Here is a 463,339-nt window from a genome sequence, read left to right on the forward strand (position 1 = left end):
TAGCAAAACACTGATGTTTTATTTATAAACTATAAAAATAAAAAGAAATCCAAAAGGGCTGTGAAACTTCTTGTTTCCGGAAAAAATTGTTTTAGAGTCCTTATATGATGATGCTTTGTATGATAAATTTAAACTTTTGGAGAGATGCCTGAAACTATATTGCCACCTGCTGCCTCAAACAAAAATCAGGAGACAGGTCTGGTTGGCTATATTATTTAAAATGCTGCAAGTATAATAGAAATCTATTACTTTGGAAAATCCATTGTGAAGCAGGGGGTGAAATATAAATTTCAAAATTGTGAAGAATGATTTAGTGCCCGTTCTCCTTTGCTTTTGTTTGGCCGTGATCGGTCCAGAAAAAAATCAGATGAGTAAATGAGAAGGAAATTACCAGTGAAGACTGTGTAGCTAGTCATGCCCTGCTCATCATAAACATTTTGTTGCAGATCTTATCACAGTGACCCAATACACACAGCTGGGATGAAATCAGGGATATGAAATTCATCAAAGCGAAGAACCGCTTATTACAGACACAATGTTTTGAGAGACACTGTGGATACTGCAAGCTGACTAGGAAGAAGAAAATGCTTCAGTCTTCTGTATCTCCTTCAGCAAAGAGGTGATTGTCTACAGGAAACTAGGATTTAGTCTCTCTGTGGTAATGCTACATCTCAATGAATTCAGTTTTGGGAGAAGCAGGACAGTGAAAGTAGTAGAGTATGGTTAAGGGGTTTTCTGACACCTTACTTCAAGTGTTTTGAGGGAACTAAACACAAAAGAAGTTAATTGGTATATAATGTTGTTAAATTAATCCAAAGGGACTACAAATACCAAGACACCCCACAAAAAAAAAAAAAAAAAATTAACATATGTACACTGAAAGGTTAGACATATGAACACTAACTAACTCAAGTATCTTGGACAAAAACCCAATCTACTAGTACTCCACTAAATCAAAAGAAATTGCATTAATTAAAAGGGTATAGCTTAAAGCAGTATTTCTGGGACTGGGTTAATAATAAAAATTAAAAGTTGCTGTACAGAACACTAGAAAAATTGCTATTCTTGGAAAGTAGATAAGGACACACATGGTGCCTGTTTGAAATGTTTTCATCCAAATTATACAGACAATGTGCTTCCTGATGTATAACAACCCGATTTCAATGCTGTGGGAAAGCACAGTTCAACAGACTTTGATAAGGATGTGTCCTTTTGTTTTGTCTCACTTTTATCAGACTTTAATTCCTGGAGCTAATGATGATCCTATAATATATCAGCTAGACAAATTAATGTTCAGAGGTCATTCTTGATGACATCCCAGGGAGCTTCAGAGAGTAGGAGATTCAGAGACAGGGATATAAGGCAGACAAAAATGGCAGCACTTATCCACAACGTATCTTGTATGTTCTGTGCCTCATAGTGCATTCCTGAGAAAAACTCCAGGTTTTCTTTTCTTTCCCTCCCTTGTTCTAAATTAAAGTTTCAAAGATTCGTTAGCTGATGTATCAATGAATAAATACCACATAAACAGCTGTGAAACAATATTTGAAAAAAAGACATCGTTTTGTCTCATGACTGACATGTTAATTTTATACAGAGACAAAGCAGTTCAGATAGCATGGCAGAGAATAGATTTTGTGTACACATCAAGCTCAGCCTTATTGTTTGTTTCTCTATTATTGCTTATTTGCTTTCTTTTGTAGTCTCAAAAGGACAAAACTTCTGTCAGCTGGAGTAAGCACTACAGGATCCGCTCCTACATATATGGTACCGTTGGCCAGACAAAATTAACTACATCTAGAAGCAACACTATTCAAGACAAGTCTTAAGGTCTTAACATCCTTTCTAATGAAGGATTTCAATAAGCATCTGGCTTTAAGCATAAGCTTAAATGACATCTCGAATAGTAAAAGATCTAAATGGGCTCTGAAGCATTTTAATGAATCTGACTATACTCTTTAACAGTGCCAAATCCCCCTTACACAAGTCAAAGATGTTTTTCCTAAAAAAGGCAAAAATATGGATTCATTTATTTTGCATGTTTACGTGTCCCGTAATTCAAGAAGCTATGCCTACAAACCAACAGACTGGACGGTGCTTAATATTCATCTCCTAAAAGGCTTCTCAAGAACCTCACAAACGGACCATGAACACCCACCACCACCTAAAGCACGGTTTGGGAAACCCACGAGCGACAGCGGCGACCGCAAAGGGCCGGACCACAGGTCAACAGGACTGTCATGCAGAAACCACCTACCTGCCCCAAACTAGAGCGAGCCCCAGAGTCTACTGAGCAGGAATACCCGCTAAAGACAGCGGACCTTCAGGGTGAAAAGCGTCCGACGGGGAGGCGGCCTCACCTGGCGCCCCGAGCAGAGGGGCCCTGGGAGGTTCGCTGCCGGGGACCCCCAACCCTCCCCTCCCATCCGGCCACCGCAGCGCTGCTGCCGGGCAGGCTGTCGCACCGACCCCTTCCCTCCTCGGCTACTTTGCGCTTTCCGTCTCTCCTCTCCCGACGAGACTGCCAGGCCGCCGCCCCCCAGGCAGCGCCAGGAGCGCCGGCGGGCGGGCGAGGCCCCTCCCCGGCTCAAGCAGCTGCCCGCCCGCCCCTCTCTCCCTCCCAGCGCTGGAGCGCCGGGGATAATCCCCCTGTAAGTGCTCCGCGCCCTCGGCGGGGAGGTTGGCAGCGGCGGCGGGATTTGTGCTCAATCCCTCGGGCGTGGGACTTCATCCCCCACAACGCCTCGCTGCGGCCCACCCCGCAGTGTGCGAGGAGCCCATTGGCAAAGCCACCGCTCCGCGGGAAGCCTATCGCCTCCCGGCTCCTTGTGCGGGGCCGGCAACCGGTGTACACAGAGGGAGAGCGGGCGGCTCGCGCAGCTCCGCGGAGTCTCGGCCGCCCCGCTCGCAGCCGGGCAGAGCCATGAATCTGGGGTAAGGAGGGAGGGGAGGAAGAGGCTCGCTGGGCTGGCAGCGAGAGCCGCTCCCGCAGCCTGGGACGCGGCCCTGTCCGGGGAGGGACGGCCCGGGAACCGGTGCGGCGGGCCGGTGCCGCGGCTTTGAGCGGCAGCGTTAAGGCGCTTAGTGCCTCGCGTCCGAGGCCCCGGTAACGGGAGCGGTCTGCGTGACAAAGCCGAGAGGTTGCAGACCCTGCTCTTGGGAGGGCTTCGGGACGGGGTCTGGGAAGCGGGTTAGGGGGATGAGACGTTTGGAACAACCCCTTTCAGCGGTGCCAGAGGACCGCCCGCGCCATCCCTCAGGGAGAGCCAGCCGTGCGGCTTTGGGACGCGGCCGGTTCCCTCCCGGCGGGGAAGCGGCCAGCGAGGAGCGGGGCCCGTGTGACCGCGCCAGCACCCGCACCCCTCCCGCCAGCACCGAGCGCGTACGGAGAAGAGCTGGGCTCGGCCGAGCTGCCGTATGCTCTCTGGGCGCCTGGGGTTACAGCTTCAGCCGCTGCCGCGTTAATGAGAAAGGTGCCTGCGAGCTTCAGATGCCAGATTTTTTTTTTTTTTTTTTTTTTTTTTCCATAAAAGGCAACTTGAAGATAAGCGTTATTTTGAGCATTAACTCTCACATTAAATTTTCTCAAATTAACGCATGGAAGAAAAGAAAAGCATTTGTGTACTTTACACTCTTTCACGGAAACACTGCCAGCTTTTTTTTTTTTTTAAACCCTTAAAGTAACATTTGTTCCACTTTAAAACGTAAACTGTTGTTTACACAATTAAAGACTGTTTTCACAATACAGCTCCTCCCTCTGATCAGTGCTGGCATTCAGGGATACTTGTTACTTTTCTAGCATTTTTGTAGCATACAGTTTATATTGTTGGATTATAAAATTCTTGAGGCAGGCATGTTGCTATGTATAACAATACAGAGTGGCACCTTCAGCATGAAGATTTACTTTGTAACATTGTTGTAGTTTAGCCCCACTCAGGACCAAGCCACACAGTCTCTCGCTCACTCCCCCAACCCTCCAGTGGGACAGAGAGGAGAATTGCTAAAGAAAAAGTGGCAAAACTCATGGGTTGAGATGAAAAAAAAAAAAAAAAAAAAAGAAATAACAGAAGAAAACAAAACAGAGGTGGAAAACAAATGCAGTACAGTAGCTCACAGCAAAATCCTGATGCCCAATTTCTCTCAAGTAGGAGCAGGAGACTCCCTTCAGCACCCTCCTCACTTAAATACTGAGCATAATGTCACATGGGATGGAACAGCCCTTTGGCTAATTTGGGTAAACTCACCCCAGCTGTTGGCTAATTAGTAACCTATCGCAGCTGGGTGCCCCAGCTATAGGGGCCACCAGCTCCAGTTCCTCTCCCAGCTCAAGTGAATGTTAACTGGATCCTAACCAGAAGTAGGACAAACATGCAAATCCAAATTTTCTAGTACCATTAATAAAAAATATACCCTCTTCAAGACATGTTGATTTCTTCATATTAAGTAACTTCTCACAAACATAGGAAGGTTGGGTTATGAAAGAACATCTGGACCAGCAGTAAATACAGTGCTATAATTAAGTACAATTGTCCTTGTTATTAATGTAAAAATCGTACCATTATCAGATTACTTAATATTTCAAGTTCCCTCCCCTCTCTCTCTCATTTTGCAGAGATGGACTGAAGCTTGAAACTGAAGTGCTGGATGGAAAGCCTAGGCTAATTTTAGCTTCTTCTGGTATTTTTTTATTCATTTATCTCAAGTAATCTTTAAAGCTTTTTTAAGCTAAACTTAAGATGCAAGCAACAGGAAGCTGTATTGAAATGTTTTTCCAATTAGGAAGAATATTTGTGCATTGTTATTTATAAGTCCTCTTACTCACCAGCTTGATACTGAACAGTAGGTTAACACTGATCTTCTGATTAGTGTGTCAACTGGTAGACAACTGGCAAATAGTCTTGACTCTTGACAGCTTGTCTCTCCATTCATAAAAAAAAAAGCTAAAGTACTATTATATATTGGTGGCATGACTTGATAATTTCTGTAACTTTATAGCACCTTACCATAGAAAAAAAGAGGCCTAATAACTCACTGCTTAATTTAGACAGAATTACATCATTACAGTCACATTTCTGACTTGAAAGCAGTTGACATTTGTAATTTTAAATAAGCAGTTTATTTAGGCCAGATCTCATTATGACCATCTGAGATAGACTTTTCCAGTGTGTGCTCATAATTAAACATTAATAAATTCTATTTTTGTGATTTGTCAGACACATGTTTCTATACAAGCACAAGTCCACTTTCCCTAACTGTTCTACATAGCAGTCAGGATACAGAAATTATCCGTTTAATGCCCTCTAAATTATATTTAATTTTCTGCATTTACCAGACAGCGGTCTATTGAGGGATCATGGAGTATTTTGAGACAGTACGGAATACCAGTCTACTGGAAACAAAACCTGTAACACCTCTGAAACAGCAATGCTACAGCTTTCACTCTTTCCAACCACTTTTTCCACAGCTTTCCCTTTTCCAGCATCATTGGCTAAATAGGGCCAGTGTACATTCCAGAGTGCTCTAAGATAAAGCATTACCTTGACTTTGAACTAGCCTTGAACAAGCAGTCTTCTCCAGGAATTAACATGTTTATACAACTGATATAAATATAAACTTCCTTGAATTGAGTTGTGTCAAAAAATGCATTGAATTGTATTACTTACGAATTTCAGTTTTTCTGCACTGTCCAACACTGCTCCCAGACTTAGGGGCTAAAGTAAGATTATTCTGTAGTAGCCTAAGTTGCTACTTGGGATAGTTGTTTCTCTTACACAGAAAAAAAAAACCTAAGTAAAATAACCCATAAGCACCACTTTGGAGTTCCATATTTTGTATCTCCCCACTGTCATGGCAAAGACCCTATTTATGTGTCTTTCTCCTTTCCACAGAGAAGTTGGGTTCACACAGCACATAGAATCCCACTTTATTTAATTTCTGAATAGCCAGAAGGAAGTAAAAAAGGGACTTTCACCCACTTGGATGCAGGTTGAATGCTCAAGAAACCAGCAATAAACATGGCCACACAACACTTCTACTACTGAAACATTATCAAGATGGTTTGGGATTTAATGACTGTCTCTGCAGAACAACAGTTCAGCATACTCCCAAGTTTTAAAATGTTCATCTACGTTGGACACTATTGATAGTGTGGTTTTGCAGAGTTTAAGAACAGTTATTGTTCTCTAATGTCTTTAATTGATAGTGCAAATAAAAGGTGTAGGTGCTACCAGCACAAAAGGTGCAACCACCACTCAGAGCAATAATTGCACAGTGCAGCTGAAGGAGCGTTGTTTCTAACAGATGTGTTCCACTAAAATATCATCCCTGCTATTTTCTCCTCCTTTTCTGTTAGCCATATGTGCAGGATTTCTTGTGCTGAGTACCACATTCCGTCTATTAATCAATATTATAATATTAATAAGTATTATAGTAAACCTAGTACTTAACATTATTGTTGAGACCACTATACCTCTATGCATCCTCTAGGATTTAGGTTAAAAGACTGAAGACTATTTCAGGGCATAGGATGGTGTGATGGCTGCAGCAATGAAGACAGGTAACACAATGTAGTAAGATGGGGTTGGATGCAGGGAGTGTCCTGGAAGAATGTGACACAGAAAGCAATCTAAAAAATCACAATAAACAAACAAAATAAACCATTACCACAGGGCTCCTTAAGAAGCAGAATGAATAGCAGGGAGGATCAGACTGGCACAATAATTTTATTAGATCTATATAAAACTGGAAATAGTTACTGGACTATATCTATTTTTTTTCCAGCGTATTTTTGAAGTGTTTATATTGAAATTAAAAAAAAAAGTAACACAATTGGGGCAGATGTTATGGGGAAAGTACTTTCCCCCGCCTTACAAAAATCAGATTAATGTAGCAGTTTACTAATTTCTCAAGATTGTTTTTCAGGAGGAAGCTGTTACTAAATACTTCTTTCATATGTTTGTGTTTGTTTCCCAAAAGATAAATCAAAGGCTGCAATGAAGGTAAGTGGAAAAATGACTTTTTTTTTGTTAGAATACACAAATTAACTAGTTAATTTGATAACACAGAAATTTGAGAACACATCTGAACTGTCTAAATACTTGTAATCAATGGTATTTATGAACAATAACTGTATTTCTCAGGTTCGTAATAGCTGTTATAAAGGATGAATTAAAAGTTCTATGACTACTTTTAGCTTTGCAAAATGCTTCAGTTTACTTTGCCAACAAATTACAGCAGCACAAAGAATTATCTAAATCAGAACTTTCAGAGGACTTAAAGGGATTCTGGTAAAGTAGGGGTCTGAAGTGTTAAGTTCTAATTTCCTTGTATAGGTTGTCTCTATCCAAGTAAACTGGAATATAGTGAGTTGGGGAAGGAAAGAAAGCAGAAAAAGGTCTCAATAAATAGGAGATTATTACAACTGTATCTCAAGAACCTTGAAAAGGATAAAACTTTAGTACAGAATAGAAAAATCAAGACTGAAATATTAGTGGCTGTATGCTGGAAAGATATACCTATTTGAAGCCAGGCTTCAGAAACACCAAAGAAAAGCAGAATTAATATTTATTAATTCTATTAAATGTTATGCTACATAAAGTTAGTTTTCAAAATGTCATTTAAAAATATTCAAATTTAGATGCTGTATTCTTTTCCGAGGTATTCGTAGTACTCATTAAGATACTTCATTAGTTTCTACCGATATATATATTATTTTACTTGTTGCTTCAATCTTGTTTTCATTTGTGACCCATGTAATTTTATTTCCTTAGTTAATATATGGTGAAATCTTATTGCTTTAACAGATGGCTAATAAAGCCAGAGCACCTAAACAGGCATTGAGAATAAGGCATACTGGGCACTCTCTGAGGTCGACACAAAATGCTTGTATCAAGCAGGAAAACTTAACAAAACCAAGGAGTGAATCAAGCTTATCAATGACAAAAGCTGAAAAACTGCACGTACCTAAGCACTCCTCACATGAAGCTGCAACTAAAGATCACTCTTTGATTTTCCAAAGAGATAACACAAACAGATATCCTGATTCAGAGAATCTTAATGTTGTTAAAAACAGTAAACAGAAACCTCAAACCCCATGTGTATCAGCTGAAGACCTAAGAAGTTTGGTGTGTTTAACACAAGAACAGCTTCAACAGATTTTGATGACTGTAAAAGAAGGAACTAGAAGCATCTCTGAGACTCAAAATGAAAAGCAAGATGAAATGGGTAAGATACTGATACTTGAATAAGTTAGTTTCATGGAAACAGGAAAATGTGACAGCTTAACTTTGAGTTCATCATTTAAGTTTATTTGCAGGCCGAAGAGATGTTACTTTTATGTTTAATGGTCTCAGACAAAATACTGTTTGCAATTATGGATGTGAAATTGCCTGTTACTTTTAGGAACCAAGCATCTGATAATTTTAACTGTAAAAATGAAAGGATTGCTTGATAGTATTCCAGTACTTCAAAGAGCAAAACAGCAAGCAATTCTGGCAATACTTCATGGAAAAAGGAACCATTTTACATTTGGGGGGGGAGGTGCAGGGGACCAAAAAAAAAAAAAAAAAAAAAAAAAAAAGCCATAGAACTGCACTGTACCAGTACCATTAGGAGTCTGGGGGGAAAAAAAAAAAAAAACAAATCACCAAAATCACAATACCTCAAAGAGACTGGCCTTTCTGATTTTGTGAAGAGTTCAATTCTTGCTGTGTGTCTCAAGAGCAGTAGTGCCATTTGCCTCTGGCTTGAAGATGTACATCTCTCTTTTTGCCTAACTAATATTACTATTGAATAGTTATGGGTTGTTTTTTTTCCCAGTTATTCTACACAGAAGTGTAAGAACTATTGCGTTATCTTCCTGTATTACATCCTTACTGCTGTTTGTGGACATAGGGAGGTGGTCAGCTCTTTGCTACCAAGCATAAGACACACTACAATTAAGCAGAGTCCCAAAGTCTGAGCTCTTAGCCAAGAATAAGTGTTTATTTTAAGTCTAGCATTCTAGAAATACCCTGTGAAATTAACTTATGTACCTTAACTATACAAACAGGGCTGAAAACAGTTTTGTTAAATAGTGGGGAATTTGCAAGTTTCTGCTGTTCTCAAAGTATTTTCTCAATGCTGAAGAAAGTTTAGTGGTCATATATATTTTTATATATATTCTATCACAGCTACTAATCAGGCATCAGAGGAAAACATTATAGCACTGCTCCAAAAGGCTTCTGAAATTTCATTTGTTCCAGACGAAGCAAATGCTGATTCAAGCAAGAAACAAGAAGCATATCCGCAGCCAGGACAGAAAGTTATGTACGTAGATCTGTGTTATTGTCTACAAAAATTGTATCTCCTATAAAGAGTCATATCGTAGTTCTTAATCACAGTAAGAATCTTTGTAAATACTAATTTAAAAGTTGCCTTTAAAATTAACAGATTAGCTTTTTAGGTAATTTTTTTTTCCTCTCTCTCCTTTTCTCCAGAAAGGATTCGTGGAAACCTGCTGACATGTTCAGTACCTTGGGTGAAAGAGAAGGGGAGAAAGCCTTATTAGAATTTAGAAAGACCCAGTGGAAGAAGGAATTAGGTACTTATGATATACAGAATATATTTTGATCAATTTATTACACTCAGGATGCCAAGAAACTGTGTGTTCCTTATGCTCTTTTAAATTTACTTGTATCAGTGCAGTTACTACAAATTGGAAAGTACATAATTTTGTTAGTCTCCAAGACAGATTACTGTTCTTGAATTTCAAAATTTTATGCAAAGTTTATCTATAAATCTTGCAAAAATGCTTCTTAACCAAATAAATGTTATCACAAATGAAAATATTCAGTCATTGTTAAGTCCTCAGTGTTTTGTAGTCTTCTCAGAGCGATTCCCCTGTTACCTTTACATCTCTGGGCAGAGACTCGGCTGCCATCCTCTTAAGAGCAAAGTCATGTTTAGACTGATTGGTCAGACAATAGTGGCTTACTCTTGTAGTCCATTTTACAATAAAAAAATATGGGGTAGATATGCATTGCTGCTTTAAAAAAAAAAAAAAAAAAACAAGCCTGCTACATGTGTGTATTAGGAGCTCTTACTAGAGTTTGTTTTTTTGAAGATGAACAGGTAGCACTGAAGAAGAAACAGAAAGAAACTTTGGAGGCAGAAGTGGGTTATTTCTGGGCAAAACCTGTCTATAATAAAGCCCATAAAGGGAAAGTGGAAACAGCTGAACCGGATAAGGTAAGGCTATCAGTAAACACTAAAGAGCACACAGTTTCTACAGCACTGTTTCAGAACATTTCAGCTTTTAATTCATACAAGATTTTCTTCTCTATATGAATCCAGTGGTCCCTTTAAGGTCTTTCACGGCATGAATGGCTTTCACACTTACTTATTGCTCCAATTTGTCGCTTCCCAAATTAAGATCTTTGTAGCATGAACAACCCATTCCTGTCCTTCTATGTTGATTCCCAACTAAAAGGTACAAATCTTTTCCAGTTCTGTTTTGAGGAATAGTCTGAAATGGAATTCCTGCTTATATTCTTTACATCGTTCATGAGCTCTCACATATATTTGATTGCTTACATTATAAGCATAGCAGTTTGACTTTAACCTGCCTTTTAAAAACATCAACTGTCACTCTGAAAATGCTGTGTCAGATAAATGTTATACTAAGATGAGACTGCTTCTCCAATGACTTTGACTGTTGTTAAACAGAAGTTAGTTGTACCTGCTATCAGTTACTACAACAAAAACAAATTACCTTTTTTGTGGTGTATTCAGCATTCCTAGAAAACTTACGACTTTGAGTGGTATTTGTTTCACTCTACATAATTAAATAGTGCATATGAGATGCCTATTTACAAGTTTTGCTGAAGTTTTAATGAATAGCAGCTCCTAGAAATATAATTTACTTGTTTATTATATGTTAAAGGCTATTTAATACAAACAAAACAGGTGAGCTAAGTAAGTAAAGTCTTAAACAACAGTGGTCACTTTATTTGTAGACAGTGTTTCCAGCTGACTCTATTACCACTGTGGAAAACTGTGTCTGTACAACTGCTTTAACCGCAGAGGCTAATCAAGTGCCACTGAATGTTTCAAGTGCTCCAGCTGGGCAGTCTTCTGATTTCAGTTCTTCTGACTTACCAGCTGACAATTGCACAGCATTTCTTTTAGGGGTAAGATTTAAAATTGCATGCTTTTTTTTTTTTTTAACTTATTTATTGACAACAGATATCTATCTTCAGTAGTTCTTTTAAACCACAAGAATTCAGTAGACCTTTTTGCTCTATCTAGAGAAATGTGTCTGAATTAATGATTATCAAAATATTACTGAAGACTGAGCATTTTCAAGGCTGATGTGAAGAACAGTACTAGAGCTCTGAGCTGAAGATTATTTAGCTTTCAAGTATGCCATAAAGAAATAGAGAAGTGGGAACCTATCAGAAGACAAAAAAATTATATTGATGAGAGAAGGTTCTGGAGATAGTTCTTGAGTAGGCACTGATTGAAGAGTAGTTTTTGTCAGATAGCATTGAACGTTCTCAGTGCCACTGGAGTTTGTTAAATAATGTAGATCTCCATTAAGCAGGAACAGAAGAATGAAGAGGGTATCTAGAACTTACTTCAGACATCACTACTGATTAAATCATGGTGCTGAATCTACCTGGAACACAGACTGAGCAATGAAGGAAGGGAAGGGATTTTAATTCATTATACATATAAATAAGGGGTTTTTTAGAGTGAGAGGCTAGTAGTCTGATAGTTCAAGTTAGAATAGTATTCAAAGACTGGCTTATTCAGCATCTTTCTAACAGCAGAAGCATTTTTATGGAACAGTCTAATGCTTGCTACAGTTAAAAACTTAAATAATTATTTTTGCATAAGGCAACAGCCCAGTTATGCCTAGCAACTGAAGGCAAAGTTTGCTGCCAAGTCCTTATTATGTGGCTAGACAAGGTAGTGAATTTTTTGTACAAGGAAGAGACTAGCACTTATCTTTTTTCAGGAAGCTGTACCACAGGAACGACCTTTTAGTGCTTTGAAGCATGAGCAACAGAAGAAGTGGCTTGAAGAGCTGGATAAACAGAAAGAAGAAGCTAAGCTACGAAAAATAGAAGAAAAACTTAATTTATCAAAGGTATCTGTGGTTTAGAGGAACTTTTTGGAATAAGAGAAGTTTTTCTCTGCATTTTTGTTCTAAGAAATTGTAGACCTAATGAAGTAGCAACAAAGATGTAATTACCTGTAGCACATCCAGGTTTTCACCATGAATGCATAGAACAGTTTAATTGAACATTCAGCCAGTGTCTGTTCCAGTATTTCGGCGGCATAGCACAGACTGTCATGTGTCAGGTGTCATGCATTAGGGTGCTTGCTGCAGGGATGAAGACAGTTATACTTACACTTTTTTTCCTTTCCCACCATTGTGAGAAAGCAGTAGGGTTTCGAAGGTGTTGTAGAGGCAGTGGATAGATATTTTGTAAAAATAAGTTTTCTGAATGCTATAGAAAGAGATGAGAAAAGAGAAGGAAAGTTATGGACAACTACAGTGTGTCACAGTGGTGTTCAAGTCCTGCTTCTAGAAATATTATTTTAATTCACATACACTCTTAGGAAACTTTTTTAAACACTTATACACCAAAAAGTAGAAAATAGCTTTACCTTTTTTGTCCTTTGGTTTTTCCAGGCTGTTGAATGTAGGTCTCTTATGCTGGATCTAGAAGGCAACTGTGGCAAATATAATTGCATTGCAGGTGGAATACCTCAGGAGGCTTTTATTACTGTCCCTATTGGCCAATTTGGTCAATATATCTTTTACCCCTGGAGGTTGTTCATATAGAAGCTGACTCCTTTACATGTTGCTATTAATAGTTTTAAGGTCAGTGGAATACTCTGAATTCTTATACAGCCCAATACTGACACACTTTTCCAAAGACTCTTTGTCTTTTGAAGCGAGAAAACACACAGTGAAATTGTTCTGTTGCTGGAATTCAGATTTCCAAATTACACAGCTTTAACCCCAGGATTATATCTTTCACCATGCAGAAGATATATTCACATCATGAGATGTTCTATACTATTAATGAACAAGAATCTTGGTTACCAAAACTTGATTAATATGAATGTTCATTGTCTGTGGCCTTCTGGATTAAAAGGCTACAGTTTTTACTCTCAACTGAAGTATTTACAGCAATTCAAGAATTCCTAGACAAAATTTCTTCATTTTAATTCCACAGTTTGTAATAGTAGAAGAGAGCTTTCCTACTCACCCTCCAAAAAAACCTCATGTTGCTAAGGTTGGTTAAATACTGACACACAACTCTCTTCATTTCCTGAGTTGTTGAAAGGATCAAATTTCCTTTGTAAATTGAGCTTTTTAACTGTGAAGGGAACACAGCTGTGAAAGGTTCTTTCATTAGCTGCCTTATTTTTGAATTGATAGGTGTTCTGTGGAAAGATGGTTGCAGTCACCTAATGGTAATCTCACTTCCAGCTTCTTTTTAAAGGAAGTTAATGTGAGCTTGACCTCATTTTCTTCAACATCATTTTTTTTAGGTCTTGTGTTATACTCTCAACCCTTCTGCATAGTGCACCACAGACTCACACAAGAATAAAGTATATTTTTCAGCTACTCTGATCTGCTTCTACATCACAGAGTATTCCAAAAAGGAACAAAATTCAGGAAACAGGACAAACAATAATTTGGCTTATCATTATTTGGACTATGATTTTCTTGCTTCTTTAAAATAGATGTGAAACTTTTCTGACAGAAGGGAATTTTTGTTTAAGGAAAAGACTCCCAGAAAGATGATTAGATATCATTATGTTAGTTTTTTTTCCTGGAAAATGCAACTTTTGAGGCTGCCGTTCTCCAGTCTCTTTAAGGAAACAGTTCTTTTAGTCGGAAGAGAAAACCTCCTCAGTACCTAGCAAAACCAAAGGCACCTTAGGTAAAAATCTTTTATTAGTGATATATTGGAATGTCTCAGTTGCCAACAGTGAGCCAAAAAGATAAGCCTGGGTGGTACAGAAGAGAGACTTAAACCTAGTATGTCAACTCTACAAAAGTTTTAGGTACTTTGCTAGGATAGCAGTGGTGGCTGCTGTGGGTAGAAGAGATTTTGAAAGAAGGCTTATTTTATAATGGGCCTGTCTAGCTGAAAACTGGAAGTTAGAGATTAATGCATGGCATGCTATCGCATGCGCACAAAGCACATTAATTCTGCTACCATCCAGAATTAAAATGGAGGGAGTAAATGTAGGACAGTGTGAAAGTTGCCACTTGTTCATGTTCCTAGAAAGAGTACTATTAGGAAAATTATGGAATGGAATAGTAATATAAATTGAAAAAGCAGTACCAAAAAGACAGAATCCATGATAACAAACTTCTTTTCTTTTTTTTTCACTTCCTAATTTTTCAGGGTTCTTCCATCAAAATATAGTAGCAATATGTTTTTGCTGACCAAGTGTATGGGTCAGCAGTATAATTTCTGATCTAACTTGCATTTTAAGCAACAGAGAAACTTATATTTTCCCATTTAGGGCGTTAACTGCTGTCTGTACTGTAGCCCCATAACAGCTTTTCAAATGTTCCTGTTTTACAGAATGTGTATTGTCTGTTTTCTTAACCATACTTTATAGAAACAGTGTAATTGAATGCGTTTCTGGTTTTTTTGTTTTGTTTTTTTTTGTTGCTTCATATTTATTTAGGCTGAAGAGCATGACAGATGGGCAATGCATTTTGATTCTTTAAAAAAACACCTTAATGCTAATGCACAACATCCCTTAAATGGAATGTACAAAAAGCAGCCTGAAAATCTTTGCCCGTCACCCGACCCTAAGGAGCTGACTGCTTTTATTCACCCTTTTTCACCTGCAGCTTTAGGCAACCTCACGCCCTCAAAGGTGGGAAATGCAGAAAAAGCTGCTAAAAACAGTGCTTTGGAACATGGTCAGAAGGTCAGGTGAGTGAGCTTTGTAAGGATAATCACCTTCCCCATCAGTACATTTCTGATACCACCTCAGAAATTAAAAAAAATAAACAAAAATCTTTGAGTAAGATTGTTTAAATGTGATCTTTCAATCTTATTCATTTGGCTTTTGTTTTTTTCAGAAATACTTGTTGTTTCACTTTTGAAAGACACAGTGCTTCCATTGTTCATTAATAAAATTTAGTGCAAATAACCTTATTTTGTTCCTTAGTAAAATGAATTTTATAATTATAAATTAATACAATGGGATAACCTCAATATGAAAAATACTACTTGAAATCTAACTGATTCTTATTAAGAAATGCTTTAGGATCATTTTCTTATCATTAAAAACATTTACATGTTTCGTTGTTCATAGTTTCCTCCGTTCAATGACAGCCCTCTTGGACCCTGCAGAGATTGAAGAGAGAGACAGGCGGCGGCAGAAACAGTTAGAACATCAGGTAGACTTGTGCTTTACTAACACTATTTTAATGAGAAGAAAGGATGAAAGGTAGTGCTGTCACGTGAATAAAGCATGAGATTTAATACCAGAATCCAGCGAGGTACAGATTACATGTTTACAGTTGTTTGATTTTCATTCAGTTAGACTCTACTGTTTTCTTTTAATGTAACTGAATTCTTGCTTCAAAAAACGTACAATGCAGTCTTTAGAGCTCTTGTAGGTTTGTGTGCATTTTTCTTCAGTCACTATCATCAGGAGAACTTATATTTACAGGCAGCCACTCTATGAATCTTTAATTTTTTACCTACTTTACTGTAATTCACATTACTTCTGTGGTACTCTTAACTGAGTGTATATCTGCCTGATGATGTCTCTAGCACCATGTGAAGAAGTCTTAGTATAAATATAACGAGCCTGTTCTGGTGAAACTGTTATTCTGTTAGACTGAAATACTAGCTTACACTTAGGAAGGTAAAAATCGGACCACCGTTTCTTGACAAGAAAAATAAAAGCGTTTTTTAAAACATAAAAAGCTATTTCTGTTCTTTTCTGAGTATTTTGAACTGTTTTGTTGGGCTACTGATTCTCCCTCTCCCCAAAAAAATTCAATTCCAAATCCATTTATTATACATGTATATGGAAGTATAGGAATAAATAGCTTATAATACCTTTAATGTTACACCTTTGAATTTTCCTTTTTCTTCTGGTATTTCTAGAAAGCAATAATGGCCCAGGTAGAAGAAAAACGGAAGAAGAAACAACTGGAGCAAGAGCAGAGAAAATGGGAAGAGCAAGAGGAAGAACAGCGCCTAGCACGAGAAAAAGAACAAATGCAGAAACAGTTTGAAGAAGATATGCTGAAACAAAAAAAAAAAGCGGTGGGTTTTTGCATTTTCTTTACTGCAGATAGTCTGTAATAATACTGGGTTTGAGGAAAATGGTTCTTGTTCTTCACCTTCGAAATGGTGTTGGCTCTTCATTTTGAAAATGAAAAATATCTGAAATTTAGATATTTGAAACTGAAATCTGTTTCCTCAATTAATAAACTTATAACACTATACAAGCCTAAGGTGGGTTTCTTTTTTTGGACAGGGGCCTTTTCAGGAAGATAAATGATAAGAAGTGGCAAAAGTGGAATTGTAGTTTTAAATCAGAAACATGCATTTTAAAATGTAAATTTTAAATTTAAAAAACCCTTAAAGTGTGTGATCCAGTTATTGTTGTTGGTAACTTGATGCTTTTAAGATGCTTCAGTACCATGAACTTTATCTGACTGGATGTGCTTTTACTCTGGATTAAAGACTTTTCAGAATATTTTCTGGAAAAGTAATTTTAAAAGTCATTCATGTTCTAGAGCTTTCTCCTCTGTAATTATTGCTGAGCTTTACATGCTTCTTTCATATAAAAGTTAAACAAAAAGTAACATTTTGACCTTTGGTAAGTACAAATTTTGCATTTGTGTACATTCTTACCAGTTACAGAAGAGTCTGTAGAAGGTTAAAACACTTGTCTGGTGTTTTATTCTTCCTTTTGGCACAGTAGCAGAACAGCAGCAGAATTCCATGATGTCATAAGACAAGGGTGATTCCAAATACATGCCCTCCTATAAACCTGCAAAAATGTGGATCCTTGATTTCTCTGCATTTTCTGGACAGAAAGGTATAGCATCTGCCTGTAGATGCTAGAATAAACTGGTAAAAAAATTGAGAAAGTCATCTTTCTCTGTAATAGCTCAGCTCTTCCAAAACATGGCATGCTATCAGTTTTCCTTCTTTCCACTTGCAAATGCAGTAGGAAGAGGGGATGAGATGGTAATAGCAGTATGGAAAGGAGATTTTCCTTGGCCCAGTATCCTTCACCTTCAACCTGTTGAGTCTGGAAACTGTAACCCGCATGTTTAGGGATATTCTGCCTTTGTTAGGGAGGCTTCTACTGTTTCTTTGCTGTGGAAGTAGGAGGAAGGTAGCTTTTAAAATTATTTTTATTTAGACTTCTTTTATTTCATTAAACCACATGATATAGGAAGTCATAGATTACTGAAATCAAATGGCATTTAGGGAAAGAATTTATTAGAGAGGAGATAAATATCCACATAACTTTGAGGAGATAGATGCTCACTTTTTAATGCTAGGATTGAACATCTTTCAGTAGCACAGTAGAGGTTCTGAATTTATCTTTATAAAAGTTTGTATTTACCTTTTTTTTTAAAAAAGGAACTCATGACGCTTAAAACAAATGAGCTTTATCAGACAATGCAGAAAGCTCAAGAATTGTCACTGAGATTAAAACAAGAACAGCGCATTCGAGACTTGGCTCAGAAGGGACATGACATTTCAAAGCTTCAGAAGAATCTTGGTGGTGGCAAGTATAAGTCTTTTCGTATTCAGTTTGCCTGTTCCTTTGGTGTTTGCGTGCAAGTTGTTCGTGGTTTTTCTTTTGGTTTGTTTTTTTTTTTCCCCTCCTGCATTTGGGTCAGAAATTTCTCCTTTGCTTCACAAACCAAATTTCATTTCAGCTTATTTAAAGAGCTATCCAAACAAATATCAGTGTTAACTAATATGAAAAACATTGTATTTTAGTAAGCTTCAAATACTATATTACATAAAGGAAGACATACAAAGACATTATGAAGAATGCATAGGGAATATTCAGACCTATGTGCTGTCAATTAGATTTCCAGTGAAAAAGGGAAAGTATTATTAGGATCTCAGTCTTGCTTTGAGTTCTAAATCACAGTAGTCTGGTAAATTAATAGCATGGTTTAAATTGAATATATATTACTAAATTGAACAATTTTACTTGTTTCTTTTTAGATTATACAGAATTTGAAAATTGTAATACAATTGTAATTTCAAATCAAAGTTACAATTCTTCAGATGACATTAAGAGCCACACTGATCAGCAGTCACTGATCGCTTCTCCTCGGAAAGACACTGCTGTGCAGACAGGTATGCAGCCCTTAAATCGAATTGCTCTGATGTACCTTCGGAAAGACAGCGGAATAGCATATTTCTGCAGCTGAGCTGTAGGGCCAAATCACTGTCGTTCAGAATGGAATAAAACTGGAAAGAAATACTTGGACAGGCACGTTGGAATATTTACTAGATCACTGTATTCTTCTAAATAAATGATATATCTATATAGTCGTTACTTACCGGTTACAGATTCAAATCACCCATTCTGAAATACAGGGTTGACGTAGAGTCACACGGTCACAAGCCAGGTAGGACTACATTTATTAAGGCATTTAAACATGTATTTGTAGTAGTCTTCAGTGGGAATATTTACAGGTTTACATAACGTGGTTTGGTATCGAGAAGGGCTGGGTTCCTAATGAGTCCTTGAAAATATTGGCAGAAACATTGTCAATAATTCTGGAATTAGAAAACTAGATTCATTAGAACAAGAGAGCTTACATTCAATTGTTTAGGAAAACTTTCTACAATTCTTGCTAAATACCCAGACTGTTGAAAAACCCAGCTCAAACTTAGTCTGCATTGATTAATGTTGTAGATGAGGTGTGAATGAGCAGATTCAGTGGAAACTTAGTCACTTTATGCCTTGTTTTAGAAATTTATTAGCTTCTTTTCACTTGTGAAGTGGGAGCTTTTATTTTATTTCTATTTGCTTAAGCAACAATTGATATTTTTGGTTTTGACAGTGGTAGAAATTTTACTGTGAATTTGGAGAGTTTACAAATTAAATGTTTTTGTGTATGCCCCATAGTAAAGAGACAAGCTAGATTGCTAGTAATTTAAAAATTGAACAAATTGTTCCCATTGGAAGACAAGGATTAGGAAAGTGGTTATTCCTAGTAGCACTGTGAATATGGCCAAACCATCGGCATGCTGAAAAACTAAACAGAAGCTGTGTTTTGCTCTTTATCTTTGGGTACCATGACAAAAACAGAATTCTACATTTTAAAATAATGTAGTTCATTTAACATAAATTTTGCTTTAGAGTAACTTGATTTTGTTCTCTAATCTTCCCTGCCCCACTCTTGCTGAGTTTTCTTCTACTGGTTCTATCTTCCACATCAAAAAGAATAAAAAATACTTAAAAACTCTTGACAAACATTTTTTTAACAAAATCAGTAATGGTAGATTGATATGCATACAAAAGTCAAACAAGTAATCTGAATAGCTTAAATTTGGAGTTAGAATTTTTTTTTTTTTTTTTTAGATTACTTTAATACTTCAGCATACACTGAGTCAGCTGAGGAAAGAACTGTGTGTTGTGGATCACCTGATGTTTCCATAGAATATAAAGAAACCTGTAACAGCAAAAAATATGAGAAGGAAAAGCAGTATATAGATAAAAATAAAATTTCAGGAAAAGAAACTGGTGGCATTTACAGTGATCTATATGAACAATATGCAAGAAAAGAAAGACAAATTAAACCCTCAGAAAAAAACAGCAAAAGACCTGACTGGAACATAAACAAGCCTGAGAAAAGATACATTCCAGCATCAGAAAGATACCCTAAACAGCTACAAAAACAAAGGGAAGAAAACAAAGTAAGAAGACAAATTGAGCTGCTTCAGTTGGTAGAAAGAAATACCTCTGGGAATCTCTGCCTGAAAAAGGGTGGCTATTCAGACAAGTCTCCTTCACCTCATGAAGAAATAAATATGAAAAATAAGAGACATAGAGTCAGAAAGGTAACTATTTGGTTTCTAACAATGACGTATATTTTAAGACTCTTGCTCCACACAGTTTTTCCTGGGTGGGAACTCAGTTATGTCACTAACCATTGAGAATTTTCCTACCACTGTCTTTTGTGAAAAGAATGGTATTACAGCACTGTTTCGTTCTTCATGATCAGAAGAATATATTCAGATTTTGTGCCTTAGCTTTTACTATTATTTCAATCTTCCAGAGTGTTTATTCTCTTTCATTTATTCGTCATCATTGATTCATTTTGTAAACAGGGAGCTTGACTGAAAGCAGTGTGCAGGATAGAAGGGCATCACTGACGCTCCTTTTTGTCCACTCATTATGTTATGGTGACGGTTGAGGTACAGGAGTACCTGTTCAAGAAGACAATTTTTATTTCTGCAAAGGATATGGATTACTGAGGATGTACTCTGTTGTCATAAAAATGCATCCTTAGTGGAGTCATTTTTTCTCCCTTTACAGTAAGCATGTATCGGTCCAGTTTGTGGCTGGGAAAAAAAAAAACAATTTTCATTTAAAGAAAATACTATGAAATATATTCATACCCCCCATTTCTCTCACGCTCGCTCTCTGTGTGTATGTATAAACGTATATATACATTAAACAGCTCACTTTCTCACACTTTCCAATAGAAAACATCTGGCCTAGAAAAGGTGGCCACTGCAGTTCTGTTTAACCCTCTGTTTACTGTGGATACATGCACATACTTTAGAAGCTGTATTAAAACAAAAGTATGTGAAAATACGTATCTTCAAAGATTTATTCTTTTGTTAAACTGAGTTTATTAGTTTGTTTGAGGTTAATGGTAAATCTAAGTTTTGTGTTTACATTATTGAAAGGTAAATGTTCAAGAATTTTGTACCTGAGAAATGGGGCAATGAATATTAAGCAGATTTTTAAGATAAGTAAGCATTGTCTGATACCATAAGAAGCATGGGATACATTAATATTTTTCATTTAAATAGAAAACTTCTATTGACTGTATCTAGAAAGACAAGCTTTCCTTTAAAAATTGTTAACTTGTGCTGAACCTTTCAAGTTTATAAATGCAGCTTTCCAAGGTCATTGGAAAATATATATAGTATTTTTGCTAGTGTCTAGAGCTGCCAAACACATAGAAAATGGGAGCAAATCCTCCTGTAATTTGTTTAATTTAGTTCATAGACACTACAAGTCTCTAATGGAAGTCTTTGATAAACACTTTTCTCCTGAACTCAGGTCAAACAGTCCTTTTGGGATTTCAGAACAAACTTGTCTTGAAAAATGAAAGTTTTTAATATAAAATGATGGAGCTTTTTATTTTACTTTTGCCTTTCTGGTTTTTCTCCTAGGAAGAACAATTTCATAAAAATCATTTGAATGAAGAAAGGTACGTCACTACTCTGAATTAATGAAATGTATAAATACATTAATGGTGAAATATACATGCTTTTCTTTCCTGATTTTATTTTTTTTTTAAAAAGAACTTAGATGTGTCTAATTGTCTACTACTAATAATAGACAAGACCAGACAAACTGCAGGTATAAAAGCAGAGTAAGTGAGCAAAAGTCCAGTCCTCTGAGGATTCTTTGTCTCTACTATTTGAGAAAATTAATCACATTACTGAAATATTGTTTGAGGTTTCTTTTTTTTAAACTTAAACTGTTTCATACAGATCTGGATCACCACCTGTTCCAGCAGTTAAGAACAGATTACACCAAGTACAACAAAAACAGATACATTCTTCTAATTTCCTGGCAAATAACAGGGAGAAAAATATCAAGGCAGATACACAGCAGAGATGCTCTCCTCCTCCTGTTACAGAAGCTGGAAGACCTCCCTCTTCACAATTTATTCCGTATGTTCGAACAAATGAAGTATATTATCTTGATCCAGATGCACCAGTGACTAGACCTTCAACCCATGACCCACAGTATCGACAGTTTAACGGTACTGAAATACATAGTGACCTGATTCATGTAGAAGAGAATAAATGTTACAGTGATTTAGTTTGAAGTGCTACAATTTATTCAATTTGGTATTTGTTTTTACTGAATTTTGCAGTAATCCATGTGTGTCACAGCACTGTACAGAAAGCCTACACAACCAAATGATACTCTGTATGTAAAAAAAAAAGAACAGCACAGAAAAAGATTTTTAAAAAAATCCAAAAAGCAACACAATTTCTTATTCTTTTCTCTCTCTGTTTTTGACCTTTAATGAAGTCTGATTGCACTTCTCTGGTATTATTGTACATAGATTCGGGTTTAGGAATCTAAGTGTTGTTTGACTTAAAAACAGTGATGATAATCTGATATCAACCAAAACCTGACTTTCACAAGCTGTGAAAATCTACTGCTTCAAAATTAAAACAGAATTGATACAGAGTTTTATTAACGGATTTGATATACATTTACTTTTAGATTCTTACCAAACGCCAAGACAGATTTTTAGCTCTGATCACATTAGAGATCCTCTTCTAAATCCTGATGTAGTTAAAGTCAGAGAGAGACAACAAGCAATTCTCAAAGGATTGTCAGAATTACGCCAGGTAAGCAAAAAGTTACGGGATAAATATGTATGTGTATATATACTAAAGTCAAAATGAACACTGGAAACTATTACATAGTCATAAACATTAGCCTTTAATTAATTTTTCCATCATATGTGATGAGTTTTGGGCCTTGTCCTCTACTTCTTTTCCCTCTTACTAATTTTGCTTTTCGTGCATTACTTCCACTTTTGGACTGTCCTTGAGAGAGACTATGGATTCCTTAGTCCTTGGATTAGCTATGAAACAGTGGAGTACCTGAGAAAACTTGAAACTGAGTGGCTTTATTTAGCTTCCAGGTTTTGATAGTTAGGGTTGCTTACAGTAAGAATGTTTCAATTTCAAGGGGAAAAAGAACAGTGTTTTAACAAAAGACTAAAAACCTTGTTAACGAAATTTCACTTCTGCATTTCATGGGTAAGCCAGTCATGACAGAGCAGTGTGGTTGGTGCAGAAGAGTTAGTGGGGTAGTCATGTGTCAGTCCTGAAAAATACTGTCATTTGCAAATTTGAAGTGTGAACACTTATAAAAGCCTTCCAAAATAGCTATTCTTTTGTTAACATGTGAAAGTCAAATTCAGGATTTGTCAATGAATCAGATTTAGTGAGTGAATATAAAATGACATTAGTTTAGTACTACACACACACGAGCTCCTGAGACAGAAGCCTGTGTATGTTTGAATACGTTGTTCTATTTGTCATGACTTACTGGTAATGATTGGATCTACAGGATTGCCAGAAGGATCTTTGAATATGGTGAGATTGTCTTTAAGGATCGACATTGCCGTAAATTAAGCACAAAACATTATAGCTGGTAACTGTGAAGTTACATATTTTTCCTCATCGGAGTCAGAATACCAGGAAAAATACTGTCAGGCATCTAGTTACTAAAACATGAGTGAATTCAGTACTTACCTGTTGGCAACAAGGCATGGCCCATAGCAGATTCAAACCACAGGTCTGGACAAACACGTGAACAGTTTCCTTTTATACTTCTAAATGGCCTGACAGGGGACTGCAAGACAGAAAAAAACAATTACTTTTAGGTTTGCATTTCATTCTTGAAGAGCATTAAAGAAAACCACGTATCAGTATCTTCCCTTGTTTTTGAACGCCTCTGTACTAAAGGTACTTCATTGCTAGCAGCACTATTTATTTTTCTTTGCCTTAAGGGAGAAAAATTTCGTAAGTGATCAAAATAAAGGGAAGAAAATCTGACAGACTTAAATACAACAAAACTGCCAGTAGTTAACACTATTAATTACCTGCTGTACTTTAGAAAGACAGAAGTTCTGCCATGCATACGTTGTGCATCAGTAGTAGGTAAATCCTTGTGCAAATGAAGGGCCGTGGCTCTCCCCAGGTTATGAAGAAAAGTTGTGATCCAAGAACACTGAAAGGTTGCCAGTTTCTAATGGCTTCCAAGTAGGTTTGACTGGATCTGGTCTTCTCCAACACTTGTTAATGTTTTTTGTTAAATACTTAAAACTGTTAAGTATTTTGTATTCAAACTTGATTTGCCAGTGGTATTTTGGTTAAGAATGAAGCCAGCTTCAAAGCACAACTGGATCCTTGTGCTTGCTGAGGTGAACGAAAGCCATGGACAGTTGAAGAGGTTTAAGGTGATGATATCCGTGTTGGCAAGAGACAGGAGCGTAGGGACATTTTTGATGCATAGTATATATTCAGGTCTTTAGGGTGGCCAAAAACTAATGTTAAGGTTTGTCTTTCAATGGACCTTTGTTCTGGAAGAGCGTTAACTTAAAACATGTGGAGTTGTTTTTTTTTAAATACCCTACCAGCTGCAGCGTGCATTTAGGACATAAACTGTCAAACTTAGGTGTATCTGGTGTAGCTAAGTATTGTATACTCCTACAGATGATACCTGTTTGGCATCGGTTATTTCACTGAGAAAGGAAGCATAATGTGATAATTTTGTATGAAATATAATTTAGACAGAGAGCAGAGTACTTCTCTTTTTCAGAAGATAATCTAGTCTTTTTTTTTTAAATTATATGTACGTGCATCTATATACATTGGATTGATAGTTTCAGAATATTTTTTCGAACATATTTAGCCATTCTTTGGCCTTTGAAATACACCCTTAATTAGAGCAGTAGATAAATACAGTGGGGCTGATTCGGTAACATTCTCGCTGAACTGGCTGATCGATGGAAAACACCATTGAAAACGGAGGGCAGATGAGCGCCTTCCTCTGCCAAAGGGAGGGCGACTCTGTCAATGCACTGGGTACAGGACAGCAAGTCTCTCTCTGTGTGTCCGGTGGCAGCAGCAACAGCAACCATCAACAGACTTTTATTTTCCTCACTGTAACTGAAAGTCAGTGGAATAAGCCCAAGTTGATTCAGCCAGCAAAGTGAAAAAAGAAGGGACAAAGTTTAAGGAAAATGACAAAAATTCCAGCTACAGTCAGTACATCCTGGAGCAGCTTATTTTTACTGAGGCAATAAAACCACTTGCCAACAGGTTGTAGCTACAATGGCTAAGCAATCTCACCAGCCACCAGCAGGCTGTCGCAGGACATGGGAAGAGAGATGTCACTACTTGTCCCCACATATTTTTTTTTTGCATTATGTTTCTCTAGGCCCTTTTTCTTACCTTTGCAAACCATAGATAGACTTTGTTCCAGTTTTCAATGTTACTTACTTGTTTCTCACCTCAGCTCTGAGTTGATTTACGGCAATTTATTGCATGGTACTGTTTTGTAATGTGCTACTAAATGCAAAAAAAAAAACCCACCCCACTCTATAATAAAAGGAATTATTGACAAAGGGATGGAACAAGTTCACTGACCCATTAATAGAAATAGCAGATACTGTTGCTATTAGTTAAAAATAATTCCTCAAGTGATTGAAAGTAGGCAGCTGCTGCTTTTGGAAGGATGCAAAGTGAAGTCTAGCAGGCTCCTTTGCTAGCTGAAGCCAGTTCTGCAGGATGTTTCTCCCCTCCTGTGCCACCAAGAATACAGTGTCCACGTTGTTGTACTACCTGCTGGCCTGCGTTAGGGCTCTGCTGCTCTGTGCCAGCAGCCTGTAACCCTTATCTTTGAGAAAGGTCTTGTAACTCTCAGGAAAAACACTATTGCAACTTTTCCTTTGTTTGTGGGCTTTTTTTTTGGGAAAAAAAAAAAAAAAAAAAATTATTCGGTAGCAAATTACTTCCAACAGGTCTAAAACAGAAAGCGCCCAAGGGGCTAGACGTATCAATATATATGATCCTGTTAATGACAGTAAAAAGATTTATTTCAAATTTATGAATGTACCAGATAGCTCTATTATCTATTACTTATCACAGAGAAGGATACACCTCCAGGAGGTTTTTTGTTACAGGTTTTCTTCATTGTCTAGTACACAGGAGAGCCATTAACAGAGCAGGAGCCTTCTACCTTTGGAGAGTAAATGTGCACATCCTAGTGTCTGACACTGCGCTCGTTCAAATGGTAACGCTGTCTCTTATCGTAGAGTGTAATTTATGTTAACACTAAAAAGCTAGTGCCCAGCAAGCTTGGGGGTTCAGCATCATTCAAGAATACGCCAGACTACCACAAATGTAGTGACGATGCACAGAGGAGTGGGCAAGTTAAATTTAATACAAAAGAGAGAAGTCCCTTTTCCTCTGCAGTCATCCCTGGCAAGGGGGCTGGCTTCCCCTTCAGTGACACTAAAAGTTTTTTGCAGAAGACAGGAAACCTTAACTTCCCTCGCCCCTGGATGTATTACATTGTACTGCTTTTTCTTAAGTTGTATATTTAAAAAGCATTGAGCCTTAACAAGTAAATGGTTTTAAAATATGAGACAATGACAGTTCTTAGTTCAGGCTGCATGAGGAAAACAGAACATTCACATTTCTCTTCCATTTATTTCAGGGCCTCCTGCAGAAGCAGAAGGAGTTGGAGACGGCTCTGATTCCTGCTATAGCGCAAGAAGAGAACTTTATGTCGCCATTTTGAGAGGTACATGTGAATGGTGTGAATCCTTAAAATGTAAATACACAACACTGTGTTTGCTACTCTAATAGTTATGAACCATTTCTGTCTTTTTTATGAAAAAAAGATCTAAATTATGTGAATTTGGGTAAGATGACAGGGTCCTGTTGCTTTTCCTGTTGACGATACACTGGACTACTGATGGTGTGTCTGTTCAGAATGGTCTTCATGCTACCTGAAGACATATGTCCATTTAATACAAACCACCAAAACTGTATACAAACGTTACATGGGTTTTGTAGGACTCAGTGTATGTATTTTGATAAATAAAAATATTAAGATGTATTCTGAATGGCCTGAGTAAACTGTGTTGGTATCTTTAACTATATGAAACTGCTTGTACTGAACTATTCAGACAGCTTTTGGACTGAGACAATGTGTATTAACTAATTCAAGTAATCCCAGATTTTAAGACCACAGAAGTGCTGACTATAAACTTTCCCCCTCTCAATTAAAACAGGATAGCAGCACTTAAGATTATAGTGGGCTAGGCCCAAGGCAGTAGAACTCAGTTTAAGGAAGTTTTCTTGATAAACAAGGTCTGAACAGATCAGTATTCAATGCTTCCAGTCAGAATTAAATGTTTACCTCAGATTAATTTGCTCTTAGTCTTCCAAAAGTAGGATAATCTGGGGTAAAACTGTTTCTCTCCTAGATCTCTGCAGAAGATGCATAACCTGAATTCACGTTAGTTTTCTGTGATACAGCGTGATAAATGTCACAGAACCTCCAACTGAGACTCCTCCCAGCAGCCACTGTTCCTTAGACGTCACCGGAACATGAAGGGAATAAAGGTGCCCTCTTTCCTCTCGTGTATGCCAAGTCATGCAAGAGGTGAGGATCTGCACTTGGTGGTGCGGGTGGAGAACAGTTCTCCACAAATTCTATTAATGTTTATCAATGCACGGACTTCTTTTTTTGCAAAAACATGATTTGCCATGTTTGGTGGGAGGGAGGAGGGTAACAAGTGCTATGCTAGCCGAGTACTGGTTTGTTCTTAATTTAAACAAATAAAGAACTGTTAATAGAGGGAAAGACATTCACTTTAAAGTCTATGAGTTTTCTTTGTTTGCTTTTTAAAAGCTACCCTTCTTTAACAAGTAGTACTTGTCCCAACTGGTTTAGTTATGTAGTTTTAAACTAAACCACACATCCTACACAAAAGCGCCAAAATAAAATTACAAACAGGAAAAAAACCCCAAACACATTACTTTGGACAACTTGAAAACAAGACCAGTAAACTCAGAAGTCAAGAGCATTAGGATGTGCAAAACCAGCAATAAAATAACAAGGGTAGGCAGGAGACTCCACAGTTGTTTGCTATCAGCTGCTGTTTTCCAGAAGCCGAAGTCAGATGATGATGTACAAACTGAGAGAGAGTCACTGGGGAAAAACTAAGTTTATAACTCAGCAGATGTGAAACTAAAAAGGACAAGATTAAGAAACAGATAAAACTTTGTACTTAGGACAATGGTAGTTCTTTAAAAAAAACCAAACCCACAAAACCCACCCACACCACCAGTAATCATTATGCTGAAGTGGGAGAGGATTGAGGTTTTTCTAACACAAACGGAACTACCACAGGCATTAACATCAGGTTTGTGTCTCTCATTACAGTAATTACAATGGCAAGGTAAACATTGTCAGACCACTCTGATGGTGCTGCAGTAAGCACAGAGTATCAAAATTAGACGCAAAGATAATTACTATTAATTAAATAAAGTTGGGCATGTTTCTCATATACTTAGCAAGCAATATAAAAACCACAGACAAGGCAATGTGTTAGCAAGTCCCTTGTGCATTAAGAGTTTATTTTGTTTTTGAAATGGAACTGCACCATTGGTTACTCTAATTGAGGTATTTATCCAAAATCCAGTATATAGTCATTAAAATAACTACACTGCCTTATAGCTATGTAAAAACATTTGTACAAAATTTGTGTCAAATGTCAAATAAATACATAAGTTTTGATATTTATGTAAAGAAAAGTGATTTGGATACTCTTACAGAAAAAAAAAAATACTCGCCGCTTCACATATTTTAGGCAAACATTCAGTTTTACATTAAAACAGACCTCAAACTGAAGCCCAGGTACAGGTCAAATACAAATGTAGAAACTTAAAAGTGCCAACAAACAAGATCATTCAAGTACAGTAAACGTTAAAAAATATATATATTTATTTCAATTTTCAGATGCTTCCAACAGGTACAGGCCATCAGGATTTAAATAAGACAAGAAAACATTTGAGATAAAGGACAAGAAACATTCTGTTCCAGAATAAAATAGAAATTGTTAATCCACCATTTTAGAAACAGAAAAGTCCACAGCAACTTTATAAAAAGAGACTTAGGAGTTTATTTCTTGTTTGAATCTGGCCTGGAAGAATCACAATTTATATCCCAACCACCAGGCGATGACGACTTTTCTGTATCCATGCTCTGGCTGTAAGCAGATAGAAAATAATTGCCCCCATCTTGGTTTTGACTTGCAGAAGAGATTGGGTATGTTGTTCCCAGAAAAGTCTGATGAGTTAGTACATTAAAGTGACTGAACTGATGGGACATGTTTAATTGTCTACTATAAACTTGGAAGTTACTGAAAGGAGTTTGTTCAACTGAATTGTGTTTTTCTCCTTCAGCAGAGCATGTTGTAGAAACTGAAGTAATCGGTTGTATCTCTTCCGAGTCAATTTTAGAAGTCTTTTCCACCAAGCCAATTTGTGCTTCAGGAGATAACTCTGTAACTGATAAGCAGCTTGCTTTTGCATCTACTCCATGTGAGCCCTTGGCCTCTGTCTGCAAAGCTTCCAAATGAGTATCATACTTAGAGGCATCACTGCAGATTTCTATTTGTGATGTTTCATCTCCTGAATCCAGAGACATGTCCTCCTCATCCTTTTCATCGTTTTCTACAAGAACTACATTAAAAGAAAGAGAAAGTCCTATTCTATTGAAATACAAACTTTTGTTAGAAAAGCTATACACTACTCACAGAGTGTTACGCTTCAGGTCTGCAAGTCCAATAGCACTTAAGTCTTGGTCTTCTGCCATTCTTGTTCACTTACTCAACATACACACTTAACCCTCTGTGTGAGTGTCCAGTTATTCCGATGCTAAAAGCTTCTGCGCATTGTGTTCATGTTTAGTGTGGGGAAATCCCAACTCCCAGCTCCAAAGGGGTTAATGTCAAAACAGCATCTAAAGTTACACAGTAGGTGAGTATTTGATCAGACAATTAAAGGAGTACAATTACTGACATCTCAGTCCTTTTACTACTGTTTCTAAAAGCTATCATTAAGTTTTTTTCTATTTCCTGAAAACAGATAGTTACACCACTTCAGCATACATCAAGTTTTCTTGACTACCACACGAGCCTATATTTCTGTATTTAAGATCTCCTTTGGTGCTCCATCCCAGCTGCTTTTCTCCCATTGTTTAAAATAGAAAAAAAAGAGAGTAGCTTGAGAGTTGGGTTTTCCTTGCTATCTGAGTGTTCATTTACCAGAGTAAAGGCACACTGTTTCAAGGACCTCCACCCCGCACATCTGATTAGCTAAGGAAAGGGTTAAGTGTGTTTAATATTTACCTGATTGTCTTTTGTGAGCAGAGGGAGGAAGGCTGTTTTCTTCAGTAACTGAGCTGTGATACCCAACGAGACTTTTAAAATTGTGCATGAAGTCATCAACAGCAGCAACCACTATTCCATTATCAACGTAATTTGAAAGTGTTTTGAGATTCTTTTCTAAATACATAAAAGGAGATTTTGTATTAATATTTAGCACCTGTTATCAGAAGAGGGAGACAAGTATTCATAAATAATTGTTTTCACCTGTTAAGAAGACAACATGTCTCTGTTGTATGTTTTGTGCCTGAAGCCTGATAAGACAGTCCAATTCTGGAGCATTTCGAGTTTGAGAATCACAATTATGGTAAGACAGAATCTCAACCAAGTGCTTCTTCTGATAGGTATTCAGGAGGGTCAGCAGACTCAGGGCATTAGTATTCATTCTATAATGAGAAAAAAAGCGCACTATGAGAAAGAGACTTGATTTAGGGGCAGTCTAAATACTAAAATTAAGCCAAAAGACAAACATAACAGTAAGTTCTACTTAATTGGGTTGTGGAGAGCATAATTAAAGCTGAAGCATTTTAAGAACTGGTATTTGAAGAACACTACTTACCTCCCCAGCTCTTTAAGTTTTTTTTGTATTTTGCAGTGGACTTTCCACTGCCATTTCCCATCTGGGGTACTGAGATCCTCCAGAAACTTTAAGAACTGTTTTAGTTTATCTGTTTTGGAGATATTGAATAGAAGTTAAATTTTGTGGTATGCAAACTGAAGATACTGCTTCAGTATATACATAAAGCTTCCTTCAGTTTTCAAAGCAGGACACAACTATGAACATTAGCCTAGTACTTTAAGTTTTCTTCCTAGCAGATTAGCCAAGAACAGCATCCCAAAACTCAGCTGCTTTTTTGTAGGTCAGATGCTTAAGAGTGTATTGCTTATGTAAAAGCTGAATTCAGCCATACGTCACCTGCCTTGCTAAAATATCTATTTAAAAAACGGGTTACTTCATTACCTATACAATTTCAAATAAAGAAAAAGTGGAAGTATGTACTTTTTCAGCATTTTCTTTTTCTAGAGTACTTGTAGATTGAGTAGTAAGGAATAAAAGGTTCCATAGACCTAACTGCTCAATCTAAATACAAACTTGGAGATCTTGTCTTGTCTTTCTAAGTTCATATGTTCCCCAGAAACATGTTCTCCAAAAAGGCCACTGAGGTAAGAGAGAGACTGAATTAGCTGAAGTTCTCCAAGAAAACTCACAACAATTAGAAGACTTGATTCTTCACTGCAATGAGCATGGCATCTCTCATGCCCTAAAATGTTAGGCTTTTTTGCCTGTGTTTTAAAGCTTCGGAAATTATCACACTTACCCATAGTGATGGACTCTGGATTAAGGACAGATTCATCGGACACAACAAAACCACCAGACACAAACAATTCATTGTAAGTGTGATTTTTCACATCATCCAAGCTATCGACACCCGCAAAGCTGACACAAGAAAGCCTCTTCAAAGTTACTAAGCCAGGTATCTGTTTAAAAATGTTACAAATCAGAGACGTATACCAAAATCATACAAAAAAAAAAAAACAAAAAAAACCAAAAAAAACCTACAGAACCTTACTTATTAATTACTTTACCTTACTTATTAATACCAAATATCAAACATGAAAACACATTTTCTAAGAATTATTATTTCTTTCTCTTGCCTGGGGAGGTGCTCCCTCAAAAACATTACAGGAATGAGACAGAGGTTGAGCACTTGGAATAATTTTACTTCCTGTCCAGCACAAGTTCATAAACCACAGCTGTCAGGAATACCTACGGCAATCTGGCAGCCACCTTCACTTACCAGAGCATCCCAGAACTAGAAGCAGAACTACTCAGGGCTCTGTACAACTTGACAACTACTAAGAATAAATATGCATTAGCACATATCTGGAGGTGGAAGAAGTTACAGGTATGTGATGTAACAAGACTGAGTATTTACCACAACCATTTTTGTTTCTTCAGATGGCAACTAAACACAAGACATCGTTTAAATGCTATGTTGTTACAAGAAAGCAGCCTTACTCAAAATAAGCCTGTCTCATTATGTTGCAACAATAGCTGTCTACAGTACACATTTACCTTATGAATGAGGTTGGCGATGTCTTCATTTTGGATAATTATCAACAGTTTATCTAAAGCAGCTCTTCTTTTAAGGAACTCTTCTGGATGGCACTCTGTATTACCTAACTTTGTAAGATATTCCTAACACCACAGAAAGAGAAGATGGTGAAGAAAAAGTGAATAGTAATTAAGCCAAAACAATCCTAATGTAATGACCACATCAAATAAGCTTTCCACTTGAATCTCAGAGAAACTGGTTTCCTTGTCTTTCTGATACATTAATCAGAAGGACCTGGCAACACAGAAAGAGGCTGTTTCAGCAAGTTATTCTTACAGAATTGCACGTAAATGGCTAACTGACAGTCTATCAAAACTGCATGAGTTTTCAAGTTTTTTATTTCACTTTAATCTTACACATTAAAATACCAAAGAACAGTAATCTCCAAAAGTTACCTATAGTATTAAGTGGAGGGGAAGAGAGAAAAAAAAAACAACCCCCCGCACATAAACTTTTCATATATTCTTTCAAAAATGGTAAGCTATCACATTTTTGCCCTTGCTACCTTTTTTTCCAGAAGGCCACCCCCCAGCAGTATCTTCAGGAAGAACCACGCTACAGCTTGTTCTGCTTTCCAGCTGTAAGAAAGAGACTGACGTAAAAGCTAAAGATACTGCCTCAGAAGCTCTAACAAGAAATGGGACAAGACAGCCTACTGTCACAATTCAACCTTTTTTGAGACAGATTTCAGACTACCTTATGTTTGCAAGTCCATTTTTACACATTCTGATTTAAAAAGCACTCTATTCTATCTTAACACTATAGAGAGGTTGAACTGGAACATATTTACCTTGATTTCTTTGCAGAGAATGCTTTCCTCCTCTTCGTGAATATAAAATTTCACAGTGTTTTTCTGTACATCTTTAATAATTTTGACCAAACTGTTAAATACTTCAGGTTTTAACTGGCTTATAAAATCAGAAAAGGCTGGCTGGGTTGAAATGTTTAAGTTCTCTGGGGATTTCTGTGTCTTTTCTGTTGGCTCCATCAGATCACCACTGGAAGAGGTCTGATCAGATGTCAATATATCCTCTGTTTTAGCAGTCACATGATCTATTTCCTCCTTCACTAAGGGTAAGCTTGACAAACACTGCTCATTAGAATCCAGATCTTCCACCACATTATTACAAAGTGGCTCTGATGACAACGCCATGTCAGAGTCCCCGCAAACAGGTAACGCGTTGGGTGGGGGATTCACTGCAGCGTTACTAACCGCTTCTGCTGATTCAGGACTAGAAAAAACTCCTGGAGTGTGCCTAATGCACGAAGATGACAAAATAACACTATTCAACTTTTCACTCAGTGTCTCTATATATTCTTGGACAGAAATCTCCGATGCTTGTAAACATATGTATTCAGAAAGTCTCATTATCCTCTCTCGGGCAGAGAAGACTGGTGTGGACATACCACTAACATAAGCAATATTCTTTTGCTGCAAAATTTCCTGAATCTTTCTTGCAAAGAGATTATATTCTTCTAATAGTGTAGTCTCTATTATTGCACTAATGGAATGCTTAGTTGTAAAAGGGTGATCTGTTAGCTCACACTGATCTTCAAGTTTCTCGACTTGTCTTGTATAAAGTCCATCTTCTGCTGTCCCCTTTTGTGTGTCTGAAAATGGAGAGTATGGAAACTCATAATCAGAACTTCTCTGTCTACTTATTACCCGGGGGTCATTAGGAAAGGCATCCTTTGGCGGTAAATACACCAGTGGTTCTTCTGGTGATTTCAGACCTATATAGGAAGAGTTAATCATCATCATGTCATGTTTGAAAGTCATACACAACTGATATACTAAAACCTCCAAAATATAGTTTTAAAAACTGTATCACTGTTGTGCCTCCTCCCACCAATCAACTTAAACCCAAAGACTCAAGCACTACTGTCTGCTGAGGTACAGCAGCACAGAAAATTTAATAGCTCCTAAAACAGTGGAATCATAAAGTCAAAAGTTTGCTCAGAAAATCAGAACACAAGTAATTTCCAGAGATAACAGCTGATTAAGCATAACAAACTGCCTTAATTACATTAAAAAAAAAAAAAATTGGAAATCAAGCAGGGTGACAAATTATTCAATATTTTCACTTGCTATATATATTATAACTGAGGTTATAATCCTCAGACTTTCAAAGGTTTATTTTAGCCACACACTGTCTTGTGGAGTTAGACTGCAAATTGCAAGCTGTGATTCTGGTCTGGCAATTGAGAATACAAGGTTTTTCACTTACAAAGGCAGGACACAAGCCTTATGGTAATTATCGATACACAGAATCAGTTACGCTGCAAGGAGTGCTGAATGCCTCTCATAATCCAAACCTCAGATCATTTCTGCAGCACTCAATTTCTTCATCACCCACATCAAAACTATGGTTTGGTTTGTTTTTAAACCAAATGTAACACTTGGTTGCAATTGTTGAGAGATACATACACACACACACAGATATTTCAGATACATGTAGGTATTTTGGTATATATCTGTTCCATAAATACTTGAAAGGAAGTTTTCTTTGTGTTTTTTTTTGTGTGTTGTATTATTGATAAAGCTAATACAGTTGTAAGCAGAAAACCTGATTTCTGAAACAGAAGCAATAACCAAAACAGTATAGACAGTTTCTGAAAGTTAGAGTTCTTTTAGAATGTAGTCATTTCTGTAGCCAGTTAAAAAAAAGTTATATTCAGTCCCCAAATTGATCTTGCCCACCCAGATCCAAAAGAAAAAAAAAAAAAGAAAAAAAAAAAAAAAAAAAAGTGCCACTACCAGGATCTCTTTTTCATGGTGACAGTATCACCTCATAATTACTTTATGCCACTAGAGTTATACAGAAAAAACAGAAATGTGGTTCCATTTTATTTTTCTTAAAAATGAAACTATATGTTCTTTCTTCATCCTTCAACGCGTATCATTTGAGTCAACCCAAATTTCTAGTTTTCTTTAAAAGCATTAAATGCAGATGTAAATGAGTTTATTACAATTAGTTCCATTCTATTGTATCTGAACCTTTTTTCTGTTGCCCTATACCTTCAGCATTGATCTACACCTTTTGCATACACAAGTATATTAATTTTTAGACTTTGAAAAGCTCAGTACTCAGCAAAAGCTACACTATAGCTTTAAATTTGGGTCTATTTTTATAACTTCTTGCATTTTAATACAGCTAATCAGTTGAATAGCAATTTTTAGCAACAAAATTTTGTTCTGTGGCTCTCCTGTCTGCACCCCCAATACAGGTAAAATTTCAAATCCTGATTAAGAACTGATTAGGTTATTCTTCAAAAGGTTATTATTTAGACTTTTCCAGAAAGAAAAAAAAAAAAAAAACCACCAACTTCTTTTTAAAAAACAAAAGCCTAAAACTAAAGGTTTCTAGTAAACAAGTGTTAAACAGAATTTAAACAGAAAGATATACTGCTGAATATAAACCCAAAATATTTTCTAACATGTAAAAAAACAGGATAAAGAAATAAAAGTATGATTTAAACTAAAGTTACCCTTATTTAAACAGAACTATCTGAAGGTGGCATCCTTCATAGATCTACACCTTTAGGTTACAAGTCTTCACAAAAACAAGTTTACGTCCAAGAAACAAAACACAAATAAATAAAACAAGCATTTCAACAACTATTAAAGTATGATTTATGATTTCAAATATACTCTTTGTTGGCAGTACCTCATAAACTAAGTATGTCAAAGAAGCCAAGAAGAGAAGTTCCTGAAAACAGTCTAAGAAAGAACAGTTGTTTAAGAACTGTTAAGTAGTTATCCTTGCAGTTTAATAGTCAAATTCTTCACTGCTTAAGAGAAGTCCTTCTACAGTGACTCCAGAAAGAGGATTCTTGAGTAGATTCTGAAATCAGAAATTCAAACACCTGACCAAGAAAAGCTAGGACATTCTGTTTCTTCATATCCAGAACGAATGTCATCAAAAACCATAACTCTTAAGAATGTCTATTAATGCATTAATCTTCTCTTACAACAGATGAAAGAATAAGCAAGAACACCACTTTTGCACTCAATGTCTGAAGCCAAAGAAGAGTCTCAAATTCAAACCAAAACTGAATTAGGATGCATTTGTTAGAACACAGTTGTGCCCAAGTTAGCTTTCAAAAAATAAGACTCAGGTTTGCTTACTGTTGTCAGACCTCCTCTAACACTTTCTGATGTCATCATGGAAGAAGACACTCCTCAAGTCACAAACTATGAAGACTTAAGTTCTTAAGTAAGTTTAGCTGAACATAATCCCTGTATTGTTGCATATATTCTGATAAAATAATCAAGATTTGATCATATAGAAGAGTTAAGTTTGATTAAGAAACTGAAAATTATACGGCATAATGTATAAGTGAGAATTGTTAGGCTTGAAATAAGCAGCTACAGAAACCTCAGTAGGAAATTAAGTGATCAGTCTGTTGTGTGTCAGTGTGTGTTACCTCTGTAACTAAGGTAACGGAATCCCAGCGGGGCAGACAGGACTTTAATGTTGTGTTTGTATGCTGCTACTCCCAGTACAGCGCCAGCCCATCTTGGCAATAGGTCAGGGAGCAGTGAGCCAATTAGAACAGTTGATTTGGGCTAGAATATAAATAAGGGTGGTCAAGCATACCACAGATACCAGATTTCTGTGGTTAGAAACGCACCATGGAGAAGAAGAACAATGCACCGTGGAGAAGAAAAAACAAGCAAGGTGATATTGTGCGTGCCTGTAAGAAGGGGTCAATTAAAGGACACACCTGCATGACCACCGGGGTCTAGGAAGACCACCCAGGACCCCTGGAGAGACTTCATGCGCATGTGCAGCAAGGCGGAGTTTATTATAATATTTCTAAGAATTGTTTTGAATAGCCATGATTATTCCCAGAAACATAATGAATATGTATGTTTCTATATAATAGAAACTGTTGACTCATCTAGAAGCAGAACAAGAAGCTTCTTCTATAAGATTATTTAAGATCTAAGTGTTTAGATAAGGACAAAGACTTTGAAGCACTTCCAGCAGAAGAGCTTGATGCAATAAGAAGTAGACTACTTTCTATAAGGAGAACACATTTTTCATTACTTTTCTGGATTACTAGTTGCAATTATCCACCCTTCCAATCTTTCAGTAGAACCTAGCAAGTCCAAATACTGAATTCAAAACATTTATGTACCTTACCAGGTCAATACTCAAGCATTCACATTTCTAAATTATGCCAGTATGTACCCAAAGCAATATTCTCCACCAGTATGTTTTCATCACGCAGATTTCTGTATGAATCAAATATCAGAAACAACTGCATAGGCTATATATACGCTTGTGTACCCATGTGTGACCCAAGAATGAGATCTATGAAAGATACAAACCTTTAGAACATGCTCTCATTCCTTATTTGTAGCAACATAAGAGTTAAACCCATCTTACCTGTAATTGGAATAAGTTTCCAGTGCATTCCAACTTCTAAATTATTTGAGTTGGAATGTTGCCTGCGATAAACATGTTCTATAGGCGTACTAGGACAGGCACTGTAGTCTTCAAAACTATTTACATTTCCAGTGCTTGCTTCCTAAAAAACAGTAAAAATTCTCAGCTGAAAACTTTTTTTTTTTTTGATAGCTATTAAGCTTTTATATTCTGAACAGCTAACAGTAAGAACACACTTGAGTTCACCAGCATATTGGCAATTCTGCCATCAATCAAGTTGAGCCAAACCTGGAAATGTTTATATGAGCTACCCGTATATTTCATTTACCTGTTTGAGAATTTCTGAGACACATCTCTTTGCTGATGGTCTACCATTAAGTAAATAAGGCAGGCCTCAGCACATGCCTTAGAGTACAGAAGCTGGGTGGAACAAGGAGGAAAGGGGGTACGGGGCGAGGGTTGTGGAAATTACGAACTGTCTGCTCCTTACCCTTTTTCAGGCTGTTGTCCTGTTAGCAGACTAAAGCCATGAGATGTTGGCATTACTGCAGAACTGCCTGCAACTAGTATTAAGCCCTTCAACAATCCAATTTCATCTCACATTCCAGATGGTTAAAAGCAAAACAGCACGGAGACTGTAGGTAGGACAAACTTATATTTCATAATTGTGACAAGTTGTCATATCCAAACCACCTATCAGATCTATAAGGTTAAAGACTAAGTAGTACACAGTCATTAATGGCCTGCCCTGCAACCACTGCTGAGAAGGGTCCACATGCAACAGCAACCACTGCCATACAACCTGTTTTCTGGAAGAGCAACAGCTAGGCAATAACTATGATGAGGAACTCCGAAATCTCTCCTTACTGTGTTTCAGGTTCAGCAAACCTCAATACCCTAGCCAGACCAAGAATCACTCCCGAAGAAGGAAGACAAAAGCCAGCATGCGAGGTGTTACAGTGAGGCTACACATGTTGCATACAATGAATTCACAGATCGCTAAACAGCCCACCACCATAAGCAAGGTAAGAGCCAGAACAGACTATCTTTTTTCTACAAGAGACAGAAGAGAACTGCAAGGCTTTGGTCTCAGCAAACATGAAAAAATACCCTCCTATGCAGCACTCAGCAAGAGAATGGCAGAGGTTTCGCTGCCTATTGCTGGAGCAGCTGCATATGACACTTACTGTAAAGCTAGTGAAGAAGACTTGACTACGGTTGCTTTCCACCTTTAGGTACTCTTAATTATAATTTTATTACAGGGAGAGTAGACAAAAACCAGGAACACACATCTTAGAGTTAAGAAAATTTCCGTATACACTCCTACCAACCAGAAAAACTTCTTCACAGGAAGGTTAGTGCTCATCTATGTTTACTTATGTAAAAATTCAGAATTATCTTTGCATTCAGTCTCAAAATATTTGAGATGAGCCTTTATATATAAACGAGCCTTTTTTTTTGACCAGGCTCCTCCCAGGTCTAAATTGAGACAATCTTTCAAATTCATTCATTATCAGCATCTACCTACATTGCAGTTTCACTTACTTGTAAATGTAGCGTGTGTTCAAGGCCTACTTCATTTGCTGAAAGCCGCAGATCGACATCAACAGGGTAGGGTAAGCATGCTGCATCAGTTTCCAGTATCACTGGGCTCTGTGGGTCCTTAAAGTTAACATTTTCAGCCTGAGCAGTATTAGGAAGCTCATGATCATCTTTGTCCTGAGCTGGAATGGATTCATATTCATATTTTTGTCTCATATCCTCTTCAATTTCATCAGTGCTTAATCCTAAAGCTTGATTTACAGACCGTGCCAACGATGAATCCAAGTGTCCTGCACTAGCTAGCGTTTCTAAAAGCAGTTTAATGAGGCCATGCGTGTCAGTAACAGCAGGGTCGGATACATCTTGCTGCCTCAAGTCAGTATCATGTCCACCAAGACCAGTATTAACTGAGAACACAGAGTGTGACGAATCCGAGGTTCTGCCCCCTTAGAGTAGGGGGAGGAGGGGAAAAGTAATCCATTACTAATTTTTAAAATAAAAGCAAAACCAGCCCCCCCAAAACACCTGCCACATACCCACAGTCTCACTCTTTAGCATCAATTCATACAGTACATATACATTTACTTTCTTTAACACAGACGCTGATAAAAGGGCTGTTTCTAAAGCTAATAATCTCCCCCAGATAAATCATTACAGTTTTTTAGGGCACTCAATATCACACTATTTTATGTTTGATAGAAGTAATATACTATGATCTATGGATTTTATGGAAACCTTGTAAAATTCTCCATCACATGTTGAGAGAAAAAGATTACTTTGAGCAAAATATTTACTTCTATCCATCTTATCACTGCTGCTCCAGAAGCTGACAAGTATCTTCATGCTTCACCTCACAAGTTATCTTAGACTAAACATAATCCTAAAACTTTACCCTGCCTATTTATACTAACTGTAACTTTAGAACAGGGTTATTATTCTTCTACTCAGCCCCTTGGATGAATAAACATAATCAGTATTTATTGCTCGTGGAAAGAGACAGGCCAAGGAACTGTAAGTATCTGACGAACCCTTCATTTATCACCTATGGAAATATGGAATTGTTTAACTGCCGTTTGACTAATAAAAATCTAAGAATGGTTAAATACTTAAGTTCACAATATTTTAGGTAAGATCTTTTTGCAAGACAAATTAATTTTAGAGTTATATAAAAACATGGAATTCAAACCATAGATATTGCTGTTTTGGAACCCCTGAAGGAGTTAAGTCAAAATTTAGTTTTAAGCAGATACTGTTCTGATTACAGCCAGGCAGAAATGCATTCACATATTCTACACTAACAATCAATACTAAAAGACCCTGAATGTTCACAGACTTCTAAGCCAGGAAATCTGAGATCTAACCTGTAGCCTGCCCTCTGTCTCCTCCATCCACACATCCCAGTATCTTTTGTCCCTCTCAAAAGAAACCTATTTTCATCTTCCAAAGCAATTCACGTACATAGAAGTATGACTAGTGCTTGATTAAATTCCCTCTCTTCTTTGTTTCACACTTCTCCGCAATTCTCCCCTTCTGAAGGCCTACATAATTGCCTTGAGAACACCGTCAGGGAAACAGCAATCAAAAGGGGTTTTTGGCAGATCTTAAGTAATTATCAGATAATATCAGTGACAATTATCTGAGGTTTGGATGTTGATAATCTCATTTACAGAATAATTCAATTTTAATACTATTAGGCCGTTTCCTTTGTCCCACTACACACACTACCGGCTATTTCAAAACTTAACTGTGCTCATGCTTAGAAGGTTAATTCTCCCCTTCAATCTGCTTTTGTTAGGTATGACAGAGAGTATTGGAGCCATAAAGAATTACAGCAATGCCTGAAGTCAAACTCTGCAAAAGACATCACAATATCGCCCTACACTAGAAACTCTTCGGACAGTTCCACAGCTAAGCAAACTCTTTGGAAGTGTCTGCCTTCTTTCCAAAGAGGCAGAAAAAAAGCAGCTTCCATGACAAGTCCTGTTAACTTGTCTTCTAGAACGAGGCAACCTACATAAAAATAGACTACCTCTCCATTGGTAGATCTCAGGCCAACGTTTAAATAAAGCACCATGCATTAAAATATCCACAGTATGGAAAAAAATATTCCATCTGTAAAGATTAAATGTTAAGTATGCTTTGAATTACAATGTTTAGAGAAATCTAAACAAAGACTTTCTTACCTTGATACTGACAATTATTCTCTGAAGGTTCACCCATTTTTAAGTACTTCTGCAGATTTTCAGACTGTTTTTCCAGCTTCCTTTTCAGACCACTTCTATTTCTAAGGTCTTCAGAATCAGAATCTCCACCTACATTTTTTTTCCTACACTGGATTAAGTTAATAAGTTCTTTCAGTCTATCAGGATCATAATCTCCAGAATGAGGTCGTTTTCGCTTGGCTGCAATGGCTTCATATTTTGCACGGATTCTTTTCCCACTTCTTGCGTTGGCAAAATCAGAGTCATCTTCTGTGGCTTCATAATCTGAGATGGGACTGAACTGCTGAACTTTCCGATTTCCCTCCATCAGTTCCTTAGCTCTAGAAACAGGTAGTTGATATGCCTCACAACCAAAGATATAGTTTTGCAAGGAGCTGTCAACATGAGATTTATTTTTTGGAGCAGGATAAAGAAATTTTTTTTCATCCAACCGTGATTCATACCGATATAATACAAATTCTCTATATTTTCCAGAGCCACTAAAGCATCTTTTCAAATACTCATTTATATACTTTTCCACAACAGCATTGAAATCTGCAGTAGTGTCTTTACGAGACTGGATTAAAGCAAAATGTAGAGACTGAATAAACTTTGTGAATTCTGGAATGATTTCCTGATTTTCGTGCAACACCATGGTAGTTGAATTTTTCTGTGTTCCAAGTGGAACACTTTTTTGTGCTGCCATAGGAGAAAAGGGAATTCACAATTAAAATCAAATCATAAAGCTATAAATAAATGATGACTAGTTAGCAATATTCTGTATTACACATATTTGGTGAAACATAGTTTGGAATGAGTGTGGAGAAATAACCCAAAAGCCAGGAAAGGAATTTTCTTGTGAAGTAACCAGCTTTAAAGCCTACTTAAAAGTCAACCTACTCATAGTCATGATGAACTGCTGATTTTCATAGTTTTGTGGTAACCTGCATTCTAGATACACATATCATTTCCAATTTAAACCACTTTACTGACCCTCCTAGAAGGTCACTTCAAAGGCTTAGTAAGGTTTACTAAGAAGCAGCCTCACATCTCCCTGCAAGAAACAAGGGAAGCATTACTTCTTCCTGTGCAGTCCTGATGCATTCATTGTGCTGTTTTTAAGCTCACGGGACCCTTATAAAATGATTCAGCTTAGTAACCCAGCAGAAACCTATACAGCTTTTGCCATTAATTTACAAAGGAATATGACTCACTACACTTAAAAGATGCAACAGGAGCATGTGCCAAGAGCAGGATTTCGCTGTCCTGGGAAGCTATCAGACCCTTTTACCACATCTTTGAAACAGCAGCTCAAGGAAGCTCTACGTGATATCCTTTTAAAAAATATATTTATTTATTCATGCTCTTACTCCCTTCAAATCACAGACTGAGACTTTTCTCCATTCAGCCCCCTAAGCACCCTGAAGCCTCACACCAGTGATTAACCTTGTATTCAGCAGAAACTGGAACTCACAAGTCTTTGAAATGTCACAGCAGCAAGAACTGGGGTATTTTTAAGGAACTGGCAAGCACACACTTTAAATGGCATCTTATATCTTATCTCCTGTTACCCAATCTATAACTGATTGACTTTTCATAATTCTTATTTAAATTAAAAAAAAAAACACATAACAGGTTTATTAAAATAAGAAATATAGAGATAAGAATCTAGGAAACTGCCAACACTTAGGACAAGAACTTCTTTGTAAAAGTTAAATGCCTGGAAAGAGATATGTTTTGACAATATCCCTTCTAACTCACAGCAGGCCAAGGACTGTGTTCTGCTGCTAGTACTACTTATTGCAAATTCCAACTGTAAAAGATTAACTTCAACGTCTCATCTCAAAGCATTGAAGTTCTACTAAAGCCAAGTCCTTTCAGTCATCTTTTATTACCTGATTGTATCAGTATTTTCTTTGCTCATTTACTCAGTTTTTGGTGCATACCCCAATGCACAAAAAAAAAAAAAAAAAAAAAAAAAAAAAAATTACAGATACATTAAAGACTGTCAGATCTTTTGTCCTTAATGTTTTGATGGTTAAAGCACTCAAACCTCTAAGTGCAATGTTATGACTAATGCACAGATCTCTTGGAATACTGATGCTCAGCTCTATTAGAACATACAATTGAGAAGTTTGAACAAAGTTTTACTTCCTAGAATAGGAACAAACAAACCTAAAATACCTACTGTGATAACTACTTTTGTGAAGAAAGAAACAGTTTTTGAACACCATCACCATAACCAATACAAACTGTTACTCCTAGTTTACACTGACAGGCTGTAACACTACAGAGTCTTCAGCAGAATATAAACTACATTTAAACAAGCATGTACACAACATGCTGAACAGTGAACAAACTTACTTGAGCTCATTATACCTCTAGGTTCTGGAAATAGAAACAATGCATGTAGCACGCGGGATCGTCCCATTTGGTGGTCTAGAACACAAGAAAATAAAATCAGCTGAGGAGACCACCACCACTATGCTTCAAAAGCATTCAAAAACCTAACCCAAAAAACTCAAGAGTATGCATACCGTAAGGGGATACCATTTGCCAAGGAGAAAGAAGAAAAAGAAATCCTCTGTCTAGAAGTGGTTTCACAAGAACCTGTTTTCAAGCAAAAAAAAAAGGATACCATTTCAAACAAAGACATTTGCTCACTACTAATACTCTTCCCATTGGTAAGCTAAATTCCATCATGGATAGAGAAGTGCCCTGTTCTGATATAGCCCTCGTCACCACACAGTTTCTCACTCACCCTCCCCCTCCCCAGCGGAATGAGGGAGAGAATCGGAAAGGAAGGAAAACTCGTGGCTTGAGATGAAGACAGTTTACTAGAATAGCAAAGGAAAATGACAATAATAACACAATATAAGGATACTAAAACAGACAAAATGAACAATGCATGATTTCTCACCACCCAATGTCACAATGACTGATACAGCCCGTCCCGAGCAGCGATCATGGAAACGAAACTGAGCAGCAAGTAAAGCAGCGAGAGGGAGAGAGCAAGGGATCAAGAGATGTCCCCCTCCACAGGCAACCCCCACTTATATAGTGAGCATAAGGTTTATGGCACAGGATACTCTCTGGCCAGTTTTGGTCAATTGTTCTGTCTGGATCCCTCCCAGCTTCCTGCACCTTCACATTAGCGAGACCTGGAAAGCCAGACACTGTCCTTGGTCTCATTAGCAACAACTCATATCATCAGGGTGTTTATCAGCATTCTTCTCATACAAAATCCAAAACACTTTGGCTACTGAGAGGACACTTAACTCCATCCCTGCCAAAACCAGGGCATGCCCTGATACAATACTTAAGAATATGCCAGATAGGGAATTCCAGCGAGATTAACAAATCTTGTAGTGTGCCTCAATTACTAGTTAGTAAAATTCTTTTTTTAAAAACAGGAATAGTCAAATCTGTTGCACTCACAAGTTTCTCTTTCTCTAGTTTTTGAAGTAAACCCTCCAAGTGACTACCAGAACGGGACTTCTCCACAACTTCATAAAGGCTACAGTACATGCCGTTCTTCAACACTGACATGATACAAGAGTAGAAAGAGAAGGTAAGAAAAACAGAAACAAAATTGTAAATTAAGAAAATTTTTTAAAATTCTGAATTAAAAAAAAAAATAAGCTAGAACCGTTTACCTTCTTTTGCTCCTAGATAAGTTTCTTTATAGAACAATGCTGGTGAAATTTTTTTCTTCAGTTGATCAATGCTCACAACTTTTTCAACCTCAAGCTTCTCAGGACTGGAGACAAAGAGGGATGGGAGGGAGAAAAAAAAAAATAAATAGAAAGGGCTCTCTTTTCTCCCCATAGTCCTACCCTCATTGACCAAATAAGAACTATCAAATACACACTCTTAAAAATCAGTTCCTTGGACTATCTTGCGAGCCAGTGGTGTTTATTCCTACAAAGGAGTGTGTGTCACTTCAAAGGGGAAAAAAAAAAAAAAAACCCAAAAAAACCCCAAACAAACAGAAAAGAGATTCTGACAGAGTTGTGTGCAGGAACTAAAATCAGCTCTGGATATGCAAGACTCAAGTCTAGTTTGACACATTTAAAGCATCTAGTCAATGTGTATTTTAGATTTTCATCTGAATTTTCATCAGTCTCTACTAGAAAGAGTTTTAACACAGTTTTTTAAACATATTATTTTAATAATAATACTCACAGCTTGCATGGAAGGAAAGGACGTGCTGCTGATTTCAAGGAAACGTGGCAGAGAAGTTTGCCTTTATTCCAAAGCTGTCCCCTCCATACTGTATAGTTAGATCTATCTAGAATAAGATGGAGAAAGAAAGACTAAGTGAAACCACTTCCTATGTTAGACTGAAAGGAAATAGCAGTAAAGAGCCTGCTGAATCTCCAAAAGCAGTTTATGGAACATTTAATGCTAATACTGGACCAGATAATAATACCTTAAGTAAGTTAAAAGGTAACAGAAAAGGTGTTTACAATTCTGTTTTGGTTTGACCTGCTCTGAGCAGAGTAAAGAAGGCCAGTATGTCACCTGTACCGAAGTATATAAGCATGCCCTTGATGCCAACATCTCTGGAATCATATCCTCTTTCCTTATCTCAACCGTCAACTACTTTCATACATATTAATATTTTGCTTGAATGAGGTCCAAAGGAAAAGCAGGACAGAGAATATTATTTGAACCTGCCATTGAACAGCAGGTTCAGGAGCAGAAGATAAGTTCTCACTATGCTATAAGTAGAAAAGGTGGCGGGGGGGGGAACCTTCTGAATTTGTTGGTTTTTTTTTTTTTCTAGTAAAAGAAGGCACACATTATAGTTTCTTTTCAATTATCCAATATCAGGACAAGATGCCTGCAATCAGTATGGTACAGGATAAAACTGAGGGATACAGTCTGCATAACTAAGCAATCATTTCGGTTAAAGATAAATAAAACTACATGGAGAAAAAAAAAAGTCCAAACCCTTCCATGCCTTTATCATAAAAGCAATAAATTTCAATTAATTCTTACCTGTACTTCTATCTGTGTTGTAGCTGTTTGATCTAACAAAAAAAAGACAGAATGACTAGGTTGAGACAGAAACTTACGGTTACTAGATTTTACATTAAGGATATTTCATCAGTCCAACAACACAGCAAACTGATAATTCGCTCTCTAACCTCAAGCTATCACAGCTGCAGCATCTTGTGGTATTTTAGATATCTTGATAAACTATTTTTAGCACTACATATTACAGTCCCCATATCTGGATGTGTTCCTATCAACACAGGTATCATATTGTGTCTGTAATCAACTACTGATTTAGATATTCACTCCACAAGCAATAAGATGACACAGTGAAGAGTTCAGTGACAAAGTATACAGAACATTTTTTTAGAATACCAAGCAAGATAATGCTGTGAACATTTGTATGTCTGTGGATTTCCTCAGTTAAGCAAAAAAAAAAAAAAAACCAAAACACACTTCATACAGGGATTCCACCTGAGCAGATGGCGAGTAGGTGAAAAGAGCAGCAGAACTGCTTCATATAGGGGCCAGCTGGCTGCATAAAATCAACTGTCTCAGCTTTTGCTTTGTATTTGAAGCATTTATTATGCTAAGTCCCTGTAACATGTCCATTAATTTCAGTACTGTTCATCTAAATAAATTCTAAGCTATTGCCGAGAGCTGTGTATTCCTCATGATGCAGGCAGTCTTTCCAAAACTAATTTTCTAGCTTACCTTGATGGGGGAAAGAATTTAGGTAGTTGCACCATTTCATCTTTGTAAGTAAACGAAACCACAGCATAAGGACAAACGTGCCTTGGTCTTCGCCTTATCTCATCAAAGCCATACTCATAAAAATAGTACTAGAAAAATAAGTGAACACCATGTTAAATTAGAAGTCTGGTAAACTCTCTTTTGCAAATATGCCAGCCTTTCTTAACTGAAAAATGTACTGTTTCACAGGAATAGCTTACAAAATACATCTCATGATTTATTATATTTAAATAAACAAGAAGAGTTTTTTGAAACTCGTTATGCCAAACATTAACTAGTATATAAAACAAGTTGCAAGTCACTATAATAAATCACATTTATGTTCCTTTTACCAATCGCCTATTTCTTCAAAAGGTGATACCTAAAATACGGAAAGTTTAAATGCTGTTTTTATATGTACTTTATAAAACAATCAATTAAGGTAATTTTTTCACCTTGTCCTCCCTCCATTATCAAACACTGACAGGATGGACACTACTTCAGGACCTAATCAAGAATGAAAAAATAATTTTGCAATGTTTATTTGAAAGTATATTCTTGATGAGGTAAGGGACAATTAATAGAACCAAAGAAATTTCACCAAGGAAAGTAAATACTGCTATGAGTTTTGGAGTCCATCCTTAGTTCAGTCACAAAATTCTAACGTTAAAGAAAAATGTTAGTTAAGGCAAGTTTATAATGAGAAATGAAAACACAAATTCATTTTCTAGCCATCTGTCTCAGTGCCCAGGTCTGATTTACAGAAGTCAAAAGAAGCTGTAATACTCAAGAGAATGCTTTCAAGTATCTTGAAATTATAGACTTGATGGAATAATCTGACTGCAACAGGTTACTGCAGTAACAGAGATGGAACAGCTAAAGGAACATGGATGCTTGGAACAGATTCCATTATCTCCTCCCTCACCATCTCCAAACCTGGAAATTTGTTAAGGGAAACAAAAGAAAGAAAGAAAGAAAAAAAAAAAAAAAAAAAAAAAAAAAAAAAAAACGGTGTTCTTACCTAGCCAATGTTTTCCCTTTTAGGAGTCTCACTTAATGCCCCCTAGCCAGTCCTACTTTTACACTTCAAACTCCACAGATCATCTCCTCTCCTCCCCGGCCTACATTCCAGTCCCCACATATATTCCCTAGCTATTCCCTATTTCACCAACATCCTAATCTGAAGGAGATCTTCTCCATGAGGTCCAGTATATGTAAGGGAAACAGGAGAAGCTGACAGGTTGTTCTGTAATTTCTCACATGCATCTCTGGACTACTGCTAAACATACACCAGACTGCAGCTTTACAGGACACGCTCAGTATTTGTTATATCTTCAGTTATTTTTATCTCCGTCATTTCAAAAGTTATATTTATAAACTTCTTTCTATATAAAGTTAATGCATGCTCAACTTTACCTGCGTAAGTTCGTATGCTCGATACGCCAACAAGGAGGTTACTTTATTTGCATTCTTTGAAACATGACACTCATACTTTGGTGTTGGATCCAATGCATTCTTTACTGTTGATTCCATTGCTTTCATACCGATGTGGTCATATATGCTTTTCATTTTTCCCTGTAGTAAAGCAAAAGAATTTTAAGCATAAGCTTTTTCCTGAAAACTGGCAAATTGCTTCAAGTACCAAAGGACATAAGAGCAGGGAAGTACAAACAGACTATTTAAAAAGCCATGTATAGAGGTACATTCTTTTCATACTTTCAAAGAAAAAAAAAGACATTTTTGCCTTTTATAAAAGTTTATAATGCTTTATTTAAGCACAGTGTCAACATCGGACTTTAAACCTGGTAGAGTTCTAGTTTCTCTGTAAACAGATAACTCTATAAATGGAAGCTCAGTAAGTTAGGTTAAAACCATCTTTCCTTTATCAGTAAGCAATATAATCCTTCAAGAATAAGCAAGATAAATTTACCTTTATTATTTTAAAAACAATCACATCTCCAGTTGCTCCAGTTTCTAGAGGATTAGGCTGCAATAAATCAGCATACCTGGAGATATATACACCTGAGAGGAGTATATATTAAAAAAAAAAAAAAAAACAAAAAAAACAAACAACAAACCACACACATTATGCTGAATGTTAAAACATTTTTAGAAGTTTAAGAAGCATTACATGGGATTAAAGCTCAACGTATACCGAACAATAAAGGTATAACAATCATTTTGGAATATGATCAGAGAAATGTGTAAGGGTTATGTTCACAATTTGCAACTTCAAGACAGTAGAATAAATGTTTATTTGCACCAACTGCAGTATGAAACACCACAGCAGAATATGGACACCAGCTCAGTTTGAAAGGAGCATATTCACACTGATGAAAGTCTTGTGACCAAGAGGACAAGCCCTGCCTAAAAGCTATTCAGACACTGCTTTCTGGTGGTTTTGGGGTTTGTTTTTTTTTAAACAGCTGAAGTCCTTCTGTACAATGTCCCACTGCACAACATGGAGATAAGCAGTGAAGATATGATTGAGAAATATGTCAGGAAAACATTAACATCCTCAGTAGCTTTTCATCCTACATTACTGACAAAAATACACCGTTTTGGAATTGTGAATCAATACTGAAATGGAAAGGTAACATATTTTCTTGCTTTTCAACACTTCAACCATAATTTCACAGATTTGAAGGCCTCAAACACACACTGTAATTTGTTGGCCTAGCTGACTATCTCAGATCAAATAACTGTAACTGAACTCAGGTACTCAGAAAATAATCCATTTTGCTTAGGTTCCCCTCATTCCAAGTCTGTATTTAACTGCTTTGATAAATTGCTCTAGAATCTTTTACAGCCATACCAGTAAAAAAAATTATATGCTTATATATCTTTGCTCTTCTCCTCGTTGCATGTGTTCTGCTTTCAACATTCCTATTGGCACCTCTGTATCATGTCAAAATTATTTCTTAATTTTCTGTTTGAAAAGCTTTGCAAAAGGGAACTTTGCATCTCTCACTTTCAAATAACATCTTATGACTCTTTCAAGTCTGTTACTTATCCATGTGCTTCTCAGACTTGTGGATTCAAGAACTTTACTTCTATCTACATCAATACTAAACTGAGCTACTCTTTCCACTGGGTATTTCTGAGTGCACATACGTACATATATGTATATACAAACACAGAGATGCACACAGTTACAGACTGCACTAGTTCTTTGGCCCCTGAATTTTACTGGGAAGACAGGATATATTGGTTTGACTCAAGCCAAAATGAGAATTGGGTCCTGCCTTTGGGAAAAGAATTGAAATGAATTAGCCAAAAACAGAATTATGAAATAATGTTCTGATGTCAATCTGCTTTGCTAAAAATATCCAGCTGTGACGTTCTTGCAATAAGTCTTAACAAAAGGACTGAAAGTTAACACAACTGCATGGCATTATCTGCCAACTCATACTGAATAATACCAGCACACAGAATCAAAAGATAGTTACCCATGGAAGGACTGCCGAGAATTGTTATTTTGGAGTGGCCCACCTGCAGCCCCTTTTCACATATGCTTTGGATCTGAAAAGAACAAACATGTTTTTAAGCAAGTCTATCAGGAAAGCCAGACTGTGAACAGAACAAACAGTGAGAAACAATTACAGAATTTTGATTGAGATAAAAACAAACCAAACCAAACCCCCAAAAACTCCTTACAAACAAAACCTCCCAGAGGTAAGACTAGTCTGAATTGCTATATAAACTGTTAAACTGAGCAAATCAAACACTTAGGATGATGCAGTCACACAGATTCACTATCTTAAGAAAAATAGCCTCTCTATATCTTAAACACACTTTATGAACATTGCTTGCTTATAATACACAAAGTAGAAGTAAATCTGCCAAATGATTGAATACTTAAGAAATCTTGTCTGTAACAGTAGAAAAAGCTCTGAAATTCCCTTTCCATCACTTCTATTAAAAACATGATTAAAGAAGAGACACAGAAGGTCCACTTTCTAATATTGCAAGTGATCTTCTTCTTAACATAACCTCTTCAAAACAACGAAACCACCAAAAATCAACTGAAATGAAAACGAGACATTCCTTCTCAATTAAAAAAAAAAAAAAAAACAAAACCAAAACTAAGAAAAATCCACATGCCATTCAGAAAGTCTATCATTTATAAAACAGAGCCCACAACACTTTACAGAGACATGTAAATGGAGCACCTTAAATACCAGGGAATAAAAGATTTGAACACTGATGTAACAGCAGATCTCTTTCCCATCCTTCTACACTTTCCAGTGCTGAATTCTGAAAAAATAACTTCAAGAAGTGTGTCAATAAAGACACTCAGTTTAAAAAAAAAAAAAAAAAAACCAAAACACAAAACCAAACCCAAAACTCTTAAATGAAAAAGACAGGAAAGCATTTTATATACAGTTTTGTTTTCTCACCTGAGATCGATCAACCATCAGAAATGCATAGGTTTCAGAAAGCTCTTTTTCTAGGCGACCATCAAATTTCAGCTCTCTGCGTTTTTCTGTGAACTGTTATTAGAGAAAGTTATTAACACATGTAGACAGATTACTGGTGTTGCATTCAAGTGTCAATGGTTAAAGGCCCCATGTATGTTAGCAGATCCAAGTGTACAAAAGTAATCATAAGATAATTTGAATGACACTACAGTATGCTAAAATTAAATTTCAAAAACATTATACCTGTGGGAAATATAATTGGCTTAATGTGCCCAAAGATTTCTGTCTTTGTTTGTTTTGGTTTTTTTTAAGGAAGAGACACTCTTCAAACAAACCTGTGCAGTAATGTTTTTGTTGTTACCTTTGTAGCATAACTATCTGGAAACACTCAGCCCAATGCCTTCTGTACCATCTTTGAAATTCCAGAAATAAGTCTTTTTCCCTTTTTAGGAGACAGATCATTATCTCTCACATTGTGCATGCAGTTTTGCAGTTGCACCTCACTGCTACTGAGGTGGTTTTCATCAATTGATACTCATAATCAGGAATCATAAATGTTATAGTAGCACGGGGAAAAAAAAAAAAAAAGCTTCGGAGTTTACCTTACAGTTTCAAGACAGTAATTATAGCAAACCAATTATATACTGTTACTCCGTACATGACACAAACTGACAACTTATTTCACAGTTATGAAAAAAAAAACAAGGCTGCATTTAAGAGACACCAGATAAGGTACAGCGAAAGTACTTCAACCAAGCTGCTCCACTTACTACTTCACATAATCACCTCTTTTAGGTACTGCTTATTGGAAAAACAACAAAATTACAGAGACTATTGTCCTGTTATTTTTAGTGAGAGGGGGCTACAATGGCAGCTTCTGTAAGAAGCTGCTAGAAGTTGTTTCCCCTTTGTCTGGTGGACTCAGCCCTATGGCAGACCCGCTGCTGGCCAGGGCCAAGCCAATTGATAGCAGAAAAACAGGGAAAAACAGGAAAGAAAAAAAAAAAGGGAAGAAGATGTGAAGAAACTGGAGCAGGGGCAGAGAGGGGGAGGTGCTCTGGCCTCCCACCGGGCAGGCCAGCTGGGCCCGACTAGGTCCAGCCCAGCTGCAACAAAGTGGAGAGGAGATGTTAAAGAGAACCCTAGAGGCATCTGCCTGTCTGTTGTGAAGAATTTCTTGTGAGAGGAACGCAGGGACGAAGGTGAGTGAAGAAGGAGGGGGAGCAGTAATGCTGCTCCTGGCCAAGATTCCCCTGCAGCCCGTGGTGCAGTCCATGGTGAAACAGGTTGTCCCCCTGCAGTCCATGGAGGTCCACGGAGGAGCAGAGATCCACCTGCAGCCTGTGGAGGACCTCACGTCGGGGCAGGTGGAGGCCTGAAGGAGGCCGTGGCACATGGAGGGCCTGCTGGGGCAGCCACTCCTGAGGGACCGCACCCTGTGGAAAAATGGCCTACACCACAGCAGTTCACAAAGGACTGTAGCAGGGGAGGAATGAGAGTTCTTCCCCCGAGGAGGAGGGAGTGCCATAAAGTGACAAGTGATGAACTGACCATAACCCCCATTCCCTCTTCCCCCCTGTGCCGCTTGGGGCGGGGAAGGAGGTAGAGATAATGTTAAGCCCAGGAAGAGGGAGGGGTGGGGGGAAGTTATCTTGTTCTCTTTCTTATTATCCTGCTTTGGTTTTAATAACAAACAGTTTTTCCCAAGTCAAGTCTGTTTTGCCTGTAATGGTAACTTTAAGGATTTCTCCCTGTCCTTATCTCAAACCTCGAGCCTTTTTCTTATATTATCTCCCCCTGTTCTCTCGGGGCGGGGGGGGAGGGTGAGAGAGAGAGACTGCGTAGTTTGGTAAACTTAGTATCAGAAAAATATTTTACTATGAGAGACAAGTGGTGCCAAATACAATTTTTCTGATAGTCTTTTCTGAGTAACTGGCAGGCAAGATTTTATGACTACACAGTAATAAGCTTGCCTGAAAAATAGCTGCTTACATTTTTAGGGATTTAAGTTTGCAATTAAATATCAAGCACTCCAGGTCTTTGACTCTAGACTCAAAAAAAAAAAAAAACCCATTAAATTTCATTTGACTTGTACCTTATTCATAAAGAGAAGCCACAAATATACTCACTTCCTTTTCCAACAGTTCACTATGAACTAAGCTGGCTCTCTTGTAACTGAAATTGGACATTGAACTTGGTTCCAAGTACGACGAATGCAGAATCTTCACAACATCCTCAAATTCTCGAGAACCTACAGCTAGTGGCTGGAAGAGTGCTACGAAAGAGAAGAAATAAAACACAAGCTCCAATATACATTTCAAAATATTCCAAAATTTTCCAGCTGACACTTTACAGAAAAAGACAAATGGTTCACCATTCAATTTAAAATACAAAACACCTAAAATATTTGAGAAAGACGGAATTTAGGCTCGAAAGTTTAAGTTGCCTACAATTATACAGCAAATTAAAAAGCCTCTTTATGCTTTAATATTACTCTTCAACTGCTAGTTTTCAGTAGTAAGGGAAGCATCTCAAATTTTAATTTACCCTTTGAAAACATCTGATACATATTGTGAAACACGGTCATTAACTTTTAGAACTTTAATTAAACTAATTAGCTCTTTTAATTAAGAACCAGGAACAAATTGTTCTAATAAAAACCTCAACAACAGTTTCATAGCTTAGCTTCTCTTTTAGAACCATTAGGGAGTTTTGCTGAACTACAGCAGTTTGTTTGCTTATGTAATTAGGCTAACTAGGAATAAATTCAAGACTGTCTTAAGAAGTCAAATAGGCTCCTGTTATTAAAAAACACACTGCCTGTGTTCATGCTTTCTGATCTTATCCCTTGGGATAACTGCCTTAAGGGAAAGCCCTTCATTTGTTGTACACTTTCACCCTCTGGGCAACCCTTTGCCCAAGTTTGCACAGTAGATTCATCTCCCCAAGCTTATTTAGTTGTATTTGGGTACTGAAAGTGACAAACTGATCAGAAGAGCAATCCAAGAGTGGGCCAGCAGAGAATGCAAGTGCAGATTTTAAGAGTAATGTCTCGGAAAATAATACACCTGGGGAACTGAACTAGTTCAGTACAGCAAGTTTTTGTCTCCCCAGGGTAACTTACAAAATACTCACAAGAAGTGCAGTATTTTTGTGGTACCTGCAAATTTCAGACAGAAAGTATTCCCAAAAGGTATCTCTGAGACTGCTTTTGCTCTTTTTGTAAGATAGCCTGTTTTTCTCTACCAAAATAAACCCCCAAACCACCACCACCTGAAATAGCTAAAAGTTACAATAGGAATGAACTACAATAGTATTAGTCTTACATAAAATACAATCTACATTTAATTACATGTCAGAGTGGATCTACAACTTCATTAAACAACATGGTACTAAATTTAGATAGTAATCTTTTCCTCATTTGCAGGAAGTATTTATTGCATTACCCTCAGTACAAAACGAATGTTCCTCAATGAATACCGAACTGTTTTGGGTTATGCAGTAAAAGCTGCATTTACACACACACACTTTATCATGTCATACCACATCCACAAACTGAAGTAATGATTCCAACACAAGCAACAATGACTATGTGATTTTAAGAGTGAAAGTTGTGAAAGTGATTAAGAAACTGTTCTTATGTAACATCCTTTTTAGTAACAATGCCTTCATTCTTGAAAGGTTGACAGCAAAATTGGAGGGAAGATAATTGGAAGTGAATGAAATTTTCAACTTCGTATTACTAAGATCTAATGCACTTGTACTGAAGAGAGAAACACTTATTAGTAAAATACAAAACAAGCCTACTATAGATATACACACACTGGAAAAGCTGTCCTACCCCATCCCCAAACACGTCTTAGACCTTTCTGACAAGGAATTATTAAACCCGAGTGTTGCAGTGCACGAGTTGCATATTGCCTGCTCCTCTTCTGCCCAGAAGGACCAGTTAAGGCAGCAGGTTACCAATGCCAGCTGCTTGCTCAAATGCCCTGTTTCCTTAACAGTGATTACTGTACCCCACCCCTTCTCCTTCCTTCCCCCTAGGAACACATGCTCAAACCCAGCCTAAATCTGGAGTCCAGCCAAGCAGAAAAAACTCTACAGGACTAGCTAGAAAGAGTGACCACAAACGTCTTGCCTACTTCCCAGATGCAAATCTAGGAAGAGGCATCTTACTACATAACTAAGATCCTGTCATTCATTTCAATGTTGTCAACTACATTTCTGTTTGTGTTTAAACAATTCCTGCTTTGTGGAAAAACGCAAGCTGAGACAGAACTGCCCAAGAACAGCAAGTCTCCCTGTTTTTCAGCTAGGGAGAACCTACATAAACTACTGTACAATTTGTTCTAAATAGATTTATGGAAGAGCTTTACCTGCTGCCTTAAATTATGGAATACAGCAAATCAGAGCTCTTTTAAAAGATTGTCGCAAGCTTTTTCTTCAGTTTCTTAGCAAAGGACTGAAAGTATGTTTTACTACTATTGTTACTTATTCAGTAATAGATATACTTTTATTTCTCCAAATTTATACCCCAAACAAACATCATCTAAGTTCACCAAAGATACTATTGAAGCCAGAAGAAAGACTTGCTACCTTTGTAGTAACGACAGATCAAAATAAATATTTTTAGGTACTTGAGCACAAAAAGCCACTTTTGAGATTCCAATTTTTCAATCTGAGAACATACAGAACATTAAAACAAGACTGATTCTACCTAATTGATCACATCAGTCTAAGAACAAGACCTTATATCCACCTTTTAGTAGGAAAACACTTAACAATCCAAAAAACATGATAAAAGAAATTCTACTCCTTTGATGTGCACTACTCACTCAATACACAGTGAACAGGAACAACAACTACACGTATAATCTTGCCTTAGTTTGCTTCATGCATAAATTAAGAGTGCTTTGCTTCATGGTAAACTACTGACTGTGAAAAAAGGAACATGAATGGTATCTATTGAATGTCTAATCCTTGCAGAACTAACACACTACTGTTATTTTGAAGAGTACTTCTAAACATCAAATACAAACAGGTCAAATGTGCAATATGCACAGGTCAAAAAATTTAAGAGTGTACGGCATAACCTTTTTTCCCCCCTTGTTCAAGTATGGCTCTTTAAACACACTAATCGTATGCTTCATAACAGACTCAAATCCACTTTCGCAGTTTCTCTAGAACGGAGAGCACTGCAAGCTTCAGGTTCTTACTAAAAACCTCAACATTACCTACTGAGGTAACTAGCAAGGCAACACTTCTCAATTTGTCATCTAAGCATTGGTGCTAAAGAGCAGCTATTTTCTAAAAGGTTAATGTCACTATAGAGGGGCCTGTACCTCACTTAAAGGAGTTAAGTACCTCACTTAAAGGCAAGGAAAAAAAAAAAAACAAACCACTTGAAAAGTACTGAACTAAACCTTCTATAGCAGTCACCAAATCCTATATTCACAGGAAAAGGATGAGATCATTAAGCTGATCTCCAGTCCTACATCACTTCATAGACCAGTAGTGTGTGTTTATGATTTTCAGGCTCACTATACAAACCTGATGTGGGTATGCTGCACGTTTATCGGAACCATATAAATTAAACAGTCATTTAAGGAAGGACTAACTTGCAGCATTCTTGTAACACATGCAAGTTAATTATTGTGGGTTTTGCTGGCTTTTTCTGCAGAAGTAAAAATAAGTAAATAAATACTGGGTTTGTTTAGTTTCTACCCAGCGTATTGGAACATGTATAACTTATTATGTCAAAACGAAGATTAGCTAATATAGTACCTAGTCTAGGGACAGACATTAGACTAGATGTTGATGCAGCAATTCCCTGGAGGCTTTCAGTTTCTTTTTCACAACTGTCCAGTGCTTCAACTTGAGAAAACAGAGTTTGAAGTTAGCATGTTTGTGTTGTTCTGTTTTTTATTGTTTTAAGTCAGAATGTGAAGAGGAAGACAGAAACATTCTCTTTAAGGAATCCTGAACTCATTACCTTACAAGCGAAAATAAGTAAGCTACTTATTACCAGGTAAGTTGGTAGAATGCTAGCACTCTTCACAAACAAGTGCTCCAGCTACAATCACTGCATTGAGAAGCATCATTTTCTTTAAGTCTTCATTTTTTAAGATGAAGACCAAAAATCTGTGGTGCTCATGAACCATGATGTTATTACGTGTATGATTTTTTCAGCTCAAAATCTCTTTTGCTCTCAAAAAGTCTAAGCAGTTATCAAGTTCAAGGATTGCTTAACAAAATCCCTGTGTAGAAATAGCAAGTAGCAGATATGCGTCTCTACCAAAGATACGGAAAATCAGAAGACAAAAGACAAAGCAAAATGAAACATCAAACACTACTAGGTAAAAAGGGACAACCTAGACCTCCACACAAGTACTGCTAGGACTTCCACGGACAAAAGCAAGACCTTTTTCCCCCTCACTCTGCCTGAGAAACAGCAGTAATTTGTTAACTTGGTAGACTACGGAAAGAAATGTCCAACCTTTAACAACAAGCAACCCTTAAGTCATTAGTTGCTACTTGAGCACGTTTTTTGGAATTGCCTTTTGGTATGAGGACCACTCAGAGTTCAGTAAGTCAAAAAAATGCCCTTCCAGTGCTTTATCTTGAAAATGTGTTTTCCTCATCCTATTAAACAAGGATCTTTGAAGGTTCAGGCAGACTTGGGACACCTGAGAACATGCTACAATCAAATTAGAAGAGGCCATGAAAACTATAGTACTAAGACTGAAAAAAAAAAAGAAAAGCTACTCAAGAGAGCATAACATCATTACTAAACTGTATGTGTCGACCTTTTTTACAGTTTCATTTCCCAAATTCTTCCATTAGGGGAAAAAGAAAAAAAAACTCAAGAAATATGTACTGTGACAACTAATTACAGTTAAGTTTTAAGAAGTGTGTTTCCTCCAGATGCATTTCTCCACATTAACAAGGTTTTTTCTGTTGACTTTCAGGCCCTCACTAGTCTCCAAATAGAGGTGAAGATAAATTCCAGAAAGGGAAAGTAAGCAGCTAAGTCCTAAGTTTTCTAGGATTTTCCCCTTACATTTTTGTTTTTCAGATTCAATTTTTAACTGCCTCACAATCAAAAATTGTTCCCAGAACATATTTTGGTGCATAACAAAAGAAAAATAAACCACTAAAAAAAAAAAAAAAAACCAAAAACAAGCCAATCCAAATAACAATCTCATCCTGTACAGATTTTACAGTTTGTACATAACAGATTAGTCTTCACGACCAAGACAGCACATATTTCTCAGGATGGTATGTCCAGGAATAAAATGGAGGTTTAAAAAGCAAAACAAGGATAATTCCAGTACAAGGAAGGATGGAGGAAGCTTTCATGTGTATTGTTTCACACTGGAATTTAGAATCTAGCCAAGAGAGCTCTTTTGAAAGGGACAGATGGTATTCTGATTATTTTGTAATTTAACAGCACGTATTTGAACACTGGTACTAAGTATATTGCAAGCATATGCCACTACGTCAGACGATCAATTCACTGCTAATCTTCTAGTTTAGTTTCAGAACTGATTTAACTGCATCATTTCGCCAACATCAATTCCAGTAACAACGTGGTTGCCCTCAAAGACCATGTTGACAGTTTTTAGGATAGCCCACTTTTGTTAGTCTTGCCTACAACATGCTCTCTCAAAGCACTTTGTGTTACAGTATCACACAGTGTAAGACCAACAATCGGCAATGACAGACAACTATAGGACCGCAAGCACCATGGACAATATGGTGAAAGGTATGTTTCGAGAATTTTGGAAATCCTAAGTTGTCAGTACAATCAAAACGTCCAAGAAGCATTTTGTAAGCTGAAAGAAAAAAGACAAGTAGACTAAAAAGTAAGCCCTTAAGAATGGCTCAAATGACCTTGACATTAGCAAGTGAATTTCAGAAGTACAGTAAGAATAGCTTCCCATTCCAGAAGCCACAGAAGCCTGATATTTGAACCACACATTCTAAAACTTTTTACACACTGTAGGAGATGGAGATAGTTCTGTGTAAGCAAATAATTAATTAGATGACCCAAGAAGATATTTTGCAGCTTTTCATTCACATTAGAACCAAGTACTAGAGAGGAACTTCAAATGTCTGTGATTAAGTACTAGAACACTTCTGAGATATATTTAAAGGCATTCATATGTAACCACACTTGGGTCTGACATATGGAAGTGCGAGAGGCACCATGTTTATCCACTTTTCTGTCAGATGAATAATAAGAGACTTTTTTTTCCTCCAAATCAACCCAGTCCTTTTTACAAGGAATCTCTGACAGACTTGTATCCCCCCTCAGCGGGTAGCAATGGAAAAGGAAGAAATGGAAAAAGGGGACATTACTGTCAAAAATGGAAAGAGAGAAAGGGACAGACTGGATAATGAAATAAACCTACCTCCATCTCTTCCTTAAAGAAAGCATTTCAAGAAATTAGATGTCATACTCTTCTCTGAAGATCTAGAAGCCTATGCAAACAGACATTTTTGTGATACGTACTAAGTTACGGACTCCATGTTGCAAATGGTCAAGAACTGAGGTAAGTTTCAGGGAAGGAATAAGACATGTCTTCAATACCACTTAAAAAGATAAGCAGAAGCCAATGGAGTCTCATGAAAAGCAAGAAATACCACAGACTTTTAGAGGAAGAGTTACTCAACAACTGAAAAACAAACCCTGGACACTTGGAAGAGGAATGCTTCCAACGCGAGGCACGTGAATGGGGGATGCTTGCTTCCTCTCTGTAAAGAAAAGAATTTGTCCTAGATAAGAAGTCTTCTGAGTATCATCAATGAAGGACAACTTTGCTCAGTGTTTGCTAGTCAACCCTAAACAGGATTACACCCCTTTCCTGCAGAGAGGAGGTCAGGGGGAAGAGAAAAAGCGAACCATCTTCTCTGTGTGTCCTTGTCCCAGAGAACCATCTTCTCTGCATGCGATTGCACCTCCAGAAGCAGAGCCAGGATCAACACTCAAGCCCACCCTGACTGCATCCAGCTTTTCCGTCCTTTTAAAGCAACGGTCTGAAATTCAAGCCGAGTTTTGGGTTGGGTTTTTTTTTTTCCTTTTTCTCCTCCTTGTGACAAAACAAAAACAAAAAAGAAAAGAGGAAGGGGTAGGGAGAGGAAAGAATGTAAAAGCCTCTCTGACACTAAAAATCCCCAGCAGCCTTGCTAGTCCAAGCCATGCCACAGCCTCCTCCACACCCGCAGGATTTCGCATGCAGTTGTGTGAGGTGCATAAAGAGCCTGCCTAATGAATAAGATGAAGAGGGGAGTGAGGGAGAGAAGGGAGGGAAAGGGAAGGAACAACCTTTCTTTTCTCTGCTCTTCCTTGGGATCTGAAAGTTCCTCCTAACAGGCAGGTCTTCTGGGGGCATAGGGAGAGGGGGAGGCCCCCCCAACACACCGCTGGGCGGCTGCTGTTGTTCATTTGCCGTCGACATGCTGCTCCTGCGCTGGCTGCTGCTAGTGATGCTGAGGTTTGGGGGGACCTTGTCCTCTGCAGCAACAGCAGCCACCAGCAGCGCCTCCCCAGTGCTACTGCTCTCAGAGCGTCCGCCATTTTGTGTGCTGTCCTCAGCGACTCCTGCTCTATTACTGTCCACGCCGAGGAGGCCCGCGCTGGTCTTCTCCGTCCGCTGATGTTGCTCCGGGTCCATCTCGCCGCCACTGGGGATCACGGCATCCGCCACTCACTCCTACGGCCGAGAAACGAGCACAATAGCCCGCACCTTCTCTTCCTCCCTCACTAAACTACCCCTTCCCCAGCGCCATGCACCGTCCGCTGCCGCTACTGCTCCCCCTCCGTCCGCTCGCTTTATGGCAGCCCCGCCGCCCCCTCCCCGTTCTCTAACATGGCGGCACGGCACACAGAGAAACGGGGCGGCGCTGGAGCCAGCCCGGCTTAGCCAATCCGTTCCCGACAGAAGCTCAAACGAGAGGGGCAGGGCCCGCGTGTCCGCGCTGGCGCCGCCGCCAGAGCCGCCCCCGTGCTGCGGCCGCGAGCGAGCGGCGGGAGGCGGAGGCTCCGGGTGCGGAGCCGCGTTTAAAATGGTGGCGGCCCCTGCCGCCCCCGGCCGGGCGAGGCCCCAGGCTTCCAGGACGAGATGTGAGACGCAGCTCGCTCGGTTCCCGCTTCCCTCCTACCAGTGGTGCGGGCGAGAAGAACCGGTAGCTTCTTCCTCCGGCTCTGGAGAGAGGCCCGCGGGGAGGGCTGGGCGGGGCAGGTTCCGGTCTCCGTTGCCGCTGGGCCCACATCCCCGCTCCGCCGGCGCGGGACATGGGCGGGCCCGGTACGCAGGCAGTGCCGCTGGGGAAGCGGCGTGTTTCACTTCAAGATAACGGCACCCGCTTGCATGTACGGGTAGCAGACGGCACATCACTCGTGCGATGCAGTAGCAGGCACGCTGCTTTAGAATGGTCTGCCTGGAAGTGGGCTGGGAAAACAGGCCGGGCACGAAGCCCCCGGCAGCCTTCAGGTCAAGTAACGCTCTGCCGCCTGCAGCTTGCAGGAGGTTGGCTGGGCGGATAAAGATGCAGCAGCAGAGGGCAAGCTCTGCCCTGCCTTGGCAGAGCAGCCCAGCGACTTACCAAGTCGTCTCGACAAACTCCCCAGACCAAAAAGCAGCAGTGCCCTAAGAGTGCCAGCCCTTCTTCCTCTCCATTGTAAAGTCGTTCTCAATACATTGGCCAAAATGACAAAACTTACCCTTTGAAGAGTAAAAATAAATTATTAACCATGAAGGACAGCCAAAAATCTTAATGTACTTTAACAGAATTCTTGGATAGTTGAAGTTAGTACCAAATAACCTTTCCTCCTACCCCTCATTAACATCTCCTCTTTATTGGGGGGGGGGCAAAGTACAAACACTGACAAACTTTCTGTCTTTGGACTAATGCCTTCAGAGTAATTCCAATTAAAATAGTAATGACAGCTTTGTATAAAGACAATATAAGATACAGTGCTTACTGAATCAGTTAAAAGTATGAACAATATGGTTTGTTACACTTTTTTGGGGGATAGAATCTTAAACTGCAAAGGAATTGTGTGTTATTGCAAAGACTTCTATGTGTTTAATTGTGTAATTTCATTGAATATAATCCTCTTTTATATGTTTAACCAAGTGCATGCAGGACCATGACAAAAGACAGATTCTATAGTAAGGGTACTTAAGTGACAATAGCTATTTGTGTTTGATGGCCTGTAAAACTACAGATTGCAAGCATACTTCAACAAGAAAAGACTGCACATGCAAGTAACGAACTATTTGAGCTTTTTAAAAAACGAAACCACTATAATGTCTCATCAGCAGGATAAAGAATTACAGATCAACTGAAGGCAACACGATCAGTTATTCATATACCAAAGAGCAGCATTTTTCAAATGCATTGAAACAGTATGCTATAAATGGGTTTGGTGCTATTGAAGCTACGTCAGAAACTGTTTTTCCAGCAGATTTGCTAAGGAAACTGATGAGGTAGTATGCTGGGATGGTTATGTGCAACATGTTTTTTCTTTCAGTGCCAGAGCTGAATAATAATGTGAAGCTGTTACAAGATTTGTTTACCTACAAAGAAAATACACTGCTGCATTTATGGACCGAAATGGGATATATACTAAAACACGGAAAGGTGCTAACTTAAATTACTTCTGTCACAGGATCATCGTTCAGTCCTTTCTATATTCTGTATTAAAAGAATAATAAGAGTGCATTTAATCCTTATGATTGTGGAGGTAAATCAGCTTTTAAGGAAAATCAAGGCTTTAAATATAATGCCAATAAATGGTATTTCAAAACAATAAATAATTAAATTTCTTCACATCTGCACAGTTGTTAGGTATTCACATATGTGCTTTGCTGGATTACTCTCCAGTATTTTAAGGCATTGCTTTCTCATGTTTTCTATCCTGTATTGGAGGCCACTATAGAATCAGAAGGTTAACATTTATTCACCTCTGCCACCCCTGCGGCAAGGCTTGTAACTTCAGGTACAAGAAGGGTGTGAATACATGAAAGCCAAAGCAAAGACCTTTCTTCTGCACCTCTGAGGAATGTACTAAATTGAAAAGTGCCTGCTTAAAATAACCCATTCTTGGGAATACCAGATGTTTAGTTTTACAAGGAACTAGCAAAACATTAAAAGCTCACAATTTTTCTTTGTTAAAAGTATACTAGTGCTGCAGTTGTTGAACAAGTGCATGTATTCATTAGTTACTTATACCAGTTATCTTAAATCCTGATGACTGCAGCTATGAGTATTGTCATCTGAAAAGCAGCTACTGAACTTAAATGCAACATTTTTCCTATGCAAGGAACAAATATTTTAACCTAGCCCTTTTATTTGCTTGATCTCTTTTTAGTTTACCTGTAAATCAGAAAATAGAAGTAACCTACCAACTCACAAATGGTCTGCTGCTAATGGGAGCCTCCAGGCTGTTAAAAGAAGATAAGCTAATAATTATTAGTTTCTTAGAAGTCTTTGGGGAGCCAGCCAAGTTTAAATAGGGTAATTAGTATCTATAACTGTAATTTACATAAATTACAGAAGCATAACACCAAACATTTATCTAATTGCAGAAACATGGTGTTCAATTATCCAGAGGTAATAAAACCCACAAATGCAGTGTTCAACATACAGATAAATTAAGACTGTCTCCGTGAGAATTCTATGTCCTGCCTCTGTGAGGATTCAGTGGTGGTATAAGAGAATATTACACAAGTCGATACATTATCAGAATAATTTTGTTGTGCTTTACCTCCTTCAAATAGAATTTCCATATACAAGAAAAAAAAATGGAAATACCAATGTAGTGTTACTTAAGTCTGTGTTGATCCATTATACATCTCCAAACATGTCAACCCATTCTATTAAGTCTGAATTGGCAAAGCTGTTAAAATGACTTCCAGGCTGTGTATATCTTGAACAGAAAACTAGTTCAGTTGATTGGTGTTTGGATTTTATTATATCTGGCTTGCCTGCATTCACAAATGAGCATTAATACTGCAGAGCTAAGTTGATGTCCTCACTCTCATTTTACCCATACTCTTCTTTCCTTTGCTGTAAGCTCTGGGAACATATCTAATGATTCTTTTGTGCTGCATGAATCTAAACCATTGTATGAAAGACTGGGAAAATAGTAGTGGTTTGTCTAGAAAGGAGAGGATATATAATAGCAGTTGTCAAATATGGAAGGTGCTGTTGGAAAGGAGGAAGTTACATCGAAGGAGATGTAGGTTAAATGTTAAGAAAAACTGTCTAGCAATAGAAGTTAAGTAGAGGAAGAAATTACTTGGGGACACTGTGGGATTTCTTTTAACTGGTATTTTAAATTAGGTAAGACAAATTTCTTCCATAAATGGGTTCATGTTTATTTAATGTAGGTCCTTCCAACCATATTGTCTATTTTCCTTCCAAAAGAATTACTGAAAAATGTGTCTAGGCTTTGGGCAGAGTGAAAGAATTTTCAAAAGAAAATGAGGTCTTCCAGTAGCCATTAAGTTAATACATATAGATGTAGTAAGTATATATGATTTTTTTTTTTCTTTAGGAAAACATAATTTTATCTTGTATTTATATATACACACATGCCGTTTATTTCCTTGCTTGAATTATCTCAGTTCTATTGACATACTGTTCACATGAGATGAAGACCTATCCACAGACAGTGAATAACTGTATGACAGTAAGATTTCAAAGACTTCAGAAGAAACCGTCTAGATGATTGCATATCTTCACTGTATTCCAGTAATTCTGGAATGGAACCGCTTTGTATGGATCAACTATAGAGCCATTCCCATAAATTCAACAAGCACTAAAGAAACAACTACAAAAAAAGGCAACAGGGTGGGAAATGACTGTCTGCTAAAATTACCCTGTAACTGTGGGAAGTATGTTTACTATCACTTTCTCTCACAACAAATACTGGAAAATATGCTAAAGCATGTTTACAGTGTCTTTAGATGTGTCCAAGAATGAGAAATGTAAACATTATAAGTGTGTATCATAACAAAACCAAACAAGGTGTGAAGTCTTGCTTATTTACCAAACAATGTACAAAGAGGTTTTCCTCATTTACCACTTGCTTTAAAAAGATCTTTTTTTGCACTTGTACAAAAATATTTTATGTATTAATTAATATAAGCCTGGGAATGATCATCACAAAAATTACTAAATACTACTTAATAGCTGACGTAACAATTCTGGATCACTGTACCCCTACGAATCTTAAATCCTGACACATATAAAACAGGTATCAAGAATCTCAGTTCACAAAACAAAAGTTCCTTGAAAAATCACCATAGGAAGAGATTAGTTGACTACTCTGAAGTAAAAAAAGGTTATAAAATCTGTCACCTTACTGTTTTTCTGGTTTCTGTGGTTTCTGTTATTTGCCGAGCATTCAACCACGACTCCTTGGCTTGTACCAAGTGGTTTCCCACCCAAGTACAAAGCAGCTGCAGATCCCTTTGATTCTGAAAGCAGATGATATGTAATACATTAGTAATACAGGTTTAGATCAGATTAATAGCCACAAAATAAAAGACGTTTATAAGGGAGGGTTGCATAAGGCTCCATGCTGAAGGAACAAACTTGGGTGCCTGCTCCAGACATTACCTCAGTATTCTTTTATGAAAGCAAATTTAGAAATGCAAAATACTACTTAGTCTGAGATACTGTTGCAGTTTAACATCAATAACTAGAAATTATTATTTTGCTTTCCAGAAATTACTCTAGTGATGCAAAACATCTATTTTTTTCAAATTTTTAAGTACTAATTTTGTGCTGACTAAATTTTGGGTGCCAGGAGATCAAAGATAGGAGATCTCTATCATTAAACTTTCTTCATAGACCACGCAAAGAGAGGCACCTTCAGAAAATTGAGACAAAACCTAATTTACACACTTGGAAAGAGCTTTAGTATCATTTACCCACCATGGAGAAAATATGTCTGTGATAGTAAAAGCTGAGACAAACTGGGGAAGTAGTGTCAAAGTTGGCGCTGTAAAGCCAGGGATTAGTAGCAGAAATTCACCTAGTACTTCTTTCTAACAAATCTGTGATCCTCAGGTGAAAGTCTGAAAAAATCTATTTGTATGTTTAAAAAATACTTTCATTTTATAATTATTAATACATTTAATATCTTAAACTGTTTTAAATTTAATGTAATCAAATCAGCTCTAAAAATACGCAGTTATTTCCAGTAGATGGCAGCATCAACCTGTGACACACTAAAGTATTCTAAAATCAGTATTCATGAGTACGCACTGAATATGGAAGAACTGTCCATTCTGCAACTGGAACTCCCTGCTCAAAGGAAACAAATCTTCTTCTCTATATGGAGAACTCAGTTTCTGGCTCTTCTAGATCCTGGGAATCAAGACTGTTAAGTGCCAGCATAAAACATCAGCTTTTTCAAAAAGAGCAATCCATTAAACTGATACTTAAAAGTTCTGATGTATCTTTCAAACTCTAGAAATGTCTCTGAAACCTCAGGAAACCTGGTTCCCACTCTTGCAGAGGCATTCCTAAGGCAGTGTCGCTGGTTCAGGCAGGTCATGCTGAATAAGAATCACCACTGAGAAATACTTTCTCTACCTTGGAGTTCAACCTTGGGCCTGTCCTTTACCCGGATTCTGGCAATTGATTCCCTGGTACTGAGCTTCACAGACTTTAAACTAAGTGCTCCTGCTGTCTGGTAATGGACCTTTGTGTTCCAGGAGATAGGTCTTCATCCTGGCATTGTTATTTTCAGTGCTGCAGACCAATCCAGGCAACCAAAGACCACAGTTAAATTTTCTTTCACAGTCTCAGAGTATCCATATAGTTCAACGACTTCGAAGGGCATTCTCTTTGCTTACCTTTCTTTCTCAGTCAAGACAATCTATGCTTTTACCTTTAATACTTCTGGTTCATCAGGTCTTCCCACAAGCCAAGACTATATTGACTGAGTGTTCACACCAGGAGTAAGAGAATAAATAGGTTGCTAAGATTTGCCAAAAAAGGTGTAAAACTGCCACAGCAGACTACTGACTTCCAGCTCTTGAGAGCAAGATGCCTCATCATTCACTCTTCCCCCAGATCGTGAGATCTAGAGTACTCCTGTCTTAGATTTAGATGAGCTGGATCTCATCCAGCATCTGCAGTCCCCTCCTTACATTGCCATTGCCTCACAGGGATCTCAGAAGCACTTGACACCTTGGGCTCTTCGCTGCCTTTTGCCTTTGTTACCCTCCACCTGCTCTCATTCAGCTTCTTGCCATGGCACTGTTCTTCCATCCGAGACATGAGTTGATCTAAGATCCCTTAGAGATCCAGTATAACAATCACACAGCTTGGAACTCTCTCATTAGAGGAAGCACTATACATGCAAGGGTGGATGACCTGAGAAATCAGAAGCCATTAAGAGCCATGCAGAGGCCTGTGCGTAGCGCATGGCTGTGCTACGCATGCCAGGTCACTGCTGCAGCTTCTCAGACTACATTCCGCTGACACCAGGATTACCAAAAGCGATCATCACTTTGACATATTTACTTGTATTACTTCTCTTTACTTTGCATTCATCGTTTTACCCATCCTTTTTGTTACGTTTTATTGTCCATGCCTACCCCACCCCACCACCCTCCCCTGCCGCAATCAAAAGTCGTTCTTTCAAAAGCAGTAGCACTTTAAAAGTGCTAACTTTTTAACCAAAACAAACTAACAAAATATAGGAGGATAGTAGTATTCTTAAACTTGCAGGCTTATTCCTTAAGATGATTTGGAAAAAACATTATTAAGCTTTATGAGATCAAATCAGTAGCTAAGTGCATGTCAACTACAAAGCAAAACTGAAGCACTAGCACTGCAGCATGTTGAACATGATGCTGAGTGGGTTGCTAAATTGTAAACAAATGTAAATTAATCTTGAGATTCACTGGCTGGTTGGTGGCTTTTTACATGCCACAAAGTTAAATCATCTCAATGTTTTGGAATAATATATATTTAGTAGAGGTGCGACCCACAAGGAATCAGGAGAGAGAAACTGATGGCAGTTTGTTCCACCCACTTACTGAATTAATTATACAATACAAAACTTTGGGGAATGTGCTGAATTGAGTGCAGTGACTTGTTTCTTCATTACTACTTTGTATGTAGCAAATTAAAATAAAAAATAAAAGCTTCCACAAGAACCAAAACATAACCATTGGTCACATATGTTAAGCCTCACTGCGTGCACCATTTAAATCTTTTTGTAGTCTTGCACAAACAAGCAAACCAAATAAAAATCAAGACATTTTAATGTAATTTATTTGAAATGCTTCCAGAAAAGTTTAAGGCTATTATTTAAAAAACAAATAAAAAGTCAATACACACATCCATTCTTTCATCTCTATCTGAACACTTTATATGCTTTTTGCTCGTTAAACATTTTGCTGAACAAGTTTTATGAAAATCATTCACCATCTAATATGCTTTCCCATGCCTTTTCTTCTGCAAACTTTTCCTTTCTCTCATCTTCACTGGCATACTCATTCAGCTCTAAAAATGAAGCAGTTGAAATAAATTACAAAGCCTGAAACAGAAAAGAAAATTGACTTTTTTAAAAAACTATAAATACAGAAATAAGTTCTATAGGGTAAAAATGACATTTTTTTAAAAAATAAAAATACCTTGGTTTATATTGTTTATCATCTTGTCACACTGATTTCTGTAATGCATATATATATATATGTAAGATACTTGACATTTATGATTTTCTGTAAACTCACAGAACACAAGAACAATGTTTTTGGCAATAACTTAGCAGTTTTCTACTTTCGTTGGTACGAGTACTCTGCACAGCTTATCTTGTGTAATATAAAGGATCATTTAAATTTATTAATATATCATTTTCATAGCTTGCCATACAACACTGGCATTATTTCTTATACTAAGAAATAAAATATTACCCAGGGGTTCCTGAAAAGTAACAGGATGTTGAACAGAGTGGTTTAGACTGCATTTAAGTGACTCATCTGCTTCTCATCATAATGAGTAAATTAAATCAGCCACCAGAAAACACAGTAACATTTCCAATTACAGCATGAGATTAGATGCAACAAAAACTTTTAAAACAAAACTTGAGAAAAATATAAAGGATGTAATACACCCTAAAGGAAAAGCAATTCCCTTTTTTGTTTAAACTTCCTCTACGTAATCCCATGCGGTATTTGTAGAGCATCATTTATATAAAATTATCACTTAGTTTAAAAACCAACTACATGTAATTGTAAACAGACATTTACAGAAAATTAAATGTTTTAACATTAGTTTAGTGGTGTTTAAAACCAACACTGGAGGTCAGTGAAGTGCAAAATGCTGAAGAGGGCCTATTCACAAGCAAAAGCTTTTTTCCATTCTTATCCTGTTTAGGATAAAATATATATATATGGCACCAAAAGCAAACTACCAGCTTATTTACAAATACTCAGTATTCTCAGCATTTCATTCAATTCAGTGCTGGCTGTAGAGGTTTGGTTGAGTTTGGAGGTTTTTTTCAGTTGATTACTTTTAGCATTACATGCTTTGACAAATAAACCATAGCACTATGCTGACCACTTTAACTGACTAGATTTTAGTAAGTTTGGTTGCTGGATCTTAGGACAGTGCTTCATTTTGAAAAATTAATCCCTAACGAGTCACTGATTACATGGCCCACTGTTCATAGTTCTTGTTGATTTAACATCAGATAGGTTATTGCAAGATGTTTTTCTTTTTTTCCAAGAAACTGTTTTTTCCTTCCATGCCTTTATGAAAACTTACTATGTTGATACCCATCCTGAAATTCCATATTGAATCCACATCTTCAGCTGCCCCATTAAAAGGCAAATAAAGTACTTCAAAAATTCTGAAAGGATTCTTTATGTAACACACATATAAACAGTAGTTTAAAGATTCCACTTACAGCAGGACCTTGAGAATAACTGGTCAAGTACCTCTTTCGTCCCCCTTACATGTTTATGGAATATAATCACAGGACATGAGTTGCAAGAGATTCCAGCTTACACAGATTGGCAGTTACAGTACTACACTCATAGGTACGAATACAAGAAGGACTGCATTGACATTGTCACAAAAAAGATTTTAAAAGTGCTTCTCCAAATGGTTCCATGTATGGAATGCAAATACTGTACGGGCAAGAGACAGATTTTCTTCCATGAACTGTAAGTTTCTGTCAAACATTGGTTTCTATTTGCTTTTCACTTTCACAAGAGTTTGTCTGTTCCATACGTTCACAGTCAGTGCTGATCTCACTGGTGTCCATGTTACAGTCTGACTCACAGTCTGATTGGTCCATTTGCTCGAGTGTGGTTTCTCCCTGGGGTACTCTGCTTCCATTTGGTGACAAAAGAAAATGTGCTTCTGAGTTCAGCACGCCAGCTTTGCCAGCACACGAAACCTTTTCTTTGGCCTGGCGGATACAGTTAAGCCACTGTTGTTTGTTGAAGGAGTCATTGGCTTGCAGTGAGTGAGACTGGCTTTGAGATCCATTTTTGAAGCTGACTCTAAAGAAGTTTTTGACTGAAAGAAACAATACATATCAAAACACAGAATGCTTTGGCCAAATGGATTTTGTAATAAATGAGTACATTTAAATAACAGAACACGTAAAATCTTTGACTCACGATGTTTTCCTGCCACTACTATGTCAGACCAGAGAGAAGAATGGGTTAAGAACACAGAACAACACCCCAAGTGCTTCTAATAATTTCTTACTGCTGGATTAAACAATTTTGGTTCTGCCATGCATGAGCTACCTATAAAGCTTTAAGTGAATCAGCAGGATTAAGGCTTCTCCCACACTTCCAACACCTCTCCTACTTCTCTGCAAAGCAGATTTCCAAAACCTTCACTGAATACTGAGGAAACAAGCATCTTTATATGCTTGATTAAAGGACATTAGCATGAATAGCTGCAGTCTTAACACTGAGCACTACATGGATTATCTGTCAGCTGAAAGACTTAGTTATGGAATAGCAATCAATGTCTCCATAATGCAAGAAGAGTCATACTAACTACAGCTTATCTTAAGATTTCAAGATACACTTGCTTATAATTTTGTGGTTTTGCTACTACATTCTACATACTCTCCCCTTCTCAATTCAGTACAGAAGCAGGTGTGTGGAGAAATCCCAGTATCAATACAGTGAACTTTGAGAAACAAACTAAGAGTAGTAAGTTAAAATATAATAAACCAGTCTGAAATAAAAATCAAGATGTTGGATGGAGATAGTGTAGATTTAAGATAAAACATTCTGATGTCTCATTGGCAGGTGTCTAAAGGTTATAAAGCAAATAAGAAATAAAGCTGTAGACATACTTCTCTCATTGTTGCTGAATGCACCACGTATGGATCCACCCAATCGCACCTCTCCATCTTGCAAATCTTCCAGTACGAGCTCCCTCACGGGAATTGGCTGCCGATACAGCTGGTAGCAGAGCTGTTCATTATGGGTGATAGCTCGAGTAATCACCAACACCTCTTCAAAGAGGAAGACATGCAGTTTCTGTTAAAAATTAATAGATAATAATGCATTATTCCCTTGTTAGAGCATCATTAAACAAAATTTATTTAAACTCTAGTACGTTATAACCTTGTATTTTCAACAGTTAAAATACATAAGGATTGCCTCTCTGCCCACTATTTAGAAGTCTTATGGCTCTACAGCATATTAGTATGTAAATATAACAATTTAAAAACGTCTACGATTATTTTTCCTGTCCTCTGTTCCGTTTCTCATGTCATGATCCTAATTAATCTTCTAGCATTGAGGCCTCGAAATGTGCATGACATTTCAAAGCTCTCTCTACAGCAGCATACTTATATGCATTCTTTTTGACAGTCACTTTAACTTTTCTCTACTGCCTGTGTTACCAAGAAACAGGCAATCTTATTCATATTTTCAAATGAACAATTATGAGCAATCTTTTTACAATTCACATGCTGCTCACAATCAGCTTTACCACAGCTCTTTGAAGCTCAGAACATTACTTTCACTTCTAGGTGGCCCAAGTCACCCGTTATCATCTTTACATTATGTTCCTCCTCACATTTTGCAATCTCCAGTAGCTTCCAATAATAAACAAACTGAAATTTTAAATTCATTTCACTTGATATCATGCATCAAAATTAATTTTTTTTTTGTTTTTCACTGCCAAATTTTTCTTCTCAATCATGAGTAACTGTTTTTTGCTTCTAAAGTTGACCTGACTGTAAATCTAAACAAACACATTATTTGCAGTTTTAACACAAGACAGATCTTCAGATCCATTTAGCTCCCTGTTCCATCTTCTAGTAGCTCATGCTTTCAAAAAACTATAATGAAAGAGGTAATTATAGCAGAAACCTTTCCCAATATGCCTTGGTAGCATCTGATATTGAAAAAAATCCATCATCATTCTATTTTTCCACAACAGACGCCTCATTTTATATCCATGAACAGTCCAGTTTTCTTCCACTTGTGCCTCTGTAAGTCTTAACTTTTTTGTTTGTTCCTTATTCCACAGTGCTGTCATCTTTTGTATAACCAGTGACTCTATGCAAAGCCAGGTTAAAAAAAAAAAATATATCTATCCAGTATGTGTTTCAGTTGAGATGTTTGGCAAATGGCTACCTTTTCATATGAATGAAATATGAAAGAAAGCAAAAACATGTCAGAGTAAACATTTGAGGTCTATACAGGTATGGTATGTTTGCTTGTGAAGTACGCTTGGGGTTTGGTGGGTTATTTTAAGTGGGCAGCAAAAATACCTGGTTTATTTTGAAATTCAGTTTTCAAACCATCATCCACAAAATGTTGCAGTTCTTCGTAACATACAGCTTTGTTGGGGCTGACTTTACTGGGAGTCATATGAAACTGTTTTCAATGGTGAGATCTCTTATTTGCTGCAAAAGCTAACACTTTGTAATAGCAGGTGTGAGAAGGAGACCGATAACATTATGACACAAATGGTTTGATCTGTTTTTCACCCCAAATCAAAGAAATGCAGAAACAAAAATATCGCACACTGCCAACTGTATTCAAGGAATACATCAGGAATAACCCCCCCAAAAAATGCTGGGGAATTTGAACTACGGTTCATAAATTGAAAAGAACGAATTATATACTTAATGTTATGCTACCAGAGAAAGGTAGGGGTAGTGTGGAGTTCACTGGAAAGATGACAATTGCCAGTTTGTTCCTGCTAGTTTGCCACATTAACTGCCTGCCCGATCCTTATCGGGTGAACCAGAAAACAGCCTCCATTTAATCTTTCCACCTCGGCCATATGGTGAAATATGATGCTTCTACTGTATGCATAAACATGCTACACAGAAGTGCTCCCAATGCTGAGACATGCATTTAGAATTCTGCTTATTTTGGTTGGTTGGTTTTTTAAATAAAACTTTCATAAGCTCAGTTAATAAGAAAAAGATATTTTTTCATTCTTTGTCCATTCAAAATTTCATGTTGTTTCTAGTTGACCTGGAAAAATATTAATCTAACAATGACTGGTTTCTATTTTATTAATATCTCTACTAATCTGCATGTTCTTTATTTTTTAAATTGGAAAGCTCAGCTTATGACACTTATCAATCCTGCAGTCTTCTAGAGAGTGAATTTACAGTACCAAATAACTTAACTTCTCTGGTCAACTAGAGAGCTGGTCAACTATCTTTGAACGTCAACAAATAGTCCAGTAAAACATTGTTAATAATCACAGCCTTCGAAAGATTTAAAATGTTAGTACCTTTGTGTGTCATTATAGACATTACTATCATGTTTCTGAGTCCAGAAAGATGCTTGTTATTTGCTTTTGTTTCTTTCCTGCAAGTTTTACTGAAATTTATCAATTTACAATTTAGCCAGGATATGGTTAGGCCCTCTTAACAGAGACACATATAAGCTTATTATATCCATATGTAATGTAGAGATCTGACTGCTATCCAAAAAGATGAGTGTTACATCTAGTAGCTAATATTTACCAACTTCCTATATGTGAGAGGGAGATCTTTCTGTTTGTATACTCACAGCTCTTTTAGCTGTCATGCAAAATGAGGATATCCTTAAAAGCTATTTATGACAAAATATTTATTCCTTACCACTCCCCTGTTGTTCTTCAGTTCACCATGACAACATACAACTCGTGAATCATCAATCAATGAATCCTTTTGACCTTCTTCAAGATAAATAAGTCTCTCTTTGTAATACTGGCATTCAGATTCACCAGTCTTTATGTTGATTTCAGCCACTATGCCCTGAATTATATTTATCTACAGAAAAAAAAATGAAAACACATGAACTTTAGTTAGACAGTCCAATATTCAGAGCCATCTCCTAATAACTTGAACTGCAGCTTTAAGAAAATACATTTTGATTTATAGTATGTCTTTAATTAACTTATCTACATAAGTCTATAATATTAATATTAGCAATAGTATTAGGCAGATTATAGTGTACAAAGACACTTTCATTTGGCTTTATCATTATTTCTAAGACAGAACAAATAACTTGCCTTAAAAATATTTATTTAAAATAGACTATAATTATCTGAAAACTGCTGCATCATATCAGAGAACAAGAAACAGAAGACCTATAAAGATCCTTACCCTGCAAAATATGCAACTATCCCAAAACACTAAATTCTCAAATTTTGTTCATTATGAAAGTTACCCTCTGGAAATAAGGTAAATTATTTCTATTTTACCATTCACTACTTGCATATACCTACAATTTTACAATTTAAAAAAAAAAAGTGATAATTATTTTGTCTTTTTACTTTAAAAACAATTTAAAAGCCAGCTTTGCCTTTTCTATAAAATTTCACTCCCCATCTTGCACGTCCTTACACTATGCACTCCTTAAAGACCTTGAGATCCTATCTAAAACTTAAACTATGGCTCCTTAATTGGGCACGTGGATGTGAAGCTCTGTTGATTTTCATCAGCTCTAATGAAAGCGATCATAGGTTGCTTCGAGCAATCAAATTCCTCTGTTAAGTAACTGGAGGTGGAGCAGGGGAACGGGTCGAGACATACATGCCTAAAGAGATGATTCAAGAATCTACTGATCCCAGGAGATTTATCAGGAATCAGCTTGGCCCAGTGCGCTTATAGCAGATTGCCAGACAGGCAGACACTTGGACCTGAGAAGCCTAAACCAGTGTTAACAGCCAACCACACACAGTAATTTGCTTCCTAATTTAACTTGGCAAATACACAATTTATGAAATAGATCAAGGTAAAGAATATTCTGCTGAAGCAGAATACCACAAAGCTATATAATGTTATTGAACTATCAAGGAAAAAAAAAAAATCCTGATTATATTTTATTAAACGGTTAGCAATACAAGTACTGGAAAGAAAGCATTTAAAATATTTTTTTAAAGATATTACCAGACATTATGTGGAAAAACAAACCTTACAAATAAGCAGAAGAATGCTTTGAGATATTTATGATTTTTAACTGGGTTTAAAGCAATATGCACAAGAGGAAAATGTACCTTATAGATTACATCTAAATGTGAGTATCCAAGCTCTGAGTTTAAACCACAGTTGTCCAGTTTTACAACAGAGAAGTTGGGCTGGGCAAGGGTTTGGGGAAGGAATACCAGAACAGCAGTGGACAGGTACATGTATTTTGAAACATGCACTTTCCAAAAAAACCAGGGCTGTCATTTTTCAGCAAAGAAATACTAAAATGTACAAAATGTTCAAGTCTAGGCAAATCATAATTTTTTTCTCCAAGATATTAATGAAATTTACTTATCTTTAAATACTACTCAAAATAAGTAGAATACTGATTATATTTATTCATTAATTTAGAAATGTGTTTCAAACAAATTGCTACAGTAAACTCCTTCATTCCCAGATACACATTTGCATGTGTGCACATTTTATTGGATTTACAGAGAGAGAGAGAGAGAGGAAAGAACAGAAATCTTAGAAATCTTCTTAGAAATCTTTCAGAATATCTGAATCAGGTCCCTTTCTATTAATAAGGAATTTTAAAAGCATTAGATTTATCCCTCTGGTTTTACTTCAGAAAGTGCAGTGCTATTCCGATTAAAAAACAGAAGGCAGGCAAATTTCAGCAACGTTCCTGTAGATGACGATTAACCTAGATTCAGAGGTTACGTAAGGTCTCAAGCCAGGGAATAAAACTTCTCTGAAAAGAAATCTCCACATTGCCCAACTTAGATTAGAATGGAAAATGACATTGAAAGGTAAATACAAAATGGAGAAGGATCAGACAAGAGCTGTGGAAAACACCTCCCACCCACCCCTTTCTTTTGGTATCCCTTTGCTACTGCCATAGCATTTAATTAGGGGAGCAAGGCTAGAGATTTCATGTATTAGTTTTTGCTGTTCATATAAGTATTAGCATTCCCCCATTTTATGTAGTGTCGCCTAATTAATTAATAAGCTAAAGGCGCTATAATCTCCTTATAAAAACCAAACTCAACAGTAACTCACAGCTTCTTCAAGGTGCTGCTGATCTGGATGATCATTTGGTGTATGTCTCAAAATTTCTCTGAGTAGTAATGGGTATTTAACCAAACGGCTTCTTGGGATGTCAAGGAAATTCCAAAGGTCTAGCTTGCGACTAAAAGGAGATTCTAGGCAGCGCTGTAGGAAATCTTGCACTCTGTGATCTTGTTTCTTGTGATCCAGTAAAGCTTTGGCTGCTACTTGATTGCTGCAGTAGCTATCATAGGAGTTTAGGCATGGAAGCTGAGGAAAAGAAGAAATTATTCTGCAGCTGGAACAATGCACAGTTGGCTATATATAAAGTTTCAAGTGATTCAGGATGTCAGAACTCATGCTGAGAATCTTTTTTTTCCTGGAGATTTATGCACAATTTATCAATTATAATGTTTCCAGCAAACATAAGGGTCCTCTGACCACTTTGTTAATCATTTAAATGACTGAGAAGCACTAGCTCATCTCTCAGTTCCTAGAGATCTCCAATATTAGTCCAAAGCATTAAAGCATATTATTCCTCAGACTTAGGACTTAGGACTGAGCACTACTTAATGCAGACAATAGTTGAAAACAGAAGTCTGATTTTAATTACGAATGGAAACAAAAGCCTAGGAATGAGTACTCCCAGATCTGGTCTTTTAGATAAGCGAACTTCTACAGCCAAACTTCTATATTGCTCTCAACAATCTTGACCGAACTTAGATGACAGAACTGTGCCTTAAATCTGAAAAAAAACCTAGTTTATATGTTGATTAGAAGAATGTATCAATTCACAAAAACTGCTACATTAACACACAATATACATAAAGTGTAGGGCTAGAGCTCCTCTCCTATGAGGACAGGCTGAGAGAATTGGGGCTGTTCAGCCTGGAGCAGAGAAGGCTTCGGGGAGACCTTATAGCGGCCTTCCAGTACCTAAAAGGGGCCTCCAGGAAAGACGGGGAGAATCTCTTTAGCAAAGCCTGTTGTGACAGGACAAGGGGTAATGGTCTCAAAATAGAGGGAAGTAGATTCAGATTAGATATTGGGAAAAAAAAATTTACAATGAGGGTGGTAGAACACTGGAACAGGTTGCCCAGAGAGGTGGTGGATGCCCCATCCCTGGAAACGTTCAAGGCCAGGTTGGATGGGGCTCTGAGCAACCTGATCTGGTTGGAGATGTCCCTGCTCCTTGCAGGGGGGTTGGACTGGATAACCATTAAAGGTCCCTTCCAACCCTAACCATTCTGTGATTCTAAAGTCTTCAACAAAGGAACTCAGACTTGGACATATTTGGACCAAGAGAAGTTCACTGGTGTTCAAACACATAAGAAAATAAATATATTTAAGATTACTTTATGCAAAGAAAAACAGAGATAATTTTTGAAACTTACAAACTTATCATTAACTATCTGCATTATGTACTCGTAGCGGTCATGTTTCTCACATCTGTAATGGGCCACTGTTTCACACGGAGATGCTAAGTGTCTGTTATTACCTAATCCCTTAAAAATGTCAAGCCCTTTTTTTCCTGCTAAATTTAATTCCTTACATATACTTAGGAACTTTTCACATATCTAAATCCTTTTAAAAACAGCTGTTTTTTTAATATAATGAGCAATGTTATCAACAAAACTAACAAAAGCTATTTTCAGTATTTATGTTATTGGATGCTAGTGGAAGTGAACTTACCAACATTTCTTTTGTGGGGCAGCAATAGTATCTCATTTGTATCCCTGTCTGCCTGACTTTAACAAAATTCTCAAAAATTAGCATCTTTCACAGCACTGACAACTACCTATTACCTTGACTGGAACAGACGGACATTCAAAAATAACTGTACAGTGCCCTTACACAATGTGACTGTTCAAGTTTCACTTCTCTAAGAAACCAGAAGACAGATGGGGACAGATTTTTAAATAATCTACATCAGAGAAACTCTAGTCTGACTCTTGATTTTTATTTAAAGCGTGTTAAATACTGCTCATCTCCTGAAAAGCCAAAGCTTTAAAAATAACATCCTAGTCTAAATCTTATTTCTCTAAATAGTCGCCTTACCTTTTTAAAATACTTTAAGAATTTATTTTTGACATGTTATGCTAGAAATGGAAAGAAAATTGTCTGATAAGGGGTAATGGTTTTAAACTAAAAGAGGGTAGGTTTAGACTAGTCATAAGGAAGAAATTTTTTACAACGAGGGTCGTAGAACACTGGCACAGGTTGCCCAGAGAGGTGGTGGAAGCCCCATCCCTGGAAACATTCAAGGCCAGGTTGGACTGGGCTCTGAGCAACCTGATCTAGTGGAAGATGTCCCTGCTCCTTGCCCGGGCTTGGACTAGATGGCCTTTAAAGGTCCCTTCCAACCCAAACCATTCTATGATTCTATGATAAAAGCTATGTTACAGCTCCAAACTAAAAGTCCCAAAATTGATTAAAAACTCTGCCTTACCCAACCCACAAGAATATGGCCAACATGTTCTGTTGATCCATCAGGTTTCCTGACTTCTTGAAGTCGCCTAAGAAGATCTGATCATGATTAAAAAAAGAAGAGAAACTTCACTTAATGAAGCAGATAACTATAAAACTACGTGCAATACTAATGCAGACAGAGACTAGTTGAGTTTTACCTTCATGTAGAGGAATTAGGGAGTCCAACGTTCCAAAAATTTGGTTCAACTCTTGCTCTGTCATTATGGAAAGTTTAAGCATTGGGTCATGATAAGCCTGAAAAGAAAAAAGGGAGCTCGGTAATTAATGTATCATTAGTAGCTGAAAAATTAGTGATAGCACTTAAGTAAAAACAGACCTGTAAGGGAAAACAGACCAATTGCTGAGAATATTTTAAAGTTTCATAACCATATCTTAAATGGTCCTTTTCATATTTAAAAAAAAATCAAAGCAGCACATTTAAGTGTTTAAGAAAGAATGGGAAAACCGAAATATGGTTTGGGTTTTTTCTTCCCCTCTTACAGTCCTAGCAATTACAAAAAGCAAGGATTATTTGAAAAGCTCTATGAACCAATGAATACTGTTTTGTTGTGTTTTGTTGTTGTTTTTTTTTTAAACATACCTTTTTTGCTAACTTCAGATCTTCTATCAAGTCTTCTTCTCCCTGAGAAAGTTCAAAGATAGCCTGTAAAAAGAGACACAAATATTATAAAATATCTGTATTTAATCTATACTCAACTTGTTGAGTTGATGTTATATTCTGAAACAGCTGTCTTCATACCATGTAGCAGAATTTCTTTGCTAAATCTAATTGCAGAAATAAAGTAATGCTTTATTCCATAGCTACAGAATCATGTGCAGTATTTTTAAAGAGAGCTGTACCAGGTTGTTCATAAAATGCTTATCTGAAATAGCCACAGAATTAATTATTTTCAACTGGATGTGCTTCCAGATGGGGGAGCTATCTTCAAGTGTGATATTTTTACTCAATTACATCTTAACCATTTATACAATTATTTTCACAGGGGTTTGTTGTGTTCCATTTTAAAATATGCAGTGGTAAAAGTTTCAGGCGGTCTAGTGAGTACAAGACAGATCTTCTTTAAAATATTTCTTTGGTAGTGAGCACTTTTATTTTGGCACTAGTTTTTTTTTTTTTTATGAAAGCTGAGCTCTACTTAACTGTCAGCTGATGTTCAGTTACATCTCTTGAAGCAGATTTGAGACTTTAAAGCTGGCAGATTAAAAATAACCACCATCCTAATACACTGGCTTACCAAAATATTATTGTATTTACTTATTGCACAATTTCATTCTAAACTGGGGTACACTAAAAGTGAAGAACATTTTGGTCTGTTAGAATTACTAACTTTACCATCAAAGTTTTCAACCTGCATAAATCATGAAAGAACACTTTCAGCTAGTGTAGATACTCCTAGCTGGATAATATGCATTCATGGAACGCTTGCCATAGTGTGACTCAACTGGCAGTGCGGGTATGGACACAGATCAGATATTCTGCTGAGACGTGCAGTATAAGAACCCCTATGAAGCAGAACCCTCATGCAGAACTTCCTGGAATACGGCTCATTCATTTGGGCTTTATGAAGGGTCCTGGCTTCTGCCCCAAGATAGTAATGACTGCTGCACCATGCAAACAGTTTCTACAGTTTATTTTTCAATATGCTGCCTTTGAAGTTCTCAAGTTATTTCCTATTAATTCTTGTAAATGTTAAAATCCGCACAGGAAATGCTTGATGTTACTGTTGTCTGATTATGACTCGGTCCTGAAATATTCTTGGAGAGATTGTTACAAACTTTGTTGATACTCCTAGAAATTTCTGTAGGGAAAAAAATACTCTTGATTTTGCCTGAGCTCTGTCATTGGCTGCAACATGAACTATTTAGAATTTGTCACGTACAATACATTAAAAGCACTGATGGTCTCTTTTAGTACTTTGGAAGATATGTCTTTTGATCAATATTTCATCTCTCTAGCACAAAAATGTTACTAAAGACACTGTTTTCAACATAAGAAACAATTGTGCATTTCTGTGCATACATATCACTTGATGAATGTCCTGTTCCTGAAATACCATCCTCACCTATCATTACTACAACAACAAAAAGAAACATCAAAACATCAAACATATCACTACAGAAACTGTCATACAGAACATGTACACCATGCAGCCACAGTACGTATCTCTTAGTAACTTCACATTTATCAAGGAAATATGAGTTGGTTTTAAAAAAGAATACATCCATCTAATACAGCTTGAATTACAAAGACTAGGGATGGAATTCTGCTTCTAGTGCAGGTGGTGACATTCTGTTTAATTTCACAAAAGATTCAAGTGCTATCCTAATGCCTACCAGCATTCCTACACTCCATGCTTTAAAGATAACTTTTGAACATGAAATTTATGGTAAAAAAAAAAGTATACCTCTTGACGCTTGATTTCTTTAGATGTAAGCATGTGATTGACACAAACATCAAAGGTCTCACTCCATAGTTTGCTGTCTCTCCGTTTCGTGTTAGCAGGGGGCGTACTTCGAGACCATGGTCGTGGACTGAACAGGTCTGGGCGGCTGTCACTACGGAAACTGATAGAACGCTAGAAATATATAGAAGAATAGTTTTAATTGTTAGAACAGTTTTATGTTACACATTTTTTTCTAAGGAATTTCTAGAATTGATATACATAGTTCAGTACAACAAACAAATGTTATCTAATTAATACGAATAGACTTAATAGCAATATTTAGTACTGGGAATGTAAGAGAGATTATTTTAATACATCTTTATGGAAGGTCAGTACTTCCATTCCTGCAGTGAACTATGTCCATGTCCCATTTTCAACATGTTTCAAACTACACAATGCATTCATATACCAGGCAACAAGAACGAACTACAGGGATGACGGCAGAATGGTACAACACACTAACATAACTGATCAAATACGAAGTTTCAGTTCAGTAAAGGGGCAGGAATTATTCGGGTATTACACATATCTGCCTTATGAGATCTCTAATAGTTAAAAATTTAAATTTAATGGACATTTTAGAGACAAAACTAGTACGAATAATTTTTTGGTTCATCTTGGAAGAAAGATTCAATTGTTACACAGAAACTCTGGAAAGCTAGGATAGAAAAAATTGGTAGATAAACTCAACCTGTATATCAACTGAAAGCCAACAGAATTGCTGGGTTTTATTTTTTGGGGGTGAGATTGTTCAAAGTTGTCTGTACTGAGAAACAGTAAATCCTACCTCAACGACATCAGATGAAAAGGTGCATCACATCAAACACATAGTAATGGTTTAAGAAAAAAAAAAGTTTTCTCATTGGGCAGAAAGAGGGTTCATTAAGTGAGGCTGCCCTTCAAAACCTTTCCTCTTACCTTAGTAAGTGTCTTCTACCTGATGGTTATACTTTTTTTTTTTTTTGTAAATTGTCAGAATCATGAAAGATTTGATTGGTATAATCATTCCAGATCTGTCCACAACCAGGATGAAATAATTAGTGCTATAATGCTCTGACCAAACTGGTTTTGATACATTGGGAAACCCTTTCAACTGGTAATGTCCTGTCTCTTCAGGTGTATAATGAGATCAAGAAACTAATTCACATAGAAAGGTGTGAAATGGATATCTGACTGAAAAGAGAACAACAATCACATTATTTTTAAGGAAAAAGTATGTCAATATTCAGATTTTACTGTTTATGACAAGCAACAAGCCAGATTGTTTTCACACCACTTACTCCTACTTATTTCTTCTCACTTGAAGAAATGTGTTAAAAAAATCAGTGCTAGCAGAGAGCAAACGGTGAATTACCAGTACTGTGTTCTACTACTGTTGAATCTTTATTAATATTTGTGGAGCCTCTAAACTCTGATGATGTGTACCAGCATCTCTGTATCTATTATGTGGTCTGGTCTTAAACTTCAGTAAAAAGAAGTCCAATTTTAAGTGAGACTTGAGAGTTTATTTGCCTGTTGACTCTTAGAAAGAGTTCAGGTTACAGTTAGATAATTTATGCTTTCACTGTCCTATTTTGAAAAGATTCCTTTCTTGCTTTCTTGAAATTAGAGGTTTCTTTTTGAGGTCCTACCTCTGAAATGCCTGTAGTATTTCACATTCTTGAAATACTCTACATTTTTGTTGTTTTTTAAAATCTGCCTTACATAACACAATTGTCTTTCAATTGCCTTGAGTTAGAATATTTAAAACAAAATAAATTATCTTCATTTCTGGGTTGAAAGCAGCATATACAAAGTGTAATATTTGAAATTCTCCTCTGAAGATAAGAGCTCATGAAATGCAAACAGTGCTATAAATACAAAATGTTTTTAAATTATCACAAGACATATTATATAAATAAAAACTGTGCCTTTTAACAGAAGCCGTTTTGAGCCCTACTTGGAATAGACAAAACCCCTAAAAATAAACACACACACAGATATACCAACCTTCCAAAACTTTGCAAGTCAGGTGCTAGCCTTCCTTTCAGAGTTAAGAAGGTAAAAAAACACACGTGAAATTACATGCTTAATTTATACTTGGTATAATGATGAATCCTGGAACTCATTCTTTTCACATGCGAATGGAAAGGTTAGGGAAAAGAGGCAGGTGTGTTGCATCCACAAATCACCAACCATGAGAACACAGCCAAGCAGAACAGTTGTCATTCCATGACCCAAGGTGGAATGCCCCTTTCCATGCATTCCCATACGCATCCTCCAGTGTACAGCTCCTTTGTTTGTGGTGGTGTTTTCTTAAAGGAATGTTTTATGTTGAATGAAGAAAGTACTTATAATGAACAGCACCAGACAGACTGATTTTTAAGGTAAATGCCTTGATCGTGAAACCTTTTAACAAAGGTTGTAAAACAGCATGCACCTGTAACGGCAAACTGAAATTACATGGAGTGTTTGGAAAAAAGCAAGCTTTCACATCCACTGATATAGCACTTCTTTATGCTGCGTGACAATGCTGGATTCCGCTGTCCACAGCCCAACTGTCCTCCATTGGGCAGAAGGGGCACGAAAAGGCTATGAGACTCAAAAGGAAACTAAACTCCCCAAAATCCTGCTTGCATGCTTAGTGTCTTTGCTTCCTGGACCTGATCTATAAGCCTAATTAAAGAAATTCCCAAATAAACAATAAATTATTTCAATAAAACTCTGTCATAGTTTAAGATAAATGCACATCATCACTTTAACCATCTCAGTTCTACTACTTTACCCATTTTTTATTTCAAATAAACAGACTCATTTCAGTTTAGTGGAATAGAGCCCTAAACTGAAGTTCTACCAGAAATTTTTAAAAATAAGTTTAAAGGTAATCTGATGGTATCTTCAGTTGGTACTTGCCATAAAGGGGAGTGGAAATCAGTCATGTGGTAGAATCCTATCAAAGAATTGTAAGAATGTCCAAACAGCATTTTTATGTCTCTAGCCTTTGAAAAATATTTTCCTACTTTCTGGCTTCCTTAAAAAACATGTCCAGCGTACTAGCTAAAAAATATGCCCATCTAGAATTATTACAATTTCCATATAATTCCAGAAACTAAAGGAGCTGGGGAAAAAGGCAGTCACAAGCCCTGATTTTGTTTACTGTACTTATCTGACTGCAGGAGCTTTCACTGCCTTTTACAGGACGTGTTCCTGTGAAGGGTCAATGTGTTACTGATGTTAATTCATGCGATTAACAAACCTTAATTTCAGCGGCAGTAAAGCAAACAGCTTCATGTACTGGGAAAAGGGCACTACAGATCAAAGTCCTAGAATTCAGAACCAATGTTTAAAAGTTTTCTTCTTAAGGATTTTTAGAAATCTCCAGTGCTCTTAAGATAAAACAAAATAATTTGGACTCCCTACTTAAATTCAGCACACACTGATGAAAACTGAAGTTGCAGAGGAAGCTAGCCAGACTTTAACTTCTCTCTCCAGCATCAGCTGGAGTTCTTTTTCTGATCCTATTTTCAGCTTTTAAGCTGAACAGCACAGCTGTGAGCAAGACAAAGCAGAAACAAGCAGACCATCGTAATCATTAGTCTGGCTTGATGCAGACTGAAAATACAGCTGTGAAATGAAGTGGTTTTCCAGGTAGATAAACAAGAATATCTGCTTAGTATTTGCTATCCTGCAGATACACAGACAGACCCTGTCAGACATGGAGCTAACAGCGTTATACTAGTCAGTCTACAGTGCTTTATGTAACAGAAACAGAGTGATTACAAACAGTAATTAAAAAACAAAACAAACAAAAAAACACCAACAACAACAAAAAAAAAACCAAAATCCAAACAGAAAGGAAGCTGTAAAGACTTTATGTGTTTTGTTACTTGGAAACTTTGTGAAAAAGTATTGACAATAATGTGGAAAACTGTAATGAAGTTAAGAAAACACAAAAAATCAAATACCTCTGTAATCAAGGTAATACACAACATGAAAAGTTGCTAAGAAAATATCTTAAAAGACACTACACAGATCTCAGATAGAGAGGTGTTTCTCGTCAACTTGCATGCAAAAAGTCCATTAATGTGAAGTGGAAGTTACATGTACAGAGGTAAGGAAAATCATGCATAATAAACTTTTTCCCCCCTCTTACATGTTATCTTCCATTCAGAAAGAATATATAAGGTTTGTTTCAAATGCCATAAAGGAAACTCAGAATTTTCTAATTCCTTTTATTGATGCTGTTGGAGTGCTCTTTGTTTTGTTTTCTTCCAGGGCAAGAAGTTGTTTTGGATGTCGTGGTGATGATTATAGTAGTTTTCTTAATTTTACAGATACAAATCATCTAGCAGCAATGCAAGAAGAAACCTGGGTTTTCACTGAAATAACTTAACAATAAAGATACATAAAAGTTCATCCAGTAAGGAAAAACAACACTTTTTTTCTTTTTACAGGTATTATTACACCATGAAAAAAAATCCTGCTCAGTACTGTTCCACAAGGCACAGTGACAGCTATGTGAACACATAATAAAGTAAAAAAGCTACACATGCTTCCTAGAACGTTTCTAAATAATTCCAAATGGGGCACCCAAGAACAAGAAGGTCAGTCTTTTTTTTCTCCCTGTTCTATTGTTACTGACAAAATCGGGTAAGAAGTCAATTTACAGCCAGCCATGAAGGCAGTTTTCAGAGACATCACCAGCTTTCATCTCTTGGAAATGGATTCAGGCTTAGGATTTGGAGAACATACAGGCTGATTTCTCATCGCAGCTCCTTCAAGGACAGAGTTACTTAGAGGAGATGGTATGAATAATATCACTGCTTAGAAGCAGTCAGTTAATGAAAATATATTTTTATAATCAGTATGAACAGAGCAAGACAGAAATGCTCGCAACAGTAGACTTGCAACAAAGCCACTGTTTTCTCTCCTATTTTTGTCAAAATTTTCCCTGAAACACATTTACGTGGCTCTCATCTCGGGAAGCTGCTACTGCATGCATGGAAGGATCGTTTGTTTCGGGTCATCTAAATCAGACTCTATTAAATACGATATTGTACCGGACAACCCAGCCTCAAAGGCATTCACTACAGAATGATAGTGTAGGTACTCAAATGAGGACAACAGCTGTCTAAGGCTGTGAAAAGGGAAGTGCCAAGAAGCAGTTTAGCCAAAAATTAATTCACTTTCCACACTCCTCACAACTGGAACTAATGTAGTACTTTCAGAGTCAGGCCAGTTTTTTCCTGGAGGCAGACTATGGAGGAGATTTATACACCCCAGGGAATACAGGCATCTCTGCTCTAGTCACGCTATAATACACCTTCTGGACCCAGCCCAGACTGAGGGGAGTTCAGCCATTTTGCCTTTCCTCCAACCCCCACGTGCGGCTTTTATATGCAGATGTCTGCACTTTCAAAATCATAGGAACTGAATACAGGAAAATCAATGTTAAAGAAACCTTATAATAGCTGTTTTCTAGATAACTACCACTACAGAAAAATTAGGTTCTTTCCCATGACTTTGTATTTATTTGCATAAGACTCCTAGCCCTACGGTTTTATTTCTTTCCTCCTTGAGATTAACAGATAACTCCAGTAATAATCCAATTAAGCTCATTTTCATTAAGTAACATTTTTTGTACATTTAAGATATTTTTATATTTCCGCTCATCAAAGAAATTAGGCTTGTTAAATAATTTTCTTTAGATCTTATGCACGCCTTCTTACATAAGCTGTTTTAAAGAGGAAACACTCTGGCTTTCTAGGCCAGGCCCACAGCAGTACTGCAGTTCCCAGCTGTTTGCCACTCATGAGAACAACTAGGAGCTGAGCACCCAAATGTTTTGCAGTTTCTAGGTCTGAACATACAAATACTTTATAGATTAAAGTTCCATTAGCCTCTAAGTATGTTAAATATTAAACATCTAATCTGTAATATAGAAATTGCAACTACAAAATAATTTAATTTCTAAGCTGCATTTAAAATTTGCTTGCCCTTTATTAATTTTCATAATCAACTCCAGAAAATTACTTTTTTCTAATTGTTCACTAACTCTTTTGTTTAGGCAAGGTCAAAGTTCACTATACAGAAGGAAATTTAGCAGTCTTACATGACTAACTATACCAAAAATAAGATTTTCAAAGAAACTAACCAAAATTAATAGAAAATTCTGTTCATCAGATTTCAAAAACAATTGTAATCCTTCAGTATAACAACTTTTCTATGCTACAGGTGTGATAGTTTGCCTACTGGTAATTAAAAAACATCAATTATCTGGACAGATAAGTGCTTTTCTGAGGTGAGAGTTCTGAGTTTTTAAGCTGAGTGACTCCGTAGTCATAAGTTGCCTAAACCTGTCTGGCACATTACAGTGGTGGGTGTGCGCGTGTGTGGAGCTCACACTCCCATGCCAACCCTAGAAGAAATTGTGAACAGGTCTGCATTTAGCAGTGCAGTTTGATGCAGCAATGCATTTACGGTGATTACCTGAAGGGTCTGGCTGAACCGCTTCAAGGGAGTGGCCCGTACAGGAGGAATGAGACTCGCTAGTGAGGTAACTCTGGAGAGCGGCTTGACCCGTTTGTTACTGGGCTCCTGTAGTAGGGAGAAAGTGCAAGGGAAGGGGAAAAAAATGAGAGGAGTGTGAGCATAATCTGATAAACATTGCTACCAGTTTTGTTGATTTTCTTAAGAAAGCATTTGCAAAAAGCAAGTTTGTAAACCTGGTATATAATTAGGGCAGTAAATAAACAACAGCACTTTTAAACGCTGACCATGACAGACATACATCTGTATGTCTGGTACATACAGATCCTGGAAACAGCTGAAAAACGTAATGATAGAGAAGGTGGCATGGCTGGGAGCAGGGGAAGGAAGAAAGGCAAAGAAAGACAAAATAATTTTATTATATTAACTCCTTGTTAAAAGAGAGATTTTCAGCAGTCCTCTGCAGCTAATGCATGTTATGCTAATCACTGAAAGGAATACATTCAAATAAAACCAATTCTGTTTGTTTCTTTGCCTCTGGCACTGTCAGCATGTGACTGTACTCAGGTAAATGTATTTTATTCCAGAAAATATAATTTAGACAGAAACCGCTAACTGTTGTCCTTTGAGTGCATGTTCCTATGGAAATACTTATATATATAGACAAATACATTAATAACATGTTCATATATATTTAATTTTAGCATAAAATAGAAAGGAAAATTAAACAAAAATCTGCCATAAAACATTCAGTTAAATATTTTTCTTTTAATATATATACTTTTAACAGTGTTTATAGTAATATATAATCACTTCAATATGAAATGCCAATTGTCCTGCAGATTTAGGAAAAAAAAAGTTAACAGAAATTGAAACACAAGGAAAAAAAGTTACTATAAATACATAAAAATAAAACAGTTACCCTTGGTTTTCTAACCTCCATCTGACATTTAATGGATCTTGAACAGCACATGCAAAAGGCAACTTTTGACAGAAAAAGAGCCAACCCTTCCAAGTGAAGTTAAAAAACCCATCCAACATCATATTTCAAGGACATCCTAAAGCAGTTCATCTTTCTTTTTCAGCCATGCTTATAAAGTTTGTGTAGATTTGCTATGCCTCCAATTTCCTGGACATAGCTTTAAGAAAATGAAGCATGCCTATTATCCTTTTGTTCAGAAATCCAAATCCTTCTGGAAATAATGCAGATTTGCCATCCTTCCTGATGCCAAAAAATAATAAATCTCAGCAGCGATGATCATCATCTGTATTACTGGCAAGAAAAATTCTCTTCCATTAGCACAACAACAGAGGAAAGGTGAGAAGCAGCGACATATTTAATTTACTTCTCAGCAGGCAGACCTGGAAATCCATAAATGCCGGCTGAGATGAGGGACAAAGTGTTTAACCCTCTAGCAAAAATAATGTATTCCATCACACACAAAACCTAGCATTAAAGAATTGTAGCAGCCTAAATCAAGTTACATCCTTATCTTCTGCATTGCACTGCTATTCATATTCCTTCCTTTTCAGCAACCATGTCTTTGACACTGGTTTTTGAAGGAGTATTTTTTTACGTCACTGCAGCACCACTAGCATACTTATCTACAGCATCACTACCCGCCCCCAAAAGAAAAAATCTTTGCGATTCCACTGTTATTCTTCTCTAACTAGCAGCTCAGACATTCAGCTGTTTCCTTCTTACGATTGTTAAGAATACCAGTCCTGATGCACAAATAATATCCCGTGGCAGAACCTGCCTGTATGAACTGTGCTGCACTGCAGAGAAAGGACGTGAAGCCCCAGACAGAGTCGGGCAGAGCTCTGCCAGCAGCACAGCTCTCGCCAGCACCAACGCCTTAGCAGCAAGGCTGCGCTGGCATAAATATCCCACCTCAAAAGCATCGTCTGGAAATCAAGATGTATGAACATTCCGGAAGACAGGGAGAGGAGGATTACGATTAATAGAAAAGATTTCTCTTTCTTTACTGCTGTACCCTTTCTGTCATCTTATAACTTTGCTGCTATGTATATGTTCTTTAGTCAAAAGACAAAACTTGTGCAAAAAAAGTACAAATTTGATCCATACAACACCATAGCCATATCTTGCTTTAAAGGTAAATGCTCCCCGTAGACTTAGAGATGTTGTCCACACACATTGTTATCTCTTCATAGTTTTGCACAGTCTTTCAGTCTTAATTTACAACAAAACTAAGTTCAGAAGCCCTTGGATAATTTTCTGAGTAGTCTACTGACAGCAAATGAAATCACAAAAGAAATAAATCTGTATTTCACTGAACCTCTACAGCATTTCATTTGAATGCGTTGCAAAAAACTTGAATGAAACTTCCAAAGTAGTGTTTAAAACTAAGGAATTGCAAGTCAGTCTGTCCTTATTTGAATACTTCCAAACACTGTATGCGTTGCTGCAGCTGAGGTTTATTAATTACTACTCAAAGCCTGCAGGCTCAGCACTCAGACCAGGACCTCACTTGCTCTGCCACGTGGGGCACACAAACCTCAGGCAGCTGTAAAAATCGACGCGCAGCATCAAATAACCTTGGAGAAAATCAGCCTGAGTAAAAAGAATGGAAACCATCTTCTTCCTCTTGGAGAGTGAGAAGTGAAAAAAAGAAATACACTTTCCCCTTCTTCATGTCAGCCCATGGCTCTCTGAAACCTGCGCTGTCTCATAGCCCAGGGTGCCTACAGTTCCAGGGAGAACACAACAGAGTTTCAGCCACCATCAGAAAACATTAAGCTTTTCTAGACCTGCTTGTGGTAAGCCCCCAGTCGTCAGCACTTCTCCCCGTAGTCAAAGGCAAGTTGGGAACGGGCTGTGAAGGTATGCCTGCCTGCAGAGCTGCTGCTCCTTCTGTCTCAACATCCCATTTTGTCTTCCTCACGTAGCGTATCATATTCTGATCTCACACTGAAAAATCTGATTAGAATCCAGAATAGCTAAAATATGTAGTTCAAATTCGGAATTTGATCTTATTAAAAGAGATAAGCATTATAACAGGATTCTCTCCAACAGAATTATTTAGGATAATGAATCAATAATTTCAGAATTCTAAGACTTTACACCTTTATCAATTACGACTGAAAGTAAACCTTGTTAAACAGTTCTTAATTGCGGTGAAAGCCTTCTGAATACTTTTGATGTGATTTTCACTACGCATTAGAACAATCTGTTAGGTTAAGACCACAGAACGATAAATCCTTTGGGTTGGAAGGGACCTTAAAGATCATCTTTACCAAGCCCACTGCCATGGGGGCAGAGACATCTTCCACTAAACCAGGTGGCTCAAAGCCCCATTCAACCTGGCCTTGAACACTTCCAGGGATGGGGCATCCACACCTTCTCTGGGCAACCTGTGCCAGTGCCTCACCACCCTCACAGTAAGGAATTTTTTCCTTATGGCATCCCTTCCTTCCAGCATGTCAACCATACCACACAGCTTGGCGTCATCAGCAAAGTTGCAGAGAGTGCACTCAATCCCACAGTCCACATCGCTGACAAAGATGTTAAACAGCACCAGTCCCAATACCAACGCCAGTTGTCACTGGTCTCCACTTGGACATTGAGCCATTGACCGCAACTCTGACTGCGGCCATCCAGCCAATTCTTTATCCACCGAGTGGTCCATCTGTCAAATCCATGTCTCTCCAGTTTAAAGACAACGATGTCGTGCAGGACAGTGTCAAATGCCTTGCACAGGTCCTGGTAGATGATGTCATTTGCTCTTCCCTTACCCATCAATGCTGTAACACCATCATAAAAGGCTACCAAATTTGTCAGGCATGATTTGCCTATAGCGAAGCCATGCTGGCTGTCACCAATCACCTCCTTATTTTCCATGTGCCTTCACACAGTTTCCAGAAGGATCTGGCCCATGATCTCATTGGGCACAGAGGTGAGACTGACCAGCCTGTAGTTCCCCAAGTCTCCCTTGTTTCCCTTTTCAAAAATGAGGGTAATGTTTCCCCCTTTCCAGTCAGTGGGAACCTCTCTGGACTGCCATGACTTCTCAGATATGATGGGGAGTGGCTTAGCGACTTCATCTGCTGGTTCCCTCAGGACTCATGGATGCATCTCATCAGGTCCCATGGACTTGTGCACCTTCAGGTTCCTTAGATAGTCTCAAACCTGATCTTCTCTTACAGTGGGCAGTTTTTCGTTCTCCTAGGCTCTGCCTTTGCCTTCTGCAACTTGGGCAGTGTGGCTAGAGCACTCACTAGTGAAGACTGAGGCAAGATAGCCAGCCAGAAAAATGAAAACTCATCAAACCTTAGTGTTCAAGCTGCCATCTCCCTCAGAGTAGTCTAACAACAAGAGCAATCCGCACTGAGTCACCCCCTCCACTGTGGAATAATAAAGTTTGTACAGGTAAGGTTTTGACTGTGCAAGGAAAATACAGCACTACCAGAGCAATTCTAAAACTCTTAAGATAGTAATACTGAAACTTAGACATTCGAGCACAGTATTTCTGGTCTACATCCGTTCTGCCTTTACCTCCCCTTTCATCAATACCCTCATTCTCAAGCTGTGCCTCCTCTCCACACCATCACCAAATTGAAGCTGAATGAACAGCTGAGGCCAATGATCTGGACAGGGAAAAATTCCAGTCAAGTGCATTAAAAGTAAGTTTTAAACAGATGGTTGTTCTTCTCACCAAGCGTTCTGTTCTTCACAGCCAACAGACCAAATGGAAAGAGGAGAGGGTGTGAACTGTTCTACTTTACCCAGAGATACCCACCTGAATCTGCACTTGCACGTTAGTCTAAGCAGATCAGAGAGCTGCATTCCAGATGCTGCTTCCTAAGCCTCTTCTAATTTTATTTGTTGGGGTTTTTTTAAGAATAAACTGCTTGTGGTTAGGAATTCCTACTACATGTATTCATTATGTTACAAATTTGTCTCTGAAAAATCTCTGATTTTCCTGTTAACCAGGGATCCCACAATCATAAAACCTTTTGGAGCATGAATCTAAGTACATAGGAATGCAGAACTATGTGATTCCAGTGTCTGTTCAGCATGAAGAGGCTCCAGTAAGCACACACTGTCCAGGAAGAATGAACATCAGATTCCAGGTCTGTACCTCTGAGTGCGCCAAGAAGACTCAGAGCTGCCCAAAGTCATCACTCCTCCTGCTCCCCGTCCCACTTCAGGGCACTTAGAAGCAGACGAGATTGAGAGAAGGGATTTAGGGGCTGGATCTATTTGCAACAACCATCACCTGTCCAGCCTGGGAACCAGGCCAAGCTATGGCACAAAAATTTCAGCAGTTACAATGTATTGCCTGACCTTTTAAAGTTGTTATTATTGGTATTAAAAAATAATTTCACAGTGTTGAAATAAAACTAAATGTTAGGCTGCATTTTCAGAGTCACGAGGGCTTGCCAAAACAATATGGGAAGTAAGTTAGAAAACAAAAGATCCAGACTAGAGTTTGGCAGAGCTTCCCAAATGTGGAGCTGGTATATGTGAACAAGTAATGTTAATCTGACAGGGCTTTAAATTTGATACAAGGCTAAATAAAGCTGAGGGAAACATGAGTGCAGGAACTTCAAAGGCTGAACAGTCAAGTTAAGTCAAATTAATACCTGACTGGGCTAGAACAAAGAGCAGACGGCTTTTGGAGGGAGCTGTGTATTTGAACTCAAGATGACTTTGGTAACATTCAAATTCAGAGAGCAAAAAATTAAAGCTGGAAACACCATGTATATTTGCAGCCTCAAAAAGAACTCTTGAATCTGTGAACAAACTGATAAAGGAAGAAAATCTGTGTCCAAAATCTGGATGGTTCTGGAAACCAGACAGCGGACATTTCAAACAACTACCATGTCCTTCTGAGAGAGTGTATTTTGGTCACATACTTTTCTGGGGAATTCATCGGAAGAAAGATTAGAGTAACCACAATGGTTACTGATTATCAGCAATTTAAGATAGGAAACGATCAGGTAAGAGGTTTCAAAGATGCCATGCCTCACCATTCTTCTAATTTGGCATGAAGGACACAGTGCTCTAGATAGCTTCTTCAGTGTAATTTATTCTGTAGGTCCTTTAGACCTACATAGAGAGAGGTAGAATTGTATTTCTAGTATCTTCTGCATATTGAACTCTAACCTAATGGTTTAGACTGCTGTGTAAGAAAGGAAAGCTCCAGCTTTTAATGTATAACTCCCCAAAAATTAAGCCTTCTGCTGCTGGACAACTGGGAAATGTGTACAGCAAGCAGCTTCAGCTGCAGTGCTACCAGGAACCCATACTCCTCTGGGGAACTTCTGCCAACTCCTTCATCAATGGAATTTAAGTCTTTTTGCCTTGCATAACTGCCACTTTTTAAAATTGTGATATGGTAATTTCAAAATGACAACATTTTGGCAAAAAGATAACTTCCATAGCATTATTCCTGGCTCTCACACACACAGATTACAATTTAAAAGCCTGAGTCTGAGCAGACAGCATCCGCTCCTGGGGCAAGCTAAGCACTCAGCCGCCACGGAAGCACGTTAAAGCAGAAGATCCTTTGAAGAATCAGGCACTTACATACTGACAGCTAAGTTGATGTTATTTTCATTTATTCATTAGTGAAACCAGCACCTAATAATTGGAGGTATTGTATCTAATAGAACACTACACAGTTATGAAAAGCTTCTAGGAGGCTTTTTTAGGGGAAGAAGCTAACACTTCTGCTCTTCATCCACAAAATATAACAAGTCTTTTACTAGGATATGTAAATAATGGCATTTTCCCAAAGTTCAAAGCAGAGTGTCAGAGTGAGTTAAATCCATTGAATAATATTGATTAGTTTTCTATACATTGTCATTCAACAGCCACCCACAGCTTAATTATCACACTTTGATGGATAAATTACTCTAGCAAAAGATCAGTTTTAATTTTCTAACAAACAGAAGGAAAGGAAAGAAAAAGAACTAGGCCAAGTTCCCTCTATATTGCTGGCAGAACAGCAGAACCAGTGACCCAGATAACACATACCGAGGAGCACAGAGTAGCAGTCAAGGTGCCATGTCTTCACTTGCTTCAGTACCTCACTTCAAAATTCTTCCGCTCTGGGCTCCTGACCAGCTCAGCCACTGATTTCATCCCAGTGAACAGTAAAAGCAAGCCTGTGTTCATTGCTGGGATGATTGTTTTTCCACCTGACTCTCCCATCTCTTATCAGGCACTTCAACAGCAGTCTCCATGTCAGAGAACTCATGCTAAATTTGACAAACAAGGGAAAATATTTCCCTGAGGGGTCATTACATTTGTATCTGCAGCACCACCGTGACCAGAGTGTGTTGATTTTTCTGATTGTATTTAAAAACAAACTCAACAAAAGGAACTTACAAAGATTTTTAAGGCAACTGAGAAAACAAGTGCTACATGAAAAATGGTACAGGAAATCAAAATTTACCCCATTTGCCTTCAAAGGCAAACTAACCTCCTCTCAATCCACATGCAAAACCACTGAAATTGGCAATGCTTGTTAAAAACATCCTAACTTACCGGCGTTCAACAAGTTCTGAGATAATTACTTGCTGTAGCAATTCTGGATTTGGGGTTGCGAACTTTCTTGACAGTTTATTAAAAAATATGCTTCCCCCCCCCCCCCCCCGCCTTTTGATATAGTTTCTATTTGTGAACTAAGACCAACAATTATCCAAAGCATTCATTCTGTGCTATGGGAGCATTCATTAGGGTAAAACGTTTTAACTTAAATTAGTCTCAAAAGAGTTAACAGCGTAATAAATGGACAACGCTATCAATTGAAACAGTACAGTAACCTTTGTTTCAAACATAATTCAGAAGCAGTGCCAGCAAACTAAAACAGAACCACTCTGTTTCAGAATTCATGTAACTGGCAAAATTTCCATACTCCTATACTTTAAAGGTTATTAGTTTTTAGTCAACTTTGTAAGGGTAAGTCAACATTTGTCATGGCAGGAAGCCCAACATTATTATTTTTATTAGTCTGCTACTAGTTAAATTGGCCTAAGATTAAACAGTTCTAATAAATGCCCCCAAAACTTGGAGTTTAATTAAAAAAAAAACACATTCAAGCTCTGTTCCACAGGATGTTATCAGTATTTAACCTTCAGGAGAATAAAAAAAATCAAAACAAACAAAAAAGGTTTAAAAAGAAGAAAAAAAACGCCTATGTTACAACAGAGTCTCTTAATACAGCAAACACTTAACCTAAAAATAAATTAAGCCGGGCATCTCAGGCTTTTTGCACCTTCAGAGAGAAGCAAATCTAAAACTAGAACAATATTCTCCATTGTTACTGGCACTAATAAAGACTCTATTTTTTAATACTTGGAACAGCAGAGAATTTGCCTTTCCTTCATAGTATCTTAGAAATATTCCAATTGGGAAATTCTAGAACGTTCACTCTTCTATAGCTGAGGCTGATGGTCAAGAAAAACAAAGTAGATGACTCTAAAGCAGTTCTAAGTATAGTTCAGCATTGCACAAAGTTAACTGCAATCATCCACACAAATCCATCCTAAAACCCAGGAGAGGCATCCCACTAGTAAAACTGCCAGCATTGCAAGAAAAATTTATTAAGTACTTTAAGTAAATTAGTACATAAAGGCAATGTGATCAGTCACGTTATGTGTATCAATTATACAACTTTCCTTCAATCCACAAGGTTCCATCCACCACCTGCGCTCTCTGATGGGAGCAGGAGGAGGTTTGTTATTCCTCCTGAGCCAGTCTCCACAAAGCCAGCAAGCAAATAAAGCAAAATCCAGAGACATTTAATCACAGTGTTATAAAGAAAAGGACCTGAAACGATAGTCAGGGTGCAATGAAAAGCCATATAGAAAAGTGGTGAAGTCTTCTCGGTGGAAGAAAATCTGCTGAAGTTTGCAACATCCTATCGCACCATGTGTTCATGAAAGGTTGGCTCTGTGCCGCGAACAGGCTGCCCTCGTTAGTCACCACTCTTAAGACTTCAGGTTTCATTTGCCATATGCAAGACAGAACCACTGAAGTGTCAGTAGCGTAAGGACAAGTTGCATCCAGCCATCTTGACTGATCGTTCGTCTGCAATATCCAGAAATCAATATGTCTACCAGCAGTTAGGAAATGAAGGCCAATTAACAGCAAAACCTCACATTGAGGTGAATTAACACAAGTAACAGAAACTCTGAAAAACCCAGACAAATAATGTAGAGTTGATTAAATTCTGCATTTCCTCTCATTAAAAGCTGCTTGCACAGACTACCTAAAAAAAGACCTTTTCCATTCTGGAACAAACTGGATATTAAGCTGGACTGCCAATCAACAAGCAGACATCATACAGCAAGTTACTGAATGGAAAAATAAAGTCAAGTTGTTTGTTTCAAAACGCCATTAAGCAGAACAGATCAGCTATTCCAAGTGTGGGGGTTTGACATGTTTCCATGTTTAGTTCAGCGCAGTTACACGGCATATGAACTTACCTGAAATATATAAAAACTGTAGCTTGTTAATATTTCATTAAAAATGAAATACATAAATTTATGAAGATCAAAGAAAATTCATAACCTGCAGTTTATCTCAGTCTTTTCACCCCCCTCCCTCTGGCTCCATGCCTGGTTCTCATGTTAGTGATGTGCCTCGGCCCAGAGGCCTGTGGGTTACCCTTCAGGTTAGTTTCCCTCCACTCCCCGCGCTGAATTAAACATGATCCTGAGCACGAGGCAGCCTAGAGCTCCTGCACATCAAAATAGCAAGGATGTCAGGAGACAACAAAAGACAGATTGCAAACAGCCCTGATTCCTAGGTCTAAGATTTCTGCAGCACCAAGAGCCGTAAGGAGACATACAACATGCTGAAGAGACAAAGGAATTCTATGCCACCATTGTAGTTTTTGGAGCCTAAACCCAAGCACTGTATTAGATCTTGTGCAGCAGAACAGAGCATCCTTACTCTGAGGAATTCATGTCTACCCACGACTTCAGACCTTTAAACATCATTCTGTGATTGTGCGAGCTCTTTCTTATCTGCTGCCCATCCACTGGCTCAGCTTCACTTTGTTTCCTTTAAAGGCGGTGATAAGGGAGCTGCTTTAATCAGTGAAATACAGCAAATGGTGTGTGTATATATATTGTTGGGAAAGATGTGGGGCTTCTTATACCTTAAAGCAAGCAAATTTCAAGTTTTAACTCTATTTTTGTATTATGAAAAAGCTGGAAAGAGCTCAACACCTCAGTAAAATTCTAGGTGTAAACAGTACAAAGTTATTTTATGTGGGGTATGCAATGATAAATGTGAAGGCCTTACAGTATTTCCTATATTAACTCACTCCTTAGACACTGAAGTGCTTGGTTGTCCTTAAACCACACTTAGGAAGAATTATGATAATTGCACTTTGACTAGAAGTACACTGGCCTTTTCTCAGAATCCAAATTTTTACTGTTCACATACATTTTGGACATTTTATTTGTCATTGTTTTGTGACTGTGCTACTTCTATGGACAGTATGACTTAAAGAAAGAACTGTAAGGAGGAAACCTCTGTTGTCTTTTGTGCCGCTGACTTGTTCCTCAAAAACATTCCTGGTTTTCCACTGCTGCTCTGCAGGCTCCAAGTGAAGTCCAACAATAAGGGAGAACTCATCTATTGCCCATAAGCTTCAGCCTGTTACCCAGAGACACAGCTAGAAATTTAGGAAAATTTTAACAGTTCATGATAACCTGAAGTTTTTGGCTGAACTTCATCCCATGTAAGTACTATTGTCCGTAATCTTCCAGACTATATTTTGTATTTGTTCAAAACAAACATTAAAAGATTATTGCTTAATAAGGTCTGAGAAAATATTTTATAATCATGAGTTCCAATTTAAAACAAAAACACAACATCTATACAGCAGAAAATCTGTTCTATTCCACATAAATCAACATCTAAGCACAAGTTAGGTTATTACATAAATCTTCACATGTTAATAATTAAAATGAAACTCAGGTTTTCAAAGCCACAAATTCATCACCTCCACCAACAAGCTAGCTATCTGGTGTAGTAACACAAAATTCTGGTAGAAGGCGCCCAATAGCTTTATTACGACTTGCAAATACTAACGGGTGGAAGAACAGCTTAACATTAGAGCTTGACAAGGAATGTGAATTTTTCCCCCTCCCATATTGACAGACTCCAAAGAAACAGGATAGAAACAGGATAGAAACATCTATCTAGCCTGCCCCAAAGAGCAGTTTTTATTTCTGCTTCCTTAACCAATTTTTTTGGAATGGCAGGTGGTCTTTTCATACCCTCCTAAGACAAACAGGAGAATGTTTTAAAGTTTATTTTTCAGAATGCTGGAAGTCCATCATACTCTCAGAAAACAGCCTGAAAGCACAGGGTGCATTTTCTTATTCGTATGAAACACAAACTGAAAGATTATAAATCCAAACCAACTGTTTGCACATTGTAATTTTGATTGATCACATCTGTTATTAGGTACTTCCTCATGCTTTAAGCTTTCATTGAGACTTTTTCCTTGAAATTTGACTGTAATTAAGCTGCCTTTCCCAACTGTGAGAAAGCAAAACTCTAGCTCTTCAGATTTGACAATTCTATTTGTCACAAAAAAACCCCCTTTGTGCAGTAAAGGCTAAAAATGAGTACTCTTAAGAGAACCATTTGGTACTTAACAGCTTGTGTTTCACATAGATGCATACGTACACACACACACTCAGGGTGTTAGTTTTCAAAAACACTGTTGAAAAAAATTCCACTTTTGTTAACTCCAATAATTAAATACCTTTATGTAAAAGTACTCTGAAAAGCATGAGTGCAGCATCTTATTACTTCCTAGTTTAAACATCATGATTAAATAGTAACTTGGCTTATGTTACTTTTACCTTAGATCTATTCAGCTGCTGGAGATAATTAATCTTTGATGTAGTTGTATTAAATGCACCCAATTTAGTAAGTTGTCTTCAAGTTACTTGGCAAACAAGACTAATGAAGAAGCTATACATTTAAGTGATAAAAACTTCCAGAAAGAAATTGTATCCTTCCTCCAGAGGAGCTAGACAGAGTCCTTAAGGTCACTGCTTTATTTCCAGACAAGCACACAAAGCAATATGAACCTAACGTATCAAATATTTTATAAGTCTTTCATGAAGTTGTTCCTGAAAAGTTTCACCATTTATGAGAATTTTGCAAATGAATATGCTGAATGTGGGTGAATTAGTAAGATTTTTAATGTCACTGGAAAGGATTTCACGCTTTTTCAGAAACAGAAAAGTCAGCCTGCTAACAGGGCAGAGTTTTCAGTTAACTGTGTTATCGTATTAATTTCTTGGTTTATTACCGAAGAGGAGAAGATAGATAACGCTTTAAGACACCGTTTTCCAGATTCCCTCCACTCAGCAAAGCGTATCATCAGTTACCGCGTAAGTTTAACAATCCGTAAGTAATGGTTAGCACTGGAATGAAATGCATTTAAATGACTTCAGCTAGCTAAAACAGGTATTTCTCAATTAGCTACTTAATTTTAATTCCTTAAAATGACAGATGACAGAAATCTAGATTCTTTGATCCTTGCCTTATTCCAAAGGAAAGTTCAACATCTAGAGATGGCGGTACAGGATGCCTGAACGAAACCAGGTATCCATACACAGAAGCCTATTTTCAAATCACCTTACTTGACCCCCAGAGCAAGACAGATCACGCTGTAAAGAAAAATAAAGTTGCAAGCACATCACCCGTAGATTGAGTACCTCCGTCTCTTTAGCTGGGCTGCTCACTGTCTGCACTTCCAGGGCACAGTTTGCCCTCTTGACGGAGAGGTAGAAAGGATAATCCTTGGCCACCATCGTGGCTGCCGGAGGAGCGGTGTCGGGGGTCAGAGCTGCTTCTGTCCGAGCACAGAAGGCGAAGACAAAGCCTCGCCTCCCCTGTGCCGCTCTGCCAGGCAGACGCCCCGCCTCAGGCCGCGGCGCCCAGCCCCGCCGCAGCCCCGCGCCGGAAGGAGGCGGGCGAGGCCCCGGCGCCGAGCGCCCGCAGCGCTGCCCCCCGCCGGGCCGGGCCCGCCCCCGCCGCGCCCCGGGAAGGAGCGGGCGGCTGGGGGGTACGCCCGGGAGGGCCCCGGCCGCTGCCAGCGAGGTGGGCAGCCTTTCCCCTCCGCTGCTGTACGGCCTTGTTGGCCACGCAGCGTGGACAACTTAACCCGGCGTTCCTGTTTGCTTCGCGTGGGGCAGCTGCGATTCCGTTCCTGCTGGGCCTTGCAGACAGCCAAGCGTCTGACAGCAGTGCAGGGCTTCCTGGCAACCAGCACCCGGCCAGATGGCACAGCAGTCCTGTCCCAAATACAGACCGCAGCCCCATGGCAGGCAGGGACATCGCCCTCCTGTGTGTAGGGCTCCTGCCCCTCCGGGGAGGAACGCTGCTGCAGGTTATGCTGCCACAACATCACAACATTCAGCATTGCTTTTATTTTTTTCTTTCCTTTTTTTTTTTTTTTTTTTTTTTTGTTCACCCATATTGTTGCTTTTTCCTGTCTGGCAAGCAGGAGTTTGTTTCTTGTGTTTTTCAAGTTCCACTGTTGTTGCTACTGTTCAGTCAAGGAGAGCCCTGCCCGCACCCCTCATTGTAACAGCTGAGAAAGTGGAAAAATACCTTTGCCTACCATATCTCACAGGGCATTTCAGTCTCTGTGCAGCCAGGCAAGTTCTGTTTGATCTCTACCTTATGACAAGGGTAGTGAAAATTTCCTGAAAAGAGAGAGGAAGCAGTAGGGGCCCTGTCTGCAATATAGGATCGATCTGACAAAAAGAGTATATGGGAGAGAAGGAAAAGGAAACTGAGGAGGAAGCTGGATGGGGGGTAGAAGGGAAGGATATTTTCAGCCAAAGGGAAACAGGCACAAACAAGAATAACTTTACTGAGTTTGAAAGAATTAACTGGTTTTAAAGGCAGATTGTGTGAAGGATGTTGCCTTACAGATAACAATGTCTTTAGAATAAGCTTAATCAAATGGCAGACATAGTCCTCCTGTGGATACTTTCCTTTGACTTCACCAGTATCCCAAACATACAGTGTCTCACACTTACCCTCCTAGGCCGCTTCAGGAGCAACCGCAGTAGAGCCAGGGATGCGATCCTGCTGCCTGTTACGCAGATTTCTCTACTTTGCAGTAGTCTGCTCACAAAACAACACCACCCCCCCCCCCCCCCCCCTTTCCCAACCCTGCAACTCCTGGAAAATAGTTAGAACAAAGTTATCAGAACTTCGAGATGTTCAATTATTCTAGAACAAAATGTAACATTAGAACGTTTTGAGTGTTTTGTGCAATGCCACTCTCCTCATCTCTGTCACAGTATGTATTGGACAAGGTTCACTGAAAGGAAAAGTGTAGACAAAGGGCATCAAACAGCTTTCATACAGAGAATAGTTAAGCAGACTGGGCATTTCAGAGAAGAAAAGAGAGAAATCAGAGCAGGTGTGATAAAGATCTACGAACCAGGAGTGACAGGGAAAGCAAATAGGCAATGATTTTTTCACTGCATTCAACTAGAGAGGAAAAAAAAGGTGCATCAGCTTAAACCAGATGGTGGCAGATTCAGAGCAAAGAAAAATGAGCTAATTCTTCAGATTATGTATAATTTTTGTGTTACATACAGTGGAAGTATTTGTCACAAGATGCTGCTGCTAAGAAAGCTTCTCAGACACAAGTTCTTGGGGCAGTATTTTGGGGAAACATCACGACAGGCTATTTCTGTTTTATACTCTTCCCTAAGCATCTACTGCTGACCACTGTTGCAGATTTGGTATTAGATTAGATCAATCTTTGCTGCAACATCCTTCCTTTCCATATTTCAAAAAATATTAAAAGAATGTAGCATTTTATTTGAAGACTACCTGTCTTACTTGAGGATTTCTGAAGCTACGAACAATTATTCCGTTCACATGAACGTGCATTCATTTTTGCAAGTCTTCAGGGTGACGTTCAGAGGACATACCCTCTCAGCACAACCGGATAACAGTGGACGGTTTCAAGCACATCAAAACACCAATGCACACAAGTTGTCAAGAACCTCCTGAGAACACTGCAGCCGCTGTGTAACCATTTTAGCCCAAGAAGCCTTGATTTCAAATACCATATGTGTATGTTTGTTTATAAATGTCTATGCTAACATCATTTTAAAAATCAGCTTCACTTAAATCTGTTAGACAAAATGCCTTCAGGGCTTGTCCTCAAAGCATTCTAATCCTGTAACACGCTTCACAGCATACAGAGCACTTCACACGGGACAAGAGTGTACTGGCTTGGAGACTGAAGTAATGAACTTTGGTTTATACGCCTTAAAAAAAAATATGCCAAGAGAGGGATTCTGTCATTTCTCCATTAATCAGACCAGTGCACTTCAGCTTGACTAAGCGTTTTGAGAAACGAGAAAAATCTGTCTTAAGAGGAATATGATTCTTAAAAACAGGCAAGACCTTCATATCAATAAGTTTTAAAGTATCTTCCTCCTACAAGATAGATTTCCATGAACATCTAAAGGAATCCTCCTCATTAGACTCTTTGGATGTTTGTCTGCTTTACCAGAAGAATGTACACATGGGTTTAGAACTGGAATTTGGACCCAAAGTTCACTGATGAATAGCACCTAACTTTATAAGTATCCTATTATTTGACAGAATAACACAATTGCACAATTTCAAACAATTCTCTCTCCCACAGAACTGAATCTGCCTGGAGAATGCTACGTGCATTCATAATCTATGTCTGTTTATTCATGGAATTGAGTCCCATCTGGATTGTGTACCAAATCCAATGCAGCACATTCTGAATGACCGTACAAACTTAGTCAGTAGTCATTTACATTTCTATTTCATTTGTACATGAATTTAGATGGCGAAGAGGCTGCCCATCAATAGTCACTGTCTTGTTCTGTGTTGTGCACACATGCCCAAGCAGAGCCAAATGTCAGTTCATCAACTTGCGGCTGAAAGGCTCCCTAGTGAACTCCAGTTACATAGTCAGAGAAATAAAGGTTTCAGTGATACCACTAAGGAATCTTGTAAGACTGGTGCCAGTGAGTCCACTCATGCAAAAAATTATACTTAAAACTACAAATATACACTAGTACTATAAAAATCAGATCTGAATTGCAAGCTACTTTCAAAAAAGATACTAATAGTTAAGAAAAAACAATGCTAGTGAAGAGATCGCACAGCAGACCAGTATATCAGGTTTGCCTTTTCTAGAACACGTTTTTTTGTGAGTTTGTTTTTTGGGTTTCTTTTTCCTTTATTTAGGCCAAAGGTGCAGTTTAGTCTGACAGTTACTTATCTGTCAGGAAGAAGTAAAAAAAACCCATATGGTAACTCTGGAAAGCCCTGCTCAAGAAACGTGCCTACCGCCATGACCTGGTTTAGGAACGAAGTTCACTGAGAGGAGCTGTTCCGTGACTGTCTTGTTCCCACCAACCTTTAGTTAGTTTGCTCACACATTCAAAACCTAAGTAAACCTAAAACTGAAGTAATTATTGCAAAAGTGTCTGCATGGCAAAGTCCTTTGAAATATTTAGGTTTTGGACCTCAAAAATACCTTAATATGTGGCTAGAACTCCTTTGCATCTTATGGTAATATTTGAGATTCATATAGCTTTGATCAGTCATTTTTAAATTAAAATACAGTTGATTAAAGATTTCTCAAAGGATCCAAAATATGATGGCAGAAGAATGAAAAACAACAACAACAAAAAAACCAGTTTCCTTCTAAAGAATAGTTAAGAAGTTATTATGCTAAGCAGTAGCAAAGACACAGAAACATTTAATCGAAACGTTTAAATAAGGAAAAGCCCAATGGAGTGAAGTCTCCAACCACCAAAGCCATGGTCTTTAAGGAGTTCAATGGTACAGAAAATCATCAGGTAAAGCTGAACTCTACCTAAGGAAGAAAATCCAGAAATAGATTGTTTAAAGATTTGAGATGGTGTTTTTGTTGTTTTGTTTGAGTTTTGTTTTAATATGGTATTTGCCAACACATTTTAACTGCCTTTGGGCAGAAATGAAGAATCTGTGATTAAACAGAAATATTTTGACATGTCTACACCCAGATCTCAATTACCCTCTTCCTCCTGATATGCTAACGTGACTGCTTTCCCCGTAAAAAGTCAAAATCTGTTTTGCCAAGTTGTTAAAAATAATAATATAAATACAATTAATTTCTGGTAAAATATTGATGTGCCAAGAAGTAAAAGACTCTGAATGTCTCTCTGCCTCCCTCTGCTTTTCTTCTCTCACCCAATGTAAAGTAGCCTGTGGCTTGGCTTTGGTCTGTGTTTGACTATGATGCCTAAGAAGCAGCCTAGCCTTAGTTGTCACAATTCAGTTCAATTTTTTATTTTCTTAATTATGACTAGCAAAGCTAAAAAAAAACCCCACTAACTGTATTTCTCCTGTGATTCATATTTACGGGAGCTTTTCCTTTTGATCTGTCCATTCTGATGGCTTAGAAATATACACTTATGCACACAGATATTTTCTTGGTGCAATATATGCCTATGTGACAAGTTTCCAGTAACAAGACAAGAATTTAAGAAAAGGTGTAATGCTTAACCCCCCCTCATTCCTCTCCCACAAAAAAAAAAAAAAAAAAAATAAAAATCAAACCAATTAACTACATTATAACTATAATAGAATCACAGAACATTTGGGGTTGGAAGGGACCTTTAAAGCCCATCCAGTCCAACCCCCCTGCAAGGAGCAGGGACATCTCCAACCAGATCAGGTTGCTCAGAGCCCCGTCCAACCTGGCCTTGAATGCTTCCAGGGATGGGGCATCCACCACCTCTCTGGGCAACCTGTTCCAGTGTTCTACAACTCGCATTGTAAAAATTTTTTTCCTTTTATCAAGTTTGAATCTACCTCACTCTATTTTAAAACCATTACCCCTCGTCCTATCACAACAGGTCCTGCTAAACAGTTTCTTCCTGCCATCTTCAGATAAGCTATATTCCCAGTTGATTTTAAGAAAATTACATCAAGAACAATAAACAGGCCATTGCTTTGTTTTCAAAACAGATTAATTGCTGTAAGAATATCAGGTTAACCAGTAGTCTCTGAGTCATCCTGAGTAGAGTAGCTCTGCTGTCTAGCTAAGTTACTCCAGGTTTATGAAAGATGCAGAAGATTTAATGCAACGTGTGTTGCAGAGGATGAGAATTCCCTATACAATTTTGGCTAAGTGTGCAAAGAGTACTTGGCATATGATGTTTCTGGAAATTTTACTCACCATCAAAACCTGAAATTAAGTAGAAATATTGCATACACATCTCAAGGGAAAAAAAAGATCTCACTGGCTTGCACTTTATGGAGTATTCTCTAATATATACATCCATCCTATGTATGTGGTTTCACAAAAAAAAAACCAAACCAAACCAAAACAAAAAAAAAACCCTGAAGCCACTGCCTAGGAGAGGTACAATTTGCCAAGAGTATTCAAAGGAATACTACCATTTCTGCTGTTCTAGAATGACCAGGGAAAGTTAGCCAAGCTAATGCTGCACACACACAAATTGTGCACTTACTGACTATCTTTGAAGCCTCTCTTCAACATATTCCAATATCTCTCCAGGGTAATCACCAGGAAGGTTTCCTTTCAGAAAAAACAAAACCAAACCCAAAACAAACAAAAACCCCCAGCCACCAAAACCAAAACCACATGCAAACAACCAAAAGAAAACTTTTGAAGCAGTCATTTCAACCAAACACTGTAAATTTGAATCTGCTTGGGAGCCGGAATGCACGAACACTGACAGTGATGCATGAGTAGCTAGAAAGCGTATCAACTGCTAGATACAGGGTGTTTATCAGGCAGTTACACAGCTGTTCATGAAACTGCAATTTCCTCATTGCAAATATGGACTGTACACATGGTAATGAGAGTTACAGTTTACTAGGCAATAAGTATTAGAAAGAGACCACTTGATTAAATACATCAGTGCTGAGAAATTCCAATAAAAAATATGATTACAGGATAAATGATTACCATTAAAAATGCTCTCAAAACCCACAGATGTATTTTTTTCCAGGTAGAGTCCTAATCCTGGAAAGATCAGCGCAGAACAAAGACACATATCTCTAGGGAACATCTGACATTACAAAACTGAAACTCAAATTTCTATCCTGTCTAGATTCTCCATTTGAAGATTACCTTTCATATGACCCTTATTTGTGCAGCTTATGGAGTAACAAGAAGAGGAGGAAGTTACATTTCCTCACTGTTATCACCAGCTGTGCTTTGGGATTTGCAGCCACGATGCCCTGAACTATTCCCCTAAGTTTTGTCAAATACAATTAATAAATAGCAGGAGTTTCCATTGTCTTCCACTATGAGTGATGGCTATTTCAAAATACCCCCTTTATACTGAACTACACTCACGTTGAACTGATGGAGAGACATGACTCATGAATGTTTTATTGTATAAACACTCAGCCAGCTTGCAAAGCAGTCTGCAGGCTTTCAAAGAAAAACATGTGTACGTTGTTGAAGTATCTTCATATAAATGTAGCCTGAGGAATAATTCTGCACTGGGAGACAAACTGATGAAACAACGCACCAAATTGTTTTGTTTGTTTGCTTTCATTTTGCTAAATTCATGTCACTTTTGATTTCTACAGAAAGTACTGAGCAGTTAAAGGATACCGCAACTATTGCGTTCACACCGAGACAAGCAGTTCATAAGCTTCCTTAGGAATACAATAATAATCCATTTTTAAAGCTGCATCAGATTCCTATCTAAAAACTGTTATGCTGACTGGTCCGCAGCTCAAGACTAGCGATGGCCCACCCAGAACAATCAGGAAGGATTCATCCTTCCCCACCCCTCCACCACACCCAACAGTGCAAACGAGTTACTAACCACAGTGGTCCCTCGTGAGGGAAGGCACAGGGTGTGGCGGGGCTAGATAAAATGACCCTTCATGAGTTACACTTATAACAAAAAACTTGGTTGAGCTTGTCTGCGTATACTCCCCTGGGGAGAGCAGAAAGGAGGAGGTTTTATCCCTGCGGATTTTAAACAGCCAGTCAAGTTCTGTAGAAAGTAAAATGATGACCCAAAGCGTAGCATCCTTTCATGAAATCTTACATTGAAAAGAGGCATTCAAGGGAGAGGAAATTACTGGAACCACTTGTATGATGTTTAAATGAGATTAAATGTATTTAAAATACTTTTGTTTAAGTTACAGACAGTGTGGGAGCAAGAATTTATCTCCAGAGCACTCCTGCTGACTAGAGAATTAAGTAACAAATTTCTTTGTAAGAAATCTCTAATGCAAAATGTTTACCAAGACATCACAGTAGTGGTCTGTTTTTTTATTTTGATTAAATTTTATTATAACAACATTTATATTACATTACTAACTCCATAATATTTATCCTCAGAGAGGACAGTATTTTGTAATCTTTTGTTGTATGCTTAGATATGTGTGTATGCCTGGATATGAGCAAAAAGAAAATTCTGTTGTATTAAGCAAGAGGAATTTTTCCCACTCTGTAACTGATCTCACATGTAACACTGGCCAAATGCCACTTAGTTTGTTCTCCCAACCATCCCCTCCGAGTGCAATATGTAGAGCAAAGTTTGGGGTTAATATGGTTTATTAACCAAATTGTATAACTGAGGGGGGGAAACAAAAAAAACCCACAAAAAAAAAACCCCCCAAAAAAAACCCCAAACAAACCAACCAGCCAAAATTACTAAAAAAAAAACCCAAACAAAAACAAACAAACAAAAACAACAGAAGAGCTTTCAGGTATATTAGTTGTTCTTCAGGTCAGAAATAAAAGCAGAAAAAAAATACGACATGGGCCTTTTGAGTTTTCTTTTCCTATTCATTTACTTCCTTAGTTGTACAAATTTCAAACATTATTATACATTTCATTGTGGTGTTTGACACATTTTACTACATTTACCTGCTAGCATGATTCTCCCCACTCCTGAGAAGTTATCTGAGTTAACTACATTCCACCCTTCATTAAGATTTTCTTATTTTTATTAGAATCACAGAATCATAGAATAGTTTGGGTTGGAAGGGACCTTTAAAGCCCATCCAGTCCAACCCCCCCTGCAAGGAGCAGGGACATCTCCAACCAGATCAGGTTGCTCACAGCCCCGTCCAACCTGGCTTTGAACATTTCCAGGGATGGGGCTTCCATCACCGCTCTGGGCAACCTGGTCCAGTGTTCTACCACCCTCAGTGTAAAAAATTTTTTCCTAATATCCAATCTAAATCTACCCCCCTCTATTTTAAAACCATTACCCCTTGTCCTATCACTTTTTGAATAAGTTTTTACTTTGGGAAGGGCTATACTCAAGATGCAAATAAAGTCTCAAAGTGCTGACAAAGGATAGGATTTTACAGTATGGCTGAGGTGAATTCGCAATTTGTCACTCATAAAAGTATAAATGTCATTTCCCTCTCCTCTATCCAAATTCCCCCTCCTCCCCCCTTTCATGCCCCTCCACAGGCACTGCATCCTCTCTCTGTGTAGTCCTTCCCTGCAACCTTATGCCAACCCTAGCACTCGTCTCAGCACACAGGTAAGTCAGAAGTCCAAAAACACAATAATACTTTCTTTTGCCAGGTTTCTTTTCTGCTGGTTTTGTGAGCTGAAGGAGTTCCTGTGCCATGAGAGATGCACCAGAACTCACTGAAGGTAAATGGTGGAAAAGCTCACAGCTACCAACAAGGACAGGACAGGGAAAAAGCTAATTTTTCTCCTAGCTCTAAACTGTTAGCTCAGCTTAAGTTGTTTCATGAAGTCATATCCAAAGAATACTGTCAGCATTTCAGTTTTTTGGATGAAAGTTTGGATCCGAAGCTTTATTTACTCATTTTTAAAACAGACCCACCTATTAATTTCCATAACAACGGTGCATTGTTACACATCTTCCAGTCACTTATTTTTGCCAATTTGAATATCTTAAAATTAGGAGAACATCTGTGCTTCTTGAATAAATAGTCAGAACACTGATTGAGACTGATTCCATATTCTCCTGAGCATGGTGTACCCTTTTCTAGACCATAGCCAAGGAGATGCCAGCAGCATTTCTAGACCCAAAGATAAGCACCTTACAATTCTTTGACACAGATTACAAGACATCCATGGGAAAGAGTGATGATAGTCAAGCAAAACAGTGAGACTATCAAGAGCCTTACAAACAGTTAGAACAGTCTAATATCTCAACTACAGTACAGCAATCTTGAACCTGAGATGCCTTTTTCACACCACACTACTCACTGACAACCCAGTGCAGAAAACCTCCACATTTGATCCTGAATAGAGTTTTGCACATCACACAATACCTTACAATCCAAATTATCACAGCAATTATCCCAACTGAAATATTCCACCACCGTGGTCCATTAATCTTTTTAGAAATGTTGTTCAATTCCCATGTGATATGACATACTGTACAAAAAAAAATCAGACAAAAATGAACAAAAAAAAATTAAACCATCTTTCTCTTACCCACATCCCCTCCCTATGAGGGGGGAGGAAAACCATGGCACAACTACAAAAAGAAGTGTCCTTGCAAATACTGATAATGCATCAACAAGTGACAGAACTCCCAGTACCAACTGTAGTGTAGATGTATGACCTTAAAGCCCGTGGGGCACTAGCAACAATGTGCCTCATCTTTCTGAGACAGTTGAAATACGACATAAAATCTTCAAACAGACACAGCTCACACTAGGACAGAACTTCTTTGTTCATACACCTTGATCAAGGATCAGGGAATTGAGAAGCCCTTCCCAGGAATATTTTACTTCGGGTTACAAAAAGGTTTTATTTGAAGTTACAAAATAACTATCTTCCCAAGTGTAAGTATAGTGAAGCAATCCTTTATGGTACAGAAGTTACTATAAAAAGTTTTAATTGGAACATAAAAATAAAAGTAAGAAACAGTTTTCCTGAATACTTCTTTCTTGGTTCAAGAGTGCTAACTATAATTTCTGAAGGTTCCTGGTTATTAATTTAATAGCTAAGAAACAACTCAAAACTGCATCAGAACAGAATCTTTGCATCTCTTAATATTCAAAACACAGCAACTGACTGAATGCAAAAGCAAGATGATATATTCATGTTTTAGCAAACATTCTGATTTTATTATATAACTGAGTTTGATCTTAAATTACATGCATGCCAAACATTCTATATGAACATGTGTCCTCCTAAGACTCTACTAAAGAGTGAAGTGTTAACATAACATACCTTAGAACAACATGAGGAGACTTAAATATGAACCCATAGCCATAAAATTATTTTGTTCTTATGACACGTTAAACAGAAAACAGCAAAAAAAAAAAAAAAAAAAAGTAGAGAGAGAGGCTCTATACTTTTAGTACCGGACATCAGTGCATTTTTCTGACCATCATGTGACTTTTGGGGAGGGTTCTTCTGATAACAGAAGGGCTGTATAGAAGTGGGGGGAAGCACACAGATTGGGGGGAAAAAAAAAAATCAAGTTAAGGATGAAGGCTGGTATTCTACACCAGACAGGAACAGGCGTGAACTACTTCAATGGCAGAATGATTTGTGGGATTGGGATAAATAATTTATCCATCTTTTCAAAAGCCTTTGTAGTTTCTGTTTGATGCAAAATAGAAGTTGTTAGGCAATGCAAAGAGCAGCACAGCATGAGCAAAGTGATCACCTCGAAAAATGACTTCTGCAATAACATTTGCCTATATACATGGAAGGCAAAACCGGTTTTGTTACTGGCAGAAGAAAAAAAAAAAAGGTTGTTGCAATAATCAAAACAAAATATAGTAAGATCCTGAAGAGGAATTTTAGCTTTATAAATAGAAAAGACCAGAAATTAATGGCATGGAAATAAGATGCAAAATCAGACATAGGGCATATAAAAGGACCTACCTCTCAGGTGAGTCTGATGCCATTCAAGAACACAGCAAAATAATTTTAGAAGAGATGGCATTGTCAAATTAAATGAATTCTTGTATCTGAGTTTTATGTGTGGTAAGACATGTTCTGTAATTGATGAGCAGAACAATTTTTGTTTTGAGAGCTCTGTACTAAGAATATCCCCCTAGCAAACGCTGCACAATACTGCACACTGTGAAAGTCTCAGACATTCCTCTTCCTTAACTGAAGCTTCGATCTGCACAAAAGCAGCAGTTTAAGTAGAGATGCAAGTGATCTTGAATAAAAAAATTCCTCCCAAAAAGCTCTTCATTCATTATTTAACTCTCAAAATGTTAATTTCTGTATGAGACAGAATAGAAGAGAGCAAGATCACGTAACACTTCTCAGTAACTAAATTTGCTACAGTTATAATGGTTTGCAAGCACTTTAACACAGAATGGTTTTCTGATTTTTGTTACCTTGAAGGACAGTATAAATAAAGTATTTCTCTGCCCAAACCAGAGAAAAGAAATTTTTTTTTGTTTTGTTACATCTTTTAGTCCTAAAGAGGAGGCAAACCACACCCATACCAGAAATACACTGCATTGTTATAATTTAATGTAATTTGAGTATAAGCAACTTGGGCAAATTTAGAGATATTGATACCAGAAGAAGGTATCAATGGAAGTCATCTTATTGACCTAGCCATGAGCTAAATTCCTTGTAGAAGAAAAGTGAATTAAAAAAAAAAAAGATATATAAATATTTTTATATATATAAAAAACTGCACAGGGGAGGAGAGGAAATAAAAAACAAAGAAACCAGAAGCAAATTTGCAACCATCCAGAACTGCTGACATAGGTTGAAGTAAAAATATTCTGTCATGTATAAAAGGTGAAAGAGGAAAAGGGAAGTAAAAGGTGCAAATAGGAGTAAAAACCGTGTTTTTCCAGGCTGCAAGATACAAGGCCTTCATTTTTATTTCCAGTAATAATTATTGATTAGAAGCATGATACACTCCAGTGCCTGTATACTTACCTTATCCCAGCTATGATAATTAAATAACAAATAGAAAAGTATAATCAAAGTACCAAACAACTAGGAGAAAAAGCAAGAGCAAACAAAGTGCTGGCACGTGAACATATTGCTATAAAGTGGAAGGAAAAATGTTAATCCTGATGTTGTACTTCAAGCATGTTGTCTGGTACAGGTGCTCTCAGTGTGCGCTGCCAGCTCTCCTTGAATTCCCTACTGCATTCCTGCCTAAAGCAAAACAGGACAGGGGAGGAGAGCGTAGGCTGGACATTCAAGACGACCAAAGGGAGTTGCAGTGATCATCCACAAAGACAGAACATAAGTGTCTGAGTCCTATGAAATGTCCAGCCATTGCACTGGTGAATCAAAATGGAAAGGTTGAAAGGACAGTTCATAAAAGCATAGCTGTACAATAAAGATTGGAATGCACCTCATATCGGGAACAGAAAAGCAGGTATGTTATTACATACCCTTCTCTGGAATTTGGTGGGTTTGTTTTTGTACAAACATTCAGAGGCTACCTGCTTCTGTTGCTTCTGTTCATAATTGCTTCCTCTAAATCTGGTATTTGTACTAAAATAAAGGATATCTATCCTTCCAAAATGATTGCAGTTTCACCACAATAGGAATCTATCTATTTTGTTAGCTCAGGAAGTTACATTTATTTTAGTACGTGCTATGTAACAGCAGATGTGCATTAAAATGTGTCGTTGCAGGATATATTAACCACATCACATGAATAAGCCAAGCAGCTGAAATAAGAAGCTACAAAGACCTTTTTGAACATGAGCAGCCTCCCTGATCTCTATGAAACTTAATCACCTGTCTGATATTACCCACACATATGGAAAAGATACAATAACCAGGCAATAGATCTTATGTGAGGCATAGTCTTACCCCTGACAGCAGTACACTTGTTTCACAACTGCTGCCTACCCTACTAGCACTATTTTTCCTCCCAAGTTATGCATTTAGATATCTACAGTACATCTACATAACAATTATGATTCAGATATTATTTCTCCAAGATACAACAGCTCGGGGGGTGGAGGCGAGGTTGGTTTGTTTGCGGTGTTTGAATTTGTTGTTTGGTTTGGGTTTTTTTTTTAATCATTGCCTGCCCTCACATTCTTTCTCAACATCTGAGCTGCAAAATCCTCTAAATTAATCAGCTTCTGATCTAACATTTCTGTCGGACTTGCAATATCCCTGCAGCCTTTCCAAGGTGCAATGCAATCAAGAAATCACTTTAGTCAATTTTTACCTTTGTATCCAGACTATGAGAATGCGGTTTTGAGTGAGATAATGCCAATTTTCAAAAATAATAGTAACAGAGAGAAACCGAATTAACAAATTATTACAAAGAGACGTATTTCTTGCGAAAACAGAAAATAGAAAGAGGGAAATCTTTAGCCCTGGTGAATCCTTCCTGATTCCATCTCCGCTGTTTAGAGACAAGCAGCTTTCATTAGAAAATTAGTAGGAAAATTTCACCAAATACCATGCTGAAAAATGCCATCAGAAGCACTGTGTGATGTTTCTCATCCTCCATCTAATCTCACGGAAGGATACAGTAGAAATCCAGTTTTGTCTTCTGATCATGATACACCCATGCTTGTACAGATCTCTCTGTAAGCAGATTTTGCTACCAAGTGGGGGTCAAGAGTCAGAGATTTTTTGGAAATAAAGGCTACGCAGATTTTATACTGGTAATCCCCAAACTTTAGGGATCATAGACAACAACAGTAAGCAAGTGGTGTGCTTACCAACAACTTGGCTTGAAATTAGGAATTTTTTCTATCTTTCCCATGGCCACAAGAAACATTAAGGTGATCTCAAAGATGGTGCTGTCTACCATCCATAATCTCAGGACCATTCTTTTAGACCTTTTTCCCCCTCATAATCAATAACAGCTGTGCTTGTGAGGTGACCAATACTAGCAAAAGTAATTGAACAGGTCACATGGCACTTAAAAAAAAAAAAAAAAACAACAACAACAAAAAAAAACCAAACCAAAAACACCAAACCAAAACTAAACTAAAACACCAATGCATGAAACTCAACACTCTCCCACTATTTACCAGTGGAACACAAAGCAAGAATACTAACAAAACATTCCTAAGACATAATATATTTGCTTACAGTTTTTAAGATTCTGATATGATTATTTTGTGAAGTATTTTTCCATATGTGAATAAAATCCAATATCTAAGATCACAGTTTCTTTGCTACTGTGTTCAGTTATTATAGGATGAGGATTATGGCTTGTTTGGGAAACTGAGTGGAAGTTTTTAATGGTTCTTTTCAGGAAGCATGCATCTGTTTTTTAAACCTGTTCCTTCCTAAACTTGCTAAAGTTGGCCCCAAAAACGTATCAGGAAATAACAGGAGGATGAGGGGGATGGGGGAAGAAACTTTAAAGACACCTTGTCTTAATTAAATCTAAAAGTGTTAGTTCTTCCTGTTCAACTGAGTCACGTATAGCTTTGGCATATCACACCTGACTGGGAGGAGGGGATGTGTCAACATGGAGAATAGGTTCAGATTTCAGCTGCCTCCTGTAATTGGCAGCCTGGAATTAATTAATGAAGTGGAACCAGCACATACTTGAATGCAGCATAACATTCAATGTGGCAAGCAATATAGAAAAAAAAACATTGCTGCTTTCTTCAATACTCTTTTTATTGCTATAAAATGTGAAAAGGTAAAACAGTAAAGCCAAATGCAAGTTAATAAACAGGTGACGGTACCTCTAGCAGTCACTTTCACCATTTGGGAGCCTCAGCTGCTGAGCTATTACCTGAACTAACAGGTACAGTGAGAACAGTTATCCTACCTAATAAACAATAGCCTTCGACAATTTTAGTCTTCTTGGGTTTAGAATTATTTTAAATAATCTGTGTAAAGCCATGTGATTCACATGGCTGTTACAAACAGTCTCAGCTGAAACCTCTCCGTACACAGAATCAACATTTCAACTGCTAACTCAGCTGGAAAGGCAGGGTCAGGAATGCCGTCAGCTCCATGTACGCACTGACTCCTGACAGGAGTGTCATTTCTGTAACCTTTCTTCTTGATCAACCCTTAGTGTTCAGCACAAGCCACCTTCCCAGACATGAGGCCTGATATTTACCTGCTGTATTTTAAAGAGCAATCTTTGGAGGGGTATAGACTAAAAAAATATCCAGTTATTTTTGGAGCATTTCCTTCCATTTCTTCTTGTTGTTAAGTAACAGCAGGTCTTGTAAGAATATTTCTAGGATCCTAAGAGAGTCGTAATGCAAGTCCTTCCTTTTTTCAAAAAAAAAAACAAACCAAAACAAAACAAAACCAAAACATAATAAATCTTAGAGAACCTCTGCTGTGTGTTTTGGATTGTTTCTCTTGAATGAAGCTTCCCTTTTGAAGTTCTGAGCAAACACCTCTACCAAAATAATTTACCTCTTCAAGATACCCTACAAATTTCTTATAGTATTCCAAAGCATGCCTCCTACTTAAGCAAGCAGAATTTTAAACCAGGTGAAAAACTATGAGAGTTCAAGATGGAAGCAGTATCTGGAATAAATTTCAGAAATTTGGAGTACTCAATTCTGAATCTTCTGTTCCACACGTTTGAGTGGTTTTTCTTCCTAAAAACGTCAGTAGAAGGTTTACCTTAGCAGCAGCTTAACGAGATGTCCATCATGAACAGTATCCTCACGGCTCCTCCTCCCCTAATCTGGCCTGGGGTCCCTATGCCTCTGTCTGAGAGCCATTAATAGTATAATTTCACACAGATTGCATACTTAACTAAAAGCTTATGAGCAAAGCATGTCTAGTATCTTGTCTCTTTTAACCATTCTTTCTTCTCAGTCAGCTTTTGGTAATGAACAGCACTTCATTAAGCAACTCAGTCAAGATTCAGAAAGATTCTTTGTGAGAAGTATCTAAAAATGCTTCTTCACAAAAAACACAGGGTTGACTTTTGCTTCAAGTGCTCTTACAGAGGATTTACAAAGCAGCAGATAATTCCTTCACAAACAATATAAATTAAAAAAAAAATCAGCACAAATTACTTCTGGTAATCTATAGCTAAATCACATAAATAGCGTTACCAGAACCCAAGAGAGCCTGTGATTGCTGCTTACAGTGGAACTTGCACCAATTTAGAGCTTCACAGAGTTGTCATTGATTCAGTTTTGCTATATATACACATCACTTCAAGTAGTTATTAATAATAATTCTGTTAGGCAGAAAGAAGCCATTCAAGTATTTTTCAGGTGATGCCACTCCAAAATCACAAGTGCATGTGTGGCAGACAAACCTTTTCCGTATTAGGAAATGCCAGTAACCTGAGAACTTGAGTTCCTTCATTAGCTTCTATAATTCCCAAGGAGAAGACCTACTTTTTCCATATAGAAGCTTCCACATGGAAGAGCTGTAACATTTTAGCTTTTCTGACAATCCTTTAACAGATGGAAGACGAATGTTGCCATTAGTGATTTCTTCCCATTTCCATTTCCTTTTTCTTTAGCCAATGGGCAATTTTAACTCACTTTTTTGAGTTACTTTTAAGAAGTGAGAAATTATGCAAGGTATAATAAAATATTGCATAGCTTAATGCAGTACCTATATATATCACAGGAGCTGTTTTACAAAGCTCTAGCAAGCTTTGTTTTCTCACTTGCATTTTGGAACAAGCTTACATATCAGATTAAAAGACAAAACCTAAATGCTGCTGAATGCACCAATTCTTTGCTTCTTAAACTAAGGTCACTAAGAGGAAACTAGAGGATGAGAGGTTTACCAGTAAATCCATCCAGCACTTGTATAATTAAAACTTTGTGGTCTGTTTAATGTTAAGAACCACTTTTTAAGATGTCCTCATCCGTATCTCTAATTTGTAGAGGGTTTTTAGCCTACTTAAAACAGTGAACACCACAAAGAGGAAGTTATTCTTAAAGAGCACTATAAGTGACAAATGTGAGCAAGAGATACATCATTGCTTGACTAACGGATGAAAAATTAATAATATGTTGACAGTATTTATGTTTTCTGCTAACTTAAGTAAAGACCACTAAAAGACAGATCACAACAGTAAGAATCACAGTATAGCCATACTATTGCTACAAAAGAAATTATTTTGGAAACAAGGCATCTCATTTAGTGAAAGGGAACATTCTTTCTTCCTATTCCTAGATACAGAGGGTAAAAAAAAGAGTTCCCCTCCCAGGAAGCTATGGGGAAAATTATTTCTCCTGAGGCATACCATCTTAACTTCCTGAGGAGTTAGGCAAAAGCTGCCAGTTATGCATCTAATCCCATCCATGACCCAAGATGCAGGTGGTATCCTATTTTATTGGTCTTGCTCTCACCACTACCTGCCCCTGCCTGATTAAAAACAAACAAACAAACAAAAAACCCCACCAAAAACACACAAAAAAACCCCATCCCAAACCACTCAATTTAAAAATACAAGGTAAAGGAACAATGGATGACCAATGGCAATAGAGGGGCCATATTACCCTCAGCTGTCTCTTTGGCTAGTTAGTGTATTTCAGAACTTCTGTAAATGTAAAATAAAGTGTCCATTTAACGTAACATTTTAAAGCCTGTATGCAGAAAAATCAAGTGAGAATTTGATGCAGGTACTGGCTAGAAAATGTCCTGGTAGACAGAGGTCAGCACTTGCTGTTGTCTCAGCCATGCTGTAATGGCTCTTTACCATTTCCCCATCCTCCCTTTTTTTTCCTTCTTACTATCTAACAGAAGACCATTGCATTGACTTCATGCAGTAAACTGATTTGAACAATTTTGTACTGAAGTACTTCCTGGGACTGCTTTTCATTTGCTTATTTCACAGCTATGCATCCTACATCAAAAGATTATCTCAGCCACAGTAGATCTTGAAACTCTGCAAGCAAAGCAAGCTCCCTCCCAATCACATAATAGAATAACAACAGAATAAGAGTTGCCATTTTAATAACATTTCGTATAGTCCCTTAAATTTGATGAATTAATTTTATTAGTATCACTAAGGAAAAATAAGCTCATCAGAATTTTAAAAGCAGTGAAAACAAGCCATAGAATGGGTAAGTGACACATGAAGTTCATATGAGAAATGTGTGTCATACCCACAAATGGTCTTGTAACTCCAGACAGGCACAAACCAGCCTCCACAACAGCTCTCTGGTCTGTTCCACATAGACATGGGCAGCAAATTCTTTATCTATAAACTTAGAAATTTAATTTGAGTGTAAAAGGGCAAAAAAAAAGGCCGCTTATCCTGGCAAGAGGTTCTACTCTAATGACAAAAATGTCTTCAAATGTCAAAATACACGAGCTGCTTGAATTGGAGCACATTTCACACAGTGCGCAGGAAGTCACTGTGCTATTCTAAGAAGTGATGGTACAAAAGAAAAAAAGTTGCAAAAGGAGCACAATTAACATGCTTCACATGTAAGCAAGAAACAACAGAATATGAAAACAAAATCTCTCCCAGAAATAACACAATGCATACAATCAGTAACATGATGTACACAACACGTATTCCGATGCAGCAATGCTCAGATGACTCCCAGCTTTATGCCCCAGAACTGACTCCTCTGGCTTAATTACGAAGCAGCTATGGAACTTTCACAAAAGAGGTAAGAAAAACTTCATCCAACTACTCTGAAATATCTATAAGTATTTTCAGAACTTTACTTAGTGGTTAATTAGCAAATAGTTAATATGTATAACAAACACTAGTGCAGACTCTCAATGCTTCTGCTCTCATGATAAACCTAGTTGCACAGTTTGCCCCCTCGAAAGTCCCATCCTCTTTACATCCCATCACGTACACATCATTGACCACCTTTTAGACCCAACAATACGTACACATTAGACAAAAAAAATCTGATTTAGATACTGAGAGATCTGATACAAAGATATCTAAATAATAAATAAAAGCATATGCCTATTAAAACTTGCAACTTGTCTCTGTTAATGTTTTCAGACAATCAAGGTCCCTATTCTTTGGCTGAAATCAAAAGTTTCTGGAAGAAATTCCATTTACTTCACAGGAAGAAGAAATTTACTGCCAGCTTTCCCCCCTCCAGCTAAGGGCTTGTATTGTATTTGTTTCATTAATTACTGCACTTCTAGAAGTCTGAAATTTCATTTACTTTCAAAGCTCTTCACTAATGTTGGCAGAAAAGTAACAGCTACACAAAGAACACCAAAGCTCTTTACCAAGGTTAGACATTGAAGCCTCCACTATCATACATTTGCATTTGCATGTCCCATAATTCAAAACTAAGTGAATGAGATCTCTTGAAAGATGATGTATTCAAAAAAAAAGGCCAAATAACACAGAGCCAGTTTTTACATTTCATTGAAAAACTAGCTTAAAACACAGAAAAGCAAAATCATAGAATTAGAACTTTGTGCTTAAACAGGTAAATTGTAATTCTAGTAACGCTGCAGCTACTCTTTGTAATTACCAAGGTACCTACATAGCTTACTGCTAAACCAGCAGGAACACATTCTTGTTTTATGTAATAAGAATTCTTAAAAGCTTTAATAATCCGTCATTTATCCACATAATAGTAAAATGAAACCATTAGAAATTGCCTCAACTTTTCAATAATAAGTAGCTGGTACAGAATAAACTTAATATTCAAAACATCACCTTAATGTTTATTCTACGTTATCAAGTAGTAACTCACTTAGGCGATAATATGCTACATCAGGTTCAAGCTCTGTATATTTTAAAATCAAGTTTGTTCCAGTTCTAAACACATAAGGATGACAAATTTACATTTCTTTACAAACATAATAAACTACAGCAAGGTAATTGGGAGGAGAAAAAAAAATCTTAAATTCTAACAGTTTAATGAGGAAATACACAAAAATTCATAAAGTGTTTTTAACCAACATGCTAAAGGAAAAACAGACTAGTGGAATATTGCCATCTTCTGAATTAAATTTTTAGAAAATCAAATTAAAAGTCAATTACGTTCTCACAGTGAGTTAAAATTGAATAGAACCATTAAGCACACAGCAGCAGGTATTTCAATGTATTAAGTTACCTACAGTCAAGTTTGGAAACTCAACGCTTCAGCACCTTTGCCAATTCTATGCAGATTTATGCATCTGTCACTACCTAAGCATCTTTTAAAAATGGGCATACAGTTCTAAACAGTGCCAAGGAATACGTTCGGCAGCTAAACTGCTTGCATTCTGGGAAGGAGAACTTTAAAGAGATTGCAGCTCAGTTTCCAATTCTATCAAATGTTCATTAACGAAGCTAGATTACCGAGACATATCAAACGAATCCCTTCTCCATGAAGGAATTAAGCTCTTAGGGGCAAATAAAACTCCAAGGGCAACCTCTATCAGCCGTACAAAGCAAATACATACAGTTTAAATAATACATGCTGTGTACAGAAATAGCAGCTGAAAGTCTCAGCATTTCCTAAGACACAGTCAAAACCTTGCAGTATTGGTTTCCTTGATAACAGTGGTGAAAATAGCAGCTATACAACCATTCCCTTAAGAATTAACAGATCAATTAAAAGAATAGATCTTTTCATCCAGCTAATGACTGATGCAGCAGATAAGACAGGAGAGAGTACAGAGGAACTAAAGGAAACAATCCTCCCATATAGCAGCAGATTTGGATTTGACCCTGAAATTTAGAATTGAGGAATGAAGACTACTTGTATGAACCTTGCAAGTTCACAGCAAAATTACTGTATTTTCTGCTGACTAGTTTTTGTAGTTATCTAAATGAACAAACTCAAATAACTGTAAAAAAAATCTCAGAAGTTACCACTGGAGCTGTTCTGTCGTCATACAGGCAGGATGATTTTAGGACAATCCAGTGCCCAGAATCAACGTGAAAATTCTGTCTAATCTTAGAAGCTAATTTTTATACTGTAGACTTGTAGGGTCCTGTAATGTCATGTGTATTACAGGCTCATTGCCTGTAGGTCTAGAAGTGACTACATCATCTTGCTTAGCCTCCTGTATGTTAGTGGTTCTACCTTAACCACCAAGCGTATTGCTCGGAGTTTTAATTCTCTTTTTTCTTCATTTATGTTCATCAGTAGAGTTGACACACTAATATTCTATTGAGAAACACATTCACACACTTGTAAACAAGAATGGTGGTTTTTTTTTTTTTTAAAAAAAACATTCTTAGAGTATTTCCAAACACTTAATTTACTGGGGGCTTCCCCCCTCTTTGCTGCTTTTCACACCATAGTGTAGGAAAGGGGGTGCAGTTGCACAACAAAGTGAGTCAGCAGCTGTGAGCAGATATCCTTCAGCTGTCCCCACTGCATAGCTACAGCAATAAAGGAACGGTAGAAGTAATAATTTTTTTTTTTTCCCCCAAGAGACAAGGGGACTTAAGGGCTACCAAATGAATTGGGAAATCACTGCTATGCAGAGATAATATTCTAAGAGTACCATGGCATTGAAAGAATCCCCCAGAGAAAACCAGTGAAACTTCCATGAAAAATTATGTTGCACTACTCTGTCACAGTAAACTTTAAGATTCACCTACTTATGTCTTCCTACACTATTCCACATTGAAATGACCTTGTTTAACAGCCTGCACTGGTATACATCCCTTCCAATTCTAGTCATCAGCAACCGCAGTGCAGAATGCTCCTCTAGAAAGTTTTGCATTTTGGTCACAAAGCAGTTTAGGAAGAAAAACAAGCATAATTATTTGTATTTTGGAGATAAGAATCTGATGAAGAGACAGGTTGGATGGTTCACTGAAAGGTACACAGAAAGCTTAAGTCTCATGCTGGAATAAATGCAAGCCAAGTAGACCATGTAACCTCAAATATCTGTGTGAAACTCCTTATTGTTTTTTTTTTTTTCAACCTACTCTTACCAGCCAAAAGTAGAAAGCACCTAACAGAAAATTTTGTATAGTAATACTACTACTGACAAAATACTGATAAGATGTATAGTTACGAGGCTTGTCTTTATTTTTCTTGTTGCTAAGTTCTTGCTCAGTAAGTTATTTGATAATGATCTTCCTGCTAAAAATGCAGCCAGTTTAAGAAAAGAAAGGAAAAGAAAAAAAACCAAAACACTAGTACAACAAGTTTCTTCAGAAGATGCAGGCAGACATAATCTAGTATTTAATGAAAATCGGACCAATGTACTGATAAAATTACTTTCTCTTCTGCTGAAACAAATAGTACCTCCTCTCATTTGCCTAACCAAAAGATCAGCTTTTGCTGCATTTTACTTGATTAAAATTATCATCTTTAACTCTTGTAAAGCAAAAGGTATTATCCAAAATAACTCTGCTTATCAGTAGGTTCTGGCTACAGTGAAAAGTGTAGTGCAGGATCCCGTGTCCATATCTGTTCAGTGGATTTTATAGTCTTACATTGATCTCAACTATCGTGTGTTGTAAGGCAATGTCTTAAATTGGTTTGTGACTAGGAAAATCTTTGTAGCAACAGACACAGAGAAGCTCTAGACTAGATTGCCTGCAGAAGCAGCAGAGGCTTCTAAAAAAAGCCTTCAGAAATACCCATAATGAAAAACTTCATTATACGTTAATTCAACCACCGATAGAGAGATGGATGGGACAAACGCCCTCACGAGGCCTATCCCAACCCTATGATGTTGTATTGGTGTAGTTATGTACAAACTTAATTTCCTGTTACGGTTGGTCACTTCCAGAAGCATGGCTTAAATGTAGCTGGCATTACAGAAATTAACGGGTACTTTAAAATATACAGCCATGCTAATTCAATGAAATCCTGACCTGACTTTACCCGAGACTTCAGTAAGCACTGGACTGCATCAAACACTCCCAGCAGTTATTATCTGAAGACAAATGGGCCATCCTTTCCCTCTTCAACGGAATAATTATAGGTAGACTGCTCTAATCAAGAGTGTAACATAACTTGGAACAACTCAACTCTCTGACTAAAGGGCACGCACAGCACATAGTTCACAGGGAGCCTTCATTTTTCCTTAGAAATTCTGTCTGCATGTTTCATATTATAGATTCAATATAAAATACAATTACCAGTGATGATGTATAAACGTTAATTTTAGAAAAATGTATTGGATTATATAATATTTATCACTATAGAACTACTATCAGTTTTTATTTTGATCTTCAAATAAACCAGCCAAACTACAGTAACTCTTATTTCTTGATTCAATCTTATTACAAAAATGTAACTACATCTCCTTTGCAAATCTTCATCAAGTTAATCACCACACGCATTTCTTAATCAATATCCAACTTCATAGCTGCCAATAACATCTGGTACATTTCTGTTCATAAATGCTGTCCATTTTCCCATGTTGAAAATAAGCATGTGTCAAGTCTGGTTCTGTAACCCAAAAGTAATTTAAACTGAATTCAAATGTCAATTGCCATTTTCCATTATGGACTAATATCATAAAGAAAAACAGCATCATACAAGAAAATAATATTCAATTTATCAAATTACTGCACTGCAACGAGATATGAACAGTAAGTGGAAAACAGGGCACTGCTAACCACCATCTGCCTACAGAGTCACTGTTCTAAAGACAATGTAGGATAGAAAAGATATTAAAGGAAATTAATCAAAAACTCACTTCTGGTATAGCATACACAAAATAACTGCTGTAGCTTGAGAAGTGCTGGACTGCAGTTTAGGCAGATGTGGCCAAGGCGGCTTCCAAGTGCCTGCCAGCAGCAGCGCAGCATGCGGCTCCCGAGCTCAGAACAACTGCAAGGCTCCTGCAGGACCCTCACTTCATAACCAGCAGCCAGGCTGAATTGAACCAACGTATACTACTATTACTACCCAAACTAATTATTTTCCATCTTGCACAGATTTATGCACTCTACTTTTGACTGAATCAGAGAGATAAATAGAGTGTTATGTGCAAATGTCATAAAAATAACAAGTTCTTTGTACTGTTTGAAGATAAAGTTTCTCTTTTGCCTCTCATTTTTCACTCAGGTAGTTTGCTGTGGTTTGGAGCAAAGCACACAGACTGAATGGGTCTTTTGCATGAAACATTTCTGATTTGGAGGCAAAAGCTTAGTTCATTTTCTTCTCTTTTGTCATTACAATCAAGGGAATAAAACATTTGCATGACCATGGTTAATTTCACCAAAAACCATTGCATCTAAGCATTAGTATAATCTGTTTCCAGGTTTGTACCACAAGTCCTCCACAGCTCCCAAGACTTTGTCACAATTTCAGATTCTATTGATGATTAAAACAGATGGCAAAAGTATAAGCAATAGCTTTGCAATATCTGAAAAGCATCCCTGCATTCCTGTCAGGGGTTTCACAATGTCTGCATTGCTCAACAGTGATGCCTATGTTCAGCTTAGGAACAGTATTACTGAGATGCCTCATCAGGAAAAAAAAAACAAAAAACAACCACAAAACATTAAAAGAAAAATTGCTTTCTAGAAACCAACAAGTTCCCCCCAAAAAATCTTGCTTTATTTCCCCTTCAGAGATTTCAGTAAATATCCAATTCAAATGCCAACAATTGCACAAAGGAAGAATTTCAAAGCAGAAGAAAACACAAACAGATATTTTTTTTCCCCACCCAGGCATTTCTATTTAATTTTTACTGTTTATTGTATCTTTACACACATATCAATCATCCTTAGCTCTGGAATTTGTGTTACCACTTTTTCCTCTACCGTTACATGTCTTAACAGTACAATAACTTGTTTAGTCTAACTCCACTTTTTAGTCAAGATCATAAATAGCAAGTGGACATGCTTCCTTTTGTTCAGATGTGTCTCTTCAGAGATACATCTCTTCATAATGCATCATAATGCATCATCTTCAGAGATACATCTCTTCATAATGCATCATCTAATCTTTCAAAGATTTTACAAGATGCATGCAGTTAAAAACATTTCCCAGTATCAGTTTCTTAAAAAAAAAACACAAACAAAAAAAAACAAAAAAACCCACAATATTTGTGATGCTAGTTTTCCAAATGACAATGCAGAACTATCTTGGATTTAAATTCTACAGATCATACTGCAATTCAGTGAAGCACACTTGAATAAGCTTTTAGTTCCTCTGACTTCCAGCAGTTACTTCAATAAGACTATTCAAACACTTAAAAGTCAGTCAAACTGTCGGCTTACGTACTTTGACGAAAGAAACCCCTTAAGGTCTTCACTTACTTTGCACATAGTTTCCGTAACTCTGCTACTACTTATTGAACTCCTGTGCAGCAGGACCAGACAAGTGTTCAACTCGATCAACTCCACGATTATTAGCTGTGTTCAGTACTGCAGCAAGGAAACCACAGACACAGCGGTACCTATATCTATTCAAAAGGGTATCCACACCAGTAAGCTGAAAGAGAAAAAGAACTAGAAAAGGGAATGCTAGGAAAAGACACAGGAGTCCTACATTTGCACCGTGCGCTCAGAAGCACACCAGTTTATGCATTCTTGCACAAGGCACACGTGTCCCAACAACCTCCCCAGAGCCTGTACCTGTATTTTCCTTCAAGTCTCTTCTGTAGTATGTTCCCTTCGCCGCTAAACACATTTCACAGACAGTATCAAGGCAGATTCAGCTGATCCCTTTTACATGTTCTAGTCAAAACAAGATCCAAATCTCAAAAGCATAAAGGAAATCTAGATAACTCACAGCTATAGCTGCCAAAAGGGAGGCAAGATGAATCCTGCCACCAAAGCACCAATGATTAAAAGGCCAAATACAGACACTGACCGATCTGTGTGTTACTGAAAACAGACATAAGCAATTTCTGTTTCCCTGAAAAAAAATATAATTCACAAATTTTATTTATGCCTTCTGTATAAACTCCATTTAAATAATGTCTGAAAGTCTCTCTGCCCCACCACTCCCCACCCCATTTTGTCTCTAAATACTTTACCTATGTTAAGCTTACTGCCGATACAGCAACTTCTGACAGAACACAGTGCTCATCCTGGTCACACTTTTCTTTCATTAAAAAGAATATATATATATTTTTAACATGGTATTCAGAAGGACTAATGTTTTTCTTTTTCATTTAGTTGATAATTTTTTAACATGCTAGTATAAATGAATATTAAGGATATAAATATGTTTGTATATTAAATATATAAATGAATATTGTAAACATTGCTTATTCACTATTCCTTTTCTATAAAACATAAAGTTAGAAGCCCACTGGCAATAATACTTGTTTTCCTGAAGCGTTATTAGTTTACCAAAGACAAGATGACTGTAGCCTACCTCCCTAAACTGCATTTTCCTTCACTGATCTCAGTTTTTCAGTCATTTTTCAGTTAGACTCCACTTAAATAGTACTCTTTATTCAGATATTCTCTTTTTTTTGTCTGTAATCAGACCTTCTCTTACATGAAATACATAGCACATTAGAACTACTAAGACAATCTGAACACTGCACATCAAGGAAAAAAAAAAAATGCTTGCGGCACCATTAATACATACAGGATCACCTACCAGTCTTGCATATGGGCACAGTTGTACTGAATTTGCCATATATGTAAAGTAGTCAATGTATTTTTTCTTCCATGTCCAATTTCTGGGAAAAAAAAAAAAAAAAAAAACAACCAAACAAACAAACCAACCAAAAACCAATGTGGAAAAATTTCCCTGAAGTCACTGGATACTCTGTACTCTGCAGGAAAGGATGTTGTATTCAAATTATATCTTGTACAGGAATGTATGTAGGAGCAGACAAAGAGATGCTAGCGAGTCACAGTAAGATACTGTTCTAGTTTGAGTCAAACCTTAGAGAAAGTTAGGTGTAACAACCATACTTCATTTAAGGTATCTATAGATCAGCTTTTATTTCTATAAACTAGGTGAATTCATACAAAAGACCATTTTCTTACCCAGTTCCCAGTTGCACAAGTATGTTTTAAGATAGTTTGGTCCACATTTGCAAAGGATTTGGCCTATTTTTATAGACAGATTTGCACTGAAGATGTTCAAGTTCATCACACATTTGCTATCTTCACCAGAATAATGTGAGACTTACTGGAACAGTTAGCCAAATTCTGAGAAGCTGTTCACGTAAATAAAGAGCAATCATATTGCAACACTACACAGGAAGTCTGAGATCACTCCAGAATGTGGGAAAAAAAAAAATGTAGCACAAACAGCAGTTTATACATTTTTCCAATAGAGCACTCGTAGGCCTTGTTTAGTGAGAAATACCGAGAGAATAACAAAACTTAACCTTAAGAGAAATTATATTACACTACTTCAAATAATACCCAACAGCAGACAGTGTCTAGTCTGTAACCATCATATGATGGATTAATAATGGATTAAGAACAGTCGCTTTATAATGAAGTCAGAATGCAGATGGAGCACTGACCACCTATGCGATACAGCAATATTAAAGCGTCATGCATAATTCATACCTATTGTATACATCTTACTAGGCAAGCTGAAGGCCTTTTGTACTGCAAACATGCAACAGACCAGAATTTATGGAAATAAAAAGACCCAGATACAATATATATTTTAATTATCTCAACTCTGATAAACTGATGTAGAAGTAATCCCCTCTAAGCTTTTTAAAGCTAGCTCGCCATACCTTAGCAATCAAAAATTATTGAGTTTATAATTAAGTTTAATTAGGTCAAAGAATGTTTCCATTATATTGACCCTCAAATACATAACAAAAGATCACTCAGCACTAAAAGCAATCAAAATTTATGAACTCTGATCTAGTGTATGCAAATGTAGCTTAAGTCTGAGCACCTTTTTTTGTTTGTATTTTATATTGGGGTGTATTCTATTGACTTGCAAGCAGACAGAACAGCAGTAAGACTTCTCCAGTTCAGAATGCAATAATAAATGACCATTTGGAAGAGTTTCATTTTCAGTAAAAACAACTGTTCCATATAACCAAAATAAATAACTCTTCTGAGGCTTTGCATATGGAATTTTACCTTCTTTATGAAAGTGTCTTCCTTGTCTAGTTCATCATGTATTTGTTGTATGTTCCTTCTCCTCAATATATCAAGAAAAATAAAGCAACTTCCATGAGTTTACAACAAATTTTGCATACAACTGATTGCAAAAGTGTGGATTGCAATGCACACCATTGCCCTGTTTCTTTTGAACAGTATTTTACTTAAGTAAGTACAATTTTATTCTGAAAAGTGCAAGTTTTATATTAGGTATGACCAGCTTTTTGCTCTGGATGGGTCCTGAGCTACTTATGATTTTATAGAGTTGAGACTCATGAGGCACAGGGTATCATCCATCACCATTACATGATTCCAACTCCTGTTGCAGTTACTTCTTTTGCAATAGCAATTAGAAATACATTGCTTTTAACTACCTGGCTGAGTGCTCTCTTTGATCTCTCATTTTTCACTCCAGATCACAGTGTCCATCACCACTTTGCTTCGTATGATATACTAACTGTATGTAACAGTCCAAAATTCCCAAACAGCACTTGAAGCTAAGTGAATATCCTGTTTCCAAGAAAGGTGCAGAGCACAGTGAAAGACCTGGCTACCTGACCCTGACTGAGGAGCACAAGCCCTTGCACTCCTCCAGCACTCCACCAGGCTCAGAAGAAGTTCACACAGACTGAAGACCCCACATTTCAAAGTCTGAGTATCTGAAAAGAACAAAAGTAGCAGCAGCAACAAGGAATGAAAGCACAGGCAGAAAAATCTGCAGCCAGCTCAGAATTTAAGTAAGGAGAGACATCGTGTCTGCACAAGAAGCGCACAGAATTGTGTTTAAAACACCCCACTACAGCTCTACGAAAAAGTACTTAGACCTGTACAATCCTGCAGCTGTCTCTGATTCTGTCCCAATTCTCCAAGCTGTAAAAGGGCATCTATAAAATCTAAAGTTTGTGTAAGCCATGTTAATTACATAATGTCTGTAAATCAGTATGCATATGCAAGTCACTGTAGAACATATCACCATTTTAAGAGCACGAGCATGAAACACACCACGGGCTGAGTTAACTGTATAGACTGAATACGAGGTAAGCCTTCAGCTGGAGACCAACATGAACAAAAGCATGTTGGATAATACGTACATTTTCCTTTAAATACAGACTTCAGACTGCAGTGACCTTGTATATTCATGCACTCAACAGCCCTCACAGTCTGCTGGTCACATCTGTCACAAACTATCACAAACTATTTGACACTGAGGGGATTTACAAATCCACTTCTTTAAGCTGGCAATAACACGAGCCAAGACCAAGAAGTCAGTTTAATAAGCCAGTTTATCAACTCAATACCAGTCCAGATCACTAAACAACTACAAAGATCATTTAACATGCTTAGGTTACCAGTCCTTGTCCTGAGTCAGCAAAGCTCCAACCAGCATCTCCTGTGAAAGGAAATTCTGTCTTTATGACTGATTCCCCTGGAAAAGACAGGTGTGTCTAGCAATGGTCAGGCATAAAAAAAAGAAAATTAAAAATAATCTATTTTTATAAAAAGATTGTAGATAGATGATGATGTAAATTGGCAAGAGACCAATATGTATGTTGCTTTCCAAGGTATGAAGCAAATCTGGTCTTTAAATAGTTAATACTCTCTTTCTTTGCCACCCCAGCCTCTCCTGGACAAAGGTGGTGAAGAGATGCACTTACATAAACTGGAAACTTTAGACAGAGTAAAAGATGGCCAGATCTTTCCAGTGGCAAGTACAAAAACGAGGCATAACCCTGAGATGATATCTGTGAAGCCAATGCAGCCACGACTGCAGTGTCCGATTGACAGTGTTTCCTTACATCAGCAGCTGAGTGAGCTGAAAGAACTGAACAGGAGTCATTCACCTAATTATGTAAATCAGGAAGTGTGCTGCACAGGAAAGTCTAATATGCTTATTTGTTAAATACATACGCTATTTAATAAAAAATAACCAATTTTATTACAGAGTCAGAGAGATTTATTATCTGTAAAATTGTAATAATATATAATTATGCCAGTTAGAATCTAAATTCGTAATAGGAAACCCATGCATTCAAATATTCTTAGTCACTGCCCTGGAAAATAAATGCTTTCATTGAGGATATATATATATATATATATAAGCAATTTGGCACATCTTTTCAAAGACCTAAGAGAGTTGCTAGATAAAGGAACCTGAATATTTAGTTATTAATGTCAATGTCATGCTACAACCCAAAGGCTCCAACTAAGTTCAGGGACCTCACTGGCTCATTTCAAAACTCATTGCTTGGAAGAAAAAACGTATAGTCTTGGGCTAATTAAAGTAATCTCAGAGTGGCTATGAGTCAGGCTAAGGATGGATCTCTGAGGCCAGTACCATGTTGACAGCAATAGTAAAAAACAGCTGTCCAGGGAAGCGTGTGAAAGCAGAGTAAGCACCTAGTGATACACAGGTAGTTTACTCTCCCAGACTCCAGAAGTATGCAAGTTCAAGTTCAAGGATTTCTTCAGATGGATAGGTTTACTCAGTCTAATAGCTCTTGATGGATTTTTTTTCTTCCATGAATTTGTCCAATTTGCTTTCTGAACTCCTGCAAACCTCTGGCATCCAGAACTCCCTGTGCCAGAATTTGGCCACTGCATTCTAGATGAAGAAGTATCCCTTTTGGTTTGGTACAAATCTACAGAGTTCATTTGGTGCCCTTAATCACAAGACAATGAATAACCTTACACTCATTGTATTTCATAGAACTAATCACCCACCATTTTTTTCCCTAGTATATTTGATTTCAGTTTATATAAGTTTCAGTGTGTTTGTTTGTTTCTTATATGGAAACTGTTCTCAACAGAAACACTGGTCCTTATAGCTTATTTTTAAAGAAAGAAGAAATCAATCACTGTAGTATTTTTTTTTTAATAATAAACAAAGTCAAGTATGTCACCTTTACTTAAGAAACAATTTAAAAATTCACAAGTCAGAAACAGTGTATTTGTACAGAAAAGTATACACATTATAAATTGTGCAGTTTTTATAAAACATGTTTTCTGAGTTGCCTTCACATCTGAAGTATGAGATAGAGTAGCATAGCTGTATGTGATGTGCGCATCACCTCAGCAGTGACACATGCAGGTCTCACAACTGTATTAGTATCACATTACACAGTTTCACAATACCAGCATTACCCACCACTGACATAAATGAAAAAAAAATTATCATACAGCTGTGCAACAGGATACTAGGTCTGTACTTGAGTCCTGCATTCACAATGCCCTTTTATCCTGGTAATTATTTACTCATATGAGATTCACTGCTTTACATAAAATGCTCATTCTGACTTTTTATGTTTCTCTTTAAAAGTTTTACTACAGAAATATGAAAAGCAGTAATAAATAAAATTTCATTTTTTTAGTAATAAGCAGAATAAGTTATTTATGATATATATGAAAACAATACAGCTGAAAATATGAACGAGGTTCTTTCAGAGTACCCATAATAGCCATATTTTAGTTCAAGGGGGTGGGGAGGGAGGGTAAAAAGGAAAATGAAATTACTCACACTTGTATCCAGGCTGCAGATACTGATTGTATCTTCATCTTGAGTACTCTGTTTTCGCTTTTTCTATTAAAAAAAAAATGAAAAGAAAAGCTCAGTTTTTAAGACTATTACCAACTACTGCTAGCTTGATCCTGAAACAAGTATATATAATGAAGTCATACACATACATACATGTGTAGATATATTATTTTCTCTCATCATCATTGTAGTCACCATGCATGTGAATATAAACTCTATTTTCACAAGTTGAAAAGCTACCTGTTAGCACGTTAGTAAGTTACATTCTGTTCCTTTTCCTGCTCCAAGAGTTAACTTCACTTCAATTAAGAAACTTATTTATAACTAAAAGCATAAGCAATTATTGCATATTGTAAATTGTACTTTGGCACTTGAGATTAACTTTTGGAATAATGAGATTGTCACAAGGAGAAACTCCTACTTTGTGTCGAAAGTCTATACTTAGATTTTTCAAAACATACATTTGGCAATCAAGTACTGTTCCCAGACAGTCAATATTACATAGGGAAGATAATAGGTAAAATGTACTGCAGGAATTAAATTAGTGCATATTTGGATTTCAATATCCATGTCAGTGATTACATTCTGCTCTATATTCAGGTTTTGTTTTGGAAAATGGCGAGCCCTCCCTCACATCATTTCACAGGTTCACCACAAGATTAATCTCCATGCCCTTCAAGTAAGAAGTATGAAATGTCATTTAACAGAGCTCCCCATTTTCTACCAGGTCAGGAAGATTTAGAAAACAGGAGAAGTCACAGAATACATGATCCTTATTTATCCAGCTGTGTTGTCTTCCACTGTCAACTAGAGGTAAGCATTCACACATAATAATAGCTGGGATTTAGTTTCCAGTCTAGAAAAGTCAAAGATGAGCAATTTAAAGAACAAAAAAAAACCTGCACAGATGCCATATGGAGCTCCTACCTTATGAGATGACAAAAGCTCAGCTAAAAGGCAGAAGCTGCACATTGTGCAGGTATTTTTTAACTATTAAAAAAAAAACTATGTATAAAAATTGTATCCTCCCCTCTCCAGTACCCATGCTTTTAGCTTTTCTGAAGCCTGGAGGTTTTATTCCATCAAGCCAGTAAAAAAAACACTACATTTACTAGTTCAAGCATATGGTTTCTTCGAACTCTTTCTTTGATAAACAAAGATAAGGAATATTTAGCATGAAATCCAGAAGTTCTTATTTTATGATGTTTTAAAATTAAACTGTAGGTGTTGAAACTTTCTACTCACTAGTTTTCAGCAGATCTTTGACTTGTGTAATCATACTTAAATACAATTTTACTATTTTTTAGGAAATAACTTATATAATTTTTTTCTGACTGATAATTTTAAAGTCAAGGACAGCTGTGTTTTAACACCATTATTATTCAAAAACTGGATCATGAGTTCTCACCACATCTCAGACAATGAGAAGAGCTTTATGAAAAGTAATTCTTTACCCTCAGACTATGCACAATCAAATCCCTCTTACTGGTACAGTACAGATTTTCAGCAACAAGTTAAAGGACAGAATAGAATAGAAATTTCTGGAGCAGGTCACACTGAGCAATGAACAGAAATATCTGAAATAATACTAAGTATATTTTTTTTTATCCTATAGCAATGTTTTATAAGGTTGTGGGTTTTTTTTTCCCACAGGAAAAACCAATCTGAATTATTATTCTAGGGTCAGTCAACGTGAATTCATGATGAAAAACACAAAACAGGGATGAGATCTGTAAAGCCTGTACTTTGCCCAGAGGGTAACATTTCCTAAGATCCTAGTGAACATGTTGCAGACTATTCTTCAAATCTGATTAGACTTCTGTAGATACAAATGCATGTATCCTTTTGTTTTCCTCAAAAAAAAAAAAAAAATTTCTACTTAAGTCAACACTGAGTCTTTACTTTGCAAACAAGAAATTACAAAACTAAAAGGTACCATCCCTCCCACTCAGTAGACACAAGTTAAATCAAAACAAAGGGTGTTTTGATTTGGAATACAGATTTCTACAAGAGACACATAAATGAAAATGGTGTATGGATCTGATAGACCTGAATCTGTACTAACTGGTGATTCTGGTGTACAGATGGATAGGATGCAACTGCATTCATAACTTGGGTTGGTGTTGGTTTAAGTCTGACACTTTTAGTTATGGAAGGATAAAAATGGTGTAAACCTAAGCCTCAGTCTGCAAAATATTAGAATAAAAGTTAATTCCAAAAGAATCAATATAATAATACAATAAAAAGTATTACACCGTCACTCCAAAAAAAAAAATAAAAAAGTTAGGTGCTTGATAAGAGTACGTGTTCCTAAGACTCTATAGACAGGTCAAATAAAAATTGTTTTGCTAAAATAAATACTGTGCATTTTGGAACTACAACAAATGTTTTCTCTAGTGGAACAGATGTAATTTCTGTTAACTGAGTGTGACAAATGACCACGCACACAACAAACAGGTAGCTCCTGTGTTAAATAACTGATTAAAAGACTCTTACTGGTGGTCACATGGCTACAGATTAGCAGAGAATGTGGCATTTCCAGCACAGGCCAACTCCAAGGCAAGCGGATTGAGACTCAATTACATAATATGCAGTACAAGCATGCTAGCAAGGCTACAGGATTAAAGTGAATTTGAAGGAGACAGGACATCCTGTTACTGTAGAAGGAAAGTTATACAACAACAACTATGTGTGGGCCTCTGACTACTATATTCAAAGGGGGTATACGGATTTAAAACACAGAGGTATCACGGACAAAGCAGCGCCCATGAGGACAAGTGTCCAAAGCAAGGCTACTCAGGTCAAGTATAGCAGAAAATGCAGCTCGTAGTCAATATTAACACACTCATATCTTATTTAGACACAACATCTTTGGTTATATAACTAAATCTCAATACACCCATGAGGAACAAATTAATATCAACTGTGATGTACACACCAAAAAGAATGAAAAGGCAGGTAAATTTTTACTTTACATTACTTTATTATCCTAATCAAAGGATCACTCCTTACTTTATTTTAGCTCTTTTACTTACTGAAAAGTAACACACACACAAAAATCTACCTAACAACATATATAGGATACTATTCTTTTTACCTGAAAGTTTGCAAGTATTATGTTACTTATGTTCTCTGTAAGTTTGTCTCAATGGCTATGCAAAACAAGACATTTCATACAGACATTATTAAATATCAGCAACTGCTGCAAGCAAGACTAATGTTTTAAATTTTCTAAGAGTTTCAAGGGCTATTATCATTGTATAAGTGTCTGGGGTGTAACACCATGGAAAAAAAAAATCCAATAATTGAGCTACCAGATAAATTTCTGTGCCCGTAATAAGTGGATTAGAAGCAAAGATTGCAGTGGATATAGTGCAGGGAGCATAAGGTGCTCATTAAATTAATCCCTGCCCTTTGTGAGGATCTTTTACCCAAAGGAGTTACAAGTTCTGTCTCAGTTGCAATAGCACAACACAGTTGACCTCTGAATCTCTCACATTCCAGAAAATTACCTCTTAAATGTTGCTCTCCATTTTATGTTTTAAATTACACAGCACATCGATTGATATAAACTTCATTGCATTTTGATCTCAACAATTTTGTGTGTAGTCCTTTCACAAAAGATCCTAGAAATACAGTGTAATAGCATTAGGAGGAGCCCAGAAGAAGAGTTACGTGATTAAGCATCGTATGTATTGCATACATTCATAGTGGAATAAGCTTCACTGCAAAGCCAAGGATCTTTGATGATAAAATGAATTTATAGCCCGAACTGTGAAACCAGTTAGAGTGGCATATTAATGAGAGTTGCGCTTCCTGAGAGAACTTAAGCAAGCAGTGCTCCGAGAGGTTCAAATATCTTTTGCAGACATTGCTTTAACAACAAATAAACGTAAAAAAACAAATCCTCACTGCATCATATTGTATTATGGTAGATTTTTCATACCAGCTTATACTGTCACACAGGACTATGTTAAGTGAATATCCACAATGTGTGAATCTTTATTCAGCATGACACCTGCACTGGCCCAGGCAAAGCACTAGGGAGAAAGGACTGATTTCTTAATTCCATTTTATTACCTTGCACATGAAGTATCCCTAGGTCTTGTTAATATTTCTTACAATTACCTATGGCTGTAGCAATCATCAGTTTTTAATACAATTTAATAGGGTTTTTTTAAGGACTATATGGCGTGCAATAGGGAGAGATCAATAGGACAGATACTAATAAGGCCATGAGTATATCCATGCAGAAATCTTACAGAAAACTGCAGAAGATTTAACCACAAACATGTCAAGGGACAGAAAAGTTGAGGTCCTTATGATACCTGAGCATGCTTGAGTTACATACGCAAGTTTTATTCCTGTGTAATACATAATCACATCCTAATACACCGCACATGCCTGTGGTTTTAATGGAACCATGTCCAGTTAGAGACTGTATCAAGTTTTGTTTTCATTAAAATCCCGTAAGAAACCCCGACATATTATGAATACTATGAAACAGGGATAAAGTTGTAAGACATTAGCATTCCTTACCTGCGTTCTTGGGAAGCACATTAAAGCTATTAATGTGAATATTCCTGAAATTTTAAGGTGAACTATCCAATTAGAACCCATCTCTATTTTAAATTCAGAGTAATAATATTTAAAATAATCCAATTTAAAGGTAGTATGCTATCCTTACACTAGACATGACCATTCCTCATCTCCAGCGTTTATTATTTACATGAGTAATGCCATACTGCAGCATTGTACAAAATACATTAAATACAAAATACTGCAATTATTCTGTATCAGGCTACGAGCAGCAGACAAATGCCATCTGCTATCTCACTACAGAAAATTTCTTTGTTAGAATTTGTATGTACTTGAAACAAGCTAAATTGGAAAGTGTTATGAAGCTGTTTGCCTTGCTGGGAAACTAGGACAGCTTGCAACATTTCAATAATTGCCCTTTTCTGCACAATACTGGTGGACCTTAAAAAAAGTGTACATGTCTGTGTGAAAAAAGTACACCAATACCAAGTATCTATTCTGAATAGAGATGTGTCTGTGTTTTCTGACTTACATACATCTGAATGAAAAAAGAAAAAAAAAATTCTACATTCCCAGACAACGAGGATTGGGTGTGTAACAAGTTTGAATCTTGATCCATGTTTGCGATATTGTTACCCAAAAGGCCGTGATTACATCCATAGTTATAGAGACAGAACGCTTCCTGGTCTTAGCATAGCAGGAAAGAGTTGTTCTCAATAATTATCTCACAGGAGATGAGAAAGTAAGATATTCAATTATATATTAAAGCAGTGATTTAATTAAAGGAATTAGAGCAATAAGACATTGTTATAGGACGGCTAGATTAACATCCTCTTTCCATCACAGGGTTTTAGTTATCAATACCAGAGATTTATATTTTACCACCTGGGAGATGAAATGCAAAGATGCTCAAAAATAGCCTAATAAAAAAACCCATCCTGTGACAGGGAAGGAAATGCATTTCAGAAGAATCACTAACTTTTGCTAAATCATCTGTCCATTCGAATTGCTTAGAAGTGTGTCTGCACACAGATTGGCATAAAAATAAATAATGGTTCAAGACAATGTATTTGCATAGGCATATAAGATCCTGAAAACTTCTGAGTCATAGACAGACTAATTTCAAACAAAACACAAAACTAACTTAGGCTCTTTTGTTTCATACAGAAATCCACTTAACAAATGAGGATCTATTCATTCTACCAAAATAGACTTTCTCCACCCCTCTAGAACAAGAAGTTCAAAATAGAGAAAAATTAAAAAACCTATAATCATTCTGTATTTCAAATTGTTTTCATATCTAAAAAACTTACTCCATCTGAGCACAAATTGGAAGAAAGCAAGTTTGTAAAAAACACCATTCTAATATGTGATTTAAATGAATATAAGTAGGTAGAGGTGCAAATATATGTTTTAAAAATAAATTTTAAAAACCAAACAAGATACTATAACATGTTCTACTACAGTTCCTTTGAATGCCCTATTAAGATTCTGGGGGAGGAAAATATGGGATGAAATAAAAATATTTGGGTAAACATTAAGTCTAAAGTAAAGAAACAGATCAGTTTTCCATACCAGTAATAATTAAATGTTTCTTCACAAGGATTTCTAGGTGGCAAAATGCAAGTTAGCTTTTTTTTTTTTGCAAAGTTCAATAATGAGAGCATTTGCGGACTCTCAATCCCAATTCTCATAATAGAATATCACGACACACTGCATTTTCAAAGGAAAACATCTAAAAAGACATGAATGTGAACATATTTTACATCTCTGACTGTTTTGTAAGTGAATGATTTCCTAATCGATTGCCTGCTTTTATGAAAGAAAACTGGGTCATGAATAATGACCCAATGAGTTCCTTCATTCATTAACGTATAAACACTGCATTTTTGCTAAGTTTGTCCCATGTAATAGAAGTTTAATCAAAAAATAAAACCCCCTAAACTAAACAAAGCCAAAGTTTGCAATAATACAGAAAAGGGAAAATCATTTAGTAAACTTTTTTTTTTTTTTAAATCATTTTTCCTGGCGAGGAAAAGACAGGAAGGGACTCACTGTTCTGGGTTTTATGGTCCTCTCCAGTTTATGGTACACTGTTGTCAAGGACAACACAAAGGACAGTATCTCCATCAGACTTTAAAAAGTAAAATCAAAGAAACAATTTGAAGAGATCGGGTATAGTAAAAAATAAAATCCAAAAGAGATTCATGTGGAAGGAGAGGAGAAAACAAACCAAATACTTAACAAAAAGTCAAACATCATAGGCCAGAAAAGGTTCAAGTAACACTCCAAAGGGCAGACTGCGTCGGCGTAAAAAGCAGCTCTACGACGTGATTTTTTTTTTTAATTTTAAGAAGCAATCAGTATTATCTTAGCCAGAGATAATCTACAAGTAACCTTCACATCAGAAACCTGATGATGGCCTTCTGCGCTAGGAATCACAGTTGGTGTTTAAGCTGCTGGAAATAAGGCAGGAACATACTATCATTTTCTTTCTACAAAGACATTAAGTCACAACAATAATCCAGATCGTCGTGTGAATTTCTACTAGCATTGTTTTTAGCCAGCATTCCTTCACAAAATACAGTTAGCATATAAATTCTCTTGATACATAAATCATTTTCATCAGCAAAATCCACATGTAGATGTTCAAATATACTGGCGATTCTAAGCACCCTTCTAATCCTTAAATAGCTAACAGGTACAGAAGATGGTAAGTTTGAAAGAATATTCAGACACTACAATACTCATCTTTTTACTCTGTAGTTTGTCAGTACTTCCACACCCATCCATAACATGTTGATCCCTGACTTAAAAAGCCCTGAAAAACACCACTTGCCAAGACCAAATTTATTCCTTTAATGACTCCAAACCCTCCACCTACTGTTGCTTCTGCAAGACCTGTTTCAAGTTTTCACTGTTTCCATTTGAAATCCCATTCAAATGATCTCAAAGGTATCAAGCTCCCAGTCAGTTTTATCACAAAGTATGGAGGATTCAGAGTCAGGGCACAGAGCCCAGTGATGAGGCACAAACAGTACAAACCAGGTGTTACAAGGTATGCAAGAAGTGAGGTAGTGTGAAAGAAATAATGACAAACTGGACTGGGAGAGAAACAGATAATATTTCCATTCTCCAAATTAATTTAAAATGTTTCCAGAAGTTTCACAGATGACACAGCCAGAAAACAAAAAAGTTAAAATATATCAGTTTGGTCTTCCTAATACAGCAGGAAGAAGTTCTGACAGTGCTTCAACATTGCTCTCACCTGCTGCTATCACTCAGTTAACCAATATGCCTTGGATCCAGCCTAAGTTTGGTATAAAATTACTAGGCAAAAGAGTAATAACCTACTACCTTAAGGTTAGTTGAATATAATCACTAATTTAACATTTCCTGCCACAGGTGGTGGGATTGAACATCTCAAAGCAGACTTCAGAAGTAAACTAGAAGAGGCAGCAGTGGTGTCGCATTACCCAGCTTCCAGCCAGAACACTCATGATACTGAAACATGAATAAGCCTCACACAGGATTACCCATTTTCCGTCTTATCACATTACTGCTAAGGAACTTTGCTTTGGCCTACCTGATACAACGCACAGTTCTAGCAAGAAGTCCATATAGAGGGAGATCCTGTCATATCACATCATATTAATCACATAAGCATCTCTGTCTGCAGTAACCAGCTAGAAACCTTGGACACCTCTGAATTTCCTGTTGAATACGGTATTCCTCCTAAGTTTGATTCAGACCTAACCAATTACAATTTCAGAAACAAGTGATAATTCATTCCTTAGTTTAAGCTCATTCAGAGAGAGATGAATCTTCTGTCATCTTTTAAGCCCAACCCTCTTTTCACTTTACCATCGCCTAGCACTCACCTTCCCAGCAGTACCAGTGTTCCTCCCTGCTTATCTTCCACTCCCATGGCTGTACCACTGGCAGTTCTAAGAGCTTGAAGGCATGGGAAGACAACAGCACCTTAAAGCAAGTTCCCCCAGAGCACAGTGCCCTTTTTTTTTCAGCTAAATAATGCATCATACATGCTTTTTGGGACCATAGCTTCAGAACATTTAACTCTAACAAAAAATTAAAAAAAAAACCCAAAACTAGTTACCCTGCATTCCAGTATCACAGTTTTTTGCTATATAGGCAAAAAGAACTTGCTTTAGCTCTAAAGAGAACCCCAAATTCCTGGTTTCTGTGTATATTTCCATTGCCCTCTTCTGTCTAGGATACCAAAGATGTTTTTCTCAAGAGCAACACGAAAATCTAACCAAAAGCTTTACTCCTTTTGAGGGAGACACCAGGCAGAGCTGACCCGACTGCACCATTTGCCCAGAGTCTGGTACAAAGCTTTGCCAGTTCTGTCTCCCACCCTGCGCACGGTCAGCTGGCAGGCTCTTTGTATGCTGGTGTTTGTAACAGAACTTGCTTGTTCTTGGTGTCCCAAGCAAAACAAACACATGAAAAAAGACTCTGCTCTAAGTCTGTTACAACACAGCAGAAAACTCTGAAATGGAGGTGAGGTCATCTATGGCACTGAAGACTTTGTCACTGAAACTGAGGTATCGAAATGGCAGCTCCTTTTCACGTTTCTCTGAGTACAGAAGCAAGCTTTATTTCTACAGCACCTATTGTGATGGATTTGAGATTTTCCGGTCAACGTAATATAAAATGAACACTGAAGTGAACAATGAAATGAAAGTTAAATTCAATGTGTTTAACATTAACAACAGGAAATGGGTGTGCATGTACGGGATGCTGTAAGGACAAGGATCAGCAGAGCTTTGTTTGAGGACTGGTATTTATTCTATCTTTATTTAACCTTCTTCCTTCCCCTTTTCACAAGACAAGGGAGAGTATCAGTCACTGGAATCTAGCAGAGAGTTAAACATGCTGAAACTTTTTCACACTTTACTATACAGTCTGAATCAAATTCAAATAAATAAGTTACACATTTATTTCTTTCTCTGTAGGAGTTCGTTACCACATGAGTGAACAGCCATCTTTATTATATGATCCTTTCTCAGTCAGAACTTGAAGACTGCTACATTAATTATGTTTTTAATTAACATCATCAATATCTAAGGATTCTAAATTCACCTAGCATATAAATAAAAACTAAGATGCAATTTTAAAAAGACCATACACTATTTAGATTAATCTTTGGTTCTTCTCACAAACACTTTTCAGCTGGGACCTGTCAGATCCAGGTCTTTGTGCCCCCAAGTAATGCAATCAGTATGTAAATAATTCCTGGATTCCTTTGCCTTTGGCAAGCTGACAAGATGAAGCTGCAGTTCCTAGCCCTTGTATGTTTGTGTTGATGGAGTTTATTATAGGTCTAGTTGTAAAAGCAAGAATAATCGAAACTGGGCTGTTTTAATGCTCTATCTCTACCCTTAAAAGTTTTGTGCACTTTAGGGCACAGGGACTTCCTCTGACTGGACAGCAACAACTTTTACTTGCTGCAGGTGACCAGTTAATCACAGCTGTCACCCACCACTTCTGGTTCCAAAACTGTTACATCTGTGTATGTAAGAGGTAATGCTTTTTTTTTTTTTGGAACAAAAAATACAAATGAAATTTTCTCACTTAAAAGCAGCACTTTATTATTATTTTTATTATATTATTTATTTTTTAGGTTTGGAGTTTTAATTGTTTGTTTGTTTTTAAGAATGTCAGGAATCCAACAGAGCTTCTCATTGTAAAACAGAGCTTGGATTGCTGATGCTGTGCACAGCACCAGAACCACATAGAACAGAATGAAACGATATCATAAACGAGGTCTCCACTTGGCATTCAATTGGCTTATGGTTTGCATAAACTGCAGTCATCCGTTACTGTGCTAACACTCCACTGTTAGTCTGCTTTCCCCAGTCTCATGCATTCAGCATCATTACGCTGCTGTAGCTTTAAAACCACAGACAAGGTCCTGCCTATGGCTTTGATCTGAGCAGCTCATGGGCTCTTCTCCAGCATCACACAGAATAGATAAAATGGCTGCACCCAAAATGGATTTTTCTGCAGACAAAAACAGTACTGCTTTTACTAAAAATTACTATTTTGGGGTTTTATATATATATATGTATATATATATATAAACATACACACAAACACTTTAGCTCCATTTCAGAGGAAACAAGGCTGATGGGATACTGGTGGATATTCAGTGACTCCTGATTCTTGTTGCAAAAGTTGTTGCCCAGTTTCAACCAAAATTGACAAAGAGGTAAAGACTTCAATCACTTTGCACAAAGCATATAGAACAGGAGACAGAATTTGCACACAACTTAAAAGATTTCAATGTGAGCTCAGCAATATTAGTAGATGCTAAACAACCTGTGATTTTTACATCAACATGCATCTCCCTGGTGTTCCATGAAAACTGTGGCATTTATTAGATTTCTTCCCCTACAAATTTTCAAGTGGATGATGTCTAAAACACATACCCACAACAGATATGCATATTAAGTACATCCAAAAAGACTACACCAATTTAACAGAATGGCAGTTAGTAATAATCAGTGTCATTTTTAAGCTACTTAATAAAAAAAAAGATAATTCAAACATCTAACATCTATGAAACTAATTTTCACTAGTTGAATAGCTCTTCACTTCTCTAACACTCTCTACATTTTATGACCCTGTTGCTATTTTGATTTACCTTTCTTAAACAGGATTTAAATCAGAACTGCATAAAGCATTTCAGAAAACATCTTAAAAAAAAAAAATCTGTGCAATAAATTTATCACAGATCATCTCTGTCACTACTGAAAATTGCCACAGGGAATGTAAAAAAAAAAAAAATCTCAATTAACAATCCAGTCTTAAACTTCAGTATACTTCAGCCACATTCTCCACAGCAAATTCAAGAGCATCTAGGCCCTCAAACACATCCCTGACTTGCTTGCCTGACACTATAGGCCCCCACCTTTATCACATGTTTCTAAGAACTTCAAAGTATGTTTTTATTCAACTCATACACAAATATTTTGAAATAAATTCGCTTCTTAAATAAGAGGAAGCTCTCTAGCTTTCCAGCAAATGGAAAGATGTTACAATCTGGGACTAGAGCTTCAAAGTTACAGATTAGATTTGTTCACTTGTGACTCTAATCTGCTGCTCTTATTCACATATTACTAATGGCTCAAAACCAAAATCTCACACAAATCATTAAGAGCAATCAATTAATAATGTAACACTAACCATTACAACATGTAAACCAAGTCAACATGTACAATCTGGCTCTTTCTAAATTACGCTGAAAAGTTTGAAATGATAGATTTTATAATACAATTGCATAGTCTGTTTTCCTGATTAATTTTCCCCAGAAATATTTAATGTAAATCTCCCTTGGTATTAAAGAAGCTTACTTATTCTTCTTCTACCCTTGGCAAATAAGAGAACAAGTACCACCTTTATCACTGTTCATTGTTCCCACACAAAGACAAATGTGTACTTGCACCTCATATCAAGTCTTATCTTTCTACACACAACTTGCACTAAGTCTTTTAAACTTTCTTCACAGGCTGTATTTTCTACAGTTATTCTCACTCTTGTACTTCTCTGTCCACATCTTTCCAAAGTTCGATGTCTAAAACTGCACCCAGTTTTCCAGGTGATACCACACACACATGCTGCAGAGCAGAATCATTATGCAGTGTAAATACACTGTAAATGGATCTGTTACAGCTTTCACTTTGACAAGGGACAGATTTATGCATATAGCTATAAATGTTGCCATTTAAACACTAAGATCAGGCAAAATCCTCATTTTCACACTAGGAGACAGAGGCAGATATGTTTATGCGTGTATGACGAAAAAGCAAAACCAAAAACATAAACCCACCATCCTGCAGCAATAAACTGCCAATACAGAGAGAAAAATAAACCATGATCCATCCCACTGAGAATATCAGAGTACATTATCTAAATTTTTAACAAATTTCTTTCCTTACAGAAGGACACATTCCCGCTACGGAACATTTGAGTTTCAGTGATACCCAATTTTAAATCCTGTCATGCTTAGAAGCAGTATCTGTGCAAATTTAACTTACTACAATGCCACATACGCAAACAATAAAAAGTAACACAATCCCAAATTTACACTTACCTGATGATGCACAAAAAAGCAACACCACACCATGAGGTACTTTGTATTATACTCCGATTTTAGGAGGTTTCTTAATCTTCAGCGTGACAGTGAAAAATCTTTGCTACAAAGGAGTCCCTATATCTCTCCTTCAGTTTTCGGCAGGAACTCCTCCCCGTGCAGCCACACAGTTTGCTCTCGCTTCCTGTCATGCAGCATACTAGAAGTGTCAGAAGCTGAGTGATATGTATTGTCATGTCTATCTCTGTTGTGAAAAAACAGAGACTAAAACTAGAACCTTCAGTATTACATAGGCTAAAACTAAAACTTTCAGAATTTCAGAAATTAAAGGATCTGCTAAACAGCTCTTAAATTAACCGAGGCGTAATGGCAAGAACTCAGCACAGACAGTTTTACAATCAGCCTAGAATCAAGGCCCAAAAGATGAACTAGGCAGAGTGCCCAAATTTTGCATGTGAGGATTCATCAAGGAATTGCAAAATTTGATTTTATTTCTGATAGTTCAATGTAACTGATGAAAGAAACTCAATTTTTGCTGATTCCTCACCAATCTAGATAAGCAAGCCTTTAGCAATTGCATCCTATGAAACTGAGTGAATCTTCATTTCACTGGAGTTTGGAAAGCTATATACCTTAAGCACCAAGAAAGCATTCAACTTAAAGTTACTGCTGCCTTAAAAATATCAAATAAGACTGATGCTACCTCAGTGACGCAAAATTTCCCAGCCCACTTGAAATTTCAAAACTGCAGATCTCCTCCTGCAAGGACTCTCTGGACACACTCTCTGGACATCAATATGATTGAGAACTTGAAGTCACTAAACTTACAGGATTAAGTTCCAGACTCATAATCCAAACTGCAAAATATAATGCTTTGAGAGCTCTTATATTTGCATGTCAAATCATTCTTTGAGCAAGAACAACTGAGAGAGACCAACCTGCTAATAATGAGAGTCTTCAGTGCTCTCTCAAACTACCAGCTAGGTCACCAGCACTTTCTAGTACATATTTTCCTTTAATTGTTTGGCCATCATATTATGTTACATTACTTCAAGGTAAGAAAAACTAAGTTTCATGAGGTGTTTATCTGCAAGTTATCAAAATACATAACTTCCCACATACTGTATGAAAATTTCTATTTGCATATGATTCATATATACCAGTTTCAATGTGCCCTTAAGCAGCCCTCTTCAAAATCTAGACATACATAGATATCAACTTCTCTTAGACAAAGTTACCCAGAAAATAGTGCAGACTATTGATCCCAAAAAATGGAATCCATAATTACCACAAGTGATTGAAACATAGCGCTTCATATAGCAAGTAAAAATGAGCAATCTAAAATGGCTTTCCTGCATCTTTCCTGCATCACAAACAGCATTAACTATTTTGGGCAAGTGAAACTTGTCCTTAGAAACTAGTAAAAAAAGAACTAGTGAGTGATATGAAATTTGCTTTTTTAAAATCTTTACGTCTCTAACGTAAAGAACAAGTGCAAACACAGGGAAAAGTAAAATCCTGAAACTTTTCTGATCCTTTGTACACACATTGCAAATACACAGAAGTTTCTTGAGTACTCACCTTTTAAAATATTTTCTATACATTTGTAAGATAATGCATTCTTGGTTTCAGAAGACATTGGTTAGTCATATTAGTAGACTGTATATTTTCCTACTACTATTCCAAAGAGACTTTTTTTTTTCCTAAGATTTAACTAATAATTGTGTGAAAACTAAAGTTCAGGCAAGTATCCATAATGGACAAAGAGAAACAGCTGAATGCATTAGTCAACTCTTTCATTTTAAAATACAAAAAAAAAAGTTTTCAGAACAATAAACTTAAGATGAATGCATTTTTGTCATACTTCCTGCATTAAAAGATTTAGGTTTCAAACTATCTATTTAGCTAAGCACGCAAACTTCTTTCACTATATTCCCTATGTTAAGCTAGAACCAGGCCTTTCAGGTGCAGGGAGAGCGAGTGTTGTTTGGTAACAGCATGCTACCTTAACCATTAAAAAACCATGTTTTCTTAACGCCACCGCTAATATTAAAATAAGAAATATGCAATAAGAAGATTATAAATTATTTAAACTTTTGCATGCCATTTATACTTTGACAAGTCCTTGCTTTACTAAGTTTGAGGCAACTGCTTAAAATCATAGAAGAGAATCACAGAATCATAGAATGGTTTGGGTTGGAAGGGACCTTCAAAGGTCATCTAGTCCAACCCCCCTGCAAGGAGCAGGGACATCTCCAACCAGATCAGGTTGCTCAGAGCCCCGTCCAACCTGGCTTGACACACGTTTAACTTGTGCTACTGTTCACTGCACAGCTCATCTCCAGGGAGAAAGCAAGCGTGTTCTGCAGCACCTGCTGTTACACACTTTCTTATTCTATGTTTAAAAGGAGATTCAGGTAGGAGCCATAGCTACCAGAAGCTGAAAGAAATCACAAATAATTGCCTATAGTGTAATAAGTTATGGTATTTTCTTCCAGTGAAGGTACTGATAAAAGAACAACGCCAATCTGGGACATTCATTTAATTCAGGTCTTCAGATGCTGCAGCTGAGGAATTCCACTTTTATGTCAATAGAGCTTCATCTGCTCATAGCGCTTAAGGATGAATTCTGCTTTAAGAGAAGTGCTTCAAAACTTGTTTTAATAAATTATTTACAGGTAGCAGAATATTCTTTAAAGAATAATAGCTCAGTTGAAAAACGAAGAACAACAATGAGAAAATCGGCATGCATTAAGTCAAACATAAATAAATACGAAGGTTTAAGATATTATGCCTGAGCAAACAATAAAAGTAATTTAAAAAACAGAGTTATTTCCTTTTTCCTTTGATTAAATTAATTGGTAATATTTCACTTATTAATAAATATCTTATATCCTGTACATTACTTCAACTATCTCTCTCTCTCTACACACAGAGATAATTACTTCCCAGAGCCTCCATCCTTACACCTCACTCTTGACCCATCCCTATCCTGTTCAAGCTTTTGTGACTTGCTCAGATCTACAAACAGGGAGCTGGTTTTGCCAGTTGCAAAATTCTGCATACTTCAAATAGGTAAGAATGCCTAGACAAATTTGAATTTGGGTAAGAAGCTAACAATTCCGACTTCCTTTTTAAAGAAAACAGGTCCTTAGTGAGCTGGTGCAGTCTTTCATCAGTTCAAAACTCCATTAGAATAAAAGTTTCTGCTGAGCTGGGAGGAAGAAGATAAAGGGCGAAACTGATACCAGTCAGCAACCTATCCCTTTGACAACAAGGGCCATGATATCTCTCTGCAAACTAATTGAAAGAATCTTCAGGAAGCAGACATTTTACGCCAAGACTTAAAAAAAAAAAAAAAAAAAAAAAAATTCATGTATTTCCCTTCTAGCGTACTGTAAATGCTGTTGGCCTGTCTTCCTTGCCTAAAGATTAGCTAAAACCAAATCTAGTCGCCTTCTTTTCACATCTTTCCAGCGGAAGATAAGAATTTTCCTTTCTCCTTATTAACTTGTTATTAGGCTGCCATTAGATCTTATTAAGTTATTTCTTAAAAAAATCTTTCACCCCATCAAAGGAAACTCTAATCCTTTGCTATTGGAATTTGGTAATCTCTCACCCAGGATCAAATATAGAAGTGCAATTTTTGTGAAGTGTTATGATTTCCATAGGTCTTAAATTGCACCGAAGATGAATTTAGGTAGGCAGGCATTTTTCAATTAGATTTCCTGGTAACATCTGGATTTCCATATTCCATTTCCTGGAGACCACAATAGGCAAACATTAACTTGCTATGCTGCTTTATTTTCACACTTGAGCTACTTCTTAGGTCACCTATAACCTTCTGCCTCAGTAGCCATCGGAATGTAAGAAGCCAAAAGGCAGATACCACAGATTTCAGCCTAGTGTCAGGCATAAGACTGGCCAAACAGACTTTTTCTCATCCATCTAGTAAACAACATCTAAAACAGTCTGCTGCCTCACCTGTATCAATGAACACAGATTAACAGGATAGCAAAAACTGCTCTCTAACCTCTGAGTAAATAAAACATTGTAGCTGTGGTTTTTTTCCCCTGCAGCTTTGCACCAGTCACCTCCAAGGCACTCTGTGCTTTGTTGACAGCAACACCAACAGCATCCACCTGACAGAAAGCGCAGCTTGAACTTACCTACATTGCAAACACCCACACAAGTACCCAGGAAGGAAATCTAAGACATCATATCTGGATATCAGGCAGCAACTGCCTCAAAAGATTGAGGTCAAGAAATCATAATTGACAAACACAAAATACATAAATATATGACAGCTGTTCATTCGGTCTCTGTGCAGCTACAGCACTGCTGCAGAGTGCAATGCACTCGAAACGCTCCTTGGAAAAGAAACAAGCTTTCCAAATACAGTGTGGAGCCCGCTGGTACATGGACAGATTGAAATGGTTTTCTCGTTGTGTGTTAGGAGTGTTTTAAGGATGCTAAATTTAACTCTCTCCGAAAAGCTTTACAGTTAATCACAATCTATAGAGCACTAGTGTACAATTTTTGAATCAAAACCAATGTAATAAATATTTTTTAAATGTCCATTTCACACAGTTTTAGAATGTCACCTCAAATCATGTTAGGGTCATATGATATGCAATGCTTCCTACATAGAATCACAGAATGGTTTGGGTTGGAAGGCACCTTTAAAGGCCCATCCAGTCCAACCCTCCTGCAAGGAGCCGGGACATCTCCAACCAGATCAGGTTGCTCAGAGCCCCGTCCAACCTGGCCTTGAATGTTTCCAGGGATGGGGCATCCACCACCTCTCTGGGCAACCTGTGCCAGTGTTCCACCACCCTCATAAAAAAAATTTTCCTAATGTCCAGTCTGAATCTGCTTCCTTCTATTTTAAAACTATTACCCCTTAGCCTATCACAACAGGCCCTGCTGAAGAGTTTCTCCTTATCTTTCCTGTAAGCCCCTTTTAGGTACTAGAAGACCGCTATAAGGTCTCCCCACAGCCTTCTCTTCTCCAGGCTGAACAGCCCCACTGTCTCAGCTTGTCCTCACAGGAGAGGAGCTCCAGCCCTCTTATCATCTTTGTGCCCTCCTCTGGACTCGCTCCAACAGGTCCATGTCCTCATGTTGGGGGCTCCAGAGCTGGACGGTGGGGTCAGCAGGTGTGGTCTCACCAGGGCAGAGTAGAGAGGCAGAATCACTTCCCTCAACCTATTGGCCACACTTCTTTAGATGCAGCCCAGGATGTGGTTGGCTTTCTGGGCTGCAAGTGCATATTGCTGGCTCATGTTGAACTTCTCATCCACCAGCACTCCCAAGTCCTTCTCCTCAGGGTTACTCTCAATCCATCCTCTGTCCAGTCTGTATTTGTGCTTGGGATTGCCCCAACCCACATGCAGGACCTTACACTTGGCCTGGTTGAACTTCATGAGGTTCGCATGGGCCCACCTCTCCAGTCTGTCAAGGTCCCTCTGGATGGCATCCCTCCCTTCCAGTGTGTTGACGGCACCACACAACTTGGTGTCGTCAGTGAACTTGCTGAGGGTGCACTCTATCCCACTGTCCATGTCGCCGACAAAGATGTTGAACAGGGCCAGGCCCAACACGGACCCCTGAGGGACACCACTCGTGACCGGTCTCCACATGGACATTGAGCCGTTGACCACCACTCTCTGAGTGCGGCCATCCAGCCAATTCCAGTCATAGGAAACAGTAATTTTACATCATGTGTTCTCAAAGAGCGGCCACTGCTGGGGCGAGGGGAAACAAATACAAAGAAATGGGCAGAGTTTGGTTTGAGTTAAATTGAACAGGGGTCAAGTTCATCTGCTGTTGAACAAAGAAAAGAACAGTAAATGACAGCAGGAGTACAAGGTAACACCCAATCTATGATTAAAGACAGGAAATCTGCTATATAACAGAACATCAAAGTTAGCCTGAGAGAATGACAATTGGACCTATCTGCTTTATCACATGGTGCTTCAAGCTCAGTTATTGTTTGTATGTGCAAAATAGTTGGCATGACGGGTTTATAGCATATACAGGATATTTGTATACAATAATAACAAACCACACCCAGAACAAAAATAAACTTTTTATAAAGCACTTACAAAGATCCATAAAATAAAGCCCTACAATGTTAACAGAATGACTGCATAAAGTAGTTTTCAAGAAAATATCTATTCTGTGAAAAGATAACATGAAATTATAAGAAATCTTTCCAAATAGGGGATATCACACTATTTTCATGTCATAGTTCAGCCCCGATCGGGATCAGACTACGCAGTCTCTCTCTCACTCCCCCCACTCTCCGAGAGAACAGGGGGAGATGATATAAGGAAAAATGGCTTGAGATTTGAGATAAGGACAGGGAAAAATCCTTAAAGTTACCGTCACGGGCAAAACAGACTCGACTTGGGGAAAAATACTCATTTATTTCTAAAACTAGGAGAATGAGACAGGGAACAAGATAACCTCCCCCACCCCTCCCTCTTCCCGGGCTTAACTCTACTACCTTCTCCCCACAAGCGGCACAGCAGGGAAGAGGGAATGGGGGTCAGGGTCAGTTCATCACACGTTGTTTTACGCCGCTGTGTCATCATCAGGGGAAGAACTCCTCGCATTCCTCCCCTGCTCCATCGTGGGGTCCCTCCCACGGACCACAGTCCTTCATGAAACTGCTCCGGCGTGGGTCATCTCTTCCACGGGGTGCAGTCCCTCCAGAACGGCTGCCCCAGCGGGCCCTCCACAGGCCACAGCCTCCTTCAGGCCTCCACCTGCTCCAGCGTGAGGTTCTCCACGGGCTGCAGGTGAATCTCTGCTCCTCTGTCGACCTCCATGGGCTGCAGGGGGACAACCTGCTCCACCATAGTCTTGACCACAGGCTGCAGGGGAATCTTGGCCAGGAGCCACATTACTGCTCCCCCTCCTTCTTCACTGACTGTGGCGTCTGCAGCCATTCCTCTCACAAGAAAAATTCTTCACAACAGGCTGGCAGATGCCTCTCAGGATCCTTTTTACATCTCATTCACATCTCATCTCCTCTCCACTTCTTGCAGCCGGGCAGAGCTGAGTCAGGCCCAGTCGGCTGCCCAGCAGGAGGCCAGAGGGTGAAGCCTGCAAGGCCCACAAGGCTTGCGCCTCCCCCTCTCTGCCCCTGCTCAGCTGCTTCACATCTTCTTCCTTATTTTTTTCTGTTTTCCCCTTCTTAAATACGTTATCACAGAGGCGTTATCATGGGACATTCTGCTATCAATTGGTTTGGCCTTGGCCAGCAGTGGGTCCGCCCTAGGCCCGGCCGAGTCCACTGAACAAAGGGGAGCGACTTCTAGCAGTTTCCTACAGAAGCTACCACCTTAGGCCCCCCCTCACTAAACAAAACCAGAACATTTCATTATCAGAAAACCTCAAAATATTAATTGAATAACTGAGCTTTAATAAATAGAATATCTACCCTTTAGAACATATATGACGGAAAACCCTTGCAGATGTAAAAGCTCATGACAGTCTCTTCGTTTCTAGAAGGCATTAGCCAAGTGCTCTGTAAGCATGCCTCAAAATTCTTGCCCCAAGAAACATATAATCTACAGTGTGTTTTACATAACTAGCGTATAATTAACTTGAAAGCAGCCCTGTAAACTAGGTAATTAGAAAGGTTTAACGGCTATATACTTAACTCATAGATGATTTTGGATATAAAGACTGTGGACGTTTAATAAAACAGCTACTGAATTGAGTTAATGAAAACATTGTAAACTCCTAAGCATTAGAGCACTCCCCAGATAGCATGGGCAATAACAGCTTATAAAATGTGCACAAGTTTTTCTACCTGAGTCCCAAACTACTAGAAACCTGGCAAAGTCTAAAGGCCAGCCTGTGTAATTCTCCTTTATAACTAGCTCATTTATAAATAACTCATAGATGTCTCTCCAGCACACATTAATTATTTTCGCAGTACTACTGTATGCAAAGAACCTTGTCATTTACACCACCCCTTGATCCTGCAAAGAGATACAGCAATTTATCCCAGACATAAGAACATATCAACAAATCATACTTTGCTGGAATTTCAAATAAAACATTCTGACATGACATAACTAACCTAATATCACACATTGTGGATAGAAATTATCATGGTAATTAAACTATGCTGAGTCAGCGCATCAGTTTGGAATAATACATTCTTGAATTCTTCAAAACTGTCTAACTGGTCACACAGAATTGCTTTTTAAATTCAGTGTATACATTAAGAATACAACAATTCTGATATGTGTTTTGGAACTGCAGATGGAATTGACTGCTATCCAGTTATGCAAGTGCCACACAATGAATTTCTGATAGCATCTCTATTTGTTTGCCAACATAAATCTTGCTGTTCCAAGAGAAATTAGTCTTGTGACTAATCAACAACAGTTCCAACGGTCTGTTCAAAAACAAAACCAATAATAAGCTAAAACATTTAAAACTCCGCCCATAGATTAAGCAGAGAGACATCAAAACCAGCTCTCTTAGAAATAAAAATCAGTGTTCAGGCTCTCTACTTGCTACGGTGTATAAGCTCTAGTCTCCTGAACTACAAATTGCGAATCATGGAAGGGAATTTTTAACGCTCCTATTGCCCCCTACATTGCTGCTATCAACAGCCTGAAATAAAGTTTCCCTGCTCCTGCAATGCTTCAAAGAAAAAACTGCAATGCTACAGAGAAACTCAGCTTCTACTATGCTTATTATACAGGCTCTACATTGACAGCATCCATCTCTAACGCATGAAGGCAGCAAGATTTACAGAATTCCATCTTACCACTTCTACTGTCAGGTTATCAGACATGTTCCTGCCCAAAAAAAGTCAACGCTAGACAGAGACACAACAGCATCTCCACAACGACAGTAAAAGAGAAGAAGTGCTGGGACAATTAAACTCTGAAATGGAAGAGTTTGCAATCCACTGGAAGAAGAAAGAGGAAGAGATCTAAAAGGAGCGAGCCCAGGAATACACCATCTGTTAGAAAGGAGAAAAGGAATATGGAATTTGTACTTTCTCTTTTGAAAAAGAAAGGGGGGTGAGGTGGGTCAGGATCAAGCATGCAGCTAGCATCTCTTTAACCTGCTGCAGGAGGTTAGACCAAAGAGAAGGACTTTCCACAGCGGGAAAGGGATGAGCCTACAGCACCACAGCAGGCGTGGGAGAGCGGGGTGCCCGCAGGACTCCCCCACGTGGAGGAGTCTTTCTATGACACGTGAAGGAACCGGTTTCTGACTCTTCAGTCATAACAGCTGCAATTATTCCACGCACAGCTCTGCTTTCAATTATGCAAAGTAAACTCTTTTTCCTCTACAGAGGAAGCTATTTAAATTATGCGTAAAAAATATAAGTGCATTAAAATAACAGAAAACCACACACGCTTTTTAATGTATATGATAACTTGTGTTTTAAAATCATATTGGTCATACTATGAGACAGTGGTATCTAAGCACATTTGATCTAGAGGCAATTAGTGCACAATTTTGCTTCAAAACGTGTGAATAAAGACCTGTCTGACACCACTCTAACAAGTGTCTGTTACAGGTAACATCATTGCTTAAGTAAAGGAGTATGAGTGGATACAGACATTAAGTAAAACCAGTCAGAATCCAGCAAAGGTAAAGAGGTGCTTTCTGTGTAGTATGTAATTATGTAATTTATGTAATTAGTCATCCAGTTAAAGCTAGGAAAGAACTTCTCTCTTGTTTAGATTCATGCACCCTGAAGGAAATAATTGAAGTCTGCCAGCCTGCACAAAATAAATACACTGTTTCATAAATACTGTCTGAGAAGCATGGAATTCTTGCCATTTGGCACAAAAGATGCTTTTTCCCCCAGATATGCCCTTGCAGCAAAACTAGCAAAGAAACTACTTACATATCTAAAATTGACCTTCAGCATGTTTAGCACATTTTCATGTCAGGCTTCTCATAAATTAGATCAGCCTTCCTCACAGGTGACCACATCTGCAGCTTGGTTAGTTAAATGCTTTTGCAAAACTAAAAAAGAAACAAAAGAGGAGGAAGCACAAAGAAGCCTAGCTGCAGTAAATTATCTTCAATCTTCAGGCAACTGTACTCCAAACACATGCCTCAAAACTATTTCAAGTAGAACATGTTGGTTTAGATTTCACTATTTATTTATTTTTAGCAATAAAGTTTTTCAGACAAATTTGGTGTGTAAGGGGAAAAAAGCAGAGACACCATCATAACGGTTCAGATGTTTGCTTAAAATATGTAAAAAATTATGCTAGCTCTTGGTGGAACAGTAGAGAGAAATATAAATGATCAGCAGAGACAAAAGCAGCATCCTCTTCAGTTATGCCTACAACTCAAATATTCTGCATGAATTAGGTAATTGCTTTTATTTTGATTGTCTGGCATTTTCTTCGTATCCATCTGAAGTATCACCATATCAACAGTGGGACTGCTGTGTACAACTACTTTTGCAAATGTATCTAAATACATCATTAGGAAAGAAAAAAAAAAATCATTTGAAGACTTTCAGTAACATGAGCCCACCACTCACATAGCCAAGTCTATAAAATTATCCTGCTGGCAAAACCAGAAAGTGGGTGATTTTAAGGGAGCGGGACAGGAGACAGATAAAGAAGCTGAAATCTGAAACTCCTCAGGAGAGATTCTTAGTCTCCTTGAATTAACTTTCTTATAAATAATGTTTGACTACTCTTACTGTGGAAAAAAAAAAGCACACAAGCCTGTAACTCAAGACTGTATTATAACTAGCAAACAACCACAGAAGCTTTAATCCTGACATCTAGCTGTGCATGCATAACTGTACAAATGTAATCCTCATTTGATGGGATGCTTTGTTAAATAAAATTATTTCCCATCCTATACGGTAAAATAACACATTATTTCCATAGACACTAGGAACAACATATTAAACTACTGTCTCTTATATCTAAGCAGCAAACAGTGGTGCTAAGGAAAGCTGCCTATCTGTATCAAGGTTTTAAGGGAAGGGCAGCACGGAAATGAGAAGACAAAGGGTGAGAGTTAGTGGCAACCAGAGGAGAGAGTACAAATAGTACTAATGTCAACCTCTGTGCTAAGATCTGTGCTCTTCTTTTCTTTATAAACATTATTGACCTGACTCTGAATTGCTCCATCCTGTCAGATATTCATGCTGCTTCTTACTAAGCCCTAGCCACAATTGCTCCCCACCCACATGTTGTCTTTTTCTTCCCAGAGTCAGTATTTGCAAAGGCTGAACTGATAAACCTAGAGTGTTTTATAGAAGACTTCTGCCTCCACTCCATACTTCCATCTCTCTGCTTTCACGCTCACTAGCTTTCCCCCATTTCCATACTTTATCCCTTTCCACTCCCTCTCACACGTCTTTCACTGCTCTTTGCTTTCCCCATCCTGACTATCCCTCTTCCCAAGTTGCAGCTACCTCCTCTTTCCTTCCTAACACCCAGTATCTTCCTTTGCTTTTTACCTTTTCTACTCTAAGTACCACATCCACCACCTAATCTCCTATGTTCTGATTTTCCCATTACACTGTCCCTGCAGTTTATAATATTCTTGTCTCCACAGGTCCTGTGTTTCTTTCTCTGAAATTACAGTTCTCCCTGTAAATACTTTCTCTATAGTCTATTTGCTGGACACCTGACTATGCCATCTCTTCAAAGACCAAATTAACCTAATGCCTCATGTATATGCAGGAGAAGTATATAGCAGAAAAATTACACTGCTTGGTAACTTTAAGTCTAAACTTCATCTACACCAGGATTGATTTATTTAAAAAAAAAAAAAAAAAAAAAAGTTAAAATAAACTCCTTTCTCCCCACTAATACCTAAACATCCCTCAAGGTTCTGGAACTGCTACCATTATGTAAAAATGACAGCATTGGTAGAAACACATAAATGATATAATCTCGACATGGAAATTCCCATTAAGAGAATTAAATGTGATCTCTAACCATGAGGCTCAAAAGAGCTGCTCAACATGGGAAAAAAAGCTTCTTGTGATAAAATAAATGTAAGTAAAGAGAGGAAAAGAGAAGTGCAGAGGAGCTTCTCTGGTAAATGTTTATCATCTGGGCCCTCCTGATCTTACTTTGAGATTTACGTTGGTGTATGTTCAAGGATGCTTTATTATGCCCACTTTATCACCACAATACAGAGGCATTTAAAACCAGTGAACTGACTGCAAAGGGAGGATAGGAAGATGAACACAATGTTGCAACTTGGTGCTTAACCACTTTCTGCTCTTATTTTTTGTGACTGTTGAAATGTTTTTGTATTACAGTCTGTAATATAGAAATAGAATACATGTTTAAATAAAACATAGCTATGAGTAAGTCAGCTCCAGAGTTTTGTTAGACTCAAGCATGGCACTGCTCCACTGTCAATATTAACTTAGTTCTTTTACCCAATAAGGTTTTACTCCTGTTTGAGAAAAGACATCAAAGTTAACCTTTTATCATTCACCATCTGTATGAAAACCTGACTTCAAGTTTGCTCACTGGTCTTTTCATAACACAATTTTTTCCATACATCAAAATAAAGCTGATGCTGACACAATGCAAACATCAACAGAGACTCAGCTCTGTCGTCCAGTACTCAGCTGTCTTAGTTTCAGCATCCAAACAGATCCAGTGAACAACTGATCCAGGTTCTTCCCTTGATGTAGTAGTTTATTTCAAACAATTAACTGCAACTGCCAATCACTTTGCATTCTATTAAATATTACAGCCATAGAACCTGACATCTGTGTTAGTATCTCATCAGTTTCCTTAAAAATAAGGTAGCAGACAACTCCCACAGATCTTCATTTCTAGATATGAAGGAAGCAGTTTGAAGATGCTTTACTCAATGTCTGTTTTCTCCAACTCCCTATTCCTATCTCCTTTCAGGCTCTTGATTTCTCTTCTTGATTCTGAAGTCTTCTACCCCTCAGTTCTCTGCTCTTCGTGTACTAGCCCACTCCACCTCTGCCATGCAGCTTGGATCATGGACTTCATGCCACCACGCTTACCTACACTAAGCCCTTACTCCCAGTGAGCTATTGCTCTCTGAACTTGGGATGATTGTTTCTCCAGCTACAACTCATAACTGCAATATTCTTCCTCCTACTTTCACATCTACCTTCTTCCTCAATTACTTCTCCAGCATAGCTGAGAACTGAGACAAATACTAGCATCAATTTTAAACTGGCTCTGAAATTTATCATTAATCTACAGGTTAGAGTTTGTTGGTATTTTCCCCTGAATTCCTGACAATGCTGTTGTGAGGGAACTATTTTCTCTGTAATGCTGACAACTTGAACCCTGTAGTTTTGTGGTGCAATGCAAGAAGTATACGGTGAAAATAAAAATCTCACAGTAAAATATCAAATTAGAATACAAAAGTCAGTATCAGATATTGTGGAAAATATTTTTTGTTTTAAGAAAGTTTAACATATTATGACCAACACAGACCAGTAAACCTGTCAATGCCCTTTACCCTTTCTGCAAAGAATTTAAGTAATATCTTTCTACTTAAATGTTTACTGGAAGAAGCTCAGAGAAGACACTTCTATATGCTCTCCTAAATACAAAGCTGAACTCTTCAGATTCAGTATAAGTCAGTCCACATTACAGGTAACAGTAATTTACTGTTTATTATGCCAAATGAAGTTTGTAAGGCAGAAAAGCCCTTCCTTTAACCAAAAGATTACAGTAACACTATGACTTAGATACAGTCTAGGAGAAGGAGTTGTCGCTGCATGTTGTATCCCAGGCTCCAGTAGTTACAGACACAGCAAACACACCATTCCCATTTGAACGCCGCCACCATCACATTAAGTTTTTCAACAAGTGGTGCAGAAGACTTCACAGGCCAGAGGGGACAGACAGGGGACAACATGACTCTCTGAAAGAATTAATCTACATAAGAATTATAGCTCTGAAATGCAAAGCAGACAAGAATAGAAGGTCCTGATAGCACCAGCAAATATTAGATGTTCTCAGTTTAACTTGCATTGCTTTTTCATGTCCCTTTTCACTCAATTACCGTGGGAACACATATGCTTCCATATCTCCTTGCTCTTTATTTCCCAACGGAAATAAACCTAGTCCCTTCTGCCTTGTAAGAAATCCATGTAATTTTTGTTCTAATTCTCCAACTGTACTTCTGCAAAATTCACATATATAAGCTTTCAGTTAAGTAACTTGACATATATCTATATTAGAGTAAAAGAGCACTTAAAAACTAGTATGTATAACTTCAGTTTTGCCGATTTATTTTCATATAGGAAAACATTCTTTTTTTTTTTCTTTTTAAATCACATTGTACATTAACCCACCTACATTAAATTATCTCACCTACCCCTCATAATAAGTCAGCCAACCACATAAACAAAAGCTGAGATTTTTAGCAAGCCTTTTAGGAGGTCACAAAATTAAAAGCTCCATTCTCTAATTGTTTTGCCAAGATTTTAGTCCTCACATATTAGGGCTTAACCGCAAAGTTACACTGCAATAGAATGAAGCAGGAGAGAATGTTACAGAGCATGAGTAAAACAATACCAAAACTTACCCCTCTGAAATTCCAGCCCTTGGTGGAAGGAAACAAGGAAAAATTGTTCTGTTGCTGTTGTTTCGGCCTGCAAGATGAGACAAAGAAAAGTTTACATTTTTGGCTGTCATATTTTCTGTATCAACAATAGAGTGACAATAGAGGGAGAAAAGAAAAATACAGTCTTCAAGCACTAAGACACCTTAGGTTTCCTCGGCTGTACTTCTGACAGGTTTCTCTCTTCAGTTTAGTTAAATGTTTTAATTCAGATTGAGAGCTAAGGGACATGGCAGCCTTACAAGCCTTCAGAGACGCGCTGACTTGATGTCTGACAACTTATTACTCCTCCTGATTTTCAACAAGCAGAGACACTCCTGACCTGAAGCGTGTGGGTCTAGGAAGCTGCAATTATCTCACGTGATGCAAGACGGTGCGGTCCGCCAGCTGTACTAGATGGGGACACTAAAGTGCCTTTAATCCTAACAGCGAAGCTACATGAAGCACCAATGTAAAGCAAGCTAGCCAGACCTTTGTGCGATGCTAAAAACTAGAAGCTGACTTCTGTTTTTACTCCTTCCAAAACCTTCCTCCTACCCTATAATTAGCACTGTACAATTATTTCTGAAAAGTAACCATAACATTCTCCACGTCACTCTTAATGAATTTTTTTCACCAGTAAGATCTTAAATTACTTTACAAAGGTAGGCAAACATCATTGAGATTTTACACGTGAAGTCAGATGAAAGCTTGACTGACCTGTTGAAGTTGACCAAACCAACAAATAGTTTGGCAGCGGGACCTAAATGCTGAGCACGCTGCAACTGCAGCCATGCAATTAAACAGATTAGAGAAGTTATTATAAATAATAACAGGAATACAAAAAGTTGGTTAAAAAATAGCAAATAAAATGGCTGCCTGTCAAACCTCACCATCCAACAATAACAAGACAGATGTTTTGCAGTTAAAGCATCTGACTAGCACATGAAAGATCTGGGAGTCGTTCTAGCTGCTTGTTGTTCCTGAAGGACTCCAACACACTGTTCTCCAGTTTCTTTTCTGTGGAGTCAGGAAAGCAATAGTTCTGTCTTTTTTGTCTTCTGTATTTTGGTGTAAAATATTTGGTGTGTGGACATTTTTCTTATTATGTGTATTAAAATACATCATAGAGCCATGATCACAGTAGACATTTCTAGATGCCAATATAATGCAAATAATAAACTATAAATCATAACAACATAGTTTTGTAACATCAAAAGTTGAGATGTAAATCTTCTCAGTTTTTTACTCTACCACCCAGCCAACCAGAAAGAATCATAGAATTATAGAGCGGTTTGGGTTGGAAGGGACCTTCAAAGGCCATCCAGTCCAACCCCCCTGCAAGGAGCAGGGACATCTCCAACCAGATCAGGTTGCTCAGAGCCTCAATCCAACCTGGCCTTGAATGTTTCCAGGGATGGGGCATCCACCACCTCTCTGGGCAACCTGGTCCAGTGTTTCACCATACCCTCATGGTAATTTTTTTTTCCTTATATCAAGTCTGAATCTACCTCCCTCTATTTTGAAACAATTAGCCCTAGTCCTGTTACAACAGGCCCTACTGAACAGTCTCTCCCCATCTTTCTTGTAGGCCCCCCTTGAGGTACTGGAAGAATCTAAATATCTGAAGCACATTGATAAAGTCAATAAAAAAGCACAAGGCAGCACACATTACAGATTTTAGTGTTAAAGATTGTCCCACTAATAAATTGTCCTACTACAGATTTGTAAGTTAAAATATTACGAAACTGAACTTCTAACTCAAAAGCCTCACTGGAACTGGAACTGCATTGTGAAAAATGTGATTAACAAGAGCAAGTTAGACAGATTATCAATTGTCCTAGCAGTGTTTTGCACCCTTTTTATTCACAGATTATCTCACAGTAGAACCAAAGTTATATATTTCTAAAAAGTACTGAGAGCTTTCTATAGAGTTGAGCTCCTTAGACACTTTTCAAAAAAACAAAACAAAACAAACAAAAAAAAACCACAAAACCAACACAAAACCTCATGTTTAAACTCACATTTCCAAATTTCTCTTTGGTATTTTCATGTTGTTCATGCATTTATTTTCCCAGTTTATTAAGAATTGCACTAGTTCTATTTTAATTAAGCTGAATATAGGGGAAACAAAAGATATCAATTTCAATATATCCAGATTTATGATAGTTTAGACAACACTTACAAGGGAAATTAAAACTTCATTAAAAAAAAATATCTCTTCTCACAGTCATCCTGTAATAAGAACTGAGAACTCTGAAGGCCAGCCATTAGAAGACTGGCGACTAACGATTTGTTATCATCAATCTGTAACTTTTCCATTCACTGAAAGCATCCCAAATGGCACAACAGTCTGTCTTCATAGAGAGCAAACAATATTAATTCTACATTTTGCCAGTTTTCACAATAGATATCCTCCTTCCTTATTGGATCAGTCACGAACCTTACTTTATTTTGGTGAGAATGAACCTCTCTATTATTCTCAATGGTATGCTAACTTTTCTTTTTAATACTATCATAGAGTTATTAAAAAGCCTTAAATGCAGCAGCCTAATGAAACAAGCCAGTTTTATCAGAAGGAGTTAATTAAAAAGGGAATGAAAAATAGATCTATCAAGACTGAAGGAGGTATTATTTGTCTTATAGTATGTTTACGTTGTCCTGTCTGCTGCTTGCATTCAGAAGAAAATTCCAGTATTTCATACGAAACCAGTATCATCAGAAATGCTTGTCTGGAAACAAACCACTGATCCTTCTTAAAATGGTTTCGCAAAAGTGATCCCTATATTTTACATTTGCTAAATTTAATAAGTATATACATAGCTTTTTCCAATTCTGCCTTGGATCTTAAAGTAAAACCTGAATTCTTTTCTTCTCATCTGTGACCAGAAGTAACAACATTTACAGGGCAGATCACTGAAACGGTAGATTTTTTGCAAAGACTGAGTATGACCTGTAACTACTTTATCTGCATCAAGCTCAGGACAGAACTCAGCTGTGTTCCCCAGGATTCTGTTGACAATGCTAAAAAAAAGAATTAAAAGTTCTAAAATAATGTTTTTGTCCTTAAAAGGTGCAGAGTTTTCTGTTTAGGTTCCCTCACACATGTTCTCTGAATACATACAATAAAAATACCTGTTGGACAAAGATATTCTTATTGAAATCTTTATTTAGACACAATTTTTAGGCACCAAATTAATATGTCTCCCAGAACAAATCAGTATAGGTTTTTTTTGTACAACCCTTACTGTGCTGTAGGGTAGTTATATAATGATAATCAATAAATAAAAGTATGTAAATGGATCTAAAGACTACAACAAGCACTGAATGTTTTAAAAAGTTTCTATTACTTTTACTAAAAAAGTGTTATCTGTCTTGAAGGATGACTGTGAGATAAATGATCTATTTATGGTAGTTTACATTAAGCTCACCTAACTTCTACATCTTCATCTGATCCTACATCTTTCGGTGCACAGAATCACTGACTACAACAGTATTTTTTTAGATATGAATATCCAAGCTGTGTGTGTTTTATTTAAAATACTCAGCTGCTACATCTGTTTGAAGATAAAAGCACATTTCACAAATCTACATGAATATTCACTCAGATAATAAAAGGAAAGCTCAAACCACTTAGAGACAAGCTGTGCTAAGTAAAAAATTTTTTTCAATCTGCAAAAATAAAGACTGTTACTACAGCTGTGAATATTTTACAAAGATACTGATAAATAATAAATAGTACTTACTATTCAGAACTGTTCTTTGTAATGTCATCTGCTCAATCTATCAAAAGTGTACACTAATACACTGTTCAGAAAAGCACATTTATCTAAACACACTGGGATATTTGTGATACTGAAGTACACCAAAAAAAAAAAAAAAAAAAAAGAAGAAAAAATTCCAAGTGTTTTACCTGGCAAAGTCTGAGATATGCAAGAGTATTCTCAGCTTTGAACAATAGCTTTGAACAATATTGGTTCTCTTAGATGTTCCAAGTTGTGGATACTAATAAATTAAATTAATGCTCTGTAAAAGCAGGGTAAAACCCCACGGTTTGACCTACTTCATAAAAAACATTGTTTTCTCCACTTGAAATCTCAAATACTATTTCTCTTCTATACTAGGCCTGTGCATTTTAGCACGAAAAGGAGACTGTGGAAAATTTCATTTATTTTCCACAAAGAAAAACAGTACAGTAAAATTTGGCTCAGAAAAGTTTTAAGTTCATATGGAAAGTTTACTTGATACAGTTTTCTTCCTAAAGGCAAAGCATCTCATATGACTGTGTGTATGTTTGATTTATCAAGGTCCAATACTGCAGACATGAGCTCTTCAAGCTCCCATAGCAGATAGATGATTGGGGGAAAAAAACACAGCCGAACACTTGGATGAGCAATACTGGACACTTACTACCTTGAGAGAAACAAAAATATCCACCAAGGAAAAACCAGGTGACTGATTTTTACCAGCTGGGCTGACTTCCTGAATACTAACATAACCTTTTATTGTCCTACTGTCATGAACTATGTGTCAAAAGTGCGTAAGAAAGAAAAAACAGCGCTTGTGAATCTGGATATACATAGATGAAAGCCTGCATCACTGAAGCAGGTACATTGCCGGCGAGCTGTCCACACGTACTCTTTGCCCTTGCTTTCTTCAGAACACGTTTGTTTATACTATGAATCAATGCACAGCACCATAAAATATCTAACAAAAAAATGAAGAAACTATAAAAAGTACTTTTTAATTTCTGCATTTGATTAATTTCCTGTAAAAAAATGAACACTAATTTTATGAAATAGAAAAAAAAAAAGTCTGAAGACTAAGGTCTACTTTTTATCTAAAAACCAGATATTCCTAACAATGTAACTTTTCATCTTCTGAAAAAAACAGGCTTGATTTAAAGCTTTAAACATAATGTATTTCTTCATCTGTAACTACTGCAAGCTAATGTAATAAATTACGTCTGATAGACACCACTACAGAAGCATCCCCCTTGGCACATACGAACTCTGCTCACAACTGACCTGGAAAGCCCTGGCTGCCAGCCAACAGCAGGACCCAGGCTCTGCTGCTGTTTGACAGAGGTACAGCTGCACCAATGCCGGGCAGGATGAGAAGACAGTTCTGTAGTGGGTTTCTATAACAAAATGTCACTGCTTCATTAATATTGTAAAAGCTGAGATTAGAAAGATTATTCACTGTCTCACTTTGAACGTGCAGCCTAAAAAAAATATTCCTGTAGTATTTCGGTAACACTAAGAAGAAGAAATGGGAGCAACACATTTGTTCAGTTTCAGCCCTTACCCCATCCCACTGCTGTATCACAGACACCTGCTGAATTCTTTACAGAGAGAATAGCTCCCCATTAAAAATAAATGTTTGCTCATCTCCACCCTACAGTCAGCCATATAGATAAGACTCTGTGGTCCACAGGAAAAAAAAAAAAGATCTGATGGTAATGCTTAAATGGCCCCCACCACGACTGTTCTGAACATTAAGAACCTAAAACTGGGAAATCCACTTAGTTTAACAAGACCGGATACTTACTGGTTAGACAGAAACAAAAACGTTCACCCAGAGAAAGCAGACAAGGGATTTCTTTGCAGTTGTGAAATCCAACCAAACTGAGCATTTTCAGTCAGCCTACAGAGAAGTTACTAACACCCTCAAAAGGATCATTTAAGTGCCATCACATCCTGTTCTTGATAAAGGAAATGAGTGTTTTCTGAAAATCCTTTGTGTATGGATTCACATCATCTGGCTCTCCTTCTGAAGGAACATGAATTCCTGCAAAGCTGTGGTTCACTAAAAGGCATTTAGAAAGACCAGAAGGACTGAAGGCAACACTATTTAAATCAATTAACATCTAGGGGCAAGTCAATCCAATACAAGGTTTTAAAAATCCTGTACTGCTATTTCCTTATCTCTTCATTTGCAACTTTATCTTTTTCTGCCTTATAGCTTGTAAAGGCCAAAAATGTAGGTTTGTAACAAAATTGCCAAATAGGACCATTATGTCATTAAGCCTATAGCAAATCTAGAGGATCTGTGTTGAGGAGTGAAAACTCCTGCACTTCTTCTCAAGAGTGCTGTATGATACCTTTCACACCTAGCTCTCGAGGATATGGCAGTAAGCCAGTCAGTCAAGGAATGAAACCTGCTTATATCAAATGTGATCAGTTATAGAGTATCGTTACTTCCAGAATACTGTTTCATTGAGAAAGATTGTTCTTGCATGAAGAAGTGTTTTACACCGAGTGACAAGAACCACTCCTGTAATTTCTATGCAGACAGACCAGAACTTCTTATCTTGGGATTGTTACAGGCCTGCCACCACCAGAGCTAATGAACTGAACTCCTCCGAGCGTCTGCAATCATGCCTATGACTTAACTTCAGTGTGCAGTAACCATCCTCTCTAAAAAGTCAAATTATACCATATAATTTCATGTCTTCGCTAGTTTTGCCTTCTGCTATGCCTAAAAGATTGCAGACTGTCATGGCAAATTCCATGTAGCTGCTTTGTCACATATAGTTCAACAACTTAGACATAAAAATCTCAAAGGTTAAATTCCGCAGCATACTGGGGCTCCGCTCAGGACACAGGCAAGTATTTTACTACGGCATAACTAAAACATCAGCAATAGAACTTCTCCCACACTTCAAGCATTGTCAGTTAAATAAAGAATAGCGTATTAAGTGAAAAAAAATCAGGAATTCATCAACTTACTGATAACAAAACCGTTCATGGGAACGAGTTTCATTATTTATATTAAGTCTGAGGAAAAACCTTCAACTTTTTCAAACAATCTTTCCTTGTTTCTAGAGCTTTTGATTTAGAAACTTAAAGTACCATGAGTTGGGATTTTTTTTTCTTTTTTTTTTTTTTCCCCTCCTTTGGGTGCTGTTCTTAAGATAAGTACCCAATGAAACACCTTTTTGTCTTTTAGCAGAATATGAAACCTGGGAGACAACACTTTCAGATCATTAGATTACTAAGATCAATAGGTACAATAAACACAACTATGCTTAACAAAATATTTAGGATACTCACAGCTGAAGCATCTGTAGACAAGTAAACATTTTTAGTAGCTATGTACCAAATACAGCCAGTTTTCTTTAGTAAGCTGCCAGTATATTTAATATTTTTTAAACTCAGTTATGTCATGTGCACCAAAGGGAACTACAAGAAGTCCTGAATTAAAGTTTAAGGCAATATGTGATATATACATACAAGTCCCCAAGATCAAACCATGCAACTTTTAAATTTACAAAGACATTTTCACTTGTGAGACTTCCACTTGCATTATTAATAAATTGTACACTGCAGAAACCCAAATAAAACAAATAGTGATTTCATCTCCATTTCATCTTCCTTTCAATCTGCACAGTAATGCCTATTAAGTTGCAGAAATAACTGTACAAGCAACTATTGCCCCCTTGCTTAGAAAACTTTTTTCTCCTCCTATCTAAAGAAGTGATCTTCACAATTTTCTTATTCAGTTTTAACACTTTTTTTTTAAATCTTGAAAAGAATTAGCAGTGTCCTCTTAATATTAATTAGTTTAGTTTCTCTTGTTCCATAAAACTCATTATTATTTTTACTGTGGCCATAAATCCCTAGATCCAGAAGCATTTTGTCTTACTCCATGACAGTAAAACTACCAAATAAGTCCTAAAATTGTTTTAAGCTTAAAAGTTTATTCATATCATAAACACTGGATTGGTTTCCTCTTTGTTCTGAATGGAAGTGAAATAAACACAAACAAGGCAACTATACACACAAAGGCCAGTTTACACATACAAGGAGAGGCAGATTTAAAAACAAACAGTTTCAATAAATATTGCATCCTCTGACATCAGGATATTCTGTTTAACACAAACACTGACAAATTTAGTTTTGCAAAAATCAGAGGAGTTTTTGAAGGCAATTTATAAATAGACACTGAAGTCAACAATACTGACCTCTGCTATGTGACTTTTGTGATCTTGATCTTCATTGCACAGTGAGGTCAGAAGGCTATCAAAATAGTTTTATCTTGAAGAATTATGTAAACCCGTTTACATAACAAATAATGCCGTTAATAAATGCTAAGTTATAATTTCTGAGCGGAAGATTTTGTACTACAGATTTGGCATTGGAAGTTTCTTCACAACACAAAAACATTTGAAGCTGGTGCCAAATTTCACACTCAGCGTTTCTAACACTCTTCACTGGTCTGAGGCACGATAACTGCAGCAATATATTCAAGGGGTGTACGTACTCTGAAACCAAACACTCCTTTCATAATATCTCAGCTTTTATGTATTAGAATGACTTGCTGTTAAGTAAGAAAAAAAACCCCACACTTTCACTATTTCCATCCATTCTGAAGGGATATTTAACCTGAGATGCAAAAGCAGCATGTTTTCAGTTGATAGTTATCATTCACAGCTGGATTCCTGTGGGAACATTTTGTGCATCAGTGTTGCCATAGTAATTACTATGGAAACCCTTGAATGCACTGGAGTAAAACCTGTTGAAACTATCGTTCCACTGAAGCTCCATTCAAAATAGCAACTCAGGACAAAAAATGTTCACTTATCTCTACTTCTACCAGCAACACGTTATGTTTTCCAGTCTCTTCGATATAAATACACTAACTACATTACAGTAATTTCAGTCCAAGATCATTTTACAAAAGGACACTGAAAACTGTGATAAAATAATTTTATTACAAACACAGCATCCTATAATTAAAAAAAAAACTACACCAGTGATGACTCTGAAAGCATATATTTTTTGTTTTGTCCTGGGTCAAAGTACATTCATTTACAAGTGCATTTATGGGTAGGAGAGATTTGGAACCAGTTTCTTCAGAAATACATACACATATATGTATATATAAAAAACAAAATGTATTTATATGGTTGAATACACACACATCCTCTCCACTTTTTTTTTTTCCCTTCTGAATTAATAGAATTGCTGCAAAACCAGGAATTAACACATTACATGAGACCAGTGGATCAGACAGGAAATGGGATTTTGCTGTAAAGTAGACCACTGATGGGTTGATCCGTCAATGGAGGAAATTTTCTCATCTCTTTCAGTGTAAGATTGTCTGCCCATGCTTGAAGGCCTATATCCTTCTTATTTTACATTATTAATGAGATTTGTTATCAATTACCTTAATTAATACAAATATTTTGTTGCTTTCCTTCTGCAATCTGTGCCTGAAATACAGTGTCAGAGCAGCAAGTGCAATAATTAACTACGTTATTTTGTTTCTCTCATAATGCGTATTCGCATTACCTGTTCTGAATGTATCGGTGTATGTTGTCATACACAGAAGACAAAGTCAAACCAAAATTTCAGGCCTGTGACTCCAGAGTTCCTGCTTTAAGATGCTTCCCAAAATAAATGCAATGAAAATGCTTAAAGGTCAAAAAGTAGTAATGTGTGAAAGCTGCAAGCAGAAATATCTCGTAAAAAACATCACTTGTACACACTATCAAGAGAAAAATTACTGGTTAGTATCCAATGTTTCTTCACATTTTAAGAGTATTTTTGCTCTAGGAAAACAAAACAAAGAGCCCAAATAATTAATTATTTTAATATATTATCAATATCGGTAGGACGACACTGCTGTACCTTGCTCTTCCAAAAACATTAACAAAAATCCATTTACTTCCACGATGTGTTTGTGCCATACATACCCAAACTTTCCTATCCAAGCACATTTTAAGAAAAGAAACTAATACAGAACTTGCAATACCTACTGAAAAACTGTCAGAATGCCCTGTGATATACACACAGTTCTGCATGAAACTTTAAAGATTTTCCACAGTTATTTATGAACCCTAAGGAATAATGCAGTTTGCTCCAGTAACTCATATCAGAAAAATCTTTCACATGCTTGCCAGAGATTATTCACCTTCAAAGAAATAAACATTTTGGGGCTATTTGCCCTTGCAAATATTGACATATTCTCATCACATAGGCTAGTACAGCACCATTTTTTTTCTTCAAGAAAATACTCCATGCTTGTTACTACTTTATAGTATATAGTAAAAGATTCACTCTGACATGCACAAACTACTAGTTTTAGACTCATTAATTATTGGGTTTTGTTACACTGCTGAACATTAGTAGTTGCACAATTGGACACCATTTCAATTTCTATTTTCATCAGGTTTTTGTTCTTTCCAAGACATTCACCACTATTATGATTCCTCTGAAACTTTTTTTTAATGCCATGCCTTTAAATTAGGCCATGTTTATCTTTGCTTTTACTCCTGCTGATAGCTAATGGATGTGAGTTTCAAAGAGGTTTATTAATTAGGCTTAGGAAGTAGACATACACTGCAGTATTTCATTACAAACACTGAAAAACTTGCTAGTTACAAAAACAATAGAACAAGCTCTTTCAATCTGAATACAGAAAGCACCAGAACACCAGGACAATATCCCTTCTTACTACAGTAGCTGTAATAAAGTCATAAACCACAAGGGGAGAAATCAAACATATGTTGATTTGATCGATGATGATGAAAAATTATTTACAGTTTCCTTTATGGTCATTGATACCAGAACTACTGTTGGTAGTCTTCAAAGTGACAGGAACATAAAGTAAATGGTCCTACTTCTTTTGAATACCTGAAATGTTTCTGAAGCCAAGCTGTTGGATTTTTTCCCATCACTTATACTATACCTCTTGATCAATAAAACAGCATCTTGCTTTCTGTACAGCACTTTTCATTTTCAAATGCATCAAAAATGATGTTCTATGGTTCTATGAAAAACTGATATGAAAAGAGTTCCCTTCAACCAGTACTCTCCCACCTCTAATTACAGTGTGGTCTTTTGCATTAACCACATTAACTATTTAACGATGCTGCAAGATTTATTGACAGCATTATTTGCCTAATAGTCCTACAGGCAGATCTCCCAACCTTCACAACTTCAAACCAGGAAAGAACAGGCACACCGAGATGTGACAACTCAATCGCTTGTGAGAAGTGGCATGGCAACGAAGGACATACAGAGCTCAGCCTTGCAAAATCTGATGCTCCAGTATGGGCTCTTTGTTAGGGGCAGAGATTAATGATAAGAAGCTGCTTTCTCATTCCTAAGAGAGTAAGGCGGCACCAGAATTAAGTGAAGCAGCAGCCACATCCTACGTACAGCATGTGACTTCCATTATCTCAACCAGAATGTAAAGAACAAAAGACACAGCACTGAGCATACACGATAACAGCAGAGGCATCATCTTGCTGCAAGCAGACACCACCTCTTAGCCCCAGACGCTCACTTGAATAGACTCTGCAAGGGGCAGAGCTGATAAAGATTGGTTTCCTGTGGAAGCAGACCCTGTGTTTCGTTCCACACCTCAGCACGCTTTCTGTCCCCCGTTACCTCTGTGACACATTTGCCATGACAAGGCTGTGGTTAGTTCAGAGCAACACAGCTGCTGGTAGGCTCCTGCCAAAAGAACATAAAACGGCTACGCTCTGGCACCCTTCCTCATAAAGGCGGTACTAACTGGGGTCTCTCACCTCCACTCATTGTGTTAAAACTCAACTATGTTAAAACTTGAGTTTATCTTTATCACTTTTGAGATTTTTATTTTAATCTTTTTAAAAAAACAAACTGTGCAATGGGTTTAAAAGTTACTGGCAAGAAACAGACAGCACAGTCATATACCATTTCCTGAGGAAACTAGGCTTTCTTTAAACCACACATATACATCTTTCTGCAAATCTGACTTGTGTAGGTACTTTGACAAGCAAAGCAAATGGTTTCATATCTTCCAGCTCCCACTCCCCCTTATGTCCTACTGAGAAAGATAAAAGTTGGGGGGTTTTAGTTGGTTGTTTTTTTTTAAACTCACAATGCGTCATAACTTTTTTTCTTCAAGTAAATCTACGGAAAGGTGAAAAAAGTCTATTCTTACTTCTTTAAATTATCATAATGAATGATGGGGGCGGGGGGGAAGTGCAATGGTTTTCCCCAAAGCTCATAAAATCAGGTAGGTGTTCTCAAGAGAGAAAAAATTAAAATCACTGGCAACTGAAAAATATTTAAACTCAAAGCACAAAGAAATATATATTAACACTGTGTCCGATATGTAAACAAAGAGTTTTAAGATTATAATTCTAAACTCGATTGCACTGTGAAAAGAAAATGGACAAAAGAAGCATTACAGTATTTTTAAGTAATACTTAAAAAATTTGGGTTTTTTAAAACCTGATCAAAACAGTTACATCTTTGGTCTAGTAGAATGTAAACATAGTTGCAGTACACTTGTAACGAATGAGTTCTACAAACAATAATTTGCCCTATCATGCATTCAAGATTTCACTGATTGCTACAATGATATTATAGCATTATCATAGAAGACATTTATTGTAAGCATGCTCTGATATCATGAGTGTAAATCCTTGCACATCAGATTACAACCTCTAATAGACAGTAACACCTAATAAAAAGTCCGTGTTATTACACCTTTGTAACAGCTTCATATAAAACCTTTCCATTCTTACAGAAATCTCGAAGTGTATGAATCACTGTGTAAGGAACTTCAAATTCTAGGTATTTGACTTTCAGATAAATACAGGTACGTTGAATAACTGAGCTTGTTTTCCTACAGTTAGTGCTGGCAACCCAGAAAATTCATGTGCTTTGTTAAAATTTCCACTTCATGAAGTTTGTAACAAAGCAAGACAACCAGGAATCCATACTGATCCCAAATTTTGCTCTATACCACCAAAGTTCTGTTTATCTGAGCAATTTCTAAACTGCTAGATTAGGCTGAGAAAAAGGGGGAACAGTTTTCTCAGGGGAAACACAGCTTGTTGTTTCACTAAACTACTAACTACCCTCATTCATTCACCTAGCAGATGCAAAAACCTAAATCAACTGCGATCCAATGATGGATGAGACACTTCCTGGGACTACCAATACCTTGGCAAAAGAGACAGCCACAGATTCCTTGCTGGGCAAAAAATACTATTTGGATCACTGATTAAAACAGTTTGAGTTAAAATGGGCAAGGAAATAGTACTCAAGATCTTTGATGGAAATTGGTAACACAAAACCATTTCCATTAAATAAGGACACCAGAGATTCAGAATCCTAAACAAGTTTTTGCAAGTTCTGCAGTCTTTCATCATTCTTCCCACCTGCTGTTTGTGGCAATTTTGTGTTTCTGCAGGTAGAACCCAGTTGCTGAAAAGCTTAAGGCAGGAATATAGTAGGAGAAAAACATGATCACATCCCACCTGTAGTATTTATTAGAAAAACACAGAGAATGAACATTAATGGACAGTGTTTCTCAGGGAGGCAGGGACAGCTGCTTCAGTTGCATGCAGTTGCCACATTAATCACGGAATATAAGAAACCACTATTCTGTTTATGGTCACAAAATTACTGTATACAATTTCTGTAGAGTGCGGTGTACAGAGTAAGGGAACATTTCATAGCTGTCTTGTTGTAAACAGGCTATTTAGCAGCTGTAAAAATGACATGAAATACAGTAGTGGTGCTCTACTGTACCTCCTCAGGTTGACAGGAAAAAACTACGCAAAGCACACATACAGACCTGAAGGACACTGCTGGTTAAAAAAGTCCAGTCTTAAAAGGACAACATACATACGCACTATGAGCAAAACCATACAGAAATAACCTTCAAAAAGTAAAGAAGAAACAGTCAGGTGCTAGAAGAATTTACCTTTTCAGTATCTTGATATAGATACTAAAAAAAAAAATTACCATGAAACCAAGTATTGTAACATTAAGTCCTCCAAAACAAAGGACAAACAACAGTAAGTAAGACAAGTTTGACTAAGCCTTAAATTGAATTAAAACATTATACATTTTTTTTTAAATTAAAGATCTTGTGTAGTCACTTATAGTCCCCACAGAAAACCAAAACAATAAACATCTATTCACAAACTGTTGGTCAGTACAGCCCCCTGCTGCACAAAATATAAAACCTGTAATGCAGTTATGCTTCTGTCACTGTGCTCTATGATCTTTCTGTAAATCAATATGTACTCTCTCATTTACATGCAAAATCCTGATGGCAAGCGATAAAAAAAGAAATTAAAGTTTTCTCACAACTCTCCTACTAGGAAAAGATTCTGAATGGACAGGTATTAACCAGTCTATCCATTGTAATACATATGAGAACCTTCCTTTTAAATTCCCCTCTGCCTATGTTTCATTTTCTTTTTTTTTTTAATCAAGCTGTAAATGGTAAATACAAACATCATATATATGTATTTAAAACAACCTCCAAATATAATGAAATACAAATCAGAATGAGGAATTTAAAATTCCTCATTTAAAATCTCTGTTGAAATGAAATGCAAAAGAAACAATTAAGTCCTCTGTTACAGAATACGTGACCAGGCAAACGTTGGCTTGTGCCAGATGAGTTGCAGATTAAATAAGAAACATTAAGGAGGGAAAACGATTTTTAATCACAGAATATAAAGACTATGAAAAGGAGCTATTATTTAACCTCTGGATTAACCATGTGATGCCCAGTAAGTTTTAGATAGCTTTATCTCCTACAAGAGTCGATCAGGAAAATGGTACAAAAAAGGCATCGCCATTTTCTATGTAGACTGGTGGAGATTTCCTACTATTTTCTATTTCATTATGGAGTGCCCCCATGCCAGTACAGCACAGAGGAGAAGGATGAAAGAGTTCCTTAAGCTGGTTGCCAGTTCAGAAAACGGAGGATATCTGGGGGAAGAAAAAACCTGTACAAAATTTGATGGATGGGACAGAAAGGGTGCTATGTACGAGGGTACTACAAAAGTTTATCATCACTTTCCCTGTCTGCACTTTGATACAAATAAAATCTGAAGAGAAATAAGTATTGTCAGGACTCATAGCTTCCTATGCATCCCCAAATCATTATATATTATCAGCACTCTTGAACATGGATGCCTACATTCAGATATATATATTAAACATATAAATATATATATGTGTGTGTACATTTAGGTACGTACATCTAACGAATATGCTTCAAATGCTTCTGAATATTGCAGTTCTATGATATGATACATATATGTGTGTGTATACATTTAGTTATACATGTCTAACAAATAAGTGGATATTCTACAGCATTTGCAGGTATTTTCCAATACTTTGCAGTGCTCTTATTTTAGTCATGTATTCTTATTGAGTTTCTGTTCATAATGACCTTAATATGAGCTATTACTGTTAGCCCAGGTTTTCTTTTCCACATCAGAAGAAACAGATCTACACATTTAACTGGGGATTTCCTTGTGTAGTTTTAAGGCAATGTAATCTCATCTTACTACACAAAAACTATCTTTCGGATCTGAGAGATTTGCAGGTGACCAAATGTATTCAGCTTGAAAGATACATATTCAAATCAACCTCTCTTGCAACACTTTACAGAAATCTTCATGGCCCACAGGAAAATGCAATTAATTTAACCAATTCACATATTGTCCAGCCTCCCCTCAGGGGGGGAATTTAAATATCTTAGTATTAGGGTATTAACTAGAAGCTCAACTGTACTACATGTTGAACAAGTGTATAAAATAATAACAGACTGTTTATAAGAACAGATACTGGAGTCTTAGTGAAAAGGAATCACGAAAAAGGACAAGAATCTCTAAAAGAGAAACAGGGTAAGCATACAGGAAACAGATGGTTGGCAATGATGGGTAACTGGGATTTTCTTTTTACATTTAAAAAAAGTGCCACAGACACACTTCATACAGGCATTTGCATGTACACGCACTCAGAGAATCAAGATGTTTCAAAGGAGTTACCAGAAATCACATTATTCTACATTCTAAATTTATTTATTTATTGCAATTTACTTTGAGGGCTTTTTTTGTCTGTTTGTTTATTTTTAAAATTGTTTAGTGGGTTTAAGTTAAGAGTTTTGGCTTTTTCTAAATCAGCCTAAAAGTAAACCATACTCCATCTATAACGGAATGCAACAAAACCTGGTACACCTCACTGAGCACGGGTGCCGTTACTGAACGGAGAAAGGTACTGGCTGAGGGAGGAATTTTAACCCATGTTAACTGAGCAGAGAGATTTTGTTAAAGCTCATCAGCCAAATATTGACTAAACCCAAAAGCAAACAGTATTAAACTGACTCCTAGGTACAGATAATAAAAAGCAAAAACCCACCATGAAGAGATCGTAGCAACTGGATTTAGATCAAATATCAACTTTTGCCTTTGTGGACAACTTTTTTCACCTCAGCTAAAGCAACAACAGAAAACCTCCATAGTCAAAAAGGTGATTGTGCTAATATAGCTATAATGAAGCCTGTAGGAAACATAATTGCTACAAAGGCCTGGAAAATTGTAATTATCACAGAAACGGTATGTTTTAAAACACACTGGCAGACTTAATTGCAGTAAGTGGTAAGCAGCTGCCTACAATGGGTAAGGGCAAGGGTCCCTGGAGGGCTAATTGTTCCTGAACTACTGATAGCAGTTAATGGAGACAGGCCTGATTAGCAGGAGAGGCATACTCCAGAAAGAAGGCTCAACTTCACATGTATTTGATGAAATCTTCCATAAGTACTACCACTATCATCTGCTTAGTGTCATATCCCACAGCCTCTCTAAAGAGAAACAGGAAAACCTTGCCTTGTTCCTCTGTTATCTTGTTCAAAAGACTTACTTGCTTAGATGTCATAATACTATAAACAGTATTTAAAAATCAAACCCATCTGAGCGAGTCTTCAAATAATAGCATTTTTCCCACAAAATGCATAGTATGTGCATCAAATATGGTCACGTACTAAAGCAGCACTAATGGTGGGCTTTGTGGGATGATCTTTGGGTAGACTGATAATGAGTAACCCACCAACTCAGATAGTTAAAAGCTCTTCTACTACAACATGTAAGATTATCTATATATATTAAATGCTTATTGTTTATGATTCAAGTATCATATTATTGTACATTTAATTTAGCCAGAGTTAAACATTTTTGGTAGACAAAAGGAAATTAAGATAGTTAAGACAACCTAAAAACATTACAACTCTTAGCACCGTTAATTTGCTATTGTCACAAGTTATTTCTACCATTATCGGAATAGACTTTGAAGGACGGAAGGAAATATTTTCCTTTACTTCGCTTGTTAATATGCTTAATATTTTGCAAATAGAAATCTTTACTATTTCTGCAATTTTTGTGTTTTTTTCATGAAGTAATAGAGAAGGAAAAGAAAATGTGACAAGATACAGTCTATCCAAATGAGAAGAGGCTCTAGAGCATGAACAAAACAACTAAGATGGGTAACAAATTTAATCCTTGTTCTAAACTATACAAATAAATTTATTCTGTGTTTGCAAGATTGCACTGAGGGAGAAGTTCTCATCCACTATAATCATAGCTTCAACTTGCAAACAACCAAAACATGAGTTAGGGATGTTGAGCCTCCTTCCACAGTGTATTCATTACTCATATTGCTGATCCAAGCCTAATGACCATGCCTGTGTTATTTATCACCCTGTCAGCATAAAATTCTCTCATTCACAGAGAGGGGGGAAAGGGGGGGGAGGGGGGAAGAAGGACATGGGACAGGATGCGACTGGACGACAGAACACACCAAAAAAAAAAAAAACAACCCTTAACATGCCTTGTTCTTTAGATAAAGCTATACAGAATCAGCTTCTCAGTTCCAGTGATTCCTGTTCCAACCATGAGAGTGACTGCCACATAAAGTCCAAAGTGACATTCATTTTTATTAAATATATTTTCTAGATTTCTCCAATATGCCCCATCAGGAAGAAAGGAAGGAAGAAGAGCCTTTTAGTGACAAGTGGACTAATAAGATTTTTATATTCCTTTCCTATATCAAAGTAACTAAAAATTGTACTGTTTAAACATTCTTCAGCTCTTTAAAAACTACATATATTTCACTCTGTATATACACTCTTTGTGCACATTCAATTTACTGTATGTCACAGTATAAAAGCCACGTCACTAGCCTGTTCGCTAACACACATTTATAAACAAAACACCACTGGGGCAGCCTAAGATGGTGTTACCTTTTACTTGGATAAAAACTTCTTGATATCAAATTGGAACCAATTAGGTATTTCAGAAATGTTTGCTCTGACTCTCTAGGCTAATAGCTTTAATAAGAAAGAGATATAACAGTGAAAAAGCAGGTGGAATACAATAGAGTCACAGGAACCTATGGAGTGGTGGTTTTCAACCAAAAAAAAAAGAAAGAATAAGGCCCCTGAAAAACCAAACCAAAACAAAACATAACACTGAATATACCTACAGGCAGCAGCCTTAGCCCAGCGAAATGGCTTTTGAAACAGGCGCTCAGTGATTCTCACCTCTGCTTGTATCTCGTTTCGCAGTCCCAGAATGAAGCAAAGGGAGAGGAAGAACCAGAAAGCAGGGGGACACCAGGGACTTCACCACCGAGAGCAGCCGGCCCCGCGGCGCGCTGCGGGCCAAGGCTGCCACCTCGTGGGACTCAGAGTCAGGCCAGCGCGCAAGCGGAACGCTTCTCTGCTTCTCTTTCTTAAGGCACCAATCAAGATTCTTTTAATCCCATCCAGGATGAGGAAACGCAATCCATACCAAGTTTTGCAAGACATTATGATTAAACATATGTTTAAACTTGTACTTGCCCCTGGGGCATATTTTCTTCAGTTACAAAGCTCATTTCAAGTGTGCATGAGACTTAAGTCAGCAGCTGGCAACTGCTCCTGTTTAACCATTTCAGCCCACTCTCACCTCTCAGCGTTCCTGGGCATGCTACAGAAGCTGCCATGAGTCATCCTCTCCATGTTCTACCTCACTCCTGCATCTCCATCCACTGCCTTTAAGGGACTGGTTCTCAGGCTGCAAGTCCAATGCAAATGATTCCTTCATAACAATTTTCAATTCTACTACTCCTTTTATGGGCAGAGAAGTACATTAAATAAACTAAGAAAGTTAAGTAAGATGGAAGTTATTTTTTCTAAAATCTATTTTGTAAATATTTATCTTCTTTATTAAAATAGTCTGTTCTAAGTGTCAAGTTATGCTAACTGTCCTGAATATTCTTCTGCTTTCCAAGAAGAGTATTTCCTGTCTTTGCAATAAGACATTACTAGAAAACAGCTAATTCAAGGCCTCTTGCAATAAGATTACTTTGATCTAGCTAGCCAAAGCATTAATCTGCAATTTATGGGACTTCCTTTTTGCAAACACTGTAAGCTTGTGCTCTCCAAACATGTATGTGCCTTTTGTAATCACAAACATCTGCAGTTACACTGCACTTGACCAGAGCCATTTTAGTTCAGTTCTTCAGGATGACTCATTTCTACTGATTGAACAGGGGCACGGGAGAAACGGGGAAAGCTGTTCAACTTGTTTCTCTTCTCACTCTAATTCCAGACACATAATTCTTCCTTCGTCAGTTAGCAGCTGGCAATAGCTGCAACAGAATTATTATGATTTATGTCACGAAACCTTACTTCCCACACAAGTTAGGAGTCAGCTTGAGTCCCAGTTTGTCTTTGAGCTACAGTATGCAGCAATTTAGCTACCCTGTTCTGATCACCATGAAGGAAGAAGGGTTGTGTGATTAAAACCACATGCATTAAGGCAGGTATCTACCACGTGGTATCTATATACTACCTCATCATGAAAATGCACATTTTCAGCTGCTCACCACTGTTTTCCTATCTTACTTTTACTCACGTTGCACTCATGGGCATGTTAGTTCAATATCTTTTTTTTATCTCAGTTGACCCTGTTGCTTCTATTTAATTTTTAAATAGAAGATTAATTAAAAAAAAAAAAAAAAAGCAAAGCTTCAAATACAGTTTGCACAATACCCCAGAATAACTACTTTTCCTATACCAAAGAGTTTCCAAATTGTAAAGCTCAGATAAAACAATAATCAACAGACTTCAACATAACCCATATGTTCAGGGAGTGATCCAGTATCTAGCCACTGGGCAGAACTTCACTGTACAACCATTTTTCCTTATTAAATGAAATCACATGAAAAGCTATCTGTAAAATTGTAAACCTGGTGGGTCCTAAATGAGTGAATGAGTAAAAGTAAGTTTAGCTCAGCAACAGCTGTCAAGAACCTAGAATTAAAAAAGTGAGAAAGCGCTTCACAATTGGGATCAGAGCTCAGCCACAGTACGCCCAGCCACTGTGGGTCGAATGGACTCTACTACAATAGAAATGCTAGGTAAATATGTACAGGCACACAATGTTTTCTGCAAAGTGGGAGAGGGCAGCTAACAAATATTTAGGGCAGCCTGAGGCTTTCCCTCCTCTTCTACTTTCCTTTCCCCACCTTCCATCCTACACACTTGTTTGTTTTACACGCTAACCTGCATTTCTTGTCTTTCTGCTGCCCAGTGTTTTTACTTCTTTTCCCCTTGCTTTTCTGTTCTATTTTTTTTTCCATCATCTGTGACATAAAAGAAGGTCAGCCTCCTAAAGAAAATGCTCTGTTAGAAGCAGGCTAACAAAATTATTTAGTGCCTGCAGCACTCTAGTCATTTTTTAAGTTGAAAAGCTTGAGTTTTGCACCATAATTTACTCACAAATTAATTTTACAGTGAAATAGTTCCAGTAGAGTCAACAGAATGGCTTGGCCTTCATAATACTAAACAAACTGGGTATCTTCACTATATCAGTTTTAACTTCTTTTTGGTGACGTATAAAGTACTTAAGAACTGACAACAAAGATTTGATTTTAAGAAGAAAAATGTCTTTAAAGTACGCCTGTATTCATTCTTGGGCTGGCTCTATACATTCTTATAGCTTCATATTGCTCCACTGAAGTAAATACACATTCAGGCCAATCTGACGCATTACGTGAGCCTGCTTCCTTCCTTTGACCAGACAGCTATCTACTGCATGTTTATTTTTGCAGCCAGATATCTTCTTCCAATCATTTAAAATAGTAATGTTCAGCTATGAGGCTCTTACAGATCCTAGAAAACAAGGATACCAGATACTGCATCCCGTTATGAAACAGCATCAAAAATAAAGATTAAAAAAAAAGAAGTTTTTATTCATAAAGCAAATGTTTTTAAATAATGATTAATTAACTAAAAATATAAGTATGAAATTTGGTCCATTCATTTGAGATTACTATTCATTATATATTTTATAACTCTGTTTCACTGTCTTAGGATAAAAATCACTAGCTTTGGCAAAGAAGTCATAGTAAAGTAATCAAACGCCTGGACTCCCCACTTAATCAGTCACTGTCCTGTCCCCTACTTACTGCAGTTTTTCACCCTCTGAGTTGTACCAAACAACTATTTGTAGGGCTGCGCTACACATAAAATTACTGAAATAAAAATTACTCTCCTTTTGGGAAAGATATTTTTAACCAAAATTATTTACATCTAATCCACAGAATGATGCCAATACGGTACTGGCACAACAGAGGTGGTGGCAAGTAATGGTGAAAATAGGAACAGGTAACCGAGAGGCTGAAGTGTTTTCAGCCGGCTGAACGTGAGCCAGCAGTATGCCCACGTGGCCAAGAAAGCCAACAGTATCCTGGCTTGCATCAGGAATACTGCGGCCAGCAGGAGTAGGGAAGTGATTGTTCCCTGGTACTCAGCACTGGTGGGGCCACACCTCGAATACCATGTACGGTTTTGGGCCTCTCAGTAGAAGAAAGACGTTGGGGTGCCGCAGTGTGTCCAAAGAAGAGCAACAAAGCTGGTGAAGAGTCTAGAGCACAAGTCTTCTGAGGAGTAGCTGAGGGAACTGGGATTGTTTAGCCTGGAGAAAAGGAGGCTGAGGGGAGACCTCATTGCTCTCTACAACTGCTTGAAAGGAGGCTGTAGCAAGTAACTAGCAATAGCACGAGAGGAAACAGCCTCAAGTTGCATCAAGGGAGGTTTAGATTGGATATTAGGAAAAATTTATTCACTGAAAGAGTGGTCAAGCATTGGAACAGGCTGCCCGGGGAGGTGGTTGAGTCATCATTCCTGTAGGTGTTAAAAAATCCCATAGATGTGGCACTTTGGGACATAGTTTAGTAGGCATGGTGGTGTTGGGTTTAAAGTTAGACTTAATGATCTTAGAGGTCTTTTCCAACCGTAATGATTCTATTATTCTATGATAAAGTAGCTTCACTGCAAAAGCCAGATTATTGTGAAGCCTCACTCCTGAATGTTTTCCTGCGCGATTAAAAAAAAATTACTATGTTTCAATTATTTCTTTCCTGTGTCTATTTACAATGTTCTATTTCACATTTCAAAGGGAAAGGGACAGCCAAGCACCAAACAACGCGTGAGACTTCAGTGAAGACTTCAAACCACAACCTCTGTAATGAGCCCAAACCCAAGAAAAGTTCTACTGTCTTCATCAGTCACTTAGGATATTAAGGAAAAAAATCAACATCGTTTTGCTGAAAAAAAGTTATATTTTGCTTACAAAAGAGAAAAAGTAAATCCCTGGTATAGTCTTGAGTGACCTACTCAAAATCAGAGACAGAAAGGCATTGGTGGATTTTTTTTAAATAGAAAACTCAGGAGAAGTTAATAATAACTTGGATCATTTAAAAAGGAAGTGGAAAACACACAAAGTACATCTCTTTCTGGAACACAGAACAGTACAGAACTTTTTACTCCTTAATCTTTGTTTCTGGCAAATATTTATAGTTTTCTTATCAGAGGCAACAGCACATACTTGAATAAAGGAATTGATATTTGACAAGATAAATAATATATGCTTGGGAACAAACCATGAATTCACTGCTGCATTCAACATTCCTCCATTCAGAGCTGGTCTAGTTTTAAGAATTGCAGAAGCCAGATGTGCAAAAGCAAGTAGGTAGTCCATATATCCCTGAATCTCCGGGTTTCCACATTGTATTTCTTTCTTTCCTGCCTCAAAATCTCAACCATATTGAACTTACAGGATAAGCTTCAAGAATCCCGAAGCAAGCCTCACGAAGGATGGTCAGTTTTACCTCCCTGTGGCCCTTTTCTACAATATCCCTTTAAACAGGAGCAATGCAATCTTCTGTAATGGTATCTAGCCCTCACATAAACAATGCTGAGCTGGAAGGACTATTGTGTCAATAACAAGCAAGAAAAGTAGGCTCTTCCAACTTTGTGAGAAAACATAGAGGCATCTTCCTGCAGACACTGTGTTTTAGGCATAAGGACACAGCCATACGCAGGGCAGACGGCTGACGCTGTCTCATCAAAAGGGCTGCGCAGCCACAGCTGCATGACAAGCAGCAGTGCCACACATCACACCAGCCAATGCCAGGAGAAAGATCCTAACCATAGATACGTGCACACTAAGATATGACAGTAAGCTTTTCTCTTTCAATGTATGCAATTACGGAGCCTGTTTTACCATCAATTTTTGCATTATCTAAGTTCAGTATTTGTTTGTCTTCCTTTTCGCTACACAGACTAGAGTTTCAATAGCTCTCCTTCCAAAAAAAAGTCACCAAAAATAAGCTACAAATTGTCAGATTTTCTACAGTAAATTTATCAGAAAGCAAGTTATTCTTTGATTAAAGTTTAGTGCAGAAACATGATTGTAATTCCAGCCCCCAATGAAACACTTAACTCTTAAAAAATGACAGAGATTTCAAATTAAACTTTTCACATAAGATATTTAACATTGTTATTTGAATGCCACTGCTCTCAGCCAAGATTAGCACCAGTGCCCACATGCCTTTATAGATTACAAAATACTTCTATCTCAGATTGGAAAGGAAAGCTGAAACAAAAACAACCTAGCTGTTACAGCGGAAGACAAAAAAAAACCAAACAAACAAAAAAAAAAAAAGATTTAAAGAAGTTTCTATCCTCAAACTGACTTTAAGTCAAGTCATAAACACAGAGACAGTCAAAATGCTTGTTCGGTTAGTTTTAAGATTTCTAGATTTATTTTTCCATAACAGAGACAGTTTTCAGAGATACTTGCTCTAAAAGCGGTGGTGACTTTGTCATAGAAGTAAGAGAGCACTGCATACTCAGTAAGCAATACGACAGAGTATTTGGAGACAGAAATGGAAAGCCAAGGCTCAACAAACTCAGTCATGAGAGAGATCCAGCACCCCAAATTTAAATTATTAGTTTAAAAAGATGAAATACTTCCTGACTTAATCCTATGTAAAAAGAGAAAAACATGACTAGCAAGATTCCATCCAGCCTAGAGGAAGGCATGTTATAAATCCACACACAGTAACAAAAAAAAATGGAAAATTTCCAATTCCCCTGCACATTTGTTTTGAAAAACAGCATGCCAACCAGCTACTTTCATAGTAAGCGTAGATGAATTGACACAGTTCCCGCTTGCTTCCTTATCATTAGTTCCTTTCTTGCAATTTTCAAGATTAAGAAACTGAGAATCTGCCAAATCAGTAGTTTCTAGAATTTAAAGTCTCTCAGGCCTTCTTTACTTGTTCAAGCACTGGTCTGTACTAGCTCAGGTAGTGAATCGTCATAACATCAATAGTATTAGCTAAATTTCTCAGTATTCCTGCTTATCAAGAACAGATTAGTTTGGTTCACATGTGAACTGTGCTGTGGTGCCCTCTAGTTATCAGACATTTACAGCAATCACACTAGTACTACTACTGGCAGCTTTTTGCTGCTGTAATCTTGATTACGTTATGGCGTGACGGGGGGGAGTAATAAAAGGAAATGAAGCATTCCGAGCTTGAGAATTCAATTAACTTTATCTTGTAGAGGTACCAAACTACGCAGATAGAAAACACTGATGGGAATGGCAGAATTTGTAAATGGCTATAGAATGTAACTGGGAACAGAGCAGATACTTCTGAAATTCAAACATCAAACAGTTAACCAAATCTCTTGTATTTTTGGTTGATATTTTCAGAAGATTTTTTATATCAGATTATATTATTTTCTGAGATTAACTCTAAAGAAAGCAAGCAGATAAGGTTTCAGATGTCCTCTTCATAGTCAGTAACGTAGTTAAACATAGAATTCCCAATACCCACTGGCATTTTGGGGAGACTGAAACTAAAAGTTCTTCCCTCTTGCACTCCTTTCTGTGAACTTCAACGTTCTAGCTAGTTAATACTGTGTGATCAGTTAGACTTCATCTTCTATGAAGTTACACTATCATCTTCTATAGAAGTGGAGAAAGTAATTTAGTGAACTATTATTTGCTTCCATTTTATAATTTATCCTCTGATCTAGCCAAATATAAAAATATATAATGCCAAAAGTATTTATGGCAGCTTTATTTAAAAAGAATTCCATGCAGTAGATAATTTATAAGAATAAAATACTCACTGGCAGTCATTAAAACATCACTTAAAATTTATAAACACAGTGTAAATACATAAAAGATGTCAACTCTAAGGAATGGGACAAACCAAAACAATTTACACTTATTACCTGAACAAACGTATCCTGCTTTTACTGAGCGAAGTACACAAAAACACTCATACAATGCATGCAAATTCGCTCACAGCACTTGAGATAGCTTCACAATATACTAAGATTATTCCAAGTATATTCACAATATACTAACATAATTCCACCAAAAGTTTGGGTATAATATTAACGTCCTTGACATGAAGTGAATCTACCAATTGTTCACATTTAAATATAAAATATTATTAAGTTGTTGACATTTTAGTAATAATTTATTCAAGGAGAAAAATTAAGAACTTTATCTTCTGGCTGCAAGTAAAAATCACCACCAGTCAATTATTTACTCTCCCCTCTCTTTCTAGCAGGCCTAAATATAAGGCCTTTCACAACATCAAAGCCTCTTACATGCATCATAAGTGATGTTTAAACAGTAGGTAAGGTTTTGCTTGGGGCTTTTGCTTTTGAAAAAAAGGTATCTTCTAATTAGAACTCCTAAGCCTGCTAGGATATTAAATAAAAAGATCTATTTAATTCCTGAATAAAAGACCAATATCTGCTCTAACCTCTGACTAATTTAATTAAGAATTGCAGGAAGGCAATGATTAAAACTATTAGCACGTATGACTGAATATCTGTCAAAGAAATTGTAGATCAGTGTACACAAACAATACAGACAAGAATTTGTGGAGGAGGGGAGAGGTGCACAGAAAAGCAGGACAGACATGACCAAGGGCAAATCAAAGACTAGCAGACAAGTAAATTCTGCTGTTTTCCACCACTTTCCCTAAGGTCAATTAGACATTTGTAACAAATCATACTATTCATTCATGACACTCTAATACTCGATAACATAAATTCTACTCTCCCACTATTTTAGTCAACATTACCCAGAATTGCCATGAAGCATTACAAAGAAACGCCATAAAGAAAATGAAATTATATTGCTTAACACTGCAAGCAGGATAAAAACCGATAAAAGATAGCAAACTAAGGGACAGTATGTGCCAAGTCCCCACCCCTCGTTAGATTTGAGGGTCAGGAGGGAAGCCAGCCCACAAGTCTTCCTCATCCCACTACTTAATCCAAAGATGTGGTTTCTAGCTCTGAGGATGTTCCAGGAATAGCAGTAGAATAGTGGGAGACATTTAAAAAGAAACTACTTTCCACGTACTATGATGCTGTTAATTTAATCCTACATAAAAACAAAACCAAAAGAGTTCTACATTATTTCCTGACAAGCATCCGGCAGGAAATATAACATTCACTTGCTAATATTTATTTAATTCTTTAACTTTTCAAGAGTATTTGTCAGACTACAAAAACAATGTAAGTTATCTTTTTGTCCATATGGGTGCCATGCTTCCTGACCTGAGTTTATTTGGTTGTTTTATACATGGTAAATAAACAATGTAACAAAACCCTAGCTAAACCCTAGTGAACAGCAGCAAGTAAAAATCAGCAAGCTCTCAATAAAAGGCTCTCATTAACACAGCTGAAACAGTCTCGAAGCTTTCTCAACACTCCATTTCCTTCATGAAAACACCACACAAGGTACTAAAATTTGCATAGTCAGTGGTAGTTTCAAGTAAATTAAAAAAAAAAAAAAAAATGTCCTGAAGTGTAAGCATTTGTCCACATCTACTGTAGAACGGCAGAATATTTTTTTTTTTTTTATCCAGCACAGAGTAAATTTTTATAAAAAGTAGAAACTATTGACTTCGTCAGGTCTCCCAGGGTACAAATCTCCAGAGACCACAAGCCTGCACAGTACCGAAGGGCGCTAGTAATAGCATCGCACGAGCATAGCAACAGCATTTGGAGATTAAGACATTTGCCATGTGTGAAAGATTCCATGAGTACAACTGGCGCACTGTTGAAGTGAACAGGAGTTTTTCCATTGCCCATCCCCCATAACACCCTGTCCCATGGTCATCTGCTAAGAACTCAAAACCAAAACAAAAAAAATTTCCTTTTTTTCCTTCTCTGTTGTTAAATAACACAAAATTAATACAAATATTTATAACAACTAATTATTTTACTTAATTTTAAAACTACATCTCCCAGTATTACTGTCTACTAACCTCTTAGAAAATTAGAAGTAAAGCTTACCAAACTTTTTCTTCTTCCATTCCCCGTCTTGCACATTTGTTTATTACAGCAGGGCTACTCATGGTAAGTGCTGAGCTGTCCGAATTCATTTTTTTTCTACAAAGGAACAACATAAAAAAAACATGAAAAATGCAATACAAGTGAAAAATGTATTTACTAAAGCAAAACTTTAAGACAATAATTTTTAAGACCAAAACCAGTATGTTTTACTCACTTAAGTAAATGTCCTAAATCAATGGGATTAATTGGATGAATACATTGAGAAGGATTTGGCAGTTTTGTGGACTTGCTAGCTATGCCAAACTCAACACTGATTGTCTTTTGTTTACTTTTCTGAATACGTGCCAAAAGAGTTGATGTCATCAAGGCTGTATCCAGGGCTATGCATAGTCTCAGTTATGTTAATTCAGGGCAGCAGTCACAGCTAGCTTGCCATGGAATGATCCACACAACATTGGGGAGAAAATTTCAATTTCTGATATGTAAAGATTTACAGAAGCTTTTTAGCATATTTTAATAACTTAAGATCCTTATTTTAATAACTTAAGATCATACTTTGCTGATTTGCAGAAAATAACAATTCATTCACAGCTGAAGTCACTCTCAAATACAGCACAGACATATTCAAATGCTGGCAATAGCAAATCCCAAGCTACAATGCTTCCAAAAGGTCTGTATGGCCAAAGGTTCTTTAAGTAAATGACTTGCATGGTAAGAACAAATGAAGTCTCTAGATAAGGCAAGTTAGTTTCACCACGAACCACTTATTTTTTGGTAACAGGATCCACAATGTTAACATGGAACTTGCTAACATAAGAAGGACATGGACCTGCTGGAGCGGGTCCAGAGGAGGGCATGAAGATGATCAGAGTGCTGGAGCTCCTCTCCTGTGAGGACAGGCTGAGAGAGTTGGGGCTGTTCAGCCTGGAGAAGAGAAGGCTCTGGGGAGACCTTATAGCAGCCTTCCGTACCTAAAGGGGGCTTAGAAGATGGATGGGGAGAAACTCTTCAGCAGGGCCTGTTGGATAGGATGAAGGGTAATGGTTTTAAAGTACAGGGAGGTAGATTCAGACTTGATATAAGGAAGAAATTTTTTACAATGAGAGTGATGGAACACTGGCACAGGTTGCCCAGAGAGGTGGTTGATGCCCTGTCCCTGGAAACATCCAAGGCCAGGTTGGACGGGGCCCTGAGCAACCTGGTCAGGATTGGAGATGTCCCTGCTCCTTGCCGAGGGGTTAGGCTGGATGGGCTTTAAAGGTCCCTTCCAACCCAAACTGTTCTATAATTCTGACTTCTTACACCAGGAGCTTTTGTTTTTCCCTTTAAAAAAAAAAAAAAAAAAAAAAAAAGGGGTGGGGGGAAACAACCCCTAAAAAACCACCTCCCCCTAATTCTAAAGGTGGCTCAGTAGCAGCAGGTATTGAAAGTTAAGTTATTACCTGCCTCTCTAGTCTATAATAGTGCAGGAAAAGGGGAGTTGTTATTAAATATGTTTTGAAGGAACAATACAATAATCCATACTTGAACATAATCTGCAAAGTTCCCCTCTTCAGGAAGCAATTTCTTGACAGGACAAATTAAAATTTTTATTTTGGTAACAAATTCCTACTCTACACTGGGAAAGCCCAGATGCTTCAGTAATCACACAAGTTATGCCAACAAGAGTTTTTACCTCCTCTTGCAGTCACTCATACTAGTAAGATCAAAGGTTCAAGGGAACATTAAAGACACTCTATTAGTTCTCAAAGTTGGAAGCTGAAAGATTCAAATTACAAAATCACAAGGTTGCCATTCTTCTGTTCCATTCTACTGTTCACTTGTGAACTAGTACTACAGCAGTACAAGTGTTCAATGTGTAACTAAAACAGTGTTTTCGGCACTCCCCTCGCCACCCTTGGAAACATCTAAGCAAACACTCCATACATATTGACACTTCCACACTGAAACTAGAGTAAAAGCAGAAAACAGAAGTAGTGATAAAAGTTATTGTGTTACAGACTTTTCTATGAACAATTGATGATAAAGGTTGACATCTATCTAACAGAAAATAAATGAAATATGGCATAAACACAATTTATGTTCCCACATGTTCTGCAAAAAAAAGACATACAGTAATACAGAGAGGAATACATCTTGTCAAACTTATCAATTCCCTTACATTCCTACTCTAATATCTGCAAATGTCAGTAACATTTTGTACTCCTTCCCCTCTACAGCCTTAGAAAATTGCTTCTGGTGTTTTCTCTAAAATAAAAGGAGGGCATCAAGAGGCCAGCATTTATTCATTCTGGTAGCTAGATCTCAACTACCACACCTTCAGAAAGGTATCTATATGCCAGATAAGACAGCAGGCTTTTTGGATAGCAAGAGTCATATTCTTTCAAGACACACAGCTCATGGTCCTGCAGCCTCCACTGCTCAGTTTCCAATAATATGAGAGGTCTGCCACTCACCCAGTAACTAAACAAATGCACTCTTCACTTACACGTGTGGATGAGAGAGGCATAGCAGCCCGCTGATAAAATGGTGGACAAGCATCGTTCCTCAGCTACCAGTTACAAAAGGCGGATAGGAAACACCACCGTGCCTGCCTGGCCTTCTCCTGTCCTCTGCCCTGCAGCCACAAGAACATCTCGAGATGGGAGCAGGTAGGGCAAAGCATCCCTCTAACTTTCCACCCACACCAAAGAATGAACAATGTACCCGCCACATAATCCCCATTGGCTGTAGCATAATCTCCTAGCATCTTGAATTACTTTTGTCTATATCAGACAGTTTCTTTCAAATCACGCTCCTCCTTCCTTACCATCTCTTGATGGTTACAGTTTTGAGACCAAGCATCCGTTCAGTGTTGCCGTCCAGCAGCACTTCTCATTCCTAGTTTGGAGGTGGGACAGCAATGAGTCAGACAAGCTTCTGGAAAATCACCAGGGATACTCGTTTGTCATCCTGGTCCTGACAACAGGTCTACACAGGTCCTAGTTCACTCTTTACTGGGAGCAACAGGTAATTAAACAGCTAGCCCCCACATCACTGACAAGTTTTATGGCCTTGTCAAAACACCACAAGTTTTTTAGTTTCTAAATGATAAATGGAAAAGTGGTATCCATCTACAGTTTCCAAAGCCATGGATACCAAATATTACCACTACTTCTTTTACTTGAAAGTCATTTCAATGACAAATCTTCAGCTTGTAGATTCTATCCTGGCTCGTTGTGCCACAGACTGCTCTTAGACTCCTTCAGAATAAATAACTATTTTAAAATTAAAATTATCTTTTCTATTTTAAGATGTAGAAGGGGTTATCTTTTTTCAAGCATTAAGAATATTTTGTGGAACTGTTTCTAGTGAACACAAATTGTTCTATTGTGGAAAAAAAAGTTATTGTAAGGCTTATACTCTCTGAAAATATTGTTTATATTCAAAGAGAACAACTCAAAATTAAAGCTAAAACTGGCAAAGTAAAATTTTGTTTGGAATATACTGGTTTATAATTTTTTCAACCAGAATACCAACAATATAGAAACCAGCCTCCACTAATAATAACATCTTAGAAAATTAAATGCAATTGAAGAAGCAAGGGAATAATGTTCAGGAAAAAAAAAATGCTATTCATCGGTGCCTCTTTCTATATTGTCATCTAATGCCAAAAAAAATGGCTGGATGGTCAGGCCCAAAGAGTTGTGGTGAATGGAGTCAAATCCAGTTGACAGCCGGTCACAAATGGTGTTCCCCAGGGCTCTGTATTGGGGCCAGTTCTGTTAATGTCTTCATCAATGAGGGAACTGAGTGCACTCCCAGTAAGTTTGCAGACTACATTAAGTTAGGTGAGAATGTGATCTGCTTGAGGGTGGGAAGTCTCTATGGAGGGATCTGGACAGGCTGGATCAATGGGCCAAGGCCAATTTTGTGAGATTCAACAAGGTCAAGTGTATGGTCCTGCACTTGAATCACAACAACCCCATGCAATGCTACAGGCTGGGGGAAATGCAGCTGGAAAGCTGCCCAGTGGAAAAAGACCTGGGTGTGTTGGTCAGCAGCTGGTTGAACGTGAGCCAGCAGTATGCCCACGTGGCCAAGAAGGCCAACAGTATTCGGGCTTGTATCAGGAACAGTGTGGCCAGCAGGAGTAGGGAAGTGACTGTGCCCCTGTACTCAGCACTGGTGAGGCCGCACCTCGAACACTGTATTCAGTTTTGGGCTCCTCACTACAAGGAAGACATTGAGGTGCTGGAGCCTGTCCAGAGAAGGACAACGAAGCTGGTGAAGGGTCTAGAGAACAAGTCCTCTGAGGAGCACCTGGGAGAACTGGGGTGATTTAACCTGGAGAAGAGGAGGCTGAGATGATACCTTATCGCTCTCTACAACTACCTGACAGGAGGCTGTAGCGAGGTGGATGTCAGTCTCTTCTCCCAAGTAACAAGGGACAGGAAAAGAGGAAATGTCTACAAGTTGCATCAGGGGAGGTTTAGACTGGATATTAGGAAAAATTTCTTCAACAAAAGGGTTATCAAGCAATGAAGCAGGCTGCCCAGGGAGGCACTGGAGTCACCTTCCCTGGAGGTATTTAGAAGACATGTATATATGGCACTCAGGGACATGGTTTAGTGGTGGACTTCACAGTGCTGGGTTAACGGTTGGATTCGATGATCTTAAAGGTCCTTTCCAAACTAAACGATTCTATAATTCAATGATTCTTGTTTGGGCTTGAACTTTACAGCATAGGCAGTATACATGATGAAACTTGAAGCAGGAAAATAAATCTATCATCTTCCCTCTTAATAACAGAGCCAGATGCCAAGGCAAGTCATTGAATATTAATTTAAGATATTCTGCTTCAGACATATTCTGTTCCTTATCCTGTGTTTGTACACTGAACCTTGACTATTCCAGATAAGGAACATGCACTTTAATTAGGTGTTGTCCTAGAGATTGTGCTCTGCTGTAGTAGGAGGAAGTGGGCAAAAGGCAGTTCCAGAACAAAAACATACGAAAACAATGTCAAAGACTTTATTTATAGCAGCTATGTTAAACACTACTGTCACTATCTTATTGAGGGAACAGCCCTGAAGAAACATCCTTGCTGGTTTTGAAGAGACATCAGAAATTTAGCACATTTAGTCTTCTATGACCAAGTATAGATTATTTAATACTGAAGTACTCAGAAGGAAGCATGCATCCCAAAATTCTCTTAAGTTATCTCCACAAACTGATTTTATACTGCCAATCAAATCATTAACTTTGATTATCTGATGCATTTTTAGTCCATCCACCATAGAGTAGGTTTACATCCCATTACATAAGAGAAAAGCCTAGTAGTAGTAAGCTACCAGCTCAAAAACTGAAAAGTGTAATTTAAGTGTATTTTATTCATTTAGATTTAGATTTAATTCTGGAAGTTCTGCAATTGCCCTTAAATGGACAAAAATAAAGGGGGAAAAGGGATCAAGTATAGCACACCACTAAAGCATCTGAACACCTGTAAACAACAGCATTATAGGACCATTGAACAGAAAAAATTAGAAGGTTCAAGAAGTGTTGAAGCCACAATACCCCATGGGTTCAAACCACCCCATGATTTATTGCTAACAGAACAGGGAAGTATTAGCTGATCTTTTTAAAATCACTATTCCCTCTTTCCCGCCCCCCCCTCCCCGAAGTGTAGATACACTTCGATCCTCAGACTGAAAATCTTTTTTGCCTTTCCCCCCACTCCCTATTTGTATCTCTAGACAAGTAAGATATCGACAGTAGCAGTAGTTAAAAAAATAACATATCATTCAACAGCTGTTCACAAAGTAAAAATAACCAGTATCTTCTGATAAAACATGTTCCCACAGCTCCTTACCTTCACCAGAATGCTTTGCATTGTTGAAATAGTATCTTGTTATACTTGGTTGATAAAAGAACTGTGAAAAAAGCTTCACTGAACCTCAAGACCCCCCAGTACAGAACCTATTTTTCCTTTTAATTAAAAGGGTGGCAGTTACATCACTATAGTAATATGCATCTACTATAAAGAAAAAAATAGGAGTGTTACACACCATAATTCTCTCAAGCAGAAGTCTTTATGCTCACAAAACCTAAACAATAGCAAGCATGCATCACAACAGCTTTCATTTTAAAGAGCCAATTTTCCATTTCCTTGCTAGCTGCACAAGTCTGTAACTTCCAGTGAACAAACACATTTACTTGTGTATTGTTTTCTGAAGAGTCACATTTCCACACACACAGTTAGCAAGAACTCAGTGTCTTGCATCTTGATAGCACTCAGCTCCTAACCAGCAACTGGCCTAGGCAAATAGCGTGTGAACGGCAGATTTAAACTTTCAAAGGACCTTCATTATTTAACTGCCTAACAACAAACATCAAAACCAATCTTTTATCCAAACTTTTTCTGAAGTTTTCAGATACTGCAGTTGCCAAACGTCTTTGTACCACTAAAGCATACTTCAGTAAAAGCAGAGTGAAAACTCAAGAAGCTCTTGAGGAATATTTCTCCTGACTACAAGTAGCAGACAGCGCTGAGAGATTTCACGTGGCATAATCACTTCAATCTAAGCCTGGCTACCATAAACTTCATTTCACACACGTTGTGGTTATTTCAACTAAGTTTTTACCTCAATGAACACATGTGGTATATCCTTACTTATCTTCTTGAAGTCTTTTAAAATGCACCTGATGCGCTACAGAATGAGGTTTTGGAGGACTTGTTTAGATACATATTTTTGAGACGGTTTTTATTCCTCTCCTTGTGGCATCTCATTAAAAATAATCACCTTCTGTCCTCTTGAGAAGTTAGGATAAGTTTTATATAGGTACTTTACCAAAGCATATATACAAAGATATTTGGAGGAAGCAGTTCAGAGAACCACAGGCACTGCACATAACTTTGCACTCCATATTGGGTGATTCCATCAGAACTCTCCCAGATGACAGAGAAGAAGCTTTAAAATAATATAATGATTTTCTATCTCACAGCAAGTATCAAGTTCAGCGCCCTCTCCCATACACACACACTTTCTATAGACAGTGAGACAGTCTTATCCAGTCGCATATAAAAGATAGTGTTTTGGTTTTGTTTTTTTTTAATAGCATGGATATTATACTTATTATCAACACAAAGGAGATTAATGGTTAAAAGACAACAGATAAATAAATACATAAATAAAGCCAAGTTTGTAGCAGGCAGGCTGAAGCCAGAGCACTGACATGGAATAGTATTCCATGCTGGAGAGGCATAGCCTACTGTAAGACACTGTTCTCAATCGGACTAGTCCTTTAGTTTACCAAGACTTAGCTCTTTTCCCTAAAATATACCAAAAGAAGACAACCAGTTCCATTACAGTTCATCTCACATCACCTTCCTGAAAGCACACGGAGAAGTTTACCAGCAAAGAGAGGATGCGGTTACAACTCAGACATCTTCCAAAACCATTTGAATATGTTTATATTCGATATGTTACGTATGTTCTATATGTTATATAGTGAGACATCACTATCGGGGAAACTCCGAGCAGGTACATGCATACATTTTACTCCCAAAATACAAACACAGATTTTTCTGAGCTGGTTATTGCTGTGAAAAATAAGAGCTATAAAAGAATTCAGGCTGCTGGTTTAGTCTATCCTGTCTATCAGCAGATTTATGTAATGCTGGACATGGTTTAGTGGTGGATTTGGCAGTGTTAGGTTGGACTCAATGATCTTAAAGGTCTTTTCGAACCGAAATTATTCTGTGATAAAGAATAGAAGAGCAAGGACTCATCTGCACTGTCCAAGCAGTGCAGATCTCCAGCACCAGCCATCTGCAAAATTATCAGGAGCTTTGAGTCTTTCAGTGGTTTCAACTCAGAAACTTTAGCAGTATAGGGGGAAATAGGCAATGTTTGTGTGCTTTGTTGTCACTTTTAGGGATGGTAGTTGATTGCCACATCAATAAAAAAAAAGGAATGTAGTGTTTCAGTACTCTGTGTCTTAGTAGTAACACAAAACTACATTTCTCTTATCTGATTAGGAAAAAATCTAACATGATGAAACACCAGCGCAGACTTGAACAGAACATTTTAAATAGAAGGTTTGAAATGCAGAAGGCACACACACAAAATTAAATATATTGTTTAAGCAGAATACAGAGAACACCAAGTACTATTGTTCTATTAACTGTAAATAGATATCAAGGAATTTTTTTGCCACTGATGTTATAATTACATATGTCATTCTGAGACAAATCTGTTTCTCTCTGGATTAAAAGACCCAGATGTTCCTATTTCAAGTATCTGGCTTCAGCACCAGACAGTAAACAAAACAACCTATCCATTCTATCAGCGTGCAAAAAGAATTCTCCAGCACTGGCCGTTTCACTATCCTTTTCCCTCCTCTCCAAGTTTTAATTTCTTTTCAACAAAGCAAGCAAACAAAACACAACAGTATAATAATCTAGCTTCTGCCACAGACTTAGTGCTAGCCTTTAGTCAGTTTGACAAGCAAAAAGGGGCAAAAAGTTACCTGCTTTTTTTTCCATAAACTATGATTTCAAAAGCGAACACAACAACTTTTAAGCTAAACATACTGTATTGTGTTTTGCAGTTGACACTACGCAGCAAAACAATGTTGAGAGGTTCTTTCCAAAGATTATGAGTATTTATGTTCCCAGTTTAGTGACTCATGCAGCTAGCAGTTTCTGAGATTAATTTAACTATATCCTCCTCAAACTTCTGACATGAAAGTAAGCACTAAGTTGTTATTCAAAAGTTCTAACAATGACAAACACAAAGATTTTACCTATGATTGTTTTAATCTAGATTTTATCTAAGGGAAATCTATTTCCAGAAATAATGATGTGCCATTTCTGTAAAGAATATTAGAAGGGCTATACAAAGCTAAATCAGCTTAAAGGACAGTTTATTAAACAAAAGAAGAGGAGTTTTCTGAAACTAGCACTTAAATTAAGTGTTTTTCATGGTAATGGTGGACTCCAGAAAAAAAGAGATACAGCACGTATGCCAGCTTAAAATTAATGCAACCACTGCCACATTTTTTCATATTCTTTTCCGTTCAACATATTCCTGTCTCCCTCATGATAAAGGAGTTTATGCTCAACAAAAATACATTAAGAATAAATGAAAACCAAGAGAAATACTACCACGGTTGAGACAAACACAAGTAATTTTCCCCTTTATCAGAATCATCACTGCTAGGGAACAGTAGCAGGTTCCACATTTTAACTGCCTGGAAGGGTGTCACATTTTCTTCTTAACATTAAAATTACGATTCGTTCAGCCTACTATCTTAATAATCATGATTATTTCATTCAGGATTGCTGCACAGTTTAATAAGTTGTTGAAGTTTGTCAAGTTGGTTTTGCATTTATTTTTCTTGGATATTTAATAAATTTGAATGGCATATTAAAAAAAATTGGTATTGTGCTAAAATTACCTTCTTTTCAGACTTTACAGCTTTTCACCTGCATTTGCTAAGCACAGTCAGAACCCAAACCTACATGGGAAAGTTTGCAAGATCACCCCTCCACACAATAACTGACTGGCTTGAGAGAATTTTTTCTAGGGTATTACTTATCTGTGAAACATCAACAAATGCTAATTTTGACAGCATCTGTTTCAGTAGGCAAAATATTTCAAGGTTCATACTCATAAGAATTTCACTATGTACAGAGGGATATCAGATTTGGAATACACTCATCATAGCCCATGTCAATACAAACGTGGCGGCTTTAAGCGCTGTACTGTGATTCACACACGCCTTTAACCTCTCCCAGCTACCTGCTATCTGGATGCATCAGTTAAGGCCACGTTCAAGCAGCAGCAGTCAACCACCCTCAGAACATGCAATGTCCAAATAGCTGGTCGTTGTCTTCTTCAAGACAAAGGTGATGGAACAGACAAAAGCCTTTGCGGGAACACTAGCTGGACACACTGTAATATTTAAAATAAAATCAGTAGGATTCCTGACACAGTACAGACAGTGTAATGGATATACTTTTCCCCTAGTTATAATCCCAAAAATTTATTCTGGAGAAATGCTGAAGTCTTTAAAATAAACTAATGAAAGCTGTACTTTTAACAACTGAAATGTTTGAGAGATGATACCAGCAGAGCAGCTGTTCTTGCTCTACAGAAACCACACAAGTCCAGATAACTCCAGCCAACTTTCCAAGTTTATGCAAGTTTCAGTAGTATAAAAGCCAGTAAACCTTTTTGAATACAAGTTGTACCACATATTGATTACACCTGCAGAGTTATGAGGGGAGCTGCATGACTGTGAGGGTAATTAATACTATATAGGAGGGAAAAAAAAAAAAAATCAGTAACAATATAGAGCACCTTTCTATTCACATCATGTTACCATTTCTGTTTGTATATACAATGATCTAACATGAAAAGCAAAAACCCACTCTTTTATAGAAGAAACATAATATAGAACATTTAAAAGAACATAAAGCTGCTGCTTCTTGTCCAGTTTAAACAATTTTTTGGGAGGGGATTGTTGGATTTCACTATTGGCCATGCCTTCACGTACCACTGTCAGCAGTGGTCTGTATAAGACACGTACTGTTCTGAAGTAACTCATGTACCTTAGGCAGCATGCTTACTCAGATTTGAAATCCTTAGACTACTCATCAAGCATGTGATTAGGAAGAAGTAAATAAATACGCATGTGCATATGCCCTTGTGTTTAGATATTAACAGCCTGACCTATTAGCATGCAAACCACTTCAGCTGGATTCTGTACAGAGTTGAGCACCTGCAAGTTAATAATTGTTTGCATTTCCATAACTGACAGCACATCACTTCATGTTCAACCCCGGTTGACACTAGATGGGAAAACATTTTTCATTTGTTTGTTTTTACATCCTCTATGTTAAATTTGGGGATGGAGGTCACCACAGTTACATGCTATATAACTGTTTATTTCAGAATAGTTACTTTGTAGCTATTATAGTCAAAACAAAAGCAGGTGGTGGTTGTTAATCACAGGTTGCTGGAGCTTATTTACCAAGTCCTTCATTTTCCAATTATTTACCCACTAAACTACAGTAATTCTACATGCTTTTAGAGACTTGTGAAAGACCACAGCCATGTGTTTATTCCAGATTTCATATGACTTGGACAACTGAAATCCACAACACAGTCTCAAAAGTTGAGTGGCACGATTTGGTTAAAATTAAAAAAAAAAAAAAAGAAATACTTTTATAGGACCTAGAAGATACCAGATATGTGGAGATAACATTTTTTCTCAGCCAGTAAGTATAGATGTAAACATCAACATCTCAAGACTTTTCTTCTTCCAGCAAGTTCAAGTACTTTCATCTGTTTCCACCTTTTATTCCAACGTAGTGCTACTCTGCTCAGGCTTTTTCCAAGTCACAGATTAGAATTTATCTGTGAAGTACAGATTTACCTATAAGTACTAGAATTTATCTGAAAAACCTATGTGACCTTGCAATGCTTATAGCCCCAAGATTTAATAAACAAGTAAATAATATGAAGGCACTGATTAAATTAAACGTGAAGAGACAATAATTAAGTTACACAAAATAAATCAGTAACGTGATTTATAGCACTCCAAGTCTTTTAGTCTTACACAAAGTGTATCATTTGCCAGTTTCCCTGCATATTATAGGGGAAGAAAATGGCAACTCTTAACAAATTACTTCTCAAAATGCACATCACACTTAACTGAGTGTCGGGCATCTGCAATATAATACACACACAGAAAGCACTCCAAACCGATTCTAAATGCATTTATTACAGCATTTGTAGCAGTGGGCAGATGCTTTCACAAAAATATGCAGAAAAATTATGTTTTGCCAAAACCTAATGTTCAAAAACCTAAAATACTGAAAACATACAATTAAAGGTACAGCATAAACAGAATTTAAGAGGTCAGGTTAATTTTCTTTAGCATCTAAAGCAAAATATTTAACACGGGGAAAAGTAGCTCCTTAGTTGATAGTACATATTAACATTACATATGAAGTCCCGAACAGAACCAGATATCGCCCACTTCAATTCATGCACAGCAAAACAAACCAGATTTTTGTTTAAGGACATGTGGTCTCACTGGCCACTTGCTGGAAGCAATTCCACATTATACACCTCCAAATCATGCGCACATTAGGCTCCCACAACCTGGAATCATGCCAGAACAACTGTCTACACAAAAGCAGTCCCGAGAAGAAGTGCACTATTCAAAACAGAGCAGAGGTCTGAGAAAACGCGCAGGGAACGGTACTGAATGTTACAGTGTCTTCACGGGTCACGAGGCCTTGTCACATTGCTAACTGATACGCACCATTCTGATGGAAAATTGAAAGGGATTTCTGTTAAAAACAATATGGTATTTTGTTTACTAAAACTGGGTAATAAATATTTACTGAGAACAGGTAGCAACGCATATATAAAAATTCTAAATAGAAGGGCTAAATCCACTGAATGGCGAGCCAAAGACCCTGCTGTGCATTCCCTTACTTCATGTACACTGGGGCAGCTCTGTTTCACACACTCCTCTACCTACGTCCTGCAAAACCTATTATTCTGCAATAAATATTTTAACTCCATTTGTTTCCAAATCCCATGGCTTCTATTCTGAACTCAAATCCTGTACAGACACAGTATCCACCACATAACGTGTTGCACTGGGCAAACTCCTGTACATGCTACAGAATTGGGTATGTAACCAAATTCATTCTATAACAAGTGTTTGAGGATGAAGGAATTTTCTCTGCCCTTTCACTATGAAAATGTAGCACACAACATACTAAAGGATAACATTTAACTGTCAATTATACTAACGTATGTATGCACACATGGAAAAGATATATATGAACGTTCAAATATTCACAACGTTTAAGAACTGTAGAGGAAAATAAAGATATAAACTAGCAAAGCTGGATTTCTTGCATTAATGTAAATGGTTCCTTGGTATATCACAAATTCTGGTCACTGCCAACCGCATCCTTAAGACGACCGGTAAAACACTGGCACCGCAACATGACCCCGCAGCCCCCCGCGAGCAACCCTACGGGGTTTTCACCGACACGGGCCTCCACCGGCACCGGCTGTTGAAATACAGGCAATACCCGTGCCATGCTAATTAACGCGGTCTCCCTTTTGCAGCCTATTCAGAGTCTGCCGTGACTGACCTCACAAGTGTAAGTAATTACGCTCGGTGTTTGTTTTTTTCCACTTTCCTTTCGCCTCCAAACCTCCTCCTCCTCCTCCCCCGCGCGGGGGCTGTGCTGAGGGAGGGAAGGGCTGAAAACCAGAGACCGGCGGAGCCGCTCTCCTACTCGCCAAGCCAAACAAGCAGCTGGGGGAATAACTTCATTTGTAATAACAATTACGGGTTTCAAAGGAGGCAACAGGCGCTTGGGACTTCGGCCCTTCCTTCACGGGGTTCTCCTTCTAAACTGACACTCATGTAAGATTCGTCCCTAAATGAATGCAGAACGATCTTTTAAAAATAAATAAATAAAACCAAACCGGCTGCTGGCCCCTAAGAGGGAGCGCGTCGAGCACCCCCGACCCCGCAGGGCCCCTCACAGTGCTGCCGGGCACCAGCCGGGCTCGGGAGTCCCTCACGGGGTCCCTCCCCGCCCGCCTTCCCCCGACTGCCGGCCGGGGGGTACCCGCCCCCGCCCGCCCCCACCCCGCGGCATCGCCAGAGCGGGGCGAGGAGGGAGGCGATGGCGTGAGGAGAGAGAGGAGGAGGGTGCGTCCCCCATCGTCCTAGGAGCTGGCGGGAGCGCTTTCCCGACCGGCCGGGACACCCCCCGCTACCACTCCGTATGGAGTCCCGCAAGTCCCACAACGCAACCCTTGCGGGCAGCCCCGCCATGGCCGCCTCTCTCCGTGCCCGCAAGCCTGGCCCCCTCCAGGTGCCCCGGAGAGGCCGAGCCCCTCCAGCTCTGACAGGCAGCCGCCTCCCTGCCCAGCCCCAAGCAGAGCCCAGACGCAGGGGGCAGGACGGGACAGCAGCTCACCTTGCACTCTCCTGCTCCTCCTCGGCTCCCGGCATGCGGCTCGCAGAGCTGCGGTCCCGGCGAGGAACCGGCGGCGGTGAAAAAGCGGGCTGGGCAGTGGAAGCCGTTGGCGGCGGGAGCAGACAGGACCCCGGGGGTTCCAGGGCCGGCCCGGCGGCTGTCAGGGGAGGCGGAGGGAGGAGACCGTGTGTGGGAGCCCGCCCCTCTCGGCCGCCCGAGGCCCGCCCCGCGCCCCGCCCGCCTCCACTGGCCCGCGGAGCTCTCCGCTGCTCCCAGCTCGCGGGTGCTCCTCGGTTGCGCGTCCTTCCGCTCCCCTCCTTGCCCCTGGGTCCCTTCCGAACAGCCCACCTCGGCCAGGTGGCCCGAGTGGGCCCTGCTTCTTCCCAGGGCTGCGGGCTAGGCTTCCTCGGCCTCCCCCTGCGCCTTCCCGCCTCCCGGCTGGACCTGCGAAAGGCCGGAGGGGAGAAGGGGCAGCGGCCGCCGCCCCGTTCCCGCCACCGCCCGGCGGGCTTCGCGCGGCTGCCGCCGCCCGGGGAGCGCGGCTCGCGCCCCCGCCTTGGTGTTGGGAGCAGCTGGGGAGGAAAACCGACCGAAAAATCATTATCTAAAAATACAGCGGTATCTGACAGCTAAATTTAAAAAAGGCTCTGTATTTAACAAGCCAATTTAAGGGCAAGAGCAGGAACATTCAAATAAATGTACCTGTATTTCTCAGGTCTGAGTGCAGTCTAAGCAAAGAAGGTGAAGTTTAGAAACAACAATCCTGCCCTGCTTCCCTGATTCACTGTAACTCTTATTCTCACTCCACCCTGAATAGCTGGGCATTGTCCAACTATTCTGCAAAGTGATGGTGGTTCCCTTCCTAACAGCCAAAGCACACCACAGCGTGCTTGCAAACGCTATGCTGAAGAGCAGACAGCTTCCTCTGCGCTGCTGACTCATGACTTCTAGGGGCACAGCCCCTCTATTAGACATTGCTAAACACAGCTAGGCCTAATTCTGTTCTCACTTTTAATTATTTTGTAATAAGTATGATGTAACTGACAGCGATGAAATCACACCTGATTTCAATCAAAATCATAAAGGAGTCACTCTTGCAACCCAGGTTCCCATCAAGCAATGCACTTCTAGAGGAGAAACAGTACCAGGAAACGCTATGGGGCTCAAACAGGCCCCTGGAGTCCGTCGAAAGGCTGTCCTAAGTTAACTCACACTTCAGAGGTCTCTGTGGGATAGTGCAGAGGAAATAAAGCGCATTGCTTAACATCTGCCCAGATCCACCTCTTCCTTCTCTTGCAGTTCGTGCTGTGCCTCCACTGTGCGGCCCTCTGTTTCCCACCATGCTCCATCAGTAGAGGACTCGTTGCAGGGGCGCCACAGAACTTGTTTGGTGCATAAACAGTGCCCTGTTGATTATTCTATGATGCAGGTTCTTGCAAAACAGCAAAAGCTGCAATAGTGATATCTCTAGCCAAATACACTGACTGGGTACGGGCTGTTGAAAGAAGCAACATTATGACTCAGGACTAAGACATGAATCCCTCCATTCTGTCTTAAGCTGAGATCAGCCTCATCTCTGCTCTGAACTGGATCTATTTCCTATCTAGTTTCTATCCATTTCTTGTGTAAAATGAGGATAATAACACTTCCTTCTTGTGCACTTGTGAGGAAGAAAATCTGACTGGTGACACACCAAACAACTCTTCTGATGTACGTCCCACTCACATTGTTTGTATCTGATTTCATAATCAGACTCACTGAAATTGGTTGAATCATCTGAGAAATAAAGCATTACTAAAAAGGGTGTGGCCACAGCATTCATAAAAGGCTTAGAAAATGTTAATGAAAAAGACTTCTATATTGTGATTATTGTCCTGCAACTTGCACTGTAGATTCCTTTCACCAGGCAGTAGCTAGCAGCAGTGAAAAAATTCTTGGCACTAATTTCCTCGATGTAACATCCTTCTGGCAATCTTCTCCTTTGAAATACAGTTCAGTTTGGTAACTATGTAAAAAATAAATAAAACAAGTCAATTCCCTAAGTGTTTATTTTCCCTTTTGCTATGCTAGGCATCCAGTCTTTTGACAAGTTTAATCTTCTGTAATGGGTTTAGAAATAAAATTTTCTCAGTCATAGAAGAGGTGACTTCTATTTTTAGTTTTGATCTGTATTTTTCATGAACTCTCAAGGGTAATAAAGAAATCTCGGTCTGCAGTTGTTAGCAATAGTCAATATTCCAATAAAAGGCAGAGTGTAGCCACCAAAGATTGCTTTAATCTGATGTGGGAAAAACACTGTATCAGTCTCCCAAGCTTGGGTTCCATCTCTATTATTAAGAAATGTTATATTTCCTAGGAAATTATATTACGATTATCAATAGCCAAATATTTTTGGTTGAGTAAAATCTCATCATAAACATAGGTGGCTGTTACAGAAATTCAGAGCAAGTTACAGGAACAATTTGATGTTGACGTACAGGCAAAGGGTTAATACAGAATTTGCACAGGGAGCATACATGTGTTACAGCATTTACAATTACATGAAATCACAGATGCATACTTCCCCTGTGGAGTAAAAAATATCAGTTCTATAGACTATTATGAAATAAATATACCTGACTCATATAATCAACACAACTGTCTCTCTCCAAGTAGGTATTTTGCACACCAGTAGCAACTAAATAGTTAGAATTCCAGCAGCCCAACAGGACTGCATTCCATACACTCACTCAACGCTAGTTCAATCTTCCGTCTATCGTCAAGGCCCGTGAACCTACCAGCAGAGCCTGGAACAAAGGCAATTTGATTTCTGTGGTAAATCAGCCTTGAATGCTACAGCTCGCTATCCATTAAAAATGAAGTCTTTTTATTAATTGATGAAGAAAATTCTCCAGATGTTAATTTCTTCTTGCACTCATGTTTACTATTACAACTATTGTGTCTATTAATAGTTCATAATAAACTATTCTATCTAATGATATATAACTGAACTTTTTTTTTCCCCAGCACCTTTCAAATTTTCACATTAATGTTTTCAAACTCCCAGCCTTCCCAAAGTATCTGCATCAGAGTAAAATATCAAAATCATTAACAACTGAGCTTTTAGCACTGAGGTAGGTATGGGCAAGCACTTCAATTTCCGGTCACCTAGGTGATATCTGACACTGAGGAAAGAACATTTCCTTTTCCTCTGCTTTTTTCAACAGGACAATATGACCAATCTCTACTTTTTCCATGGACTGCTATAAATAATGAAATAATTGTCAACAGTGCAGCTGCCCATAAAATAAGCATCATAGGTAAATCAGACTTTATTAAATCAGTTCTAAGAGAATAAAGAATGAAATTGTATCCCATTATAAAAGATAGAAATTGACCATTGTTCTGGTTTTCAGGAGTCTGAAAAACAGCAACAGATGACAGCATGTAAAATAAAGTAATTTATAGCAGATAGAGGGAAAAAAATCCTGTAACTGATCTACAGCACAGCCTTTAACTTCTGATCTTTTAGAAATAATTTGGGTCTGAGCAGTTACAGTTTGAATGCACATATTGTGTACAGTGCACGTTTTTCACTATAACTCAAAAAGTGTTTGTTGTTGTGTGGGATTTGGTATCAAGTCACCAGAATATTTAAATACAAGGGAGGAGAAGGAAAAAAAAAAAAAAAAAAAAAAAGAAAAAAAAAAAAGAGAGCGAGCTCTTACTTCCTTAAGTTTCTTGAGATGTATTATCCACATGCACATCCTTATATCAAAGCATATCTTTCCACATCCTCAAGGCGCAATAATTTTGTCCAACAGTTCCCAAACATCACGAAATCATCCTGAGGATTCTCATGTTTTACACTGAAGGTATAAAAACTACAGCAACACCTTCTTTCCTTTTTCTTTCAACCAAAATCCCTTGTGTACAGGGCTCCAAGGCAGAGGATACAGAGATCAGGACTGCAGAATACACATATGGATAACACATCTCAAAAGTCCAGTTCAAATACAGAGAAGTAACTTATCAAATTCCCTTTTGAATTACTAATGCAACTATTCATGTGCTTAGTGATCCTTCAGAACGTCTATGATTTACCTGGTGATAGAAGCAGAATTACAGATTGTGGATAGAGGCCCAAAGAAGACAACAGGTATAAACATTTTAAACGTCATCCTGTAAATCCAACATAGCTAACATGTACACAAACTATCTGATATTAAGTAAGCAGTTCAAGTCTTCAATAATAACAAGTTTTACAGACTCATTACAGATTTTTCTATAGCATTCTAAGTTTGCTTATGCCAGACCAGAAGTCCATTATAAAAACCTTCATTTACCTGAGCAACAAAGGAATATGAGTGGTTTCGAGGCTTATCCCTGAAATTACAGCCTGCAGGGTTCATTGAGTGGAAGAGTGCTTTGTAATCCACTTGGATGAAAACAAAAAGTGTATCAATCTTAGGTAATCATCGCATCATCTTTGACAAAATTAATCCAATCCAAGTTATTATCATTTTGTAGTTGGTGTGGATACGTTTTACTTGACATGCAGAACCATGTACTGCTAGAGGACCTTCAAGAAGGATATAGGAAAAATAATAACATAAAATCATATTAAGGTAGTTTTATTTTTAAAAAAGTCTGTCCAATACAGAATTTTTAGAAAATTTAACTTTCTTACAGTTGCTTGACTATATTAAACACCCAAAGTATCTGTTTCACTTCCAGATGTGGACTATGAGTAGCAGTTAGAGAATCTGGCTATTTGTGTGGTGTGCGTAACTGCATTAGAAGTGTTTTAGATAAACAATTACATTCTTACGCCAAGTCTTCTTATACTACTAAGAAAAGCTCAATGAAAGACACTGAAAAAAATGTTTTATTTTACCTTCTAAGTTATAGTATAAACATTTTATTTCTGCAAATGTCAGCTGCATTCTAACAGCTGATGTGTTTATGTACAGGTACAAATTATGGCAATAACTATACTTATCATTCAAAATATTGAACACACTGCCATATCTTGAACTGTCAAGCTTTCCAATTTTTTTTCCACCCTCCCAGAAAATACATTTTAAAACATCCAAAAAAATGTTCACACACTTGAGTCTAGTAGAAATTAAAGGGATCATTTCACCACTAACATTGTTTAGTGTTTACTAATGCTTGAAAATAGTAGTAAGCTAACCTCTAATAGGTATATTAACATATTTATCTTTTAAAAAATCTTTACAAGAATTTTTGCTGTTATTCTCATTGGAGGGAAAATACAAAATTCTTGCAAATTCAGTACTATGTCCTTCAAGCATCTCAATATACACAATATTTTCCTATTTTTTTAAACCACTGTGGCTTTGTAAAAAAACTATGCTAAATCAGGTTGAGTATTACTTTTTAAAATTTTAGTATACTTTAAGTGTGGGCTTGTCCTCTTCTGAATTTTCAATTAATTATATTCTCTTTCTTCTGAGGACATATAATACTGTTTCCACCTTATGCTAAAAAGGAATGAAGGAATTATTTTTTTTCTTCCCCTACTCCAACAGATTTGATTGGCATCTGCATAGACATTTTATAATTTAAAAAAAAAAAAAAAAAAAAAAAAAAAAAGATCTGCAGGATTGTACAGCAAATTTTGAAAAAAAAAAAACCAATAATCACAAGTGATTCTTTGTGCAACTGCCTTTGTCCATTTTAGAAACTGAGCTTTCTTAGAGCTCAAAATGAAAACCTAATTCTATCAAGTAATACCAATTCTGCTACTGAATTTAACAGAACCAGGAAAGCTTCCAAATCTTTACTCCAGCATAAAATAACAGTATGTGAGCTGCGACCTCCACAAAGGAAAGCAGCATTACCTTCACCAGCTAACTGCTAATAAATTGCCTCCTCCTCCTATTTTGCAGCTTTGGCATTTCTATGCACAGCAGGTCTTTAGCACAGAAATTTTTTAACCTTTCTGCCTGTGTCTTATCAATCCAAACTCTTTCTCTCGTAAAATGGCAAGAATTGCACTGAATCAAGATCCTTCAGCTGGATTTAGTGGAGAAGCATTTACCTCTAGATTATTCCGCCTAGTTTGACACAAGTATTTTTCAACTTCAAAGAACAAGAAAACATGAAGAATTTTGCTTTCAGTACAGCCCAATGTACAGCATAAAAAAAAACCCCAAACATAACTGAAGATGCAGATGATTCACAATGTACTTAAAACTACCTGAAACTTACTTAGGTATTGCAAGTTTGAGGTTTTCCATTTAGTGCTTCTTCAGATTCCGAAAACACGAAGAGTAAGGAACTTTACACTAATGGACAAAGCCCTCCAGATCTGAGACATACATCTAGCTGATCACTGAATTCCGCGTTACAATTGCAAAGCATTCTGGAGTTCTGCCATCAATGGTTATGCTCAAATAATTGTTACAGTGCTTTCTTACTCCACCTGTGACAACAATTTTAATTTCCAAACAAAAGACAGTTAGCCAAATCATCACTGGTTTAATATTTTTATCCCATACTATTAAAATGGATAATACATAAGAGTTAGCAATGTCTAATTCTCATCTATCGAAACCGAGAAAATATTTGAGGTGTTTGAGTTCTCCCTTGATGTATTCATAAAGTAAAGTCCTGTTAATGGAATGTGAAGACAGCTCAAATGAGACAATCGGACTCCATGAACAAAATTAGCAAAGGCACATTGATAAGGTGTCCTGGACTATTTGCTGTTATCATACTTGTTATAATTGTGCCTAGAATTGTTGTTACACAGATGGGTTTTACTTAGGAAAAATTGCTCTTTGGAAACAGCAGGGATATTTTGGATGATGGTGCATCTACCTGGTCAGAGCGAAAGAAAGGACATGCATGCTCTGCATCTTTAGATAGGCATGTTCAGTTGTACTTCTAGCATTTTTTGTTAATGTAACACTAGTAATATTATACCACCTTAATCATGAAGTAATGGTAAGTAGTGTGCAAAGTAATGGCAAAATAACTCACAGGCTTCTGTTTGCTGATTGGCTCAAAACAAAGCAAAGTATTCATGCCTATTAACTGCTTCTCTTAACTTGTTTTACCCCATGCTTTTGTAGCAGCATGTCCTTGAAGGATAGTATGAAATCCCCCATAAAGCATACTCATCTCATGGCTGAAACAAATCCAGAATGATGTCTTAAATACAAAATTTGGTCTTCCTTCCCCCATCTTTTTAAAGTATTCTTTATATTAGTCCTTCTAGGAAGAAAACAGGACACTTTGTTTCCACAGTATCAGTCAGCATATGCAGGATCTATATTTCTGTCTGTTATAAAAATGATACTTAGACTCAGTATGGTACTACTCGTGACTCATCATAGCCAAATGGTGGGGAAGAGATAGGAGAATCATACAGAACAGGGAGATAGGCACTTATCTGAAATTAAATACTGAGACACAGTAACATCTGAGAGAGAGAGGAGATGGTGAGCAAAGGAGCTCAAACTTTTCTAAAATAAAATAATAACTTCTGATAGAGAATTTCTTTATCTCACCTTTGGCATTTTACCTTGCTTATGAAAAAAATCCTGCTCTCATTCACTACAACACTCCTGCCATCAAGTATGTCAGTACTTAAAACTAGAGGCTGGACTACAAAATTCACTAAGTGTTCCAAGTTATTTTATGTCCAGTTGCAAAATTATTTCTAGCCAAAATAAGTAAATTTTGATTATGGCATCTGTAAACAGTGTAACATTGTGACATTTAAAGTGGTAATAGGAATAATTTTGAATGTATTCTCATCTGTTTTTCCATGCTGCATTTTTCAAATTGTGAAAGACTTAACATAAAGACCAACAGATTCAAGTTTACTGGCCATAAAAAAATCCCTTAGGAATAACAGATCTTCTTCAGGGAGTATTTGTTCCTTCAAGTAGATTTAGTGCTGAGACAGTGTGGTAGTTAAAGCACAAACAGAGGCTGTTGATAAAGTGGCAATGCATAACAATGTTGTAATGTATTATAAAGGAGCAATTGCCTGCAGTTCGTCAGTATGGATATGGCAATGAAGTTCTGCTGTACATATTCCAGGCACTAAGAATTTTGTAGCGGTGATAACAGGAGGTTCCTCTTCCCCTATAAAAGGAAAAAAAAAAATTGCGGTTCATTAATTGAAACATTGATTTTGTATCAACATTTCATAAAAAATGCAAAGAAAACTTATGAAAACCCTTTGGTCATAATGCCATGCATTCACGAGGCTGAGCTACCATGCTCAGTAACTCCTTATCTAAAGAATTCATATAAATTTTCTCTCCAGGCAGGGGTTCTTAGAGAAGACCTTATTATTAGTGACTGGGCCTAGTAAAGGTTTGGTTGTTGGTACTTCCTCAAAATTAAACTGGTTTCAACTTCAGTTGATGATGCCCAGTATGATGACCTCTTTAAGCATCTTTTCTCTGCAGATCAGCAGTCTGCACATGAGCTGCACTGAAAGACAGAAGTATTACGAGTTACGTGACTTAGGATTTTAATTCAAAAGATTAAATCAAACTCTCCTTTGAAGAAGAAAGGAAAGATCTACCTTGAGATGCTAAATAACAAAGCTGTTTACTTCTGCTCTGACCAAGTAATGGATAAAAAATAGGTAGCCAGAACAGAAATGGTGCTGTGAATTCAGAATAATAATTTGGACATGTCCAACTCTTAGAACAAGAATAAAAGCTAAAAAATTCTATCATCTACTCCGCTCATTATTAGGCATATAAATACTAGCGCTATGAATATTTTTTATGTCCGGGACAGTAAAAAGATTTAATGGATACTGGAATATCAGTGTTAAGATCCAACTCTACCAGTGCTATTCTACTGCTACGACTACTACTGCTAGAATGTTTAATCTCTATAGCTGAAACATGTTAACGAGTAGGTATGTGACTTGAGAATTAATTACTGGAAAGACTGCCTCTTTCTTCCAGTGACTCCCTGGCAGCTGGGATACCCAGGTGACAGCTCTGTGATTGCATCAGGAGGGGAATACTGGTAAAGCATTCTTACAGAGAGGCCATAAATTTTAAACTAGCATTCTACTTTCACCCAACACTAGAACCTTTACAGATATAATCTGTAATTTTTCCCACAAATGTGAGAAAAGGCTATGTTAGAAGAGATGGCAGGAAATTAAATAATGTAATATTAATTTTAAAACAGAGTATTTGTGGCTTATACAATTAAATCAGTAAATCTGTATTTTTTTCACTTGAAAAGTTTTCAGGTTTGACTTATTTTGTCCTATCTAGCCTATAGACACTGTATCTGTAAATCAAGATCTATAGTCTCTCCTCTCAAGACAATTCCAGCATCAAACATTAGTTATGAATTATCTGAATAATTAAAAAAAATCCATTTAGCCAAGAGAAGTCTAACAAATTAGCTCACTGTCAACACTCATTCAGGACAGCAGAACAGCATAGAGCCATCAAAATGCAATATTCACCTGTGGTAGCTGCTTAAGGAAGATCTCCGCAAATAGCAGTTTCACCCTATGAATACAATTGCTGGAGCATTCCACACTGATGTGGTTGTGATGCCAGTTGAATGTACTGTAACTAGTAAGGTCAGATCAGCTTTTCATATAGCCTGAGGCAATATTTACACCTTCTAACTGTAGGCGTCTAAGCTGGGTATCTATTTTGGAGAGTGTCTTCCAAGCATTTAAATTCCTCCACTGAAATCCATTTGTTCATTCCTCCCAGCCCCACATCCAATGAGAAGCATAATGTCACTCTGAAACTTGAGTTAATCAGAGTACGGACTATATCCCTAAAGGTTCTAGCATGTGCTGGAGCAAAATAGGATTTCGATTTTAGATTTATGGCTGTTCCGTAACACCATATCACTCTCTTAATTAAACCACACAGCTGTCAGTTGCGTATCTGAGCTGCCAAGGAGTCCCCGGAAGAAAGAAACGGTCTCTCCAATAACAGATGAATTAATGAGAAGTGACTTATTAACAGAATTTTAGTGAAATCTGACTTGGATAAGGATCCTCCCCACCCCCAATAAGTTAAAGAAAACATTCATTTTTGTAAAATTACTGAAATCTTTTTTACTATCTTTATACACTGCTTACCTCCCTCTGCAGCCTCCTATATGGCTCCTCATATATTATCTTAAGTATTTTGAGATGGTAGAAATATGCTCACAATAACTGAATATAATTTTTAAAACATTGCTGTATCTTACCTAAACCTGATGATGAAGAAACACTTCCTGTAATGGAAGATGTTTCAATTTGGTCTGTCAATAGTCCTTCCATTAAAGGTAAAGATAATTCAGATGAAGGAACAGATGAATCATAGATTCCAGAATCTCGAGGCATATCTTTAAGATTTGAAGCTTTAACAACATGTAACAATGGCTGAAGAACACAGCTGCCACCACCTTGAATGTCCTGAGTTTCTGTATCTTCTCCAAGGTTTAAGTGCTGAATTACACAGTGAGAGTCTGAATTCCCAGCTGAAATAGTATTTACATCTGTTTTCAGGTAAAAATCGCCATCCATCACCTGTTTATTCACCAAGTCATTTAAAACCAAGCCCGAATCAAATTTTTCCATGACAGGCTCTGAGTAATGTAAAGAAGGTGGAGGGAAGGGAGTAAACTGTTTCTCAAACCAGTCTGGTTCCTGATCAATGAACTGATGCATATTGCAAATGGCAACATAAAGGGACCTCCCAGATTTGCTCCTGAAATAATTCCTTTTGCTAATGTTAACAGGAAACACCTCTGAATCCTGTACACTAAGGTCTCTGTAGTGTAAATGTGAATACAGCTGAGGGAGATTGTCCATGAGTTTGTATTTCGTACTTAGATCCAGAATACCAGGGATGTCTCTTTCACAGGAGTAATCAAAGTAGACTGCAATGAACTTGCAGAGGTCATTTGAATTCTGCTTTGCTTGACGAAGCTTCTCGGCAACAGTCAACACAGCAAACAGAAAGAGTTCTCCTGTTCCTGCATCTTTGGTTACCCCTCTGTGCTTCCAGTTCTTTTTTTCAACAAAGTATTTCATTCCCTTGGAACACACAATGATGATAAACTGAGACTCATTTATTTTTCTAATAAGCCACTCTTTCTGCCCTTCTTTACATATTTTCGTATCTTCCCACAAATCTAGAGCCACCTGGAAAAGAAAAGAACATTCTGGTTGATAATAATTATTAGATTCTTAAATATATTTTCTCATAAAATGTAAATGAATTATACTCAGTGAGTCATATTCTATTTATCTGACAATTCAGAACTCATCGTGAGTTTAACTATAGCTTGCCCCTGATGCAAATACAAGCTGTTTTAAAAGAGAAATAAGTAATAATTAACAAAGCATTGATAGTGGACAAACTGGAATCAGTGATATTAATTACATCAGTAGTTATTCACCAAAATAATCACAGTCTCACATTCATTCTAAACTTTGCTTGTGGGCTGAATATTACTCTGGGCTAAGATGTGGGTGAATTGCTACAGTAAAAAGTAAAACCTTCCAGACTTTTTTTTTTCCTGTAAAAAAACCCCAAGAATGCTGGTTATTATATAAACCCATTTTGCTGCTTATTTATTAAAGGAAAATAAAGCTAATTATACCTGTGTTACCCATACATTTATAGAATCAACAATCAACAAGTGCAAAGCCAAGTAGCTGAATGTAACCTGCTTAGTTCCTTAAAAAATAAAACCACTACGGATTTAGTACATAGCAATATTTCTCAGGGAATAAAAAGAGCAGAGAAAACATGGCTGGACCAAGTAAACTTCTATTTACTTATGTGATCGAATTAGATATCATCAATCCACAATAAACAGTGTATTGTGCCTGCCTCAAACAATTTAACCATTGTATATCTGGGTCCATAATGTGTCAAATGTAATGGAAATCCATATTCATTTATCATCTTTTGCACATTAATGAAGTCTGATGTCAAAAAAATTCATATCTAGATACAAGCACAATTAGGGCCTATAACATCGAGTCCTTTCAGTTAGGACGCCACACAGCAGCAGCTTATCTCTGATAAGAAAGCTCTGAAAATATTATCGTAAGAGTTGTATTATTTTGTATTTTGTCAAATTTTCTGAACTTTCTACATGGTCTCAAATGCCTGTATACACCAAGATGAAGGACATAGCGCTTGATCTCACAAAAGAAAGAATGAGTAGTAGAATAACAGAAAAAAAAAGATGCAAAAAACTCTCACAATAGATTCACATCAAAACAACTTGTAAAGTCTTCTGTCAAGCATTTTTCCAGAGAACAAAGTATTTTTGCTCTGCCATAACTGAGTGGAAAACTGTGCCACGTCAGAAGACGGAGAGGAGGTGGATGCTCAGCACACCAGGACTCATGAAAAGCGTTACCACAGTGTCAGGTACAGGAGGACAGTGATCACGCCCGAAGTGCTGAGGCAGCTGGACCAGGCCCCTTCCAACTGAACTGTTCTGCTCTATGCATGGGGAAGAGAAGTCACTTTACAGCCGCCTGGGAGACACTCTGATGAAGGTACAACACAGGTAGTTTATCTTTTGTGTCTGTTTTTTGCTTCTGTTCTTCAAAACACTGTCTGATCTGCTATCTGTGAGGACAGATTTTTAGTATGGTCAAGTTATCACTTTAAATGGCTATTAAATGCCACTGGTTTTGCCCTTTATAAGAAAACATTCCAATTCCATATGAAAAGTACTTGTGCAACTGTTCTGTTATGCATTGAGCATCATTTTTTTATATTAAACTCCACAGCTTTAATAACAATACAGATTATTTCTGTATGTAGATGCTATTGATATTTCATTATATAAATCTTAAAGGATGCCTGATACCGTACATGGTACATAGCACAGTGGTAACAGCTCACCTTAACACTCTTCCAAAGAGGTATGGTGCAGCAGGGTTAAGGTACATATCTAAAAGGGGGATTCAAGTAAGTTACTTACAAAACACCTTACCTGAACCATTTTTAACACATGAGTACATGGTGACCACCCCCACCGAAGGCCTGAGGCCTGGCCTACGTTACTGTGCCGGGCCGCTAGAGGCCAGACGTGCTGCACAGTCGAAAAAATGGTTCCCGTGCGGGCACTGAAAACCAGAGCGGCAGGATTACAACGCACCAAAAATAGCAGACTAACGATTGTCTTGCTTTTTTACAGTTGAAAAAGTGAAAGACTGGCCAATATTCATTGTATTATAGAAAGCAGCCTGAGATTCTAAGCCTAGTCGTCCCAAGTAACAATTTGAATGTCTGTCTCATTGCTTTAAATCAAAAGCAAGGCATGCTGATTTTAATGAATTAACGGAACAGGTGAGTTTAAAAAAACCCAAACAATAAAAATTAATACATAATGTCAATAATTAATCCTAATTACACTGATTTTGCTTTATGAGTAGGAGTTTTAGATTCAACTACTTGAAAATTACAATAGAAAACGTATTTGAGGAATACTTAAGTATATCAGGTAGACACCATTACCTCTTTGTGGCTGCTGACTATAAAGATGCAAGATCCACTAAACAGAAAAAGCAGTTAATATGAAACACGCTAAACATGGCTAAACGAAAATTCTGGAGTCAACGCAGCACACATTTTCCACTATTCTGTTTGGTTTTTTTTTCGGGAGGCTACGATCTGTTCCTTTCCCTAAGTAAAGAAAACTTATATAGCCAACATTTATAAAAACAACAGAAGTTATCTCTGTGGAAAGGTGACACTGAAATACCTAATTTTCAAGTGCATATTATTTTAAGTTTTGGGGGTGCTGTTTCAATTAAGGAAACTGTTTACAGAAGAAATGTTGAGTTTACCTCACAGCCACAAAAGTCCTGAAGAAAATAAGCAAAGCACTGGATGACATTAATGTGTTTCTGGCAATCTTTACTGGAATAGCAGATGAACACTTTCGGCCGAGGACGAAGTCTTTCCACATGGAGACCTGCAGCATATGCTGAAGACTCTGAGCTCTCCTCGTCTAGATGGGAATATATATTTTCTAAATTGGAAGAGATAAAGTTCACACTATAGAGCTTGGATTTGTTTTGGTTTTTTTAACTTTTGTAGGCTCATTACCAAAGCATACACTAATGATTTCTTTCAAAAGATATTTCTTTCCTTTCCACTCTGAAGAAGAAAAGTTGCACACGCTCTACTTATGCAGCTTACGAGTTGCTACCTATGTGGAACACACTTTGAAACTGAAATGTGCAGTTATTACTGTACAAGTCAGAAAACTTGAGAAAGGTTTATTTCATAAATAGAATGAGGTTGTTTCACCTCTATCCAGCTTCAACAGTCTTCACCTCTCTGTTTAAATATTACAAGCTTTAAAGATGCATCATCATCAAGAGTTTCCTGTATAACAAAGTATCTTGTTTAAAAAACAACCCACAATCCAAGCCAGGTAAGAACATTAAACTCCAGGAACACAAATCTCTTCAGAATATCACACGGTATCTCTCTGGTATATATACACACACACATATGTTTGGACATTAATATGACATTAATTTGAATTAAGATATGACTAATTTAAATCAAAAGAGCTATTAGTGTTTCTTTCCTTGTTATGCTGCAACATAAAAGTTTGGTCTTATGCCAGACTAATTCAATCTAGTTCTACAGTTGATTAAGCTAATTTGGAATAAAGCATGAGTATTTCAAAATACAAATATCCATCTGGGGATTTAATTTAGAACAATTCATCAGGAATAACTATTCTGGAACAACTCTCTCTGTAGACAAATCCTTAGTGATTTGTCTGGTTTTTTTTTTGTTGGAACTGTGCTAGCTGTGAGCAAAGAAACGGCTACAGAAGACCAGAAGGTAAAAGCATTTAACCCAGATGGCATATAGCACTTGCAGTATACCTCAATGCCAAAATTCAGATGGATAACACAGATATGTGAGGTCTGGGGAAGTAATCTCTTTTTCCATATTCATGAAACCGCATGATTTCCTAGATTCTACAAAAAAAGCCAATTGATTTTTAACATCTCAATGTAACAAGTGTGGTTTGCCAGCTCCTGGACACAGAGGAGAAGTCAGCACAGAGGGATGGAATCTAATTTAAAGAAACATCTGCAAGTAAGACTTAGAAAGAGTAAATTTAGGAAGATGGTCTAGGATGAAGTACAAGGGCAACTTCCGGGAAAGTGAGCAAATCTGGAATAACAGATACAAGTAGTATTCCAGAAAGTTCTCAGAATTGTATTGGTATCACATGGCTTTACCTTCCTTCTGGTTTAAAATAGATATGAATTAGATGTTTCTGAATTAAACAATTTTGTTCTCTCCTTTCTACAGTGAAGTCTTGATTTGTGATGCAGTACTTTCTCTGGCACTGATTAACAATTTACTACAAGCTTCAATACACAAAAAAAGCTGTTGGAAGGAAGGAGACAGCAAAGAAAATAAAAGTATTTATGGAACAAACCTTCCAGTTCAGATTTTTTTTTTAAGTTGTGAAAGTGCATCTTTAAATGGAGCTCTATTGAATAAACCCTCTTACCTTGCTGTTTCTTGCGGCACATCACTGTGAAAAGCGTTGCAAATGCTGAAATGACAACTAAAGGGACTGTAATGGCAATAGCTCTTATCGGTCCAGCCCACGGAGAATGTACTTTGAAAAATAAAGCAGAATTAGCCATATGCAAATAAGCTGTATTATGTTTATCTAATCAAACCTTCACACTGGGACTGTAAAACTGCTACAGTACACTATTATCAGGTAATTCTCAAATATACAGTAGAATCAAACATCATGTTCTGCTCTATTTTAAACAGGTTTTATGCTGATTGCCCCCATCAACACAGCGTTAGAGTGACTAACATAAGTAACAAGCGCTGCATGCCAACTCATACCTCCTGCCATGGGGAAGGACTTTATAGAAAGTGTAGGTTTGACAAGATATGCAATAGTAATTTGACCTGACAGATTTTTGTTCCAGGGTGCTGAACTAGGCAGTTAGGAAGAACTGTCTTTCGGCACAGATTACCTTTAGCAATGTGCATTAGGATTCAGTCCATTTTGCCCACTGCCTTCACCTGCAGCTATGTTTTGTGTCTGCAGTTACACCCTGAAATCTCTAAATAGCTTCTCAATAACTGGTCTCATACATAGACAAGCTAAGCATTCACCTGACAGGTTTTCCAGACTATGTGATTTGATTTCAGGGCTGAAGTACACATGCAGATAATGTGTTCAGGCTGCTCTCACAGTTTCATTATGTTATTTCCATGCTACTGCACGCGTCAGTTGTATGCAATTAAGATACAGGCTATGATTCTTCATATCCACGTTAACAACAAAAGTGGCTTTCCCACAAAGATTTCCAATGACATATTGATCTGAACTGTACTAAATATAAATGTACAGAGATGCAGATGTGTATGTACAAATGTGCACGTCTACTCTTTTCATTAGGTCAAGAAAATCAGAGCACAATTGCATCAGTAGTCTTGATTATGGTAAACAGACAAAAGTCAAATCAAGAGCATTTACAACATAAAACTGAATCTAAAATAATAAGGTAAATACTGTACACTGTTTAAAAACAAAAATTCATACCTGGTTTTAGCGCATAGTGCATTGTTTTCCTTGTTGTATTAGTATCATCAACCAGCTTTGAAAAGTAAAAGTTGAATTTTATTTTGTGGAGATTTAATTAATTTCTGCAATATGTAAACAACTATAACAGCTTTCATGATCAAATGTGAAGAAACTTACTGGTTAACTTCAGAAAGTTAAAATTAAAGAGCACCACAAACTAGTAATTAGTGAAATAATTTGTCTTTGTTGGTATATAATTTAATGTAACAATATCAACTTTCAGAATTCATATACTGTCATTATCAAGAGAAATATACAGCTTTTAAGTATAGTAAAAAATGACCAAACTACAGAATTACAATTAAAAAAAAAAAATCATATTCCAAGAATTATGCAGGCCCACAACTATAGCTGAAGACACAGGTTAAACTGCTATGCACTCAGGTAAAAGCAAAGCTATGGAAAAGTCAAGAACAATCTGTCTGAAAACCTTTAATTGCCCAAGGTACTTCAGTAGGGATGCCTGAAGTCCAATTTTACCGGAGTGTGACTTGAAATACTTTAATTTCAGTTAATTTCTGTTAACATACTCATTTAGCTCTTGTACAAATGACTATTTATAAATGTTACCTCAATTATATAATCCCCTGGAGATACATTCTGAAGAATACAACTTGTAGTATCTGTGTTTTGCTCCTGCATTAAAGAAAGAGAATACTTTGCAAGCCATTCACATACTTTTAAAACCTAATAAAAAAAATGCATTTGCATTGATTTAGAAATACACAGTGTCCCCCTGTATTAAGACAGCTTAAACGAGCAAAACTAAGTCTCTCCATTCAAATATGCAAGGACTACAATCCTCTGCCTGCAGAACTAAAATATGATTAATTATTAAAAAAAACCCCACACTTAAAAGTTTAGACTAATACACAAACTCTACATTACGCCCTGAAGCTCTCTAGCTTACAGAGTCTCAGGATGAGACCAGTGAGAACAAACTTGCCATTCAATACTAACCAAAGTTAAGGAAAATAACACAGCAAATTGCAGCTCCCACAAGAAGACTTAAGCACACCGCTGTACAAAATCACAGAGAGCCTAATTCCATGCACATACTAAAATGAGAGCTGTCTTGTGATACTATCTCAGATGGGTAATCTATAAACTGGTCAAATTTTGTGCAAAGGTGAAATTAAAAAGTAGGAAATAATATGTGTAACAAACACAATAAAACTTCAGTTTGAAGTACTAATTAGTTGCAGGGTGTACAAGAGACAGAACAGTCTCTTCCAATTTGAGTATACTACGCAGCTCTAGCAGAGCCCTCAAGTCTCATTTTGACTGCTGAGTGCTATCACAATACAATTACTATTTACATGAATAGTACCAAATAGTTAAAAAAATTAAAAACTGATAGTATTCTATATTATATTAATAAAAGTTTCAATAAGACCTTAGAACATCTAATGTTAATAGAGTTTGTGCTTTTAAAATTTGCAAAACTTAGTGACGTACCTGTTTGCAGGTCTTTTGCTTAAATAGTCCTTCATGCTTAAGTTTGTAGTGAAGAAAGTAGTATCTAAACCCAAAGTTGTGAGGTGCGTGATCAAAGGACACTTGCATGTTAAAACCCTGCTGGGTAACATTCAGATTCCTTGGCCTCCAGTCTGTCAGAGGAGATATTAATTAATTGGACAAAAGTTACTCTTCAAGTACAGCAACTTTTTGTAAGATGACTATACAGGAAGTATTACATTCTACTTACAAGGTTTGCAGACAAGGTTTTCTGGCTGCAGCAACAATTCACATGCTACAAAAACATACAAAAATTATTAATGATATAGTATCAAAACGCTATGCTATTTAAATTGAAGAAGAACAAGGGCAAAGAAGGGAGTTCATAATTTTGAAGACAATATCCCCATTTCTTTCCCAGTCTCTAATATGCCTGGAGTAAATATATTTTGCAAATTCAGCTTCTTTGTTATGATTTCAAGTTCCTTCTCATCTTTATATGAGAAACTATCCTGGTTCATTAATGTTAAAATAGCATTCTTTAGTGAGACAAAAGGGACGAGAGAGACACCAGGCACAGCACAGAGGAGAGGAATTTGTAACTAGCCTTAAATACACTTACTCAGAGTAAGTTAGCATGCTGAGTGCTATTACAAAGACAAATGTTACTGCATTTCACCCCGAAGGGTACTTGTAGTTTCTCATACTGTTTAAGCACTGAGGAGCTTATTCAAGTTTCTTCTCTCTAACTCCAATGAGAGTTGCTAAGTAATTTTGATAAATTCAACTTGATTTGCTGCTGTCTAATTTTATATATACTCATCTATATCTACCTCTAGATAGCTGGTTTTGAAACTGTGATCCTAGAAACAAAAACAACCTGAGCTTTTTCACAATGTCCAGAGAGGAACTGGAGCAAATCATCTTCATGAGTCAAATGTCCCTGAGAACCAGGGAAGTAATGCTACTGTAGGCAAACCTGAGAGAATCTCAGGCCTACCTGAGACTTTTCTTCTGGTTGTTGGCTAATTCATATCATCATACACCATAGATTTATATGTGGCATCCCAATTCTTTCCACTTTACACCCAGATCTTCCTTCAAAGACTCAGTCAGTAACTATCTTAACCCCGACTCATCTAACATCATCATCTACGACATTCCTTTGTTGGGAAAACGAAAAAGCTGGGGGGGCACCCACTGGTGAAGAGATGATACGCAACACCATACTGCATGCAATACTTACGCCTAGTTCGGAAGAAGAATGGATGATAATTACTTTCATTTTTAATGGAAGGGAAAGGAACAATCTTTACAAAGTAATCTGTTTCAAACTTCAGATTTACAAAGGGTTGGGACTCCATTCCCTACAAAAAGACAAGATTGCAACATATTTTAAAATCAACTACTATAACTGAAAGTATCTTTCAAAACAAGCCCACAGTTTTGCAAACATGAGCAGAAACTAATACATTAAGAATCCTTATCTACCCCTCCATTACACACTGACATGAGGCACATGGACTATCACAGATGTGCATCCAAGGTCACTCAAATAACAGTTTCCAGCTCTAGGAAAGCGTCCATAGAAGGGGATTGGATCTGCTTCCAGAGCAAAAACTATCACTAGTTTAAAGACTAATACTTTTAGAAAGCAACCTGCATGCTAGTAAACAGCACACTGTGTATATATTTTGATAGAGAGATATTTAGATTTATATGCAGCATTTACACACTTCCAAGATTACTCGTACAATCAAGCAACAATGAAACTTCTCTTGAAACAAAGAACTTACTGTTTGTTTAAAACTAGGGCTGAGCTGCTTTGGATCTTTTAAAGCCATCTGCTGGCACTGTCTTCCCTCTGATTTTAACTCCTCAAGTATGACTCGAAATCCTTTCAGGTATTCAATCCCTGCAAACAGCACAGAATTTAAGTAGAAGGCTAATATTTCAAAACACAATGTGGTATTTAATGTAATTTGAATATATTTAATTTGTCTTTAAAAAATAAAACTTACCATTCATATGAAATATGTTTGTGTTTTAATACCTGTTGTTGTAGAAGGTTCTTCCCACATTTTCTATCTTGCCTATTTAGAATTCAATTGGCAAAGGCTGCAATTACTACATACTTGTGTAATGCTTAGAGCAGAGGGGCCCACATCTCAGCTGGGGCTTCCAAATTATCACTGCAATATAAGTTATCATTATCTTCATCACTCTCAGGAATACTTCACATTTCTATTATTAGCAATGATATGTAACATTTTGCTAGCAAATTATAAAAATACTCTGTTATAGCTCTTGCTATCATTTCTGAGACTACCAGATTAAAGTGATAGCGGTTGTTACAACCTCTTTAGTTCTAGTATAGTATGGGATAACAGAAAACTTGACTTAAATGGAATGGAATTTAGTCCAGTGCGTGAATACTTCCAGTTATTTATAACTGGTGCCAGAACTACACCCATTTTTTCAACTAACTCTCAGCCCAGTATCTTTACTTTTTTTTTTTTTTGCAATGTTCTCATCATAGAATTACTTCATTACATGACTAAACCAAGCCGTAGCGATGTGAATGTCACAGGACAATGCCAGAGTGTGATATTTTGTGACTCAGCTATCAAAGTCACCGCACAGTTCTTCAAGGCTAACTACCACTACTCCATCAAATTACATCTTTTCAACAGCATTACATACAGCAGAATAGATATTTATCACAGACACGGCCACAGCCTTTGTAAGCTAAATGCTACGTAAATAAAAATTGATTAATTCCAGTTTGTGCTATGCTTGTCAAATTAAAAAAAAAAAAAATCCCCAATGTATGATTTTCAACGGATCTCCTCTGTTTCACTAGTTTTCATGGTTTCGGTTTTGTTTTTGATTTTTTAACGTTCTATAATTTTGTAGAAGATAAAGACCATGAATCGACCAATGTGTTCTTAATATTCCATGGAACAAAAGCACTATTTGAGCTTACATGAAGATCATGAAAGAGAAAGTGTCCAGTCTCCATGTTAGCTGAGATGTTTCAACAGCAGCTCTGTCCTCATACTTTCCAAAGGATTAACCTCTGATCATTACAAGAAAGAACACCAAGCTTTGTTTCCCATAGAGATTTGATTCATCTAGCTGAAGATTACCAAATGCTTTCAAGCGCAGAGTTTTGCAGAATTAAGTGTAATTTTCATATACCCTTTTATGAGACTCCAGAAATTAATCACTGTTTTTTATTAAAAAAAAAAAAAAAAGGCAAAAAAAAAAAAGCAAGCATGATTTAATACTGGGAGGCCACAAAAAAAAATGTCCAATTTTTCTTATGTAAAATGTTTGATTTAATAAATGCAAGTCTAGGAAAAAAAAAAAGAAAAAAAACGCATTTAGTAAATACACATTTACATTATTAGTAATCTCTCATAATTTAGGATGCAACCCTACCACATAAATGGGAACTTCCAGTTGATTTAAAAGCTTTTTGAGGGAGTACAAACCATGAAATGTGAAGTTGAGACTCTGCTGTATGAGAATAAGAACATAAAAAAACAATTTTCTGTTTTAATTTTGAAGACTGTATTGTGCTTAACTCTATCCCATTGATATGGAAAAGGACCTTTGCAGTTAAAATGCTTTAATGAAGTATTTAAACACTCAAGAAAGAAATTGCGCCTCATATTTGCTAAACACAGGTGACTAAAAACAGTTTACATTAAGTTACTCTATTTAGGAGCTTAATTAGTGTGAAGAAAAAGAAATGAGCAGGTGTTGGTACAGAGAGAGTGCACTATGCTGCAGTGATCTCCACATTTGGTGGATCATACACTCCTAACAACAAAAACAGTTTTGAGCACAAACCCCCAGTATATTTCAAAATATACAGATGTACTACCATGCTAATATATGATGTAAATTATAAAATATACACAAAGACCAAATTTTAAAAAGCATGATAAAGATTTAAAATTATTTAAAAATAGTTTTTATTTTATTAATATACAAAAAACTTTTTTTGTTCCCACTTCAAAATATTAATAATAACTCTTTTGACTGAGACCTATGTGATTGAATATGCTTCATTATTTTTTTTTAATCTTGGTTTAACACTTTGTGATATGGCAATTCAAAGGTCTGGTTCTAAGTTCGGTCTATTTCGTTACTTGGTTTTAATGGCTGTCATAGCTGAAAAAATAACATCACAAAGATATATGGATCCAAATGGAGGACGTGCCTCATCGGCTGCATTTGCTAAATCATTGTACTCATCTTTCATTTCCATCTCCTAATTATGCAAAAGTTTTTCTTGAAATCTGGCTAATAAATTTCTATCTTCCCCGATATCAGATGTTCTTGCAAGCTAATTAGAATGTGTCGCATTTTGATACTTTTAACAAATGTGTTCCAAACCACAGAAACTCTGCATTCAGAGTACTTTTTAAACAGGCTAGGAAATTCTGTTTCCTGACTTTCAAAGTGTAAAAATATGAGAGTTTTTATAGGTGAGATGCTGGCATTGTTTTCAGCAACAAAATTACATAACAAAGGAAACATTTCCAAACATCTGTTTTCTAAAAGCTCTTTCTGTAGCCTGAGTTTCTTTCAACAGCAGTTACCTTCTGACTCATTGTTAAAATGTCATCTTTACTTGAAGAGACACATTAATTTTGGGGTTGGTTTTGGTTTGGTTTTTTTAAAATATCTGCTAGGTAGCATCCTACTGACAGCCACTTGTCATCACAGAAAAGTTCGTCAAATTTGGAACACTTGTCTTTTTGTGAAAGAAGAATGCTTAACTAAAAGATCTGACAACGCTTAAGCACTTTGCCACAAGACAACCAGTGGACCTCTGTGTGGCACAGATGATCTTCACAGTCACTCCCCATCTCGTTACAAAGTACTGTAAAGATTCTACTGTTTAGAAGTCTTGTTTTTATAAAAACTAACCACACTGATGACATCCTGCCCACTTCTGGGTCCAGCTTCATTGCTGCAATAGTTTCCCTCTGAATGATGCAATGACTGAATTTCACGTGTGGTACTATCTCTGTAACCTCATGTCAGAATCCTTTTTTCCATTCCAGTATTTCCCTGTATTATTTCAGCCAGTTTTACTGTGGCAGGAAGAACAAGTGTTTCCCCAGTGATATGTGGCTTTTTGTCTTTCACTATTGAGTAAGAAATCTCAAAAGAGACTTCACAAGAAGAGGCTTCTAAAAATTTATTAAGTTTAGTGAAATTCCGTACTTTCAGTATCGCATGGCTTCAAACATCGCTGAAAAAATTATAAGTGTTTGTCTTCATGCTCCAGATGCTTAGTTTTCAAATGTCTTGGTAATCATGATGGCTTCACAGTACTAGCCAGTATCTCAGGGCACACTATATGCTTAGCGCAAGGTTCGTCATTAACAATGGCAGGTGTAAATCTGTACTTCAAATAGCCTGGATAATGTTGATAATTTTGGTCAACTTTTTATGCTAACTGATTCGATAGTCATTGTTTTCACCTTCTAATGTGGCTGACAAAGGGCCTGCACTAGGAGTAGAGGAACTGTCAGCTCTACTATTTTCTTATTGTTCGCATTGGCTCACGTTATTAGTATTATCTTCAATTATCTTAAGCCATTTGTCCATTTCATGATGGTTAAGTTTAGTTAAAACTAGGTAACACAATTAGTAAATCCACTTAACCTGGCACACATACACTGCAATACATAGCAATATGCTCAAAGCAAAAGAAAGAGTGAGAGTGCCACTGTGAACCCTTCCACGCTGTAGGATACCCACTCTTCCATCAGGACACCTCATGTACTGCACATGAAACATGAACATCTGACATAGAGAATGAATAAGACTGACAGTGTCAATGTATATATTAATTATTAGTAAAGTTTAATTTTTCTTTTCAAGATCTAAAAATCACGTAAATACAGGTTCCAAAATTTTTTTCACATGCCCCAGTGGATCATCCTGTGCACCTCCCACTTTGGAGACTACTGCTCTAGTGGGCAACAAGGTACTTCCAGTGACATTTCAGTGACTGAGGAATATTCTTAGGCACCAGACCTGACAAGGAAACACATTAAAGTTTGTATAGCTATATTAATATTTTCCACCTGTAAGACAATCTGCATCCTAAAAAAATCTTTAGTGTATCAACAACTAAACTCAATCAATGCCACTGAAATGCACCAACGCCTTGGTGCAGAGAATGAAATCATTGCACAGCTCTGAAGAGGACGAAAAATTCCACAAACCACGGAACAGTAAAAAGCAGCATATGGCTGCAGACAGCATCCTAGTTTTAAGCATATTTCAAGTGAGCTAGTAAAAGTAGCAACTTTGCAGAGCTGTTAAAAGAATTTCTTTCTTCTTAAGCAGTTTGCTTCTGTGATTCCAAGCATAATTTCATTATTTTACTGAATAGTGATCAGCAAGAAGTTATCACCAAAGACATTTCCCTCTACTACTTACCGATGGCATTTGCTGTCCAAAGTATCGTCACTGCAACTTGTTCATAGCACGCGTACTGACTGATAGTGATATTCTGCACATCTCCAATCACGTGTTTTCCCACTGAATTCAGATAAGGCGTGCAGTCTAAAAATACAGAGAAATAAACACTTAGGAAAAACATTCTAGCTGACATTCTTGTGCCATACCAGAGTAAGTAAATAACAAGCTGCCAACAGCACCTAATCTTAAAGATCTATTCAAGCAACCAGTTTACAACATGACCCATTTCTTTCCATGTAAATAAAGAATTAAGTTAGTTTCCATTGAGCAAAATAAAAGTACATGTGCACTACTTATTCTGTAAGTAATGTATAGTAAATCCAAATGAAGTTTTTGTCTCAGGACACTGAAAAACACAGAATTACAAATCACTGAGCACAAACACTTTCACCACTTGCAAAACTTGTAGTTCACAGGACTCCAAAGGAAATAACCAGTTTATTATACCAGTGTAGACTGTATCACAGTAAGAGTAAAAAGGACATGTGTTGGGACTCTCAAAAGAGAACAACTTTTCCTCACTAATTCCTCAAAAGAATATGAGGACTGACATTAATTTTGTGCATGTACAAAATTAGAGCAAGAGGATGTTGGTCAACGATCAGGCACGTATGAGAACAATGAACAATGTGAAGCTTTAAAACTGATGCTCCAAGAGTGTTTTTTAACCACAATACTGCTTGATCCTGCCCACAAAGAACCTACTGCCTAAACCATCTCATCTCTGCCATCCATTCAGTAGCCACAACCCCATAGACCATTTTGCTGCCACAGGATCCAGTTGGAACTGGTTTTGTCTTGTTATCTTCACAAAATACAGTGTATTCTCTAAAGTTACAGCTCTGCAAACATGTGATTATAGAAGACCTCAGTTTTCATTAAGAAAATAAAATATAAAACATTTTTTTACTTTGTTGTTGAACTTGACTGTGTCTTTATGCATTCAAAAAAAAAAAAGCCAAATTTTATTACTTTTAAAGCCTTAAAATATTCGGGCTCATATTTTGCGGCAGGAGAAGTAGCAGCCAGGGAATTCAATGGTTCTGGAGCACAGTATACATGAAGACATGTATGCACAAACAAACATTCTGCTTTGGAACTAGTGAAGCCAAAAAAATTCACAAAACATTGACCAGTAGACTGTATATTATTGACTGTTGATTAATTCTGAAAAACTGATATAATCTATATGTTATGTATTTGTTCAGAGTTTGTAGAAACGAAACATGAAAAATTAAGTGTTATGATAAGCCAATGCAGGAAATTTTATTTTAATTCAGAGGTGTGATCTTAAAGGCAAGGAAAGAAAAATTACTAACTGAAAAGCAGCTTTGGAAAATGGCTTTTTACTATGAACAACAACGGTAAGGCGTCTTTTATGCCACTGCCACACAAATAAGAACAGAACAGTTTGTACAACGTTGCCTTTTGCCAAAAGCTGCACAGTTGGTACTTACTCTGTTGTTTGTAGAATTCTGTTGCTACGAGTGAACTCAATGACAGCGTGAACTTCCTCTTAGGAGAATAGAGTATCTCTTTCAATGGAAAGTTTGAAGTAACAGTTTTTTTGCTACGTCTGGATCTAATTAATAGCAAGCCCAGGATTTTGGATCCTGGTTACTAAAATTTTATGGTCAAATGACAATTTGCCAAAATAGCACAAATGGCTCAAGTTTGACTGCGAGTCACTGATTTATATTTTTAAAGCACAACAGATTTAGGAAGAAAACAGTAGAGAAAAATTGCATTTTTTACAAAACCACTTGTTTTACTTGCCTACAAGTGAAATACTAAAACATACAAACATTTGTTTTTCACCTGAATAAATAATCTAACCAACCAATTTAACAACATAAAACACAGTTCCCTAGAGTGTCTGTGTGGCAAAATAAAAGCCTTTAAATCACAGGTAGCACATCAAATTCTTCTTTGTGCTGGTTTATTCACGATAAGTATGTCTTTCCATATTATAGGAACTCTTTAGCCCTGATATCAGGGAACTCTTTTCCTAGTACTGCAGAACTCAAATAACTCCTTTGTCCAGGCAGCATGCAGTGCCAGCAGAATTTTCAATTAACACTTGTCATTGGTTAAACACACTTCCTGGTGCCAGAATTAATGGAAAAAACATGACAGATACCGGGACTTAAACAGACTCTATTGTGTTAACTAAACACGGGGATCTCTGTTCTGACTGATATTATTTCCTGTTTTTCTTGATGCAGATAAAAAATGATAACTCTTTTGTGGCGACCTCTTACCTCTTGTACAATCTGATATACTTAAATTTTGCTCATTTTAAATATCAACATCAAATTAGATTTAAAAAAATAAAATCACAGTGAAGGATTGCAAATTCAGAAATTGACTAAAAACAGAGGAACAAAAGGATGATCAGAATAAAACAGAAGCCCTTTTGTTAGGTTTCCTGATACATGCTCTCAACAATGACATTCCACCCACATTCAGCATGCGAGGTAATTTCTTTGGATAGGCAAAAAAATCAACCTGGCATTAATTGCACTGGCATTAATATAAACATTACTGCTGTAAATTAGGACCTTTTGACTGTAGATTGAGTTTATATTGATCATAGCCACTAACTGCCCAAATAGGGATAAATTCCCCGGGTAGTCAACAGTCGTGCTTTACTGACTAGACAGTACAGATGACAAGAACGTTTAAAAAATGAAAACAATAGGATACAGTCATTTAGCAGATGTTTGAAGAGGTTTGAAGTATTATTGCTGCAACCTGCTTATTACTGTTATTATGCTTGAGATTACTTTCTTCTTAGTTCAGCTGCAAAACAGACCACATCTGCTACAGTACCAAAACCATCTGCCTTCACCGAAAATGTAGAGAGCACTTTTCCACTAACCTGGTCCTTTAACAGTGTAGCTAATGAAAAGTTTCAACTACTTCATCTAGATGAAGAGATATACTTCAATATTCATATTGAATATTAATCCTTCAAAGATACATTTTTAATGTATTCCCTGTGTATAAATACAAACTAAATATCTTCTACCTTGAGACACACTTTACACCACTTTCTCACAAAATTACACATCAGAGAAAAGATGTATAAAGCTTGAAACAGTCCTTTCCTATCACTTTGTGTGTAGTGAAACTTTGAATGACTATTCACAGAATAAAAAGATTCTCTATAATTTTCAAGACAAATACTAGTCAGATGATGTGGGCCAATACTACAAATGATTAGCTTGTTTTACGATCAGTGAAACACAGGAAGGAGAAGAGACCCAGCCAAAACAAACCTAGATTTTAAAATTATGTCAATACTAAAGAGCTTATGCTATTTTTAGATCCATTTTTAAGAGTCATGTTGCTATATATCAACAACTGTCAAGGAATCCTTCATTTTTGCGAATATAGTGCAAATTTTCAACTTACTGTCATATTTAAAGGTGATATTGAGTAGTCCATTGTTCTTGGTGACTGATGACAGCCCCTGAATAGAAATATAAAGAAAAGAATTTGAATCAAGTAAGCTACTTCGAACTTACGTAGATTTCTATTTTGTAAATAGTTTGCTGGAGGATGACAACTTATTTTTTTCCCCTCTGTTTGGGCATATCACCCATCAACCTGAACACGGGCAATGACAGAAGAGATTGCATACACCCGCATGCACTCATCATCAGCTTTCCAAATGTAACACTCGAAGAAGTGAAAACAAAGAGAAATCAAAGTCTGAATATAATATTTGCATAATTTGAATAATTCAGATAATTACATCCCATAACTTTTCCAGTAGAAGTGCATATTGTAGACATCAATCATGTTACATCAGACACCCATTTTTATTATCAAATACTATTAAAACAGATACTGCCATCCTTGCTGAGTGTCACAGAAACTGAGGATCAACCGGAGAACTACTCCTTTGCTCTCCCAGGGAGGAATCCAGGCACACACGCAAGCCGATGAGGCTGCTGTCTCTTCTATACCTATACAAAAGAACTTTGGACTTGAGAGATAACAATACCTTACCCTACTTCATTGCTTTTGAAACACAAAATTTAACATCACCCTCACCCTTAGTAGACACAAATTTGAAAATTGTAAGACTGATTCCTATGGAATAATGTCACTTCCTGAAAGGCAAATAACATACTGCCATCACCTTTTAAAAAAATTCTACCTGTTTCCATGGAATTGTATCTGGGTTTACAGCTACAACTTAAAGGACTAATGTTAACAGTACAAGAGGACTCCAACAGTAACGAGATGTTGTCATGACCACATGTAAACATTCACTGCATCTCACTTAAGAGTCAGACACAGGTGTTCAGAAAGAAAAACAAGGTATGAGTCAAGCCACCTTTAAAAAAAAAAAAAACAAAACCACACACCTGTAAAATACTACATAAAGAATGAAAGCAAAGCAGATCTTGATAGAACTGTTAGAAGTGAAATCTGTAATCTCACTTTCTTCTTAGGTGGCTTTTCATTTGTTTAACTTTGATTTAGTTTGACATTAAACAAGTTGTTATACAAAAAGGTTTCCTGAAACAGGAAGGCGTCATTTTTTTTTTTTCAGTCTTAACTTTTTCTCTTAACTTTTTCTCTTAATATCTGTTCTATTCTGACTCATTTTCTGTTCTTTTAAGCTACACAAAATCTAACTTACTACTACAGCAAAACAAAGACATGATGTTTGATTAAAAATATGCAAAAAAAAAGTACTGTCTTCTAATATTTATAAATAAAGGTAGATAAACCATCAAATTAATTGTTACTTGTCTTCCTTGCACATCCTAGAGCTTAAGTTTTGAGACATAAATTTCCCCCAAAAGCATAGAAAATTAGCACAAGTATTTAAATTCTTTAGATAGGATCTTTTATATCCTATATTTATATATATATAACAACACTTTTTACTGCACCTTTCATTGCTTTTCTACTGGAATTATGCTAACATCACAAAACATGTAAAAGTAGAAGTATAAAGCAATATACCACAATCGTTAATAAAACAGATGCAAAAAGAAAATATAACATAAGCCAAATTCTGCTGACCTTAAGCAGCACATTATATTGCTTGTAAAAGTTTGCTCTCAAGTGTAGAGAAGGTGCACAAAGGCTGCAGTAATTTGGGAAAGAATCAGGGTCACCTTAAAGTGCTGAACGAGGTAATTGTCATATGAGTTGTAAGTAAAACCATGTAAGCTAATCAGAATATTTGATTGTGATAAACTTTGGTATTAAACCTCCAGCTTCTTACTGGAGGAAGTTCAAAAATACGTTTGTCCGGGAAGCATTCCCTTGTGTTCAAGTCACACAGTAATTGTGCTCCTTAAACGGCTTACAGCTAAGACAACTTGTTTAGAGCATCTTACTTCAAAACCATAAATACTAATGGTATGGCCTTAGGGCTCTACACTTTTAGTCAACTAACCATTAACATTTGTGAGTTTACATGCAGCTTTTAATTTATTCTGAACTTTACTGGAAAGCAAGTCTGCATCGCCTGGAGCTTTGTCTATAAAATCCCTTTGGTCCACACGCCTCTGTACACACTGACTGAGGAGGACTACATCGGAAAGAAAACAACCAAAATATCTTTTATAAAGAACTACAGAGCACCAATCTTAAACAGATAATCAAAGTCGAAATGCACACAAATTAAATGACAAATAATCTTGTCAAAAAGCGAGAGGGAGGGGATGTTACCCACAACAACATTAAATCTCACATTACATGAGCTCAAAGCACAGAACTCCACAGAAAACATGATAAACTAAAATCCAAATGCTGCATCTATATTGGGCAAACAAGCCAAAAAGAATTCCCATCACATATCATATACCTAAAATCACAGAGATCAATGTTGGATCTGCTCCTCAATCCACATGAACAACTGGACGGTTACGGTTAAGACCCTAAACTATCTTAAACAGCACAGTTCTGAACAACACTAACACACACCATCCTCTGAAGAATTAATAACTCATTTGGATCCTCAAGGCATGTGTAGGCATTTAAATTTATTTAAATATTGATCTTTCAACATGAAGGAGTACAAATATTAATGAGTCAAAGACTACTAGATGAAGTTAACCTGTATTTTTTTTTTGTTTACATTTTCCTAATAACTACCCCTTCATTTACGGTAATGACTTATTAACAAAATGCACTTATGACAACACTTTCTACCCATTGCTATGCCAGAAAGGAACAAAGTTAGGATTACATTTCCAGAAATAAACTTTAAATGAAATTTTAACCACAGGAACTAATTGTGCCTCCAAGAAAAGTTAAATTTAGCTAATGCCTGCCATCAGAGGCATAAATTAAATACAATGAAAAAAAACATAAAATCTGCTTATTTGTTATTGTTGAACTTTCTTCCTTTTAATCTAGAACATATAGTGTTTCATATTTGAAAATAAGATCTGATTTTTTTTTAGTACTCAACAATTCCTGCCAGAGATGGCATTGGCAATTTCAGACTTGTCGTATGAATAACCATTTTTACAAATGATATTGAAATACACTCCAACATTCAACTTCTGTTGAGCAAACACTCTTTCATTCAATAAAGGCAATTTATGCATGTGAATAGGCACTGTCAGGCAGCCACTTGAACATCAATAGTAGGAAACAGAGATAGATGCTAGCACTAATTACAGAGATCTGGTAAAGGAGGTAGGAAATCACTACCCCTCAGGCACAGCCTTCTGCACCAGACCAAAACAGTAATCATGATTCATCTTGCATACGTTGTTAATCAATGCACACATGGTCCTAATTTCATGCTCCCATGAGGCAGACTGAAGGGACAACTGTTTTTGAACTCTAACATCAAGATGAATAATCAATGTTTATCATACTCTTTGCTCAGTAAACTAAAAGCTTTATATTTGACATCTGGTCTTTTCATTTTAAAACTTTTTTCATGCTTTCAACCAAGCTGAAGTATTTTCTATTTCTACAGTCATCAGTAAAAAAAAAAAAAAAAAAAAAAAAATTATCTGTACTGTTTCTATGCCTGCATTTTGGATTGCTTCCAAGAGAATATAACAAAATACATAATCCATGCTAATGTATGCTGTATAACTTGTGTGTACTCCAGTGACTGCAGAATGAATTCTAAACCCTGGGTGCACGGGTTTGTACAGTTACTACTACATCCTTGGTGTAACTGACGATTCCAGCCATAGATTTTGTTCAGATGTGCCCTTATATATTTATGTTCCTGCATTGCATGTACAAATCATGGGAATAACATTAAAAAAAAAAAAATCTCAGTGACCCTTAAGAACTAAGTTTTAATAAAAGTGAATTCAAGGAGCAGTAGGCTGCTTGGTGCCTATTTCATATTTGAAACAGGGACGTATATTCCTCAAAACCTTTTTTAATTCTTTGAATAAACTGGCATCTTTTGTATATCTTCTTATGTAAGCAACATAATGATTTACAAGAAATTACCACATTTTTGTTGGTTCTTTGTTGGTAGCTATTTACTGCTTCACTGCTTCATCTTTAGAGCCACTGCACGCAAGTTCCGCCGCAGAGGAGCTGAATGTGTCTTTGTAGCATTTATATCTTGATTTTGGCCCGAGATACGAAAGGTAAAGCGTTATTTTTGTTGATGGGAAAGAAACTCATCATTTTTTAGTACGAGAGAACTTCGTCCTCCACCCAGCTCGATTATCCTCTTGCAGTACAGGCTGGTTCTTCCCTAACACATCCTTGTCAAGAACAGCCCATCAGGTTCAAAGATCCCAATTTTTCTCCCATGTTACTTGTGAAAACTCAATGGCTGATCTCCAGGTGTTAGCACATTACTTTTACACAATTGTCCCTTTCAGACAGAGTATTAGGTTGCCTGGTAGATCAATTAGGCCCTTCCTCTCAACTGGAAGAACCCTTGTTTCATGTGAACACACTTAATGCTCTGACTTTCTCAGCACAGCTCAGCCTTCCAGGGAGTAGATGCCTGGTGACCTGAGGCAGGCACAACACACCTCCTTTTGTTTAAAACTGTCAGGCATGTTCACATGGAGCATATTCCTTCTCCACCTCCCAGAACACAGGTTTTTTTACCCCAATTTAAGCCCTGTGACTTGAAAAAAACATTATGAAGCATCCATACTACCTTTAAAAAAAAAAAAAAGCTAACCTAAGCAACAATCAAAACCCTCTAAGAAGTAAAAAATTCAAAACTAGGACTGTACAGATGGCTCAGACACTGAGTTACAGTCCAGGTGCAACAAAAAAAAAAAAGCTCATTTACATAAAATTCTAGTAAATGAAATTTTCTTTCAGGAGTAACATGTAATACTTATTTTCCTAAACTAAACTTACCAAACTTATACTTCATTTATGTTAGAACTGTCCTGACCCTTCATCATCATTAAATATCTCATTTTTCACAAAATCAGGACATTATCCATGGTTTTATGGTTGACTTCCCACATAGGTAATTACATTTGGTCTGAACAAAATCTTCTGCCATTTCAACTGGATATGGGGTTTCTCAGGTTCCTCCCATCATGAAAGGATATTGAATTGAACAGCTGCTGGCTTAAATTCTGTCAGAGGATGAGGTGGTTGCTAAACCTATGCATGTATACTTATATGCCAGCTAGCTTCATGGAGGTCTTTTGGGATTTTGGGGGTGAAACATGAAAAAAAAAAAACAAGCAAACAAACACAAAACCACCCAAAACCAATACAATAGAAATACCTTTTCATGATGCCTCTTTCCAGGCTATTTTAGTTTCTGTTTTAAAAAGGCAAACCTCACACATTAGTCAGTCTGACAGAGAGGTAAGAAATCATTTTAGGGAAGAAATACTACGAAAGTATTTACCACCCAACTCCATCGGGCAGCACGGCTCCACGCAGTTGTTCACTGAATGTATGTCAACGGGTTTACTTTAAAAAACAGACAGCTCCTAAAGCCACAATTTAACAACAATAGAAGCAAGTTTAATCTATACTGTTTGCTGCCTACTGTGAAAACCTTAAATCTCCGAGGCAAGCCCAGGAATTCAATGCAGCAAAGCACGGCAGGAAAAGGGTACCAGTTCTTATTTCTCTTGTGCCATTTGCGAGTTTGCCTAAGAAGAAGTTTTCTATAGCTTGCCCTGTCACACGTAATTTTTCCCAACTTTGTTGTGTGAATGTTTGGTAAATTAAAAGCCCTCTAAGAAACCAAACAAAAAAGCCACCCCAAAATCAACAGAAGACATATTTTCAAACAATGCCTATTTCCCACAAACATTACCGAAATGTGCTAAGTTAAGGATACTGGACAAAAGCCAGAAGCCTGCAGTTAAACCAGTGTTCTCTTAACTGGGGGACATGACCCCTGGGTGTTGGGGAAGGGGAGGGGGAGGAAAAGCAATGCCAAGACAGGTGCACGAATGGGGACTGTGACTGGGAAGGGGGGGGGGGGGGGTGTGCAAACGGTGACGTTGTTTTGAGAGAGACCCAAGGCAAATTAGTTTGAGAAACACTGACTGGGCTGTAAACAACAAATGTGTGGAATCACTCACATCTGAAATAACGGAGGAGGGGAAACTAATGAAGCCTGCCATGCGTGCTTACAACTTAACATACAGTGCAGCACACTATAAAATGAACAAGCTAGCTAATTATTCCACTCAAATTAAAGAATATATTTCTTCTCAGGGTGGGAAGTTACCCAGAACCTCAAAAAGCCTAGAGGGTGCCTCACACTTAGAGGAACAATTGCATAAGCACTGAATTTTAGCTTATGCCCAAACACTTCTAAACTAACCTGTCTAGGAAACAATTAAACAACGTATTTTCATTTATTTAACTGACTCGCCACTTAAGGTGCAAAGATGTAGAGTCAGAAGCTGAGAGGCACAGTCTCTCTCTCCCAAAGGCGTTTGAAGAAACTTAGAATACAATCAAGAAAAGGTTTCAAGAGGTGTCTGAGAAGCATGAGAGAACAATGGATATATATTCATATGTATATAAATATGTATATATGTTCATCCATTCATTTTGCCTACCACATGAAGATATTACGTAACTTTCAGAGGAGAAACCATCAGGGAAAAAAGGAAAATAGAGAAAAATACTTCAGAGCTACAAAGCAACTGTATCTTTCAAGATTTTATGCACGTAAAGGTTTGCTTTTTCTCCTAAATCAGAAAGTATCTGAGAGCAAGCCAGATCCAAAAAGAAAGTTTTTTCTTCCAAACCCGAGCATATGCAGTGGCACCGGGAAAACACCTAAAAGGAACTTATTTCCAAAGTCATAAATGGATCACTAATAGCGTTCTGCTGCCAGATTCCTACGTTTCAAATTGGAAACTCTACAACAAGCATTTTGTTTACTCCCAAGTTTCATCCAAAGAAACAGAAAATCTGTAAAAATAACTAAGATTGACTTTGTAGGTTCAGTTGTATGCTCAGCCAACACAATTCACAATTACGACTATTTCAGGGTGGGGTTTTTTTGCTCTTTGCTTCTCAGTCTAATGTCAGAGTGTACACAAAAAACACCCCTAACAACTCTGAGGGAAACTGTCATCAAATGTGGATTAACTGCTTTATTCATAACTGTTCTACCTAAAAAATTCAAGTCTGAAATTTACTGTATTGTTAGAGATTTTCATTGCAAACAAACTTAGAGCAAGCAGATTAGAAATACTCCATTTGTAGTACAGGGTCGTTTTATCCTATTTGTAACTTCCAAAAATTGTAAGAACAGCTGCTTGCAAGGAAATCTTTAAAGCAGAACATCACATAAAGGCTGGAATGTCAAAAATTTGACACAGCACATCTATTTTGTTTTGTGTGTGTTCACACACTGTCTTTCTCCAGACCTAATCCTTCTCCTATATTATTTGAAAGTCACTGAAATTCTTTAAGAGCTTTGCAGTCGGAAAATATGAGGTGCATATTCTTAGAAACTTAATTTTAATTCTTACTACATTAGCAAAACATACAGGCACAACTAAGGAAAGTATTACATGTTCACAGCAGCTCACTACTGTAAAGAACACTAATGCACATTGGTTTTGCAGGACCAACACATAAACAGACCAAAGTTTTGGTCCTAGAGGATACGGAGGCAAGGTAATTTAGCAATAACTTCACTTTACTGATTAGAGTGCCACAGAACTCATAAAACTTTTAAAGCAGATAGGATTTGGGATTGTTCCATCTTAATCCCTCCCTTTGAAGTAATGCAATTATTTTGGACATAAAAACCTATTCTTGGGGATTTAGAAACACACAACTGTACTCATCCATAAGATTTTAAAACTGAGAATTTGAAAGCAGTATGGTTCAATTCCAGGAACAATCCATTATTTGCTTGCCAAGACCCCATGCTCCAGCTTTAAAGAAGCTTTAACATTCCCCCAGTATTTTTAATACCTCACACGAAACTTATTTTTGCAGATGAAGTAAGAAATCAACCTTCTTTAAAATTATACAGGCATCCCTTCCCAAAATTGCCATCCTTGTGAGCTACTATCTTAAAAAGGCTCAGGCAGCGAGAAGCTGGAACTTTAAATGTGACAGGCATTTACTCAGCAGCAATACAAAGGTACCTTTGGCATTAAATTCAATATCATGAGACACAAAAGTAGGATAACATATAAAGAAGCACCTCATTCACTTCATATACAGCCATGCTATACAATCCCCTCATCAAAAGCAAGGGGCAGATTACCATCGTTTCAGAACAAACTGCATAATGACAGTAACAGATTTTTTTTTTTAATCTGGATATGAAAAAAAAAAAGCAAAACCAGCAAAAATGGAGGGATCATTACGTCAAACAATTGTGCTCAGAAGTAAAAGTTCTTGTATGTCAACCAGGCTAATAAAATAAGTTACCTTTCTCTATAAACCTTCCCCTAGGAAGCAAACAAGAATTTCTCCCTTTCTTCCATTCACAGAGTTAGTGGACAAGCTGCACAAGCTGGCTTCCTGCAGAGTTAGAAACAAGTCCCAGCCATGCTGCCCTTCCTTCTAACCGTGTGAAGGGTATGGGATTTGGTTCCTTCACTGCTACATGTTGTTACTCCCACCGCCCGGAGACAAGCAGGCAAACAGAGATTCTTACTGCTGAACCACGCATGTGCTTTTAGCAAATAAATTTCTTCTTAGAGCCTCCATCTAGTCTTGGTCCACCGAGAAGATGAAAACTACTCCCATAGCTTAAGCAGTAAAACAACCAGCAGTGAGGATTAGAAGGTCCAGTGCTTACTGTGTACTGATGATCCACATGGTTGAACTTCAGAGACATAGAAAGATGCATTTGGTAGCCGCCGATCTAAAGCTTCAGCTGCCAGGGAATTTATACCCTCCTGGTTACTCTCTGTGGAGTACAGCCATCATACATGCAGCCAAAAAACCTCCATTTGGAATGTGTCAGAAACACACACAAAGCTGCACGAGCACTTCTGGTCCACCTGAAGGCTACTTGGAAGAAACAGTACTCAAATATTCCAACTATACTGGCCCCTCTCTACAAGCAAACTGGAGCTTCCCCACTTACAGTCATTTAAGTAGGAAAAGCTCTGCCAAACGATGATCAATGCCAGGAATTTGAACACAACACAATAAAACCATGCAAATAGCTTTCTGAGGAGACATTCTCAAGCTGAACCACCAGTCTTGAATAAAATTTACCTCAGAATTCACCTCAAGGCTGACTTTCTTCTCCCAGAGTTTTGATTTTCACACTTTGCAAATCCATATATTTTGTCCCTAATCATGCCACCCAACCATCTTTTTACACAGAATAGCTCCTGCCATCAAGACTGTTGAGACTTCACAGTGGAAAAAAAAAAAAAAAAGATGAAGAGAAGACAGAACACATTCAACTATTCCTGTGTGCTCATCCCTCTTCAGTACTTGGATTTGAAAAGCATTAAGTATTGCTAACTCTTACTGCTGAAAGAAAAAAAAACAAACCACAGGGAAATGTGTGTGTTTTAAGTATACCTGTACTGGGAAACTCTTTAGGCATTATGTGGTATCAAGTCCCATGAGGTTTTTAACTACTAAAAAAAGGGAACCTAAATACAATTTTAAAAATAGGTATTTAATGTTTGAAATAGTATTGAAACTCCAGTCCAACTACATTCAGTTTCCACTAATAAAAGTCACACCCTATGGATATCACACTTTATAATACACTTGAACAAGGAAAACAGCTTAAGAGATGCATTTTTCCTATGTATTTAATGTGAAGTGCTTTTCAAAGTAGGCCAAAGCAAAGGTTACGCGTTCTACCCATACAGTACCTGGGTAGTTCATGACCGCCATTTTCATACTAATCAATACAGTACTTAACATGGAATGCGATGTCTGCTCAAACACTGACACGACCTGTATCACAACCTGCTTGGGCTTTAAATTACTTCACAGGGTGCCATTTGCTTAACTACTATTTAAGGTCTTGCAATATTTTCATTCTAAATCTTTTTTCATGAAGGATTGTTCTTCCCCGTTCCTAAAACCCTGGAGCACTCCTCGTTCTTATAATATTGGTTAAAATTGGATTTTTCAATTAAAAAAAAAAATAAGGTGAAGAAAATCTACATCTTGATAATAGTTGTCCTGTTTCTTTTAAAATTATAAATTTATGTAACACACTAATAAATAATATGAAATCATACCTTGGGAAAAATAACAGGAACCCTAAACTCAAATGCTTGATTTACAAATGCAGTCTCGGCACATGGGTCTCTCATGGCCTACACTGACAAGATGCAGGAATGGTACAAAGTGCATTTAGCCTCAGGAAAAATACCATTGCTGTGCTGTTCTAACGAAATTCCTCTGGTTTCCACACAAGCAGCACCAATAAGATCCAGACTGATTCCACACTAAGTCCTTACAAGCAAAAGGAACCTGAAGAGAGAGAGTATCCTAAACTGTAATTTCACCTACCTCTCCAAAACTGCCAGGAATTTAAAAAAAAACAAAACAAAACAAAACATTTTAGAATACTACATCAAGCACATAAACTATTCAAAGGGACCAAAAAGAAAAAGAAAAAAAAAAAAAAAAATCAGTGAAGACGTATCTTCTTACATAGCATTTCTAGTGCAGTAACACCTGAAAGGTCAAGGTAGGCTAGGTGCCAGTATACAGAAGGCGGTACCCGATTATCACCACGGCGTATTTTATAGTGTCCAGTCACAGACCAGCATGTTGCTGTGGTGTTGCTGATACCCATAAGGAGGATGGTGACTATCCTAAGCCTTAGGACTGAGAAAAGATTCTCAATCTCACTTTCCTTCTCACCTAATTCTCTGCATAATGCCTTAGACATGAAGTGCTGACCATTAAAATAAAAAAACAAAAAATACACAAAACCACCTTCTGAACAGAAGAATCACCTTGTGATTTCTTCCCGCTCAGAGACTTGGGAAGCAGAGATTCATTTCCTGCTGTATTCATACTGCAGATCTACAACTTTGAGGAAGTCATTTAATACATTTTTGTGCCTTAGCTTCTCAACTGTAAAATGGGATAAGAGAATTTCCTTTCTTACAGTTGTTTATGAAATATTTTCAGAGAGTAAAGTACTCAGAGCAAGGACATACACACACCACACATAACGAGATGCAGATTTCAGTTCACGTCCTTTAGTGATATTCATAGTAACTAATAAGTTTTACAACAAATCCACAGTTTAAACTTTTCCTCTCTTTAAAAGGAGAGTGCTTTGTTTTTACATACAGATTTAATTATTTTTTTTCAGTCTACACCTCAGATAATAAAACTTTTCCAAACTGCCCAAGTAAAGTAATAAATCTTGACCCTATCAAGACTTCCTCAAAACAGGAACAAAAAAAAATCATACATCTAAATAATATACATGATGCAGAGTTGATACACAGAAGCTATACTGACTATAAAATAGCTTTCAACATCGTAATTGGTGGATTATTTGCTTGAGTTGCTTTGATTAGTAATAAGGTGTGAGGTTAAGTTATTATAATAGTATAATCAGGGTAACCGGTAATAAGTGCTGACATAAATTTCACAAGAATGATTTGAAACCAGAATTGTAATCTACTGAGGCCTAGGAAACAATAACCTTACAAAGCTAGCATGTAAAACATTTAAGGATGAACAAAGGTTGCACTTACAGTGGCAAGACACTGAGTTTCCACAAGGTGATGTTCAGGACACCACAGTACCATCTAGCAGAAACAGGGTGTCAAGTCAGGTAAAATAATCCACTGCTCTGATTTTAGTGACAGGCTATAATAACTTCTCTCTCCATTTTTAAGTAAATAGTTACTTAAAAATAATAAATAGTGTAATAATTTGACCATGATTGGACAAAAACCAATCAAGCAAACACAGCAAGTATTATCTGAACCTTATTTAATCTTTGACTATCTGATGATTTTTATTACTCCAGCCCAGATCCTCCAGTGCATGAGATACCCCAAATTCACTGCTTACCCGTGTTCCGTAAATAATGAAGGAAAAGCTTCATAAGTGATTTCTCTATTTACAAATAAAGCCAAGTCACATCAACATATACACACTCACAGAAGGAAAGCAATCGTACCAGACTTGAATTATTTCCTTTTGAACACTACTACAAATTTCTTTTTCCTTCCACCTCTTAGTCAAAGTATAAAATAAAATAGAATTAATCAGTTGAAAGATAAAGGACTCAAACGAAAATTACCAGATTTAGTGTTCATGTGGCCACTGCATGGTAATGTTTTCTTCTCACATAATTTTCTTCAAAATAACACCAGATAACTGGTTTGCACCAAAGAAAGTTAAAAATACACCCATCATTCAATAAGTGAATTTTAATCAGACTCATACAGTATCTGTAAAAAAAATGAACACTTCTGCCTTTGCTACATATCTTTTAAAGAAGGAAATACACAACCAGTTCCAAATTTTTATAACCACATATTAATGCACATACTGAAAATTAAAAATTGAATATTTCAGGATGTTAATACATGCTAAAAATCAAAATGTAAAAATTTCTCCCCCTGGTTATAGTGTCCCCTAGACAAATATATCCATTTAAAATGTATAATTATTTGAAATGCTTTAAATACTTTAAAAATACACAGAAACTTCAACATGACTGCTTCAAGTTTCCATTAATAAAGCTACAATCCATGGACCTCACACTTTATAATACACTTGGAAAAGGAGACAACTTGAAGAAATACATTAAGCTGGAAGAATCTAATCATTACATACGAGTTTACAAGATTAAAAAACCAAACAATTACAAATACAAAGGTCTGAGTCTTTGAAGCAGTTTGGCCACCATACAGCAGCTCATCAAACTGCTGGTCACTTGGCACATACAGATATTTACCCAAAAATACATTACTACTATTCCCTCTGCCTTGAAAAGGCTAAGGGATCAATAATGAAATACAAAAGGTATGATACATTAATAATATTAGTATATTTACATAAAATACTATAAAGCAGCCAGAAAACTTGAAAAAGATGATACTCTTAACAAATAAAATACTTCTATTACATAGATACTCACAGTGATTTTTCTGAAATCAGACACTTTCACCCTAGACCATAAGATTGAAGCAATTTGAAATGGAAATATTTCCCGTCCACTCACTGCCAGTTTCTGTTCCCAGAGTGATATAACAGATGACATCTAGTACAATAAATTCTTTTATTAACCATAAATTTGAGACTGCTTTAGGGATTTGAAGTGTTCAGTTTCATGCTGAAAAAATGTAATGTTATCCACAGACCATCAGCATGTGTAACAAAAACAGAGCCACAGGTTATGCGACTTTGATCAAATTATGGAAAAAACTCTTTTGAATTTAAACATATTTGGAAAAGCATTTACAATTATTTTTCCATCTATTATTTTTAAAGAGCCATACACAGTAACTGATCTTTTTTTTTTTTTTCTGTAGGAAACAATCACTTTTAACAAAAAAGTCTTCATAGAGAAAGTCAATAGCATGAACAAGTTTCCTTCTAGCAGCCATCTTATTTAAGAAGCCAGAACTGCAACGTAAGTTTTAAGAGCTTAAGCATTTAAAGACACACATTAAAAAGCTAAACTGAACCTATATTTCTCTCAAACTTTTACTTGACTTCCTTTTATCTAAGTTAAACAATATATAAATAGTAAATCCTAAAAAAAATTGAATGGGAAGATAAATACAACACAGAATATAAAACCTTTCCATTCAAAACTTCATCTCTATTAAAATAAAATTATGTTATTGTAGGAAATTGAGAAGCAGACCCAAAGACCAGCAAGCTTCACTTTCAATATAAATGATAACTTACAACGGGAATACTTCTTGGATGTGATTGCAAAAGATAAACACGGAAACAATTATTTTCTCTGTTGCAATAAAACCTAATCATACTGGGGTGTGGGGAAATCATACCTATAACTACAAATCACCTTTCCATATACAAGCAGGCAAATAAACTATTGGGAGTTTACATATTGCTAACTTCTGCGGCTGAATGGAATATAATAAGCAATAACTAAAACGTATATACCAAACGTAACGCGGCTACATTGAACAGTAGTCAGCCACATCTATCAGCGTTGTTACATGACACCGGGCGTTATTCTAACACTTATTTTGTGGCTTTGATTCCTACATTTACCACCAGAATGTAATAAAAAGAAAGTTCTGTCCTTCCAGCTCATTCTTTAGGGAGCTGAATGTCCCATTTTCAAACCTCTGCATGACATTTCACGGCTAGTGGGCCTTATTGAAAAAGAACCCCAAAAGTGAATGGCGTGATTAGTGAATTACTCTTACAAATGCCACTATATGGAGAAACCTAAGCTAACCCAACTTGCATTATTCCTAACTAATGAATAAAAGATAAAGGTTTTGTTTCCATTGATGTTCTGAAGAAGCATGGAAGAATAACTTTTCACCTGTTATGGGTGAGGCTGAGTTAGGTATTTGTTTTGTCTTTTTGATTCTTATTTTACCTTTTTTTGTAGCTAATCTCTTCTGTCAGAAGGTAAATTAAGGTAAAGATTATTAATAAACATCACCAAGATTACTTTCTGGGAAAATGTAAGCAAAGCAAAGCTGTACTTTGAAAAGTATCTTACCCAAATATTTAGTGTTATACAACAGAAAAATAAAACATTGCATACTGCTTTATAACAAAAGCATCAGACTATATATCTGGCCCTTTCTTCTTTTGGCGCTGTAAATAGATTAAACGGTACCAGGAAACCTCAGATAAAATTCTGATGCAGTAAATAAAATCAAAGCTCTTTATAACGGGGAATGATCTTTAACTGTGCCCCATAACTACACAAATTTGCTCACAGATACTGTACTAACAGGAGACACTTTTCAGAGCAAGGTAAGAAACAGAGAGCTATATAAAACCTAGCGGGTCATTCTGTAATTTTACTGGTAATCTGCCCAAATTCCATTCACAAACGATGGGCTGCATAGCGAAGCCCCCCCCTCGGGTTACAAATGAATACACCACTCTTCATTTCCTGGCAGGAAGGGTTGTATGGCGTTACTGTGCGCTCTTAAGCGACTGCTGTATTCCACCACAGAGTTGGCTGCATTTCAACAGACACCAAAGTGATTTCTGAAATATTATCATCTTCTTGCTTGTGAAAAATTCACTGTTTAAAAAACGTTCACATGGAAAATCTCATATACTTTAGACTTCCAAGTTTCAGATATGCTCAGTATACTAACCTCAAACTCTTTTGATGAGGTATTTTCTTAAAGATATCTAAATTAACACACCTCAAGGGCGGGAATTTTGTAAGTACCTGAATAGTTACATGGAGCATTGACTTAATCACCAAATTAGTTTAGGGATTTCCTGACTCCCCCGTCCAGTCCTTGGCTCTTCCTTCATTCTGTAGTTCACCACTTCTGAACATACATTTAATGTTACAGCCTGAGGATCTCACTTTATCCACCTCAGTGAAATTACTCCAGTTGGGAAAAGACAAAAAAAAAAAAAAAAAAAAGAAGGATACTTTCAATTCAAACTCTTTTTATAATGTGATTTACAATGCAGCTCAAAAACGGGTGCATAAAAACAGGTGGGAAGGGAAGGGCACACAGCACAACCAAAGTGGGAGGAAGCAGATGGGAGTGAAAATTTCACTAACCAGCTTCACTGCTGAGTCAATATAAAATGTAACTACACCCTGAGCCACAAAAGAGAACAAATCCCATTGAAAGTTAATAGGAGTTAGGGCACTCCATTCTTTTTCAGAATCCTACTCCAAGCTTCTAAGGATCTGCTCAGACTTAAAGGGTGAGGGCTTAAGCCACCCGTTTCCCCATATCTCTAAGATTCAAGGAGAAGCCCAGCACAAGCTTGAAAACATTGCTTAGAAGGTTTGTGATTCAGCAACGCTCCCTTCCCACACCGAGCTCATCCAGATAGAGCAGTCTTTATGCTCAGAGTAAATTGCACAACTTACTAGTTCCAACTTCCATCCTCATTTTGTTACTACTGCCTATAATTAGGGGCAAGCCCCGACAAGGAAATAACACCAATCCTCAGAGAAATTGGAGGAATACGAAGCAGTGCAAGCAGGCTTTATATAAGGGTTTTGAGACAAGATACAGACTGCACCTTGATAGTTCAGACTGGGGAAAGGGATGGAATTCTTCACTGTCTGGACAGCTGTAACCCAGAGTTACACTGGTATATTAAAAAAAATAAAAAATTAAAAAATAAAAAAAATCTATCCTTAAGGACCTGTTTGTAAAGGAATATATGTGATAAACCAAGACGTAACTGCACAGTGCACTGCCTACTCGATGAAACACACTGTATGGTTGTTCCAGGACACACCTACACAACACTGAGACTCAAGACAGCCATCATCAAGAAAGCCTAAGCATCAAAAATTGCCATGCTAGCAAACAGCTCTGCTTTGGGTCAGCCACGAACACGAGTATGACGCCCCACTCACGCAGCTCTCCAGCTTCAGGTATTCAGCTCACAGGCTCCGAGTCAGCCCAGCTGGCTGCAGCACCGCCCTGCACTGAGATGCGCCCGAAAACTCTGCACGTGGGACAACGCTACTGCGGAAGTGAACTGCATTCTGAACCTGCACCCTGGTTTAGCGGGTAGCAATATTCCCACATACACAACGACGCAGCCAGGTAAGGGGCTTGTTTCTCAAGCCTGCAAAGCACCCAGCGTTCACACTGAAGTCACTCACAGCTCTTCGGTGCTAGGTAATCACAAAGCATCAAACTGCTTGAGGTGTAAAAGACAAAATCCCATCAAAACAGAAGTCAAAGTCTTGCCACTGATTTTAACAGGTTTCTAGCTTTTTAAACAAAAAAAAAACCCTCAACAAACAGAAACAAAACGACTCACAAAGCCCTTACTCTTCTATGTTTAAAAGGAAAACAGATCAGAGCGTTGTTTCCACAGGTAGATGACAAATACAGGCCTGCATATAGTTTGTTTAAATCACTGTATAAAATAAAAGGATAATGCGACTATTAAAAGACTCTAAAGTTGTATTGTTTTTATGCTTTCTGATTCCAGGCCAGTCACACTTGGAATACATATGTCTAACTGAGCAGCTGATAGCTTCTAGTTTTAACTATTCAGAAGATTTACTGTTTGGACCTAAACATTCTCATACTATGCCTTCCTACTAGCTAAACTAAATTCACACATAATTTTAACTTGCATTATTAAAAAAACAACCCAAACAAACATTTTCTTTTAGCCTCTAAAATTAAAATTATAAAAAGGAGCCTTTTACAAATCTTTAGAACTCTATACACAAATAGAAGAAACTGAACTTCGCTATGGATATGCAAAGACAAATTTCCTTTCATGAATCCCAGAATCTAACCCAATAGCTTGTTTTAATCTTGGAGTTCTACAACTTTAAAGGAAAACATTAGAAACCTACAAAACGCAGGAAAATAAGTTTATTTTATAAAGGTAGGGTGTATTTTAAGTGACAATATCATGAGTTTGGGATTCCCATGGAGGACTAAAATCCTCCATTTGAAAACACAAAGCAAAATTAATTAGAAAACACAGTTTGAGTGAAAAGTATTCTTGCAAAGAGTTCTTACAAAGGATCACCTTGAATGTGTTTGATGCTGAGGAGATGCCATAACTTTTCTTCACACAAAAGCAGTCATCAACAGAGCACAACCAGATGTTAAGTTTTCTTTTCTCAGTTTCTGTAAACCTCTGTGACCTCCCTCAAATTAAAAAAGGGAATAGCATTTTTAAAGCCACAGGAGCTATCATTAGTGAAGCATTCTAAGGATTTTCATTAATTCATAGCCAGCCAACCAGGAATTTTCCCACAGCCGTATACAAAAAAAGTCAGAGAAGTCACTGATTGCTTGGTTGGATTTGAATGTAGTCAGAAGTAAGATCAGAAATATCTAGTCCCTCCCACTGATATAAGAGTGAAGAACATAGGGAAGGTCAGAAATTAAATCCAAGTCTGCCCACCAACCATGAGGAAAATCCAGCATTGCCATATTAGAGTGGGTATAGAAACGGTTACTATATACAATTTCACTACATAAGAGAATCATATAGATAGATTGATAGAAATCAATCATTTGGAAACCTTTAAGCACACAACGTGCAGTCCCAAGCAGAACTGCACGCCTATCATCTCCTCCACGCAGCAGCCTCAAGACACAGATGATGTTGTCTAGTTGTTAGCGTGATACGCATCATTTACAGCAACTTATGACCTGATACACACGTTTCATTGGAGCCCTTTGAACTCTGCATGCTGCTCGTTGCCCCTTACAGTTTCTGTCAACCCAGGGTTCCAGCACAGAAGAAGCTTGTACTTTCAATGTTAGATCATCAGAACACAAAGGTTACAGAAAACACAAGAACGCATTTCAACAGCACTCCCTCAACAACATTACAAACACCTCTGCATTACCGTGACACATTATGCTCTGTACAGCATCTGTAAAGGAAAAGGAAAAGGCCACATACAGACTCAAAGACTGTTGGCTTGCTTACTCCCTCTCTACATAAACCTATTCAAAAGGTTTTGCTAGCCACCATTCCAGCCGTAATTATTGACAACATACTAGGAAAAGGATTTCACACTGAATTCTTTTACCTTGGTCATTATAGATTTAAGGAACTCATCTAGGGTCAGTAATGGATTGTTTAACTCACAGTGAAGGAGGAACAGAGCAGTTTAAGGTACTGGATAGCTCTGGCAGGAACAGACATCTACTCTTCTAAGCTCCTTGCAGGGAGGTTGGACTAGATGACCTTTGAAGGTCCCTTTCAACCCTAACCTTTCTATGATTCTATGATTCTAGAAGGAATTCATCTACCTGTTTGAAGACGTTCATCACCTACTGCCTAAAGAGCCTACTAAGGAATGGAGGGGGCTTAGAAAGTACTGAAACTGCCACTTAGTATATGTCCTTTACTAGAATCTAACAGAGCATGTGCAGTTTCAAATGTGTGAAAAATCCTCATCAATAGCCAACAGATGAGGAAAAATGTGGGTGACATTGAACAGGATACCAAATGAGGATGCAGACACTTCCTAGGCACAGAAGTAGCTTTCTTTTGCTATCCCCTTACCAGCTGAATGATGAACCAGGAACAGAGTACCAAGAGGCAGTGTTCTGGCATCCCCATCGGACTTTTGCACCATTGTTAGCACAAAGAATAATAAACAGGATGTCTGGAACAATTCTTCAAAGCCAATAGTGATTAAACACTGTAACAGCCTTCAGGTGAGACAGAATTCCAAAGAATACAACATCTCCTGAAACATGTGCTGATGCTTGCTAAACCTCTAATCCAAGCTTTAATTATTTTTAATAATCAAGTTAAACTTTGAGAGAACAAATCCCTCCCTGTAGATTTAATTTCCCACACACTCTCGTAATCTATCAGTAGTGAGAGTCGACAGGAGGACAAGAGCAATGATGTGACTCACACATGTGGCTTTACGTACTATTGCTTATAGTACCTTTGAAAAGTTGGTATTAACACAAAATCCTTCTTCCTAATCTGCAATTTTCCTTATCTTGGTCTGGAATCTGCTTCTGTGAAGCTTCCTGAAGTTTGTTGGTTTTGTTTGGTTTTTGTTAAAAAAAAAAAAAAAAAAAGAAAAAATTGCTGAAATTTGCTCTTAGAATACCCTCTAGCTGACCTGTTCAGGTGACCTGTTCATCAGCTGAACCATCAGCTGTGCCACATCCTGTTCTGTTTTGACCATGATGTGCTCCTCTGGTGCTGTTTCCATCTCTTCTGCCTCCAACTCTGCTCTTTTTGGAAGTCTAAAGACTGTTCTTTGGGCAGGGATGAGAATTTAGTCAAACTCTGCACAAGTAGGACCGACAGTTACTGCTGGACTGGCAGCTGCTCTACCTTGCCTTGTCATAAACACGTTACTTCTTAGTGCTCTTTCTACTAGATGGGCTCTAGGTAAGACTTGCAACAATTTCTCCGAGGTACTGTTAAATCACAGTAAGTTTGTTTCCTCAGAATCACGTTCTTCATTGCAGTCACACCATAAATTAACCAGAAGCCCACTGCTGCTCTTCAGTCCAGAAACAGTGCATTTGGACAGCACCTCCTAAGGATACCTGACGGATAGGAGCAAACAGAACAGGCCCCACGAACAGAGGGGTTAACACAGCAGGTATCAGCTTGCCCTGAGTGGCAAATGAAGCAATTTGTAAGACAGAAAGCTTGTCAAGCAGAGACCCATTGAAAACCGGTGTTCCTAAAAGACTGAGCAAAAACTCATACACGGATAGAGTCCTCAGATGCATCTTCACTGTAGGGTACTACAGGCCCTCTATATGATGGGTGACTCCTATTGAGGAGAGCTGGAAAAGACAAGCAGCTGAAGTTTGCACTTAAATTTTGATCCTTAAATAAAGTCTCACATTACCATAAATTAAAATTAAGTACTTGATATGTACTGATCTAGCCATAGTTCCTTCTTTTAAGTTACTGTAACTTGCGCTTCCATAATATTTTTTCATAATTAATATAGGGATAAAGATATAACAAATAAACATTATTGTATTTTGATACATTTTTATGTGTTTTTCTAGGTGTGATGTATTTATGTATAATGTTCATTTTTAAACATAAAAGCAACACAGCATATAGAAACATCAGCATATTTTTTAGAAAAAAAAATATTTCAAATACACTTCATTATACTGGTAGCAGTATATATAAAAACAAAGCAAGATACTTTAAAAATAAAAAAAAATATTTTTACTTTTGAAAATTAAACATTGTATTGAAGCTTAACAGTTCTCCAGTAATACTTCATACTCACCTTGTTTGCTTCTAAAAAATATGCTAAATTTATGGGTAAAATACAGCCTTTAAGCAGAATTAAGCAGGCAAGCTCACATCAAAGCTTTGTTTCATCATCTTTAGACTGATCTGTTGGAAAAGACAGCTGGTCCTTATTAAACACCCTTTAAATGTTGCAGTTTTAATTAAGTAACATCCATGTTATATTAGCATTACCAAATAATTAACTAAAGAAAAGCTAGTGTCATCTAATCAGGACTGCTTAACATCTTTTCACCAGTGGACTATAAAGCATTAACCTATTAAAGTAGAACTTGTTCTTAAATAAGTGTCTCAAGATTTTAAATTAACAAGTCTGATAAAGTAGATACTACACTTCTGCTTACTCAAAAGCAGATTTTTTGGGGAGGTAAGGCAGGGAGTGAAGTTTGACATCTCAACTAAGGGACACGATTAGAGAGGAAATTAATCAAATCTGTAACAGTTCTAAGAGACTTCTGCTGCAGAAACCATGGTAGGTCAACAGCTTATGAATTAGCATCATATTCAGATTTCCCAATTTCACACCAACATACAAGGAGATAGACACTTTTGTTGTTAATAGAGTTCGTTTCAATTACACAAGGAGGCGTATGTTTCCATAATTTTGTTGTGTATTTGAATGCTGAATCTGAAAACATAGCATTTAAACTGTAGAGCCTCATAGTTCCTGAAGAAACATTCATCTGCTTATTTAAACATTACCATACGTAGGCTACTTGGTGCATTTTCAGATTAACTTAAACAGGCAGACTGTCACCCACAGTTTTTGACACTAGAGTAAAAACAGGGCCACATCCTCTGCTACATTACTTGATAAATGAAACTCAAAACAACCCCCAAAACATAAGAAAAAAAAGGCAGAGTGATCTTGAAGCCGAATTCTAAGCTAAACAAAAGTAATACAGATGCCAACCTGCATGACTGACCATGCTCGCAAAGCCTTGCACTCAACATGTTGCATTACTTCTAATCAGAAAAATGCAGCAAGCTTTAAATGACATATCTAATCAATTTTAAAATGTTATCGCATTGTTCTATATGCCAGTGGAGAGAAATCTATGGATTCTAACAATTCAGAAAAAAATGGAGGATACAGAACTGCTGGCATCTGGCCTGCAAAGCTTTCAACCAACTCTAGAACTGCCTGTGGATTAAAGAACCTCTGACGGCAAAGATCAACACCTCCCACCATGCTCCATCTCAGGTCTGTCTTCTGCCCAATACTCTTAAAAACTTACTCTGCAAGAGAAAAATCTGATCTTTTAACTGCTGGAAAATAATAAGAAATAAAGGGAGAAATTTAAACTTCAGTAAATTATTTCTTAACATTTTACAAGGTATTCTTCCTCTTAAAAGAAGTTCCCAAAATATGTATTTAGCTGGGAAAATTATTTCAGTATGACTTAGATCTGTGCTTTGGAAAATCCTAGCTGGAGAGAAGAGTTAAGTGTGTATTGGGAGGGGTGCCTGAGAGATAAATGCGGGGACATAGCAGCATGAGCCTAAAGAATGAGACAGGCAGAGCTCCTGATAGCGGAACTGTAGGAAACAGGGATCTTCAGAGTCTCTGCTATGAAAGAGAAAAGGAAATAGAAAGCTCCTTAAAGAGCATAGAAGACGACACAGGGAGAATTTCAAGGGAGAATGCACGGGAACAGAGACCCCTGGTATGTCTGATAAGCTTTGCTTAGCAGAGCAGAGGAAGGTACAACTCTCTGCTAACGGGGGGTGGGGGGAGAGGTTTCCTAAAATGCTGTATTATTTATTTTTCCCCATCATACAGTCTCATTAAATCTAAGCTTTATACTGCACATGGTTCAGTGCCAGGAACTTCAGAGGAATTAAACATATGAAAAAAATTACTCATGTGTGTAGTCCCATTAGAATCTACAAAACAACTTGAGAATAAAGTTGCTCATGTGTTTAAGACCGAATAAATGAATCTGAAATATATTTAAATCATCATCAGAGCCCAAGTCTGTCTTCCCTGTTCATAACATGGCTTGTTTACAGGATGAAAAAAAATTTAGAGACTACTTATCCAGAATAGCTCCCCATGTGGACATACTTATTCCAGATTAAAAGAGGCCCTTCCCCATTTTTTTTTCCTGGATAAAGGTATGCATATGATGTAGTAAGACCATCCCAATGGAAAGACCATCCTTACGGAAAGGTACTTTGCAATACTATTCTCCCTTAAGCAAACATTCTACCTTAATCTGAAATAACATTAAGTGCAGGAATAAATTCAAATTTCTGTTAAAGATCAATTAAAGAAATTCTAGACTTAGCAAAGTCAATCCAAATTCTAAAATCCTGGATCCATTGCCATCACTGATAATTCTTAGCAACAGTAAAGTTACTCATCCTGATACTAACTGCTTTTCTGCTGCAGACATATGTTGAGCTTGGAAGACAAACGCGAAAGTATTACTAGAGAAGGGGATTAACACAGGCGTATATTTTGTGACGGAAGTTGAAAAAAAAAAAAAATCACGTCTAAAGACTTCACTTTTGAAAACATTAGTTATTAAGAATAATTTCAGGACCTATGAATCAAAACATCAAATATTTCCTCACCACATTCTTTTAACCATGGTCCAGCAATATGCTCTCATCAACTCAAGCTCTTCCTGTCACCAAATCTCGAGGAAACTTAAAAGTGTATTTTGTAGAGTGAAAGGAAAGTGAGCGTTAGTTGTATATATATACCAAGAGGGAAGGCAGATTTTCAAAAACAACATTCAAACAATAAAACAGATTCACCAGGGGTGGGAAGTGCACCACACATTCACAGTCTTAGCAGAGGAAAATATCCAGTGTGTGTGTGTGTATCTAAGTATACATACAAACACCCAGATATTTTATTTCTCCTTAAAGAACCATTAAAAGTTAATAAATTTTTCTAGATTGTTTATGCCACTGAGAACTCAATTCAACTGCTTCATTTAATGCATAAACATTTTTAGTTTCTCTACAGAGAATGTTGAGATTTATTCATGCCCTTAATAGACATTAATTAAACACTACTTACAAATAACCTGCAATAAGAATTTCTATTTGAATAGGATACCATTACTATGGGGTTTGTGTCTTTTCAATCAGTCAGTGTCCCTGCAGTGTTTAGAGTGGCAGAGGGGAAGTGGCCTGTGGTTAAACAGAGGAAATACCAAGGAATTTTAATAGAGCAAATAGTCTCTTTACTTCCTACAGGGTACTACTTCAAAGGCAACCCTGCTCCGGAGCAGACAATGTGTTAGAGGGGCCATCAGTCATTTAATAGTATGTCAAGTCTACTCAAAACTTACATGCAGACCAAGATAAATACCACATAACAGAGACAACGGGTACCATCCTGCAGTCATTACTCTAACAAATGCTGCCTTGCCTGGGTTATGTAGGCGATCATAAGCAAGACTGGGGTTACAAAATCAAACTATGCAATTATAACTAGACAATCAGACAAGATTGCTAATAAACTGGCTAGAGAAGTCTGAACTTGAAGCTGAAAATATAATAAAAACAAATTAATACAAATATTAAGCTAAAACGTTACATTTGTTGTGAACAATACAGACAAAGGGGGTTTTACGCTAATTGGAAAGAGTGTGATTTTTACTGATTTAAAAGCCAGTCAAAGTAATTATATTAAAAGAAACATACTGCACTACATTCAGGTTTAACACACACAATGACATTAATTATGTAAGCAAAACTAAATCCAACATAAACGGCATTTGCACACTTCAATAAAAATCAAAATACACTAATCAAGTGTTAGGACTTTTAATAGCGACAATTTGCTTAATAACTGATGCAAAGTTTGACAGAAATACACACAGTGGTCGTTACGAGCATGTGGAGTATCCTGCCTACATCTGGTGAAACACACAATAGACAGACTGAGCCAAAACATTTCATTCCTAATTCTCAGTTAAAAAGACCTAACAGGGGAGTCTAAACCTTCAACAGTTCCATCCAACACAAAGATTTATGTCTTGAGCTCCATCAAGGTTTGAAGTTTGCTTTTCCACACTCTTCTTTTACACATTTTCCAATGCTTTCACCTTTCTAAACTATGCCCTACAAACTTCTGAACTGTGTGTTGTGATAACGTTCTCAAAGGAGCTGATCTGAAACCAAGAAAATCCTTAGTGACAGTCTAACAAAAAGGAAAAGCAATGAAAGTCAGTTGTGTTCCCTCCGGTGTTCCTGGATCACCACGCTTCAACTGAATGTGTAACTAGACATCAATGAAAAGGGGAAAAAAAAAAAAAAAACAACCACTAAACCAAAACACACAAGTCACAAGTTATTTAAAAATGAATTAAAAAAAAAAAAAAAGGAAAAGCAATCAAGAAAAGTCTGAGAGCAAAACACACCAGAAACAGGAACAAAAGGCAACAAAATGTTTATCACCTTCCTCCCCCCCTTCCCCTCCCGTAAATTTCCTACATCCTCTGTATAACGATCAGGCCTGAAGCTAAGACCCCAAGCCGGCCTCGGGTCATTAAAATAACAAAGCCCAAGTGACGGCTTTCATCCTTCTGGCCGCGCAGGTCGGCGCAGGGGCAGGGGCGCGCCGGGTAAGGACCTGTTGAGCGACTCCTCCACACCCGCAGCTTACGAGATGCCCCCCTGTCCCGGGCGAGAGCCCAACACAGATCCCTTCCCGGGAAATGCCACCCTCTCTCCCGGCCACAAATTAACCACCAGATGCAGAGCCTCGGCTGTATTTAGTTACGGAATACGGCCGCTCCGGCTGTGTTAGTTACAGAAGATGGTGCTTTGCCCTCGATGGCAGCCGGCTCCCTCCCTGCCCACCCGGGGAAGCGCCTACCCAACCTGTACCGCTCGCTCACGGGACCGCGCCGGCGACCCGCAGTTGGAAAACTCTCAGCATCTCCCCTCGGACACCGCACTTCGCAAACAGCCCCACGCCACCAGCACGCCTGCCTGCGAGGTGAACGGTGCGGCTTCCCCTTCGCTCTACTCACCCTCCCCGCGCAGGCATCGGCCGCTGACCCCCTCCTGCCGCCGGCTCCTCCGGCGGCCCCAGCCAGCCGGTGACCACCGAAACAGGCGAGGAGCGCGAAGAGGAAGGAGCCGAGCTGCAGCCCAGGTGCCATGGTGCCCAGCAAGCCCAGCAGCGCCCGCGGAGCGGCGGCACCCGTGCGGCACCGGGGGCGGAGGGCTCCTGCCGCCGCTGTGTGCATGCGCGCCGCCGGCCCGGGGGCGGGGGGCTCCTCCTCGGCCGGGCCTGCGCCTGGGCCCGGCCCCGCCGCCCCCGCCCCTCCCTCACAGCGCCGGGCGGGCGTGGGGGGGCGGCTCTGCGCCGCGGAGGCCCGCCACGCAGCGGCAGTGGTAACGGGCGGGAGACCCCAGCCGGTCCCTCCACGCGTGCACCTTTCCACAGGAGCCCTCCGTGCGGGACCGCCCCGCTCCGCAGGGACAACGGCGGGTTTGTGCTGCTCTGCTGAAAAGTAACGGGGGTGATCGGCTGTCCCCATCTCCTCACGTGGTGCGATTCCCTACTGCTGACCCCTTCCCCCCCCCGGAGAGCTGGATACTGTTCTTAGCAACCTGTGGACTTTGGCTTCCTTTTCCCCCAAGCACGGAAGGGTAGGTGCCACTCCACCAACAGGACTGATCGTCATGAAAGCAGAGGGGTGCAGCCCAAATACTTCGCAAGAGCAGGGCTGCAGGCCAAAAACCAGTAACAGATCTTTAACACCTCAGAGTACTGCATGCCACAGTGAGACAAGTCTACCCTCATAGACTTGCAATTGCAGAAAATGCAATACAAGGTGTACGTAGCAATAAGCATTTCAGCTTTTTCAACTGGAGTCTCTAGGGTTAATTTTGGTATGATGTGCTTTGACTAAAATATTTTTCTTTGAAAGGAAATAAATCATATTTCTAATAAATTCCAAATGCAACCTGCTCTGATATATCAGTGAACTGCATCAATTACAAACCCCTTGCCTGAAATTCTCAAAATCATATAAGAGACATAGAAACCGAAGGCTCCTCCAAAGCACAGGATCACAGTGAAATTTAGGAAGGGATCTCAGGGGGTCATTAGACCTAACTGCTCAAAGTAGTTCTAAACTCAGTTTTAGATCAGGTAGCTCAGGGTCTCTTCATACGTCACTATTTTACACATCACAACTCAAGTTTTTGTTTCTGGTTTGGTTTTTTTTTTAACTTTTTGTTTTAGTACATTCCCTTGCTACAATTAGTATTGAACAAAAACATAATCCTAATGGTATAGACAAACCCATCAGTATTATAAAAGACATCACGGTTCAGATTAAAATAGTATGCAAAAACACCACTGAGCCAATCAGTTTTAAAATTATCATCTGGTCATGTTTCCTTTCAGCCAGTACTGGTTTTACACCTATCAGAGGTTTTTCCATCCTTTGTGACTAATAATTCAATAATACTCTCTCAAACTGCTTGTTTAAGTCGATGAATCACAGTTCTTGCACTCACCTTTGAAAACAGGTTTGTGACTTCAGGATCGACATAGCCCTTCATTGTGACATGAACAGAAATGAGATTCTTACTATTAAACTTTTTTTAAGCACAAATTGCAGATTAGGCCATAGTCCTCCGAAGGCTCTGGGAACGACTGATGCTTACTTTTGATCTCCATTTCCCCTGCAGGCTGGAATTCTGGAAAAAGGATTATTAAGAGACTTCATTCTACAGGTGGAATTTTGCTGGTTTTATGAGATGTTTTCTAAGGTCAAATATATCCCAGACCAGAATTCAAGTTTAGCACATGTTGTTTCACTGAGCACCATAGACTTCTGTCTGGGTATTCTTGCTTTACTCTCTCCTTGCATTACTCAGAAGTGACCAGACAGGCTTGAAAAGTACCTATCTAAGTTGATTTTTGTGTTTGGTTTTGTTTGTTTGTTTGTTTGTTTTCCTAAATCGAGTTAGGCTGTATAAAAACTGTAAATAATCTTAGTCCTTTTATGTTTTAATGCATTACAAAGGACATAAAGCAACACAATATCATGGCTAAAGAAAGGCTGACACATGTACAATTTATTTACAGGACAATAATGTCTCTGCTGCCTATAACCATCTATATAACAAGCAATGACTCTCTGTTGAACGCATCTCCACTGATCTGCAAACAGATCTCCTCCTAAACTATAGGGAAATCTGTTTGGCATTCTCTATTAACGGAGTTCTAGACTTCTGAAGAATCTGAAATTTTTAAGTGAGAATTAAGAGGAAAATCAGTATTATCTGTGCTATTGATGCATTAGCCTACAATGATTTCAATATAAACAAAGACACAGAATGAATGCTGACTCTTCTTTCCTAGGTAGGGGAATAACTGATCTGTCAGCTACCGCTGATAACACCAGCAATACTCAGAAAGCAGGAAAAAATATTGCTTCTTTTTACTAAGACCTCCAAATTGTTCACACAAAGCAAAGATGCCATCTGACAAAATTAGCATTGGTGTCCCCTTCCCAATAGTTCAGCTTCAGCTAACAACAAAATGACAAATGTGAAAAATATTTGTCTCCATACTGCCACCATGTCCAACTGACTAACATGAATGAACTGACAGAATACAGAAGTATTTCGTTGCTTTGTGTACATTTAGAATAATTTCCACTGAAATCCTTTGTGGAAAAGAGGGGAGAGGTGGGAATCAAATCACAGCAGTTAACATTTTTAGCTACATTCTCTAAATGCTGCTAGCTAATGTAAGTGCAAAAGTGATTGTGGGGACTCTGATTTTCTGTAGGCTCTTTTGTCCTTTTTACAACAGTCTCTTATTTCCAAGTAGTATAGAACGCATAATATCCAGAAGTCATGGATATCAGTATCATGCATTCTACAGCTGGTTTTGGTTGCCACACTACCTTCTTGCTTAAAGCTAAAAAAAAAAAAAAAAAAAAAAAAAAAGTGTGTTTTTTTTTTTCCTTCCTCTTTCTGAGCAGCTGTTCCCAGATGGAGGGGAGAGTGAGACCTCAGCAGTTCCTATAAAAACATGAAGACTCATGTAATAAAAAGTTCTGATAATATGGTTAAAAATTCCCTACCAAATTTTTTCTATCACTCGGCAAAAATTCCTTCTTACACTTGGAAGTTGTATGCTCCATCCAGGCTTAATATTTCTAGCACTGAAATCTCTACCAAGAGAGACTGACCTTGACTGCAAAAGGAGTTATGAAAACAACTTGCTTTTGGGCCAGAAAGCATGCTTCATGCTTCTAGAAGTATTCCGCTGAGTCAGACAATCATGACTGTTAGAATATCACACTTCTGTTACAATCACCACCCACTGTTAGAAAATGAGGATGAGCTACAGTGAACCAAGCAGACAGAAAGCTAAAAGATCAGCAGCATCTCAAAAAGCTCTTACAGGTCTGGAATCAGAAAGTTATCATCTCACTCTCCATAAAAGCACAAATAAGATGCCAGAACAGAAAATCCACAATGCAAGGGTCTTCCTGGAACTTCATCTGGAAGATACTGGAAGGCAAAAAAAAACATATCTATTGGTAATACCCACAAATACTAAAGTGTCCCACTTAAACAGGAATGAATTACCTATGGAATGAACAGCTACTATAAAAGGGAGAAAGAAAGATCTTCCAGTGTCAAACCTTAAAATCAAAATTAGAAAGAAAGTGTGAAGTCGATGTGGACACACTCAGCAAAGGGCATGAACGTTCCATTCAGTGTAAAGGATCCCAAAAATTCTACTCTGATGGAATATTAAAACATGCCATAGTTTCAAAAGATCTGGCTAAGCTCAAGTAAAAGATTATCAACTGATAAGACAGTGGCTCTTGGCCATAAAATTGAATTTAAATTTGAATCAAATCTGTCAATTGTTATGAATACTTACCTTGTTCAAGGCAACTTTTAACTCTCTAAGCTTTGAGAAATGTGCCAAAAAAAAAAAAACTAAAAACACCAAGTTCTAAAAGGAAAATCTGTATTCCCATTTTATAGATGGAGAAACTTAAGCACAGACCCATAAAGATGCCTGCTTTTATGTCTTGCACACATACTCAAGGCTAAACCAGTAATTAGATTTGGAGTCAGGAAAGACTGTCCTCTAGTAACACAGGAAAAGACCCCTAGGTGTAGTGGGGTTTGTTTTTAATTTGCTGCTTTCTATAGACACACACTCTACTTCCTAAGGTCATCCTGACATTACCAGTGGGTGCTTAAAATGGTGTGGGCCATGGAGCCCAGATTCAGCCTCCAGAACAATTCCATCCAACTGGCTGCTTCTGTCTTGTGAGCAGCAAAGAGCACAGCACGCTGTCCTGGCAGCCAGCTGCCTCCTGCTGTGTCCAAACATTTATTGGCACTTCTAGATTAGCTGCTGCTGTGTCCAGATGGGACTTGAAAGTGGAATTAGATGCATGAATTCTTTGCCACTGGCAGCCACCACTTCTATATGCAGATGCTTTGCAACAAGTCCTGAAATAGAGCATCCAGTCCGTAATGCTGAACAAGCTAGACCTTACAGAATCCCTTGTAGCGTACAGGTGGTGATATTACTCTCCTGCTCAGTTTTTATGTCACACTGTGATGTGTGAGCTTTTTTTTTTTTTGTTAAAAATCTCTGGTCTATGGGGGCGTTTTGAGGCTTGTAGAGTTCAGAGACTAGGGAGTGAACTGTCTTGTGACCTTTCTGGATGACTTAATGTCTTCTACAGGAAATTGCACTTAATGACCAAGGAAGTTTCAGCCCTATATTCCTAAAGGCTCAAGTTAGCATCAGATTTAAGAGTAAGTTATGGTGAAAAGGAACTGATTGAAATAAACCAAACAGTCATTATATGAAAATTACCTCTGATCACAATCAAAATATCAATTTATCAGTGTGCTCCATAGATGCAAATCTTCATATAATATTACCACTCTCCAGACCTCACAGTTCTCTGTATTGTATACAGGCCAAATTGTTCTACTGGCAGAGAATGTTCATAGTCAGGAGTCAACTCTCTGTATTTTTGTTTAGTTTTGCATCTGTTTATTCATATAAATATAATAAAGGAACAGAAAGCTCAGTTGTCTGAGATGATTAAAATTATTACGTGCCACCAAATACTCCTCCCTGCTCCAAAAGCACGCTGAAATGACTCGCTCTGTGGCTGCATGTAATTTCTGAGAAAGGAGGGAGCAGGGCAGGATCACATCTTTCAGCAGCAGTCTTCCGTTACACTGGATTAGGTGTAACATGAAACTGCACTTCCAGAGAAAAGAAGATTTGTGATGCAAAGAGAATTAAAAATTGCATGGAAGAGTAATTTTTCAATAAAAAAAATGATGCTGAACTAGAAATATTCCAAACCAACTGTATCCCCAAAGTTATGCATGTTTTATTCCTTAGCAACAATTGAATAATTTTTAATGTTGAATTTTAAAATAATATTTTTCCGCAATATAGGCACTAAGGGACCCCTCACTGAGCATAACCTGCCTTAAACCCTTTCCTATTTAACTAAGGGAGAGCTATGTGCTCCAGCACTTCAGGATGACATCATTTGTTATTTGAGGCCAAAAGCTAAGGGTAATTAAGGCTAAAGAAAATGTCTTAAAGATTTTTATAATTAAAAAGCATAGAGACACTAGTAACAGATATCGTTACAGAACAATATGATCATGGTCGGAAGAACGGGGGCGGGGGGGGGGTGAGAATCTTACTATCGTGTAACCATTATGGAAGAAGATTGGCAAGCGCTTCGTCAATAGCACCTCATTCTACTCCCACTACGGGAAACATACAAACAAAAGAAAATAGGAAGGCTGGAAGCATAAGGAAATTGCAGTCTTTGTTTATATGATAGATACAAAACAATATTTCAGAGAAGTTTAAAACATTTTATAGCAGACTTACAAAAGAATCCACAGGAATTCTAAAAGACTGGGCTGGGGAAGAAAAAAAAAAAAAAAAAAGAGAGAAGAAAAGAAAGAGGAAGTGCCCTGTTAGGAATGACAGTTGTTGCTGGCAGGCCTACCTCTCAAAGAAACAAATTCAAGGTTCTTTTTAGCTACAGTCTGGCACATTCTTTTAAAATAAAAAAAAAATGAAGCAGTCGGGTATCAGGATTGAGTTAGCTGCTTATTTTTGGAAAGAGTACGATAAATATGCAAATAATAACATACTGATCCAATACAATGAACAAGATTTGTTAATACACAGAAAACTAATGCACGTTAACATGATGTTACAATAGATAATTATGATTTGTTTCTAATTAAATTATAATAGTAATAATCACTGAAAACATCACTTCTACTAAAATGTAATTTGTGATAAAACTTCTTGCCCAGGACCATATGTTTACAGAGGAAAGAAGGGAAAGATTGGATCCATCTTCTCATTTAAATAAGAATGTCTGCAAAACGAGGAGGTTTTCCACGTAACATACTTAGGTTTCACAAAAATATCTAGCCATAGCCAGCTGCATTCTAAGGGCAATGCGGATGCCTCATTAGAATGCTTCCCTATGCCTTCCTTTCTCTGTCAAAATGAATTAGAGCGATTTACAGCTCTATTGTCAGATAGCCACGTCCTGTAGCATAGAGTAAGATGCTGTTGCATATTAGTAGATATTGTACCAGAAGCCATTCTTAGTTTTACATCATAAGGGGTGCGTTTTTTAAAATTACTGGCCACTTTGTCAAAGGCTTTCTGGAATGTAAAAAGATTCTGCTTCCATAAATTGACTATGTTGGGCAGTCTTTTAAACATGTAATCATGAAAACAGCCTACATTAATTCAGAGGCAAGGTTATAAAAGATAGTCTGCACAAAACTGAATTCTTAAGGTAATAGCTAATGATGAATAAAGTTCAGTCTATGAAAAATATTAAGCACCCATCAATTTTCACTAGGTTCAGTTCGATATTGACTACTCAGAACTTTTGAAAATCAGGCCCAACAACAAGCATTTCTATGGACGTACAATATAAATTTGGTCACAAAGTTTGCACAGCAATTAAAATAAGTAGTTATCTGCTGGCGTTTTGTCTACGCACAGGTTAACTTCATGACTGCTGGTTTTACTCAACATTAATTTAACGTGTAGGAGTGTAATTATAAAATCTAGCCACAAGAGGGCAAAAGCAGCCCAGCATTTTTAGAGGTATTTCAAATACAGACTGTTCTCACTGTTTCAAGAATTACGAATATAAAGTCTGATTTAATATGAAAAAGTAAAGCGTTTAAGAGGCACTTAATATATAGCAAATAATCTTTAATCCAGACTATTTGATCTGCTGTTCTCTTAATTTTCTTAATGTGGCATCATTTAAAGAATCTGAATCCCAAGGAATTTTGGAGTATTACTATGATTGATACAATACAATGCGAAATATTAAGAGTGTGAAATCTATCATTAAAAGGTATATATTCATTTTCATTTAATACATAAATCATAATTTAGTTATACATAGACAAAAGACTGCCCCAGAATCTAGAAATCATGGACAGGCACTTACCACCTTAGAAACAGTAAAATGACATGGACTGGTAAAATAAAAATTCAGTGTTAAAAGAGCAAGAAAAGATTAGAGAAAAATAAGGTACAATAATTAAGTTGGTGCAAGATTACAAGTTTGGGTTTTGTTTTTTGTTGTTTTATTTAAAAAAAAAAAAAAAGGTCACAATGAGATACTGAGTTTGAAACACATGGTTACATATGCAATTTAAAAATGGCAAATTCCCAAAATTTTATAGTGGTTAATAACAAGACTTATAATGTAGATAAATTTAATGAACAGGACTAATTATACCACCAGCTAACTTTTGTCCCTTTTGCTCCAAATTGCACAAGATTAAGGAAAGTAGTGATAGACTCATTGTGATCTCCAGCCATAAGTTTTCCAAGAGGAAAACTTGGTTTGGACAGTAGGAAAAACAAAACATTGGACTGTAAGTCCAAAAAGAAGGAACATGTATTTCCCTCCCAGTTCAGGAATGGTGTCATATTTACAGGCCACAGACACAGACCCTTATAACATCCCAAGCCAAAATGACTGTGCTTCAAAATTGGTAACAAAAGCATTACTTGTGCCCTGTTTGAATCAACAAACAGATATTCTGATTGCTAAATCAGATATTCTGATTTACACAAGTGATTTGCAACGTGGCCTAAAAAACACCTGAAAAATCTATTATTTCACTGGGTTTTTGTTGTTCTTTGCATTTTTTTTTTAATTAAGGCATAGGCAATGCACCACTTGTTATATCACTCTAATACCAGCACCATACCACGTTCATATGATCAAATATAAAATATACATGGTGGTATGAAAAGTCATCAGCAATTAGACCACAGCTACACCAAAGCTTGTATGTCCCTGCACATTTTTTATCATGTTCTTGCCCCGTAGCTAATAAACAGCATCCTGCAAAAACAGATATTAGAAGAAATTCAATTTATTGCTTCTTCTAAACTCAGGAAATATATGATTAGTTTTCTATTTTGCTAGCCAATCTAAGAAAGTGTCGTGGTTTTGTTTAGTGAGGGGGGGGCCTAAGGTGGCAGCTGCTGTAGGAAACTGCTAGAAGTCGCTCCCCTTTGTTCAGTGGACTTGGCCAGGCCTAGGGCGGATCCACTGCTGGCCAAGGCCGAGGCAATTGGTAGCAGAATGTCTCGTGATAACGCCTCTGCGATAACGTATTTAAGAATGGGAAAACAGAAAAAAAAAGAGAGAAGATGTGAAGAAGCTGAGCAGGGGTAGAGGTGCAGAGGGGGAGGCGCAGGCCTCATGGGCCTTGCAGGCCTCACCCTCTGGCCTCTCGCCAGGCAGCCGACTGGGCCCGACTCGGTCCAGCCCGGCTGCAAGAAGTGGAAAGGAGATGAGAAGTGAATAAGATGTAAAAAAAAGATCCTGAGAGACATCTACCAGCCTGTTGTGAGGAACGGCTGCAGACGCCAAGGTCAGTTCAGAAGGAGGGGGAGGAGTAATGCGGCTCCTGGCCAAGATTCCCCTGCAGCCTGTGGTGACGACCATGGTGGAGCAGGTTGTCCCCCTGCAGCCCATGGAGGTCCACGGAGGAGCAGAGATCCGCCTGCAGCCCGTGAAGGACCCCATACCGGGGGAGGTGGATGCCTGAAGGCAGCTGTGGCCCGTGGAGGGCCCACTGGGACAGCTGTTCTGGAGAGACTGCACCCCGTGGAAGAGATGACCCACGCCGGAGCAGTTCCACAAAGGACTGTGGCCCGTGGGAGGGACCCCACGCTGGAGCAGGGGAGGAATGTGAGGAGTTCTTCCCCCGACCATGAAGCAGCGGCGTGAAACAACATATGATGAACTGACTGCAACCCCCATTCCCTCTTCCCCCCTGTGCCGCTCGGGAGGGGAAGGTAGTAGAGATAATGTTAAGCTGGGGAAGAGGGAGGGGTGGGGGGAGGTTATCTTGTTCTCTGTCTCATTATCCTGCTGTTTGTAGTAATAAATGAATAGTTTTTCCCAAGTCGAGTCTGTTTTGCCCGTGACGGTAACTTTAAGGATTTCTCCCTGTCCTTATCTCAAACCTCGAGTCGTTTTTCCTTATATTTTCTCTCCCTGTTCTCTCGGAGTGTGGGGGGAGTGAGAGAGAGACTGCGTAGTCTGGTCCGATCGGGGCTGAACTACGACAGAAAGCAAAACTGCAATGCTAATACTGAGCCATGCTAACACAGCACTTCATACTTTCTGAGATTCTCCTGATTTGATCTAAGAAAATACTGCTGGCCCATGGCCATATCACCCTTGGGTGCCCAAAATAAAAAAGACTAGTCAGCCACATTTTCTGTCTAATCCTTTCACCCTCATGTCATGCAAGTCAAGGGACTACGCCTCTACAAAGGAATCTAGAACTGATGGATCTTCAACAGCCCTAGATTCCTCTCCCTCGCTAACAATCCTGTTTGCCCGTTATGACCACATGAACTTTCTTTGTAATGCAATCAGATGAGATCCTTCCCTCTCTCAAGATGCTGAACAGCCTCAGCTCTCTCTCACATAATGATCATTACTACTTTGTCTTTTTACTATTCAATTATCAAATAAGTATATGAGATATTCCAAATAGCTCTAATAAAAGTAACAATAAGATTAAGTCAAGATGAATCCATTATATGAGTAACAAGACATGAAATAATAATTTAGGTAAATTACCATTGTTCAAAAGTATTTTTGAAAACAAAATATCTTCTATTTCCCTTCCAATTATGTAACATTAAGTCCTTTAAAATGAACAGAGAAAGAACATTAACCTGATAGGGAAACTAAGTCAATCCAAGGAATTAAAAAAAAAAAAAAAGTTATTTTACTACTGATTTCTAAAAAGCTTTGCTTTTATGATTAATAGTTAACCCTGAGAGTTAATCTCAACTTTTTAAAATTAGCCACGTTAGGTAAACTGAAGATGTTTGCAAATGATTGTATGCTACTTTTGTGTAAGTCTTTTGTTAAATTCAGTCACATAAATGGTGGATTATTTTTTTAAAGCCACATTTCTTTTTAATAATGTTATGAACACAGCGTTAATCTTACATACAACTATAAAAAGTCCTGGGTTTCACTGCTTTAGAAATATTTTCAGTAAAAAATTTTGAACAACTAGAAAAATGTAGATGTACCCACATACATCAGGAAAATTGTAACATGCATGCAGCTTGCTGGTGTGCTAGCTTGCTATTTGTAAGCACAGACTTGATAAACTAAATAATTGCAAATTCAGAGTTTTAAATGACAGTTTAATGAATTGTCCTCCAAATCTGAGCTTTCAATGCTAACACTGCTAATTTAAAGACTAAGTTTCCAACTATGCTTTTATGTGTGCTGCAAGTAATAGTATTCCAATGGAACTTTGGAAGCATTGGCTCTTTGGTATAAATTAATTTGAATCTGCTTTTAGACCATGAGCACAGTTCATCTTTTTAGGACAGCACTGGGCATTGCTGAAGTTTGTGGTTAGAAAAATTAAGATAGAGACAATAATTAAGACGAGAATATAAATTAAAAAATAATAATTATGCAGCTCAGCATCCCAGTCAGGGTCACAGGCACTGGACCTATTTCAGGAAAGCACTACGAAAATGTTTAAGTGCCGTTGCAGTCAATGACCGAAGCCAGCTGACCCTAGCCTAAATTGTAGGTGTTGACGGATGTTGATATAACAGCTTGCAAGTATTAAGAGTGAGAAGTCTCACAGCTAGCCAGGTGTTTTTTTTTTTTTCTAGAACAGTTTTTCACCATTCTAGTAAATTTATCAGCTTATCACAGGGTCACCCGATCACTAGAGCCAATGCAAGGCAACATGACTGGTAGTAAAGGAGGCTGTGGCTTCACAAAGCTTAAGTCAGAATAGGAACCAAGACGACTGAGACTATTCTGATCACAGTTCTGAAGGGCAGATAGATAAACAGAAACACTGCAAGGCAAAGAGTGCAAAACTCGAGATTTCAGCATGCATGCTGGCCTCTTCTGACAGTCTCATCCACTATCGTTACCTGGAGTGGCTGTGCCTAGGCAGATAACAGCCTATGACATGTATTAACAAGGTCGCCCAAAAAGCTGTGTGTTATCAGAAATTACAAGATTAGAAAAATCCTGCGAGGTCCAGATTAATACTTTTTAAGATGGCGAAAAATTCAGCTGTATTTGAAAAATTGATGCCCACAATTTAAAGCCATGCTGGTCAAAGCAGGTATAAATGTAAAGTTAGAGGTACTCCTTTAACTTGCTGATGCATTTACTTTGGGAAGAACAAGCTAAGCCAAGATGAAGCAAATAATATAATTGTGCTATTAAACTTTTTGCCCCTCGGCACTATGTCGGACACTCTTAGAACCCTACACCAATCATCCTTCTGGTAACGTTCGCTAATTGAGAGCTGGATACCAGGGCTGGTGCTATTATTATTCTGCTATTATTCTACTCCTTCTCTTAAATTGCTTTGTCAGACTTCCGTCACCTGAGACAAGTTCCATTATAACAGATATTAGGTGTATTTAGGTATTTGCTAGATAATAGAGTAAGGTCCTTAGGCATGAATCCATACAGATTAGTCTAATCTGTTGCTGCTGGAGACTTTGTTACCAGCAGTAAAGTAGACAATAGTTTCAAATTACCTGCAATAAAGTTAAGCTATGGGCAATATGTTTTGAGGTGAGAAGGAAAACAGAATAGAATTCATGCATTCCCAATACTGTCTTTACCTTTACCAGATCAGGTAGGTATCTGAATTGAAATTCCAGTTTTTCTTAAAACAATTCCTAATGGATTTGACTCCATTTGTCAATATTCTCTGAGTATTTTTGAATGCAGGATACATCAGAAGTTCAGTTAGTAATGTTATTTCCCGAATCCAACAAAGCACGAATAATTAACATAATGCATAAAAGTTTGTTATTTTCACACTAAAATAGGTCCTCCAGGAGCAAAGTTAAACAATTCAAGATTTTAGAGTTTCTATAAAAACGAAGGCAATGAGCCTATGAAATTAAAGACACAAAATGGCAAACACCTGTTAGTCTGGTTCTCAAGTAATGCAGCTTTTCAGTCTATTTTTCAGAAAAGGTAGAAATTGTTTTTATTTAAACTCTTATATCTCAACTCATCATCAAATATCAACTAAGGACTGAAGTCAGATCATCCTTCCCTTTAGCTTTTCTTAATATGAGACTACATCACAAAGTTTTTTTCTGTCACCTCTTTTTTCAAACTTACCTTTTCATTCTATAGGACAGCATGATACAACAGGTATGATGTTACCTCAGAAAATCCTAAACTAACTGCATTTTGCAATACCTTGGAAACATTCAGCAAAGCTACATTAAATCATCCATTATAAAAACTGTGATGTATAGAGATGCCCTAAGAAAGAACACAAACTGAAGGAAGAACAGAGCATGTTAGAAGAGACACAGAAGTCAAAAACTGTCTGGAAGCAGTAGAGACAGGTCTTCAAAATTTTAACACCTCCTTCTTCTAGAGATTACACTACGTTGAAAGTAACATGCCAGGGGGAAAAAATCTGTCATTTTATTAAACTAGAAAGTGCAGGTGAAGAACAATCTATTTGCACTGCTAAAGCACTACAAGAATCTATGGATTTCCCCCCTCCTGCCTTTTGCTATTTACATTTAGCCTATATTAACAATGATACACTGACTTCTGTGATTCTATGTCCTTGCTGTCTGACTTCATAGAAGCTGAGTGTCAGACTGAATGAGCCTGGTCGCTGATGTATGTAGATTGAAGACTTCAGCTCAAATTCTTCTCTAGTGAATATCAAAGTACTTTATATAAAGCAAAACAATATCCACAAGAAATCTGTAAATCAGCATCATAGCACAGTGGCTAGGCATTCCTTCAATGTGGGATAGTTAGAGATCTACACTCTGAATTAGATAAAAATAATTTGAATGTCATAAGCATATCATTTATTCTCCCTACTCTTCAAAAATTTTCCTTATGTTATCTTAAAAAAATTAGATAAAACCATAGAATCGTATAATGATTTGGGTTGAAATGATTCAGTTCAGTTTTTTGACTACTGCAAATACAGTTTTAGTTCAAAATAAAACTTATTTCTCAAGTCAGCCAAGTGGGAAAAGCCAATTAACAAAGCTTTATGTCTAAATTCTTTGGGATTTACTGGTTCTTTCAGATTTATAGATTGAAATATAATTTAAAGCTGGTGCTTCTGTTCAGCCATCAGCCTAACAGATAATTATTTTTTGTATATACAGCTGGGCCCATGTAGAATCTATCTCTAGTAAGAAACACAGGCTGAAGTCTCACTGAACGACACTAGCACTTAACCAAGTGCTTAAAGCTCTGCTGAACAAGGAGCCGTGTAAATCCATACTTACAATATTTTTCTATACCATGGCCATGAAGAGTTGTTTTGTTTGGTTGGTTGGTTTTTTTTTTTTATAAGGCTCTCCTTATGCATATTGACTTCAGGCTAAATATCAAATATAAAGATAATTAACTTTCATGTATTGTTTAATATAAATGAATTCCACACTGTAAAAATAAATGGCAATGATCTGGATATCTGGTCTGGTCTCAACTGATTTGATCCCGTGAAATGCTGCATTCTGTCATTAAAAGATAACAGGGCAACTTCCATAATTGGAACACTTACACTGGCAAGAGGGGAGATATTCAAGTGGAAGTATTAAATAGGCAAATATCCTAAATTAAATAAAATAGGATATAAAAAAGTTTTAATTTTCAGCTTCTTCTAACCAAACAATTGTTCAAACTGAACAGGCAGTTGAATACTAGCCCTTCCATTTGAGATACCTTTTTCTAAAAATCGTGATCTTTATGAAAACCGTCGTACTCTATAATAAGCTATATAAACTGCAATGTAATGCACAATCTGCTTCAGGTAGCAAGATCTATTTTTCATATTGTGTATTTCAGACTTTAAACAGACTTTTTAAAAAACTATGAAGCTTTTTAAAGTTGTTTTCAATTAGGCTGCAGTAATTCATACTAGATGAAAATCTTGTGCAATTCAAGGTTTGGATTTTTTTAAACTGCAAGAATTGCTAAACTTTTCTGAAATTACTGATTAGAATATTTAGGAAAAGTTCATTTTTCCCACAAAAAGTAGATCATAATAATACTGCAAGTATTTATAGTTTATTTGAATGAAAATTATTATAAACTTTCAAGTCTAAGGATAAAATAATAATTAATATGTCATCATTACTTAATACAAGTTATGAAAATTCCAATAATATTTCTTATTGTATTGTAGTACTGTAACAGCAAACCATCCTTCTTTCTATTCTAGTAGGCTGGAGGTGAAAGTATTTTTCACTATTAGAAACTGAGATTCTCGGTGTGATCTTTTCATCTTTGCACGACGGTTCTGGAACCAGATCTGAAATTGAACAAAAAGACATGCTATTCAGAAATACAGCACTGTAAGCAGAATAAGCTTTGAAACTTAAAAATATTCACACAACTTTACAGTATTTTGTATGATGACAGTTGTTTGGAAGTTCAATACAAATTTAAAGTATGCAGATGATGGCATTTAGCTACCTGCAATAATTTTAACACCACAGACAAAGAAAATAATACCCCCAGCTTAACTGGAAAGTGAGGACCACCTTCACCATAATTAATATAAAAACTAATATTAAACTTCAGTGACACTGAATCAGACCCTGGAAGATTCTGAGCATCTGTAATTCACATACAAGTCTTAAGGTGTTATTTCTTCAGCTGCCTAATTAATTACAGCATCAAGCTTCCCATCAATATAATACTTACATCAAAAGCTTAATAAACATCAAGGTGAGGCCCAAATTCTAATGTTTATGTTATGCTTTTTTATCATATTGGACTACTTGAAAAATCAATAATTAAATCCTTTGAATAGATTTTGCTTTTGGCCAGATGAAGACATAGGTTCAAACATTGGTTTAACATATGTACACTCTACTGACAGTCTCACTAAATACTTAAATCATTTCAATATTTATTTCAAATATGGTGACAGGAATAATATAAACATGATTGTAAAACACGGAAGCAAATTAGAGATTAACAGAGCAGATATCAAGGAAATATTACAGTGATTAATATCTCATCAATGCTATGGAAGAAGGTTTACGATTTCAGAAGGAATTCAATGGGTTCCATTTCACAAATCATTGGAGGCATACCACATGTATACATGTATATTGTTTTAAATTGAGATTATTAAAATTACTGCTACTGCTGTCAAACTACTTATTTATATAACCAGAGACTACATATAAATGGAAATACAGAAAAGTTCAAATAAATTTTTAGTTACCTGGATCCTGTCTTCATCTAAATCTAATTTGCGAGCTAGCTCTTCTCTAATATCAATGCCAGGGTAGGAGTTCATTTTAAAAACATTTTCCAATACTTCAATCTGAGGAGATTAAAACACACTTGTTGAATAGTTATCACTACCTTCATAGCTGTAATAAAGAAAATAAATACAAAAAACCAGCAGACTTCCCAGCAGCGTCTGCACAGTTCTAATTCCATGCATAAACACAGGTCTGCTGAAATTAGCAACATTGCTGTTAATTTACACTAGTTCCGATTACATTTCTCTCTGCAGAGGTAAATCATACTAATTTAGTCAGCTGTTATAGGCTTCTGCCAACATTGTAATAAACTACATTGTTATTAATTTATTGAATACTGAGAAAATCCCTACCTGGTTTCTAGTGAATGCAGTTCTTGGTCTTCTGCCCCTGTACCAGCTCAGTTCTCGTTTGAAAGAGAGCCTTTCAGTGACTGAGAAATATTTTTCACATTTCAAAACTTTTTCCTCTTGCATTGGATTATTGCTACCATGAAATAATGAATTTTCATAGCAAACAGGAATTCGCAGATGGGGATTACTGTCATCACCTAAAACTAGAAAAAGCAAGCAAACGAGCTTAAATTTACCCATTTTCAGTGTAAACATTAAAATATATATGTTTTTAAAGGACTAAAAGCTTGAGAGGTTACAAAACAGGCCGCTGACTTACCCAAGTTGGTGCATGCATCCATCCATGGTCTGTGAGGTTTCACAGCTGGAATGCCATCTTTTTTCTGCTCCAATCCCAAAATACTTTCAATGGAAAACGAGCACTGCGTGCTTTTATTTTCTACAAAACCAGACACTTTCCGAATATTCTGAGACGCTGATGTATTAGCAGCACATAGCGATGTACTTGCCATGCTCCCACCTTCCGCCAGCATAGCATGTATACTGCACTTGTGTTTCTCCACAAGTCCTCCTTATAGCTATGTTGACAAGGGGGTTGGATTTGCAACGTCATTAATTAAAATCTTTTATTAGAAAGTTTTAGCATGTCAATGAAAACTCTCCCACCAAGAGGCACGAGGAGTTAATTGTTTATTTGTTTGCAAGTAATTAGCAACTAATGGTGACACTAGGGGGGCCACCAAGAGGGACAAAAAGTGTTATCTCTTCTAACCAGAACATCGACTTAACTTTCTCAAAAGAAGCTGTGCACAAATATAGTACTTCTCTTTTATTTGAAATCATTAATGTATAAAATCAGTTTTAAAAAAAACTTTATACTCTAATGGACTCCACTTACCTAAACATAGCAGCATGATAGGAAACCAGTCAAGTAATAAGTAATCTCATTTAAGTGAATTTCCTTCCAAGGAAATTTAAAAATAATCTCTTAATGCTATTAGGGTAATCCCGATGAAAATGCCTCTGTTTTTTTCATATGCATATGTAATGGTGAACGTGGTCAATAAAACAACAATAGCTTCTGGCATAAGGCGCTGTGCAGTGGGTTGGCAATGTTGTCAAAGCTCAGTGTAATTGCCTTCCAAGTGCCTGGATTAGTTAAACAGGAACAGTTGCACCAACTATTTTAAATAATTCATGCATTCATTTTTCTTATTAAAATAACTTTACTGCAGCTTTTTTGAAACATACCGTATGTGAAATTTCCTGATGATTCTTTACAGCAAACACCAAATGTAAAGTAACAGAAGCAGTACACTCAAATTTAGTGATTTAATAACAGCCTTTTACTGTTACATATATCTCCCATTTATATATACATATGTCACATGTTCAAAACCAGCTTTTGGTTCAGCATAGCCTCTCTACAGAGATTCCTCCTTTTCTTATTTTAGACAAAGGTTTATTTTAAAATATGCAAAAATGAAAACAATATTTTAATTACCCCTCTTAAGTAAAACTTCTAATTTGGAGCACAGGAACACATATGACTGTGTGCTTTTAGAGGGGAAAACCTAGCCCTCTATTTTTTCTTGTTTTAGAGTTTTCTCAGAGTAGTTGATTGTGTGTTATCAGTCACATTCACATGGCTAACAACTAATATTAAGGAAATAAACAGTACCTCCACTTTGATTTTCTGTATACGTGCAAACAAAAACCACAAAACTAATCTTTAGGAAGAGTCAGAAGGAGGAAAACTGCTAAGGAAATGGCACAGTCTAGAATTGGTGATACATTCTACAGAGCAAAATGCAATCCACACGTGGCTTTACATCAGAAAGACTGATCAGCTGAAGAATGTCGACTGACTTTGTGCTGTGCAATAAGATTGCTGTCAAACCAAACTACCAAAAAGAGTGACAATTCAAGAAGTGATCTTACCAAGGACACTTTATCAGCATCACTATAACCGCAGTGACCACCTGCAAGCTAAGTCCAGCCATCATTTAACAGCCTCAGCAACCACAAAGTGTAGACATACAAAAAAGCCATAAGAACCTACGTATGAAACCACTCCTTGCTGCAATATTTGGTGAACTAGAGGTCAGTGGGAAGCAGTGTTAAGCAAGGGCCTTGCAGCCCTTTATGTTTCACTACACTGTTCCCAACAAGGCAACCTATGACCTTAACAAAGCAACAGGACTCCTTTTATTGACTGCACACACTTATTTTGGGCATTCAGACTGCACACCATGTCCAGAGGTTACTAAGGAGATAATGCAAAGCCTCTTATATAGCAGTGATTGGTAGCTCAGTTTTCTGTCTCTACAGTTTCTACATGGAACACAAGTTTAGGAAAAAAATATTCCCATAAAACACCTTGTGTCAAAAAGAAAACAATACATCTTCTGTACTGAACTTGGAGCTGCTTACCGATTTCTCTATCCTAAAGAGGTGAAAAACATGATCACTGTGAGAAAGGCAGCCTCTTGAATCCAAAAACTAATGTGGACTTTAATAATATAAAAAACATGTTAATGATTATAATATAAATAGCTAGTTTCCAAATATGGTCCACTGTTTTTGTTAACAGAAATTAAAAACACTAACACAAGCACTGATACAAAACACACTTCAGAAAATATTTATTTCTCCTGAATGAATATGAATGAAATTAACCTTAGCCACACAGCTAAGACTCAGATTACCATATACTTCATGTCCCAAAGTGGTAAATACCTTCATAGGTGTTCTCTTCAGGAAGCTATCAAGAACAGTCAATAAAGACAGGCACGTGTGATGCCAAGAGAGACATTTACAATGCATGTATCTTCCCAAAGCTAACCATTAAGTTAACCAAGTAATTACAACTTCTATTTGGTCTCTCTGAGATTGTGGAAGATGGAAAAAAACTTATTTGAGATAGTCTGCTTTTAACTCCCATTTGGAAACACTCATTCTTTCAGGCTTTTTAATGACTTTGAGGAAGTCATTGGTAGCTCTCAAAAAGAATTTTTATAAAATAGGCCAAACCCAGTTAATTCATTCACGAGGCACAGGTCAGAAGTTCACCAAATGCTGCCATCTGGTGTTGAGGCTCGCCCAGCTGTTAAGTTTGTTCAGCAATGTTATCCAAGTAAGGAACTGTGTTATTAAAATAATCATATTACATTCATTTGTTCCATGTTGAATTGAATCAGACCTGGAGACTGCAGTGCAGTCACTGAAACATATCAACATTCTTGTTTTTAAACAGAGTTCATGTTTACAACTACATACAGGACCAGCAAATAAAATACAGACATTCACAAGGTAGATGCTCACACTATGCTCTCTGAGAAATTCAGTGAAATTGAAACATCATGTATCTAAGAGACCCTTATAATGCTAATGCAGCTCCACATAACTGTTTATAAAAATTTCACAAGAAAATATAATTTATTCTAAAGGTAAGAAGCCTACATTATACCAAAGTTACATTATTTCCCTGGATGTGTTCAAGGTCGGGTTGGATGGGCTTTGAGCAACCTCGTCCAGTGAAAGATGTGCCAAAGCGGGGTTGGGACTAGATGATCTTTAAAGGGCCCTTCCAATCCAAACCATTCTATGATTCCAAAACAACATATATGTAGAGATAAATCTACTGGAAAGTCTGGCTGAAGGTCAGTTCAAATGTTGCTAGATTTCTTTGAAGAGAAGTTTGCTTAGTGATAGAAGAAAGCTATTTGTTACCAAGATAAACAGTCACCAAACCTTTCCATAAGAAATGATGATAAAAATATACTTTTCCATAGTACTGAAAACTTTTAAGTTTTAGATCCAAGAATACTTGATAGTGAAGAGCCAGATTAAATTTCTAGGAATTCCCACTGAAAGTGTAAATAGACATTGAGCCTTCACTCAAAAGCTGTATTTCATTATTTTGGGCCATTAGAAATGATCAATGCTTCCCTTGCAACCCATACAAAATTACCTACAGAGTTTTAGTTAAATACCATTGTAGGGGCAATTAGAGCAACACAACAAACATTAAGTTGAAAATCCTAAGTAATCAATAATAGGAGGAATCAATGCTCTTTGGATATGCAAATCCAATCCTCTTACAGCATCACATACTTGATGAGGCAGCAAACTAATCTCCCTTTCAGATTTTGCATCACTGTTGTTTGCCCAGGGACAGTAGAGTTCATCTGTTTAGTAGACGAAGCTCTTGTTCTTTAGAGATGTGAAGCCTCTGAGGACTCTGTTTATACCAGCTGATGAGACCACACCAAGAGTTCTTGGTGGCTTTGGTCCAAAACTCCAATGCCTACTGTTGCAACCTTTTGTCATTGTCACCCATTGCTACTCCACTGCCAGGTCACCTTTCACAATAGCCTGTGCCATATTTTCAGCTTTTTAAAAAGGTATAAATAATATATATAATCTTTCTTGATTACTTATCACACTCAAAAAAATTGCCTTTCAACTCACCTTTACCACAGCTGCTTTACCCAACTGCACCAGTATTTCATCACCTCAGATATTCTGCTGCATATGGCTCCCTTTCAAATATGTTTTGAACACAAGTAACAACGATTATATTCAAAGCCAACCTCAAAATTCAAAAGCTTTTATTAGACATACGTACCTGGAAACCCTTAACACCAATTTTCGCAAAACATGACTAAACGCAGTTAGCTATTTCTTGGCTGAAGTAAAAGCTATTTTGACCCAGGGAGATTAAGCAAACACAGATAAATTCAAGGTAAATCCAAGGGTGGCACAGCAAAAGTCTGAGAAACAGTGTGTTAAACAGTGTGTAATATGCAAATAAAGCCTACTGTATCCAGACAGCTACTTTCACCCTGCAGCAGAGGTAAAATATTTTCTCCATTAGAGGACACCGTGGAATCTTCAAAAGAGCCATTGGCTGCTCTTCTCCCTGTTCACGTAGTATCAGTTACAAGAGTCAGTTCGCCTCATTTTTAGGCCTCTTAGTAAGTACTTTGCAGAAAGAACAACAACAACAAAAAAACAAACCACAAATCCAAAACAAAACAAATCAAACAAACTAATCACACACTAAAAAAGCCTACAATGCTGAAAAAAGTGTAACACTAAAACCCACACTTATTAGAGGGTTCAGAGGGATTCTTCAATACTATCGAATCTCATCTGTTGCTATCAAATTTTTATCTCAAATAAAACTTTTGGATGCCTCGTAACATTTATAGAAAATGTACACAAAAGGTGTACAGGACTAGTAACATCTTACAGAATGTTTCAAGATGAGGGATCTATTAAAAAAACCTAACTACTAATGCAAAGTAGCCCTGGGATACTACAAAATTATTAGAAAGGCCCCACCTTGCTGCTAAACCAAACTGAATCATTAAACCGAATGGCTAAGATCCACAGAAACAAGACATATTTTTATGCTACATACCAAAGCACATTTCTACATATTAAACATATGTTTGTTAGTGCTTTGTTTTTTCTTCTACAAAACATTTAATTCTCAAAGAACTGTCCTCTCTTCATAGCAGCTCAATAATTTATTTTTTTTTCTTCTGCCACTTACAGCTGTAAATATACAAGGCTAACTAAAACCAATTCCTTTTAAAGTTACTACCTTCCTCATTTCTGCTAGGGAAATGCATATTATAGTACAAAGCAGAGAGTATTTTTTTTAATTTCTTACAGAAGACCACTGTAAAACTTAGTCACAAGTTAACTGATTGCAAAACCAGAAAGCTATGCACATATATACAGGTCATGAACCAATGCAAGTGTTCTGTCACACAATAATCACAGATACAAGACTTAGTCTTTAAAATACCTTGTAATATAACTCTATATTATTACTCTCATATGACAGGGAAAGAGAGGAGTCGTGTGAGTTGCTTCAGTCAAGTGAGTCACCAGCTGAGCTGGTAAATGAACTGACTGAACAGCTTTAATTTTGAAATTTCCTCACCATTTCCTACAAAAATATCCAAACTAAACAAAACCTCTGCACCTCAAAAATCTTTAATTGTTTGTAATTTAATACCAGCCTTTTCCTTTATCTGCTTTTAAACATAATACATGATCGAATATAACAAAGAAATGTCTCCGTAACAAGACTGCACAATAGTTAATCATTTGCTTTGCTGGATGACTTCGTGTACCTTCTAATCTAGTTTTATACTAAGGTCATCTGGCCACAAAAAGGCAAAATCAGCAAGGCAATAGTAGATTTTTTTTTTTAGTTGTAATAATAAATGTATCTAAAAAGTGACTGATTATCTATTAAAATGCAGAAATGAAATAATTTTCAGAGTTGAACCAGTTCGCAAATTCAAATATGTTCTACAATTTAGTTTTTCTTTTGTTAGTTTTAATAGTGAGAATTTTATGCAGCCTCTTCTTTGACAGTCGATTTAGATGAATACTCTTGATTAGCAATTTGTACATACTCAATGCCTCCTAAAAGACTTACTCTTCTTAAAATATTAACCACTTAACCTGCAGAAATAATTTAAAGTACAATAACTTTGGTAAAAAAAAATACTAATTACAGAGGGCAATTCAAGAACACGCTCTTTTTTAAACAGCGCGCAATGATCGGTTCAATTCCAGTGAGCCCTCACAGTAGCTTTAAGCATTTACAACTGGCCACCAACGCGTAGCACCAAGCTCATCCAGGCTCAGAAATTAGGGGGTCCATTAGGATTGATTATACTCTTGCTTCTGACGGGGAAAATTGTGGTCAGCAGTGGGGGTTTTTTTTGTTTTTTTTTGGTTTTTTTTTTGTTTTTTTTGGTTTTTTTTTAAGTAGGTACACCAAGCCTTCAGCTGAAGCTATAACTTGGTAACAGAAAATACCAGGTGTTTAGGGATAGAAATACTTCCTTCACAGTAGTGCTAGTGGATAGCGGGGAAAGACGCGACAGGGATAAAAGGAGACTTCCCGAAAGGGACGCTCCAGGTATCATCACAAAGGCGCAAACGATGACTTCCATCGTCACAGCGACACAGCAGCATCAGTTTTACCCGCCAAGACAATTGTCTGTCAGTTCTGAGAAGACAGTACCAGTCAGAACAAAACCAACTAGGGCTAGGAGACACGGATTTTTAACACAGACCGTGTAACTACCAACGCAAAAAGGGAAAAAAAAAAAAAAAAAAAAGTTTGGCTGCTTTTTCCCAGCAACCTCGCTTGACAACCATCACCTGCACGGCCGGTCACAGCGTGGCGACCTTCCCACTCACCTCCCCGCACGGGGGGCGGGCGGACGCTCTCCCGAGAAGCGGGAGCTGAGGTGACCGCCCAGGGGCCGCTCCGCTCCGCTCCGCTCCGTTCCGCTCCGCTCCCCCTTTACTGACGGGGAGAAGGAGGGCGCGGCTGACTCGCAAGAGCTCGCGCTTGCAGGGGCACGGAGCGGACCGACCCACAGCGCGAGCCCTTCCCGCCAGGCGGCCGCCGAGGCGGGAACACAGGAGCGGAGCCGCGTGGCCACGCACAGGCGCCACGCGACTCAAAGCGCCGACAGCCCCAACACGCGCCTGTAGGCAGACAGATAGCCCCACGAACCAATAACAAGTTGGGCAGGTGGGGTGGAAGAACCAATGGAAAGGCCAGGCGGGCAGCGGAGGGGGTGGGACATCCGGCGCGAAGGGGGGCGGGGGCGGCCGTGTTGTGACTGGGGAGAAGGGGAGGGGTCCCGCGGGCTGGGCGTGCTGTGAGGTGCGGGAGCTGCAGCGGCGTAGAGTCAGCCCCGGCCGCCGCCATGCCCGGGATCGACAAGCTGCCCATCGAGGAGACGCTGGAAGACAGCCCCCAGGTAAGAGAGGCAAGACGCAGCCCGGTGGGTGGAGGGCGGATCGGGCCCAGCCCGTGGGCGCCGGGCCTAACGCGGCTCCCCGCTCGCTTCCTCTCCGCGTTGGAGGAGCTCCGGCGGTGGCCGGGAGGGGAGGGAAAGCGCTCACCGGCAGCGGGACAGGGACGCGGCGTGCGGGGCCGGGTGCCTTCCTGTCCTCCTCGCCGCTGTGGCGGGGGCCCGGGGCCGGGAGTCAGCCGGGCTGTCAGCCTCGACTGTCCCCGCCTGCGAGCGTCCCCCCGTCTCCGCGGCGCCTTCTCCCCGCTGCCGTCCCCGCCTCCGCTCGGGGCTCCGGGCGGGCTGGTGCGTTGGTTGTAAAGCAGCGAGCTCGGTAACGATTTTCCGGAGGGGCTGAGCTTCGGCGTCGAGCGTCAGGGAGTAGCTTGCACTGACTCCCTTGCTTCCCCACCCCCGTATTTACGTTTGTGACTTGTTTTGGAGACCTCTTGTTGACAAAACCCGTCTTCGCTTCTGAAAGGGATTTTTCTTATTTTCGCGTTTTGCTGAAAACGCATGAAGGTTTAATAGATGCGTATGAAAAGCAGTTATTGGATGAGGTTATCGTGGTGGTTGTTAACCCTGTAAGTAGGTGGGAAATGTAGGGTGCTGAGAGGCCTTTAATTGCTCTGATATCTTCAGTTTCTGCAGCTTGACCTTTGTCAGTGATGCCGTATATTGCACTGGCATTTCTTTCGTGTTCCTGTTAAGCAGGAAAAGCTTTATTCAATTGCCCTGGTTTCTCTTGCTGGCAGCAACGACAAGTGCTTTGTATCACTCTTCCTAGATGTGAAAAAATAAAAAAAAAAAGTTTACAATATATCTTCTTTTATTGCAGCCTTTTGAATTAAGGTCTTTGTTTTTCTGCATTGTTTATGTAGATGACCAAGACTTCCTGTATTCCAATAGCATATACATTGGTAGTTTTGATTCCTTGGCCATAGGAAAATAAACTTTCACTTGCTTAATAGGGAATTTTGACCCCTAAAATGACAACCACTTTACCAATCTACATCAAATGACAGGGCGACTTAGAAAAGGCACCAGAAGGCAGCCACGCAGGAAGTGTATCCTTGCTTGCCAAAGGACAGTGCCCCATATAGCTCAGCTACTAGGTGTTAGATGAGATTGAGCCTGTAGAATGGTCTCTGGGCCAGAAACTAAACCTGAGGTACTCTCATGAAGAGGAAAAAAAAATTGAAAGTGTTATAATAATAGTAATTTAACAAAATTATCTCTTGAAGGTCTGTTCTCGGTAAATGAAAGTCAGAACTATTCATATTTACAGAAAACGTCAATTGTGAGATGAATTTAGAGTCCTTAAAAAGTGGGATGTAGGGGATAGCCCTTAAGACTGGAATGTCATTTGGGAAGCATGTGCAAAAAAGTTACATATTGAAACATAATTATAAATTCTAGAATCTTTAATTTGAGTTATCTGTGATACAGACTTGCGAAGCCTAGCTCAGCCCAATGAGTTTGATGTGCTTAAACTGTTAGATTTGGTGATATCTTCTTCAGTTTTAGGTACAAAATTTTACCTTTCAGTCAACCTATATTTCAGGTGAATTCTGGCTAACCACTTCTAAGAAGAACGTAACTAGGATTCTGTAGTCGTCTCTTACATTAGTTAATTTCTGTTGTTTTGAAATCAGTGCAATGAAAACGACAAAAGAAAAAACCTTGTTTTCTTTAGGAGTTGCCAGGACTTTCTAATTGACATGTTCCTGCTGTAATATTGAAAAAGATGGTCAGACTAGGTCATTGTTTAGTGCTGGACTGTGGACTGGAGTTTTGCACCTTTACACGTATTTCAGAGACTAACTTCAGGCATATAAACAACATATCCAACTTATTCTGTATCTGAGGGAAGGAAAGGCTTTTCTAAAATGGTAAAACCCATTCATTTCCTCTTGTCGCAGGATAAAAATCTAACCGCTGTGGTTTTAGATGTAAACCAAATACCAAGTTTACGTAGTCTTTTGCTGTGCAAAGTAGTGCAATTTAAATATTAACTTAGGGCATATATTACACACATAGTCAGTGTTTACGTATATATATTTAGAGAGAGTTTCTGCTCAGACTTATTTGCATTCCCGAAGTATTGCACAATAAAAAAGCCAAAAGACTTGATAGTACAGGCTTTATCTCATGTCACTTACAGTACCATACATAAGGCATAGAACGCTTAACAATTCACTGACTTCTAATCAGGAGGTTTCTTTGTGCAGCTTGTCACTGGTAGTTTCTAGTGTACCTGTTTATATATATGGGATGAAAGCATCTTAAAGAACAAGTGAAATCATGCAGAGTTTTACTAGGAACATGAGCAAACCATTCCTCTAATTTTTTTGCTAAGCCATAGTCTGCCATAACTTGTTTACAGTTTCAAGTTATTTTCTTTCCATCAATATCGTACAGTGTCAGTTTAAAGTCTGGACATGAAAACCTCATATTTTTACAATAAAACGTAACAATGCTTTTATTCTACAGTGTTCAGTTTTAAATAGTAAGCATAATCCAGAAACCTTAAATTATACTCCTTTAAAATTACAAGTTCATGTTTATTAATGTGCATGTTTCTTAATGTTCAAGTTTAAAGGTGATGAGTGTATAATTCAGTGGTTATGGTACTATGTAATTTTTTCTTTTGCATTCTTTCATGTATATCTTCTTTAGTGGAAGAGTCAGAGCTATTAGGATGACACAACATGTTGCCACACCTGGCAAACATTTGAGTTCTTCTCCACCTCCTTCCTCCTCCACCTCCCTTTTCCACTTGTTTTATAAATTAGAACCACCATTAATGTGATTTATTGTATAGATGATGATGTTTGATTGCATTTTTTTAAATTTAAGTATCTTGTAGGCATTTTATGGTATGATCATATTTGTGAGACAACTAGGCATCTAATAAGTTAAATAAAATAATTTAATGTCAAAAGATTTATCGAATAATATACTTTATACAGGTTTTGTTATGTACTTCTTGATTATCATTAAAAGCAGAAAGTCAGAAAAGTATCTGAAAAAGACCTCCATCCTTCAAGGGGAGATGGACTAAAGTCTAAGTCATTTCAAGATAAGTCTTTGATGTAGCAAGAACTTCCAATAATGAAACCCCCACAATTCATGTGCAGTGCGATCCAGTGCTTTTCACTGATCTCATCAGAGAGGTTTTCCTGATGTCCAGACTTGTGTCAGTCTTTCATTATTCTCACAGGTCCCATGAGTTCCTTCCCTTCCTCTTTGAGGAAAATACAATTATTTAGCCTAGGGAAGATTAAGAAAGAGAATTTCCAATTTCAGCAACCATAATTTTGAGGAAAAAAAAAACAGTTCTGTACTTTGATTCTTTCAGTTTTCTGTCTGACGTTAATTTTAGTGTAAACTTAAAACAAAAACACAGTCTTGCTAAAACAATACTAGCCTTAAAGGCTTTATTTTGTGAGTCTTACTCCTGTTTCTACATTCAAGCATCCCAACCAATATTTTAGATTAGGAAAAGCGAATGTAGCCTGTGCAGAGTTATAGGTACATTTTCTGCTCTTCCCCCTCTTGGGTTTTTTGTCTTGGTGAAAGGAAGTAACATTGCTTCCAAGTGCAAAAAGGATGCAAGAACACTGAGTCAGCATCTCATTTAAGCTTAAGGCCAAATTATGCCTGAGCAACCTGATTGCCTTCTCATCCAGAGTCAGTCATTTAATCACAGGGAAGAGCAGTGGATGTCATTTACCTTGACTTCAGCAAGAATTCTGACACAATCTTTGGTAACATCTTTCTGGCCAAAATGGAGAGGTGCGGACTGTGACCTGGGTGAAAAAACTGCCTGGGTAGTTGAGCTTAAAGAGTAGTGATCAGTTTTGAAGTCTAATGGGTGGGCAGTGATAAAAAGGTTGATTTTGAGGTGGATACTGTTAAGCACCTTCAGCAGTGATGCAGGCAGTGCAATAGGATGCTTAGTCATCAAGCTTGTGGGTGACACCAGATAAGGAACAGGTTGACTGACAAGCTGGGGTAAGGACAAAAGGACAGATCTTTTCACTCCCTTTCGCCATGGAGTGCTTAGTGGGGGGAACATGTATCTTAAGAACAACAAGATGTAGGTTGTACTGGTTTATTTTGATTTGGCTTTTAGTTCCTCAGCCTTTTGATCGCAGAATTGACTGTTCTTGCACAGGTGAATTATAGGTCCGAGCATAGCTAGCAACTGTCTTCATGCAGGACGGATAGTATCAGAATGCCACAGCCTTTGTTTTGATCTCATTGCAGAAGAAATATGTATACCTGGTATGCTATTTAATACCAGTCTTCTTTACCCTTTTCCTTAGCAATGTGCTGTAGTGAATCCAGTGGTTGCCAGAGTTCCAACTTTTTTATACACTTATCCATCTCCCTTGGTCCTTTCCTTTCTGAAAATGTACTTGTATTAACCTGGAGAGAGGCTGACATTAGGCATGAGGCTGAGCTTGGATATCTTTTAAGATTCTCTGGCATGCAACATGTATCATTCCTGTTAACAGTGTTGGAGGGTTTATAAATTTTTCAGTAATCAAACCTGATGTAATGCTATTTAACTTTGAAATTCTGTTACATTTAAATACTGCTTTGCTAACTTGACATGTTAAGTGTTTTGGCTGTTTCGTTTTTACAGACCCGGTCATTGCTGGGAGTATTTGAAGAAGATGCTGCTGCAATTTCCAATTACGTCAATCAGTTATTTCAAGCCATGCGCAGAATATATGATGCACAGGTAGTGTTAATGAAATTCTTGAATGCATTATAAAGCTTTTGAACCACATTTCATGTCTCTTGCTTTTTTTGAAATTATTATAAGCAATATAAAATAAAAAATTAAATGATTGTTTATGTTAGGGATTGGTAAAGACTAAATTATTGTGATTTCTTTTGCAAGAGAATTTCTTATGACAAGTAAAAAATATTTTCTGGTCTTCTAGTAGTTTTATTTCCCAAGTGTTTCTAAAATGTTTCCCATCATGATCTTGGTGTGTACCAACTGGGAAATTATTTTTTTACCTACAATATATTCATGTTTCATGCATCATCTGTAAGTAACTGCTATTTTCTGCCAAAGGCAGAACCTATTTTGTGTATTTTTCTGAACAATTGAGTTTATGGCTGTCTTTTAATTTGTATATACTTGAACTGTTTGACTTTTTTACTGACCTGTTACTTTTGCTTTTCATACTTTTATTTTACTGTTTTTACTTTAATGACTAGTATATTTATTGTAGGTTTGTCACTATGTAGTCTTATTTTACTGCCTTTCTATTTAGCTTGTAATTTCTATATTTTCTCCTTCAACTGCATCATGAAAGATGAAGTAGTAACGTACCATGAACCTGCTAATTAGGTGCTGTCTGCGTACAAGTACAAAGCAGTTTGTAAACAGGTAGTACTGAGATTCATTGTAATCTTTTTCTTTCCTTTACAGATAATAAATTGCTAATATTCAGTAACTAGGACAGCTGATTTGCAATAATTAAATGCAAATATGGGCTACATGAAAAATACAGGAATCAGTGCACATAGTACAGGCTGTGAACTTGATATTTCTGAACACTGGTTACCTGTAACTCTAAATAATGTTAGCAAAATGGAAGGGCAGGATGCTTAGTTTTTCTGAAAATCTGTAGTCAGATTTTAAGTTCCATGTCTGTTACAGTTTCCTCTTCAAATATGTGATTTTTTTTTTTTTTAATATCAATTTAAATAAAAAAGTTACAAGCTTGGATTGTTTTTGTTTTTTGTTTTTTGTTTTTTGTTTTTTTTTAATCAGAATGAACTAAGTGCAGCAACTCACTTGACTTCAAAGCTTCTGAAGGAATATGAGAAACAGGTATTGTGTCAATAATTGTTTTTGCGTGGTCAAGGAGTATGTATTTTTGTAGCTTTTTATCTCCCAGAGCACAGCGTAGAATGCATTTAGGTTTGGTGTGGATAAAATGAGCTGCTGTAGTTGGTGGCTCGAATCTTTGCCAAAATAATCTACTGTCTTCATATTAGTTCTTCCAACTAAAACAGAATGAAGTTCCTCTTGCCACGATGAATATTAGTAAGTTCTGGGATATTTTACTTTTGGATCAGTGTTTTGGGGGTTGCTTAGGGTGGTGGTGAGGCTTTGTTTCATAAACCCATTTACTGTTAAGTGCTTTAATTTTACTAGTCACAAAGAGAAGAGATTGCACAGCAGTCTCCAATTAACAATGATAATTTACTCTTATTGGGAGAATAATTTTATCTCTGAAAGCGCAGATTGTGGAATCCGTAATTTTCTCCCCTGGTAGCCTAGCCTGTACTATGAAGGGTTTCCTATTCGTAGCTATACTGCTGGGAGCCCTTTTCTGAGATGGATGTTAAAAATAAAAAGTCACTCCTTTTAAGGGCGCTGTGCTACCTATCTTCATTCTCCAGCTAATGAGGTGAACTGGAACAAGTACTATTTATGAATTATTTTGGTTTGGTGAGTCTTTCTGAAGGGGTGAGATGACATTTTATTTTTCCTTTGTGAATCGTTACTAACGAATAGATGCAATGCAGATAGGATCAGAACCACAAGGGTGCTGATCCAAAAGAGTAGTGAGTATTCATACCTACACATACCTACAGCAGTTCCATTAGGAAGAGGTGGAGAAACAGAGAGATGTAGAATGTTTGATTTTTTTTTTTAAGTCTTATATTCCTAATAACTGAATGGAAATGCTACTTAAGATGTCTGTGCACTGTCCAAATTGTAACAGGAATTAAGTTATTTCTGTGTTTTTTTCTTTTTTTTTTTTTTTTTTTTTTAAGAAGTAGATGCAGTACTGTCATTGGAATTGTTTTGACATTGTTGATACAGTGTTAAATAGACTTTAATGACACAGCTGTTTAATTAATTGCACTGTTTCTGCTGTTTTCTAGCAAAACTATAGTTTTTGCAAAATCAAAATGAAAGAACTAGCTTCGGATTAGAAGAACCAATTAGATATTCTTATGCATTAGCAGTTACAGATATCAAAATATACACCAAATATCCTTATTTCAGTTACAGTTTGCTACATGCATTGAGAAGAAGGAGGGGGGAACCTAACAAGCTGGAAGGAGGTGCTCAAAATTTTTAATAAAGAGTTGAGGGTTTTTTTTTTATATTTCCAAGGGTTTTATGTATAGCTGCTGTGAATGAAAAGAAGAAATAAGTCAGCATTGGACCTTTAACTTATTTTTCTGATTTGTCTCCTTTGGACTGCCTTTTTCACAGTCAGGTGATTAGCTTAAAAACGCACAACTAATGTTTCAACTGAATTATTTATTTTGTCAGTTGTGACCATTTTGGTCATACTTTTGCCTCCGTCAAGGCATTATAGAAGTAAACACTTTTGGATGGTTTAAAAATTTCACATAATTTAAGAGCTATAAGTTTAAAATGAACACCAAATATTGCTTAATTTTTGATACTTGTAAGATAATTTGCAAAGCTGGATAAAAATATTCATAGATGTCAAGTCTGCATCTTTCCTGATTTTTAAAAATAAAATCTATTAATTTATCTATTAATTAATCAGTCTATTTAAAAAACAGATTAAATTTTTTTAATGAGAATTGTTTATTGCTTTTCCCCCCCAAAAATATTACTACTTCACAGGACAATAAAGAAGTGCTTCAGTGTATCTTAACTGTATAATTTTGTAAAATAATGGAATACCCAATTCATTCATAGACATGATTCATCTAGTTTTATGAATGGCAGAAAACATTGCAAACAACAGTGTTTTATTTTTATAATATTTTTTTTAGCGTTTCTTCTGTTTTCTTTTAGCGTTTTCCACTAGGAGGAGATGATGAAGTTATGACTTCAACTTTACAGCAATTTGCAAAAGTGATAGATGAGGCAAGTACTTGATTTTTTTCATCTAGTTTGCTGATGTTGTCATGTATAGACTTTAAATTGCTTACTTATTCCAGCCTTTTTAAAGGTAGGAGGCACAGAAATGGCTTTCATTTGTAAGGTAACACTAATTGTATATTGCAGCATATATTTAAAGTGATATAACCGGAAGATAAAAAAATCAGTTCAGCAAAATTAGGATACATTGAGGAAGAATGTAGTTTAACTTACTGTATATACAGCCAAAAGCCATTACAGAATGGCAGTTAGAAACAATTTTCCATGAGGTTATTTGTTTTGCCTGATTTCACATACTTGACTGACAAAGGAGCCTCCTGCTGTCTGTATCAGAGACAGAGCCTGACTCTATGAAAAACAACTTAGCACCATTAAGATCTGAATCAGGTTTTTTTTTCTGTGATCCTTCTCCTCACTTTTAACATTACTTAAACAGCATTTTGGAAGGAACAACACATTTGTTGTACCTGTGTAACCTGTGAAAGATGGGCTGCCAGGTAGCTGGAGGGAAACTGGAGAAATAAATTGACTAGTCATCAGAGTGCATGCGGCCATCTTCTGACATGATCCAGTGGAGTGCTTGGAATACTCCAGTATTCCTCCAGTATACTCCAGCGGAGAACTTGAAAAGTAGAGACAAATACTAAACTCTAAAGGTCTTCTATAAAAAGCTAGTGATGAGATCAGGAACTTAGAAAAGGATAGATGTAATAAATGAATGTGCAAAATTATGTTTGAGTTCTACATGTTGTCTTTGAGTGAAATTGTTTTGTTTTATTTTATCTCAGCACTGTTTTCCAAAAATTTCCTTCTTTCTCGTCTTTTACAGCTCAGCTCTTGCCATGCAGTACTTTCAACTCAACTTGCAGATGCAATGATGTTTCCCATTACCCAGTTTAAAGAAAGAGATCTAAAAGGTAGAGCGCTCGAACAAATACTGGTTTTATCACTAGCAGCAATAACAAAAACGTAGCTTTTAATCTCCATAGCTCTTGTTTCTCTAAGTAGAATACAGCGCTTATTTTTCAGCTCTCAAAAGTATGCACCTCACAATTTAAAAAAAAACCTAAGCTATTTCTGTTCATGAGACTATTACAGTTGAAGAACCTCACACTATTACCGTTTCAACAAAAATATTACTTATGTTATGGAAGCACTTACCTTCTATTCAAGATGAAAATTTTGCAGTTACTGTAAATATTAGGAAAGATTAATTTTCAGATAATTAGCACGTTCAGGAAATATTTGTGTGTATTACAATACTGTAACATCAATATAATGGCTGGAGTAAACTCAAAAGGCAAAGTGCCAAGGTTGTAGTACTTGTTATATTATTAAAATTTAGTAAGGTGGTTCTTCAACCCTGCTGGTAATATAGTTGGCAGACATAAGATGCTTCCAACTTATTATTTTTGTAACAGTTGTATCTTATTCTGCCTGGTCTAAAATAATATATAATATGTCTGATTGTGATAGATTTTATTTGAAATGCTAAAGTGAATAGACTGGTGTAGCAAATGGTCCTCAAATAAAAATTATGAGAGTTAAAATAAAAATAACTTAAATCCCTAATGTGAACATACTAGAGTGGGTATACCTAACATGAACATTTTAAGTCTAAACTGAAATAAAAGTGACAACTCTTCCATAACTCTTTGTGAATCTTGGAAATTACTTATTTGTCAGTAATTTGTTGCAAAATTGTGGATTAAATAGACTATGCTTTCTGAGCAAGAGAACATGAGTATCTCAAGGCTAATATTACTCCTCAAAACCTATAAAATCTCCTGTTAATATTTACTGAAGAAGCATCCCTGAGGCAATAATTGCAAATTAAGTTTTCCCACTGGAAGTTTCTAACCACCAACTGATGTAGCCTTTAATGATAACATACTTCTTTATGGACTTGACAGGCACTTTCTGTAAAGCTTTTACATGCATTTTTATCTTTGCTGTACCATACAGTTGAACATAGCTCTCTGCTTGTTTATGTTGTATTACAACACAAAACCACAATCAAGATCAGAACAAGTGCTAAGTATTGTATTGTTTTCTGTTTCCTGACACAGTGAGACTAAAGAACCACTTAGACCATGACTAATTTTAGGTAGGAGGAACCACAATGTGTTTGGGGCTTTCCTTTGATCCAGTGATACTTCCCCATCTCCTGTGCTTCCCCTTCCCCAACTCAGACCAGAACTCTGACCAGAAATATAAGTGACACATTTGTATTGATGATATCTTTCAAAGTCTTTTGAAAATAAGTTCCTTCTTAACTTATTACAGTACAGTATCTTTTTTTTGGCAAGCCAGACAGTCACATAAATGATATTCAGGCTCTCAGTAGAGGCAGACTTTCCAGGCCATGTAGTGTAACTGGTAGTTCAGTACAGTACAAAGTGTGAAGTACAACTGTTCAGTAGTGAAACATTGCATGAGAAACCTTATATATATATATATATATATATATATATAAATGTTATGTTAATAACAACTTACTTAAATTGTGATATGTTGTTTTGTAGAGATACTAACTCTAAAAGAAGTTTTCCAAATTGCGAGCAATGGTAAGTGTAAAATACTTATTGATATAGATATTACAAGATGACAGTATTATTGTAGGTTATTTACTCAGAAAACTAGTGAAGATATTTGCAAAGCTTAAAGTGACTAATTAAGGTGTAATTTTTTTCAGGGATACTTAGACACCCAGCTTTCCTTGGTTCACTTGTAAATCCCTGCTTTGTGTACCCTAGTGTTATGGCAAATTGACAGTATTAGTATTTTTTACAATACTTTAAATGTATCTATAATTATTAAATAATAACATTGGTATATTATTACCATAATATTTATGGGAACATAATATTATGTTACCAAAATTATTAAAAATTGTAAGGTGCTAGCTCACTTCTTAAAGTCAGGACTGGATTAATAAACAAATTTTACCTCCCTAAAATTAGTTTGATAGTTCTCTTACTTATTGTCAGAAGCTAGCTCTACTATATCCTTGTAGAGAACATGTTCTTTAAGTAAGGATTCTGCTTCTCTCAGTGTAAATTGCTTCGGAAGCAAGAAAGCAAGAACGATTAGATACAGGTTTTCGTAATGGAAAATTGTCTCTACTTATAGAAACTTTCTATTTCTTTGAGGAATATTAGATGTTTAGGGAAATTTGTAACAATCTGGCTGTGTTTGCCTCTGGCTAGAATTTTCCTTCAGCCCAAGTATTTGTGGCAGTGAAGTAACTATAAACAGGCAAGAACAATCCTTAAAGGTCTTAATATGACAGAACTTTGCATTCAGCTGTCTCTGCAACACACAGTGATATAAAAGGTTTCCTGCTCTGTTTCTTAAGTCATTAATTTATCCAAATGATCATAAATTCTCTCCTGATTGCTTAGACCATGATGCTGCCATTACCAGATACAGTCGGTTGTCAAAAAGAAGGGAAAATGAAAAGGTTAGTAAAACAAAATACTTAATATTAAGATTTTTAAAGGAGGTAAGAAATAATTTTCATCTAATATATATTTGTGATAGAAGACAATTTATGACAGATGCCACCTGAAGGCGGATAGTTTATGTTTCATCAATCTAGACAGTTTGCTTCAGAAACCTGCTTCAGAAAAGCAGGTTTCCTGAATACATGCCAGTTTTGTAACACTGAAAACACTCTAAGATGAAGGTTATGATACTATATTCAATTTATTTTTGTAAATGAATAACCACACTGTCCAGGGAGAAAAGAATGCTGTATTTATTTTGCATGTATCTCTCACGTATAAGTTAGAGAAGCGGAATTGTAGGGTAAAACATGCGATTGCTGATGATAGAGGGTCGAACGTTACTGTGTTGGTTTTTTTCCATGCTGGCTGTAAAGCTACCCAGAAGGCATGTGATGAATACAAGTCTCAAACACTCCTTTTCCCCCCCCTCACCCTCTCTGTCTCTCTTTAGATCAAGGCTGAAGTTACAGAAGATGTTTATACTTCCAGGAAAAAACAGCATCAGACTATGATGCATTATTTCTGTGCATTAAATACTCTTCAGTACAAAAAGAAAATTGCTATGCTAGAACCCTTGCTAGGATACATGCAAGCTCAGGTAATTTCAGATTCTGAAAGCTGTAGGTCTGAAAGAAATGTAGAAGTACTTCATGAAGGCTGATGTACTGAAATCCATTGCAAGACCTCTTTTGCAATCCAAGGAAGCAAATGGAGAAAAAGACATACCCCGTCCTCATCCCTGTAGCTGTCATAGCTGCTGCCATGAAACGCTGTCCTTAGCTAGCGCTAATCATTTCCCACTCAGTATATGAATCGCATGACATGCCCTCACTGCCATCAGAGAATCTTTGAGGAAAGTCTGGGTGACAAATATAAAGGTGTAATTCTACCCCAAAACCCAGATATCTAAATTTAATACACTGCTTACATTTTGGTTGCTGGGTACTTTTTTCCACTGGGTAACTTGATTAAAACTTTCACACATGAAGTCCACATGGAAGTGTACCTTCTTAGAAGGTAATGTGGAGACAGTTAAATGCCTGAGGTGAGATAATCATCAAAGTCACATCACTACTGTTTTCAGTCAAGGGTATGGAAATCATTCTGGCTTGGTTTTGTTTAATATAAAAGAGTTTATGATTGGTTTATTTGAGGATGGGTGCAACAGAAAATACAACTATGAAAAAGTTATTTGGACACTTAATTTGTATTTTCAAAAGTATGTTGTCAGAATTATTATTAAAAAAAAAAAAAGCCAAACTTCCCAGCATCTGGTACTGCCACCATGTCCCCGGTAGAAATTAACTTCTACGTACTGTCTGAAAGATTTCCAAGTCCAAGAAGAACTCTTAATTCTTCTTGAAACCTTACAGCTTAAGAACTAAGCTCTAACTCTTTTCTGTAACAAAGTGCAACCTGTTGTTCAGGTGCAGGCTTTTGCTGAATCTAAGGGCAGAGCCATGCCCCATGGCTTCCTGTTCTGAGATTTCATATGGCTAAACTCAATTTACATGTGGCAGTTTTTCTGGACCAATGTGGAGTACACTGTTTTTAAGATGCATCTTGTCAGTTCCCCTTGGCAGGGTCCAAAGTTAGAGGACGGCTCTAGACAAGTCCTCACAGGTTTCCTCTCTCCTATGCTCCCCAAACAACCCCACCCATAACACAACAGTCAGCAGACTGGTGGGTTTGAAAAACTATGGAGAGACCTTGGGACCACTAAAAGGTCAAGCCTTATTTCTTTTCCAGGGCAGTTTTGGCGTATTTCTATATTTCCTCCAGGTGACTCTGTGCACTTCCTCTTTACACAATGAAATCTCCCTGCAATGTCAGCATAAGCCTTCACTTCCAGACAAAAACATGCATTCTTCTCCTTTTATTGAGAGGCTTTGGTGGGAATGAGGGATTAAAAAAGGTTTCCCTGAGAAAATTTAACTTCCTATGGTTTCATCTGTTAAGTGTTACTGTAATTTTATTAATGACTAATTTCTCCCTTTTCCTCTTTTTCTTAAAGATAAGTTTTTTTAAAATGGGTTCAGAAAATCTCACTGACCAATTGGAAGAATTTTTGACCAATATTGGCACAAGTGTACAGAAGTAAGTTGCTTTTGTTGAATTTTGAACTATTATCAAGACAATTATTTTTTCTGTTTCTACGTATTAAATTATCTTGTTAATAACTCATTACTTACCTTAGTGTTCGCAGGGAAATGGAGTGTGAAGTCGAAAACATGCAACAAACTATAGAGGACTTGGAAGTCGCTAGTGATCCACTGTATTTGCCTGATCCTGATACTATGAAATTTCCTGTTCATAGAAATCTAACACGGAAAGCTGGCTATCTCAATGCAAGAAAGTAAGACTAACTCGTTACTTAAAAATTCCAGAATATTTAATTTTGGGAAAGGAAAGCTAAAAAAGTATGTGATATTTTTTTTGCAGTTAGCTGTGCTGATTTTATGTACTTGGTTGAGTAAGTCATATAGCAACTGTTCTGTTTTTTTTATTCTTTGGACTCCATTTAATTAGTATTAATTTCATTGTTAAACGGACATAGTGTCATTCAGGTGCAAAGCACAGTTATCCTGACTTGAGTCTAATTTTGTTTGACTGTTCACATCAAAAAGAAAAATTAAAGTTTAAGAGACTGTAATTTCACTGGATTGTAATTGGAAAACAACAAGATTGCAGCTATCAGGATTGTTGTAGAAATATCTGTTTAAGCTTTGGGATTCACGTTACTAATAAAATACGACAAGCTTGAGATACACAAGACGCTGAACAGCTTTCTCAGTTTCATGAGGTAGTCCTTCGTCCACTGGAGGGAGCTGTTACTCTAGTTCTTGAAGTCTAGCAGCTGATACTTGCAGTTATTAAAAGACATTTTAACACTCAGATTTTCTTCTGTAATTTATGTAATAAGTGCCAAGGAATTTTAAAAAAATGTAGATTACTTTTACAACAACATTTAGAGTAACATACTCGCTGAATGAGGCATGAATTTCTGTAGTAGAAGACAACTGCAGCAGTTAATATTGAAGAGAGTATCTGAACAAAAAGGGAGGCTAAACTGAGTGTTACTGATTTTTGGTTTCAGATTGTTCCTCTTCTGTTATTTTGGGGAAAAAAAAACACGCTCTAAGCAAAATTTTGGAAATTTTGTTGAATGGTACAAAAGACTTGGAAAATAGAGGTATCTTATGTGACTAAGATACCTCAGGTATCTTACGTGGTATCTATGAGGTATCTGATGTGGCTTATAGTAATGCTTAACTCAGAGTTCTTCGAAACTTAGTCTTAACAATATAAGTGCAGAGTTCAGAGCTCTTATCAATTATATTGATAATGTATATAATTTGAATATGCATATTGTGTAAAGGAGTACTGTAAAAGCTGATCATCAAAACTGGAGTACTTACACCTATTTATTCTAAACTAAGTTTCACATAATCTAAGAAAGCAACTATTTTATGTATTCTTTGCCCAGCATTAGGTTTAGAATAAAAAAAAAACCCAACAGATGGAGACTAATTTAGCTGTGAAGTTAACCTAAAACATTAAATGGGGAAGAAAAGTTTTCTGAAGTGCCCAGATGGTTTGTTCTAAGTGATTTTCTTTTTTTTTTTTTTTTGTCAATTTATACAGCTCAGCTGAACTCCTCATCTACTAATTGAACTTCTTCTTATCTTTTAGTAAGACAGGGCTGGTATCTTCCATTTGGGAAAGACAGTTTTACTTCACTCAAGGTGGAAATTTGATGAGCCAGGCAAGAGGTGATGTAGCTGGGGGACTTGTCATGGATATAGATAATTGTTCTGTAATGGCTGTGGACTGTGAAGACCGACGGTACTGTTTTCAGATAACATCCTTTGATGGTAAAAAGTAAGTACTCTTACATTACTGTTATGTGTAAGTAATACTGGACTCACTAATTAAGAAAAGAAAGATGGTCTACCTTTGGCCAGATTATAGCTTGATAGATTTTAGGAGTATTTAGAAGCAGAATCTAGGATGTCCTTTCAACTTTGTAATGCCTGGTTTTTTTTTCAGTTTATCAGCTCTATAATATAGCTGAGTGGTATTTCAGAATTAAGTTACCATAATCTGTTCACAATTATGGATTACTGCATATGAGTGCACTCATTACTGCAGTTATGAGTGCTTAAATATTATATGGCTACAATTAGAATTTTGTTCAATTGAAATGAAAACATATAATTTTTTCCCCACAATTAAATGTTGACTGCACTCAGCACGTACACAGATCTTCAACCGTTCTTAATTTGTTGTGTAATGTACAAACATGAAAATGGAGTTTCCTGTCTGAATGTACTTGTGAGGCATTTTAAATAGACAAAATTATTGTTTCCATTCTCTTTTTTCAGGTCTTCAATCTTACAGGCAGAGAGTAAAAAAGATTATGAAGAGGTAAGCTTATAGGAGTCCAATGATTTTCTGTTGCACAGAAGGAATACATTGTAACAATAATGGGAGTACTCATTTTATGTTCTTTAGGTGGTAAGCAGTGAACTTTTAACTCTTTCTATCCATATTGACAGGTTTCAGGAAGTCTGACAAAATACTGTGTTTAAGTCCTAGAGGAAAAAAATGCAGTTCTGATTGCCACCAGGTCCTTTTCAGTATTATGGAAGGAAGGGAAAAAGGAAAAATCCCACAGCAAAATATGTAGCAGTAATGGAATCTTGACAAATGCTGCTTCTTTTTCTTCCTGTTCCTGCTTTCTCGTGCTTGTCAGGAATGGAAAAGAAAGAAAATCTTAGGTTAGGACACAGATAATGAGGCAGACAGTTGAGAAGTGAGGAAAAACTGTTTTTCTGCCCCTAATGCATGATGGGAAACATGTTTATGCTTCAGTAACAAGCTGAATCAGGAAATGTGAAATAATTTGCTTTCGGACTACTTTCAGAGCTGCTTGTGACTGGTATTTCCAAATGGCTGCTAAGTCTGGTGATGCAGATGTACTTGCAGCTGAGAAATGTCAATATTCAAATACTACATTGGCACTTATATGTTGTAGCAAATATTGGTGGGGCAAGGAAATGGAAAAAAAGAACCCACCCAACCAGCAGGGATATCCTTTCTCTACTCTTTTTAGCTTTCTCTAGAGGTGAAAATAAAGAGGTTCTTCACAATTTTTGCAAATAATAGCCTAATGGTGTAGGCGTGTGCTGGTATAACAAAGAAGGTTCTAGTTATTAGAATTCCTGTTCTATTTGGTTAGCTTGTCACAGCTTTCTGAAGGCTTGCACAGATGGGCCAAGCTGATAGATTCATTACATTCGTGGAATATGAATACACTCAGATTTGGTCAGAAACAAAGGAACAGATGTACTAAGTGATATAAACTATTTGATATAATGTTTGTTTGCATTATTATTCAATATAGATTTTTCAGTAAGGGGCAGGATTGGAAAGAAAATGTTTTAAAAAGATTGTTGATTTAAAATATGTTCAGGCAAGCAGCTGGATAAGGGAATATAGAAAATATGGTACTTTAAACCTGGATTCAAATTTCTCTGCAATCTCCAGTGTTACATTGATATAAAATTATCTTTTATGCTATTTCTGAGGCTTTCAGCTGGGCTATGTCAGCTTGCCCCTTTTTAATTTGTTCTCTTGAGGTTGTCTAATAGCCTAACTCTGAAAAATTTGCCCTGCGGTGCCTCATTGGAGGAAGGAACTTTATAGTCAGCTTTTGCAGATCAAATTTGTGATTTTCTGGGCTGCAGATGCTGTGCTTGTCTCTTAGATAGCTCAAGTGACAGCCCTAAGAACAAGCTGGGGTTCAGTGGAACAGCACTGGTAGTATGCATATAATCCAGTTAGTTTTCTCCTTCAGAGAAAAGCTGAAAAGCAAGGAGCAGGAGCAGATGGTTTTCCATAGCGCAAGGAGAAAACAGATTGTAGCGTACAGGTGCAAGAAAGGGACAAACTACACAAAAGGTAGATGGAGTCTTTATGTCTTGAGTAAACAGTGTCATCTGCAGGCACGGAATTATGGAATACAGAGAATCCTGATTTCTTTTTTTAATTCCTTAGAGTCATGATTTAAGCTTGCTTTAGTTTTCATCTTCAGAGTGATTAAGAATTTTTTTCAAGTAAAATCTGATATTGTAAAGTGCAGTATGCAGATAATAGTGGATTTAATGACAAGCTGGGTGTGCAGAATACTGGTTTGGCTCCCTAAAGTTACAAAGAAAGTGGAACAAGTGCTGAAACGAGCCAACTCAGGTATTTAATCAAATTTATTTTAAAAGTATGAAAATTTAGTTTTTTCTTTTTTTTTTCTTCTCTCTCTTTTCCAGTGGATATGCACCATAAACAACATATCTAAACAGATATATCTAAGTGAAAACCCTGAGGTAACTTTACTAAAATTTGTAGTATCAGTACTATGTTAAGATGTAGATATGCACAAAATTAAACAGAAATCAACTGGATCTAATTGGATAGTGTAGAATTAAGCTGAGTGCTTCCTACATATCTAATTATAAGCCCTTCATGTTATGAAAGCATTCAGTCCATTGTCTCTTTCATCTAAATGTTTATATGGAAAGCATTAAAAATATCTGACTTATATCAAATATAAAACTTTTTGACATCTTCAAGTTCCTGATTTTGTATATGATACTTTGTTACAAATTAATATGACAAATATTCAGATGGATCCATTTAATTTCTGCTAGAGGGACTGACAGTCTTGTGAATATGAATCTTGTGAGCATAGCAATTTTGTAGGAAAAACATTTTCACTTAATTGAAGAGTTATTTGGCTTTTGAAGAGTTAGAAATAGATTATTGGTTTCATGGAGAGAATTTGGGTAAGTAAATTAATGTCTTTTATATAGTTTTCATTTATATTTATATAGTAAATTCATATTGATACAAACTTCCATAGTGATTTTTACTTGCTAAATTAGGGGAATTGGCCCAACAAAATCTGTTGGTTTATAACAGAGCATTTATCTATTTATAAAGTGTTTTTAAAATGAAATGTACTCCTTGATGTCCCTGCTAAGGTCTGAAACGGGTTATTGGAAAGGAGACTTTCCAGTGATCACCAGAGATGAGGAAGAGCAGTCAACAGGCAGCTTGTTGAATAACGGGAATCCACCATTTAACTATGTAAGAAAAGGCCAAATGATTGGGAAGATCAAGATGAAAAGGAAAGAGTGTCATGGCAGTTTTTGCTTTACAAACTAAATATAACTTTGTAGATAATACAAGTACCTGGCTGACTGTCTGAATTAACTATATAGGTGAGAAACAAAATGGTCTCGGTGCAAAGCTCAGTTACCTAAAGCACGTGTTCTGATGAATATAGAGCTGAGATTCTGGCACAAACAGGTGCAGCTCCCTTACATCGGTGAGGGTGTGTGCATTTACCCCTGGATCTTGATGCCTTCTCTTCACTTCCCAATGGCTTTATAGCCATTGTCATTTTCTTAGTCGCGCTCACTTAAAATGTTTTATCTGCTGGACCTTCCATTTCCAAAAATCCTCTTTCCTCAAGGACTTTTGCTATTGGCTTTACCCCGTGAACTGAAACCATCAACATAAAATACTGATACTTCAGAATTAGTGCTTTCAATTAAAGATTTAAATTGAATTCTTCAACTGTAAATGGTTTGTTCTTTGCTGAAATAACATTGTTACATAGTCCTTACTTGATAGTTGTTCATGTCTTGTTTTTTCAGATACATTTAAGTGTTCCCGAATTTCAAGGGCAGACTTTTGAATCTTTGTGGTTTTTAGTTTGCAGTTGAGGACTGCATTTCTCAAATGAGATTTTTCTTTTTCTTCCTGGCTACAATTGTTTATTTTGTCAGGCTTACCATTGTGACTTTCCTCTATTGCTGGCTTTTATTAACATTCACAGTATTATAAAGCAAGTGCATTCATTTAAATTTAGAAAGTGAACAGCAGGAAATGTGTTACAATTTAGAAGAAAATACTACAATTATGTTAGTAAAAATTTAGGAATGTAAGATTCTCACAAAGGGCTGAGTTTATAACTGCTGTTGATTTCATATAAATAAAACTAAAATCTTGAAGCTTACTTTGAGGAAAATGTTGAGTCATTTTTTTCCCATCTCTTTATTGCAGGAAATTGCTGCACGTGTAAATCAGTCAGCTCTGGAGGCAGTTACTCCATCTCCTTCCTTTCAGCAGAGGCATGAGAGCATGCGGCCAACTGTGTAAGCTGATGAACTATAGGTCATTTGAAGAGCACATCTATAAAGAGAATCTTGGATAAAATTCCAGGAAAAAAAAACCAACCAAACAACCAAACTTTGTGTTCAGAACTAAATCTTTGATATGCTAGAGGAAAACTTATTGAACTATTTTAGCATTGTTTAGCATTCATTCTTACAAGTAATCCAGATTTGCAGCTGACTAGGCAGTTTTGTTGGTTGCATCACACATCTGGTTTGTTGTATGAATTTATAGAGAGATTTTTCTTAATATGTCCTGCTCCTGGAAGCAGACCTCAGATTTTTTTAAACATCAATATATAATCACATATGAAATATAATACAATCTGATACAATTATTAAAGCAACTAGTAACTTCAGCTTACTTAAATTTGACTAGGAATGTACACTCCAGTTTTGTTTACTATACCCTGATCTTCTTCAAGTTCTTAAGTTTTGTTTTGTTTTACATCCTAGCTTTGGAGTATTGTATTGGTCTCTCATATGGTTTAATTTATTATCAACTGATCTGAAACTAAGATATTTTCATTTTGAACTTTTGTTTTGTTTTAGACAATCTCGTCCTGCTGCAGCTCGTACTAGCAGCACAGGGTCACTGGGATCTGAATCAGCACCTTTATCGACACTTTCCTTGGATTCACTTGTTGCCCCTGACACTCCTATACAATTTGACATAATATCTCCAGTTAGTGAAGATCTGCCTGGTCAAGCAAAATCTTCAGGGCAGTCAGGCAGGTAGGAAATGTAGAGAGAAGGAAAAAAAATTCCTGAAGTTAATGTTATAAATTTAAAAGCAAACAAACAAGAAAACCATGTTTAGGCTGCAGCTCCAAAATACACATTGCCTTTGCCCTCACTCATGTCACAAAATTTGCAGTGGCCAGATAAGTAAAATATTTTTTTTTTTCATTCTTAGAGTTGTAAAAAAATGGCTTAATTACATGCACTAAATTCAAGGTGTAGTTTTCTATTTAGCAGCAGTTTTTCTTGCTTTAACAGCTATTGCTTTTATTTATTGATTTATTTTAATCTTTTGATTTCACAAAATATTTTCCTTTCCTATTGCTTGCTCACCCAGCAGCTTGGGTTATTTCCTCTTGGAAACTCAAGAGAAATTTGGTAGCCCTGCCTCCAGGTGATGATGGCATACGATGACACTCTTCTTAACCTGACAGGTGAGTGAAAATGATCTAGGCTTCTAGAGTAATCTCATATACAGACAAGTTAAAATTGTCTAAGAACTCTTCCCAAAATAGAAAAACATTTTCTACTACTTGTTTTTTTGTAAACTTCCCACTCAAAAATAATAAAAACCTGTAAATCTGCACTGCATTTCTGGAACTATATGCACAGAGTTCAGATATTAAGAAAACATATTTGCAGATCCATCTGCTCTTAACAACGACAAAAAAAGCTAAAAAGCTGAAAACTAATTTATGTGACTCTAGTCACAATAATGTTTTCTATCTCCCCGTCCTCTAGAAAAATACTTGAATTTTCAGTTGCACCTCACAGAGACATAAGTTATATATAGTCAACTCTTTTAAAATTTTTTTTTTTTTTTTTTTACAGTTTTCCTTTAGTTGTTGTTTGGTATAGCAGGATAATCAGTTGGCTAACTAGATCCTTAAGAATTTATTGATATAAAATAGACTTGAACTGTATTCCAGGAAGTGGAAAGGTTAATACTTAGATAAATTCATGTCATCAGTTACAATTCGATTCTAGAAAATAATACTTTTCATAGCAGAAATTATATAGAGTTGTGCTTAATATTTTCCATTAACCATCAATGTCAATAAAGAATTGCAGTGTTTGTACAGATAGGCAATATGCTACTTTAGAAGTATTAATTATTAAAAAAAAAATTCCTTAGTTTCTGATACTGGTGACATATATTTAAATTTTATTTTTGCCTTTTGAGAGATCCTGTGAGATTTTGCATTTACTGTTCCAGTCTAATCTTAAATCACAAGACAAGTCTGAGCAATAAAAGATGCTAATAGAATTTCCCTTCAGTGTGTTTAAACAGGCCAACATTTAATGGGATCATTCTTGATTGAGTCCACGGTATATAAACATTGTAGCAATGCAACCTTGACTTCAGAGTTCAGTCTAGAACAATTTTACTACTTTAAACTAGACATCTCTTAGTTAAAAGATTTCACTGGTAAAACAAAACTGTCAGTTAGTATGACATGTAACTGAACAAGAGATCGACTTCTTTTTTTCACTTAGTTCTGAAATTTGCTTTTAGAACACTATTGAGAGATGACACCTTCATTACTCCCCTATAAAACCTAATTTGAAGTTTATTGAACCCTTGATAATAGTTTTTCAGCCACAAATTAGCCAAAGAGAAAGGGTTTTTTCCTCTTTAAAAGTTTGAAATAAAATTTCCCCATTTCCCACACATTCTTCAGCATTGCTTTACTGCTTTTGGAAAATGTAGACTTGGAAGCCTAGAGTATTTTCACTTTTCATTGCAACTGATAGCAATTCTGTCTTTGAGATCCAGAAATAGCCACATTTCTCTTGACCCTCTAGGAGTAAAACCCCAGTGATGTTTTCAGAAAGCTGCATTTGAAACAAAACCAGTGACTTCTCTTCAGTAAGTAATTCAATAACTTGAGACAGCGATGAGAAGTGTGGTGCTCCTATGGAGTACTGAAAGGACTAATTTTTGGCTGTACTTCCTGAAGCTGTTCTGTGACATTTCATCCCTATATACCTTTTCAAATATTAAGGTCTTGTCTTTGGCTTAATTCAGATATTAAAAAAAATACCATGTGAGCAAAACTCTCTATGGCAGCAATAGGACAATGATATCTGGTATTTTTCCCATAATTTGAGCCCTCAAATACAGCAATTTATGTCTAACTCCTGATTAAATTGCTTGTCCTTATGATTTATCATACATTATTCCTCCAGATTGCAAGTTTGTGAAATCATTATGTGTTCTTATTTGATGCAGCGTGAGACTACTACATTATTCACTAGTGGTTTTTGTAATCTCACTCCTGGTTTAATGTTTTCATTTTTTAATAGACGTACAAATCCTTTTGGTGAATCTGGAGGCTCAAAATCTGAAACTGAAGGTAAAACAAAAATTTTATTTCAATGCACAATAAAAAATAGAATTTGAAAGTTACTTTTCTGTTTTCATCTTTAGCTTCTCTCTTATGCTTTAACACCAGTTTTAGAATGTTTAGTTACATTAGCAATCTATTAGAGAATTTGAGTTAAATCAGGCTACTGTCTGAAAGTCTGTTTTAAAAATAATTCATTGGATCTTTTGTATTCATTAAACAAAATGAAAAGATGTGTGACTTGCTGTTCCGTAATTGTACCTCTCATTCTTAAGCATGAGCAAGCTCTTCCAAGGTATCAGAAGTCTGGAGTTCTCCTGACTGCTGTCCATCTTTGGTTTTGAATGGAAAACCCAAAATGGAATTCACTTTTTTCAATACTTTTTTTTCTTAGATTCAATTCTTCATCAGTTATTTATTGTAAGATTTCTTGGCTCTGTGGAGGTGAAGTCTGATGAAAGTCCAGATGTTGTTTATGAAACAATGCGTCAAATACTAGCAGCTCGTGCCATCCATAACATTTTCAGGATGACAGAATCACATTTATTAGTCACTTGTGACTGTTTAAAGTAAGTTTGCTTCCTGAATTCTACTCATGTTTATTTATAGAATTATTTTCTTTCACTATGGTAAAATTTATTTTCTGGTCTGTTTTTAAAAACAATTTTTTAGGTTAATTGATCCACAGACACAAGTTACAAGACTACGAGTAAGTAATTTACATTTTAAGATAAATACCCAGCAATGTAATTCTTCTACTTTAAAAATAATATTATTAGATATTAGCAAAAATCACTGAAAGCATGAGATTTCCAGACAAATTTCCACTGAAGTTAGGAGACTAATGCATACATCTAAAAATAGACAAAAAACCATCAGGTTTAAGGGGAGTGATTTCAGTAGACCAAATAGGCTTTTGAAACTTCCTCCTCCCCCCAAATTTGATAGGGTAAAATCTTAGGAAAACAGAATATTGCATTTTAACAGCACGTTTGATTATAAAAATTTATATTGTTAGTAGAGAGGTAACATTAAGATTGGAGTCAAATTACTTCTGAAGTCTTCTGAAGGTTTGCTTGGTGTTTGTTTTTTTTGTTTTGTTTTTGATTTTTAATGCATAATTGCATTGAGTGTGTTGTACAGTTTCTGTTTTGGTGTTTGTTTTTTTTTTTTTTTTAATTCTTTATAAAAAGTACACCTGAAAGAAAAAAGTGGGATTCTTCTTAGGATATCAAATAAGGCCAGCTTAATTTTTCAGTAAAAGCAGTCTTTATTTTTCATATTTCAAAACTGTTTTCCTCTCATCTTTTTCTTTATGAAGTTTATGGTCTCTATATATTTTTTTTTTTCCCCAACGTTTGGCATTGATTTCAAAACTGCCCCAAAGCTGTAAGCTTTTACAGGTGAGATGTATCAACTGAGTGCATGCCCAGTATTCTAAATGGATACATTCAAGGTTAGGAAAAACTCATCCTGTCAGTTTATAGCAACTGTAGTAGAAATTTTCAGAAATAAAAAACTTACCCTTTGCTAAGTCTTAAAACTATACATTTGAAATTTCTTAGTCCACCCTGTTTTAGGAATAAGAATGCAAAATAGTTTTATTGTAATAAAATAAGGAAATAAGGAGGATATGTGGTTTGTTCATCCCCCCCCCCCCCCCTTTTTTTTTTTTTTCTTGCTTGTGTAATTCAGGAGAGCTGAAGTCATTCCAGTAAAGGCTTTGGAGAAGTAGTGCATTTACTTGGGACCAAATATCGAAAGCATAGTCACAAATGTAATTTGTATGAATGATGTCTCTAAAGAAAATACAAAAGAAAAGGAGTGTATTCACATTTAGAAAGATGACTGAAGCACATTGCAAATGTGGTCCCCTTTTCTTACATGGAATGTGTTTTTAGAAGTTTTCCTATCTTTTGAATAATTTAATCCTCGTCTTCTAATCTACTGTTTGTGTTTTTTAATTACATGTTTGGTCAGGTTATAACTTCTGGTGTGGTTGTGCATTTATGATACTGAAGTAATTAATGTGCTGCATATTGAAACTTCATAGAGAAAATATTTGGCACCAGTTTTAATATCTCCATATTTGATCCTTTTGTCAGTTTCCTTTGCCCAATGTAGTCTTGTACGCTACGCACCAGGAGAACAAGCGCCTGTTTGGATTTGTGCTGAGAACTTCAGGAGGGAGAGTTGAGAGCCGCCAAACTTCTGTCTGCTATATATTTGAATCAAATAATGAAGGGGAGAAGGTATTGGTGATGGTTATACTTGTTATCAGTTTTGAACCTGACAGGGATTCGAAGATGTTAGATCCATTCCATGGGAGAGTATTTTGTTTATGTATTGAAAAAGAGTTAAACTTGATGGTCTAAGTATCTGTAAGTGCTTTAATATGCTGTCATACCTAATTTGCGAATCTGGCTTAATTTGAAAGCCATTTTTATTAGAGTCGTCTTGATAATTTCACATCTGTTTTGTGTTTAGATTTGTGACTCTGTTGGACTGGCAAAACAGATAGCTTTTCATGCAGAACTGGTAAGAATCTTTTGGGGGCAACGGATATTTGTGAATGGAAGGGAGAGGGGATATTAAATATGTGTGATGGAATACATTCTGCAAGATGCTTATAGATGCAGTAATATTGTTCTGGTGTATTTTAAGGGATTTGTTTTCTAGAATTTAAACCCAAGATAAAAAGACTGACCAATGTCTACTGTGGAACAATATTCAAAATAGGACTCAGCTTGCTACCTTTAACAGACAGAGCAGTCCTTTAAAAGAAGAATAATCAAAGCAGTGGTCTAACAGTTTTGAGCAAGCTTATATACAGCAGTAGTGTATCAAACACCTTGGACTGGTTATACTTACTTTATTTACATTTTTGCCTTTTAGGATCGAAAAGCATCAGAAAAACAGAAAGAAATAGATAGAGTCAAAGAGAAACAACAAAAAGAACTGAATAAACAAAAACAAATTGAAAAGGTACATTTCATCATTATTTCTTAATATTCTTTTTTTTTTCTACTTAGTTTCTTTTGCAGTTTTGTACTGCAAGCTTCACTGTCATATCCTTTAGTACAAGTTCCTAGAACATTATGGAGTTAAGTTAATTTTTAGAGGTATTTCCTGCACAGATTGTGCAGGTTTGGTATAATTTTGTATAGTAGATTTTAGAAGGAGCTCTTCTGAAGAGATAAGTACTCCTATAAAAATGTTTTGTGGTTTAAGAGCAGTGCTTGAAGGGACACCTATCACAGGCCCAAAATAATGTCACTTGCTGAGGAGGGTTCCGTTGCACAGCGAGAAGGGGGCTGCAGGGAGCAGGTTCTAGACAGAGATACTTGTTCTGAGCTGTGTTTTGTGGGTTATAGGTACAGGTAAGTTAGTGTTAGCTGTTCTAATAATGCCAACTACTGAAACGTAAATGTTTTGGTTTCCTATTCAGTCTTTTCATTCCCTCTGTACAGAAAGCTAGCCCTTGCTAGTATTAAAAAATAGTTTATAAATCATAATAATGACATTCTGTTTCAATTGTACATGGCTTCAAGGTTAATATTCTTTTTCTGATTTCTCCCCACCCCCACCCTTCTCAAATTAGGACTTAGAGGAGCAAAGCCGGTTGATAGCCGCTTCCAGCAGATCGAACCAGAGCAGTGGAGAAGGACAATTTGTAGTCCTTAGCAGTAGCCAATCAGAAGACAGTGATTTAGGAGAAGATGGAAAGAAGAAGAGAGAATCTGAAGCTTAAGGTTATCTACTTTATTAAAATTGGATTCATGGATATATCTGGTGAAATGGCATAAGTTCTACAAGAAGTGAAATGTAGGTGAAGGGTCTGTTATGTTACATACAAAACATCATAATATGTAGACTCTAATATGCCTTTTTTTTTCCCCTTAATTAAGTAAGTGATTTCCATTTTCACGTCAGTATAATCTCTCTTCTGTATGCCAGATAAAGCATGGTGATGCTACCATGTTTATTACAAAATTATGTTTTCTCAAGGCTTCTCTGCATTATGGGAAAAAACTGTGCTTCCCCCCCACCCGCTTACCTCCTCTGTACAATTGACTGCTCTTGAAGCAAAACTTAAAAGTCTCATTGGACTTGAGCAGTACACTGAAGTTTGTTTTTCACACTGTGGTATGGAGAAGACCTTGCTGGAAACGAAAGTGGATGTCCAAATAAGACAGTGCTAAGCTTTATCTCATTTGTTGCACATAGCTGTTCTTAGATTTAGAAAGAAAAATCCTTACTAACATCAGTGAGATGTGCAATAGTTCTAGACAGAAATATCTTATTTTTTAATTTCATATTGCACTGTATGATACTGTCTTGATTTTTTTGGTGAATGCTGAAAGACTTCTTTCAACAGGAGAAAAAAAATACTGTCAGACCTAGATAAGAGCTGATGAGACACAGTTGCACTTTGCTGCATGAGGAATGTCTAAAGCATTCCTTATCAAATGATAAGAATAATGTATATATATTGAAGCACAAGTGCCACGTTCTTAGTTTTTCCCCAGTACACGTTATAAGAAGCTGTAAGCCTTTGCGTTCACTTTTTATAAAACACGCTTAGACTAGCAGGAACATCTTGAATTCCACTGTTTTTAAAATCTGAATATGTAAATGCCTTGCCACCAGTACACTGCATTTACTGAAAACGAGTTGAGGCTCTTCATGTCTTCTTATGGAAATTCATTTTGCAAACAGCATTTCCTAGCTCTAAAGTAAGAGACCATGCTAATCCTACATCCTGGAATCAATCCTGTAAGTATTTTTCAAAGCAGTGCCTGTTTACAGCTTGTAAACTGAACTCAATGTTCCGTACCCTGTGTAATATTTATTTTGTATAGTATTAGATGCACATTCACCTTTTGATCCAGAAGAGAGAACTTGTTTGAAGAGAAGTGTTTATTTTTGCACTAATTACTATAAATACTAAAATCCAGTGAACAGAAGATGTCTCTCTAATAGTGGCATGAAAATAACAGGAAATATAGAAAGAGAAGAATATACTTATATTCCAAGTTACAATATAACAGTTATGAGTGTTTTACAGTTCATTGCAGGGCATTTCTGGTGTTCAGGAATGGAAGCAATTCTCAGAATCTCTCTCCATCAGCTGGTGATGCCCAGCGCTTCATAGCTGGAGTTGTTCTGTGCTGATAAAGTAAGTGAGGAATCTCAGGCTCCCTGTGCGAGATGGCTGCAGGTGCACAGAGAGATCAGTTTCCTTAGCTCTCCTCATGCACTGGGGTGGCCCTGCGTTGGCTAAAGAAGGCAGGCTCCTCCTGCCCTTTATGCTGGAGATGTGAATTTCTACGCAGAAGTTCTGTACATAGAAATAACAATTTCTATGCATCTGGCTCCTGTCACAGAAGAGAAAGGGGAGCAGCGCCTGGGCAGGTCTAACAGAGTGTGCTGCTAAGGCAGCAGGAGCTAGAGCAGCTTTTGGAGCAGATGTTACTGAAAGGGCTTGAGCAGCCTCAGAAGGGGTCACAGCACCCCTGCCTTAAATGAGGAGGCAGAGGGGGAGGCTGAGCAGCAGAGAGGCTCCACATTCTCCTCCTGAGTTAGTTAGCAATTCCTGTTCCAGTACATTTTTCATCCCCAGAGTAGCCAGTCACTTACAGAAATATCTGCTTTTGCTGTTGCCCAGTCAGGCCAAATGGCACTGCTCTGTGGCCAGCTTTGGCTAGCAGACCATCACAGAGACCACACAAATGTGAGGCTTTTTTCTAAAAGAGTGGCATTTTTATTTCATATATAGTCTTCTATTCTTATCTCTCATCCTTAAGAGACTCTCTTTATTCTTGCCAACAAAAATGTACAGAGAGGCAGTAAATCCAATTTATTTCCTTTTTATGCCTAAATGTAGGCTTACAGATAGTTGCACCACAGCCAGTCTGTCTCTGCAAATTGTTCCAGTTAGTGTTTCTTTCTCTTAGTTTTGTTTGGTTTTACTTACTGGTATTTGTTTTCTATCAAATAATATGACAACACAGCTCAAGGTTGCTGTGTCTTCCTCAAGTACATGCTGAAGATGTAGTAGTTTTGAAACAGCACAGGAAGAATATGAAGTAAGTCAGTGGGCTCCCATTTCTAGACTCTAGTCCCCCAGCTTGTCAGAGCAGGATTGATTAATGTGTTAACCAGTTTAGCTGCAATAGTCCTAGCTCCATATGGAAGACAGTTAATGGATTAGTCATCTCATTAAAAATACAAGTATTTATTATTTGTACCCATTTTGCATTAGCCTTATTGAAGAAATGTCAGAAAAATTAATTACTCTTTCTTTTTTTCTGGAAATTGTTACTATGTTAGACAAATCTGCAAAGATGAGGAAGAAAGTGGGAGAAAGAAAGTTGGCAGATGAATTTACTGTCATGGAATTTTTCAGATTTCACAAGACACAATTGGAATTATTCCATTTGCGTTTCAGGCTTTCCGGTTATACCATTAAATGTAGTTTTCTAAACCAGACAGCATAGGACTGAAGTGCATTTCTTTTGTGTTGGATAATTCTCAACCACTAAAAAAACCAATAAGGAAATGAATAGTTCAAGAAAACAGATTGACATGCATGAATGAAATGGGGGGTGGGGGGGAATTGCTCATTTATGAGAGTTTCACTGGTGTAAAATGAGCAAAAAGATATAAAAGCATCTGGGAGAGTGATGAAAGCTGCAGGAGCAAATGGCAGGTCAGAAGAGATGAGGAAGTTTAACAGGAATGGTGCAATTAGTTAGCAGTGGGGGGGGAATGACTCAGTTTTGCTTAAGGGAAGGAACACCTGGCTCAGTAATTAGAACAAAAAAAAAAAAAAAAAAAGTGCCGAGTTTTTATCCATGCCCTCCTTCCCAAACCTCCCCAAACTAAAAAAAACTATTTGGGTCCCTTTTTCCTATGAGGTTTAGAACTACTTCATTGGAAAACATTTTTGTTAATTTAAAAAAAAAAAAAAAAATTAGAGTGCTTAGTATTTTCCTCAAGAGTATGACTGTTTATATAAACACTGCGTGCTCTCCAGGGAGCTACTGTGGTAGGATTTCACCACCTGAGCATTTTGTTATTGTAAATTACTGGTTGTTGCCTCTCCTGTAATTTATTTTTCCCATTTAATATTTCCTGTTGCCTTTTACTTACAGACTGATATTTTAAGCAGTTCCAGCTGAAGCTGTAGTTTGCTTCCTGTGAACCTACTCTTATTTCATACAATCCTGAAAATATTCTTTGAAGTACATGGTTTTAAAGTGACTTCACATAGGTACTGAATGGTATAGGAATAACTTTTTATGTTGCTAATTGCAGCCTAATAGTTACTGCCACATTTTTTCCCACATTTCTTGCAAGTCAGTTAGTTTACAAAGTTTTTTTCTTTTTAACTAAGCAGTAAGTTTATTTTTTTTTTTCCCCCTGCTTACAGTGGTATCTAAGTTGTCATACAAGAATAAGTCAGTGTGTCATTGTGGATGCATTTGTACTCCTATTGAAGTTTCTATTGCAAGCCAAGGACTTTGTACAGGTCATTTTTATAATCGAGTGGAGTGGTCAAATTCTTATGCTGATGTTCTGGATTGGTCCTGTTCTAGTGAAGTGTCAGTGATTTTGCAGTGTTTGAGACTGACTTGCACATCTTCCCTGAATAGCTGTATAAAAACCTCCAACGGCATATTTAGGTCAACTTTGACTGTTGTGTCTTAATCTTGGGAAACATGGAGAGTAAAAGTATTCCGCCAGGTCTTCAGTCAGCATTTTGTAAAGTAAATAAAAGCTTAACTATACCAAGTTTCTGGGTGAGATTTGTACTGATGCAAAAGCCTCCTGCATTTTTCATAATACTGACTTCCACGAAGTACCACTATTGGTGACAGGATGTGTTCCTTTCCATTGAACAGAGTTTTAGTTTGCAGTTACAGCTCTCTGGTGTCAGAGTGTATCTCAGTTCTCTTAATTTTGATCATATTAGCCAGATAATCTCAGAGGAAGTTACTGTACTTGGGAATGCTGGTAACTTACTTTTGCAACAATCAAAGAAGAAGAAAATCCTTACCATCGTAGCTGGCTGTTTATGCACGTGGTGTTGTAGTCACACGACACCATGTTGCACCCTGCAGAGCTGTGGTTATGGTAACGACCAGAATTCACATGTACAGAGGCTATACCAGCACAACCATTAACATGGGACTGACAGCTATCTTCATTAGTTTATGATATGATACACACCATGTAAAAAGCAATGGTTCATAACTATATTATGGTTAAATTTGTATTTTATAAGGTTTGTAGATTTTTCTGGGGAAAAGCAGACTTTTGAATTATGTAACTTCCGTGATAAAGATGCATGTATAACTAGAAAAAAAATCTATGCTTACTTGATAATGAAGGAATAAATACGACTAATACCAAGTGTGTTGATGAACTTTTTTTTTTTTCCCTAAAATAGGGACTGATACCTGCAGTGTTTTTAGAAAGAACAAGCGTGCTGCGGGTCTGTGCGTACTATGTAAGACTTCCTGAGACAGCTGTGACTGCTGGCAGGTAGTGCTCCAAAAGCTTAAGTTCCAACTATATGAAGAGAAACACAAAAAATTGCAAGCATGCCTTTGGCCAGCACTGTAAAGGAAAACCAAGTTCTAGAGAGAGCGATCAGCACACATAATGGCTGAGACAAATCAAGACCTGACGAGATGCAGAACGAACGTGTCTTTCAGACATAGTGCCACCTTGTTGAAACACTGGTATTTCACACTAGCTGCTGGGATAAGCAGGGGTTTCTATAGCTGTTAATCCCATTTCACTGCTTAGAGTGTGGGATTGTAGATAAATCTAATTAAGCTCTCTTCAGAACTTCAGTGCAGGACTTCATAAAGAAAAATTCTGCTTCTTGGCAAGAGAAAGGGAGGTACAAGAGAAAAAAAACCTCTGTCCCTTCCTGATGGTAGTTAAATCTCTGACCTTTAGCTAAACCTTGAGTTTAACCCAGCAGTGGGGGTAGTGTTACTTGCTATGACAGGTTTTAACTTAGCAATAACACAAGGTTTGCAGCCCTACATTTACAGTTCCTAAACTCTTCGCACTCAGCATTTAAAATAGTATTGCCGTAACTTTCAGGTAGTTTATATTCCAGTAGATATGTAGAATGGGATCACCAATACTTACATTTTGGGGTTCTCCCCATTTTCTTCAGGGGGTGAGATGGGGAATGCTGGTATTCCTTAATATATATGAGATAAAATCCAAAAAGAAAAAAGGAGCTGCGTAAGACAGTCTTATCCACATCAACACTTCCTTCAAAACACAGAACTAATAGTTAGGTACAGTTGAGGCCGTAGGTTCCTGTGAAGTTTTCCTGCCCATAAAGATCATATTCTTTGTACAGTATGTAGTCTTTCAGGCAGTTTGGCAGTGGAAGGAAGGTCATGAAGACAGGACAACGGAGACGCAACCGGCCCATGCATTCCCGTATCTTCAGACGACAAAGATGTTTCAGAGAGCGAGGATTTGCTAGAAATGAGAAGGCAAGATTGATATTAGTAAGTTATTTAATATATTTTGTTCAATTTATTGATTCAATACTCTGCTACCTGGAAAACCAGACCTGTCAGAATCTAGCCTTTTTACATCAGCCCATACATCTCTCGGATATATTTATGATCACTGGCAGCTAAATCAACAATTTTCTGTCAACCTGAAGAAGCTACTAAAAGAATGATGAGTCACTACTTCTTAATCTGTACAAACAAAAAGGACATAGAATTAATCTAGACTAGAATTAAATCACTCAATAAAAAATAGTAATGTATTACATTTGTTCCACCAACTTGAGGCAGGAGGAAAAGCTTTCCCCCCTTGAAGACAGTTGTGTTGTCTACATTGAAATTAAAGTTCCCAAGTGCTCTACCTAAATTATGCAGTACCTGTCTTACAGAATTCCAAGAGAAACTTAGGTTAAATCCTGCATGGACTGATTTTTAAGAGGTTTCTTACTGTCAAAACATAACTTTTGGCCTAACAAGGGTCAAGAAAAGCACCAGTCTGAGGTAAAGAAAATGAAAACTAAAATACCACCAACAAAAAAGGTCCCAATCCCAAAACAGCTCGTTTGTAATTTCAAATATAAACATCAGATACTTACTTAAAATTGAATTGATGTCTGGCCACAGTTCCTGTTCTTTGAGAACTGCTTCCAGCTTCCAGCAGATATTAACATGATCAACATAATCTAACATGACTCGTACCACTTTCCCAGACAGATGCTTCAGCCATGACAAGGTTATCACTTCACAGAACTGATGGAAACAAAAAGTTTAATAGGATAATATTCAGTACTCCTGTAAATGACTTCCGCCTCTGCAGGACAAAAGCAATTAAGTAACTTGAGCAGAACACCAGGAAGGAGGAGTGTTCTGTCAGTCAGGGGAGCTTTAGAGGTTGTCACAGCTTGCATTAAGCCTCACTAATAGAATCTGAAAATCTGAGAGACTGTTGGTTTGTACTAGATCCAAAAATGAACTCAGGCAGCTGTATATTTGGTAACTAACTAGATTAAAAAGAATTGCTACCACTCCCTAAGTGGAATTTAGACTTGTGTCCCAGTGTACTGAACGGGGACCCACCAGTGCCTGCCACACCCCCTTATCTTCAGGTTAAAGATGGGTTTATTAGGATCAAGTGGACTTAGGTCAGTCCAGGTCTGTTCATTTCTGCTCAGTGCCAAGGGTCCTTACAACAGCCTTCCCCTATTAGTGTTACCATACAAGACAACCCAGCAAGTCAGTCTGCAAGGCTCTGCTTTCGCTGCATGGACAAGACTGCCCTGTACTCAGCATATCATTCGCTATATTTGCACAACTGAAAAGTGTTGTTTATGATAATTTGTCGCCACGAACCAGGCCTCATAGCAACATCTATTCATTTTTAAAGCCTTGTCTATTCCTACCTTTATGTGTAAACTGTCTTGTAGTTTCAAAACTTCCTTTTCTGACACTGCATTAAGTACATTTTCATTTCATTTGAGGAAGGATACTGGTAGTAAAACAACACAGGAAGCCATCTGATATACTAACCATTGTATCTTTGATAACAGTAGAAGTCCATCCATCAGTCACATACTGGGAATGCGAACTGTTTCCCTGAGGGCAATCAAAGCAGCGGTGCACATCATACCCGTAGTTCATCAGCATTCTTAACATGACTTCATCTTTCAGAGCATACTGTAAAGCTGATGGAAAATGTGTTGTATTCACTCTGCAGAAGTAATTGACATTAGCCCCATGTCGGAGCAGCAGATTCATTAACTCATAGTTGCCCATTCTCAAGGCTATTTGGAGACAGTTGATGGGATCTTGGTTTGGCAGGGCTCCAGCATTCAATAGCAACTGTACTGAACAGATATCCCCATTGGAAACGGCAAAGTACAATGCTGATTTCCGGTGGTCATCGTAGCCTTTGCGAACTCTTTGATCCAGCATGAAATTGGCATCAAACCCAGACTTGAGGAGAAATTCAAGGCACTGAGGATGTGCTCCTGCTGCTGCTGAGTGAACTGGACTTATCCCACTTTCTTTAATGGCATCAAAGTTAGTAACTGGAACTAAATTTTTTAGGGCCCTGAAGAATTAAAAAAAAAAAAGAAAAATCTTAGAATCTTAAACATGCTGGTTCACCCAGCTAATTTGTCTTTGAATTTCTCTGTATTGCTGGGCTTCAGAATTCATCATAACTGCACACAATTGTCTTAATTTACCAAATCAATACCATGGCATGCTATGCATCTGCTTTGACTTTAATTGCTAACAAGTGAATTGTTAGCCAGCAATGTATACTGACTTTATACCTACTACACATAAAATACTATTCTATTATACTGTTGTTCATTAACAACCCCATTCCTTGCTAGAGAGATAATGATTCCTTCCCAATAGAAGCTTTTCCTGAATGTCGAGAGCACAGTGTTATTGCTTAACCTATTGGAATTAGGGAATTAATAAAATGTAATAAGAATACATATAAGATCTATTTTAATACATAAAATACATTTAAGTATAATTTAATTACTATATATAAAATATTAAAATAGGAATTAAGAATTCTCAGATTCTTAATCACAATGCAACGTTCCTAGTATTGAAGAGTTGTTTCTCACTTACTGGCTGAATAAGGTAGAATTAGCAAAATTGGTATTTCTGGTGTCACCATTTTTTAAGTTAATAACTCACAGAAAGTGTCCTCTATATGCAGCTCTGTGGATTGGCAAGTGACCCGAATGCTTTGGTACATTGGCATCAGCCCCGTATTCTAGTAGAAGACTCAGAGAATCTGGATTTCCTCCTCCTGCTGCTTCAAACAACACAGAAGCACAATCCATAGCCTGTGAAAGAACATTCGCACCTGCAAAGAAGCATCAAGGATTTTCATAGTAGTCACCGTAACTATCCATCAGTAATTAGCATCTGCAACCCTCCTCCAGTGACATGGTGTGGTGGATACTATTCTTCACCAAGTAAAACCACTGTGGACATAAACCTTCCTGTTGGATCCTTGATCCTGGGAACAAGAAGGTCTAAATTGCTTCAAACGCAATCACACAGAAAGACTTGATGCTAGAATGGGGCAAGCAAGGGGTTTGGTTCTTATTCATACAAATAATTGGGTTTTGGCTTACATGCAATGCATTTCAGTTCTTCTACTTTACAAAGACCACACAGATATAACTGTAAATATGAGAGAACCCAGTATCAGAACAGGTCATACAGTCCAGTTTCAGCGCTGCTGAACTATCATATAAAATTCCCCACCATAAGTGTCTTGTCAGAACTTCCCTAAGGTTCATGTGAAAACAATATTGCATTTAAAAACAATTACAACTACTCACCAAAATACTGCTACATTATTTGTATTATGTAGTCTTTATCAGGCCTTTACCTAACTACATCACAACGATCTTCTCGGTGCAGATAGCATTTAATTTTCTTTAGTAAGAAAAATTACTTTTGCTGCTATTTCTGAAGGCGTATCTTACAATAACCAGTTTTAATCCAGTCACAGAACTTTCAGAAGACTAACAAAACTGTGTGTAAATAGGCTAACTACTTTAGAGGGAATATATGTATGTGTGTCTGCATGTCTCTCTGTGTGTATACATGTATACACACATGTATATGTATCCTATAACACAAAATTTAGATTTAGATTTAGATTAGGAATTCTTTAGATGGTCCTCAACTCACATGATTTGGGAGTAAAATTCTTCATATAATTAAGATGCTATTGCCTTTTGTCCTGTTACTGGGCACCAGAGAGAGAATCTGGCTCTGTCTCCTTTACACCATCCCATCAGTATTTATAACACTGGCAAGACATACCTCCACCCCAAGCCTTCTCTTCCTGTAACATTCTATATAATAAAGTCTCACCTTTTTGCAGTAAGAGCTCCATAATTTCTGTATGGCCGATCTGTGCAGCCAGTGCTAGAGGTGTGAGCCCATATCCACTGCGAGGGTCAGGATCTGCTCCAGAACGAAGGAGAAGCTTCACCAGCTCCTTCCTGCCTAGTCTGGCTGCCTCATGTAAAGCAGTCCTCTTGTGGACACACTGCAAATTCACTTTTGCACCAGAACTTATCAACAAGGAGGCAATCTCATATGAATCACGTTTAATTGCTGTAAGACAGTAAGTGAAGCATCAGGCAGAACATCATTCAACACTATTCCAGGCGCTATGGCTTCTGTGATGTGGCAGCCCAGGAAGGCTTGAGCTGTTCCTGGCAGTGCTATTTATACACTGAGAAATGTCACACTACACTGAAAGGTTTAACCTCTCAGTAAGTCTGTTCTTTGTTTCCAGGATAACATTAACGATACCAATGAATAATTTTATGGTAATCTCATTTTCTCTCTGTAATCCTCTGTTGGTAATGCAACAGAACACAACCGTCCATGCCACTAGATGGAGACCACGTATGGAGATGGGGAGCTGGCCTGCTCAGACAGCTCTATTTAATCTGCATAAACAGTTACCATAATATGAAACAACGCTTAAAATCACTCTGTCATATGCCTTCTTAGCTTAATAAGCCTGCTCTGCTAAGTCAGTAAGGATCTTAGAAGAGTGATTTGCATTGGCTCCAGTGAATGACATGAATACGCAACACCTTTCCCTCCTTCTCTCTTTGATCTTCCAGGCTGTGCGGGGTAGGACAGTGAGTGTCCGAGACAGATTAGTCAGAGAAGCTTCTTGTGCCACAGCTGCTTGAAATGCCATTGACAGCATACTATAACCTGTGATGTCCCCTTATCTGTAACCTATGTGGCTGCTTCAGATAAACCCCACACATCCCCTTCTTGGTGGATGGTGCATTTTAATCCAGTGCACTTCAGAAGTACCCAGGAATTCTCTGCGTCTTTTCTAAGCAGGTGCCCCTGACTAGAAGCTTTAGTCATTTCAAAAGGATGGACTGGGGGTGCTACAGATAGGTACGCATTTTCCTCTTCCTTTAATAGAAGTTTTGAAAAAAAAACACCCTTCCAATATGGAATAATTTACAGCTTCATCCAAGAAAGTTACAGTGCTCCTTTAGAACTCAGATAATGAGAACACGCTTTCTTTATTTTGGCTAGGACTTAGCAAGAATAACAACATCGTCGCTGAAACTGGGGGAAGCAAATTAAATGAACATAGAACATTTTTGAAAAACATCTTGGCAAAATATTAGGACTAGTTCTTTACAAATCAAGAATTACAGTTCTTTTGCATAACCAAATTAAAATGGCATTCACACTAAAATTGATACTAGGTATGGGACCTTCTTTTTCAATCAAAAAAATGCAAAGAGAAGTGAACCAAGAATTTATGCCTGGCTAGCTTCTTCACTTGTCACACCTGGATTAAATCCAACAATGTCCAAATAGGGACAAACACTGTTTTATGCTCTACATCATGCAGATAAATCAGGGTGATTTGCTATAATTTTTAAAAATCAAAACCAATTACTATATTTTTTGGAGAAAGAGAAGCTGATGCAATGAAAGAGATACCATGTAAGCAGACAATATGAATGTTTTAAACCTGCAGACATGAAGAACAGTAACAGCATGAAGAAGCAGGAGGACCTTGCTATATGGCACCACTGCATAAATTATGCCAAGAAAAGCAGAAGATGACACTGTGGCACTTGATGGAGAAAGCTATTTGATGCTTTGAGGAAAAAGATGTATGTTCAACCTGAACCTCAAACTCTTTGCAACTGAGGGATGGACAACGGTAGACATCTGGAGCTCCTTGCATTGGATGAGACTTTGGGGAAAGACTTCTAGCTTCTTCTAGTTCTATGTTTCTCATACTTCAGTAGACCAATAAGGATAATACTTTAATTAATAAATAATGCTAATAACCTTGTGGTGGCAGTCCCTAACTTGGAATTGTCAGCTCATTTAAAGATATTATCTTGATATCATCTAAGAAAAACAGACAGGGACAGATACATTCAATAACGAGATTAACATTTTTTGCTCCTTATAGCAAAATATTTTCAACAATGATTTGAAGTTAAATATGTCAAACTGAAATCTAAAACATGTAACTACAACCTCGCCTCACTCCCTCACCTCTCCACCCCTAAAAAAGTTATTCACCTATAACTAAAGGAGAATCTCCCTCTTCATTCTTAACATTGGGATTGCAGCCACTGAGCAGGAGAAAGCGGACATTGTCCACAAAGCAATTTCTTACTGCCACCAGTAGAGGTGTTTCCCCTTTCAGAGTTGTCTGTTCCCACGTAATGGCACGGGAGGCTGAAATACAGAAAAGCAGAACACACCGAAGCCGGATCATTCATCAAAACTGACTTTGTAAAATTTCTTAGTAGAAAACCACAAGGACTTTGTACCTTTCAAAGTTATTTCAAGGATGTTCTTATTTCGCTGTGCTGCAGCTTCATGCACAGGAAGCCGGCCTTGCTGATCTGCTTCTTCAAAAGCAGAACTGTGCCTCACCAACTTCATCAAGGCCTCTTCTTGGCCTGTGATATTTTAAGACAGACACATATCCCATTACTCATCGTAAAACAAACTTCAGGCAACTAATATACAGCATGCCATTTATCCCATCAGTGTACCTAGAATAAACAACTTGCTTCGTCAAAGCAATTTCTTCACAAAGAGTGCTTTACATGAATGAAACAATCAATGACTGACATGGACTCACAAAGTATTTTGAATATACATTGAAAAAACTTACTTATAATTAATATGACTAAAATATTTCAAATATAATCCTCTCTCATGAGCAAAAGTGCATGAAAGTTTAATATATAAAGTAAACAGGTGTCCTAGTGAAACTGTAGCAAAAATATTTAGATTAGCAAAAGTAAAATGAAGCTGATTTAACAGGATGAGACCTATCTTGTTATTCCTGCTTTTACTGACCATCTCACTGGAACATTAATCAACACAGATTATGATGTTTTCAATTTTATATTTCATCAATAAACAGCAACACTTTATTGGCTGGAAAGCCTGTTCAAGTAGAGGCCTGGTTTCTGTTCATGTTTTTTATCCCATCATTCCTGGGAGAAGGCAGCCTGCCCTCCTGTTACTATACAACTACAAGGTGAGGGGACAGGCTGCTCTCAATCTCTGCTGCTGAAGTTCTCCTATGTATGGAATAATTATACATTCATAAGGCCAGAAAGCAAGTGTAACCAGAGTTTAGGCACATTATTCAGAGTGTATGGAAAATATATAGAACCTGCTTTTCCAGAAAAGACTTGGTTTCTTGATTCCTACTCCACTAAATATAACTACTTACATGTTTAAAGACTGACTGAAGGATTCCTGCTGACAGACAACTGTTGTAACAACTGTACGACTTATGCCTATTGTTTACATATCTCTGTGACTCAGTACATAAATTGATTAGACCACAAAAAGTAGAAGCATCATAAGAACACACTAAGAGCATCTCCTATAGGAATACATTAAATTTTGGCAATTCCGGAACAATTCTGGAACACTCTTCAGGTAGAGAAGGGATTTTAACCTGCGTATCTCACAAAGTGACATGCATGGAAGCATTAATGGATTGGGGGCCTTGCCATCCTGTTGTTTATTTTACAAGAAAGGCCTGGCATTGTCCCCTAATTCCAGGAGATGAAGCACTGGAATCTGAGAGGAGTGACATCTGAGCCCACCCTATCATGATATTCCCATCTAATGAGTTAGCTTCTGTGTGTCCTATTTTCAGTTGCCTTACTCCTCCCAAGACTACATAAAGAAAAACTGCACTTAAATCAGGTGATCAAACACCTAAAATGTAGCATTGCTCAACAATGCAATATCCAAGTGATTCCTAGGGGTATAGACTCAGTGCAGTGTATTTGTACTTAACTGTCCGAATTGCTGCAATGATCTTTCCATGTTCTTTACTTGCAATGTACTGGGAACTGCATAAACAGAACGAAAATAAAGTGAAGAGTTAAAATTAATGTGAAGTTCAGCATATAAATTAGACCTTAATTTAAATACTCAAGTCTAGATTACATGTTAGATTTCTGTAAGTTTTGTCAGAGTTTAACACATTAAAACACTTTTTTAATTGGTCTTCCCCTGCCACTATAAATACTGGATTTATCACACAAAGGCCAACAATTAAATACTAAAATGAGGGAAAGCTGCCATAAAAATTTATTTTTACATAGCATACTTATCTTCTTCATAAAGCCTTCTACTCATTTAGATATTGATGTAAAACATCACCTGAAAGTTTCAGACAGTCCATATTTTCAAGGAAATGGGTATACTTTTTCAGAGAGAACTCAGAGCAAGTGAGCTACCAGTGGTTTCCATATCCATGAGACAAGGTCAGAGCAACACAACATATGGTGTCCCAAAGGAAAAGAACATTACTACAAGGTTCTAACAATGCCAAGAAAACATCCAAAATATAAGTAATAACTTATTACCTTTCATCCTTTTTTGCACTGCCACTTGTTTCAGCTTTCTGCCTATCTTGTAAGCTTTCCTGAATAGCTTGTTGGGTAGGGATTTCATCATCAGAATCATCATTGAACAAGTATGTAGAATTATACATGGCAAATAACACAGCTTGGATCACTTTTAGAAGGGAAACAGTGCTTTTTAACTGGAAGCAGATCCAGGTTAAATCTTCAGGTTAAATCTGGAATAATAGAAATAGCAATCACTGTTTAAGTATCAAGAGAAATGAAACAGTTTAAAATAAATGAATTAGAACTTCTCCATCTCAAGCTCCAGCCTTCTCCCATGTATTTAAGTTTGCAAAGAGTTATTCCATTTAGAACAGAGTACAGGTTTTCTGTTGCTAGCATGTGCTAGCTTTTCTCACTGTTCCACAGACTGAACATACAGAATGGCTACTTGCTCTGCCATTACTTATTAGAAAACAACAAAAATAAGTAAAACTTCATTTTCAGATAAATTGTCATTCCCTCTTAAGTCTTTCAGACACTCAAATATCATCACAATTGTGCTCTGATATTTCCTTGGTAGCATTTCCTTTGGATTTTTTTTTTCAGTTTGTTCACAGAGGGCCTGGAAGTAAAAGGCATGAAATTTTTAAATAATAGCTTCTGTTCAAACTGTTTCAAAAAAGACATCGTTAGGGCCATAAGCTTGTAGCCAGGAAAGGATTGTAGATTTGTGCTACTATGTGCATCAGCCTTCCGACTGAAACAACATCAAACTCCATGCTTGAGAAAAGACCAACTTTACCACCTTATGTACAGCATCTACAGCCATTTAGAAAACTTAAACTTCAAATTCTGCATTCTTCATCAATGTATGCCTGTTTTTTTCTAATACTTGTAAGTGATATATATATACAAAACACTGCAACGATATATATCCAAATACAGGCAGAAATAAAAAACACTGGTGTAACCACAACAGAGTTAAATTAAAAAAAAAAAAAAAAAAAAAGAAAATAAAAAAGCTTAAGAATACTATTACTTTAAAAAAAAAAAGTTTGCCAAACTGAAAAGGTACAATTAAAAATATTGTTACCCTTTTAAGATTGTAATACAAACAATGGGGCATAGAAATAAATCCCACTGCTACAATTTTTAAGTCTAAATGTTAAAATTCCAGAACAAACCACAAAAAATTACTAACAATCAAATGAATAATTAGTCTAATGTGTGTAGATGTACACTGTTACACGCATAAGCAGTCACACTGTTCTTTTGTATATTCAGCTACATGCTATTATAGATTACAATCACAGATGTTCTGCTAGGCTCAAACCTCTCATCTGTTTTACCTATCAAAACTTCCATTTCTGTCTTTCAAGACAGCTGGCCTGAAAAAAACAACCAAAAATACAGGGCAAAGTAAAATTAAATGATTAAGTAAAACTGAAAGCAAATTAATAAATAGCAAAATCAACGAGCACAGCAAAATGAAGGAAGTTGTCAACATGCCACTTATGAAGTCTGGAATCATTCTAGAAACATCTTAAAGTTGAGCAGCAGTAATTCATAGCAAACCGACATCATTTAATTTGTTACCTGACCCACCTAATCTGTAATTGCAAAGCCTTGCTCTGTAATTGCACATGTAGCAAAAAAAGAGAAATACATTAATAAAATATACAGACAAGTAACTGTTCGCATTTGATTATACTGAGTATATAAACATTTTAGATCTAGACTATTTCTTTTTCGTAAAAAGACTACTAATATTCCTATGAATTGAGAAAATACACTGGGTTTCCTCACCTTTTGAAAGAAGGCAGACATCACACTTTGAAGAAGCGATTATTAAGTTGAAAGTGATATTTTCAGGATTGAAAATGATCTCAGTAGAGCCTCTGTCCATTAATAGCTCACTATAAATACCCGATCATAAGATACTCTGGGACTTTCTCCATGTTTCTTTCATATAGGTTAGTTATGTTTAATAATCTGACCTGACAAATGGTGTCAGCAAAAGAAGAAATAAAAAGTCCAGTTTCTTTGTAATAATACTCTTGTCAAAAGTTTCTGGAATGAGATTTTGTGAACTGTAAGTAGCAACACATACATTACGAACGAAAATTCTTCAGTGCTTTGCCAAGAAAGTAAACTGACAATAACGTTAGGACTTACTAAAAAGAGTACGACAGCATAAAAAGAAATACTAGAACCAATAAACATAAACAAGTACAGAGATAAACATAAACAAGTACATAAAATCAAACAAGAACTCTATTAAAAATTACTGTGTTTCTGATTGCTCAATCACAATTAACATATGAATAGAAATAGAAAAGCAAACAAAATGTAAACGTGTAGAGTTTTTAAAGGGAAAAGCAGAGTTTCAGAAAGACAGACCCATCCAGAGAACTTATGCCAGTGTAACACACAATAAGCAGGGAAATGAAGGACATAGATGCCCAGTTATAACAGTGAGGGTAGGATGGAGTGAGACTTCCATGTGCTTAATTTACTCCTACTCTATTTTACGGAGGGATCCTTACAAAGAAATTATGATGGCTGTGACTGAATGCAAGGCAGAAATAGTTCTTTGCTAAAGGAGATCTAGGAAGACTGCTTGAGGTGGGATTTTTTGTGTTGGGTTTTTTTTTTGTTTGTTTGTTTTGGTTTGTTGTTTTTTTTTTTTTTCAAGAAAACAGAAGTGCAGAATCAGGGAAGGAACTGAAACTAGACTGCCTCTCCGGAGCAACAGGGAAACAGGCAGCATTTTATAGCAGGTGGTCATAAGGGAGATTTTATAATTTATTCTTCATGGAAACTATTTTGAAAAAATCCCTTACAAAAATCCTGAAAAGATTAATTTGCCAAGGCAGGCATCAGAAGTACCTACTATAGATAGTTAAATGATTTTTCATACTGCAATCTTTGCTATTGCTATGACAGAACACAGGCTATATATACATGCAGACTGAAATCCCAAAACTTACTACCTACTAGCATTCCACTCACATGATTCAGTACTCTTAATGCTTCTAGTTTATTAACTGTAATGTTCTTCTCAGGAAGCACAGACTGTTTTCATTTTCCATTAAGATACATTTTGTGATATTCAAGTAATGCATAAAATTGATGTTTACACATTAATAGTATTGCCAAAGGCTAAAATCCTAGCTGTAGCTTTTATAGATTGTAAAGATGCTAATAACAACACACACTTATTTAAAACAAAATATTGAATCTGGCAAATCAACGGGACTGGTGCCACAGCCAGGGGCTCAGCTACTTAGATCATGGGACTCTGAGAAACCTAGTCTACTGCGGGCTGATGGGGTCCATTTGCCAGAAAAGGGAAAGAGCATCTTCGATCATGGGCTTACCAAGCTGGTGAAGAGGGCTTTAAACCAAAGTTGCCAGGGGAGGGGAACCTCAATCTATCCCACTCCTATCTGTTTGATGCCAGTACCAGCAACAGATGCCCAGAACCTGGAGAAGGATCACAGGTCAGCAGGAGAGCACCTGAAGTGCAGCTTAAAGGAATTCCAGCTGCTCCAGCCAGCAGGTCAGCTTCATCGGGGGCTCAACTTAAATACCTCTACGCAAATGCACATAGCATGGGGAATAAACAAGAGGAGTTAGAGATATGTGCACACTTGCAGGACTATGATCTTACTGGCATCAAGGAGACATGGTGAGATGGCTCCTATGACTGGAGTGTTGGAATGGAGGGATATAGGCTCTTGAGGAAGGACAGGGTGGTGAAGCACTGGACCAGGTTGCCCAGAGAGGTGGTGGATGCCCCATCCCTGGAAACATTCAAGGCCAGGTTGGCCGGGGCTCTGAGCAACCTGATCTGGTTGGACATGTCCCTGCTCCTTGCAGGGGGGTTGGACTGGATGGCCTTTGAAGGTCCCTTCCAACCCTAACCATTCTATGATTCTATGACAGAAGATCAGAAAATATTTGCATGCTCTCTTTTAATATAAAGAAGTTGAGATGTTTCTTTTACACAGTATGTTCCACTTCCTCTGTAAGCAAACAAAAAGAACAGGATCTTGTGACACCTGTATCTGAACTGTTCAAAGTTAGTCATCCAGCTGGCAGAGCAATGCAACACCTCGCTTGATCCAGTGTTGAACTGGTTTATCCGTGTTAAGTGTCAAAGCAATGACGAAGTTAGTAGAATGTCCAGTAGTAGATAAGATTCCTTTACGCTCACTTGTCTTGTAGAGTGGGCAAACATATGCATTAGATTTCTTTATGTCTGATTTTACAGCTTAAAAAAAAAAACACAAAAAACCCAAAATAATATATTACATTCAGCAGATCAATTGATAGAAACATAATCTACATACAAATATTAAGTATTTACAACAACATCTTTGAAGCTAAATAAAAATACAAAATTGTTTTGTGAGTAACAAAATTATAGGGCTTTTTTGTGGGGTTTGTTTTGTTTTTAAACCCAACTAATTTAATTACAATTTGTTTTCAGGACTCGATGTCTTTCTGTGATTCTACCAGCTTTGTAATAATTCAAATACACACTAAAATCTGAATAGTTACATAGTTAAAGCATAGTTTATACAAGAGTTTTAACAGCTCCACAAAAATTCTGGTCCAGCAGCCACAGAACCTAACTGCAATTCAAGTAATCTAAGATCCAAGGACACAACTCTGCAGGAACTATTTGTATGCCTAAATTGCTTACATGCAACTTATGAGAAGTCTAAAATCATGCCCGTCTGAACAGATTCATACAACCTCAAAGGAAAGCACAGGTAGAAAAAGTGGAAACTTTGTAAGACTGCCTATTAGCTAATAACATCTAAGTTGCAATACTTGCAGTAGAAAGTCCTGCCTAAGTGAATAAATAAAAACAGGGATTTACTGCTCCAGATCAAAGAAAACAAGAGTTTTTGAAAACATCTTACTAGTATGACATACAACTAAAAATAGCTAAAAATAACCTGAGCAAACCTTGCTAAATCATGGGAGGTAAAACACTTGAGTGTCTGTAACTCAACAGAAGTTCTCCTCAACCTGAGCAGAGCCAAGAATTCAAGCACCATGTGCTTTCCTACACAAATTAACTTCTGTTTGAAAACTAGACTGGGCAGCACCTAAACATATTTCTAAAAAAATAATTTAACTAGTGCTTTTGTCTAATCCATAATTATATACATCTGTGGGGAGAGAGACAGGCCTATTGCTCAGATGAGATGAGACTGAGTCAAGCTAGCAGGCCCAATTTTTAATGTAAAAATTATAAGTCAGATGCACATGAATTATGAGCACATTTGGGCACTTTGGTGAGGGTAGGAGTATTGATCTTCTGTGAAAAAGGAATTCACTGTGCAATTTCTTGTTGAATAGCTCGTAGTTCAGAGAAATTATACTCACTTGGCTTTATCCAAATGATTGGCATCATATCAAAGAGCAATTTGGGATACTGCTCAGCTAACATTCCCCTGGTGAGAGAAAGCAACAAAGCGATTATTTGCAGCTCCGTGTTAAACCGAAGGGGTTTGATGTGTGTTTTTGGTTGTTGCTTGCTTGGGATTTTTGTTTTCTTCACCGTTTTCCATGCATGAAAGAGTATTTCATTTGGTGTGTTATTTCAATAATATGAAAAGTATCACTGAAAATATTTAAACAAATCTTGTTTGAGCACCTAAGAAAGCTTTCCAGAACCATAGTAAAACACTTTGTTACTGACTTGGTCCTGTCCCAGCGAGCTCCGTCTAAAAATAATCCATGGATATAAACACCATCTTCTGGTGCAGTATCAGCAGTATCCTGAGGAATAACCTACAAGAAGTAAGCATTCCATGTTATTAAACTTCCATAGCTGTTTACTTTTTGAGATAGTATGTCAATAGCCAATTTTCAGAAGATCAATCCAAAATCATTGATTTCAGTACCACTATTATGCAAAACTATAAAGACAGCAGATTTCTGCATGTTTGTTAATTACCTTTATTTTAAGTTATAAAATAAGGCTTTAATCACACAAACAAATATGTACGCTATAGGCTGTTTTCTTGAGTGGAGGTCAGGGTCCAATAATAGCACTATTTTTAATATACTTCCTTTATGGACACTATTTAACCTGCCTACCTTACCAAAGAATTAAACGTATGACTTCAATTAGCAATGAGTTAGTTGCAAAATGAACCTTCCAGTCAGGATTTACTTAATACATCTCACTGCAACATCAGGACTCAGAGTAATAAAATATGCATTTATAATTTATCTCTACCTGAAATTCATATCCCAGAAGGTCAATGGGGATCCTGTGCTTTCTAGCATAGTTTTGCATAGCTCCAGTTAAGAAAGCTTGAGTAAAATAGAATCCTGATAGCCAAAAAGCCTTTGGCTTCCCTAATTCATACCAATCCTGGAAAGAGGAAAATGACACATTCAATAATCAGAAAGAGACAAATCCCATATTGTTTGACAACTTTCTCCATAACTGTACTCAGAAAATCTCAGTGAAATCTGTCACTCCTTTCCTGATACTCCTTTAACATAAAGGACAAATTATATGAAGAAGTAGATTAAATAATTGGTAGTACTGCCTCTTGGACATTACCTGTAAAAATTTCAGCCGTTCTAGAAAATCTACAATATAGCTCCCTAATGGTTTTAGACTTGGGTATGAACGTTTCGCCCATTTCTCAGGAACTTTTCCAATAAGTAGACTGCCACACAGAGCCTCCAGTTCATCATCCATAACAACCAGTCCTTTAATGGCTCTCTTCAGGTTAGTTAGTGTAATACGAATAGTTCGAATTAAACTAGGGGGAAAAAAAAAAAAAAAACAAACAAAAAAACCAAAATAAAATATTCATATGTTTTGCATGATCTGTAAAACACTGGAAAAACAGAAAAAACTGGATAATGGAACCATCTACAGAACTTGTATAGCGGCTACATAAGTGTGTAATTAGCCATATTTATAAGGTCCTGGATTTATGCATTTGTGCCGATTTATTTAAGACCAGGAACAGTTTAATACATTATTTTGTTATCTCTGATGTACTCTGTATTGTTTGGTAAGAGCATAAATGTAGAACTCCATATGTATACACTGTATAGTAGATGAAGGAAAAAGGTTTAGATTACAAAAGAAGAGGTGGGCAGGGTCTGCAACAAAGGAAAACTTGGATACTGAAGGCCACAGAGCATTACTGAAAATCTGGGAGAAAATGAAGTGGGAGATGTGAAGAGACAAATAGGAAATAGAAGGGACAGAGAAAAACAAGGAAGAAAGAATGGAGAAGCAGGCGAAGATAAGAAAGAAAATTAGGAAACGAAACCAAAAGAGAGACTGGGGACCCAAACAGAAAAATAAAAGTGATTATAGGTTTGTAATCCTAGGAGAATAATCACGGAAATAAGGTATAGGAAGAAAGGCATCCGTTAAGGGTGGGGGGGAATGCAAAAATTTTCAACATAAGTATACAAGACAATAAAGAAATAAGTAGAAGTATTTCCAACTATGAAGGAAAAGGTTTCATAAACTATAACTGTGTGCGTACTACCGTTTCTAACTTCTTTACCCTACAGGTCAGAAATACGAGGAAAACAAAATATAATCAAAGATAAACATGGTGAAAGAGACACTGAAGTTAAAAAAGGGAACATGAAAATATTGTTCACATTTTCTTTTCCAAGTGCCTCCTCAGACTCCCTTCCTCTATCATGTGCTTTTCTCTTTCAGTTCATTTTGCCACCAGATCATTTTTCCTGACATCTACCCTACATTCTGACTTTCCACAAGAAGTAATGGTGCTTGGACTGCAGATAGCACTGCAGACAATTAGAACGAAGCAAAATAAGGAAATAGAATATTTCATACAACATAGGGTTTACAGTGTATGACTTACAGGAAAACTTCTTCTGCAAATTGAATTATTTCAGTTACATTTAAAAAAATATAACACTCTTACACATTAAATCTTTCCATTTCTTGCACCAACACAGTGTTCATACTTTCTTCATATGTCACAGGATATTTACTTAGGCAACCTTCAGTGTCAAAATCATTTGGAAGCTGTAAATGACAACATATTTGGAAATAATTCCATATTTATGCATCAGTATGACATTAAAAGTATGCAGATGTGAAAAATTGCAGAGTAACAGATACCATTAAACTTTCTGATGAGTATCTTATAAATACAGTATTTAGTATTTTTAATCCAAATAAAACCAATGGGTTTTCTTAAGGGATGTTTCTCTTTGAAAAACGACCTAGAATTTTTCATACAATGGAAAGTAATGAATAAGTTTCAGTTTTACTAATTTTAAACTTGTTCATATGAATGAATCAACTGTTCTTCCAAGTTGTGTTTGTTCTGTTTTCTCTCTCCTACCTATTTATTACTTTCATATTGCACTAAATTCCTCCAAGGAGGTTTTTCTTCCAACACAAAGTTAATCTGACACTAAAACTTCTAGTTCAAGGATTTCTGCTTTGTAAAAAGATAAACTGGAATCATTGGTATAATACCATACCTTGCTGAGAATATCATCTGCAATTTCATAAAGAGTGCTATCACCACCTCCAAAAGTTCCCTGAGTACCACCTCCTTGTGTTAAAAGCAGAGAGTCAAAGAGGGTCTTAGTTTGCTGAAGATCTTTTGAAATATCGACATTTTCATGCAAACCAAATACTTCTGGTTGCTGACTAAAAGGAAGACCCTAAGACAAAATAAACAAGGAACATTTGCATGAGACAAAGCAGCATGCTAGGAATTAGATCCAAGTCTTCTTTAAGAAGTCGAGTGAAAATCTACCCCTGACTTCAACTGAAGGTGGATAAGGACCTTAATAGTAGGTATCTGCAGACAGTATTACTGGTGATAGAGCCATCACATCACTCACAGAGTGCCATTTCCAAGGAATTCTCTATTATCTACACTAGGTCCTCCTGCCTACTTACTGATTCTCAGAAACACTCCAGATCATGGTAAGGATCATACAAGGATGTTAGGCAAGAAGCCAAGCACACTGTTTTGTGTTCTGCAAAACTACCTTTATAACGCAGAGAAGCCTTTAGGGATTGCTTTCTAGCGCATTATCATTACAACAGTTCAAAATCGTGTTGCTACTTTTTACCTTAATAAATTCAATGTAGTCCTCGTATGTGCCTTTTGGTGGAGCATAATAATTGCCACTGGGAGAAAAAGTGTAACGAGGATTTTCAATTATATCTGCATTGTAGAAATCATCCAGCATTGTCAGCAGTAAACGTCTGTCCCAGTCATCTGTCACTCGACCTCCATAGTTGCACTCACCAGTTAGGTAAGAAACAGCTTCAAAAGGAACATGGCTATACTCATTTATGATTAACTGAAACAGAAGACATGAGTAATTCTAGAGATTTGAAATATCTGCAGAACAACAGTGTGACCTACAGACTAAAGGGTTGGAGGCTATATTGCATGCAAAACTGCAGTTTCTGGAGTTTTCTCCCCAGGTGCCGGAAATTCAAATTTTGAAATATTTTTTCAGGTAAAATTACTGTTTCAAATGACAAGAACTTAGTAGCAAAAGCCTCTTATCAATACTCAAATTAGTTAGTCATCCAAGTAATTCTTAATTTTTTTTTAGAAGTGGATAGTTTTTCCATTTTAAACTTTCTAGATGGACACTCTTCCGTGTCATGAAGAAATGTGCATTTCATCTCATTTTTCTTCCAATATTCAGAACCCTCTGATCTCTTTCCTTAACATCTTGATGACTTTTCCAACTGTTCAGCCTCAACTTCTGTAATTCACAGTTTTAGCTCTCCTGACCTTTCTACATAAGGCCTGCAGAAGATCCAAGGTCAACTGGTGTTCAGCATTTCATTTTAGTGAAGGAGAATAGTCCAGGGCTCTGTTTAACTAAGAGTATGTATGTAAAAAAAATAATTCCTCCTACCAACCACAAAACCCACCATAATAGGTGACTGTCATTGACACGGTGTTACTTGAAGCACAGTAAGCTCTTCTATATAACAATTTTAACTCTTATTCTACTCATAGATACTATATTCCATATACCTGTATGAATCTAAACCTCATGGACAACAATTTTAAATTTTATTTAATTTGTAATTTTGAAAATATTTATAATATGATTGGCATTCATTGCCTTTGTAGCTGAACTGAATTAATGAAAATCTATGACTGTTTGATATAACTTAAGTGTATTGCCCCTTTTTGAGTATTAGCTTGTTCCTATGCTTCACAATATCTGAGTTAAAGGTATCAAAAGATGATTTTACCTGCAGCTGTCTGATACTGATTTGCAAGTCTGATTCATTAAATCCATAGGGTATATTCCAACCAAGAGGCCCAAATTTTCTTCTCTCCTGAACAAGGGCATGGAAAAAACAAACTCCAAAGAGCAGTTTCTCCCATACCTTTGAGAAAAACAAAACAAAAAGGTATTATTAACTAGTCTATATGCTTATGCTAAGTCTGCAACTTATATAGAGAACACAACATTTGATTACCGCTCTCCATCTAGGATACAAATACAGGTAACTATTAAGTATTCTGTGGTTGTTTGACTTGCAAACAAATACACACATAGTTGTCATATATGCAAGTACATTCAGCTAGTTCCTCAAGTACCACTACACAAGATTTTTCTCTTCTTCCATGTAAAGGGCAGCTGACTTCATAAGAATTCAAATAGCACCAGATATTTATTTTTAAGGGTCATTGGACAAACATAAAATACAGATGTAGCGTTTAACATAAGTCCTTAGATGCACCCGCTTATACGTATGTATATTGATTACATACTCATATCTCTGAGTAATCCCACTGTTTTTTCACTTCCTTCACAGGCAATGATTAGCTAAGTGGTTCATCATTTATCAGTAAGACATATGGGTACTGCAGTACCGGTCCCTAGTAGCAAGAAAAGACCTTCTCAGTGCTTACCATCTCAATAATGATAGGTATACCCTACTACTGAATGTTCAGTTTATGTACATTGAGTAGTATGTGTGTGTAATATGTATGTAATTTAATAAAGCCTAAGAAACCATTTTAAATATTGCTATGTAAAATGACCTGGCAGACTAATTCTCAACTAATCACCTTTATCATTGCAAAACCTAAACTCACAACCATAATAAAAATTTTAGATAATAATATTCTCTGCACAGAAATCAGTATATCTGTGGATTAAAAAAAAAAAAAAAAAAAGAACAAATAAAACTGTCAAGAGATAGGTACATTACCAGCTCCTTTTCAGGACATCCGGAAAAGAATGCAGGATCAGAAATAGGATCAGAAAGAAATGACTGCAGTAGGTTTAACCGGAGACCAGTAGGAGGTTCATTTGTCATCTTCACTCCATTCTGCAGAATAGTTACTGGAAACTAGAAATAAAAAAAAATAGCAAAACTGTGTTCAGAAAGAGTGGAATAGATGCTATGTTGTTATAGCAATATATTATTACTCTGTTTGTTATCTAAACAATTATCTGCAAATTACATTTTAAACACCAACAGCTTTAAAAAATAGTTCTCAAAGGCATCAAGAAAGTAAGACTTTGCTGTAAACAACAAATCTATATTTCAAAATGTTTTCTTGGTATTCAACATCTTATAAATAAAATGCAAAATTAAATTTTTGAATTTATGTGAAACAAAAGCTTGGTGACACCACAAAAACTTCTTAATTATACATGCTGGTGAAATGCAGTTCCATTCACTAGTACACAAAATATCACACATCACATAATCAAAATATTACATCGGAAGCTTGATGTTACTATGTTTGTAACTATTGTTTAAAATGTCCTTTCTTAATTAAATGATCTCTTCAAAAGCCTTGTTGTATTTCAGACAAGTTCTGTATTATCAGCTCATTCAGGGATATGAATATTTCCTAAAAATATTATCAACTTTTTCTTTCCCCAAATACAGAATATTTGACAATGCATGTACCTTTGGTGAAGGGTAACTAGTAAGCCAAAGTCTGAACGCTGGATGACATTTTTCACTGTTAAATTCTTCACATATTTTCTCCAGCATCGGCATCCAGGAGACAGCTAAATGACAATTTTGTAAACAAACCCAGGTTCCTTCTTCCATTCCTTCTTGAATCATTTTTGTAGCTATGGGTCCTTGTCCTTGTCCTAATGAGATGGACTGAAACTTATTTCCAGCCATATCTCTGTCATTTGCAAATTTCAGGAGACCTTGAACAGAAAGCACAAGATTTTAGCATTTCTTCATTACAAAGAAGTTATGTCAGGAAAAAAAACCCACTTTAAAATGTTTATTACTACTTTGTTAAAATATACATACATTAAGATGGTACAGCTTTGACGTAGAGTGTAAAATTTATTCAGTTTAAAATACCATTCTCATTTTTAGGAAGCACAGAATTTTACCAGTGTGACATGATGCACTCAAATCTACTTGCACAAAGTGCAATATAATCCTCATTGTGTATTGAAGAGGAAATTCAGGTCCCTAATCTGAAAAGCTCTACTACGCTTTTGTTTTCTCTTTCTCTGTATACTTACTAGACATGGGATCCGCTCCTGGAGATAGCACAAATATTAAAGGGATTGTAGAATTTGAATCTAAGTAACTCCTTGTTATATCAAAAGGTGGTGGCTCTACAAATTTCTTCCCCAGTTTATCAGTTACAAATGCGGTTATAGACAGAGCAATCTGATAAAAAAAGTAAATACAAACTATTAATATAAATTAAACATAAATGCATATTTGACAGCATCTTTTACGCACCAGATATTAGTTAAATTCCTGAACCTACAGACACCTCTCTGCTTGACACAGATTTGAGACTAGTCTTGTAGAATGCATCAGAAGCAAAGGTTTCACCTCTTGTTGACAGCCCTTCGCTTTTATTTTTCGCCTTACAAGAGGAATAATAATGCTTTTAGAAAATAAAAACCATCATACCTTATATAAACAACATTAAGCCACATTCAGACTTTAATTCAGGCTTTGCCTCATGTGGAGGACCAGCACATTCTTCCTTAGTAAATATTAATGTAATTATTTTAAAATAATTCTAAGGAGCAATTGCAATATGTACTTTAAATCCTAACATTGATTGTTCCTAAAATACATACAATACAATTTGCTAAGTGCACTGAAGGCAGAATGTGTTAAAAGTTGAGCTTGGCTGTTCAAACAAATACATTTGATCTCTCCCTGCCTTGGAACCCTTTGTATGAAAGCACATGGTACCAGATACTCTGTGTATTTTTTCAGGCTAGTATATCCTGCTCTTGAGTATGTAACTGACTAAACATAAACAAGCACTTGATGAAAACTAGAACAATGAGTAGACTCAGAAAGATGCATTAAATCACATCAGACAAGAGATATCAGCTGATGCTTGTCTGTATTGCTCAATTGAAAAATAAGAATAGCACTTATTTTCTTAATAAAATATAATGAAAAACAGATTAGTTATTTTAACAACCAGAGCAAACTATGCTATAAGACATGCAACAGTCCACAAACACTAATAACAGATCATTTTACCTTGTCTGGTCTCAAGCACCGAAGAATTATCATCTTTTGTAATTCATTTAATGTATCATTCCATTTATCTGGTAATGGAAAGCTTTGTGGCTCTTTGCTGTCATAAAAATTTTGCCATTTGCCTATATTTTCAGAGACATGATCCCTAGAAAAAAAAAAAACACTTACAATTACTGCAAATACCTGGAGTTGTTTTTCTGATGTTTATCAAAAGCCAATTAGATTGTATTGTTATACAAGCCACTCCACATCTACATCAGCAAATAATCCTACAGTTGAGCTTCTCCATGCTGAAGAGGGAAAAATCTTTCCCCACCATGCTACTGCAGACATCCAAGACTTGACCCAAAAGATTCTGAGTTGACAGTAAGTTCTGCCTATTCATCCAGCCAGCACTGCTTGGACCTTCATAAGTCTGGGTGCATTTTCCGCTTCTCATATTTCAGGAAAACGACACTCTTGAACTGAAGAAAATTACAAGGAAATTCAACCAGGGAGATCTTTTTTCCATTCATACAATATGCAGTGTACATCCTCTGCAATGAGACAGCTCTCAGACTATTTAAAGGCTGGACCATCATCCACATTGCTACTAAAACACCAAACAGCCCTAAACAATTTGTTCTAACAGAGCAGTGTTTCTGCAGTCAGAACAGCTGGGCTCTGTCAGCTATTTATATGTAACACTTGTACAGCCATGCTGGCTCCAGAATTTAAGGTTAAATTCTATGTAAACCCAGGGTGTAATTATCCTGATTTCAGGAGATTAGATTTTACCAGAAAAAATCCTCCCCCAGCACTGCAATGGAATTTTGGTACATATACTTTGGTCTCCATTGACCCTTTTGAAACACTGCTTCTCTATCATCGAAACATTCCAAAAGGAAAGTTTATTTAGGGAAGGCCTTAAATAATTTAGAGAAATAGTTTTATTAAATAATACTATAATTATCAATCTAACTGACAAATTAAGTGAAGCAAACCTAATAATGAAAAAAAGGGTCTGGATTTACCATGCTGGCATTCTGGCACTCGTTTGGAAAACGTATAGGAAACATACCTTTCGGCATGTTACATATGCTCTGTCCAAAAACAATTAAGGCTAATTTGCATCAACATTTTACTATACCTCAGTCCTTTCAAAGCTGGAATTTCACTTGCACGACATAATTCATCCCAGCTCTTCTCTGGTAGCCAAGATGGATCCGGATTTTTGTACTTATTCTTGAGACTCACCCCCCCAGTTAGTAAGAATATAAACTCTTGATGTTCTATTTCATTTTTAGCCCTATATTTAAAGAAAAGATGGATAATATTCAGTTACAGTGATACAATTTTCATAATATAAAGAGTTGTTTTAAATTAATTACACTTTACTGCCATTTAGTATTACTTCCGAGATCAGATTACAGCCGAGATCAGATCTCAGTAATCTATATCTCAGTATAGAGTTAAAAAACTGTATCATAAAAATGACTGATTAAGACTAGTAAGAGTTTCAAGAGGTAAATGGTATACATCTCCTTATTTGTTTTTAAAAAGTGTAATTATTGTTGATTTTAAAGGCTTTATAGAAAATAATGGCTTCTGGGAATACAAATTGGCCCAGGAAGCATGGTGCATATACAGATGTGTACACATTGTAATTAAGTACGTATGCACATTGTGGTTGTGATCATGCAATTTGAACTTATCTTTCCTTTTACCATGTAATCACAGAAAATCACAACCAGGAAGATGAAACTATAAAGTTGGTGGAAGAGAGAAGACTGCAACTGAGATCTCATGATGTATGCTAAAGGATAAAAGAGGAAGAAGAGAGAAAATGAAAAACAAAGACAAAAGCCTACAAGTTGTTGGGATGGCACACTACTTTTAGATTTCTTTCTAAAACAACAGCAATTGTTCTTGACATAAGGATGCTATGCAGCACTACCCAGGTCCTTTAAAGGGAGTCAAAGATGTATCATCAACAAAACTGTTGACTTAAATGAGCATAGCAACACTCTTCTCATAATGTGTCCAGTAGTAGCGATACATGCACTCAAATACTCTTTCCCTTGTAAATATTATCAGTATTAGAAAACCCAAAACATTCATGACCTTACTCCAAAGGCATTATTATCAATATGCACAAGAATATATACAAGGACATCTCATCAATACCTTCTTCCATTATAATAAAATAACTAGTTTCTGTTTTTAAGAGACTTCACAAAAATGAGCTTACTTGAGAAGATTACAACATAGCAAAAATGAGAAGAGCAGCTTGTCCTTTTCAAACAGTGAACGACACACATTGCAATACAAATTATATGTGAAGTGGTCATTTAGATATCGAAGTCGCGTCTCCAAAATTTTGGATTTGTTACTAAAAAGAAAAGAAGAAGTGAGAAAGTGAGACTTCAAACTGAATAACTCAGGCAATCAGTTAAGAAATTTACATGTGTTTAGGGTTGCAGAGGAATTATATTAGACCCACTTGCTTGACAAGGAACTTAGATGCCCATTTCTCAAAAATTTCAATTACATTCAATGTTATACAACACTTTTAAAAGTCCCGAGCAAAACAATGAGCTGAAATCAATTTGCCACAGTTAGTGGTGGCATTCAGAATTCATAATGGAGCCTAGTTCAGAAACAGACTTCACTCTTTCTATAAGTCACATTCTTAAAAATAATTAAATAAAGGACATGCTTACTGTTCATAATTCGCTCAAACAGTAACTAAAAGAGCATTTACTTCATTAAAAAAATAGTATTTTGTTTCAAAAGCCTGCATTTAAGGAGGAATAAGAGGTGAATGGTTTCAAAGTGTAGAGAACTGTTCCTAAGAACAGAATGAAAATACCTTATTTTAGACCAGAAAGACTGTATTTACCTGTTGTGAACAGAGTTGATGAAGAGGTTAACAAACCAACCAAGGGAGTACTGGTACATGGGATCAATGTTTGCCAAGTCTGCAATACTGAAGAACAGCACCGATGAATGCTTTGCAATAGGTCGATAGCATTCTCGAGACTCAGCTATTTTAAGTTCCATTTTCTCTGCAATCTAAGTATCAAAAGCAGCGGATAAAGAAAAGCTTTCAATGTTTGTACAGAAATATTACTGCTTAATAACATTATTAAAATTGTCCTATACAGCACTTTGTAACACCAGAGTAAGAAAACTTTTATGTTCCAGAAGGCAAATCACAGCAGGTAATGACTACGCTAGCTAAAATGAGTACTTGCCCCAACATACTACTGCCTGATCTATTTACCATTACCACAGGATGCAATAGTCGAAACAAAGGACAAAGGAGGCACAACAGTTCTGATGCATCATTTAGCATCAAAAGTGTCAATCTATCTCTGCAACATTAAAAAATATGACTAATTTCAGACTGCTTACGTATTCAAGCTCTACTTATCCTACTTTACGTCAGCTTTATACAAAACAATACTTTGAATATAAAAAGGTTTTTCAAAATTTGACCATCAGACAAATTCTGCGATCACATTTGATAGTCATTAACAAATAGCAGTAAGGTCAACATCAGCTTAAATAAAACAATATTTTGATGAGAAGAAACTCTTTAGCAAGGCCTGTTGTAATAGGACAAGGGGTAATGGTTTTAAAACAGAAGGAAGCAGATTCAGACTGGACATAAGGAAAAAAGTTTTTACACTGATGGTGGTGGAACAGTGGTACAGGTTGCCCAGAGAGGTGGTGGATGCCCCATCCCTGGAAACGTTCAAGGCCAGGTTGGATTGAGGCTCTGAGCAGCCTGATCTGGTTGGAGATGTCCCTGCTCCTTGCAGGGGGGGTTGGACTGGATGGCCTTTAAAAGGTCCCTTCCAACCCAAACCATTCTATGATTCTTTGATTTTTTTTCTGTTAAGTGTATAGTAATTTTTAAAAGTAAAAAAAAAATCTTTATTCTCTTACCAATGTTACTTAGCTCTCATTGACTTCAGTTGGTATTTTATGCATTAAGTATAACAAAAGAATTCGCGCTTGTATACTTATATTAGCCACTCAGATTATTAATGTATCCCTCAATATTTTTGTTGTTTTAAAAAATAGCTCCTTCCTTTATCTTAACATGTTACTTGACCTTCAGAATCCATTAGTTTTCACACAGTCCTTATAGATAGATACACATTCTTTAAAGCATTTAAAATGGAAGACTGAATAAACTATCAGTAAAGAATCTAGAACAGATCCAAGTATATTTCTCTTCACATTTCACAAGCACAAAATTTCCTTCTTATGTTTCGCATCTAATTCACAGTCCTTCTGCTAGCTGCAAATTTTACAGTTCATTTCTGTGTATCGTTAATACACATTCCTTACCTGCTGTTTCTTTGAGATCTCATTAGCTGTTACTTTAGCAGAATCCAAGACCTCGATAGCAGTCTCATCTTCCAAAATATTCCCTTCAGATGACTGTAAGGTTTCTAAAATTTTCTTTTCAATTTCTTTTAGACGCTTTTTATTGGCTGCAGACTGAAGGATGAGAGCATTTCTTTTCTCTTCTAGTTCTGGTCTAATGAAGAAAAACACATACAACAAAACCAGTCAATGCTCATCTTCCAGTGACTCTAAAGGAAGCCCATGAAGATGACTCCCTCTGCCTTCAATAAATACTTATGAATATTCTCTTCAGTTTAGATAGGTTGTTACTGTTCAGCATATATTTAAAATTCTGAGTATAGATTTCTTTGCATAACTTCAGTTCAGTAGTTGGAAATGATAGTCTAAACTTTAACATCTTAGCATTTTGCAAATGTCAGTGCATCCCAGTTTTCTTTTATTATATCCCTGCTGCCTGAAAAAACACTATGTGATATGTGGAATAAGTTTACTGCTGGAAACACTTTTTTAGCAAACAGAATTTAGCCCAATTGCATAAACATTTCCATACAACCCAGACATTACTTCTCTGTATCTCTGTGAGGGTCCAGATAAGACCCATAATCAGTTTTAAAGGTACTGTGCATTTATTTCATATGAAATTAAAACTAAATCCTCATAATTCTGCATCTTTGTCTGGCAGCTCAGTCACATTGTAAAAATCACAATAATGATTTAAACCTCTAATAATATTTGAATAGTTTTCTAACACTCAAGGAATATTTCAGGAGAAAATTGCCATGAAAACCATTCTTTTACATCTGCTCTTTTAATTACCTTGTGGTAATTACAAGCTACTCCACAGTAAACATGACTATCTGTTTCCCTAATAAACTTTTCAGGTAGGAAAACTAGAAAAAACATCTTTCTTTTCTTTTTTTTTTTAAAGCTGTTACTGAGCAACACTTACACTATGTAACATTCATTTGCCTTTACAATCTAATTTCCTTTACAATCTCATTTTCCTTTACAATCTCTCATTTGCTTGGAATTATGCCATAAAAAAAATTAATGTCTATTTGCCCCTACAGAGACTTACCTCTCTTTCGCTACGACAATACCTAGCAATTGGTCTTCAAGTCCCTCTGGTGTTATCATAAAATTGAGTAAAGAAACTTTTGTAGCAAGTTCAGGCATATAATGTGGGTTTCTCAGTTTTGTGGTAATAAAAAACTTGAAATCACTAGAATACTCAATAGTGGTCTCACCAAGCCTGATACACTCTATGCCTCCTAAAGATAAGATAAGAAATGTTAAGAAAACTTTTACCTGCTTCAATTACTTACAGGAAAAAACCCCACCACTTTTGTGATTAAATACAAGCAAATTTATTGTCAATGACAAATCTCCAGAAAAGTAAAAATAAATAAATAAATAAATGAATAAATTAGATACTCTGAAAAAATTCTCACAGATTTCAGTGAGGCCACATTTTAGAGAGTAATATGAAAAACATCAGACAGTACCACCACAGACTATAAGATGAACATTAATGTAATGTACCTGAGGGTTCAAAATTAATTTTTCTGTACCTTGTTTAAAAGTCTGTTTAAGCAGCAGAGGTTCAAGCGATGGGTCTAGTTCTTCTCCAACATCTTCTAGCAGAAGTGGAGTTCCAAACTGAATGCAGTTCTCCACAGTTCTCATATAATCTGTATCACTGACCTTGATAACATTCAGGTTGTTTTCCTTCTCAAAATTCTTGATCCATTTATTTGCTTGACCTTGAGGATCAATCATTAACGGCCTAGAACATACAAGACAGTTTTCTCAGTGCTTGCAGTTTTTCAAAATTTTAAACTATTTTAAAGTGTTTCTGTGTCTGCTGTCAAGGAAAAAATGATACAAGTTTGATTCTGTTATACAGATATAGAGGTGTTTTAGTATAATTTGAAAAGTAATACCAAAAATAGTTTTAAGAGTTGCAAAAAATGTTCATAACATTTTTCATAAAATATACCAGAACGCAGAATTCTTGTAAAATCTTGTTCTGCCTCTCCCCTGGAATTCTAAGTATTTATGTTTTATTTCTTTTTACAACTTTTGAGCTCTTTCTCACATATTTTTTCACTTTAAGAAATAAAAATCAACAATTAGTTGCAATCTAAATCTGAGATGTTGGTATATCAGCTAGTATACGACTAGGAACGTAAGCAGGGCAGGGAAAGGTGACAATATTTTAGTTTTGTTCAACAGATTTGTCCCTCTTTGCACTTGCTGATTTCAGCTATATGCATGTATTTTAATAAGACAGCATGAATGATATCAAACACCCCCTCTAACTGCATGCTCAGAGAACTAAGCAACATTCTAAAAACAGAATTACGCACTGTAATCTGAATGTCATCTGAATCTATCATGAAGACTAATTCTTAAGAGAACATAGATCACATCATCATCACTAGCAGTTTTATAGTCTTGTATTTCTACTGAGTGCAGATTATTTGCAGACAACTATCATAAGTTTTCATATAATGTAACAGATACCATCTGTGACATACAATTTCAACCTGAAGTGGACTGTGGTATCTGAACTCTGCAATTTACATAACCTGAATCCTATCATTAAACATATAAAGAATGAGGAATTCTGTGCAGTTCTAAAACCGACTCTTACAAATGCTTTATTAGCCAGTAATAGGAAAATAAGGTACAATATTAAAAAAAAAAAAAAAAGAAAAAAGAAAAAAGAAATACAGCTTTATCCAAGAGCACTGCATCTCCTAAAAGGAAAGCTTTCAAGTAACAATATACACAAATCTCTAGTGTTATATCTCTTAAATTTCACAGGAGCTGGATATAAAGATTCTACTTCTGCTTTCAATTACATTATCTCCACAGAAACTACATTGTCTATAGGTACATGGTTTGCTTTATTAAAAAAAGTGAAAATATGTTTGGATTTGAAAATTAAACCTTTTTATCACCTACCAACGTCTTGAATTGTCAACAATGACCCCATTGTCTATAGAAAATACATCAGTTGGCAAACCAGCAATATTCCAGGCTTTTATTTTTATTGGGTCACCAAGAGTCTTACTCAAAGAAAAATCCTCAGAACAAGGGATACTTTTCTCCTGGAACAAAAAAAAAAAAAGAAAAGAAAACTCCATTTATCTTTATTCCATGTTTCTTTGCATCTTGTATTAAATGCCACTTCAAGGTGAGAATACACACTTCCTTATAAGAGCTCAAAGTCAAGTATAAGTAAAAATCCTGGGAAAAATAAAATCATAGTTTCAACAGCTCACTGTATTTCCCCACTGAATATTTACTCACTCTCTCTCTCTCCAAATTTTGTAGTATTTGTCCAGTTTTTTTGTATGTTCTAGATGTGGGTTTTTTTGTTACCTAAAGTTATAACCACACATTACCTTAAGAAACTCTCACACAGTTAGAAATAATCCAATGACTGTATCTTCCATTAACTCTACAGTAATCCAATGCTGATTCGTTACTGTTCAATGTCATAGTCACAAACAGTGACTTCAAATCACTTGATTTATGAATTAGGAGATTAGTATAAGTATGTTGGAACTATCCCTTTCCAAACAGCATAATCAACCATTTAATTACCATATAAATATGTGCCAGTCTAAGCTATTACAGACTTTTATACTGCACTCTATTTTAAAGTAAATTCTTTCATTTAAAGGCAAAATAGAGAAAATTCTGAGATTTTATTTCAGTAATAATCAAACCTTACAAAGTCAATAATGTGCTCTTATTTCTGATATGCTACTTTAGACTAAATTCACTTATTTAATTAAATTCCTATTTACAGAATATTGGATCAGCAGAATTTATCACATGCATCTTAATGAGTTTTACTAACCTAATATCAAATAAACAACAAGGGATTTTTGAAGCCTTTTACAGTAATCTGAAAAAAACCACACACTTGTTTATATCTAAGATAACCTCCTAACCTTGCACAGTCTGCTCCAATCTTTGGTACATTCTTGTCGAAATCCAGCAGTAAAAGCTCCCAGATATGCCATTACACCAGCTGATATCAGAACATCTCCTGTCAAATTATCGTATATGTCTTGAAGATCATTTGCAGCATTATTCCATCTATGACAAGCAGAACATACAGAAAAAAATGGTGCTGAAACCTCCACATTAATGATATTGATGATAAAGATAAACCTTTTTTGTTGTTGTTTATCTTAACTTCAGGTGGAGAATAAGGACACTGTGTTTATGTATTTTATTCTAAATTTGAAGACTTTCTCTACAATTTTCCCCATGTTGCTGCCCATAGTTTTACACTACAAAAAATTAAGAATCCTTCAAGGGCCCAGACACTCTTAAGCAGGACAGCCCTCAGACAGATACACACCATTAAAGGCTCAGAGAACTGAAGTTCAAATTCTCTTTCTACAACGGCTGTTAGATCTGACATTTGAACTTTAATCTGACCTTGATTTCTCTCCACCAAGGCCTCCAATTAACTTCTCTGCTCGCTCTAGTTTTTTAGCACACAGATCAACCTGGAATTCTAAATTAGCCTTTTCTTCAGTTTTCTCAGTGAAGGATTGTTCCAAAGCAGCCAAACGACTTTCAACAGCTGCAAGTTCATCTCTCTTCTGATTCAAGAGTGTCATTGTCTCTGCTAAGGACTGCTGCGCCTCTCTTAAGCGATCTTTCTTGGGTGCAACCACCTGTTCAATTACAACCAACACATAAATGCTTAAAAAACATTCTTGTAACTTTATTATTTAATAGAATGCTTAGGGTGAATATACCAAGCAAAGGACAGATTTCACAGCACTGAGCAACTAGGATTGAAAACACACCTTTGCAACCCTGTCATACACCTCCATTGCCGTAATCCATTTGCATAAACCCTCTGCTGCTGAGGAAGCTTTAGCCACCTTTTGCGGATCAAACTCAGGATTAGTCAAGTATTCAGCCCGAATCTTCTGCATGATAGCTGCCTGGATAACAAAAGCATTATAGCTCGTCAAAGTCTTGCGGCTGACGCTTTAAAACTACACTGATTGATTGCCATTTCTCTACACAGTGGAATAGGAAAGAACTACTCAGTATTAATTGTGGTAGAAACCACTGCTCATTTGTTTCTTTTGATTTTCCTGTCATGCTTCGTGGTCTCTTCCTAATCCTATCCTTAACCTTTATGTATTCCATGTGACAGCTACCTAAGTGCTAAGAGCATTACAGTCACATAGAAGCCTTAATTTATGCTGTCCATTGTGCAAAACATGCTGATTTCATTATTTGCTATTTTCTCAAGACACAGCTGTTCGGGATCATTATAAAAATGTATTTCTACCAATATAAGAGAAAATCTAAATTAATTACATTGCTTGTGCCTACTTTTGGGGATCAGTTTTATGCATGGCAAAGCATACTAAATTTCCACTGAATTGGGCAAATGGCAGGAATCACACTCTTGGGTAGTAAGATCTTTAGGGGAGATGGTAATATTTTAAATTAAGTTCTACAGCTGGTACATTTCTGCATTTATTGTATGTCTTCTAGTACACGTAACAAAATGCTACCCATTTTGTCAGCATTCATTAAATAAAAAAAAAAAAAAAAAATTAGAAATGGCCATTAAGACCAGCATCAATCTAGGCAGTTATTTAAAAACAGAAAAAAAGTTTATAATGCTGAGTAATTGATTTAGAAAAAATAGCACAAAAACAGGCACAGAAAGGTTGGACAGGGATCAAACATTCACTGCTTCCACAAAAAAACCCCAACTAAACCCCAAAACAGAATGCATGAAATGAGGCTAAAAGGACCCAGGTTCAGAAGAAACAGGAGACAGCTGTTCATACCACTTAAAGTAGATTTCTGGAATGCTTTGTAAAAAGATCTTGTAGATGCAGAAAGTTTACATGGGCTTAAGAAGATGAGAGCAATTACAGAACGGAGAACCACTGAAAGCTACTAAACACACAGAAACTACATCTAGCTTTGCAAGTCCTTCATTTAAAGTGCCTGAGGCTGGAAGAATATTTGGGGAAATTATCACATATACTGCTCCTATTCCTTCCAAGGCACCTGTTTATGGCCACTTTTGGACACAGGGTAACAGGTAATGGATAGGGCAGACTATTTACTCTGATACAGTTTTTTAATGTATTATTTTTACCTTTTGATGAGATACTACCTATAAATTGCAAAGTTAGAAATATTTGTGCACAGAAAGACATTTCATTCAAATAGAAGATAGGCTGTATATAAGCCTTAGAAATTTCGAAGGGGAATTCTAAAACCTTCTGAAATGCCACATACAAGGCTCCCCCTGTGGAAGTTTGACTCACTTGCCATGACCATAGTCATCCTATAGAGATAGCATATCATCTTGTAAAGATCCTTGGTCATAATACAAGTTGACTAACTTGGGACAAATGAGGCCTCTGATACAGTGTTTTCTATTATTTTTTTCCCTGCAAGAAAGCATCTACATGATAAAAATCTCTGAAAAATTAGACCAAAATCTTACTGGAATATTGTCCTTGTCATACTCTTTCAAATCCTTTAAGAAATTAATGTCACCGAGCAGTTTCTTGCTTGGAGCCCAGTAATCCAAAATCTACAAAACAGAGTAGAAAATATCATTTCAAGTTTTAAAACAAACACACAAACAAAAACTGACAAATCTCTTTTAATTAAAACTCTTGAATATTTAATTCTGATGACCTTGTATCTCCTTGATACTTCAATAAAGGGGAAAGTCTATCAGATCAAACTATTCTCCCAAACCATACTTAAAGTAAAAAACTGAATGGTTTCTCAGGGAGGAGTTACATATTATCTACTATCAATATACGAGTCAAGCAAATTAAGTGTGTTCTCTCTGCACAATACAAAACTTAGAAAATTTGGAATTCTTGAAGTTTTCAATAAAACAATGGATGTAGGCTGTAAGTACTCGCTTACTTCAGTGGACCTTGGATGATCTTGTTTACCAAACAAGTGCTCTGTGTTGAGAAGAACATGAAATACACTTGTATCTGAAACTATTGTCCCCCATTTTACCTTGCCTCCAGTCCCTGAAGGATCTGTAATTTTTTTAGGTTTTATGTCTTTCATGACACAGACAGCAGCCATGACAAGTTTGACCCCAGACGGAGGATTTTTCATTGATTTGACAATAGATATATCAGAAGGCTAAAATAAAATCACATTGAAAAAAATTAGGACAAATGTTATGCTTTGGTCTCCACTAAGATACATGAACTAACAAAAAGAATAAACATAATTATAGAGGACTTTTAGAAGTGTTAGCAAGTGTTAGCTAGCAGCTAGCAAGGCCATTAACAACATCAATCAATGTATCTTATGCAGGGGAAATAAAAATGAAATCAATGCTAGTAACTGTAAACCGCATTCTTTCCCAAACAAATGGAAGAGTTTCATCATGTTAATTAACTCTTTCAAACCCTGAAGTTTAGATTAGCTTGCCTTCAAAGTGTCAAGAGCACTAAGTGCAGCCTCCAGGGCTGGGATCGCCTCTGCCAGGTCACTCTCACATTCATTTTTCAATGCCTGAGCTTCTTCAGCTTTTTTTGTAGCAATTTCTTCATCTACTTTTACAGTTTTTCTTTTTTGTTCTACTTCTGCAGATTCTACTTCTATAGTCTAAAAGAAAAACACATGGGTGACCTCCATTGAGCAGTGAATGATCAAATAAACTGAAATTATCTAACATAGCACTTATGGAATACTGCAAAATATAAAGAGAAAATTCAAGTATTTCAGTATTTTCATGTATTGTCAATTTCTGTTAAGGGAATAATTTATTTCTTAGCATAACACAACATCATTATGGAGTTTAAACAGTAGGTAAACTGCATGAAATCAGATTACTGTCAATAAAAGCTATTTAAAATACATTTGAAGTTTAGGAGACGAGAAACTCTTCATGTTTGTGTATCGGGCTGTAAGTAAAAAATGACTAGCTTGTCTAATGAGTTTTCACAGCTTCATACTCCATAAACTATCAAAATTTATTTTCTTTTCAGTGATAAGTCAAGCCTTCATCCAAGTACTCCCTTTTCAGTTCTACAGAAGTGATACCTAGCTTTCTTAGAGACTTGTAAGAGTAGGTAGAAGAGATATTACTGTATCTGTAAAACACATTCATACACCAGAAGCAAGTGCATGAAAATGTCAATCAAATTTTTCTTTTTTTGTGATGCAAGAGTAACATACTAGATAAGTGTATTTTTGCAAGTCAGAAATTTAAAAAAAAACTAAGAGATTGGTTCCTAAATCCCACTAAATTTCTGTGAAGTGAATCCTTTTCAGGATCCTTTTAAAAAACAAGTGTATAATCCCTGTGCATGTAAAGACAGACTGTAAAACCGTTCTTGTTTATTTCGTGTGCTGAAGAACATCTGCGGTTTGTGCATTGTTTGTGAATGACCTTGGGAAAACTGGTCTAACCACTATTAGCATGAAAGCTCCTCTAACATCCTTCAGCATGGAGCTTAGGCAAGGACTCTATATCCAGAGTCTGTGTCTTACATAAAGAACACAATTTTCTTCCAATTCTAAGAATATAGCCATAAATAGTGGCTAGTTTCACAATACCCCAAACCCCAGACAAGAAGTGAGCTCAAAAATCTGAACTCAACTCTTATTTTCTGGAAGTCACATATCGGCAGCCTTATACAGGCATATTCTTCAGAACCTGCCTACAATCAGCTGAAGAGAAAGTACGTTGTACGATTAAGATTCCTCATTCAAAGCTAATTAGTATGAAGGTGAAATTATGGACCTCAAGAATACACATGCTTACATTAAAAAACATAAAATTGACTTTTTATAACTCTACCTTCATCATGTTTGCATTATCCAGTTTAGCCTCTTCCAGTTTGGGCTGCAGCTGAACGAGTTCTTGTTTCATCTCACCGACCTGTATATATGCAAAAGAATCAGGCAGAATTCAGAAGTGCCAAGTACAATTTCCAAAAATTTCTGTAAGATCTAGATTTTACCTAATGACTAATTTATTGATAGAAACATTCAGTTTCAAATCAGAACACTTCAGAAACTTATTTTTATCTCATATCTACAATCTCTAATTTTACGAACTACATTCACATACAGTTACCTGTTAACCACTTAGAAAAGGGAAGCTCTGTACACTGCTTAGGAATACATGCGTAGAGGTCCGTGGCCCCTAGCACAACTGCTATGACTGTAGGAAAGAACAGGCAAAATAAATTTCTGACAGTTTTAGTGTTGAAGTTCGAGCTAAACAAAATCTGAAGTAACGCTTTTGACTGACTGGTCTGGTTTTGTTTAGTGAGGGGGGGGCTAAGGTGGTAGCTTCTGTAGGAAACTGCTAGAAGTCGCTCCCCTTTGTTCAGTGGATTCGGCCGGGCCTAGGGCAGACCCGCTGCTGGCCAAGGCCGAGCCGATTGGTAGCAGAATGTTCCCTGACAACATCTCTGCGATAACATATTTAAGAAGAGGGAAAAAAAAAAAAAAAAAAAAGTAGGGAAGATGTGAAACAGCTAAGCTGGGGCAGAGAGGGGGAGGCGCGAGCCTTGTGGGCCTTGCAGGCCTCACCCTCTGGCCTCCCGCCGGGCGGCTGACTGGGCCCAACTTGGCCCGGCCCGACTGCAAGAAGTGGAGAGGAGATGAGATGTGAATGAGATGTAAAAAAGATCCTGAGAGGCGTCTGCCGGCCTCTTGTGAAGAATTTTTCTTGTGAGAGGAACTGTTGCAGACGCCAAGGTCAGTGAAGATGGAGGGGGAGGAGTAATGTGGCTCCTGGCCAAGATTCCCCTGCAGCTCGTGGTGACGACCATGGTGGAGCAGGTTGTCCCCCTGCAGCCTATGGAGGCCCACGGAGGAGCAGAGATCCACCTGCAGCCCAGGGAGGACCGCACGTCGGGGCAGGCGGATGCCTGAAGGAGGCTGTGGCTCGTGGAGGACCCGCTGGGGCAGCTGTTCTGTAGGGACTGCACCCCGTGGAAGAGATGACCCACGCCAGAGCAGTTTCATGAAGGACTGTGGCCCGTGGGAGGGACTCCACGAAGGAGCAGGGGAGGAATGCAAGGAGTTCTTCTCCCGACGATGAAGCAGCGGCACGAAATAATGGTCAGTGATGAACTGACCGTGACCACCATTCCCTCTTCCCCTCTCTGCTGCTCGGGGTGGGGAAGGTAGTAGAGATTATGTTAAGCCCGGGAAGAGGGAGGAGTGGGGGGAGATTATCTTGTTCCCTGTCTCATTCTCCTGCTAGTTTTAGAAAGAAATGCATAGTTTTCCCCAAGTTGAGTCTGTTTGGCCCATGACAGTAACTTTAAAGATTTCTCCCCGTCCCTATCTCAAACCTCGAGCCGTTTTTTCTTATATTATCTCCCCCTATTCTATCGGAGGGTGGGGGGAGTGAGAGAGAGACTGCGTAGGCTGGTCCCGATCGGGGCTGAACCACGACACTGACTTCTCAAAAAGAAGACCTGCATTTGCCAAACATTTTGTATTTTCAGTTCCCTTTTTGTCCTAACTCACCTGTGATTCCGCAAAAGCTAGTTTATCTAGTCCATTCATGTATTTCTTCTTGGCTTTCATTACATTATCACGTTTCTGTGTAAGAAGTTTCTGAAATGCAGCAATAAGCTCAAGATAAGAAGTAGGAGTAACATAATTATGGCGTCCCAGACTTTGCAAGAACCTATTAAAAAAAAAAAAGAGCACCTTTGTTTTCTTTTTTTTAGTTTAACTATTGTTAGTAAAGTTATGTATTTGACTAATAATAGGAGTAAACAATTTCAACAACCTTAAATAATATTTTTTTATGCAGGCAAATAGTATACATTTAGTACAGAAATGAGTAGTAATGAAACTCAATCACCTACTATTTTATTGCTCCTTACTTCTAAAAATATAACTTTTGACTTCACTGTTGCTCAATTTACCACTTTCAACAGCATAATCTTTTCCCTTTTATTATTTCTATAAATGAATACATTGTTTTCAAAATAAACAGACTGACCTTGCAGAAAGCGACAAAACTGAAGTATGAAAGTATTTACAGATGGGCACAACTTCCTGACGCTCACTGTCTGTGAGCTCAAGTGTTTCTAAAAACTTATTAGCCACATGTTCAAGGGCATCTTCAGGCCACGGCTGAGGGAAAAGTGAGGAGAGAAGCATTTGTAAAATTCAGCTGTTAACAGTCTTCATAGTTTAAAAAGATTTTTTACCAATTAAAACACCAAAATGAGACCACACTAGTCCCAGCTATGTCTCAAGAACAATGAACTGATATAAAGGTGAGATCAGGCAGTAAGGTCACTACCCATGCAATCTTTTCTAGCAACTCCTGGCTGATCTTCTAATTAAAAGCTACACATTTGCCATTCTATCCAAACATTTCCATGACCATGTATGTCATCTTTTGGCAGAAAAATTGACACCAGCACCAGACCAAGTTATAGAGATAACTGCACTTTACTGAGAACAACATCGCTTACATCAAAGATTGTTAACTACAGTAATTTTTCAACTTTTATTCTGCTATAAAATATCTACTGATAAACAACAGGACTCGTATTTGCTGGTCATTCCCATGACACATGATCTGCTTAACAGACATCAGAAATTATGATAATTTTACAATCATATTGAAAGGGTTTCTCTAGTCCTTTTGAACATACACGTTATATGATAAAATTGCAAATCACAATCACCAAACTGAGACTATTCACTACTTCAGAATGGTAAAATTTGTAGCAACAACATTTAAATTTTGTTCGTTGCAGAAATACTGAGATAGCACACCAAAGAGCTTCTAAAACATTACAAAAAATACCTATGCTATTTTAAAGAAGAACAACTTCTATAAAGAAGAGAGGAAATCTAATGGGACATGGAAATATAAATTGTTAAAAAACTGAAGTAGTTTGTTGAGGAAACAATATAACTATTTTCACATACCTGAAACCAATCAATAGTACAGCAGTTGATGAGTGATGGAAACTGTCTCAGACGATTGCGGAAAGCATCTCCAATTGGGCTGAATGCTACCACAACATGAAGATTTTCTTTGCAGAAGTTCACAAAAAATGCAAACAAGGCCAAAGGACTGAGTTCTTCTTGTTTATTGCCAGCCTGAACTATTGCACGAACACCCTTCAGAATAATACGTAGGGTAAAAACTTACATAATTTCTCATTAAGCACTTCTGAAGTCCTATAGCAATCCTGTTAATGATAGCATCACCATGAAATATAATTTTTATTGATAAATGAAACTGGTAGAATAAACTAGAAAACCAGAATAAGTGGTAAATGCTATTTGAGAATAGGATTACAATATTTATCTGTGATCCTGACAACTCATTCTAGAAATGATCATCTGCTACTTTGAGCAACTGAGAATACATCAGAATAAAAACTAAAAACCTATCCCAAGATGAGTTCTAGATGGATAAGACATATTAAGGTGAGAGAGAGGGTTAAGACATCCTGAAAAATCAAAATTCATAATTAGTTCCTCAAGAAATAAAGAGCCAAAGCCTTCTAATGATAAATAGAACTATGAGGTCTAATTACAATCAATCTTCAGTCACTCAAAGATTTAGGAGACACAAATAGATGACACAAATTACTACTCTAATTACACAAAAGCCACTATCACAAAAGGAAATGTTTTTTTCATCATGTATGATTTAAGTGCCATATAAGTCCCCTAAACAACATTTCAAGACATTTACTTACTAAGAATTTTTTTTAGCTTAATATTATACTAAAATATGCTGCATTTATCTAATTGGAGAGGAAGATTAAAGTTTCAAACATCAAAACATATTCCACTCATTCATTTACCAAAACCAAATCTCTCAAAACAAGAAGAAATATCTAGATTTGAAACTAAAGTCTACTTCATAAAAGTATTATTATCTTCAATTCCTCAATTCATTAGCAATCCATGAACCAGTGACTATAAACCCCTAAAACACAAATCAGTCTTCCACAAAAGCATGTATACTTCACATAATCCTGCAATTAAAATAAATGACAAAAATTGGCTTAGTAGCAATAGAATAAAAGTGGAAATATTTTCATGAAGAGGATTTAAAAGAGTAAAAACCAACTTTGCTCCAGTTGGCATACTATGGATAGCTACCAAGTTCTAGCATATAATTGAATACGTTCACACAAACTGTAAAGTTGTAAAAGAGCCACATTATCTTAATATTGTTATTATATACCTGGCAAGAGTGAAACAGTAATAGGCAAAGATTATTAGAGCTATAATCTAACTTCTTTGCAAAATACATGAAAGCCAGGTATCAACATGCTTCATAACTTAAGCACAAGAAAAAACAATACAGTAACAGTTATCAAGAGATACAGCTATTTCAATCAAGAACATTTGTGTATGTACTAAGAACGACTTTGAATGTCAACTAGAAACATACCTGGTTAATTTATTAGTAAACATATCACAGAGATACAAAGGCATCACTGCATACAGTTCAAAATATTTTCAGATAACATTATGTTTCCAACTTGATATATACCAAGATTGATGCCCCTTCCTCCCAACTGGTGACTGCTAGTTTGCAAATCCAAGCCTGATTTTACGTCTTTTTTTTTTTTTTTTTAATTGCCCAAGTACGTTGCATCTTTATTTCTGAACCTGAATTCATGGAGCACCCTTGCCCAACTTATCTCTCAGTAGAAATGTGAAGACTATGAAATTCTGTCTAACAATGCCCTAGTGCCCTAGACAGCAAGAATCTATTGACAAAGACAGGCTGTGTTTTCTCTAAAAAGTCTTTGTCCTTAACTGGTCAATGAAAATATTATGACATACATTCTTCTTCTGCACAATACACTGCAAAAAATAACTATAGCCATAGGGTGTTTGTGAAAAGAGTTTCCTATGTGCATAACCTTAATGTGTTTTTGAACAGAATACCAGGTCAGAATTAAAGCTAGCAGTAGGCATAAGCTGCTCCATAAGTTTACTAATAATTGTCTGATTTATCTAAGGTCTTAAAAAGAGTCAGTGATTTAAATGTATGTATCTAAAAGCCACAGTTCACACTAAAATGACAAAATAGCTTGAAAGGGAGGTGAATTTAAAGAGAGTTTCTAAAGATACCTCTAAAATGTCTTGTTTTTCATCTGCTGCAAAAAGATTGGGTACCTCTCCAGTGTTGAGGACACTGTCAACATCTTCTAAAAAGCTTTCTTCTTTAATTTGTGCATCTGTGATTATAAATACAGTTTTCAAGCCTTTTACACCTGCATTCTTCAGAAGACTCTAAAAGAGAAAGACAATTAAAATATTGTACATTCCAAAATATCCTTCAAAATTAAGTCAAAATGCAGACAGTTTACTAACACTCACTTTCAGATCTTGTCTCCACTCATTTGTACCATAGGTCTTAGAAATCTCTGGTTGAAAAACATACATTTTTGCCATGAATGCTGCTAGGCGAGTCAAAGACTGACGTCCACTTCCTCCCACTCCAACCAACAAAGCATTACCCCCTGGCTGCTTCAGAATACGGCTTATACGAGACAAATGTTCCAACGCATACCTACAGTTGAAATGTGCTGATTACCAGAATGGCAGAAATACATATAGATTTGTGCTCTTGTGAAGCAAGTATAGAAGTAGTATCTCCAAATTTCAGAAAGCATGATGGGCAGTGGGGTGGGGTAGTGGGGGAAGAGGAATAAAGGGAGTGGGTGTACACCACAAAATAAAATAAAACTCACTACTCTTCTATTATACAAATTATCGGTATTTAGCTATATTGCAAATTACTACAAATTACTAAAAGAAATCAGCAGTGGTGAGAATATGAGCAACTTCTCATAATTTACTTTTGGACAGGAAAAGCAGAGGCATAAAAGAAAAATCAGTTCACTTCCATCCAAAAAGGTGTAACACCACAAACACTTTTATGGATGCATAAAGAGGAGGAGATATACAAAAACCACAGTCCACAAAATTGGATACACTGAATTATCAACTACTGCTAAAACTTTTAATACAAATTGTATGCACCTGAAAACTACAAGGTTCATTCTTGTTTTGTGGGTTTGATTATATTCATCCAGACACTGCTCCACAACATCACTGAACAGCTGAATACTTGGAATTTCAACATAAAGTCTTTCATCTCCCTCAAGTTCTGGAACCATGTAGTCACCGAAAACCAAACTTCTCATGTCTTCTTCTGTTACCTATCGTAAATATTCAACAAATTATGAAGCTAAGTTTAATATTTAATGAACATATTCTTCATTGGAATTTCAGAAAACAAAGGAAAATTTAGACAAACACTCAAAATAAGAGAACAAGCACTTTGAAATATTTTGACTCACTGACAACACTCACCTCAAAATTCTCTATTTCCCACATTAAACAATATACTTATTCTTAATTTGTTCTTGGAACACAACTGGCTCAAATAGCCATTAACAGTCTCATAATCATGACCTTCAGATTACACCAAATTTATGCAGATGTTTAGCAATTTACAATGTATTATCAAATGGACAATTAAGACCACAAAATTATTTCTTCTATAAATCAATTAAGTGACAGGGGAAGAAAAAAAAAAGAAAAACAGAAAAAAGGAAGACAAAGCATACAGTATAACACGATTATACAACATTTTAAATACCAAAATTTCATAAGAACTACAGAATGCTGTTTACCACACAGTAACTCAGTCACAGGCTACATTTAAAAAGGAAATGTCTCCTTATCCTGTAACTCAGGTCTCTGGAAGTCCATTTAAGAGTATTCCTACTTGTATTTCTCCTTGCAGGTAATGTACTATGGCACAGATCCTAGCTACTTTTGTGGTAGTGATTTAAAAATTATTCTCGTTTTTTTTCCTGTTATGTTACCCACGCCCCCCCCCCCCCCCCACTGCCCAAAGATTCAGTACATGCTGCTACATCTCCAGGGAAAGATGTGACACTTTTTTTTTTTAAAGTTGCTCTGCTCATCTACTGATTAATTTGATGCTTTATTTCTAAGTGCAGACATCTAGGGGCTTAATAGAACACCACACTTGGTAAATTAAATTTCATAAGACATAAATACTCAGGGGTTTTTTGAGTAAATCTGAAAAAATGTTGCACTTTTTTTAATTGAATAAGAAACAAGTTTTTGTTTCACTGTCAGATACACAAAATTATTTTATGCAAAAAGAGTAATTTCACCCACATTTTAAATGAAAAGAAGTCTGTAAAGGATGTTTGTGTACAACAGTTAAACCCTTCCAAACATTTTTACTCATTTTTTTTTTCCCCAAAGATGACATTTTGTCAAACTTAACTCGAATTTTCAAGCACATTTGATCCAAAATTTACTCTGTGATTGACAAACTTTCTAGCCCTAAATTTATAATGAAAGCAATTATTTTGCAACAGGTTAAACATCATACTCACAGGTCTGTCTCCTTGCTTCAGGTGTGCAAAAACTGAATCAAATGCTTCTTTGAATTGTTGTTTCATAATACTTTTCATTAAATTGAACAACCAGGCTCTATCATTGTCTTCCACTAGACGGTCATAGAAGACACGAAATACTTCATGTACAAACAGTCGAATCATTACATGTTTGCTTTCAACTGATTTTCTCTTAATGAGCAAGCAGCCATGGATAACACGTGAAAAGTCACGCAGGTTGAATGTATAATGAGATTTAGCTGGTGTGGGCAAAAGATTTTTGATGGCTTTCTTATACACCTTAAGGTAACAACAACAGAGAAGAACAAAATCAACAAAACAGTAACACCAACTATACTATTATAACTCTTAAATGTCTTCTAAAATTGTATTTCTCCAAGAAAAAATTTCACACTTAATAGATCCTAATAATGTCTAAAGATCTCGAAGTCCTCTGAATATACCAAATCCACCTCATGTAGTTCTGGAACATACATGTACTACTAACCTAAATTTGTAAACAGGAAAAGTAATTGTACCAAGTCTAAAGAAACCTGTTGTAGGACCAGGAACACCACTCAGATCTCTTGACTTCCTTTAATTATATGATATCCTTCTTGAAGTGAAGTATTGAATGAAATGTAATGGTAACTTCCTAGATTTTCAGTTGTTTGAATCTATTTGTTTGCATATCTATAAATTACTCAAAAATAAATAGTAAAAATGCCGAAGGAATAAGCAGATCAAGAAAAGTGTCTTTTGACTATGTGCTAATCTGGAATACATTGGCTGTTGTTAGCTCACGCTGTTATGACAGAAATAGTGTAATTTCTCATTACATTGAACAAATAACACACTGAAGTGAATGTTGACAGAGGAAACTTAATCAGTCTCTGAATACTCATAGGTGAAGAAACCTGCTAAAAAGATGTACAGTAAAATAAAGTTTTACAGGCTGGACTACATCCATTGTACTGAGTACACATTTCACCTGCTGTCCCATGTCCAAAGTCAATTATGAAGCCCTGGTCTTCTATTATACTTGAGTCCTAGGAGCTGGAGGGTATTGATAAGCCAGGATGAAAATCCAGGTTAGAACAGATTCTCTAGCAAGCAAATGTTAAGAGTCCAACAGTATAAACAAACTTTGATGCAGTCTAATGAGAAATACTTGCATGACTGTATTAAAAGACAACACTCTGAAGTTGGTCTAAAATGTATCCTGACAAAACAGAATATTTTAAATATGCAAATGCATTCAAATCACTAGTAGTTGCTACAATCATTTTCTGTTTAAAGAAGCAAAACTTGCAAATGTCTTGCAAATTACTTGTTTGGTTTTTGTTTCTTTGTTTTGGAAAGACTAATTGAACCTATAAAAAGATTTCTAGCAGCAGTCGTCAGGCAGCCTTGAGATTCACACATTGAATGTATTCCTTTAACAATAGTTCTGAAATACTAGCTCTGTAAGTTCTTGGAATGAGATGGATTCAGTCTTGTGTATGTCCTTACGTATAAGCAGAACTAGTGAAAAAGTCTGAGAAAGGCCTCAGTTCTGCAGAAGAAGGAAGTTACATGCCCTGTGAAACTTCAGCCATTTCATTTTGCCTTTGAAGCTGATCAGATTTTCCGTCAGAATTTTTCATTGGTCAAATAATAGCTACCTAATGCATTTCCATGATGAATACTTACTTATGGTAGGCAATAGATCTGCTCACACTGCTACTGATTTCTGCTACATAATAAGCCAGCAAAGCTATACTTTGATATCATGTCTATGACTTAATGCTTCTTTGCAATAATGTCATGAATTGCCATTGCTTTTTTTAAGTGTATGGTACATTGCAAATGTGATACTCGGTAAAATCTGTAACACAGGACTTAACAAAACATGTAGAAATTCCATACAGCTGGGCCTAATGGCTTTCCGTTTCTCAACATTTCTGTGACATTTTTTGTCATAATGGAGTCATATTCTAAAAAGCTGCATGTTCATGTTGGCTTCCTTAGTCTGCTGAGATGTCTCCATAATTGGCATAAAAACTGGGAGAGGAAGGAGGAAAGTGGAGAGGACAATTTCTTCATTCTTAACCTCTCCAAGAAGGAATTTTCGAAGAGTTGCAACTGATATTTTCATTTTGTCTTTTCATTTGACAGCTTCCCTTGCCTGTCAGACCTCAAAGAGATTCCAGTCTCATCTACTTGACATTATGTGGACAAGTATCATGGAGCCCACATCAACACAAATTCAAAGACAATTTTCCTAGAATAAGGTTACTGCAACAATAAACCTAAGATAATTTTGTCAAAGCAGATGAGGCTGTATGTTAAAAATAATAAGGAACAAAATACTTAAAATCTCTACTTCAACAATTGAATTATTATAGAGTCAGTGAAACTTTACTGAACAAATTAAAGGAAATTCCATTAAGGTTTTTGCCTCTTACCTCTAAAGTTGCAGTGACAATTTGCCTTCCAATTGTGAAGAAGTCAGAAGAAAATTGACTAGTTTTTAGGTAGAAATCTACTATGGTAGAGAAGATGCGGATCATTGTTTCATCGCTAAAAGAATTAATAGTGCAAATGTTGAAGTGTCGCAAAAATCGAGGAGTAACAGGATTCCTCCCACCACCTGGAGGCCCCATAGCAGCAAGTAACTGTACATCAACCAGGGTAATTTTAGATGTGTCCTTTAAATCATACCTACAAAATAAATTGCAATGTGACATTTAGAGAGCTACAGATGTAACAACATTTGTTACAGCTTACATGCACCTATATTACAGAGTACTCTCTACATGCATAACATATGTAATGTTATATATATTTTATATTTTTTAAACAGACAAACAAAAAACCCCAAGAAACCAAGAACAACTAGTCTTATAACTGTGTACCAGTTAATCTTAACATATCACATGCTGGCCTGAAAGAAAGATTATTTCTTTAAACTAGGTTACATAAAACCTGATACACATTTTTGAGACGAGTATTTTAAACTGTAATGTGGCAGGATATATTATCTCTATTCAAGAGCAACAGATATTTGAGTAGTGCTTGGAATCACAAAAATAACAGTATTTGCTAAGTGCCTGGAATCACAGAAGAATTCAGGCTTGAAGGGACCTCAGGAGACAATCTGTTCCAATCTTCCATTCTAAGCAGAGCCAAAAACCTCAAAAGCAGGGAAGACCTTTAGCTTATTTTTCTTCATGTCTACTATCAGATGTGATTTCATTGTTATTTTAAAAATATTTCGAAAAGTTAAAAAAGTGGTAACTAATAGAACATTGGATGACAGTAAAAACCAATGCAATGAGCAAAATCAAAAGTTTTATCTAACTGCATATATATAAAAAAAACTGCTAATTCATTCTGAGAGGGAATAGAAAGGAAAGGAACAAGGAATTGCACTGGAAAAATAAAACTATGAAAAACACAGACACAAAAAATCCAGGTATAAAAGAGAAATTTAATTTATATATACAAATACTGCTGAAGTTCAGCAATAAAACCTTCTAAAAAACCCAAAACGAAGCTGATGATCAATTTCCTAAATTGAAAAGTCACTTACAGAACAACACAGAAGTTGCTTCAACCAAAGCCATCTTGGCATTTACAAAGCACTTCTTAAAAGTTTTGAAAGTAAAATCCAAGTGAATAAATAACAGGAAATCCAACAACAAAAAAGTTTCAAGTGTATTTCAAATAATTACCAAAATCCATGGTCAAAGAACTGTCGTAAAAGTTCTATAGGAGGTTGCGCACCGTACTTCTCCAAAGCAGGCATATTCATATCATCTACAAAAATAATGCATTTTTTTCCCATTGGAGGGCCAAAGACTCCCTTGCGCCTCTTGTCCAGTCTGGCCATAATAATGTTCTGTAATGCAGACAGGAATACCAAAGACATGCATTAAATATTCATATATGTTATCTTTTTGAAACATAAATTATCTCTTCTACTGACCTGGGTTTGATTGGCACTGGTTCGAGCTGAAAAATTAATGAAGAAGGGAAAGTAGCGTTCCTTTTCCAAGTTGTTCATTAGCTTGTCCTTGACATACACAGATTTACCAGTTCCTGTTGGTCCCACTAAAAGCAGCGGTCTTCACAGAAAAAGAAATAAAGCATATAGACTGCAGAAATCTAACAAACTATAAATTAATTACAATTAGAAGTTTTAGGTTTTACTAACTTGCCCTGCTTGTTCTACCTCTAAAAACATTACATGCCTTTAGAAGAAACCAAAATGTTTTAACATATTCATGTAACCCTCTCATAATTTTATTTTGCTCCCACCAACAAGACAAAGGGGACAAAAAGAAAGAGATGTTTCTCATTCCCTCATTCTACTGGCTTTGGACTATGTATGCACATACATGGGATTTATATTTCTCCTGATAGGTCTTGTAGTAGTTTAAACATCATAAAACTTTAAGCCTTGAAATTTAACCTGAGACTGTTTTTTATTTCATTCTCTGACATGATCTCACCATTGTTAATACAACTGATTTTTATATGATTAATCAAAGAAAAAGAAATATATATATATATATATATAACTTTATAAAAGAAAGAGGGTACAAAAACTCTTCAGTTTGTCATAACAGCATCATCAGAACAAGTATACTAAAACTAGATTATAATAAGGCTTCATAAAAAAAAAACAAAAACAGACTTTAAGGCAACAAATTGTATTGTTTCTAGTAAATGTCTATTTTTAACAAGCCAAACAAACTTTTGAGGGCTAGATTGAAACAATGAAGTCAAGGGAAAGAAGAGATATTTCTACCTATGACCAAGATTTCAGAAATTTGCACTGAAGTGAAGTAACTTACTTTCCATGGGTAATGAATAGCTCTATCAAATAGGTATATCGGACTGTATCCATAGTTGGGACTATAATATCTTGAATCTTCACATTTTTATCACTATAATTAATATTTTTAATAAATCCATTCCAATGAACCCAACATCCTCTGCCTTTTAGCTATGAAGAAAAACAGATGTAAAATAGAATGGTGTTACTTCTAGACATACGAAAGGTTTTCTCTACTACTTCACTTTTGAAAAAAAAATGAAAAAAATAATGAATATTAAATGTTTCAGAAGTTCATATATTTAGTTTGCTTTATCTCACTAATAAAGTATTAAAGTACATACCTAAACTTAAACTCCTTTATTTTCGTAAAGATTTTGTTCAATCAGAACAAAAACATTCAAAAAACCAACAAAAGAACATATGCAAAAGATTTAATCTATATCTACACAATAGACAGATGTAGATCTAGCATTTATAATGGATACTATAAACGCAATTGTAATATAAGCAAACTGCCTATGGGCTTAATATCTTGTTTTCCTTGTAGACAGTCCACATCTTCCCACATCTTTTCCCTTCTAAACAAAAACAGATTTAAGTCCACCAGCTTAGCTTTAGCTACAGAATAACTATAATGTGGCAACATTATAAATAAAACTAAGGTGTACATCTTGGTACTTTCTAAAAGAATTTGGACAGCACATTAGTATTTGAAAGAGAGAAATAAATGAAAAATGCACTGTGGGATTTTATCCAACAACATGCTACAACATCCAATAAGCTTTGTAAAGTTAAAATATCCATCTAGCTATATTTTCCTTCCATTCAGACTGTAAGAATCTACTTCATTCAATGCAGAAGCAATCAATCATACCTCATACGCGTAGTCATAGACCAAGCCTTTCTCTTCAAAGGGACACTCCCATTTTCCCACACTCGTTGGTACAGGATTTATTCCAGATTTCCCAGACAGAGTTTCCCTCAAGAAATTATCAAAAATTATCCTGCTGTCACCATCACAAGTTCCACCAATGGACCAGACTGTGGCAAAAGCAAAGCAACCCTGGAAGAGCAAAAAGACAGGCAATTGACTAACAAGTTGACATATTGTATGGACCTTGTACAGTCAGAGTAACAAATATAATTCTGAAAATCTCTTAAGCAGATAGCTGTTACAAGTTGCCGTTTAATAGTCTTGGTCTAAAGAGATTTAGAAATCTGATTAAAGACAGAGCAAACAATAAACCTTATTTAAGGATACATATATATATACATATATATATATATATACACACACATATACATATATGAGACAAAAAAATTAGGGCCACTGACTAAAACATTATGTCACCTTACAAAGCCTGAGAAGAGTTCAATCATGTGCTCTCAAGGATTTGCTAATTACAAACCATGATCTATGAATTTTCTAATTGAATTTTAAATAAATACTTTTACATTCTCTTTTCTTCAGTTTTTCCTAAGAACAATCACATAAGGTCAGACAGAGCATTCAACTGATATAACTGTCAGAAAACACTCTTCCTAAGGAAATTTTGCTCAAACAAACAAGCCAATCATTATTACATGAACACTTACTTCCTTTAAGGGAAACAAGACACTTTGCTTTAGCTAATTACTTGGTTAGTTGAAAAGCACATTTAACAAAAACACTATTTATCCGGGTTAATTGAAACAATAGTAAAATATTTAATCATATTTGTTACTTGTAAGAGCTGTGTCTCATCTGGCCACCTCCAAAGTTTGGGGGGAGAGAGCAAAGAGGTAGTGAAACTGTTTCAGGTGTCTCTTATTCACAAATTAAAGTTGTTTTGATTAATTCAATTATTTTTGAAGAGCAGTGTACGCAGAAATAGATAGACATTTTTTCTACAAGTTAAAAAAACCAACCATAATCCATGCACGGATGTTTCTGTTGGTGGGATCTTCTTGCACAGTTTGACAAATCAACATTTCAAAAAGCCGTGTAAGAGCTACTACAACATTGGTATCACTTGTAGGTACCAGCTCCTAAGAGATACAAAAGGATGGATATTATACTTCATGTGTTCAGTTAGTTTATCTTTTGGAGCTAAAATACTTAGATAATTAGATAATTAGCTAATTCTGAACAAATATTTGAAGGCAAGGTTTACACTGACTCTTATTCAGAAGATCATCTGCCCTCCTCTATCCTTGAAACATCAAGGACACTTAGCTTGTTAATTGTGTTCTTGGCTACCATGTGGCTGCTACAATCATACATCTTAAACAAAAAAAAAACCCCAGGGAAGTAGCTACAGCAATAGGTGACTAAAAGCCTAAGCACTATACCACACACAGTTTGCAAGGAACTACCTGTATGTTTCCCCTAACATCTAAAAAAGTACTTCCTTATTCAACATGACACCTTTAAAGAAAAAAAGAAGTACAAAATTCTTTTGGAAATTCTTTTCACTCAGTGCTTCAAATACTTACTTTACTTTTGAAAAGAAGAAGGTGAAAACCACAATCAATTTACAATATAAGTCTTATCTAACACTCATTTTAACTTTCCAAACTGGACCCACGAGTTGCCCTTCTCAAAAGAAGGGGAAGCTGCTGCATACTCATCCTAACTGTGTAGATCACAAAAGACTAGTCCCTCCTTACCAAGAGTGACAGAGTGGAAATGGCCACCTAGCTATTGCGTGAAAAAACAGCAAAAAATACCTTGCACTGTTTCTGACGGAGTCTTAATGCTGGTGGTATTAACCAATCAAAGAGTCCCTGCAAAAGATCTTGATGTTCCTTTAAGTGAAGAGGTTCAGGTAGTTTATTCAGCCAAGAGGTAACAAGTGGCCTCCAGCCCAGCTGAGAAGGTTCCAAATAAATCATGCCACAACGACTGACTGTAGCAGGCTAAGGAAAAATCATAAACTTATTTTATTATACATTTACTACCTTTAAATTTGGTTTATATTTTCATTAAATATAAAACTTACTGATGCTTGGGAAAGATCCATTGTTTCAAAAATAAGACTCATCTGAAGGGACATTTGGATGATTTCCCCACTCATTAAACAAAGCTTTAATAATAATAAAAAAATAATTGCAAGAAAGATTAGAAAGAAAAAAAATCAGTTGTAAATTACACTTCCTATAATAAGAGAGTTCTATATGAACATCCGCAGACCTAAGTATAACCAAAGGCAAGGTCAACCTTTATAATTAAATGTATTTTTTAAATTTCAATTTCAATTATTTATGTTACAAACTTACAACACAACATTAAGGAAATACTATATACTTCATGTCTTACAGCAATTAGTTGATTCTGTGATTATGATTCCAATAAAGTAAAATAAATAAAAAACAAAAACAAACAAACAAAAAACAAAACAAAAAAAACCCCAAAGAACAAAAAAAGCTTACAATTTGTTACCAAAGCCACTTTGCACTTGCTCTTTTCAAATGCCAGGCACTGGTGTTTGCATTTGTGATTTTATATGTAAAAGAATATTTTCAAAAAGTCAGATTATTTTATTTAGGCTTTTATTTCCACTAACTGATACCTTTTTGTTGTCATCCAGAACTGTGTTCATGCTTTCTATCCACAGAGTATCAATTGGGCCGTCAAAGACAACCCATTTGCGATCAGGAGTCTCAGATAATGCAAATTCTCTGAACATATTAGCAATTATACCATCTGTCCACTAGAGGGGGAGAATGTAGGAAGGAAAAGTAAGGCATAGTATACATAGTTCAATTTAAACTGCAAGTAACAGAAAAAAAAATTCCATTTCCTTTTAATTATTCTTCACTTTTAGTTATTCTTCTCTTGTTCTGCAGAGAGCAGAAAATAACTTTACAGTTTCACTGAGGGTCATGCAACATCAGCAAACTTTAAACTAGTGGGTTTTTTCATTTCAGAAAATAAAGTAACAAAACAGAAGACCAGCAATTCAATTTACAGAAACATTTACAGAAGTGCTTCTGCTCTGTCTTGCATCTGTTTCTCTCTAGAGTCACCTTACGTTTCACTATTTCATGTTCACTTCTTCATATTGTTTCTATTGATACTTTTTGCATTGCTTTGATTATACTGGTTAGGATCAGACAGAGAAATGAATACAGTTAAGTTTGGTATGATTTCCTAGCATGGATACAACTATATTAGGACAATGACTCTCACAATGTATTTCTTTTTTTTGGTATATTTAAACCTACATAACTGCATACACACTTGGCACTACATTTTTTAATACACTAATTTAAAACAAGACATAAAAATATTAGTTAAAATAAAACTTACAATTATGTTCTCATCTGTGTTTAAAATAATAGAATTTTTAATTCAACATTTTACCATCCAGAATAATGGAGCTTTGACACACAGGAAAAGGGAGAGGTGGGGGGTGGGCAGGGAAAGCAAACACTATTATTAGCTCCTAGTCTTGAAACCATACTGGTATGTTTCCTTCTTTTTTTTAAAAAACCAAATCAGTAATTTAACTTACAGCACACTCCTATAAACACTGTCCGGAGTTCAAGGAACAGATGAAGAAATGGTATCTGGAATTGGGACTTAAAAACCACAAGCAGGAGCCCTGTAAACTGTCTTTCCTACCCCTTGAAAACAACTGTGAATGTGAGTTAACCTGAAGTTACAATATACTTACACAAACGCATTCATACAACCTTATGAAAACCACAGCAGGTGAGAGAGGAAGAAATAGATGGGCAATTACTACACACTATTTAAAAATATACATTACCTCGTGCGATACCATATCAAATTGCCCAAAAAGCTGACCCATAGTGATTGACTTTGGATTCACAGTTCTAAAAATGACTTTTTCCTCTTCACCATAACCACGCTCTTTCATAAGAGACAGGGTATCTGCCAACACATGTAGAACTTTGGTCTTCCCAGAAAAAGATTCCCCTACCAGCATAAAGCTGTCAGATAGGGAAAAAAAAAAATGCCACAGTAAATTTGTCTTGCAACTTAGACTTTTACAGAACACAGGAAGGCTAACAGCATCATTCATATGCATAAAGCTAATTTTCTACTAATTTTCAAAAAGCAGAGCAAGTAAATCGAGGCTGTGTATATAAAACATCATTTAGGGAAAACCAGTTTATTTGCACATGCAAATCTGACTGCACAGCCACTGCAAGCAAGTTGTCCTCTAAAACACAGACCTGCTGCCATACTAGTTCATTTATTTGCCGAATCAAAGATTACTTTCTAGTTTCTTCTCAGTCTAGACAGTTTATGTCTAGGAACATGTACTACACACATGCATATACACACACACACACAAAAATCATCAGACTATCTTTGCACACATTTCAAAATAACTTTTTTAGTCACCTGCAGAGGGATGCAACTGTAAAAATGTGACACTGAAAAGAATAATTAATGAGCTGAATATTAACAATCATAAGGCTAATGTCATATTGTACATATTTTCTCCATACAGTTGCTATTTAGTAATAAAAGCTAGGAATAAAATGGCAGTGATCTGATAACTAATATTTTAATACAGACAAACTTTTACAGTCCTAAGTTTTCACCATACTGACATCCACATCTAAAATCATTACATAGGTGAGGCTACTTCTGATATCAAGAGTATTCCTCAGACATACATTCACAAGAATTTTGGTAGATGTAAAAGCAGTATTGGTGATCAACTGTTCCAACACAAACAGAAATATTTTGCCGCTTTTAAGACCTTTTATACCTGACATAAATGACCACTACTGTATAAGTCAAAATTACAACAAATACAGCTTGCGAAACAGTAATGAGAATCTTACCCATGTCTAACAATCATCATTTCATATGTCTGTATAATTTTCTCCATAAAAGCTTTTACAGGTTGGACATTATGTCGAATGCAACATTCACCGGCACATTCCAGAAAAACCTAAAATCAAAACAGATCATAATATTATCATTGCTACAATTTAAATTACTGTCTGGAACTACAGTAGAACAGTTTATTCTCATTAATAAGGGTTTAAAATTAATTAACAACTGAAATACTATTAAGCCCTGGGGAAAAAAAAAAAATCACTTCTGTACTTCATATGCTAGAAAAGGAGTTAACTACAATTTTTATCTTGATTAGAAGGCACATCATCATCAGGAAACCAGCAACATGCTTTGGAACAACACACTTTTAACAAGATGCTAACATTTACTGGAAATTTTTAAAAAGTTAAGAAGTCTTTTCCAACATCATCTTCCTGACTATCTTCCTACAAAGGAGTTATGCTTTAATTGTTGCTATAAACACAACAAAATACAAATACAAAGCTTAATCTCACTTCATTATGTCCAAAAATTAGGAAAGAAATCAGCAAAAGACCCTAAACTTTGGTAACTCTGCAGGTCAACTTCTGATCTGAAGGATAGCTTACACAATCCTTCTGGATGCAAGGAAACTCTGATGTGGATTATACTCAGAACAGATACAAGAACTTTCTTTCGTACTACTAAGTCGAATTACAAACATTCAGCAATTTTCCTTATATTGCAATAACTCACAAATTACTGTATTAATCATACACTTTGTTAAAAATGAAACACCACGAAACAACTCACGATTATTGTGACCAAGGAAAAATTACAAGTGTACTTACATTGTAGTCTGCATCAGGAAGCTTGATTCCAGGAAATAAATCACTAGTTATACCCATGAACAGAGGTATATCATGGGACAAAAATTTGGGCTCGTTCACATCATTAATTGATCTAAGAAGCTAGAGGAAACAAATACACATTTTACTGTTCTTATTAAAAAAACCAACAACAACAACAAAAGAAACTTCAGCAATTAAAATAATCTAACATGTAATAAAGATTAATTAATTAAACGGTGCCTTTGATAAGCAGTTAAGCACAACTGTGCGATCATCAGCATAGCACTGGAAAGTGCAGCATGTATTTTATTATCTTAATTTCACAAACTAAGAAACATGGATCAGCGATGTCACAAGATGCAGTGGAACTGCTTTCAGAATTCAGAACTGAGTGCATCTGCAAAATTCCTTAAGAATTATTCCCTCAGAAACTCACCAATATATCTTCATCTTCCGTGGGAAATCTCAATTTTAGGTTCCCAGCAGCCACCAACACAGCTTTAACTGCCCGCATACCATAATCATAGTGATACTGAGAGGAAAGCTGTTCTGAACAAAGCCTGTAGGTCATTACTATCTTCACTGACAGTGACTTAGCATTCAAAAATCCATATGAATAGAGTGAAATTTCTGCTATCAGAGCATAGTTAGGAACCATCATGGCTACTGTTCGGAAAAGAACCTGAAATACATACCCAAAGAAATATCTTTAAATAATTAATTGAGGAACGGAAAGTAATTTAGAACTTTTACAGGTGATGGATCAGTATTCATCCTATCACAGCATTTCTAACTGAAAACAGTAATAGCATTTTAAATGAAGCACTGCTTAGTATGATTAGGTGGATCATTTAAATGAGTCAGTGAAATAGAATTATCAATGTTTGCAGCTTATGACTCACTAGGAAGCTAATATAAGTAAGCTGTCATCAAGATCCATCTCAGTGTACAATCCAACACAGAAAAGACACTGTCTCTCACAGCTCTTTTCCCTCATCACGGTCTCAAGAATGCAGTTTGCCCCTTACACTGATACATCCAACACCGCAGTTGGATGTAAGCAAAGGAAGGTGCTGTACATAGCAGGTAAGAGAATGCACTTCCTTTCTGCAGCTGGTATACTCTTCATACTGCATTAACTCTGCTTTAAGTTAGCATTCACAGTATAGTTCCCACTACGGTGGCTTGCTCTGGCCCAGTATCGCTGTGCCACATTGAATCTTAAGGAACGGATGCCGTTCCAAAAGGCTTCAGATCACTTTGCTAAAGCCAAGCCTCATCAATGAAACAGCCAATCCAGTAGAATCAATCATCTCAAAGATTTTCTTTAATCAGGTAATCTAAGCATGTTGATAACATGTATTAAGTGTAGTTCACTAACAACTCATTTAAATAAGACTACAATACATGCAACGTAGAAATACTTTCTTAAAGCGTTTCTTCCAACATACTCCTCCATCTTTAAAAAGTTAGCATCCAAATCTTATAATCCACCCACAGCCTGACACTTGCCAGTTTACTTGCTATAGCATTACAGCCTTTGGTTTGGAAAAATAAGCATGAAAACCACTAATAGACAGAAGAAAATTAAAAAACATTTCAAATTCCTTAAAAAACAACACAGTACTTGGTGGGGTGGAGAGGGAAAAGGCTTAGCATGTTTAAGTCGTATGACAAGTTTGTGTTTATATTCCAGGCAGTACAGTCTGTCTTTTTTTTTCAAGCATTCTTAAGCAGAAGCATGTATTTAATTATTTTACCTTCAGATTATCTGGAAGTTCAGAACGTCCTGCATAACCTGGGTTCATAGTAATAGCTACAAAACAGTTGGGGTTAAGCTTCAGTTCAGTTCCTTCAAAAACAAATGTTTCTAGCTTTATCTGTATGGCTCTCTGGATGCAAAGGATCTGCTGTGCCACAACAGACAGTACTTCCAGTTCAATGCGATTGAATTCATCAAAACACGCCCATGCACCTGATGAAGCCAAACCCTTGAAAAACTGCAGATGAAGAAAGACATCAACAATACCGCTAACAGAATCCAGAAAGATTCAAAAGAAACTAAGAGCATCATGTTGCAAGTTTAATTACATGAAAAATACAATTATTATAATAATATCTAAGCCTGTTTAAAGCAAAGATCAGTGATATACTGAAGAACAAAGTATTTTCTTGGTTCTAAAGAAAGCTAAATCAGAACATCCTGATCCTGTGAACTCTCGCTTTCATGTTTTAATTAGCAGCTTAATAGGACTTTGTAAAGCACAGAAAATTAAACATATGTAGAGACCAGTATATAGTGTCCAAGGGTAGCAGACCACAGGTGCTACATTTGTTTAAGTGCCTCTGCAAAGCAGTGACCCTACAATATCAATCCTAAAAAATAAAATACAAAATACATTTATTTTCTATTTACCTTTCCCATTGCCAGGTAATCAAGGCCATCAGAGCAGTTGAAGACAACACACTGAACAGCAAGAGCTTTAGCCAAATCTTTGGTGGTCTCTGTTTTACCTGTCCCTGCTGGACCCTCTGGGGCACCACCAAGGTTTAAATAAAAGGCTCCAATCTAAGAAACATAAATAGTTTATGGAAGTTATTAGTACTTCATTCATAGGGAATTATTCTGAATGAAAAAGTTAAATTAAATTGCACTAGATAGTTTCATACAGTCATTGTATCTAACATAAAAAGTACAGTAACACTTATTAAAAAATAATCTGAAATTTACTTACAGCTTGCAAATACATACAAGAGAATTGAATTTTGACCCTAACAGAGAGTTTATTTTTATTATTATCATGACCACGATTAGTTACTCAAACTTTATGGGACGGAATCTTTCAGTTCTTGCTTACATACATCTTTCAAATTACATTTGATGTAATTTTACTTGGTTGCTACTCTTTTCTATCTCTGTTTCTCTTCAAATACACTTTTTTCCTCTTTTCTTCTTTCCCACACTGTCCCCCTTTTTTGCATGTGTATTCAAATTGACCATTCCATATTCTCTCCTATATTCCATTGAAGTAGGAGGAAAACTTGACAGAAAAATAAACAAAGTTGCAGACTCTAAAGAAAAACTCAGATGTATTTGGCTTCCAATCCACAGTTACAGGGTAGCATCTATATTGACAAGCACTGGGAATACAAGCACTGTATTAAGACCTTAGTGAGCAAAGGACAAGACTCCCATTTGCCAGAGTGCCAGGTTTTCAACTGCTTTGCTCCAAGATTCAAGGTCTGAGAGCCTAAAAAAGAAACAGACTACCAGCTGCATCACCCTCTCACACCAATGTACCTTGATGTTTTGACAAATAGGTACCAAGCTACAACTATATCACAAAAATGGAAGCTGTGAAAATGGCAAAAAAAAAAAAAAAAAAAAAAAAAAAAAAGTCTTCAGATGCATCAGTCAGGTCTTTTCAGACCTTCTGCTTCTTAAACCCTATACAGTTTGTGATTAGGTCTCCTCAGCATGAAAATTACCATCTTGCAAGAGGAGGAGGAGGAGGATGCGTGCCTAGTAAAACTTGAAATCAGTCAAGTCAAATAAACTGCAGTAAATGATAGTCAGAAAAGTCCTATCCGAGATGACTTTGGTAACTTTCAGTTGTCAGGTTAGTTGAGGATAGACTGGTACAATAACAAACACCTGTAACAATAACCAGGATATTAAAAAGTTGCCAAACTGTTCTACCAGTCTTAAGAACAACATGATCACAAGTGGGTCCTTCTCCATTTTATTTAGCAACCACAGAACATCAGAAAAAGGGTTTGTGTTCTTGTAATCTAGACAGCAATAAAAATATTCGGCATTTTTTCTGTTTGTATTTTAAAAAACACATCCACAACAGAACAACCCACCGATGTTTCAGACATGTTGGTGGGCTGTCCAGATTTGTTGTTATAAGCCAGTTTCTTGTTCAATATTCTACAGAAATTACAATCTTTGAAAACCACACTTTAACACAAATACCAGAGTCAGACATCAAGTGCAAGTTTTAAAAGCATGGCTGTAATGAATAGTGTAAGAAATACTATTCTACAGTAAATACAGTATTTAGTAGCACGGATGGAAGATCATACCAAGGTGCGGTAACACCTGTCTGTAAGAGGAGTAATGACAAGGCGTGGTGAGTTTCCCAGGTATTCATAGGCATATTTTACATTGTAGTTAATGATGCAGACACGAACGTTCTCAGATTCCCAGTAATATCGTAGTTGTGCAAGCCACTGAAAGTCTGTTTCACTCTGCACACCTGATAAACACAGAATTGAAAGCAATCGTAAAAGAAGTTTTAGATAACTCGATTTTCTATTAAGCTGACATTTAAAACAGTTTTGAAATCATTAATATTGATGGTCACACCTAAACACTTAAATATATACCTTAATACTCTTGTGTTTCAGGCAGCAAAATCAGATTGGTTAACTATTTTTTTTTATTAACTATGTATTAAAACACATGTGAAGAAAAATTATTTAAAAGATAATTACCACTCTCAATCATTTCCATTATGACATCTCTAGCATGAACATCAATAGTAACCAAGGCACCCAGCGTAGTCCTTGTTTCCTTTGACAGTTTTCCTCTTACCAGCTCTACAATATCATTAAGTTGAAGCTGAAGTGTATCATAATAATCTTTTAAACGCTAGGAGAAAAAAGGTTATTATGAAATTGATTATATGACAGATTCAAGTGTTCCAGACTTCAAGCTGACTAAATATCTTAATGGAGATTGCTTATTAAGCCACTCTTTTACATCGTCATGTCTTTGCATCAACTTCTCTCTCATTCACAGTTATGGATTTATGTTGCAAAGCTAGATTTCAATCTATGCTTGCTCTAAACAAGAATATTCAAGTACCTGAATCAAAGGTATAAATCGCTACATAAATTCACGTACATCAAACTCATATGCTGATCCTGTTCACATTTTATTTGGATTGTAGAAAAATATTCAATTAAGTGAAATACATTAGCTGAAATGAAAAATTAATAAAGATCTTTCAAAAAGATTATGCATCACAAAGTACCTCTGATCCACTGCGAAGAACTTCATGTACCTCACTTGTCCAGAACATTTGAGACACACACAATACTACTTGTCCAGGCCACTCCAGAACCCATCTTTTTCTCTCAGTCTCTAGATATGCCTGAAAGAGTTAAATACAGTATACAAATACAGTGTCAGCACATATATATCATAGTGTAATAGAGAAGCATATAATATGATCCTATTCTTTGCTGAAAAATATTCTTTTCCTATTTTCGAAGTCCAAACTAACTTCTAAATGCTCTTTTCCCCCTAGATTTGCAATGTTATAAAATATTTTTAAAGACTCTTGTAATTATCTTTCCATATTATGTAAATATTCACAACTTGCTAACTTATACAAAGAAACATTTTCTGGCTAATTATTTTCTTTTAGGAGGGAGCAAGCATATTACAGATATTGTATTTCTAACTTGTAATTAAATAAAAAAACCTGAATATTTTATTGACATAAGGTGATATTTCCTATAAATACAGTATTGCTGCCAAGCTTTTAAAAAAAGTTTATATCCAGTGTTACAGGAGAATAACTTGATACTTACTAGAACTAAACTCTTACTTGTTTCACTGGCCTATAAATACAAATTCATGTTAACTTGTGCTGCCTCATAACTTCATCAACTCTTGTGTTCAGGAAAAACTTCAGGAAACCAAGAGACAGCTTTAAAATAAGCTGTGCCACAATTATTAATTTATTACAAAACTCATACCATTCTTGATCTTGCAATAACATCACGTACACTCTTCAGCATAATATCTTCTACTTGAATTAACCACTTCTCCACTGCACCTCGAGCTTCAGAAGTAGAAATGGTTGAAATCAGTTCTACACACTCGCCTTCAGAACTATACATTGCTTTAATATCCAAATTGGGAAGGAAATGTAACTTAGCAATGCCTTCAAAGCACTTCTTCAAGTGAGGCTGAACTCTGAGAGGATCCTTAGTCTCTGACAGGATCTCCAACATTTCATCATTAGACAAGAAAAAAAAGCTAAAAAAATTTAGGAAAAAGAAAAAAGCCAACTGTATTATCAGACTACTTTAAAGGCTGATTTTATTCACAACAAAATAAACATTCAGAATCTTTGTTTTATAAATAGACAAAACTCATCATACCGGGGAAAGAAGAGACGTTTTTTCTCAAGATAAGCATTAAGCCCCTTCATGATTTTGTGAAGAAGAACATTACAGTTCTGAAGCTTCTCCAATAGCCCTACCAAGGAAGTAGCAACAAGAACCTGTAACAACAAACACATGCAAACTCTAAGTTATAAATAAGACACTTGAAATAGAAGTTTATCAAATAATGTACAATATGGCTTTGTTCCTAGAAAGCCTAGGCAACTGATATAGTAGTTAATTGTATGTATTCTGAAAACAAGCATTGATAAAAAAGAAAAAAAAAAGAAAAGAAAAAAAAAAGAAAAGAAAAAAAGAAAAAAAAAAGAAAAAAAAAAGAAGAAAAAAGAAAAAAAGAAAAAAAAAAAAGAACGCAAAAAGAAAAAAGCAAAAAAGCAAAAAAGCAAAAAGAAAAAAAGAAAAAAGAAAAAAAGAAAAAAGAAAAAAGAAAAAAGAAAAAAGAAGAAAAAAGAAGAAAAAAAGAAGAAAAAAAGAAAAAAAAAGGAAAAAAAAAAAGCAGCTACTCTTTCCTTTCAGTACTGTGTATTTTCCTTACCTTTGGGTCTTTGGCACAGTACTTCATTACATCCCTCCAGCATCTATCCACAGTCTGAAAGAGACGCCCCTCTTCTGGCATCTGTTGCATAATATCCTCAGAAGAAAAAATGGGTTCCAAATAAAGCCATTGGGCTTGCACTTTCAGCCATTCATCAATAATCTCCTGAATTTGAATTAAGCGATTTTCCCATTCCTTAAAAAAATATTTAAACAATGTAACCTTAGTATTTCCAAGTAAATAATGTTAGAGAGAATAAATACAGGAAAGGTAGACACTGTGGTGCTCTAGTTACCAAGAAGAAAATAAAAATGTCTAGCAGTAAACAAAATAAAAGAAAAATATTTAGGAGTACTTAGCTTCTTCCACATATACAGATGGCCAAAGGAGTTCAGAAAGTTTAACTTACCTGGAAATGAATTTTCTAAAATGCGGTTGTCTCTTTAGTCCTATGATCTTTTAACAAATTAATGGTTAATACACAGGTGGCTACAAGTGAGAAATTCTGTTTCATTCCCCACAGCAAGGAGCTCTTAGTTTGCAGCTGAATTACAGCTGGGACACAAGAATACCAGAAAGGCCACGCTAGATCACGGGAGAGATCCAGCCAGTCCAATATCCTATCCCTAAAGTGGACAAAAGCAGATACCTCTGAAAGATGCTGGAGAGGCTGCCTGTAAAGGGTAAATACTACCTATGTTCACTGAGCCTGCTTGAATCTGAAGATTTCCTACATAAACCAACAAAGGTCTAGGAAGGGTAATGAAAAACCAATTTCTCCAGTTTCTCTCCTGTCAATAGTCATGGTGTTAACACCACAAAGACTACTCCAGCCCTGAAAATACAAAGCAGGTGTAAAGTGATCCCATTGTTGTTTTGAGATCTGTTTCCTTGCCCAGATGAAAACACTATAGTTCAAAATTTGAGTCCAAAATTCAAGGATTAAATCACTAAATGTTCTTAGTAACAAAAAACAATTTCCAGTTATTAAGAAGTAAGGTTAAAGACACTAACAGAAATAGTGATTTTGCAAAATACATGAAAAATAATCACATTCTCTTGGTTGCACTTGAATCTGAATGGAAGAGGGAATTCCAACACAAATAGTGTAAGTAGGACTTATACGAACTCAAAATAATCTTGCTGAAAAATCGATGAAAGCATTTCATTAACAAGTCAAACAATACAGCTGTAATACAACCAACATACTCTTGCATCATAGTTATCCTGCAAATAAAAATGGTTTAAAAAAAAAAAAAAAAAAAAAAAGTACTCATCGTACCCTGATTTCTTTGTCAAATGGTTTAATGAAAGGTGATCCTCTCATTGTCTGAGTTTTCATAATCTGATCATCAAGAACAGCTTGAATTTCATCCACTGCAGAAAGAATATGAACACCACTCTCACGATACACACTTGTATTGAAGGAAACTGAATCCCAGCTTTCCATCATGGTATGCATTGCTTTCTCTAAGGAAAATTCCTACAGTTTAAAAAGAAAATAGTTTATTTTAGTTACTGCATTATTTTTTTTCCGGCTCACTATTCAATATATAAGCTTATCTAGCTAAATAAGCTATTTTGTTCAACAACATAAATTGAATTCTTCATTTTCTAGTGTACAGAAAGTAGTACACTCAGGAAATACTCATGATGTAACATAAAATACAAATGCTTACACACTCACTGTTATCATCTAATGAGTCAAAGTCTCACCAAATCTCTTTCATTGCATAAAAGTAAAGACAAATTCTAGTAAGCCACAAAAGCCATCACTACGAGAAGAGACCTGATATTATATTTGGCACTACCAAATCTCCATGCTTACCTTGCTTGCACCTACACTTATAGCTTCAAACACTTCCAAATAAGGGGCCAGATTCTGCTTTAAAACTTTTCTCAGGGTAGTTCCAGAGTCTGGTGTTAAATCATATCCTACTACATTTGACATCTGCTGCCAATGACGAGTTCTCAGGCCCGGGTTACAAAGGATAGTCACAGTGGGAATATTCTCCTAATTGAGGAAAAACACTTATAAAGTAAAAATTGTGATGTGCATTATTTCTTAAGTTCTACATCATTTTTGATGTGCATTTAAAATTCTGCTGCAGTAGCTGATAACAGGAAAATCATGAAAAACTTTTCTGAAAAGCGCAGATGGATCTATTCAGTTATCCATTCCATTCCTAAATAATTGCAGTAAATTACTGAACAAGGAATATAAAACTATTAAGTACAGTCTTAGCAGGAAAGAAAAAATTTTTCAGGTATGTTGTTAAATTAGGCTGCCATTAACAACATATAGTCTCATTTCAAAATTCCCAACTACATCCTTAAATGTTTCTCTGCATTCAAAAATTCCTTTTTTCATGTATGCGTCCACTCTTTAACAATTCGCATTCCTAAAACTGCAAAGGCATCCAAAATCCTTTTTTATTAAAATCAGTGGGATAGTACAATCTGGAAATGGTGATTCAGAGTGTGCTCTCTCTCACGCACTCGCTTGCTCGCTCTCTTATAACAGGAGTCTCTGACATTGCATCACCTACCTATACCAAGTGCTGAATTTAGCATTTGTCCCTCAGCATCAAATATTAATATCCCTCATCTTTTCTTACCTTGAAGTCTTTAATCTCCTCCAGAACTGAAGAACACATTTTAAGAGTCGGATTTGCCTTTCTTTCTTCTTCTATCTTCTCTTCTGCAGTTCTGTGTTGGGATGCCTTTTTCCACTCCTGTCCAACTTTCTTCTGCTTTTGTTGGAACAGTCTTGACATTTTGTACACCTCTCTAAAAAACTCATCAACCTCAGCCTCCATGGTTTCCCCGCTTAGTTCCAAAAAGGTACCATCCATCCATCTGAGAAAAACCATAAAGTTAGAAAACAGAATAACTAACATAGTCCACAAATAATGAACACTATTTTGCAACACAAAGAAGATGTAGATTAATAGTTATTTAAATTAGAGCAAAGACCTTTTTTGCCAATTGTTGTCATTCTAAACAAAATTCTAATGCACAACTAATGGTGGCTTGATCACACTGTATTTGTGTAATTCTCTCAAGTCAGTCACATACTGAAACCAACTAACTGCACAGATAGACAAACATTTAAGTTAAGCTCTGATCAGAGATCAATATACGACATGAAAATATACTAGCCCTTTGTATTTAAAAAAAATATGAATCCATACTTGCTAGCCATATCACACTATAACTTCCAAAGAGCGCAGGAACTGGTAAACAATCTCACTTAATTTAGATGCAGACATACTACAGCTTTTGAGTTATGATCTAGCCACTAGATAGCAATGTAATCATTTCAGGATATCTACATAGTTAAAAATGGATTTCATTACACACAGATTGTGATCTTTCTAACTGAACTTCTTCCTCTTCTGGTATACTAAAAGGCTCATAACTAATTCATTTATTTCACAGAGCTTGTCTTAATATAGGCTTCACCTGCATGACCAATACAGTTAGAACCCAGTATGTGATATACTCCATAACATTACATTATTTTAAAAAAAAAACCAACAACAAAAAAACCCTGGCTTTTTTCCTAGCTGAATTAAAAATAACAACTCTGATACATAAATTATATTACTATTATACTTGGATTGCTAATAACAAATGCTTATAACAAAACAAATCAATATTCTACATCTGACATGAACAATAACAGTATGAACATTTTTCCCCTCTCACGCTCATTTAGCTTCAAAAGCTGAATTACCTTTTTTCTGTTCGTTGCCATTTCAGTATAAGATTAAAGAGTTTCTGATACGGTTCAATCTCAGCTTTTAAGATGTTGAGGAGTGGGAAGTCACTCAGACTCTGGTCAAGCAGAGTCTCTTCTTTATTAATAAAAGCTACTGTTTCATCAGCCTCCTGTATGCGTTTCTGTATTGTTCTCAGGTCAGCCGAATACTGAAATAAAATAATTGTATGTCTTCAGAGATAATCAAGTTATGCTCTGAACAGCTATCAAAATAAAATATCAAACTTGTATTTATTAAAATTTTAGAGAACATGAGTTAAAAAAACTTGTTTTCTTATGTTTCAGTAGATAAATTGTGAAGAATGCATATTAACACTAAGAAAAATAGAGTTGGTTTTATCATTACCAGATTTAAGAGTATAAAACCATTTTCAGAATGTTTGAGCTTTAAAATTCACTGTTCCAGGAGGCAGGCATACACGTTTTTATGTACCTGACATACCATAAAGTCAACTGGGATTTATCAGCTTAGGATTTCTGTTTTGTTCTTTGAAGTGTTTTGGTTTTTTAAAAAAATTACTAAGCACAATTGTGATGTCCTCCAATGAAAGCACAAGACATACTCTGGCAATTATAAAATCCTTCCAGAAATCTGCAAAGTTTTGGAGCCAGTGGTGTGCTCTTCATTAGCAGAAAAATGAAGTTTTGAGGTTCACAGAAAAAAAGAAAAAGAAAAAAAAAATCAAATTGCTACCAATCACTCTTTCTAACTTGCTATTTTTTTTCCTTCAGTTCCTCAAGATATCAAGAACAGGGAAGGAAATTCTAATCTCACTGAAGTTATTTGCAAATAACGTCACTGGGGCCAGAATTCCATACCCTATGCTTTATATAAAACTAGAGTAGAAAAATCACTTTATACATCTGTAACACCTCAGTCCTGGCTAGCACTAACTATCAGTTAATATAAGCACAACTTTATAGAAAACTTTCCTTTAAGTCAAATGTTATTGCCAATTAAAGGGGGGGGGTATTTTATGAGTTTGTTCCTTTCAGCAAGAGCATAATAAACTTTTTAGTTCACATTTGTTAAAATAACTGATTAATTTTAAATCTGTGTATTAAACATACAAAATACTTATTTTATAGAAACTGTTAAACAGACCTGTTGCATGCAATCCAATTCTGAGTATTCTTTGATCTCTGTCACTGAAGATGTCAGCTTGTCTAATTCCACCATCAGTTTCTCACATGTATGTATTAGTTCTTGCTCTCTTTGACGTTTAGACTGTTCAACCAGCTACAAAACAATTGATTTTTTTAATGGTAGAAAAGCAATAAAAAGTGGTTTTAAGTCCTTTAAATGATCAGCTTACACAATACCATCCAAATTAAACATCTAGCACAAAGAGACAGAAAATAAACAATACAGATAAGTTATTATCCTTACAACAACTGAAATTTCTTCAGGAGCTGCTTTCTCTATGTCCCATTTAAGTGTGTACAACCTCTAGATGTTAACACGGAACACTTATCTCAACAATTAGGATTGCCTTAAAGACCTCTTTCTCACCAATCAGAGAAAAGATGGGAAAGCTCCAACTGCTACAGGTGTAAACACTGTCACCAGAAAGACTGGATGTATTACAGAAAAAAAAAATAAAGAGATTGTAATCTTTGGGATTCAATGTTTTATTGCCAAAAGAGAAGACATCTACAGTTGTTCAAAGCCAGTGCTATCCCACAGGTATCTACTGCTATGAAATACAGAAATTCTAGAATGTAAGACCACTCTAAAGCAGAGGGTTTGCACACAGAGGGGTTACTTATAAGGTACCAAACAAGAAGTCAACAGAGGCAAATATCTCCTAAAACAAGGACACCTATTGCCGTGCAAAAATTGTGAGGCAGACAAACAGAACTACTCCAAAGGAGGAACCAGTCTTTTCCTACTGCATTAGAGTAAGAATTGACTCATATCTGAGAGTATAAAATCCAAATATGCAGACTCATAAAAACGTGATGTAAAAATATTCTTGTTGTCAAGCTCTAGTACAATGCAAATTGCTAGACAGCCAGCTACATAGAGATATACTCCTGAGGGACTCTCATGAACTCAAATACGCTCTATACTACTATTTTCCTTACAAATAGTTTGAAAAAGCATCATGGAGTCTCTGTATACAAGTAGAAAATAATTTATTTTTGAGAATTAAAAGAATGATAATATGCAAATAAGATATTTTACAGACATAGTAGTCTCCCAAGTTGGGTATGTTTTAAGTTAGAGGCTTATTTATTACCCTTGGACATATTCCTTAGTCCAAATAAGACTTTGTGAAAGAGAAATCCTCAAGTGTGACATTTAACAGATATGGATATTTTTATTTAAAAATTTTTAAATGCTAACTCTTAAACATTTTTGGAAGAAGCTATTAAATCTACGCTAAATTACTACAGAGAAGCAAGAGAACACCAAAAGGCTTGACTTACTGTATCATAGCCAGAAAAAGAACGCTAGCAAGATGAATACAGACAAGTCGAAGAAAAGAATCTACAGTCACACAGAGAAAATTAGACGTTGCCCATTTTCTATTAATAATTGCTATCTAAAAACCACAATTCCCACTGTTCTTTTATCGACAGAACAAAATACCATTTTAACTAAATGACTTCCTCTCCAGAGCACTAAATTATTAGAGCCTAATGTTATATTTTCAGTACTAGTCAACTGCAGCATAGTGAATTTTCAGTTTCCTATGAATTAACTAGTACTGACCACAAACAAATTAATATATATTAAGACTTGCTGAAGATTAAAAATTATCACTGTAACTTAAAAACTACTCCATAAAAAGTCCTCTGTTGTTATAAAAATCTGGAAATATGTTAGTCACGCATGTCTAAATTAGTATGATTCACATTATATGTGTAGATACATTTAGTCTGCTGAAGAAATAAATAGCTGAAGTAAAGCGAAAAGTCTAACAAGTCAAAAATACACCATAAACTAAGAAGATGCTCTTACATCCTCATGCTCATCAAAAATAGGGTTAATCTTTTTTGGCCATAACAAAACTGTTGCATTCAGTGCAATGTCTTCAGGAGCAAATAAAAAAACATCGAAGAAGTAATTCATTTGCCGGTAGCGCTCCTATAAAAAGAGATTTCATAAAACTTTAAGTATCATAGGTCTGTTTAAAATATAGGGTAGGACAATACTATCTACAAAGATAAAACAGAAGTCTACATTTCACAGATTTTTTGAATTCATTTATATGTATATAAAATATTATTCAAATCCCTGCCCCACTCATGAGCTTATTTCTCTAAATATGACTCCTGTGGCCTGTAAATCTACATGCAAAAATCCTAATATTATTAAAAATAGAAATGCTGCAGAATAAATGTGGTATATTTACAGACCTATTACTGTAACAGAAAATCTGATACACAACATATAGCAAAGAGTTTCTTATCCAGTAATGTTTTTGGCTGACACACACCTTACATAATTGTTTAATTTTGCTCTCCGAGCACACATAAAGTACCACTGCTAATGTAACGTCATCTATATTCTGCTCAGAGAGTAAAGTGCTTCTTGTGTGTTTAAAGTCATGACTGTTTTTACAGACAAAATTCTCTTTACAGCTGTGTGTTGCATTTTCACAAATAACTTTTTAAGCAGCCCTGAAGTAAGTCTCTAGGTACAAACAATAAACTGAGTGTCTTACAAACTGCTATAATTTATTAAAAGTTGCATTTCCTCACTGACATGCAAATTCTGTATTTGTATAGGCCAGCATGTTTGGTAAAATATTAAGAATTAAAGGATAGTAATTTACCTTGATCCTTAACAACAGCTCCTGAATACCTTTGGTTTTGACCTTCTTTACGTAATCTATCATTTCCACCATTTCTTCTGTTGTCTCAGGAACTTTTAATGCACGTTCCTTAATTGCTTCAAATTCCCTGCATATCCTATAAAATTATTTTACATAAAATATCAACATTCTAAGATTTTAGTTTGACTGGCTTTAAGGTCAGTTTTAATCGAATTAAAAGTTCAAATTACTTCTTTAAGTATTACTGCCACACAAACTCCATTATCTCATGAAACTAAACCAATATGACCAAGTCAATCTAGAAAAATACAGTTTATTAACTTAAAATAATTGATTTGTTTGGATTTTGGGTTACTCTTTTGCAATACATGCTTTTATTACTTTTGGCAAGCACATAAACTTAAGAACAGTATCATTAGCATACACATAAACACCTTCCTAGTAAATATTTTGTCATTTTGGTAATGCGAAGTCACTATAAAATTTGACTATAATTGCTCATTTTAACCAATTTAATATGATTTCACTCATTATTTAATCCATATCTGCAAATAAACTTCCTGTTTAACTAATCTGATATCCTGCCATGAGGTCATCCACCTCATGGATGAAGAGAAGGCATAATTGAAGGATGTAATTTTTCCGGATTTTAGTAAGGCTTTTGATACTATCCCTCACGGCATCCTTCTGGACAGTTTGTCCAACTGTGGGATGTGTGGGTTCATGGTGCACTGGGTGAAGAACTGGCTGAAGTGCAGAGCTCAAATGCTTGCAGTGAATGGAGCTGCATCTGGCTGGTGATCAGTCACCAGTGGTGTTCTTCAAGGTTCAATTATAGGACCAGTTCTGTTCAATATATGTATCAAGGACCTGGATGCAGAAGTTGAAAGCAATATTAGCAAGTTTGGTGGTGATACCAAACAAGGAGGTGCTGTTGACTCTCTTGAAGGACAGGATGCCTTGCAGAGGGATCTAGATAGATCGGAGCATTGGGCTATGATTAATAGGATGAAATTTAACAAGTCAAAATGCTGGATTCTGCACCTAGGATGGAAGGCACAACTATAAACTGAGAGAGAAGTGGCTGGAGAGCAGCCCTGCAGAAAGAGACCTGGGCATTGTGTTGGGTTTTGATGGCAGAGGGGGGCCTACAGAGTGGAGGAGAGAGAGGGAGGCGTGGAGAGAGAGAAAGGAGCGTGGAGAGAGGAGCAAGAAGATGGGAGGGAAACAACTCTGCAGACACCAAGGTCAGTGAAGAAGGAGGGGAGGAGGTACTCCAGGTGCTGGAGTAGAGATTCCCCTGCAGCCCATGGTGAAGACCATGGTAAGGTAGGCTGATGCCCTGCAGGTCCTAGAGGCACAGAGATCCACTTGCAGCCTGTGCAGGACCCCACACTGGGGCAGATGGATGCCCAAAGGAGGCTGCAGCTCCATGGGAAGCTCAGGCTAAAGCAGTCTTTTCCTGAGGGACTGCACTTTGTGGAAAGGACCTGCACTGGAGCGGTTCATGAAGGACTCACACTAGAGAAGCTCGTGGAGGACTGTCTCCTGTAGGAGGGAGCCCCTGCGAGAGCAGGGGCACAACATGAGGAATCTTGTCCCTAAGGAAGAAGGAGCAGCAGAGACAACATGTGATGAACTGACTGAAATACCCATTCCCCTGCACCACTGGTCAGTGGAGGAGGTGGAGAATTCAGGAGTGAAGTTAAACCTGGGAAGAAGGAAGTGGTGGGGAGAGGTGTTCTCAAGAGTTGGTTTTGTTTCTCATTATCCTACTCTAGTTTGATTGTTAATACATTAAGTTAATTTTCCCCAAGTCAAATCTGTTTTGCCCATGATGGTAACTGCTGAATGATCTCTCCCTGTCCTTCTCTCAACCCACAGGCTTTTCGTTATACTTTATCTCCTCCAAGGAGGAGGGTGAGCGGGCAGCTGTGTGGTGTTTAGCTTGCTGAGTGGGGCTAAACCATCACAGGGATGCTGGATATGAGTCAGCAGTGTGCCCTGCCAGCCAAGAGGGCAAACTGCATCCTGGGGTGCATCAAACACAGTATAACCAGCTGGTCAAGAGAGGTGATTACCCCACTGTATTTAGTATTGATGTGGCCTCACCTCAAGGACTGTGGGCAGTTCTGGGCCCTGCAATTTAAGAATGATGTGAAGGTCCTTGAACACATCCAGAGGAGGGCAACAAGGTTGATGAAAGGGCTGGAAGGCATGTCCTGTAAGGAATGGCTAAAGACTTCAGGCTTGTCCAGTTTGGACAGAAGGAGGTTGAGGGGCAACCTCATTGCTCTCTACAGCTTCCTGAGGAGGGGAACTGGGAAGGGAGGTGCTGACCTCTTCTCCCTGGTATCCAGTGACAGGGCGCATGGGAATGGTTAAAAGCTGCGCCAGGAGAGATTTACATTGGACATTAGGAAGCATTTCTTTACTGAGAGGGTGGCCAAACACTGGAATAGGCTTCCTAGAGAGGTGGTTGATGCCCCAAGCATGTCAGTGTTTAAGGGGCATTTGGACAATGCCCTTAATAATGTGCTTTAACTTTTGGTCAGCCTTGAATTGGTGAGGCAGTTGGATTAGATGATTATTGTAGGTCCCTTCCAACTGAAATAGCCTATTGCATTCTAATTGATCAGTGTTATTATCTGCCTTTATCTATTAAAACCTGAGGTACCTGTCATGTAGTAAGAGAATCTAGCTAGTCTTCCCTTTGACAGTGCAGTAGTACTGTATTTCACACTTAAAAAGCTGGAACACTAATTAAGCCCTTTGATCTTTTAGCTCCTCCATTATCCAAGTCCATTAGTAAACTCCCCTACCAGTTTTTGAGTCTCAAAGAGGAAAAAAAATACATCAGCTGGTGCAGTTTGCATGAGCTCATTAGTTAGCCAAGACTCTTCATTAAACAGGAGTATTGGCATTTCTTCTACAGGTTTCTACTATGCACTTAATACACATTAAGCATTCATAAGCAGAAAATTTTACTTACTTCTCATTTTCTTCTCTGTGATTTGCAACAATTCTGTCCATTAGCATTTTTGCAAAGGTGTTTGCTTTACTAGCCAAACTTTGCTTTAAATGCTCACAACTCAAACAAATCATAGGGAAACGAGCCACCTCTGACAAACTCAAGATTTCCTTCTTGTGGCCAAAGAATTCATCTATGAACTTCAGAAAAACATTAATTATAGGCTTCAGAGCTGTTATTTAAATACTTGGTTACATGACTATGTATTACACATTAATGAAAAAAAAAATAGTATTTTTTTTTCTGTTTACCACAGACTTCTAGGGAAAAAAACAGTTATGTTACAGATTTGTAGGTAGTCAACACAGTTTTCAGCTGAAGGCTAAGCGCTCATTATCCCCTGTTCCCTTTTTATTATGCTGTATGTATTGTAAAAATTAAAGTGTAGAATTAGAACTTACAGCAGTATATTCATCAAAACTGTGTTCTTCTGCTTCAAATCTTTCTATCTGTGCCTGTGCAGTTCCGTCTACAAGCCAGCCATACTTTTCAACTACAATTCAATTATATTGTATTAATATTATTAGAACATATACACTGTAGAGTAAGTTACTTGTTACAAAGTGTTACTTAAGCACTCTTTGATCACTCACCATAGTTTTCAAAATATTCCTGTGGACCTCCTAAGTTGTCTCTGATAGATTTTTTCAGTGTAGATGTGGCCCATGCTATCACATCATTAGGAAGCTCAGCGTCCAGTGTTGCAGTGCCTCCCATTAGCCAAGAACGTACCGTTTGGATGTTCTAATAGAAATGCAAGTTCTGATTATTTAAATTTCAAAAAGCAGCACAAGGATACATATATTTTAAAAGTAAGTTGCAATCTGCAGAAGACACTGTATCTGGAAAGAATGAGACCCTAATCACCCTAAGCCAGGTGCTTCATACACATCTAGAACTATTCCTGATTCAAAATACTGAACAAGAAACATGAAGAATGGACAAAAAATAATTAGCGAATCTTACCTAAAATTGAATTTTATCCTATGTGCAAATACACAAAACTAAACCCAAAACACTTCTCTGAAAGTACCTTCATGTATGATTGTTGTCGTTTTAACCCCAGTCAGCAATCAGTTACCACACAGTCACTCGCTCCCCCTCACTAGAGGATGGGTGAGAGAATTGGGAAGAAAAAAAAACTCGTGGGTTGAGATAAAGACAGTTTACTAGGATAGCAAAGGAAAAGATAATAATCTATATAAATAATGATGATGACAATGATAATAGTAACAATAGGAATAATAAAATATACAAAATGAACTTTGCACAATTTCTCACCACCCAACAACCAATACAGCCCATCCTGAGCAGCGATCACGGAAAAAAAAAAAAAAAAAAAAAAAAAAAAAAAAAAAAAAAAAAATCTAAATGATCCCAGACCGATTCCGAACAAGAGAGAACACAAGCCAGCTCACTGGCCCGCCCCCACTTACACACTGAGCATTATGTTTATGGCATGGAATCCTCTCTTTGGCCAGTATGGGTCAACTGTACTGGCTATACTCCTCCCAGCTTCCTGCACCTGCACTTCAGCAAAACCTGGGAAGCTGGAAAGTGTCCTTGATCTCTTAACAACAGCTCGTAACATCAGTATATCATCAACATTCTACACATACCACATCCCATACTAAATCCAAAACACAGCAGCTACTGAGAAGAAAATTAGCCCCATGCTAGCTGAAACCAGAACAATGATCAAAGGTCAGTACTCAGTCCACAGGGATAAATCTAAAGCTCCCAGAAAGGCTGTCTTCCCTGGAGTCACAAACTGGTTCCTAAGATATAAAACTTCAGATATTTTATGTATCAGTTGTTAGAAATTTGAGGCTTTTGTTTTCTTAGGAAAAAAAGGTATAACAACTCTAATTTTCCTTGTCTTTCTCGAGGGATCTTAATTATTAATGCAATTTTATTGTAAATCATCACACATATAACTAAAGTGCTAATTGTATTTCTATGCAAAATGTTAGTTCATAGAAAGTATACACTGCAAAACTACTTGATTTTCAATGTTAAAAATAAATACCTAAATAAATTAAATTACATGCTTACTTATACTTAAAGCACTGTCAGGTTTTCTAAACATACCAAAGAAGAAAACAAAAATATTATCTTCTAGCTAGTTTTCTTTCCTGGGTAAGTTTTCAGCCTGCCTTCTATTTGATGAACAAGCAGACAATTAATTTGTAGACACACAGATTTGCAGATTGAAAGAGCAGACTAAAACAATCAGTAGCAGGTGTACCATTTTTTTTATGAACAAGGAATAACAAGAAGAGTTTCAGAGCCTAGAGTTCCGCTGGGCATCAAGATTCATTATGTGACCTGCAGAACACTCGTGGAAAATAAATACTTCAGGTTGCATTCTACTTTCCATTACAACAGTAGTCAGAGTCCTGCATGACTAATATTTTTGCATACTGAGCAATTTAGCAGTTATATATTTAAATAAAGATAAAAGCACACCTGGAGAGTCTGTCCTATACGATTTACTATAAACAGAACTGTTTCTTCTATGTCTTGGAAGCTTGGATAAAACTCCATTTTATTTTCATCAAGAATCAATTCCATCTTAAATAACGGTAGACAATTTCTGTCTTCAGGATCAAAAAGTTTCACAAAAGCTTCAACCGTTCTTCTCAGTAATTCTTTCAGCTAGGTAATAACATATAACACCTATTAGTTTAAAAAACAGAAATCCTCATCGCACTTTCTCTTCATTCAGTAAACCAGGGTTTCCATTCATTTTAATACTTTTGGCCTGATTCATTGATAATTGAAATAGTGTTGATTTTTCCAATTACTTCAGCGGGTATTAGTCCCAGTCCTTGAACGATGTAAACTAATGACCAAGTAAACGAACATTTAAGTAAAGTCCATACACTTATTTTTGCCACAAAAATAAGTTTATTACTAATATGCTTTAAGTATAAATGAAATATTTGGAATGCATTTTCCTTTGACTTTTTTTTTTTACTATGACAATGACTTGATTATTGTTCCATTATTTTCCTACAAAGTAAAGGTTTAGTTCTAAAAACGACTGCCTTCTCGAATTGCTGATCATATATATCCACACTGATTATCCACACAGTTATATTCTTAAATACAACAATGTAAAGAACAGATGCTTTATGTTAATTGAAAGTTAAAGGATTTTTAATTTTCAGTAAACTAAGAACTTTAAAAAACAATTGTCTCAGTCTGAAATCAGTGATTCAGGCTGAGAGAGTTGGGGCTGTTCAGCCTGGAGAAGAGGAGGCTCCGGGGAGACCTGATAGCGGTCTTCCAGTACCTCAAGGGGGCCTACAAGAAAGTTGGGAAAGGCTGTTTAGTAGGGCTTGTTGCGATAGGACGAGAGGTAATGGTTTTAAAATAGAGGGAGGTAGATTTAGATTAGAAATTAGGAAAAAATTTTTTACGATGCGAGTTATAGAACACTGGAACAGGTTGCCCAGAAAGGTGGTGGAGGCCCCATCCCTGGAAACGTTCAAGGCCAGGCTGGATGAGGCTCTGAGCAACCTGAGCTAGTCAGGGATGTCCCTGCTCCTTGCAGGGGGGTTGGACTAGACGACCTTTGAAGGTCCCTTCCAACCCTAACCATTCTATGATTCTATGATTTCATTTGAGTGTTCTAGTTTTATTATTACTAGGAAGCAAAACAATTGGAAATTCCTAAGACAAACAAGTAAAAAAACCCTGAGAAACACTTAATATAACTTTCACCTTGATATAAATAATCATGAAGAGAAAAAAACAAAACAAAACAAAACAAAAACTTGCAAAGCACTGTGGTATCATTTTCCACAGAAAAAAATTGTATTTGGAAATTTTGCAGAACTACAGCCACTTGCATACACATTGGCAGCGTTGGACTTTCAGTCTGTTTGTGTAAGTATGTCTGCTTTCAAGGGAGAGAGACCAGGTTTTGTTCATTTTTGCTAACATATGACATGTAATTGTAGTGCCAAGATCAATGATAGGAAGGGTCGTGAGAGCACTGAGATATTTCCTTCTTTAAGCTAATTACATTCTAGTTGGTAGAATGAACAAGTCTTCCGCATCTAAAAAACTAGAAGGAAAAGAAGTAGACAAGACCATGTATTTATTTTAAATGAGGGAAGCTAAAAATATTTAACACTTTGAATACTTTACGTGCAACAGATGGCTAACAATGATTAATTATACAGGCACTGTTTAATTAATGTGCTGACTCATTAAATCATCTAAATTTTGGATTAAGTTTATAATGGAAAAATTTTTACCTGATTAGACATAAGCATAGCCACACAGTTATAAAAAGAGTCAACCTGATCCAACTTTACACCATTCAATGCCTTCTTCTGAGTAAAGAGACCGATAACTCTTTGATACCACGTATTCAGTATCTTCTCTTCTGCTTTAGAACAGCTTAAAGACACATCAGTCTTTAAAGATTCACAGTCAAATGGCTCTTTCCATCTGGAAAATAAAGTTACAGGCAACTTTATAAACAAAATTTAAAAACCTATGGAGTAAAGTAACAGTAATCTACTCTGTATTACAAACTCATTCTTTTTAGCATAAAGCACAGTGGGAACCTAAGCATCAATTCTGTAGACTTAAACTAGGAAAAAAATACTCAAAATCCCAGGAAATAAAGAACAGTTCCCAGAAAAAATAATGACGAAAAAGATACTGAAAATTATCTTTTTTAAAATTACGAAAATGAAATGTTCCAAAATTAAAAATAAAATTCAACTGACAAAAACCAGCAAGAAATCTGATCTTTATGTTTAGCGTAGAATTCTCTACAGATAGTAATATTACTAGAAGTCAATTTTTCAAATGCTACTTCAACCAGACTTCTATGGAGATCATGTCATTATGAGTAAATAAATAATGAGGAGACCTTTACAGAATTAAAGGCAAAACATAAATCAAAAAGGGCTGCTACTACCAGAATTTAAGCACCAACAAAATACTTATACGGAACAGAGAGAAGAAAAGTTAAATGTGTCATAACACAAAGTAACCTACTCAAAGAACATTAAATGACACATTGAAGAAATTTATGATATTAAAAACCCTATGACAGATAACAGAATTGAATTAATTATTCTTTACTAGCTTAAAAAAAAAAGCGTATACAGGTTAATAATTCACCAAAACAGCCTTTACCTGAAACTTGACAAATCCACTATAAGAAAGTTAGAGAATGCTGTATAACTAAAATCCAGTATAGTTGGCATTGCGGGGTGGAGAATGTGCAAGTTGGAAAGTATTTGATTTTTCGCTTCAATAAAACTGTTATGCCATGGTCTAGAAAAATCCAGGCCTCTGAAAAAAACCCAACAACCAAAACAAACAAAACCAAAAAAAAGTGAAGAGCTCAAGCAATAACTGAATAAAACATTCTTACACACAAAAAGTAGTATTTAAAAGCTCACTTCCTAACATGAACAGTTATTTAAGTGCCATATACATATCCTCAATATGATGCAGTGGAAGCCATAAAGATAATTTGTTTGATCAATCAAGTTTTATACTCCAGAGTATTTTCAAATCATCTGCTCTTCCGGAAGCTCTTTCAACGTAAACTTCTAACTTTACCAACTGCTAACAGGAAGTATTTATCATCAATATTTAGATGGCACACATTCTGATGCTTCAGCAAATCGTGCAATTCAGGTAATTATATTCTATCTACCTGAATCACCGCTTCTGTTTCGGCAGAGCATAACAGCCTTTCCTTTGGTCTCAAAGTTTCACCTCACGCCACCAAAGTCATACGAAACCTTGGCATTAAATGCAATTTTAGCATGTTAAAGCACTGCAAAATGCTACTGTCTGCCAGTAAACTGCCCCTTGCACACACTTCATTCCAGAGGTAGCTGCAATATGACTTCAGTGTCTGGGCACTCAGAGCCAGAAGTCTCATTTGCTGTCACTAGCGCTACTCTACGTAACAACAGTAAAAAAACACTATCAGTGCTAAAACTTTGTAAAGCACTCAGATATAAGATGTTCAAATGTAAGATCCTCTACAGACAGTAGAAAAAAAAAAAAAGTCTCATTAAGGGACTCTAGAATTAATATTGTGACATAACTCTGTTCATGCAGCTCAACGAGAATTTCACTCATGCAACTCAGTGCGTTTTCCCAGTGGGTTATTTGCTAACTTAATCCACTCACAGAGGTAATAAAGGCAAAGGTGCCTTCTCTTCATCTTCAAGTCCTTTTATGTCTGGTTTAATAAGAACATTTTGCACTAGGAAAAAAAAAAGTATCCGAACATTAGAAGACAATTAAGCCATATTCAACAGGCTCTGTACTTCTTCAGTCTTTCTCCAACTTGAATCAAGCACACAGTAGGATGGAAAGCTAACTGTATCATCCAAGTCTTCAAAACACATTCTCCCAAACGTATCTTAAAATCACAGCTTCTGCTAAATACCTCTACAGATTCAGGTGGTTTAATTCCAGTTGGGTCCCCTATTCATGAAAGTTTTCAGATAGACTAGTGTTTAAATTATTAAGTACTTTAAGTAATTTATTCACAGAGACAATGGTTGGTCACTGGAACAGGCTCCCCATGGACGTGGTCATGGAATCAAGCCTGTCAGAGTTCAAGGATTGTCTGGATGATGCTCTTAGTCATACAGTTTAATTTTAGGTAGTCCTGAGAGAAGCAGGGAGTTGGAGTTGATGATCCTTATCGTTCACTTCCAATTTGAGATATTCTATGATTCTGAGTATTTATGGCAACTTTGTTTAATATAATTGTAGTAGGATAATAATATAATTATCCTACTGATTAAATTACAAAGATGTTAGTCCCATGTTAAATTGTGTACTTTTTAATCTGCATTTTTAAAAAAGCACATAATCTACAGCCATCCACCAAAATATTGACAAAATTTCAGATTACAGACACTATAAATGTACTCTTAAAAGATATTAATGCATGATTTCAAGGGAATACACCTTCAAAATTCCAGTTCATAACTCCTTTAAAAAAGTTTAAAAAAATCAAAATTAGTTGTAAGAGTGATATCTGGAAAAGGTAACTATATTTGCAGATTTTTATTGTGAGATTCCTCATGCATAGAAAGCAGCATCAGAAAACTTATGAATGTGCTTGTGGATGAACAGCTTAAAAAAAAAGCTGCTGTTCCTGAAGAGGCAAAAAATAGAATGACCAGTACATAAAAGGCTTCTACTTTCTTTAGTAGAAAACAGCAATACATTATGGTATAAAATTAACTAAACAGGTTAAAGAATTAATGAAATAAGGTCATCAGCAATCAACCTTTTTTTCAGTAAGTCTGCAGCCGCCTTTGTCTTTGCTTCAACTATACTTTTGTCTGGTCACCTTTTTACTAGTCCAAATAAAATCAGTAAGTTTTGCCTTAAACATTATAGTCAATATATGTTTGACGAAGCAGAAAAGGAGAAATCAGTGGCTAATTACAAAGATCATGCCTGGCTGAAAGAACAAGCTAGATATATTATTTTCAATGAGAGAACATGGAACAGTTATCATATATATATATATATATACACACACACACCCACGAATATATTATGATTAGTACTGTGTAGTTTCTGGTACTTACGCACACTTCTTCTCATGCTCATTTCATAATCCCTTATGACCTCCCCTAAAAGCTTTACAGTTAACAGCTGTCTGTCTTTGCCTTCCATAAGTGACTGTGGAACCAGTGTAAGCATGGACATTAGCCACTCCTGCTGAATGGGAACCACTGGCTTACTTTGCACGCACTTCTCCATAAAGAGATAGTTCATCTGAAAGGACAATACTGTCAGAGGTCGAATAACTTGCTATGTAAATATTTTTGTGTTAGGCTTGATAACAAAGTCTTTTTTTTATTCACCATTTCTTATACGTAAGGGCAGGTGACATAATCTAGCATTTTCAGTTTTCACTGACTAGTATGCTAAAAGCTACCGTATGGTTGGTGAAATGGTCTCCCTCTCTCAATGCTCAAATACAAATATTGTACTTTTTAGTATGCCATTTTCCTTGGTTCTCTGATGAAGTTTACGACTGACAATAAAACAGTTCAAAGTTCATGCTATTGTTCTTTGGACAAACATTTATCTGGCAAAAATTATGCACAAATAGAGGGGGCTTTTGACAAAGAAATAGGTATTTATACTTTTGAGTGATAGGTGTGTTACAAAACAAAAAGCGATCTGAATCCCTATAGTCTTCATAATGAGTTTACCTAACATCGGCTAGGAAAAATAGATGTTCCCTTAAGCTAATTCAGTGCTAATTTGAGTTAAAAGTGTCTCTCAAGAGATAAAGTCTTCTTTTAAAAGCCATACACAAATTCCAGGATTTGCACACGTTCCTCAAATCAGGTGAACAATGTCAAAGACTACTTTTTATACAAGCTAAAGTACAAACAATTACCACAACTGAAAGAATCCTGAAGCATGTCAGAATTTTTTCTAAGTACTGATCTTTAACTAAGGCTTAGATCAAAACTCAAAATCACACACGGACATACTTTCTGTAGTAGAAAAATACTTTCCTTTTATTGGACCACAAGAAAGACTCCTATTTTGCTTCCCATTACATTTTTTTCCCCAATAAGACTACCGGAAAAGCCTTTCCTGTTTAATTATCGTTTATTCCACCTAACATACTCAACCCCTCTGAATTGAGACCATTCACTCTTCTACTCTAAAAAAGCAGAAGGAAGACTTTTACTCACTCTTTGTTGTTTTTGCTCACTGTTCATCTGTATAAAAAGGAACAGAACAGAAAATCATAATGTATTAAGAACACATAAAGAAAAAACCCACAGAAATATAAAATTTATCAAATATTATTCCTAAATAAACTCTTTATTCTGTAGATATACAGGCACCAATTTCAATGGGACTGCTTGTGCATATAAATAGACTTATGAATCCCTAAGGACTGAGATAAGTATTTATAAGTAAATACTAAGAAGTAAGAGGCATAAAAGCCCAGATAACATAGAACAAAATAGGCAAGAGTTAAAATATTAAAGAAATACTTTCTCACAGTGGAAGGCAGTTCTGGGATGGGAGGCACAGGATCTCTGAGAGATTTTTCGTCCATGGATTTGTGATAAACTTTTAAAGCACGATCAATTCTAAAGTAAAACATAGAGTCAAAAGTGGAGAAAAACTACCAATAATACTTAAAAAATAATATTATCATTTTAATTGACGCACTCTTTTTTTTTTTTTTTCATGTTTACCAACTCCCTGAGCACTAAAAGCTAAGGCTGCCTTTGCATATTCTGTCTTCTCTTATATAAGAGCCACATTTATCTTGACCACGATCACAATACACACATGCCTCATCCAACTGCCCAGTGCTCCTCTTAGGATTATATCTTACTTCTCCTCATCCAACTACAACAGATGTTATCCAACTGTATTATGAAAGAAAAAAAAAAGTGCAGAACAAAACTCCTACAGCTGTTTATTTTAACCCCAGCTCTTTTTTAAGTTTATAAATTGCTAAATAACTATCAGAAAACTTTAAATGGTTAATGTTGGCATGACCTGCTGATCTGGCACATTAAAACATTTCAGTCCATCCTATTGGGCTACACTCCATACCTATTTTGCAAAGAGTATTTCAGCCTTATATAAATATAACTCAGCTAAAAACCTGCAAGTGGAAGTTAGATTGCCAATTGCAAGTATACACTCAAATCATTACTTCATGGGATCTTATTTAAAAGACAGTTCACCTTGTACAAATATTTAATTGAATCAATGTTCCACTGAAGTGGAACATCAGTTGCATAGAAATTAATGAAGTAACTGGTAACCAGCACCAAATCTAGTCACAGCTAATGGAATCATTAAAAATCCACACCAACAAAAATAAAATTCTTTTTATCAGTGACAATACTTAAAATGGGTTAAATTAAGACTGTATGTAGGTCTTTAATTTCCATTTCTTCTTCTGAAGGCCAAAACATTTTTTTCTGTGCTTTCTGATCCTATCAAATAGCAGATTTCCTTACTTTTTAATCTTTCACATGAAAATGCAAGTTGCTAAATATTGCGTACTACTACTACAAACAATGCAATCTTAGACCACATAATCTTCACATTTATGGCAAGATAATCAAACATGTCTAGGAATTCTTCACAAGTTCCTGAAACTAATGTAGATATTTCAGGAATAAATTTCTACAAAATAATAATAATTTTTAAAAGAACCCAATTTTCTATTAGACCTACAAAAATTACATGAGAGCAGCCTCTTCCTGTTGTCTTTACTCCTTTGCAAATTGAAATCTTGAAACACAATTTTACGTGAATTTACAAATCATCTTGGCAGCTGTGCTCCTCTGGCAGTGACACAGATCACTAAGCTCAGCAGAAAATGCATTAAGACAGTGACAAAGAAGCCTGTTAGAAGTAGACCCATATTTGGATCATTCGCACAAAAACAGGCAAGGAATCCAGATTTCAATTCTCTTTGAAAAGATTTTCATAAAGAGAAAGGAATTTTTTTCAGTGTATCATAAACAATGTTCAAAATGTGAAAGTCACTTTCTCACAAACAAACCTCAAGCGGATTTTGGGTGCTGTAAAAGAAAAAATATGAGATTCCATCATATGTTCTTCTATTATTAACGATTTCACACGGAAAGTGTTCGGTACTGCAATAGCGACATCAAAAACCTCTAAAATTAACAAACACCATTATTATTTCTCAAATGTCAGATGTGCAATGTTTCTTTCATTTGAAATTCAACATTTCTTAAATTACATGAAACTCACAGTGACTGATGAAGCATCTTTTGCTGTTCATTCCTTCTTCGGTATGTCAATAGTTTATTCTGTAACGGTGACATATCAGATGTGACTGATGAAGGTGAAACAGCAGGAAGTCTTGAAGTCTTTTCACTAGAAGGTGTTTTATCTGAGTGTTGCATCTAAAACCATAACAAAACCAAGATTCTAGATTACAATTAATCCCGTCCAGAAAGCAGTTTAATAAATGCATGTATTAAGTTGAATATACTGAAGATGTAAAATGAGGTAGCCTCAGGGATTTCCACAATCTAAGTATGAAAGTTTAGCTTTCAGAAAACAGAAAAATACTTGCTAAAATGGCAAAGTTCAATGGAAAGTGAGTACATACAAAGTCTGCGATAGTAAAAAATGACAGTACAGTTCTATTAACTCAAGATTAGCACACTGCATAAAAGTAAAGTTCTGTAACAAATCTTTAAGTGCTAATCTACCAGCTATACACAGCACAGAAGGCACCAGAAAAGCAGCCATTAAACACCCCAGCAGACTGCACCAGACTGGCCCTGATGTAGGCACGTTTCCTGTTATAAACTGCACCAACTCTGGGTTTTCTAGATAATATTTACTTCCAGTATGCCACGGTGTGCATCTTCAAAAGCACAGCTAAATCGAGCAGACTAAACTGAGATTACTAAAACGAAAGAGGCAAGCATGTTGCACACGTTCCTCAAATCAGGTGAACAATGTCAAAGACTACTTTTTATACAAGCTAAAGTACAAACAATTACCACAACTGAAAGAATCCTGAAGCATGTCAGAATTTTTTCTAAGTACTGATCTTTAACTAAGGCTTAGATCAAAACTCAAAATCACACACGGACATACTTTCTGTAGTAGAAAAATACTTTCCTTTTATTGGACCACAAGAAAGACTCCTATTTTGCTTCCCATTACATTTTTTTCCCCAATAAGACTACCGGAAAAGCCTTTCCTGTTTAATTATCGTTTATTCCACCTAACATACTCAACCCCTCTGAATTGAGACCATTCACTCTTCTACTCTAAAAAAGCAGAAGGAAGACTTTTACTCACTCTTTGTTGTTTTTGCTCATTGTTCATCTGTATAAAAAGGAACAGAACAGAAAATCATAATGTATGAAGAACACATAAAGAAAAAACCCACAGAAATATAAAATTTATCAAATATTATTCCTAAATAAACTCTTTATTCTGTAGATATACAGGTATCAATTTCAATGGGACTGCTTGTGCATATAAATAGACTTATGAATCCCCAAGGATTGAGATAAGTATTTATATGAAACTGCATGATCATCTTGGAAAAAAGCAGTGTAAAATTGGAGGCTATTGAGAAACAATTTTTTGAACCTGAAAGTCTTGTGGTGAATTTAGCAGGCTGCTTGAGAACTCTATTGTGCATATAAACATATACTTGATCAATAAATCCTAGTGATAGTGGTTTATGTATTTACCTAAGAAGAGCAGGGCACAATTTCATTTCAGCTGCCCGTCTGGAAATGTTTATTTGAGCTACCAGAACAAGTGCCTCTGTAAATAACAAGCGGGTGCTTGACAGTACTTTACTCTTATAAACTGCAGCAACTCTGGGCTTTCTAGGTAATATTCACTTATAGTATGCCAAGGTGTGCATCTTCAAAAGCATAGCTAAATTGAGCAGACTAAACTGAGATTACTAAAACGAAAGAGGCAAACAAGGTGTTAAAGTGGCTGAGGGGATGTGGCTGAATCCTGGCTTGTGGGTGCAGATTCCCAATGAAAAGAAGGCTTATAATTTGGTGGGGTGAATATGGGATTCAAGCTAAGCAGATGGGAGTCTTGGTTATGACCACAGTTGTGAGTAGCTGGTCTGTGCAACAGGAAAGTAGTGACAGGTATAGGTTTGAAATAAGATTCTTTGTCTCGGGGAGGGATGAAGATGAGCAGATAAGTGGGTAACCACGGTTAAAGATACTTGGCAACCAAAGTTAGATAATCAATCTCATATCAAGACAGAAAAATAGACAAAAAGGAGGAAAATAAAGAAAATAAACACCCCTGTGTGCAACTGAGCTCAGGTCCACTAAAAGACTGTCCTTCCATAGCAGCTTAAGTCTTCCTTGTGGCCGAGTACGTCTATCCCAAAAGACTGAGACCAGGGTTCCCCTGGAAACATGACGCACAAACTCACAGCTGCATTTCAAGAGGTTCTCACAGGGGACCAGAAAGCCGAAGCTACCTCCTGAATCAGCGCTATGTCCGAGAAATGAATTAAAACACGGACATCAAAAGAAATAAAGCTCAACTAAGGAGAGCCGAGGCGGTACCAGGTTTCCCTGACGCTCCCTCAGCCCAGCAGGCCCGGGGACACCGCCCTGTCGGTGTGGCGGGAAGAGCGGCACCAACCCCCGCCCCACGGAGGGACACCCCGCCGCCCGCGCTGCCCTCACCTCTGCCGGTGCGGCGGGGCCGGGGGGCGCCGGGCAGGACGGCCGCTGAGGACAACAAGGCGGTTGCCAGGCGGCCGAGGGCGGGCGGCGCGGCGGCGGGAGGGGCGAGGCGTGAGTAGCTCTGCCCTGGACCTTTCCTGGGACACGCCTGCCCACCCACGGCCCCAGCGCTGTCCACCTTCCCTGCCGCCATTTCAAATGCCAGAGACAAACGAGAGTGGTGGAACACTGGAACAGGTTGCCCAGAGAGCTGGTGGATGCCCCATCCCTGGAAACATTCAAGGCCAGGTTGGATGGGGCTCTGAGCAACCTGATCTGGTTGGAGATGTCCCTGCTCCTTGCAGGGGGGATGGACTGGATGGCCTTTGAAGGTCAGTTCCAACTCAAACCATTCTGAAAACTCCGATTTCAGCACAGGAAACCAGCGCCCACACCACTAACCCGCACAGCTGCCATCACACCTGCGGGCATCAACCATGGCCCTTCTGAGCTTGCACACAAGCCCGTTAATTTCACAGCCAGACATTTAACCATGTCCCTTCTGCTTTCAGAGCAGACTTCTCCCTTGAAAATAAAGCAGCAGACTGCCGTTAAGAGGGAGCTGTGCCTGCCCAGATCCCTACTGTTAACGAGGTTCACCTACCCAAACCAGAATGCTCATTCAACGCCTACTTATTCACAGAAACTGTGTTTGTTGCACTTTGTGTCCTACCAGACTACTAACATACTCTTGTGATCTAGGGAAAAAAAAAAAAAGAAAAAGGAAGCAGCGACCTGGATAAATCTTACCTTAAATTTCCTAGTCTGCCACGAGCTTAACAGAGCCTAAGCAAGTCAGTGAGTCTCTTTGCTCCAGCGTTCTGCCTGCACAAAACAGATAAAAACCTTGTTCCAGATCACAGCAAGAACGCTGAAGAAATGTTAATAGCCTCACGCATCAGATAACTGTTGCTAAGCTTCTACGTTTTGTAAAACTATAAATGGAAATTGAAACAAATTCCAGAGATTTACTACCCACTCGTCCACATTTGACAAAGACTTTAAAATCCTAATTTTGTATCTATGTGGGTTGAGCCCCACAAGCAGACTGCAAGCACAGCTGGAGAGAGTTTTAGACCCGTTTTAGAAAGTCCTGGTCACTTTCCTAACGGATTTTCACAGCCCAAGACTACTCAGTATGAAGTTTCAATCCAGATGCGAGATGTTTCCTCACGAACAGAAAACAAACCCAAGTCCTTGACACCAAGAGATTTACCCGCAAGCAGCTCACGCCCATCTGTGCGTTGTGTGGGAAACCGACCCCTTTTCAGACGGCCGCTTGCCGGGTGGACGTGGAAGCTTTCCGGGGGCGGCGGGGTTGCGCTGTTGAGGGAACACCACCCGCTGTTTCTCCAGAGAGCCTCGCTTACAACGTACAGGCGAGTGAGCCCCCGCCCAAGGGGCCAGGAACAGCGGGGACGGAGCCGTTATGGTCACGGTGAGGCGCTAACGCTCCCGCCACCCATGGCAACGTAGCCCCCCCAGTCGGGCGCGAGCGGTGACGGTTGGGAGCGGTGAGGCGCTAACGCTCCCGCCACCCGTGGCGACGCAGCCCGCCCCCGCGCGCTCCCCTTCGCCCGCGCGCCCCGCCCCGCCCCTCCAGTCGGGCGCGAGCGGTGACGGTTGGAAGCGCCGCCCCGCCCCATCGAGGAGGCCGCGCGCTGCTGGTCGTTTCCGGGCGCGCCTCTCGGAAGCGGGCGAGTCCGGGCGCCGGCTCCATGTGGCGCCGGCTGCGCTCCGCCCTCCGGAGGCTCCGCGGCTCCTCCGCCGCCTCCCTGCCCGGTGGTGGCGGCGGCTGCCGGCCGCCCGCAGCCCGCGGCGCCATGGAGCGGGTGGTGGTGCGGTGCGTGCCGTCTGAGCCCAAGCTGAGCGTGCGGTTCGTGCTCCCGGACGGCAGCGCCAAGCACATGCAGCGGGACCAGGCGGAGCCGCTGGGCCGGGCGCTGGCCCGCATCGCCACCAACGCCGCCAAGGGCCACGCCAAGGCGGCGAAGAAGAGCAAGAAGGCGCGGGCGGAGGGAGGCCCGGCGGGCGATGCGGCGGCGGTTGTGGCGCCGGCCGTGCGGCTCTTCTCCCGCGACGGGGAGGCGGTGGGGGAGGAGGTGCCCAACGCGGCGGCCTGGCAGGACGGCGCCGTGCTGCAGATTGGGGAGGCGCAGTACCGCGTGGAGCGCAACCCGCCGGCCCTCACCGAGCTCCGGCTGCCGCGCTCGCTGCTGGCCGGCTTCCCCGTGTGCCCCAAGGTGAGCGCCGAGTTCGCGGCCCCGCAGCACTGCCTCTTCCGCTGGTACCGCCAGCAACGGCCGGCGGCCTCCGGTGAGGAGGAGGCGGCGGCGGGCGACGACGGCTCGGCGTGGGTGGAGACGGCGGCCTCCGAGCGCGTCTTCACGCCCTGCAACGCGCTGGTGGGGCTGCGGCTGAAGCTGCGGTGCACGCCCGGGGACGGGGCGCAGCGGTACGGGCTGCCCTGCGAGGTGGAGAGCAGCGGCCCTGTGGAGGCCGGCCCCGGCGCCTGCACCTTCGATTCCCGGCACCTCTACACCAAGAAGGTCTGCGGCCACGGCTCCGTTCGCGCCGTCTCCTACAACATCCTGGCTGACACTTACGCCCAGACGGAGTTCTCCCGCACCGTGCTCTACCCCTACTGTGCCCCATACGCCCTGGAGGTCGACTACCGGCAGAACCTCCTCAAGAAGGAGCTGGCTGGCTACAGCGCCGACCTCATCTGCTTGCAAGAAGTGGATAAGTCCGTCTTCGTGGACAGCTTGACTCCAGCCCTAGATGCTTTTGGACTTGAAGGGGTCTTCAAGATTAAGGAGAAGCAGCACGAAGGCCTGGCCACTTTCTACCGCAGGGACAAGTTCAGCCTCCTTAGCCAGCACGACATAGCTTTCAGCGAAGCCTTGCTCTCAGATCCACTGCACAAGGAATTGTGTGATAAGCTGGCCAAGTACCCCTTGGTGCAGGAGAAGGTGCTGCAGAGATCATCTGTGCTGCAGGTACCAGCTTTTGCATGCATTCTTCCTCTTTCCTCTTCCCACTGTCTCCTGGCAGGTGCAGCCAGGCTGTTTGTTTGTCAGACTGCAGGGGAATGGAGGCAAAGGATTAACGCTCTGAAATGTAGACAGAATAGTGGTATGTTCTCTGTTAGCTAGCGTAAGGAATACAGCAGAAGAGCAACTTAGGAACAAGAACAAAACATTGAGACTTTACTGAACTAGATAAATGGAATGACCAAAATTGGGTAAAAAAGGCAAAATTATTTTTCTTGTTTTAAGATGAAGACAGCTGTTGAGATTCTGGGCCAGGTGTTGATTCCTGGTTAGTGGGATTGGCTGCCAAGTTTTTCACTACTTAATTACTCTCGTATGTCAGAGTATGTATTTCATAAAACTTAAATCTTGTGAATCGGTCGTAGATGAGATTAAGTTAATTTAGCTTGCTTTAATAATGCCACTTTTTACAAGGTGACAGTAGGGAGAGAAATAAGGTTGGGCAGGTTTGTGAGCTTGTTGATGCCAATGGGTCTGCCAGCAGAACTATTGTATAAGTACAATGTGTAAGATCTAAGTCTGTATCAGGAATTACAGAAACACTCATTGGTAAAGTTTACTACTCGTGACTGAGTAGGACTAACAAGCTTTCCTTGATAACTGAAATCAACTCTAAATTTACGTTCGACTTAACAACTATGCAATGCTACAGTTTGCTTGCTAAAACCAGAGATAGAGCTCCAGTTCTCTTGCAGAGGTGGGAGAATAGAACATAAAGTAGTTAACAATGGTACAGCATTAGCAACATCTTGTGAAAAAATATGAAATTGATTGAACTAAAAAATATGGCCAAACCAGACACTTAAGGACAAAAGAACATTTGTCAAATATCTGGATGTAGTGGCAATACACTGGTGGATACCTGGACCTTATATAGAAGACCAATAGACTCAACCTGGGAACTGTACTGATCATTAGTAGTAAGCATCACATTCTTTGAACTGGATTGTCATAAAGGCATAAGCTAGCTGTTGCATTTTTTTAAAATATATAATCTCTCTATTTAAGACTTACCAAAGATTGCTTTTCTCTTGAAGGTTTCAGTTCTGCAGTCTACAACTGATCTTTCCAGGAAGATTTGTGTAGCTAATACCCACCTATACTGGCATCCAAAAGGTAATTTTGTCATGTTCCTGTATGTGGGATAACTGGGTTTGTATAGATTTCCTTCCATTCTTTTGCAGCTATAACCTTTTATTCTGGAACTGAGGGTTTTCTGCCTTGCTTCTTATCCGGATGAATCAAGCCAGGCTACTAGATCTATTGATTTATTTTCCTTAGAATAAGATTGTTCTAGTCTGCCTGGGAGTCAGTAGAATACAGCTGAAAGCAAGACAAGTCATGTTACACACAATTCACCCACAGAGCGGACCATAAAATATAGATAGCTTCATGTGTGCTCATGGCTTCCCAATCCTATTGTACCTGAAAGAGTTATGTTGGGGTATTGCCCGAAGGGCAACTGAATCTGGCTACAGAAGCTTTTAGAAGAGATTCTCCTCATTAAAATTAGTTTTCTTTTGATTCTGTGCCTTTCAGGAGTGTTGTTAGGATGGTTGCCACAAAATGGAAAGCTGTTGTAATATGGGTGCTTAAGGGTCAGAGTTCTTGCATGTGCGAGTTTAAAGCATTGTCTACCTCTCTAAAACTTTCATAGTCACAAACTTCAAAGGCTTCTCCATTTATGAAAACTATTCTGAAACGTAGTGCACAGAAAATGTAAAATAAGATTGCTGTTTCAGAGCTATAGATGATACATGCTCAAATGAGCAATCTGGAAAATTCTTCTGATGTTACTGTGAAGTATTTAAAGAAATACATTTTTATATTTTTAGGTGGGAACATCCGTCTCATCCAAATCGCTGTAGCCTTGTCTCACATCAAGCACGTAGCATGTGACTTGTATCCTAGTATACCAGTCGTATTCTGTGGAGATTTTAATAGCACACCATCATCTGGAACTTACAGTTTTATTAACAGTGGTGGCATTGCTGAAGGTCATGAAGACTGGGTCTCGAATGGTGAAGAAGAAAGGTGCAATATGACCCTAAGCCATCCTTTCAAACTGCTAAGTGCTTGTGGAGAACCTGCTTATACAAACTATGTTGGTGGGTTTCACGGATGCCTGGACTACATTTTCATTGACAAAAATGCTCTAGAGGTTGAACAGGTCATTCCCTTGCCAAGTCATGAAGAAGTAACAACTCATCAGGCTTTGCCAAGTGTTTCACATCCTTCTGATCATATAGCACTAGTATGTGACTTAAAGTGGAAATAGATCACCTCTTGCACAGTGCTTTTGGGGGTTTTCAAACAAGAAACTTGATTTACTGCTGGGGTTACACCCTGGCTTCTATGCTACTGAAAGGAAAATCGGAACGATAATTGAAATGTTCATGTGTTTAATGCTTCTACTGAATATTATCACACTGATCAGACTATTTGAATGACAACTTTTCCCTTCCTTTTTTATATGCTACATAATATATATATATTTAAGACAGCGGGTTTGGAAAATTGGATTATCATATACCTTTTTATTGCTGTTTTTAAAGGATTGAGTTATTTTGTTGAAGATATAGGAATTTAATCTGATTTATAAGACAGTGTACAAACTGAATCCTGCTTAATTTGGAACCAAACGCAGAACTTGAAAACAAATGTATTTAGTTGATTCAACCACATTGTAATAACTGTCATGACAAGACATTTTTTAAAACATAAGTTCAGAAATTGTCTTGTTCACTTACCATTACTGTGTCCGATTTTTTTAGTAAGTGGCATAAACAACGTAGTTGTACCTGCTACCTTCTGGAAAGATGTTCTTTACTTGTCAGTGGATAGACCTTCTGTCAGCAATCAACCATGTTAAATTCAAGGTTATAACTGAATTGCAAGCATTTTGCTTGCCCGCTCAGTATGGATAATGAGGATAACTAGCACCTGGTAAAACTGGCCTAGATATATAGATAGCATCTACTCTGAACCTCTGTTCTGTTATTTATAGTCACTGGCAATAAAAGAAATATTAAACTTTATGACAGCCAACTGTAGATAGGAGGGAACTTCTAAACTATTTAATCTGTTTTCAGGTGGAGAGAGATACCAAATAGTTAGCGTGGTGCATTAGCAATCTGTGCCTAAATCTTTAAGAAGAAACACAAGTGACTTACAAACCTTTATCACAATTGTTCTATATTATCCCTCTATTGTATACAAAGAAGACCCAAATTTTTAATAATCTTTTAATTCACATTTTTTCCTTCTAGAAATAGTCTAGTCTTCTCTAATCAATAGGAGGTAATTTGGATGTGGGGAAATGTATTCTACCTGTACCTTCATGAAATGTGTTGGAGGGCTTTGAAGAATTTAGCAGGCTTCTTTCCCTGCATCATTAGTCCGTATGAAACAAACAGCATTAGAAAACCGTTTCACTCTATCTCCCTCTTTCACCTAATAAAGTTCCCTTTTCAGTTGTCTGTGCTGTTATCACTTGATTTCTTTCCAGATATGGGTGTCTTTCATGACAGAATAAGCTTGCCCGGGTTGATAAAAGCTGCGAGCCGTTTACTTGCACAACTATTTGCTCACCTCCACTGCATGCTGGTGGTCTGTAGGTTATAGCTGGGATTCACCTAACTGTTTGTATACCACTCTAAATAGGAAGTTGTTTTTAGGTAGCGTATTGCTGAGTCCTTGGTCCTGTCTCTTGCTGTAGTGCCTGCTATACTGTGAAGGGTGTTACTTTGCAGAGCCTTATAAACATCTGCCCTTTAGCCTTTTCTATGTTGTTTCCAATAAAAGTACTACTGTTTTTTGTCACTGTAGTATCTGAGCATCTAAGAAGTTGATTCTGATAAACATCTGCGCTAGTAAAGCGAACAGGCACATTTGCCTCAAGGGTGGACCAGGCTAAAAAGATGTAGGCCCGTAACTCTCAAAACATGTTAAAACATCTCAAGCATCATAACATGAGAAGGCAAATCTCATGAACTGTCCAGAATTTTGTTACCAACTCTGCACATAAAAACACAGCTAAATGGGAATTGACAGGACTGTTCCACTAATGCAAGTTTGTAGAAGCGTGTATTATTAAAGATGTCATGTAAATGTCTTTTTCCAGCAACATAAGCAATTGCCTTCCCTCTTCCTCTCATCCCAGCCTCTCTTACTTGATCTGCCACCTCTGAATTCTGGCTACTTGTTCCTGCTCATGCCATACCAAACTAAAATAGGGAAGTGATCCAGCTAAAAATACAGGGCCTTTCATTTTCTTGACTGCATTATCATTTTAGCTGGTCATTACATCCCAAGCTGATTCACCATAAAGCCTCTTGCGCCTAAAGAGTAAGGTAGAGGCTTGGAGCAAGGCATTTGCGTGCTTAAGCTGATCTACCACAAAATGTAACACGAGACCTCATTGAAGGAGCGCTCATGTATTGTAATGGGCTTTGGCAGGCTTCAGATTTCAATTTTTGCCAAGTTAGCATTTTAGCTAAGCCAAATGGCAGCTAAGGGCCTTCGGATAAAAAATGGAATCAAAACAGGGAATGTGGCAATAACAGTGGCATTGAATAACGTTAGACACTTCCAACAGAGTGAAGGACAGTACTCACCCTGTAATACTGGACCCTAAATACTCTGGGTCCTTGGTCAGTTACTGTTCTCTGATAAGTCTAATTAAAAAGTAAAGTGTAATTCATTCTTGCGTATGTGTTGAAAGTGATGTCTGTCCTCTTCTAAACTACAAAATTGATAATAAAAATACTGATGATTCATAACTAAACCTCAAGATACAGGAAGGAGGAGAAAATCTTGCAGACACAATGGAGGCTGTAAACCCCATATCTGGACAAAGAACACTTATGAATTTAGTGAATGAGAGAAAGCTTACACCTGAAAATTGAATGTTTGCAAGCATATGGCATCTTAAAGGACAGAAGAATTAACTGGAGGATCTGTTCAAGAACAGCTGAGTATTAAACCTTGGACAAACACAGAAAATTACTTTCATTGCAGCTGAGTCTACAATTTGTCAGCTCTGAAAAATTTTGGGGGGAAAAACCTGAAAAGCCAAATTCTACTGAGTAATGCAAGCTTATAGGCTGGCAAGAGAATGATCTCAGTCACTTAGAACAGTAAGATTGCAATTGTTTAGTCTGAAAGTGAAATTGTGTTACTCACATAGGCTAGCTGAGCTCCACTTAAAACTTTAAAAAACTGTTATTTTCCTCTTTTTTAATACCTATGCATTACAACTGGGTTGCTTTGTCTTAGTTTTCAAAACCAAAACAATAAAAGTCTGTAACTTCTCCGTAGCACCAGAAGATGGAGCTGCCCAGAGAAGAGACTTGCCTGGTGTTCTGCCTCCCTTCCAAGAAACAGCAGGTCCCTCTCATTCCCTCTGTCAGTACTTGGGCTACTGCTTCTGTCTCCTAGCAGACCAAGGAGAGGGAGAGCACAGGAAAGCTGACATCTGCAGGAAGCAAGCGGCAAGGGAAAAACACGGCACTGGAACACACCCAGTAAGATTAGATGGCCTTCGCACATGTCAGATAATCCTTCAATATCCTCAGGAGGAAATTCAGCCCCATGAGCTCATGCTGGAGATTCTTCAGTCCAAGTATCCCTGGTTTAATTAGTAAAATGCAGCAGCACAGGCTGACTGCCAGTAGCAGCCATGTGTCAGGAACCAGTCAGACATTTCTGGAGTGAGAATGCAGCACTAGGGTCTAGTTTAGGACAAAGTCACAACAAGCTATGTCTTCATCTATGTGAGGTAATGTATGGTGCTTCCTACTCCACATAAGATCATGTTAGCTGCCATTTTAGCTGCCCCTACACATCCGGACCTTGCACAGCAATTAATTCTTCCTCTTTGAATCACCTCTAGAACCCAGATTTGTAGAAACCCCATTAAACTTGTCTCGATTTTGTTTCATAAGCTTAAACTTACCCATGTTACTCTTCCAGCAATTGTAATGCTCCATATCCTTCACATCAAAAAACTGGGCAAGATTCTTTTTGCATCATTTCCAAGGTATTTGGGTGTTTTGTTTTGGTTTTTTTTTTTTGTTTGTTTGTTTGCTTTGTTATTCCACTTTCCCAGACCAGGCATTAAGGGAAAAAAAAAAAAGGAACATCTCACTTAGCCTTCTAATCGACTTTTCCATCTTTGATGCACTAAACTCAAGAGACAACACTACTCCAGCATCCGCCCTGACTAGCCGTTGTCTCGAGAGGGAGGAGTTTCTTCTTTCACACTCACTCCTGCTGTGGATAAACTTGTCACTCACAGGAACATTACAAGAACTAAGAGCACTGAAAGACTGGCCTTCTGGAGCTAGTAGGTACTTGGCCAGTCTGCGGGTTGTTCTGGTTATTGTGAAATATAGTTTACGTGTGTATTTGACATGTACAAAACCCAACCAAGTTCTGCCAGATCCTTCAGGCTGGTCTGGCCATTTGTAACTTGCATTATTTTTTTTCCCTGACCTTGTCTATACCAGAAAAAGGAGTCTTTGGCACCTGCGACAGTTCGTACTCGAATTCTTACACATCAGTATTTCTTGTATCACTGCTATTTTTGAAGGGACTAATTCAAGCCTCCAGTAAAATACACATATGTATCACGATAAAGCAAACAATAATGCAAAGTATGATTGAGAGGAGGAGGAAGAAAAGGGAAGAGAAAAATGGTACAAGAGAAGAAGGAGGGGAAAAAAAAATCCAATGTGCTAAGGAGTCAGATCTTTCAATATCTCAAATAACTTCTAAGGTTGCCTTGTTTCTCACATTCCTAGCATAAAAAAATTAAAAAAAAAAATCATTCCAAGATTTTCAACTCCCACACAGTAAGAGGAAAAGCCTGCAACATTTCAGAGTTTTACTAGAATTTAAACCAGATTCTTTAATAGAACCTGACCTTTTTTTTTTTCTGCTCAATGCACACCACATTCAGTAGCTAAGCTTTACTGACAGGTCCAACAGCAGCATCTTGAATGTAATTTCTTACGCAAATCCCCTGTCAATACTACTCTTGACAAGGGTGGGAAAGATGTACTGGGACAAAGTAATGGGCAAAGTTTCATCAAATTCCATTCAAATTGTCTTTGTCCAGACTTTATTCATATAAAGATTACTCAGATGAGCAAAGGACTGCAAACTGAGCTCTGAATTCTCATTACTGGCAAAACCCTAACCACGTTTTACACAAGCCTGGCCATTGCTCTAAGCACCCTCATACCATTCCAACTTGTTCTATGTCTGCTGAAAACACTGAGAACAAACCAAGCAAGCAGAAGTGCTTATAGCTGTGTTGCTAATCCCTGGTGTGTTAGAACAGATTTTTGTTCTGCTTGCGAACAGTTGAACCAAGTCTGCAGCTTATCTACAAAACAGCTGCAGAATATGTTCTAGATTACATTGTTCATGAAGACTTTTTTAACAAACAACAAATATCCACTACTATTTATGCTGTAGGATTCAGCAATCAGGTTAGTTACATGTGAGAAAAAAAAAACAAAAAACAAGGCTTTTGCCCTGAAATCTATGTAGATCTGAATATTAATGCAAAACTATTATCCTAATGTTGGAAAAAAATGAAAACACAATCACACATGTACTGAAAATACAAGGAATAAATTGTGTCTGCATGGCCAGATAAAACAAAAACCACTCAATTCTTCAGTGTTTTGGTCTCTACAGTTAAGCTGGCCATCTGATACACTGGAATAAAACCTCTTGTATACAAATACTACTGGACTGACTCCCCAGTACAGTAGAACTTGCCCATTGTTTGAATGTAGGAGTTGACACTATACAATGAAAACATCCTGGGACTCAGGATTTCCTGAGAGTACAGCAGAATGAGGATCAAATTTTTAGGAGTCTTGTGGCTGTCCAAGATTTTGAACTTCTGGGACAATAGCTCAGTTCAGGTATTTGACTTCCGATAGAGAAATAACGAAGTCAGTATATCTAAACCCTCACAGACATGACAAAACTGCATCTTCATGGGAATTTCATCTGCCTCTGGAGAACAGGGCTGTATACATACTTACTGATACACAACATATAGAGGTCACTGTTACAACGGCTTTAGCCAGAAAATAACTATTTTAAAGAGTACCAAAAAGCAACAAAAGTATTTTTACCTATCCACAATGTCTTAAATGACAGTCAGTGCCTTCACAATTATACTGTATTCGAGTAAGAAGATTAGCATACAAATTATCAGCCTCTAACTCATGAAGAGGATGTAGAATTTACCCTCCAAGTTTCTGTAATCCAAAAAGGGAGATGAGCTAGTGATGTAGGTTTTAATCTCCTTTTCATCTATTTAAGACAGTGTGACTGCCACAGCTAAAGAATTTACTGACAGACAGCCATATTAATGGAATATGATAGAGACTTCTATACCGTATGTGATCCTGGTACTAAAAGAGATAAAAGCAGAGTAATCAAAAACCCCAACCTTATCAGGACTAAGTTTGTTCTTGTACTAACAGACAAGCGCTAGCTACAAAAGTAGCACTAACTCCAAAGGAAAAAGAAAGCCACCAAGCTTTCAGCTCCTAGTAGCAGCCAGGAATATGCATAACAAACCACTTCATGTCTGTAACCTGAAGTCAAGGCAGCTTGCTAAGGACATGCACCAACCCCAGGGACTGCTGCTTAGAACCAAGAACACGTAACATAGCATGTACCATGAAAATGTTTAGAGACTTGAGAACAGTTGATGAGAATATAATAAACCTGAGGGGAAGTTTGTTTCCCTTTGTCAATTGTGACATTATTCCACAGCTTATCAAGTGTCCTCTCCCTTCCACAGCTTAATATTACTCTGAATAAACTGCATGACAGAGAGCTTGCTTCCAAGATTACGACCTTACAGGGTACTCAAAGGCCAGTACCATTTCAGTAGCAGAGTTCAAGCATGAACTTACCCATTTACAGGAAGACTGAAATACTTATGTTCCTCCCTATACTCTGATCAACGCTACAGTGACTGCACAATTACATCCAACCATTTTATAGACTTCGTCTTACTATGCTTCAGTGTAAGGTGTAGCCTTAACCCCTCATGCAGATCCCATCACTCTTAAATGAGGTGCAAGATTGTTACTACCTTCTAACTTGGATTTTGGGAAATTACTAATTTTATAGCAGAATTACAACCTACTGGTATGCAAAGTGAAGCACGGTGACTCTCTGAACTATCAACTTGTATATGCATGCTGTAGCTTAAAAGCATAATGGCTAAACAGAGCTCACCTAAACTCGAGTATTTAATTACTTAAAAGCATTTGAGAGAATAAAACAATGAAATTTTCATCTCTACCAAACAGAGATGATACACCTAATTTGTTTCTAAGTATGTGCTTTTTAATTTAAAGTCTACCTCTAACTTCTTCTTTGGAAGAGGAGATAAGATTTTATTTGTCACAAGCATAGTTCCATTTTAATCTACTGGGACTACCAATACAATCCATATTACCAACCAGCTGCCTCTTCTGAACACGGTGTTGCTTTTAAGGTTTGTTTCATGGAACTGCATTGCTTGAAATATGCATATTAACAGCTGCCAATCCCATGTATGGATATATCAACTTTGATTAATACGTAATCAGCAATTCATTAAAGATGCAAGCAAATGCTACTCACCTTACACTGTTTCCTGGGTTTCTGTTACATCTGGAAGACAGTCAATGACCATATTCAAAAGTTCTGGAATTTTCTCTGGTTAGTTGTGTTCACAGTAACAGTACTTCCTAGAAATGTAAACCTCAGTTACAGCTGAAGCTGCCTTGGAAGTTGCTTTTAATCTAAAGTACCTTGAGTTTAGCAGACCTCGTCACTGGGATTTCTTGTAGCAAGGATAACAAGACCTGGGCTAAACATAAGAGGTGAGCTTAGCCTAAAACTGCAATGAAATAAAGCTTTGGGTTCCTAAAGACATACAATTAATAGAACAGAATATTTCAGTTGGAAGATTAACCCATATTTGCATCCATACAGCAGAGAAGCAACAGAAAAATAGATTTAAAAATACCCATTAGCAGCAGCCTCAAAAAACATGTTAAATTCAGTCTTTTGAACTACAGAGGTCCAAGGGGGCAGAAATATGAAAGCAGACAGTAGCAATCGCATAGAGCTGATGTCTGGGGGTGTCCATCACCATTAATACAGTATTGACTAATTCCCTGTACAAGTGTTGAAGTTAACTTCCCACCTAGCCACCAAGAGAACTTGCATTTCTCCTGCTAGAACCCATGTTGGTTTTTAAATATAGATGCAACTATGAAACAGACATGCATGCTTTTCAGGCAGTTTGTATTTGTTTTATTATGTTTTTGTAACTATTAGTATTTTTATATCTGGACATCTTAAAAGGAATTTTAGATTTACAACTTCAAAAGACACTTACAGCATTATTTAAGTCTTGATGACAGCTACTGTACTGCACTGTATACAACTTTGTTGCCCACCTTCCGTGTCCCGCTCTACATAGCTCCAAAGAAGTGAAAATCCAAGACTGATGTTCACATTCAAGCTGCAGAAAAGCTCAGCATATGGAAAAAGACTAAGTTATAACTTGCAGTTCAACTATTTAAGGATCAAGAAGAGCATACACAGAACTATATGTTTTATAATTTTATTAGGAATAATTCCAAGTGGGTTATGAAGAAACTAATCCATTGAGTCTGACGAGTTTTCCAAAATTTCTTTATGAAGATATGTTCACCAACAAACAGTAAAACTTCAGCAGAACTATTATACACTGGGCAAAAATAGTCAGGCTGATATCAAAAAGCAACATGCAACATAAAAAAAAAAAAGATACAATATAAAGGAAGACAATCTGCTGAATATTAAAAACAACCTCAACATGAGCTCTTCGCAACCAGCACAGAACTATCCTACCCATCAAATCCAATTCACACAAAGGCAAGTTGGGCTGACAGAACCCAAGGACTAATAAAATGTTCCTCAGTGCAGTAGATTCGTATAGTGTTTTAGAGCATTTCCTTGGCTGGAACAAGCAGTATTAGGAATTCTTTTTGGCAAGGGAGAGAAATAAATACATATGGAATGCTACATTTTTAAATCAGCAGACTGTCTGAGGAATGAAACAGGGCATCAGTAAACTAAAAGTAGCAGGGAGAAAAAAAAATTTAAAACATTAATTTATTTGGGCTCAAAAGAGTATTCAAACAGATCTTAAAGATGTCACAATAACTATAGTCAGGCATTTAGGCTAACAAGGGGAATAAAATCAGAAGATACACTTTTTCCAAGTTAAGGAGATTCTTTACCCAAGCATATTGCTACCTCTGCAACATGTAGCTCGGTAAACAATAATTGGCAACAAAATAAGTTGAAACGCTGTAATATCCTGCCCAAATATCAGTTCCAGATACTGTAATAACCAAGATGCAAACTAATTTTGTTGTAACAAGCCTAGACCACTTATATCAAACATGTCCCTGGTGAAAGTCATCCAGTTTGAGTTAGCGTTTTGAGAGTTCATTTGACAGCCAGTCAAGTCCCTCATACAGACCGGTTCCTTGCGTAGCACAGGTAGCCTGGACATACCACTGTTAATGTAGAACACAAACACACAACAAATATAAATACCGACAAAATGCAAGCTAAGTTGTCGCAGTATGTGACACTCAGACACACTCAAATAGCATAATTTAAGCACTGTTTTGGGCCATAAGTAGAGTCAATATTGAACACATTGTATTGTCTGAAGTTTTGAAAAGTACATATATATATATAAAGTAGGTGGGGTTCAGACATTATCCTGAAACTCAGCGTTGGCCTACCGAATGCGCGAACACCATTTAGAGCAACAAGAAACAAATACAGAACTTACATTTGGTTTATATGCTTAAAAAACAAGAAGGTGCTTTTCAAGACTGCTCTTCAGGAAATGGACATGGAATTATCTAAATTAACAGACCTTAGTGAGTCAACATACATGCATTAAGCAAGTATTACAGAAGGCTAGGTGGTTTATGTGAAGCAACTCTATGTCTCAAAGGCTTGTGCAGGTGGAATCTAGCAATTCAGGAGCTACTTAACTTCCTCCCATCTTTGTAGTGGCGAGAATGCAGACTGCAGTTTCTTCCCCCAGAATCACAAATACCAAGGAAACAGGAAAGCCCACCACATACTCTGTCAAACATGTTTGACAGCTATATTTCAGTGGCAGACTGGAATATTTATATTTTTCCAGGAAAAGGTGAGAGATTAAACACCTGCAGCAGCTGTACACACTGGATTATACTTCTAAATCATTTATTTTCAACAAGGACCTTAAACTATGCAGTACAAAGTTTAATAGCAGGTATGTGCACCTTTCTACAGAAAGAGGTGAAAAATTCCCTTTCCTTTAAAGGAACACTTATGTTTATGATATATCATAAAAGAGGACAAGAGTTCAGCAACCAGAAATTTAGCACTTACAGTTCTGTTACGCAGAGACTGAAGACCTAGTTTATCTGTCATTTCACTGATTGCCATGGCATTTGGCAGATCTTGTTTGTTTGCAAAGAGAAGCAGCACTGCATCTTGCAGCTCATCCTCCTGAAGCTAACAGAAAAAATAGTCACATTACTAAATTAGCTCAATTAAGTACTTTAGTGCTTGTTGAAGTAATTGAAGAAACCTAAATGCTGACTTAAGGGTTATAAAGATTTTCATTCTCACTCCTGAAGTCACTAGAAGGACTGAGTGAAATTTAACTACTACCCAACAGAACTTGTCCTACAAGTAAGGAAATATTCTTTCAACAGACAAATTTAAGTTTACCAGCACCTTGCTGCTGAAATTCTTGGCACTGATTAGTTTTTCCAGAAATCTTTCTTTAGCTGCTCGGTTTTAATTAAGGTTTTATGAAGTAAAGATCCTGACACATTAGTAGTTCTTGAGCTAAAGCTCTCTATAAAGCTGCAGTTACAATACAATGTAGTCACAATGTAGGCACTGTGTGACCTAGAATTACCAGGTGAAAACAATATGCATTGTACAAACTCCCTAAAATTTTAAAATGCTGTATCTCTTAGAAAAGCTGACAAACGTCCAGAAATATGACAAAGGAAGTATAATAATCATATTTCACAAGGTACCAATATTTACCATTTTCTGCAGTTCTGCTGCTGCTTCCTGGATTCTCTCTCTGTCATTGCTGTCTACCACAAAAATGAGGCCCTGTAAGAAGTTAAGCAGTTCTGAAAAACCAGTGTAAACATGCAGCACTATTTTAAAATCCAAAAGACTCATATTGAGTATTGTGATTGTCCCCTCTCTTGGGTAAGCAAATTTGACAGAAATTTCTGTTGAAGCAATGCAAGATGTCTGTCTTAACTACATAATGAGTTTCAACTGCAAAATAAAGCTAGGCTTTCTAAATCAAAAAAGTAAAAAACCACAAATGTTGGTTTACAGATTAGTGTGGGAATTATTAGTCTGAAGAAAAAAAACAAACAAAAAAAAACCAAAAAAAACCCCCAAAAAACCCCCCACCACATCAGCAAAATTTCAGAAGCTACTCTCTTCCCTCCCTCTTCACTCACTCTAATATGTGAAATGCAGCAAAAGAATCACAATCCACCATCTCGTTTCACCAAAAAACCCCACATCCTTAAAGGCCTGAATTTGTTTAAAAAAGTTTGTGCTAAACACTATTTATAATAGCATCTCAGTGGTTATTCAGGTGTCCTCCTTACACACACACACACTCTATTTACTTTTAAAATTGCAGTCTGAAAACCTTATGTTTCTCTTCAAGAAAAAAGAAGCATCTTTTAAAAATATTTAGTAATAGAGTTGAGAACAAGGAACTGAAATAAAGTATTACACTATTCGCAACAGTACTTTGCTAGCTCCTTTTCAGGAATCCAGACCTCTCCATTTTCTGCAACAATTACACTGTACAGAAGTTTCTTGGAAATAACTTTATATTCAACATAGGGAAAAAAAAAACCCAAAACTACCCAACACTCCGAAAGTTTCCTGACATTAATAAGCAACTTGCCTTACTAATTATGAACAAAAAAAAGAATCACATTTATGTCACCAAAAATTACAGCATTGATGTCAATATGAAGCAGACACTTTCTAATCCATCTGTAACAAGATCTTTTACAATATTTTTAGATACTCTGCATACTAAATACACTGATATAGCACAGTAAAAGCTGTATATTTTAAGGCTGACTATTAAAAAAAAAAGAGTACGTAGAAGGGTGTTTAAACGCTAACATTTTTTATCTATAAGCCAACGGCAGTTCAAACAGATCAAAGCATGGATACAGCAAAGTTGAAGAGTTCCTCACAAACAAACCAGCTACTCTGGCACATTACAGAACACTGGTAGATCCTAAAGGACTTCAGCCTTGCTAGGCTACACTCTTGACTAGACTTGAAGCCTTCAGGGTAACTAGCTTCAACTAGAACAATATCTAGGTATCCCTTGGAACTTGCAGGAAGTAGAGAGGAGCCTTTCTGAAAGGAATGGACAGAAGACAGCTTTCCATATACACTCTACAGAACATAATGACACTTTACAAAACAGGTCTTTAACTATTGCCATCTCAGAACTCTTACCTGCGTGTTTTGGAAATAATGCCTCCAAAGAGGTCTAATTTTATCTTGACCGCCAACATCCCAAACTGTGAAACAAATGTTTTTATATTCTACCGTTTCCACATTAAAGCCTAAAAATAAAAGAGTCAAGTAATTAGAAACAGTTGACGCTGGTGTTAAAATGCAATTCTAACCATGTTAAAGACAGCTACTTCCCAAGTCATACTTCTCCCAAATACATAAAAAATGGCTTATCAGAACTGAATTTTTAGAACAAGAAGAAAATTGACTGAAGGAGAGAAAAAAAAAAAAATTGATTACTTAATCCACTTTTGGTTCAGCAAATCTTTCAGCCACAAACTGCTAGAGGCTCATGGTGTTTGAAGGAAGGACTGCTACTTAGTTGGTTCCTTTACTCCTGAGCATCTGCTGCTGGCCACTGTCAGACACAGGATTCTGGTCTAGATTCATCTTCAGGCTGACACAGTTATGTTATGGTAGTACCAGAAAGCCCATGGTTGTCTTTATTCTTATACTAACAGCAAAGATAGCAAATCCCTACACTCTTCAGAAGCCTGTCTCGACATCACAAATTTAGAGTAACAAGAATGAAACATGAGAATTGGTTATCTTACCAATAGTGGGAATTGTAGTGACAATTTCTCCTAGCTTCAGTTTATAAAGAATAGTCGTCTTACCAGCAGCATCCAAACCAACTAGAATAAAGAGAAAATTTGATTTAGTTCACAAGATGAACTACAATCTGGTAAATTAAAAATATGCCATTCTACGTGCAGAAGTATTAGGTGTTTGGGTTTTTTTTCCCTGAGAAGAAACAACTTTTTTAACACTGTTAACTCATTGTTGATATACTACTACTCCTCATCTCCGCTACCCAGCATCGAGAGAGAGAACAAGCAACAAAGAAAACAACCTCAGTAACACACTTCCATCCACAACCTACAGGCTCACAAGTTTCTAGTCATCTTCCTTAGTATTTGTGTTACTTAATCGAGTTTTACCCTTCACTCTGGAAGTTTCTTCTGTGTAAGTCAGGGTAGTTTTAAACACCTAGCAACAATGTACAGGCAGCACATGGTTTCTAACTAACCACGTTTGCTACTTCACACTCAAATTGGGGACGATCTCGCTCACTCAACCTTCAGCTAAGGCCAGTTTCACAAGCACCTGAACCAAGAGCAGTTGGCACTATCAGTGGAAGACATTTCAGTCTCCAGTATTCCATTCTCTTGTCCCTTTGCTAAAACATATCTTTTGCACTGACAAACAGTTGTACATTAGGAAATTTGTGTTGTCCCTTTGCAGACACCCTGAGGGCTGTAACTCCTCTTCTGGATATCCCTTCTATTCACCGAGATCCACTAGGATGCTTTCATTAGGAAACACCACTCCTGATCTTTACAGATGGCCTTCTGCACTGAAATTTGCTCTTCCATTTCTACAGCACAACTTAAGCTTGCCGTTTTTCAATGTAAGCTATGTGGTAAAATAAAATTTAAAAAAAAAAAAAAAAAAAAAAAAAATAGCAGAAACCTGGAGCCTCAAAGACATTTTTTTGAGAAGCATCACCAACATTGCAGGCATACGCTGTAGTTTTAGAAAACTGTTTGTGCAACTGCTTATTGTTAAGCATTTAAGAACACACAAGAGCAACTCAAAATACAATTATTTACATTAGAATCCAATGCCTAGCACAGAAACACCTAAATAAACAGCAGGTACTAAACACTTTCCACAGCAACAATAAGATGTCTATTTGTGAAACTTAAAATAGCCAATAAAATTTTGCCCAAACAAAAGTAAATCCCCCAGCAAAGAATTAATTAAACAATACTTGCACAAGAAACCAAATGTTATCCTTGCCTGGTAACAGTTTCAAGTGTTCTGAGTTAATTTCCTACTTGGTGACTCCAACATATAAAGCTTTAAGTGGTTTGATGACTTGACAATTAATAACACAACTGTTTCCTTAGCATTGCAGTAAAATAAAATTCGAAATTACCTACTTATTCAAAATGAAACCAGACCCTTAAAAAGCCTCCTCCTTCTCAAGGCACAAACTGCTGATACAGCAAACTACTTAAAAACCCTATCTATAATTGCCCTATATTCTGATACTGTGAACAGGATTATACAAGCCAATGCAGCTTCTTTGGTATTGTCATTCCATGCTAAAAAAAGCCAGTTGTTCTAATTGTTAACGTCACGAAAGAAGAGGGGGGAAAAAAAAATTAAAAATCTACCATCTAAACCAAAGCTCCTTAAGGGGTAATAAATTCCCCAAATACCCAAATTGAAATTTATCAGTTTTAAGTTTGCTATTATCTAAGTGTTGGTCCCTTTTAGAACCACACAGAGGCATGAACAAAAAGAAGGCATGGTGCAACAGAAGTTTCACAAGACCTTGCAAGTTATGAAACTTGTAAATGCTAGCATCTCTCCTACACCAGCAAAGTGTCAGGTAGCATTAGAAAACCCTTTAAGCGAACTCTGAAACCCTGAAATACTCCATCTATGCCAAAACCTTATGTTTTCGTCAGCACAATGCTTGAAGCTGGACACTCCTCTCACACAGCTCAGCTTCAAGTGAGCATTTGTAGGGTCTCTACTTCTTTACAAGAAACATAGTGTGTGTACATGATACGTACATGATAAGTTTTCCAGTAAATGAACATTAGGATCATTTAGTGAACCACCATTAAAGCTACACCTACACTCTTCTCCCACCCCACAAAAAAACCCTAAACAGTGTAAGAGACACTTGCAAGATTTGTCACAATTAGCAACGAGAGAAAGGTTTTATCGAGACAAATGGTTTTAGTGTGTTTAGGAGTTACACTAAAGATACAGATAAAGACCGAAAAAAAAAAGCTAATCTCATTTCAAAGAATATACACAGGGTATCAAGAACCATTTGAAGATACGACTCAGAGTCAAATTAGAAACTAGTCAAGAAGTTTGAACTATTTATTAAATTTAAGAAATTATTGCCCCAGTTATCCACTCTGCTCTTATGCCAGGAGCCACCACCACCTCAATGGCATTGGCAGAAGACTATATTAGCCATGTAGGCACAGAGCCCAGAAACTCTGCTTAAACCCACTCTTACCCACAATTCTAGTTAAGCTGTTGGACTTTGCACGGAGGCAGGCTGAGTTATGGATATGCGTTTTCTTCTTCTGACTCCACACTTGAGACAGGACCTTTTAACCAAGGGAAGGCAACCTCTGTACATTACCATGACCATATTCGCAAAAACTGCCTCTTAGCCAAACTGCAAACATTATGAAGTCTAAACAGGCAATAGTCATGAAAAGCATAGCCTCCACTCATACTACTTACTCCAATTTGCCATTTATCACACTTTTTAGAACAATTTCAGAGCACCAAATGACATTTAATCTTTTGAGCTGCCAGGAATCGTAACTATTGGTCAAAAATAAACACGTTTACGTTTGCACTGGAACATTAAATGTAAATAAGGTACTTCCATGTAATAAAGTTTAAGTCGATTTAACTACCACGATTAAGACCTAAATCTTATATCCTCAATTCTACATTTTCACTCCGATTCCACTGCCTGACTATCAACAAGACCAAGCTGTAAGAACCTCGATGTAAGGCAAGATGGTCAGCAGTTGTACCACAAAGCATTCAGATTACAATGAAGTACAAATGGGAAACCCAGACTTGCACTTGCAACCATTTATCTTTAAACTGAGTCAAACATCCTCTTCCTCTAGCTGGAGGAAAAAAAAACATCTACCATGCTTTCAGTTGCTGTTAAAACAAGTACAGTTCTAGCCTTTTACTCATCTTAAAAGTGTTTTATTTACCGTCTGTGAGTTGTGTTTCCAAATCTCAAGCTTGTAGTTCGCTTGTCCCTGAGAACGCCACCCCCGTCGCCACATCACATTCCTCATTTACCAACCTTCTACTTTGATCACTCGTGGCTGAATATCACGCTGCCTCAGTTATCACAGCACAGAACTCCATACAAAGTACAGATAGAGAAAAACTGAGAATTGACTTTTAAAATGGAATCTTCATCCAGACCAACATATTTTCTTTATCAGATTGAGATTTCCAAAGTTTACTATAGAATATAGCATGTTGCTGCTTCCAAAGTGAATCTTTTTCATAACCAGAAAAGGCAAAAAAAAGAGCTTCTACTGTATTTAACCGATTAATGACATTCATGGTACAATCAAAAGCCAGCTTAAAAAAATAAAATTAATGAATCCCAGTTTACCATAGGTTTGTATTCCTTCACTTTTATTTTACCTTTATACCATTTCTCTCAAAACTTGCCTAATTGTCCTTTACATACTATTCCTCTTCTGGGTTTTATTTCAATTGAGTAAGTCTTCGGGGGACATAAAGGGGCAATTCTCAACACAGCTTCTCAAAAAAACACACATACAAAAACCCAACAGCATGCAAACCAACAGTGGTTAAAAAAACAAACAAAAAATCCCAGCTAAATGGTTTTGTGCTGTACAGTGACACAATTCCCAAAGAATCTGACAACTGTTTTTTTCCCAATGTATTAAATAATTACCTTTGTATTTGAAGCTCCCGAGTAGCTATGATCACAGTTAACACTTGCACAACTACACTAAGACACAGAACGCTAAAAGGTGATACTGAAAGGTGCACAATGAATCAGTAACTTCTCCTTTTCAAGCACAAGAAACTATAAGTGAAGAGTTTTACAGACAGGTACGTGTAGGGTTAGGACTCCATTTTTCTACTCTAATGCTCTGGTTGCCTAGTCCAACTTTATGTCTAACAGAGTCATTCAATTCTATCCCACAGTTTTTTCTCTTTCCTCACATTACTTCCATCTATAAAGAAGAGGGAAGAATTTTTTTACATGCATTTCCTCACAATGTTAACTTAATATTTCTGAAAAATACTTAATTATACAAAGACTTTTTTTTTTTATAAAACAAGATTTCAGTAACAGTATACCGTTAGACGGCCACCTCTTAACATAAACACAGTTTGAGAATATAAAAGATCGTGTGTCAGGTTTGCTGTTGGTAATGGTACCTGATGAGAAATTCAAATTCTGCAGAACTCAGTAACACCAAGTCTGTCTTAAGAGCTAAAGTCTACTGTATCTTTAATTCTGCAGAAACAGGAAAGAAAAGCTGTGAAAGGGAAGTCTGAATTATAAATTAATTATCTATTTATTATCAATTCACTCATATAACATTTTCCCCTAAATATCCATCCATAAATATGTTACTCCATGAAGCTACTTCTCTGGCATACTACTTAAATGCCTAGCTGTCCAGCTCATTTTCAAATAATGAACTGTAAATTATCACCTTGAGTCAAATTTTAATTCAGTCTCAGTATTCCTTCAGACATCTCTCCTCAAAGTGCAGCTACATAAACATAGAATGCTATGAAGAGCTTCTTTTCCATGTGACAGGTATAAATGAATTATGTCATAGCCAACATAACATATTCTACTTTTAAACATCCAGTTGAGGTCCTACGATACACTCTCATCACGACATCACAAAGTTTTACCCTCTTATAGTACACAGCAACTGCTGCAGTCTCATGGTCTGATCCAGTCCTACATTGGAATAATACCTTAAAACCAAAATTATTTAAAAAACCAACCAAACTGAACAAACTGCTAGAAAGTGCAGCTCCCTAACCTAAATTTGAACTGATTACCAACCAAGGAAGAAACTAAAGGCTTGCAAGCTGTTTTGATCTACATGACACTGCTTTTCTGTTACCATTATTTTGCAGAATACTACAGAACTACAAATACCACAGACGCTATCTAATCCTATAGTCAAGATCATCTGAAGATTTTACTTCATTCATTTAGTCATGGCTGCTAGGAAGACAGTCAAATCACTTCCTTGAAACCAAAAGATGTACTAAGTTATCTCAAAGACAAAAATTACTCAGGTTATTCTGAAATGGATGAGAGTCTCTAATTTCAAACAGAGAAGACACAATAAAAGTTACTGTGCATGCAATAAAGAACTGTGTCATCACAAAATGTAGAGAGAACATGGAAAATTATAATTAAAAAAAGCTGCATTACTGCATCTGCTGTGCATACCCAGGCAGCATTAAGGATGAGTAGCATGCCAACAACTTTCACAGTCAGGACCCAGTCCCATCGGTGGCTATATTGAAATGGGCACTTCATATAATTTCTTAGGACAAGCTACTTCAGTCAACGGCCATGAATCAAGTTGCGTTCGCTTTGGTAACAGAATGTGAGAAAAACTTAGGGGTTAAGATCCGTTTGTACACAGAGCTTACAGGGGCGGGGAGGTGGGTGGAAGAAGGCAGGGAAGTGGAGGAGGAAATGCCGAATGCAGTATGCGCTCGCTTTGACCTTTTGAACCGTAAAGTGAGAACCTTCGAGTGCTACCGGCTTAAACTCTTACACAGTCCGTGTCAAGAGAACCACAATCTAATTCCAAATAAGTAATCACGGGCAAGCAGTAAAACTAAGTAAGCACTGAAAAAGTGACCCTCGGGGTTTTACGGTTTTGTGCGTGAAGTTCAACAGAATTAACACGTACAGATGCGATACCGGAATGTCCTTTCCCAAGGGTCAGAGACACAGACACCCGAGTTACCGAAAATCGGCCATTATACGGCAGTTTCTTGAGCTGCCGGCGCTCAGCCCGCCGGGCTTTGTCACGTCCCCTGAAGAGGCCGCACCGCCCGGGCAGCGGCGGCGCCTCCGGCCTGGAGCAGAGCGGCCCCGGCAGCGCCCGCCCCGCTCCCCTCCCGCGCGGGGGGCCGCCCCTCCAGCCCCGCGGATCTCCCGCGGCAGGCGGGCACCGGCTGCACCTACCGCAACCCGATCTTTGTTCTACGTTTCGCTCTGGCAAGCGGAAACGCAGGTGCCAGGAAAAGGGGGCTGAAGCCTCGCAGGCCCCGCTGCAAACCGGGGGAAAAGTGGGGCTCCGCCGCTCGCTGTGCGACGCGGCCGCCACCCCCGAGAGCGGGATTGGGGGGCGGGGGGGGGGGGGGCACAAGAGAGAGGAAAACGAGAACACAGCGGAGGAAAAAGAAGGGCAGACATATCCCGATCCCCACCCCCTTCCCCCACCGCTCCTTCTCCCCTCTCTGCTCCTTCACTTTCCCAAGGCCCCGCAAGCCCGCAGGACAGGGGACAGACGGGTGCCCCGTCCCCCACCTCCCGCCTTGCGCCCGCAGCCCCCTCCCGCCATTCTCCCCTCCCCCACCGGCAGCGGGACGCGTCCGTGAGGGAGCGGGCGGGCGGGCCCGGCCCCCGCCGAGCAGGGCGCAACGGGGTGGGGGACGGCGGCGGCAGCAGCTCGCCGCTGTCAGCCCTCACCCATGAGGATGCGCATCTGCTTCTTGCCGAAGAGGCGTGAGAAGAGCGAGGAGATGGTGAGGCCCATGGCGGCTCCGGCGCGGGGCTGGGCGGCGGCGGCGCAGAGAGCGGGAGGAGCGCAGCGCGGCTGCTGTCTGCGCTGAGGGATCCCTCCGCCGGCGAGGAGGCAGGCTGCCCAGGTGCGGGTTCGCCCGGCGGCACCGACTTATAAGGCGCAGGCGGCAGCAGCGACCAGGAACCTCACTCGCTTGCTCTCTCGCTCGTTCTCTGCCACGTCACGCTCGCCACGGCCGCCCCGGCTCCAACGCGGACAAAACCACGTCACGCTCGCCACATCCCCCCGCCCCGGCCGGGGAACCGCCCCCCTCCGCCACACAGCCCGAGCGCCCAGCGGCGGTGGCGGACTACGAGCCCCAGCAGGCGCTGCGCCCGCCCCGCGCCCGGCTCGCTTCTCCCCGCTCCCCCAGTGCATGCCGGGAGATGTAGTTGCAAGATCCCTTCCGCCTCGCCTCGGCTTCCGGCCGCCCCAGGCGAGGCAGAGCGCGGCATGCCGGGAAATAGAGTCCGCCGGGCTCAGGCCCGGCCCAGCTGCCCGCTGCCAAGGGCCGGCCCGCGACTCTGCCCCGCGGGGCCGCAGCGACCCCCCTCCCCAGGAATTGGTCTCACTGCAGCTTGCGCTACCCCTCTGCTTCGGCGGAGGCGTGACAGCCCCCAGGATCTGCTTCCGAAGTGAAGCCGAGAACAAGAGAGAGGAGTTTCAGTGTAAAACAAACCCTCAAAGGGCCCCCAGATACGCCCTGGTAGCAACACAAAACCACCAGCACAGGAACACCGAGTACCGCAGCGTCTTTTTCTTACATGGTTTCTGTGACCCAGACCCTCTGCAGAGTCAAGGCAACCATGGGAGCTTGGCACCAGAGCCAAGTTTCTTGGCCAGGAAGCAGCAGACACACACAGGGAAGTAATATGGCAATAAACTGAAACAAGGCACGATTTATTAGAAACATGCCCTTTTTTGAGATGTATGTTTGATTGCATAACCAGCTGTAACAGCTTCTATCACAGCTACTGTAAAAATCCCAGAGCATGGTAATAATTAAATTTGGGGCAACATGAGATGAGCTGCATTTAATAAGCGGCTGGGCTCCCCATCCCCAGGAAGTACTGGTTCAATCAAAAGCCCTAAAATTTTCAAGGGATTTATAGCCTACTTATGCTAATTAGAAACTACGTCAGGACACAAGAGCTAACATTTTTCAAACAGAAGCTCTTTACTTATTCTCCGTTGAAGAAAAACATCTTTAATGGTCTTGATAAAGAGACAGTCCCAAATCAGATCCTAACAGCAGGCTACTGTGAGTGGGACTCAACTGGGGCTGTTCTTTTCTTACGTATCATGTTGAGTCTTACTCAAGTTCTAAATTCTTATTCTTAACAAAAAAAAAACTTTTTTAAATTAAATTTTATAAAAATAGAACTTTAAATCTTAAGTTTCAAATAAGCCCTATTTAACTTAATCCAGTCAGTGCCTAAGATATTAATATGATCCTTACCAACTATTAGATTTCAATTTCCTGATAGTTTTAACAAGTCCAGATCTAGGCTTCCAGTCCTTACCTATTTTCTCTTCAGAGCACTCAGTATTTACACCATTTTTAGGCCAGGAAAGTTAAGCTTCCCTGAACTTAGCTGAGAATAAGTGTACTACAAAATATCTGAAGGACTGTTTTTTAAATAAGTTACTTTCTAGACCTCCAAGCTGGCATATTCTTACTACAGCTAGGTCATTAATAGATGCATTTCATTATTTCAGTTGTTTGAGTACAATCTACAAACACTTGCTTTAGAAGTGATTGTCAATAGTCAGCATTTCAACATTAACCTAAGTGGTTGCTCTGTATAATCATACTGTCGTAGCTCAGCCCCGACCAGGACCAGACTACGCAGTCTCTCTCTCACTCCCCCCACAGAGCATTTGCCACCATCCATGAGTCAGTGTAGAGATAGAGTTTTGGCCATTTTTCCCGTTCAGCGATGAGAAGTTCATCTCCTCTCCACTTCTTGCAGCCGGGCTGGACCGAGTCGGGCCCAGTCGGCTGCCTGGCGAGAGGCCAGAGGGTGAGGCCTGCAAGGCCCATGAGGCCTGCGCTTCCCCCTCTGCACCTCTGCCCCCGCTCAGCTTCTTCACATCTTCTCTCCTCTCTCTTTTTTTTCTGTTTTCCCATTCTTAAATACGTTATCGCAGAGGCGTTATCACGGAACATTCTGCTACCAATCGGCTCGGCCTTGGCCAGCAGTGGATCCGCCCTAGGCCTGGCCAAGTCCACTGAACAAAGGGGAGCGACTTCTAGCAGTTTCCTACAGAAGCTGCCACCTTAGGCCCCCCCTCACTAACAAAACCACGACATCATACGTAACTATTATTCACAACATACTTCTGCTTCATTCTCCTCTATTCAGATTATGGATGCCAACACTGCTAAAGGACTACTTTTATTTTTACTTTGTTTAAAAGAAAGACGGAAGGTTCCAAAGCTTATGCATGTCCAGTTTACTCTCCTGGTACACTAACTGAGGCAGTCTTAAGTTCTCCTGATGACCCAGTTGGGGCCCTTTATCACTAGCATTTCTTTACTGAACAGCTGCTACCTCTTTTCTAGGACCCCTTCTAATCATCCAGGTATTCTCTCCTTCACTTCGGGACTTTTTCCCATTCTAGTCCAAACAATGTGCATGTGTGTGTACATACATATATACATACATATTTTTCAATTTTATTTTTCAAGTCAGATGAAGACTGAGGCAATGCTACTGAAACTAGTAGGTTTTTGCACTGTCCTTTAGGTCAAGCCTCAGATGAATGACAGTTAGTACAAGATCTTTACCTGTATTTTAAGCACATTGAGTTAAAAGAATACAGAAAAAAAAACAAACCAAAAAAACCCACCAAACAAACAAACCAAAAACAGAGGTGGGAAAGTTCTAGCTCCCCAATCTGGCAACTACTTTCTACAGCTGATACAATTCCTCTGCTGCAACACTATGAAGGGTTGAAGCAGTCCTAGTCAAAATACACATGCACAGTGTAAAAGGATTGCAGGGAGACAAGATCAGAAACCTCCAAAAAGGAAAGATTGTTCCTGTTTTAGTGACTACATCTTGCCTAAACTTGTACTTATAGGTTAAGATCTTTTTGAACCACGATTACTAAAAGCATTACAAGTCACTGATGTAGATAGCAAGCAACCCAATACAACTTTTACTTTTGCCTTTCTTTTGACTAAGATTTAAATTCTGTTTAAGCATCAAGTTTTTCAGGGATTTAAACTAATACCAACTCTCCTAAAGAAACTTGACTTGAGCTTTGCTTGCAGTCTATTTCCCACTACCATGTTTCTCAAGGACCTCTCAGACGTGTACAGAAAACAGACTGAATATTGGATAAATTTTGCTTGGAAGCCAGTCACAGCCATTTGCCTTCTTGAGGATCCTGCAGCTCTATCATATTACAACCATGACACATGATCACTACACCACCACTCCATCGCATCAGGTATTTTTCTGGTCACCTAAGGGGTACAGCTTCATCAAGTCAGATGAAGCAGCAGTCTCTACAAGCTGCTGAACAGCTTTGCTTACACAGGAGAGGGGAAAAACAAACAAACAAATCGCACCCATCATCTAAGTCACATAACTTCCAAAGAAGAAAATAAAAATCAAGCTCTTTATTTTCTTTTACAAAAATACATATTTGCAGCCATGTGATAGTTATCATAGTTGTTACCAGTTTACATGGTTCCAAGAAACTACACAGTGCTCCAGGTTAAATATTTAAGATAATTTAGTATTAGAACGGCCACTTATTAATTTCTGGATTAGAAATGCTGTTCATCAGTGTGCGCAACAAAAATCTGCAAGTTAGACATTAATGCTGAAGTGGTGTAGTTTAAGTCACATAATAGATACAGTAAACTTTTGGTCATGAGTAATTGTATACAAACCATAAACAGTATTAAAATACATATTTCCATAAAAATACCGTTGTGACACTTGATATCTAAATAAGACATTTTTAGAAAGATGGTATGAAATATTTATCATACAAAAGCATATTCTTATAGCAGGATTATGCTGTAAGTTTTAAAAATTCTACCCAAGCACTCAAAAGCAGAATTTTTTTTTTCAACTGTGATCCACTTGTCATATAAAAGTGTATGCTCTATGTACACTAAGCCATTAAGTTTATTCTACTTGAAACTGGTCAAAATACAACACTGCATGTGGAGCAGCTGAGTTCTTATATACCACTGAAGCTTGTTCAAGAAGATAAACATCACATTCTTGTTGCTTAATATGCAAGATAAAATTACTCTTTATGCATGTCTGCAATATGCATATACTGAGAATAATTTCGTGCTACAATCTTTTCTTGCCACAGTTTGACCTTTCCATAGGCTTTTTTTCAGCTGAGGCCAACATCTCCCTCCAGCCCCATTACCTCCTCAAAAACCCTCCTGGTATAAGTAAAAAAAAAAAAGTAAAAAAATATAAAAAAAATTATAAACAGGGGCTGACTGCCATGATGTCCAACTGAAACAGACTGTATCAGCTAACTCTACTGAAATCACCAATTTTACAATCCATATTAGAACACCACTGTGTTTATTTCCTGTGATGAATACTGCATATTTACATTTACACTAGTGATCCACTTTAAATCCTGAATGTCAGCAGTTTAAAACCACTAATTAGTACACAATTACTTTATATTTAAGGCATGTGAGTAAGAGCACCCTAATTAGCTGACACTGAATGGAGGAGACTTCTTTTCAGGAAATTTTTGTCAGCTGCCTTCTCTTCTTTAAAGATGCTAAATGAATATGGTTTTGGAAAGATGGTAAGAAGGAAAAAAGTTAAGAACTGACCGGATTATTTCAGCTGTTCCTTAAACAGTTTTGAAAGCAATGATTTACAAGTAAAATACCTCAACTATAATATATTCTGACCAAGCCAGTTGGGCTTATTACTAAATGAAAACTAAAATAGAAAAAACAAACAAACAAACAACGAAACAGAAAGAAAAGCAATCAGATCAACATCAACAGGACAGTACAGGATCGATATTGCGTACCCCTGAGTTAACAGGATTGGGTATAGCAGCACCAATTAGAAAACATTCTGCAATGCCAGCACTGCGCCGTGGTCCTATGCTGTGGTACAGTTTCATATGCCCACAGATATTCCTTTAAGAGCACTTATTTAAAACATTATAAGACACAGGAATTCCTTTAGTTGCATTGGTATTTAAGTGGAAAAATACAGTGAAAATAGTATAGTGGGCTATACTATTAGTATAGTCCCTTCGTAGTGTGAATATACTATTTAGAGCTGTGTTCTGAAGTTGGTAAGCCACTGTCTTCTGTGAAACTACACTTGCCTTTTGTTTTCTGCACAAAAGCAGCCCAGTATAAATCACGTTGTGCCGGTTTTGAGCAAGATGTCCTGTAAGTCATCTGGAAGTGTTAGTATAATATCATTGATGTGTGTCTGCAGCTTTTTCAGTATGTCAGTTTTCACAGGAAGCTGTTCTCTGACAGCCTGCAACTGCAAAGGTACAATAAAACATGATTTCTACTAAAAATGCAAGTTTAGCTTAAGACACACCAAAGGTGACATATTAGCAAATCTGGCAAATAAATTCCTCATTTGCTGACTAAGTAGGCATCTGGACAACAGCAGGTTTCCTCAACAACCACACAAGAGCATGAGCTAACACTAATTTGAGCTTTTGTTAATCGCAAGAAAGCTTGGTTTTCTGCTTCTCTGAGGATTCAGCCTTGCTCCCACTCAGATCAGTCACAAAGTTACAACTAGTTTTAAAAAAACAAATCAGTGTAATGCTTTCAGCATAGCTGGGAGGTTAGCTAACTCTTCAGTCATGGCTGAAATGAACTAGTTTTGTATTAAAAGCCTCCATGACTGATTCCTTGAGCTACCTAGATCTTTAAAAGTGTTTTAAGTACTTGTAAACACAACTATATAATACTTTTATTTAGTTAAGTCAGGCACATTTGAGCCATGTTAGATTCAGTTACTTACCAGTTTATTCTTTAGCTTTAAGACAAGATCCACCGTTTCTACTTCAGTATGCTGCTGACTCCAGAAAACTAAGTTCTGAAAGAATAAAAATTAATCATTGAAATATTTATGGCCACATACATAATTTTCAATAGTAGTATTAATTTACACCTACTGCTCAGAATGGGTCTTCTCCTTTCCCTTATTCTCATGCCATTTACTAAACTCATTTCACTCATGTACTGTCTCTACTGTGAACTGCAAAATCTGCTTTATTTGCGTACTTGCCCAGGACTTCGCAAAACAGGAGACCAGGACACAAACACAATACAAACAAATAATAATTTTAAAAACATACCAAACAGGCTTAGTTTCAAAAATAGCATCTACAATGCAAAATGTGAGGGAATGTTTACCAAATCAGATCCGCCAGCACAATGGAATACTAGAACAGTGCCAGGCAGCACTTCTTGTTTCTAGGGCATTAAAGGAGATCACATAGTCGATAACTAAAATACAGTAATTAAAGTGAATTTTCTTATGGAAGTTCCCTTCCCCTACGCCTTTCCTATTCACCTATTTAATATATTTGCTCATCTACAGAAAGATGTTAACACTTGGATCAAAAGAAAAAGCTAATACAGAGCAGTCTTAGTCATAAATCTGCAACACATTCCCTTTTCTTTGCAATAAAGTTAATGTAAAATACAATTGGATAGATTCTAGGTGATATAATTGACTAACTATTGCTCTGAAAATTATTTGGGCTGCTCTATTTGATCCATCTATTTGGGTTGCTACAATGTACTGTTTGGGAATTGACAAGCCAACGGAAAAAAAATCAATGGCTTTTTAAAAATAACTGTCTCTTTTTTTTTTTGTTTGTATTAAAGCCGTGGCGTTGACTTATCTTTTTGTTCTCCCTATTCCCTCTTTAGCTGTACAATCTCTTCTCCTCTTGTAGTACCTTTCTTTATCAGCTGTTCCAACTCAAATTATACTGATACCCGCTTCAGCTTCTTAGGTAAAGAATGGATCTTATAACATAAAATCATTTATGTGGGATTTTGTTATAGAGCAATAAACAGATTTCACTTTTCAGCTTCCAGTTACTACGGATTGGTTGTAGGCTTATTTACTATTCATATCTAATTAGTTGTCAATTTTCTATGGTACTCACCAAGTTTATACCTTCCAAGCTACAAACTATATCGCATCTAAAAATGTGTTGGAACACCAAGGAAGGAAGTTGAATGGAATATCTTTATCAAGTAAGAGGAAAAACATTGTGGTTTGTTTTTTTTCCCAGGGGGAGGGCTATTCAATTTCAAAATACACAACAAAAATGAAAAAGAACTAAAGGTACTTTTTACAAATGATGACAGTTGTTACAAAACAAGAAATGAACTGCATTTCATATTGTTCTCTTTCACTATGTTAGTTCTAGCTTGTACTTCGTTAACAAATTAATGTTTCACTAGACCTGACTTGACAAAATTGTCAACATTTTCATGTTCAACCAATGAAAACAGCAGGAGTAAAACCTGAGTTGAGGGAGAATATATTTTTATTACAAGATGATAAATATAATCACACATTTTTCTAACCTCATTACAGAGTGCTTCTAAATGAAGGGCCTCCAACTTCTGCGTCATTTCTTTCTGCCGGCTCCTAAACCAACCATCAAAGTTGGGCGATTTCAAAAAATGCCTGGTAAAAGACCAAAACAAAACACATTCTATACTTTAGTTACAATTTTGATAATACTTTGTTTTCTATATCATTAAATGTAATTATTCTATATCATTAAATGTAAATTGAGGTTGAAGAAGATATTAGGACCCGTTCTCTGTTTACTTTCAAAGGGTCTGAAAGACAATAATGATCAGGAATTTTGTCAGGAAAAAAGCAAGGCTCAGTCTGAAATAACCTGATTTTTATCTGTGTGTTTGATTGGAAGGAGAATTCAAGTTAGAACCAGAAATAAAACCACAAATAATACTGGTATAGAGACCTATGGTATTAGTAGCATCTTACGAAAGCCATTAACAAATTACAGAGAAACAGATTTAAGCGAGTAAAGTATACTGAACACTATAAATTCCTATTAAAGCATATATTCTAAAAGTAAGTCTTACTCAAATCAATAATAAGTTTGCTCAGGAGAAGAGCATTTGTATTACTCATTTGTCTTCATTGATATAATTTATTTTTTTATGCTGATGAAAGAAATGACCTGTAAAGTCCTATCCAGTCTCCTTTTAAACCTGATGTGAGCTGTGGTCCTGCTTTTTCCAGTGTCTTCATGAAGTCATCTTGGCTAAACTGCTTCAGCTGTGGTGGACTCTATGGAAAGAAAGATTAGCATACCATAACTATTTTCTCTACTCACCAATTTATAGCTCATTCAAATAATATTTCCTTACCTTCCATGGTGATATGCATTTTTGCAAAGGCATTAGGCTTGCCACATAACGTTCCTAAGGAAAGGCAAAAGAAAGGTTGGTTGCATAACCGATATTAAAGATACACTGTCCACGTGTATGTTTACTTATCACTTGTGACCACAGCATTTTCTCTTCTAAGTATTGGTACAGGGTGTGGTCATGCATATTTACCACATGAGAGCGTAACAAGGAGCTTATCTAATACCATTTGTACTTCCCAACTATAGAACTTTACATCAGCAAGATTCAAGAAGGACATGAGGGAAAGGAGGATAGGAAGCAAACAAATACATGGAATATATATATATATATATATATATCCTGAACTCCAGCCACTAGGAAACAATCTCTCATTTCTTTGGTGACAGTCCACGGGTACCTTCATATCACAAGTGGTTCCAAACAGAAATCTCACATTCTATCAAGTATTTGGAAGTGATTTTCAGAGTTCCTCACGCAAACACTAAATGCAGAACTAACCTACAAAACACTGTATCAGCTGTGGGCATCTCTGCAGTAGCAACGCTTGGCAAAGGCACAGGTAGAGCCCCAGTGGGCTAGGTAACATACCGGCGGTGGAGACATTTCTCAGCAAGGCCACTGCTGAAGCTTAAGGTCGGATGAGAGGAAGCAGCTCCACCTTGCCAGCTCACACAAGCACATCAATATAAGCTACTACATTTTGAAAGTGTTTGTATGCAAATGGCCATAAGTTTTGATCCCTGAACATAATTAGCTTCAGTTCCTTTGTTTTTTCAAAAGACAGAAATAGACTTTTCATAATGTTACTGAAGCACAGAGAATAAAAAGGGTGGCTTCACTCTGTAAATTTAAAATTTGTGACAGAAAATATGTTAAGTTTTTCGCTTGAAGTTTGAGCAAGATGGGGGGGAATGGCAAGCAAAGGTTTTAGATTCACCCTACATGCCCATTCTGTCTCAAAAGAACAGGAGAGAAAAAACCAAATTTTAAGGAAAAACTCCTCTAATCATTAACACTGAAGGAAAAACAAGTGTCTAGGGATGGCCCAGTTCTTGCAGACAGAAATTGGACCTGATCATGCGTACTCTAAAATGATGAAAAGTTCAGGTCATCCACAAAAAGTGTTCAGAGAGCTCAGAATGGGGCAGCTGATATGTAAATATCCAATGCTTGACATATCACTTCCCAGTTTTAAGCACTTGCCCAGAAAAATCACATAGAACTTTCTGGGTTGGTGAAGTCCACCATTACTCGGACTTAATACCTCCAAATGCTAGGTAAGAGCATATTAGAACATATTCATCATTACCTTAATGCACAAATTAGAAAACAGATGACAAATTTCCATTTCAATGCAAGTCAAAGCCTACAAATATGCACGGATTCAGCAACCTAAACATCATATTCATTTGTCAGCATAAAGGTGTATCAGGAGCCTGCAAACACTACAGCAGGATTTCAATTTACAGGACAGGTAAGTTTTCACTATTAGATATAAATTCCTATTTTAAAATTTGTTCCAGCAAATTGAGATCTCTGTTCAGAAGAAAAAAAAACATAAATCCCTGAACATTAAGTATTCCAAACTCTGCTGACTGGTTAGAAATCAGACAAAATTTGCTCCCTGACTTTGGCTTAGAGATTTGAACAGGTGAAGTACCATGTTTAGAGAGCAAAACATCAGGTATCTACCATTTCCAAAACAGCATGATGTTGTACAAGAAAATACCCCGATCCACTGAAAAACTATTCTCTGTACGATGCCCTGATGTAAAGCAGATGTATGTCAACATTCAGTGATAGTCTCCCCTTTGTAAAATGGTAGTAACATCCTCTAGAGTCACCTGAATTTGCAGAGTTTCCTCAGAATCTGTTTAATCACACCTAAAATCAGAAGAAAGCACCACCCAATAAAGCAAACTTTGAGAATCATTCTTTTACAGGAACAGCATATAGAAACTGCTGGGAGGAAAACAGAAAGTCTTGAGATTTGCTCTCTAGGAACCAGTCTCATGAAACTCTGAGAAAAAAACCAAACCAGCTTATCACTAACAGACAAAGATAAAACAAAAAAAAAAATCAGAAGGAAAATTCCTGAACAGAAATTATGGTTGAAGGTATTAGATTCCACTAGTCTCACTAGGAACCTTCAGATTGCTGGGCTCATCTCTACTGTAGTTTAGAACAAAAACTGGACGCTCTGAGGTTGACTGCAAAGGAACAAAACCAAAATCAAAACAAACAAACAAACAAAAAATCCCAACAAACAAAAAAAACCAAAACCCTGAAAGCTTTCCCTGTTGTTTTGGGATGTTCCCCGCAATGTATAACTGTGTCTGGTTTATGGCCCAGCAGAGCAGGACTGAGAAATGGCAGATCATCATGAAAATGGCTTACACTCTAAAACCTAAGGCTTAGGGAAAGAGCAGTACTGTACGTGATCATTGCAGTCACCAGAGATCTAGAAGCTGAATTTATTGCCTCTAAGGAAGACACAGCATGAGGATAATAATCAAAGCCTTCTCACATTCATCTTTGAGTTTATGATCTAGTAAAGATGTCTGTACATGCAATTTTCCCCAAGGATATTTAAGTGTTGAAATAGCCATAGTGTTTGAAATAGCTAAACAGTCCCAGCTCCTTCAGCCTTTCCTCACAGGAAAGATGCCCCAGAGCCTCAGTCATTTTAGTGGACCTTTACCGGACTCTCTCCAGTAGCTCCATCTTTCTCTAGTTCTGGGGAGCCCAGAACTGGACATGATACTCCGGGTATAGCTTGATCAGGGCTGAATAGAGGGGAAGGATCACCTCCCTCAACTTGGTGGCAGTACCCCGCCTAATGGAGCCCAGGATACTATTGGCCTTCTTTGCTTCAAGGGCACATTGCTGGCTGATGTTCAATTTCATGTCCATCAGGACCCCCAGATCTTCTTCTGAAAAGCTGCCTTCCAACCTGGTGGCCCCCAGTATATACTACTGCCTAGGTGCACGACTTTGCTGTTTCTTTGCTGAACTGCATGAGGTTCCTGTCAGCCCCTTTCCCCAGCCTGCTGAGGTCCCTTCAAAGAGCAGCACAACCTTCTGGTGTATCAGGCATTCCCCTCAGTTCTGTTCCATCAGCAAACTTGCTGAGGCAACATGCTGCCCTGTCATCCAGATGTTGAACAGTACCAGACCCAGTGTTACTGGACTCATTCAGTCAGGCTAACACCAAAAAAGCCACTCCATATTACATATGTAAAAACATGATTAGTCTAAGAACTTACTAATGGAATAATGAAGCTTTCTGTCAATTCCAAAAAATACCGCCGAAGAATCACACTCTGTGCTTCTGTAGGACGTTTCTGTTGTACACCCTTAAAAAAAAAGATAGAAAATATCACAATAAGTCTTGTTACCTCAAAATATGTAAATAGTTGTGGTATTTTTTATAAAATAATATTTATTCCAGTGTTTCCGTATTCATTTGCCATAAACTTACGCATAACACCCCCTACCCTGAACCATGAAAGGCAAGCAATAGCGTCAAGTTCTTGTACACAGATACTCATCCCTTCAATTGCCAATTTTTAATTTTCATGTCAAGAAAGTCAAGGAAAGAAAAATTTCTATTAAAAACTTGTACAAATCAGTTGAAGTTTGGAAGTTCTGATTATTATACACCTCATGTGCGAGATTTCTAGATCAAAGAGACTAGAGGTGGATAGGAGAGGGTGGAAAACCCAGAACAGATGAACCGATCAATCACTTCAGTTCTCTAAATTATTAAGATAACTTTTTGAGTTCTACCATTCATGTTGTTACAGAAACTGCTAACAAGGCAGCAGTCTTTCTTCTGCAATGAGGGTGTATACCCATCTATTCAGTTATGAACTGGGGCAAAGGAATCAAAACCTAGTTTAATTTCAGTTACACTGAGCTCAGCCTTAAATGAAAACACTGTACAACAGTACACAAAACAATTTCCACTAAAAAGAGACTTGCAGTATTACCTTTTGTAACTGTTTAACGATTTCTTCATCTCTGTTCAAGTACGGCTTGTAAGAGGTATAAACACCTAAAGAAAAAAAGCAGCATATAGCCAAAGGAAAAATGGGATATGCTTTTTAAAATTAAAATACTGGTAATTTAACTTTAATGCAACTTATTACCAGGTTTGGAGTCCAAAGTTTTTAGGTTCTTCAGTTTTTTCACTTTCACCTGCTTTGGAACTTCACCTGCCAAAACATTTAAAGACACCTTACTTGAAATCTCCATCCCTGTTACTAGATACTACAGTCAATGTGCTAACCATTACACTGATTTTTAGAAATGGATACTTTTATTTAGAAGACACTTTAATATTGTCAGAAGCAGTAGAAACACTGACAAGCACCCAAGTGTATATCCAGAAACATCCAGTAAACATACTAACAGCAGCATACAGGTTTTTCACTTTATATAAGGGTTCCCTATTGAAAAGAAAAAGAACAACAACAACAAAAAACCTCAAAACCAAACAAAAAAACCCCAAAGGATGACCTGAATCAAAGCAGCCAAAGAAAAACACTGACTATATGGCAGTGAATGACCGTTTCATTAATTTCAAATTTTATTCAATCTTCCTTTGCTCCCCTTAGGGTAAATGCTTTCAGGAACAAATCTTTAGTACCCTGGCCAAAATCAAAATTGTATGTAAGAAATTTAAAAAGTAGCCATGTAATATATCTTGTAAGAAAGTGAATTTAAGTCTCCTTCTCCACAGGCCAAACTAAAGTTTTTTCATTTGTTTTTCAAATATATCCTTCTCCAGCCAGAAGACCCTAAATCCTGTTAACAATCTTGCAGCCTCAGCAGAGCCCTCCTCTTAGATCTAGCTGGATGCTCGACTTCAGAAAAGGTAACAGTATAAACTGCTATTGAAACTTCAGAGTGGGGAGAAAAGGAAAATTACAAAAACTCAACAAAGAAAAAAAATCACAAGCCCTCTCTTCATTCCTAAAGAAATAAAACTTATATTTTTAATGGCAGGTCAGATAGATACATCTCTAGAAGTTCCTGACTAAGCATTTCACATAGCTGCATCAAAACTTCAGAATTTCATACCTGAAACTGTATATCAAATTTGAAGGCCATCTGTGCATACAGCTTTACAGAGGTTTAATAGTTTAATTAAGACTTTATTTTCCAAACCTTAACTACACAGCAGCTGGCTAATTCCTCCCCACACAACCTCAAACCCCCAAAGGCATTATGAAGCATGGACAGGCATTATATTTTGAAGTAAACCAAAATATTGCCTAATTATACTGAATACAGTACGTAATCCTTAATTAATGCAGTATATTCAGAAACTGAACCTAACTTATTCTACAAAAATGAATTTCATTGTGTATTATCCTAACTGGATATTTATGCATTCCCATTTTCAGAACAGAATACTAAACCTGTCACAACAGCTGCATTCAAGAATTTCATCTAATAATTAGAGTACTGCAGTATTTTATTACAGGCTAGCAACTGATGTGTTATCTAAAAATTACACTAAAATTCTACTCAATCATGTAAAGAAATAACCCAACTTGAACAATTAATAATTACTTGAATATTGCCAGATTAGAAAGATACTATCAAAATATTGTCAAACAACTTTTTATATTATTGTAACATTCAAACTTAGCTATCACATGGGTTTTACTTTCTAGGCACTTGCTGACTGATTTATTACACTCTACTCATCCTAGAATTAACATCAGCAATAAACGATGTTTTTCATTTTAATACCTTAATGGTAGAGATAAAAAAATAGACTGTGTGAAAGGTAAAACATTATTACTAATGAATATTGCTATCTTTTCCATTTAATACATTAGAATTGGCAATACAAGACAGTACTCAAGAGTCTAATTTCACTTGACAGATTTAAATCCATGAGGATTTGGTTAATGTTAAAATAAATTAACTGGACTAAATTACATATGTTTGCAAATAAGTAAGCACACAGTTAGATCTTGTCACACAGGATTGTAGAAAATATTTGTACTTTACCTGGAAGTTTAATATCTCCAATTCGGATAATGTGAGGCCAATGCTGAAGTGTTTTAGCAAAAAAAGGATTTGTCACCCCTAGAATGACAGATGGTCTAGAAAAAGAATGACAATGTTTAAAACATGACAATAAGAGCTTCTGTCTTAATGAACAGAAGCCGACTAATTCTTAACCTGAAATTATTTTCCTTTTGTATTTATAAGCTACGCTTTAAGTCGCACATAAAAGCACAGAGTATTTATCAAAGTTCAAGTTTTAGAAAATAGCAAGACAGATGTATCTTGAAGTGCAAATGGTAGTGGAGAATAAAAGTGTCACCTGCTTAGACTCTTGGCTAAATTCAGCCCATTCGCAGTGATGAGAACAGGCTATTATCTGATTATTATTATTTTTTTTAATGAGCAGGAATCTAACTCATATTTGAAAGAGAAATTGCTACTTTTCAAGGTTTGATTACAACAAACTTTCAGTACATCAATGTGCACATCAACATGACTGCTGTTTGTATGGGACTTCTCAGTAGAGCTACTGCTCAGATGACATGATTAAAAAAAAAAAAAGACACTTAATACCCTATTTTCTTCACAACATTTCAGTGTTCTTGGTAAAAAGCAGTTATCAAGTGATGAAGTATAAGCACATTAACAGGATTGTGCCCAACCTCACAACTGTCAGGTTTTTTTGGTCTACTCTGTGCTTGGAATCTGGCTTTGAGGATGCATAGGGACCCCTAGAGAACAAGAGTTAGTAAGAGCTCAGGGCTGTTGCTACAGCATAGGGATGCAGAATTTGGGATTTATAGCACTAATATGATGAAATATCAACATATTTTTCAGAATAATGGCTGCTATCCACTTTACAGGCAAAAGTTAGCTAAGGAGGCAGTATAACTGCAAGCCTCATTCAAACTGCCACGTTAAAAATAGGTTATCATAATTTCTTCAGATTGGTTTTAAAAGTCACAAATTTTAACACTTTCCATACATCATTCTTAAGTTTCCTGTTTCTCAGGGCAAGGTGGGGAGAGAAACAACAAGTAAACTTTCTTTAAACTTCCATTCAACTCTTCCACCTACGTCATGGAAGCAACTGGGCGTCAATTTCTATGTTAACCTATAAACATTTCTGACTTTCATTCCTCCCTCCACTTGCTAATTATAACCATATATATATATACACATATATATATATGTATATGAACTCATTAGGCATTCACAGATAGGACAAAAATCAGACCATGCAGCTCTGTAGCTTAGTAGAAAGTCTGGCCTACAGCAATAGCCATTTTCATCTATCCATTCCACCTCAGAATGAGCAGCATGAAATCGTATTCATTTCTCAGAAGTCTTTTCTTGCCTGTCACTGACTCAACCTTCGCTAAAAAAATAACTTCCGAGTCCTCCTGCTGTTCAAGTATGTTCAACTGAAAACATTTTCTTCCAGATATTATATATTTCCCCCACTCATTTGAATTCAGTTTCTGTATTGTTTGCTGCTTCTATAATCCTGTTAAAACTAATTTACATTATTAATTTAAATTCACTGGGATTTGCAAGTGTTGTTCATGATTTTTCAGTGTTACCATACATAATTTACAGTCTCTCCTCCAAAACAATGACGAAGACCAGTGTCCATAAAAAGGTCTCAACAGATTCCTTTGTTGTACTCTGAGAAAATCAATTTAAGATGTTTTTGTCTTATCTTCTTTTCACAGTCATGTCATAAGAATCAACATAAGAAACAAACTGAGACTCAAAAGAACCCAAACAACATGCACTCTCCTTCTCCCTAAGAATGGGTCAAGTTTAACCTAACTTCACCCAACTATTAAATTTTCTCATGCCTATTTTGCGTGAACCAAAAAGCAAGTTTCACATACAATTGGTTTGAACCAATGTACACAAATTTACATTGTTTCACTAACTGGAGGGCTAAACATCGAGGGTTAAAGTCAAATAAGGCTTTCATTTACACACGTACACAAAAAAAAAGTCTCCAGATCAAGGTAAACAAGTAGCAAATAATGAGGAATATTGTTTCACTGCTTCTGGTGATATAATAGCAAGACTTGGTAAGATACTTGGTCACTTTTAGGAGCCTTAATCTATTGTATTTACTAGAACCAATTCTGATTTGAAACCACTGAAGTAATTTCTGAAAAGGCACAATAAGTCAAAACTTTGAGATGAAAAATACTCCTTGCTCCCCTCTCACTAAAGGTGATAAAATAAACAGAATCTGTATCATCTGGATTCTTCCCCTTCTCAGAGCCACTGCTTTAAAAGCCTCTTTCCGATCTTTCCAATTTTTTTTGTTTTCGATAAGAAAGCCAGAGCAATTATAGCTCTATTTCAAATACTAACGTACATACTGAACAACCTTTCTATTTTGCTACAGAGCAGCAGATGCAATTTTTAAGCATGAGTTACTGAAGTTTAACCAAATTGAACTATTTTTAGAAATTAAATTACATACTGTATAACCATTCCCATGGAATACAAGCTAACATAATGCCTATGTTTGTATGTTTTTCTACTGCTCCATCTCTAGCAATACTTTTGTTAAGAGGAAAAATACAGTAGAAAACACCAATGAAACAAACAAAAAACCCACCAACACAACAACCATTGCCTGTTCACACACTAGAAAAAAAATTGTTTATAAAAACATCAGTGAATCTAACACATGCACTTAATTCCCGAATCAAGCTGTATATTTAAACAGCATGTAATAAGAAATACTGGAGATGTATGCTCTCAATGTAAGAGTGGGATTTTAAAACAAAAAAAAAAAAAAAAAAAAAAAAAAAAAGGAGGGGGGGTGGGAAGTGTGTCCTTAAAGTAATTTCTAATATAATTGTTTTTATAGACTCGTGGTCTTATTTCTTACATGTGGAATTATTTACAATATTTTTCTAACAGATTTAGTGAAGAGATACTTACTTTTAAAATTACTGTCTCAACTAGGACACCAACTGGATTAACTTTACAAAACAGCTCTATGGATGCTGAATTCTATAAGTCACTTTGTTTAGTAATTGCTTAAAAATAAAAACAATTACAGAACAATTTCCCAAGGAGCTACTATGGAGCTGGTATTGCATAGACAACCCCTTATGAAAAAGCAAAATTTTCTTCCACTTTCATATTTGCTGTTTTACTTATTCTGTACACAAGTATCCTATGAAGTTCAAGTGTAGTTTAATTATGACATTGTTTCATAACTTCTTTATCCTATCTAACTTGAGGGAAAATGTGCTAACTACTGCACTCTGCAAGATAAATCTTATAAATAAGGAGTCTAAAAGTGTTCTCTAATGATAGAAATTCAGAATAGTTAAGCAGTATCTTAAAACGGATTTATGGTTACAAGTGGCTTTGAGCAACACTGTCACAACATAGTTTGATTTACTTACGGGGCTTGTGTGCGAGTTGTATATTCTTTGAATTCACTGTCATGTATGGTAAAGTATGGCCTGAAATCACTGCAGTACTTTAATGGTGAAATACAACTGCAAGGTAGAAAGAAGACAAACTTGTTGTATGCATACAGTGGAAAACTTCACAAAAAACCCAAGCAAATCTGAAATTTACAATGCTTTGTTATACTCAGATCAAATGAAGTTGCATGCAGCTGCAATCGACAATGACTCACTTGGTCATTAGTTAGGAAGCTCCACTACATTTACCTAACAAGTGCCAACACGGTTTCTGAAGATTCTGATGGTGATGGTGCCATCACGACAAGTGGTTCTCCTAGCAGTACTAGTTCCCAAAGCATCTGAATGTGAAAGAACACTGGACAGAAACACCTAAAACCAGATTGAGGTATTTTAATTCACTTAACATAACCAGAAGAAACATGTATTTGATTAAGAACTAGATAGAAAGGAAGTCCACAGTAGTATTTAATAATAATTTGAAAAATATAAAATACTCCTGTAAAATGAAGCATTTAATAAACATGCTGCTTTATTGCAGTTTCAGCCTGCACGTTGTCTGAGTTGTTTTTTTAGCCAGTCTTACAGAAAAAGAATATTAAAACCAATACTGACAAAAGTTAGCTTGTGAGCTATGAGATATGTGTTACAGAACCGTCATAAATCTTTGACTTGTGGGAATTCACAACTAGGAATAAATCAGTCCAAACTCCTACCTGAAAAGATCTACTTCATGAACAGTCGGTAAAGCCATAGAGATCTGAGCATCTGCCTAAAAGACATCGCAATGCTTGTTTTTTAGTCACCAGAATACCTAGGTATTAAATGAAATAGTTTCCCTTGAAGGCTTACAGACAGTAGATGGTATATACCCTGATTATTTACCACCACTGTACTACTGCAGTATGCACTACATTATCTCCATAAGTAACTATTTCTGTGTGCTAAAAGCAAGATTTTCCCCAACACACACCACTTATAGGCAAGCAACTTTCAGTCCAGAAAAGATTCAAAACACTGAAGCTGCTTTTTACAACAGCCACGCAGCAGATGAAGGCACAGATAGATTTGTTTTACATCCATCTTATATGGCTAAAGATTTTTAATTTGGTAGTCAAGCTAAAAAAAAAAAAAAAAAAAAAAATACAGTTTAGTATAGTTTCATGCATTAAAAGGATGTTCAAGTTCAGTAATTGTGTCAGCCAACTACCCTCTCCCAGGAGCTGGACAATCCTCTCCTAAAGTACCTGGGTAACTGGGTTAGAATACCTTTTCTATGAAGAATCCCACTGTAGAATCCTCCACTCCAAGTTTCAAAGACTGTGGATTTCATTATTGTAAAAGTATATGAGGATTTGCTACTAATCTTTTATAAGCAAGTTTAAAGTCAAAGAATGAAGGCAGGTATTTCGCTTCCTCTTGGGGCTATATACAACAGAAGTATCTAATCTCTACCTGGTGCATATTCTGTACTACTGGTGTTGTTCCAGGCTTGTCACGGTATGTTGGAATCCGCAACTTTGAAAGAAAAAGAAAGGCAGACTTTTTTTTTCCTTGTATTGAATTCAACAGAGACATAAAATGCTGACTTACAGACAAGATTCAACATTTAAAGAAGATATAGTACAGTGTGATGCTTAACTTACTCTACAGAACACCCGCATAACAATGAATACACTGCTGAAAACTGTAGATCGTTGCTACAGGAATCAATATGCAATACTATGTAGTACTACAGTGCAAACTGAGTATTAGAATATTAAAATTATACTTCAGTTCAAGAAGACTATCGATAACATTAGTCACAACTATTACAATAATGTCAATAAAAATACACTTAAATGTTGGAAAGAATGATCTGAAATAAGGTTATGGGGTTTTAAGGTAGTATAGAATTGCTTCTAGAAAAAATCCTCTCCTAAAACATCAGACATCCTGGTGGGATGACATAGAATTCAAATACACTGAACAACATAAGTATCTTTTTCTGACCTCACAGAGGGCATCTGTAAGCCTTGAGTACTACAAATTGAATCATAGTGGAAGCCAGTGTGCACAAACAGATAGAATTTATACAAAACAATTAATCTGACTGCCCAAACAGAGTAAAAAACCAGGGACAGTAACACTGAAGATGGTAATTATGGCTTCACTCAGTTTAGGAACACAACTTCAACTCTTATGGATAAGAATGACTGATGAGATAAATGCAGGCAATACTCAAACAAGACATGTCACTCATCATTCTTATCCAGCATCCAGAACATTGCTTTATTAAATCTGTGCTTTCAGAACAGCTTCAGAATCTTCTCCTTCCTATCTCTGGTGATGCACATGTGTCTAGCCATATACTTGAGAGTATCTGCTAAGAATGTATTTCCATCAAATCCATGTAATTGCATTTCATATGAAGATACTATGGCTCCCAGAGGCTCAGTTCTTAGCCACCATTTAATTTCTACAGTTCCTCCCCCTGCACTAGATATAACTTCTCTAATAGGTTTCCCTCAGATGTTTTTCACTTTCACTCAAAATTATCAACAGACTAAGAAATTAATTTCTGGTGTGTGGGCCAAAAGAGCTTTTTCCTTGTCAAACTTCAGAAACAAGAATGATTTTCATCAACATGATTGACTGGAACTTAACTCTCAGTATTTTGAAGTGTTACGTAATGTTTGATTGACAAACATAACTAGCATTAAAGTCTCCTAAAATGCGTATTCCAGAATGAAAATATAGACACTGTAATTAGTAGTTGTATTGAAACAGCTCTTTTCAATATCTGCAAAAATTAAATATTAACCTATGCACCACAAAAGATCCTCCTCTCCCCAGTCAAGGAACCTAATCAAGATCTTCTGGACCTTCACTCTGAGTGGAGTATACATCTATTCCCGTTCTCAAGTATGAAACGGTGAAAACAAGGCAGAATCCAGTGAGTACCTATACAGTAAACGGAGGGGAAAATACCCTCAGAGAAACAAAAGTGCAGGAGTATTTACCTTCATTATAATACCCATAATGGGCAAATGCAGTATTTTCCCTGGAATTGGTGGTGGCCAACGATCAACATCACTACAAACTTAAAGAAAAAGAGCGTAATTTAGAACTAGTTTTTATATGCTATAACCCATGATACTGTAGTCACCCGTGTGCACCCTGGAACTTTGAATTAGTGCTGATAGCTCAAAACAGTCCTACTTATCTCTTCATCACTCTATACTCTAAAGAAGTTTTATAGCCTTTTTGACATTCTTAATGTATTATTTTGTTAGAACTATAAAGGCTTTCATTTCAATAAAACAGTATCCTCTTGTCTTCTATTTTTTCTAGCAACTAAACTCACAATTAGTTGAAGAAATGTTATATGAGAAATCATGAAAGTACACATTAAGAAACACCAAAAAGAACACACACATTTCTTTACTTTAGCTACTCTAGAACAGATAAACACAAGTAGTCGAGGGAAAAGCTAGCTTTCTAGCTTGACTAGAAAGTTTTTCAGCATTTTGTTGTAACTGATTTTGAATACAATTACTAATTCCAGTGGTTTCTGCAGACCTTATATTGTTAATAATATAATCTGTAAAAAAACCCTGCCCATCTGCAGGTGATTAAAAAATACAATCCCTTCATCAAGAATGGTTTCCACAAATTGCTGCTCAGTGAAAGTACAGACACAGATGTTGTATAGGGCAGACACAGTACAAAAGACGACAGCACTTCCAGGGAAAGAGCAAATAATTTTCCCATTTGGCCCTCTCTGGCTTTTAAAGTTCTACAGTAAGGCTGAAGTACCTGTTATCAGTGCTGCTCTGTTGCATTTTCTCACTGGTAAAAAAAAAAAAAAAAACCACAAAAACCAAAACCCCCAAAACCCAAACAAAAAACCTGCACTCAAAATCACATTTGTACAGTTGTTTAACAGAAGTTGTCAGAATGTCCAGGACTCAATTTGTAAAGAGTGTAAATTAAGAACTGCCATCAGCTACTTGTGCTGAACAGCTGGCTCTGAAACATATGACAAAATCCTCGATGTTTTAGGGGGGAGCTTCAGCTCTCCCATAGATAACCTAAAATGGGAATCATTGAATCATTTAGGTTGGAAAAGACCTTTAAGATCATCAGGTTCAACTGCAGGTTAGCTCTGTTCAGTGATCTAGAAATCAAGCCAGTTTGCTAAAGAATCAACCCTCTACTCTACAGAGGATAGAGATGCAAACTAGAACGCGGGAGTGTTGTTTGTTATTTCTCCAAAATAAGTATGTAATTTTATAGGAGCTATTTCAGAACAACATAATAGTATCACTACCTGCTTCCAGGAAAGCGTCACTTTTTTCAAAATATTCTGGTGCTATTTGCTTAAGCATGGTGCGAAAGAGATGGACGTAAGGTAGTTTGCTGATGAGGACCAGTGACTGGAATAAAGAGTAACAAAACAAAAATATAAATTTAAGTTAACCCTTTTCCTCAGTTCTATTGCAGTTCTACTGCTTATCCTCAGAGAAGGTCAAGTGTGATTTCTCTCATACTTGCAAGCTAACCAGACATTTGAGTATAGGCAACTACAAAAAAAACCAACCTCCTGAAAGTTCCCAACTTTTTGTTTCTAAGATTAAAAAAAAATATTTTGTTCTGACTGCACCTGGAACATAGTATAGCTGACGTAAAATTAGACCAATTTACTATAAATCAGCAATGAATTTAGTTAAGAGAGCAAGATAGTCTTCCTGCTCCTCTGAGGTCATTGAAAAATAATTAATTTCTGCATTAATCTTTTCCTAAAAAGAACTGAAATTACCTTCTGGAAGTAACCTCTTTTTAATGATTTGTCTCGAACTTGTCTGAAATATACATAGCCATAGTAATACGCTGGATCCTTCTGCAGAAGAAAGGAAAAAATTCAATACAACAACCTGATACTGCCCTTCTTTCTGAAGCATTAAATATGCATTTTAAAAGCTTATTCCCCTGCAAGCTCAAAATTTGATTACATAGAATGAACTAGAAGGATTACTCTGTTTATTGGCATTATTTTTTTTAGTAAGTACTTCAAAGAGAAAACATCAGTGTGTGGAAACAGCAGTGCCTTCTGGCTTTACTATTTTTATATCTACATTTCCTGACACACCATCAAAGTAAAAATAGAATTAATTTCCTCAGGAATAAATCAACACTCACAAGTTTGCTTTTTACTCAGCAAAGTAGCAGTAAAAAGATTTTAGCAGGGAAAAACCTTAAAGCTCTGACTTGAAAAGATAAATAGCCTTTCAATGGATTACTTTTATAAAACATTCTTGGTGTATTAAGGAACCACACACTCACATTTCAAAGATAAAACATCAGCTTCATCCTTCCTTACAAACAGGAATACAAGTATTTGCCACATGAACAGATCTAAATTGAGCTTGAGAATCAGACTCCCACTAGCATAGTTAAAGGCCTCAATATTCCATAAGAACATCGTCAGAACAACTTTCTGGCCACTAACTCTTTCAGGTAACTGTTCACCCTTCAAAAAATGAAGGGTGGAAACAGAGCGAGACATCTCAATTTTTTTTTTTTTTTAAAAAGTTATCAAGCACTTCAGATTTCCAACAAGGTAATGATTCTTACAATTTGATCTACAGGTTTCTCGTCAGTAACAAAATAAGTCTACTCATCAATTTAACTCCTTGCAGCCCAAAACCCACAGTAAGAAAACTTAAAGAACAGTTTACTGAACTAATTATTAGTTATTTACTATGCTAATAACATGCTACAAGAAAAAAGTTTGCTGAGCTTTGTCTTTCAGGACATCCAGTTCAGAAATTTTGTTTTTCAAGCATTAAATTTAAGCATGAAGACCCATAAATTAAGATTACCCAGAATAAATTAACTTCATTTTTTTCTTATTTCCAACCTTTAAGTAAACCGGTAGATCTCTATCCAATTGGTCCAGAAAACAACACAATGAGACTTTCCTTCCAGGAGACCGTCGAAATCTAAAACAAAACTGTGTGTCCCCAAGACAACCTACATAGGGGGAAGAGATAAACAACATATAGATGTATTCTGAGTTTGAGCCTTGTTTAACATGAGGACTGTCTAGAGCCAAAGCGGTAAAATAGTTGTGGTGCATTTATCTTGCACTGCTATCGTGTCCTACTATTGCAACCACTTATATAATTCCTATTTTTGTAAGCGAACAACTTGGCTTCTTTGTCAACAAGAGCGAGCCTACCTTCAACAAGAAAACTTCACTCTGCCTCACAGTGAGTTTATTAGACCGTCATGTCATTAAGCAGCTCTACTAATGGCTGTCCTCCTACTGTTATTACACATTTCACTGGTCTGCCTGTGTAGTTCTGATTATCTTAACCACACTTCATTTCTCTGTTGAAGGACTGTACTTAACCTTTTTACAATACCAAACAGTTCATACTTAAGTCACACCATAAGAGTGTGTTATGCTGATTTCTCGTAACTCCACGTGCAGGCCTAGCACTCACTGTTTTTGAAAGTTGCAAAATTAACTGCAGGAAACTGAGTGAAAGAGAATATTACTTCCCAGTAATACTCCCAAGGAGTGAAGTTTCCCTTCATTTCTAAAAAAACTAATTTCTTAAAGAAAAACCTAACTAAGTATATTGACTATTTACAGTCTGAAAATAAATTTGGGATAAGTTTGTATCAGATATCAAAGAAACTTTCTGCAGGTGGAATACGAGAACTGAAGTATCAGAACTTGTATCACTGATACTCTCGTGGCTGTGTTCTCGCCATTACAAATGTTGTCTGCTATTAAAAAAGAAGCAGCTCCAAAAAACTTTTAGTTGAAATAGAAGCTGTATAAGCTGAACAGAACGTGCTGTTCACAGGAACAGTGATAAGGGGGACTGCTACAATCTTAAGAACATGCAGGTACATTACTCATTCTAGCAAACTTGTAAAAAAAACAAAAACAAAAACAAAAAAAAAACAAACCCAAACAAAAAAACCCAGCACCCAAGTCCCTTCGGAATGCACCGTTATTAACATGAACAGAAACAGTTGAAAGACAACCTCCTGAGCATTCCAACCTGTGGTAAGCAGGCTGTCTTCACCAGAAGAATGTAAACGTCCATGTAAGTGACTACAACAACCAATCTACTATTAAACTTACAGCTACTGTTACAGCAGTTAAGTTTCCAGCTGGCAAAGGACGCTTGCTTCTCCATATTGAATCTAACTTCTTCATTAGTACTTTGCTCTTACAGCTTTTGGACGTAATTTGCAAAGACCTCCAGGAAAAAAAATCATGAAGTCACTACTGATCATCTGAACTCTTCCCAGCTGTCCTGTCTTACACCTGTCAGTGCTAACTGACTAACAGTAAGGCAGAGCACCATTCTCCAGGTAACTGAATAGACTTAAAAGCTCAATTTCATCATCATCTCTTTCAGACACATACATACAGCTACAGCAACCAGACAGCCCAAGCCCACAGTCAAATTCACTGGCTGTGCAACTGGCAGCATAGATCAATACTGGTATGTTTACAGCATTCAGATTGGAGTTTTAGAACCCCTTGAAGCAGGAAACATACAACGCACCACGACAAAGCCAAAAGTAGCCAAGCACTGTATGATGGGATAACCATCCAGCTTGAACAGTTAACTAAAGCAAGTGCATAGCAATATGGATCCAATCGTAACAAGAAAAAATACAGCATATGCCAATAACACAGCACTAAATATTTGCCTCAAGTTTTCATAGTTAGTTCCCTTCATGCAAAGCAAAAAGAAAAAAAAAAAACCAAACAACAAAAAACCTTATTACAAAAAGCTATACACAGAAGATCTAAAAGTAAACTACCCCTAACTATTAATATGTTGAAATATCATTCAGAATATGACAGCTACTTACTTAACAAGCTCTTCCAGTAGAATTTGAAAAGATTGCTAAATGTCTATTTCTTCAACTATCCACGCAGAAAAGGCAAAAGCATTATTTCAAAGACAACTACTAGGAAACTTAGCTTAAAAGCACAAAAAGTGTCATGATTAAATCCATTTTTCCACCTAAATTCAAGCCAGTACAAGTCCTAGAATTATAACTATTTGTAGCTGTAAAAGTAAAAAAAATTAAAAAAATGAATTAATGTTTTGATCCACAAACACCTAGGAAAGACTGACCTCAAATTTAGATGCAAGCTAGTAACTGCCTTCACTGCTATACTGCACAAAGCTTTTCATGTTATGGCCTATGATGAAAAAATAAATTGTAATGGGTAACACACACTCCTCCCAGTTGATTTCCAGAATGCAGGTTTTACACAGGCAATCCCTTTACATCATTTGAAACTTCAGCCTACTAAGAACAATCAAGAACCTACAGGTTCTCAATAGGGACATTACAAAAAGCAAAAAGATGGTATTTTTTCCTGCTGAAAGAAAACCCTCCATACATACACCTATTCTGTCTAAAATAACTTTACTACCATTCTAATTTAAAAAAAAAAAAAAACAAACTTTTTTTAAAAATCAGCCTTTGTTCCTAATGGATTATTTTGTACCTTCAATACACCTTTTGAAGGTTGGACAGATTTATGGCCATTAAAAACACGAGTAATAAGATACAGTTAGCTCATCTTCTCTTCCAATAACAGAATGAGGCTCTTCCTCTATTTACATAGAAGGTATCCAGAACAGAGAAAACACCTTAATTTTAATGACTTTAAGACAAACAGGAAAAATTAGGCAAGATATTTTGTAAAATTATGTAAGAGAGAGCTCACACACATACTAAAAAGCACTCATCTGCATCACCACATATGAGAGCTGTCATGCTGCACAGCAACCAAAAGCACAGAGTAAGAGCACTTAAAGGGACTAGTCTGTTACTAAAGGTTTTGAGTTTTGTAAAGAAATAAATGTGAAAGGAAGTGTCTGTTGTTCTGCCATATCTCTTTGCAGGTGGTCCAAGTCATCAGCCACATTGCTCCAATTTCTCTCCGGCAGCAGAACAGCAAGTTTAGATTAAGGAACAATTTAGCAAACAGGACCATACACAGCAACAGAAGCATCAAGAATAGAGAAGATAAAAGATAGTCTAGCTTTCCCTTTCCAACTCTTCTAAATGCCTTTGAATTTAAAAGTGATTTTCACTGCTATGAATCTAGAAAATACACATTTACTCCTTTATGAGAAGATGGTTCCATGTCCCTTCCACTTGCTTTATTAAACATTCAAGTTCTGTGCCTACATGTCTCTCTACAATGATAATATTATTACTTTGTTTAAAAGCGAGATTAAGATGTTCACTCTTTACTTGTAAAGTGTTCTGAAACACCTGCATGTGTGTCATTTGGAAGGTCTTATACATTCGCATTCCTGATATTTCACTTAAATTAAAAAAAAAAATTAAAAAATTAAAAAGAGTTATCCAACCTTATCACAATATAGACAATCACAGTTTTACATTGAACATTATTTGCAACTTTTATGCACTGTAATATTAAAGATATTCATTTAAGGATTTAATTTAAAACCACGAATTTATACTGTCTAATTCTATCTTTTTTTTTTAACATAGCTTAGTCCAAAACAGATGACTACAGAGTGAAGGAAGCACTTACCTGAATTAGAATCTGGAAAAGATAAATAGCAGATATTGGTTTTCTAAAGGGTGGGGAAAAGAAGAGACAGTTGTTATATTTCCTGAAATTACTAAACTAAAACCAAGTTATATACTTATAGAGCAACCATGGCTTACCTCTTTATCTGTGAGTTTTGAATGTGGAGGATATATTACCTACAGGAAAAAAGTATTATTTTATTTGAAAATAAACTAGGTGTAAGCACTAAGCTTCTATGAAATACTTTTATTATACAGCCCTTAAATCCCTGCCTAGCCTTAAGCTATTTTCAATGCTGAGCTATTAATATTATGTCTCTGTTCTTATTTTTCATATGCTTTCAAGCAAACTTGATCATCCATCCTTACAAGGCATTTTGGATGCCAGCTGGAGACCATACAGCTACATGAAAAAATTCAGAGCGCTTGAGGTTTTCGGTGCAACAGGTCTCAAAGGAGAACAAGATTAAACCCTGTAGATTTAACTTGTACATATGAAATGCAGTAGATCATTCCACAGAAAGCCAGTAACATGTTATTGTCTGAAATCTGTTGCAACAGATAGTTAGGTGGGAGTAATAAAAATTCAATCACAAACCACCCGCTATATTAATACTAACTCTTAGGACGAACATTGGCCCTAAATGAGAGCTGGGAACTGTGAAAGCTCAAGGAACATACTCAAAAAGCCATGACTTTTGTACTGATAGAAAAAAAAAAAAAAAAGAGTACATTTATTTAATATGTTTGCAGAAATCAAAAACGATGCAACACAATGTAAGACACAGAAGCACCATCATTTAAAAAACCCGGATGTACAAAGTTAGTGACCACGCAAGTAAGTGAGAAAAGAGCAATATGGGAAAGCAGACAAACCTGAGACACTTAAATTTGAGCTAAAATTTCCTCAACCTCCCCCCCCCCCCCCAACTAAAACTACCAAAATGGGCAGCAAAGGAAATTCAAAATAAATGCAAAGATTCCGTTAATTTCCTTTTCCCTCAGTCCTCTATCCAGTGATGCCCAGGCATACAACACACCATTAGTATAACTACAGCTAGAAGTAGGCATATGGGTGGAACACCTGCATACTACATTTAGTAAATCTATCATCATCTTTTACTGATCTCTTAACATTTTCCTGTGCTACCTTAGGCTAAGCAATACACTCAAACATAACTTTTTCAGCAGCTGAATGACGCTGAAATGATGTGCATCTAGCCAGAAGACTGGAGCACAGACCAGACATGAATTCATACTTCTTTTCCTCACTAGCCTGTGTATCTTCCTAGAAGTCGAAGGAAGAGGAAAAAAACCAGTTGTAAGTGCTACCTCTATCCTGTCACATCTGCCCAGCCTTTCCGACCTGCATGGGCCACCATGTCAGAATGACTGGTGATAATGAAAGTAAGCACAGCCCAGGTGAAGTTTTACCAGATTTCACAATGTTACAAACAACCTTACTAAAGAAATGCAAGTAGAAAAGAGCACGGACACCATTCCTGTGACTGCTATGCATGCTGTTCATCATCATCAGGTGTTGAAGATGAAGCTGCCTAGCAAATCACAAAAGCAAAGGGGAAAAGACAACACTGCAAGGGAAACACAGAAAAGCAGAATTAGTGGAGACCACCACTACCTAGTTTCCAAACGTTTGCCTCCACTATCTAAATGACCTTTACATGTATTTTATCCTCCCTCAGAAATAATAAACTAACTTGCTGGACAAGAAACAAAACAAAAAGCTCCATTTGTTTGGTGAAAGAAAATTTACTTGAAAAATGTGGTTACTGGAGGAAATATAACTTCGGTAAGAACTTGGCAACTCTTCCCCTCAAACACAGTCATAGGAGCTTTCTTTTAGAATTGCAGATTTGCAGAACTCCTTCTTTCTGTCTAAGGAGTTTCCAAGAAAGAAAGAAAACATCATCTTTTGTGTGGGTGTGCAACAACAGAAATGCTTGCTTTGCATTTCTGTGTCTTTTAATATTCTGTACTGTTAAGTAACCTAATTGTTAAGGATACCAATTGAAACTAAAAGCTAATTATTCTTCCTGCAGCAACATAAAAAATGCAGGCCTTAGTTATGTAGACATTTTAAGTTTCATTTCATGCAACCATTCAACTAAAATCAATAATACTGTTAACAGAGTTGTTTGCAGACAGGACAGTGGCTAACCAAGCACATTATCTGCTTAAATCACAACTTATAGATAAATTCTTGCCTTTGTTGCTAACAATACCTTATAACATCAAGCAAATATAACTTAGATAATTACCACAGTATGCTGGTTTCCTATTTGCATTTCTCTTGCAGCCAACAATGCATATCAGTTATGTATTTTAAATATTTAATAGCTATAACTTAGTTGAATTTCAGGCCAGTCTGCCAAACATTCATGCATACACCACTTAAACAAACAAACAACAAAAAAAAAACCACGAAGAAAGAAGACATCTTTCCCTGTACACTGTTTGCTGTCCAGTCATATGGCGAACCTGGTGAAACAGGATGTGAAACCGATCCCGTGTTATTTACTCTTTCTAGTTTATTTTTCAGCCCAATCGGTTCCCTAAGGCAGTTCCACATCCAATTTCGTAGGTGTCTGCCTGTTGCACAAAACGGCAAAGAGCAACAGGGGGCTAAAAAACCCTGCAGTTCGTGGCAGCATCCCTAACGCATCATCACAGTTTGACACCCATTTAACGGCGCAAGGAAAACGCTTCTAACACTTACACAAGGTATTCGCGACCTTAGCGACCTGGAGAAAACTGTTCATTATGAAGGCTACTTGCGCTCACATCATTATTATACTCCCTTAAAATCCTTAACAGCGATGTCATGGAAATTAGTACCATCCTTCTGCAAAGCAAGCTGATGATGTATTTAATACAAATCTTGGCACGAGGCGAGAACCATTCACAATGGCTCACTGACGTGACAACCAGCATAATGAAAACAATTGCTTGAAAATAATTAAACTTTCCTCAGGCTCCGTGACAGCTGTCGCGGGCAAAGGCGCAAAAGGTCCCCACACCCCTCCCCAATCTCCCCCCGCCTGCTCAGCCCTCCCCGAACCACCCCCCAGCCGCCTGTTGGGATTTTGCACAATCACATTTCTCTCCGAACGCCGCCGAGCTTCCCCCGCTGCTGTGCAACACCGGCACCAGAGGAAGTGCCCGATTCCGGCGGGGCCCTGCCGCAGAGCCGCCCGCCCCCGCCGGGAACGGTGCCCGCAAGCCCACCCAGGGCCCCGCACTCGGCCGGAGCCAGGCGGCCACCGCGCTCCCGCCGCCGCCCCTACCTCCACGGCCTGGCCCAGCTCCAGGTCGAAGCCCACCACACACACACAGTGCAGCCAGGCCGAGAAACGGTCCCAGGGCAGCAGCGACAGGCACCGCTCCGGTCCATCTGACTCCGCCAGCGCCACCGCTGCCTCCTCCCCGGCCTCCACGGCGCCTCCTGGGCTCCGTTCCCGCAGCGACATGGCGCTACCGGCCCGCCGGCCCCGGCCCCGCCGCGGGAGTCACGTGACCCCCGGCGCCCCGCCTCCTCCGCGCTCCCCCGAGGCCTGGAGCCGCCTGAAGCGGGAGAGTCCAAGCGGGCACCCGCGGGGAGGGGGCGAGCGGAGCCGGAGAGTCCAAACCGTCGCCGCCGGGGAGAGGCGGGCGCGAAGCTCCCCCCGGCGGCCCGCACGGGAAGGAGGGGACGGGCGGGCTCGCCGCCTTTAGAGCGCCCACCCGCGAAAAAGCCGCCCCTCGCTGCCGCGGCCTCGCCCACGCACGGCGCGCCCTGCGCCAGAACAGCGCGTACTGCCGCCGTCCGTGACATCCAGGCCGGCCGTGGGGTGGCTGGGGCAGCCCGCCTGGAGGAAAGACGAGCCTCTCCTTTATCAGGGGCTTGAGACAGAGGAACCTTGCCCCGGAGCGCGGACTCGCCCTCAGCAGCGCTCCGGCGGGTGTAGGGCGGGGGAGCGCACCCCGGGCGGGCCGTCGCCCTTTTCTCCTCCCGTCTGGCGCACAGCGAACCCGCGCCCGGCAGTGGCGGTGCTGAACAGGCCCGCCCGCATCCCCCTGCGCAGCGCCGAGCGGCCAGGAGCGGCAGGGAAACAGCCCCCGCGCTGGCGGCCGGACAACTTCCCCCTGCGCAGGAAATTCGAATAATATAAATGAAAGCATACCAGCCTCTTAAAACCTATTTTAGTGCCATAGCCAAAAGCCAAGCTCTTTATTTAATAATGTAAGAGCTTTCAAGTATTCTTCTAGCACAGTCCACATGACATTTATATTTCAGTAGGAAACGTTTTGCGGAGATGAAACTGCTAAATAGCTACTTTATTAAACAACAACAACAACAAAAATGACACCTCCCTCCCCCCGCCGACCTGTAACTCTTACTATTTAGTTATTCAGAGTCTGCTTTTCGCTGACTGCTACCAGAACAGCTTCAACCGCAGCAGATGCAGACAGGCTGGTTGCCTGAATTACTCCAGGCCGTTCTTCCCCAATAGAAGTTGTAAATATTAAAACCAAGATACCACATCTATACATACTTAATATAAAATTTACAGCTCTTTAGATGCACTGTTTCCTTAAGATCCATTAACAACATTTGTTTATCAAAACCAAACTGCTAGAAATTAAAGTATGCTTTGATCATTATAGTAATTTCCTAGACAAAGGAGGAACAAACATTTAACTCAGACAAGATTATAATACACAAAATTACCATTGTAATAATTTAAGATATGGCAGCCTTCAGTTATCATAAGCCATTAGTGGCAAAGTGAATTTTAGATATAAACTAAGATACGAACGCAGTTACGTAGCGTGCAACAGGAGTGGCTGTACAGGAAAGCCCTTGCTGTCTCTAGTTGTTTCCGGTGTTTTACTGTGATGCTATGTAAGACTCAGGAACTTTTCTGACAGTTAACTCCTGAGTTCTGTAAAGGATTACTATCCAAAAGAAGACATGACTAAGACTTAGCTTCAGCGGGTTAAAGTCAGAGCAATGATTCTGCAGTGGTATTTCATTTGCTGTTTCCATTCAAGAGCTGAAACAGGGCCTGGCCAAAAGCTTTTATCACTTGGTGTAAAAAAAGATATCGTCTGCTTACAAGCCTTCTCTTGTTTACATTTTCATACTTTCCCTTGTTTACATTCTTGCTATCATGGGCAGACAAAATTTTAGCTCTTATTATCATGCATTCCCCTCTAGTTTTTGCTGGCCACTATTTGCAAGGTTTCATGTGAATAAAAAAATATAAACATATACAAGTAAAATAAGAAGAATGACATACTTAGTAAGACTGATATTCTCCGCTAATTAAAAAAAATAACCAATAACCAATAACTTAATTCCACTTGACGCTTAACAGAAATAATCTTTTGGCAAGAGAAAATTTAGAGAACAGAGATGTGATCTGTGAGAAAGAAGTCACTGAAAAATAGGATTCTCACCTACTGGAGATATTCCTAATTCCTGTGGAAACATTACTTCAGGAAGATTTTCACCTAGCCATTTCAAATACATTTTCATTTTGGTAAAATCTGATCATCTTCCTCGGTTGAGAAAGGATGTCACTTGCTTGAGAAAAATAATAAAAATATTTCTGCGTGTATTTTAAGTATTGTAACGTTTATAACAACTGAGATTGCTTTCTCCTTCAAGAATCATACCAGTGCAGGACAAAACACAGACTTCAAAGCTGGGAATCTATTAAGTAAGAATGCTTTGCTACAAATCGCAGTATAGTCTCATGAAATAGCAGGGCTCTGCATATGGAATTTGCCTTTAGAAAACGATGAACTCAGTCTTATTTTGCAGAAGGACAGCAATCTGTTCATATAAACATTCATCAGGGTTTGGACAAGAGTATCTTCTAGAAAAAGCATCCCCTGTTATGTCAGTTGCTGGAATAAAAATTAGTGTGGACTATGTGGGACAGATGGATTCCGAAGAGCCAAAACTGTTCAGCATTTGAGCCCTATCTTGTTTTCTTCCACCCTCTATCTTTCTCCTACAGCTGCTATCTCCACCGTTCTATTCCGCCTCTCTCAGCGGGATGCTTTCTATCAGGTAGCAGCAAATGTGTTGGCTGCTGGCTGGCCAATTTCCATCAGCTTCAGTAGGGACTGACTGTGCAGACTGTTCACATCCACTGAATAACACCAAAGAACGGGATAAACATCATCTGCTCATCTCACCTTCCCCTCTCCACCCCTCGCCTTGAGATTTCAGCTTAAAGCAATACTTTGTTTGTATCTGGAAATTAGATCTGGTCTAATTAATACATTTATTTAAAACAAACAAACAAAATATTATACTAATTTTTAAAACATTTTTCCTTATTTTTCAGACAGCCACAAAAACCATCAAACATTTCAAAAAGTCAACCTCATAGTAACAGAAAAGGAACTAAGAGCTGGTTACACGATGACTATGTTCTGCTAAAACAATAACACAGTGAAAATGTCAGATATACCAACTTACCTAATTTCATTAGAACTTAAGAAACAGTGTATGTAAAATTAGTTATATATTAGTATAATACTGTATTAATAGTAAGCATGTTATGTTATACTTATTTATATATACCACATACATATATTATCAACACACTATACAATGTATATTTTATATATAAATAGATAGGATATACAGAGTATATTTATAAATAATATATTTTATACGACTGTATAGATATACACATATTTAATAGATAATATAAATTAGGAATATATTTTATGTATGCTTACTATGTATATTACATTAATAAAATTGTCTGTTATGTTAGCAAGATACTCATTTGTATACTGGGTATGTGTACCTTTTAATAAGCTTACTTAAGCTTAACTTAAGCAAACTAGAAATAGGAGCAAGGGAGGGTCTGAATAGAAAGCAAGATCAATGGAGAATCTACCTGACAAGAGAGGATTAAACCAGCTGAGTTGCTTATTCTTTCAAAATTAATGCTGAAAGATAATGCAATAATCAGCCAGAGAGTTAAAAGAAAATAAGTCTGAAACTAAATAACAATGATAGCGCTACAATTAAAAAAGTGTAACCACCCTTGAATAAAGCCAGGCTAATAATTAGCATAAATTTTCTAATCACTGGAGAAATAAGGTTTTGCATGAAGTTTTTCAAAAAGAGTAGTGGGGAGTAAAGTTCTAGTAAGTTCTGAGGAGCTTGGTGAGCTTATAAAAAGCGTTTTGTGTGATCACTGCCACTGGAAGCAGAGGGCCTCAGTGGTCAGACACTCACATACCAATGTCCCCATCTCTACGGAATCTGGTACAAAGTAGTTTACATACAGTGGTTGAAACACTGTGAAGCTAAGTACATAGTTAAAACTGAAATGTAGATCAGCTCTTAGATGTATTACAGGCTTTGTGTTATCTATGATCTTTATTAATCTAGGATAATTTGGCTCTTTTTCAATGTGATCATGAAACCAGCAAATAACCTATTAGCAAATACCTGTTGTTTTCCAGTAATGATCATCATTCTGACATGATCTTGTTCCGTTTACTTCTCATGATATAACAGCACGGACAAAAACACACTGCTAGAGAACACATTTCTAGAATGCATATGAATTCAGCAGCTCCTAAAACAAACAGATATCCAAATATTCAAATTGGATTGTTGCTGTCTTGACATACACTGCGACTACACCATTTATGTCTGTGACTGTTCAGCAATATGCACTATCATGCATGCACAGAATATTGTGAATTTTATCAAGAATTGCATCCAGAATATTTCGAAAAATTGTAAAATCACCACAATGTCAGAATAATCTTGCCACTCCTTGTTTAACTTACTTTGTGAGACCACTTTTCCTACTTAAGTAAAAAGTGATTACATTTTCAGTCACTGCATCTCAAAAGCAACTACAGATCAGCAAGTATTGGCCTGAGCTAGTTCGTCTGACATGCCATGCAGCTAGTCCTCCCCCTAGTCCTCTAGTGGACACGAACTACCTATCTGTACTGTTAACATCAGTTTGCATCTTAATTTTTATACTAGAAACCGAACTTTTGCTATACAGCATGCCTCATTCATTCAAAATGTAACCATCTCTCTTGAGCCAGGATTTCCCACTAAGCAACTGGTTCACAACACCTCCCCACTGACAATCTTAATCTGACATATATTAGTATTTTGGTAGCCTTTTAGATCATCATTGCAAAATACTCAGAAATCTGGCACTGAGTTGCCTGTAGTGATACTCAGTGTTTGCCTTCTCTAGTCAGTTACAGTTGACTAAAAATTCACAACAGGCTTCCTTCAGTAAAAGATCTTATTTTTCATCAAGTCATTAAGATCACAAACTTTCTGCTTCATTTTGACACACTCAAACCAAAATCCAGCTGTTTGGCAGGTGTGCACATAAACTCTACCTCTGCTACATTTCATCATCCCGAAACACACACCAGCTCTTCAGGGGATAAATGTGACAGTCACCTCCCTTCCATTTCCCTCATCCAAGATGGCTATGAAGCAGGCTGTTTCTGCCCTCAGCTATGATGGCTGTCAAAAAATTTTTACAGACTTCCTGCCCAGAAAAAGGATGGCCACCTAAGTGGCATCTTGCTGCCCTTACCTAACATGGCTGCTAAAGCTCACTGCCTCTTCTGGTTGTGTGGCAAACAGTAGTTCGCAGAAACGAAGCACAAGCTTACACGTCCTCCTCACTCCTGCTGAGCACAGTACAGCATCTGAGCATTTTGTACTAAACTCTTTTCATCCACCTGTTGCTTTCTGCAGTTCTAAGACGGACACTTTCTGGTGAGCATCAAATACTTAATAGAATACCCATGCAATAATTGTATCCTCATTTCTGAATGCAACCACTTTCTCTATTTTTAACTTACTCTTTGAGTCTGCCCCTGATAACTTTCATACTCCTTAAGCAATTTGAAATAGGAGTAAAAAAATCCTGAGAGATAACTAAATCCATCTGACTTCTCTCAAAGCTGGCACTCATGCAAAAAAAGGCAGGCTCAAATTAATGAGCTTGCTGAAAAGCAGGTGGAACTCTGTTGTTACGTGAGCCACTTGGCAGCACCAAAAGCAGGAGAAAGGCAGCTGGCACATTCCATTGTTTCCCCCATGGGACTGTCAAAATGGGATTTCTCCAAGAGATGGAGAAGGGTTCAGGATACCATAATATGGCAGTGGCTTACAGTTTAAAGGACATAGATACTGAGGGTATTAGTTCATTCTACTGGTCACAGGAAGACTTGAGAAAGATACTGTACAGACAATACAGTATGAAATTTCTTTGAATCTCAGTAACAATATCTAAACATTATAAGTACTTACAGGGAACAGCAGAAAAAGATATCCACTGCTCAGCTTATCTTTTTTACTTGATTCTCTTAGACCCCGTAGATAGTAATGGTTCTTCTTAATATTTGATTTTACTTTCAGACTCCTTTCCCCATTAAACATGCATACAAAAATATTAAAAACGCTCTCATAAACATTATTTTAATTCCAACACTTGTAGTACCCTTTGTTCCCACTTTTTACGCCTTTGCAATCCCAAAATGTTCTCAATTATTTCTACTTTTGCAACTCTTTCCCTCAAATCTGACTCCTGATGGACTTTATTCCTCATTTACCCCATCCTCTTTTTATAAACCTTTCCTTCCCCCTTTTGATTACTTATGGCACCCTGGGTGCTATAAGCAATAGCTGTACTGAATTTCCATTTATTTTAAAAATTAGTAAATTAGTAATATATTTATCACAATGGTATAATCTCATAAACAAGCTGATTAAAGCCATGAAGTGGTGTGCCAGATATTTTTTTTGTTTTTCTCCTGTCAGGAGAACTGAAAACTATAGACACAGAGTCCTAAAGCTTCCACCTATTAGTCTTTCTTTTTTTGTCTTCAAAAATCAGACTTGTCTCTCATCTTGGATTTAATTTCTTTGCTTCAAACACAGATGTTACAGCCTGGTTTTGCTGTCTTTTTCTCATTGGAAGAAATCAGAAGAAAACTAGGCTGTAATGAATCACCTCCCCTCACCAAATCACAGTGCAGTCAAAAAGAAAGGAAAAAAATTAAGACAACCCTGCGATTTTACTGTGCTATAACTAAAAACATAGCAATCGTGCTTTCTCGCATACACTGCACTGCCTTACCTGAATTGTTGCTTATGTCCCTCATATATTGGTGGCTAAACTGCCTGGCCCAGCTCCACTTCTCTCCTCCATGGCTGCCTGGCCTTTCTGGCATTAGAGAACCTGCTCATATCCCTAATCCTAACACCCCGTCACAGGGTAATTATAGTGCTGGCACAACTCCAACATCTATCTTGTATCAAACAATCTCCGCTTGTTTGCTTTATAGGGAATGACGGACTTAAAATTTTTATTAATTCGGACCAGAGAGACCTGTTCTGCGCTAGCCTACTGTGTGACCTTGAAAAAGGAAGAACCTCTCCTTAGCTTCTAGAAAACAGGGATAACTATGACCTTGGATGATGCTCCAAGACCTACAGAAGGAAAACGCTGCACCTGTGACCCCACCTCTGCCCTGAGCCTTCCCTGTGCCTCTGCTCTGTGCCTGCACTTACCACTAAAGGGGTTGCCCCCCCCTCTAGTTGCCAAGCTGTAACTAGAGGCGGCAAAACAGGGCCCGAAGACACCTCAAAGGACACTGCAGCTTCCAAAATTTTCAACCTGGGATCATGAAGCAACAAAAAGGGCACAGGGAAAGCATGAGGACGCCAGGGAGACGCCTGCGCTCCCTCATGAGAGCTCGGCTGATAACGTGTGACCCCAGTTTCTCCTCAGGGGTCCCCTACTTAACGGCAGCCGGGCCCCGCTCGCTCTTCCCCCCCGCCCCAGGGCAGGGCTGAGGAGAACTGGTGAGGGGAAAGAGACGGGCCCGGTCCGGGGGGCTCACTCACCTCGCAGACCTGCCCCCGCTCCCACCTGCTAACGCGTCCTAGCTGCGCCCTGTCGCAGCGGCCCCTCATCCCTTTTCCCGCTTCACAGGAGGCCCCTGGGCCCCCCACCCCGCACGGCTCAACCCGCCGCCCACCTCCCTCAGCACCGCCCCGCTCCCGCGCCCCGCGGCCCCGGAAGAGGGCGGTAGAGGCAACGGGGCGGGGCCTCGGCCGCTGCCGCAGCTTCACTGGGCTCAGTGCGCCGGCGCAGACTCTGCTCTTGCGCCTGCGCAGTCGCCCGCGCGGAGGCTGGAGGCGGCCGGTGCGCCTTCCCTTTGGTCAGGCCCCGCCGAGGACGGCTCCTCCCTCCGCCACTGCCTGCCCTCCCCCCCCGACCCCCGCCCCTCCCCGGCAGCGCCGCGGCTGCTACACCGGGTAGGTTTCCAGTCACTATGGCGGCCGCTGCGCTGAAGGTAAGGGAGGGAGCGGAGTCCTGGTGTGCCCCGTGCCTCCCTCGGGGCCGGGCAGCGCTAGGCCGGGGGGAGGCGCGGGGTCGCGCCGGGCGAGGGAGGCTCTGACCCGGGTTTTTTTTCGGCTCTGCAGGTCGGAGGAAAGTTTTCGTGGTCGGCGGCCGCCTGAGAGGCAGAGCTACCGAGCGGGAGGCGTCCGGGCCCGGCCGCCAGGCCTCTCCCGCCGCCGCCGAAGGGCCGGCCGCCGCCGGGCCCGCGGAGCCGCGCTCGGCGGGCGGAGAGCGCGGGGGGCTGAGGAGCGGGCCCTCCTCATGCGCAGCCACCTGCGGAGGGGCTGAGCGGAGCGAAGGGGACGCCGCCTCTCCCGGCCCGCCGCTCCCCGCGCCGGGGGCTGCCGGCGGAGACTTCCTGGAGCAGCCCCTTGCTCGCCTCCCTCCTCCGCCGGCCCCCGCGCCCCCGCCCGCCGGCCCGCCGCCAGCAGACCCGCCGGCGAGGGACGCTTACCCGGTGCTGCCGGCCAGAGCCATCGCGGGCACCGCCTGGGAGCAACCTGTCAGTGCATCTCGTAGGCCGTCCCCGAAGGACCCTTCCCACGCGTTAGTTTGTCCCCGAGAGAAGGAGAGTTCGAAGCCCTCTCCATGCCTTATCAAGTTCCTTATCTGAGTGGCTGCCCGAAACTGTAGACCAGTTCAGCTTTATCTGGTGTAGGGGGAGGAAAACAGCATAGCTCTCATACTCCATGCTAAATCGAGGACCACCTATTCTGCTTTGGTTTAATATAAGAAGATGGTGAAATGTGGATTGCCGTGTGAAGTGACTAGATCTCTGGTGTGGAGTGAGAGCTTTGTATTCACCTTCCAACTTCTGATCTGTGTGCTTTGAGAGAGGACAGTAATCCTTCTCCCTCATCCCCCTTCCCTAAACATTTCCTTGCTTCCATGGTGCATCGGTCTGAATTTTGGTCAATGTTGTTTACGGAAGGAGGGGGGAAAGAAGGCAGTTGAGGTTACAAACAAAAGTACGTGTATGACTCATCTACTTGGATTTAAGACATTCTATCCTCCTTTCAAGGAGCCTTTGCTTCTAATAGAAGGAATCAGATGCTTGTTCATATTCTTCCAGAGGAGGATGGATTGAAAGTTGTACATTGTAGACTTTTTTTTGGCCACTGCTGATATTATTAAAAGACATAATGGGGCTTTTTCACTGGATTATTGCCAGAATTAGTTTACACACTGAAACAATGAGTTGTTAGGCCTCTCATACGATAATGTTTGTCCTGCTTTAATATAAAGTTGCTGTGGAAGTTTGAGTTAAAAATTGTGGAGGACAGTCTGCATCAGAAGAGAGTCTCTTCATCTCTGGTTGGTGTGGCAACCCCAATCTGTCCTCGATGCCTTCAGCCTTGGCCATCTTCACTTGCCGCCCGAACTCTCATCCGTTTCAGGAGCGTCATGTCTACCTGGACGAGCCCGTCAAGATCGGCCGCTCAGTGGCTCGCTGCCGGCCAGCTCAGAATAACGCAACTTTTGACTGTAAGGTGCTGTCCAGGAACCATGCTCTTGTCTGGTTTGATCACAAGACAGGCAAGGTAAGATGTTCTCTTTAGGTAAAAATAACAAACTGCATATTTGTTTCAGCGAGTCCCTGTAGATTGCAGATCGCCTTGGTTTTGCTGTAGTAAATATGGTTTCATGTGGAAGGAGTAAGATTTGTGTTATAATTAAAATGATTACTTTTCAATACAGTTGATAATTTCTTACTAAGCAGAAACTTTAAATGTTATTAAAATTCATAAAGCTAACAGTTGAAAATGGTGATAAATAATGAAAAATTTGCATGCGTATTATTCATTGCTGGAATTTGGCGATTTTGAGGTGAGTATCACAAATCTGAGCACAGGTTTGTATGAATGTAATGGTTAATAGTATGTTTTCAAATGCTGGGAAATCATTATCTTATTTGAGCACGTAAATAAATGTCATTGCGAGGAGTGGTGGGGAAAAAAAAAGAATTAAAAAATAAATATTTAATTTGTTTGGCACTATTCCTGCTTGCCCTTTTGAAATTTTATAAAGAGCATTTTGTTGTTTGGGTGTGATAGAAGTTTCGTTAAATGGCAGCAGGAGTGTAACAAATGGAATACGAATTATTTTCTCATTGATAGTGAAAATGGTTTTAAAATATATCCTGTGTTGTTTTAACTGTTCCTCTCAGAAGGCTAGTGATCTTGTTAAGTGAAATTTAGAGGTTCTGCAGTGCGTGTTTTGTCCACTAGGGATTGAACTGGGACAAGTAAAGTTATTTTACTTAACGACTGTCAAGTTAATTTTAAATATCCAGCAAGAAATGAACAAAGTGCAGATACCAGTTGCTCAGCACTGTTTGCTGTTTGGGGTTTGGTTTGTTTTTTTTTCTGTTGTTTGTTTGTTTGGTTGGTTTTTTTTCAAATATATTGATGCTATGCCACAGAACTTCATATTCCCTGAATCAGCTCTGGTTTTTTTGGCTTTGCAGCATGTCTTTTTCCTTCTGTGAACTGTGATCAGTCTAGCT

At 37.4% G+C, this 463,339-nt stretch overlaps 12 protein-coding genes and 1 long non-coding RNA gene across 53 annotated transcripts in view; 5 read left to right on the top strand and 8 right to left on the bottom strand.

Moving 5' to 3' along the window:
- The first annotated feature begins 2,815 nt into the window (after positions 1-2,815).
- Positions 2,816-27,686, top strand: CCDC66 (coiled-coil domain containing 66). Of its 4 annotated transcripts, XM_086755509.1 has the most exons (21): positions 3,257-3,473; positions 4,613-4,677; positions 6,487-6,556; positions 6,976-6,998; positions 7,803-8,223; positions 9,171-9,306; positions 9,477-9,580; positions 10,103-10,227; positions 10,995-11,168; positions 11,999-12,130; positions 14,704-14,957; positions 15,343-15,427; positions 16,146-16,307; positions 17,643-17,790; positions 18,243-18,377; positions 19,612-20,090; positions 21,438-21,475; positions 21,762-22,036; positions 22,510-22,637; positions 26,524-26,610; positions 27,299-27,686. In XM_086755509.1, the coding sequence occupies exons 3-20, from the start codon at positions 6,535-6,537 to the stop codon at positions 26,605-26,607; spliced, it is 2,925 nt and encodes a 974-aa protein (XP_086611635.1). In that variant the 5' UTR covers positions 3,257-3,473; positions 4,613-4,677; positions 6,487-6,534; the 3' UTR covers positions 26,608-26,610; positions 27,299-27,686. The 4 variants fall into 4 exon arrangements, with proteins under 4 accessions (XP_086611634.1, XP_086611636.1, XP_086611637.1 ...); XM_086755508.1 differs by lacking the exons at positions 3,257-3,473; positions 6,487-6,556 and adding an exon at positions 2,816-2,934; XM_086755510.1 differs by lacking the exons at positions 3,257-3,473; positions 6,487-6,556 and adding an exon at positions 2,816-2,934 and having other exon boundaries at positions 21,855-22,036.
- Positions 27,687-28,423: 737 nt separating this feature from the next.
- Positions 28,424-62,032, bottom strand: TASOR (transcription activation suppressor). 6 transcript variants are annotated; one of them, XM_086755554.1, is made up of 24 exons: positions 61,843-62,032; positions 61,007-61,394; positions 53,805-53,950; positions 51,655-51,747; positions 50,704-50,776; positions 49,185-49,276; positions 48,671-48,829; positions 47,237-47,364; positions 46,526-46,557; positions 45,707-45,812; positions 45,178-45,281; positions 44,960-45,063; positions 44,059-44,131; positions 43,886-43,960; positions 41,504-42,220; positions 39,324-39,766; positions 37,779-37,920; positions 33,173-34,116; positions 32,343-32,465; positions 31,585-31,744; positions 30,825-30,933; positions 30,473-30,651; positions 30,230-30,385; positions 28,424-29,561 (listed from the first exon to the last, which is right to left on the bottom strand). In XM_086755554.1, exons 2-24 carry the CDS (start codon positions 61,353-61,355, stop codon positions 28,999-29,001), a joined length of 5,070 nt encoding a protein of 1,689 aa, XP_086611680.1. In that variant the 5' UTR covers positions 61,356-61,394; positions 61,843-62,032; the 3' UTR covers positions 28,424-28,998. The 6 variants fall into 6 exon arrangements, with proteins under 6 accessions (XP_086611680.1, XP_086611682.1, XP_086611681.1 ...); XM_086755556.1 differs by lacking the exon at positions 61,843-62,032 and having other exon boundaries at positions 39,324-39,502; positions 61,007-61,433; XM_086755555.1 differs by lacking the exon at positions 61,843-62,032 and having other exon boundaries at positions 33,173-33,993; positions 61,007-61,433.
- Positions 62,033-68,963: 6,931 nt separating this feature from the next.
- ARHGEF3 (Rho guanine nucleotide exchange factor 3) lies at positions 68,964-201,813 on the bottom strand. Of its 4 annotated transcripts, XM_086755721.1 has the most exons (14): positions 201,679-201,813; positions 187,671-187,766; positions 160,185-160,251; positions 132,944-133,006; positions 97,520-97,624; positions 88,564-88,671; positions 82,057-82,227; positions 80,232-80,294; positions 79,789-79,885; positions 79,611-79,687; positions 77,174-77,431; positions 74,801-74,971; positions 72,038-72,224; positions 68,964-71,238 (listed from the first exon to the last, which is right to left on the bottom strand). In XM_086755721.1, exons 1-14 carry the CDS (start codon positions 201,711-201,713, stop codon positions 70,892-70,894), a joined length of 1,845 nt encoding a protein of 614 aa, XP_086611847.1. In that variant the 5' UTR covers positions 201,714-201,813; the 3' UTR covers positions 68,964-70,891. The 4 variants fall into 4 exon arrangements, with proteins under 4 accessions (XP_086611847.1, XP_086611848.1, XP_086611849.1 ...); XM_086755722.1 differs by lacking the exon at positions 97,520-97,624; XM_086755723.1 differs by lacking the exons at positions 97,520-97,624; positions 160,185-160,251; positions 187,671-187,766; positions 201,679-201,813 and adding an exon at positions 145,620-145,722.
- A 7,429-nt stretch (positions 201,814-209,242) lies between these two features.
- IL17RD (interleukin 17 receptor D) lies at positions 209,243-255,743 on the bottom strand. The gene is made up of 13 exons (XM_086755678.1): positions 255,612-255,743; positions 229,693-229,750; positions 226,234-226,359; positions 221,559-221,677; positions 221,009-221,129; positions 220,013-220,057; positions 219,763-219,914; positions 218,875-218,940; positions 218,263-218,317; positions 217,204-217,314; positions 215,504-215,688; positions 211,891-212,830; positions 209,243-209,781 (listed from the first exon to the last, which is right to left on the bottom strand). The coding sequence occupies exons 1-13, from the start codon at positions 255,741-255,743 to the stop codon at positions 209,666-209,668; spliced, it is 2,226 nt and encodes a 741-aa protein (XP_086611804.1). The 3' UTR covers positions 209,243-209,665.
- A 14,620-nt stretch (positions 255,744-270,363) lies between these two features.
- Positions 270,364-279,139, bottom strand: HESX1 (HESX homeobox 1). The gene is made up of 6 exons (XM_086755744.1): positions 279,073-279,139; positions 276,660-276,760; positions 272,156-272,414; positions 271,837-272,039; positions 271,441-271,542; positions 270,364-270,516 (listed from the first exon to the last, which is right to left on the bottom strand). The coding sequence occupies exons 3-6, from the start codon at positions 272,367-272,369 to the stop codon at positions 270,418-270,420; spliced, it is 618 nt and encodes a 205-aa protein (XP_086611870.1). The 5' UTR covers positions 272,370-272,414; positions 276,660-276,760; positions 279,073-279,139; the 3' UTR covers positions 270,364-270,417.
- A 380-nt stretch (positions 279,140-279,519) lies between these two features.
- Positions 279,520-310,836, top strand: APPL1 (adaptor protein, phosphotyrosine interacting with PH domain and leucine zipper 1). Of its 4 annotated transcripts, XM_086755286.1 has the most exons (22): positions 279,520-279,644; positions 284,332-284,430; positions 285,478-285,537; positions 287,497-287,568; positions 288,413-288,500; positions 290,109-290,150; positions 290,988-291,046; positions 291,544-291,690; positions 293,107-293,189; positions 293,290-293,448; positions 294,786-294,974; positions 295,478-295,520; positions 297,419-297,475; positions 299,220-299,311; positions 299,882-300,064; positions 302,378-302,427; positions 302,813-302,987; positions 303,091-303,127; positions 304,524-304,670; positions 304,906-304,956; positions 305,314-305,403; positions 306,020-310,836. In XM_086755286.1, the coding sequence occupies exons 1-22, from the start codon at positions 279,591-279,593 to the stop codon at positions 306,167-306,169; spliced, it is 2,127 nt and encodes a 708-aa protein (XP_086611412.1). In that variant the 5' UTR covers positions 279,520-279,590; the 3' UTR covers positions 306,170-310,836. The 4 variants fall into 4 exon arrangements, with proteins under 4 accessions (XP_086611412.1, XP_086611413.1, XP_086611414.1 ...); XM_086755287.1 differs by lacking the exon at positions 297,419-297,475; XM_086755288.1 differs by lacking the exon at positions 285,478-285,537.
- Positions 306,447-322,221, bottom strand: ASB14 (ankyrin repeat and SOCS box containing 14). Of its 2 annotated transcripts, XR_015259521.1 has the most exons (12): positions 322,181-322,221; positions 321,622-321,762; positions 320,390-320,604; positions 319,815-319,870; positions 318,317-318,448; positions 318,063-318,221; positions 315,846-316,091; positions 314,649-314,820; positions 313,497-314,040; positions 312,566-312,719; positions 311,590-311,934; positions 306,447-306,581 (listed from the first exon to the last, which is right to left on the bottom strand). XR_015259521.1 is itself a non-coding variant. In XM_086755290.1 (11 exons), exons 3-11 carry the CDS (start codon positions 320,515-320,517, stop codon positions 311,741-311,743), a joined length of 1,785 nt encoding a protein of 594 aa, XP_086611416.1. In that variant the 5' UTR covers positions 320,518-320,604; positions 321,622-321,762; positions 322,181-322,221; the 3' UTR covers positions 311,026-311,740. The 2 variants fall into 2 exon arrangements, 1 of the variants encoding a protein (XP_086611416.1); XM_086755290.1 differs by lacking the exon at positions 306,447-306,581 and having other exon boundaries at positions 311,026-311,934.
- A 1,651-nt stretch (positions 322,222-323,872) lies between these two features.
- DNAH12 (dynein axonemal heavy chain 12) lies at positions 323,873-394,476 on the bottom strand. The gene is made up of 74 exons (XM_086755381.1): positions 394,322-394,476; positions 392,577-392,667; positions 392,260-392,286; positions 391,132-391,321; positions 389,708-389,783; positions 388,694-388,852; positions 387,799-387,994; positions 386,000-386,188; positions 384,124-384,274; positions 383,932-384,023; positions 383,492-383,670; positions 380,500-380,635; positions 379,683-379,808; positions 377,820-377,954; positions 376,670-376,863; positions 375,549-375,789; positions 374,759-374,944; positions 374,213-374,413; positions 372,931-373,125; positions 372,372-372,493; positions 371,964-372,246; positions 371,234-371,353; positions 370,692-370,848; positions 370,281-370,453; positions 368,608-368,760; positions 367,952-368,191; positions 366,628-366,873; positions 366,192-366,311; positions 365,364-365,473; positions 364,313-364,496; positions 363,110-363,250; positions 362,540-362,623; positions 362,268-362,456; positions 361,467-361,586; positions 360,433-360,621; positions 359,575-359,726; positions 358,704-358,842; positions 358,450-358,616; positions 357,181-357,436; positions 354,734-355,033; positions 353,337-353,515; positions 352,671-352,863; positions 352,422-352,583; positions 350,247-350,441; positions 349,303-349,436; positions 348,819-348,981; positions 347,131-347,211; positions 345,756-345,932; positions 345,330-345,461; positions 344,794-344,883; positions 343,115-343,255; positions 342,738-342,979; positions 342,242-342,389; positions 341,244-341,389; positions 339,845-340,059; positions 339,352-339,544; positions 338,253-338,445; positions 336,793-336,965; positions 336,142-336,282; positions 335,041-335,199; positions 333,912-334,056; positions 332,918-333,068; positions 332,334-332,587; positions 331,623-331,763; positions 330,654-330,791; positions 329,501-329,734; positions 328,898-329,083; positions 328,330-328,433; positions 326,970-327,174; positions 326,637-326,774; positions 326,094-326,185; positions 325,778-325,845; positions 324,439-324,650; positions 323,873-323,969 (listed from the first exon to the last, which is right to left on the bottom strand). The coding sequence occupies exons 1-73, from the start codon at positions 394,474-394,476 to the stop codon at positions 324,460-324,462; spliced, it is 11,868 nt and encodes a 3,955-aa protein (XP_086611507.1). The 3' UTR covers positions 323,873-323,969; positions 324,439-324,459.
- Positions 394,477-398,522: 4,046 nt separating this feature from the next.
- PDE12 (phosphodiesterase 12) lies at positions 398,523-402,660 on the top strand. Its single transcript, XM_086755600.1, has 3 exons — positions 398,523-399,803; positions 400,895-400,973; positions 401,693-402,660. Exons 1-3 carry the CDS (start codon positions 398,523-398,525, stop codon positions 402,133-402,135), a joined length of 1,803 nt encoding a protein of 600 aa, XP_086611726.1. The 3' UTR covers positions 402,136-402,660.
- Positions 402,661-410,500: 7,840 nt separating this feature from the next.
- On the bottom strand, positions 410,501-422,154 carry ARF4 (ARF GTPase 4). The gene is made up of 6 exons (XM_086755593.1): positions 421,831-422,154; positions 415,091-415,171; positions 414,477-414,586; positions 413,007-413,078; positions 412,335-412,460; positions 410,501-411,457 (listed from the first exon to the last, which is right to left on the bottom strand). The coding sequence occupies exons 1-6, from the start codon at positions 421,895-421,897 to the stop codon at positions 411,371-411,373; spliced, it is 543 nt and encodes a 180-aa protein (XP_086611719.1). The 5' UTR covers positions 421,898-422,154; the 3' UTR covers positions 410,501-411,370.
- Positions 422,155-425,540: 3,386 nt separating this feature from the next.
- DENND6A (DENN domain containing 6A) lies at positions 425,541-452,892 on the bottom strand. Of its 2 annotated transcripts, XM_086755239.1 has the most exons (20): positions 452,707-452,892; positions 449,540-449,578; positions 449,403-449,445; positions 445,707-445,819; positions 444,606-444,686; positions 444,117-444,222; positions 442,807-442,886; positions 441,260-441,322; positions 440,521-440,576; positions 440,054-440,176; positions 439,781-439,876; positions 436,365-436,459; positions 434,489-434,554; positions 434,330-434,394; positions 433,604-433,693; positions 430,335-430,388; positions 430,145-430,254; positions 429,516-429,618; positions 427,930-428,004; positions 425,541-427,434 (listed from the first exon to the last, which is right to left on the bottom strand). In XM_086755239.1, the coding sequence occupies exons 1-20, from the start codon at positions 452,887-452,889 to the stop codon at positions 427,303-427,305; spliced, it is 1,773 nt and encodes a 590-aa protein (XP_086611365.1). In that variant the 5' UTR covers positions 452,890-452,892; the 3' UTR covers positions 425,541-427,302. The 2 variants fall into 2 exon arrangements, with proteins under 2 accessions (XP_086611365.1, XP_086611366.1); XM_086755240.1 differs by lacking the exon at positions 440,054-440,176.
- Positions 429,552-449,389, top strand: LOC147599528 (uncharacterized). Its single transcript, XR_015259520.1, has 3 exons — positions 429,552-429,621; positions 447,043-447,181; positions 448,741-449,389. It is a non-coding gene; the product is annotated as an uncharacterized LOC147599528 (long non-coding RNA).
- Positions 452,893-460,644: 7,752 nt separating the features above from the next.
- SLMAP (sarcolemma associated protein) overlaps positions 460,645-463,339 on the top strand; it is an 82,898-nt gene continuing 80,203 nt past the window's right edge. For 21 of the 25 annotated variants that reach the window (XM_086755891.1, XM_086755898.1, XM_086755901.1 and 18 more), the window contains exons 1-2: positions 460,646-460,786; positions 460,917-462,374. In XM_086755891.1, the coding sequence (XP_086612017.1) occupies positions 462,177-462,374 (198 nt within the window). In that variant the 5' untranslated portion in view covers positions 460,646-460,786; positions 460,917-462,176. Of the gene's footprint in view, positions 460,787-460,916; positions 462,375-463,339 lie in introns of those variants that run through there. The other 4 variants (XM_086755915.1, XM_086755917.1, XM_086755895.1 and 1 more) reach the window with 3 other exon arrangements.

This window comes from Chlamydotis macqueenii, chromosome 10, assembly GCF_036417535.1.
Source record: "Chlamydotis macqueenii isolate bChlMac1 chromosome 10, bChlMac1.mat, whole genome shotgun sequence".
Lineage (NCBI taxonomy): Eukaryota > Metazoa > Chordata > Aves > Otidiformes > Otididae > Chlamydotis > Chlamydotis macqueenii.

What these genes read in the sequence shown, in the direction of transcription:
- IL17RD (XM_086755678.1), bottom strand. Translation starts at nt 255,743, where the DNA reads ATGGCACCTGGGCTGCAGCTCGGCTCCTTCCTCTTCGCGCTCCTCGCC. An exon ending in TTGGACAGCAAATGCCATCG is followed by an intron (nt 221,678 to 226,233) that starts GTAAGTAGTAGA and finishes TGCTGTTTGCAG; the next exon opens with GGATTGAATACCTGAAAGGA. An exon ending in AGGACTTTTGTGGCTGTGAG is followed by an intron (nt 212,831 to 215,503) that starts GTAAACTCAACA and finishes TTTCTTTTCCAG; the next exon opens with GTGGCTCTAGATTTGTGGGA.
- HESX1 (XM_086755744.1), bottom strand. Translation starts at nt 272,369, where the DNA reads ATGCTGGCGGAAGGTGGGAGCATGGCAAGTACATCGCTATGTGCTGCT. An exon ending in GGATGCATGCACCAACTTGG is followed by an intron (nt 272,040 to 272,155) that starts GTAAGTCAGCGG and finishes TGCTTTTTCTAG; the next exon opens with TTTTAGGTGATGACAGTAAT. An exon ending in CTGCATTCACTAGAAACCAG is followed by an intron (nt 271,543 to 271,836) that starts GTAGGGATTTTC and finishes TAATCTCCTCAG; the next exon opens with ATTGAAGTATTGGAAAATGT.
- DNAH12 (XM_086755381.1), bottom strand. Translation starts at nt 394,476, where the DNA reads ATGCAACACTCAGATAAAACACCTTCTAGTGAAAAGACTTCAAGACTT. An exon ending in TTGTCACTGCAACTTTAGAG is followed by an intron (nt 355,034 to 357,180) that starts GTAAGAGGCAAA and finishes TGTTACCTTAAG; the next exon opens with GTGTATAAGAAAGCCATCAA. An exon ending in GGTGCTTGAGACCAGACAAG is followed by an intron (nt 333,069 to 333,911) that starts GTAAAATGATCT and finishes TTTTTTTATCAG; the next exon opens with ATTGCTCTGTCTATAACCGC.
- PDE12 (XM_086755600.1), top strand. Translation starts at nt 398,523, where the DNA reads ATGTGGCGCCGGCTGCGCTCCGCCCTCCGGAGGCTCCGCGGCTCCTCC. An exon ending in AGAGATCATCTGTGCTGCAG is followed by an intron (nt 399,804 to 400,894) that starts GTACCAGCTTTT and finishes TTTCTCTTGAAG; the next exon opens with GTTTCAGTTCTGCAGTCTAC. An exon ending in CCTATACTGGCATCCAAAAG is followed by an intron (nt 400,974 to 401,692) that starts GTAATTTTGTCA and finishes TTATATTTTTAG; the next exon opens with GTGGGAACATCCGTCTCATC.
- ARF4 (XM_086755593.1), bottom strand. Translation starts at nt 421,897, where the DNA reads ATGGGCCTCACCATCTCCTCGCTCTTCTCACGCCTCTTCGGCAAGAAG. An exon ending in GCAGATGCGCATCCTCATGG is followed by an intron (nt 415,172 to 421,830) that starts GTGAGGGCTGAC and finishes TCTTTATTCTAG; the next exon opens with TTGGTTTGGATGCTGCTGGT. An exon ending in AGTCTCTGCGTAACAGAACT is followed by an intron (nt 411,458 to 412,334) that starts GTAAGTGCTAAA and finishes CTACATTAACAG; the next exon opens with TGGTATGTCCAGGCTACCTG.
- ARHGEF3 (XM_086755721.1), bottom strand. Translation starts at nt 201,713, where the DNA reads ATGCCGGGAGCCGAGGAGGAGCAGGAGAGTGCAAG. An exon ending in AACCTGAAGTCTTAAGAGTG is followed by an intron (nt 88,672 to 97,519) that starts GTGACTAACGAG and finishes TCCCTACTACAG; the next exon opens with GAGCCCAGTAACAAACGGGT. An exon ending in ATCTGAAGTTAGCAAAAAAG is followed by an intron (nt 79,886 to 80,231) that starts GTATGTTTAAAA and finishes TTTTCTTTTCAG; the next exon opens with GCTTATCATGACCCAATGCT.
- CCDC66 (XM_086755508.1), top strand. An exon ending in GCACAGCATTTCTTTTAGGG is followed by an intron (nt 11,169 to 11,998) that starts GTAAGATTTAAA and finishes ATCTTTTTTCAG; the next exon opens with GAAGCTGTACCACAGGAACG. An exon ending in GAACATGGTCAGAAGGTCAG is followed by an intron (nt 14,958 to 15,342) that starts GTGAGTGAGCTT and finishes CGTTGTTCATAG; the next exon opens with TTTCCTCCGTTCAATGACAG.
- TASOR (XM_086755554.1), bottom strand. Translation starts at nt 61,355, where the DNA reads ATGGACCCGGAGCAACATCAGCGGACGGAGAAGACCAGCGCGGGCCTC. An exon ending in GTGAACTGTTGGAAAAGGAA is followed by an intron (nt 51,748 to 53,804) that starts GTGAGTATATTT and finishes CTCTAATAACAG; the next exon opens with TTCACAGAAAAACGCAGAGA. An exon ending in GAATAATTGTCAGTATCAAG is followed by an intron (nt 39,767 to 41,503) that starts GTAAGAAAGTCT and finishes CCCTACTCTAAG; the next exon opens with GGGGCAGAACCTCGGATTCG.
- ASB14 (XM_086755290.1), bottom strand. Translation starts at nt 320,517, where the DNA reads ATGTATAATTCTACATACTTGTTCAATGATGATTCTGATGATGAAATC. An exon ending in AGATTCTCCTTTAGTTATAG is followed by an intron (nt 316,092 to 318,062) that starts GTGAATAACTTT and finishes ACTGTCTTACAG; the next exon opens with CAATTAAACGTGATTCATAT. An exon ending in GGAGCTCTTACTGCAAAAAG is followed by an intron (nt 314,821 to 315,845) that starts GTGAGACTTTAT and finishes GCTTCTTTGCAG; the next exon opens with GTGCGAATGTTCTTTCACAG.
- DENND6A (XM_086755239.1), bottom strand. Translation starts at nt 452,889, where the DNA reads ATGTCGCTGCGGGAACGGAGCCCAGGAGGCGCCGTGGAGGCCGGGGAG. An exon ending in TGACGCTTTCCTGGAAGCAG is followed by an intron (nt 442,887 to 444,116) that starts GTAGTGATACTA and finishes TTTTTCTTTAAG; the next exon opens with TTTGTAGTGATGTTGATCGT. An exon ending in TAGTACAGAATATGCACCAG is followed by an intron (nt 440,577 to 441,259) that starts GTAGAGATTAGA and finishes GATGTCTTTTAG; the next exon opens with GCAGATGCTCAGATCTCTAT.
- APPL1 (XM_086755286.1), top strand. Translation starts at nt 279,591, where the DNA reads ATGCCCGGGATCGACAAGCTGCCCATCGAGGAGACGCTGGAAGACAGC. An exon ending in TAGGATACATGCAAGCTCAG is followed by an intron (nt 291,691 to 293,106) that starts GTAATTTCAGAT and finishes TTTTTCTTAAAG; the next exon opens with ATAAGTTTTTTTAAAATGGG. An exon ending in GAGAGCATGCGGCCAACTGT is followed by an intron (nt 299,312 to 299,881) that starts GTAAGCTGATGA and finishes GTTTTGTTTTAG; the next exon opens with ACAATCTCGTCCTGCTGCAG.